This window comes from Felis catus, chromosome C1 (genome assembly GCF_018350175.1).
Source record: "Felis catus isolate Fca126 chromosome C1, F.catus_Fca126_mat1.0, whole genome shotgun sequence".
Lineage (NCBI taxonomy): Eukaryota > Metazoa > Chordata > Mammalia > Carnivora > Felidae > Felis > Felis catus.
In genome coordinates, this window is record NC_058375.1 from 181,848,929 (window position 1) to 182,336,515 (window position 487,587).

The 487,587-nt window shown below is 38.3% G+C and overlaps 2 protein-coding genes, 2 long non-coding RNA genes, 1 other non-coding gene and 2 pseudogenes across 19 annotated transcripts; 5 read left to right on the forward strand and 2 right to left on the reverse strand.

Moving 5' to 3' along the window:
* Positions 1-49,282: 49,282 nt before the first annotated feature.
* SLC39A10 (solute carrier family 39 member 10) lies at positions 49,283-194,404 on the forward strand. 4 transcript variants are annotated; one of them, XM_011285442.3, is made up of 11 exons: positions 49,283-49,406; positions 79,885-79,987; positions 151,554-152,578; positions 154,483-154,690; positions 167,135-167,304; positions 169,551-169,739; positions 173,076-173,196; positions 174,371-174,739; positions 176,078-176,158; positions 185,933-186,123; positions 191,604-194,404. In XM_011285442.3, the coding sequence occupies exons 3-11, from the start codon at positions 151,565-151,567 to the stop codon at positions 191,760-191,762; spliced, it is 2,502 nt and encodes an 833-aa protein (XP_011283744.1). In that variant the 5' UTR covers positions 49,283-49,406; positions 79,885-79,987; positions 151,554-151,564; the 3' UTR covers positions 191,763-194,404. The 4 variants fall into 4 exon arrangements, with proteins under 4 accessions (XP_011283744.1, XP_003991036.2, XP_019693957.1 ...); XM_003990987.5 differs by lacking the exons at positions 49,283-49,406; positions 79,885-79,987 and adding an exon at positions 125,747-125,870; XM_019838398.2 differs by lacking the exons at positions 49,283-49,406; positions 79,885-79,987 and adding an exon at positions 125,963-126,066.
* Positions 194,405-194,523: 119 nt separating this feature from the next.
* On the reverse strand, positions 194,524-459,896 carry DNAH7 (dynein axonemal heavy chain 7). Of its 12 annotated transcripts, none has more exons than XM_045034176.1 (67): positions 457,010-457,405; positions 447,734-447,801; positions 444,278-444,340; positions 437,430-437,492; positions 434,564-434,734; positions 434,010-434,118; positions 433,130-433,277; positions 424,692-424,779; positions 423,422-423,602; positions 421,265-421,340; positions 419,645-419,770; positions 412,826-412,945; positions 408,105-408,288; positions 407,323-407,502; positions 402,867-403,139; positions 401,955-402,082; positions 398,895-398,973; positions 396,954-397,178; positions 394,008-394,154; positions 391,853-392,538; positions 389,257-389,443; positions 380,461-380,654; positions 376,299-376,497; positions 373,105-373,245; positions 367,836-368,048; positions 362,727-362,836; positions 358,403-358,571; positions 356,035-356,137; positions 355,790-355,917; positions 350,306-350,518; positions 348,319-348,417; positions 343,118-343,366; positions 340,097-340,246; positions 337,115-337,297; positions 336,605-336,781; positions 334,410-334,541; positions 332,403-332,627; positions 329,148-329,345; positions 326,934-327,089; positions 326,058-326,226; positions 322,510-322,636; positions 320,817-321,036; positions 315,436-316,308; positions 313,188-313,417; positions 308,376-308,706; positions 305,356-305,702; positions 303,527-303,707; positions 300,236-300,421; positions 295,326-295,489; positions 277,312-277,466; positions 266,777-266,967; positions 262,685-262,818; positions 261,652-261,987; positions 253,759-253,885; positions 252,319-252,513; positions 249,422-249,514; positions 244,053-244,229; positions 241,012-241,173; positions 232,668-232,868; positions 228,374-228,535; positions 214,722-214,907; positions 213,129-213,266; positions 209,467-209,697; positions 206,080-206,232; positions 204,505-204,682; positions 199,383-199,486; positions 194,524-194,807 (listed from the first exon to the last, which is right to left on the reverse strand). In XM_045034176.1, the coding sequence occupies exons 7-67, from the start codon at positions 433,267-433,269 to the stop codon at positions 194,601-194,603; spliced, it is 11,817 nt and encodes a 3,938-aa protein (XP_044890111.1). In that variant the 5' UTR covers positions 433,270-433,277; positions 434,010-434,118; positions 434,564-434,734; positions 437,430-437,492; positions 444,278-444,340; positions 447,734-447,801; positions 457,010-457,405; the 3' UTR covers positions 194,524-194,600. The 12 variants fall into 12 exon arrangements, with proteins under 12 accessions (XP_044890111.1, XP_044890110.1, XP_044890107.1 ...); XM_045034175.1 differs by having other exon boundaries at positions 434,551-434,734; XM_045034172.1 differs by lacking the exon at positions 434,564-434,734 and having other exon boundaries at positions 447,760-447,801; positions 457,010-457,258.
* Positions 201,384-204,840, forward strand: LOC111561890. The gene is made up of 2 exons (XR_006583452.1): positions 201,384-201,965; positions 204,552-204,840. It is a non-coding gene; the product is annotated as an uncharacterized LOC111561890 (long non-coding RNA).
* LOC105260868 lies at positions 285,932-286,472 on the forward strand (annotated as a pseudogene).
* LOC111562075 lies at positions 443,658-443,762 on the forward strand. The gene has a single exon (XR_002745132.1). It is a non-coding gene; the product is annotated as a U6 spliceosomal RNA (small nuclear RNA).
* Positions 459,897-459,976: 80 nt separating the features above from the next.
* Positions 459,977-462,784, forward strand: LOC123379225 (annotated as a pseudogene).
* A 19,009-nt stretch (positions 462,785-481,793) lies between these two features.
* On the reverse strand, positions 481,794-486,703 carry LOC123379404. The gene is made up of 3 exons (XR_006583786.1): positions 485,028-486,703; positions 483,878-483,945; positions 481,794-482,011 (listed from the first exon to the last, which is right to left on the reverse strand). It is a non-coding gene; the product is annotated as an uncharacterized LOC123379404 (long non-coding RNA).
* Positions 486,704-487,587: the final 884 nt, after the last annotated feature.

The window sequence follows — 487,587 nt, forward strand, 5'->3', positions numbered from 1 at the left end:
GATTGTACACCACAGGGAAGAAATTACATGGTGAAATGAATACTAAGAAGTCAAAAGTCAACCAATGATCAGTGTATCTCCTTCTCAAATATGTTTTCAGTAGTTTTGTTAAGATATAATTTATGTGACATTATATTAATCAATTTTATGTTTGTAGTCCAGTGAATTTTAATAAATGTGTACAGTTGTACAACCATCACCATAGTACAGTTTTACAAAATTTCTGTCATCCCAAAAAGTTTCCCTGTGCCCATTTGCAGTCAGTCCTGACTCCAGTCTCAATCCCTATACAACTACTGATCTGCTTTATGAAACTATAGTTTTGTCTTTTCTAGAATTTCATGTAAATGGAATCTTATGTAGTTCTTGCATATGGCTTTTTTCACTTGTCATAATGTTTTTGAGGTTCATCCACACTGCTGCATGTATCAGTAGTTCATTTTTTTTTAATTTCTTAAAGTTTATTTATTTTGAGAGAGAGAGAGAGAACACAAGTGAGGGAGGGACAGAAATAGGGGGAGAAAGAGAATCCCAAGCATGATTTGCACTGTCAGCACAGAGCCAGATGCAGGAATTGATCACATGAACTGTGATAAAATGACCTGAGCCAAAATCAACAGTCAGATGCTTAACCGACTGAGCCACCCAGGTGCCCCAATAGTTCATTCTTTTTTATTGCTCAGTTGTTGAGTAGTATTCAGCAAAATGGCAACATAACATTTTGTTTAGACATTCACTGCCTGATGGACATTTAGATCTTTTTCCATGTTTTGTTTCCCTATTATGAATAATACAGCTCTGAACATATACAGACAAGATTTTGTGCACACATGTTGCCATTTCTCTTGTGCAAATTCTAAGAAAGTATATTTTTAACTTGTTAAGAAATTGCCAAATTGCTTTCCAAACTAGTTACACCATTTTATATTCCTACCAGCACCACATGAAAGTTCAAGTTCCTCCACATCCTTGACAACACTGGTATTATGTCTTTTTTTACTATTGTCATTCTAGATGCTACATTATGGTATTTTGCTGTGTTTAAATTTACATTTGTCAATGACTATATTTGCCATTTATATACCCTTTCCAACACGGCGTCTACTCAAAACTTTTGTCAGTGGGGCGCCTGGGTGGCGCAGTCGGTTAAGCGTCTGACTTCAGCCAGGTCACGATCTCGCACTCCGTGAGTTCGAGCCCCGCGTCAGGCTCTGGGCTGATGGCTTGGAGCCTGGAGCCTGTTTCCGATTCTGTGTCTCCCTCTCTCTCTGCCCCTCCCCCGTTCATGCTCTGTCTCTCTCTGTCCCAAAAATAAATTAAAAAAAAAACGTTAAAAAAAAAAAAAAAAAAAACTTTTGTCCGTGTTTGAAATGAGTCATTTGTTTCTATATCTTATGTTATAGGAATTGGTTATATATTCTGGATATGAGTTCATTTTTTATTAATGTTTATGTATTTATTTTGAGAGCAAGAAAGAGCAAGCAAGGAGAGTCAGAGAGAGGAGAAGGAGAAAGAATCCCAAGCCAACTCCACACTGTCAGTGCAGAACCTAATGAGGGGCTCAAACCCACAAACCACAAGATCATGACCTGAGCCAAAATCAAGAGTTAAGCACTTACCTGATTGAGCCCCCCCAGGTGCCCCTGGATGCAAGTTCTTTATCATGTATGTTATTTGCAAGTTTTTTCTCTCATTCTGTGGCTTATCTTTTCATTTTTGTAATGGAGTCTTTTGAAAAGTAAAAGACCTTAATTTTGTTGAAGTCCAATTTTTTTTCTTTAATAATAGATAGTATTTTTGGCATCATATATAAGAAATCTTCGGCTAATCCAAAATTATAAAGATTTCCTTCTATGCTTTCTCTAGAAGTTCATAGCTTCCATCTTCACTTTTAGGTCTATGATCCTTTTGAGGTTAACTGGGTTTTTTGTTTATTTGTTTGTTTGTTTTAATGGTGAGAGAGGAAAGTGTCAGTCCATTTTGTTTCATATAAATATCCAGTTGTTTCATATAAATATCCATTATTTGTTTAAAAGGTTACGCTTTCTCAAGAAAAATTTTAAACAGAGATTATACTTTCTCCATTGAATTACTTTGACACCTTTGTTGAAAATCAATTGATCATAAATGTATGGCCTTATTTTTTTACCACATTCTGTTCCGTTGTTAATATTTACCTTTATATCTTTTTTTTAATGTTTATTTATTTTTGAGAGAGAGAGTGGGAGTGGCAGAGGGACAGAGAGAGGTGAGGACAGAGGATCTGAAGCAGCTCTGCAGACAGCAGTGAACCTGACACGGAGCTCGCATGGTGAGATCACAACCTGAGGCCACCCAGGTGCCCCTATCCTTATGTCTTGGTTATGTTAGCTTTCTGGTTAGTTTTTAAATTGGTTAGTCTAAATTTTCCAGACTTGTTCTTTTTCAAGAACATTTTAGTTATTCTGTTTCCTTTGCATTTTCATATAAGATTTAGGAAGAATTTGTCCATTTCTACCAAAAAAAAAAAAAAAACACAACAAAACATGCTTGGAATTTGATAGGGATTGTGTTGTCTCTATAGATCAATTTCAGAAAAACTATCTTCTTAAACAACAGGGAGGCTTCCAATCTATGAACATAATATTACCCTCTATTTATTTAGATCTTCTTTAATTTCGATCAGCTATGTTGTGTACATCTCAGTATATGAGTCTTATACTTCTTTTGTTAAATTTAGTATGAAGTATTTTGTTCTTTTTGATGGTATTGTGAGTAGAATTGTGTTTTTTTTAAAGTTTTTATTTAAATCCCAGTTAGTTAACATACAGTGTAATATTTGTTTCACGTATACAAGGTAGAATTTGTTTTCATTCATTTTTTGATTGCTGTCAGTTAGTAGAAATAAAACTGAATTTTGTATATTAATTTTATATTTTATGTAGTATTATAGCTTGTGACCATGCTAGACTTCAGTTTCCTCTTCTGGAAAATGAAGATACTGAATTTTAAAACTATTTTTAGCTAAAAGATTTAAGACCCTTGTTTTAGAATCAATAAAAGCAAATGAAGAATATAAAAAGAAGTCATCATGCCAACAGAGTCTAGAGGTTAACTACAGAAGTTAGTGTTAGAAGGTTCTAGCAAATATATCTATACACCATTCATAAAAGGAAAGGAACGTGGCATCACTGTAGGGTCAGAGCACACTCTGACCATTTTAAGGTTGATATCATGTGCACAGATGTCACATCCTTTAAGGTTGATATCATGTGCACAGATGATACTGTTTGGTTATTTGTTTCTACCCCTTGAGTTAACAGTTTAGGTTTTTTCCAGAGAAATGATATAATAGTAAAGTTCATCGTTCTGTATATCCATATCAATCAGATAAAAGCTGTTGCAATCAGTCTTGCAGTTCCATCCATTTTGGGATGGATTTTTTAACACTATCAACATATCTCATACCTTAACTGTTGTGCCTCACACAGGCATCTGAAAAATGAGCTGATAATGAAACAGAATATGAAAAAGATTTATATTCTGGGATGCCTTCCTAAATAACTAACACATTGGGAAAATCTGAGCAAGAGTAAGAATTTCTGTGGGTAATGAAATAGCGCATGCCCAAATTTATTTTACCACCAACAGACTTAATTATTTCTAAGGCAGAATATCAGTATATTGGTGCTACAGCTTAAATAGAATTGTGACATCCACGAATCATAAATAATGTAACTGTTTACTTGAGTCTGAGTGCTTGCGCCCTGTGTTTAAATAAATACAAACAAGTTGTCTCTTAAGACCTACAGCTCTAAGCAAATGAAAAATATCAAGGATGCATGAATGTTTGTTTCTCTATGTGTGTGTGTGTGTGTGTGTGTGTGTGTGCTGTAAAGGGAGAAGATTTTTGCTGAGCCACTTCCCAGACCTCTGAACATCTTTTTAAATAACTTTCTTTGCAGAGGAGTAATAGGGACTATGAAGAAGAATTTTTCTTTAAGGGTAACCAGGAGACAAGGATGGGTGAAATGAAGAGGACATTATTTTCTCTGCTGCTCACCACAGTCCCTCAACTTGAGCTATATTTAAGGTCCCTAAAGGCAGAGGCCTACAGAGGGAGCTACAGTGGGCACCTTGAGGCCGGGATGCCCTACAGAAATAAACAAGACTCTAATAAACACAGAAATGCCTGGCAGCTCTCCTGAAAAGCAGATTTGTTTGTGAGCCATGTGACACATCTCTGAGGACTTCCAAAAACCACAGGGGAAAGGGATTTTTCAAGGGATCAAAGTGTGGATCCATCAGTGGACATACTGAGCTAGCCATGTCAATTTCACTTTGTTTTTTATAATAAATTGGTAAAGACTGGGGAAATTGGGATTTATAGGTATCTATAAGTCCCCTTTCCCCAAACCAATTCTGTTTATTCTTACTGCTTGTGTCCTGACGGCCCTCTAAAATTTCCAAAATAATCTAAATAATCAGTAGTCTAAACACTCCTATGCCTCTTTGTAAACAACCAAAAATATAAGGAAATAAACAATTTCCTTGTCTTTGCCAGTCTTTTTGCCCTAACTATTGCCTCCTGCTAAAATTAAGAGTAGGGAATATTAGGGGAGCCTGGGTGGCTCAGTTGGTTAAGCATCTGACTTCAGCTCAGGTCATGATGTCACAGTTCATGAGTTCAAGCCTGGTGTTGGGCTCTGTGCTGACAGCTCAGAGCCCAGAGCCTACTTCAGATTCTGTGTCTCTCTCGCTCTCTGCCCCTCCCCCTCTCTGTCTCTCTGTCTCTCTGTCTCTCTCTCTCTCTAAAAAATAAACAAATATATTTTTAAAAATTTTTAAAGAGTAGGGAATATTAATGCTGATATTTAATTTTATCTGTAAGCTTACCTATATTTATTTCTCCCTAAATATGCAGATATACACATACACATTTCTCAATCTTGCACCTCGCTTAAAGGGAATAGACACCAAAAGAATAAAACATATGGATTAGAACTTCTGGGCAGCCAAAGGTCATGAAAAAAAGTATGGAAAATCAAACCATGCCAACATGACTTACTTGATCCCCATAAGCACGATGACCTATGATGATAGGTTTTACCCATCCACTCACAAGTCAGGGGACCTTTTTGCAGGTAATAATTTCCCTGAAGACAGTGCCGCCCAGAGTATTTCAGATGGTGCCATTTGGTGACTTCCACATTTGTTTCAACTTGAACTCCTCAACCCTCTTCTCATGGGGTGGGGGGGGAGGAGGGCGGGGAGGGGGATGATGGTAACACACTTGACACCAACATTGTACTTCTTTATAACTTCTGCAGCATCCTTGGTGACCTGGTCATGGGTAGCATCGTGATTCTCTACACCTAAATTATAGCTGTGCAAGTCTAGTTCCAGGTAGGGACAAATTAATTTTTCTTTAATCAATTCCCAAATGATTCGTGTCATTTCATCTCCTTGCATCTCTGCCACAGAACCAACATGGATTTTTTTTGAGGCATTTTGATTTCTTTTTTGTTTTTTAGAGAGACAGAGAACATGAGCAGGGGAGAAGGGCAGAGCGGGGGGGGGGGGGGGGAGAGAGAGAGAATCTTAAGCAGGCTCCATGCTGAGCATGGAGGCCAAGTTGGAGGGGCTCAGTCTCCTGACCCTGAGGTCATGACCTGAGCCCAAATCAAGATTCAGACAGTCAGCCGACTGAACCACCCAGGTTCCCAGAGACATTTGATTTGGACTTCAAGAAACCTTTACAACTTTTAATCACCTCAACTCCTTTCAATCTTGCAGACTCAGTAGAGTGCAGATTATTTCCTACAGGGAAAGGTACGCAGGCAACGAGTCAGGGGCACCACAGCCACTCATATGCTGAAGCCCACAAGGGTCTATACTGGCAATACCAACTGGGCCCTAGCTGTTTCAGCTTCTGATACTGCCTCTGCACCAACCCAGAAGCTGGTGAGCAGAATGCTGATATTTATTGACTCAGCATGGCGTTAGGTGATTTAACAGATCTTTGAGTAGGTACTCTTATTATCCTTATGTCACAAATGAGGAAACTAAGTTGTTGAGGAATTAAGTAGCTTGCCCAGAGTCAAACGGCAAGCAAGTGGTAAACCAAGGAGCAAAGAGAATAGCGATGAGTTTTCCCCTTACCCACTCCTGTGTTGATTGATGGACAATCAAAGCAGATTTCTTGCCGATGGTCTTGACTCCCTTAGAGGCTCAAGTGTCCTCATTAGAAGAAAGACGTACAGTTATAACCCTTTGTTTCTTTTTATACCCGTTGAAATCAATAAAAGCTTCTCAAGGGGCACCTGGTTGGCTCAGTCGGGTAAGTGTCCAACTTCAGCTCAAGTCATGATTTCATGGTTCGTGAGTTCAAGTCCTACATCAGGCTCTTTGCTGTCAGCACAGAGACGGCTTGGGATCCTCTGTCTCCTCTCTCTGCCCCTCCCTCGCTTGCTCTCTTTCTCAAGAATAATAAATAAACATTTTTTTTAAAAAGCCACTCAAACAACAAGTAACAGCAATTCTACATGCCACTCTAATTCCTGCCAATTGTCCAATGTATGAATTCCAGAGGGCACTGAGCAGTGGAAATAACAAAATAGAAGGGTCTAAGTAATTTAAAACAGTCTTGTAACCCATGCCAGTTTATGCCAAAAACCTTACATTAAAAATAATAATAATAGGGATTTCCGGCTGAATCAGTTGGTGGAGCATGTGACTCTTGATCTTGGTTGGGGTGGTAAGTTTGAGCTCCACATTGGGTGCAGAGTTTACTTTAAAAAAATAATGATAATGATAATAATAATAATAATAATAATGATAATGTCCATTAAGCATTGAAACATAGTTTAAGATTAAAAAAGAGAGAAGAAGGGTAGAGGGGCACCTGAGTGGCTCTGTCGATTGGGCATCCGACTTTGGCTCAGGTCGTGATCTCATGGTTTATGAGTTCAAGCCCCTCATTGGGCTCACTACTGTCAGTGCAGAGCCTACTTCAGATCTTCTGTCCCCATCTCCCTCTGCCCCTCCCCTGCTCTCTCTCTTTCTCTCTCTCTCAAAAACAAACATTTAAAACAAAAACTTTAAAAACAATTCTTAAGAAAGGGTAGAGAGATACCCTTCTTCACATAACACCATTGGCACCTTGAGGAGTCCCACTTAATACTCAGGGGAAATCTTGGCCATGTGTTTTTCAAGAGAGGATGCACTACCTAAGTATTACACAGCAAGACGTGCTTTAACAGGAGAAAAAAATGGCAGCCACTACATGGTGGCTGAACAGACTTGTTTGCCTCTCAATCCCTCTCTTTCACACACACACACACACACACACACACACACACGGGTCCTGTAATTTTGCATGCCATAGCATATATTCAGTATAGCATAGAATAAAGCTTACAAGACTGAGAGTAAAAGTGCTAGTCTTGGCCCTGCCTTGTCACCTGGAGTAAGTTAATTAACTCTCTCTGGGCCTTAGCTTCCTTAAAAGAGGAAATTGGACCAGATAATATTTTTTAAACTCTTACAGCTCTAACCATCTCTAATGTTCAAAGAACCACCCAGTTCCCTCTTTGCCAAGAGAATGGTAATGTATCTCTTAAAAGAACTCTGATTCAGTCTAAAGTATATTTCATTCTCCGAACATTCTAAATGAATGTTTAAGATATTCCTTTTTCTCTCTCTCTCTTTTTTTTTTTAAGAAAGTGCTTCTTGCCCTTCAGGCAAAAGAAAACTCTGTTCTAATCTGTTAGCTGGCCCTCTTCAAGGCACAAAGCATCCCTAACTTCTAACCTTGGCATGGCTCTTGTTTTTTTTCTTTTCCTATTGTCAAAGCTCTCGAAAGTCTTGTTTGCAGAATAATGAAGAAAGCATCGCTGTCTGCAAGACTGCTTGTCACCTCTGAATATACTCCATCAACATGCTGCCACTTCGTCTTGTTTAGAATCATCGACTGCTTTGTAGAAGGACACCAATGTCCACATCTATCTCCTTGAGACAGGCAGAAGAACGAATCCTTTTTCCTGTCTCAAAAAAAGAGCTGACAAGCTTTTAGTAGTGTTTATCTTCACTGAAGGGTGATAACCTTGAAAATGAAAGTTAAAAAAGACTGATACAATTAGGTACACAGTTCTCTCCATTCTTTATCACGATCGGTTTTCTTTTATAGTTTACCACGTCCAAGTTTTTTATTGCCCACATTGATTTGTGTAAAACTAAATGTAAAGTTACATTTCATTTATAAAATACAAGTGCATGATGCTGTGAGTCTTTTGCAAAATGATAATTCCTCTTTTAAGCCTAAAATGAGTTACAAATATATTCCTTTTCATGTTTTTTTTTTTTTTTGATGTAAGCTCTACGCCCAACAAGGGGCTTGCACTCACCACCCTGAGATCAAATCTCATGCTCTGTGGACTGAGCCAGCCAGAAGCCCCCAAAATATAATCCTTTTAATATTTTCCGTCCTTTCCACTACTCTTCCCATATTACCCATGCCATTTTTTCTCTTCTTTCGCATTCCTGGACCCCATGTTATGTTATATTTACAGAGTGTTGAGACTTCCCTAAATAATTTTCCTGAATGTAGGCAAAATATCAGAATTCTAATTAATTACATTGCATCAACTCAAGGGCAGTAATAGTTGGATTTGATAATTTCATTAATAATTTTTTGCACAGATTGAATGTCTTTATCCCCTCAAAATTCATATGCTGAAATCTTAATCTCCATTGTGATGGTATTAGAAGGTGAGGGCTTTGGTAGGTGACTAAGTCTTGAGTCAAAATGAAGATGACCATGTACCTAATTGTATTTGTCTTTTTTCGCTTTCATTTTCAAGGTTATCACCCTTCAATGAAGATAAACACTATAAAAGCTTGTCAGATCTTTTTGAAACAGCTAAGCACTCATGAATGGGCTTAGTGACTTTATCAAAGAGAACCCAGAGAATTCCCTCCTCACCTCCACCAGGTAAGGACGGTGAGATGAAACCCTCTATGAATCAGGAACCAGGCTCTCACCAGCCACCAAAACTGCTCGTGTCTTGATCTTGAACTTCCCACCCACCAGAACTATGAGAAATAAGTGTCCATTGTTTATAAGCCACTCAGTCTATGGCTTTTTTGTTATAGTGGCCCAAACGAAGACATATGTGTATTAGGGTTCCCTTGTGACCTAGATTGTGCCCACTACTGGAGTTCCAACAGCAAGAATATGTCTGGCAAGCTGGTAACTTGACGCTCCAGAATCCTGTTTGCACGAGGGACTCCCAGGGGCTTAGGAACTAGCTCCTACTAATAGAGGAGGAATAGGGCACAAAGCTTTGGCTATCAGAGGAGAGCTGGGTGCTAGTCCAGTGTTGCGCCTGTTGCTATTTTGTCTCAGGGCAGGCTCCCCAAGGTTTCGAGTCTGAGGCACAGAGGGAGAAGATTCCAGAAACAAAAACAAAGCCTAACTCAAACAGAATGACATTGTTTCCCATTATGCAGCAGAGAAAGATGCAGCTGTGGCCTCTGGAGGCTCCTGATTCAGCTGCAGTGGTTCCTGGTGAATGGCAGCAAATTGCGGAGAGGGGCAGCAGCTTCCGGCAGGCATAAACTGGGGCCAAGAGCACATGAATCCTCCCTGGGGACTCACAGACACATCGAAGGGTCATTTTGGAGGCTCTGAAGTCCAGCACTAGCAGGAGGGGAATCCCCTATGGCAGTCCCACTACTCTCCCCTCTCTGCTACTGCCACCTGCCATTCTTGCACGCCTGCCTCCGTGGGTAAGCTTAGCCACTCCGGGATCTGCGGGAAACTAGCCAGCAGGGGCCTTGGAGGCCAGATTCACAGCGGTTCTCCCGTCTCTCTGCAGCTAGCTGGTAATGCCAGGGCTCTGAGCACCAGCAGAGTCAGTGTCCGCCCACGGCCACAGCTGAATGTTGCTTCTTGTTCTCAGTGGGAGCCAAGTAGAGATGAAATACTCTTGTAGGCTTAATCTGGCCCGCAGGCCGTATTTAGCCACCCCTGCTCTAGCCCTTAAATTCTTTCACAGAGATACAAGAATGTCCAAAAGTTACACTACCTGGTCTTGGCTCAGAACTTGGTATTACACCTTAAGTGTGTTATCCTAATAAAATGCATGCCATCTCATGTTCCTTTCCGTACTTCTTATACAGAGCTAATGATCTTATACAGGGAGGTCTCTCTTTGGTATGAATTGTTTTTCTTTTTTTTATCTTTACATCTCCCACCTTCACAAAATAATTATTAAGTGTAATAGATATGCCAGGCAGTAGCTTTAAACAATGTAAATTATAGCTTTCCCTAAAACAGCACACTCTAAAACACAAAAATATTGAGATTTCATAACAAAGTTGTAAGATGCTTGGAACAGTAGCACAGGGCTGGACATAGAGTAACATTGCTCACTAAGTACTTTTTGAGTTGAATTTTGATGAATGAAACGAAATGAAACGTTTCTTGGTTGGTTGGTTGGTTGGTTTGCTAAGAGCAAAGCAGTGTCATATACTTGAAGAAGCTTGCGAGAAGCTTCTTGGGGAAGTCATAGATTCAAATCCTACCTTCTTTGCAAAAACGTTGTTAAAAAGAAACAATAGGCCAAAATTGGAGTCACTTTTGCTAAGCCCCCTACCTTAACTGTAGGTTCAGCCCCTACCAGGAGTGGAATTGTAAACCAATCAGTCTGGAATTTCCTGATCAACACTAGTGAGGTGATCTGCAAGAACCCTCTCCCATCCGTCCTAAGGGAAGGTGACCTTGCCTGAACCAATCCTTTTATTTCTTTTGTCAATACCTTCCTTGCCCGCCTCTTTCTGCCTATAAAAGCCTTCCATTTTGTACAAGGTCCTCTGGAGCACCTTCTAGTTGTTAGATGGGATGCTGTCTGATTCGTGAATCATGGATAAAGCCAATTAGATGTCTAAATTTACTTGGTTGAATTTTTGTTCCTTAACAGTATATAACCTTGGGAAAAATCATAAAACAGAGATAATAAACTATCTCTCAGGGATGTTGTAATGAAAGTTAGATAAGTATGTAAATCGTCTAACATGTTTGGTTCAATAGAAGCTAACTTTTTTTTTTTTTGAAGTCATAAAGAATAGCTTTATGGCTATATGCAGTGAGGATTAAAAGGTCAGCATCTGTCACTTTTCTGAGCTCTTATCTGAGAGCAGATAATGGCTGCTGGCAGAGTCTCTGTAAGAGGTTTCTCCTGTTTGGAAACTGAATGTCAGTTGCAGCGTAAAAATGAAAGTTCTTGATGGTGCCTGAGGCTTGGATGCCAATGATAATTCACAGAAATATCAATGCCCCATTTTACTATCAAAGAGAATTTGTAGGGAGTCCCTTGTTTAAATATGGCACGTAACACTTGGCCCAGAACAGGAAGGACAGTGACAGTGAGACTACCCCCATATTCCAGGGTCAAGTTTAGCCCACTGGATAAGTCATGACCTCTATCCACCTTAAGCAGCCCATTGTGCAGACAGCTCTGGACTCACCTAAGGTCTAAAACCATAGGATCTGGCACCAAGTTTCACCCCTTCTGTGCTATGTGGTCTGAGACAAAGTACTTCAGCTCATTGAACCTCAGTTCCCTCATCTGTGAAATGGAAACAATTCTTGTTCTTCCTACACTGTTAATTTATTGATTGTTACCATCACTTGATCTGCCCTAGCCCCACCTATTTTGTTTGAAATTAGTGAGTGTCTGCTCAGTGCTATGTAAGGAATTAATTTGAGGTAATTACACGTAATCTTTATATCAAGCTAATGAGGTGACTGTGATTCCCATTTTATAGATGAGAAAATTGTAACTCAGAGAGGTTAATTAATTTACACACCTGGTTAGCGGCAGAGAGGGAATCCAACTTCAAAATTCATGGGCTAAGCTATTATTCTAAGCTGCCTCTTGGAAATTAAGTAGCATTTGGATGTCCAGCACTCATTCAATAGACCTATATTCAGGACTAATTCCTTCTTCAAGGAGATGACCTCCAAAATCATAGTTTAGAGATGTGCAGGGGCAAATTGCCATTCTTATCCACCCCAGAAATGTCAACTGAACCCTAGGTCTCCAGCCAGGGAGGGTAATTTCCTGACAGGATATGACACCACAAGAGACACACCCACAACTTGAGTCACCCATGGATTCAGGTGGGGCTAGAGATAATTCCTCTGTCTCACCAAAAGCCGACACTCTTCTGGTTTGTAAGCACCTCCCCCTCTATTTCCACTGAAGGAACATCAAAGAAGAAGATGGAAAAAAAAAAAAACACTTATTTGCTTAATTTCCTTTAGTCAGTAAGAAAATTGCATTTTGCTGTTCTCAAATCGACAAATCTAATGCTGCACTGCAAAAAGTAAAACATTTCTTAAGGTACAAAAATGATAATATGTGTTTATCGGGCTTTCTTACCGGTATGCATTGCACTACGGTATTCATTGCTTCCAGAGTTAGAGCCTAGATCTTCAAACTCCAGAGTCGTCTAATGTCATTTTACATAAAAGGACTAGACTGGAAGTCAGGGATTCTCACTCCCAGTTCCGTGCCCTTCTTTAACTCTGCTAGTTTTAATTCCCTGACTGAAGGAGAAGAATCTTGTCCTTCTTTCTTCCTTTCTGCCAAATTCCTATTGATTGGTTGGTGATGAGCTGGTAAAAGCTTGATGAGAATGCCATCTAGGCCTTCAGTGTCAAGATCAAGGGAGCTTATAAAGAGATGCCTTTCATCTTTTCCTAAAGTCAGTGCCTCAGGTAATCACTTCTTGTCCAGAGGCAATGAGTCCCCCAGATGAGATGCCGGTGACTCAGGGAACTCTGGCCCCAACTTTGTCAGCTCATTAAGGATACAGCCTACCACAAAGTGACTTTTGAACACACTAAGTAGGAAGAATCAGACGGCTTCTACAGTGACAGGGTCGGCTAGATCAGAGCCTGAGCCTTGAAATAAATCAGATATTGAAGAAGTAAACAACAAAAGGAGCTGAAGGCAGATTGGATACAGACGTGGTGCTTTTATCTGTCAGCCAGCAAGCCACCAACTTTCTCTTTTGCAAACGGACGGACGTGGTGTTTCTGCCTCACCATCTTATCACTTTGTGGGGTACTTGCCCACTTCCCTTGCTGGTCTGTGAGCTCTTGGAAAGCAAGGACTCTGTTATGCATATTTTTACTTCATAGTTTGAAGCCCATTGCCTTTTATATAGTGGGTATTTGATGTATGAGGAAATAAAGGAACAAAGGAACAAAAACTCTGTGTCCTGTGTCCTGAAGAAATTTATAAAGAAAACTCTGCCCTTCTCCCCGACTATTTAAAACCTCAATAGACAAAAATGAACAATTATTTGATTGAAGAAATGGGGAGAATGGGGAATAAGAGAGATGAATATAAAGAAAGTAATAAACATTTGTTTAGAGGCTACCTTGTGTCAAACGCTGTAGCAGGTAATTTGCATATGTCCCTCTCAGCGAATCCTTTCAATAACACCATGAGTCAGATATTCATATTCTTCTTCTTTTATAGATAGATAGAGAAAGTGGGGCTCAGAGAAACTAAATAACTTGTTCAAAGTCATGCAGCTGGTGACAGAGTTGGAATTCAAACCACTTACTGCAAAGCCCATATTCTTTCATTTGATCAAGCTGGTTACCATAAGCAAAAATAGAAATCTATAGCCATAATTAACAGCATTCTAGCAGAAAGCATTTCTGTCAGGCTAGCACCACTAACACTCTCCCCTCTTCTCCCATTGACATCCTTTTTTTTTTAATTTAGAACTAATTTGTAATTTCTGCTTCTAGTAAGAATGGAATAACAGGGAACTAATTTACCCTCCTGAATTAAACAACCAAAAAAAAAAGTAAAATATATAAGTATAGTAAACAACAGTTTTCAAGATACTGGGCACCGGGCAATGAAGTATAGTGACCCCTGAGTGATGGGAAACAAACGATGTGAGCCCCCCAGCTGTCCTGACTTACTACTGTGAGAGAATTTCCAAGCCATGGCACAAAGAGAGAGTATCCAGGCACCACACAGTGAATGACCTGAGTTGAAAACACAGAGCTAAGAGTCCACGAAGATTCAAGACAGGTGGAGTTCACGGGGAAGTATGCCACAGAGGAGAGAGCTACACAAAGAGAGGACTCTAGAGATTTGCAGCGGAGCCCTCTTGAGAATTTAGCAGGGTACTGATCATGCAGACATGTGAAAAAATTATTCCTGGCCAGGAAGGAGCCATCCAAGAGGATTAAAGAGACGCGTCCAGCAGTCACACAAGACCAAGATTCACCTATATTTCCAACCAGAGTGGATAAACCTCATGATTCATGAGATTTTGGGTAGACTACTCATTGGTAGCCTTACCTCAGTAGTGGGGAATAATTATACCTATACTAAACACTTTACTGATCTCGTAAACAAATCTTAAAAAACAACACCCAAAAGGATCAGATTGTTTTTCAAGTAACTTAACTGCATTCCAGAATAAAGTTCAAGAATATTTATAGGAATACAATAATATATAACACCACACAGTAACATTCACTGTGTGGTATTGTTCACCATCCAGTTATTCAGACAAGCAAACAAGCAAAACAGTAGTAGGAAAGCACAATCTATAATAAGTAGAAAATTACCAATCGATACCAACCTACAACTGGCACAGATGCTAGAATTAGCAGAAAAAAATACAATAAAACAATTATTATTACTATGCTCCAGATGTTGAAACAGTTAAGTAGAAATATGGAAGATACAGAAAAGAATCAAATCAAACTTTTAGAGATAAAAACTATGCTTTCTGAGGTTTTTTAAAAATACACTGAAAGGGCGCCTGGGTGGCTCAGTCAGTCAAGCATCCAACTTCGGCTCAGGTCATGATCTCACAGTTCACAGTTTCCAGCCCCACATCAGGCTCTGTGCTGACAGCTCAGAGCCTGGAGTCTGCTTTGGATTCTGTGTCTCCCTCTCTCTCTGTCCCTCTCCTGCTGGTGCTCTGTCTCTCTCAAAAATAAACAAAAACATTTTTAAAAATTAAAAAAAAAATACACTGAATGTGGAGCACCTGGATGATGGATCCAACTCTTGATTTTAGCTCAGGTCATGATCCCAGGGTTGTTGGATGGAGTCCCACATTGGGCTCTGCACTAATGGAGCCTGCTTAGGATTTTCTCTCTCTCTCCTTCTGCCCCTCTCCCCCACTCACATTCACTCTGTCTTTCTAAAATAAAATAAATGAATAATTAATTAAAATACACTGAATGGAAGCCCCTGGGTGACTCAGTTGGTTAAGCAGCCAGCTCTTGGTTTCAGCTTAGGTCAGGATCTCACAGTTCGTGAGTTCAAGTCCTGCATTAGGCTCTGACCTGACAGCATGGAACTTGCTTGGGATTTCTTTTTCCCTCTCTCTCTGTCGTTCCCTGGCTTGTTCTCTCTCTCTCCCTCACAAAAAAATAAATAAATAAACATTAAAAAAATACACTGAATGAGGTTAAGAGTACATTAGAAATTGCAGAAGAAAATATTAATGAACTTGAAGACACAACAATTAAAACTATCAAAAGGTAACAATTTTTTTAAAGGATGTTTTGGGGCACCTGGAGTCTCATTCAGTTAAGTGTCTGACTCTTTTTTTTTTAAATGTTTATTTATTTTTGAGAGAGAGAGAGAGAGAGAGCAAGTGGGTGAAAGACAGAGAGGAGACACAGAATCCAAAGTACATTCCAGGCTCTGACCTATCAGCACAGAATCCGATGTGAACACACAAATCACAAATCACAAAACACAAATCACAAGATCATGACCTGAGCTGAAGTTGGTTGCTCACCAGACTGAGCCACCTAGGCACCCCCAAGCCTCTGACTCTTGATCTTGGTTCAGGTCATGACCTCACGGTTCATGAGATGGAGCTCCAATTCGTCTCTGCACTGAGTGTGGAGCCTGCTTGGGATTCTCTCTCTCCTTCTCTCTATGCCCCTCCCCCACTCACATGCACAATCGCGCGCTCTCTCTCTCTCTCTCTCTTTCTCTTTCTCTCTAAAGAAATAAACTTTTTTTTAAAGAAAAGGATGTTTTAAAAATGAAAATAGAATCACTGAGCTATGGGACAACTTCAAGAAGACTAATATACATATTATTGGAGTCCCTGAAATAAGAGTATGTGAAAAACTATGAAAGGAAATAATGACTGAAATTTTTCAAATTTGAGAAACAATAAATTCATAGATGCAAGAACTCAATGAAATTCAAGTACAAGAAACATGAAGAAAACTGTACCAAAATGCATCATAATCAAATTTCTCAAAATAAATGATAAAGAGAAAAATCTTAGGGACACCTGTGTGGCTCAGTCGGTTGGGCATCCAACTCTTGATCTTAGCTCAGGTTACGATCTTGTGGTTCATGATTCAAGTCACACATGGGGATCTGCTCTGACATCAGGAAGCTTGCTTGGGATTCTCTCTCTCTCTCCTTCTCTCTCTGTCCCTCTCCTGCTTACACTATCTCTCTCAAAATAAATAAACATTTTTTAAAGGGAAAGATCTTAAAAAAGGGAGAGAAAAAGATACATTATGTACAGAAAAGCAAAATAAAGATGACACCAGATTTCTCCTCAGGAATAATGCAATCCAGAGGACTGGAGAGCAATTTTTTTTAAATACTGAAAGCAAAAAGGTCAATCTAGAATTATACATTCAGTGGGAATATCTTTCATAAGCAAAGACCAAATAAAGACTTTTTGAGACACACAAAGCTGAAAGAATTTATCACCAGCAGATTCACGCTCCAACAAATGTTATAGGAAGTCCTTCCTGCAGAAGGAAATGATACCAGCTAGAAATACACACCTGCACAAATTAACAAAGAGCACCAAAAATATATTTACATTGGTAAATATATAAGGCATATTTCTTATGATTTCTGTCTCTTAAAAGACAGTTGCTTGTTCAAGTTATAGTAACAATGTTGTGGGTTTTATAAAGCACATAAAACTAGAACACATGAAGCTAATAACAAAGGCTAGCAGAAGAGGAAAAGAAATACACTGTCGTTAAGATTCTTAAACTATACTTGAAGTAGTATAATATCACTTGAACTTAAACTACAATAAGGTAAAGAAATATAAGCTCCACGAACCTTATAGCAGACATGAAAATAACCAAGCAAACTATAGCTAATACACCAACAAAGAAAATAAAATGGTATTTGTAATATTTGCACTCCAATGTTTAAAGCAGCTTTGTTCACAATAGCCAAAAGGTGGAAACAGCTTTTCCACCAACAGATGAAAGGATAAACAAATTGTGGTGCACACATACGATAGAATATTAATGATCCTTAAAAATGAATAAAATTCTGATACATGCTACAACATGGATGGACCTTGAAAATATTACAGAAAGTAGATGATCCAGAAACAAAACGGTAAATACTATATAGTTCCATTTATGTGACATACCCAAAACAGGCAAATTTGTAGAAACAGAAAATAGAGTAGACTTAACCAGGGACTAGGAGGAGGAGAGGGGCATGGGAAGTTATTGTTAAATGGGTACAAAGTTTTTGATAGAGATAATTAAAAAGTTCTGGGAATGGGGGCGCCTGGGTGGCTCAGTCGGTTAAGCGTCCGACTTCAGCCAGGTCACGATCTCGCGGTCCCTGGGTTCGAGCCCCGCGTCAGGCTCTGGGCTGATGGCTCGGAGCCTGTTTCCGATTCTGTGTCTCCCTCTCTCTCTGCCCCTCCCCCGTTCGTGCTCTGTCTCTGTCTCAAAAATAAATAAACGTTAAAAAAAATTTTTTTTAAAAAAAGTTCTGGGAATGGATAATGATGATGGTTGCAAAACATTGTGCATATACTTAATGACACTGAATTGTACACTTAAAAATAGTTTAAAAAATGAAGCACCCTGGCTATCTCAGTCAGTAGGGCATGAAACTCTTGATCTCAGGATCATGAATTCCAGCCCATGTTGGGAGTAGAGATTACTGTAAGAAATGTTTAAAATGGTAAAATTTATGTTATGTATACTTCACCACCATGAAAAACAGATGGAAAAAATGGTATAAAAGTTCAATTAAAAGGAACTTATTTAGATCCTATGGATTTTGCCTTACTCATGGGCTTTAATTTTTAGTTACTCTTTGAAACCATTTATCTTTTAGCTTACAGAAATGATTTTTTCCTTCTAACATCATTTTCTGTGATGCTTATTCATCGACATCACAGCAAGGGACAATGTACTCCTTTGACTGTCTTCCATACTAAACTCAACCAAGGCCAGCAGTTGGACTCCTGGATCATAAATCTTAAAGTTCAGTTCTTTCAGAACGGATGCCCTTCCTGTCCCCTCTAAGGTCTTGGTTTCTCAAGAACACTATATTGCTCCTTGAAGACCCAAAATCACAGTCCACTCTCCCTCCTCCTGGGGAATCCACTCACCAGGAGTCAGGCAGATGTTCCTTTACATCTTTCAAATAAAATATTTCCAATCCTACCTCCTTATCCAAACAATAATGTCACCAAGCCTCCTTTTCAGTCTTCAGAGTGGCTAACTTTAGAGTTTTCAGAGAACTTGACCACCCTCACAAAAGAGCTAATTCAGCGATTCAGAGGTCAGTTCCTTTCTTTTGTTTGTTTGTTTGTTTTTTAATGTTTATTTATTTATTTTGAGAGAGAGAGAGTATGAGTGGGGGAGGGATAGAAAGAGAGTGACAGACTCCCAAGCAGATTCCACACTGTCAGAGTGGAGTGGATTCCACTCCAAGTGGATTCCACACAGTGCAGAGCCTGATGCAGGGGTCTATCCCATGAACCATGAGATTATGACCTGAGCAGAAATCAAGAATCAGACGCTTAACCAGCTGAGCCACACTGGCACCCCAAGGTCAGTTCCCTTCTTAAGAGAGGCTAAAATAAATCTTTAACGTTTTTATTTACGTTTGTGAGAGAGAGAGAAAGCACCGGTGGGGAAGGGGCAGAGATCAAGGCAGATAGACATTCTGAAGCCAGCTCTGTACTGACAGCCAAGAGCCCAACGCAGGGCTCAGACTCACAAATCATGAGACCATGACCTAAGGTGAAGTTGAACACTTAACTGACTGAGCCACTCAGGTGCCCCTAAAGTAATTTTTTGACACTCCCTTGCCAGTGAAACACACATATACACACATACACACACACCAAATCTAGTTTGGAAAAGAGCAAATTTCTATGCTTGAAAATTAATTAAGGTCCTTATTAATCATGAAAAGAAGAGGTATGCAAACAGATAATCATTCTCTAACTGGCCATAATGCCTTAAGACTAAAACCAGAGGCACCTGGTTCTAGTCTAAAGAATAATAATTTACCTCCAATAATTCAACTCAGCTGCTAGTTAATGTATTTCATTCTAGAAACAAGAAGGTATAGTTCTTTACCCTCCTGTGTTACCACTGTATGTATACCTAATCAATTTATCTCAACAAATATTTATAGAGTCACTGTACTAGGCACTAGGGATACAAAGTTAGCTCCTTTGCCAAAGGGCTCATAACCTGATGGGAGAAATAGATTTTTTAGGAAAGAAAGAAAGAAAGAAAGAAAGAGAAAAAGAAAGAGGGAAAGAAAAGGCAATAGGTCAAAAGTGTGTTACAGGAATATAGTGTAATACAGAGAAGGAAATGATTCACATGATGAAAGTTTTTGATCTCAAAAAAACATTAACACTAAGTTATGCATTAGCTGGATGAACAGCAGAATGAGAATAAATGCAGTAAGAGTGTGAGCAAAAGTGTGAGGAAAGTGCATAAAACCAAATCTTGATGTTTTTATATCTTTTCAGCTTTTTTATTTAGGTTTCTGGGCTTGATTTGAAGCATGTAAATGGTGGTAATAAATGAATAGATAAATGACTACTGTCATTTCATTTTCTAAATTTTTTTTAATTACTTGTGAGCTTTATTTTACCCATCATTTATCTTTACACCCGAGAAAGTGTAACTATTGAACCAATGTACTCAAACCTGGAATTACTCAATATTCAACAGCCACCCAAATTGCCAGCAAAGTATCTAAGTTGAATATTCAGTCTCTATTAATAATAATACAAGTCAGTTCATTAAAATTGCTATAAGTTTTAGTGGGGAAAAAATTTTATCCATTTTTCTTTTCCAGTGCTGGTTTTCTTCCTTAAAGTGAATAGTCCATAAAATCAACGACAAAGAGGAGCACCTGGGTGGCTCAGTTGGTTGTGTCCAACTCTTTTAATTTCAGCTCAGGTCATGATCTCACGGTTGTGAGATCAAACCCCATGTTGGCCTTCACCTCCACACTGAGCATGGAGCCTGCTCAGGATTCTCTCTTTCTCCCTCTGTCCCTCTCCCCAGCTCATTCTCTCTCTCTCTCTCTCTCTCTCTCTCTCTCAAATTAAATAAATAAACATTTAAAAAATAATACTAAAAAAAATAAACAAAGGCAAACAAAGAGAAAACTATGCCCATTAATGCATTGAATGAATCATTATAATTCAGATCATAAATGATAGTTTTTTAATTCTGGAGAAGAAAATTCTAAATGGGCCAGAGTATCAAGTACGTTTCTTAAATAAAGCAATCCTAGTTTACCATAATTGGTGCTTTTTTAAAAAAGTAATTAAAAATAATCATTTCCTACCAGTTATTTTTTAAAATATATTGTTTTTATTTATTTAGTCAATTATTCATTCTTTCATTTATTCATTTTTTTAATAACTTTTTATTGAGGGTCAATCTCGTGCCGAATGTTCTAAGTGCTAAGGCTCTGGAATGGAACAAAATTATGGCTCTGACCATAGAACTTATATTCTAGTGAGAGAGATAAATAACCCAATTGTAAATATGTAGGGGCACCTGGATGGCTCAGTTGGTTAAGCATCTGACTTTGGTTTGGGTCACAATCTCACCATTCATGGATTTGAGCCCCAAGTCGGGCTCGGTCCTGACAGCTCAGAGCCTGGAGCCTGCTTTAGATTCTGTATCTCCCTCTCTCTTTGCCCCTCCCCTGCTCACACTCTCTCTCAAAAATAAATAAACATTAAGCTTTTTCTTTTTTTTCAAAAAAAGACATAAATATGTAATGCCAGATGGTGGTAAGCACTATGGAAAGAAAATGTAAAGCATGACAAGGAACATAGAGAGGGTTGGGGACTTACAAATACAATATCAGATACAGATATACACAGATAGCAATACAGCATTACATGAATAAGAACCTGAAGAAGTAAAGGAGAAATTCATGTAGATATTCCAGAAGGAGGAAAGGCCAATGCAAAGCTCTGAGGTAGGACATATCTGGCCCATTCAGAGAAGCAGAGAGAAGCCAATAGAGCAGGAGGGAAGGAAAGTGACAGAAAGAGTAGTTACGACAGAAGTTGTTAGATGTAGAGGGGGATGAGAGACCAAAATGGAGTGCCTTGTGGGCCATTGTAAGAACCTTGGCTTTTATTGTGAGTGAGATAGAAGTCATTGGAGAGTTCTGAAGGAAAAACCGGTAAGATAATAGAAGAACAAAGAGAGTGTTTATCTCCAAAGCAAAGAAAGTGAGGTTCTTCAAGAATGAGGGAGAGATCAACCGTATCCAGCCATCAAGTAAGTTGAGGACTGAGAATTAACCATCTGATTTGACAAGAAGGGGGATCAGTAGTGACGCTGTGAAGAACGATGTCAATGTTATGGTAAGAGCAAAATCTGGAGCAAGTTTAAGCATGAAAGAGAAGAATAAGAATCAGAGATATTTTTGAAGACGTTTGCTACAGAAGGAATAAGGCAGTATCAAAAGGGAGATACAGGGTCAAGAGAGGTTGGGGGGGGGTTGGTTAGTAGGAGAAATTATAACTTGTTTCATGTTAAATCATTACAAGTCACAAATTATAAAACTCTTCAATGACAACATAGATTCAATGAATTTGTCTGTGTTTTCAGAATTCTTTTGATGTACCGATATGACTCACCTCTCAATATTCTATTGGCTTATAGAGTTTGTACTTCATAACATAAGAAACATATATTCTACTGGTTTCTTCTAGATCGTTTAATATGTTGTCTGCTCTGGAATCATCAATAAAGACCTGAAAATTAGAGATGTGCTGTGGGGGAGTGAGGGGCACATGTGAAAGAAAGACAAAGTTGGAAAGCAAAGTGCATATTACTTAAAATTTGATATTTGTAATCCCTTTTGATCAAACTTCTAAAAAAGAAATTGATCAAACAGGAGAATAAATAGTTCACCCAGAAAATTAAAGTTTCCTTTTTCATACAGCAATTTATTATTCCCTTTAATCTCCTTGATCTTTTCAAATTAACACCCTCCAAAATTAAATTTACTTTAGACATGCATAATTTCTAGGTTTTGATCGTAGTCATTTTCTCTGCAGATTTTTCAAAGAAATTGATGAAATCTGTGAGTATGGATCAGTTGTGTGACCAGACCCTCTTAAAAAGCTAACAAGTTTCCAAATGAGCAGAATTAATTTATATTTAGAGAAACAGATTGAGCAATGTGACCTTAAATGTGTCTTTTTCTTTCACATATATAAATTATATGTGGAATAAAAAACAGCACTCGTGTGGGTTTTGTTTAATTTGGTGTTTGGGACTTTTTTGTTGGTCTGAGATATATTTGCACACTATTGTTCTGGGGCTACGGTTTTAAGAAAAATCATTGTAGGCTTTCTCTTTAGAAGTCATGATTTATATGCAATTTTTATCCATTGACATTCTTAAACTTGTCTTTTTATTAAAGAAAAAGTGTTAAGACGAGTAATCGGAAGAAAACGATTTTTATTTATGATTATAGGGTACAAGAGAATTAGAAAAAAAGCCCCTCATCTTTCTTTTGCAAGAATTAAAGAAACATTTCAGGACCTTTTTGTTGTTGTTGTTTCTTTTTCATCTCTCACTATTAATGACATAGACATTGAAATACAGGTGGGTGTTTAACTACATTTAGATGATAACAGTGATGAGGATGATGGTGGTGATGATGATCATGGTAGTAGTAAATATGCAACTGGACTTTCTTCTTTTTAAAAAACATTTTTTTAATGTTTATTTTTAACAGAGACAGAGAGAGAGACAGAGAATGCATGAGTGGAGGAGGGGCAGAGAGAGAGAGGGAGACACAGAATCCAAAACAGGTTCCAGGCTCTGAGCTGTCAGCACAGAGCCCAACGCAGGGCACGAACTCACAGACCGCAAGATCATGACCTGAGCTGAAGCCGGACGCTTAACCGACTGAGCAACCCAGGCGCCCCTGGGCTTTCTCTTTCATAATTGGGTTAAGGCTGGTATTTTCCCGAAAACTATAAGAACTAAGCAACTCTGGGACTTCATCGAGTATCATAAAGTAGCTTCCAGTCATTCTGCTTGGCCCAGAAAAGCTATTCAGAGGCTATTCTTGCCTCAGTGCAGGTCTAGAAGGAAAATAAAGCTTAAAAAGGAAAGTTCAATTCATTTTTTTTTTCTGCACCCTGCCACACAAACAGCTGGGTAAGTTTGAGAATGTAAATGTTTTTGACCTAAAATTCATCCGTATCTTCCATTCTTGAAGATCATTAGAAAAAAATAACCACTCAATAGACCTTGCTGGATGAACCCCAACACTATTAGTACTACATTCATATTGGTGTTATGATATATAGATAAATTATTTCTAGAAATAGGCTATTACTTGCATAAATAGGCTCTTATTTTATATAAGTTTTATCTCTATAGATTAATATATCTATAGCTAAACACAGAGAAAGAGATCATTTGATTTTTAAAAATTAGGAATCAGGGTTTGTAGATTCAGTTGCAACCCTGCCACATACTGTGACCTTGAGCAAATTAGTTAACCTCCTGGTGACTTAATTTATACATCTACAGAAGAGTAAATTACCACCTATGTTATTTACAGAGAGGATGAGGATTTACTTAACGTAGTAATTAGTAGGACTCTATTATTTTGGTAAAATTCTAACTCAGCTGGAAATCTGCACAGATTTAATTTATGGTAAATCTTAATGCTGAAATAACTACTAATGTATTTTTTTTAAAGGAACTATCCAACTGTAAAATTGGCAAAATGTTTCCCTTGGGCTAGACAAGTGAGTTTACTTTGTTGAAGCAAATCAGTGCATTGGATCAGACTACAGGACTAGAGAGTTCAAGGTCACAGGAGTAGCTCCTAAATTGACACTTTCACACACACAGAAAACCTATCTGAATGATGACTTGTATCCCTGATCACATCTTCATCTACTGCTTTATAGTGTATGGCATAGGTCACCAAGGAATCTGTCCGAAGAAGGTAGATACCTCAGTAATACCTCTGTCCCCATTAGTGAAATAAGCAATGACATACCCAAATCTTGCTAAATGTATAGGTGAGTAAGATCACCTTCGTTTCACTACTAGAAAGTAGGCCTCTGGTACCTGGGTGACTCGGTTAAGCATCTGACTTCTGCTCAGGTCATGATCTCACGGTTTGTGAGTTCAAGTTCCTCATCACGTGAGTGTGAGGCCCGCTTCTCTTTCTCTCTCTCTGCCCCTCATGGGATTCTCTCTCTCTTTCTTTCCCCCTCGTCCACTTGCCCCTCACTCACTTGCACTCTCTCTCTCTCTCAAAAAAGAAAAAAAAAGAACATAGAGGTTTTGGGGGTGTCTGGCTGTCTCAGTTACTAGAGCATGTGACTCTTGAGCTTGAGGTCATGAGTTCAAGACTCACATTGACCGTAGAACTTACTTTAAAAAAAATAGTCTTCAAGAATATAGAGGGTTGTCTCTTTTCTTCATTACCATATCTCCAGCTCCTAGAACAATGCCTGGCACAAAATAAACAATAAGTATGTTTAATGAATGAATTAATTAGTCACAATAAAAAATTTGGAGCTCCCTTGCCTGCCATTTTCAAAGAAACTACAGGATTATCCAGAGGACAATTTTAAAAATCTCTTTTTATTATTATTACATTACATCTTGTGGTAAAACTAACATATACATTGAACATAAACAACATAAGAACATCTTGTCTCTGTCTTGCATCTCTAGTCATCGTGACACCTATAAACTGGTTGCCACTTGTAGCAGTTTGCCAAAATACTTTCCAATTTATACCTGTCAGCCTAACATAGTCACTAATAACAGCCTCTTGTGTGCCTAAGATATCCTGCTTGGGACCAAAATATATGCTTAACTCTACTGACATAACTACATACCAGGACATAAAGAACCTATCCCATTGCAAATTGACTTTCTCTAAATAAAACTAAAACAAAATCGTAAGCAATATATTAAATGTCTAATAATGATGAACAAAATGAACTGTAGTGCAGTGAAAAGAGTATTAAAATGGATGTTAACAAACTTGAAATATAGTCTAAATTGTGCCCACTCACTAGCTGGGTGACTTTGCAATAAAATGTTTAAATGGGCCTAACTTTACACACCAAACACAGCCATCGACTTCAACTGGAAAATCTTAAATTTTTTTCTTAACATTTATTCGTTTTTGAGAGACAGAGAGAGACAGAGTGTGAGTGGGGGAGAGGCAGAGAGAGAGAGAGACTGACAGACAGACAGAATCTGAAGCAGGGCCTAGGTTCTGAGCTGTCAGCACAAAGCCTGATGCAGGGCTCGAACCCCCGAACTGTGAGACCATGATCTGAGCTGAAGTCAGATGCTTAACCGACTGAGTCATCCAGGCCCCCCTCAACTGGAAAATCTTAACAGCACTTCCAGCTCTGCTATTTTATAATTCTTCAGTTTATTTATTGTTCTTTCTCCCTGATTTTAATTATTTGTTAGAATGTGAATTTTGGCTCATTGATTTGATTTCCTAATGGTTAAATGACTTTTTTTTAAGCTTATTTATTTATTTTTGAGACAGAGAGCTCAAGTTGGGGAGGGGCAGAGAGAGAGGAAGAGAGAATCCCAAAAAGGCTGCAGCAGGGTCATCATGCAGAGCCCACAGTGACGCTCAAATTCATGAAACTGTGAGATCATGACCTGAGCCGAAGTCAAGAGTTGAACACTTAACTGAGCCACCTAGGTACCCCGATTAAATGACTTCTGAGATCCCTTCCATTCAACCCTAAAAATGTAATTGGACTTTAAAGTATAGGTCTGCTATAGTCAATTCTAAGCACGTAAAAATCATAACTAGGTATAATGTGAAGGAAATGAGTAAACAAACTTATAACTACAAAGGATTTTGAGGAGGAAGACAAGTCTAGGTAGCACACGGCAGTGTCGGGATAGCTAGAAAAATGTTTAGGTTCTGTAGGATCCAGCAGCAAGAAGAGAGGGAATCAAAAGTTAAGAGAAGGAAGGGTCCTTGGCTGCCTTAGTTGGCAGAGCATGTGACTCTTGATCTTGGGGTTGTGAGTTTGAGCCCCACATCAGGTCTAAAGATTACTTTTTAAAAAGTTAAGGGTTGCCTGGGTGCCCAGAGTCAGTTAAGATTCTGACTCTTGATTTTGGCTCAGGTCATGATCTCATAGTCATGAGATCAAGCCCAGTGTTGAGGAATGCAATGAGCATGGAGCCTGCCCTCTGCCCCTCACCCCCATTCTCTCTCCCTCTCAAAATAAATAAATAAACATTAAAAAAATAATAAATAAAGGGAAATTTCTAGAATTTCTTTAGAAGTAGTTTACCCCATCATCTTCACGTAGAGGCCAAATCAGTTGTTCATTAATGACATATACTATGGATTAGCTTCCTCTTCTTTTTCTTTTTGTTTTCTTTCATTATTTTTATTTATTTATTTTTAATTTATTTTTTTAATTTAGATCCAAGTTAGTTAAAATATAGTGTAATAATGATTTCAGGACTAGAATTTAGTGATTCATCACTTACATATAACACCCAGTGCTCATCCTAACAAGTGCCCTCCTTAATGCCCATCACCCATTTTCCCCACCCCTATCAACCCTCAGTTTGTTCTCTGTATTTAAGAGTCTCTTATAATTTTCTCCCTCCCTGTTTTTATATTGTGTTTGCTTCCCTTCCCTTAAATTCATCTGTTTTGTTTCTTAAATTCCACATAAGAGTGAAATCATATGATATTTATCTTTCTCTGACTTATTTTGCTTAACATAATACAGTCTACTTGCATCCATGCTAGTGCAAATGGCAAAAATTCATTCTGTTTGATCACCAAGTAATATTCCATTGTGTGTTTGTTTATGTATATTCATACATATACATATATATGTATACCACTTCTTCTTTATCCATTCGTCAGTTGATGAACATTTGGGCTTTTTTCCATAATTTGGCTATTGTCAATAGTGCTGCTATAAACATGGGGGTGCATGTGCCCCTTCGAATCAGCACTCCTGTATCCTTTGGATAAATACCTAGTAGTGCAATTGCTGGGTCGTAGGGTAGTTCTATTTTTAGTTTTTTGAGGAACCTCCATAGTGTTTTCCAGAATGGCTGCACTGGTTTGCATTCTCACCAGCAATGAAAAAGGGTTCCTCTTTCTCCACATCCTCGCCAACATCTGTTGTTGCCTGAGTGGTTAGTTTTAGCCATTCTGACTGGTGTGAGGTGGTATCTCATTGTGGTTTTGATTTGTATTTCCCAGATGATGAATGATATTGAGCATCTGTTCATTTGTCCATTAGCTATCTGGATGTTTTCTTTGGAAAAGAAAAGTGTCTTTTGCCCATTTCTTCACTGGATTATTTTTTTTGGGTGTGAGTTTGATAAGTTATTTACAGATTTTGGATACTGACCCTTTATCTGATATGTCATTTACAAATATCTTCTCCTATTCCATCAATTGCCTTGTAGGTTTGCTGATTGTTTCCTTTGCAGTACAGAAGGTTTTTATCTTGATGAGGTCCCAAGAGCTAATTTTTGCTTTTGTTTCCCTTACCTCCACAAACATGACAAGTAGGAAGTTGCTGTGGCTGAGGTAAAAGAGATTGTTGCCTATTTTCTCCTCTAGGATTTCGATGGCTTCCTGTCTTACATTTAAGTCTTTCATTAGGTTTGAATTTATTTTTGCATGTGGTGTAAGAAAGTGGTCCAGGTTTATTCTTCTGCATATTGCTGTCCAGATTTCCCAACACCATTTCCCAAAAAGACGGTCTTTATTCCAATGGATATACTTTCCTGCCTGCCCATATGTTTGTGGGTCCATTTCTGGATCCTCTATTCTGTTCACTGATCTATTGGTCTGTTTTTGTGCCAGTACCATACTGTCTTGATGATTAAAACTTTGTAATACAGCTTGAAGTCTGAAATTGTGATGCCTTCAGCATTGGTTTTCTTTTTCAGGATTGCTTTGGCTATTCAGAGTCTTTTCTGATTCCATACAAATTTAAAGTTTGTTTCTTCCACCTCTGTAAAGAATGGCTGGTATTATTGGGATAAAGGTTGCTTTGAATATGTAGATTGCATTGGGTAGTATTGATATGTTAGCAGTATTTCTTATTCCAATCCAGGATCATGGAATGTTTTTCCATTTCTTTGTGTCTTCTTCAGTTTCTTTCATAAGCTTTCTATACTTCAGTGTATAGATTTGTCACGTATTTGGTGAAGTTTATTCCTAAGTATTTTATGGGTTTTGGTGCAATTGGGATCGATTCCTTGATTTCTCTTTATGTTGCTTCATTATTGGTGTATAGAAATGCAACGGATTTCTGTGCATTGATTTTATATCCTGCAACTTTGCTGATTTTGTGTATCAGTTTTAGCACCTGGTGGTGCCTTTGGGTTTTCTTAAATATATATATATTTTTAATGTGTATGTATTTTTGAGAGAGAGAGACAGAGACAGAGTGTGAGTGGAAGAGGGGCAGAGAGAGAGGGAGACACAGAATCTGAACTAGGCTCCAGGCTCTGAGCCGTCAGAACAGAGCCAAATGCAGGGCTCAAACCCACAAAGCATGAGATCATGACCTGAGCCGAAGTTGGACACTTAACTGACTGAGGCACCCAGGTGTCCCTCTTTGGGTGTTCCACATAGAGTATCATGTCATCTGCAAAGAGTGAAAGTTTGACTGCTTCTTTGCCAATGTGTATGCCTTTTATTTAGTTTATTTAGATTGCTGGGACTAGAACTTCCAACCCTATGTTAAACAACAGTGGTGAGAGTGGACATACCTGTAGTGTTCCTGATCTCAGGAGGAAAGCTCTCAGTAGTTCCCCATTGAGGATGATATTAGCTGTGGGTCTTTCATATATGGCCTTTATGATCTTGAGGTATGATCCTTCTATCCCTACTTTCTTCAGGGCTCTTATCAAGAAAGGATGCTGTATTTTGTCAAATGCTTTTTCTGCATCTATTGAGAGGATCTTATGGTTCTTATCCTTATTAATGTGACATATCACATTGAAGGATTTGCAGATATTGAACCAGCCCTGCATCCCAGAAATAAATCCCACTTGATTGTGGTTAATAATTATTTTAATGTATTTTGGATCCTGTTGGCTAGTATCTTGTTGAGAATTTTTGTAACTGTGTTAATCAGGGAAATTGGTCTATAGTTCTCCATTTTAGTGATTCTTTGTCTGGTTTTGGAATCAAGGTAATGCTGGCCTCATAGAATGAGTTTGGAAGTTTTTCTTCCATTTCTATCTTTTTTCACAGCTTCAAAAGAATAGGTGTTAACTCTTCTTTAAATGTTTGGCAGAATTCCCCTGTGAAACCATCTGGTCCTGGACTCTTGTTTGTTGAGAGATTTTTGATTACTGATTCAATTTCTATACTGGTATGAGTCTGTTCAAATTTTCTCTTTCTTCATGTTTCAGTTTTGGTAGTGTATATGTTCTTAGGAATTTGTCCATTTCTTCCAGATTGCCCAATTTGTTGATATATAATTGCTCATAATATTCCCTTATTATTGTTTGCATTTCTGCAGTGCTGGTTGTGATCTCTCCTCTTTAATTAAAGATTTATTTTATTTGGTTCCTTTCCTTTTTCTTTTTGATCAATCTGGCTAGGGGTTTATCAGTTTTATTAGTTCTTTCAAAGAAACAGCTCCCGGTTTCATTGATCTGTTCTACTGTTTGTTTGTTTGTTTGTTTGTTTGTTTGTTGATATCATTGATTTCTGCTCTAATCTTTATTATTTACCTTCCTCTTCAGGGTTTGGGCCTTATTTGTTATTCTTTTTCAACCTCTTTTAGGTGTAAGATTATGTTGTGTATTTGAGACCTTTCTTCCTTCTTTAAAAGGTCTGGGTTGCTATAAAGTTCCCTCTTATGACTGCCTTTGCTGCATCCCAGAGGTTTTGGACTATCATGTTATCATTTTCCTTGGCTTCCATGTACTTTTTAATTTCCTCTGTAGTTTCACTTAACCCATTCATTTTTTAGTAGGATGCTCTTTAATTTCTAAGTATTCATGGTCTTTCCAAATTTTTTCTTGCAGTTGATTTTGAGTTTCATAACGTTGTGTTCTGAAATTATACAAGATATGATCTCGATCTTTTTGTACCTGTTAAGGGCTGATCTGTGACCCAGTATGTGATCTATTCTGGAGAATGTTCCATGGGCACTCAAGAAGAATGTCTATTCTGCTGCTTTAGGATGAAATGTTATGAGTATGTCTGTTAAGTCCATTCAGTCCAGTGTGTCATTCAAAGTCATTGTTTCCTTGTTGATTTTCTGTTTAGATGAACTTCTGTTGTTGTAAGTGGGGTATTGAAGTCCTCTGCTATCATGGTATTATTACCAATGAGTTTCTTTATGTTTGTGATTAATTGATTTATATATGTGTGTGTTCCACATTGGGGCATAAATATTTACAATTGTTTTATCTTAGTGCATAGACCCCTTAATTATGATATAATGCCCTTCTTCATTTCTTGTTACAGTCTTTCTTTTAAAATCTAATTTGTTTGATATAAGTATGGCTATTCCAGCTTTCTTTTGACGACCATTAGTATGATAGATGGTTCTTCATTCCCTCATTTTCAATCTGCAGATATCTTTAGGTCTAAAATGAGTCTCTTGCAAGCAGAATATATATGGGTCTTGTTTTCTTATCCATTCTGATACCTTACATCTTTTGATTGGAGCGTTTAGTCCATTGACATTTAGAATGGGTACTGAAAGATATGAATTTAGTGCCATTGTGTTGCCTGTGGAGTTGGAGTTTCTGGTGATGTTCTCTGGTCCTTTTATAGTCTTTGTTGCTTTTGATATTTTTGATTTGTTTTATATTTTCTCACTAAAAAAGCCCCCCTTAAAATTTCTTGCAGGGCTGGTCATGAACTCCTCTAGTTTTTGTTTGACTGGGAAACTCTTTATCTCTCCTTCTATTTTGAATGACAGCCTTACTGGATAAAGAATTATTGGCTGCATATTTTTCTGCTTCAACATGTTGAATATATCCTGCCACTCTTTTCTGGCCTGCCAAGTTTCTGTGGATAGATCTCCTGCAAACCTGATTTATCTTCCCTCCTAGGTTAAGAACCTTTTTTCTCCTTCTGCTTTCATAATTCTTTCCTTTTCTATGCATTTTGTGAATTTGACTATGATATGCCTTGGTGGTGGTAGGTTTTTGTTGAATCTAATTGGAGCTCTCTGTGCTTCTTGGATATTGATGTCTGTGTCCTTCCCCAGATTAGGAAAGCTTTCCACTATAATTTGCTCACATATACCTTCTGCTCCTTTTTCCTCTCTCTTCATCTTCTGGGACTCCAATGATTCGGATGTTATTCCTTTTAATTTTTTTTTTTTAATTTTTTTTAACGTTTATTTATTTTTGAGACACAGAGAGACAGAGCATGAACGGGGGAGGGTCAGAGAGAGAGAGGGAGACACAGAATCTGAAACAGGCTCCAGGCTCTGAGCTGTCAGCACAGAGCCCAACACGGGGCTTGAACTCACGAAACGCAAGATCATGACCTGAGCCGAAGTTGGACGCTTAACCGACTGAGCCACCCAGGTGCCTTGTTATTCCTTTTTAATAAGTCACTAAGTTCTCTAAGTCTTGTGTCATGATCTTTTGCCTTTGTTTTCCTCCTTTTTTCTGCTTCATGATAATCTTATCATCTATATCACTGATTCACTGCTCTGCTTCATCCATCTTTGCTATCATAGCATCCATTTGAGATTGCATCCTGGTTATAGCATTTATTTTTTAAAATTTTTTTAACGTTTATTTATTTTTTGAGACATAGAAACAGAGCATGAGCGGGGAGGGGACAGAGAGAGTGGGAGACATAGAATCTGAAGCAGGCTCCAGGCTCTGAGCTGTCAGCACAGAGCCCAATGCAGGGCTCCAACTCACGAACCATGAGATCATGACCTGAGCTGAAGTTGGATGCTTAACTGACTGAGCCACCCAGGTGCTCCTGTTTTTAATTTCAACCTGACTAGATTTTAGTTCTTTTATATCTTCACAAAGAGATTCTGTTTTTTAATTTTTTAAGGTTTATTTTTGAGAAAGAGAGAGCATGTGCATGAGTGAGAGAGCAGCAGAGAAAGAGGGAGAAACAGAATCTGAAGCAAGCTCCAGGCTCTGAACTGCCAGCACAGAGCCTGGTGCAGGCTCAAACTCATAAGCCATGAGATCATGACCTAGCCAAAGTAGGACGCCTAACCTACTGAGCTACCCAGGTGCCCCAAGGGGTTCTATGCTTTTTTTCAACCCCAGCTAGTATCCTTACTATCATGGTTCCTAATTCTAGCTCAGACATCTTACTTATATCTGTGTTGATCAACGCTGTGGCTGTAATTTCTTCCTGTTCCTTCTTGTGGGGTAAATTTTTTCATTTTTTTCATTTTGGAGGAAGAAAAAAATTAATAAAATTAAAAATTAAAATTAAAAAATTAAAAGCAATACAAAAAATCAAATAAAGGAAGCTAGATCCCGGATGTGTTTTGCTCTGCTTGTTGAAAGAAACTTGATAGAACAGAGGAAAAAAAGGGAAACAAAAGGAAAAAAAGTAAGAAAAAATTTAAAAATTAAAAAAATTATATAATAAAGCAGAGTAAAATAAAATAAATTGAAATAGAATAAAAAATTAAAAATTAACAGTAAAAAATATAAAATAAAAATAAATTTTTCTTTCTGTATCCAAGAAAGAGGAAGAAAAAAAAAGAGAAAAATGAAAACAATTTAAGCAAAAATAGAAGCAAAGAAAATGAACAAATAAATAAATCAGCAAACAGATTGAAACCAGAATAAAGTTACATCCAGTTTCCCCTAGAACTGGAACTATGAAGCCCTCTATAGCCCATACACTAAGAACGTGGTGTGACTTGTGCTGATCTTCTAGGGGAATTTCTTGGAGGGCACAGTTGGGCGGGGCTTGGTGTAATGACTCTGTTCTCCACTAGGTGGCGCTGCTTAGCTTACTGGGGTGGATCAGTGTGGCACACACGGGAGCGGTGGAAATGACTTCATCCAGCTCTCCAGTCTCTGGCAGAGAAACTTCAGGCTCTCACCAACCAGCAAAGAAGTACCCCTCCTTTGTCTCAGGCTTCCATCAACTCTGTCCACTCCTATGTCCAAGCCATCAGCTTGCCAGGTGGCCTTCCCTCCAGAGTTTTGTCTCAGATGGGATTGTGTTTCAAAACCCTATGCTTCAGAGACTCCCACAGCTTAGACCCACTCGGACTCTCTGGGGAAGGTCTCCCTAAGCAATGGTTGGGTGCCAGCTTACCACAGGAAACCTTCCTGAGATCATGCAGTGGCAAGTGTTCAGAGATTATGGCAAATCACAACACACAGCCGGCACCAGGTGTCACCACACTCTGTTGTCTTTGTCCCAATACCAGAAAACATGTCTGCTCTCTGGGGTCCCCTGGGACCTTTACCTGTGAGGAGACCACATGGCCTCTACCAAATGCACTCCAAGCAGGGGAACCACTCCTCCCTGTGTGGCACACAGACTCCTCAATCCCCACTGCCTGCTCCTGGGGATTAGCCCTACTTGCTGACCAGAGTACCTCCAGGTGCTGAGCTCCAAACCTCCAGACTCTGTGCTCCACTGTTTATAGAATCCTGGTGGCATTGAAACCCTCTCCTTTCTTCCTGTCAATTGTTTTAGGGAACAGATTTCTTGTTCAGCCCCTTACAAGTGTTTCTACTCTTTCTCTCTCTTTGTCTCCAGCTACTTTGGGGGAGTGCTTTTCTTGTACAACCCTAATGCACCACATTCTCCCTCTTCCTCTGTCCTCTCTCTGCAAAAACAGCTCCCTACCTTCTGAGGCTCTTCTCTCCCCCAGTTCACCTCTCCACACCATGTACCTGCCAAGTTCTGTGGCTCAGGTTATGCAGATTGTTGTGTTAATCCTCAGATCAGTTTCCTAGGTGTTCAAAATAGTTTGGTGCTGATCTAGCTGCATTTCATGGATGAGGCAAGATCAGGGTCTCCATGCTACTCCACCATCTTAACTCCTCCCTCACTTCGTCTCCATTTTTGTGTGATGTCCCACCATTGATGATAGTGGTTTGTTGTTGTTTTTTTTAAGTTTGCTTATTTATTTATTTATTTATTTATTTATTTATTTAAGTGATCTATAACCCCAATGTGGGGCTCGAACACACGACCTGGAGATCAAGAGTCGCATGCTTTTCTGACTAAACCAGCCAGGTGCCTCAATTGTAGTAATTTTTAAATATGTCCACAAATTTTTTAATTCTCCTTCCTTAAACAAGTGACGCTAAATTCTTCCTCTTTTGAGTGAAGGCTGGACTTAATGACTAGCTTCTAATAAATAGATCAGGGTAGAAGTCATAGGGTATGACTACCAAAAACAGGTCATAAAAGGTACTGTGATTTCCTCCATGCTCTCTCTGAATAACTCTCTGGGTGAACCAGCTGCCATCTTCTAAGGACTCTCAAGGAATCATCTGCAGAGTTGCATGTGGCCTCCTGCCAAGAGCTATTAGGAAGGGAGGCCTCCTCCTAACAGCCATGTGATGAGCCATCCTGGAAATAGAGCCTCCAGGCCAAGTTAAGCCTTCAGATGACTACAGATCTCACTGACATCCTGACTTCAACCTCATGAGAGACCTTTAGCCAGAATCACCCAACTAACAGGTTTCTTAATTCCTGACCCACAGAAACTTGAAATGATAAATATTTGTTGTTTTAAGCTGCTAAGTTTTGGAGTAATTGGTTACAAAGTAATATATAACTAAAACAGTGATCAATTTAAGTAAAAAAGTGAACACCCTGAGGAGAAGTGGGATGGGCTGGGGGGAAATGATTGATATCAGATGCTAAGTATGAGAAAAGAGTCTAATTAAACTATCTGCATAGGAGAGGAACCCATCCTTTAGGAGTGAGATTCTGGTGGACACTGAAGGGCTTTTTTTTTTAAACATAATGCCACTAACCTTCTTGATGGGAGATATATTTTGAAGTCTTTACAAGCAAAACGACATGATGTCTAGGCTTTCCTTTAAAATATTTTTTGGGGGAAAAACCCACCTGGGAGTAGGGGTTAGATGAAGCAAGACCCCAACATGCTGATAATGGTTGAAGCTGAACAATTGATACACGGGGGTTCATTATTCAATTTTCTCAACTTTTGTGTATGTTCAAAATTTTCCACAATAAAATGTTTTAAAATCTAAAGAAATATGTTATTATGCTCTTGACTTTAACGCTTTATAGCAAGTATGCATTTCAGAATTATTTCAATTAAATTCAAAATTTATTTTGAATACAATTTCAGAACCTTAAAAAGTGAAAATAAGTAAGTGTGCTTTTTATCCACTTGCATGGGTGGAGTGTGGGGGGTTTATGACACAAACCCCAGTGTTCCTAAGCCATGTTTACTTCTTCACGACCCTCATCACCACCACCCTCGAAGCAGTGGAAAAGTCTGTATGCTGAGCCTATCCAAGGGAATTTTAGGGGGTGCTCTGGGTTGAATTGTTTCCCAAGAAGATGTACACAAGTCCTAAACCTGGAACCTGTGAATGTGAACTTACAAAAATGTGGTCTTTGTGAGGTAATCAAGTTAAAATGAGTTCATGCTAGATTAGGGCATACTTTTATTTATTTATTTTTTAATGTTTATGTATTTTTGAGAGAGAGAGAGAGAGAGAGAGAGCCAGCAGGGGAGAGGGGCAGAGATAGAGGGGGACAGGATCCAAAGCGGGCTCTATGCTGACAGCAGAGAGCCCAACATGGGGCTTGAACCCACGGAACCAGGAGGTCATGACCTGATCTGAAGTTGGATGCTTAACAGACTGAGCCACCCAGGTGCCCCAGGACATCCTTTTAAAAAGAGGAAACTTTAGACACACAGAGAAGAAGGCCTTGTGAAAATGGAGGCAAAGATTGGAGTGATGCACCACAAGCCCAGGAATGCCAGGATTGCAAGCAACCGCCAGAAGATAGGAGAGAAGCTGTTTCTCCCTCAGAGCCTTCAGAAGGAACCAACCCTGATTTCAGACTCCTTGCCTCCAGAAATATGAGAGAACAAATTTCTGTGGTTTAAATCCCTGGGTTTGTGGTGCCTTGTACCAGCAGCTCTAAGAAACAAAAACTGGAAGCATCAAAGAAATTTCCTGCTCTCTTGGGTTCCCTTCCCACAAATGAGGCTAGAAACACCGGCTTGGCAGTGTAAAACTACAGAGAATTTGTCACTTTTATGAGTAGTTTCCTGCTGATAAACCCCCACAGGGCAAGATCCACCTCATCACCCCAGGCTCCCTTACCCCTGCCTGCCCCCGGCCATTCTCACTGCCTTCACGGATTCCTCAGAGGGCAGGATGCGGTGTGCCCCAACTTCCCCCCTTCTTGGAACCAGCATGTAACACAAACTTGTTTTGAAGGGTTTTGCTATTGCTATTGCTATTGCAATTGCACAGACACAGGGGTTTAAAATGTTTAGAAAGTAACACAAAATTATAGAAATCTCAAAAACATACAAGTAGTGACATATGCAGTTTTCATGGAGTTTGGTCTGTCATGATCACATGGTATTTGCTTAGTAAGGATGACTATTATTATTTCTGGAATTCCTGAGCCACTTCTGAATGTGGAGCCTGTATCAGGCCACTGAGGACAGAAAGATAAGAAGATACAATCTTCTTCACAGGTTATACTTCAGAAGGGACAAAAATATCTAAGTAAATAAGAAAAACAGGTATTAAGATTTAAAAGTATACGGGCGCCTGGGTGGCTCAGTCGGTTAAGTGGCCAACTTTGGCTCAGGTCATGACCTCGCGGTCCGTGAGTTCGAGCCCCGCGTCAGGCTCTGTGCTGACAGCTCAGAGCCTGGAGCCTGTTTCAGATTCTGTGTCTCCCTCTCTCTGACCCTCCCCTGTTCATGCTCTGTCTCTCCCTGTCTCAAAAATAAAAATAAAACGTTAAAAAGAAAAGTTTTAAAAGTATATGTGTCATATTGAGGTAGCATAAATTAGTTGTCATAAACCATTTCTAGAATAAAATGATACTTATTGAGCCTTTTAAAATGCAGAGGGTAGGGGGGTGAGCACCTGGCTGGCTCAGTCAGTAGAGCATGAAACACTTAATCTAGGCGTCATGAGTTCAAGCCCCATGTTGGGTATGGAGCCTACTTTAAAAAAAATTTTAATATATTTTTTAAAAATTTTATACAAAAACACAAAGTGGGAAAGAACATTTCAGCATGAGAATAGATAGATAGATGATAGATAGATAGATAGATAGATGCAAATTGTGGGAAACTGCAAGGAATTTATTGTGGATACAATGGCATAAAATGAAATTGAAAACAATTAACAATATAAGACTAAGAACAAATATGTGGAGGGAAATACGCTGATGACAAAAGAGAAGTTAGTTTAGAAAATTGTTCCATAACTTCCTATGGATTTTTTTTATAAGTAACATTCATATATGGCTCCATGCTTCATAGTAGATAATTCAAAGAAAGAACATTATCAATTAAGAGACTTAATACTTTGTGAGGTAAAAACAAATCTTTTGCTCAAGAGAATGGGAATAATATTACTATAATCCCAAAGTGTAGATGGGGTAGAAATAGAGACAAGGAGGGAACAGAAATGAAATAAAAATGGTATGCAGATGGAATACATTGGACTTGATCACCAGTTAGATGTGGAGACTCAGGGAAAGAGGAATTGTGAATTCTGGGTTTCTTACACTGATGACAGGAGAATAGAGACCCATTAACTAACAAGAAAGGTAATGAGTTCACTTGCGGGAATATGAATAGTTTAATGACTTATGGGGAAATACTGGTGAAGTTGCCCAGTGAGTAACAGAGACCACAGTTACAGATATCAAATAAATGACCTGATAGGTAGAAGTTTAAGCCAAAGAAATAGACTAGCTCAGTCAAATGGGCTTGTAGATTTTTTTTTATAGGAAATGGTAGGTTTTTTTTTTTTTAATGTTTACTTATTTTTGACAGAGAGAGAGAGAGAGATGGAGCATGAGCGGGGGAGGAGCAGAGACAGAGGGAAACACGGAATCCCAAGCAGGCGACCTGAGCCAAAGTTGGACGCTCACCTGACTGAGCCACCCAGGTGCCCCCATCAAATGGGCTTGTAGATTAATAAAAGAAGGCATATGGCAAAGTAGAAAATAGCATGGGCTCTGGAGCCAGAATGCCGGGGTTCAAATCATAGCTGCGTCCCCAGCTCACTAGGTGACCTTGGGCAAATTAACCCAATTTCTCTGTTTCAGTTCCCGCACATGTGAAACGTTATAAAAATGAATGGAGTTATTTTATATAAAGTGTTTAGAAGTCAGGCCCTGACTTCAGAGAGGTCCAGGAATCTGCATTTTAACAGATCATTCATGTGATTCTGATGCAAGTAGTCTGAGTATCTGACTTTTCAAAATAGTTGCTCTGGATCGTGTAGATGAGTTGGGAATAGATATTCTTTCATTACAGGGTCAGAGCTATCACAAAAGCAGGCCAAGATATTTTATAGTCCTTGGTCCCACACTGTAAGAATTCCTGTAGAGAAGCAGTTCTCAAGCTTTAGGAATCGTTAAATACAGATTATTGGGCCTCACACCCAGAGTTTCTGACTGAGTAGGTCTGGGGCAAGGTCCAAGAATTAGTCGTTCTAACAAGCTCCCAGGTGATTCAATTTCGCTGATGCAAGGACCACAGGCTGAGCACTACTGCTCTTTAGCTTCATAAAATGATAATACTTTGCTATCCTTTGTCAGAAACATGAAGCAAACCAAGCTCATTATATTTAAAAAAAAAAAAAAGAATAAAAAATGAAACTATGGTGGCAAGTGTCAGCCTTGTATGCTAAAGGAGAAAATAATTTCACACATTAATTATACCACATGGTCTCAAGGCCATTCCAGGTGCATCAGGGTAGAAATGAGCAATATTTTGTTCCTTCAATTATATCAGAGTGGCTTTGCCCACACATCCTAAAACTTCCCTGGGAAATTGTAAATGGCATGGAAAGGTACTGGGTTCATCTCTTATCAAAGAACCTGTTTCCATTTGAGAAAGAGTTTGTGGATTATTTCTCCCTCTTAACTCTGGGATATTGTGTAATAATCCCAAATAAAGATCAAGTTAAGGGGCATCTGGGTGGCTCAGTTGGTTAAGCGTCTGACTTCAGCTCAGGTCATGATCTTGTGGTTCACGAGTTTGAGCCCCACAAGGGGCTCTGTGCTGACTGTTCAGAGCCTTGAGCCTACTTTGGATTCTGTGTCTCCCTCTCTCTCTGCACCTCCCCTGCTTGTATTCTGTCTCTCTCTCTCTCTCTCAAAAATAAATAAATATCTTTTTTAAAAATTAAGTTAATAATAAAGACCATCTCGGAGGGCCTGGGTGGCTCAGTTAAGAATCCAACTTCAGTTCAGGTCACGATTTCACAGTTGATGGGTTGGATCCCCATGTTGGGCTCTGTGCTGACATCTCAGAGCCTGGAGCCTGCTTTGGATTCTGTGTCTCTCTCTCTCATACACAAATAAACATCAAAAAATACATTAAAAAAATAATAAAGACCAACTTACTATACTTGTGACTTATTTTCTAACTATGATTCATACTTACATACTTTCATACTGTGTGTCCAATATGACTGTACATACTGTGATTCTTTTTAGCAACTAGTTTTAAATTCCTTTAAAATGAGAAAACTGAGGGTGGCACCCGGGTGGCTCAGTCAGTTAAGTGTCTGACTTCGGCTCAGGTCATGATTTTGCGGTTTGTGAGTTTGAGCCCCGTGTCAGGCTCTGTGCTGACAGCTCAGAGCTGGAAGCCTGCTTCAGTTTCTGTGCCTCCCTCTCTCTCTCTGCCCTTCCCCCACTGGTGCATGGTTTCTGTCTCTCAAAAATAAATAAAAATGTTTAAAAAAGGTTTTTTTTTAATTTTTTTATTTTTTTCAACATTTATTTTTGAGAGACAGAGGATGAGCAGGGGAGGGGCAGAGAGAGAGGGAGACACAGAATCCAAAGCAGGCTCCAGGCTCTGAGCTGTCAGCACAGAGCCTGACGCAGGGCTTGAACCCACAAACCATAAGATCATGACCCAGGCCGAAGTCAGACACTTAACTGACTGAGCCACCCAGGTACCCCCAAAAGTTTTTTAAAATGAGAAAACTGAAATAGTTTTTGTATGACAAATTTATTGTAACAAACAGAAGTACAAGATTCCTCTATAATTATCTTTTCTAATTGGATAATTGGATATTTGTACATAATTTTTGATTTGTAAATACTTTTCCACAAATATATGCTATATGCTGACTTTCATATAAGAAAGGCTATCATTGGAAATAATGTTGTTAGGTTTTCATATTTTGCAAGAGTATTACTTTCAATGTACATGCTCAATCTAAAATTACTAATTATGAAAAGAACAGGTGTTTTATGAGAGAGAGAACATTTACAGTCTTCAATGTGTTTATAACAATAAGAAATGAAAATCTGTGACCATCAATTACATAGTCACAGGTGTATTTTTTGGTGAATGAGAGGCAAACAGATTTTTTCAAACAAAATCACAGGTGATGAAATTGAAAAATAAAGACCACTTTATCCTGACTCTGTCACCCTGGCTTGGAGAATAAGAAAGGTTTGGCCTCACAGGTGTTTTATATGCAAACCATTGGCTCTGATCAAATCACTCAGGGATGGAAATGAGATTTCTGTGGGGGCTAAGGGTGCTCCTATGGAGGAAATATTGGCCAGAGAGTCAGCCGTCTTATGACAATAGCTTTTAAAGTTGCCTTCTTCTGAGCTTCAGTAGAAGAAAAGGAAGATTACTTTTTTTAAAAAAAAACAATCTATTCTTGGGGTGTCTGGTGGCTCAGCTGGTAAGTGTCCAACTTCAGCTCAGGTCATGATCTCCTGGTTCGTGGATTTGAGCCCCACCTTGGGCTCTGTGCTGACAGCCCAGAGCCTGGAGCCTGCTTTAGATTCTGTGTCTCTCTCTCTGCCCCTCTTCCGGTGGTGCTCTGTCTGTCATTCTCTCTCTCTCTCTCTCTCTCAAAAATAAATCCACATTAAAATTTTTTTAAAAAATAGATTGTTCAAAAAAAAAATTTTAATGTTAATTTATTTTTGAGAGAGAGAGACAGAGTGTGAGTGTGGGAGAGGCAGAGAGAGAGGGGAAACACAGAATCCGAAGCAGGCTCCAGGCTCTGAGCTGTCAGCACAGAGCCTGATGTGTGGCTGAAACTCACAAACTGTGAGATCATGACCTGAGCCTAAGTTGGACACTTAACTGACTGAGCCACCCAGGAGCCCCCAAAACAATCTATTTTTAACATTAAGGTAATATGTAAATATGGTTTACAAAAGTTTAAGATAGAGGCACCTGGGTGGCTCAGTCAGTTAAGGGTTGGACTCTTGGTTTGGGCCCAGGTCATGATCTCAAGGGTCATGAGATCAAACCCTACATGGGGCTCTGCGCTGACAGCAGGGAGCCTGCCTGAGATTCTCTCTCTTTCCCTCTCTCTCTGCCCCTCTCCCTCTCCCTCTCTCTCTCTCAAAATAAAAAAACTTTTAAAAAGTTTTAAAAAGTTTAAGATAAAAAGGGAAATGGTTTCCCCCTCTCATGATACACCGAATTTCTTTCCCCTAAATTAACCACAGTTAATCATTATTGTGTGTGTGTGTGTATCTCAGCTTATACACACTTCTTTTTTCTTTTTAAGTACTTTGCCAGAAACTTTGATGCCCTAAAAGTTTCCCCATTCCTTTTTTAATTATTTATTTAAATCCAACTTAGCTAACATATAGTGTAATAAGGGTTTCAGGAGTAGAATTCAGGGATCATGACTTACATATGACACCCGGTGCTCATCCCAACAAGTGCCCTCCTTAATGCCCCTCACCCGTTTAGCCCATCCCCCCCACCCAATAACCCTCCAGCAACCCTCAGTTTGTTCTCTGTATTCAACAGTCTCTTACAGTTTGTGCAATTCTTTTTTCTTATTTACACAAGTGCGGTCATACCATACGTATTGCTTTACATCTTGATGAAAACCATATCTTGGAGACCTTTCCAAATCTGCAGATACAAATCTTCCTTCTTCTACTTTTTTAGTTCTCTAATATACCACCGAATGCATGTACGGTAAGTTATGCAGTCATCGTCTTTTTAACAAACATTTAGGTGGTTTTCAATTTTTGTTTTTGTAAACAGTGCCACAATGCAAGTGTATCCATAGGATAATTTTTTAGTTGTAGAATTGCTGGGTCAAAGAGGATATGAATTTCCAATTTTGATAGATCCTGCCGAATGCCCTCTTAAAGGGTCGTGCCTTAGTCCCATTGACCGAGAATAAAAGAGCCTCAGTAGCACTGGTTCTTCGCCTAATCATTGTTTCCAGCTACAGTGAGAGAAAAGGGGCCTATTCCAAACACTGGCAGGAACCCACCTACCCTCTGTAGAGTCATCCACCTCTCAGTGCACCAGAGAATTCACTGAACTCTGGTGAAGGCACTCAAAGGCATCACTCTAATTTCACCAGTCAGTTTATCATATAAATATGTATTTAGCATATTTATCAAAGGATATCCACCATATGCTAGTTTCCCTAGAGCTTGCTAATAATCTGGAATTTTTGCATCTGTCCTACATTTCATTTTGTCCTTGGGAAATATATAGTTCCAGCATCTGGATGGCAATAATAAATAATAATAGCTCCCCTATATGGGACTTTTGCTCCAGGAACTCAGAACACATTATGCACATTACCTCATTAATCATAAAAACATCCCTTTAAGGAAGGCATTTTCATCTGTATTTTAAAATTGTATAGAGCTTGAGCAACAGAGTGTTAAGGATTTCCCTTATGGGTCTTCATGAACTAATGGGTTTTATGTATTCGGGTCTCCTGATTTGAGTTCAGCAAAGTTCATGACAGAGGTTCTCTGAGTCCTCTTCACTACAGAAAGTCTCAATACTTTGATAAAAGTATAACCAGAAAATGGAACAGAGGTCTCCAGATAAGACAGAGAAGGTTGTGAACTACTTTTATCAAAAGATTTTGCCTTCTTCTATTAAACAACTGCAAAAAGAATAGAAGCCAGGGCACAGGTAGGGAAGAAACTATATTGTAGATTAAAGTTTACAACAGGATACCAGGGAGTTCTCATGGTGGTAATCAAAATGAGACAGCTGAATCTACAAAGCTTTCTGAAACACTCTCAAGCTACAATAGCATTGGAATGGAGGGAGATGAACTAAAAGTTATGCTTGATTTGATAGACAAGAACAAGAGTTTGGGGGGAAATCATTTAGATTGGCCAGTTGACATTGCCAGGCAAGACCCAATATCAACCTTGGCAGATCAATGTCTGACAATACCAAGGGGTTCGTTCAGTGCCTTCCATTCAGCCTTCTGTCCACCATAGTGTGAAATCTAGTGCGAGTTGCACAGAATTCTTGGTCTGATGTGAGAAGGTTATCTACAGAAGCTCCCTGTGGGCAAGTAGAAACAGAGGCATGACTCCGGCATGTCCTTCAAGCTCGTTGGATTGTTAGCAAGTACACAATGGATTTTTCTATTGGTGCATTTCTATTCTTCTCTCAGAAAAGTTAAGATTCTGGGGATAATGTCTTACCCAAGAAGGCAGAAATAACTTTCAAGCTGGGATCTCACTCAGGGACCCTCTTCCCACAGTTCTGAGGTCTTAACAAAGGCTGTCCTTATCTCTTCCTGTTGCAATTTACAGCAGAATTTTTCGGCAGAAAAATGCAGTACGGTGAACAGAAAAAACAATACAAAATTCCATAAATAAAATCCCCTCTCCTGCCTTATAACCTCCTCCAAGAATGACTTGTGAACCAGTAGCATAGATCAAAAGACAGTATGAAGACTTTCCCAGAAAAAGTGCTGGGGCAGGATTTTTTAGCATTTCAAATACTAAAATAGATAGAAGGAATCCAGAAAAATAATGTGCAAAATACTGTGGGCTGTAGTTAGCAGAACTGATTTGCTTTCTATAGTAACAAAACTAGATGTGACTAACTTCAATGCTAAGAACAGCAGAGCTTAGCTGTATGGCTCATATTTATGTTAATTTTGGTGCATTAAAAGTTTTTTCATTGTTTTTGTTGTTTCAGACCACTGAAAAACACAAACACTTTAAGTAGGTGTCCTGAAAAATTGTGCCATATGTGGCCAAAAAGCTTCTTATGATAACATTCATTCGGGATCTGACACTTGAAAGATTTCATAAATGTGAAGCTTTTGGTTTAAACAAACACACAATCACATACCAAGCTGTCTTTGGTAAGAAGAGACAAGGTCAGCTCCAAAGGGTTCCTGTCTCCAGTAGGGTTTACCATTAGAGAATGAAGGCAAATTGCCAGTGCCTGTGTACATGAATTTTCTTTGTCCTCTTTTGTTTTGGTTGTGGGGCCTATCCTAGCGATTTTACAAGATGCCCGCTGTGTTCCTGAGAAAATAAAATGTGCTAAGCATGCTTGCCTTCAGCTCGTCCTCACCCGTGGGAGATACCTGCAGTGATTAATTGCTAGACTCCTAACTGCTATTCTCTCCACTCCTTAGGTAGTTTGGTGTTAATCACAACAAAGTTATTCTTTCAAGTGAAAATGCTGGCAGGTCCCTTCAGGTTTTATTGGGCCCTAGAGATTCTTGGCCTAATCTGAATCTGAAGGTTAACTTCCAAAATGTAATTCAATTTATCTGATTTTTTTTTTAAGTCGCTGATACTGCCAAAAATATAGGTAACCTTTTTATGATCTTTTTAGGCAGTTTCAGTGGTTTGAGAGAATATTTGGTGCAGTAATCTTTGTATTCTCTTAAACTGGAAGGCCTCTCATGGAGCTACACAAAATTTTAGAGCTAGAAGGGGTCTCCCACCTCATCTAATACAAACCTGTCATTTTATCAGGTAGAAAATTTTCATGGTATGATATTTTTTCAAAATATATCACTTTTTTTGGATAAAATAAGGTAAGCATATGGTTCAAATGTCAAAAAGCATGAAACTTGAGCAGTGGAAAATAAGTATTTCCCAGTTACCCAGTTAGCATTCCTGGAGAGAAGCACTTTTCCAGAGATATTTTATGTGTGCTATGACATCCTTTCAGCAAGAGCTCCAGACCTAACAGGGCCAGAGAGGTCATGAATGAATCACAATTTGATAATTATCATAAAGTAGTAGTGGATCTTCTAATTCCATTATCTATTGGCTCGGCTCAGACTCTTACTATCTTGGACAAGTTAATGAATCTTTCTTCCTCGTTTTCCCCATTCATGTGGTAGCACTAATGATCCCCAGCAGGCAAGATTGTCAGGATTGAGGTAATGTACCAAAGTTTCAGGCAAACCCCTTGATTCTGACCGTGGGAAAAATACAATCTTTTTTTTCCTGTTTTCATTTCAAATGCAGAAGACAAAGTCTTACCAAGGTAGGAATGAAGGTATCTATAGACTCTATATGGTAAGAAAGTATGTGTCATGATGTCTGTTTTCACAACTCTAACGCTTACTTTCCCAGTTGTGATGAAGTTGACTGGCCTCTTCCTTCCTCATTGCATTAGTGGGTATCTTTAATCTTCTCCAAGACCACTTTACACAACCTGAACATCAGATGCCTCCTCGAAATGCACTACTTTCAAAGATTATATGCAGAAAAAATTACTGAAAGTGTAAGAGAGGTGGGGATTTATCATTTAATAAGTACTGATGATGTGACTGGTATGTACCAAGCGTTTTGCTAAGTGACACAGAACCAGGAAAAACAAAACGGAGAAAATAGTGCTAAGGACGGCTCTACTTAGGAACTGTTGGAATTCGAGGGACTGCTTGGTCTGAGAGCTACAAAATCACTAGTGTCGCTCCAATTGAAAATTTCAGTAATCAGTGGGGAAAAAATCCAAGGGTGCCTGGGTGGTTCAGTCAGTTAAGTGTCTGACTCTTGATTTCAGCTCAGGTTATGATCTCATGGCTTATGGGATCAAGCCAACATCAGGCTCTACACTGATAACACAGAGCCTGCTTGAGATTCTCTCTCTGCCCCTCCCCTGTTTGCTCTCTTCCTCTCTCTCTCTCTCAAAATAAATAAATAAACATTAAAAATCAAAAGAAAACAAGGAAAAGAAGCCAACCAAACAATTTAAAGAATTTAAAGGTATTTATTGTCCATATGACTGACAAATCAAAAAATTGGGCAGGCTTCAACTAATGGCTCTATAATATCAACAAAGCCCTACTTATTTTTCCATTGCTGTACTCTGTCTTCCATGATGTTGCTTTCAACTTAGCCTTGTCTCTTCTGATGGTCTCAAGGAGGTAGTCGGATACAACCAAAGTTTCATGCTTCCTAGTTCATATGAACAAAAGCAGAGAGTACTTTAGTGGTAACTCCCATGGGTTAGAGAGAAATTTTCTTGTCCCCAACCTCCTTCCACTGTCTTCTCAATCTCATTGTCTCTAATTGGTTCACATGCCCACTCTGAACCAATCACGTGAACAAAAGGATGTGATATTGCTGGTTGGCTTAAGACAGTCAGCAATTAATCCTGGAGCTGGGTGATAGAAACCAAACCATGCTGGGAAACATGTTTACTTAGAAAGTAGAAAGAGGCCAGGATGGTGAGGAGGGATCTCACAAATGTCATCTAGAGCTCTTGTTACTTCTTTTTACTGCATGTCTATTCTATGTTGCTTTCTTGCGTTGACTCCATAAACAAGGTTTTCACTTTGGGTTCCTTCATAAATTTGATTTACACGTGGCTGAGGCTTGCCAGATGGACAACTCTCTTTACTTTTTTTTTTTTTTAGATATATATAGAGAGAGAGGAAGAGGCCAGAGAGGGAGAGAATCTTAAGCAGGATCTATGCTCAGCACAGAGCCCAACCCAAGGCTTGATCCCAGAAACCTGGGATCATGACCTGAGCTGAAATCAAGAATCGGGCGCTCAACCGACAGAGCCATCCAGGCCCCCTGCCATGTAACGACTCTCAAAACAAATGCCTGTGACCCTGCAAATCCAATCCTGTCATTCACCTATGATTTTTGTGCTTTAGTTCAAAATTCTCAAATATAATTGGCTTGGCCTATCCTGTGGTTGACTCGCCTAGCAGCTCTCTACACACTGGTCCTTGCCTCCTATAGCAGGAGGAATAGGGTCATCTGATATAATCATGAATAACTAGACCCATCTGTTCAGCAGGGTTTGTGGGTGGGAACAGATTCTTTTGGAAGGGGATGTGGGCAGAAAGGCAATTATATACATCTCTAACCAGAAAAATCCCAGAGGTGAAAAGGATAGGGAGAAAATGACACCAAATTTAAAGATAAAAGGAAGGCTTGGTTCAAAATTAGGCTGTGTGACTGATCATAGATGTTTGCTTTATTCAGTATTTTAACCTTATAATCTCTGCAATTTACTTTTAAAAACATCAAAATACTACCTCAAGGAGAAATATTACAGAAGAAAACAATCTTTGATCATAATCTTGAACCTAAAAAGATATTTACCCTCATTATCTCCCAGGTGTTGGAAAGTGCAACACATCTAAATTTTATGCCTTTTTTTGCAGACTGTTACTTCCTCAAAATGACTTTAAACATTGAAAAGGCTAACAGAATACCCTAGTAAAAATTCTCCCAACAAAGGTGCATTTCACTCTTAAGTAACTTACCCATTTGCACCTTGGGATTTCCAAGAAGGTGTTAAGAGATTCCCATGCCATCCCCAGCCTAACCCTCTTTGACCCAGATGAACATCTGACTGATAAATATTTAAAAAATAAAAGAAGTAAAAAGAGGATTCTTTCAACACCTCCCCACCACCCCTAACGGGGAGTGGATTGGGTTGAGGGCACCCAAAACTTCCCCCTGAGGCATGAAAATTGCACAGAGGTTATCTTGATGGTTCCAATACTTGAATTAAGAATGATTTGCCTAGACTAGCCCAGATTTCAAAACATAATAAAATAAAGTTGAAGGAAAGAAAAATATAAGAAACAGACAACACTTTTCAAAAAAATGTTATTTGGCCTGTGGCTAATTCCGATTTTAGTTAAAAAACAAAACAAAACCCACTGATGGTTAAAACTAAACAGTACTTAAAAAAGAGAAGGGAAGACTTTAGACATAAAGGCAGAATTTTTTAAGTCAACATTTCATGCAGCAGCTCCTGCACGGCCTTTCCATTTCTCAATAGCTTTGATTTGTGGAAATAATGGTTATGCAATTTCCACACATTGTGCTCCAATCACAGCATGTAGGCAACAATAAAAAGAAAACAACTAGATGCACTCGAAGCTGGAGATTTTGATAAGCTTTTCTTTTCATTTCACAAGGGTTTTCAACTTGATGTTTTTCTGAGGCGACTGAGATAGTCCTACTGAGCTTTAATCGGATATATGTGAATACAGGGAAGTGTCTCGTTTTCTTAAATGTATCTATGGCCGCAGCACTGGTTCATCTAGTTGTGAAAAATTAACCAAAAAGAAACTATTGGACTATGAGAATTCCAGAGTTGACAGATTGTTGGTCTTTCTCTTAAAAAAAAAAAAAAAAAAATCCCTATGCCATCTGTTTACAAAAGATGAGAAATGTTGGAGAAAATTATTTCCCTTAGGGCACAATGCTACAGCCATTTAGAGAGAGGTCTCTGGCATTTTCAGTGAGGCTTTGGTACCAGGAACAAGACAGCATCAGGTCTGCACTGTCGTTGACCGAGAAAAACAAAGATGACTTCCTCTGGTCCTTATTTTAGTTTTACTCTTTGAACTTTCCAGCAGTTTATTTATGATTGTTGTTATTTTTAATTGGGTACAGATTGTTTTAGGAATCATCTTGGTTCCCTTTTCTGAAGTTGTTTTTTTTTTTTTTTTTTTTTTTTTGAGACTGGTTTCTAAGGTGCTCCACCTCCACCACCTGTCACTCTACGGGGGGCTATGACTTGAGGACACTCCTCGGTTCTGAGCTCAGCTGCGGACTGGATGGTGAAAGACAGCGGCAGGAGGAGGAGGAGGTTCAGATTTGGAGGTAGGTGGCAATACAGGATTTCAAAATAAAAATCCCCGCGCTGCCGCTTTCTGATAAATTTTCATACACTCTGTGGACCCGGAGAATAACACTAATCTCTTGAATGTGATTCTCTCAGAAGGATTTTTCTCCTTACAGACAACATCCTGGGCGTTTCACCTCCTCACCCCATCATTTCTATGTGATTGATCAGACGTTGGTCACCTGTCACTAGATGGCATCGTGTAGTGTTTCCTAACAGCAGTACCTAAACTGGCAAAATTAAGCTTTGCCCATTCGTTTCTGTATTTTCTTCCTTGGTGTGGATCTGGAGAATCTAAATTGGATACTGGATATTTCTTCTTTATTTGTCGTATGGATTTAGTTTTGTAAAATTTGGGTGTTCTTTGAGATCCTTTCTCTCCGTGTGTCTTGCTGGGACTGACCTCAATGATTCTTAAGTCTGAAATAAATAATAAATTAGTTCTTCCTTTCTGAATTTTCCTCCAAGTCACACACCCAAATATTTACTGATAGAGACTTTGCAGAAATAAAATAAAAGTCAACACATCCAGGATCTTTACCTAGACATGCAGGCAGAACAAAATACATGTATGAAAACTTGTTTTCTCTAAGCATGGCCAGTTGCCAGTTGCAATCTACTTATGGATAAGCCAGGCAGATGGAATAATATAAAAATGATCAGTCGATGCTTTCAGAAACCTGTGAAATTCATAAAGGAAATAGAACAGCAATAAATAAGGAAAACTAACGTAAATAGAATAAAAGTTAATGGTCACAGTCTTATACTTTCCTGGATGTGACAGGTAATTATGACCATTTTTCCCATCTTATTGAGAAATAATTGACAATGACCATTTTTATTTGTTGTATGCCAATAGACCTTATGTTACTGAAGAATAGATTCTAACTTCTATGCGGTCAATAAAACAAGACAAATCTTTCTAACTTTTAATTATGACTTAATGACCTGAAAACTTCTAAACAATAACAAATGATAAAATGTACTATTTGGAATGAGGCTAACAAGATAGATGACAGAGAGATCAGATGATACATAGCATCTATAACATTACTTGATATTCTGAATAGCTGTCTAAAATCTATAATATTAATTTTCTATTTTCATTTATTTACTATCTGAAAAGACAGTTCTGTTTTTATTTGTCTTTGTGTTTTATTCCATTCATTCAACAAATATTAGCTAAACACACTATGTTGGCTTAGATGCTAGAGATGCAAAAGTAAGTAGGACACTAAATTTGCCCTCAAAAAATGTTTAGTCCTCTACATTGTTAAGAATCCATAAAGTAAGTTTCGGAATCAATCACTGGGGTTAGGGGGAGGAGGAGAGAGGGATACTGGGAGAGAGAAACAAAAAGAAAAACTGCAAAGAGTCTTAGACCAGGCAACAGGATGCATGGTTATGGTCAAAGCTCTGCTAATAGACCCTGGAGCTCCCTCACTGTATATGTAAATGAAATAATTTTATAATAAAGTGTTTTGTAGGGGTGCGTGGGTGACTCAGTCGGTTGAGTCTAACGCCTTAATTTTGGCACAGATCATGATCCCAGGGTCGTGGAATGGAGCCCCCAGTCGGGCTCTGCACTGAGTGTGAAGCCTGCTTGAGATTCTCTCTCTCTCTCTCTCTCTCTCTCTCTCTGTCTCTCTCTCTCTCTCTGTCTCTCTTTCTCTCGCTCTCTCTCAAATAAATTTTTAAAATTTTTTTAAAAGACTAAAGTGTTTGTAAATTGTAAAATACTTTTTTTTAATTTTTTTTTACGTTTTTATTTATTTTTGAGACAGAGAGAGGCAGAGCATGAACGGGGGAGGGTCAGAGAGAGAGATACACACAGAATCTGAAACAAGCTCTAGGCTCTGAGCTGTCAGCACAGAGCCCGATGCGGGGCTCAAACTCACGGACTGAGAGATCACGACTTGAGCTGAAGTCGGACGCCCAACCGACTGAGCCACCCAGGCGCCCCTGTAAAATACTTTTTAAATGTACAACTTTTTAAAGCTTTTTAATTTCTTTCTATAAGAACCCCGCGGTTTTCTAATAGAACTTTGATCCAGCAATCAAATCTTCCTTCCTCTTAATTTACCCTCTATTTCAAAATTCCAACTGCATAAATAAACCCTATTAAGTTTACAATTCCCCTTGTGAAACAAAACAGAAACACCAGGATCTTGGAGAGTAAAAAGGTAGAAAGCTAAACTAAATGGCCCTGTGATCACATCAGACTCTGAAACATTGAGACTCTGGGATGATCACTTTCCCATTCTCTACTCTGCTAATTCTTGCTGCTTCCCTTGGTTTTTGCACATGAGAAATAGAATTTCAAGCACATTTAGTTACAATAACACATGTGTGATAAAGGGACCTCTTGAAAGTTTCATTTTGGTCCTATAACTACCTGGTTTACACTTTGGTGGTAGAAAAAAAAGATCCAGTTGATGACTGCATTAAGAGATTCGGTACAATAGCATCTATTCTGAGACTAGTTCGATAATTATGCAAAATATTTCTTATTTTCCTTTATGGCCAGTCATTTCATATTCTCCAAAAGGAAAATCAGAAAACCTATTTTCCAGGGGCACCTAACTGGCTCAGTCAGTAGAGTATGCAACTCTTGATCTCAAGGTCATGAGTTCCAGCCCCACGTTGAGGTGGAGCCTACTTAAAAAAAGAAAACTTATTTTTCCACAGATTGCATGCAGAAATCAACATGTAAGGAACTCTAAACTCAAATATATGTAAAATATATGAAAAATACATAAAATGGGGTCCTTTGTCAAATCCTTGACTGGATCTGGATATGTAAAAGGGTTTTTTATCTTAATTTCCTAGTCTATTATCTGAGGATTTTGTGGTTTTTAAAAAAATTTTTTTATGTTTATTTTATTTTTGAGAGAGAGACAGAGCATGAGTGGGAGAAGGGGCAGAGAGAGAGAGAGGGAGATACAGAATCCCAAGCAGGATCCAGGCTCTGAGCTGTCAGCACAAAGCCCAACATGGGGCTTGAACCCACAAACGACAAGATCATGACCTGAGCCGAAGTCAGACTTTCAACCAACTGAGCCACCCAGGCACCCCTGAGGATTTTGTCTGTTATTTTGTTACTGTATTAAGTTGCATTTTTAGTATGATGACAGGTTATTAATAAAGGCAAACTTCTAATTAAGCATTTGGGCTGAAAATGTTCCCTCCAATATCAGTATATCCTTGTTTGAAATAGTCTTATTTCACTAGGAAAAGAGAAAAAGTTGCTTGGATTCATTCTACCTAAAGTAAATTATGCCTATCCTTATTTTGAATGATTAGTTTTGTTCTAGAATATTTATTTGCCATCACACATAGGCTGGGAGAAAACTTGAAGGGTTGGAAATGAAAGTTCAGAGATCGAGATATCTATCTACCGTATTATTTGTTTCCTGGCCTTCCCTTCATTTTTCAGGTTCATGACATTTTTCTCTTTGTTTAAAATATTATTTCAAGCCAACCAAATGTCTCAAGAATGAATTATTAGTATTTGTGCACAAGAAACCTAGAAAATGGAGTTCTACATCATCAGTTCCACAGACCATAGCATTTAAGCCTTTTACCTCAGTATATTTTGGCAAAAAGATGGTCTTTATCATAAAAGTGTATGTACCCACATTTAGCCATGAACAAAACGTCCCTGGAAAGAAGCAGAGATTTTTTTTAAAACTTATATTGGGAAAGTGTGCTGAGGGTTTTCCCTAAAAATAAAACGGCATTTCATCAGTACTGGTCATTTTTTAGCCACATATGACAAATGATCACAGATGCTCATAAAAATCTAAAAGGAACTGAACGTTGTTCTCTTCTGACACGACAAATGTCTTTCCTTTAACTGCATTTTAAAACAAAAACAAACTTTACCACTTTGATTAAAGAGAATACAGGAAGCCATATGGTCCCACCCAGAGTTCCTGCATTCAAAATGTCCTCATGGGGAAGAAGGTGGAAGGTGTTTTTAAGAACAGAACTTTCATGTTTCTGCCTGTTAACAATGGCACTTCCTGTTTTGACCTCTAACTATGCTAGGCTATCAAGAAAGCAAAATGATAGACTTCTGCTTTTTGCACAATAAAGAGCATTCTTACTCCCTGTCGCCATGTGTGTTTAGAGTGAAGATTATTGAAGCTCAGTTTTCCTGAGATCCTACACATTGATCTGTGGTCTCCCAACAAAGGCTGGGATTTTCAAAAATTTCGGTTATCTAGCCGTTAGCTTGGTATTGAAGTCAAAAGAATATGCACTGTTCTTTGTCTCAAATACAAATACAGCTACATGTTGCTTCTAAATGGCCCCAGTGTTTTACTAAAATTTATTAACAGCCCTTAAGTGAGTCAGGACTCTGTGACTGCCTCCTTTTAATATACCATCTTCTTGGGTGCCTGGTGGCTCAGTCAGTTGAGCATCCAGCTCTTGACCTCAGCTTAGGTCTCGATCTCAGGGTCATGAGTTGAGTTCAAGTCCTATGTTGAGCTCCACACTGGGCATGAAGCCTACTTAAAAAAAAAAAAAAAAAATTAGAAAAGACTCTTTCAAAAAAGAGAAAAAGGAAGAAAGTAAGGAGACAGAGAAGGAAGGAAGGAAGGAAATAGAAAAGGTGGGAGGAAAGGAGGGAGGAAGGAAGGAAAGAAAGAAAAATTAGAGTAGAGTGAGAAGGCCATCACTTCAAAGTGATGCCAGATTGGCAGAGGCTCTGAGAGGGAGGGCCTCAGGTCTCTCCCCAAGAGAATATTTGTCTTTGGGCAAGAAAGGATTCAAGAGCAAGCCATTTAGAGAAAGGGACAAAGATTTATTAAATATAAAAGTAAGAAAGGAGCTACTTTATAGACAAAGTAGCAGTCTTTCCTCCCAGGTAAGGAAGAGGAGTCTCCCTTTGCTTCTAACAAAGGGTTTTAGAAGTTTGTTTGTTTGTTTGTTTGTTTGTTTGTTGGGGTTTTTTTTAATTAGCTAAACCACAGGGGTGCCTGCCTGGTGCAGTTGGTAGAGCATTTGACTCTTGATCTTAGCATTGTAGGTTCAAATCCCATGTTGAGTATATAAAGTACTTAAAAATAAAATCTTTTTTAAAAAATGTAGCTAACCATATAGGGAGGGGCATACTTTTTAACTTTGGGTTAAAATTTACATTAGGTGGTTGGATTTTCCATTGTGTTAGGGTGTGTTAGGGTTGTGGAATTACCCACAGGGAGAAATATTAAGAATACCCAGCATTTATGACTTCTACTGCTGGAGGGAGTGGGGTCTTGTGGTCTTCCATGAGTCAGATTTTGTGACTCTTTGTATGAGTTGCTGACTGTTAGAATAAGGGTCAGCCTAAAGCCAAAATGGCTTTACTTTGGTTAATTTGTCTCCTAAGCTTCCCTTCCCTCCTGCTTCAAAAGTAAGAAAAAAAAAAAAAAACTGCTTGACAGATTCAATAATCTGAGTACCTGTTGCTTCCCGAAACGAGAAAAAAAAAATTTTTTTTAAGCAAATCCTGTGTCACTTAGTATAAAAACCAATTCATGTTATCTTTTAAAAAGTAAATACAGGGGCGCCTGGGTGGCTCAGTCGGTTAAGCTTCGGCTCAGGTCTTCAGCTCAGGTCACTCACGGTGCGTGAGTTCGAGCCCCGTGTCGGGCTCTGGGCTGATGGCTCGGAGCCTGGAGTCTGCTTCCGATTCTGTGTCTCCCTCTCTCTCTGCCCCTCCCCCGTTCATGCTCAGTCTCTCTCTGTCTCAAAAATAAAAATAAACGTTAAATTAAAAAAAAGTAAATACAGATTATGGTGCGCCTAAGTGGCTCAGTTGGTTAAGCGTCCAACTTTGGCTCAGGTCATGATTTCATGGCTTGTGAGTTCGAGCCCCGCATCAGGCTCTGTGCTGACAGCTCAGAGCCTGGAGCTTGCTTAGGATTCTGTCTCCCTATCTCTCTGCTCCTCCCCTGCTCACACTCTGTCTCTGTCTCTTTCTCAAAAATAAATAAATGTTAAAAAAAAATTAAAAAGATAAAAAGGAAATGCAGATTGATGGAATGCTGAAAATAAATAACAAGCATTTTAGAAGGTAATGTACTCAAAGTTAAAAAAAATACTACTACATATTGAAAGAGGACACTTTAAAGTAGAAAAAATTTCAGAACAATTCTATTTTCTCTGTTATTGTGAGAGCAACAGTTTATTAGAAGTGAAAATGTATTTTCTCAACAACGACAAACCTTACCCTGGAATTTGTACTTCAGTTCTTGAAAGAAGTTATATATTTCTATATTCATAAAAAAGCAATGTGTGGGCTTTCTTTCCTAGATTCTATAAAATCTTCCTGACATATAAGTGCATATACTATGTAATATATGTATACAATTTATATATGTATAGACATAAATGTTTTAGGAAGACTAAGTGACTGCTTTTTAAAAGTATTTCAGGGGCGCCTGGGTGGCGCAGTCGGTTGAGCGTCCGACTTCAGCCAGGTCACAATCTCGCGGTCCGTGAGTTCGAGCACCGCGTCGGGCTCTGGGCTGATGGCTTAGAGCCTGGAGCCTGCTTCCAATTCTGTGTCTCCCTCTCTCTCTGCCCCTCCCCCGTTCATGCTCTGTCTCTCTCTGTCCCAAAAATAAATAAAAGTTGAAAAAAAAATTAAAAAAAAAATAAATAAATAAAAGTATTTCAGTAACTGGGATAAATACAGTAAAAACAAATTCCTTTAAGCATTTATTATTATCATTAATGGTTTATGTATCACTTTTTAAAAAATAAGAAATGTATATGTTTCAATTCCAGATTGATACTCAAACCAAATGATACTAAAACAATAAAACATTTTCTAAAGCAGAAAATAAGCAAAACATCCTCCAAGGTTGCTTTTGGTGTAGCTAACAGCAAAATTGTCGACTGCTAATCCTATTTGGAAATCTGTGCAACTTGATGAGCAAATGCATGAACGATATTAATGGGGATATCTGAGAAAACCAAAGATAACTAGAAATGTCAATTTTTAGAATGTATTCTAGGGAAAAATAAGTTTTAAATGCAGAAGATTTTCTGGCACAATAACTAAAGTGATTAGGTTTACTTTTATAAATTTATAAAACTGAAATAACAATAGGTAACTGTCAAAAAGGAATGTTTTCTCCTTTTCCATAAAACAGCAAACACTTTGGGGGCACCTGGGTGGCTCAGTCAGTTAAGCATTCAGCTCAGGTCATGATCTTAAGATCCATGAGTTCAAGTCCCACAGCTCAGAGCTTGGAGCCTGCTTCAGATTCTGTGTCCACCCCCCAGCCCCCTACCTGCCCCTCCCCTGCTCACGCTCTGTCTCTCAAAAATAAATAAATGTGAAAAAAAAATTAAAAACAAAACAACCCCCCCCCCAAACACTTTGTTAAATAATTTTGCTGTAAAAATGATCACTGGTACATACTTTCCTTAATTCTTGATTTATGTGTAATTTTTATATATTTTCCACAGGGTAAAGCACCTGTGGAAAATATATAAATAAAGCTTTTATATATTTTCCACAGGTAAAGAGTTGATGAGTTGTCTTGATTCATTATCAATAGCAGTCAGGTCAGAGGACTAGATAACAGATAAATAACTTTTGAAAAACCTTTATAAATAAAATATATAATGTGGCCATGATAATCCATCAAGTTCAAGGAGATACTCAATATCTGCGATCACTTTTATTTCTAAAAGGCAATTGCTCAGCAGGCCCAGTTTTAGATGGTGAGTGCTAAAGAGCAGAAACTATGGAATCAGCTGGTCTGTATTTAGATTATAGCGTAGTAGTACCACTCATTAGTATCTCTAGTAAATTACGCAATTTGCCCCAGTAAACTGTTGTTTTCTCCTTTTTAAATGGAAATGTAACAGCCCCTTCTTCACGAGGTTGTTCAGAGCCTTAAATGAGATAATTCCTCCATAGTGCGATGTCTGAGACACAGTAAACATGCTATAAAATTACCAGTTGCAATAATGTTGTTGATGTTGGTGCGAATGATGATGCCTATCCTATTAGGGTTTTAAATTTCCTCTTGACCTGAGAGTTTCAGTTTTATCTGGGACTAGAAGTGAGCACACACACACCCGCCCCCACCCCACCATTCATACTCTCCTTGAGACCGCAATATCTACAGAGAAGTAAAATGTTAGAATTACACTCTCCCGTTCCTGACACCTTCACATCTCGGTAGTTCTAAAGAAGTATGTAGACTCCGAGAAGGAAAAAGCCAACCCTGAATTTGTGGGAGCCACAATTGAAGGGACAGGACCCACAATGCCAGCACTGTTTTCTCTGAGATTTGTTCTCTTTACAGTGAAAACTATTGGGCTCAAAGCCCTGAATTTCATCAACTCAAAGGTGTAAATCTTGAGGTCAGTTTAAATCTCAAATGTGAAATTATAACCCTAGAGGATTCAATACAATTATAAAGTCAAGTTTGGAAGTTCAGGAACATAACATCTATATACCAAGGAAAACAGAGGGAATTAACAGGCTATAAAAATCACAAAAGCTAGAAATATGCAGTGGATTAGGGTTAGATGGGGAGCCATTTTGATGCTAATTAGGACTGCAAACCCCTCCCAAGACCAGGGCAGAAATACTTACTCTGAGCCTGGCTGAGAGCATTCTGACCTCTCACCCTGTCTTCCACTGACCAAGATAGAAGAATAGTTATTTAAGGGAGAGCAAAACTGCATCCTTTTTCTTTGGACCTAAAGCACCTTGAACGCTGTTGCCGGGTAAGTCTTCTTATGTTCAACCCACCCTATGCTTAAGACAAATTAGTACCAAGGCCATGGAAAGGATACTTAGTAATGTAGTGTGTATTTCCTTACTATATAAATATTTGAACTGATGTCATGGGGAATGGCAGTGGACCAAGAATCAAGAATGGCAGAGTGCTTCTGGGCTATTAGTGGAATATTTTCTTGAAGACATAAACTTGAATTTCTACATCATAGAAACTGACCCTCCATGGAGAAATTTTGCCACCTTTAATCTGGAGATTCACATACCTTATCCCCTTCCCTCTTCCAGCCCCATCTCTCATCATTACCAGAGTAACCAAGCTAGGAATTACTAATTATAGGGAAGAATGTAAGTGTTTGGCATGAAGGAAGTTAAATTATTGATGTGAGTTGTACACATAGGCAATTATCCATTTGAAGATTTAAATTGTTACATCTGTGTTTTTCAAAGGAAGTCTTTGTAAGAAGAAACACAACTCAGGTGACTGGCTCTTTGCCATATCTCTAAGCCAGGTTAACTGTTCATTTAAGGTCTTATGAGTCAATAGTGTGGTCCACAGAATTATAATTGTGAAGAACCAATAAGACAGGTTACAGGTTTGATCTTCTCAAGATTTCTTTCAATTCTGTGCAAAACTGTGGAAGAAGCAAATTTATTTAATATTTTTTTTACAAATGCATGAAAGTCTTCAGATAGAAAGTGGAGACCTGGGGCACCTGGGCGGCTCAGTCATGATCTCACAGTTTGTTAGTTCGAGCCCCGCGTCGGGCTCTGTGCCGATAGCTCAGAGCCTGGAGCCTGCTTCAGGTTCTCCCTTTCTCTCACTCCTGCTCACTCTGTGTGTTTCTCTTTCTCTCAAAAATAAATAAAACATTTAAAAAAACAAAAAAGAAAATGAAGACCTGAAGAAGCCATCAGGCTCAAAAGCTCATAAAACTTATTACACAAAGAATGATAAATTGTGAGGATCTGATAAGACAAAGGGGCATGGGTTAGGGTGAATTGTGAGTGTCCCAGTGAATTGTGGGACAGTGATTAGGAATTATACGATAGGGAAACTAGTGGAAGATAAGGGTTATTTTAATATGCGTGTATGAAAGGACTTCCAGTCCCTGGTGATAAGACTGTTCTCTTCCTGGTTGAGGGAGGGTGCTTTTCCCTTTGGAAATTTTATGACCTGCTTTTAGGTAGAAAGAGGGAGACCCAATAGCCCTTCATTCATCTTCTGTTTCTTAAGTTCCTTCAGTAGAGAGAGAGATCCCAGGTAGGCTCTGCACTGTCAATGCAGAGCCCAATGTAGGGCTCAAACCCGCAAACCTGAGATCACGGCCTGAGATCATAAGCCAAGCCGAGCAGAAGTCTGACTCTTAATCAACTGAGCCTCCCAGGTGCCCCTGGGGTGGCATGTTCTTAATCCCTTCACCTGATAAAGTTTTCAAATTAGAAAAAAGGAAACTTTCTGGGGCACCTGGGTGGCTCAGTTGGCTAAGCATCTGACTCTTGATTTGGGCTCAGGTCTTGATCTCACTGGTCATTAATTTGAGCCCCGTGTCAGGCTGCTCCACGCTGTCAGTGAGGAGCCTGCTTGGGATTCTCCCTCTCTCCCTCTCTCCCTGCCCCTCCCCTGCTCTCTCTCTCTCTCAAAATAAATAAATTAACTTAAAAGAAAAAATATGTATATATGTATATATATACATATATAAAGAAAAAAGAAAAATTTCAACAACAAAAATCTTTTTAATTTCTATTGTGAAATAATTTTGTAGCTACACACAGTGGTGCATAGGTATGCTGATTGTTACAACATCTCGGGAATTGGCAGAGTAAACACACCTCAGTCCTTCAGTTAACAGCCAGATAGTCTGACGCTTGTGTGTAATTTAGTCAGAAAATAAGCAATTTAATCAGCAAAGATTTCCAGGCTGATCAGAAAATTGAGCTAGTAAATTGTTAAGTCAGTTAAATATGTAAAATTGTAATGGGAAAGATACATTGCTAGTATGACCTTATCTCTTTGAATTGATCGTTAATTCCAAAACACTTGAATGATGTGATGAGGGAATATATTCAGAAAAATCAAAGGACAATCTGAACACTAAAAAAAGTTCCTCTTCTAAACCAATCAATTAAAAGAACTGATTCGAATTGCAAAACACTTTTATGAAATGATGAAATGGAATATTAAATGAATGTAAAAGGAAGTTAGGAAGGACCATAAACAATGAAAATAAATGCAGATAAATCTGCATGTAATGTTAACAGGCACCCTAAGACAATTAAAAAGCATGTGCAGTTTTTATAGTGCTGCCCACATTGGAAAGGTGGAAGTGGAAGAATCAAAGATAAGTTATATCTTATTATACAAGTTGTATAATACAAAGATTAAGATAAGATGATTAAATAGTGTATGTGTTTCCTGGGGAACTACCGTTGAACTTAGAAGATAACATAACGAGTTTTCAAACCCTGCCTTGTGTTATATATTCTCCGCTGGAATTGCTTTGTGTTCTTAATTTTTCTTTCTTTTTTTTTTTAATATGTTGCACCTTTATATTAGCTGTGCCAGGGTACAATTTTAAAGATAAAAGAAAATTACTTACAGGCCCAGACAGATCAGTAGGCGTTTTGGGTCAGTGACAACTTGGAAGTGTGCTGGGGGGTGTCCACTCCCTGGGATAGAAGCTCAGACTCCAGGCTGTGGGAAGGCCTGACGTGTGAATTAACTGTGTTGGTACAAACCCTCTTCCAACTTAAAAAATTTAAGCCACTGTAGGAGGCCCATACCAAGTTTAGATCTCTGACAAGTTCTCTCATAGAAAGTATGTGATTTAGAAGATTAAAACCTCAAGGAGAACAGTGTTCAGGAAATGGAGGTTATAGGGAACCACACAAGAAGCTTTATGATTGTTTTGTGCCTCACAAAAACAAAGCAATGCCATGAGCACACTAATGAAACCTAATATCTGACACATCAGGAATAAAAGGTGCTCACAGGATTAATTTTTCTTTCTTGTACCTTGCTGTGTATGCTCAAAGGTCTCCATTCTACAAAGCTTCAAGGGGATTGTGTTTCTTCTTCCAAGACCATGTGAACCTTGAGTTTTATTTTTCTTCTATTGACATGGGCGATAGTAGTTTGTTTTCGCATCTTTGATTCTTGATCCCAATCTGCAAGCTGTTTTAATGTACAATAATTTTGATAACTAATAAGAGTTTAAGTTCTGAATTATTTTTATTGTTAAATAAAATATTGTTAATTGAAGATAAATAAAGATAATTGGCCGCTTCTGTAGCCAAGTAGATATATCTTTTATTTTTATTTTTATTTTGTTTATTTATTTAAAAAATTTTTAATGTTTATTTATTCTTGACAGAGAGAGAGAGAGAGAGAGAGAGACAGACAGAGCATGAGCGGGGGAGGTGCAGAGAGAGAGGGAGACACAGAATCCGAAGCGGGCTCCAGGCTCTGAGCTGTCAGTACAGAGCCCGACGCAGGGCTGGAACTCATGGACTGTGAGATCATGACCGGATCCGAAGTCGGACGCTCAACTGACTGAGCCACCGAGGCACCCCAATATATCTTTTTTTTTTTTACTTTTGAGAGAGAGAGTGTGTGAGAGTGTGAGCGGGGAGGGGCAGAGAGAGAGGGAGACACAGAATCCAAAACTCTGAGCTATTAGCATACAGCCTGACATGGGGCTTGACCCCATGAACTGTGACATCATGACCTGAGCCGACTGAGCCACCCAGGTGCTCCCCCTAGTAGATATATCTTAATTTTCTCTAAATGTTGGTCTAGTCTTAAACTCTTTTGCTGATAACTTCACCCTGAAGTTCAGGCCATTAGATTTCACTCAAATCTCAACTGCCTTTTTTACACAGGGCACCATCCAAATGGACCTCGGGGGCCTGTGATTTCTTCTACTTTTTAAGTTTCCTGTCTTTTTGCTAATATGCCATCCTCCTTAAATCAGTTTTCTATTGGCAACCCTCATTTCCCTCTTTTTTATTATTTCTTTATGTATTTATAGTTCTTTTATTTTTATTTTTAACATTTTTTAAGTTTATTTGTTTTGAGAGAGACAGAGAGAAAAGTAAGTGGGGGAGAGGCAGAGAGAGAGGAAGAGAGAGAATCCCAAGCAAGCTCCACACTCAGCACATAGCCCAAAGCGGGGCTCAATCCCATAAAATGTGAGATCACAGCCTGAGTTGTGCTGAGATCACAAGAGTTTCCAGGTCCAGCATGGAGCTTAACGTGGGGCTCAATCCCACAACTCAGAGATCATGACCTGAACGAAATTCAAGAGTCACACGCTCACTTAAGCCACCCAGGTGCCCCTCCCTCTTTTTTTAATTACCACAAACAAATACAGTAAAACCTTGCTTTGTGAGCATAATTTGTTCTGGAATCATGCTTGTAATTCAAAGCACTTGCATGTTTAAGTGAATTTCAAGAACCATCAGCTCAGTTGTGATCATGTGACATTCAGCCTCACATATTACTCATATTGCAAGACATCACTCGTTTATCACGTTAAAATTTATTAGAAATGTTTGCTCGTCCTGTGGAACTCTCACAGTGTTACGGAACCAGGCCGGAACGCTGGCAGAAAAACCAAGCGGCACTCAGAGATCTTGGTGGATCAGAGGTTTATTTAACCCCAGCGGGCTCAGAGGAGACCATTTCTCCAAAGATCTGAGCGCCAGATGCAAGTGCGGAGGGTAATTTATAGTTGTCAGCCTCCATATCCGTGGGAGTTTTCGTGGGCATGGCAAACAGGGCAAGAAGAATCCAGAAGAGGGGTCTCTAAGCTAGAGACCAGAGCTTGTTTTAGTCCCATTGGCCATCTTTGGCACAGTATTTATTTTATTCATTTCTCCAACATTCTCCCCTTTGATGTCTTTTAAAAAAACTTTTAGTAGATATCACCTTTCAGTTTTACACGTTGGTATTCTTGAAGGCTGAGTGCAGTAGTTTGGCGAGCAACAGCGTTTTCAATAAAACATACCATGGCATTCAATATACAGGGGCCGATGGATACAAGTAAAATTATGGAGAGGAGGGGCCCCACCAGGGCAGGAAGCCAGGATGCCCAATCTGTGAGATCCCAGCCTTTCCATTGATTGATACTTTTCTGTTATCTACCTTGAATTCTATCCTTGAGTCTTTTAACCTTAGTTGTAACTATTTTTGACTGGTTTATGAAATAGCAACATTCCTCCCCCAGAAAGATACAAGTCCCTCCTTTTTCTGAAGTGAGGAGGTCGAGGGTTCGCCTATTTTGGAGGGACACTGCTGCCAGGGAGTTTATTTGGCTTTGTAGGGTTCCCAGGGAGTCTGCCATCCGTTCCACGTCCAGTTCATTGGTGCAATCTCCATTAGCCCAACAGCAAGAAGCAAGATCAGGGCGATGACGCCAGTAAGGGGCAAGGGCTGGCAGAGTTGCATCCAAACCCCTGGGCCTGGTCCGCAAATTGATTCCTCAAGCTTCTGTCGTGTGCAGACCAGCCAGCTTCCGGGGTGTGGCTGGAGCAGGGTTGGAGATCTCAGGGGCCAGTGTCCTTTTGAGGGTCAGTTTAAGCGGGTTGATTGGATCTGGATCACTTTGCCAGGTTGTGGGTTCCTCTGAGTTGGCCTTCTTAACTCTGGAGTGATGGACCCATGGGGTGATACCTGAAACTGAATCGTCTATTTGGTTGTATATCTGTAAAGTCCACCTCCAAGTCTTCGAAAGGGGCGGGTTTCTGGTAACTGTCAGATCAGGTTTAGGGAAGATATGGTTTGCATATTTAGAGATCCATCCTGTTTTCCAGTTGTTTAATCATATGCCTATGGGGTCTTATTATTATCCCCACAGAATAACAAGCACAGAAGATTGTCTATACATGAAATACTAAGACAATTTTTCTGACGTTTACCTCAAGTTGTCTAGTTTAGGCAAACAACAAACATTTAAAGACAATCAATAGAATTTCACATCCATAACGGTGCATTGCTGAAACATAGTTTTTCTCTCTAAAAACCCCTCTTTCCAGAGATAGCCAAATTGAGACCAATGCGTTTGTAGAACAAGTCAGTCTTAACAAACCTGGCCTAATAATTTACATAAGCTCCTCAAGAATAGTGACTGATCATGAAGATCTTTTAAAGTTTGCTTTGCTGGAAACTTTTATAAGGAATCTTCCAGTTGAACTTTTAGTAGCCTTTTTCAGGCCAGAAGCCAAGCCAAATACTTGCCATCAAACAGGCCTGCAATACCTGTAGAATTGGGTGAATTCCTCTTTATGAGGTCCCCAAAATATCCTGAGGTTCCTGCACCTGCCAGGAAGTGACCTTCTTTAGTCACCTGGTGAGACTGCTGGGAACTCTGTAAGCGAGGTATCAGGCCACCATTTCCAAGGGGCTTTATGGCTCCATGTTTTATAAAGCCAACCTTAGTTCCTTAAAGCTGTCTGGTCATATCTGAGTCTATGAATGTCACTCTCATAGTCTCCCCAAAACCCCTTCTTTACTCTGTCCCAACCCCGTAATGTTCCCGTGAGTCAGAGTTGCAAAGACATACAGAGGGATAGGGGTGCTCCCTCTGATGAGGAGACCAGTCAGATGCCCATCTGGCCATGTCCCCGAAGGAACTTAAGTGACGCTTAGACGTAGCGGTCTCAGCTTTGTGACCTAAAGATCGGAAACTCTTCCGATGCTGCCATAGACTTTGTGCCATTCACCACAGAATCTCAGACAGTCCCACTCAAAGGAAAGGTCCGTGGGCTTTCAGGGACCTTAAGGGTGCCCCCTGTGGAGCCACAGAATCAAACTCGGCAGGCAAGCTAGACGGAGTCACACGTTCACACTCACATACACACCAGAGGTTATTACATTCCCTCCCACAGAATTCCTACCTGTGAGACTTCTGAAGTCTCAGGGAGTGATCAGGTGCCCCTTCCACTCTTGTGAGTGCGCCTGGCTAGATCGGGCCCCAGCCTTACCGGTTCCGACGTTGGGTCCAGGTCCTCACCTGCCAAGTCTCCTTGAGTCCAGTGGGAATGGCAGACTGGGGGATGGCCTCAGGTGACCGAGCGGGAGACTGCTGAAATTCAGGCAGGGCGCTCCTTCTCCCTTGCGATTCCTCATTCTGTCGCCGCCTCACCGTTCTCCCAAACCGGTGGCAACAATGGGCCAGCGTGGTTGAGTTTCCTGGTCAGAGAAGCAAATATGTTACGGAACCAGGCTGGAACGCTGGTGGAAAAACCAAGCGGCACTCGGAGATCTTGGTGGATCAGAGATTTATTTAACACCGGCGGTCTCAGAGGAGACTGTTTCTCCAAAGATCGAGCGCCGAATGCAAGTGGGGAGGGTAATTTATAATTGTCAGCCTCCATATCTGTGGGGGGTTTTGCACGCACGGCAAACAGGGCAAGAAGAACCCAGAAGAGGGGTCTCTAAGCTAGAGACCACAGCTTGTTTTAGTCCCGTTGGCTATCTTTGGCTCAGTATTTTATTCATTTCTCCAACAGCAGAACAAGTTCCTCGTGGTCCAAGGTTTTACTATATTTTCAGTTGTCAATGGCCAACAACGAAGTGTTCAAAGTTTAGGAAGTAGTATCCATAAATAAAGCTATGTGTGTAATAGATTTTCCCATAAGGGTATTTCAGGTAGGAGAATCATTACTTGCTATAAGTAAATAGCCCATGGTTGCCTGTGAAACTCACAAGCGATTGAAGTTTCCAGGACTCAAAGGCAGGTGTGTAATAGCTGAAACACAGATTCAGGCCCTGGACACCAATGAACAGAAATGTTCAAGACACTTGTCAGCAGGTGACAACAATTTTCAGCGGACCAAGCTGTATTTTGCACTGTTCAAATCCCTAAATTTTAAACACTTCTGCAGAGCTCTAAAATGAAATATCTGGAGGCAGCCCAGACTTTATAGTATTTCGTATGTGATTCTAAAAGCCTTCCAAAAGAGCCACATGGGCAGTTCATTTCTTTTTTCTTATAATAGTAATAGTAATAATAATAATAACAATAAATTAAGGTTGAACCCCGCCCCAGAGTAGAACTACTTCTGGCTTAACATCTTTTTGGCCCAATGCCCCAACAGCTTAGTTACCAGACAAGTCTAGAAGAACATTTCTAGATGACATTTCTAACTGAAGATCTGGACCATGGGGGAGAGGGGGAGGGAAGAGGGCATTGTTTTCCTTTTGACTGGAAATCTAGTGTGTTTACAACTAAAACAAAAGCACGGAGCCACTGTACCTAGATTCCAAACTCTTTTCAAGATAAGACAGCAACCTCCCAAAGTGAGTCTTTGGCTGCATTTGTAAAGCTGTGAAGGTGGGGCACCCACTATTGTAAAACAGGACTTTAGATTTGTTACCATACCCATGATGTTAAAAAGAAAAGGTACAAAAAAAAAAAAATTCGGTTGCAAAGCAAAATCTGAGTCCAGAATTTTGGCAAGGTTTCTTGCCTTGACTGCAAACATTTCAAGGAGAGGGTAGCCTCTTTTTCCAATCTCATCTTTTCAAAGAAGCAAATTCAAGCAGAAGAATTCGCACTGATCTCCCCACTGATAGGACCCAAAGGGCAAAATGGGACTGTGTAACTCAGTGATGGAAAGAGGAGGAAACTACTGTTTTCCTGAAGCTAATCTGAGGGTTGTCATGGTAACTCACCAGGGTACAGACTATTGTAGCTTCAGGGTATAATTTTGGTTTACATTCTTAAAAGAGGATATCACGTGCTTGCATTAGGAGTCACAGAAGAATCTTTTGGAAGTGGATAGCACTGATTTAAGATTTGGGTTTGGGCCTTTGAGAGAGTAGGTGTTTAGGGAGAAAACAACAGAAATACGTCAATTGGTAAATCTTGCTAAATCAAGGGGGCTGGGTGAGAGGAGAGACCCAGAGAAACAAAGACTCACTCATACTAGATAGTACAACTAAAAGAAAGAATCTGAAGTAAAAAACAACTGGAGCCATTTGGTAATTTAAATATGCGCATTGGTCTAAGAATTGAAGCTTTAAGAGAAATTGCTCTCTGCTATTAGCTTCTCTGTTATCTTGGTATTAAATACGAAAGACTCAATTTCGATGGATTTGATCTGCTGTTTTCCTATATTTTCATTCTGAAACCATTCCTTTTCTGTATTAATAACCTTATACAGGGTTTCCCCTTCTTACAGAAAAGCATAAATGACATAAGGTTTCATTGTAGCAGTTACTTTCAGAACAATTACTTCTGGTAGAAGCTTAACTATATGGAATTCTGCAACTAAATTTTTATCTAATTTTTCGTTTGACTGTGGTAGTCCCTAAGCCTATCTCTCTGGCTTCTCAGATGGCAGGAACAGGGCTCTGTACCAACAGGCACTCCTTCCCGAAGCTTTAGCTTTATGAGAAAATTTTGGGGAAAAGAGGTTATAGAATAGACTGCCAAATTCAAAACAACATTTCAGACAAAATACAATGAGAAAGACCTATCCCGTTTGGGGCAGGACAGCTTTGTGTTACCTATGCCAAACTCCTCTCGATCCTGCATGATTTTCAGTATTAGTACTTTTTGGAAAACTGAGAAGCCGTGATTCCAACAGTCAGTCTCTTAGGGATTTCTGAGGATGAATCCAAACAGGGCAATGTGCAAGTTACCCCAAATTACTATTTAATTATTTACACCTGTTTTGGGGCATGGTGACTTGTCTTTTTTACAGCAATTATAAGGTGTTATGTGGGCTAGTGTGATTCTAAGTCAGAGGTCAACAATCTACTCTCTGCATGCCAATATCCACCACCTGCAAGCAAAGAATGATTTTTACATTTCTCAATGGTTGCAAGAAAATCAAAAGAAGAATATCCATGGCATGAAAATTCTATGAAATGCAATTTCAGCCGCAAAGGAAGTTTTATTGCAACACAGCCACACATTTGCTTATGCATTGTCTGGGGCTACTTTCATGCTGTAAAAATAGAGTCAACTAGGTGCCACAGAGACCATATGACCTAAAATAGTTACTTCTTGGCCCTTTATGGAAAATTGTAGCCAGTCTCTACTCTAAGTCATGATCCTCACTATTATTGCAGCCTGGGTTATCTAAATTTAAAACTTCAATCAAATTATATTAATACTCCACTAATGACAGTGTTCTAATGAGAGTTCATTGTTCTGCAGTAGGTGCCTAAAAATGGGGAGGCCAGATAACTCGATGGTAAGACTAACAAAAAGACAAGATACACAAAGAAAAACAAGGGATATGGTAATACTTCCAAGTAATCTCTTCCAAAGAAAATGGAAAACTTTTCAATGATATTCGCTGTTAGGTTTCCTTTTACATAACAGAAATCAAAATGTCCTAGTTTCAACCCCCTGGAAACTGGACACCCCCACCTGATCAGCAGTTTTCTTTCAGAGAAATTAATGATCAATGTGTGCTAGTTCAAATTCTGACCTTATTTGTCAAACTGTCTGTGGTTTAACGCGCTGGGGAAAATGGCAAAAGGAAGGAAGCATTTAGATATGTGTCTTTGAAACTTCATTCATCTTGAATTAATTGAAGAAGCCATAAGAATAGTTTTCTGGGGGTGCCTGGGTAGCTCAATCCGTTAAGCATCTGACTTGATTTCAGCTCAGCATTCTCTGCCTCTCCCTCTCTCTGCCCTCCCGTGTACATTCTCTCTTACTCTCTCTCAAAATAAATAAATAAACTTAAAAAAAAAAAAAAAGAATAGTGTTCTGGGCTTGCTTTAAAAAGAGGAAAGGTGTTATTGTTGTTGTTTTTTTAATTAACAGTCTAGTTATGCTTTTAATTTAGCCAAGTTTCTTGTCTCCCTATTTAAGTCTGAGACTGTAGTACTTTTTCTTGGGTCCTAGCAAATCTTTTTCAAAAAAGAGAAAAATTGGATTAACAATTGTACCGTTGCCTTATCAGAGTCCTTCTCCGTCTTTCTGCTGATGTACATGGGTTGTGCCCAAGGTTGTACATAATTCCAGGATCCACTGACTACAATGCAATCACACTCCGGCTTGTGGAATGGAATGCCAGTAAGTCCAAGAAAGCTATGAATCCACTCTTGTGAATATTTTAAGTAAACTTCAGGACATTTATGCCAATTAGGACTTGTGAACAGCAAGTTGGTTGAGACACATCTCCCACAACTAGTCACAACACCTCAGTTGAACAAGAGCTATGGCCTGAGAACACATCTTCGGTGACAGAGCCAAAATATTGGGTGTGTTCGCGCTTCAGCTTCTGGAGAGCATTCTCTGGGCAGCAATCTGGGTAACAGTGGATCTGACTCTCATGGTACTTCTGGCAGAAGAGGCTCCTGGAAGTTGAATGTTAACGGTCTCTCACAGCCTCACATGTGACTCCACTTCTGGCACACCTCACCCTTTTCTAACCTGTTGCCCATCAGTTCAGTGAGCTGTTCTGTTCAGTCCCTTTGGACTCAGGTACAGGTAAGGGATCATCTCCCCTCTGTATGTCAAGCTGCCAAGGGTTCTCAGAAACCTCAGGAACAGCTGGTATTTTGTTGCACTAGAATTACTTATTTCTGTGCATGCTTGACAGTATTTTCAAGAACCTGCTTGTTTTTCACTGGACACGAATGGCTCTCTTCCAAGGTCAGACCTTCTCAGAGTCTTGCCCTCAAGTATTCAGGACAGCAGGTATTTCAGGAATAAGCATCCATCAAAATCATTCTGTTTGAGGAAATACCATTTGATACACAGTACCTCCTTTTAACCAGTTTAAGAAACAGAGGGGAAAGTTCTGGTACAATGGATCTAGGTTAAAAGAATACCTACACTTAAGGAGAAAATGAAATTTCCTAAGTCAACAGCATACTGTCTTTTAGATATCTTCTCTCTTAGGACAGCTCGTGGCTTCATCAGACGTGAGTAGCAGAGGTAGGTCAGCTGGGGCATGTCAGCAGTAATGTGGTGCTAGGCAAGTTAGGATAATTGCCATGAATCTCCAGGGAATCTTCATTCCCCAGAGCTTGTAGGTTTAACTGCAAAGGGGAACGCCAAGGAACACAGTTCCAGTACTGAGGTAGGGAAAAAAAAAAAGGTCCCTTGAATATCAGTTTGGTGGCTGGCTGTGTGTTCTCCAGAAACAAGAAGTCTACTCTGAATACAAGGCTGATTGCAAAAACTGAGATTTAATTAACACCAGATCCCTAGATAATGCATGCATATACATTCTGGAGGTGGCCTATGCTATTCGGCAGCCACAAACTCAATGCTAAGGCTGTCCGCAGAGCCGTGTCCATCTGGTTGGACTTTTCTCTTTATTCTGCCTCCTGATAAAAAGATAAAGCTTTTCCTTTCTTGCTATAAACAGTTCTTCCATCATGACTTTTGAACAATACTCTTTCTCTTGGCTTGCTTTTTCTTAATGTCTTAAATGCTTTATACCGAGGGGCACCTGGGTGCCTCAGTCTGTTGAGCATCCAACTTCTGGTCAGGTCATGATCTCACGGTTGGTGAGTTCAAGCCCCACATCATTCTCTGTGCTGTGAGCACAGAGCCTGCTTTGGATCCTCTGTCCCTCTCTCTCTGCCTCTCTCCTGCTTACGCTATCTTTCTCAAAAATAAATAAACCCTGAAAGAAAATTAAATGCTTCATACCGAAATCATTTTTTTTCATTTCACTTTTGATTTTTTTGTTTGCTTTTCCCGTCTTATTTTCTTTAGTAATTACGTAACTTCAATTTTATTTTATTTTATTTTTTTATTTTTTTTTTTTAACATTTATTTATTTTTGAGACAGAGACAGAGCATGAATGGGGGAGGGTCAGAGAGAGAGGGAGACACAGACTCTGAAACAGGCTCCAGGCTCTGAGTGGTCAGCACAGAGCCCGACGCAGGGCTCGAACTCACGGACCACGAGATCGTGACCTAGCCGAAGTCGGCCGCTTAACCGACTGAGCCACCCAGGCGCCCCTCGTAACTTCAATTTTAAATGTGAAAATGCTGGTGCTTTCACACATTCTTTTTCGAAAGAAGTGATAGGAGTTGATGGATTTCCTTAGCATGTCGGAAACTGACTTAGCAACATGTTTTTTAAAAATCTACCTTTGATTACACTGGATTTTTCATGTCATTTCTATAGCTTCTATTTTTTTCAGCTGTATTGAAGCATAATCTACATACAATAAAACTTAATAATTTTAAGTGTACATTTGGAAGGGTTTTAACAAACGTATAATGGTCCGTAACCACTACCAAAATCAACATACAGAATACTTCCATCACCCCCCAAAGACTTCCTTCCTGCCCCTGTGCTGTTAATCCTCTGCTCCCCCCTCCCTTAGTCTCTGAAAGGCCCACTCACCTTTCTGTCACTAGAGTCTGACTTTTTAGAATTTCATATAAAGGGATCATTTTGTGTGTATTCTTTTGTCTTTGGCTTCTTTCACTCAGCAAAATGCTTTTGAGATTTTCCATGGCCAGTGACTTGTTCTTTTTCATTATTACACATGTCCGTAGTTTATTCTTTTGTTGTGAAATACTTTTCCATGGTACGAGCCTACCCTCTATCAGTGGATCAGTTGATGGACATTTGGGTTGTTTTCATTTTTTTGCCCATTACAAACAAGCTTCTGTGAACATCGTCTATGCACAAGTCTTTGTGTGAATATGTTTTTGTTTTCTTTCGGTAGATACCAAAGAGGGGGAGTGCTGGATCATGTGGCAAATGTATGTTTAATTTTTTTAAGGAACTGTAAACAGTTTTCCAAAGTGACTCTACCATGTTGCATTCCCACTAGCAGTGTATAAGGGGCTCAGTTGTTTCACATAATCACCAAAACTTGATGCCAAATTATCACTATTTTAAGTTTTAGTCATCATATAGTGGTAATTTATGTGATTTTAATTTATATTAACCTAATGAGTAATGTTGTTTACTTCATCTAGAAAGATTTTTGGTTTCATTCATTTTTCTTTTTCTGATTGTCCATTTTCTGATTCACTCACTTCTACTCTTTATCTTTTTTCCTTTTCCTGTTTTACTTTGGTTTGATTTGTTCTTTTTTCTTTTATCTGAACACTTTTATGATCTTATTCTTAATTCTGTTTTCTTTTCTTTTCTTTCTTTCTTTCTTTCTTTCTTTCTTTCTTTCTTATTGAGAATGTAGGCATTGACCCTTTTTTTTTGATCCTTAATTCTTAAAAAAAGATTTTTTTAACGTTTATTTATTTTTGAGACAGAGACAGAGCATGAATGGGGGAGGGTCAGAGAGAGAGGGAGACACAGAATCGGAAGCAGGCTCCAGGCTCTGAGCCATCAGCCCAGAGCCCGACACAGGGCTCGAACTCACAGACCGCGAGATCGTGACCTGAGCTGAAGTTGGACACTTAACCGACTGAGCCACCCAGGAGCCCCAATACTTAATTCTTAATATGGTTGCTTAATATGAAACTCTTACATCATTCATTTTATTTATTTATTTTTTTAGAGTCATCTTCACACCTGATGTGGGGCTCTCACAACTCCAAGATCAAAAGTCACATTCCTTACTGATTGAGCAACCCCTCTTTCATTTTAGATCTTTCTTCTCTTCTAATATAAGCATTTAGTATCATAAATTTCTCATCATACTCTACTTTAGTTGTATTACATACATTTTGCCATGTTGCGTGTTTTTTTTAAAAAAATGCTTATTTATGTACTTATTTTTTTGAGAGAGAGAGCATGAGCAGGGGAGGGGCAGAGAGAGGGAGAGAGAGAATCCCAAGCAGGTGTCCAGCTATCGGCACAGAGCCCAACTTGGGGCTTGATCCCATGAACCATGAGATCCTGACCCGAGTGGAAATCAAGAGTCGGATACTTAACCAACTGAGCCACCCAGCTGCCCTGTTGTGTTTAAATTTTTATTGACTTCAAAATATTTTCCTTTTTTTTTTTTTTTTTTTTACCCTGGGTTATTTGGAAGTATGTTGCTTAATCCAACTATTTGAGAATTTTCAAAGTATCTAGAAGATGACTGATTTTGGTCATAGACAGTTTTTTTAATTTTCAATATCATTAAATTTATTGAGATTTATTTTAAACCTAATCTGATGTATCTTGAATGTTCCATGCATAGTGGAAAAAAAATGTGGCTTCTGTTATTTCTGGATGGAGTGCTCTGTATATGTTAATTAAGTCAAATTGGCTGATGGACTGACAGTTTGTTTATTACTGTATCCCAAGTACTTGAACTGTCAGTTCTCTATAAATACTTGTTGTATGAATGAATGAATGAATGAATGAATGAATACATGATCTATAGGATGACTATGATTATTATTTTTATCCCCCCCCCCCCCTTGGAATTCTAAACAGTGGCCTGGCTGAAGAATAATCTCAAATCTAATCAGTGTATCTATTTCTCTAGCAACCAGACAGTCACATCTGAGCAGTAAGTTGAAAGTCCATTCAGAGTGCACGGCCTCCCTTTTGCGTCAATTCTAGATCTGTCACTGCAAGGTTTGCTGTGTACAGTTTTCCTGGTTACTTAAACTTCAAGAGATTGCTGATCATTTCTTTGTACATGCAAACTGCCTTTCATTAATGTTCTGGAAGAAAATACCCAGCAGAAAAGAACTTAAATACATGTAAGGAGAGTTCAGCACACATTTGATTTCAAGGTGGACAGCTGAGGATGGGTAAGGGAGGGGGCCAGAGGTAAGGGAGATCATGGCACTGAAATTTTTCTAATGTAAGTACATTCTTTAGTGATTACAATTTTTATTTATTGATTATTATTTTTTTAGAGAAAGAGAGAGAGAATGAGCAGGAGAAAGGGGCAGAGGGAAAGAGAGAGAATCATCAGGGGGGCTGGGTCCCACAACCCTGGGATCATGACCTGAGCTGAAATCAAGAGTTGGACCCTCAACCAACTGAGTCACCCATGTGCCCCAATAATTACAATTTTTTAATGTACTTTGTCTTCATAAAAGTTTTGTTTCTTTGCATGAATCTTTCACTTATTTATTTTTTCATTATTTATTTGAGAGAGAGAGAGAGCACACAAGTTAGGAAGAAGGGTAGAGGGGGAGAGAGAATCTTAAGCAGGCTCAATGCTCAGCACAGAGCCCAACTTGGGAGGTCATGATCTGAGCTGAAAACAAGAGTCAGACACTCAACTAATTGATCCTCCCAGGTGCCTCTTTGTATGAATCTTTTAAAAGAGATGTCAGCGATGTTTGTGGCCCAGGAATAAAAATGGCAGTACTTGCAATCAAGATTATCAGTCTTTTTAGAATAGCCTCACCATACCACCCCCCCACCAAAAGTTATATTTCATGTTTATTTCTTTTCAAAATTCAGGCAAATCAACATTAGTTTGTGACTTTTAGAACACCCTGTGAAATTGCTATAGGTAAACTGCATGCCAGAAAACCAGGATGTCTGGATTAGGATTGTAACTGTTTTGTGACTGTGAAACCTATTAACGAGAGTTCTGATTTGTATAGTCTCCGAAAGTGATGAGCATTATATTTTCCTAAATTAATGCATCTAAGTCCACATAAAATTTGTGCACTATTAACGTCCATCTCTACTCCTGTCATTTCAGTTCTTTTTCTTCTTTTTCTGTAACTGCCTCCAAGGAAACCTTGATAGAAATCAAGTCTGGCCAGTTTTGTTAGTTCTTGCCTCAAGTATAAGTGCTATCTTTAAAATCAGAGTTCTGCTTGCTAGTCTCAAGTGTTGCTAATTAGGCCAAAACATGTCTTAGCCTGAGAATTTCTCTGTATAATTTTAAGTTTTAATATGTAAGAAAGCTAGCCAAAAGAATATTATATGTGGATTTTTGGGGGGTTAAACCTATTGAAACCAATTTAACACAATTCGCTATAAAAACTTCCCTCTACCCTCTGAAATATTTTAATTAGGCACAGCTTTGAGTATGCAAACATTAACTTGACATATTCTTGTCTTTAGCTCATGGTTTCCTACATTTTCCCTTTGACTATTTTTTTCTTACATTACTCCCACAAAGGGATTCTTTGTGGCTTATTTTCAGAAAATCAGGAAGAATGATTCTGCTCTGGTAGGAAGGAGAATCATTCTGAATCCAACAAGAACTGCTTAGTTTTGAGAGCCTGAGAAGGTGGCCATTAGTCATGACTTTGGGGACCAGCACTGCCCTGTGGGAGCAGTTACTGGAAGAAGTGGCTTGTGTGAGGACTTAGGCAGTGGGGGCCTGAGCTGCTGTTCCCCTGTCTCTAGGGCCCCCAAAGCTTCACTCAGCTGGAAAGCCCTACTGCTTCCCCTGAAAAATGGTAATAAATCACGGTGCAGCTCTACAGCGGTATGAGTCCTCTGTGTCACCTATACTTAGGGATTAAGCTGGGTTATTCCTGGATGGCACCTTGAGTCCCTAGTGCCAGTCTGCTTTTGACATAACCTTTCACTGACTTCTAAGTCTGCTTTTATTCTGAGGCTGCATAGGGCCACTAGCTACTTCTGGTTGTGTTGAGTAGAAAAGGCACCCCTTCCTCGGAGGTGGGTAAATGCCACCTGTGCCCTGTGCCAGGACACTCCGCTTGCCCAGCGTTTTTATGTAGGTACAACCTGCACAAGTATTTATGTGGCCGCCCGGCCACCACATCTGTGACCATGACCCTAGGATCACCTGGCAGGAAGTAGTCTGTCCTGAATGTCTTTTGAAATCCCTTCTGGGTTGTGACAGCTAGAACGACAGGGGAGTTAAAAGACAAATAAGGCTGGCAATTGTCACAAGTTGCTGCAGAGAAAGGCCATAAGGTGTGGACTGAAACCATTCTGCTGTTTCTTATCTTTTGTCTCCCTTCCTCACAGAGGGCTTTCCTTGTCAACCCATTGAGAGTGGAGTGCCATGTTTTTCTTCCAACAAGTGATAATCATTGTATTTGTGTGTTTATTTTGTTCATTACCTATCTTTTCAGCTATCTTTTTGAGGTGTTGGCCAATACACCCCTATCACATAGCTACTACTTGACACAGAGTTGGCACTTAATAAACACTTGAATGAAGAAATGTCTTTAGTAACCCCTGACAGTGGCAAGGATGAGAGATATGAAGGTGATCTCAAATAACAGGAAGACAGGGGGCACCTGGGTAGCTCAGTCCGTTAAGCGTCCTATTCTTGATTTTGGCTCAGGTGGTGGTCTCATGGTTTGTGAGATCAAGCCCCATGTTAGGTGTGGATCCTGGTTGAGATTCTCTCTCGCCTCTCTGTCCCTCCCCCTCCCCGTGCACACTCTCTCAAAATAAGTAAATAAACATTAAAGAATAAATAAAATAACAAGACAGGGTGGACAGCAGCCCTTGATCAGGAGATACCATTGATTTGATTTCCCTTACTGCAGGGACTTTCCTTGACTCTCCTCTTTTTACAGATAAGAGAGGCTGGGCAGTTTTCATTGTTTGTTTTTAGCTAACATTCACCGAGAAGGCCAGGCACTGTACTAAGGGTTTTGTTTACACACATTATGTCATCCGACCTGTACAACAATCGCTCTACGAAGTCCGTGTAATTATTATTCCATTTCAAATGTAAGGAAACTGAGATCTACATGGGGGATGATGGTAGGTAGTTCTATAGCTAACATAATAAACGACAACATCAGGAGTTGAACTCATCTATCTGACCCCGACTATCCAACTCTTCAACGTTATTTTTTCCCACTTGTACTTTTTAAAAATGTGTTTATTTTAGGTAGGCTCCACATCCAATGACAACGTGGGGCTTGAACTCATGACTCTGAGATCAAGGCTCTACCGACTGAGCCGGCCAGATGCCCCTTCCTTCCCACTCTTAAACATTATTAAACATGCCTTTATCTTGAACACAGCGAGGCAGGAGAAGGTGCAAAGTGTGAGCGCCTATCACAAACTCCCCTGGCCCTGGTCTCATGGCCCAATCTACATTTGGTCTTCCCAGACAGTGGAGGATTTCCAATCCTGCCTGTGTCCTAACCTAGTAACTTACAGTCTTCGTATTCCATTATCTCATTTTGCTTCCTTGGTGCTTACTGTCCACACTGTGGGGAGAGAGCTGTCTACCTCATGGTTTCCACATCCCTAGCTAGATACAGACTGTTTCCCACTCCCAGCAAGGCAAAGCGAGGACGGGTCATTTGGCTCAGCAGCAAGCAACATTCAGTCTCTGGTGGGATTCTTTCCCCCAAAGTTTTAATGATGCCCTAAAATAGCAAGCTTTTGAACCTCGTTCAGTTCAGAGACTTCTATTATTGGTGTCCCAGAGCCCTGGCAGTTAGGGAATATCTGCAACTCACAGAAAAAATCATAGGCAACTGCCCCTTGAACCTAGTATCAAGAGATGTTTAAAAAAAAAAAGTTTATTAAATTTTCTCATCCCAAATGATAAAAAAAAAATTATGACCAACTTTATAGCTATGCTACATATTTACTCACTGAGTAGAACACTATGGTAACTATTTAAGGTAATATATGGCATTTCAATACATGCAAATTACATTATGACTCAGAATTCTTCATTTAAACACATGTGTTCAAGGCCTTGGTGAAAGGAAAGAAATAAAGATGCCTAAGTTGACTCCAAGAGGTTAAAAATCTAATTGTAATTACTTATAACCAGACGCCGATAAATGGGTTATTTTGGTCTTTTAAAAATCCTCATATCCCTTTAGAAACTGATCCGACACTCCAGCCTCCTACCAACAGGACACGCACGTGGTTTCGTTTCTTGGCCTCAGTTGCTGCTACTTTGGTAGATCACACCTTGCATATGCAAGAACAGAGTAGGATACGAGGACCACAGCAGTTACTAGTTCCCCCCCTCTTTCTCTCCCTCCCCTGACCCAGCCCAGTTTTGTGGATGAAAAAAATTGAGGCAAGTCCATCTGTGGCTTTTCCAGATCTAAATGTGGGGTAACACAGACATATAATCCAGTGATTGAGCAAATATTTTCTGATCCCGTACACGGCACGGATATGGCTGAAGATAAGCTCAAGTTTAAGACGCATTTTATTTTGTGAACTTGTGAAAGTCGCACAAAATATATTAACATATATTAATTACCCTTGGTTATTATCCATGCTAGGCAGAAAGTATTTAAAATCACAAAAACATTTCTGCCTGCATCTTGAGGCTTATACCAGCAAACATTAAGAATCGTTCATCATGAGCTCTTTCAGGAAAGAAAAAAAGCATTAAAATGTTTTATGCTGCAATTGAAAGTCCACCATGTTACTTTTCTTTATGTTTTTTTTTTCTTTTTTCTTTCTTTTTTTTTTTTTTTTTTTTTTGGTCACCACTATACCTTAATAGCATGCAGTAAAGATAAAGGTGTCAATTGAGATAAATTTTTACTACATGCTAGAAAAGGGGAGCTTGAGTAAGTCCAAGCAATTTATTTCAATCCAGCAAACATTCTTCAAAAGCCTAGGACCAGTCTAGGTGCTACAGGCAGAGAGCACAAAAAGAAGCAGAATCCTAATGGGGAAATGAGACAATACAGAAATAGTGATATTATAGAGTAGGGCAATTATTAAATGAGATTTGCAGCTAGGGGAAGGAGAATGGAAATATTTGAGAAGTTGGTGATAAGAGAGGCGTAGATGTATGATATGATTTCAATTAAGAATTACTCCAGGGTCGCTTGGTGGCTCAAGTCGGTTGAATGTTTGACTTTGGCTCAGGCCATGATCTTACGGTTCCTGTGTTCAAGCCCCGCGACAGGCTCTGTGCTGACAGCTTGGATCCTGCTTCGGATTTTATGTCTCTTTCTCTCTCTCTCATTCCCCCACTTGTGCTCTGTCTCTCTCTCAAAAATAAATAAAACATTTTAAAAAATTGAAAAAAAAAAAAAGAATTACTCCAAAAAAAAAAAAAAAAGAAAAAAAAAAATCACTCCAGACCATGACCTCCTCGAAGGTGACACATACAGTTGGATCTAGCCTCGCTGGTTTCTGTTTGGCCATTACTTCTCCCCCACTTTCTCTTCCATCACCCTTCCCATGCCCAGAGAAGAAAGAAATGGAAGGGCGAATACTTTTCTTTCTCTTCAAATGTAAACTGTATTGTTCCATCTAGGGACAGTAAGATAGAGACATATACTTTGCTAGGATGAGGCAGAATGTAAGCTGTGAAAAAATACAAACCTTTCCAGATTTTAAAGGGATAACTCATGGGAATGAAAACATTAGAAGGGGAAAAGACAGGATGTATGTGTTGCCAGTTTACCACAGTCGTGGTGTTATGATAGGATCTGTCCAAAAGACCTTGTTTTATTTATTTAATCGAGTAATCACACTCTCTCTGACACTTTTGGATGGCAAGAGCAAAAATAAAGGTATCCATGAAGTCAGACCTGCAGTTGCCAGGAAGTAGTAAAGAATGCCAGTTGAATCTCTGCTACCTGTGTAAGTCCTAAGGGAAAGATGAGCTCATGGAAGCATATATAGATCATCACAAGGCAGAATTAAAATACATTAAGTATGGCAGTCGGATATAAACCCCTGAGGGTTATGCAACATAAAAAGAATAGTTGAAGTACAACCTAAAGCTTTAAAAGGGGGAAACCTAAGATCCTCACTGGCTGGGGAAAACAGTTACTGCACACTCATCAAGGGAAAGACCTTATATAAAGCTTGGGATTTGAAACCCCTAGCACTCCAACTGATCTAAGTGAATGTAAATTTAGGAGGAGGGACTTGTTTTATTTTTGCATTTGTGGTCTCCACAGCCTCTGGACGGACCTGACAGGCTTCTAGAATTTATCTGAATTGGATTGAGCTGAAATAAAGAGGGAAGGATCCCAAATCATCTACTGAAATCTTCTTTAAAGGGTAAGTTTCATTTATTTACCATTTAAAAAAAATGGTATAGTTACTTAGCAAAGTATATGCTATTGGCTAGACAGACATTTACTTTAATATTTCATTTTTGGGTGACAGTGTCTTCAGTAGTACTGGGATCAGTACATGAGTGACAGATATGCTCCCCTCACCACCCCCCTCCCCAACCAGGAAGCTTCACATTCTGGGAGTGTGCCATGCTATAAACCTTTGGTGTATTCATGAATTGACATCACCAGGGAACTTAATGGGGACTAAAAGTAAAAACTAAAGACTTTAAAATAGAATAAAGCGGATACCAGTCAAAAGGAAGAAATGTATAAATTCATACAAAGGAATAAAAAACGTGAATTAAAATCAAAAGAATGCTGACATTACGGAAAGCATTAAAAATGGAGAAGCAGGTATAGGAGGGAGATTTACTTGCAAAGATATTACTTTAAGGATGTAATGTGGGCAAGGGATTTTATGCAGGAATGCATTAGAGATTGCTGTCAAAAATAACCCAAAATGATTGAAAAGAGGTATTTGGCTAAAAAAAAAAAGAGCCAATGTAGACATTCCTTTTGGCAGACAATGGCTCTCAAAAATATATGGAGAGCCACAAAAATAAACAGTAAACATTTTGGAACAATGAAGAAAACATTTATAGTGCATAGGTATATATAATTAAAATTTCAGGAATGTCCATTAACTGTAATAAGTAACACGAACAAAATAAGGGAGACAAATCTAGAAAGAAAAAAATAACTGTGGTTTTTTTTTTCCTTATAATCTCGGAAACAGACCTAACCAGACATGTTGAGAGTTAGTAGAGACTAAATGATTACTTATGGGTGTGTTTAGGCTCACAGGGAAACTCGTCCTAGAGAATTCTGTAGCAGAAACACAACAGCCACAAACTGGAAAACCTGAGTAACTCTACCTGGAAGCCAAATAAGCCTCCATATTGAAAGAAGTCCTTTTATTCTATGAAAGAAAAAAAAAAAACAAAAAACAAAACAAGACTTTAAACATTCGGCAAACTTAATTACTTGTATAAAGTAAGTAACGCAGCACACCAAAGATATGGTACAGTTCTTTCAGAAACAAATTATGACTTAATTTAAAAGGCAATACACTAATTTCAGGCTACCATTTCAGAAAAAAATAAGGAATTGAGAATTAAAAGTCTTGCTGTGTGCTTTCTTTCCACATAGAGAAACTAAAATGAAATGGAGGGAGAGAAGTCCTGTAAAGAAAAAGTATTCAGTCAGCTTTCGGATGCTTTGGTATAAAGAACTGATCATGGGAGTGTAATTCTATTAACAGCTGGGTTTCAGTCTGCTCCAGTAGATTCCATCTTGTATTAAGGGGAGAGCTTGTATTTGTATGTTCTTTCCTTTCAGTGATTCCACGTTTAGGGTCAGTTATACCGTGAAAGGTTTTATACTTGCTTGCTAATCCTGGAATAACAGAAATATTAGCCAGTGTGCCTTTAGAGCTTAAAAGATCTGTAAATGTGGGGCACCTGGGTGGCTCTGTAGGTTAAGCATCTGACTCTCGGGTTTTGGCTCAGGCCATGATCTCACGGGTTTGTGGGATTGAGCCCCATGTTGGGCTCTGCGCTGACAGCACAGAGCCTGCTTGGGATTCTCTCTCTCCTCCTCCCTCTGCCTCTCCCATGCTTGCTCTCTAACTCTCTTTCAAAATAAATAAATACTAAAAAAAAAATCTGGAAATTTAGTTCAGTACCCAAGTTTTTTTTTTTAAATGTTTATTTATTTATTTTTGAGAAAGATAGCACAAGCAGGGAGGGGCAGAGAGAGAGGGAGAGAGAATCCCAAGTAGGCTCTGTGCTCTTAGAACAGAGCCCCATATGAGGCTCACAGTTACGAACCACAAGATCATGACCTGAGCTGAAATCGAGGGACAGATAGATGCTCAACCAACTGAGCCACCCAGGGGCCCTAGTACCCACGTTTTTAACTTGTTTGGTTATGTTATATTTGGCATTTAAACTATCCTTTTCATTGACCTCACATTTTATTTAGATGAGTAAATTTTATTTTTTCTGCAGGTATGTGAATCTATTAATGTAATGTAGATACTTACACATGCTTTGAAAAAGTATGTAGTGTATATGTAATTGTTTTAAGAAAAAAAATGTTTTTCTCCTGTGCACCTATTTGGAAGTATGCACCTAACACATTGAGGTACCGTTCTAAGCCACACAAAAAGATAAGTAACCAGCCTTTGCCCTCAAGGAGATTACTGTCTAATTTAGCAGATTTAATTTACCAAATCTGTTTTTTTCATAAGATGAAAGAATATTTAAGCTCTGTATATGTTGAGTAAGCATCTTGCCTAAGCAGTGGTGAGATAAAACGACTTTGGAGTTAGATGGACCTGGGCTTTTACCCCGGCACACTTAGTATTTCTGATCCTTTAAGTCTGAGTTTACTTTTTTTTTAAAAGTTTATTTATTTATTTTGAGAGAGAGAGAGAGAGAGAAAGAGAAGTCATGAACAAAGAGGGGCAAAGAGAGAGGGAGAGAGAGGGAATCCCGATGCGGGGCTCAAACCCACAAACTGCAAGATCATGACCTGAGCCCAAGTTGGATGCTTAGCCGACTGAGCCACTCAGGGGTCCCGAGAATTCACTTTTAAAACAGGAATACTAATTTTTAGCTTACAAGCTTACAGAGGTTTCATGGGGTAAAAGTCATAATGCATATAAAGCACCTATCAGAGGAGGTGGATGGGGGGATGGGAATAAATAAATAAATAAATAAATAAAATGCCTATCACAGAGATTAGCCCTAAATTTTTAGTAGCCTCCCCCCACCCCACATATATTATTTAAATGAAGAGTTCAGCTTCAGCATTTCTATAATTGTCTCCATTAATTTTTATCTAGTGTTATTTAAAATAATTAAATAATTTAAATTTAAAATAATTTCATAAATGCAGCCAGATTCTAATTGGCAGTACTTTGGGTGGTGAGTGAGGCAGCAATTGAGCTGTTAAAAATTCAAGAGACAATATAGGAATGCCGGAACATGAAGGTCAAGAGCCAGGCCCCAATCCTTCCACACATTCATTACCAGTCACAGCCTCTGCCGTTAGAAATGATCTGCCAGGGCTGAGAGGTGTCCAGGGGAAGGAGAACAGGAAAAATGGATTCACAGTGTTTCTAAAAGGCCCGGAGAAAAGAAAAACAGCTAAGGAGATAGGGATTTGTTTTGCCAGGATTCTATAAAAAAGAAGAGCACATAAATTACACCAAGAGACTGTGACTAGAAATAAATATTGGTATATCTCAGCCCTCTGCTCCCAATCTTTGGAATCCTTTTTGTGGTTTTCCGCAGAGAGAACAAAAGGCACGTCCTCTCACCAGCACACCTTCCATCCTTGGACAGCACTTATGCCTCAGCCCTCCCTCCTTCCTCATGCTGTTGAACGAACCATGTGGAACAAGCGATAAAGTAAACTTGAGACCCAACTTTAATTCTCTACCTGAAAGCCAGACAGTCAACTCTGCTCACCTGATCACTCCTTGCAACCGTGTCCCTCAAAAATAATCAGGGCACATCCTACAAAGAAGGGGAAAACGGAAGGGTCTCCCTAATCAAGAAACTCTAAAACTTAACTGAAGTCCCCAAACCCTACAAGTTATTTGGAGAGTCTTCCTCATTCTTTAATTCCCCTGCTGTCTCCACATTCCACGCCTAATGAGAGAGGGAAGGTTGAAAGAAAAGCAGTTTGGAGCACTTGGGTGGCTCAGTCAGTTAAGTGCCCAACTTCAGCACAGGTTGCGATCTCACAGTTGGTGAGTTCAAGCCCCGCATCGGGCTCTGCACTGGTAGTGAGCAGCCTGCTTGGGATTCTCACTTTCTCTCCATCTCTCTCTGCCCCTCCCCGACTCGTGCATGTGCTCTCCCTCTCTCTCTCTCAAAACAAATAAACTTAAAAAGAAGAAACGCAGTTTGCTCATTTTTCCATCTTAATTTTCATACTGTCTCTTTTTTTTTTTGTTTATTTATTTAAGTAATTTCTACACCCAACTTGGGGCTCGAACTCACGACCCCAAGATCAAGTGCCGTATGTTCCCCCAACTGAGCCAGCCAGGCACCCCTGTGGTTAGTGGTTTTGTTGTGTAGTATTCTATTGTGTGACTATAACACAATTTATTCTTCCCCAGCGATGAATAATTGTTTTCATTAGTTGGCTGTTTAAGTAAATCTGCCTTGAGATCTCACTATGCATTTTTTTTAAGATATTATTTTTAAGTAATCTCTCCACCCAACATGAGGCTTGAATTTACAACTCCGAACTGAGTCGCATGCTCTACAGACAGCCAGCCAGGCGCCCCTCCCACTGTGCATTCTTCATTTCTTCCAGGCCCCTTCCTGTGGAAATGTGGTGAATAGAATTGTGGAGAGGGTCTCCACACATCCAGTTAGTCTTGCCTCATGTTAGTTCTTCAGCTTACTTGGGCACCAGAATTCAAAGGAGATAAAAATCCTTTGTTGCCCAAATTTGAGAGAGAGAGAGAGGGAGAGACAGAGACAGACAGACAGACAGAAAGGGAGGGAGGGAGGGAAGGAGGGAGGGAGGGAGGGAGGTGGGAGGATAGAAGGAGGGAAAGGAGACAAGGGAAGAAGGGAGGAAATGTATAGGCATGATCTTTAACTCATAATTCTCATTTTATAGAGGTATCTGATCATCTTAATTTCTAAGAGCTAAATAAGTAATGCTTACATGATACATGATTCTTTACTTCACTCTTGGAAATACTCCATGTCCTCTGGAAATATTTAAAGAGCTTTGTCATATCCCTTTAAGAAGTGATAAAATCTGGGGCGGCTGGGTGACTCAGTCGGTTGAGCGTCTGACTTCAGCTTAGGTCATGATCTCACGATTCGTGGGTTCGAATCCCGCATCAGGCTCTGTGCTGACAGCTCAGAGCCTGGAGCCTGCTTCGGATTCTGTGTCTCCCTCTCTCTCTGCCCTCCACCACTCGTGCTATGTCTCTTAAAAATGAATACATGTTAAAAAAAAATTAAAAAAAAAAAGGAAGTGATAAAATCACAGTGTCAAATGCAAGCTTCAGGGCCAACTTCACTAGGAAGTTTAGTTGACTGAGTATTTTTCCTAAAAGTTTTTTTTTTTTTAACTTTATGAAGAATCCGAACTCTTGAACAAATCCCAGGGAGGCTGAGGCAAGCAATGAAATGCATTTTTAAATATACCGTTTTGAGCATTGTTGCCAGCAGTCTTCATTGCTGACTCTTATCCTTGATGCCTTATTCCACGTCCCCTAGATGTTTCCACTTTCACTGTTACTTAATTTGCTTCCTCAAATGTGGAAAGTCATGAGACACTGAAGTTTGTTCCTTTAAGCCCTAGAATCTACATTAATAAATTATCTAGACAATTTCCTAACCTATCCCTGTTTTAAAATTTTGATATACAGATCATCTAAGAAACTGGTCAATTAAAGTAATCAGTCCATGGTAATTAGCAAATTATTTGCTCCACAGTTTATTATAGAGATTTTAATTTCTATCGTTAAGACTAAAAGTTTTTTAGAGATGCCTGGCTGGCTCAGTTGGTGGAGCATGTGACTCTTAATCTCAAAGTCATGAGTTTGAGCCCCACGTTAGGTGTAGAGATTACTTAAAAATAAAAAAAAAATAAAAAATTGTAATATTTATTTTTGAGCGAGACAGAGGGTCTGAAGCGCGCTCTGCACTGACTGACCCTGATGTGGGACTCACACTCATAAACCACCAGATCATGACCTGAGCCGAAGTTGGATGCTTTACTGACTGAGCCACCCAGGCACCCAAAATACAAAAAAAAATTTTTAAGTAAAATCTTAAAAAAAAAGAGTAATTTTCTTTTATTGTATGTTTGTTGTTCATTTGGGGAATGTTGACTTATTTTTAATTGTGTTCTTGCTTAGTCATGGGGAAATATACACATTCTTTATAACATCATCGATTAATATTTGAAATCAGGTTATAATCATTTTCTTTTTTAAAAAGAAAATTTTATTTATTTATTTATGAGAGAGAGAGAGAGAGAGAGAGAGGCGGATAGAGAATCCTAACCAGGCTCCACTCAGCACAGAGCCTGATGTGGGGCTTGAACCCATTAACCGTGAGACCATGACCCGAGCTGAAATCAGGAGTTGAACGCTTAACTGACTGAGCCACCCAGGCATCCCTATAATCATTTTCAATTAAGTTTATGCCAAATGAAGTTTGAGAGGCTTCATGATAAATCTCATCTCATAGACCCTCATAAGAGTAACCACTTGGTGTTTATTGTACAATAAATTGCAAATGACATTAAAATAGTGACACATAGCTGTGCAAACATGGCAAGCCAAGTTCTGGACATGAACCCTTTAACCAAAAAGAGTTAATGTAAGAAAAAAAAGCAAATGACTTCTCAATTTCCTCTTTTTAGCAATTATAGGTAGAAGTTTAAGGTATGGTTAGAATTTGCCTGTGACTCTTTTTTTTCCTCCTGTAGCATTTAGGGCTAGGATGAGTGAAGCTTCTATGATGAGTGTTTTACCTCACCGCTCATGGGTTGGAAGTAGTTTTATTTAAAGACAGGATGGAAAGTATAGGGGCCAAAGCTGAGAGAGAAAAGATAAATATTTGTGTTGAAGGGCAGTGGCCATAGAAATGCATTAGATAATAAGTATACAAAAGGCTTGGCATTTATTACATTGCTTGGAAGGATATTTTGGAGTCTCCTGAGATTTCTTGAAAACCACATTAGCATCCATCTGGGAAAGAGTTCTCTGCCCTAACCCACATTCCCAGGCCAACTTTCAGGCTTTCCTTAAAAGGTGCTTTGTATTAAGCTGTCAGGAAATAGCCCTTTGTTAGCCCTTTGGTTCTGGGCTCAAAAAAGGCTGAAGTGATAAATTGTGATTCTATTTTTTTAAAAAAACCACTCTAGCTAGAGATGGTTTTGAATTCCTATGATAGTGTTTAATTTGTTCGAGATTCTTATTCAGCATTTACAATTGGCTCAATGTTAGGGAGAAGGAGAAACCTGTTGATACAGCTCCTTTAAGTGCTGCGGGTTTCAAAACAACTGTAGATAGCACACATTCCTGGGGTGAGGCAGAGGGTGAGCCGAAAGCCTTCCCCATTCACTCAAAGAAGGAGAAAGGGACTGAACTTACCTCCCAGCAGGTGAAGTTAGGCACATCCTGTAAGTGGATTGATTTGTTATATAAATCAAAGTTCTGTTTGAAGGGACCATAAACAATACTTTGTCACCTGTTACCTTCTGTTTCTCCATCCCACCCTCAAAGCCCCCCAGAACTCATTGCTGGGGAAATGTTCCCTTCTTGTTGAGAGATGTCTTTCTTCCTCTTTGATGATTGTTATTTTTCTTTCCTCTTTCTTTTTAGCTCAAAAGGAGATTTTTTTTTCCTTTTTGTCATGTCTGTGTCTTTTCTCATACATTACATTGTTTCTCTTTTGCTTTGTTACTAGGCTTGTTTACATCTTAAAAACAAATGTGAGCTTCGTATCAAAACAAAATAAATGCATGCTCTCTAGAATTATAAAGGAATAGTACAGCTGTCCTCAGTGATTATGTTCTTTGAGCATCTAAAATTTTGAAAGTGCTTAGAAATTTCTTTTTAACAAAAGCTATCAAAAAACTCCTTACAAAAACCCATTTTGTGAAGTTTTTGAGTGTTGCTTTTGTGGATGGTTTACAGAAATGCCTAGTGTGTTTCAGAAGTACCTGCGCATGTGTCAGTGCAGTGAAAGCTCAACAATTTAAAACATTAGACTGATTTTTTTATTTGCAGTTAATTTTGTACATTTATCCAGCGAAGTGCTTTTTTTAATAATATTTTTGCAGAGACAGATAAAAAGCATTACTCAGTGCAACAACTTAACTTGAAAAGGAATAACAGATAAGGGTTGTGGGAGCCCGAGAAAATGGTTGCTGATACTTTGAAAGCTATGCCCTGGGATTGCCATTTCAAATTGTAGAACTGTTGTCAAACTCTTTAGCAATGTAGAGAGACCTTCTAGGGTGTATCTTCACCTGCTGTGAACTTCCCTTTCTCCTTTGTTCTGCCCCCGATCTCTGATCTCCCATCTCAGGGTCCTTCGTATTCAAGGACACTGCTGCTGAACTGCCGGCAGTCTCTGGCTGGAACCATGGACTGCTCTGACTCATCCACACTTTGATCCTGTGAGATCATTTATTCTAGGAGTAATGACATTCATTTTCCAGGAGGCTGGCGGTCTAGGCTACCACAGAAGGGATGAAGGTAAAGGACCCAAAATAGCATTGGTACACGAGCAGGAGCTCGATAACTATTTGTTGGATGAAAGTCTTCAACTGTTTCCTTCATGCCAATGGTATCTGCAACCGACCATGAGGGAGCCAGCTTGCTTTTTCTGTTAGTATTGCAGTTATAATTCTGACTTTTAAAATACCGAGGGACTTGACATTGCCAAATTTAAGTAAGTAAGCTTGGCCTAATTTACTTAAATAATCATCCCAAGCCCTCCAACGCCTTGTAGCTTTATTTCCAATATACCCTTTAAATTTTGCTTACAGGAGTTGGGAAGGAGGATGGCCGAGCTGGTGGTGCTCAGGCCCTCTATACCCCCAAATAAGAGCATTGTTACGTGTTGAACTTGGCCACGTGATATTGTTGTCACAGATGCTTTAGCTGCTCAAGAAACATTTTTAAAATAAATACCAAAAATCCACATTAAAAACACTTCTGGTTAAAACAGCCTGAGCTTCAGACAAACTCCACTGATTTCACTATTCCATCTCTAGCAAACCGGGAGGCCCCAGGCATTTGTGGCTTTTTTAATTAAAGTGTAGTTGACCCATAATCTCACATTGTTTTCCGGTGCACAACATATCGGCTGTGTCTTCTGATGGCTTCTACCTGTTATCAGTTATTTGTCCTTGCCTGTGGTATACACGAGAAATGAGACACTAGGGTGTCTGCATTCTCTCTGCTACTACCCAATGAGTGACCACTCCTTCGGAAGAGAACAAAGCTCTCTAGAGCAGGACTTCCCCAAATTTATAGTGTATATGACAATCACTGGAGAGGTTGTCACAATGCAGTTCTGATTCTGTAAGTCCAGGGTGGGACCTAGTAATCTGCATTTTTAGCAAGTCACAGGCGATGCAAATGCCACTGGTCTACATTTGTATCACCTAGGCAGTTTTTTTTAAGCTGCAAATCCTTGGGGGGCGCCTGGGTGGCTTAAGCATCCGACTTGGGCCCAGGTCATGATCTCGCGGTCTGTGAGTTCAAGCCCCGCATCGTGCTCTGTGCTGACAGCTCAGAACCTGGAGCCTGCTTCGGATTCTGTGTCTCCCTCTCTCTCTGCCTCTCCCCCGTGCACACTCTGTCTCTCTCTCTCTCTGTCTCTCAAAAAATAAATAAATGTTAAAAAAACATTTGAAAAAAAAACCCTGCAAATCCTTGGGTTTCACCTCTATATCATCCCCCTACACTCTTCCCCAACCCCATTCCAGGTTTCTCATCGAATTGGCCTTGAGTTTTGGCCTAAGCATGGAGACTTTTTTAAGCTCCCAAGTGATGCTAATACTCAGCCAGGTTTAAGAAACTCCAGATCTGGTTTTTCATCAGTTTCTACTTGGAAATCCATTTACTTACATGTATCAACTGTCTGGTCCTGGTCCCTGTAGGCATTTGTTTTCCTTCCTTCCATCCTCCCTTTCTTTCTTTCTTTCTTTCTTTCTTTCTTTCTTTCTTTCTTTCTTTCTTTTCTTCTTCCTTCCTTCCTTCCTTCCTTCCTTCCTTCCTTCCTTTTTTCTAAAGTTTACTTATTTTGAGAGAGAGAGAAAGAGCAAGATTGGGTGAAGGGCAGAGAGAGAGAGGGAGAGAGAGAATCCCAAGCAGGCTCTGCACCGTCAGTGTAGAGCCCAATGTGGGGCTTGAACCCACAAACTGAGATCATGACTTGAGCAGAAATCAAGAGCCTGATGCTAAACTGACTGAGCCACCCAGGCGCCCCAGCATTTGTTTTTCTGAATTAAATGCTCTTCCCTTTCTTGAGGAAATCCTATCAGTCTTTCAAAGTGCTTTTTCAAATACTACTGCCTTTTTCACACAGTTAACACATTTAAAAAATTATTTTGGCACTCACCTTGCTCTAAATCCCATGCGACTTTATTTGTAACTCCTAAGGCAATGACAGCATTCAACCTTATAATTATATGTGTATTTATCTAAACCTCCTAGTTGATAAACTACCTGAAGGCAGACATTGTCTCACCTCTTTTATATTTTCCCTGTAGTTTCCCAACCAGTGGTCTCACACAGTGCCCTGAGCATGCATTTCTTCATCCAGCAAGCATTCCCATAGAGCTGGTGTGCCAAGCGGGCCAGGCTCTGGTGAGGCACGCCAAACACGTTCCCTCCCCCTTCTAGGAGCTTCACCCTCCAATGAGGGAGACCGATATGCACAAATGATTTACAAAGACAAATGTAAGAGTTCAACCAAGATGAGAGAATCTAAATGACTCCAGATTGGAAAGAAAGACTTCTTGAGGAAATGATTGAGATCTGAAGAATCTATAAGTAGGTGAAGGTGGGGAATAAGGGTGAAGCGCATTCAAGACAAAGAAAACGAGCATTTGCATAATTTTAGAAGTTAATTTGTTTTCAATCAAAATCTTCCTACGCTTATCCTCCATGTACCCAGGTCCCCAGTGAGGTACCAACAACTATTAGTTTCTTGTGTATCCTTTTAGTCTCTTTAAGTATGTTCAAGTAAATACATAGTAAACACTGAATTTTCACCTCTGAACAATGCTCCCCCCAGCCTTTATAATTTATTTATTTATTTTCATTTCCTTACTCTTTCGTAAGGGAAAACTTGTTTTTTTAGAGAGACAGAGCCTGAGTGGGAGAGAGGCAGAGAGAGGAGACACAGAATCTGAAGCAGGCTCCAGGCTCTGAGCTGTCAGCACAGAGCCCAATGGGACTCAAACTCACAGACCGTGAGATCATGACCTGAGCTGAAGTTGGACGCTTAACCGACCGAGCCACCCAGGCACCCCTGGGAAAACTTGTTTTAAAGCTGAACAGTATTCTATTACGTAGCTCTTTTAAGTGGTGTGTCCCCAATAGTTGGCTTGCTTACAGTATTTTACTATTGCAAACAAGGCCACAATGAATAATCTTGAACTTTAGACATTTTCCGCATGTGAAAGTACATCCTGGAAGATCATTTTCCAGAAGAGAAACAGCTGAGTCATGAGCATATGCATTTGTAATTTTGAGAGATATTGTGAGATTGCCTTCCATAAGTGTTTTATTTTTTGTTTTAGTATTTTATTTTACATTCTCACTAGAAATATACAAGAGCCCCCTTCTCTATTACATCCTCAATAGTGTGTTATCAACTTTTTGGATATTTGTTTAGATCTACTAGGTACCAATAAAGATATCTTAATAATTTTAGTTTGGATCTCTCTTATGAGTGACGTTGAACATCTTTTGATATGTTTAAGTTATTTATACATTTTTTATCTCTAAACTTCCTATTATTTTTAAAGATTTTTTTAAACGTTTATTTTTGAGAGAGAGAGAGAACACAAGCCGAGAAGGGGCAGAGAGAAAGGAGGACAGAGGATCTGAAGCAGGCTCTGTGCTGACAACAGATAGTGTGAGGCGGGACTCAAACTCAAGAACCAGAGATCATGACCTGAACTGAAGTCAGCACTTAATAAACTGAGCCACCCAGTGCCCCTAAAGATTTTACTTTATTTATTTTTTCTTTAATGTTTACTTTTGACAGAGAGAGGGGGAGAGAGAGTGTGTGACTGAGTGAGGGGAAGAGAGAGGGAGACACAGAATCCAAAGCAGGCTCGAGGCTCTCAGCTATAAGCACAGAGCCCGATGTGAGGCTCGAACTCAGACTGCGAGATCATGACCCGAGCTGAAGTTGGACACTTAACAGACTGAGCCACCCAGGCGCCCCAAGATTTTACTTTAAAGTAATCTCTACACCCACCATGGGACTCACACAAACCTGAGATCAACAGTCACATGTTCTACTGGCTGAGCCAGCCAGGTGCTCCTAAACTTCTTGTATTCATACTCTTTGCCCATTTTTATATTGGGTTGTTGGTAACTTTATTATTGATTTCTAAAAGCTGTTTATGTATTAAAGATTTTATACTTTTTTTGATGTGAGTTACTATTAATTCTCCTAGTCTTTTGTATTTGTTTATAGTGTTGTGAAGTTTTTGTTTGTTAGTTGTTTGTTTTACTTGTTTGTTTTTATCTTATAGTTGATTTTGATTTTGATAGAGTTAACCTTATTAATCTTTTCTATGATTTCAGGATTTTAAGTCATAGTTTGAGTGGCCTAAACCATTCCAAGACTATAAATAAATTCTTCTAGGTTTCATTCTAGAACAGTTGTAGCTCTGCTTTTTTATAGTCAAGTCTTTGATTTTTCATATACACTTGGCATATGATATAAGTTATTCATTTGATTGTTTTTGTATGCCCATTTGCTGTCAAAATGTCATTTATTAAATGTTTTAATGTTTATTTATTTTTGAGAGAGACAGAGACAGACTGTGAGCGGTTTAGGGGTAGAGGGAGAGGGAGGCACAGAATCCGAAGCAGGCTCCAGGCTCTGAGCCATCAGCACAGAGCCCAGTGTGGGGCTCGAACTCACGAGCTGTGAGATCATGACCTGAGCTGAGGTCAGAGGCTCAATTGACTGAGCCACTCAGGCACCCCATTTATTTTTTTAAAAATATAACTATGAGAACCTTGAGAAAGGGAAGCAAAACTCAAGTCTGGGAGACCAGTTCTAGGGATAAGCAAGTGAAGGGTTAGGGAAATTAAAATAGTTAATCTCTGTAGCCACATGGATATTACATGACTGCTGCCCTAATCACCACCCTTTCATGGTAGACATGGCCAATCTGACGTGATACTTTTTTAAAAAAATCTTTTTTTATTGTTTATTTTTGAGAGAGAGAGACAGAGTGTGAGTAGGGGAGGGGCAGAGAGCAAGGGAGACACAAACTCCAAAGCAGGCTCCAGGCTGTGAGGTGTCAGTACAAAAGCCCAACGTGGGGCTCAAACCCACTGACCAAGAGATCATGACCCGAGCTGAGGTCAGATGCTCAACTGACTGAGCCACCCAAGCACCCCTGACATGATACTTCTCAAAACATTGTTTCAGGCAGCCACTTCGTATTAATCAAAATGGATACATTTGCCATCTCTGGTGTAGGATTTGATTTAGGAAGTATGGGGGAGTAAGAGAAGTGGCAAGAGAGGTAACTGAAAGGGCAAGTAATGTCAGGGTCTTGAATGCATATTAAGCAATGGAGATAATGTGACTTTTTGGTTTGTTGTTTTTTTTTTTTTTTAATTTTTTTTTTCAATGTTTATTTATTTTTGGGACAGAGAGAGACAGAGCATGAACGGGGGAGGGGCAGAGAGAGAGGGAGACACAGAATCGGAAACAGGCTCCAGGCTCCGAGCCATCAGCCCAGAGCCTGACGCGGGGCTCGAACTCACGGACCGCGAGATCGTGACCTGGCTGAAGTCGGATGCTTAACCGACTGCGCCACCCAGGCGCCCCTACTTTTTGGTTTTTTAAGGGCACAAAGTGGCATATGTGTTTCAACAAAGTGAGGTAATGATGGCTTGAAAAAGAGAAACCCAAAGCTACTGTAGTCGTCCAATCTAGGGATGCAGCATATCTGAACTCAGTGAACTAGAGGAGAAGGGCCGTATTCAAGAGGCAAACCTGGTAGGACATGTAAGTGTTGAATTGCAGGACTTCGAAGAAATTAACTATAGGTAGCGAGAGACAAGATAGACTAAAAAAATGATTAGTTCCTTGAAGTAGGGCATGTAGTGGTTCCGAGACCCAGATGGAGAACTTAGGAGGAGGAACACATTTCGGGACGGAGAGATGATAGTAAAGGGAATGAGTGTGGTCTTGGATTTCTGATATGAATGCTGTATTTGGACTGTTCGTGTTTGTCCAGCTCTGGGCTAAAACTATGATGTGCTTAGGAATAAAGAGAAGAGATAGTGTTGATTCATACAGAGTAATTACTTGAGGACAGAAGCTGAAAAAATGACCCGTTAGGTCTACGGATTCTCAATATGAAAGATGACTGCCTCAAGTTGTGGGAAAAGATGAATTTGCAAATGGAGCGTGTAATAATGAAAACAACAACAATAGCTGATACAAGTCTATACAAACTGGAATAGGAAGCATGAGGGGATCTTATGATGATAATTCTGTGTTAGCCTCCACCAGCCAGTCTCAGCATATTATGTCCAAGCTTGGGCTCCAGGTCTTTAGACATTAAAATCCTGGAGAACATTCAAAGAGCAACAAAGATAATTAAAGGGTTAGAAATAATAGCTGAGGCATGAAACTATATTTGAGTTAGCCTGGAGAAAAAAAGAACAAATGGTTACTCCATTCACAGTAGATGAAAGCACCATAGAGATAACTATTTCCTCAAGTTTGGAGCAAGAGAAGAAGGGATTAAATTGTAAATTGATGTGCATGAGATATGGGCCAAAACTTCCTGAGATGAAGGTTAAATAATAGATTAGAGTTAAATATGGTAGTTCAAGTTGTCTGGAGGTTGTGAAATCTCTCTGTGAATCTTTAAAGCATCGAGAGCTAAACGGAAATCCTCCATTTAGCAAGCACTCTGTACTTAAGGATCCAATTCCTTACCCCCGCCAGCAAAAATGCACCGCAGATCTTGTGCAAGTTGCTGCCCCAAGATCCTTATTCTAAAAGGCAATTGCCACCATCGATGCCCCTTTGAAAGCCATGCATTCATTTGATAATTATTTTTTAACAATACACGTGGGACATTATTTTAGGTGTCAAGGATATTGAGTGAACAAAACAGAAGAAATGAATGTACCCACAGTTTATTGAGTATTGCTGTATGTCAGGTACTGAGCAACTACCTGCTTAATTCCAAAAGCCACCTCCTTTTTATTTTTTTTAAGTTTATTTATCTTAAAAGAAAGAGAACGAGTGGGGGAGGGGCCGAGAGAGAGAGAGAGAGAGAGAGAGAGAGAGAAAGACAGAGGATCCAAAGCAGGCCCAGCACTGACAGCAGAGAGCCCAGTGTGGGGCTTGAAGTCATGAACTGCAAGATCACTCATCTGACTGAGCCACCCAGGCATCCCTGGAGACTTACTTTAATGAGGGCAACTTTTTAAATTGTTCGCATAAGCAAAATTAGAACATACATCATTTAGGTGTTTATGTAATAAATGTAGATATGCCATGTATTTTAAAATGTTTAATAATGTGAAATACTTGGAAGGCTACTACAAGAAAACACGTTTAGAAATTAGCTGAATTTTTTAAAGCCATATTTGGAATTGGAAATTGATTGCTATATGGATTGTGAGTTCTTTGATTTCTTTGAAGATAGTGTTTGATGGAGTTCACTTTCATGGTACCAGACTCAGTGTAGAATTTTGTATCTTTACAGAAGCATCAACCACACCAAGTTAGAAGCTACCTACAGACAGGGAGTCACATTCCTTCTGTTATCATTTCCAAATACTTTGAATCATCCCCATATCACCTTATCCAATTCTCCAGATAGAGGACTTGGCAGTAGCAGAAGGTAGGAATAAGGAGAAAAGGTAAAGGCCAGCATGATTAGGAAAAATCATTTTACTGGTAAAATTTTCACTAATTCAAAAGAGTTTAGAGTGGGAGAGAGAGCCAAAGCGTAACAGACTCTTAAAAACTGAGAACAAACTGAGGTTTGGTGGGGGGTGGGAAGGAGGTGAGGGTAGGTGATGGGCATTGAAGAGGGCATCTTTTGGGATGAGCACTGGGTGTTGTATGGAAACTAATTTGACAATAAATTTCATATGCAAAAAAAGAATAATAATAAAAATTTTTTTTTCACTAATTCAGAGATGTGCGAACTAGCCAGAATAAATTGTAGTAGTTCAAAAGTGTGAAGGGATCCAGCATTGGAAGAGAATTTGGCCTGGTAAGATAGATTAATGAGTGGATTTTTTGTAACTGTATAACCAGGCAGACTTTGATGACTTTGACGATTTTGGGGGGGTTCCAGAGTATCCCAAAATTAATGGTGTTTTTATAGAACAATTATCTGTGATCATAATAAATCCAATGACCAATTCACCATGCGTAGGAAAAAATGCTGGGTGCTTTCCTCTGCCCATGCTTGAGCATGCTGTCTCCCTCTCTCTAAAATATGTAAGATAAAAAAAAAAATAGAACTTGAGACCCATTTAATAAAAAGGTCCACTGTATTCAGTGCTGTTCTGCCAAACTTACACAAGGGCACATGTTTCCTGACAGGACTGATTTTGAGTCTACTGTTTTGTCAATAATTTGTGGGGGTTTTTTTTTCATCCTAAGTGTATGTTGTATATTAACACTTCTGTTTAAGGGTTTTGTTTGTTTGTTTTTAAGTTCTTATTTATTTACTCATTTAAGTAATCTCTACACCCATTGTGAAGCTCAAGCTCACGACCCCAAGGTCAAGAGTTGCATGCTTCAATGACTGAGCCAGTCAGGTGCTCTCAAGGTTTCATTTAGAAGTACGTCAGTGATCTTATAAGTTTCTATAAGAAATAGATTCTCCCCAACCCCTGCCACTCCAACCTTGCCCAGTATCTTGTAATTTATTTTAAGTAGATGATTGGTACGAGAAGTAAATAATATCCTTTTGAGGCTAGTATACATTTCTAAACAAAAGAGGCCATACTAAACCAAATATTTACTGTGAAGCAAATAACTGGTACTCTACACATACAACATCCTGAGTAAACTTTATTTTGGCTTTCTATAACCAAAGTTTAAGGCAACCCATTAATTGTAAGATTTGCCTCTCAAACAAAAACTTGGCCCTGAAAAGAGAAACCTGTCTGGCTTTATAAAATGATTTATTTCAAATTTTAAATGGGCCAAAATGAATATACTGTATCATATACTTTCATTTATATGATTTTGTTTCTCAGCAACTTACTGTTTCATCCTTTACTAATGGAAGAGCCTGAAAACATTGTGAGGGTACTTGTAACATTGCTAAAGAATTCCATCAAAGTAATGATGTTTTAGTCATTAATTAAAAATGTAAAACTCAATGGGGTGCCTGGGTGGCTCAGTCAGATAAGCTTCTGACTCTTGATTTCTACTCAGGTCACGATCTTATGGTTCATGAGATTGTTAGTGGGATGGAACCCTGAGTAGGGCCCTGCACTGACAGCATGGAACCTGTTTGGGACACTCACTCTCTCTCTCTCTCTCTCTTTCTCTATCTCTCTCCCCACACCCCCAATAAATAAATAAATAAATAAATAGTGTAAAACTCAACACACACACACACACACACACACACACACACACACCCTCTTAAGTATATAGAAGATTGGGAAAAATTAGACCAAGGACTCAAAATCTAAAATAATAGCTTTGTCATTTCCTGAAAGTTTATAGTCAGGAAGAAAAGAAAGGAGGAAGATCATTCACCAGTCCAAATCTGGTGACCCCTTCAGTTGTATCCATTCCACTTACTTTTTAAAACTGTTTTTAATGTTTATTTTATTTATTTTGAGAGAGGGAGAGATAAAGTGTGAGCAAGGGAGGGGCAGAGATAAAGGGAGAGAGAGAGAATCCCAAGCAGGCTCTGTGTAAGCTGAGCCAAAATCAAGAGTCAGACCCTTAACCGACTGAGCCACCCAAGTGCCCCAACTTGTTTTCATTTATTAAAGATACAAAGTGTGGGGGCACCTGGCTGGCTCAGTTGATAGAGCATGGGATGCTTGATCTCAGGGTCATGAGTTCAAGCCCACATTGGGAGTAGAGTTTACCTAAAAGAATAAAAAAAATTAAATTAAAAATTAAAACAAAAACACAAAGTGTGGCCATTGCCTACCCTGGAGGAGGGAAGAGTGAACCTTCTACTCATAAGTTATCAAACTTTGAAAAGGCAATTTCGAAAGATGCTAATAGCATATATTTGAGAATAGTCACAGTCTTTGTTCAGTAAAGCACTACAGATTTAAAACTTTGTTGACAACTTATGCTGATCAGCCAGTTACATAAAAAGTGCTTCTTCACTATTTTTTTTAAGATTTTATTTTTAAGTAATCTATATACCCAACATGGAGCTCAAAGTCACGACCCCGAGATCAAGAACTGCGTGTTCCACTGACTGAGTGAGCTGGGCACCTCCTTAATCACTTTCCATTCCCATCCTCATCCATTTATGAAGCACCTATTGTGTGCAAGGCATTAGGATTACAGATGAGCAAGGAGAATGCATATATAAATAAGAGCTCTGCCCATCCTGCCCATCTTAAGTTTTTTTTTTTAGAACTTAAAAAAATAAGAGTTCAATCCATCCTGGATTGCCCAGCAGACACCAGCAAGGGATAGATACAAACAATTGAAGAAAGCTCGGCAATGATAAACTTATCCAAATTTTTTTTTTAATTTTTAATGTTTATTTATTTTTGAGAGACCGAGATAGAGCACGAGCAGGGGAGGGGCAGAGATAGAGAGGGAGACACAGAATCTGAAGCAGGAGTGTGATGCGGGGCTCAAACTCACAAACTGTGAGATCATGACCTGAGCCGAAGTTGGAAGCTTAACCAACTGAGCCAGCCAGACACGCCCTTTTTTTTTTTTTAATTATTTTTTTTAATGTAAACTTACACAAATTTTTATAAGCAAAAGAAAGAAAAAACAAACTGGAGAGAAGCTCTTAATTTTAGGTATGCAGGTAAGTTTTGCATGCGGGCATTTGTAGCTTGGTACTGACTTGACGGAAACAATGCACGAGGAATCACAATCTTCAGGGGTCTAGGCCTTTAAAAGTTCCAACTGAGGCCCTGCCCTGGCCTTCCGTATCGTGGGGAAGTGAAAACCTCTGATATTTTCTTCTGTTCCATCCTCTTTATTTTACCCTTAGAGATAGCGGTCATATGACCAGAAAGCCTAAAATGTGTCAGGCTTCCCTTGGGATAAAAAGGCCTCATTCACACTCAGATAGTGGAGTACGAAAAGCAGTGAATCTGATTCTTGATGGTCTGACTGTACAGTAGGGCTGCTTGCTAGTTTACCTCTTCTTTCCTGATGGCTTTGCTCATGAAGCTTTGAGATGAGAGAGTAAGAAGGCCAAGTTCAATTTGACATATAAAAGAGAAAATAATACAGTACTCTTCTTCATGGCCACAAAATACGGATTACAAATCTATATAATTTCTTTCTTTTTTAAAAAGATTTTACTGGGGCGCCTGGGTAGCTCGGTCAGTTAAGCATCTGACTTCAGCTCAGGTCACGATCTCACGGTTTGTGGGTTCAATCCCCGCGTCGGGCTCTGTGCTGACAGCTCAGAGCCTGGAGCCTGCTTTTGATTGTGTCTCCCTCTCTCTCTGCCCCACCTGCTCTTGCTCTATCTGTCTGTCTGTCTCTCTCTCTCAAAAATAAATACACATAACAAAAAGTTTTAAAAATTCTTTAAAAAAAGATTTTATTTTTAAGTAATCTCTAAACCTGTGGGGCTTGAATTTACAACTCCTAGACCAAGAGTCATATGCTCTACCAACTGAGCCAGGCAGGCACCCCTATGTGATTTCTCCAAAAAAGCAAAACAAAAAAGCAAAAAACAAAAAACCAGGGGCGCCTGGGTGGCTCAGTCGGTTAAGCGTCCATCTTCGGTTGAGGTCATGATTTCAGTTTCTGAGTTCAAGCCCCATATCAGGGTCTTTGCTGACAGCTCAGAGCCTGGAACCTGCTTTGGATCTGTGTCTCCCTTTCTCTCTGCCCCTTCCCTGGTCGCACACACACACTGTCTCTCTCAAAACTAACATTAAAAAAACAAACAAACAAACTCAAAGAAGCCTTCCATAATTCTGTGGAAATGAAAATAGAAGAGCTTCCTTTTAAAGACCATACTACTTCTAGATTGTAGGGAGGATTTTAGGGATTCTTATCACAGAGCAGATACAGTAATTAGAAAGGGTCGGCTGGAGAGTAACTGTGCAAAGTGCAGATAAGGGTGAAGAAGATACCAGGGAAAATATCATCAATGGGTAATAATTTCCCTGAGTAAATTCTCCCCAAAGAGAAGATTTTTCTATATAGAGTTACTCATCTGTATCGCAGGTTCACAAACTGGCTGGTAAGTTTTAGTGGCAGGAAAATTGATAAATAGTTGTAGCCTGGAGATACAATTTCTCTCCTTGCACATAAATGTCTTCCTATGTCCCTTGGCTGTTTTTATCTCAAAGCATTAATCTATGTTTCTTGGGGAAAATAAATTCATGATGATGCATCAGTAAATTCTCAACAGCTCAAAGATTGCCTTAAAATTGTATTTTAAAATATTGCCTTCCTATATTAAATTAAGGGTTCACTGTTACCTAAGAAGTGATCTAAATTGGGAGCTTTTAACCAGGGATATGTGTAAATTCCAAGTTGCTATAATGACGGGATAATTTATTCCTGATCCATCTCTCAAAACATTTCGAAATGGGAAGTCTAGAAATCTGCATTAATACAAAACAAAGCAAAAACCTTCCTCAGTGACTCACACTTATTTAAACAAAATAGCCACAACTTCAATAATTGTCCATTCTTTCATTTCAACATGGAGTGGATGATAAAGACTCTCATTTCAGTAAGTGGCCAGTTTATGTCATTCTGTGTAACAGAGGCCTGGTGATGTGATCTGGGTAGTACCAGCTTCCCACCATTAGCAACACACCCTAAAGGCAATTGTATTATCCAAATTAACAAAACTCAGGAGATGATGTAATTACCTGAGTAGCTGAAAAGTAAGGAAGAGAGACTTCAAAGGATTTGCCAGTTGTAACATTCTATGGTTCTTAGAAAACATTTTTTTCTTTTTAAGTTTATTTGTTTTGAGAGAGAGAGAGAGAGAGAGAGAGAGAGCACACAAGTAGGGGGAGAGGCAGAGAAAGGAAGTGGGGAGAGATTATCCCCAGCAGGCTCTACACTCTTAGCACAGAGCCCTATGTGGTACTCAGTCCCACAAACCATGATATCATGACCCGAGCTGAAATCAAGAATCCAACACCCAACCAAATGAGCTACCCAGGCACCCCTAGAAAAAATTTCCATAACCCACAGACAGATACGTTTTTGTAAAATAGGAAATAAGACCAGGAATGAAATGGAAATGACAGGTAAATCTGAGAGAAGGAAAATGTGCCTATGTACATAGTATACTGAACGGCCAGGCATTGCCTTGAGAATCTCTAAACTGAGGGGCAACAAGAACCGCCTGTTTAAAAAAAAAAATCTTTTTTTTATGTTTATTTTTCAGAGAGGGAGAGAGACAGAGCATGAGCAGGAGAGGGAGGGGCAGAGAGAGAGGTAGACATAGAATCCCAGGCAGGCTCCAGGCTCTGAGCTGTCAGCACAGAGCCTGAGGTGGGGCTCGAACTTAGGAGCTGCGAGATCATAACCTGAGCCAAAATCAGACACTTCACCAACTGAGCCACCCAGGCACCCCAAGAACCACCTGTTTTTTAAGGAAGGAATAGTAATGCCAAAGGTGGAACAGATTGCTGTCAGTATCAAGTTTTGTGGACTTCACTCTTCTGGTAGTGTCTGCTCTTTGGATAATTTATTAAGTCCCTTGTGGACAAAATATGTGATGTAGACCTACTAAAATAAACTTTAGAAATGAACTCTGGTATAAAGAACGTTTACAAAGATGGGCACTTTGAATAAGAGCACCAAAATGTCAGCAAAATCAATGTCATATCCACCTTGTTCACTAAAGTTATAATTGAAATATATGAATAAATTTATTAATGTAACAATTAAAGCATGCATTGAAACAATAAACATATGGACTACTCATCATATACAAGAGATACAGATGAATAACACAGGCTCCAAATTGGGAGTTTATGATAGAACACTTGTACAGTTGAAGAAATATTTGTACTTTGTTGTTGCTTTTTAAGATTTTATTCTTAAGTTAACTCTGCACCCAAATTGGGGCTCGAACTCATACCCTACGATCAAGAATCGCATGCTCCACCAACTGAGCCAGCCAGGAACCCCAAATTGTTTGTACTTTGAACATATAAAGTTTTCCATAAACATTCATATATCACACACCCTCCATGAAGAGTGAAAGAATAAATGAAAATGTTTGAATCCTTTGCTATTTAATTTATTCTTCCCTTAGGAAAGTTCAAGGCGAATGATTTAATGTCATATGTACACACACACACACATACACACACTCACACACATGCACACAACTGCTAAATTGTTAGCACCTTAGCAGGCTCATCTTACATTCAATCAATATCCACATCCACTTTAATCCATTACTTAATACTTTTTTAAATGTTTATTTATTTTTGAAAGAGAAAGAGCATGAATGGGGGTAATGCAGAGAGAGGGGGGGAACAGAGGATCCAAAGCGGGCTCCACCTTGACAGCAGAGACCCTGATGCGGGGTTCGAACTCACAAACTGAGAGATCATTACCTGAGCCGAAGTCTGATCTGAGCCGAACTCAATCTGACCGAGCCACCCAGATACCCCTCATAAGCTAACAGTTAACTTACTGTTATTATTTGCCAGGCACTGGAAATACACATTGAAAGCAAACGGCCTCTGTCTTCAAGACACCTACATTCTAATGGAAGGAAAAATACAAAATAAATAAAGACATAATTCATTGAAAATTATTTTAAGCACTTTGAAGAAAAAGGTTGAGGACATATTGTGGGGTCAGGGTACCTAATTTAGACTAAGGGGTCAGGAAAAGTCTTTTGTGAAAAATAAAAAATTAAGCAGAGTGACCTAAATATGTGAGAAGTTAGTCTAATAAAAATAGAGGTTTTCTTCGTTTTCAAGTTTTCTAGGCAGAGATCCTGGGCCTTCTTTACATGCTTGCCAATTATTCGTGAGCAATCTTATCCAGTCGTGTGGCTTTAAATATCATCGAAACACTAACAACTCCAAATTTATTGTATGACTCACACTTCTCTTTGGAGCTTGACCTGGATATTCCATTACTTACTTGACATCTCCACTGAGATGTCTCAGGGATCTCAGAAATGTCTCAAACGAGTAAGTCTCCACCCCCCACCCCCACCTCCAAATCTGTTCCTCCAGTCTTCTCCCTCTTGGTAAGAGATACCTCTATCTATATGTTTATTCATACCAGAAACCCAATCGTTCCACGACTTCCCACCCCCCATTCCCTCTCACACACTATTATCCACACTAAGTCTTACCAATTCTACCACAAAAATGTATCTCAAATCTGTTACTACTCTTGACACTGCTTCTACACCAGCATCTTTTGCTTGGATTATTGCAAGGGCACCAGTGAGTGCAAACTCAACACATGCGTCTGCATACAAACCACAGCTGTGGAGCCACAGACTAATAAGCATGTCAGTCTCAGATGGGTAGAGGAGACTCTTTGAGCTAATATTTGCAAATATGTCATGGCGTGTACTTTACTCTTAATATTATACAAGTGACTTGGCAAAATTTCTTTATCAATAACTTGGTATTAATTTCTCATTGGCATCTGACAGAAAGGGACAATTTGGAGAAGAAATATTTCGATACTACCAGTAGAAGTATTGATCTAGTTATTTCACTTGCCATCCATGTTGAAAACGCCAAACTGAATCTCTGATTAAAAAATTCAATCTCTAATTAAACACCAAACATATTTTAGCCACAAGCTATACAGCTGCTTAAGAAATTTAAACACCATTTTAATAATATCTCAATACACAATATTACTTCAAAGTTTAAAGAACTTATTTCTTTTTTAAAAAATGAAACCAGGGGTGCCCAAGTGGCTCATTCAATTAAGCCTCCGACTCTTGATTTCTCCCAGGTCATGATCTCACCGTTCCTAAGATCAGGCCCCATGGTTCATGATATTAGGCCCCATGTGTTGAGCTCTGTGCTGACAGCTTGTAGCCTGCTTGGGGTTCTATCTCTCCCTCCCTCTCTGCCCCTCCCTTGTTCATGCCCTCTCTCTCTTTCTCTCAAAATAAGTAAACTTTTTAAAAAATATCCAAAAAAAAAAAAGTAAATAAAAAATGAAATGAAATTGTTAGACAAAATTGTAACTTAATTCATTTACCATAATTTACTTAAAAGTTGCTGTTACCTTTTCTGTTAGTGCCTCAGGCTGGTTTAAAAAAAACCATGTGATTCAACGGAAATAGATTAATCCTTGCTGGGCCTTTGATTTGGAGTTTTGTTTTTGTTTTGTTTTGTTTTTTGAAAAGTAGCCTTTGAAAACAATCTCAACCTGTGACTAAGAATATTTACCAGTATTTAACATCAGTGTCCATTTGCAACAGGATGTGGGGAAAGTATAATCGCAGGATGAATTTTGCTGCATTCTAAGGTAGAAAGTGAAACATTTTATGGATATACTGATCAATGTTTATGAAGGACAAAACAATTTATCTATGAAATAGGATAGAAAGCTTTAATAAATACACAATTACTACTGTATATAAAGACCACTGATTATCTTTATAAAGCACAATTGTGGAAGCTGCTCCATCATACAATGGCTGTGCCTTGTAATTTGAGTAACCTAATCTTCATTGCCTAGGCTCTCCCCGTTCAAGGACTTTAGAGGTCAGCATTATTCGTATTTGTTGTGAGAGTAGACAAGAGGAGTTTTATCATGCTTTGGATTTGAGATAAGCTATGCCCAAAGAAGTTCAATGGTTTGTTGCTCTTACCAAAACATTTCCCGTGAAGTTGAATTTAAGTGGTAATGTCAAATATAAAGAAAGGGCTTCAGTGCTTCCTCTTCTTATAAACAATTGTGCTTGATCTGCTAAATGTGAATTAAGATTCATGGTCTCATCCAGTCCTCTTAGAATGTAGACCATTTCTAGACCTCTTCTTGTGACAAAAAGGTGGCACTTCTTTATTTTGAACCTCTAAAATAAGGGGTGCCTGGGTGGCTCAGTTGGTTAAGCGTCCAACTCTTGATTTTGGTTTAGGTCATGAACTCATAGTTGGTGAGTTCGAGCCCCATATCGTGCTCTGTGCTGACAGTGCAGAGCCTGCTTGGGATTCTCTCTCTCTTCCTCTCTCTCTGCCCCTCCCCTGTTCTCTTTCTCTCTCAAAAAATAAGTAAACTAACTAAATAAATAAATGAAAGAAATGAAACCTCTAAAATAATGTGGTAATGTCTACTCATTCCAGAGTTAGTCTAAATTAAAATATGTAAGTACTTCAATAGTATTTAATTTTTGAGCTTAAAACATCTGTATGCATTTAGTTATAGAATTATTATTCATTAGAGGAGTTGACTGTTGACTTTTACAGAGACTGTTATTTTCTTAAAGCCATTCTTTATGCAGTGGGCTACATTTTCCCACTAAGGCATGAATTTTGATCTTGCAAGGTACACATAGCTGTGAAACATTTCTGGTTTTTTACTGACATACAGAAGGGAAGTAGATGGGAGAAATTAAAAAAGGATATGTATCTTTTTTATTTTTTTCTACCAGACAAGTTTGTTTCTCTTTCATTACTTTTCCCACCTTTATCTTGTAGTGTGAGATTCAAAGGTTACAAAAAAATTGAATTGGAAATCTTCCAACCCACATGCAGCTATCAAAAGATAGACCTATTTTATTTTGAAAAGAGCTGTTGACTGTAACCTAACAATTCGCAAATATATTTTACTGCTTCTCTTATTCATGACTATATCTTCACGTTTGGTAGTAGAACATTGGTTGTATTGATACAGAATAATGAATACTTTCTTGTAGGCCTACTACATAACTTATGGTTTGATTTCTTGGCACTTGGATATATTCCTAGGGTTTTGCTTCCCAACACCTGGTTGCTTTCTGATCTTGATTACTCTATAAATCAGGAATAATGTTTTTTAGTCCCTAAATTTTTAGTGTTGTGTTCTAATCCCTTTTATGGTCCTCATGTTTTTATTAAAATGTAATATTATCTCTTTTAATTGATTTGCCTCCATAGAAGACACCTACCTATTCTAGTTGTTCAAGTTGATATGCGTCCTTCCAGCTACTCTCACATGGCTTGTAACAATTTTGTCTTGCTTGCTCATTCCAGGGAGTTTGGAAGGTATCAAGCTCTGGTAATTAGGCTCTTAGGGTCTTTTGCATAGCGATGGGTTGACAGGAAGCGTAAGATTAAGTAGGAGTAAAAATGTTTGGACTTGGGGGAACAGAAAACCTGTCTAAAGGTCACTTAAACAATAAGGAGAATATCGTTTCACATAACAAGAATTCTAAAGATAGGGCAGTTTCAAAGTTGAATAATTCATTGATTCATCAATGGCATCGGTTTGCACAGAAGTTTTTCATCTTTTCACTTTTCTAAATTCCAAAAGTGTGTTGTTTGTCCTCCTGGCCAGGTTATTTCTAGGTTTCCCATGTAGATGACAAAGTCCAGAGGCAGAAAAGGGAAATTTCGGTTTCCACATGTCTTGTTAGAAGAAAGAAATCTTTCCCAGAGGCCCCATTGGCTTTTTGGCTAGAATTATGTCACCTAACCCAGAACTAATTGGTAAATGAAATGGAATATCATATTGGCTTAACTCGGCAGTGTTTTATGGAACCTGGAGACACTGAGATCCATTTAGGGAGTTCACAAGGTTAAAATCCTTTTCTCTAAAAATGCTAAGATGTCATTTGTCTTTTTCACCCTGCTGGTGGTGTAAAAGGAGCAATGGTAACAGTCACAGTTGTTTAGTACAAATCAAGGCTGGGGCATCAAAATGTGCTGGTAGTCATTGTATGCCTCCCTGGCAGGCACTCATATAAAGTTATGAAGTTTGCTGTCGTTTTCTGGTCCATACTGAAGTGCTCTTGTGATTTCAGTCACATACTGTGCGACTCTTTGGGTCGTGAGTTGAAATGGCTGATTTTTGCATGGAACGCATTTTTTTTTAAACATGAAAAATGGACAAACAAAATACTGTTATTCAGACTTGGGTATTTTGTAAACATTTTCTTGAAAATGAACAGAAGTAAGCCTGCCACTGTAAGGAAAACAACTGACAATATATGTTGCAAAAGATATAAATTCAAGCTTTCAGGTAAAAATTAGAAGAGTGGATAACTTGTATACACTACTGTGAGCTTGATAGTTTCCCAGTACTTAAACATTTTTCTGATGATATTAGTGGTGATGTTACGAAAGTGATTTTTTCCTATGGTATGATAAAAGGTGTCAACATGTGAAAGATCTGCATAATTCAGTGAGCCAGTATTTTCTCAATGACCAGTGCATGTTGCAAAATCACTCATGGGTAATAGTTCCATTTAAAGACCAAAATAGACTAAAGATTTAAGGTAACAGTACACAATTTCATTGATATGTTTTCAGATTATACATTATAACTAACCTTTGAGGAACTACCACTTTTGCGTTTTAGTATTGTATCAGAGAAGACTATCCCAAATTTTCTGAAGATGCTATTAAGATACTTCTTTTTGTTTTCTCCAACCATTTATTTGTATGAGGCTGGATTTTCTTAATGTACTTCAACCAAGACAACAGATTGAATACAGAAGCAGATATGAACATCTATGTTTTCTATTAAGCCAGACTTCTCAATTTTTTGCCTTATTTTGAGAAATATAGTTATTTTCATTAAAATTATTATTTATATTAATGTGTAATGGGTTTATTATTTTTATTTTTAAATGAATATATTTTTTTATTTTTTATTTTCTAAAATGGTAAATATTGGTAGACACAAGTCACATAAATGCACTTGGCTTTAAGAGTATAAAAGGATCCTGAAACCAAAATGTTTGAAAGCCACCTAATTTAGACCAATCAAAGATTTACCATTTGGGGCTTAGCTACAGCCTCCCCTGTGTACAAGATTTTACGTTGTCTCAATAACAAGGTAGTTAATGGCTTGATTAGAAAGCAATGATCTACCATAGTTAAGCTGAAGGAGAATTTTCCCAGGGACATGTGGCAATCAGCACACTGTGACCTATCATTCAGAAATGTTGGCAAAGGGTTCTCAGGTCTCAGGGACAGGGACCTCATACTGCAATGCTTCTGGGCTGTCAGATTCTAGGGGAAGGCTTTCTTTAGTGTGGCACCTGAATGGCTCAGTCAGTTAAGCATCCAACTCAATTTCAGCTCAGGTCATGCATGATCTGTCCTAAAATCCCATCCAGGTTGCCACATTACACTTAGTTGTCCCATCTTCCTAGGTTCCTTTCGGTTGTGACAGTTTCTCAAGTTTTCCTTGTTTTTGAAGACAGTGACAGTTTGGGGAGTATCAGATATTTTGGAGAATGGTCCTGATGTTTTTCTCATGATTACACTGGGGTTGTGAATTTTAGGGAGGAAGACCACAGAGGTAAAGTGCTACTTTAGCCACATTGTATCAAAGGAACATTCTATCAACATAATTTATCACTGTTGATGTTGACCTCGATCACCTGGCTGAGTTGGCGTTTGACCAAGTCTCCCTATCCCACTTTCCATACTGTGCTCTTGGAAAGGAAGCCATATATATACCACACTCATGGTGGGGAGTTATGCCCTCCTTCCTTGAAGACAGAGTTTCTACATAAATTATTTGGAATTTTTCTGCATGGGATATTTGTCTCTTCTCCTTCACTTTAAAATCTATGCAGTCATTTATATCAATATGGACTCTTCGATATTTATTTTATACTTTAGGTTGTAATTCAAAAATGCGTTTATTTTGTTCAAATTGTTCTGGCTTTAGCGATTGTAGGTGATTTCAGGGGCTTCTGTGTCTGTTTCACACAGCCTTGTTCAACAATGACTTTTGAGATAGCCATTTCACCAGTGTGGTGGACACAAGTATAACAGTGTGTTGAGAGGTAAATAAATAGTAAGGCAGTGGAGCAGGAAAACAGATACATAGTGCCTCGAATCAAGGTGAGGTCTAATACTTGTCTTTACAAGTCTTCAAGACATTTTAATACCCTAAAAACACAGATAGATGAAAGTCCTGGCTATCCTAAAGTGTTAAAAAACACCCAGAGTAGTTAAATTGGATGAACATTGAAGACGCCACTTAAAATTTCTATCTGATGAGACTGAGAAAATAGTTACTGTCTGTTCTTACTGCTTTTATATTTGCTGAACCCTAATTTTTTCTTTTAACAGAGAGTAGTGTGGTAAATGTTTAATTATAATGTGGGTATGCCAGAATTTCTGATGTACTCCAAACTTCTCTGAATGCCAGCAGTACAGGATTACAGAGAAAATAACTTGATTTTAGGTCTCACTTAAATTCTTGCAAAGACTTGATCTTCAGAAATGCTATAAAAATGTTTTCCAACAAATAGGTAATATTTCTCACAGTGACTATCTTCTAGCAGTAAAGGAATTTAAAAATATTTAGAAGACAAAAGTTGTGTTCTTTTTGTTTTCTGATCATTTCCTCATTTGAATTGACTGATGAAGTTTAAAATTTTACAGGTGACAGAAGAAGCAAGGGAGGGTTGGGAGGTGTTGGTTTATAGGGTTTGGATAGCTTAAGGACAAAGAGAGAATATTAATTCATATCTTCCCCACACATATTATTATCAGTCCTGTTTCATACCTTGGGTCCAGAGAAGTCATTTCCAGCAGCCCTTCTACCAGTATTTACTCTATATCTACTTTGCACCATGCAATGTGCTTAAATCCAAGGATGCTGCATTGAATAAATCACGATTCTGCTCACAAGAAGTCAGTGAGTGTAGAAGGATAGGAGAGGACAGGAGTATAGTGAGGATAGGAGACACCGGTGGGGGGGGGGGGCGGGTAGAAAAATAAACCACACAAGTTTAGCACACTGCAAGCTATGTGCTGTGTGTGCAAGCGCGTAGAAGGCACAGCTAACCCAGAATTGGTTTGGTAAAGGAAAAGGGTGGGGAACCTCCTCATAGTGATAACTAAACTAAATCCTGAAGGACAAGGATGAGGTAATCGGATGAAGGAAGGGGAGTGGGTACAGAGGAGAAGTGCACTTTAAGCAAGGAAAAGTGTAACATTTAAGGGAGTAACAAGTCTTTTGGGATGGGCAGATCTAGATCATAGAGTTCTAGAGCTGCATTGTCCAGGAGAAGTACGATGCAAACCATCTCTGGAATTTTAAAAACTTCAGTAGTCACATTAAGAAAGTAGAAAGAATCAGGGCATCTGGGTGGCTCAGTTGGTTAAGCGCCCGACGTCAGCTCAGGTCATGATTTCACCGTTGGTGAGTTCGAGCCCTGCTTAGGGCTCTGTGCTGACAGCTCAGAGCCTGGAGCCTGCCTCAGATTCTTTGTCTCTCTTTCTCTGCCCCTTCCCCACTGTCACGCTGTCTCCCTCTCGTTCTCTCTCTCTCAAAATAAATAAACATTAAAAAAATTAAAAAAAAGAAAGTAGGATGAATCAAGTAATATTACTTTTAGTAATGTTTTAGACTAATATATTTAAAAATGTATCCTCTCAGCATCTAATCAATATGAAAGTTCATTTAATTTTTTTAAAACTTTTTTTAGGTTTATTTATTTTGAAAGAAAGAGAGTGTGAGTGGAGGAGGGGCAGAGAGAGAGGGAGAGAGAGAGAATCCCAAGCAGGCTTCGTGCTGTCAGGACAAATCCCGCTGTGCGCCGCCATCCCACGAACTATCAGATCATGACCTAAGCTGAAATCATTCCAAGCTTAACCGCCTGAGCCACTCAGGCACCCCAATATGAAAGGTTATTAATGAGACATTCTTACATTTATTTTTACCAGCATTTGAGAAAGCTAATGTGTGAATTACACTCAGAGCATGTCTTAAATTGGACTAGCCACATTTCAAGTACTCAATAGCCACTTGTGACTAGCGGCCACTCTATTGGACAGTATAGCTGTAGAGTGAAGTGATGAGAGATAAATCTGCAGAGATAATATGGGGGCAGATTAAGTAGGATATGGTTTGTCAGTGAAATTATTTCACCCAAGGGTGATGGGAAGCTTTGAAAGTTTATGAGCGGGAGTAATCAGATCAAATTAGTGATGACTGCCACTTCCCTTGTGGGGAATGGATTGGAGGTGGGCTTGACCAGAAGCCAATATATGAGTTTTAGGCAATATGTGATAATATCTTACCTAGGGAATGACTTGAGTGTGGTAAGAAGTAAGAGTCAAGAGTCATAATGGGAGAGTGAATGGAGAGGAGACAGGAGCAGCTACCTCACTTTTGTTCCCCACCCCCCCGCCCCACCTCGGGAGGACGGTACAACCATTTTGAGAACTAGGGGAAACATGGGGAAGGATGGCAGGATTGGGAGACAGTGTTCAGTCTGGGGCATCTCTAATTCTGAGAGTTGCCTGTGAGACATCACATGGAATGTTGGCATCTGAAAACGGAGATAGATGTCACCAACATATAAATAGTAACTGAAGCCGTGGGGTTAGGTAGTATCACCCGAAGTGAGTGTGTAAAACGGGAATTCTAAATCCTGAATTTTTTCTAAGAATTAACTGGGAGATAATTTAAAATGCATATTTTGGTCTCCATCCCCGAGATGCTGGGTTACGTCACACTAGGGTGACGTTGGAAATTACATCTTCAGTAAGAACCACTAGAGTCTCTCATGCTGATGCAAGCGATACTTAAAACACTCTTTACAAACACTGGTGTAGAGTGATAAATAAGAGGACCCAGAAGAAACTGCCTACATTTATGGAAGTTTAGAGGACAAAGCCCTTGAAGAAGATAGGAACCACTAGAGAGGTTAATGAAGAATCAGAAGAATGCTATTTGCTATTAAAATGGAGAGGGAACCAGGTTCTTACCCGGAGGGGAATGAAGTTCCAGGTGGGACAGTAGGCACCACTTTACTTGGTGGGTCAGTCAGCCTGGGAAAAAGGAACCACCCTTTAGCTATTTCTTTTTTTTTTTTTTTAATTTTTTTTTCAACGTTTATTTATTTTTGGGACAGAGAGAGACAGAGCATGAACGGGGGAGGGGCAGAGAGAGAGGGAGACACAGAATCGGAAACAGGCTCCAGGCTCCGAGCCATCAGCCCAGAGCCCCCTTTAGCTATTTCTTAAGCTGTGTGTCCTGGGCATATCTTCTCAACCTACCACGGAACCCATCAAATTCCCTGAGTATTGGAAGGAGGAAGTGGTTAATCACCTCAAAAGGAGCAGAGAAATCAAATAGCATACCAGTTGGAAGTGAGCACTGAGTTTAGTACCTAAGGTCTTTGGTGACCACTTGGATGACCTGATAGGGATGGAAGCCCAATTTCAATAGATGAGCAGATAAAGTGGGTTGAGTCAATGTATAAAAGGAGTCTTTTTGAAAACCTTACCTATAAAAGGGAGGAAAACAAAAGCAGTGTGCATAAATGGATGTTAGCTTAAGACACAGTAAGAGATACATGCCTTTCTTCTGACTCTGTCCATCCTTGTTGGCATTTCTATTGTGTGGGTTGATTCATACTGTAAAGCCATGGGATTTCTGTCGATGCTTCATAGAATGTAGTTATTAAATAATACTGTGATTATACATTCAAATATTGATATATATAATCATACATATCAATCAGTCAAATGATATTCAGTCATACTGTCACCTCTTCTACTAACTATTGGAATGAATAAACCATTTTGCAGAATAACTGTAGCCAATTACTGACAGTTTGAAAGAAGTGCCAACCTATGACAGGTTAGGACTGGATGCGGGAAACAAGAAAAGAAAAGAAAGCAGAAGCCCGAACCTGAATTTCTCAGTTTCCTTCCTACCTGTCCTCGACCAGCCAGTCATGCATCTTTGGCAGAGCCTGCCTCCCCAGCCCCAAACTGGTGAGATTCTAGAATCACTTAACCGTGGTTAGTCCACAAGGCAGTTCATCTATCTCTGATAAACAAGAGCCTCTCAGAACTTCACTGTTGCAGTCATTTTGTGTTAGCGGTTGCCGCCTGCCTCCTCCTCCACACCGTTCCCAGTACGGGGTTAATTTAGAACGGACTCATTACCAGTCACCAAACTTATTCTTTAACAATGTTGAATATCGGCTTAAATGGTGCACAAATGCAGTAAATATTTAAAACGTGCTTTGCTTCCAGTATGAATGTGCAGAGCTACAGAGTATAAAATTCAAACCAAATGAAGTATAAATAGGAGTGTCAGAGCTTCATTTCTAAACATAGCTGAAAGTTCAATTGGGTTAGATGCAGATTAGTGATTTTGTGTTTGTTTATTTCTACCAAACAGGGTGGGTCTATTTTGGAATGAAGCCCAATAATTTAAAAGACACATTTGTATCACTTTCATGGTGTGCAGTTTGCCTCACACATGACCAGTCTAACTGCTTCAAAAAAGTGCCAGGCAGGGGTATGACAGCATCATCTTGGCTGATGTCACTACTGAAATATTTTGGTGATCTCGGAATGGCTCCAGCTACAACACTGTTATTCTACATTTGAAGTTGTTATACAAAAACAGAAAAAAGTGACTACTTCTGAATCATTTGCAAAATTACATTTAAAAACTCTAGAATTATAAAATCATGTATGTGCTATACTTTGGTCTAATTCCTTGAACATTACAGAGACAAGGTAAGTATTATTTGCTTAATTTGCTTTTATTATAATGTTTTATTTTTTACTGTTATTGTGGAGTTTTTAAAACACAAAAGCGGAGAAATAGTAAAATGAGCACCCCTATAACCATCATCCACTTTAGCAATTCATATATGAGTAGTCTTGAATCACCTATATACTCCCACTGGATTATTTTAAAGCAAATCTTAGACATCTTATTGCATCCATAAATATGTCAGTGTATATCTCTTGGGGTGCCTGGGTGGCTCAGTTGGTTAAGCATCCAACTCTTGATTTCGGCTCAGGTCGTGATCTCATGGTTTTTTGAGTTTGAGCCCCATAGTAAGTAGGCTCTGAGCTGTCCCTGTAGCTGGGGATTCTTCCTCTCTCTCTCTCTCTCTCTCTCTCTCTCTCTCTCTGCCCTTCCCCTGTTCACACACACTCTCTCTCTCTCAAAATAAAAAAACGTTAAATTTTTTTTTTAAATAAATAAAAGATACAGACTCTTCTTTTAAGCACAATACTATTATCATGCATTAAAAAATAATTCCTTACTATTAAAAATCTCCGGATTATTTCATACTTGTTTTTATAACTGGATTCTTCAAATTAGGAAAGAAACAGGCTTCCATATTGAAATACTGTATTTTTAATGTTTATTTAGCTATAAATTCTAGACAAGAAGACTTGAAATGCTTCAAACGCATTTCAAAACACATTCGTTGGTAGATACTAATTAGGAACATAATTGAAAAGAGATTATTTTCTAAGTGATCATTATAGTTTCCAACTTGATCTTCATTTCAGTAGCAGAGATAACACCTGGCCTGAGACGGGCACTGGAGCCCTCTGACCCACTTTAATGTCACACACACAGATTTCCTTTTAGGCTTTCTGACCTTGACTTTCAAGCTTTGGTCAAAGTCCTAATGGACATAATTACATATTGGATCTAGTACTTAATTAATAGGAGCCAATCTCTACAATGTAGTCTCTGAACTAAATTGAACAAACTCCCCAGGGCTTTAACAGAGCAAAATAAGTTGGAAATTTACATGATTCTCTTGGTACCTGATTTCCATTTCCTACTCCCCCTTTTTAAACTGTATAGCTGTAAAAGCAAAATTAGAACATAAAAGATGATACAGATAATTCATAACACTTCTCTTTGATGATATACCAAAGGTGCAAATATCTTCCAAGTGTGATTCCCCTATAATAAAAGTTTTTTGAAAGAAAACAAAGTATCTCTGCTGAAGAGTTTGGTTATTTTGCAGTCAGTATCAACTCAAAGGGTGAGCATACATTCCATTTACATTTGCAACATTGCTAATAAATCAGGTATCCTAACATAAAAGTCTAAAGAACTGAAAAATAGGAAGAGGCTCATGTTACAACCATACTCAAAAGCAGCCACTCTATTTCGTGCAAATTCTAGAGAGTTCAAGTAAAGAGTAATAGTCACACAGGGATACACACAATTCATCATAAACATATTTATAATGTTGTGGACTCTCCACCCTTAGAGGATAGAAGGCTTTCTTTCGAACTCATATTCTGGGTCTCTCAGGACATAGCTCCCACACAAGTTAGAACTGGAGAACACGTGGCTTTAATATGCCCAATGTAGAAGCCTCCGTTTACTTGGGCCTTGAGAGAGCTAGGGAAGTGTGAATGGATGGGATTTGGTCTTGGACTTGAATAAGACTGGCAGTGCCATTCTAGTAATTCAGCTACTGCTATCTTTACAGCATCAGAAAAATATTTTTGTTGGCAAAAACAATTTGGCCCTTAGTTTATTACCACAGGATTTGAGACTTTAGCAAGTACATTTTCTTCTCTCTCTTTCTGTTTCACACATGCAACACACACACACACACACACACACACACACACACACACGTGATAGTGTGATAGTTTAGTGGTTTAAGATCAAGGGGCTTTCAGCTTGGACTGTGGGTTTGAACTTTAGCAGATGTCCCCAGCTGGGCAAGTTATAGAGCTTCTCTGCAGCTATTTTCTTATCAGTAAAATGGGTATAATGAGAGTACATATGGTTGTTTTGAGGATTAAATTAGAAAATGTATGTAAAACACTTAGGTAAGTTCTGACACCAGTAAATATTCAATAGCTGTTCATTAGTAGTGGTAGTAACAGTATTAGGATAGAGGAATTAAAAAATGCTGATAACCTTCCCCAAATGCCACCACTATTAATGTAGTTTACAAACTACTTCTATGTGTTTCTTTCTCCAAACATAGCATCTCATTATGTGTCCTCTATTATGCTATACCTGGCAGTCCACTCATTCAGAACAGAGTCATTCAAGGCACTATGTTGGGACTTGAGTGGACTTTTTTGTTAATGACAACTCCCATGGCCCTTTGTCTTGAGTTAAGTCTGGTTAGGGACAACACACAGTTAAAGACACACAGAGAAAGGGGGGAGCAATGGGGAGAAGGGAGAGAGTCATTTTAAAATTGATTAGAACTATTAAGGAAAGGAATAGTATGTAATGAGAGAATCATGGTAAGTTAGTACAGGGAAGAGGGTTCTTGAGGTAGAGAAGCTTTCTTTGAGAATGTGAAATCTAAAGGATGAGAGAGTTTCAAGTAATCCAGATTATCCTTTTTAGCTGTAGAACATTCTACTTTATAAATACATTGTGAAAATTACTTTTTTTTTTTTTTAAGAAAAACAAATTTCCAATCAGATGCCATTAATGCTGGACAACCAACAGTGATACTCTGTTGTAAGCAGTATTTTTTGACATTCTACTGTCGTCCATCCTAACAACCTTTTGTTAGGTAATTGATGATAATGGTGATAGGGACCATACTGTTGCTTCGGTTATACGTTATTAGATGTCAAGGACATTGCAAAGCATTTTGCCTATATTATCTCATTACCTGTATTAGTTCATGTAATCTTAAAAAGCAACTCCGGAGCACTTTGGGTTGAATATGGCAGATGGAACATAACATTATCTTTTCCTCCTCAACTAAAAGTCACACACAAAAAAAGAAATAACAAAGATACAGCTGTAAAGACAGAGAAGGAAATGGGCAAGAGTAATAAACAGTTTGAAAGGTAGAAAGGAAATAGTGAACTATTTCCTTAGACAATTTAGCCCTTGGGGATGGGAACGGTAGGACGAAGGATGCCTGTTGGCTCTAGCATGCCAGAAACACTTGAATTGCAAGCACTGGGCCCTTATGAAAAAGGAAGTGAATGGTAAGCCTGGAAACCAGAGGGTGTTTGAAAATCTATGTAAGGAGCAGACTCTCTGATCTCCCAGATTATGAGTCTGCATATTTAAGAGAGTTAAATACTTCCTTATTGAAAGTCAATAGCAGATGCCTCAAATTGATGAAATGGCAGGATAAGCATATTATTGTAAAATATGGAGGTAAATCCCTAGAAAAAAACTCAGATAATGGAGGGCTTTGTTCTGGGAGGTAGAATACACTGCTGTTTGTATTCTACATTAATTTTTTTTTAATTTTTTAAAATGCTTTTTACTTATTTTGAGACAGAGAGAGACAGAGGGTGAGCAGGGGAGGGGCAGAGAGAGGGAGACACAGAATCCGAAGCAGGCTCCAGGCTCCGAGCTGTCAGCACAAAGCCCGATGCGGCGCTCGAACCCACAGACTGTGAGATCGTGCCCTGAGCTGAAGTCGGACGCTTAACTGACTGAGCCACCCAGGCGCCCCTACATTAATTTTTTTTAATTGTGGTTAAATATAGGTAACAAAATTATCATTTTAGCCATTTTTAAGGTCTAATACTCAAAGAGTACATGAAGCTGAATCCATTAAACAATTCCACTCTTTTCTTGCATCTAGAAATTAGGTTTTCTTAGCATCTAAGGTAAAATAAAATGGCATGGATTTAATCATTCTATTTGTTTTTGTTGTGGTAAAATATACATAGAATTTGCCATTTTAACCATTCTTAAGTACATCGCGTTAAGGACATTCACAGTGTTGTGCAGCCAGCTTCACAATCCGTTTCCAAAATTGTTTCATCATCCCAGGTAAACACTGTACCCATTAAACATGAACTCCCTCTTCTCTTCCTCACCCCATCCCCCACCCCAGTACGTGCTGACCTCTGTTCTAGTACTTTCTGTGTCTATGAATTGCGTCTGTTCTAGGCGTCTCATATCAGTGGAATCATAAAATATTTGGTTTTGTGTCTGACCTACTTCACTTAGCATAATGTTTTCATGATTCATTCATATTGTAGCATGTATTTCTTCCTATTTGAAATTTAAAGCTAATGTTAATGTATTACTTTAAAAAATAGTAAAACAAACAAAACCCTGCAAAATACTGCTCAATTTTTAGGTATTGAAAATGAAGCTGAATGATCAGGTTTAAGAAGGGCCTTTCACAGCCACAGCTAGCACGTTAATGGAGTTGGGGTTCCAGTTTGATTCTATCTCTTCGATGCTTATCAAATCAGCAAGATTTCTTTATCCATGATTACTTCACACATGGATTATTGCTATAACAGCTTCCTAATACATTAGTTTTCTATTTCTGCTGGGACATGTTACTTCCAACTTGGTGGCTTAGGACAATACAAATTTATTGTTCTACAGTTTGTAGGTCAGAGGTCTGACATGGGTCTCGCTGGGCCACATTCCTTCTGGAGAGACCCATTTCCCTGCCTTTTCCAGCTTCTGGAGGCCACCCATATTCCTCAGCTTGTGACTTTCTTTCTCTAGCAACATTGCATCACTCTGACCATGCTTGCACAGTCACATGGCCCTCTGACTTACCTGTCTCCATCTACTTGTGTGATTAAATTGAGCCTGCCTGGTTAATTTGGGATCATCTCCCCATCTCAAGGTCAGCTCATTAGCAACCTAATTCTATCCCCAATCTCTACTTTACTTTGCTATGAAAACTAACATATTCACAGGTTGCAGAGATTAGAACATGGATATCATTTGCAGGGGTGGGGGGAGGCATATTCTGCCTATCAAACGAATCACACTTGCTACTTCCTTCTTACCTGTGATCGTGGCACTTGCTGGTTTAAAATTCTTCGGCAGCTCTTAATGCCTTCGGGGTAGCATTCAGACTCTTCTGTGTGGTACACAAAAACCCTGCTTACTGGCCCTGTCTCATCTCTTCCAACACCCCATGTCAAAAACACACATCAACACCACGGGTTTCAGTTCCCCGGTTGAGAACCACACTATTACTCATTTCATTCTTCTGCTTGCATTTCTCTGTCCTCTGTTTCATTACTTGGCTGTTTCCTACTAATCCTTAGGTCAGACCTTGGATGTCACTTCCTTTCTGAAGGCATTTTTGCTTTTGCTGCCACGGCAACCCATACCTATCTCCAATATAGCACTTTCCATACTGTACTGAAATTGCCTCCTTCGTTGTCTCCTTGACTGGACTGTAAGCTTCTGAAGGGCAAGAATTCTATTTTGTTGGCCCTCATTGCCCAGCTACTTGATAGAGTGGCTTGCAACATAAAAGGAGCACAGACTTTTGCCTGAAGATATTTCCAACCCTTAATTAACACTTACCTCTTTTTTCCAAGTCTCCAAGGGAGACTTGCAGAGGATAGAGATTCATCTAAGGACTGGAGTGAATGTTTAATCCCCTAAGTGAATTTCACTTTAAATCTGCTGGGATATGTTTGCCTGCACCTGACCAATTCTTCACTGATGAGCAAGTGCATAGCTCACTTTTCCATGACTAATCAAAATTGTTAACATACACTTGATTCTGCTTAATTTTTAATATAACTGTACTGGTATAAATAAATACTTGAACAACTGCATCAAATCACCATAAAGAGGGGAAAGCTTTTCAACTAAATGTATAACCAGATTGGCTAATTAACTTTCTAATTTAAGAGACTGTGGAATAAACATCTCCCTTGGAATTGATTCAAGCTAGTCAAGCTGAAAGATAAAGCAGAAAAGAACAAATGTTCACATTATAAGTGTCTTGAAACGTTTTTATTCTATGCTTTATTCCATTTAAAATTTCCATTGACCTGCCACATTTATAGACTGAAAAGCCACCAGTTTGAGGTTCTACAGATTTTTTTTTTTAAATTACCAACTTTTGCAGAGAAACTAATATAGATAACCTCACAAAAATAAGAGGCAAGGTAATGGAAGGGCTAAGAGCATAGCCTCCGGAGCCACACTGTTTGCACTGGAGTCCTGGGTCTGCCACATGCTCTGTAACCACCTTGATTTCTTCATCTGTGAAATGGGCATAATCATATTTACCTTGCAGGGCTATACAGGGTTAAAAGAAGTTATCATATTTAATTAATCAACACATTTTAAACTATACATCTTCATGTATTTAGGGTGGGAAGAAAGACACTGAAAACTAATTCCCTAGAGAAAGCAACTGTCACTGTAATTGGAATGAAACCTGAGTGTGAGGAAATCCTTGGAAGCTGTAGGTGAGATCATCTATAAGGAAGCAAGCCAAGCATAGTGGGTTCTTAATTATTGGGCACTGCCAGAATCATTCCTCAAAAAACAGTAGGGAATATCTAGAACTGCCCTACAGATGTGAAATGGTAACAAGAGGTGGTGTACGGGATTCTGTGAAAAATACAAAAGTGACTTATTCTAGTAAAAACGTAATTTGAGCTGTACTTAGAAATAGTGCAGGGAAAATCTGGAAATCCCTACAAGCTACTCTTGTTTTGACAATTCATTTATTGTCTTCCCTAATGTTTAGAATTTAGTTGCATTCCTGCTGTCAAACTTAATAATGAAGATAGGCAATATTTGTTAAGCTAAACCAAATTATCTTGATTTTAAAAGATGTATTTGATTGGTTTCATAAATGTCAGGTGTGAAATGGGTCTCATTATTAATTGTCTTGGAATCTCTAGGCAAGATTTGAAATATGCTCTCTTGTGATGACATTTTAAATGAACTTTAAAAATGAGTTTATTAAGTTTAACCAGTTAAACAAATGAACCTGCTTTAAAAAATATTTGCATGGTAATTTACTGCTAATTCAGTTCCATGTTGATAATTTTCCTTAAAGCGTAACCATCGCCAAATCCTCTTCAAATTTGCAATATTCATGTGGATTATTTATGTTGCTCTTTTTATTCCTTTGGACTGGGAGTGAAGATTTGGAAAGTTGATTTTTTGCTGTGCTTTCAGAGTTCTAAAGGATCCAAAACGGCTGCCTCTTGGCATCTAGGCCCCCAAGCTTGGTACAAACTTACCAAACCTACTGTTTTCTTTCATTTTAGGATTTTCTGAGTGAACAAGACTGGCTAGGAGCAAGATTAAGAAGATGGGAATTTGCCTAGTTTTCCTTTTGTCCTTTTGTACCACATTACCCTTGGGAAACCAGATGATCATATTTCCTCTCTCTTAAAACTTCCTCTTCAGAGAAGATAGGAAAAAAATACACCCTCACGGCAGTATAAACAATAAAATAGTGGTAACTTCCTTCAGGGTCAAAGTCCCTTTGGTTTCAAGACCCAGGAATAAAGTTCTAAATGTGGAATCCCAGGGATCGGTGAGCACAATAGACTAGGTCTGGGACAAGAAGTCTTCCTGGTACCACGTGCGCAAATGTGCGATGTGCCTGGTACCCTGGCTCCAGCTGCTATCTTCTTCCTTTCATTCATTCTTCCTAGTGGTTCTTCCTATTTCTCCTAGGCTAGGTCTCGTTCCTATTTTCGAAAGCACTTGCCATGGCAGATCAGAAGCTTTAAGCCTCTCCCTTATTGTCTTTCTTCCTGTCTAATACTAAAGGCCTTTTGTTTGTATTGCAATGAACTGAAACTGAAGGATCTAACTTGGCTAATGACAGCATCCTCTAGGGAAATGATATAAAAACTGACTTTTCTACTGGGGGAGGGGTGTTGTTTCAACTGTTTCATTTCTCCAATCTAGTTTCGTTTGTGCAGGTCACCTGAAACTCATTTTATTGGAGAAGCCTACCAACTTAAAATGGTCTCACCTGACAGGGACATCAGTCAAATCTTGCTCACCGGGATGGGATTGGTTCCTTTCTCCCTTTGTGTACCCTCCTCAAAGTGATGGGCTCTGTGGAAGAGGATGGTCGTGTCAGTTACATGAGTGTTGCTCATTAGAAATGGCTACAAGGATAGCTGTGCTCCTACAATGAGCACTTCCCTGCAAATTCTCACAGTCTATCTTAATTTTGGGAATGGAGAGTCTTTTTTTTAATGTTTATTTTTGAGAGAGAGAGAGAGAGATATGGAGGGGCAGAGTGAAAGGGAGAGAGAATCCTAAGCAGGCTCTGCACTGTCAGCGCAGAGCCTGGTGCAGGACTCGAAACTACGAACCGTGAGATCATGACCTGAGCCAATATCAAGAGTTGGTTGCTTAACAGACTGAGCCACCCAGGTGCCCCAGGAATGGCGAGTCTTTAGATGAGATGTCAGAGACATAATTTCTCAGGGGATCAGGAAAAGACTGCCCCACAGATTCCACTTCCCATCCTGACCCTGGGTTTGACATGTTAGATGTCACAGAGTGCCTTAGGTCTTAAGGAACAAAAAGGGGCGTGCCGTTTACATTTCTCTGGTTCGGATCTGGAGCAGGGGCCTCTATCTCCAAGCTGAAAAACATAGTCTCCAAACGTGAGTAGACAGTTGTTAATTTTGAGGCCTAGGTTTAGAACATAGTCCTGATTACTTCTTTTTCATTCATGAACACTTGTTTCTGGTACTTTGTACCGCCTACCTGAGGGCTGTACATCTGTATAATTTAGTCTTCCAGGTTCTCTTTCCTCAAGGCATAACGCTGTCTGAACCAAACTTGTTTGGACATGTGAAAATTGAGAGTTTAAACTGAACATGAATATAAGTAGTTTTCTTTATCTTTGGTTATTACTAAACTTAATTCATGGAGAGAACAATTGTTTGAAAGGTCTGATGTCTTAGAACTGGTTATGTTCTTTACACATTTAATTACAAGTTCTTAACTTTGTCGTTGATAGTCACTGTTTTCCCCTTTACTAGAGGGAAACCAAGTTTATGTCACAAACTTCCTTTAGTCACAACTAAAGATGGAGGTATGATGTGTGGTTCTTATTTTCTCTCTTTATTGCAGCTCTTTCTTTTTTCTTTTTTCACTTATTTTGAGAGACAGGACTAGTCAGGGAGAGGCAGAGATAGAGAAAGAGAGAGAGGGAGAGGGAGAGGGAGAGGGAGAGGGAGAGAGAGAGAGAGAGAGAGAGAGAGAGAGAGAGAGAGAATCGCAAGTAGGCTCCAAGCTGCCAGGTTGAGCCCGATGCGGGGATCAAACTACAAACCATGAGATCATGAGCTGAGCCCAAGTCAGGAGTCAGAAGCTTAACTGATGGAGCCACCCAGGCGCCTTATAGCTAGCTGGTTCTTTTCTAATCCTCTGAGGGGCAAAAAGTGCCACCGGATTTATTATATCATGCCTCACAAAGGTAGGTTGGTCATGCTTAAAATTTTAGATGAAATGAAATTGCGCTTGCAGCAGTGTGAATAAGCAAAACAAATGAGAGGTAAACCATTTACACGTAATTCGTAATTCGGTACTCTGTCTTCCTCCCCAGGCTTTTGCAAATCATCTACACGGTTTTTATAGTTCAGGTGAGCTTCTTAATGAATCAAATGAGGTAGATAGAAAAAAGTAACCTTTTTAGAAAGTTCTGATTCTAAAATATTAGAAATCTCTTACCCTGACACATTCCTTGTATATAAAATGGACAGAAATAAAACCTACATTATAGTGATATTTTTGTAGCACTCTCCATTGTTTAACTCAGCAGGTGATTTTGGAGTAGGCCTTCAACTCATTTGCGGAGATTCCTTTTCCCAGTAGGAAAAGTAATATACTAGTTTGCAGCTCATTTACTGAAGGTAGTAATTTTACTCTAAGCCCTGCCCTACTCAGAGTGGGTATACTTGATCATATATGAATGTTTGGGTAAGTGTATAGAAGTGGGAGTAGCCATGGTCTATTTTCAAGTAGGTTTATCCTACAGTTTTATGCAGGTATATTTATAATATGTAACAATTAGTTACCGAAGCAATTGGAATGGAAGTCTTTGATAACAGGCTGTCCTGTAGGTTTCCTGCTGAGCCAGGTCTTAACCCTTTCATTCCTGAAATGTGGGAGGTCTGGAGAGTCCTGGGAGAAAGGGCTGGTACAGGTACAGGCCATGGGGGACCTGGACTCAGAGCTGTGGCTGTTGAACAACTTGTATGGAGGTATCTGAATACATGATGAATCAGTTCAGCTGCACTTGTGTGAACCAGCTGAACAGTAGCCTTATATAACTAGAAAGCAGCGTGGGTACCCTAAAATATAAGGAATGTAAGTACTGTATTTTATTGATATTTAGAAGAAAGACATTACGTATATTGTAAAAGTGCTCATAGTAATGTGGTCAATAAAATAATTATGAGTCTTAAAACATAAGGGTAATTGGGAAGCTTTTAGTGTTCTCGACCTAAAAGATGTACTATACTGCTTTTATGAAATCTAAGGACTTTCCTTCTGATTATATGAGATCTAAGGACTTCAGAATAAATTTAGACCAATTTTCTTAACCATGAATCTGAGGAAAATGGTCATTTTCTCCCAGCTAGTGACTATGGTAAGACTTGAAGCAAGGACTCAGACTTAATCTCTCCCCTACATCTCAGGACTTCTCCTGTCTGTGAAACTGGCACTAGAGGGGTCAATGGATTGGCTTTCCCCAGACAAGAAAAAAGGGATATAAGAAACTTAGTACCTTGGCAGTCAGTAGGTGTTTAGTAAGCACCCAAAAGATCTTCTTTGCAGAGATACAAAACAAAAACAAAACCTTGCTTCACAGAGGTAAATATGCAGAATAGCAAGACATGTAGCCATACTAACTGGGTTTCAATTCCAATTCTCCTGTCTGCGATCTTAAGCAAGTCACTTAGCTTCCTGTGCCTCAGTTTCCTGGGGTGGGATAATAATATCTACCTCACTGTGTTATGAGTATGAAATATATATGTAAAGCACTTAGTAACTGATCCATCGTAAGACTTGCTATTACTATTGATCACGGTTTTATGCACTCTGCTAGACATCAATAAAGCACCCCCAGAACTCATTCTACTAAACAGATTTGACTGGATGCAGAAACAGGCACACCAGACAGAATACAGATAAGCCTCGCCATGAAGATTAAGTAACTGTAGGAAGCAGAGTAATAAAGCAAAGAGAAGGTGTCCAGAGCCACCTTTCAGGAAAATATGGGTTATGAATTGCTTAAGAAAAGGGGAGGAGACAATTCAGGTGGCAGGTATGCTGTGAGCAAAGGAATGGGAGCAAGAATGAGCACGAGGTAGGCAGGAGTCCGTGGAATTGCTTGGCTGCATCAGGAGTTTTTGCCGTTGGGTGTTAAGAAATAATCAGTGAATTAGGTAGTAGGAAGTGGTGGAAAAGCTTGGAAAGTTGCCGAAGTCTCAATAATTACTGTAAGTGTTGGACATGCTCTCTGAACTCAACTTTTTCTTTGAGGTTTGAAAGGCCTGCAGGAAGTGCGCTTGAGAATAAATTGTGGGGTGGAGAGTGAACTATGCAAAAGGTCTTGCGCTTAGCGCTAAATACGAGTTCCCTTTTGCCCTAAGAGACCGAAAGGTTATTTTAACAAAGGGGAGGAGTTAAGTTAGTGTAGATGTTTAACTCACGTACAGATAAACATCTTAATTTATCGATCTGAAACCTTTTGGCTAAAGCGTTTGCGCTTACAGTTTCCATTACTCATCCGCCTCCCCAGGGCTGCAGCAACCGACATGCAAAACCGGGATAAAAAGCGAGTGGTAAAGGGCGCTCCACGCATGCGTTAGAAGCCGCCCCAACTCCCCCGCAGCGTCCTTTCTTGGAACAAAACTACCGCGGAGCCACGGGGCTCCGCAGTTTGCGTAGACTCGAATTTCCTACTGCTCGCTCTGCCCGTGTGGAATCCCGAGAGTGGTGCAGTTCCCCTCCGCAAGTTGCGTTGTCCGAAGTGAATGGCTGGGTGGTGCGTGTACGCCCAGAGCGTAGCACCCATAGGCGGACGGGGTGCGGCTGCGCAGGGACCTGAGTGGGCCTTGTACGCCGGTAGCGTAGGGTGGTGTCTGACGCGCGGGCCTCCGCGACGCAGTTAGCGCAGCTGGCTTTGGTGAATACACGATTTGGTGCAGCCGGGGTTTGGTACCGAGCGGAGAGGAGATGCACACGGCACTCGAGTGTGAGGTAACTATAAAACCCCGATTTGTTTACATTCCCTCCCCCAGAACCGGCCCCATGCGCGGCGGAGACTGCGAGTCCCGGGACGGCGGGGGGGTAGAAAGGGAGACAAGAACCGGGGAGTCCGGGCTGGGTCCCTCGGGGATCCGGGCGCTGCAGTCGGCGGCGGCGGCGGCGGCGACGAGCCGGAGCAGAGCGCGCGGTGGGCTGCGCGTGGGGCGCCGCGGCTCCTCGTGTGCGCTCTGGACTGCCGCGGGGTTGGCGGCCGGGCAGCCTTCGTTCCGCGTGCGGGGCCCCGCGCCCGACCCAGCCTCCTGTTGAGGCCGGGGATTCGCGCGAGGAGTGGGGGAGTGACCGCTGGGCGGGCGGGCGGCGGTTGGGGGGCTGCGCGCGGGCGGCCCGGGGGCCGAGGATGGCGTTGCCAGAGGAGGCGGGGACCCTAAGGCCGGAGGGTGGGAGGATCCGCAGTCAGGCCTTGGGGGGACTTGCGGCGGCGACGAATGCCTCGATTTTTCCTGTCCCGTCCTCCCCTCCGGTGGGGTCGGGCGAGGAGCCCCCGGGATGGAGCCTGGGCGCCGCTGTTAGCTGGAGGCTAACGGACGGTGGCGCCTCTGCTCCTGCCGCGGGAGGCCTCGTGGAGGCTTTCCTCCCCCACCAACCGAAAAGCCGAGGCGGGACGCGGGGGAGTTAACATCGAAGCCGGCTGGGGTCCCCGGAGCTGAGGCCTTAGGGTGGGGCTGAGGCTGAGTCGGTGGGGGGAGGCCGGGTGGGCCCGAAGGCGGCGTGGCGGCCCGGGCTTTGTTCCCGAAAGCCCTGCGGCGAGAGCGAGGTGGTCCCGGCTGGGGAAGTGGTAGCAGAACCGCCGCGGCCCCCGCCTGGCTTAGGGGTCTGCTCGGCTCGCTTTTCCCTTGGGATCGCCGAGCGCCCCAGCTAAGACGGGGCCCTGCGTGGGCGCGGGCGATGATGTGGAAAGTCTTCCCGTGGCTTGTGTAAAGCCTGGTTCACGTGGGAGCCTGTCCACATGGGCTGTCTTTTAGGAGTTGGGCGCGAGGAAGAAGTAATCAGCCACAGCAGCAGCCCTCCTCGGAAGGGTCGTTCGCTCAAGTCCCTGTAAAAGAGTGACATAAAGCACGTAGTTTTTTTTTTTTTTTAAAGCACGTTATATATACTGGTGGGGCGGTTTTTGTTTTGGTTTTGTTTTACTTTAATGTCTTTTACACTGTTGAGTGCTCTGGTTTTACCTTGAAATTGAGTCGTTCTCCATAGAGCAAAACTAGCATGTGACAGGTTTACATAATTAAGAACAAATATACTGGAAAAGATGGAAATTTAGAATGTAGTTAATTGTAATGCACTGAAAATCTTAAGACTTTATGTACTTTTTTTTTTTTAAGGGACTTTCCTACAGATTTTGAGTATGAGTCACTTGTTCTAGATTTTGGGGGGGTCCATACTAGACCACTCATATCCCTATACTCGCTGAATATTCCAGTAGGGAGAGAGAAAAAGTGTCAGTGACAAGTGGTATGAAGGAAATAAAACGATATAGTGGAGGGATTTTTTTGTTTTGTTTTTTAATTGCTCGATTAGCCTCAGAATGATGATTTTTTAAATGTGGAATATATAGGATTACAACAGAAACCAACTATATTGAAATAATCAAAATATTAACTATGCTGAAGTAATCCATGCTTTAGTAGAGCATTAAATAGGAAGAGTAGTTTCAGGTCTAAACCCTAATTTTAAACTAGGACTCCGTGGTCTTTAAAGGACTTAATGTGTATGATTTTTTTTTTTGGGGGGGGGATAAACTATCAGGTACTGCATTTTACTCTGGTTTTGCCTGCATTCATAACTGAAATAACTAAATTTCAGAGATTAAGATGAGAATAGTATTTTTTTAATCCAGATTCACAAAACAATATTATACACAGACTTCTGGCTAACACCCCTGTGCAGGAGTGACTTTGGTGCTACTTTAAAATAAGAGCTTCTCTTAAGAGGTGTCAAATCAGTAACACGTGTGATGAGCTGTAATTGTTCTTCCCATTGCCAGTTTATGTTCCACACTTTACAAGCCAACATGTTTCTTCCCCTTTTTGAGCACCTGATTTTGAAGTACTTTTAGGAGAGTAGGGTTTTTTTTTTTTTTTAATTTTTTTAATGTTTTACTTATTTTTGAGACAGAGACAGAGCATGAGCGGGGGAGGGGCAGAGAGAGAGGGAGACACAGGATCCGAAGCAGGCTCCAGGCTCTGAGCTGTCAGCACAGAGCCTGACACGGGGCTCGAACTCACCACGAGATCATGACCCGAGCTGAAGTCAGACGCTTAACCTGCTGAGCCACCCAGGCGCCCCAAGGGTGTTTTTTTTTTTTAACTGATTTATGGAGAATAGGATATAGGTGTTAGAGTAAGGGAAATTATTATAAATTATTAAAGAGAATTTACTTTGCTATTCACTTCCCTCAAGCTTTAGCCAGTATTGGAAAGAATTTAAGGCTTTGGAGTGAGACTTAACGGTTCAAAACTATGACCCATTATTAACTAGTTTGGTTACTTCGAGCAGGCTGCTTTATCATAATCTTTTATCTATGAACTTGTGCTAAAAAAACCTACCTCATGGGTTTACTGTGACCTTTATAAATGACATTATGAAACAAAGAGCTGCAGAAAAACTTAGTTCGTTTTAACTTCTTTTCTACATACAAATGTTTCAGTTTTGCATTAGTTGAAGGACTGCTTTATGTCTTTAACTCTGATAACTTGGTTACCCCCAGAATGAGATTTAATGGTCTCTACTGGGCCTTTGCCAAGGATAGTTATCCTATTGTTGTTACTTCTATGTAATAATCCATAGGTTTTTTTTTTTTCTGCCTCTCAACATTTTTTTTAGCTTAGAGTTACATGTGTACATCTTGTTTTCCCTGCCTGACTAAATTTCTGACTTGGGCACATATTCCATAACTTTCTGTCACATAATGCTCATGACACGTTATTCAGTGAATGCAAAGTTTGCTTATCAACCTCTTTAATCAAGTTTAAAGTTTTAATTGAATGTAACAAAATTTAAACTTCGTATTAGCCCAAGGAAATATTTTGGATAAAAATGTCATTCCTGGTCTCTGTAGTGCCTACTTCAATGGAAATGCCATGGGTTTTGCTTTTATCAAAAGGACATCAACACTAGTGCATTTTTTTTTTTTGTCACTAGTGCATTTTAAACTGATACAAGAGAAATTACCCAGTAGAAACTGGAAAGAAGTATAGGTATTCAAAACAGAAAGCTATCCTTTTTCCTTTATAACAAATTTTATAACCCTATAAAGTCATCTCTCATTATAGTATAATTCTCATTAAAAATATACTAACTTCAGCTTGGCGTTGACGTTAGAAGAATGCCCAGGCTGTCCCAACAGCTTGATGCTGCCGCCTAGTGTTTGATTTCCCTTGAAGTTTTCTTGAGTTTAGCTTCATCTTCCGAAATAAGATCTATTTAATTTAGAATTAGATTCCTTAGTGCTAGATTATATGCAGACTACCATGGGATTTCCTCCACCTGGTTAGTGTTGCTAATAAGATGGGCACAGTCATTTTGAATTGGTTAACTTGATTGCTTTTAGCTGCTAGTTTTACAAGACTGCAGCAAGTTTTGGGTGGAGGTAAAACTGTATAATGCCAGGTTTCCCTGCAAGAATAAATGTGGGGTTTTTAAAAAACAGGAGAAAGGTGTATGTTATAGGTGTATTTTTGAAGTTAGCTTTGTATATGAATAACAGCAATTTTATTCGTCTAATCTGGGTTTATGGTGTGAAAAGAGTAATAGAAAATTTTGTTTTCTGGCTTAATTTAGTCCCATTTAGCTTTGTACTGCCTTGACTGTACTGAAAATAAAATTTGAGAATATTAAACATATGGTGAGTGTTTTTTTTAAATTCAGGTTTATTTTGATCTATGATTTAGAATGATTTCTGAAAAATCTCAAGGATCTGTAATAACCACAACATTTCCTGTAGTCCTATAAGGTTTCAAATTAGACCAGTTACCAGTATTCTCAACTACTTTTTTCTTTTTCATTAATTTCTGTTTATAAGTTCTTTGAGTTGACCATGCAGTGATTTTTGAGTTTTTTCCAAAGTAAGCAAATGTATTCTCAATAAAAAAGTTACTACACTCAGAATATTCAAAAATGTACTCAGGTATGAAGGCAATTTACAACTTAAATTGTGAGGTGTTAAATAACAATAGCATTGAAATTATTTCCAACTGTTTAAGAAACCATACTTAATGTTTAGACATGTTAAAACAATTTATTCTATCAAATAGTGGTGTCAAATTTTATTTTTCTATTAAAATGGTTTTTTTGGTTGATAATACAGGGACTGGATATTTACTAGATTTTTAATACTTGATTTTTTTCATGTTAAAAGATGTTATTGGGGCACCTGGGTGGTTCTGTCTGTTGAGCGGCCAACTTTGGCTCAGGTCATGATCTCGCAGTCTGTGAGTTTGAGCCCCGCGTCGGGTTCTGTGCTGACAGCTCGGAGCCTGGAGCCTGCTTCAGATTCTGTGTCTCCCTATTTCTGCCCCTCCTGTGCTCATGCTCTGTCTCCCTCTCTCAAAAATAAGTAAACATTAAAAAAAAAATTAAAAAGATGTTATTAAAATGGGGTGGTGGTGGTGGTGGTGGGTGGCAGTGGTTACAGGTTATTAGTATAGGGATAAAACCTAACATATTCAAGTATTTAAATTATTTTAACTAAGAGTTAGTGGTAGATGATTTTATAATTAGCTAATTTTATGATTGTATTTTATAATTATTCATTATATTGTAGATCTTTTACTGCTGAAAGGGAGATAGGAGGTAATACTTGTCCTTGCATTAACATTTCTAACAGCCGTGTTTACACTTAATAATATGTACCCTACTTTTGGGGACCATCCATTCCATTCAAAAAAGAGGTTTTGGGGGATTAGAAAAGTGAATCAGAATGTTGTAGGAAGTATCTTTATCTTACTAATATAATAAGATTATGTCATGGGACCAGAAATAATAAGAATTACTATGAACTACATATCGAAGAGTTATTTTTAATCCTGTAGTGATTAAGACTTGTCCGCCATTGATCACTTCAGTTTCTAGATTTATTTTCATTCATACAGAAATTAGGAAACCTAAATGGTCTTCAGTTGTAGTAATCATGAAGCTGTATGTCCCACTGTCCCATTACTTTAATGTCTGTAAATAAAAAATAGTTTCAGTGCCATCACACCCATAAGCTTTTTTCTGATTTTTTCACTTTACATATTCTGTGAATTTTTGAATTTTTAAACTAGTGGTTTCCCCTACAGCTGTCTGCTGAATTTGTAATTAAAAAAAAATGTATAGATTAAGTCAAGTGTCAACAAGCTATGGCCCACGTACCAAATTAGCCTGCTTTTGTAAATTAAAGATTATTGGAAAACAGCCTCTTCATTCACTTACGTATTGTGTATGGCTGCTTTTGTGTCAAAATGGCAGAATCGTGTACTTAAGAGTCTGCACTGCCCGCAATACCTAAAATGTTAATTATTTGAATCGCTTTTTTAAGTCTGCCAGCCCCTGGATCCAGTTCTTAATGTTGTGTAATTATTTGATGTGTTGCTGTTATTTAAAATAGTTAAATTGTCCTAGAACCTATGTGACCTAAAAACTAGTAGGAAGCCAATTGAATAGAAATTTGTAGGTAATGATGTGAGTTCTCATGTGTTTTTCACCTAAATAGTACAAATGCTTTTTGTTTCTTGTCCTTGCCATGTTTCCTCTATATGAGGATTAGCGCCTTTCTTATGCTTGGCATTGGAATATGAAGCCTTTGGCCATCAACCTTGGGTTACCACCTAATTCTGTCAACCGTTTCTTAGGTAGCATCTCTCGCAGTTTACCTTCTCTAACTTAAAATTTAAAAGGTGATCGTGTCTTCCTTGTATCTCTTTCAGAACAGAAAATGTGCCGTACTGATTTTTATGCCTTAACTCCTTTTTCTCCTCTCCCCTCCTGCCTCTGATAAAGTAACTTTATTTATTGTATACTTACAGGCCTGTGAACAAATGTTTTGGTATAATAACTCTGAAGATGAATCAGTACTTTATTCTGATTATATGCAAAGAAGTATACTTTGTGCTATGTGGTGTTTTTTTTTTTTAATTTTATTTTGAGAGAGAGTGTGTGTGCTCACGTGCGTGTGCTAAGGAGTGGCAGAGAGAGAATCTTAAGCAGACTCTATGTCCAGTAGGGAGTCCCATGCAGGGCTGGATCCCATGACCCTGGGAACATGACCTGAGCCGAAGTCAAGAGACAGGTGCTCAACCAGTTGAGCCACGCAGGCACACCTGCGCTGTGTTGTAGAGGAATAGAACCTTTTGATGGAGGCAGCTGTGGAGAGATTGATTTTATATGCCTTATCAAGATATATAGAATAATATGAGTAGGTATTACATTATAAAACAATGAGATCAGTAAAACAATGTTAGAAAAACAGATCTTGTGTAATTGTAATGTTTATTACATGACTAAAATTATATAAAAAAGTAGAAAAATTAGGTAGTATAGATTCTGTATATTATAAAGTAGTGAGATCATGTTTTCCATTCTAGTGTATCTTTTTTAGTGTAGAATTTCAACTGACTTCATAACTTGTTAATGTTTGGAACACACTTTTTTTTTTAACATTTATTTATTAAAAAAAAATTTTTTTTTCAACGTTTTTATTTATTTTTGGGATAGAGAGAGACAGAGCATGAACGGGGGAGGGGCAGAGAGAGAGGGAGACACAGAATCGGAAACAGGCTCCAGGCTCTGAGCCATCAGCCCAGAGCCTGACGTGGGGCTCGAACTCCCGGACCGCGAGATCGTGACCTGGCTGAAGTCGGACGCTTAACCGACTGCGCCACCCAGGCGCCCCAACGTTTATTTATTTTTGAGACAGAGAGAGACAGAGCATGAACGGGGGAGGGTCAGAGAGAGGGAGACACAGAATCTGAAACAGGCTCCAGGCTCTGAGCTGTCAGCACAGAGCCCGACGCGGGGCTCGAACTCACGGACCACGAGATCATGACCTGAGCTGAAGTCAGCCGCTTAACCGACTGAGCCACCCAGGCGCCCCAAGGAACACACTTTTTAAGATGTTTGTTTTAAGTTAGGATACTCTAGTTATTTTCAAATGAAGTGCCAGTGTAAATAGAAAGTTTATTTTCAAGAAAATAATCATACCAATCTAATAAAAATGAGGAAGGAAGTCAGAAAGATCTGCTAAAATCAAATAACTGTAAGATTTTGGGAAAAAAGTGCTCTTTAAATTCAGTGTAGGGGTACCTGTGCCACTCAGTCAGTTAAGTGTCTGACTTCAACTCAGGCCGTGATCTCACGGTTCGTGGATTTGAGCCCCAAGTTGGGTTCTGTGCTGACAGCTCAGAGCCTGGAGCCTGCTTCAGATTCTGTGTCTCCCTCTCTCTCTCTGCCCCTCCCCTGCTCATGTTCTGTGTCTCAAAAATAAACCAACATTAAAAATATTTAAAAAAATAAATTCACTGTGATATGTAATTTACAATTTATAAAGCAAACATAGCTTTTCCTAGGAAGATTTTTGCCTAAATACAAGTACTTGAAAATTTATTGAAGATAAAATATAAACTTTCTTAGTTAACAAATAAGTATATGAATATTATATGTTAGTTCACTTGATGTTTTTTCCCTAAAAAAGAAACAAATTTAGGGGTCATGTTAATTTTAATTGTAGGTGTTTTTTTTTTAAAGAAGAAAATACTAAAAATAGGGAGAAAAAACTTCTTAAATTTTAGAAACCATTGAAGAAATTGAAAAAAATTCATAAGTTTCATTGCATGTATATGAAAACATCTATACAGGAAAGGGAAAACATTGTAATTAAACTAAAAAGACACTGCACAGACTGATGCTATTTTTTTGTAGAATATATGACCAAGTCATATTATTTAAAAGCTCGTATATGTTGGTAAGAATATTGAGACACCAGGAATAATTATAAAGTGTAGATAAAAATAAGGCAAAATTTTTTATTCCAAAATTAATAGTACCAAGTACTAAAGAGAATGCAATGATCATACTGCTGGTGGCAGTATAACCAAACTTAATTTCTCTAGAAACCAATTTGGAAATATGTAACAAGACCTGAAAAGTGTTAACATTTTTTTTGTAGTCTTTCCCTACATCTTGGAATTGCCCAAGCAAGTAACCAAAATTAATAGCACAAATTGAAATTATAATGATTGCGTATTGTGATTAAAACTCTACAAACAAATGCTTGTGAAGCTCTTGAAACTGTAAGTAATTCATTTTCTTCCACATGTGACAAAATGTGATTTTGTTAACAAAAGCTTAAGATTTATAATTGCTGGCTTTTATTTTTAGTTTTTTTTTTTCCTTTTTTCTTCTTCCCCAGTGAGTAATTGCAACTTGAGTGATTGCAATTCGGCTTATTTAAGCGTATTTTTAGTTTTATTCATTCAAAGTTTTATGTGAATATAAAGTATTAAATAGTCTCAGGATTTTAGGGAAAAGGATAAATAAATCAGTCCCTTGTCTTCCTTCTTTTACATTCTTCTGCCTAGAGAGACAAGGGACTTTTCGTTTCATTAGTTGATTATCTTGCTAATTCACTGCTATGTCTCCAATGTGTCCATTAATTCTTGTTGATTTTCAATTTAAGTCATTTGTTTAGTGAAGGATGAGGATTTAGCACTCTTCCTCCCCTCTATGTACCTTCTCCCATTTTCTATATCCCTGTTTTTTCAGTACAATTATCCTGTAATTTTGATTTAGAACATTTATGTTTTAATGACTATAAATTTTATAATACACAGCTATTACAATAAACTTATTTTTTCTTTTCTGCACAACTGTGTTTTCCTGGCATTAATACTTAATTTCTTTCTTTTTTTTTTTTCCTATGTGCCTGTATGTCACAAAATCTTTCTCAGCTCTGTATCTAAATGTAGCTTTGTAAGAAAGGGAATGTGCCCTAAGATGACTGTTTATAGAATGATTTGTAGTTTTCTTATATGTTGGACATTGTTAAACCTGATAATAAAGATGGATTGATAATTGATAATGAAATCGGTACTTTGCTACTAAAATTAATATCTTCAGTATTTGAATTACATTTTTGTTAAGATTTTATTAAATGACAGAACTGAATCTTCACTTTGTTCAACAATTAAAAGGACCTTGATGGCTTAAAATAACTAGAAGGACACCTAAAATCACACAGAAAGCTTCCATGGTGGGGATGAAATAGCCTGCGTTGTCAGCATCATTAAAACATGTTATAAAAAAATGTAAGAAAAAGTGTTGTAAAAAGATTGCCCTGGACATTCTGTGTTTTGTTTTATTTTTTATTATTTTTTTTTTTTGTTGTTGTTTTTTCCTCTGTCTTCATGGAAAGGAAGGATCATTTTATTGGCAGTGCTTATGGATAACAAGCTGGTGCAAAATAAAGGACATGTAACAGTGATACAAAGGAAGAGTCAAGATGAATGTGGTGATAAAAATTTGAGAGTGGCAATAACTATTCTTAGAATGAAGGCAACTGCCAGTGGTGATGAGTCAATTAGGTGTGTGTGCCTCATTCAGGTCCTAAGGTTAACACTCTACATCCTCTTCATGCTGCATGTTATGTTGGTTTATATGCATTTGGAGTGAAAGAGGTTGAAGTCCATTTACTTCAAGGGTAACTAAAATCATAAACATTTTAGTAGCTTCAAAAGGCATCACGGTATTTTGTGACTGGTAAAGGCCATTACATTTACTAACGTCAGATCAAATAATTGTTCTTTGTATTCACAAGCAGCAGAACAGACACAAGAGTATCATAGGTGGCTTTCAACAGCATGGTTCCAGGCTCCCTGTAATGAAAACTTGAAGAGCAGAGACTTGAGATAGACTTGTTTTGACATCAGTGAGAAAATGTAGGTTTGCACATGAATGCTTAAATACAATAAAGATGGGTTTGATATGTTGATGCTTGGTTTGGTACATTGAATGAAGGCTCAAATATTTTTTTTTTTTTAATTTTTAATGTTTATTTTTGAAAGAGAGTGTGAGTGGGGGAGGGGCAGAAAGAGAGAGAGACACAGAATCTGAAGCAGGCTCCAGGCTCTGAGGTGTCAGCACAGAGCCCAACATGGGACTCAAAGTCATGAACTGTGAGATCATGACTGGAGCAGAAGTCAGACGCTTAACTACTGAGCCACTCAGGCACTCCAAGGCTCAAATATTTTTATTCTTTCTCTCTTGGTAAAAGTTATTGAAATGGTAGCAGCACTGAATTATGCCCAAGCTCAATTATAGCATGCATCTAACTTTTTGTATGTATGAATCTTAGTGGAAATATCAAGAGATTGTTGGAACTGTGCTATTTTGGGAAGAGCTACATTGGCATTCCAAACTAAAACTATGGCATTAGTAGGTTAGGTATCTGGTGAAGGGAGGAATGAAAAACAAACCTTGAAGCTAGGACGATTTTGCTCTTCCTGTTGAGAACTCATTACTGAAATAGATTTATACCTTGAAAAGTTATTTTTTTCTTCTGCCTTGAAAAGTTTTGTGATGTCAATGAAACTGGTATGTTGTGATGATTCCTACTCAGGTACTAGTGAATTGGGTGCCTCTTGTAATCCAGAATTGGTCTTGGATGTACTAATGCTGCATGTGCTCTTGAATATTTTTGCACTTGATCTTAGCCAAAAGGCCGAGAAACGATTGAATATTTTTGATAGCACTCTTTAAAGGAATCAAAACAAAGGGACTTTTTCTCCCTGCTTATATACTTTATGAAAGTTAAGTGAAAGATACATAGAGTCACATCTAGTGGTTGTAACACTGTAGGTTAATAGGCTTAATTGTTTTACAAACTTATATATACTTGTTTTACAACCAATTTTATATGCATTAGTTCAATTGATGGATAAATGTAGGTGCTTTCCCCCATTTTGCAGATGAGAAACAGTGACAGTACTGGGATGAATTTAGAGCAAAGGTTTCTGGCCCCTGGTTCTTTACTGTGTACAAAAACATTATTCAACGGGAGCATAGCAGAAATGTGACTTAAAACTGGATCCTTGTTATATTACTCTTAATGCTACTTGCACTTAAATAGCATTTAACATCAGTGAAATGAAAAACGTTTAGAGGTCTTACCACTTAAAAAAAAATACACATTTTACTTGGTTGTCATAATTACTGTGAAATAGAACAGGAATTAATATCCCCACTCTAAAAGTTAAGTATTTGCCCAGCAACTCATAGCAAGTGAGTTGGCAGAGCCAGATCTCTATTTTTGACTCCTAGAGTAGTGTTTCTGCAGTATGCAAACAGTCTCATTGCTTCTCAGCCATTTTGTGTGTACTGCTGTTGAATCACAGAGGGAAACTAAATTGTTATCTGACTACCAGTATTGATAAAGATTAATAAAGTCATTCAGTGGTATAAGTGCCAGTTCATGTGATTTCAAGATAAAAATAAAACTAATTTCTGCCATTATTTAGAGAAGTCCTGTAATGAAACCTGTAAAAAAAAAAAAAAAAAATGAAGTCCTTTATGAAATTGAGATACCATGTACATTTATTAAGTGAATTTTCACATTGTTAACTTTAAAGCATGATAAATTTATATAATCCAGGTTGGGTGTTTTAGTGATTTTTCTTTTGTTTTCTCCTTCATCGATCTTCAAAATACCAATCTAGAGCATTGAAATGGCTAGTTTTAAAACCTTGCTAAGCAATTTATAGTATTTTTCTTATTATTTTGTGATTGTGTTGTGTGCGTATATATGAGAGAGCAAACTGAGATACAGACCAAAACTTTGGATTCTTTCATTTGGTTTTCATTTTTCTTTTAAAAAATACCAGCTTGAGTATTTTTTTTTTTTGAGTATTTTTTTTAAGTCAAATGTTGAGTGATCATACACAGGATATACTACATTAGTTGGCCTTTCCGGTAACAGCAACCTATTGTTGCCAATAGAATTATTTTAGTGTTTATTAGTTATTTTTCTTATGTCAAGCAATCATTTTGTTAACTAATCTATTGATCATCTTATTGACTTTGTAATATTAACTGTAAGTAATAGATAATTTGTTTTCCCTTTAAAAGTGTTCTGGTAATTATCTCAGTGTTCTCTACGTTATTTTAAAATATGCTGATGTTGTACAGAGTCCTAGACATTCAGGTTAGAGGACTATCACAAACTTGAACTATCACCTTGATCATGTTGTATATCTTCTCTGGGTCTTAGATTTCTGTGTGTAAAATAAGACTGTTTAGCTAGTATACTTAAATATCTTTTTATCTTAAACTTTCTATGGTTCTGTTATGTCTGTCTATATGAAATCAAGTTAATTGTCTTTAGACAAAATATCTATAGAAATATAATGTTAGCAATTAGTGTAATTTCAGAGTTTGTTCTTGATATAGGTGTTTTATTTAAAAATTTAAAAAATTGTAATTTGGCACTTTATTCAGGAAAAATTATAATTGAAAGCCTATAATTAAAGATGTTTGTAAGCTTTTATAAAAGAGCTTGGTATGGAGATTATCAGCCCTAATTACTTATGTTTCTTTTAAGTGTAGTCATATAGTGTTTTTTTTTTTAATATATGAAATTTATTGTCAAATTCGTTTCCATACAATACCCTAGTCATATAGTTTGTTAAGTAAGATCCTTTGGTTACCAATAATACCTTTTTTCTTTGTGGTTAAGAAATGGATTTTCTCTTAAATTATTTTTAAGTGCATGTGACACTGGTAAAATTAGGTCTATAGTTTAAGTTATGTAAGTATCAGTATATTGGTTTTGAAAATGTACTGTTATTATATAAGCTGTTACCATTGGGAAAATCAAGTGAACAGTGCATGGAAACTGAACTGTTTTTATAACCTATTCTCTTAAATTATTTTAAAATAAGTTAAAAAAAATTTGTCTCTGGAGATGGTTAAATATAGGTCTGTTTCTACAAGCTGTATATTGAGAATTTTACTAATTGGAAATTAAAATACACTTTTTTTTTAAGGTTTTATTTTTAAGTAAATTCTATAGCCAACATGGGGCTTGAACTCACAACCTCCATAGCAAGGGTTGTGCGCTCCACCCACTGAGCCAGCCAAGCACCCCTGAAGTATATAGTCTTTATATATACTTTACATAAGGATTTTAAAAAAGTATATATACTTTACATAAGGATTAAACATTGTTTTCTCTCAAATAAAACATACCTCCAGCAAAGTACCCAAATGTTAAGTATAAACTTTGACAAATTTTCATGAAGTGAACACACCCATGTAACCAGCACCTAAGAAATAGAGCATTAACAGCAGCCCAGAATTCCCCTCATGACTTCTCCCTGCCACTTCCCATACCGAATTGCAACCACTACCTTCACTAAATATATAGTTCTGACGCTAATGTTGAAATATTAGTGACTTTTACAGAAAAATATTGGTAGATCTCATTTTTATTTGCATTTAAAGCAAAATATTTCCATGAGAAATTGTATAATTGATTAGCACAGTGATTGTTATTTAATTGTGAATTAACCTGACCCTTACTGTAGAAATTATACAATGATGGAATATTTAAGTTTTTAACCAATGATATACTGGAAATCAGTAACAGAAGATGCAATGAAAATTGAACGTGTAATGGCAACTGCTCGTTGTTCAGAATCCATTCATCCTTTCTGGTGCAGTAGGATCATTCATAGATGTCTTACCCAGAAGGCTCGGGTAAACAACTAGATACATTTGCTGAAGTGGAAAACTAACACATTGTCAATGCACAGAAACTTAGAAAACTCCAAAACACACAAAAAAAGAGACAATAGAATATCTTGGCTTGGGCAAAGCTCAGTCCTACAAAGGCCAGTACTTAGGGTTGAATGATAAATGGACTTAGGCGACATATCCTCCATTCCTTCTTGACAGAAAGGATCCTCTTTTTGCTGTGGTTAGAAAAGGATCCTTAACCTCCATGGAATGCTTGAGAAACTCCTGGATAAGTTGTGGTTGAGGCTATATGTGCCAGTCTCCTTAGAGCTGATTGAGGCCATGTGACTAAGTTCTTGCTATTGGAGTATTAGAAGTGATACATGCAATGTCTGCTTCATTTGCTGCTAAAGAAAGTTCTGTACCTGGACTTCAATTTTTTCTGTTTTACTAATGATTGGAATAGCACTCATGTAAGGCTGATGCATCTGATTGATTGGAGTGGAGGTGCTCACAGACCTGGAGCAGTCATCTTGGACTGTTTTGTTGTTTTTTAATTTGTTTATTTGGGGCAGGGGGGGGGGCGGGTAGAGGCTTCAAGCAAGTGGGGAGAGGGGCAGAGAACAAGCAGGGAGGGAGAGAATCCTAAGCAGGCTCCACGCTGTCAGCACAGAGCCCAGCACGGCACTCAAGATCCCATGAACTGTGAGATCATGACTTAAGCCAAAATCAAGAGTTGGACGCTTAACCGGCTGAGCCATCCAGGTGCCCTGTCTTGGACTGTTTTTGACGGAGAAGTAAACTTGAGTGTTTCTTAAGCCATTGCCCTTTTGGGAGAGGTTCTTTGCAATAGCTGTTTGGTCTACGCTAACTAATTCATACTTCATCCAAATGACTTTCAAAGCACCCATTTGCTGTAGCAGTTCTGAACTAAAGTTGGAAAGTTTATGAATGATTTAAACACATAACACAGGTTTAAAATTACATGTCACTCATGTGCTTGCATTCCTATGATCTCTTACGTGTAAATAATTAGAGGAGTCAAGATATTTAGAATTCTTGGCAATAAATAGAGTACTATACATTTAAAACATGACAAATGAAAATTTAAATCTCAGACCATCTGGTTTTTGTGTTTTGTGTGAAACTGGTAACCAAAGAGTTAATGGGACTAGCAAGCACAGCTGCAGCTTTAACCCAGACCTTTTATTTTGTTTGTCTTTAAATATCCCTGACTCTCCTCTTTGAGGGAGGCAGATTTGAGCCTTCCTCTCTTGTTGCCTTGTCTCCTTGTTTGACTGCCTTTCAAATAAACCCTTTCCTGGCTGTATACTCAGTGTTGCAGTGATTGGCTTTGCTGTGCATTGGGCATATGAACTTGGGTTCAGTTACAAATTTGGCAAGCCAACCGGGCGCTCTTTGCCTCTGGTTTGTTGGTCCCCAGTCAGTAATAGAAGTCTGATGACAAGTCCAAGCAGCTGCCTTGGCTCTTTTTCCTGGGGACCATCCCCAGAGCCCCACCCCAACAGGGCACCATTGACTTTTGGTGCTCAATTTAGCCCTTGTGGCAAGGAAACCATTTTTGGTTTGGACGGATGTCTATTGGTAAGTGCTTCATGTGCCATGCTTGGCCTGTGAGCTTATTTCTTCCTTCTCTTTGGTTTGGCTTCGATTTCTTTCTCTCATTTGATTACCTCCAAGTAGGGAGTTTTGGTTCTCTTAACCTTTTCTTGCTTAAAGAATGGCTAACTAGGAAGTCATTTGGTTCCGTTGGTGAAGCCTTACTTTTGAGGAGGAACCAGTGCTCACAGAGGTGCTATGGACTTCATTTGGTTTGTTTGTTGCTGCAGCTTTTGGTATCTTTGGACAAAACTGGCCATATTCTAATTGGAAAATGGGAAATGACAATTCATTTCCCACATGTAGACCTTTGGGTTGTAGTCTCCAAAATTTGTCAATGTTTACTTACGAATCTATGGAAAGAAAAAAAATCATCTTTTTGTAACACTGCTTGGCCACAATATTTATTTGACTCCAGAGAAAATGATTAATTAATGGACCCATAAATTATAATACCATCTTCCAATTAGATTTGTTTTTTTTGTGTGTGGGTTTTTTATTTTAAGTTTATTTTGAGAGCAAGAGAGAGAGTACATAGGTGAAGGAGGGGCGGAGAGAGAGGGAGAGACTCCCAAGCAGGTTCCACATTGTCAGCATGGAGCCTCACTCGGGGTCAGTCCCATGAGCTGTGAGATCATGATCTGAGCCAAAACAAAGAGTTGGATGCTCAATGAGTCTTAATGTCGGAAGTACCCCATATTTGGAATTGGTTTTTCTATCTGTTAGAAATAAGTTTTTTAGATTTATGGTCTAAATTTTTAAACAGAGGTTTTTCTTTATCATCGAACTACCTACAAAAAATCCTCTGTATTTGCCTTTAGAATCTCGTTGCCACCTTGGCTAAATAGATAAGTTTTGTGATGATCTGTAATCCTATTTAAAAAACCAGTTTTTTAAAGTTTATTTTTGAGAGGTAAACAAAGTGCAAGCAGGGGAAGGGCAGAGAAAGAGGGAGACACAGAATCTGAAGCAGACTCCAGGCTCTGAGCTGTCAGCACAGAGCCCTACGGGGGGCTCAAACCCACGAACTGTGAGATCATGGCCTGAGCTGAAGTTGGTCACTTAACCGACTGAGCCACCCAGGTGCCCCAGATCTGTAATCCTATTTTAAGCGTCTTCTTTAAAACCTGATATTTCTATTTTCCCAAATTCAAGTAATTAACTCCCTTCCCTTCCCTTCCTTTCCCTTCCTTTCCTTTTTTCTTTTCTTTCAGAGAGAGTGAATGTGCCTGCGAGTAGGGGAGTGGGGGGCAGGGGAAGAGAGAGAAAGAGAGAGAGAGAGAGAGAGAGAGAGAAAGAAAGAAAGAAAGAATCCCAAGCAGGCTTCACACTCAGCACAGAGCCTGATGCAGGGCTCAGTCTCACAAACTGAGATTATGACCTGAGCTGGAATCAAGAGTCAGATGCTTAACTGACTGAGCCACCCAGGTGCCCCACCCCCCCAAATTCAACTTCTAAATGAAGTCTTTTTGACTAATGAGTCTAGTTTATTTGGTATATCAAATTACATGAGAAGCATTATCAAAGAAGATGATAAACCTTTTTAGGTTATATTGTATAGGTAAATGCTATAGTTGTTCCAGAAATTATGTAAAATTCCTAGTGAATGTTTTCATATATCCTCATATAATGTCATCACTTGTAATTTTAATTACCGAAGTGTCCCAGGATTTCCTTGTTAATTGCATTGTAATGACAAATACCTAATTTGTCATTACAATGGTTTAATCATAAAATTAAACCAAGAATTCCCAGAACTAGTGAGAAAACTGCATTGTTTTTTGTGGAGATGAGGGTGACTTTAGAGAGAAGTTATGTTTCAGTAGTGCACCTTGGTAGATGTTAGATTCCAGTTCTGATTAACTATCTTTGTTGTTTTCCTATAAAACTGGTCTGGATCCTGAATTCTTCTGTTTTTCTCAAATGTCTGGCTAGGACCCTCCAAACTAACATTTCTAATTTTCTCCTTTTCTCTTCACTTGGAATTATTGAGAACTAAAACTGCCCTTTTTTTCCGAAGCCCTGCAAACTGAGGCTAGACACTTTGAGGTATACTTCAGAAAAAATTGCCACAACAGCTCATGTTTAGACAGTCTTCATGCCTGTTGCTGTATGGGCCACTCAGGTCACCAGAGATATACAGATAATTGAGCAAGTTTATCCCAGCTGTCCTCATTTGACAGATCTGCTGTTGGAACATCCAGATCTTAAGATGTTCACAGAAGCAGTTTTATGGATCAAGGATAAAGAAGAACACTGGATGCAGTGGTAACCTATCAGCTATTATTCATTGCCAAGATCACCAAAAATTAGACTGCTTGATTGCTCAAGGGAACAGGTGGGCTGCCAAGCTGGCAAGCTGCCAAGCTGGCACCTCAGAAAGATTCCAAAACCCTCTGTAATGGCTTTAGTACGAGACATAGACTTAACTAAGTATCAACCCCAGTACTCTTCTGAAGACCTAAAAGAGGTGGAGAATGGGATTTTGGACACATTACTGGCCCTAAAGCCAGCTGGAAAGACAATGAACAGGAGATAATCCTTATCCCAGAACATCTCATGGAAAAAATAGTCATATTCACCAAAGCACCCCACATGGGTGAGATTGTTACTTTTCAGTGGATCCAGAAGTACATTGTGGGTCCCAGTCTTTAGAGAACCATCAAAAAGTCCGAAATGTGACATTTGTGATGAAACAATCATAAGACTGGGCCCCCACCATTTCTAAAAGGTGTACCACTTAGAGTTATCAAACCTAAAGAAGACTGGCAGGTAGACTTTACTATGATACTACAAACAACAAGTGATTTTTGATATTTGCTAATATTTGTAGGCACCTTTTACAAGTTGAGTTGAACTTCTCCATGCCATTCAGAGAAGGCATCAGAAGTTACCAAAACACTGCTAAACAAAATCATTTCTAGATTTGGATTGCTGCTAACAATTTAGAGCGACAATGGAGTGGTATTTGTGGTGAAAGTCACATAAGCAGTGTCCAGTGCCCTGGGCATTAAATAATGAAAATTACATGCTTCATGCAGAAACAGAAAATCAGCTGGGAAAACAGAAAAATGAACCGTATGCTTAAAAGAACCTTGGCAAAAATTTGCAGAGAAACCAATTCAACTTGGGGAAAAAGTCTTGTGGGTTGCCCTGCTTTGGGTAAGAGTGGCCCCTAGCAATAAGCTTGGCTTAAGCCCCTATGAAATGTTGTATGGAAGACCCTTTCTACATCCTTTTTATGACTTAAGAGTTCCTGATGGGAGCACTATGGATACTATCAGGTATGTTCAATATTTGGGAAATACTTAACTGATATACATAAGTTTGCTTCCAGCAGGTTGATGTGTACCCCACAGATGTTCACTTATACCACGTGATACCTGGAGACTTGGTGTTATTAAAGAGAAGCACTCAGAGGACCTTGTTGGACAGGACCTTCTGCAGTGCTGTTGACCATCCATTCTTCAGTGAAACTAAAGGGAGTTAAGCCATGTATTTATCACTCAAGTGAAGCTGGTTCCATAAGAATCCACAGGTTCCCTATACCCTGTTGGCAAGGAGAACATTGAAAAGAACGCTCCTTGGATCATTGAGCCTCTGAAAGACCTAAAACTACTATTTAGGACATTTGGTTATCAGTATTTTGTATTTTCAAGTGTTTGCAACCTCTCAAGCTTGGAAAGATAATTCCACCATTAGGATTTCTCCGACGTTGGTCAAGGCTGGCAGTCTTTCTCACTGTTGGCTATATCATCCTGAACCCAGCACAGAGTACCACCACAGCAACCTAGTAATAATGCCTATAACTAACCTTTCTTTGCTCCTTTCATGTAATTTGACGCTCTCCATCAACTTAGAGTCAGGTTCATCAAGTCATTCAATTAACCATACTTCTTGGTTTCAAATGATACCTTTAGTGAGTCTGCAGAATGAAATTATTGATCCTCCTGAATTAACAGGAGTGCTTTGTGCATCCCTAGGTTACATTTTGTATGTGGATAGGAATATGTTGCTAGGGGAACCAAAGTACAAAAAGTCTTGGTAATGCAGAATGTTGGGTTTCAGTTGGAATGTTGGAACTAAAGAATATTTCTAAATGAGTGCGGAAAGGTTCTAGTCTACTAACTCCAGTCTTTGCCACATTTCAGTTAGAAATAACTAGTGTGGTCGTGGTCCTAGTTCCCTTGAGAACGAGGAATGGTAAAAAGACAATGGGGTTGAAACAAGTAACCATAGGTTAACAGGACTAGTAAGTGCAGCTGCAGCTTTTTACCCAGACCTTTTTTTGTTTGCCTTTAAACATCCCTGAATGTCCAGCAGACTTGAGGCTTGCTCTCCCATCTTCTTGTCTCCTTGTTTGCTTCTCAAATAAACCCTTTCCTTGCTGTATACTTGTTTCAGTGATTGGCTTTGCTGTGCTTTGGGCATACGAGCTTGTTTAGCGACACATGGAGTCATTTATTTGACGTTGCCTGATCAGAATACATGTAGGTTTTATTCCCACCACTGGTACCTGTTGACAGAGATAATATGCACTGAATAAACCACAAGGCATTTACATATCTGATGAATGGAGCAACGTTGACTAAAAATGTCCTCTTTCACTAGCATCTTCTAGTGGAAAATCAAAGTAAACTGCAGGGAGTATAACTGTCCTCTTTCTGCTTAATAGTGATTGTCTTCATTACTCATGCCTTTTCATTAGTGCACAAGTAAAATTAATATATTTTAAATGGTGATTTTATCCATGAGACTATATGAGAAACTGATGTGTTTGGATTAAAAAATAAAAAATCGGGGCGCCTGGGTGGCGCAGTCGGTTGGGCGTCCGACTTCAGCCAAGTCACAATCTCGCGGTCCGTGGGTTCGAGCCCGGCGTCGGGCTCTGGGCTGATGGCTCAGAGCCTGGAGCCTGTTTCCGATTCTGTGTCTCCCTCTCTCTCTGCCCCTTCCCCCGTTCATGCTCTGTCTCTCTCTGTCCCAAAAATAAATAAACGTTGAAAAAAAAAAGTTTAAAAAAAAATAAAAAATCAAACAATGTAGTTTGGCAGTTAAAAAACATTATAGGCTAATTGTTTTTTAAAATTCTTAAGCCACATCTGTCACATAATTCTATCTAATTTATTTGGGAAACTAACATTCATTTGACTGAAGTATCATATTAAATAAATGGGAATGTTTGATTTATTTATATTGATTGTAGTTCTCAAGCCTTAGCCATCTGACTCATTGACTGGATAAAACATTGCTGATCCCTACCTTCAGAGTTCCTGATTGAGTAGGTCTGTGTAGGGTGCAAGGATTAACATTTCTAACAAGTTCCAAGGTGACCGTGATGCTACTTCTGCTCCTACAACCATACTTTGATTACATGGAGAGAAGTTATGTGAAATCTTTTCAAACTTAAGACCACATTGAAGAATATCACCTGAATCCCATTATGCTGCTCTGACAAATAATAAGTGTTTTGTGACAGTGTTTCAGGCCCCCTCCTCCCTTCTTAAGAACTAAAACTGCAGATGTGATGCAGTGCATTTGACTCCCCTCCTCTTCCTGAAAAGTAACCATTCCAGAGTGTAATCATCCCCATGATAGGTTCTTGGTACCTGTATATATACACCCTAAAAGTAAGATGTTATGCATGTTTTTAATTGTGTTTAAGTGATAGGACATGTATCTTTTTGTAATTTATAAATTGTTGCTGGGATTTGTGCATGTTATATATTCCTTCATGTTCGTACATTTATAACTGCAGTGTAAGTTTTAATGACATAAATATACCACATTTATTTCATCTGTTCTTCCACTGATGGGCATGTAGGTTTGTGGCAGGCACTAATGATTACATAATTGACTGCCATTCTTTATTTTACCTTCTTTTAAACCTGCTGTTAAGTCCCCATGTTCTGTGGGCACTTCCTCTCATATGCAGGAGAGAGAGATCTTTCCATTCCTAAGGGAATGAATATGTTTGTCTAAGTCAATCATAGTAATTTCTTCCTTTACCAGTTACAGGTTTTGGCATGGGTATGTTGTACAGTCCTGTTCAAATATATGGAAAGAGAAATCTGGGATAGACTTTAGGGAAAGATTTTTCTCCCTGGGTAAGAAGAGACATGAAGAGAAATCGTCTAGTTTTGAATATAGTTGTACAAGGTTAGAATGATTGTAGCAATAGCAGTTCCTTGAGACTGCAGGGACAAACCTGAGAGCCTGAGTTTTTGATCATGCAATAATTCTGGAACCACCCATTTCTCCCAGCTTTTTATGTGAAATTTTCCTTTAGTGTTCTATTATTTATAACCAAAGCATCCTGTCTTAAGGTAGTTCTTTTTTATTTATTTATTTTTTAACATTTATTCATTTTTTTTGAGAGACAGACAGCATGAGCGGGGAAGGGGCAGAGAGAGGGATATACAGAATCGGAAGCAGGCTCCAGGCTCTGAGCTGTCAGCACAGAGCCCGACACGGGGCTCGAACTCACAAACTGCGAGATCCTGACCTGAGCTGAGGTTGGACGCTCAGCCGACTGAGCCACCCAGCGCCCCAGAAAGCTTTTTCATTTAAATACATTATGTATATAGAAAAGTACACAGAGTATAAATACAATGAATTATCACAAAGTAAACATATTTGTGTAACCATTACTCAGTTACCTCGCTTTCCAATTCCAATTATTGCCCTCTACCTACCTTTCAAAAAGTCATCGTTGGGGTACCTTAGCTGGCTTAGTCGGTAGAGCATGCATCTCTTGATCTCAGGGTTCTGAGTTCAGGCCCATGTTGGGTATAGAGATTACTTCAGAGTAAAATCTCTAAGGAAAAAAAAAGTCATTATCTTGGTTTAGTTTTACTCATTTTTAACTTTATATAAATAGAATTATACACTACGGTCTCTTTAGTGATTGCCATCTTTTGTACAATCTCATGTTTGTGAGATTTATTTGTGTTAATGTGTGAAGCTGTAATTTCATTTTCATTCCTGTATAGTATTCTGTTGAAAGATTATTCTGTTGATGAACATTTGGCCTTTTTTTGTGTGTTTTAAGCTATGATAAATGATGATTGTGTTAATTTTCATGTTCATGTCTTTTGGTGTCACTGTGTATGCATTTCTGTTGAACATATACCCAGGAGTAGAATTGCTGTGTGAGTGGATATGCTTATGTTTAACTTCTGGGGGATCTGTCAAACATTTTTCCAAAAGATACCAATGTATGGTTAGTCCCACCAGCAGTGCATTACCTACACCATTTGTATTTTATTCATTCTGGTGGGTATATAGTAATACCCAAGTGTGATTTTCATTTGTATTTCTCTGATAACTACTGAAGTTGAGAATCTTTTCATATGCTTAGTAATTTGGCTGTCTTCTTACAAAATGCCTGTTCAGACTTCCTGCCTATTTTTCCATTGGATTGTCACATAATTTTCACGTTGCCTTGTGGAAATTCCTTATATATTCTTGACTGGTAACATGGTGATAATCTTTTCTCGATCTGTGACTTGCCTTTTTTTATTATTAAGATTTTATTTTTAAGTAATCTTTATGCCCAACATGGGGCTCAAACCCACAACCCCAATATCAAGAATTGCATGTTCTACCATCTGATCCAGCCAAGCACCTCCCTCCCCCCCCCCTTTTTTTTTTTTTTACAGATCTGTGGCTTGCCATTTTTCATCTCTTGATGAAATCTCTTGATGAACAGACCTTAATTTTAATTGTACTATACTTTATTGTTTTTCCCTTTATAATGTTTTTTATGTTCTATCCTGAAGGTCTTTTTTTTTAGTATATATATTGCAAAAGAATATTTAATGGCATGGGGAAATACCATTTAATAAGTGGAAGAAAGAGCCTGTAAAACAGTATGATCTCAATTTAGTAATGCTACGTTCTCCATCTGGCCCCTGGATTACCATATCAAAACTGGCGGCCATCCCTGCCCCCACATGCACTCCTTATGCCCTTACCCTGCTCTGCTCTTCAGTTTCCTTACTACCTGCTAACATAGTCTACAGGTTTTTTTTAATTTTATTTTTTTAATTTACATCCAAATTAGTTAACATATAGTGCAACAATGATTTCAGGAGTGGATTCCTTAATGCCCCTACCCATTTAGCCCATCCCTGCTTCCACAGTCTCTCCAGTAACTCTCTGTTCTCCATGCTTAAGAGTCTCTTAAGTTTTGTCCTCTATCTTGAAGGTCTTAATGGTAGTTTGCTGAATAAATGTTCTAGTTGTACACTTTTCAGGACAGTAGGCAGTAGCCACATGTGGTTATTGAACACTTGAGGTGTGGCTAGTCTGAGTAAAGATGTTCTGTAAGTGTAAAGTGCATGCTGGATTTCAATGAACATAGTATTAAAAAAGAATATCAAAATCAAATTAATAGTTTTTATATTTATTACATGTTGAAATGATCACATTTTGCATATATAGGGAGTTAAATATGGAAATGACCTGCTTTTTCTAGAAAATTTTAAAATTACATAATTGACTCACATTGCATTTCTATGTTCTAGAAGTGTGCTATCGAATAGAACTTTCTGTGATGATGGACATGTTCTATATCTATACTGTCCAGTATAGTAGCCATAAGCTGAAAGTGTCCATTGAGCATTGAAAGTGTAGTGAGGGTGATTGAGAAGCTGAATTTTTTTTTTTTTTTTTTTTTTTTTGTATTTGAGAGACAGAAAGTGTGAGCAGGGGAGGGATAGAGAGAATCCCAAGCAGGCTGTGCACCGTCAGCACAGAGCCTGACTTGGGGCTTGAACCCACGAACCAGGAGATCATGACCTGAGCTGACGCCAAGAGTTGGACACTTAACTGACTTAACCACCCAGGTGCCCCTGAGAAGCTGGATTTTTAATTGTAGGTAGTTTAAATGTAAGTAGCCATCTGTGGGTAGTAGCTACCATATAGAACAGCACAGTTCTGGGCACTCTATTGCTTTAACATTTATTGTTTGAGGTTTAGGTTTATAATCTGTCTGAATTGATTTTACATATAGTGTGAAGTAGGGGTCAAGTTTTATTTTTTCTTTCAAATGGAAATCGAGTTGACCAAGCATCAAGGAAGAAAGAATCTTTATTATTTTTAGATTGTTCTTTGTTTGTTAGGTATATTTATTTGTTTGTTCTTCCTTCAAATGCCACACTGTCTTTAGTTGCTGATAGAGTAAGTGTTCTTGTTCTTCATGAATGTCTTGGTCATTCTTGGACTTTACTATTTCCACATAACTATAAAAAGTACCTCATCAATTTTCAGTTTCCTTTGGGATTTTGACATTACTTTGTCTCTATATAACATCCAGTCATGAATATGATATAGCCATTTATTTAGGTCTTTCACTTGTCTCAGTAATATGTGATCTTTCATTTATGTAAAGGTCTTGCACATCTTTTGCTAGATTTATTCCTAGTCATTTGGTACTGTAAATGATACTGTTTTCTAATTTTAATTTCTCATTATTGCTAGTGTATAGAAGTAAAATTGATTTTAGGTTATTGTCTTTATATATGGCAATTATACTGAATTGGCTTATTAATTTTTATAGATTCTTTTGGATTTTTTATATATCCAATCCTATAATTTGTGAATAATGACTTCTTTCTTTCTTTCTTTCTTTCTTTCTTTCTTTCTTTCTTTCTTTCTTTCTTTCTTTCTGAGAGAAAGAGAGAGAGAGCACTAGCAGGGGAGGGGCATAAAGTGAGGGGGAGAGAGTCCCAAGCATTCTCTGCACTGTCAGCACAGAGCCTGATGTGGGTCTCAAATGGAGGAACCTGTGAGATCATGACCTGAGCCAAAACCAAGAGTCGGATGCTTACCTGACTGAGCCACCCAGGCGCCCATCTTTCTGGTTTTTATACATTTTATCATTTTATTTCATCTTCTTATTGTACTGCCCAGGACCTCAAGAACAGAGATTAGCAAACTTTTGTAAAGGACCAGATAAGAAGGAAGCCAACAGTTTCTGTATAAATATATAGTAGACTCTTACATGTTGTGCTTAAAGGGAGTCAGAATTGTCTTATAGATGGAGTCTTGAGCAATTTGTACTAATTTGAAGGGTTGTACACATTTGATAAAAGGGGCCATTTTTATAGGGAATTGAAGAAGGAAAGAATGATTTATAGTCATGAAAGAAATGTGGTAAAACATTTATCTAGTGGATTAGCAATTTCTGGAGAGTTTATGATTATTTTGAATGTGTCTAAGTATGAACTATGAATAACTAAGTATGTGAACTAAGTATGAATACTTGCCTCTCTTTTTAAATCCCTTTAGGAAAAATAGAAATGAAGGTACATATGCACACAAAATTTTGCCTCATTTGTTTGCTGACATTTATTTTCCATCACTGCAACCATTGCCATGAAGAACATGACCATGGTTCTGAAGAACATCACAGACATCGTCGTGGGATGACAGAATCGGAGTCAAGCAAATTTTCAGTGCTGGATGCTGAAAATGAAAAAAAATATTACATTGAAAAACTTTTTGACCGTTATGGTGAAAATGGAAGATTATCCTTTTTTGGTCTGGAGAAACTTTTAACAAACTTGGGCCTTGGAGAGATAAAAGTTGTTGAGATTAATCATGAGGATCTTGGCCACGATCATGTTTCTCACTTAGATATTTTGGCAGTTCAAGAGGGAAAGCATTTTCACTCCCATAACCACCAGCATTCCCACAATCATTTAAGTTCAGAAAATCAAACTGTGACTAGTGTATCCACAAAAAGAAACCATAAGTGTGATCCAGAGAAAGAGACAATTGAAGTATCTGTCAAATCTGATGATAAACATACACATGACCGTAATCATCGCTTATGTCATCACCATTGTTTGCATCACCACCTAGATCATAACACCACTCGCCATTTTCCCAATGATTCCATTGCTCACAGTGAGCGTGGGGAGCCTAGCCATGAACCTTCAACAGAGACCAATAAAACACAGGAACAATCTGAAAGTAAGCTACCAAAAGGAAAAAGGAAGAGAAAAGGGAAGAAAAGTAATGAAAATTCTGAGGTTATTACACCAGGTTTTCCCCCCAACCATGATCAGGGTGAACAGTATGAACATAATCGGGTCCACAAACCTGATCGTGTACATAACCCAGGTCATTCTCACGTACGCCTTCCGGAACATAATGGTCACGATCCTGGTCATGGACACCAAGATCTTAATCCTGATAATGAAGGTGAACTTCGACATACTAGGAAGCGAGAAGCACCACATGTTAAAAAAAGTGCAATTTATTCAGCTGCTACCCACAAAGATCATAATGAAGATGACCGTCAGCATGAGGTAGGTGTGAAGAGATGGTTGCTCCATAATTCTCAGATAATTGTGGACTATTTTAGGTAAAAAGCGAAGTAACAGTGGAGAATAGTCAATCGTATTCAAACTTATTTCCAGATAATGTTTCTGAACAAAATACTTTAAGATCCTAAAATCAGATTAAAGATTTTTATCTGGATTTTCACTTGTGTTAGTCTCAGAAACGGGTCCCTCAAATGTAAATGTTCAGAGGTTGTTAGAACTCATATTCATTATTTTACTTTCTTATGACTTGTTTTGACTTCCCAAGTTTTCATTTTGTTATTGTTAGTTGGTTTCTAGATATTTGAAAATTAAGCCTCTTGTGTTCAACCTGTCCTATTGGAAAGTGACTAGGCATTTTCTTTACATAATCATTAACAATGAATTAACTACAGAATGGTTCCCTGTCATTGATGTAGCTCCAAAGTCAGGTATTTTGTATATATGGTAGGTTTGTTTTCTGTATGTCACTTTATGATACAGAGGGCCTACTGCCTTAAAATTAATCTTCTCCCATGCCCTTTGACAGATTTAGGGTGAATGCAAAAAGATAAAATAACAGGAAAGTCCACTAGTAATGGGATGGTTATGTTTTCCTTTAAAATATTCTGTTCTTTTGAATACTTTCATGTTTGATTTGTTCCTTCCTGATTTTTTTTTAACTATTTGCCTCATACACATTTTGTTTCATTAAAGGTATATCAACATTTTTGTTTAATTTTTAGTACTCTTTATTCTTAATAAAGTTGAGAAAATTTATTTTTATTAATTTATTCAATTAATAAAGTTGAATTTATTTGTTGCTCATATGTGTAAAAAGCAGCACCATTTAATATGGAAAATGACCCTACCCTTTGCTGTTTCTGTTTCTATTATGAAATATGTTTTGCATCTACGGAAATATCTTTGTGTTTCTTCCCTGGATAATCAGATATTGATTTTAGCAGTTATAAACACTGATTTTAAAATCACTTCTATTTAAAAATAAATAAATAAAGTCACTTATATTTTAAAATCTTAGTGTATTTGTAAAGAAGTGCTTTTATTTATTTATTACTTTAGATAATATCTTAGAATCTTTTGTTGATAATAACCAGACATTATCATATTCTTTCTACCAGACTTGTGGGGTCTGCATCAGTCAAACATGTTGTTTTGTATCTTCACAGGTCTGATGCATGTTGGGAATTAGTAGATAGAGTAGTATCTCACATTAAGACCTGAGAAGAAGCATTTTTTTGTTTGTGTGTTTTGATTTTGTTTTTTATACCATAAAAAAAATCATATAATGAGGTAGCAAGTCAGTAACAAGCATACAACTGAAGTGTATTATGTGTCGGGGAAAAAAGAGAAAGCACCACCACCTGCTTTGCCTTCATTTTAGATATTTTGCATATGATAGGTCCAAACTTGTTTGCTATGTGTTGTCTGCTTTGTTTTGCCCTTAAAAGTACTGGTGGATGAAGCTGCCTTCTCTTGTCTTCTACTTTTAGCATTTAGGCTAGACTGATATATTTTAATATAAATTTATTAAAGTACTTTGTGTCCATTTGACAAATGATTGATGATTTCACTTTGAATAGGAAAGTGATTTTTCTTCTCACCCCTTACGAATATAGTTGTGAGTGATTTTTATCAGTTACCAAGAAAGTCATTATCTTCATGTATTAGAGTGGAAAAATGGCTAAAGTCCATAAAGTCTTGGGTAATGAAGTTCAATGTATTTCCATCATAAATCCTTAAAAGAAACCTTTATTTGTAATAGTTATCTGTATTACAGATTATTTTCAAATAATATTTAGAATATTTTTCATTACATAGTAATTTCTTTTTCTGCTTAATCTTCTTAAAGTACTCTTACTTAATTTGTTTTATCAATTCCCTTGCAGTGTTTGAACGTCACTCAGTTGTTAAAATACTATGGTCATGGTGCCAATTCTCCGATCTCACCTGATTTATTTACATACCTTTGCCCTGCTTTATTGTATCAAATCGACAGCAGACTTTGTATTGAGCATTTTGACAAACTTTTAGTTGAAGATTTAAATAAAGATAAAAATCAGGTTCCTGAAGATAAGGCAAATATAGGGGCATCAGGTAAGAAAGATTTAAGTTTTTTTTCCCTCAAAATAGTCTCTCTACTTATTTTTTTAATGTAATTGAATTAGTACTGTAATTCCAAATTGTCTTCCTTTGGGTGACTTTCGGTGTTTTAGTCAGGCTTAGATATGAGCATTTAGAAAGGATTGGGGATAGACAAGAGGCACAATACAGCTTACTTGTCCCTTTCTGGTATTATGGAGGAATGTTTGCTATGGATAGAGAACTAGAGTAAAAAGGAGATTGTAGGTTTGCGATAAAATGGATTCTTCTTCATGGGCAAATGTAAATATTGGGGCCACTAATTAAAGTGATTTGGTGTTATAGTTTTTAGCAGAGTTGAGGGCCTCTGATAAAAAGCCAACATTAAGTTTATAAGGAAATACAAAGGGAAGCCAGTGTGGTTAAACTCTCTGAATGTTTCAGAAGTGCCAGTGATTGGCACATGAATTCATCATGGGCAGTTTTATAGAGACCTTCAACAAAAGACCGAAACTATTGTTAAAATTCTTTCTAGATTTTTAAAAAATGTTTATTTATTTTTGAGAGAGAGAGATTGAGCAAGCAGGAGAGAGAGAGAGAGAGGGAGAGGGAGACACAGAATCTGAAGCAGGCTCCAGGCTCTGATCTGTCGGCACAGGGCCGATGTGGGGCTCAAACTCACGAGCCATGAGATTATGGCCTGAACAGGAGTCAGTCTGTTAACTGACTGAGCCACCCAGGCACCCCATCTAGGCTTTTTTCAAACCATATTAGGTTGGCTAAATAGCTCCACCTTGATGTTCACAGGTACCTCCCACTTGAGATTTCCAAAGTTTCTACTCCATGAAAAGTTTGTTCCTCTTACTGAATCCCTAAAACTGTAACAGTTGTTTTTTGATAAAATCTGAAAGTCTTTGAAATTTTTCCCATATGGTTTTTGTTTTGTTTCCTTTATATAATCAGTTGTCAAGTCCAATTGAATCTTCTCTTAAATACCTTCCAACTCTGTCTACTCCATTATAACTTTTGTTCAGGTCCTTCTTGGTTCTTGATTGAATTGTTGAAATAACTTCATAACCGTCCCTTTCTAGAATACAAATGAAATTGTCTGACATAGACTTTTTCTTTTTAGTGATAGTTAACATACTTTTGTTAACAAACAGTATTGTAGTGTTAAGTGGTAAGTAAAAGTTAATGACTTCTCCTCAACAGCAGTTTTATAAGGTGGAGAATGTTCTTATAACTTTCCCACAGTCTCAGAGCTAATCCCTGATAGTACTGGGATTCAAGCCGAGGGTATTTAATCATTTTACTATCCATGTGCTGAGTGTTTCACATGCTTTCCCCCCCCCCCCCCCATTAAATTTTAACAATAATCTGTTACATTATTATACGAGGGAGCTGTTACATGATTCTTGTTCTTGCAGATATGGAAACTGTGGTATAGACAAATTTAGTAATCTGCCCGCATTTCCTAGGCCTAATAAATGTTAGATCCCACCAACACTAAGGTTTGTCTGATAAATCCTTTGGTCAGTTAATAACTATGCTATTATCTACCAGATTTAGTTAATTCTGATTATCGCTTTTATGATTTTTGTCATAGATCTTTACACTGTTCAATATTTTTCATTAGATCTCTAATATTTTTCTTTATATCTTTTTGTTATAAGCAATAATGTCTATGAGAACATGGATTTTTTTTTTTTTTTTTTTTTTTTTTTTTTTGGAGAGAGGGGCAGGTAGAGAGAGGGAGAGGAGAGAGAATCCCAACCAGACTCCACACTAACAGCATGGAGCCTAGTGCGGGGCTCACACTTCACAAACTGTGAGTTCACGACCTGAGCTGAAATGGAGAGTCAGACACCTAGCCGACTGAGCCACTCAGGCGCCCCTAGAAAACATAGATTTGATGTGATGTGCTAGTTTTATTTTTTTCTCCTATATTTTAGCAAACTGCATTATGCTGTATTGTTCAAATTTCAGAGTCCTTTACTTGGCCAGTCAGGCTTTCCAGGATAGGATTCCTGCCTACCTACCTCTCCATCCTTACCCTTACCATTCTTTTTTAGTAAGCTCTTCTACACCCAATGTGGGGTTCAAACTCATGACCCTGAGATCAAGACTTGAGTGCTCTACTGACTGAGCCAGCCTGGGTCCCCTGATCATTCGTTTATATCCTTTCAGCCTTAACCATAACAAACTCCTAATGACAGATTATACTCTTTTTCCCTCTTTTATCTCTGCCTTTTCACCTTCTAAACCTTTCTACTAGAGGGACTACTATGATTTGTCAAAAATTCAGCTCAAGGGTTAGACCCTCTGGGATAACCTATTTACTATCCTAGGCTTAATTAAATCCCCTTCCTTGACACTCTCTGGATATCTCCATTATCATACAGAGCTTGAGGGATTTTAATAATTGGATTTGTTATCTGTTTTTGTTGTGGACTTCAGCTACTTAAAGGAAGTGACCAGGTCTTTTATCTCAAGCATCTCTAAAGCCTAAGTAGGTAAAGGCTACTTTGAACAAAAAGTGCTGATATATTGATTGAATAAATTACTTAATATTAATCTGTAAGCTTTCAGTTAGAACTGAGGAAAGACACTTGTTGAAAATGAGTCTTTGAAGATCATTTTATGACTACAGTTGACCTTTGAACAACACAGATTTGAACTGCATGTGTATACTTGTATGCGGATATTTTTCAATAAATAAATTAGAAAATCTCTTGGAGGTTTGCAACAAAAAAAAACCTCACAGATGAACTGGGTAGCCTAGAAATACTGAAGAAATTCAGGAAAAGTCAGGTATTGCAAGAATACGATATGTAACACTTATACAAAATATGTGTTGTTTACGTTAATGGGAAGGTTTTCCATCAAGAGTAGGTTGTTAATAGTTAAATTTGGGGGGAGTTAAAAGTTACACTTGGATTTTTGGCTACACATGCAGAGGCAGGGGTTTGTCCCCAACCCCACAGTGTTCAAGGGTCATTTGTCTATCAGCCTAGTGGACTTTGATAATACAGCCTTCTCAGAATGAGTGGAATTCTCATGAACTTTATCGTGCAAAATCACGATGAAGGCAGTTCTGGCTGAAATGCCAAAGATGGAGTGGCACTGTTGCATTGTAATGAAAGAGAATAAATTAAATTAATATATGTGAATGTGGGCCAAAAAAGAAATTCTGATAAGATAAAAGGTGGAAAACGCAGAATTTAAAATTTTTTCATAGCACAAGAGTATGGTAGACATGTTTAAGAATATCACATTCCATATATATATAAGAGTTTTATTTGGGATAGAGATAGATATTCCTTATAGCTTGAAAGAGTTCAAGTAAAAGAAAATGCTCTCAATACATAACAAAATAAGTCTCATAGGTACCTACCTATTGGTAATTTCTTTGCAATAGGAAAATAACTTGAGAATAGATAATCATTATAGTCTTTATTAGAACCTTACCATGTACTGTTCTAAATACTTTTACAAGGATATTTAATTTGTTAAACCCATGAGATGGGAACTTTTTTGTTCCTATTTGCTGGAATGGAGGCTTTGAGAAATGAAGTAACTTGCCCAAAGTCACATAGCTGCCAGGTAGCAGAACCGTGATATGAACTAGAGTATTCTCCACCTAAAGCTTGTAATTGTAACTGCTGTACCCGTCCCCACTGCTTCTGCTAAAAAGGTTCTTAAGTCTGCTTTGCTAGCAAAAGTGTGACAGGAAGATAAAGAGAGTTAAATTTAGTTATATTTGGTAGTGTTTTGACAGGTAGTGCAGACATAGATAGACAAGAAAGTGGTAGAGGTATTTGTATAAGTAAGTATTGCTGTAAGTATAGATTAGTAAAACAAAAACACCCAAGAATAATAGTCTTGTTAGGTAATACCCAGTCATTAAGGCAGAGAAAGTCCACCTAGTAGCTCTCAATTCTGGTCTTCGGACAGATAAAATATGTTCCCTTTGCTGGCTTCATTACATGTTCAGTGACCATTGTAGATGAGAACCACAGTCTCTCACAGGTGCTTATAAATTCTCAATGAGGCAGGGGGAAAGGAGAAGCTAGGCCTGAGATTATTTGACTTACGTTAAAAATAAAACACTTTGGGGGCGCCTGGGTGGCGCAGTCGGTTAAGCGTCCGACTTCGGCCAGGTCACGATCTCGCGGTCCGTGAGTTAGAGCCCCGCGTCAGGCTCTGGGCTGATGGCTCAGAGCCTGGAGCCTGTTTCCGATTCTGTGTCTCCCTCTCTCTCTGCCCCTCCCCCATTCATGCTCTGTCTCTCTCTGTCCCAAAAATAAATAAACATTGAAAAAAAAATTAAAAAAAAAAATAAAATAAAATAAAACACTTTGTTCTTTACATGGAAAAACACAGACTGACAAGATTGTCACATCTAGAGTTAAAACGAATAGCCTTTTTAATTTTTTTTATTTTTAAGGCTTCTAAGAAATTCTAGTTGTTATTACATCAACTCTGGATTATGACTTAAATTTTTGTTATAATATTGACATATTTTAACAATGGTATTGACAGATGCTTGACCATCATAATATTGAAAATTATAGTTTATTCAATCTGAAAAGCCTTAGAGGAAATAATACTAGCTTTGAAAGCAAATACATAACTAATAGTGAATATTGATTAGTCGTTTGCAGGTGGTTATTAGCACTGTCAGAAATGAAGCTTGAATTAACTATGTCCTGATAGATGTTAATAATTGTTAGAAAGAATGCCCTGCTAGTAATTATTTTTAATGACTGCTGCACTATTAAGAAAGGTTAACTTGTTCTATATAAATCTCCCATAGTGACACAGCGACCACCTCATTACTGTTCAAAGACTGCTGTAAACCAAGTATGCCATATACTGTGTATGGTGGAAATCGTTTGTTTCACAAGATTGGCTCATTTAGTCATAGAGTTGACCCTAGCTTAATTACCAAGGGGGGTTGTGAATAGGCCGCTAAGCATTTTCTGCCAATTAAAATGCTGAAATTGTAGAAAACTGCCATCTTGCACATGCTTTGAATCGAGTTAATTAGGAAGTTTCCACAGATGAGCGCTTCTTTTTAAAAGAATGCATTTTCTCTCTAGATAATGAGAAAGGGAGTTGGTGAATAACTAAGCTTGAAGACCTTTAACGTTTTAAGCAACCTAATTTGCAGAATAAGTGAAGCTTGTTTCAGACATTTAACGTTTTTTATTGTATATGGTATCTTGGGTACAGATAAAGGAAACATTTGCTGGTTGTATTTAATAGTTTGTGTTTCATTGGTTGGCCTAAGTTTTAGAAAAGATGCCTTTTATTGTTTGGTTTTTGTTATTGTTTTGGGGGTTGTATATTAATAAACAAGTTGTAATTTTAAAAGTACAATAATTTGGTTAGAAATCAGAAAAATTTTATTACCTGCTTTTTTTCTATACATAGGAAATTACGGTAGCATTTATGTAAGCTTAAATATAAATGTTACAAATTCTAAAAATAAGTGTTTATAAATAGCATGGGAAAATATTTCAAGTACAATAAAATGAAAACAATTTTACTTCTCATAGGTCAAAAGGATTGTAATTGTCCTCGAAGAAGAGTTACAAGTTGTAAAGAGACTATTACTTAAAATTTTAGTGCTGGAAAGCTAAAATTACTTTTTAAAAAAATTTTTTAAAATTTGTTTAATGTTTATTTATTTTTGAGAGAGAGAGAGAGAACCTGAGTGGAGGAGGGCCAGAGAGAGAAGGAGACACAGAATCCAAAGCAGGCTCCAGGCTCTGAGTGTCAGCCCAGAGCCTGCTGTGGGGCTCAAGCTCATGAACCGTAAGATCATGACCTGAGCTGAAGTTAGATGCTTAACTGACTGAGCCACCCAGGCACCCCTAAAATTACTTATAGAAAATGAACAGTAAATCAGTATAAGAAAACATGTATCTATAACATACACTTGTGAGAGATAGCAGGTGGTTTTGCTAATGAAATAGGAATGATGGAATAATTGCAATGTATAGAAAATACCTAGAAAATTTCTAATTTATCTGAAACGGAAAATATAGCTTCTTAGCCCTTATTTCTTAGGAAATAAGAAACCTAAGTGATAATTTATGTTGGATGGGACATAAATATTTTAACCTTACTCTCATATGTATTTTTAGGTAACACTGAAATAAACAAAAGTATATTCTGATGATTTTATGTTATTTGTTTTGTGGTAATCCTTTGTCCCTCCCCCATCCCAATTTGTTCAAATTTTGAAAGATGGATTGCCACTTGAGTTAATAGAATTAGTATTTCTTCTTACTTTCATGTTTAGACTTATTTTTCTTACTCTCCTTTATGAGGAACCACCTCTGTGAAGTAAATACATAAGTAATAAATGACTGGGCCAAGAATTCACTGAAAATACTGTAGTTTAATTTAGGAGAAAACAGTGGATTAACAGGAGTTTTGGTTTAGTTTTTACTTTGCCGTTTTAGCTAGCTATTTAATCATTTTTATTATGTTAAAATATGTATAAGATTTGCCATTTTAACCATTGATGTGTACACATCAGTGGCGATTATTACATTCACAATGTTGTGCAGCCATCAAACTATTTTTTTAAAGATTTTGTTTTTAAGTAATTCTCTGTACCCAACTCAAACTCACAACCCTGAGATCAAGAGTCACACACTCCACCAACTGAGCCAGCCAGGCTATCTATTAAAAAAATTGTTTTTTCCTTAAGTTCATTTATTTTTGAGAGAGAGCACATGTGAGCAAGGGAGGAGCAGAGAGAGAGGGAGACAGAATTGCAAGCAGGGTGTGAACTCACAAATCTGTGAGATCATGACCTGAGCCAAAATCAAGAGTCGGTTGCTTAACTGACTGAGCCACACAGGCACCCTAAAAAAAATCTTTATCACCCCAAATAGAAACTGTGTAACCATTAAGCAACAAATCATCATTTCCTCTTAATCTCAGCCTTTGGTAACTTCTTGTCTTTTTTGTTTCTGAATTGGCTATTCTAGGTAAGTAGAATCATACCATAGTTGTCTTTTTGTGTCTGGTATATTTCGCTCTGCATAGTTTTCAAGGTTCATCCATATTGTATCATATATTGAAACTTGATTCCTTTTTATGGCTGAGTAATAATACTCCATGGCATGTATATACCACATTTTGTTAATCCATTCATGCATTGATGGGCACTTGGTTGTTTCTACCTTTTGGCTATTTGAGTAATGCTGTAATGAACGCAGGCATACAAGTATCGAAGTCTCCCCTTTCAGTTGTTTGGGGGTATATACGTAGGAGTGGGATTCCTGGGTCATAAGGTGATTCCATTTAGTTTTTTGAGGAATTACCAAACCTTTTCTACAGTGACCGTGCCATTTTACGTTCCCACCAGCAGTGTACCAGGGTTCCGGTTTCTCCACATCTTTGCCAACAAGTGATTTTCTTTTTTTTAACAGCCATTCTAGTAGGTGTGAATTCACATTATTTAACATTTAACATCTCTCTGCCTCAGTATGTAAATCTGTAAAGTAGAATGACACTGGTCTACATTAGCATTTTCCAAATCCTGTTTTGTAGGATCCTGGTTCATTGAGATATACTAATAGGTTCCATGATCAAGTGAGTTAGAAAAATGCCGCACATTGTATTCCCCTTGCAGAGATTCATATTGCTTATTAAACTGGTGGAGGCTTTGAGGGAACTTGTTTAACCAAGTATTACCAAATCTTTTTGATTATTAAATTTTCCTCTCCTTCCCCTTGGAATACCTCTGAGAATTAGATGAACACAGTTTGAGTTATACTAGTGTAGATTATTAAAGTCCTTTCTAGCTATATAGTATGAAGATAGCAATTACAGTGCCAGTTAAAGTAGCTTACTGGTAATCAAGGAATTGGAAAGATAATTCTCCTTGTAAAGTGGCAGAATAATAGACATCTTTGAAAATGGTTTTAATAATTTCCAACTCTGTCAATACAGGCAATGTATATATGGAAGAATAATTATGATAGTCCCAGTTGTGCTCTGTGTTTTATACAAAATATGTTATGAGAAGTTATAGGATCCATTAAATCTTTTGAAGGCAGCATGCATACTAAATCTATTTCCTCTAGTTGGAAAAATGAGAGAACTCTTAATTTCAGAAAAGTTATATAAGGTGTTCAGAGTTATACAGATTATTTAACTTTAATATAAGAGCTTAGTCTTTTTCTGATTCTTGGCTTTTGTTGTTGGTCAGTAACCAATTATTGACGATCATTTGGCCAAGTGACCAGAAAACCAAAAGCATTTGTATTATTTATTTTTTAAAGTGTGTGTGTGTGCGTGTGTGTGTATCAACTTCTTTTGGAGGGGCCACTGGCCAAGCTCAATGTGATACCATTGCACTGACTCCAAGTGGCATCATTCACATTTTCTTTTAAGTAAATGGCATTCCCTTAAAGATAGAACCACGATGGCACACCGGAAGTTGGGCTCTGATGCTGGATTGATTTATGTAAGGCTTTCTCCTTTGTGGGCTTATGTTTTCTTGTATTTTCTGAGTTTCAGATGTCAAATATCAGAAATGCTAAAGATTTTCTAATAATGACTGGCTTCTCTCTTTCAAGTATGTCTTAGTTCACAGATTTGCTTTCTCAGGTGGATGAGAAAGATGATTTCAGAGCTGATACATAAGAAATTATACCTGGGAGTGTGTAATATGTGATATGTACTCATTTGTGCACATGTGAACTCATACACACTCTCACACTCAGACCCTCCCCCAACTATTTGTGTAAGCACTTGACTAATGTGTCAGTCTGTCTGTGATTGGTGTTAAGTGACGATATATTTAGCTCACCTATCATATTGGCACATTGATTTTCACTGGATTCAATTTTGGTTGATTTGTCGTTTGGTAATTTGGTTTTTAGCTAATTAACCAAAAGCCATTTGAAATTGTAAGTCACCTCAGAGCATTGCAAAATATTTATGGTTTCATGGACTCTTTTAGGACTTTTCTTCGCATTCAGAACACCCTTAGCCAGGAGTTAATACGGGAATTTTAGAAAGGAAATACTTGCTTAGAATAATGTTCATTTTCAGATATAATTTTTGTGATTAGGAACTAGAATCACATTTTCTCTCATCTCTCTTTAATGATTAGATTTTTATAAATATGCTTATAAGAATATATAATGGTTTAATAGAGTCTTAGATTCTTTTTTTTTTTTAAGTTTATTTATTTTGAGAGAAAGAGAAGTGCATGTATGTGCATGGGTGGGGCAGAGAGAGAGAATCCCAAGAAGGCTCTGCATGGTCAGTGTGGGACCCAATGCGGGGCTTGAACTCAAAAACCGTGAGGTTGTGACCTGAGCTGAAATCAGGAGTCGGACGCTTAACTGACTGCACCACCCAGGCTCTCCTAGGGTCTTGAATTCTGTAATCTAATAAGCTCAAATGTTCAAATATGATCCTAATGCTAATATTTTATTAGTTTGTTAAATTATTTTGTGTAAATTGTTAACCATCTCAAATGTCTGTTACAGTAAATTAATGGTATACTCCTTATAATAAGATTTAGAAATTTAATTTCTATTGCAAGTATCTTAAAGGGCAAATCCAAAAATGAATGAATGTATATTTCCCAGTGTAGAATATAATATTACCCTAAAAAAAAAATAAAAAAGGAAAGATCAGGTTAAATAACAGTTACCCAACTAGATTTTGAGTAAATTTAGCATCTTAATCTATAGATTATATGAATTTTCTTGGACATTGGGACATAGGAATAAAAGTAAGAAATACTTCATTTGGACAGCTTTGGTGCTTAATTCCAGTGCATCATTTGCAAAATAATTCTGATGAATACAAATTTTTAATATGAGAAATTAGCAAATTTGTTTACTCTTTATACTATATTTGGGTCTCATCTATAGCTTTGGCTATACCTATGCATATATATCAGTATATACAGAGTATCATGGAATATGAATTACTGGCTTTTTTAAGTCATTTTTAGTACTGTTTTTCTTTAAATTCTTAATTGAAGTTGCTTTTATATTGATTGTTTTGAGATAAAGTGCTTCTAAATTTAATTACTGTCCAAGTAAGAAAAAAACATATTTGGGAAGGGAGAATTGTATATTAATATAGGAGACATATTATCTTCAGGTTAATGTATTTGTTACCAGCCTCAATTTGTCCCATTTAGTTACTACAAGTATCTTTTGTCCATTTTTTCCCCATTACTATGATTGAAACTACAGAGCTGTGGTAATTTTGACACTCCTTTATTGGTTTAGTTGGCCAATAACTTTTATTGGCTCCCTGAATTTAGACCTATGGCCACCTTACTCCAACCTATTTCCTCAGGCTCTCCCACTGACTTTATTATTCCTGCCTGTGCTTGGGGCACAGAGATAAACTAACTTGGTCATCATTATTAAGTCAACATTTTGACCTTATATTTTTCTTTCTAGAATAGAGTTTTTTGACCTTAGCTCCTTGTGCCTTATAGTCCCAACCATAGTTGTTCTTATCTTTTGGTTTCACTAACAATGTTGCCTTCATAATGAATCTTTTCCCTTTGCCTCTTTCTTCCTTGTTCCCAAATCTTTGCAAGGATTAAAGCCTCTAAATGCAAATTCTGGCTGTGTGTTTCTATCTTCTTTTGGACCTTTAGATTACCCGTGTTTATATCAGAAATTATCTGTTAGATATAGAATAAATCACAGAACTTCCATTAGTAGTAGATGACCTGTTGTTTTAATCCTGTGAGCTACCTTAGCATGGAATTAGCTTATAGTATTAATGTTATTGGATATTGTGACTAAAATGTCCAACGTATAAACACAGTTGAATTGATAAATCTCAGCACTTAGTGGGTGAAGTAAAGTTTCATTTCCTTACCTATCCTTACTTCTCTTTGTCTTTGAAATTTTTTTTACCTTGTTGAAGAAATACATTTTCCATTGTTCCCTTACTATAACACTTAACGTAAAATTTCTCAGATTATAGTCTTATTGGGTTTGATGAGAAAAAATAGCATTTTGGATGAAAAACTTTACCAAGTTATTATTGAGTGAAATTTTCTATAGATAAAAATTAAACGGAACTTTTAGGCCAGAACATTTCTATTTCACTTTAGGCCACCAATTGAAAATAATCTCACTTTTTAAATGAACATGCCCCATCCCCTGAACCACTGGCAGTTATTTCTGGTATCTAAGCTATGTATGAATAGCCTCGATAAAGAAATGTGGACAGAATTCCCCTTTTCCATCACACTTCTGTTTTTCACAAATCCTGTTGTGAAAACATTTCTCTTGTGCTCTGGTTCAATCAAGGTTACATAGTGAGGGGCCTTTGGGTGGCTCAGTTGATGAAGCATCCGACCTCGTGGTTTGTGAGTTCAAGGCCTGCATCCCACACTGTCAGTGAGGAGCCTGCCTGGGATTCTCTCTCTCCTTCTCCCTCTCTCTGCCCCTCCCCCCTTGCTTGTGCTATCTCTCCCTCTCTCTCTCTCTCTCAAAGTAAATACACTTTAAAAAACAAAATCCCGGGGCGCCTGGGTGGCACAGTCGGTTAAGTGTCCGACTTCAGCCAGGTCACGATCTTGCGGTCCGTGAGTTCGAGCCCCGCGTCGGGCTCTGGGCTGATGGCTCAGAGCCTGGAGCCTGTTTCCGATTCTGTGTCTGCCTCTCTCTCTGCCCCTCCCCCGTTCATGCTCTGTCTCTCTCTGTCCCAAAAATAAAATAAAACGTTGAAAAAAAAATTAAAAAAACAAAACAAAACAAAATCCCCCAAAATTATATAGTGTAATTTTTACAAAGTAGAAAATGATACAGAAAGCCAAATTGGAGCAAGGGGAATTTGGAACTATTTATGGAGTGTAAAGATAGTATCAAGGGGACAGGATTGAATTATCCTTTGTAAAAATAAGAAATGAAATGCAAAAATGGTACCAGTAATAAGGCCTTTTTTTTTTTTTAATCTCTTATGAATATGTTTCCATTTTGGACTGGTATGTTAAGTTTCTCAAACTTTGTATTAAAAGATTTACAAAGATAACACTAGATACTCAGCTTCCTCTAATGCTCACAGGAGAGTTTTATAATTGTATTCTCTAAATGAATAGTTTTATTGCTGTGGCTCTGCCTTTATACATTGGTAAAAATTTTTTGACAGTCTACATATTAAGAGTGAATCACAGCCTGAAGTCATTTTAAATCCCATTTAAATAAGATGGGCTACTGAAGGTACTATTTATAACTTCTTAATTCTTTTTTAAAGTGTTCAGGTGGGTTATGTGGTTGTTTTGTTTTTAAACACAGCAGTGCCAAAATGTAAAACTTCTTAAAAAGCATAGTCAGGGTAAGATAATCTATCTTCCATGACTCATTTATCTTAAGTTTATTGTTCTTTAGAGCTTTTTGGCTTATATTGTCTTATTAATGTTGACTATTAATTTCTTTCCTACAGCATGGATTTGTGGTATCATTTCTATCACTGTCATTAGCCTGCTTTCCTTGCTAGGCGTGATCTTGGTTCCCATCATTAACCAAGGATGCTTCAAATTTCTTCTCACATTCCTTGTTGCACTAGCTGTAGGAACAATGAGTGGAGACGCCCTTCTTCATCTACTGCCCCATGTAAGAAATCTTTTTAATCTTTAAAAAAACAAAACAAAAATAAAAATATTTAAGCTAAAAAGGTCCTTCATTAGCAAACTATAGTACACTAATCTAGTATTTGTTGTATTTGCCTATAGGATGAAGTATTTTTTCCATTTGCATAGTTTTAATAGCAATAGTTTTGAAGTAAATTGAGTCATTAGGTTTTAATATAGCAACAAAAATTGGTTACATCAGTATTACTTTTTCCTGCCACAACATATACATACCAAATCACCACAGTGTACTCTTTAAATACAGTTTTATATGTCAGTTTAATCTGGGTAGAGCTGAAATTTACAAAAAATTGCTCTATTAGCAGTTCTGTAAATGAATACTTAAAAAGATACACCACTCATTGATTTTTATCTGTATGCTATATCAAGAAAGCCATTAGGAGAAATGTAGAAGTGGTCTTATGATTGTGCTGTATAGTCAGTGTGCCCCAGGTATCTTTATTTGATCAAGAATAGGCTGACATATTCAGTAATTTAGTTAACTAATTTCAGTTATAGGCTTTTAGCTCCTTACATATGGGGCCATTTATGTTTTCTCCCGGAATACCACTTATTTTCCTCTATTTCAGGACCCTTCTAATAGTATCATATGCCCACACTTCTGGTACCATGCTTAGCAACCTTTTAAAATCTGTTATCAGTTAGTATTTTATACAGTGTTACTGCTTTTACTTCAAATGATGAAAACACTGGGGCTTTTTCTTTTCCAAATGTAAAATTACAGGTTTGAATGTTTTTTTTTTTTTAAATATTCTTACCACCTCCTTTGGAGTATTGGGGAAACATTTGCATTTTTTTTTTAAATTTTTTTTTTCAACGTTTATTTATTTTTGGGACAGAGAGAGACAGAGCATGAACGGGGGAGGGGCAGAGAGAGAGGCAGACACAGAACCGGAAACAGGCTCCAGGCTCTGAGCCATCAGCCCAGAGCCCGACGCGGGGCTCGAACTCACGGACCGCGAGATTGTGACCTGGCTGAAGTCGGACGCTTAACCGACTGTGCCACCCAGGCGCCCCCAGATTTGCATTTTTTAAGTAATCTCTGCACCTATCGTGGGGCTTGAACTCACAACCCAGAGATCAAGAGTTGGATGCTCTACCAACTGAGCCAGCCAGGCACTCCCAGAATTGTTACTTGTGTGTTTTGTATACTCCTCTTCCCCTTCTTCACTCAGAGGAATTGGTTCAGAATTCCATATTTGGTATCTGGAATACCATATGACACTGCCTTAAAAAATTGATTAATAAATCTTAAACTGTGAATGTAAATTTTTAAAAATTGATTCATTATGTTATTTACTGATTTCCTCCTTTATTCCTACCCCTTGCTTTCCCTTTTTACCATCATCAAGAATAGCCACAAAATTTCAAAACTGGGCCTATTAAGAACAGTTGATTGAAGTGAGAACAGTCTTCAGGTGCTATTTGACTTATTTTTTTCTTAAGTATTAATTACGTAAAGCTGTTACCTTTTTAAATGGCCTTACCGTCTTTGAGAAGTTTAGAAATCTCTTCTCTTGGCTGCTAGCAGATGGAGAAAAAATACAAATAAATGTTATAAGGAAGGGAAATACTTAAGACCAGATCTCTAATTTTTAAGATTGTTATTGTGGAACTTGTACGTTTGACAATTAAAAAGTATCCATTTCTATAATTTATTTTTTGCTAAAGCTTTAAACTGTAGAAAAATAAACACATGTGTGAGTATATACTTATAATGTTCCACAGTTTGTAAGTACAGGTAGCATCTCATCACTTCTTTAATTTATAAGAGAAAAACATAAAAATATAATCAGTTTAAGAAAAAGATTACAGGGAGTCACAGGTTGTGACCGGCAGGTGAATTAGTTTGTTTTTACTGAATGTTAGACATCTGGGTCATGTTCACTTTGGTTCAAAAAGGACCCATGCTTCCTAATACTTTAATGCTGCTTGATTTTCTCACTGTAGTGTGTGTCAGCTCCTATAGCCGTTTGAGTTTGTGGTCTTTGTTTTAGAGTTACCATGAAATGTAATACTTTCCAGGCCACTGAATACAGACAGCAAAATTAAATAAAAGGCTACTTATATTTATGTGAGATAATATTTAGAGAACCACTTTAAAAATTGAAAGGTATTTTTTTGTGTGTCCTAGCAGATTGTAGTCTCAAAATTTTAAAAAGCATCTTTAATTACTTGTTTAGAAGTTTTTGTTATTCTTATTAATAGTCTCAGGGTGGACATGATCATAGTCATCAACATGCACATGGGCATGGACATTCTCATGGACACGAATCTAAGAAGTTTTTGGAGGAATATGATGCCGTATTGAAAGGACTTGTCGCTCTAGGAGGCATTTACTTGTTATTTATCATTGAACACTGCATTAGAATGTTTAAGCACTACAAGCAGCAAAGAGTAAGTACTTTGTAATGATTTCTTCCGTTTTCTGAGATACAAAACTCAAAAAAAAATTTTTTTCTGGCCACATGCTTAATTATGATGTTGGTGTGTGTTTAAGGAAACACTGACTTTGATCTTTGCCATTTTTATGTATATATTTTGTATATGTATGTATTTTGTATATATTTCCTTGAGACAAAATATGGTTTAGAACAGAGCTCTAAACTGGGACTCAGGGGGAGTGATTCTAATTCTTGCCCAGCTACAAAATAGCTGTGAAAACTATGACTCATTCCTTGTGATTTCCAGTTGCTATATAAATCTGTGGGAAATAAGCCCTACTTTTCGTCTGTATTTTCATATCATATTCCAAATAGTGTATTTAATTTTAATTGCCATATTTTATTCAGGGTATTGCCATATTTAAGTGTCTTCAAAGGAAGGTTGATCAAGATGATGTGCAAGTGAATTATTATCTGAGGAATGGTAGAACGAACTAGGAAAGGATCAAAAGTGAAAGAAACCTAACAGCATTTGGTTTTCAGAGGGTGTATGGAAAGGTGGATGGGTGAAGAATGGAGTGTTGGTAGGAGGGATGCCAAGGTGAGAGTGGCCGGAGAGAAATGAGTCAGAAGAGAGGTGATGGGGGCTTGAAGTAGAGTCATGTCATGAGGAATAGGAAAGATAAGGTGATTAAGAGAACTATTTAAAATTTTAATGATTATTTATTTTTGAGAGAGAGAGAGTGTGAGTGGGGTGGGGGCAGACAGAGAGTGAGAGCGAGAGAATCCAAAGCAGGCTCCAGGCTCTGAACTGTCAGCACAGAGCCAGAAGAGGGGGGCTCAAACCCATGAACCATGAGATCATGACCTGAGCCAAAGTCGGACACTTAACCGACTCAGCCACCCAGGTGCCCCAGAACCATTTAAATGAGAGAATCAATATGATTTAATTGTTGATGACATTCAAGAAATAGAAGTATTTTAGGGTCCATCTCTGAGTACATAATTTAGAATACAGTTACATATTGCAAAGTATATAGAGAAGTTTTGACATTCCTGTGAAGCTCAATTTTCTTCAATTGTGTGTACCTGCTAACACTGAAGCAGCAAATATTCATCTTTAATTGTACAGAATATTAGGGACTGCATAATTTACTGGTAAGTATAAAATGTAGTCTTTCAAGAGGTAGTTCAAAGTAAACATGTTTTCTGTTTTTTATGATTTAATCTTGATCTCATTTTGCATTTAAATTTACTGGGAAAATTAAACATGTTTATTTTTGTAAACTAATGTAGAAGAATAGAATGTGCAGAACATGGCAGCTCTTTGGAAATTTGATATTGAAAGAAGTAAATAAATTAAAGGAATTTGATTAGATAAATCAATGGAACACCATTAAAGGGGTACTCTATCTAATAGTAAGGAATTCTTCAAGAATATCAAAGAGAGATATCTGTGCAGATAAATCAGTATGTCTCCTTTATGATAAATAGGACAGTGAGTAACCAAAGATGAAAAAGTGTATGGCATTGTTTTGAAGAAAAGGAATTAGTGATCCTTGAATAGAACAGACGTTTGACCATCTGCAAAGAAGAGTCAGTTATTGGAAGGAAGCTTTCAGAGCATACATTAAGTAATACATCAGATGAGGACTGGTTTCAGCAAATTGGGGCTTTGAGGGTAGTGATTTGGCAAGTTTTCAGGAAAGTGGACAAGGACAATCTGAACCAAAGCAGTTGAACGCAATCCCAGCTGGTGTTTCACATTTTCTTCTTTTCTCTTTTGTGCTATGGTTGGCTTTTTTTCCCTTCCCCCCACTTTTCTCCTTTCTACTTCATCTCATGGCTGCTGTTTCTTTTCTTTGGTTGTCTCCATACTACTCCTTTTGAACATTTTGTGTTTCCCCAGTTTCTGTTACTTATTGCTACGAAGCAGAAGAACCCACAATTTAATGACTTATAACAACATTTTATCATTTCTCGTAATTCTGTCAGGAAATTAGGCAGGATTCAGCCGAGCAGTCCTTTTGCTCCACCTACCATCAGCTACACTCACTCACTCTACTACATTCAAACTCAGCTGGCCTGGGTTGGCCTCAACAGGGCAGGGGTAGGAGGCCCATGAATGTGTATGTCTGCATCTAGTGTCCTCCGCATGGCCTCTCTTTATTTTTAAAAAAAAAAAATTTTAACATTTATTCATCTTTGAGAGACAGAGCATGAGTGGGGAAGGGGTAGAGAGAGGGAGACACAGAGTCTGAAGCAGTCTCCAGGCTCTGAGCTGTCAGCACAGAGCCCAACACGGGGCTCGAACTCACGAGCTGCAAGATCATGACCTGAGCCAAAGTCATTCGCTCAACTGACCGAGCCACCCAGGTGCCCGCACATGGCCTCTGTTTAGAGCCTAGGCTGAGTTTCTTCACAGCTTAGTGGCTAGCTTCCTTGAGCAAAAAAGCAAAAGGTGTCAGGTTTCACACTAGTTCCAGAACTGGTCCATCATTTTCTTGCATTCTGTTGATCAAAGCAAGTTAAAGGGGAAGAGGTTATTTGTTCTCATAAACTTACATAGATCGGAAATAGAACTTTAAGTTGGAAGAGTTGTTAGAGGTAGTTACACAGTTACATTGCTAAAAGAAGAAAGCAGACTGTTAAAAGATAGGAAAATTAAAACCTAAACAATGAAATACAATACTTAGGATTTATTAATAAGTGAAGATAGATTAGATGAGAAAGAAAACTTACCTTTATTGCAAAGCTGTTAAGAGTCAGTTACCGATAGGTCATTTTTCACACATCACCTCATTTAATCCTAAGAATCTATCATTTTAATTTTACAGGTGAGTATTCTTATGGTTTAATAAATTTAACTGCCCAATTCTCACAGAAGTAAACTACAAAGTTTGCGATTTTAACTCAAATTTGACCCTGCCCATTATGTCACATGTAGGGAAATGTAAGATTGCATTAAACACAATGAAATTCAAAGGGAATAACCTTTAGTTTTTTGGAACTTCCTATTCCCATGCACTATTAAATAAGATAGATATTAAGTATATTTCACACATTTCATTTGGTTGCATGTAATATAGTACTGTGTACTGTATTCTGTACTTTGAAGTAGATGAGTTGATCCTTTCAGTTGAGTGTTTGGAAAAAAAAAAACAACATAGAAATTTAGCTGAATATTTTATAATGAGACCCCTTGATTAATTTCTAAAAATTTTTTCTCTTTTTTTCCTAAGTGATTTATGAATAAAGTGTTACTACCACTTACCCCATAGATGTTAACAAGTGAATATTGTTGCTAGTTGTGGCTGCAGATTTGATACTAATACCAGATTTTTTTCAGGGAAAACAGAAATGGTTTATGAAGCAGAACACAGAAGAATCAACTATTGGAAGGAAGCTTTCAGATCATAAGTTAAATAATACACCAGATGCTGACTGGCTTCAGCTCAAGCCTCTTGCCGGTAGACAACAGTTCTGACTAAAGAGAAACTTTTAAAATATAAACATTGAAATACTGCTTCTAACCTGTGCCTGTGTTTGAAATTTCTTGTTTTTGTGGCCTCCCTAATATTAGTTTCTAACTTGTATTTCCTAAAATGTGAGTGTATCTTGTGATTTTGTTTACTGTCTTGTCTATTTCAGCCTTATTAAAATGGAATGTGGGACTAATTATATCACAGGGCAAGGAACATATTGCACTTTTACTTTACAGAAAAAAAATGAAACAAACAAAAAGGCTTTCTAAGCAGTATACTCGTGTTATCTTTAGATCTTGGCAATGCAGGTCTCTGTGCCGTCCATACGGGATTGGTTTCATATGGAAGAGGGAGAGTGGTCTCCCTACTTAAAATCTCTGCTCATCAATTCAGCTCTTTTGTTGCCTGGTAAATGTGATGAGGTAGCTTACAATTGTCAAGGAAACATAAAGTATTTTAGTCTAATTTTCCCTTTCTGTTTGAACTTGTGTTTCCCCTGAACGTACCAATGATTTTCTGCAGAAAAGGGGCAGATGAGACTCTAACTGTACTCTGCTCCAAAATACAATTTGAGAAGTAGTAGACTGTTTGTCACATAATAAATAGTTTTTGAAAACTAGGTGAGAGGCCAACCTCAATTAAAAAAAAATACTTCATCAGATGTTACCATTTATATGGGTTTCTGAGTAGCATTTTCAGATAGGTGCCATTGGAGGGTGCCAGCGATTTAAAGTTTGTTTTCTTCAGTGATAAGAGAGGATTAGACAGGGTAACTTTAAGTTTCCTTCTTCCCCTGAAAAATTATGGGTCCATTTAGTTGTCCTGTAAATGCTGCAGTAACTTCTACCCTTCGATTTTTAGCAGCTGTTCGTGATGTCCTCCCTCAGATTCACAGTTTCTCCACGCTTGCCAGTTCTTCTCCCCACTTTGCCTGCTGTTGATCTCAGTGTCCCCCCTTTACCTCATCTGGTTCATCATCTGGATGCTCAGAACCCCAGTTTGTTTTGTGTGTATGTGCACATGTTTGTTTTATTTGCTTTTATATATTTATTTGGGACTTCATTTAATCATTACACTGCTGTTCTGCCTGGGTTTAAGTGAGCAAAGAAGCGTTCGTCTGCTTGTTGATAAAGTATATCCTTTGCTATTATAAATATAGGAACTGATGACTCGGTCGTTTCTGAAGATCGACTTAATGAAACTGAACTGACAGATTTAGAAGGTCAACAAGAATCCCCTCCTAAAAATTATCTTTGTGTGGAAGAGGAGAAAATCATGGACCATTCTCACAGTGATGGGTTACATACCATTCACGAGCATGACCTCCATGCTGCTGCACACAACCACCATGACGAGAGTAAGACTGTGCTGAGGAAACATAACCACCAGTGGCACCACAAGCATTCTCACCATTCTCATGGGCCCTGTCATTCTGGGTCCGATCTGAAAGAAACCGGCATAGCTAATATAGCTTGGATGGTAATCATGGGGGATGGCATCCACAACTTCAGTGATGGGCTAGCAATTGGTAAGTGGGCTTGAAACTTGGTTTATCATTTGTTTGATCTTTAAGACCACAGATTCAGTACTAATATTATAAACTGTAATACATAGGATTAAAATTTGAGGTTAACAAATACACTGTTATATATTACTCTGGTCATTTGATTTGTTTCCAGAGGCTATGTTAATGCTTATTTGGGGCATAAAGGTATATTTTTACTGGGTTTTGCTTTTAATGTGTAAACAAATGTCTGTAGTATACTACTTTTATAACTCGATTTCAAGGCATAATCACATATGAAAGCTACCTTAACATTCTGTTTTCAAATACATTTATATATCCCTGAATATATAATTTCAGTCCTGGGTTTAGTACTTTTTTATGTCTTTGAAAAGGTGAAGAAAAATTTTACCTGTTAAGCATCCATTGTACCAGATTCAAATTATTAGAGTCTTCGCTAATGTAAACTGATGTTACTAGTTTAGGAGAATATTAAATGTGATTAATATATGATTTTCTTTTCCAGACTTCACTCAGAAGTAGGCTTTGGTTTCTTTAAGAAAGGAGAGGCCATATTTTTCAATCTTTAGTAGCTGTCAATGTTAAAAAATAAAGAATTTACTAGGGGGAATCAAATTTATTTATATCTCTGATCTCAGTCCTCAAGACTGTCAGACGGATAATACTTTGTAGTATTTTTTTTTTAATTTTTTTTCAACGTTTATTTATTTTTGGGACAGAGAGAGACAGAGCATGAACGGGGGACGGGCAGAGAGAGAGGGAGACACAGAATTGGAAACAGGCTCCAGGCTCTGAGCCATCAGCCCAGAGCCTGATGCGGGGCTCGAACTCACGGACCGCGAGATCATGACCTGGCTGAAGTCGGACGCTTAACCGACTGCGCCACCCAGGGCCCCTACTTTGTAGTATTTTTGCTCTAGACCCAGAATAGTTCAGACAAGGATGTAGCCATTTAAGTATCTATAAATATTTATATGAGAGAGAGCGAATACAATCGTACGCTTAAAGGACTTGAAATCTAGCATCAGACTTCCACTGAGAAACTGAAATGCTGGAAACCATTACTACTCCCAAGCTTTCAGTGAGCTCTGGAAGGCTAATGTAATGGAAAATTTAATTTCTTAGAGAATATTTCTTTCACTGAGTAGCTCTTTCTCTGGTTATTATATACGTATTATACCTCACTATATGTTCAAAAAGTGTAATGTAAAAATAAGTGAGTCACTCATATATTATGAAAATAATTTAGATAGGCAAAAGAGGTTGTACCTATCCTTATTAATGAAAATGGAAAAAGCGGAAGTAAACATCACTTGATTTTCTTTTTACCCCCCACCTCAGGAGCAGCTTTCAGTGCTGGACTGACGGGAGGAATCAGTACCTCTATAGCTGTGTTCTGTCATGAGCTGCCACATGAGTTAGGTAATATACCAGATTTTGTCAAATCTTAAGACTTCTTCAGTTATAAATGCATATAAATTTTGGAGAGGTTAAAACATAAAAATGGCTGATGACAAGTAGAAATGTCATCATTCTTTTATATAATTTGTATTATATGCACCTAAAAATGTATTGTTTTATATGTATGTTTAATTTATGTAAACAGTATTATGTCCTTTCCCATTCTGTTCCTTATATTACTAATCATTATGCTTTTATTTAGTTTATTTTGAGAGAGAGAGAAAGAGAGCATGAGCACATGAGCAGGGGAGGAGCAGGGAGAGAAGGAGAGAAAGAATCCCAAGCAGGCTTCATACTGTCAGCACAGAACCTGATGTGGGGCTAGATCTCACAAACCATGAGAACATGACCTGAGCCAAGGTCAAGAGTCAGATGCTTAACCAACCGAGCCACCCAGGCGCCCCTCATTATGCTTTTAAACTCCACCCAGGTTATCATGAATTCATTTAATATGTTGCTTTTAGTCAGTACTTAGAGTTGTGCATTTACTGCATTTTACATATTTGTCACCTAGTATTAGATACACTACACCTTTAATTTCCTGCCACCACAGATAATGAGGCATTGAACATCTGTAGACTTAGCGCTTATAGACTCTTAGAAGAACATCTTTTGGGATTATACCCAGGAACAGAATTGATGGGTCGTGGGATGTACCTGCCAGAGAAGTGCTGTATTACTAGCCACCATGGCCATCTCTAACCACCAATACCAGAGAGTTCCTGTGTTTCCACATCCCTGCCAAGACTTGACATTAACTAATTTTTGCCAATTTGGTAGATATAAAATGATATTTCTTTGTTGTTTTAGTTGGCACTTACTGATCTACCAATGATTTTTTTTTAAATTCCTCTTCATGTGTTTTGATTTTTGTTTTATTTTTATTATTTTTGAGCAACAGAGAGTGTGAGTAGGGGAGGGTCAGAGAGAGAGGGAGACACAGAATTCGAAGCAGGCTCCAGGCTCCCAGCTGTGTCAGCACAGAGCTGGATGCGGGGCTTGAACTCACCACAAGATCATGACCTGAGCTCATGTCAGATGCCTAACCAACTGAGCCACCCAGGCGCTCCTGATTTTTTCCTACAAGTTGAAAAACATTAGATGTGCACATGCATTCATTCACAGAAAATATCCAGGGGATGTAGAGATGACATAAATTTGAAAGAAAAAAGTAACTCCCTATTCTGAGTTTCCAAGGAATTTCTTCATATGCTCTTGCTAGTTTAATATTTTTCTTAAATTTATCTGGCTGTGAAACATCTATCACTTGACTGTGTTTAATTTTTTTTATTGGTAGTAGCCTTATTTGCTTACTTTCAGTAGAGTTCATATGTATAATTTGCTTAGAAGATTATTAACTGCTCAAAGCAGGACAGTCTATTAATGCTTACTTGGTGCTGATTCTCTAAGCCTTGATTCCGTATTTAACAGTTTTGTTCCTTTGCCAGCCTTGAGCCTGTGTTCTTATATCCTGTTCATGCCCCATTTCCTTTATCCTGACTAAACCATTATTGCCTTCGTTGTCTTTTGCTTGGACAGTTTCCATAGTATTTACACCTAGTTTTGCTCTGTTCTAGTCCATCTCGTATACTTTATCCCAAAGTGACTTGCTCATGCAATCAGTCTTTCAGTAGTCTCCCTTACGTATAAAGTTAAAAGCTGAGATTCATTAGTCCTGCTTCCATTGGCCTTCATTTCTGCCTTTTCAGCCTTACTCACTGTGCTTGCTGTTGCATGTTTTCCACTTCACCCAAACATAATTCACCAAACATCTGCTGTGGGTGCCTGAGCCTGCTTCTTTCCTTGTACCATCTTCCTACTTGGCTTGTCCTGTCCTGCTGATTGTCTCTCTAGTTAATTATGTTATGAGGCTTTTTTTCTCCAACTTGAGGACTGCCCTCCCGCTGGAGGATTACTGCCCTGTATGTGTTGGATTACTTTTTCGTGTAAACTTTATCACTTAGCTTCACCAGGTCTTTCTTTGGGTGCTTAGTATATATCCATTGTAGATGTCCTATCTCTTAAAATGTAGGTTCTTTGTATGCAGATACTGTATTTTATGCACTTTTCTTAACTACTTTCCTGTGTTAGGAAGAGAATAATCTGCCAAATACTTCTTTGCAATTCCATAGCAATACACATTAGGGCTTTCTGTCAGTTTTTTTTTTTTTTTTTAACATGTATTTATTTTTGAGACAGAGAGAGACAGAGCATGAACGGGGGAGGGTCAGAGAGAGAGGGAGACACAGAATTGGAAACAGGCTCCAGGCTCTGAGCTGTCAGCACAGAGCCTGACACGGGGCTCGAACCCACGGACCGCGAGATCATGACCCGAGCCGAAGTCGGCCGCTTACCCGACTGAGCCACCCAGGCGCCCCTGTTACCTTTATATGTAGGTAACATATAGCCTAATAATTTTAACTTTGCACTCTTCATTTTGAACTTGCTTAGTAGTAGATTTGGATAGTCTGAACACACATCCACAATATACTGGGAAGACCTTCAACTTCCCTTCCTACCCTCTTCCTGCTCCCTACATGGAGTATATCATGCCACTTCATGGTTATTGACAGCAGGGAGTTTGGAGATTAGGGATGATTGCCTTCCTGCCACTTACTCCTTTTTCTCTCTATAGTTTCTCCTTGAAACAATGAAATACAAGGAATGATAGCCACATAAACAAATGCAGGACATACCTTAATAGCTAGGTAAGGCCTTGGACCTATGCAGAGCTCTTGTGAAAGCTGGATTAGAGAACTCTACCTGGGCCAGGACTCCCCATGAGACAATCAACCCCAAATCTCTACCTGTTTTACCCCCACAAACCAGAAGTTGGGATGTTACTGTTGCTATGATGGGAAAACATGAGTTTAAAGTACGTTGAACTTTAAAGGAGTGAGACCTTAAGAAAATGTGCATTTTCCCCCAATGCTCAGTGCTAAATTGACCTAAACTCTATTTTCTAGCTGTCTAGGCTCTAGGGTAAAAAGAGCATAACTCTGGAAGTGATAGAAAATGCTTTGGCCTTTGTATTAATCAAGGTAGGAAGTGGTCTAATGACCATAAACAAAGAAAGTATTTAAAAAAAATGATTTTAGAGCCTATTTTTTGCCTTAAGGTACAATAATGGACACTTTGGTAAAAAAGGCCCAGATGAATGTCTTTACTCTGATTTATCACTCTTATTCATTTGGAGAGGAGGGAATCTGGAGAGAGGCTAGAAACCTCTTCCTCAGAACTCCCAAGCAAGGGAAAGATCACTCTCCTAGAAGATATGATAGAAGCATGGCAGGGAGATAGGAGAAACTTCTCCCTGGTTAATAGGTCAGGATATTGGCAAAGCAGCATAATACGTTGCATTCCAGGATAATTTATTTGATCTAAAACCTCTTAGGCCCTAGTTAAGCTTTTGATTATGAATTCTTAAAACTGTTCTGAGATTTTTATACTGAAGTCATACCCTAAATGGGAAAACAATTGTTTAAATTACATTTTAGTGCGTTAAAAAGCGACCCTTAGTTTAGTAATTCCAAGTTTTATTGTTCCTCTTCTGAACGCATTGCAGTTCTCGCATGGTGTACCAGATGATGGTTTTGTTTGTGCTTAGGAATGCAAAGGAAAAATCAAACTTTTAAACCTTAGAACAATATACAGCTCAGGGAGGTTCATTCTAAGAGGTATGCAGAAATTGAAACCATCTGAGAAAATAGAAAACGCTTGTCTCTCATAGCGTGTTTGCTGTGGGGTGGGTTAACGGATGAAGTCACCTGAATTATTCCTACTCTTTCTTTTGTTTTTTGCCAAACTTGTTTTAGCTATATTTAAGTAAGTAGAAATATTACTTTGTTGTATTCTCTCTACTATTTTCCTACTAGTTCAAAATAACTGTATAAGCATTTGAAAAATAATTTATATGAAAACTTGTATAAGAACATATAAAGAGGAAATGAGATTGGGATAATCTAGAAGAGCAGATAATCCAAACTCTCTTCTTGATATTAAGTAGTGTGTTCTAACTCCAAAAAAAAGTGACATTTTGATAAATAAATGTAGCCTTATTATTAAGACTCATCTCAGAGAGGCTGTAGTGCCATCCCATTTTTTCCCTGTACTCATGTGTATTTAAGGGGTAAGTAGAATTTCAAAATAAATTTTCATAATGTGCTAGAGTGTTCAGGGAAAACTGAACATTTACTATATAGATGTATACATGTGTATGTGTATACATGCATTATTTAAGGCAAAAATAAAGAACTTTGAAATATGTATTAGTTTAAAAAAATCTCAGTGGTTGATATTAACATAATTACAGCATTGGATCACATTAACAGCTTTGGCAGGCATACCTCATTCGTTGTGTTAATGACACCCTTTGTCAGCAGAAAGGAAGGGATATTGATTTATCAAAAGATGAGTAGATTTGCTTGTTTGGTGTAAATCCCAACTGTATTCCTTTGATCTATTTTTCAAATATTTATCAAGGTTCTTACTGAGAAGGGAGGTGGGTGGAGAAAAAGGGAGAAAAATATGCAGATACCTCTGAAATTTGTAACTAAGATAAGTCTAGGACAAAGATAGATTTTATTTTATTTTATTCATTTTTTTAAAAAATTTTTAATGTTTATTTCTGAGACAGAGAGAGAGCATAAGTGGGGGAGGGGCAGAAAGAGAGAGGGGGACAAAGAATCCAAAGCAGGCTCCAGGCTCTGAGCTGTCAGCACAGAGCCCGACGCGGGGCTCGAACTCACAGACTGCGAGATCATGACCTGAGCCAAAGCCGGACGCTCAACCGACTGAGCCACCCAGGCGCCCCTAGATTTTAAATGAAATAATTCGTCTTGGTACAAGGTCATTATACAAAGATAATTTATACTGCTGTATACTAGCAATGAACAATCAGAAATTGAAATTTTTTTTAAGTGCTATTTATAACACCAAAAAACATGAAACTCTTTGGTTAAATCTAACAAAATATACACAGAATCTGTATGCTGAAAACTACAAATCACCACAAAAGAGATCAAAGGAGACTTGAGTGTGAAGAATGTATACCAGGTTTATGGACCAGAAGAAGACTCAGTATCTTTAAGATGCTAATTTTCCCTATAGTTTAAGTGCGTTCCCAGTCAGAATACCGGCAGGCTTTTTCAAATGAGCTTTTTCAAAATTTAATATGGAAACCGAAAGGAACTTGGATAACCAGAAGAATTTTGAAAAAGGACAACAAAATTGACTTTAAGACTTGCTATAAAGCCACAGTAATTGCAACAATTTATATTGGTGAGGAAATAGACACATAAATCAGTGGAACAAAGTAGAGTTCTCTGATATATGGCAACTTATTTTCAACAAAGTGCAAAGGAAATTCCATGTAGAAAGGAAGTTTTTTCAACAAATGTTGCTGGAGTAATTGAGTATCTAGTTTCAAAAACCCAAAGAAAAAAGTTCACACTGTAGACACAAATTAACTGAAAAAAGATCATTGATTTAAATAAAAATTTTAAAATACAGGTTTCCCCTGCTATCCAAAAGTAGTGTTCCAGTGAAACTTTTTGTAAACTGAAAGGGCTTAAAGCTAAGAAACAGTTACTATTTATATGGAGAAGTTTTTGAGTTTCCCAATACCTTAGGATACATCTTGCCAATGGAAGCACAAAATAGAGACAAAGCACAGGTACTCACACACTTCAGAGCTATGGTGGCCTGACACTGAGCACGGTTCCTGGGGAAGGAGCTTGGTGGGGCTACTCTGGCTGCTCGGGGTGCAGGCTGCCTCTACAGCAGCTCATGCAAAACAAAGGCTGTTTTTGGTTTTTGCCTTTTTTCATAAAAGGGAAAAATCCTCTTCATTTTTTTTTTTTTTTTTTTTTTTTTGGTTAGGGAAAACCGGTACTAATGTAGGTCTTTAATAAAAGTGAAGTGGTTGTAATACGAACTTTTGAAAAGTGGGGGTTGCCTGTATAAGACTTTCAGAAGAAAACCTAGGAGAAAATCTTTGTGTTCTTGGATTAGGCAAACTATTTTTATTTTATTTATTTATTTATTTATTTATTTATTTATTTATTTATTTATTTCCAACATTTATTTATTTTTGGGACAGAGGGAGACAGAGCATGAACGGGGGAGGGGCAGAGAGAGAGGGAGACACAGAATCGGAAGCAGGCTCCAGGCTCTGAGCCATCAGCCCAGAGCCTGACGCGGAGCTAGAACTCACGGACCGCGAGATCGTGACCTGGCTGAAGTCGGACGCTTAACCGACTGCGCCACCCAGGCGCCCCCGGCAAACTATTTTTAGATAAAACATCAAAAGCATGATCCATTAAGGAAAAAGTAATAAAATGGACTTCATAAAAATTAAAAACTCTACACAAATAGCCTTTATTTAAAAAGAATGAAAAGGATTGTGAATATATATTTGGAAAATATTTGGAAAAATATTTGGAAAATACATCCCTGACAAGAGACTTTTAGGATATTTAAAGACCTCTCAACTCAATAATATGAAAAACAACAAAGTGGGCAAAAGATTTGAACAGGCATTTCACTAAAGCAATTCTGCAGATGAAAACACATGGGATTACAGGTGCTGGATTTGTCATTATAAAGGGCTATAAAGGATGTGGAACAACTCTCAGAAATTGCTGGTAGGAATGCAGCTTTTTAGAAGGCTAGAAAAAAAAAAGACACTCGTTAAATGGCCCAGAAATCCCACTCATAGGTATCTACTCGAGAAATGAAAACTTATGTTGACAGAAAAACCTGTTTATGTGTACAGTGGCTTTATTCATAGTTGCCCAAAACTGGAAACAACCCATAGGTCCTTCAGCTGTTAACTTGGTTCATCTATGGAGTATTTAGTGTAGTAAAAACCATGACTTCCTGGGGCGCTTGGATGGCTCAGTCATTTGAGTGTCCGACTTCAGCTCAGGTCATGATCTCTCACGGTTTGTGAGTTCTAGCCCCACATCAGGCTCTGTGCTGACAGCTCAGAGCCTGGATGGAGCCTGCTTCGGATTCTGTGTCTCCCTGTCTCTCTGCCCCTCCCCAGCTCACACACACACACGCACACACACTCACACTCACTCACTCTCTCTCTCTCACTCTCTCTCTCAAAAATAAACATTAAAAAAATGACTTTCTGATATAAACTGTAACATGAATGAATCTTATACATATTATGCTAAGAGGAAAAAAATACCTAGGTTCGAAAGACTACATACTTTATGGTTTCAATTTATATGATGTCCTGGACAAGGAAAAACTATAGGCATTGGTTGCTGAGGAATGAGGGAACTGAGGAAGTTTGCAGGGAAGGGCGGAGGGTGGATAATGAAGTAGTTCCAGAGTTTGATGGTGGTTATGGTTCCATGGTATGTACTTTTGTCAAAACTCATAGAACTCTACATCCAAAAGAGAATGCTGTAAAAAAAGAATTATACCTTAAAATTTTAATTTAAAAAAGTTTTAACTAAAAATTCATCTTGAATCTTGATTAGCTAATTCACGCTGTTCGGTTGCTGTTCAAGGATGAAATAAATCCTTTTGCCATCCAGTAATATCTGGGGAGGCATCAAGGTCGACATAGTTTGTACCTATGACACAATGTTCTTTGAGTATTAAATAGTGTGTCTTTTAAAACCCTTTTTAATTTTTTTAAGTTTACTTATTTTGAGAAAGAGCACAAGTGGGATAGGGGCAGAGGGAGAGGGAGAGAGAGAATCCCAAGCAGGCTCCATGCTGTCAGCACAGAGCCTGATGTGGGTTTCAAACCCATGAACCGTGAGATCATGACCTGAGCTGAAACCAAGAGTCAGACACACCACTGACTGAGCCAGTCATGTGCCCGTGCCCTTTTTTGAAATTATAAAAGGAAACACTTTATTTTATAACCTAAAGACACTTCTCATTTTGTATTACCTAACCCCCTGCTAAGTTAAATTGCCCTCTGAGCATGGTTAGTGAGTGAATTAGTGAAAATCTGGTGGGGAAACTTATAGAGGAAGAAGTTAGGAAGCTCTTTGCTTAAGGAAGCTGAGAAAAAAATTAAAAGTCTAGGGTAGAGAAGAGATAAAGCTGCTTTTGAATCCAGGACTTACCAGGAAAATCAAGGATTTAGGATCAGAGGGGAGAAAAAATGCAAGGAGAGTAGTAGTAGATGGAAACTAGAGAATGGCAGTTTAGAAGCTACTGGTAGATAATCTTGCACTAATTTGTTAACTTCTTCCTATCTGTTATAAATTAGAACCTTATAACCATAAGAGTTAAAAAAGAGAACAGATCATGTATTTTTAATCATGTAAGGTTAAGACCCACCCCTCCTTTTTTAAGTTTGTTTCTCTACATATGAATGTAATTTCTACGCCAAACATGAGGCTCAAACCCATGACCAAAAGTCTCATGCTCTTCTGACTGAGCCAGTGGGTACCCCTAAAATTGCTTCTTAAGGGAAGGAAATGCCCCAGTATCTATATACCTTGCATTGCTAAGTGTTCAGTGATAGATTAGATGTTTGTATATTTAGTAAAACAAAGAAGCTTGTTATAGTTTGTCAGAAATTACTGACTTTTACCCTTTAGCTTTAAAGCTATCATATCTAGAAGTATTTATTCTTCTAGTAATATCTCTGAGAAATATGTGTTTTTTTCTAGCAGTCCAACTCTAGACATACAAGTGTGAGTCTCTTTATTCATTTTACATTTTTAAGATTTTTAGAATTAAGATTTAATTTTTTTCCTGGAAAAAATAAAACAAATCTAAACAGCATACAATATACTTACAGTCTGTTACCTCTGTTTGTTCTTAGGCCATTTTTCTTTCGAAAAGGGGCAGAGATAAGAGCAGAGGGCTTTAATTGTTGCTCACGGAAAGAGTAGTGACCAGGTTCTTTTTTTCTACATTTTCGATTTTTTTTTAATGTTTATTTATTTTTGAGAGGGGCGTGGCACAGAGGATCCCAAACAGGCTCTCTGTTGACAGCAGAGAGCCCAGCGTGGGGCTCGAACTCATGAACTGTGAGATCCTGAGCTGAAGTCAGATGCTTAACTGACTGAGCACACCCAGATGCCATTCTAGGTTTTTGATTTTTTTTTTTAAAAACTTTTAAGTGTTGTTTTTAGATTTTGTTTTGAAAGAAAAAGAGTAGTGGGTGAGCAGGAAGGGGCAGAAGGAGAGGGACAGAGAGAATCCTAAGAAGGCTTCACGCCTAGCATGGAGCCCTATTTGGGACTCGGTCCCATGACTGTGAGATCATGACCTAAGCCAAAATCAAGAGTGGGATGCTTACCCAATTGAGCCACCCAAAATTTAACATCTCACATTCTACAGAAAATTGACCTTTGCTTTTTGATAAGCAGTTCTTTGAGTTTTCACATGTCTGTAGACTTCTAACAATTCCATCATCCCAACAGTTGCCTTCTTGCAGTCCCATTGTAGTCCCACCCCTGTTTCTGGCGACCTTGGAATGTTCTTCACTGTAGTTTTATCTTTTTGAGATACCATATAAATAGAATCGTATATAACCTTTCAGACTGGCTCTGAGCATCGTGCCTGTGAGATTCACCCAAGTTTTGCCTGTATTAGGTTCAATTAAGTAAAAAATAAATATTTATAATAAAATCTCAGTTATTAAAGGTGTATTTTTATATCAGTTTTTTATTTTGTTTCCTGCTTTTTCCCCTTAAATGTGTGTGTAAAATCCTGTGATTGTAAAACTCTCACATTGTGTCTTTACTGCAGGTGATTTTGCAGTTCTTCTTAAAGCTGGCATGACTGTAAGGCAAGCAATTGTATACAACCTCCTCTCTGCCATGATGGCTTACATAGGCATGCTTATAGGCACAGCTGTGGGTCAGTATGCCAATAACATCACACTTTGGATCTTTGCAATCACTGCAGGCATGTTCCTTTATGTCGCCTTGGTGGATATGGTAAGATACTTTATAGTTTTGTGATTATTACCAAATCTGGAAATAGAATGCACCTTCCAGAAATGGAAGAAACCTTTGGATGTAGTTTAAAAGAATATTTTTAAAAATGGAACCCATTTTAAAACATGTGAAATCCTAAATAGTCTATTAGGGAAAGACAAATAGAAGGGTTTCCTCTTTGAAAATCAGTTGAGATGCTGAAAATTTTTGACCAAATGATATTACTATTCAAAGTAATCATCAGTAATATTTAGAGATAATTGTTATACTATTAAAATTTGTAATACTGTGGTGTGGTTTGTTAATAAAATAATTCTTTGAGCTTGTTTTATGGCAAACAAGAAATACTTCTTAGGGAAGCCAATCTTCTGCAGAAAATGGTATATTTTCCTAGGGATTTGTGTAATTTTCATTTTTTCTAACTTTAAAGTTCATAAATCTAAACACTAGCAAATAGTTTTAATTTTACCTTTATATCTTAAATATGTTAGGTAGTGTATTTGCAGAACTAGCAGTTTAATTACTTTTTTTTTAAGTTTATTTATTTTGAGAGGGAGAGAGAATCCCAATCAGGGTCTGCACTGTCAGCACATAGCCCACAGTGGGGCTCGATCTCACGAACCGTTAGATCATGGCCTGAGCCAAGATCAAGAGTAGGACGCTTAACAAACTGAACCACCCAGGTGCCCCTACTTTTTGTTTTCAAACATTATGTTCACTTTTCTTCCTGGTAGGATCTAGTAGATGGTCTCATTTCAAAATCATATAACCTGAATTTTTAATGATAGAATTAATGCCTATTTATAATAGAAAATTTAGAAAGTATCAACAAAAGAAAAGAAAAACTGTTTACAGGGTGCCTGGGTGGCTCAGTCGGTTAAGCATCCAACTTCAGCTCAGGTTATGATCTCATGGTTCACAAGTTTGAGCCCTGTGTTGGGCTCTGTGCTGACAGCTCAGAGCCTGGAGCCTGCTTCGGATTCTGTGTCTCCCTCTCTCTCTGCTCCTCCCCCGCTTGTGCATGCACATGTGTGCTCTCTCTCTCTTTCTCTCTCAAAAATAAAAACATTAAAAAAATGTTGACGCTCTGTACCTACAGTTCACCACTTCCCTATCTTTTCATAGACTCTAACACCTCATTTCTTGTCCCCATGCTCAGCTGATTACCTTACTTCCTGTTTCATGGAGAACCCTGAAGCCATTGAGACAATCTGCCACAGGTTCCCATCACCATTTTTACTCATCTGCCTGTATCTGTTCGTTTACTCCCTTTCCTATTACACTGGAGGAATCTCTGTGTTCCTCAAAGAGGTCAGCTTCTTAAAACCGCTCCCTAGAACTTGTCCTCTTTTCACTAACTTCCTGAAATTCTCCCAAATTCTCTCTCGTGTTGGCCATTTTCCCCTCTCTGCTGGATCATTCCTACAAGCACGTAAACCTCGTGTACTCCTCACTTCAAAAGGTAGGAGAGAGGACTTTCTTAACTCTAGTTTCTATTTGAGTCCTCAACCACCATTTTCTTCCCTTACAGAGCAAATTACGCTTTCTTAATGTTTGATTCTCATCTCTCTTGAGTTCGGCCATATCAGGTATTCTCCCTGACTGCTGTGCCAGATTGTTATTCATTCTCTTCTCTTTGAAATGCTTTCCTGCCATCACCATCTCCTGGCTTACCACCTTCCCGGCCTTTCTTTCTCAATTTGTTTTCTCATTCTCTTCTCCCTTACCTGTAACTGTGGGTGAAAGCCCTCTAGGTAATTCCATTTAGTCTCACGGCTTTAAATTTTTATTGACTGGTAATTCCTATGTTTACATCTTTAGCAGACTTTTTCCTTAACTCAGTTAATCTATCTACCTGCTTCCCTGACTCTGTGAACAGAAGTACGAGCTGATTATGTTCAGATCGCAGCTCTTGAGATCTGCCAGCCTTAACTTCTTGAACCAGCAACTCCTGTAGGGATTCTCTGTCATACATGATGATTCCATTCTTCTGGTTGCTCAGATCAAAACCCTGACTATCATTCTTTGACTCAAGTCTCTCTGTCCACCCTACCTCTGGCTCGTCTTGGGAGGGCTCCACCCCCTAACCACCTCTGGCCACCATGCTCCTTCAAGCCACCACCATCTTCTCTTTAACTTTCTCCCTGCTTTTGCCCTGCTGTTGCCCTGTCCATGACATTCTGGGTCAACAGTCACGTCACTTGTGTGCTTCAAACTCTTCGGTGGCTCCTGTGCATTTCCTCTCCCTCTCCCTCTCTAATTTCTTGAACTATACCTCATCTTCTCCTTTTCCCCAGGAGGCACACTCTGCCGTAGGGGCCTGGCTTTTGCTGATCGCTCTATGTGGAATATTTTGCCTGTGGACATTCTTCGGGCTAGCTTTCTCCCTCCTTGTGAGGCATCCCATCTAAAATTTCAACCGCTACCCCAACATTTTACACATTCTGTCCCTACTTTTTTTCTCCTTTGGACTTAGATCTTGATCTATAAATAATACACTAAACATTTTACTTATTTATTGAGTTCCTTATGGGCCCCACATGGATACCCATTCTGAGACGGCAAGCATTTTTGGTAGTATTTCGTTTACTGCTAGAAAAGTAGTTCACAATTAGTTGAATGAAAAATGAGCTAATTCTTATACTAGGGACCTAAAGATATATATATATATATATATATATATATATATATATATATATATATATATATATATATATATATATAAATGAGAATCTTTCCAGGAAGGATTTAGAGTCTAATGAAGGAGAAAACTAGCCATTATTTAGAATTCTTTTAATAATGGATTACAATAGAGTAGTGTACCATCTTTGTAAAACTATGTTGGCTAAAAAATTGGGAAATAAAATTAGGGAAGTTTCTCTGGAATGGGAGATCTGAGCTGAGTCTTAAAAACTGTTGAATAGTTTATTAGAAGCAAGAGAAAGGGTCATATGAGAAAGCAGAATAATGAATAGCATCGTTCCTTTGACTAGTGAGTCTCCTCCTGGGACTGTATTTTAGAGAAAATAACCCATCATGACTATTGCTATTACAACAAGCAAGCAAACAAAAAACTGTATTAAAGTGTTTTTTGCAGTAGCATTTACAATGTTACAGTTATATTGGAAATACCCTCAGTGTCCAAGAGGGAAAACTATCCACATATATTTTAGGATTTTAATAACACTGAAATTATTTTTTTCCTAATGTTAAATGGAAAAAGATGGATTAAAAAATTACATCCATAGTCATCAGATGTTGGCCAGGTCACGACAGTCCTACAACACACAGTGCTATAAAAGAGAATTTAGTGTAAATTTTATAAATTTTTAATTATAAATTTTGAGGAGCCATTACAGAGTTAAGCAACAATGACATCACATTTTTGTTTTAGAAAGACCACTTTGACTATAGGGAGGAAGTTTGTATTCATTTACAATAATTCAGTATGATAGCAACAGTACCAGAAATTTTGGTTTGAGGTACCTTTAGGGTATCCAGGTATAAGCGCCCATCTGGTTTTAAGGGCCTTTGGATAGCAGCTGTTTATCAACCAGTTTGGAAGCGCTGTTGTAGGGCCATACCAGTAGATACTGGCTGGCTTTTGCTGTGCTTATGATCAACAGACATGGGTGTGGGTAGTCAGGATTGAATTGAATGTGGGGAAGGCATAGTGCCTCTTCTGGCTGGTATGTGTACCTATCTGGAGGGGGTGTTTCTGAGAAAAGTCCTGTATGTTACATATGCTTAAATGTTAAGCCAGAATTAAAAGTTTTTGTCTTAATAAAAACTTGAGGAAAGGAGAAAAGATATAATAAAAAATAGTCTTTTTACTAGAACCATGAGTTTGGAAATTGCCTGGTTTAGTCTGAATCTAGAGTTTGGCAAATATTCTGTAAAGGGACAGATAGTAAATATTTAGGCTTTGTAGACCATACAGTCTCTGTCACAGTTCATCAGCTATTCTGTTTGTAGTAGTTTCTGTCACAATTACTCTACTCTGCTGGAAAAGAACCGTAGCCTCCGCGCTGCTGCCATAGACTTGGGAACAAAATAGATGATCAGCATGAAGTCATTCTTAAATAGGATCCTCAGGAGACTGTTAAATATACTGTAGCAGTGTCGGATACGGTAGTTGGATTAATTGTACTCATTATTTAATAATGAATAATGGTGTTTCTTCCTAGACAGGCATTATGTTCTTAATACTACATTTCTCCTTGGGGCGCCTGGGCGGCTCAGTCGGTTGGGTGTCCGACTTCGGCCCAGGTCATGATCTCATTGTTGGTGAGTTCAGGCCGCATATCGGGCTCTATGCTGACAGCTCGAAGCCTGGAGCTTGCTTCAGATTCTGTGTCTCTGTCTCTCTCTGGTCCTTCCCTACCCACACGCATATTCTCTCTCTCTCTCTCTCTCTCTCTCTCTCTCTCAAAAATAAATAAACATTAAACAGAAAAAATACTACATTTCTCCTCCCTAAACCCAAAGCACCAAGGTATTGTTTGGAGTAAAGCTTAGTGTCTAAGAGAGTAGCATCTCATTATCATCTGACAATACTCATTGCAAACTTGAAAAACAATACACAGAAAGAGTGGAAGTAAAAAGTAGAAGTAGCTATTCTCGCACAATTTTGACTAGGTGTGGGAGGAAAGACTATGCTTCTAATAATGTACATCTCTTTAACAAATCATATTTACTTAAAACTTAAGATTTATGCTTCGAACTATGGATTATTCTTTAATGGTATATGCTTAAGCTTTAGAAATCAAGACTATAAACTTCAGTGAGCTGTGCCTTTAAAAGTATTGGAAACTTTCAGGTTTTTGAAATTTTGTCCTAGAGTATACTGTGAAAGCAGCATGTGTAACTTGGGGAGCGGTTCTGCTGGATAGGTTTGATAGACTATTTTCTCTATTATGGGAAGGAAAATAGTGGCCAAAGGGCATAGAGATGCCAGTTAGGTATCATCTGTAAATGTCTGTCCTTGCTGTCAGCAGTTGAATATGAGAATTTTAAAGGAAAGGGTGAAGAAATGAAACAGTTTTGAATTAGATATCCCCCCAAAGAATATTACGTTCTCAGTGAGTTTAAGATCAGCAAATGTGGGAAATGTGGTGTTCTTTTGGAGAGTTTTATTGGCAATAATAAGTTGTCTTATACTTCAGCATAAAGGAAATGCTGGAAGTGACAAGGTCGATGGATGGTGACTTTAAAAAATGACCAGTGCGCATATTATGTGGATTCATTTGGGATTTAGGAGGGAACAGATTTCGTATTTACTTACTACACAGCTAGAGCATGAACTTTGTCAGTGCTTGAGTGAAATCTGTGTTACGGATGGTATTATGTTGAATAGAATAATTTATTTGTAGTTGTGCTTTATCCATTAGTTTAAACTAGAAGAATGTTTTAAAAAGTTGAGAATATTATTACAAAATTGCTTGTAAGTATCTGTTTTGTTTTGTTTTCGTTTTTTCCAGCTTCCAGAAATGTTGCATGGTGATGGTGACAATGAAGAACATGGCTTTTGTCCAGTGGGGCAATTCATTCTTCAGAATTTAGGATTGCTGTTTGGATTTGCCATCATGCTGGTGATTGCCCTCTATGAAGACAAAATTGTGTTTGACCTCCAGTTTTAACCATTCCCAGTCACCATTGTGGATTACGAGAATGTTCCCATGCAGCTGTGCAGCTGTTCCTAGTGCTGTGCGCACATTTTGCTCAAAGAAAAGTCAGTGGCTTGCACTACTTACAAGTTCCATAGATCTGAGCCTAACCACAAAAGACTGGTTGGTGCTCAGTACTGCTTTTCCCTGTGTGAAGGGGTCTTTTAAAAATACAAAGCTTGTGATAAAGAAAGGAGAAAATGGGACTCCACGAACCAATGTTGATATAGGTTTAAGACTTTTAAAAGAATAATCATATAAAACACTAAAGTAGTCTCTTTGGTAGTAGAAACTTCTGTGGCTATGCAGAAATAGAAATTGAACCAAAAAAATCATTTAAACTTTAAAAATATTTTAAATGGACTTCGGGCAGACTTTTCTTTGTGCTAAAAATGAATTGTAGCATCCTTTAATTCAGTTACATATATACATAAGGTAATGGGGATCAACTTGATACAGTTTTGAAACTGCATTAGGTAGGCTATAGGAACTAGAGGAAGGCTCAGGCTGCATTAGAGTATGAATTTAGCATTGGGAAAAGCCCTTATTCTTGAATCTAGAGTTACTATTTTTGTATATATTGGCATAGTGTTTAAACTTGCAGCCTAAACTACTGAAATCTGTGATTGTATGTTTGTGTGAGCTTCAGTTTAACGAAAGATTCATAATGGTTCTTCGTATTAATATTATACTTGGTGTTTGGGTGTTTTTTCTTTCAAACTTTAATTTTGTTTTTGTTTTGGGATTTTTGGTGGGGGTAGGGAGTTGGAGCATGTGGTAAAATGTTTTTTTCATTCAAAGTGTAACCCTCTAGGAAATATCAGAACAAAGAAGAACCCAAACATCTAAATATTCAGTTCTGCTACTTTAACAGTACTAACTAGTTATTTGGGAAATTTAAGTTCTAAATGTATGCATTGCTTTACCAGCTTGGCTTTGGAACCTAGAGCACATGCTGTGACTGGCAGTGAGGTAAGGCAGAAAATCCACGTTTACCATATCCTAATCTGTATGTCCATTAAAATGGTTATGAGGAAAATCTCCATCGATACCATAGCTAGCATGGTACCGAGTGACTTGGGAGATACACTTAAATAACTCCGCTAAAATCACTTAATCATTTTGTGCCAAGATATGCTGTTGGTGCCTGATAGGGGTTGGTCTCTCTTATAGATGCCCTGTTCTACCATAATTGAGTGGTTTGTGAGAAGTGCGAGCCGTGTTTATCCTGAATTTTGACCCAGTAATTTGTAGTACTAGTCACATTGCATGTAGCTTTCTGTTGACGTCTTGTGCCACACGCCTTCATTCATGCCAGGTAAACTGTATTTGAACTATGTGCAGGCAGCTTGGTTTTAATCTGCTTGGCTACCAGTGCGGCTGCTTTAAAAATCTTACTGTTCAAATATTTAAGAGCCAAACTCTTTCCATTCCATTTACCATGTTTTCATTTCCTTCTCCTTTTCCTCAGCCCCTTTCCTCTTACTTCATGAACTTTAAACAAAAAAATAAAACTTCGAGAGCAGCACATGTTTCCAGGTATTAAGAGTATTGCCAGTGTTTCTTCTTTATGCTGTGAGCGAGGAAGCTTAGGTGTTATTTCCTTAATTTGTGCCTGAATTTGAAAAATTATTTCTGGCTTTTCTCACGGCCTCCTGTAATAAGTAGGTTTTGGTTTTCTGTTTTTTGTTTTTTTTTTTTTTAACATAGAATATCTTCAGCATTGGGCACTGAATTAGGACAGCCTTCATCTCATTGCTTGGCCCTTCAAGCAACCTAGTAAAAGGTGCTGTTATTTTATTTAGTACTGCCAACTTCGAGTGATTAAAATATCTTGCTTTCTGAACCAAGATATATAATTCATTTTTGCATTTTTATACCCAAGGAAGATTCTGCATTCCGGCATTAAATCTGCTTAATTTTAAAACTTTTATGAAAAGCAACAGTTGGAATATACTCCCCGTCTTAAAGGTCTGGTTGAAAACAGGTTCTGCTGAAGTATATAAAGTTTTATATTCTCTCAAAAATGGTATTACATTATCTTCATTTGCTAGATTTTTTAAAACCTGTTAAGAGGGCTGTAACAGTTGCTGCTAGTGTTTTGTTAGGGTTCCACCAGTATTTAGTTTTCATGTCATTCTGATGTATAGTTTCAAGTCTGACCAGACAATCTGAATTCCACTACATTTCTGTTCGGCTCCAACATTCCATTGAGCTTGACCAGTCTAATTTAACATGTGTTTGTTGGAGGTTGTTAATGTTACTTGTACAATGCTGTCACTGTGTGACATCCATATGAATTTTGGTGTATATCACATTGCATTCAATCAGCTGTGATTATGCGTAGAAATACAATAGTAACTAGATGCAGTGTGAATTTTTTCCATTAACAGTAAGTCAGTGGCTTAAATATGATTATGGTCCTGCAAGGTGATACTTGCTAAAATATCTAAACCTTTTTTTGTTGTTGTAACTGAATCATTTTTAAAAAAAATTTATAAAGCTGGAAATGATCAAATGCTGTTTTTTTCATTGTCAACAGTGGTGTGTCATTTTATGTATGTTCCTAATGCTTATGGAACTCTCCCAAAATAAAGTTATTCAAAAAGAGCAAATATACCAGTGTGTTTTCTTTAGTCTTATTTCAGAACATTTCCTTACACTGAAGCATGAGTCATTTTAAATATAAGCGGCATTTGCACATAAATTTCTAATTTATACAGCTTTAGTGAAATTGACTTAAACCAAACTGCTTTATTTTCTATTCTACCATCCAACAAGAAGTTGGAACGCGGAAATGGTATCTTCTGATTATGAATTAAGTTGACATAATAATGCTACACCCCGTCCAATCCAGTGCTCCGTGGGTTGATCCGAGGGAAGAGTCATGGCAATCACAAAATTCGTAGAATGTCCAGTGGTGGATAATGTTCCTCTCCGCTCACTTGTCTTATACAATGGAGCAACATAACTCGGTCGTTCTGGTATGTCTACCCTCTTGCAGGGCTTTAGCCACATCTGGAAGAAAATGCATAAAACTTCACGTCAATAGTGTTGATATTTACATTTGAACCTAATAGCAGGGTATTAAGTTAGTTCTATATCTGCAAATTTCTATGGCCCAAATAGATCTTTTGTTAGCAGTGCTTCCATTCTCAAGGTATTTAATTTGCAGTTGTTTTAGCATTTTTTATAACTGAAGTATAATTAACAGTGTTGTATTAGTTTCAGGTATACAACATAATGATTTGACAATTCTGTACCATCACTCAGTGCTCACCAAGTAAGTATACTTCCCCCAATGTCACTGACTGACTGTATTCACCATATGGGTGTGTTTTCACATATCGGGGTGTTTTCATCTCCACATTTATTTTATAACTGGAAGTTTGTACCTCTTATTCCTCTTTATTTCACCCACATCCCCCCTGCCAATACACCTCTCCTCTAGCAACCACCAACTTGCTCTCTGTATTTAAGAGTCTGGTTTTGTTTTTTGTTTTTTGTTTTTTTTTTGTCTTTTCTTTTCTTTGTTCATTTAAGATTCCACATGAGTGAAATCATTTGGTATTTGTCTTTCCCTGACATACCATCTAGGTCCATTCATGTTGCTGTAAATGGCAAGGTCTCATTCTTTTTTATGGCTGAATAATATTCTATTCTGTATGTTATGTATATATAATATACATGTACACATATACACACATATATATATATATGAGGAACCTCCATACTGTTTTCCATAATAGCTGCACCAGTCTGCATTCCTACCAACAGTGTACGAGGGTTCCTTTTCTTCCACGTCTGTTTCTTTTTGATTCTGGCAATTCTGACAGGTATCAAGTGATCCGTCATTATGGTTTCATTTGTATTTCCCTGATGATTAGTGACGTAGAGTGTCTTTTCATATGTTTGTTTACCACCTGTAGGTTCTCTTTGGAAAACTATTCAGGTCCTCTGCCCATTTCTTAATTGTTGTTTTTTTTTTTCAGTCTTGAGTTATAGAAGTTCTTTATATATTTTAGATATTAACCCTTTACTGGATGTAATCATTTGCAAATATCTTCCCCTATTCGGTATGTTGCCTTTTTTTGTTGATGGTTTCCTTCTCTATGCAAAAGCCTTTTATCGTCCCAATAATTTATGTTTGCTTTTGTTTCCCTTGCCTCAGGAGACCTATCTAAAAAATATTGCTAAAACCACTGTGAAGGAGATTACTGCCTATGTTTTCTTCTAGGCATTTTCTTATTTTTGGGTCCCACATTTTGGTCTTGAATCCATTTTGGGTTTATTTTGTGTATGGTGTAAGAAAATGGCCCAGTTTCATTCTTTTGCATGTAGCTGTCCAGCTTTTTCTCAGCATCATTTTTTGAAGAGATTGTCTTTTCCCCATTATCTATTCTTGCCTCCTTCGTTGTAGATTAATTGGTCATATAAATGTAGATTTATTTCTAGGTTCTTTCTGTTCCATTGATCCATTTGTCTGTTTTTGTGCCAGTACCATACTCTTTTGATTACTGTGGCTTTGTAGTATATTTTACAATCTGGAATTTTAATACATTCAGCTTTGTTCTTTTTTCTCACGATTGCTTTGGCTATTCAAGGTGTTTTGTGGTTCCATACAAATTTTGGCATTCTGTGATAAATGTTGTTGGTATTTTGATAGGGATTGCATTAAATCTATAGATGGCTTTGGGTAGTAGGACATTTTAACTATTCTTCCAAACCATGAGCATGGACTGTCTTCCCATTTGTGTCATTTTCGATTTCTTTGGTCAAAATTTATTCCTAGGTATTTTGCTCAAAAGATTTTTTTTCTTAGTGCTTTCAGAACTACCTTCAGAGCCTATGAGAAAAAATAGTTATTTCACCTGTCAAAAAACATATGTTATCGATGTATTCCTCACTTCTTCACCATACTTCTCTGCGGGATGACTTTTGGCATTTACAGTAACAACAACAAAATCATACATACTTTCAGAGAGAACCATCACCATTGATACTTAAACTCGTGTCACTGTATTAATTTAATAAAGGCCATTCCCAAAAAATTCTTTTTCTTCTAAGTTTTTATTTAAATTCTAGTTTAACATATAGTGTAATACTGGTTTCAGGAGTAAAATTTAGTGATTTAGGAGAATTTAGTGAGCACCCAGTGCTCATCATAACAAATGCCCTCCTTAATACCCATCACCCGGTTCGTCCATCCCCTGCCTACCTCCCTTTCAGCAACCCTCAGTTTGTTCTCTATCATTAAGAGTCTCATGGTTTGTTTCCCTCTTTTTCCCATACTATATGTTCATCTGTTTTGTTTCTTAAATTCCACTTGTGAATGAAATCATATGGTATTTGTCTTTCTCTTATTTTGCTTAGCATAATACACTCGAGCTCCGTGTCATCACAAATAGCAAGATTTCATTCTTTTTGATGGCTGAGTAATATTCTGTTGTGCATACATACCACATCTTCTTTATCCATTCATCAGTCGATGGACACTTGGGCTCTTCCCATAGCTTGGCTATTGTTGATAGTGCTGCTATAAACATATAGCAGAAAATTCTGAAAGGATTTTGTCAGTTATTCTAGAACTAGATTGCCTCCCCATTTTAGGTGACTGTTTTAAAGGGGTTATAATGTACATTGTGCTGTTCATTTTTTTAACAATTTTTTTTAAAGTTTACGTAGCACACATGTGCACACACAAGCAGGGCAGGGGGAGAGAGAAGGAGAGAATCCCAAGCAGGCTTCCTACTGTCAGCACAAAGCCTAACGTGGGGCTCGATTTCAGGAACCATGAGATCATGACCTGAGCCGAAATCGAGTTGGATGCTAAACCAGGTAGCTGAACTACTCAGGCATCCCATTGTGCTGTTTAAAACCTACCTGTATTTCTTTATAACTATAATATACCTACATTATTTTTAGAAAGTCATTAGCCAAATTTCTAGAATGTTAAGCACTGTTAAACCTAACCAATCTCAAAAAAAAAAACAAAAAACCCTCTCTGAATAGAAGAGTAAAGAACAAACTATGTTCATAATGATGAAATAGTGTTCTGTTTCAAAATCTAATTGAGTTCCTTTTCCCAGTAACAGCAGCAGCAATGCTTGAGAGGACATGGCATGACAGCCCCACTGTTCAGAGCCTCTTTTAAAAAGGTTTCTCAGGTCAAAATAAATATATGAGGGAGTTAGTGTGGATGCTAGTCTATATTTTGCCCACATTATTGTGGAATCCATCAAGCAGTTTTTTCGTATATAGTTAAATTTAAGGACTCAAGGTGAGTGTATTCATTTCAGCCAAGAACGCATTTTCTTAATGAGGATTTTTCTCCCTAAGTGACTTCCTTATTCTGGAGATCATCCATGTATAAATCCCTTTTGTATTCATTGTAAGCTACCTTAAAAGAGTTTTTCATGTAATAGAAAAATGTTCGATTCCAATCAACTCCTAAAATTACAAACAATTGCCCTGTGACTTTGAATTTCGGTCTCATATTTGAAACTCTCTGCCCATACCGAATAGCATATGTGGCAGGGTTTGTTGCAATTGGCTCTACGCTGGTCCCTCACTGTACCTGATAGAGTTGCCCTGAGGGATGTTTGCCTGTCGCTAAGCTGTTCCCAATGTCCCACAAATAGTCCGTGTAAATCCACAGCCCATATTTTATTACACCATCCCAGACGGACCTTTTGAAGTGTGTGAAAATCTGTCCGGTCATTTTCTCATGATGCAGTAACAGATGGAAACAATATCTTACATAGCTTAGTTGGCCCATGTTGAAGATAGGTTCCTAGGAAACTTAAGTTTTTATGTGGATGACTTTCATATACTAACCTTTTAGTCTGCAGGTTTCATTTTTAAGTCAAGGTATATATACAATACAAATATGCATGTATTTGTATGTGGATACATATATAGTCAATCCTCATTCTTCCTGGATTCTGTGCAAATTTCATTATTGCTAAAATTTATTCATCACCCTCAAATCAATACTCTGTTTTATGATCATTCACAGGCATGCTCAGAGCCTCAAAAAAATGTGAGTCACCAGACAAACAGGTTCCCAGCTGAGTTTGAGTCTGTTGACATTCTGCTTTTCTATTTCACCTCTTGTAAATAAGTTTCCTTTTAACCGTTTATTTAATGCCAGGTCTTTTGCATTTTGTTATTGGTGGCGGTGGTGTCTCTCTGTTTAAAATGGCCCCTAAGCCTAGTGTCCAGGTGCTATCTAGTGTTCCTAAGTGCAAGAAGGCTGTGATAGGCATTAGGGAGAAAATAACTGGAGACTTTGTTCAGGCATGAGTTACAGTGTTGTTGTTCGTGAGTTCAATGTTAATGAATCAACAGTATATATTAAGCATTTTTAAACAAATGCAAAACAATGTCATGTCTTGATCAGTTAAAAATGTGATCAGAGGATTATTAGAAACTTAACTTTGTATTTCTCCTAGGAGCTATGGTTTCACATTCACTAATTCAGTGTTGGTAGGAACTTTATAAAATGTAATTACTATAAATGAGAATTGACTGTGTGTGTGTGTGTGTGTGTAAAATAGTGCTCCCCCCAATATTAGAATATCAAGTACTAACCACAGGCACTGTATCATAAAGAATTTTGGGATGGGATTCTGCAAGTTTCTTGATCTTTCTATTCCAGGAAGCTCCATCCAGAAATAATCCATAAATGAAAACACCTAAATATAAAAGAAGCAGGTTAATACAGCTGTTTAAATGTGCATGTTGATTAACTTTTGAATCTGAAATTCCTATTAGTGTGTACTCTGCAGATGATACTAGGGCAGCACCCTAAGGCTTGTTCTAAAGTAAAAGCAATATTCTGAGTGCTTTGTCTTAACATCCATATTCTAAGAATATATTTTGCCTAGTTAATTCAATAGTAAGATAAGATGTGGAGGATAAAACAAAAGGAATATTTAAAGAAAAAATTTTTTAACGTTTATTTTTTTAATTTTTTTTTCAACATTTATTTATTTTTGGGACAGAGAGAGACAGAGCATGAATGGGGGAGGGGCAGAGAGAGAGGGAGACACAGAATCGGAAACAGGCTCCAGGCTCTGAGCCATCAGCCCGGAGCCTGACGCGGGGCTCGAACTCACAGACCGCAAGATCGTGACCTGGCTGAAGTCGGATGCTTAACCGACTGCGCCACCCAGGTGCCCCTTAACGTTTATTTTTGAGAGAGACAAAGCACGAGCAGGAGAGGGGTAGAGAGAGAGGGAGACACAGAATGTGAAATAGGCTTCAGACTCTGAGCTGTCAGCACAGAACCCGACGTGGGGCTCGAACCCATGAACTGTGAGATCATGACCTGAGTCAAAATCAAGAGTCAGAACCTTAACCGACTGAGCCACCCAAGTGTCCCCATCAAATTTATACTGTCAATTGGCCAGTGATTATAATGTTAGAGGCCATGAAATCTGCAAGAAAAGCTCTTACTGTAATTGTAGGGATCCAGTGGCTTCTAGGCAGCACCTGAGCAAAATACTCTTGCACAGACCTCTAATACCAGGAAAGTTAATTTTCTCCTTTCCTTCTAGGATTTATTCTCATTCCCAGACCTCTCCTTAGTATGTATGAGAGAACACATGGAGAGGAGTTCCCTCTAAAATGTAATGTTGTACACTAACCAAAGAGCACAAATGAGGAAATCACTGGAACTCCGATCAGTTGTCAGACCGTCCTTTTGGTGTAAAACCTCAGGATTTGAATATAGGTATATACACATGGAAACACTCATTATAATGGTTGCACAGATGGGAAGGAAGCAACGTGGCGCCTAGAGAGACTGAGGTCTTTGTTCCTAATTTTTGTGTGTGACCTTGAGCAATTCATTTAACTTTAGACCTGTTTAGTCATCTGAGAACAACTGCAAAACATTTGTAAAACAATAATGCCTACTTTAACACCTCTACAAGGTAGACAGAGTCAAATCAGTTAATGTTGGTGAAAGCACTTTGTAAAATAGTATATAAAAGTCCACTTGGACCATATTGTCTAACAGGACTTTTTGTAATGATAGAAGTATTCTCTGTGTTTCCAATATGGTAGCCACTGACTATTAAACACCTGAAACATGGCTAATGTGACCGAGGGACTGAATTTTCATTTTAATTACAGTTTAATTTTTAAAGCCACATGTGGATAATCCAGTGATGGCTATTGGGGTGGGGGGAGACTTTTTCCTCTCTAGGTTTTAACTGATGGAAAGAATGGTTGGAATAAAAGGTCAGTTTTATTAACTGACACAGCACTTGTCCAGTAACATTTCAAGTTTTACTTGGTAAACCTGAATTGCAAAATGCATCTTGAGCCTGAAGTAACATGGAGGGTAGACTTGCCTGAGGGAGAGACAGATCACTCTGCAAGCCTATCCTATATATTAATGTTTCCAGCCAGATCTAAGTCCTGCAGGACAACCACAATACTAGATGGGAATAGCAGGGCTTGGGTGGCTCAGTTGGTTAAGCTTCAACTTCAGCTCATGATCTCGCGGTTCGTGAGTTCAAGCCCCACATAGGTCTCGGCTGACAGCTCAGAGCCTGGATCCTGCTTCGGATTCTATATCTCCCTCTCTCTCTCTGCCCGTCCCCTGCTCACACTCTCAAAAATAAACATTTAAAAAAAAATAGAGAAATGAATGATTAAGCTAAAAAAATACTCAGTTTAAAAAAAAATACTAGATGGGAATAGGGAAATAGAGGAGACTAAAAAATAGGTCCAAGACCTGTTTTAACACCCTGCCCCACTGACCTGTAAGCATAGCCCAGGAATTCTCTGGTTTTAACCAATTAGGTGATCTGTTCCTCGCTTGGGAAACAAAGATAATGTCAGAGCAAAAGAGTTCAACACCTAAGAAAAGTGGTAATAAGGATAAAATTTTCTCCAACCCAGTAACAATTTTATAGGAAATGTGATGGGGATATTCAAACGCATTTTTATTTCTCATAGCCAATACAGGCCGCATGGAAGACACAAGATCTGAAAGGATAGATGGGTGTTAACTGGGTCCTGATTCAGAGCCGCTCCTACCCTGTGAGTCACACCTTTTGCCATCCATGAGATGTGGTCATCACACAGAGTCAGGTCTGGCTTCTTCAGCCCTTCTCTTCAGGATTATCTGCCTCCCTTCCTGCTATGTAATGCCCTTCGCTGGTGAGTCCCCCATTAGCACTAGTAATTCAAAGAAGAGGAATCTTAGCAAGTACAGCTGGAAAGTAGGATTCCAAATCTATGTGGGTTTACAGTGGCTTTGTGGCCACTTTATGAATCACTTTGAGTGCCCTTTTTCATTATGTTTAATTTAATCGTAGGTAAATAGGCTCACTTCTTTGTGAGCCCCAGAATGCAGGGACGGGCGCACACTTAAGTGTGTATAAAAAAGGCTGGTGGAGTGGTAAAGATAAAGAAACTGGGAAAAAATTAGCCCAAGCTTTTCTCAAATGGGCTCTGGGATCCTCCCATGGGCATTCCATGGGAAAGTTGTTCCCTGGGAAAAGTCTAGTGCTCCAAATCATTCCATGGAATCTTATTTTGGTTTTGGTAATTAGGTTGGAAGGAAAAAGCCAGGAATGACAAAAAGGCTAAATTGTGGATATCTGTGTTTATTGGTAAAAATGTATGTGTGTGTGTTTGTGCAAAATAATAAAATGCGTGATTTAGTGAATATCTACTAGCTATTATAAATTAAACCTTGGCTGATACTTTAGTATTCAGTAAAATGGTTTAACTGATGACTATTCTTTACTGCATGATCTTGGACATGAAATAGTCCTTATTTATCTTTAAGTTGTACTTTATGCTTGCTCCACTGTTTTCAAGATAAGTTTGGATTTTAATGTATTTAATAAAAGCAGTTGTGAGTTAAATTAGTAAGTCACTGTAAAGAGAAATACCAACTACCTTGTAAAATGTCTAAGTTCAGTGTATAATGATTGGCAATTCAGTAGTTTGATCTTAAATATTAACTAGTTTATAAACTGCAGGCAATGCTTTTAGAAATTCGATTCTTTAGCTGAGTTCAAAAACCTCTAACTCTGAGGGACACCAATACTGCCTAGCCTTCAATCCAAATGCCATCTTCCCTGCCTTTTATCATAATGATGAGGAGAATTTAGGGGAAAAAAACCCAAAACACTGCATCTGAATTAAATACTTAGGAATCAATCATAGATTCTTCAAGGAACTTTCGTTGAGAAATGTAATGATGTTTTCAAACTTTTACTTCTACAAAAATATTCAGCAGGCCTTAGAGAAAGCTAGCTAAGCATAAGAGTCAGCCTGCAGTTTGCTTAACTCTGCCCATTGCTAGCTGTGAGACGTTGGGCAAATTACTTAACTTTCCTGAGCCTTAGTTTTGGCTGAGTGTAATGGGGATAATAGCAATATCTATTAATAACCTAGGGTTATTGTGAAGAGCTGGGCAGTTTCTGGCACCTATCAGTGGTACAGAGCAACTCTATACCCTTCCTTTGATTTGCTTTTACCCAGTTTAAACTCCTTTATCCCCCCTTCCTACTTAGTTTGAACAAAATTATCCTTCATGGTATATTGCTCATCTATATTTTGACTTTATTAGGGTGCAGGAACTCAAACGTCTATTTTTTTATTTTTTATTTTTTTTAACGTTTATTTATTTTTGAGACAGAGAGAGACAGAGCATGAACGGGGGAGGGTCAGAGAGAGGGAGACACAGAATCCGAAACAGGCTCCAGGCTCCGAGCTGTCAGCACAGAGCCCGACGCGGGGCTCGAACTCACGGATGGTGAGATCATGACCTGACCGAAGTCGGCCGCTCAACCGACTGAGCCACCCAGGCGCCCCTCAAACGTCTATTTATTGACATCTTTTACAGCATGTAATATAGCGAGCTGTACAGAGAATGCATTTTTTTTTAAAGGCTTATATAATTAAAGGAACAATAAACTAGGCAGAAGGTTGTTAAATACTCTTCAGGCATTTAATATGCCCATTCTGTGTGTGTTAGGAATAAAAGTATGAGAAGGATTAAGTCCTTAGAAACTCTAATTTTTAGAGGAGAAAAAGCTAGCAAAAAAGCATGAATGTGTCCAGTGAGAAAAGGAAAATCAGGAGAAACAAAGGGAGAAGGATGTCCCTTAGAAAGAGAAAGTTGTCAACTTGTAAGGACTGTTAAGAGTTTAAGATGAAGACTGATTTCATTTCATGGGATATGTCAATATGGAAGTCATTACTAACTCTGAAAAGATCATCAGTTGATTGGAGGAGATGAAAGGTAGGTGGAAAATAGGAAGTGAGAATCCGGAGAGGGTATGTAAAGCCAATTCTTTGGAGAAATTTGCTTTAAAGGGTGTAGAGACATGGGACAGTAACTGAGGGGATGTGGATGTTAAGACACTTGGAATTCTTTGTTGATGTGTTGTTGTTTTAAGTTTCATTTAAGTAATCTCTACACCCTATGTGGGCCTCAAACTCATGACCCCGAGATCAAGAGTTGCGCGCTCTGCTCTTCCAACTGGTGCCCTGTTGATTTGTTTTTAAGATGACAGATTGTGAAGAATGTTGCAAGTTCATATGAATTTCTTTTCCTCAACTATTTGAGAGTAAGTTACATACACAATGATTAAAATGTTAATAGCTGAGCAAAGTAAGCAAGAATGTTAAGCCTTTGTTCAGTACCTAGATATAAACCAACTCATTCTGTCACTGCACTTACCATCTTCTGGAGCATGCTTATACTCTTTGTCTTCCATCACTTCATAGTCAAACCCAAGAAGATCAATGGGGATGGTGTGTTTCCTGGCATAGTTCTGCTGGGCACCAGTCAGGAAGGCTTGTGTGAAGAAGAAGCCAGAAAGCCAGAAGACTGGAGGAGGGCCAACCTCATACCATTGCTACAGTGTCAAAGCACAAGTGTTCTCAGGCTAGAGCCTTTCAACTTCAAATACAACACTGCTTAATAAAATTTACTCCCCAATGCTCCCCCTTATTATCTTTTAGGTAGATTAATAAATGAGCTAACACTTTGAGGAATAAAAAGCTATACTGTCAAGGTTTTAAAAAGATACTTATTCAGTGTTTGTTCTGACTTCAATTTCATATCCATTGCACCAGCTAGAGGATCACAGTGTGGGTAAAGGCAAAAGTAAATGTCTTTATACATGTTCAGTGATTCCTTCCAAAAACTCCATACAATAACGAATATCTAGTATATGTTGCACATATAACATGTTACATAGTTGAATAGAAGAGATCCATATAACATCTGGTAATGTTTTTTCCACTTTTCCTCTCTAGTCATTAGTGTCTAGCAGATTATTCCTTTGGAAGTTTTCCCACCTACTTTACCAAAATACAATGAAATCCAACACATGGAAACACATTATTATACAAGGAACTTCCAAAAGAAACAGGGTAGTGAGTGCTTAAGATTTTTATAAATATCAAGATATTTACTCTGTTTATATATCTTTTTTTTAAATATCATATCTTAATAAGCTAATTGAGTACTGACTTTAACTAAACAGTAAGTTATAGAAGTCTAATGAATTTCAAGAACTTTTCCTCGTTAGAGTCCAAGGTAGATCCTTCATCTTTCAAGAACAATCTTAATGTTTTAGTATCAACTCTAGTATAACAGAAGACCTGTGTTATGGAAGGTAAATTTAGCCATTTTACCCCTGCAGAAATTTCCTCATAGGCAGTTTCTGATGCATTATGTACAGCATTTAGGACATTAATCAATACTTCTAGTGAATATAATTGTTAATAAGAAGATAGTGAAGCACCAATATTATCAGATAATTAGGAGGCAGTCTTCTGTCCACTCAACATTTCCAAGGCAGTTAGCCATTAAGATTATTATTGTCTTGGGCTGAACCAGCAGTCTAGTGATTTCATGACCTGTAAGAATGCTGGACAAGGAAGAGATCAGGCTTCTTGCTAGTAGCTTCTCTGGCTTTCAAAGGTGCTCTGTTCTAGAAATCTATTTTAATGCTTAGTATTTAAGGGAAAAATAAACATAGCCAGTTGTTTTCCCTCTTCAAGTGTCACTGATTTGAATGTCTAAGTTTATTGAGCATGAACACCTACTTTCAGAGATTCTACTTCCAACATTAGTATTTTGACAGTGAATGGAACAGTTACATAAATTATATGCAATACTGAGTAATGGTCATTAGTGCCTGAGATGCACAGAAAACTAGAGTCATTAATACTCCTGGCATCAGGGATCCTGATTGAAGAAAATGAAATCAAAAGAAACAATGTATGATCATTTAGATGAACTCACCTGCAAGAATTTTAGTCTCGCAAGGAAGTCATTTACATAGCTCCCAAGTGGTTTAAGGCTTGGGTATGATTTACCCATCCACATTCCTGGAATTTTGACATTTAGAATACTGCTAACCACTTCTTCAAGATCTGTAGACATTACTACAAGCCCCTGAAACACATTTAGCCTTGGTTAAAATGATAGCATTGCTTTTGGACAATCTCTTCTTCAATGCCTTTTTCATAATTCGCCTGTATTTACAATTGTGATTAGTTGAGTCACATAAGCAGAAACTGAGGAATATGTTCTTTTACTGCCAGTAAGTCATGCAGTCACTACTGAGTTATTCCTTACGAAAACATTGACAATTTTAACTTTAATCAAATTTTCTTATTGAAGTATAATTGACATATAACCTGATACAGTTGACCATTGAACAACATGGGTTGGAACTGTGTGGGTCCTCATGGATTTTTTTCAATAAATGTATGGAAAAACTTTTGGAGATTTGTAACAGTTCGAAAAAACTCACAGATGAACCAATTAGCCTAAAAATACTGAAAAATTTTGGAGAAAGGTGTTGTAAGAATACAGTATATAATACATATAACATACAATTGTAAGTTAATTGACTATACAATGGCTAAGGCTTCTAGTCATCAGTTGGCTATTAGTAGTTAAGTTTTTGAGAAGTCAGGAGTTATGATGATTTTAATATTTGTATATATTGTAAAATGATAATAAATCTAAGATGTCCTCATACAGTTTTTTTCTTGTGATGAGAACTTTTAAGATTCACTCTCAGCAACTTTCAAATTTGCAATACAGTATTATTAACTGTATTAATAGTCATTATGCTGTACATTGCATCCCTATGACTTTTATTTTATAACTGGAAGTTTGTACCTTTTGACCTCCTTCACTCTTTTGCCCACCCTGGAAAGTCTTAATACTTAGCAACTCACTAGCTATTAAATCACAGCCTAACTTTGACTTACTTTACTACCCTATTAACTGGACAACTAAGGGGCACCTAGGTGGCTCAGTTGGTTGAGTCAGCGTCCAACTGGCTCAGGTCATGATCTCACAGTTCTTGAGTTCGAGCCCCATGTCGGCGTCTGTGCTGACAGCCTGGAGCCTGGCTTGGGATTCTGTGTCTCCTTTCTCTGCCCCTCCCCTCCCCATGCTGTGTGTTCTCTCCCTCAAAAATAAATGTTAAATGGACAACTAATACATCTCTATCCTGCCTTCTGAAAAGACTAGTGATTAAAATTAGAAAAATCTTATGAAATGCTTGGAAAAGTTAAAATATCCTGGCTTCCAATTGTGAAGTCTAATTGATCTTATCCCATTTTGTTACTTAAGTAAACTCTGCCCAACGTGGGGCTTGAACTCACATCCCCGAGATCAAGAGTGGCATGTCCTACCAACTGAGCCAGCCAGGCACCCCAATCTTATCCCATTTATTTATTTATTTATTTATTAACGTTTATTCATTTTTGAGAGAGAGAGACAGCATGAATGGGGGAAGGTCAGAGAGAGAGGAAGACACAGAATCTGAAACAGGCTCCAGGCTCTGAGCTGTCAGCACAGAGCCCGACGCGGGGCTTGAACTCACGGACCACGAGATCATGACCTGAGCCGACGTCGGACGCCCAACCGACTGAGCCACCCAGGCTCCCCAATCTTATCCCATTTTGAATCACCGATGTACAGATGTTAAAACTTCAAGGCCCTTGAAAAGTATTGCTTCATTGATCTTGCAATTGGGCCAGTTGCCATCATCATTTCTCTTTCTTCTATAGGTGATAATTTTACTCCCAACTAACATGGAGGAGATTTTAGAGTATATCTAATGGGTTCAACGCCCACATTTGATTTGTCTCCTTCCCAAACCCACTAAAACAACAGTAAAAGGATTTATTTTTTAAGGGCATAAGCCCACAAGAACAAAAAAAACAGGGAAAGACAAAAATGACAACACAGTTTTGGGAGCTAGATAGCATATGGACTGTTGGTAGATGATGTAGAAGTCAGGAGAAAACCTGATCTTCCATTAGCAAAGGAGAAAACTAAGAATCAACTAGATATTACTGCAGAACACCCAAAACTATTTGGAGTTGATGGGCCTAAATGAAAGTGAGGAGTTGCAGGTGGTACTAAATGAACAGGGTTATTGAAATCTGGCTTAGAAAACAGATTCCTGGGACTTCTTTCACAAATCTGCACATTGCCTACCTTGAAACAGGTAATGAAATGCTCATTCAAGGAAAGGAACATGAAGAAATCCCTGGAGGGATGCCAGGCTCAGTTGGAGTCACATGACCATCCTGACATTGGGAATTAAGTGAATGCATGTACACTGAGATGCTCAGATTCCTGAGGCCTCTTTCCCCTTTCCCCCAGAATACTGGAGACCAGGACTTTCTCTCCCAGGTAGGATATAGGAAGAACCAGGTCAAGGAGAAAGACATGATACTGAATGCTTCTTAGCCAAACAGCGCAGTTAGACTAAACTACAGCCAGTCTGGTAGACTCCTCTTTCAATAATAACTCACATTCAAGCACTTTTCTTCTCCCATGCTACTATTAGAACCAAACTCAGCTGGACTAGTTCAGTAGCATAATTGGTCTCTGCCTGCATTCTTGTTCCCCTACAGTCCTTCCTGCAGTGGTCAGAGTGAACTTTTAAAAATGTAAAACAGATCATTTCACTTCATTGCGTAAATCCCTCTGAAGACCTCTCCTTACTTTTACACTTTAGAATAAAATTCATGATCTTAACCATGGCCAACAAGGCCATCATGAGTCTGTGGCTTCCTCTCTCTGTCCTACCATTTTCCTCATGCTCTCTCCACGAGCCTACCCTACTGTGTTCCGAGACCATGCCAAGCTTGTTCTCATGGCCTTTGCACTTGTTATATCCTCTGCCCAAATGTTCTGTGGTTTGCCCTTAAGGTCAGGCCTCTGCTCAAGGGTCAGCTCCCGAGAGGAGCCTGACTCAAAATGACAGAATTTCCCACCCATCACTCTCTATTCTCTTATCCTTTATTGTTTCCATGGAACTTACCACTTAATGAAATTATATATTTGTTTTTAAATTTTTGTCTCCCTTATAAAAACTTAAGCTCTATGAAGGCAACAGCTTTGTCTTTCTTACTCCTTAACACTTTTTCTTAGCATGTATCCTATCTAGCAAATTATGCTAACATACTCCATACTTGATTACCCAGTCATTAACTGTCCCCCCCAGAATTCTATCTGTCCTTCAAAGGCAAGGATTTTGCTTCTATCCTCAGAATGAAGGATAGTGCTTGCATAGAATCTCTCCCCAATACATATTTGCTGAGTAAAATGAATGATCAGTTTATTGCCGTGACTTTTCTTTGGTATATTTCCCCTTACCTTGATTGCCTTTTGAATGTTAACGCACGATTCCCTTATGGTCTGCAACAACTTATTGAAACGCCCCATCTCTTGGACAAGTACAGTGTTCATGCTCTGAGTGTAAGTTGTCGGGTATCTCCTCATTGCAGCCTCAACATCAAAGTTGTTTGGAAGTTTACCCAAGATATCACCAGCAACCTCACTTACTACTTCATCTGATGATTTTGCACCGGCATCTGCTGAACGAGACTGTCAAGAATTCAAATGAAAAGTCAGAAATCCTCATAAAGGTCTAGGAATTGCTGTGTAAGAAAACTCCTAAGGTAAATTTTGTAAGAATGAGTACCACTCTATTCTACCGATGATTCTTCTCCACTCAAGATTTATTCAAGTGATGGAAATAGGCATGGGGGCAGAGATTCAGGAGAAAACCATTGTTAGGGAGGAGGAAGAAAAGAGCACCGACAGTGTTTACGGGCCAAAGAGGGTCTGGAGGAAGCAAATATGTGGTACATTGTGCTGTCTGGGTTGAGGGGGAGGAGTGGGTGCTGTGGGTAGAGGGAGCACAAGCATTTAAGTTGGTGGGGTGGTGGAGGGACAATGGTCATTAAAACCCAGAAGAAGGAAGTCTGATCTTGCTTTGAGAAAGCTTGCCACAAAATATATTTGCCAATAACTCTGGTGCCTACTGGTTGCCAAAAGCAGAGATATAGTTTTGTCCTTGAACCAGGAGGGCAAAGAAAATAAGCTCGTCTTCTCTAAGCAGGTGGAAGAGTTATAGAGAAAGGCAGACTTTAGTGATTCACACTGGAAGGAAGGAAGGGGAATTTCAATTTTTATTTTTTATGTTCATAGTGGCAGGGTGTAAATGAATCTATATTTTCTGGAAAAATCATTTAAATCCTCAGAATAAATGAATGTGTGTGCACACACACGCACGCTGAGAGAAAACAAGCACAATTAGAATACAAATGAACATATCTCCTATTTTTCCAGCCCTAGGAAATTTTGTGCAGTCCTATGTTCAGATTTGGTGTTTCCTGGTTTCTTTACTGAAACTTAGGCATAAGCACAAGAACTCTGCAAAAGTAACAATTCCCAACTCTGACATTTCTTGTTCTAAGTTTTTTGCTGTTCTAATTTTTAAAGGTATTTTAAATCCATAATGCAAAAGTTTTGTCATTGTTAACTTGCTCTCCAAACTCTGCTGTTCTGGTCTCTTTGCCTCTGAATTGTGGTAAACCGATGTAGAATCACTGGACCACTTGCCTACCCATTACTATAATTGTACTTGCCAATCTGAGTCTGAGGGTGTTGAAAGAGGCTGTTTAATTACATACTGAGAAGATACCCCATGTGTTTTTAAACTTATTTGTTTGGTTCTGAGTCATTCTCTGTTGGAACGAACCCTCTGTTTTATGTATTCTGTAATGTGGCACACCCCATCAAAGCCCTTTTGGCTTTAAATAAAGCCAAAAGACACAATAAATGTCCTGTTTTCAGACTACTGTGTATCACGTGTGTCTAATATTCCTAAAGACCTACCTATTCATGTCTGTACATATACTTTTGTACTCGGGCAGTGACTGACTTTTACTGGTATTATTAACATGTAAAAATGGGCATAAAAACAGTCTCTGTCCTTTTTGCTTGTTAGAAAATGTGATCTTACAGTAGATCAGACCTAGGAGTTCCATGGACTTTTCCATCCAGGATAGCACACCATTTTATCCTGCTAATCTTCTAGTTTGTTTGTTTGTTTGTTTTTTCCCCAGCATCTCTTATTATCTGCCCTTCTAGGTCCTACCCATCTTTAGAAGCTAGAAAGAAGAAAGCTCTGTGATTCAGAACACAGATTCTGGAGCCAAACTAGTGGGAGTCAGACTGCTTGGCTTTGATTCCTGGCTTGAAATTGTACTGGCTGACCTTAAGCAAGCTACTTAATCATTCTGTATCTGTTTTCTAGCTGTAAAGTGGGAGTAGTTAGCCCTTACTTCACACAATTGCTGTATGTATTATTACACTGTTATACATGAAGCACTGAGAACTATTACCATTATTACTCTGACATTCCATAAAAGTAAAAAAGATCAGCTAGAATTTCAGTTAGTGGGATAATTCACTTGACCGAATAAGCATTCTTATTAAAATTTTACTCAATCACTAAGGGAACTCTGGTCGTTTGGACTCATTTGCTTTCAAAAATCAAAAACAAACAACTGAGCACTTCTTCTGAAGGACAAAAAAATACAAGAGAAGATCTCTTAATAGAAGAGCAAGATTAAATACTTTGCATTCAAATATACGGACTTGTGCCCATGGCATGCTGAATTCTATTGCCTTAGATTACTCTCTGACATGCCCTTACATTTACATCTCACAAATGGAGTTGTGTGTCTATGGCGTGTCAACTGTATCTTCCTCCTCAACCTTTTTATACATTTTATACTTACTACTGCAATTCCATTCTTCATTCTTTTTTTAAAGTAGCATACAATTCCTTTTTATGTTTATTTATTTTTGAGAGAGAGAGTGAGAGAGTGAGTGCACCCACGGAGGAGGGGCAGAGAGAGAGGGGGACAGAGGATCTGAAGCGGGTTCTGTACTGACAGCAGAGAGCCCGATGTGGAGCTTGATCTCATGAACCATGAGATCATGACCTGAGCTGAAGTTGGACACTTAACTGAGCTACCCAGGCGTCCTACAATTGTATTCTTTAAATAGTATGTAGGGGGGCGCCTGGGTGGCTCAGTCGGTTAAGCGTCCAACTTTGGCTCAGGTCATGATCTCACGGTTCATGAGTTCGAGCCCCGCATCGGGTTCTGTGCTGACAGCTCAGAGCCTGGAGCCTGTTTCGGATTCTGTGTCTCCCTCTCTCTCTCTGACCCTCCCCCATTCATGCTCTGTCTCTCTCTGTCTCAAAAGTAAAATAAATGTTAAAAAAAAAAAAACCTTAAATAGTATGTAGGGGTGCCTCGGTGGCTCCATCAGTTAAGCATTGGACTCTTGATGTAGGCTCAGGTCATGATGTCACGGTGGTGAGACTGAGCCTAAGCGTGGAGCCTCCTTGGGATTCTCTCTCTCCATGTCTCTCTGCTCCTCCCTTGCTCCCACATGTCCCTCTCAAAACAAATAAACTTTAAGAATAAATAAATAAATAAATAAATAAATAAATAAATAAATAAATAAATGTTATGTCATCTGATAAACTACTGATGTAAAGGAAACTGTTTCTATGTAAACTAGGCTAAATGTTCTGGAATATTTGAAAAAGATAAGTCATTTTAAAAGCTGCTGTTGATTTAATAACAGACCAGAAAACGGGCAAAATTCTAGATGAATTCCAGCATCAAACTGCTTCCCAAGTATCTTTGATATTTTTCCACTTTAAAGGAATTAAAAAGGGACGTAAGATATAACGCACTTGGACACGATTTATGCAAGAAAGGCAAAATGGAACTCCTAGCAGCTGAATGGTACTCAAAGATTCTTTCCAAATCAAACATGGATGAAAAAAAAAAAAGCCATATGTTCATGTACTTGCTGTTTAAGTTCATATTTAAGGTACACGGGGATTTTTTTTCTTTTCCTTAAAATGGTTCTCACTTTAACAGATGGCACATGTGCTTGGCCGGCATCCTTTCCAGCCTCAGAAGCCAGTTCCTGTACCGATCACATACCTGCGTGAGAAGAATGTTATCAAATAGCAGTTGAGTTTCTGATTGATCTTTAGTGATATCTGCATTGGCATTCATCCCAAAGATTTCTGGTGCAGGGTTCAGCGGCAGAGTCTTTGTGTATTCGATGTAGCTTTTGTGCTGCAAAGATGAATAACCAAGAGTCAGGAGGCTAGAAATCAATTATCCTGTAGAACTTTCTCAGTGAAAGAGATAATTTTCAATACTCAAGTTATTAAGTGGATGAGCCTGTGAAACTGGACACCGAATGCTTTTATTTTCTTTCAACCTGGGGCAAAGTTAAAAAAAAAAAAAGGACACATTTAGGGAGAAAAAGAAAATGTTCTGTACAATTGGAATGGATTTTAAAATGGAGAGAGGAATATCTTGGCCATCTCATTTAGAAAACCTTCTGGAGAAATTTTTCTATACCACATTTGATGATGATTGTTCTTAATTTATTGCAATATTTTCTTTCTCTTTATTCTGATTTTTCTGTTTACTCTTGTGATAAATCCATGTAATTCAAAAAGTAAAAATTACCCAAATTTTTATTATACTGACAAAATCACCATTAAAATATCATTTTATGTACATGCACACACATTTTACATTTTATTTACATGGACTTCTGTCAAAATTGCATACCTTTCTTTATGCTCATATAACCATACAAACACTCATATACATATATGGTGGGTGCAGGTGGGGGATTGGTCACTGATGGTTTTTTGAAACGGGTCATGTTACATATACCTGACTTTATCTTGCCTTTTTCTCACGTGACAACTCATCACTGGAGATCTTGATACTCATGGCCCCACACATGTCGACTTGCTCCACTCACTTAGTGACCTAAGCTCTGGGACTGATTTTCTCTTCATCCCTATTGACATCTGCTCTCAGCTAACATTAATCCGAATGGATGTTAGGGTTATGGTATGTACCTCTGTTGCATGTGGTCATATGTTTAGTTTTCAATATGTATCATTTTGGCTTTTAGGAATAAAATGAGAACCAATGCAATTGTCCTGGCAGTCCCTAGAAGTCTAGGGACTTCTATCTATCACTTCTAGTCTAAAACTGTGTGATACACATCTTCCACTAGGCAGGCCTGGAAAAGAGAGGAGAAGGAAATGGACTCTTGCAGAAGCTGGTTGTATGACTCTCATCCCCTTTCTACCTGTGTGGCCTTGAGCAAGTCTTTCAACTTTAGTGAACCTGCTTTCTTATTTGTACAAAGGACAGAATAAGAATAGCAATGTTAATTCGGTGCTCTAATGAGATAAATACCTGTACAGCATTGTAAATAATTAAGCATGATCTAAATATTAACTATTATTAATATTATTTTATTTGTTTTTTGAATGTTTATTGATTTTTGAGAGAGACAGACAGAGTGTGAGCAGGGGAGGGGCAGAGAGAAAGGAAGACAGAATCCGGAACAGGCTCCAGGCTCTGAGCTGTCAGCACAGAGCCAGACGCGGGGCTCGAACTCACAAACCATGAGATCATAACCTGAGCTGACGTTGGCCGTTCAACCGACTGAGCCACCCAGGCGCCCCTGCTCTTAATTTTCTTGAAGGTCGTACTTACATCACCAGAGGGAGGGACGAAATAGATGCCACTTGAGTCGAATTTATAGCCTGGATTTTGAACTAATTCTGTGCTGAAGAATTTGTTTAGAATGCTACGCAGCGTGCGCCGGTCCCAGTCGTCGGTCACCCTGCCTCCGTAATTGCATTCCCCGGTCATGTACCGCAGAGCGTCATAAGGCAGTTCCTAGAATCGAGAGTTAAAGTCGCTCAACAGCTAAGAGTTCTCAGCAGCAGGTTAAGCAGAGCTGTGGTTCCTGTTCGCACATGTTATTAAATGAAACTGCTTACAAAAATTTGTATTAAACACAATCTCCCTTTATATACTTCTTTGCTAATTGTTGCAATTTCCTCCAGGGTCTTTGTCACCTTGTGTGGCTTGTCATTTTCATTCAGTCAATGCCGAAAACAGAATTCATCTAGTAACTTGTGCACTCACTCACTCAACCAACACTAATGGGCCACCTACTACATGCCAGACACAAAAGACCATAATCCCATCCTTGAAAATTTTGCATTGCTGAGTGACATTCAAAACAAATCCAATATAATTCAGAGATGATTAGTGTTAACTTCCTTCACCACTTTTTCAGATCCCTGCATACTTTGCCAATTGGAATCACTGTAGAAACAATTTTGCGTATAATTTTCCACCACATCTCCTATTGTGAGATACTTTTTACCATTTCATGAAGTACTCTTAAAATATTTTAATAACTATCTTTTATAGGGAACATTTCAGTTACTCCTAATTTTCTGTTTTCTGTTTCGTTAAATATACTTTTCTTAAAATTTTTAATGATTCTTAAATCTAGATTCTTGAAAAGGAAATTACTCTATCAAAGGTAGGGAGCTGATAAAAGGCAATTGATTAATGTCACCAAACTGCTTTTCTGAAAGGCTGCAGCAATCATGGGAATCAGTTTAAAAAGTTTTGCTAATGGTTGCCCAAAGATAATTAATATTGTATTAATTTGCATTTCTCGAATACCAGTGAAATTCATCATTTTTTCCTGTTTAATAACATTTGTTCTGTGAACTAGCCTTCTACCCATTTTTTTTAGTTAAAGTTTTAATAGCTTTACTTGTATAAGCCGTTTTATAAGTTGTCCTTTTTAAATAAATTTGTGGAAATATTTTTTCCTTTTACTTTGTTTTTTCATAATATTCTCTGGTGTGAAGAATGTAAAAATGTTTATGAGTGCAAAAGTACTGATTGTTCATCTAGCAATTTCTTTTCTCCTCAGCATAAATACTTAGACATCCACCAGCAATATAGAGAATTCTATTTCTCACTGCTCTCAGCAAAACTGAGCATTATCATTTAGAAGAAAAAGTTGACATTAGACAATAACATTGTTTTTAGGTTATTTTTAAAATATACATATTTTTATTTCAAAATAATCTCTACACCCAAGAAGGGGCTTGAACTTACAACCCCAAAACAAGAGTCTCATGCTCTACCAACTGAGCCAGCCAGTTTTTAAGTGCATTTTACTTTTTACTGTGATATAATTGACACAAACATCATATTAATTTGAAGTGTATAATGATTTGGTATTTGTGTATATTGTGAAATGATCACCATAATGTCTATTTAACATGTCATTACACATGATTACACATTTTTTTTATAAGAACTTTTAAGATCTATTCTTAGCTGCTTTCAAATATGCAATACAGTATTATTAACTATAGTTACCACGCTGGACATTACATACATTAGGTTATATTTTTGACATTTACACTTTAAAAATATTTATTCAGCATTTGTATTTATTTTGAGATAGGGAGGGGCAAAGAGAGAGGGAGAGAGATAATCTTATGAACCCGTGGGATCATGACCTGAGCCAAAATCAAAAGTTGGATGCTCAACTGACTGAGCCACCCAGGTGTCCCCCTACTCTGTTCTTCTTTGTGTTTTCCTCATTTGAATGATTATATTTATTATTATTATTATTATTATTATTATTATTAACTTCTTTACACAGATACTAAAACACTTGGTCAGATAAATTTTAGCTATCTCTTCAATTTTCTTTTCTTTTTATTTTTAAGATGTTTAATTGTTTATGGTATTTTTGATATAGCAATGTGTTGTTTTGTTTATTCAATTTAAATTCTGGTTGGTTAACAAACAGTGCAATATTCGTTTCTGGAGTAGAATTCGGTGATTCATCACTTACATACAACGCCCAGTGCTCATCACAAGTACCCTTCTTAGTACCCGTCACCCATCTAGCCTATCTCTCACCGATCTCCCCTCAGCAACCCTGAGGAACAGCAACAGCAACCCTGTTTGTTCTCTATCACTAAGAGTCTCTTATGGTGTCTTTCCCTCTCTTCTTTTTGCACCCCCTTTCCATATGTTCATGTGTTTTGTTTCTTAAATTCCACATATGAGTGAAATCACATGGCATTTGTCTTTCTCTGACATATTTTGCTTAGTGTAATACACTCTATTTCTATCCACATCATTGGAAATGGCAAAATGTCATTATTTTTGAAGGCTGAGTAATATTCCATTGCATATACAGACTTTTTAAAAAAATTTTTTTAAATGTTTTAAAAAGTTACATCCAAGTTAGTTAGTATATAGTACAATGATTTTAGAAGCAGATTCCAATGATTCATCTCCAGTGTTTTCCAGGGTGGCTGCACCAATTTGGATTCCCACCAGCAGTGTGAAAGTGTTCCTCTTTCTCTGCATCCTCACCAACATCTGTTGTTTCCTGGGTTGTTGATTTTAGCCATTTTGACTGGTGTGAGGTAGTATCTCATTGTGGATTTGATTTGTATTTCCCTGATGATGAGTGATGTTGAGCATTTTTTCATGTGTCTGTTGGCCATCTGGATGTCTTCTTTGGAAAAGTATCTATTCATGTCTTTTGCCCATTTCTTCACTGGATTATTTGTTTTTTTGGGTGAGTTTGAAAGGTTCTTCATAGATTTTGGATACTAACCCTTTATCTGATATGACATTTGCAAATATCTTCTCCCATTCTGTTGGTTGCCTTTTAGTTTTGCTGATTGTATCCTTCGCTGTGCAGCTTTTCATCTTGATGAGGTCCCAATAGTTCATTTTTGCTTTTGTTTCCCTTGCCTCCAGAGACGTGATGAGTAAGAAGTTGCTGCGGCTGAGGTCAAAGAGGTATTTGCCTGTTTTCTCTTCGAGGATTTTGATGGCTTCCTGTCTTAGGTTTAGGTCTTTCATCCATTCTATTTTTGTGTATGGTGTGTATTATGTGTATGGTCCAGGTTCAACCTTCTGCATGTTATTGTTCAATTTTCCCAATACCTTTGCTGAAGAGACTGTCTTTATTCCATTGGCTATTCTTTCCTGCTTTGTCAAAGACTAGTTGGCCATATGTTTGTGGGCCATTTCTGGGTTCTCTATTCTGTTCCATTGATCTAAGTGTCTGTTTTTGTGCCATACTTTCTTGATGATTACAGCTTTGTAACATATCCTCAAATCTTCAAATTCAGGATTGTTTTGGGTATTCGGGGTCTTTTCTGGTTCCATACTAATTTTAGGATTATTTGTTCTAGCTCTGTGAAGAATGCTGGTGTTATTTTGATAGGGATTGCATTGAATATGTAGATTGCTTTGGGTAGTATCGGCATTTTAACAATATTTGTTCTTCTTATCCAGGAGCATGGAATCTTTTTCCTTTTTTTTGTGTGTCTTCTTCAATTTCTTTCATAAGCTTTCTATTCTTTTCAGTGTATAGATTTTTCACCTATTTGGTTAGGTTTATTCCTAGGTATTTTATGGTTTTTGGTGCAATCATAAATGGGATCGATTCCTTGATTTCTCTTTCTGCTGCTTCATTATAGTTGTATAGGAATGCAACCAATTTCTGTGCATAGATTTCATATCCTGTGACTTTGCTGAATTCATGGATCAGTTCTAGTTTTTTGGTAGAATCTTTTGAGTTTCCCATATAGAGTATTATATCATCTCTAAAGAGTGAAGGTTTAACATCTTCCTTGCCGATTTGGATGCCTTTCATTTCTTTGTGCTGTCTGATTGCTGAGGCTGGGACTTCCAATACTATGTTGAATAACAATGGTGAGAGTGGAAATCCTTGTAATGTTCCTGACCTTAGGGGGAAAAGCTCTCAGTTTTTCCCCATTGAGGATGATATTAACGGTGGGTCTTTCATACATGGCTTTTATGATCTTGAGGTATGATATTTCTATCCCTACTTTCTTGAGGGATTTTATCAATAAACGATGCTGCATTTTGTCAAATGCTTTCTCTGCATCTATTGAGAGGATCATGTGGTTCTTGTCCTTTCTTTTATTAATGTGATGTGTCACTTGGATTGATTTGCAGATATTGAACCCACCCTGAACCCCAGGTATACATCACACTAGATTGTGGTGAATAATTCTTTTAATGTATTGTTGGATATGGTTTGCTAGTATCTTGTTCAGAATTTTTGCATCCATGTTCATCAGGGAAATTGGTCTGTAGTTCTCTTTTCTATTGGGGTCTCTGGTTTTGGAATCAAGGTAATGCTGGCCTTGCCTTGTAGAATGAGTTTGGAAGTTTTCCTTCCATTGCTATCTTTTGTCACAGCTTCATAAGGATAGGTGTTAACTCTTCTTTAAATGTTTGGTAGAATTCCCTGGAAAGCCATCCAGCCTTGGACTCTTTTTTTTGGGGGGGGGATTTTTGATTACTAATTCAATTTCTTTACTGGTTATGTGTCTGTTCAAATTTTCTGTTTCTTCCTGTTTGAGTTTTGGTAGTTTGTTTCTAGGAATTTGTCCATTTCTTCCAGATTGCCCAATTTATTGGCATGTAATTGCTCATAACATCTCTTATTATCATTTGTATTTCTGCAGTGTTGGTTGTGATCTTTCCTCTTTCATTCTTGATTTTATTTATTTGGGTCCTTTCCTTTTTCTTTTTTTTTTTTTTTTAATTTTTTTTCCTTTCCTTTTTCTTTTTGATCAAACTAACCAGGGGTTCATCAATTTTGTTAATTCTTTCAAAGAACTAGCCCCTGGTTTCATTGATCTGTTCTACTGTTTTGTTTTTTTTATTTTTATTTTTATTATTTTTTTTTTGGTTTCTATAGCATTGATTTCTGCTGTAATCTTTATTATTTCCTGTTTTCTGCTTATTTTGGGTTTTATTTGCTGTTCTTTTTCCAGCTCTTTAAGGTATAAAGTTAAGTTGTGTATCTGAGACCTTTCTTCCTTTTTTAGGAAGGTCTGGATTGCTATATACTTCCCTCTTATGACTGCTTTTGGCTGCATCCCTGAGGTTTTGGGCTGTGGTGTTATCATTTTCATCGGTTTCCATGTACTTTTTAATTTCTTCTTTAACTTCTTAGTTAACCCATTCATTCTTTAGTAGGATTTTCTTCAATCTCCAAGTATTCGTTGTCTTTCCAAATTTTTTCTTTTGGTTGATTTCGAGTTTCATAGTGTTGTGGTCTGAAACTGCACGGTATGAACTCAATCTTTTTGTACTTGTGGAGGGCTGATTTGTGTCCCAGTATGTGATCTATTCTGGAGAATGCTCCATGTACACTTGAGAAGAATGTATTCCATTGCTTTAGGATGAAATGTTCTGAATATACCTGTTAAGTCCATTTGGTCCAGTGTGTCATTCAAAGCCATTGTTTCCTTGTTTATTTTTTGTTTAGATGATGTGTCCACTACTGTAAGTGGAGTGTCAAAGTACCCTACTATTATGGTATTATTGTCAATGAGTTTCTTTATGTTTGTGATTATTAAGTCCCTGGCTGTCATTTCTTCCTGTTCTTTTTTGGAGGGGTGAATTGCTTCTTTTTTTCATTTTGGAGGCAGAGAAATAATAAAATTAAAAATTAGAAACAACACAAAAAATCGAATAATGAAAGCTAGATCCTAAGTGTGTTTTGGCCTGGTTGTTGAAACAAGCTTGATAGAATAGAGAAAAAAGGGAAAGAAAAGAAAAAAAAAGAAAAAGAAAAAAACAAGAAAACATTTAAAAATTTAAAAAATGTATACAATAGAATAAAATAAAAGAAAGTAAAATAGACTAAAAAACCAAAAAAATTAAAAAATATAATAAAAATTTAAAAATATATATCTAAAAAGAGAAAATAAAAATAATTTTTCTGTATCCAAGAAAAAGAGAAAAAAAAATGTTGAACCAGTGAACAGAATGAAATCTGAATGAAATTACATCCAGTTTCCCATAGAAGTCAAATTATTAAGAACTTTATAGTCCATATACTAAGCAGGGGGAGAGACTTGTGATGGTCCTCTAGGGCTTGGTTGGCGCAGTTGGATGGGGCTTGGTGTAACAACTCTGTTCTCCACCAGGTGGTGCTGCTTAGCTTACCGGGGCAGATCAGTGTATCTGCAGGCACAGGAGAGGTGCAAATGGGGTCACCCAGCTTCCCAGTGTCCAGCATCAGAACTGTATGCTCTTACTGACTGGCCATCAGTCACCCCTCCTTTGTCTTCGCTTCTGTCCACTCCCCACTTCTATACTGTCCATGACCAAGCCGTCAGCTTGCCAGGTGGCACCTCTCCCAAATTTTATCTTGACAGGGCTGTGTTTCCAAACCCCTCACTTCTGAGGGTCCTGCAGCGTGGGCCTGCTCCAACCCTCTGGCAGAGGGTCTTGCCGAGCAATGGCTGGGTGCTGGCTCGCCCCTGGGAATGCTCATGAGACCGTACTGCTGCGGAGGACCAGAGACTGTGTCCAGGTGCCAGCCTTTCCCAGAGAAAGTTCATGTGATTGTGTAGCAGCAGCAGTTCAGGGACTATGGTAAATCCCAACACATAACAGGTACCACGCTTCATCACATCCTAGTGACCTTGTCTAACACCAGCAAACATCGCTGTTCTTCAGGGTCCACCTGGGACCTTTTCCCGTGGGGATGCTGCATGGCCTCTACCAAATGTCCTCCTGGTAGGGGAACCACCTCTCTCTGGGTAGCCCGAGGACCCCTTGGACCTCACCTCACTGCTCCTGTGGAATCACTCTTCCCATCAGAGCACCGCCAGGTATCGACCTGTAGAATTTATGACCTTGCACTCCCCTTTTTATAGAGTCCTAATACTATTGAAACCCACCCCTCTCTCCCTTTCTCATTCAGACCCTTGTGTGTGTTTCCACTCTTTCTCTCTCTAGCTGCTTTTAGGGGGAGTGCTGTTCTTGTACTCTCACCCCTGTCTCTGACCTCTCTCTACAAACAAAATCAGCCCCCTACCCTCTACAGCTTCTCTCTACCCCAGTTCACCTCTCCACACTGTGTACCCATCGAGTTCTGTGGCTCAAGGTTACACAGGTTGTTGCGTTAATCCTTAGATCAATTTTCTAGGTGTGCAAATGGTTTGTTGATGACCTAGATGCATTTTAGGGATGAGAGAAGCAGAGAACTTCCATGCTGCTCCACCATCTTGGCTCCTGCCCCTTCAAGATCAACATCTTCTCCATTCATCAGTCAATGGACATTTGGGCTCTCTTCCTGGTTTGGCTATTGTTGATAAGCAAGGTTTTAGAAGATAGCAATCTTTTACTTTGGGATTATTTCATCCTCTTTGTTCTTTCAGGTCCTTCTTGCCATTATCTGTTAAAAGTTAGAGTATCTATTCCACATTCCTGGGATCCCACTTTGAGGAATCTCTTCAATAGAAATAACAGCACCAAGGAAGAGTAGCTAGTAGGGGTTAGACAGGGGAAATTTATCAAATTAGAGGTTGTAAATTATGAGACTTGTTATTTTTTAGAAGTGGAACAGAAGGCAGAGAATTCAGGAGAACAGGTTTCAGTGACCAAGACCTTGTAGAGAAATAAACAGAACCAGAAAGGAGAAGTCCAGCATGTTTTTGTCCTTCTTGTGAGGGGAGTTTGATGAGATGTATGCACTACTTGGACTTACCTTGTTGACAGGTCCCCACCTCATAAAAATGAAACGTATCAAGAAAACTCATTGACTGGGGCGCCTGGGCGGCGCAGTCGGTTAAGCGTCCGACTTCAGCCAGGTCACGATCTCGCGCTCCGTGAGTTCGAGCCCCGCGTCAGGCTCTGGGCTGATGGCTCGGAGCCTGGAGCCTGTTTCCGATTCTGTGTCTCCCTCTCTCTCTGCCCCTCCCCCGTTCATGCTCTGTCTTTCTCTGTCCCAAAAATAAATTAAAAACGTTGAAAAAAAAAGAAAAAAAAAGAAAAAAAAAAAAGAAAACTCATTGACAAAGTAAGTAGGTAGTGAATGAGGTAGACCAAAGGTGAACCACCTGGCCCCTGGGAGGGCTTCCTGATGCAGACATAAGATGAAGTCTAGAAGGGAAGAGTTTGGTTTATGTCAAAAGGGTTAAACCTGTCAACATGCCTGACAGCTAATGGGGAAGATGTTGTTTCTCTCAGCAGCTTGATCACAACCAGGGCCAATCACATTGGGGTGTGCATTTTCCCAGGTGCCTGAGCACCCTGTTTGGGGTTGCAGAAATGATGGCAGTTGCTTCTGGGCCTATTGTTATGAGGGTTGAGATCATGAATGGGGAGACAGTGTACATGGAAACAAACCCTAAAGTCAGCAACTTGTATGCAAAGGTGAACACAAAGTCGTCCATATTAGCATTGCTTATTAGCAAAAAAAAAAAAAAAAAAAGGAAATAAAATTCTAGTAGTCAACAAAGACAAATGCTATGTAAGCAGCCATTAAACAAAGATCTCTATTAGGGCACCTGGGTGGCTCAGTTGGTTAAGGGCTGACTATGGCACAGGTCATGATCGGGCAGTTTGTGAATTTGAGCCCCACATCAGACTTTGCACTGACAGTGTGGAGCCTGATTGGGATTCTCTCTCTCCCTCTCTCTCTCTCTCTGTCTCTCTGCTCCTCCCAACTTGTGCGCTCTCAAAATTAATAAAATAAACTTAAAAAAAAAAACCCAAACATCTCTACTTTGGAAGTTGTCCACAATATTTTCGGAATGAAAAAAGCAAGCTGAAAGTGAGCATGCAAATATAATTATGTTTTTGAGAAAAAAAGCTTGTGTATATGTTGTGCTTATGTATATATGTATCTATACATGAATAGGAAAACTTCTGTGCAGATATGTCCTAAGCTGGAAAATTAGTTGCTTTGCGGTAAGAGTAGGGTGAGAGAGAGAGGGGTGGGCCTTACACACACACACACACACACACACACACACACACACACACACACACACCCCTATCAAATCAAGAAAAACAAAGTAGTTGTCCATCTGCCAAGTAGATTACACGTACCTTTTACAGTTGAATTTTTGTTTCCTGTCTTTAATCCAACAAGAATTACACAGTATAAATAATCTAACTTAATTTTTTCCAAGTAGCAAATAATCAATTATTCTATCATAAATTATTGAATACTTCTCCCATTTCCTATTCATTTAATTTTAAAAAAAAATTTTAAAAGCTTATTTATTTCTGAGAGAGAGACAGCATGAGTTGGAGAGGGGCAGAGGGAGAGGGAGAAAGAGACAATATCAAGGAGGCTCAGTACTACCAGCACAGAGTCCAATATGAGGCTTGAACTCACAAAACTATGAGATCATGACCTGAGCTGAAACCAAGTTGGGTGCCTAATTGACTGAGCCACCCAGGCGCCCCGGCCTATTCATTTTAAATGCTACAATTACGATGCTAAATTTCTAATGGTAGTAGTGTTGCCATTCTTACTGAGAGCTTAAAGATCTTTCCACTCATCGTGATTCGTTTATAAAACAGACACTGAGCCATATACCACATATACATATTTAGGCACTACGGAAAAAAGGGTAAACAAATCAAAGTCACCATACAGTCTAGTGGCTTACAATCTGACAAAACGTGTTCCCCTTCTGAGCAAAATTTTGTAGTTCTCAGTGTCCTAAATGTATCACCAGCTCTGTCAAGGCTACCAGAGCAAAATGGCGGTGGGTACCCATGTTTCTGGCTACTCAGCTAGAGTATGTCAGGGAAAGGATAACAGTAGATCATGAAGGGCCAAAAAAAATATGGAATCATCTCCTGCTTTTATATGTGCTCACCTACAATGATAAGGATTCTCGACACAATGCTGGACAAAGTGACCCTCAGCCAAAATGGCATGTAGAAATGTGCCAACAGGGAGGCACACTTGGCTCCTGAGTCTGAGATGGTTATTCAAGAAACACTCCCAAAAGTAGACAAAGATTGGGCATAGGAAAGCACACTCAGAGCAAAGGAAAATATATGCCAAGGCTCAGAGATGTGAATGAGCACATCACGCAGACAGAAAAGCAAGTAGACTGTGGGCATGCAGTATAGCAGCCCCCCCCCCCGGCCCACCTTATCCTTGGAAGAGGTGTTGCCAGGTACCCAATGGATGCTTGAAACCACAGAAAGCTGTTTTGTCCTATATATACATACCGATGACAAAGTCTAATTTATAAATTAGGCACAGCAAGAGACTAACAACAATAACTCATAATAACTAATAATGAAATAGAACAATTAGAACAATATACTATAATACAAGTCAAGTGAATGTGGTCTCTTTCAAAATATAGCACTGTATTCACCCTTCCTCTTGTAATGATGTGAGATGATAAAATGCTTACGTGACAAAATGAAGTAGGATGAATGATGTAGGCATTGTGACATAGCATTAGGCTACTACTGACCTGCTGATAATATGTCGGAAGAGGATCATCTGCTTCCAGACCGCACTAGACCGCAGGTGACTAAAATTGAGGAACGCAAACCATGGATAAGAGGGGTCTGTTTTTAGGGCATGGGGTAGAGCAGGAAGGAGGGGAGTGGAGGGAGGTAGGGCGTGCTTAAGGAGGGATAAGGAATAACTGAGTGCCAGTGACTCCCAGATTTCTAGCTTGAGTTTGGGTGGGAGGTGGTTCTATTATTTTGATGCAGCCAGAGAAAAGAAAATGGGGAAGGGGAACAGTAGTATTCCGTAAGATAATCATTCCCTATTCTGTTGCTTTTCCAAAGTTTTCCCTACACCTTGATCTGTTTTCTCTCCAACCATTGATTTTGGGTGCTCACCAACAGTCCTTAGTTCTCTTCTTAGGTTACAAGACCTCCCTTTGAAATCTCAGGTATTCTCAGGTTTCTCTTAACACTTTACCAATTCATAAATTTCTGGATTTTGTTCACTTTCTTCTCTTGGGGTTTATATCTGTATGCCAAGAGCTTAGTAGATATACTTCCAGGATGTATAAAATTTAAGAGAATGAATTAATTACCCCTTTCACCATCCCCATTCCACTAACCCACCTGCTGTATACCTATTAACTTCCCGGGACTACTCCCTGTCTGGATTAATGAAAGGTACCTCCACCTATCCAGACCAGAAAATTAACATCAATCAAGACTTCTTCTCCCTTTGCCATTTAATATCTAAGTCATTTCTACCCTTTTTCCTACATATCTATTGTATCTCTACAATATTCCTCATCCTAGCTCAAATGCTTTAATTTAAACTCTTATCGTTTCTTGCCTGGGTCATCATGATGGTCTCCTGCATTAGTTTCCTGGGGCTGCTGACAGTTGGCTTAAAATAAGAGAAATTTATTGTCTGATAGTTCTGGAGGCTAGAAGTTTGAAATCAAGGTGTTGGCAAAGCCGTGCTCCTTCAAAGCTTCTAAGAGGATCCTTCTCTGCCTTTTCCAGTTTCTGGTAGCTTCAGGTAAGTGATTTTCTAAAATGCAAATATTCTTCTAAAAGGACACCAATAATAATAGAATAACTCCCAAATCAGCTAGCATTTCATATAAGTATGCTCCAGATCCCTTATCATTAACCAAACCTTTTCACTTATTTGACCCTTTTTAGACTCTTTTATGGTTCCTTCACCCTGAAAACCTCTATGCACTCAGTCCTGGGTACCTCTTCCTCTGTAGGAACCTAATCACATCCAGCCAAGTTGCTTACCTCCTTGTTTATGTCTCCGTCTTTAAACAGTTAAGGTGACCAAATATACTACTGTCCAAACTGGAACACTTTGAGAGTGATCATGGGCATTAGAGAATTAGTATTATATAATTAAAAAACGGTATATTGGCAAATCTAGTTTAGTGTATTGGTAGGCCCCTGAGTAGTTCTACTCAAACATTGTTTTCAAAGTAAGATTATTTCTGAAAATAATTAGGAAATGGAAGCAAAAAAAAAATTATGATTATCCTGAGAGTATATGCAGAACATACTTTTCTTGCTATATATTCACACACTTTAACTTCTTAGATACATCTGTTTCAGATAACATCTCTGATAGTTTCCCAAAGAATGTAATTTTCAATATGGTCTCACTGCTTTTAATCTCTATAATATTCTACAGAGCTTCACTTAATGGTTACTAAATTTTAAATTGCTGCCATTTTTAACTGACTCTTCACTACCGACTATCATATTTTAAGTTAGGATATACTCTACAGGTGCTTGAACAAATTGCTACAGATGCTTGAACAAATTGCTAAATGAACTAGAGAGAGCCCCCTCCTTATTTTTTGTATTGAAAAGTATAATTATCTTAGTTCAAATACTTCTGCAGGTACTGTATCACTGTATTTTGGTCTCTATTCTTAGTATCTTTTTTATATATAAATATTCCTACAAGACAGAAATTCATCAAATTCATGCTTCTTTTTAAATGCTTTCCCAATTTTAAATTGCTGCAAAGTCAAAGGCCTCCCAACTCATTTCATTTGAGTACAGAATAGGAATCTGTCCAATGAAACACAGATCAAAGATCCTTCACCTAAGTTTAGATATGTCACGTGAGCTCTTGATATCTGTTTTTTCTTTGCTTCTGTAGAGACAGAATTCAATACCTTCCTGTTTATAGCTTTTAAAAAAATAATCCCAAGTTACTAAAAGTTTCACAAAGTCAGTTTTTTTGATTGATCTAAAATTTTCCAACTAATTTTGAACAAACTTCTAACTAAACTTGGAGGAATTTGCCTCAAAAAACTTCATATCTTGCAGGACACTTGGATTGGTTTAACAAGCAGTGCTTCAGAGTTGCAAACATGTTAAAAAGCCAACTGATAGTCAAGTAGTAAAAAGATAATATGGGTAGTGTGTGTGTGTGTGTGTGTGTGTGTGTGTGTGTGTGTGTGAGAAAGAGAGACAGAGAGGCAGACAGAAAGAGAGAGACCTGTAGGGGCTGAAATGTGGTTGATATGATATGAAGCCATTTGGCTTCCTCTCAAAATCTACATACCTCAGGTAAACATCAATGACCTAAAGAATTTGTTTCCTCCTGACAAACGGCTCAAATTCTACAATAATAGCACAGTAAAGTTTCCCTAAAAATAAAGTCACGCTCCAGAACAGAAGGAAATTCATCTGTATTTTCATTTTGGAGCCTGGTTGATGTATGTTCTTCTCAAATCCTTTTCAATATAACACGATCACTTCGCAGATTCCTACAGGTGTGTACATGTCAAAAATAAATGATAAAATATAGGTTCCTACTGGGCATACCAAATGTCCAAACTACCTACTCTAGCGTTATGATAGCCTGTCATAACCAAGTACTACCTAATAAGCGGTTGGGAAGTCTTCTGCTATTTATTTTATAAGGGTGTGAATTAATCAGAATTCCACGCTTACTATTACAAACACTCACAACATGATAGAGGGCAAAATAGGTGACATCCTTGCTATGATTTTTACGATACCTCATACTGGTTCAGGAACATGTGGAGTTGCTGTACACTTATTCTTAGGTCAGTCTCATTGAACTCATAAGGAATATTCCACCCCAGGGGTCCAAATTTCCGTCTCTCTTGGACCAAAGCATGAAAGAAGCAGAGGCCATAAAGTAATTTCTTGAATTCTTCCTGTAACGAGAAGAAACAGTGCCACATGACGTCCCCCCCCCCCCCCGCCAACGTTACATTATACCTACCGTATTTTAAAATGAAATTAATTAATTCTTTTTGTTTATCAGTATATCCACCCCAAAGTATACTAAAACAGAATTAACTACCATAGGCTATTTAGGCAAAAATATGCTCATTTGTACACATGTCCAGTTGACAGACACAGCTATGAGCACCAGGTTTTAGGGAGTATAGTAAGCTTGTCTATTTAATGTAACCGTATAGGATTCTGGAGGTTCCAACTGAAACACCATGAGGTAAGAAAAATTAATTCTAAATGGGTGATCCCAGACCACCATGGAGATATTTCAAAGATGACAGTTCAAACCGATTAAGCAGCTCTATAAGAAGGACTTCCGGATTGAAACTTTGGACAGTTTCATGACTTTTCTAGTTACTCTGAGGCAAGAAGAAGGCTTACAGTTACTTTCAACGGCAAAGCCAGCCTTGAATCAGAAATCAGAAAGTATGATGCACCCTCCACAAGACTGTTACAAAATGGTCAAAATAGAGCTTGAGAGAGAATTGGTAAAGATTTCCTTGGAAAGAGCAGCCGCTGTGCTGGGAGCCCTCTTGCCCCCATCCCAGAGGGAGAAAGGAGCATGGGATGTGTCTTCTTAGTCCAAGCTAGTGAGAAGGAATTAATGGGGCTGCTCAGAGAGCTGATGCATGTTCCTTGCAGTGGTGGTAGAGTGGAAAAGTGCACAACTTATGACAGAAAGAGTAGAACAGTCTATGGCCACAGGGTAGTGGATCAGGAGAGGGCAATCGGAGCCCCGCTTCCAACAGTGGGCCAACCCAGCCTGGATCCCAATGAGCAGATGGGGCGCTGGATTAAGAATGTCAGCCAGGGGCCACTTTAAGCATTTCTTGGTCAAGATGACTTATGTTACAGGGTGAGGAAATCCCGACAGTAAGAGCCTGTACGAAGTGAATGGCGAGACCCAACAGCTGAGGGGGGCATGAGCAGTCAGCTGATGGATGGAGTCACAGTCAGAGGAGTCCAGAAGGGGAGTCCAAGGAGAACCCATGAAAAGACTCACAAGAGAAAACTTGAGATTTAAACCCATGCCAAGCCCAGAGAGCTCCAAGCAAAAGCAGCCCAGGACCAGAAGTTCCACTCTGCCCTGCCTTGCGGTTGTACACGCTCCAAACTGAGTGGTCAGGCTCAGCAGCCATCATTACAAAAAGAAAGATGCCAACTCCATCCTTCTCCCCAGTGGCATGAAGCCGACTGACTACAGGTCCTAGGTAAGTTTCTGGAGAGTTGAAGCCTCTATTTTAAATAAAATCTAAGTACTGATTGACATATTACATTGCACTTTCTGATTCTGGAATCCAGGCTGGATTTACAAGTTAAAATGACTGTAGGTCATTTCATTACCTGACAGTAACCAGAAAAATCATGATGCTGCCCAAAGTTTTGTCCAAGGGCAGGTGGAAGTTTCCCCTGTGGAATAAACTCAAAGGGGGAGTGGAGACAAAACCCAAGCAGCATCAGTTTAATCAGAGAGGTGGGAAAAAGCAAAGTGACACATGCTGTCTGGATTTGGGAACTACTTAAGATCCATTACAGAACAGAGCAAGTTGGCAAGTGTGTGATGTGGGAGCCAGGTGCTCAGCACAGAAGCAGTGGCATACACGTACAGAATGAGGAAAAGTAAGCAAGAACCCTGGGTGGATGGACTGAAGTTGGCTATACATTACAAACTCATTACCTCTAGAATATGCGAATGAGTATGTATGTGTACATGTACTTATCTGGATGCACATATATACTCGTCTATATGTGTATGCGTGTGAGTGTGAGAGTACATGCATATTTCTAAGTATTCTCCCCTGAAAGGACCAAGAACCAAAACAAGGCAGTAGCACCCAGATCTAGGTCTCTAGAACCAGGACTCCACAGAAAAATGGCTGGTTCCAGGGTTGAACAATGGATGAGCTTGCAGCATCTGGTGCCAGAAAGTAAGAGAGCTAAGTAATAATAACAACAACAACAATAATAATAATAATGATAATAATAAATGATGGGACCTAGAACAAAGTACAGAGGAGCCAGCTTGCAGGTGCTCCCACTGACCAAATCTGGGACAATTTGAGCAAAAGGCTTAAGGATAGTAATGCATTGTAAACCACTGGGGGGAAAAAACCCCAAGGAATTCCCAAGTCCATCCCAAAAACACATAAGTAAAGGGAGAGATGGGAAAGCTGTTGTGGACTCTAGAGTGGCAGGGGTCAAATACGGCGGGAGTGCTGGAGTTGGAATTATCACGGGAAATAACTTGATCAGGCAAGATACATCAGTGGCTACTAAATCTGGGCTGGGGTGGATGTTGCTGAGGAACAGGATATTGGCATGGCCGTGAAATGTCTCCCTGCCTGACGATTAGTTGCAAGGGGTAAGGCAGTAATTACACGTTGAAGAAATCAGACAACACTCTGTCTGGGAGATCCAAATTTATACCAACAGTGAGGGATAAATGATATCGTGCACCTCCTAGTGTGATACTCTGAGGACACAATTTCACTAATGTGGTGTTTTGGCTAAAAATGCATAACTTGAATCTAATAATGAGTAAATATCAGCCCCCAATGAGAAATGTTCCATTAAAAAGACAAGAGGAGACAAATTCTTCAGAAATGTCAATGTCATCCAAGGCAAAGGCTAGGGCAATGTTCGAGATAAAAGGGGGCAAAGAGACGTGGCGACTAAATGCAATTCTAACCCTAGAACAATCTGTAGTGAACAGGGAAGATGCTCTAAGGGACACGACTGAATCAACAGACAAATTTGGAACACAAACAGTAAATTAGATAAAATAGTGTATCCTTGCTAAATCCATTAAACTAATAATGGTACTAGGGTAAGATAATCTCTCTATTCTTAAGAAATATACATCAAAGTATTTATTTAGGAGTAAAGGGTTGTGATATGTCTAACTGACACCCAAAACCTATATCAACAGGAGGTGAATGTGGGTTCAGGGCACAGGGGTGTTCTCTGTACTATTTTTATACTTGCCACTTTTCTGTAAGTTTAAAATTATTTCCAAATAAAAAGTTAAAGCAAAAATTATGATGTACTCTTTTGGCACTTGAGATTTGGCTTTTGGTTTGGATTGTGCTTCATAAACGCCTAGACTTCTAATATGTGTGACTTCCACTGGAGAGATCTTTGGATCTAGAAGAAAGGGAGTAAGATTTTGCAAAAGGGCTTCTGTCCAGCCTATCCCATGCAGACATACCCTTACCACCTACCTGCAAGCAACCTGCTCTCCTCTGGGCCTTATCAATGCGAAAGCTACTCCTACAGCAGGTCTCAGAAGCTTAGGCTAAGGTGTGACTTAGTTTTAAACATAGATGCTTGCTTTATTTTAGTACCCAAGACTTCAACGAAAGTGTTTCCTTATTTTTAATGTTTTCTTTTGATGTGTACTTAAAACATATTCCGATACCAAAAGTGTGAGCTCTTTAATGGCAGAAACTTACCGAGGTTCATAACCCCTCTTAAAAAGAAAACCCTTCCATTTTTAATTATAGCAAAATGCTGTGAAACAATTTTAGGTCACAGACATTCACACGCAGAATTCTAATCATGAAAACAGTGGGCGGTTTCCCTGCTTGCCTGGTGACGCTGGAAGAGACCCTTATGAGTCCCATCCATCAAGGAGTAAAATCATTTTGGTCCTCATTATAGTTATATGGAGGAAATATTTTTATGTTTTAATTTAAAGATATCGCTCCAAATAGCACAGGGCTCAGTTAATATCCTGAAACAAGATTCTCCAACCTTGCAGATTTGTACTGGGAATGGCTTACAGCTGACTTTCTCAATAGAGAGCTACATTATTAATGATGCCCCAGAAGATCTCAGCTGAGCAGAAATGAGGCTGGTGGTAAAATTAAAATAAAATATTAATACAATTGACTTCAGCACAGTCAATAATCAGTAATCAAAACCAACCGCACTGCAGGGCAGGAGGCCTATTTAATTTGTAGTTTTACTCAGCCACACACATTCGTGATCACCAGGGGCCACTTGAAACGCTTCACAGGGCTGAGGTAACAAGACTTAGCCATTACTAACAGGCTTTTTGCAGCTGCCAAAGAACTCAGGGTCAGAGATCGGGTCCATGAGGTATGATCGAATGATATTAGCCCGTAAACCTTTCGGTGCCTCATTGGTCATTTTCACCCCATTCTGCAGTACGGACACGGGGAAGTTTGGGGACGGGTAACTTGTCAGCCAAATGCGGAAATCTGGATGCGTCGATTCTGGGCTTAACTCCTGCAAAAAAAGAAAATTAGACACAAATGGGTGTCTAAAATCCAAGGAAACTCTCCGCATCATATGTGCATGGGATGGCCTGGAGGTGGGAGGAAGCATCTTTACAAAATAGAGCCTACTGCTGCAATTCAAGGCAAAGGTCTTAAAATCTGATTCTGCCCCTGAAATAACACACTTCGTTGAGAAGGCCCGGACTGTTGCCGTCCTTCTTGAAAATTTAAATCACAGGACTATAAAGTTCGCCGAGGTATTATAGAATTTAGAATTGGTCGCAATAGAGACTAAGACATTCCCCCCAAAATCTCATATCTTAACTGATGTGCTGAAATATTTATAGATATAATTCTCTGCCTAAGAGCCTGATTAAGAATAATCCATTCTTCTTGCTGTAGCCAGGTTGTGAGAATGAGCAACATCAGTCAATATTAAACCAAGTGAGATGAAAAGAAAAAAAGAGCATTTTGAAAGGTGAAGTATTAAATATCACTATTAGCTATATTTTCTTAAAGGGATATTAGAGTTGGTGCAAGGGAGGATAAGAGAACACTTACTTAGCACTGTCTTAAAGCTGTATAGGCTAGGAACGATTACCATGGGCCGTTCCCCGCTTCCTGTTCAGTCCTGCTCTCTATTGCTACCTCCTTCGATTGTCCATATCAGTAGTATCTTAAGCTGCAATGTTTTATCAATAAAACATTTTTTGAGCACTCATGTGGTCAACGGGTGAGGGTAAATTAGGAAGGATGCAAAGATGCCTCTGCTCTTTAGTAACAACAGTGGAGAGTGAGGGCAACGTTTTTCCCTCCTACCAGCTGCCCTATGCCCAGTGACTTCAGCAACGTGACTCATGGGACTTTGGGCTAGGTTTGCCAGCCATCAGGGACAGCTCTTCTCTCTTATGTGATTCTAATGGGTATATATGACACAGTTCAACAGGAATGGCCTAGAGGGGAAGATGGCGGTGTAGGAGGATGCTGAACTCACCGTGTCCTGCGGATCACTTAGATTCCACCCACAGCTGCCTAAATAACCCAGAAAACCACCAGAAGACTAGCAGAACGGATTCTCCAGAGCCAAGCAGAGACAAGAGGCCCACGGAAGAGGGTAGGAAGGGCAGAGAGGCAGTGCATGCTACACAGACTGGCGGGAGGGAGCCGGGGCGGAGGGGCAGCCCACTGGCCAAACAGAGCCCCCGAGTCTGGCTGGCAAAAGCGGAGGGGCCGGACAGAGTGTGTTCGGACAGCAATCGAGACTTAACACCTGGAAGGTTATAAGTTAACAGCTCTGCTCGGAGAGCGGGAAGGCTGGAAGGCAACGGGAGGGAGAGCAGCTGAGCCCCGGACAACAGAGCTCAGCTTGGTGGGGAACAAAGGTGCTCGCCAGCGCCATCTCCCTCGCCCATCCCCCAGCCAAAATCCCAAAGGGAACCAGTTCCTGTCAGGGAACTTGCTTGTACCGCACCAACACCTAACGCTGTGCTTCTGCAGATCCATCCCTCTGGCGGGTGTGACTCCTTCCCGGTGCCGCAGGGCCCCTCCCGCAGCAGATCACCGAAGGAGAAGAGAGCTAAGCCTACCCCTCCTGCCCCCGTGCACCTTGCCTACCCACCCCAGCTAATACGCCAGATCCCCAGCATCACAAGCCTGGCAGTGTGCAAGTAGCCCAGACAGGCCACGCCACCCCACAGTGAATCCCGCCCCTAGGAGAGGGGAAGAGAAGGCACACACCAGTCTGACTGTGGCCCCAGTGGTGGGCTGGGGGCAGACATCAGGTCTGACTGCGGCCCCGCCCACCAATGCAAGTTATTCAAGACAGTACAGGGGAAGTGCCCCGCAGTTCTGCACCACTCCAGGGACTATCCAAAATGACGGAAGAATTCCCCTCAAAAGAATCTCCAGGAAATAACAACAGCTAATGAACTGATCAAAAAGGATTTAAACAATATAACAGAAAGTGAATTTAGAATAATAGTCATAAAATTAATCGCTGGGCTTGAAAACAGTGTAAAGGACAGCAGAGAATCTATTGCTACAGAGATCAAGGGACTAAGGAACAGCCAGGAGGAGCTAAAAAATGCTATTAATGAGCTGCAGAATAAAATGGAGACAACCACGGCTCGGATTGAAGAGGCAGAGGAGAGAATAGGTGAACTAGAAGATAAAATTATGGAAAAAGGAGAAGCTGAGAAAAAGAGAGACAAAAAAAAATCCAGGAGTATGACGGGAAAATTAGAGAACTAAGTGATGCACTAAAGAGAAATAATCTACGCATAATTGGTATTCCAGAGGAGGAAGAGAGAGGGAAAGGTGCTGAAGGTGTACTTGAAGAAATCATAGCTGAGAACTTCCCTGATCTGGGGAAGGAAAAAGGCATTGAAATCCAAGAGGCACAGAGAACTCCCTCAGACGTAACTTGAATCGATCTTCTGCATGACATATCATAGTGAAACTGGCAAAATACAAGGATAAAGAGAAAATTCTGAAAGCAGCTAGGGATAAACATGCTCTAACATATAAAGGGAGACCTATAAGACTCGTGACCGATCTCTCTACTGAAACTTGGCAGGCCAGAAAGGAATGGCAGGAGATCTTCAATGTGATGAACAGAAAAAATATGCAGCCGAGAATCCTTTATCCAGCAAGTCTGTCATTTAGAATAGAAGGAGAGATAAAGGTTTTCCCAAACAAACAAAAACTGAAGGAATTCATCACCACTAAACCAGCCCTACAAGAGATCCTAAGGGGGATACTGTGAGACAAAGTAACAGAGACATTGCTACAAGCATGAAACCTACAGACATCACAATGATTCTAAATCCGTATCTTTCTATAATAACACTGAATGTAAATGGACTAAATGCGCCAACCAAAAGACATAGGGTATCAGAATGGATAAAAAAACAAGACCCATCTATTTACTGTCTACAAGAGACTCATTTTAGACCTGAGGACACCTTCAGATGGAGAGTGAGGGGATGGAGAACTATTTATCATGCTACTGGAAGTCAAAAGAAAGCTGGAGTAGCCATACTTATATCAGACAAACAAGACTTTAAATGAAAGGCTGTAACAAGAGATGAAGAAGGGCATTATATAATAATCACAGGGTCTATCCATCAGGAAGAGCTAACAATTATAAATGTCTATGCGCCGAATACAGGAGCCCCCAAATATATAAAACAATTACTCACAGACATAAGCAACCTTATTGATAAGAATGTGGTAATTGCAGGGGACTTTAACACTCCACTTACAGAAATGGATAGATCATCTAGACCCATGGTCAATAAAGAAACAAGGGCCCTGAATGATACATTGGATCAGATGGACTTGACAGATATATTTAGAACTCTGCATCCCAAAGCAACAGAATATACTTTCTTCTCGAGTGCACATGGAACATTCTCCAAGATAGATCACATACTGGGTCACAAAACAGCCCTTCATAAGTATACAAGAACTGAAATCATACCATGCATACTTTCAGACCACAATGCTATGAAGCTTGAAATCAACCACAGGAAAAAGTCTGCAAAACCTCCAAAAGCATGGAGATTAAAGAACATCCTACTAAAGAATGAGTGGGTCAACCAGGCAATTAGAGAAGAAATTAAAAAATATATGGAAACAAATGAAAATGAAAATACAACAATCCAAATGCTTTGGGATGCAGTGAAGGCAGTCCTGAGAGGAAAATACATTGCAATCCAGGCCTATCTCCAGAAACAAGAAAAATCCCAAATACAAAATCTAATAGCACACCTAAAGGAAATAGAAGCAGAACAGCAAAGACAGCCTACACCCAGCAGAGGAAGAGAAATAATAAAGATCAGAGCAGAAATAAACAATATAGAATCTAAAAAATCTGTAGAGCAGATCAACGAAACCAAGAGTTGGTTTTTTGAAAAAAAAAAAAAAACAAAATTGATAAACCTCTAGCCAGGCTTCTCAAAAAGAAAAGGGAGAGGACCCAAATAGATAAAATCATGAATGAAAATGGAATTATTACAATCAATCCCTCAGAGATACAAGCAATTATCAGGGAATACTATGAAAAATTATATGCCAACAAATTGGACAACCTGGAAGAAATGGACAAATTGCTACACAGCCACACACCTTCCAAAAACTCAATCAGGAGGAAATAGAAAGCTTGAACAGACCCATAACCAGCGAAGAAATTGAATCAGTCATCAAAAATCTTCCAACAAATAAGAGTCCAGGACCAGATGGCTTCCCAGGGGAGTTCTACCAGACATTTAAAGCAGAGATAATACCTATCCTTCTCAAGCTATTCCAAAAAATAGAAAGGGAAGGAACACTTCCAAACACATTCTATGAAGCCAATATTACTTTGATTCCTAAACCAGACAGAGACCCAGTAAAAAAAGAGAACTACAGGCCAATATCCCTGATGAATATGGATGCAAAAATTCTCAATAGGACACTAGCAAATCGAATTCAACAGCATATAAAAAGAATTATTCACCATGATCAAGTGGGATTCATTCTTGGCATGCAGGGCTGGTTCAACATTTGCAAATCAATCAACGTGATACATCACATTAATAAAAGAAAAGAACCATATGATCCCGTCAATCGATGCAGAAAAGGCATTTGACAAAATCCAGCACCCTTTCTTAATAAAAACCGTTGAGAAAATCGAGATAGAAGGAACATACTTAAAGATCATCAAAGCCATTTATGAAAAGCCCACAGCTAACATCATCCTCAATAGGGAAAAACTGAGAGCTTTCCCCCTGAGATCAGGAACACGACAGGGATGCCCACTCTCACCGCTGTTGTTTAACATAGTGTTGGAAGTTCTAGCATCAGCAATTAGACAACAAAAGGAAATCAAAGGCATCAAAATTGGCAAAGATGAAGTTAAGCTTTCACTTTTTGCAGATGACATGATATTATACATGGAAAATCCGATAGGCTCCGCCAGTAGTCTGCTAGAACTGATACATGAATTCAGCAAAGTTGCAGGATACAAAATCAATGTACAGAAGTCAGTTGCATTCTTATACACTAACAATGAAGCAACAGAAAGACAAATAAAGAAACTGATCCCATTCACAATTGCACCAAGAAGCATAAAATACCTAGGAATAAATCTAACCAAAGATGTAAAAGATCTGTATGCTGAAAACTATAGAAAGCTTATGAAGGTAGTTGAAGAAGATATAAAGAAATGGAAAGACATTCCCTGCTCATGGATTGGAAGAATAAATATTGTCAAAATGTCAATACTACCCAAAGCTATCTACACATTCAATGCAATCCCAATCAAAATTGCACCAGCATTCTTCTTGAAACTAGAACAAGCAATCCTAAAATCATATGGAACCACAAAAGACCCCGAATAGCCAAAGTAATTTTGAAGAAGACCAAAGCGGGAGGCATCACAATCCCAGACTTTAGCCTCTACTACAAAGCTGTCATCATCAAGACAGCATGGTATTGGCACAAAAACAGACACATAGACCAATGGAATAGAATAGAAATCCCAGAACTAGACCCACAAACGTATGGCCAACTCATCTTTGACAAAGCAGGAAAGAATATCCAATGGAAAAAAGTCTGTTTAACAAATGGTGCTGGGAAAACTGGACAGCAACATGCAGAAGATTGAAACTAGACCACTTTCTTACACCATTCACAAAAATAAACTCAAAATGGATAAAGGACCTGAATGTGAGACAGGAAACCATCAAAACCCTAGAGGAGAAAACAGGAAAAGACCTCTCTGATCTCAGCCATAGCAATTTCTTACTTGACACAACCCCAAAGGCAAGGGAATTAAAAGAAAAAAATGAACTACTGGGACCTTATAAAGATAAAAAGGTTCTGCACAGCAAAGGAAACAACCAACAAAACTAAAAGGCAACCAAGAGAATGGGAAAAGATATTTGCAAATGACATATTGTACAAAGGGCTAGTATCCAAAATCTATAAAGAGCTCACCCAACTCCACACCCAAAAAACAAATAACCCAGTGAAGAAATGGGCAGAAAACATGAATAGACACTTCTCTAAAGAAGACATCCGGATGGCCAACAGGCACATGAAAAGATGCTCAATGTCGCTCCTCATCAAGGAAATACAAATCAAAACCACACTCAGATATGACCTCATGCCAGTCAGAGTGGCCAAAATGAACAAATCAGGAGACTATAGATGCTGGAGAGGATGTGGCGAAATGGGAACCCTCTTGCACTGTGGTGGGAATGCAAACTGGTGCAGCCACTCTGGAAAACAGTGTGGAGGTTCCTCAAAAAATTTAAAATAGACCTACCCTATGACCCAGCAATAGCACTGCTAGGAATTTACCCAAGGGATACAGGAGTACTGATGCATAGGGGCACTTGTACCCCAATGTTTATAGCAGCACTCTCAACAATAGCCAAATTATGGAAAGAGCCTAAATGTCCATCAACTGATGAATGGATAAAGAAATTGTGGTTTATATACACAATGGAGTACTACGTGGCAATGAGAAAGAATGAAATATGGCCCTTTGTAGCAACATGGATGGAACTGCAGAGTGTGATGCTAAGTGAAATAAGCCATACGGAGAAAGACAGATACCATATGTTTTCACTCTTATGTGGATCCTGAGAAACTTAACAGAAACCCATTGGGGAGGGGAAAGAAAGAAAAAAAAAAAAAAGGAGGTTAGAGTGGGAGAAAGCCAAAGCATAAGAGACTCTTAAAAACTGAGAACAAACTGAGGGTTGATGGGGGGTGGGAGGGGGGGGGTTGGTGACGGGTATTGAGGAGGGCACCTTTTGGGATGAGCACTGGGTGTTGTATGGAAACCAATTTGACCATAAATTTCATATATTGATAGATAAATAAATAAATAAATAAATCCCATGAAACAAACAAACAAAAAATGGCCTAGAGATGGAGGAACCATGAGGAAACAGGCACAAATATCAAACCTCTAATGTAAGGCCTGAAGGATGAGAAGATCTTGGTAAGGCAAATAATAGGAAGAGTCGTTTTTCAGATGGAAACATTAGGATGGCCTACATTCTTGAAAAAGTATGCTATACCAAAGTGAAAGAACTTCAAATGGCTAGAGCATAGAAGTCAAGATGCAAAGTGGCCAGAGATGAAAACTGAGAGGAAGCAAAGGTCAACGAGGAAGGGTGTTGTAAGCCAGGATGGGGGTTTAAACTTTGTCTTGCACGCAATGGAAAAGTTTTAAGCAGGGAAGCAGTATTTATTCACTGGCTCAGGAAATATTTATGGACTGTCTCTTTGGACCAGGCACAATTCAAGGTGCTGGAGATAAAGGGGAGAAGAAAACAAAGTCACTGTTCTCATGGTGCTTATATTCCATTAAGAGATACAGACAAAATGGTGACAAGTGGCACAAAGAAAAATACAACCGGCTCCTTAACGTTTCAATTGTATGTCTGGACTGTGCAAGTTATATCATTACCTTGGCTAATTAGTAACCCGTGGGACTCCTGAGTTAGGGGCGGTCCAGAGTCGTGGGTAATTACATCAAATATATTTTCTCTATGTTTGTTGAAATCAAGTGCCAGGTTTTCTGTTCCTCAGTTGAGCTACATAGGGTTTCTTCCTGGAATTTCTGCCCACCCCAATAGGGTAGTGCCCTAACCCGCTGCAAGAACAGGGGGATGGGGGGCGAGGAGGGAGTACTCCTTTGGATTCAGATTGATCCTCCGTGGCAGGGTCACTGGCTAAGTAGGTGAGAAGTCAGTTAAAGTAAAGTTACATCCCGAAGCCTTTTGGTTTAGAGTGACTACATGAATCTCACCCTGAAAAGCCTCCTTTGTTGTCTTTGGTCCGCTGCTGTAAAAAGTACATTGGTGTCCATTTGCCCTGTGGTTTAATCCCATGTTTGAGGCTGCTCTTATGGATTAAGGAGATTTCCAACTCACTGCATGAGCCCTTGTCCCTGTTGAGAGGGACTGGATGAGGCCTGACTGCGTGATCTCCTCTGGTCCCCTAGTTCCCAGTGCGAGCCCACCTCTCCTGTAATCCAGGCATGCCGCTCGTCTGTAGCCCTCCGAACCAGAGAACAGCCATGGAGCTGAATGGCGTGTATATCAGTAATTATGTGGGGGGAATACAATCTCATAAAAATAAACTTGCATTTTTACCTCACAAACTTTCTCGAGGGTTGGCATCCAAGAAGTGGCAAGGTGACAGTTCTGAAGAACAACCCATGTTCCTTCTTTGACAGCTTTTTCTATCATCTTCATAGCTATGGGCCCTTGGCCTTGACCAAGGGATAAAGAGCTAAGCTTTGATCCCCCATATCCCTGTGTACAAGAATAGCAAAGATGTTATGTAACAATACACCCTTAAAGAAGAATCAGTGTTATTTTTTACAGGAAATGTTGACACTAAATATGTTAAAATTTAATTATGTAGAATCCCTCAACGGTCTAACCATATGCAGCCCTACAAAATTCTTACTGATTAAGAATCTTATAAAAACTGAGATCAAAAGCAAGTCAGTTCAGGTCATAAATAGTCATGGTAATAAATGGAAAATTCTGTAGGGTCTTTGATTGTTGACATAAGGGATAGAAAAAATATTAAGAACACTTTTAACCTGAGGAAACAGGAGATGAAAGGACCCAGCTGTCCTGCAGCAACTCCTAAAATCCAAAGCTGAAAAGAAAACTACGAACAGACAGATGAACTTGTTTCTGTTTCCTCCAGATCTTTGAATAATTATATTTTAATTAATTTCATTGCTGCATAGAGTTCGGTGGGAAAAAAAATTAACTCCTAATTCCCCTTTTAAAGTTTCTTTAAAGGATTCTGTGGGAATATGTGTCCAGAGTGCATTTCTACTATATCCTGATTCATCTGCAGCTTCTGGAAACAGTGTCTGTGACTCCTTGAGCTCTTTCTTTCCAGGGCAGTTACATCAACACTAGCGGGCAGAAGCAGCAGCAAACAAAATAGAGCCCGGTGCTACCATTTCTGGACATGGAGACAGCAAGTAAAGACAATGCACGGAGAACAATGGCAGAGAACAATCAAGTCGTACAATGTGGGAAGAGAAATGGAGAGGAACTGGGAAGATCTCAAAGGATCGGAAAGATCATGTTGATTTGGAAGGAGTCCCACCTAAAATGAACACCTCTAGCATCCACATCACTTCCTCTCTGGCCCACCATTGCTCTTTCTGGCCTTTTGGCAGCGTCCCCCCCCCAACTCCCCCCCCCCCCCTCCCCCTGGCCACACTCCAACGAATGCCCTGCTTCCATTTTGCCCTACTCAAGTAAATTCTCCTCACACCGGCTAGGATGAGCTTTATAAACTACAGGTCAGATTGTGTCACTTTGTTGCTTAAAATCCCATGACACCATCCCACTGTATTCAACATCCTTAATGTAGCCACAAAGGTCCTATGTGGATCCGGCCCCTCAATACATCATCTCACACCCCATCTCCTTCAGTGGTGACAGCCACATTCCAGCACTTCTTTAACCGATGGTAAGTGCTGTGTCACACGATCAATCCCCAAGTATCTAAGAATTACCCCCAATGGAAAAAAAAACCATGAAATATTAAAATAAATTGGCCTAGTAAAGAGTATTGTAATCAATCAGCTATGCAGCCTTTGAGAAGCCACTTAAGCTCTCCATGCTTCAGTATCCCTCCCTGTAAAATGGAGATGCCGCTCTTTACTTCATAGGATTGCTTTAAAAATTAAAAGAGAAGTGGGCATAACAAGGTCTAGCAAAATTAGCAGTATGGATAAAGCACAGTAAAAGTGGTGGTGCTGGTTTTAGAAATGTCAGTATTATTTCCATAAAATGTGATTTCGATTAGACCAAAAGGGGAAAAAATCAACTAAAAAATGTCATCACCTGGGGCACCTGGGTGGCTCAGTCGGTTAAATGTCTGACTTCCGCTCAGGTCATGATCTCACAGCTCGGTTAAATGTCTGACTTCCGCTCAGGTCATGATCTCACAGCTCGTGAGTTCAAGCCCCGCGTTGGGCTCTGTGCTGACAGCTCAGAGCCTGGAGCCTGCTGTGGATTCTGTGTCTCCCTGTCTCTCTCTGCTCCTCCCCCATTCACTCTCTCTCCCTCTTTCTCTCTCTCTCAAAACTGAATAAGAACATTAAAAAATTTTTTAAAAAAATAAAATGTTGTCACCTGTTCATGAAGATTTTCTTATTCTAGGTTGAGTGATGTAAGAAAATTTCCAGTAAATTCATTTGAAAAATTTTAAAGCCTTGAAATATAAATATGGGAATATATTCTAACCTGGTAATGTGACTGTAATATAGGATTGTTCTGGAAAGTCAAGAAGGTCCCCCTTTAGAAATTAGAAGGGAGCGCCTGGGTGGCTCAGATGGTTAAGTGGCCAACTTCTGATTTTGGCTCAAGTCATGATCTCACGGTTCATGAGTTTGAGCCCCGCATCGGGCTCCGTGCTGCCTCTCCCTCTCTCTCTTCCCCTCCTCCACTCATGCTATCTTTCTCTCTCTCTCTCTCTCAAAATAAATAAATTAATTTTAAAAAATTAAAAAAGAAAGAAATTGGGAGAAGGGACAGCATCAGAGAAAGATCCCCCCATGGTCACTGTCCAGACTTGAATTAAATCAATCCACGCTCATATACTGGTGTAATGTCAAAGAGTCTCTCTGTGCCCCCAAAATAGAAGCAAGTGTCCCTCAAGCCAAATTCTGGTCTTATAATTTGGATATGGAAAACTGTTTTTAATGTCAGTGCTGTCATTTAAATATTTTCTTGAGGGGCGCCTGGGTGGCTCAGTCGGTTAAGCTTTCAACTCTTGGTTTCGGCTCAGGTCATGACCTCACAGTTTCATGTGGGTTCAGGGCCCGCATCAGGATCTGTGCTGGCAGTGCAGAGCCTGCTTGGGATTCTCTCTCTCTCTCTCTCTCTCTCTCTCTCTCTCTCTTTCTCTGCCTGCTCGTACTGTCTCTGTCTCTCTCTCAAAATAAATATATAAACTTAAAAAAATTTTAATATTTTCTTGAGACTCTGTCAACTTCTGGAACCCTACTCTTTCAAAAGCTAAGTGAGTGATAAATTTTTACCTTTCCCTCCCACCATTTTGGATAAGCAAGTTTGTGTTTTAAAAAATTTAGCCAGAAAATCCTTTATTTATTCACTTTTATAATATCAGACAAACCTCATCTATTTTAAGGTACCTGGTCATCAGCAAATTTTAGAAGAGCAGCCATGGGATCCGCTCCTGGAGAGAGCACAAAAATCAGGGGTGCACAGCAGTTACTATCTCCAAATGCCTTGGATAAATCAAAGGGGGGTGGTTCAATGAACATGTGCCCCAATCTGTTGATTATAAATTCTTGCAGCATTGGAATAATCTAGAAAGAGACAAGAATATATTTGAAAGAATATTCAAAATCTGCTTATGAAATTAAAAAGCTCAGATTCAAAGATTTTTGAGAGAGAGAGAGAGAGAGAGAGAGCGAGCGAGCAAGTCAGGGAGGGGCAGAGAGAGAGGGAGACATAGAATCTGAAGCAGGATCCAGGCTCTGAGCTGTCAGCACAGAGCCCGACGCGGCGCTCGAACTCATGGACTGCAAGATCATGATCTGAGCTAAAGTCGGACGCTTAACCATCTGAGCCACCCAGGTGCCCCGTAGATATTTTAAAACAAAGGACTCTAGGTACATTAGCTAAGTTATTTGTTAATAACTCCACCAGGAGGGTCCAAGGCATGACTTTATATAAACGTCTTTTAGATAGAAAAAAACTTATAAATTATTTAAATAATAAAAGATAAGTGGTTGGTGATGCCAGAATTCAAAGGTATTTTTCTTCCCTTCACGGAGCATTCAATACCTAGTGGATGAAGGATGTAAGAAACCCTAACTCTTTTACTTAACTTTTAAAATACCATGGGCTAAAAGTCCACAACTCAAAAGTAGAAATTTTAGAATGATTTATACAGTACTATACCATCAAGAAAGAATTGATATAGCTGGGAAAGCAAACAGAAAGAAAAAAGAAAAGGACTGTGAAGGAGAAACAAGCCATAGTCCTGAGAAATAGCCAAAGCCATATCGCATAAGATTCCTGATAACAGGGGCACTTAGATGGCTCAGTCTGTTGAGCATCTGACTCTTGATTTTGGCTCAGGTCATGATCCCAGGGTTGTGGAATCGAGCCCTAGGTGGGGCTCCAGGTTGACCATGGATCCTGCTTGGGATTCTTATTCTGAATGCACACAGATGTCAAACTTATTGCAGGAAACTAAAAATCTCCTGTCTATCCCAGGGATATTACTTTTCTCATTCTTCTTTTCCCATAGCTGGTCTTTTCTCACTACATTAAAACACCAACTAACAAAGGAAAATGAACCTTTTTTCTCTTCCCAAGGCTGACTTCTTCACTAAATTATAGCTTTACAAACAAAACAAAAGCACATGGCTTCTAAGTGCATGGTGTTACTTTTAGTAAGTTTGAGCTATCATTGTCCCCTCTCTTATGAGTGTTTCAGGCTGCCATTGGCCACTGCTCACATGCAGACATGGCTGGCTAGCTGTCAGAGCTGGAGAACTAGGTCAGGGGTGTGCACACGAGGGGAAGCGCGGACAAACTTCAGTGTTTCCTTTTTTTTAATGTTTATTGTTTTTGAGAGAGAGAGTGCACAAGCAGGGGAAGGACAGGGAGAGGGAGGGAGACACAGAATCGGAAGCAGGCTCCAGTCTCTGAGCTGTCAGCACAGAGCCCAATGCCGGGCTCGAACTCAGGAACAGGAAGATCATGACCTGAGCCGAAGTCGGACGCTTAACTGAGTGAGCCACCCAGGTGCCCCCAGTGTTTTCTTTTTAATGTTAAAACTGAGCACGACTTGCTTGCTCCCAAGACTGAACTGTAATCCTCAAGGTAAATTAAGCTGTGCTTGCTGTTTGGTTTGCAAGGCAACAGAATTGGGTTTGCTTCTGCCATCGGATTATAGCAGCATTAGGTCTGTAAACGAAATCTGTCAGTAACAAAAATTGCAGGCTAATTTAAGCAATCACCTTCCCAAAGGCCGGGAAGAAGTTTGTGGTTTTCCATTTATGTTAATCTATGTGTTGCAAGTTCCTGTAGGATTTATTGGAGGTCAGAGAGACATATTCACTACTATTTGACAAGTTTCTTACTGAAAGCTGATTAATTTGTGTTTTGTTTACTGTTCAGGAGAGAATGGTGGCCAGAAGCTCATTTTGTGAACGGGCTCAAAACATGGCACACCTCAGTATTTATTCCCTTGATATGTTTCTTTTCATCAATCAAACACTATAATATATTAAATTCCATAAGAAAGTATGAGTCCATCTCATTTTTCCTACTGGTGATTGAGCATCTTTTACATTTTTCTAAATTAGAGCATGGGAGAACCTGGCACATGCAGCCCGTTACCCCTGGGTGGACTCTGTATTGAGGACAGAGCAGTGGAAAATTGTGCTGGCAAATAATATCTAATGTAAACTAGAGATTGAAGCACTGCTGATTTTCCTGGTGGATATATTATCTCATATATATGAGATAATAAAAATTTCCATAGCATTAGCCCAAATTCTAGCCTCAAATAGCACGGTTCCTGTCTCTGGTATGCCAAAGCTATGTTACTTGGGAAAACCATTCTGAAAAGTATCATAGCCATATATTATTTTTATTTTGTTTTTTAATGTTTATTTATTTTGAGAGAGAGAGAGAGCAAGCAGGGGAGGAACAGAGAGGGAGAGAGGGAAAGAATCCCAAGCAGGCTCTAAGCTGTCAGGGCAGAGCACGTTGTGGGGCTCCATCCCACAAACCATGAGATCATGACCTGAGCTGAAATCAAGAGTCGGGTCTTAACTGACTGAGCCACTCCGGTGCTCCATGTATTATTTTTAAATATATAGATTCCAAAGTCAACAATTTGCCACTAGAATGTGGAATACCTGGTAACAGTAAGGTTGAAGGGTTTGAGGTAGCTAGTGATATAAGAGCATACTAATAATTTATTTATATTAAGGCTCATAGGCGCATAGTATAGTTAATGGTAACCGGTCACTTGGGTTAAATTGAATTATGCTGCAGTAGCAAACAATTTCCAGATCTCAGTGACTGAACACAACAATTTCTCATCCTTGCAAAGTCCTGTGGGTGTGTAGGCAACTCACCACCAGTGCTGGCTCAGTGCTCCAGCCTGCTTAGGGAACTTAAATATCAGTATGTGCTTCCTCAATTTTGATGGCAGAGGGAGTGCCCTGGAGATTCTCAATGCTGGCAATTAAATGCTTCTGCCCTGACACGTCTCACATTTTATTGGCCAGAGCAAGGTTTATAGCCACAGTCCTTCACCTCCTGTGTGTGTGTGTATATGTGTGTGTGCGCACGCACGTGCAGAGGAGAACTGGAAATCCTGGCCAATAGCATTAATGTCTACACTCATCCACCCATCCAAGGAAAACTCTAAAGGAGATATGGAAACACTGGGGACAAAGTTACAAGTCAGGGTGCAAAATATTGGACAGAGTAGCTAAGAGAAGTATAAAACCGTAAGTTTCACCTCAATTGATTTAAAAGCAAAAACATACAGACAAAACCCCCTCAACTTGAATATCTTACTCCTCACCTCCCTCAAATATACTTTAAAAAGAGACTGAATACGGAAAGTAATGTTTGATCTATTTGGTAGCTCAATGTATTTTCAGCTTAAAATATCAACTTTTTTAAAACATAAAACTGGGGAAAAGATATTTATAGGGGAAAAGCTGTACTTAGGAAATGGCTCATTAGTTACTTTTAATCAAACTTAATATAAAACATGGATAGAAGCCTCTTTGTTTTTTTCAAATACTGACGGGAGAAGGTCAGTGGTACACGCAGAGTCATTTTAGTAGTAAGAGTCTTTACCTGGCTTAGAAAATGAAGTAAAAACCTTTGAAAATTAAAAAAAAAAAAAAAAGCTTTTAGGGAGGATGCTGTTTCAGGCCAGAGGGTGAAGCATTTCGTATTCTTCCATATTTAATACTTGTAGGGGAAACTTCTGAGGCTTAACACTAAGTGGCAATTCACTTTTGAAAGGGCTACCAAGGAGGAAAACATTTCATCAGTTTAATACCTGATTCCTAAACAATTGTGGCTGCTTCCAACACCCCAGGGCAGGGCAGTGTGGTGACTTTTGCGGGCCCTAGTCACCTTGTGCATCCCTTCCCTCATGAAAAACAAGTAAGAATTATGTTTTACAATTGTGTCAGGGTAATTACAAGCGTTAACAAGTCCAGGTTATATTTTCCATTTTTAAAAGGAATTCAAACATTTTCGTGAACACCTAGAAGCATCCTGGGCCCTAGGCACTCTGCCTAATGGGTCCTCGGCCGCTGGCTAAGAGCACACTGACAGGCCAAGCAAGAATCGCTTATCTTCATTAAACAGACTATGGCTTACAGAGGGAAGAATGCCTCTACCCCACATTATCACTGGCGCAGGTAAGAACTTTTTAAAGTATGTTGCTTTCACCACCTAAGTTCCAGTTGTTTGTTGTTAGGATGGAATAACTGACTTATATATATATTCCTTAGCAGCTCAAATTGTGGCTACAGTAAGTTTTGAAATCGTTATGTATTACTTTTACTTGGCTAGTAACAAAGGGCGATTAGGATGTTTTTTCAAATTTTCCTCAATCTACCTAATATCTATAGTGTTTCAGAGAACATAGATATGGGTCATTATACTTAAGTGACTAGGTTTTTGTTTTTTGTTTTAATTGGAGGCTAATGGGGTCACCTGGTGGCTCAGTTGGTTAAGCAACAGACTCTCGATTTCAGCTCAGGTCAAGACTCACAGGTCGTGAGTTTGAGTCCTGTATTGGGCTCTGTGCTGACAGCGCAGAGCCTGCTTGGTATTCTGTCTCTCCCTCTCTCTTTCTGTCTTTCCCCTGCTCATGCTTGCACAGCACACCATCTCTCTCAAAATAAATAAATAAACTTAAAAAAATCAAAAACATAGAATATAATGATGTCACTGAGCACTGAAATTCACTGACCTGGACAGGTGAGCGGATTCACTGGTTATATAATGTATCATTTAAAGAAATTAAAATGAACAGTATTGACGTTTTCCTTTGTAGTCAGCAGTGATGAATGTCTTAAAAATGATATTGTACTTGCTTTCCAAAGGCCAACAAAGAACTATACATAAAGACAGGATTTGAAGAGCCAGAAATTCTACTAGATCTGTTTGGCTAATATCATCAAAGCGATCAGAATAAAAATGAAGTTACAGCATGTAAAGGAAGTAGGTTTTAAGGAATTGGGAAAGCATGAATTAAAAGGAAGAATCATGAAATAAATAGATCTAAAACATATAGTCTGGTCAGCTACTAATTTAGTGTGGCTTTAAGGATGTACAAAATTCTTGATAAAATGGCTGCATTAGAAGGAAGTGGGATTAGTTCCCCCAGGCTCCTCCACCTCCCCTGTGATTATATAAGGAAATATGGTAAACCAGACTATAATGGGGGGGGGGGGAAGGGGCGGACTGGAATCACAGAGCTGCTTTCAAAGCCCACACTTACCTTGTCTGGCCTCAAGCAACGAATGATAAGCATCCTTTGAAACTCATTTGCTTTATCTTCCCAATTTTCAGGAAAAACCTCATGATGTGGTTCCTAAAATTACAGTGGATAGAATTCAATTCTATTTTGAAGATTATTTCCCAAGAGAACAGTATTTTGATGTATAAGCTGATTTTTAGAGAAACCAGGTAATGACTAAATGAAATCAAGAATACTAATGTAAATTTTATCAGGCGGGGGCAAAGTTATGAAATAAGGAATGAAAAGAAAATTTAAAACACCACAAAGGGATCAAAACTAGGGCATGAATTAAGCAGGTTAATGTCAATATGAATACAAATCATTAGACAAAATGAATCTCCTTATTAAAAAATGTACATATGGAGTGCTCCCATTATTTCTCCAAAGGCATTTAAAAATCTACCAACTACTGTCACCATCTATTTATAAAAAGAAATATATATTATAAAAGAAGAAAATGTATTATTATAAATTTATTATATTTCCTGTTTTGAACAAAGTTTTGGTATCTTCTTTATAAAGGTATATTTGAAAATGTATATAGTAAAAAGAAGCCAAAACAGAGAGAGCTATTAAAAATATGTAAGAGAGATATTAAGAACCCAAGAGGGGTAAATTTCAAAAAAAGAAAAAAAAGGAGACATTTGGAATCTTAAAACCTCAGGGAAGGCTATGTAGTATCTCAGATTAGAAATCTCCATGCTGCTCTCAGTTTGGGGCGCCTAGGTGGCGCAGTCGGTTAAGCGCCGACTTCAGCCAGGTCACGATCTCGCGGTCCGGGAGTTCGAGCCCCGCGTCAGGCTCTGGGCTGATGGCTCGGAGCCTGGAGCCTGTTTCCGATTCTGTGTCTCCCTCTCTCTCTGCCCCTCCCCCGTTCATGCTCTGTCTCTCTCTGTCCCAAAAATAAATAAAAACGTTGAAAAAAAAATTTTAAAATAAAAAAAAAAAGAAATCTCCATGCTTCAGCATAGTCAGTAAAATCTCTATTTCAAATTAGAATGAAGTACTCACAAAAACCTATTTGTGTCTAGGAAATATATTAAAAATATTTTTTAAATGTTTGTTTATTTTTGAGAGAGAGATAGAGACAGAGTATGAGCAGGGAAGGGGCAGAGAGAAAGAGAGACACAGAATCTGAGGCAGGCTCCAGGCTCTGAGCTGTCAGCACAGAGTCTGATGCGGGGCTCGAACTCACAGACTGTGAAATCATGACCTGAGCCGAAGTCGGAAGCTTAACCCGACTGTCACCCAGGCGCCCCTCAAGGAAATATGTTTTTATTACTAACAGGGAGAGATCCAACAGCGATCCAGTCCAAATGTGAATTTGACTTTATGTGTAAATTTGAATTTATGTGTAAATACAATCTCACTGTCATGTCTACTACAAGAAGTAGGTAAATATTCTCCATATATCTGGCTCTTTATTTCCTCTTCCCGTCTTCCCTAAGGAGAGCTCTTTCTTGCATAATTAAATCCAAGAAAGCAGAATGTGGAGAGAAGAAATAAAGGAGTGGGAAAAAAATAACTACAAATTGGCAAAATATTAGCCCTTATCCTAAAAAAAAAAAAAAAAAAAAAAAAGTGAGGAAAGGCAACAATTTCTATGTATTCTAGAAGGAAATTGTTTTATACTTTGTCCTGACTATAATAGTCTCCAATTAGTGAGATAGGGCCCCATGAAAAATTGCTTGAGAACTATTAGCTTTTCCCTCTGAAAGAGGGGGGAGGTGGAAATTTTCTTTTGTCCATGGTTCTTCTAGGTAGACTAAAAACTAAATTTACATGCAACAGATTAACAGGAGAAAAAAATCTAGCGTTTGATTACATGTACACAGAGGGTCCAATAATGAAAATGAGACCCAAAGAAATGATCAAGGCAGGTAGTTTTTGTACTTTTTAGACAAAGAGACCATAAATCTGTGAGGAATTGACAGGACAAAGACAATTTAACTTTGGGAGTTTCAATTAGTAAGGAATACTAAATAGAATTTGCGGTGGGGCAGTAAATGAGTAGAAAGTAACAAGGGTGTTGATACAGCCTTCTGTGCTCCAAATTTCTTATCTCTGGTGATAAGGATATCTCTTTTACCTCCTGGTACAGGAAGGGCACCTTTCACGTGGGAGATTTATTTCCTGCTTTCAGGGGTGGCTCTGAGTGTCCTTGCATAGGCTGTCACTTAAGTAACTTCTTTTTAAAATAATCAATATGCCAAAATGGCATATTTTGGGTAGCCTGCCCTTGGCCCCTACACCTCATGTCAAATGACAAAAATGTTTATTAGCTTATATCCTGGATTTAGAAAATCTAAACAATAGCTCTTTTGTAAAATCTTTAACTCACCTGCTATTATGATTACAAAATCTAAATTGTTAATAAGTAAAAAGTTGGCATGGAAATTCAAACAGAATATTTTAAGGACCATGCATTTCTACACATTTCAAGGATTTGAATAGGAGTTCAAAACAGAACCATCAATTTAGAAGGTGCCGATGAGGGGCGCCTGGGTGGCTCAGTCAGTAGAGCGGCCGACTTCGGCTCAGGTCATGATCTCACGGTCCGTGAGTTCGAGACCCACGTCAGGCTCTGTGCTGACAGCTCAGAGCCTGGAGCCTGTTTCGGATTCTGTGTCTCCCTCTCTCTGACCCTCCCCCATTCATGCTCTGTCTCTCCCTGTCTCAAAATAAATTAAAAAACATTAAAAAATTAAAAAAAAAATAGAAGGTGCCGATGATATAAATCGAAACCCTGATTTCAATGTCTGACCAGTTGTTTAAAGTTTACCTAAATCTTGTTTTTTATTCATAATAAAAAAGAAATTTAGCATTATTTTCTCCATTTAAAAACTTTGGAAAAAGCAAAAGTGTTAAGAACATACCAAACTATCATACACTTTTTTCCATCCATCCTTTAAGTGCACAAACTCCCTACGAATGGTTTTGAAGGAAGGTAAATCATCTAGTCGACATATTTCATCCCAGGATTTTTGTGGGAGCCAGGTACAAGGGTTGGTATGAGGATTATCCAATCCAATCCCACCAGTTAGCAGAAATCTCCACTCGGCTTTATTAACCTTTGGAAAACAAAGTAGCATGAAGAGTCAGAAATGAATTCATCATGTGTACATAGTAAATTTAAACCATTGAAAAAGAACTGGCTATTGATTTTCAAGTTTCAAGTATTGTCCTTATGAAATTCTATAGCTAGTGGTATAGCAGTTCAGTATTTATTCATAAGAAAACATTTATCCATTATAACCGGTTTTGAAAATCGTTCCATTCTAGATAACCACTTTTTGATGATTTTCCTCCAGAATTACTAATCTAAACTTAAAAATTCTATCTGAATAAATGTTTTCCAAAATGACTGCTTGGCGTCTTACTGGCTCTAAAAATTGTGGGAAGATAGAGGGGAGGAGCTGGGGGAATCAGCAAAATGAAGGCAAGTGGGAGAGATAGGTTTCCAGGTAGGGAGTAAAGAAATCACAGTAGTCAAAGGTACAGCGTAGGGAATATCGTCAGTGGTGTTGTAGCAGGGGTTGGTGGTAGTTACACTTGCGGTACAGAGTTGATGAATTACTATGTTGTGCACCTGAAACCCATGCAACACTGGTGCGAACTATACTCAAAAGATAAACAAAAATAAAGATAGATAAAATAAAAACGGGGGGAAGACAGAAAGCCATCAATCTGCCATATCTTCAATTATTTTCCATAAAAAGGAAATGAGGTACTGCTATGAAACTTTTGCAAGAAATGCAAGAAAAATGCCTTTACTCCTTCAGAATTCAGCCAATGTATCACCAGACAAAAATCAATAAATCTTTAGCACCTAAGTGAATAAAAGAGTGCATTTAGATGATACTCTGTTTCATTCTTAAGGTGCGTCTTTTATTTTAAATGAATAGATTTGAAACATAGTAAAAATTTATGAAAGGTATTATTAAGCTCCAATGGTTAGATTGGACTAACTTGCACAAGTTCTTAAAAACATTACCATATACTCTATGTGATTACTTGATGTAAATATATCAACATATTTAGTAAATATATATACATACTTACATAAGAGTCTAATAGAAACTATTTTATTTAAACTAAAACACACAGAGATTTAAGGAATAACTACATAATGGACTCTGCTTTATTTATTTTGCCCCCTGTGTGAAGTTCAGTCTAGTTGTGATCTCTTGCCTTAACTGCAATAATTGTTTAATCGTTTACAACCATCTTGTGAATACACACACATGCTCCCATACAAATTAGTAAATTAATGAATCAATGTTAATGTTTTTCCTACAAATTATAACAGTACTGACCGCACGTTCATGTAGCAGCAGATTCATAGTTAGACAAAAGGAAAAGAGTAGTTTATCCTTTTCAAAGAGTGATCGGCAGATGTTAACATACAGGGAGTAAGTAAAGTGATCCTTGAGAATTTGAAGCCTACAGGTCAACAGAAAGAGAAGTGAATAAATAAAAAAAATGCATTATACTTTAAAGAAAATGCTCTTAAGGAAACCTATTATAAACCATTTAGATGTATATTCTTCTAATCAGCTTTCTGGTCAATTACCCCCAAAACAATCAAGGATTGTCATTAACTGGGTGCACCAATTTGAGAGCTACACAATGTAGAAACACTTCAGTAGAATTGCATTTTACTGTTGACTGATTTTTTAAAAAACACTTAATCTTTCTTTCAGAAAAGAGTCAATGCATGGTACATTAATCTGTTGCGTTTAAAGATTTGTGGATGATTTTTAACTATAAAGCATTTCTTAGGGTAAAATTTGATTTTCTTATTCCATAAATGCTTCTAAATGTTGTATGTTTTATATGAAATTAACAGATTAAAATTCATAGCTCCTTTATTAAATTAACATTTAGTACCGTGCTACTCTGCTCATAAGTCCATAAAAGCTAGAGAAATCACAAAACTTGATAAATTACATTTTTTTAAAGTTTATTTGTTTTGAGAGTGCATGTGCGCATGCGTAGGGCAGGGGCAGAGAGAGAGAGAGAGAGAGAGAGAGAGAGAGAGAGAGAGAGAGAATCCGAAGCAGGCTCCATACTCAGCACAGCGCCTGATGCAGGGCCTGATCTCAGGACCCCGAAATCATGACCTGAGCCAATATCAAGAGTCAGATGCCTAAACAACTGAGCCACCCAGGCACCCCAAGTACATTTTTATTTACTACATAGACAGAACATGAAAATATGAATAATCGCAATATTTGCAACTAACAACTTTATAGTAAGTGCTAACATGTGTGATCTGTATCCATAGCATGTACATAACACTTTAAACATTTTCATGTAATTATCTCATAAGGAAAATAAACCATCATTGAAACAAAAATTTCACAAATGTTTTATTATATTAGTTATAATAGTTATAATAGAAATAAAACAGTTGGCTGAAACCTTTGTGGAGAGCTAATGATTGACAAGGGCTGAAACTAAGCAGACCAATTTACCTGAAGGAAAAATTAGCAGAGTTTGATTTTGATGAAGAAAAATTTTATCAGTGTTTCTTAATGTGTCTAGAAAAAATAATCTACCAGTACCACCATATTGTGGCTATTTTCAAACTAATATCCCAGGATACAGATCATCACAACTCTATTTTTTTCCTTACTGGCCTATTTCTTTAATTATTTTGTCCCCGGCCAGCATTCTCATAAAGAAAATTAAACAAATTGATGCATTTTATTTCTGGTTGAGAACTCTGAAAAGGGGCTTGATAGAGAGGGCTTTGAAACTAGTTGCTGAAATGTAGTTGAGTTCTCTGAAGATTTAAAATAATACTACTACTCCTGTCCCCATTTTTAAGCTAATAATGGTCTTTTCACACTTAGTATTTAATTTGTCTCATCTGTAACAGTACAATTAATACAGGGTAACTCAGACTTGGTCTTTCTAGAATAAAATAAAAATGTCTACACTTTAAGACAAATTTCTTCTTGTAGATAGGAAGATTGAAGGGAAAATTATAATGGTCACTCATATTACAAGTTCAAGGTCAGTCTCATCAATGATAAAAATGCAGATTAAAATACAATATTTTAATAATCTGTTACAGTGAAAAAGGATAAAAATGATCATTTTCAATGCTAATGCATGACACAGGGATATAAGATCATTGATGTTCCTTCGGTGGAGTTGTATATTTGAATAACTTTCCAGGAAAGGAATTTGTATCAGGAGTCTGAAAGAAGTAAACACCTTCGTTCTGATTTTGGGATTCTAGCATACGGAAATAATTACCAGTGTGGACATTTATACTTATTGCAGTATTAGTTATAATTCAAAGGCTGGAGATTACTTGTGAGTCTTACATTAAGAAAGTTATGGCACATTCATAAAATGGTATATTGTGCAACTATTAAAAATAGTTTCAGAAGAATATTTAATAACATGGAAAAAATGATCTTGATAGAAGTGGAAGGAAAAAACAACAGAGTGTGTGTGTGTGTGTGTGTGTGTGTGTGTGTGTGTCCACTTGTTTTCTCAGAGAGAAAGAGATTTCAGTTTGGTCCCTTTGACAAAGCTCTATCCTTGTTAGGTTTTTGTTTCTGTACTTACAGGCGTTTTGCAATAGTTACTTATTTATTTTATTATATTAACATTTTATAAGAAACAGATGAACCAAATTATGGCTATTTCATAGTACATCTCATAGCAATCATAACATATGTTTTTGTAATACTTAAGTAAGAATTACTATGAATAATAGCCATCAGAAGGCAAACAAAAATGGAGTGCGTGGGTGGCTCAGTCAGTTAAGCGTCCAACTTCGGCTCAGGTCATTCTCTTCTCACGGCTCATGGTTCGAGCCCCGCATCGGGCTCTGCGCTGACAGCTCAGAGCCTGGAGCCTGCTTCCGATTCTGTGTCTCCCTCTCTTTCTGGCCCTCCCCAGCTCACACTCTGTCTCACTCTCTCTCTCTCAAAAATAAACAAATACTAAAAATAAATGTTATTTTAAAAACAGAAGGCAAACAAAAATGCGGTGCATGGGTGGCTCAGTCAGTTAAGGGTCTGACTTCAGCTCAAGTCATGATCTCATGGTTCGTAGGTTCAAGCCCTGCATCGAGTTTTGTGCTGACAGCTCAGAGCCTGGAGCCTGCTTCAGATTCTGTCTCCCTCGCTCTCTGCCCCTCCCCCACTTGTGTTCTCTCTCTCTCTCTCTCTCTCTCTCTCTCTCTCTCAAAAATAAATATAAAAAAAATTTAAAAAGCAAACAAAAATGAAATGTTTTTGTTGCTGAGTAAAATAAGAGATAATTTTATTAGTTGTTACAAGTATATATCCTTAAACACCATCAGTCTTAACCTCCCAATCTCCTTCACCTGGCAACCACCACTTTACTGTTTTTCTCTTAAAGGCATGATTTTTTTTTATTCCATATATAGGTGATATCACACGGTACTTGTCTTTCCCTGACTGATCTTGGTTAGCATAATGTGCTCACGGTCAATCTATGTCCAAATGGCAGAACATACATGCAGAAGAATGAAAATGGACACCTGTCTCATACCACTCACAAAAATTAACTCAAAATGGGTCAAAGACCTAAACATAAGCCCTAAAACCATAAAATTTCTAACAGGACGAAACCTGTCAATATTGATTTTAGCAATGGTTTTCTTGGACATGACGCTAAAAGCATAAAAAAAGCAAAAATCAACAAATGGAACTACATCAAACCCAAAAGCTTCTGCACAACAAAAGAAACTATTAACAAAATAGCACCCAGAGATAAACCCATGCTTATATGGGCAATTAATCTATGACAAAGGAGGCAAAAATATACAATGGGGGAAAAGACACTCTCTTCAACAAACGGTGCTGGGAAAACTGGACAGTTACATGCAAAAGAATAAAACTGGAGCATTTTCTGACAACATACACACAAATAAAATGGATTAAAGACCTAAATGTGAGACCTGAAACCATAAAACTTCTAGGAGAAAACAGGCAGTAATTTCTTTGACACTGAGTTTAGCAACATTTTTCTAGATAAGTTGCCTTAGGCGAGGGAAACAAAAGCAAAAATAAACTATTGAGACTACACCAAAAATAAAAACCTTTGCACAGTGAAGGAAACCATCAACAAAACAAAAAGTCAACCTACTGAATGGGAGAAGAGATTCACAAATGATTTATCTGATAACGGATTAATATCCAGAATATATAAACAACTTATACAACTCAACACCAAAAAAAACAAATAATCTGACTAAAAAATGGGCAGAGGACCTGAGTAGATATTTTCCGAAAGACATACAGATGTCAAACAGACACATGAAAAGATGCTTGATATTACTAGTCATCAAGGAGATGCAAATCAAAACCACGGTGAGGTATGACCTGACACCTGTCAGAATCACTAGAATCAAAAAGACAAGAAACAACCAGCATTGGTGAGGATGTGGAGAAAAAGGAACTCTAGTGTACTGTTAGAGGAAAAGTAAACTGGTGCAGCCACTGTGGAAAATAGTATGGAAGGTCCTCAAAAACTTAAAAATAAAAATACCCAGTGATTCTACTACTGGGTATTTAACCAAAGATAAAGGAAAACACTAATTTGGAAAATATATGCACACCTATGATTATTGCAGCATTATTTATAATAGCCAAGAAATGGAAGCAGCCCAAGTGTCCATCAATTGATGAACAGATAAAGAAAATGTGTGTGTGTGTGTTTGTGTGTGTGTATGTATATATATATATATAATATATATATAATATATATATACACATATGTGTATATATATATACATGTATATACATATGTGTATATATATGTGTGTATATATGTATATATATGTATATATACATATATACATACACACCCACACAGACACAATGGAATATTCCTCAGTCATAGAAAAGAATGAGATCTTGCCATTTGCAACAACATGGTTGAGACTATAGGGTATTATGCTAAGTGAAATATGTCAGAGAAAGACAAATACCATATGACTTAACTCCTATGTGGAATCTAAAAAACAAAACAAATAAAGACACAAAAAGCAGAAACCGATCCATGAATACAGAGAACTTATGGTTGCCAGAGGGGAGGGGTTGGGGGAAGATGAACAAAATGGATGAAGGGGACTGGGAGATACAGGTTTCCAGTTATTATGGAATGAATAAGTCACAGGAACAAAAGGTACAGCATCGGGAATAAGTCAATGGTATTGCAATAGTGTTGTGTGGTGACAGACGGCAGCTATGCTTGTGGTGAGTGTAGCACAACATATGGTCTTGCCTGATCACTATGTTGTACACCATACACCCGAAACTATATAACATTGTGTGTCAACTATACTTAGAGAGAGAGAGAGAGAAAGGGCAGCCATAGGAGAAAATTTTTGCAAACCCATGTATCAAATAAAGAGTTAATGTCCCAAATATACAAAGAACAACTTAATAACAAGAAAACAATCTGATTAAAAAATTGACAGAAGATCTAAATAGACATTTTTCTAAAGAGGACATTAAAATGGCCAACAGGTGCATGAACAGATGTTCAGTACCACCAATTACCAGAAAAATGCAAATCAAAACTACAGTGAGAGATCACCTCACACCGAAAAGAACGGCTATCATCGAGAAGTCAAGATATAGTAAGTGCTGGTGAGGATGTGGTGAAAAGGAGCCCTTATACAACTCACATTTGTTTTCCTTCTGGCTAACGCCAGTTTGTTAACACAGGTGGTCACTTCAGTTAGCAGGTGAGTTTGGGATGTGATTTCTGCCTTTGCACCCTCTTAACGTGCATTATTTTCTGGTTTAATGTTTACTGAATCATAAAAGTGTTTTCTTTCTCTACTACCTTTGTGGAGAAAAAAACTTCTAGGTTGAGAAAAGATTTTGTTTTGATACTTCTACAATACACTAGCGCACTGGGACACCACGTAACAATCAGAGTGAATAAACCACTGCACTGTACAAAACAATGTGGATTTCACAAATGCAATTCTGAGTGTAAGATGCCAGACACACAGGAGCACGTGCTGTGTGATTCCATTCATAGGATGTTCTCAAACAGACAAAACTGATCTACGGTGCTGGAAGTCGGGACAATCTTTACCTTGGTGGAAGGGGATTGGTCAGTCACTAAAAGGGACACAAAATGGGGTTTCTGGGTTGTCGATAATGTTCTGGGTCTTGGTCTGGGGGCTAATTACACAGGTGTGCTCAATAATAAAAGCTCACTGAGTAAATACTTCTAATTTCTGCATGTCTCTGTGTGTATACTCTAATTTCAATAAAAGTTTTCAAATATAGGGGCGCCTGGGTGGCTCAGTCGGTTGAGCATCCGACTCCGGCTCAGGTCACCATCTCACGGTTCGTGAGTTCAAGCCCCGCGTCGGGCTCTGTGCTGACAGGTCGGGGCCTGGAGCCTGCTTCTGATTCTGTTTCTCCCTCCCCTCAGCTCCTCCCCTGTTCATACTCTGTCTCTCTCTCAAAATAAAGATTTAAAAAAAATTTTTTTTTACGTTTTCAAATGTGGTTTTTCTTATTTACTCTTTGGTTGGCTCCAGAATTACACTTTCAGGATCACTGGAGTCATGAATATGACTTTCACTGTATTTAAATTAAAGAATTTTAATGAAAAAAGACATATTTTGTTTTCTAGATTCTACCCAAGTCTCGTATCTGGCTAAAAGAATTTTATTTTCTCTAAATCATAAGGGACTATATCACAGTTAGGAAGAAGCCCATCATATCTGTGGATGAGTTCTAATTTGATGTAACAAGAGATAATAAAGCAACTAGTAAGTATTTGTGAAGCAAAAAATTGTTCTAATTTTTAAATCTTATACACAAAACATGTCTTTAAGAGACAGAGCAAAGAAATGTTCTTCTCTAGACTCCAGCAAATACCTTAATTGAAAACTAGTTAAGATGATAACATTTTGGTGGCTATTGTTGTAAGCAAGGTAGATAAAAGAACTACAGTGAAAGGCAAAACATCATTTACTGTTGTGGCTCCATGTGATTAGCACTGTGCTAAGTTCTGGGAATATTAAGAAACCTTTGCCCTGGGGAACTCAGAATCTAGTGTGAAAAACAGAGCTGCTTGTTCAATTAACTAACAGGATGCAAATAGCTGGGACCTTTTCTAAGGAAGATCGCTTATAATTTTGTTTCCTATGCTTCAGTAATCCTTGCTACCCTTGAAAATTCCAGGTACTGGAAGAAATAGAGAAATAAACTAAACTTTTCAAAGATCGTAACATAAAAACATACTTTAAACTCCACCACCATGCAATTCTTCCTGAAGATACTCGCTCCCTCCTCATTCTCATGGGGAGACAGCTGAAAAATCGCTAAACCGTGTGTCGGTCTTACAGCTTTACTGACCTCATATTCAAGCTTGTAAAATAATGATACAAGAAATTGTTCAGTCTGAGAATATTCAAAATTCAGTGGAGTTCTATCATGATAAATGACGGGAATCCGATTCGATTTTCAGGATTTTAGCATTTTGAAGTTCTAAAAAACAATTCTTCGCTGCCAAGTGGTTAAGTATTAAATTGGGTTTCCTTTGTGGGTATGAACAGTCAAGGAACTGAAGTATCTAGCTTCGTATTGATCAAAAAAGTTAGTTTAATGTCAAACTAAAATTTGTCTCACTGATAATAAGATGAAATTTTATTCTCTCATGCTTTTACTGTAAGGTCTTAATTCCACTACTGATTACAGTAGCCAACAATAAACTATTTTTTATCAATAAGAATAACACAAATAATCACAACAGAATATTTTTTACAACCCTGTTACTGGACAAATTGTAAGTATGTGTATATCAAAATGTAAATTTAAAACTTTTGGAACGCTAGGTTACAGAGGGTAAGAGTCCTGTCTTTCAGGGGTATTAACTCTTCTTTCCCTATCTCCCATCACAAATACATTTTGCACATGATAAACAGAGATAAATGTTTCCTCTTTTTATGATTACATTGTAATCCTATCTCCCTGTAAATGATTTCCTGGCAGATTGAATTTGGTCACATCTGTTCCTTTTCTAACCCTCAAATTTATTTCTAGTACAATAATTAATTAAGTTTGCTTTAGCCATAACTGTAATGCTCACACCATTCTGTAACAACAATGAAAGGCATCAAATACTATTTAATGTTCATGCACTGGTTAGTATTAGTATTACTATTAATTAGTATTTCTTTTACATACCTTTTTACTAAAACCTCTGATTTCTCTGAATTTTCGATAGACAGGATGTAAAGGTTAATAAACCAGGTCAGTGAGTATTGGTACATGGGCTCGATGTTAGCTAGATCAGCGATAGAGAAGAACAGGATGGTGGAATGGATGGCAATAGGCCGATAGCCCATGCGGGTGGCATCAATCTTTTTCTCCGTCTCTTCGGCTACTTCCTGCTTTTGAGAAATCTCATTAGCCAAAGCCTTGGAGGAAGATAATATCTTAATAGCAGTTTCATCTTCTAATATATTGCCTTCTGAAGATGAAAGAACTTCTAAAATCTTGTCTTCTATTTCTTTTAACTGCCTGGAATAAAACACAATTTTCTCAGAAGAAAAAGAAATCATTTAAAATCCCTTCATGCACACATTCTTCTATAAGAAACAAAGGGCTCGGAACCTAAAGAAATGCATCACTTTGGGACAAATACCCGTAACAGTGCTATTGTATAATTAATTTTTTATCTCACAAAATGTCAAAAAGTCAGGTTCTGCTCCACTTCTCTTTCCAACGATCATTTGCATGGGAACTAGAGAGAGAGGTGTAAACCAGTCTGCTCTGCCATCAAGTACCTCAGCCCTGAGTGCACAGAAAGTATCACTCCATTTAGTTTTTGAAGAGTTTCATGACTCCTAGAGCTTTGCCCTTTGTGTCTACGATAGAGATATTACAAGCAGTAAGTGGGATGCAACGTATTCTTTCAGACCGTGCCCTGACGAAAAGAGATAATGTCAGCTACACAACGAATATTACAACTTTTGCCGTGAGTTGTGGCAGCCTTCCGGTTCTTCCAGTGCCCTAGAACTTGTACGGAAGATTATACTCTCACGCAATTTTCCAGATTCACAAAGAGGGCTTCTAATGCTTTAGATTTTCCTCTTCAATCTCCCCATTTGACATTCCTACTAAATCTAACAAGATAGCTCTTTAAAATGTATTCAAATCCATTCTAAGTGATCTTGAAACAAGTCAGAGCGATTTTGTGTTTCATAATGTGTGAAACCTTTTGTTTTCAGCTCCTTGTAGTATCAGGGCTTGCTTTTCCTCTTCGAGGTCTGGCCTTTCGCGTGCCACTACAATCCCCAACAACTGATCTTGCATTCCCTCAGACGTGATCATGAAGTTTAATAACGTTACCTGTAAATGAAAGAATATTCAAGAACTGCATCATTACGTCTATTGAGAAAGCCTCTGCTTTTTTCAGTTCTGACCTTAAAACAGGCTCTATTTACTATGGTAGGAATATGTGAAAAGTGGAATCTGTAGAGATGATGATTAAAGGTAAATGCAAGCTTGACTGCCAGATTAAAAACCCACCAAAGTTTCTCAGAGTCATAAATGCAGTATTTCAAAGGGTTTTGTTTGGCGATCAATTTTATTCCTGTTTTGAACAGGCCCAGTTTCTGACAACTGTTTAATCCTCAAATCAATTAGGGTCAGGTTGGAAGCTATCCTTCATACTGGCTGGACCAGCTGAGTTATAGGTTAAGGATCATAGTGGTGTCAAAAAGTAAAGGGAACTCTTACCAAGTGAGATAGGAGGAAAAAGAACACTATTATTACCTGAGTAGCGTATGTATGATATTTACAATGTGATAATCATATTACATAATGTATGACACACAAATACAATATTATAATATGGCCTATTATACAATCATGTTACAATATGAATAGCTACTATTGTGAACCAGGGAATGTACATTTTAATGGTGTCCATCAAGGTGCAGTCTACCAAGTTGAAGTCCACCAACTCCAAGGTGAAGTCTAAAGCTTCATCCCAGTATCTAATGGCTCTTACACGCTTTGGTTCTACATCTTACAATTCCCCCTTCTCTGGTTCCTTCCCATAAGTAGGAAAGTAATCATGGTCAGGTCTCTCCTTTCATAAAGCAAATAAACTAGTAAGTCATTCTCTTGCTCTCCCACAATCCCTTTCAGCTGTGGAATGATCTCCCTTTGTGTTCTCACGACCGTATTTATTGAAACTGTTGTTTATATAAGCTTTCTGTCTCTATCTCATTTCATTTTTCAGCCCTCTACAGTCTACTCTCATCCCAGCCTCCACACATCCATAAATACACACGGCAATAAGCTATAGGAACTTTCTGGCTCTGGTCATCAATAAACCCATAAGTCAATAAATACTTACCTGACCTTGGGTTATGTTGAGCACTGTCCCCCAACCTTTATTCCCCCCCACCCCGGCCTTTTTAAACATCTGTTTTGCAATCTGCCTGCCCTCTGCCTGTGTGTCTTGAGTTCAGGTCTGCACTTAGGTCTTGAGCATCACCTCTCACACCTCCTCTTTCCATGTCCTTTCATTTTTGATATGCTGAACTAATTGTAGAGTCCCATGCACACCAACTAGGAAATGTCTGCACGTTCTTCAGCTCTGGCTGCTGAGTGGGAGACTTTATGCTTCCCCACCTTTCCCTAGTAAGAGAATTTGAGACTATTTCCTTTGCAAGAATGGAGTCATTCTGCCTTTGTAAGAAAAGTTTCAGAAAGTGTAAAACAGCTGCTTGCAGTACCCCTAGGAAGGTGACTCCCTTCTCTGCCCAAACCCGGCACCTTCTCCATGGTGGTTTCCTCTGGGTTAAACTTTCCCCCTCACCTGACCCATGGTGGGACACTTAGTATAGATTACATGAACATAATCATAAATTTAGATGGGATAATAAGAAATTCCTGAAATCGAGCAATTAGAAACTCCATTAAATGTTATTTTGTAATTCTCTACTGCTTTGGCATTTATTCGTGGAAAAAAATTAAGCTTTCGAGAGAGTTTCCCTGTTGGCATGAGAAAACAAGTGCACAAGTTAGATTCCCTTTAATCCCCAAGCTATAGCCATAGTACTGAGGGAAATTTATGTTTTACAAATTCTATCTCATTGTATTCAGATACAAGGAGGTATTCATTCATATTCCATTAATGTTAGATCTTTCGAGATCAAGATTTTGTAAATCTAGGCATTTGCTCACAAATAACAATAAACATTCAAACAAATAATAGCAAAGAAACATTTCAAGTTATATAAAATATGATTTCATAATTTTATTTTCATTTAGATTCAAAAGGATTATAGCAGCATGATATCATCCCTTGGGAATTTTGAAAGCAAAGGTACATAAAAGATCCTAAAAATAGGATGAAAAGGAAGTATTTTAATTTGTACATGAAAGCAAGTAACTGCCTCACTATGTTTTCTAATCCCTGTTTAATCAATCCCAGCAATTAAAAATAATGAAGCAATAAGGCACTCTAGGGATCTTAAGGATTTCAATACTGAATCATAGATCAGTTTCTTTCCCACAGCAGTTTATGACTTCTGTAACTAGTTACTTGTCAACTAAGAATCGTTGGTTAGTTGTGATATTTTCATAGATTTTACTGAAAAGTAAACATGGCTTACCACGTCATCTATTAAAAAAATTTTAACACAGCTTTGGGATTTTATCATTTTCTCTTATGCTTCACTCTTTCTCACTTATATTTAAAAGCTAAATAATAATGCTAATTGTTAACACTCACACAACACTATGTGGTGGGCCTTAGTCTAAGCATTGGCACAGATTAATTAGCCTTTATACCCCTCCATGAGATAGACATTTATTATTCCTGCTTATAGACTAGGAAATAGAGCCACAGAGAGGTTGAATAACATCACACAATTGGCAAGTGATAAAACCAGGATTTGCACCAAGATAGTTTGGCTCCAGAATCTATGTTCTTAATCACTGCTAGATACTACCACTCCTAATAGATAAATAGATAATACACAGTTTAGGTGTGTAGATAACATTTATTTTAATGAGTTAAAAATAGGTGGCTAAGAACTTCCATATTTTAACATTGTGTTTTTTTAAAACTAAGCTTAAGACTTTTCCCCAGTCTTCCTGGCTGCCCTGAAGCAGTAGGGACATACTTTAGAATGGACATACTTTAGACTGGACATACTTTAGTATGTCCCCAATTCTGAACTCCTGTGTTTTCTTAGTCATAAATATGGTCACTTTACATATACATTATTTACAGTGTAAATCTCTTGAAAGCAGTGACCATGTTTGTTCATCTTGGAGGGAATGAATTAGGTCATCTTTATGTTTCCTCTGCCTCTATAGGGAGATGCCTATGTTAATTTAAATATTTCCAATAAAGGACAGTTTTTGAACTCTCTGGATAAATCTTGTCTCTATATGTAACTTTCAAAATCAAAATCAACATTTCTTAATGTCCTCTCCTGTAAGATTTTTTAAAAAATATTTTGAGAGAGAGAGCACACGTGCATGCATGGGTATGGGGGGTGCAGAGAGGGGAAACAGAATCCCAAGCAGGCTCCATGCTGTCAGCGCAGAGCCAGATGGAAGGATTGATCTCATGAACTGTGAGATCATGACCTGAACCAAAATCAAGAGTTGGATGCTTCACCGACTGAGCCACCCAGGTACCCCATCTCTTCCTACCTTCTATAAATAAAAGTTATCCCTCCCTAACCTCTCTCATTCCACAAACATTTATCAAGAGTCAACTTTATCAAGTGCCAAGATTTGGGAATAAAAAATGGAATGACCTCCAGGAGCTCAGTTGCAGATCAGTATCTCAAGTAATTTTAGTCATTGACTAGGACTTTAAATTAATTTTGCTCTTGAAAGGAATTTCTAGTATTTTAAAAAGAATTAGTGATCAAAATCAGTTCCTTTAAGTAATTATAAAAAATCAGATAGCAGCAACCTTATTCTGAGAGAGAAGAATGGATTTTTGTTAATGCTAATGCCAAGAATTAGCATATTATCACTTATTACAAAGGATGCCCCTATGTGCCATCTCTCCTTAACGATGAAATTCTAAGAATAATATCAATTATAGAAATTAGCTTCTCAAAGTTTACTTTTCACTGCACACTGAAGGCTCCTTTATTACTTACATGCACACACAAAATAAACATTTAGAAATTATTATAGCTATTTCAGGAACTGCCAAGCAAGGACAAAATCTTTTTCTTAGGAAGACCTGTTCTTCTTATGGCTTAGGAGGCAAATATAGTCATTAATTGTACAATTCGATAAAGAAACATTCACTTTAGATACTGGCCTTTACTGATGTTTCAGGAAGATAATGAGGATTTCTTAGCTTGGTAGTGATATAGAAGCGGAAATCTGGCGCGTATTCAATGGTAGAGTCCCCGAGTCGGATACATATACTCCCACCCTGCTTAAAGGTCTGTTTTAGTAGAAGAGGTTCCAGGATAGGATCTAGCTCTTCTCCAACATTTTCTAGTAACACTGGAGTAAAATCAGAAAAAAGATGCCATGTTATTTTAAATACTCACTGTAAACATTCAACTCTCCAAACTCTTTTAGCCTTCTACATTGCTGTTATTCCTAGTTACCGATAAAATTATTTTTGTCTTCTGAGTATAAGGAAATGGTATCATAAAAATAACTGGAAGTCTGTGGGAAGGGCTTAACCGGTGGGTCTGTCTTGTCATTCTGCACACTTCCATGCTTTTTGGTCTGCAATTCACCACGTGCCCAAGTATGTTGGCAGTGAGGTAAACCCGTCTGAGACACCAGAGAACAAGCGTTTCAAGTTGTAGTTATTTGGTTACATTTTTAATCATAAAAGTAACTCACGCTTATGTAGCACATGTGGAAATGTAGGAGAGTCTAAAGGTATTAAGCAAGGAGGCTATTAGACTGAGCTGCTGGCTAAAGCTAAGTAAGCAAGCCAAACTCTAAACTTATAAAAGTCTTAAGGTTACAAAATCAAGTCAAAATCAAAACCCTAAGGTTAACCAAATACGAACAGCCAATTTTAAGCTATTTAAGCTTTTGCTCCCTACTTGTTCTCGATCCTCAGCTCTGGTCAATGGGGCACCCTAACAGCTTCCAGTTTGGTGCTGCCCAATTCCAATTGTGTTTTGCTCAAATAAACGTTTAAAAATTTTAGTGTGCCTCAGTTTATCTTTCAAATATTTTACACAGTTGTCTCATACTCCTATGCAGGTGGGTAGAAAAATGACACAAAACTATGTTTGATAATTATTTGTTGGATAAATTTGTCTCTTCAGTATTTTTATTCATCTTTTTCTATACACAATTGAGACTAAACAATATACCTAATTTTGCATCCTAATTATTTTGCTTGACATTATAGCATAAATATTCCAATTAAACCTGATAAACATGCTTTTAATTACTGTATAATAGTCACATATTAACTTTATCTTTTTTTAAATCAATTCTCTATTATTATATATTTCAATTGTTTTCTGTTCTCAGTGTTACAAACAGCACTGTATACAAAAACCCTGTGCTTAAGAATATTTTCTTATGATAGCATTCTAGAAGGGGAATTCCTGGCTGAAAGATCAGGGACATTGTTAGGGCTCATGACACATTCGCCAAATTAGTCTTACATTTTGGTGTTTGGGGTGCTATTGCAGCCAACCTTGAATAATGGTGTTTTGCACAAGTCCTTCAAGGGACTAGATGTGCAGTCTTGATGGGAAACAAGCTTAGGGCATTGGGATAAGCTTGAGACATTGGGACGAACCTCTACTGCAGTTACAGACATATTCTGCTCCTTCCCAGAGGTTACTCCTGGCTTAAATGAATTCCTAAAATTGTCTTGTCAATTTCTTTCACTGCTGAGATCTTAATTAACTGAAGCAGGCATGTCAGATGATTTTTAAATTCCTTTTCACATTTTGTCTGAATGAAATGATTATTTTTCATGGTTAAATAATATGAGAGTATTTAATGTATTAAGTACATGAATCTATTATTTAGATTGCTTCCATTTTTCCATTGTTAATAATGCTACAGTGAACATCTTTTTGAATAAACCCTTGTGTTTATCTCTGATTACTTAATCAAGCTGGAGTCCTAGAAGCGCAATTAATTTAAAGGCCATTTATATTGCCAAATTACTTTCCTGAATGGCTGAAGAAATTTCAGAGTTGCAATGAGCCCTCGTTTTTTAAACCTGTTTTTCTATAAAATTGTACTTATAAATACCAGGCACCGTGTTGACATTTTATTTTCTCATTCTCAAATGCTTTCAAAAGCATGGGGTATTGTTACCCTAGTTTTGTATATGGGGAAACTGAGGCAAGGCAATTGAGGTAAAATTTTCAGTTAAATCATAGTAAACGACAAAGCAAATACTTGAACTAAGCCGTGTGTCTTCTTACACAGCTTCTTAAACACAATGTGATAGGGGTGCCTGGGTGGCTTGGTCGGTTAAACATCCGACTTCGGCTCAGGTCATGATCTCGCAGTCCGTGAGTTCGAGCCCCGCATCGGGCTCTGTGCTGACAGCTCAGAGCCTGGAGCCTGTTTCAGATTCTGTGTCTCCCTCTCTCTGTGACCCTCCCCCATTCATGCTCTGTCTCTCTCTGTCTCAAAAATAAATAAATGTTTAAAAAAAATTAAAAAAAAATAAACACAATGTGATATTGCCAGCGTTAAATACTACATTCGTGACTTTTACAATTTGATAGGCAAAAAATAGTTAACACTTGTATTCAAGGCTTGACATTTCAGTTGATCTTTGTCTAGTTATTTTTTTTCCCCTCTGGATATTGTATATTAGTATATTTGCCCTGTTCCTGGCACATGTGTACTGTGTATTACAATCAGGTTCAGTTCTAAGTGATAAAAAACCTAAACTAGTGACATGGAAAAGAAGGACTTTATATCTCATGTAAAGGGGAGCCTGCTGTAATTAGTCTCGAGGGCGAAGGACAGTGTGTCTAAATGGTCAGAGATCCAAGTTGTTGCCATCTCGCTCCTTTTTGGCCAAAATGGCCTTTCAAATGACATCCACGTTCCAACCATCAGAAAGGAAGAAAACACAGAAACGGGGAAAATATCTCTTAAGGATATTTACAGAGAAACACAAATGGCATTTCCACTTATATCATGAGGGCCAGGCCATAGTCAAATCATCACATACAACCACAGTGGCAATCAGGAAATTTCTTTCTTTACTCTGTACCCAGCTAAACATGGGGGTAGCACTAGTTTTTAAAACTTCATTTGTATTGTTTTTTTAAAATGTTTACTTAGTTGTGAGAGAGAGACAGAGTGCAAGCGGGGGAGGAGCAGAGAGAGAGAGGGAGACACAGAATCTGAAGCAGGCTTCAGGCTCTGAGCTGTCAGGACAGAGCCTGACGCGGGGCTTGAACTCACGAACCGTGAGATCATGACCTGAGCTGAAGTTGGATGCTTAACCAACTGAGCCACCCAGGTGTCCCTCATTTGTATTTCTTTTAACACTGTGGTAGCAAATAGCTCCCCATCCCCCAGTTTTCTGCCTGTTTTCAAATTTGTTTACATTTCTTTTTACATTTTATATTCCCGTAGAAATTTTCAAAACTTGTTCAAAAGTAAAAAGAACAGTACACTGAACGTGATGTACTAATCATCCAGCTTTGACCCTTGACCCTTGCAAATGTAGCCAATCTTCTTTCATTTCTTCCTCATCTCATCCTGGATTATTTACAAACAAATCCTAGAAATCCTAAAACTTCACCTTTAGATATTGGCTATCTCTGAAAGGTAAATACTCTTTTTTTAAAATTGCCACAGCTTAAAAATTTATCAATAATTCACAATTTTATCAGATATCAAGGCAGGGAATATGTTTCTACCTGATCTTAATATATTTTATAACTATTTTTTAATTATTTACTGTTTTTCAGTAGGTTCCATGCCCAATGTGGGACTCGAACTCACAACTCTGAGATCGAGAGTCACATGCTCTCCCAACTGAGCCAGCCAGACACTCCTGTCTTAAAATATTTTGATTATAGTTTGTTTAAATTGGGGTACAAATAAATTCCACAAATTGTAATTGCTTGATAATCTCTTAAGTTTAGTGTTTCTTGGCTTAGCTGAAAAATTTTTAGAGTCAAACCTATTAAGCTTTTTCTTTTCTATTTTATCCATGTGTTTTTTCCTAGAAAGTTCTTTTACAAAGACAAGATATCATTCCCCTATGTTTTCTTTTAGCATTTATGTCTTTTATTTTTTCTTTCATATTTAATTCCTTAATTCATCTGGAACATATTTTGGTGTGAGGGGAGACTCAATATATTTTTCCACAAAACCATTTTTTCAACACCATTTGCTGAATGACCTATCATTCTCCCATTGGTTCATAATGCTTACCTGATGATGCATTAAAGGCTCATATTTATTAGGGTTTATTCCAGAACTTATTCCAGTTGACTCCAAACTCACTCTTTTTTTTTTTTTTAACATTTATTTATTTATTTTGAGAGAGAGAGTGCACGAGTGGAAGAGGGACAGAGAGAGAATCGCAAGCAGGCTCCATGCTGCCAGTGCAGAGCCTGATGTGGGGCTCGATCCCACAAACCTGTGAGATCATGACCTGAGCTGAAACCAGAGCTGGAAACTCAACCGATTGAGCCACCCAGGCACACTCAAACTCACTCTTTTTCTGAACTGGTATTGGCTTTTTTATTTTCTTTCTTCTGTGTTAGTTTTAGTATCATTTCCAAAACTTTTATTTCTGAAAGAGTTGACATCTTTACAACATTTAGTTTTCCTATCAGACAGATAGGTCTTACTCAAGTCTCCTTATTTTTCTGTGAAGTTTTGTCACCTTTTTACTCTGCATTGTTACAGTCACCCTAAGTTTTTGTTTTTGTTTTGTTTCCTATTCACTAGTTGACTATCATCACTGCACACTTATTTTTTCTCAGTTGTTATTTTTAAATATTCTTTTCAGAATATATACACTCCATTAAATTATTGTATCCTAATAGCTTTTTAGCTAATTTTCTTTGGTTTTCTAGATGAAATGTATTGTCTGCAAATAAAATGTTATTTCCTCTTTCCAAATGTTACCGCATCCTCATTGTTTTACTGCACTGAAAAGAACTTTCGTAATAATGTTAAGCAACACCAGTGATACTAGATACCAATTTCTCATTTTTATTTTTATATGATCAGATTTTTTAAATCTATTAATTTTCTACAATAACAAATGAACTGAAATTCTTTTTATGAAATATTATAACGTTTAAATTTTGTGGAACTGCCTCAACTTTTATTGACAGCATTTTTTTGAATAAAATCTCATATTCAAATTATTTTTCCCTAAAATATATTATACAATTTCATCCTTTACACTTATTTGTTTCCTATTTTTTTAAATGTTTTTTTTTCCCAAAGTTTTTATTTATTTTTGGGACAGAGAGAGACAGAGCATGAACGGGGGAGGGTCAGAGAGAGAGGGAGACACAGAATCGGAAACAGGCTCCAGGCTCTGAGCCATCAGCCCAGAGCCTGACGCGGGGCTCGAACTCACGGACCGCGAGATCGTGACCTGGCTGAAGTCGGACGCTTAACCGACTGCGCCACCCAGGCGCCCCTTGTTTCCTATTTTGAAATGGAATTAAGAGTGTCTATATCAATATGTATGAGTCCCTTTCAAAGCTACAATACATATTACAAAACTTAAATATTATAGACTTAGTTCTTTTTCCCAAAAGTGAAAATTTATTCCTTACTAACAGAATCAAGTCTTAAGCCTGTTAAGTTTTCTTTTTTTTTTTAATTTTTTTTTAAAGTTTATTTATTTTTGAGACAGAGAGAGACAGAGCATGAACGGGGGAGGGTCAGAGAGAGGGAGACACAGAATCCGAAACAGGCTCCAGGCTCTGAGCTGTCAGCACAGAGCCCGACGCGGGGCTCGAACTCACAGACTGTGAGATCATGACCTGAGCCGAAGTTGGCTGCTTAACCGACTGAGCCACCCAGGCGCCCCGCCTGTTAAGTTTTCTATAGCCTCCTTATTTCAAAGAAATCTGTTCTCAGAATTGAATATTTACTATATTATAAGCCTCAGTGAAAAATCAAAAGTATTCTAAACTTAAAAAAACAGGAAAAGAACAAAAATCTGTAGGTATATGAATTATCCCAGAATGCTCTCCTTATTTTGACTCCTTTAACTTTTAATTAGATCAAAATATGTTTCATGTTAAAACACAGGGGCAAAAATTAATGAGACGGGCTTTTCTTCATATTTCTATCATCAAAGTTAACAAAATGCTGGTTTATGTAAAAACCTCCTTCCTCATTTCCAAATGTCAGCTCATCAGTATTTGCAAAGCTTGTGGGAAACCAAGATCAGGGACCAAACACACGGCTTGCTAATATCTTTTGAGTAAGGCAGAGAATCTCACTAAAAACAGTTATCCTTACCAACAGAAATATAAAGGAAACCAAGTATTCTTTTAATACTTATTTCACTTAGGAGAGCAACTGATATCAGTTTATTACGTATTATCTACATTATTCTATGTTAGACTTCAACTTAATAGAAAAAATCTTCCGCATATTATGTTCAACAATGCAGCATACTGCATCCACAGGAGAGTCAACCCTTTTGGACCACCTCCTGGGAACCCTCAAAGAGCTTGGAGGTGAGAAGCAAACAGTTATGCACATAGTAAGAGGGCAATAGTAGAAACCTATAAAAACTGCATTATTGGCATTTCATTGGAGAGGTTGAGAATTCACAGAAAAAGAGGTGTTTGAGTTGTACCTTGAAGGGTAAGCTTAAAAGACTTCACCAAGTGGATGGAAGAGCAGAGAAAGCCAAGAGATGTGAAGCAATGCCATGTTGTATGTACCCCCTGTTCCTGTGTACCCCGTGCTCCCGTGTTCTAAATCTCATCACATGTGTGATCTCGGTCCCCCTCTTCAAGCCAATAATATTGCTCCAAAACGGCAGAGACCAAGTCTATCTTGCTCATGCTAGGTTTTCAGTGGTAGTGGCAAAACAAGTATTTGTTAGGTGAATGAATGAACAAAACAAATGAGCAAATGAAATAAAACTTAAACCAGAAGTAGTCTTGCACATTATACGCAAGGGGGAAATAAAGTGAAGTGCCAGGAGAAAAAAGGAAAGAAGGCTCAGGTATGACAGAGGCTGCCCTTAAGGCAAAGATTCTTTTTCCACAGAGGTAATGAAAAGCCATTCAGAGATGTTTTAGACAAATTGATTTTTTTTTTAAAGATTTTATTTTGAAGCAATCTCTACATCCAACATGGGGCTTGAACTTACAACCTCCAGTTTAAGAGCCACATGCTCCATCAACTGAGCCAGCCAGATGCCCCTAAGTTGATGCCTTTTTAAAGTTTTGTCTTGTTTTTTCCAGCTTTATCGGGATATAAAATTGATTTATCAGCAATATTTATATGATTAATATCCTCTGCACACCTTATTCATTGGTGTAGCTAATATAGATGTATCTTTCTTTTCTACAACGTTGGCTTTCAAACTGTTTTTGTAAGCAGTAGGATACTTTTTTCCAAAGAGGTTATTATCTTAAAACCCAGTATAAACAAAGTAAAGGGAGGCCTGTCTGGTTGAAGAAGAGCCAGGTCGGTGAAGGAGGAGAAAACCTCTACCTTCCCTACCCAGGCTGCCAGCAAGGGATGACAGATTAAAAGCCGTTGTTCTTAATAGGCCACTATCAACTGCTTATGTTTTAAAACTGTAACAGTAACCAATTCTTTTACCTGAAGTGTCAACATAAAAGTAATTGTAAAATCTGCCATCTGTTACTCTCTACAATAGATTAAAATTTTTCACTTCTCTCTGTTAGAAGTGAATAATGTTAGAAGGTATTGTAAATAATTATTGTCCATTAAAATTTTTTTTAATGTTTATTTATTTTTGAGAGAGACAGAGAGAGAGCAAGCATGAGCAGGGGAGGGGCAGAGAGAAAGGGAGACAAAGAATCCAAGGCAGGCTCCAGGCTCTGAGCCGTCAGCACCGAGCCTGACTCATGGCTTGAACTCACAAACCACAAGATCATGACCTGAGCCGAAGTCAGACGCTTAACTGACTAGCTACCCAGGCGTCCCAATTATTGTCCATTTTTAAAGCAGTCCATTCCCAAAAGTAGGTTAAAGCAACCGTGAGCGGCACAGGCAGCACTGGGCAAAGGTAGAAGACCTGGGGACTAGTTTCAGCATTCCCCTTTACTAGGTGTATAATCTTGGCTAAGCCACATAACTAACATTCTCTAGTACCTTACTTACCTTGTTCATAAAATGAACTGGTTGGAATTACTACTGGATTTCACATTTTTTATGGTCACAACTCCAAGTAAGAAACACAAATCTTGATCAAGCACACACATATGCACATCAAACCCCAATTATTTCATAAAATAATGCTTACCGATACTCCATGCTATGCAGCCTAATATATTCTATTCTTTGCTACTGCATTTCATTTAAAAAATACTAGTCATGACCCACTAGAAGTTGGTTTTCTCTCCCACAATTTGGAAACCACCGGACACTTTGTCTCCATGGACCTTTCTTCTCTAAACTGATGTAACACGAACTTAAGATCCATGACTGAGATTGTAGAATCTCAGAATGTCAAACATGTGGTAGAGGCTTTTTTTTTTTTTTTTACCGCATCAAGAAAATTTGGCTAAGTGAAATCAAGTAATTTTTTTTAAGGTTTATTTATTTTGAGAGAGAAGAAGAGGGCAAACGAGGACAGGCAGAGAGAAAGGGAGAGATAATCCCAGGCAGGCTCCACACTGTCAGCATGGAGCCTGACATGGGGCTTGATCTCATGAACCGTGAAATCATGACACCAGCTAAGATCAATAGTTGGATGGTTAACCCACTGAGCCACCCAGATGCCCCAAGTAATTTTAACTATTTAAGGTGCCAATTCTTTCAAGAAATCGTCCCTATTTCTGTGAATTCTCATAAACATCTGTGCCTTTCTTAGTATGCTAATATAATTGAATATATACTAATTTAATTAAAAGAGAATATGTGCACACCACAGGTAAATCTCCAAGAAACAACATACATTGAACTTAGCAGATACTTCTGTAACTACCTAAAGTACAGTAACTCATTTCTTCCTCATGCTATATGCTCAAAGTACAGATGGGGAAACTGAGTCTCAGAAAGATCACTGAACTAAACAATGAGTAAGAGGCAAGACCTCTAACTCCAGAGCTAGTGCACCTACTCATAACAGCATAGTGGTTCTAACAAGGATTAGTGACACATGTCCACTTTCTATTTTTATTACTGTTAGTAACACATGTTGTCTGATCCTATTAAACAAGATATTTGATAGTAGAGGTCATGTTCACCCTTTTCTGTAACGCATATATCACTATACCATACTCTATGAACACCAGTTGGATGAATGAAATACCATTTGCGTATGTGTCTGTGTATCCATATACATAAACACAGATTTTGTAGGTAGACTAAGGTTTTTCATTTCACGTGTACCCTAACCAAACCTAAAATTGTAATATTTTAAAGATTAGATCATTATTTTATTTAAAACCTTTTTTTTTAATGTTTATTTGAGAGAGAGAGAGAGAAACAGAGCATGAGTGGGGGAAGGGCAGGCGCGCGCGCGCACACACACACACACACACACACACACACACACACACACACACACACAGAATTCCAAGCAGGCTCCAGGCTCTGTCAGCACAGAGCCCAACGCAGGGCTCGAACTCAAGAACCACAAGATCATGCCCTGAGCCAATGTCAGATGCTCACTGACTGAGCCGACCAGGTGTCCCAAGATTAGCTCATTATTAACATGCAAAAATAAAAGGTCTAGAAGACTACCTGATACATTTGTTGTAATTCTTCCATGTTGTACTAGCTCTAGTAGCAATTGGAATTTGCTCAACTTGTCCTAAGTACAAATATGTTGTTGTTTCATGTTTATATCCATTTATTTGGTCAAGTAGTCAAAAGTTGATAGGTAACATAAATTTCAAATGTGACAACCCCGGGGCGCCTGGGTGGCTCAGTCGGTTAAGCGTCCAACTTCAGCTCAGGTCATAGTCTCACGGTCTGTGAATTGAAGCCCAGCTCAGATTGTGCCAACAGCTCAGAGCCTGGAGCCTGCTTTGGATTCTGTGTCTCCCTCTCTCTCTCTGCCCCTCCCCCACTTGCACTCTGTTTCTCTCTCTCTCTCAAAAACAAAATAAAAACATAAAAAAAAATTATTACACGATAACCCCAATTTACTCAGATCATAAACATTTTGTGTTTCAACAAATGTGACACATGCATAGAGCTTTATTGAAAAATCCCTGTCATGTTTCTAAGCTCTCCATCCTGGCTGATAATAGTTAGCCATGCAAAATGTGTGTTCACTTCTCTGCCACTTTGGTAGGACAAGTTGAAAGAAGAATAAATAGATAATTGGACTAATGTGTTAAAATACTTCTGGCATATGAAGTGGTCCTATTAATTGCAGAAGTGGAATTATAATGTGAACTAAAGAATGGAAAACCACAAACAAAAATGAAAACAGCTACATTAGAGGAAGCCTCACAAGTGAATCTTGGGACAAAGGAAACAGCCTAACCCAACGAGAATGATAATCTCTCAAGTTCTTGATTAATTATCGATAAGTAATGAAAGACATAACAAAGCCATTATTTATTTAAGATGAGTCTGACACAAATATCTTTTTAAAAAAGAAAAAAACCTACCTCCTTCTGGGTTAGTTGTGCCCTTTCCAGGCATTACCATAACGTACACTTATACACTTACTATTCAACTACATACCAGGGGTACCAAACTGGATGCAATTTTCCAGAGTCCTGACGTAGTCAGGGTCACTTAATTTAATTACATGAAGACTATTGGTTTTTTCCATGTTCTTGATCCATTTATTAGCCTGACCTTGAGGATCTATCATCAGAGGCCACCTTCTTGCATTCCTGAAAGAGGGAAAAAAGACAATGCTGGTCAAATCATGATCTGTCTCTATGTTAATAATCATGCACATATCACTTTCTTACAGTTTATGTTTATGGTAACATTTTACTTTTTAATGTACTATGAGAAACTATGTTCTTACAGCAGAAACATTTACATTGACTAGACTATTAAAATGAAAACTATAAAAAATCACATTGCAAACACATTTTTGGAGGAAGAGAGAGAGAGAAAATGTGAGTTGGGGAGGGGCTGAGAGGGAGAGAGAGAATCCCAAGCAGGCTCCACGCTGTTAGTGCCGAGCCTGATGACGCGAGGCTCAATCTCATGAATCGTGGGATCATGACCTGAGCCAAGATCAAGAGTTGGACACTTAACTGACTGAGCCACCCAGGCATCTTGCAAGTTGTTTACTCTTTGGAAAACAATAATTCTCTAAAGGTTAAACTTTTGAAAACATTTGTCGCTTTTGCTGGTTAAGTCAATTCAATTAGCAAGAACACTGCAAATTGGGAAACCAGTTTTTCAGTGGGCCCTGCCATTAATTACTTGTGTGACTCTGAAAGCATTTCTTGGCTCCCATCTGCTATCATTTGTACAAGAGAGAAAGAGAAAGAATTGAGACATCATACCTCTCTTTGAGATCTAGACCATTAAGGTCTAAAAAAAAAAAAAGGATAAAAAGCATAATTTTAATCATCTAAACTTCTTGGACCCTAAAGTGTTAATACAACTTTTGACCCAGTATTTGTTTCAAACACTTGTATATTTAATGTCATACATGTAGTTCATTACATATTTCTAAGCTTCCTACAGACAGAAAGATATTCTCTGAAAGTCAGTTTTTGCACTACGGGAGAGCTCATACTTACTGCTCTGTTCTTACTCACATCCCTTTTTTACGATAAGATCAAGAGCAGTAAACCATGAGATACCCAGTTTATTTTCCAGGGTGATGTGGGGTCACAAAGAATTAACCAGTATCTGCCATCACTAAATAGTATCCAACCATATAGCTTTCTGCATCGTGTGAAATGTAATCAGCATTAAGATTACTGTCATTCTCTTGGAAGTTTCAATAAACACAAGCCATAACTCTGGTCACTTCCCTAAAGATACTGCCATACTCTTCAAAAGTGAGCACAGCAAATTCGTAGGTTGCCAGAAGAGCAGAAGGAGGAAATAAAAGGTGACTGGAGCAAACACAAAACACAAAAATGCAAGGCTAAAAAGGGATACTTTATTCAATATCATCTCATTATAATATGAATTTAGAAATTCATGGGGTAATTTGTCCCAAATGGAAGTAATCCATTTAAGTATTTAGTATTTAAGTTAGAACCTGGAATAAAACATGTAGTTTATATTGTAGAGAAGACAGACTTGCCCTCCAAATTAGCATTATACAATGTAATAGTCAGTTTGAAATTGAGTGACTCAGTCTTCCTTCTGTTGCTTCCACAATTTTTAACCACAGATATTCATGCTGTTTCTTCGTCCAAAATGCACTTCTTCCTCATCTTTTCACGTTCAAGTCCTATGCATGTTTCAAGGTCAGCCGAAATGTTATGCAATTCACAAAGTACCACGGATTGTCTTAACGGAAATTTATTTTCCCACAGTTCTAGAGGCTGGAAGTCCAAGATCAAGGTGCTGGCAGGTTTGGTTTCTCCAGAGGCCTTTCTCCTTGGCTTGAAGACAACACAGCCCTCTCCATCTGTCCTCATGTGGGCCTCTCCTCTGCGGGCATTCCTGGAATCTCTGATTATAAAGACACCAGTCCTATTGAATTGGGGCTCCATTATACCTAACTTAACCTTAATTATCTCCTGAAAGGCCCTGTCTCCAAATAGTCACATCGAGGGTTATATACTCAACATATGAATGGGGGGTGTGTGTGGACAATTCAGCCCATACCATAATATTAATTATATTAAGAAGAAGTGAGACCAAAGGAGTAGTGTAATATCTTAGATATAATCAACTAATAAAAATAGAATCATATCCATAAGACACTAAAGGGTATGAGAAGGAAGATTAGAAAGGAATAAAACTTATAAATATGTAAAAGTCTCATTCTGTCACATTTTAGAAATATTTTTAAGTCGGGAGGATTAAGTGTGTTAGCATTTATGCTTCCCCAAAGAAAGTGAATGACTCACTCTTCCTTCTGTTGCTTCCACAATTTTTAACTACAATACCCATGTTCATGTTGTTCCTTTGTCCAAAATGCACTTCTTCCTCATTCTTTCACGTTCAAGTCCTATGCATGTTTCAAGGTCAGCTCAAATGTTACGCACTTCACAAAGCCTGTCTTGAGGTCTCTATTCTCTCTGAAGTTCTTTAGCAGTTCATCTATATTACATTTATGGTACTCTGATAGAATGATAATATTCTATTATGGTAACTTTATAATTTGTCAACAGCATCACTCATCTAAGTTGTGTATTCTTTGAGGGAAAGGTCCACAATGAGTCTTCTTTATCTTTTTTTTCCCTGGATCACATAAAGTTTGATAATCTACTGGAAGGCAAACAACCAAAACACGTCTGACAAACATCATATGGGTTAACAGATTATAAACACAGACATTTTCTAAGTGATCCCCCTCCATGGAGAATACCAGTCCAAAGAACAACATCTCAGATTCAGAGGAAAGGATTATGGTGCTGACCAAGCTGGGCTAAGTCCATCATAGTCTTTCTCTTCCACTGATTGCAATGAAAAGTTCTGGATAAAATACAAAAAGCAACTGCTTACAGATTCTAAAAAGTAAATAATGAAAAGTGAATGGAAAGAAAGTTAAAACTGGAGGAATGACCAATAAAGGGGTAGTGAGTTTCCTGTGTTTGTTTGTTTGTTTTTCTTTCTATCTTCTGGCTTTGGTTGAAGAACAGACCTAATGGGCACCCTGGGCAGCAATCACAGGTAGCAAAAATTCAAACTAGAAGACAAAATGATCATGTGTGAACAGGGTAGGGAGGAGGATAGGTAGAGTTTTCCTTCTGTCCCTGTCCCCAGGCCAACCCCAGCCACAGAACCATATTCCTATGCAGAAGGAAAACCAATCTGAGAGATATCAATCGCTCTGGATAGCAGAGTTGGGCAAAGGGGCCTCTGCTGTGCATGGTGTGTAAGGTTTCTTAGTCTGCCCAGGTTGTTGTAACAAATTACTTAAATAATAGACATTTTCCACAGTTCTGAAGGCTGGGAAGCCCAGGACCGAATTTCTAGCAGATCCACTGACTGGTGAAGGCCTCCTTCTGGTTTGCAGATGGCAATTTTCTCATTGCCTCTTCACATGGTAAATTAGTGCCCTCTTAAGGGTGGTAATCCAATGAAAACTCCAGCCTGGTGACCCAATTACCTCCCAAGGTTGCACCTCCAAATACCATCACATTGGTGACTTGGGCTCAACATACAAATTTGGCAGACACAAAGATTTAGTCCAAAGCAGGGGGAACCCCAGTCTTTTTCTTTTTCCTCTTGTCACTTTGCCCCAAGTGTGGACATGAGTTGTGCAACAGTGTGGGAAGCTGAAACTCTGAGAGAATACCGTCATTTTGCACAGAAAAATACAAAGAATGAGGTCCCTGGGATATGGAAAGTACAGGAGAAATCCTGGAGAAGACAGACTCCAAGAAAGGATTTCTTAATCTAGACACGAGTTCTGATCCGACTACCAATCTGTGCAGGTGCAAAACCTATCCAAAGAAGCATATCAAAGGTTTTGAGCTATGATATAAACCCACATCCCAGACTCACCCCTGAGTAAAGCATGCTGAGAGGCATCTCTAGACAGCATAGCAAAAACTTTAAATTAGGACTTCACATTGGAGACATCGTGCCCAGAAAGAAAAGACAGAAATTGGCATCTGAACCTTACGAAGTTGTTTGACTACTAAAACAAAAATCAATCTTATTCAGAAGATTTTAATAGGAACCAGCATCTCATTTTCAAAAGGCCCAGGGTACAATCCAAAATTTTTTAACAAACAAAGAGCTAGAATGTGACTAATTCTCAAAGAAAAAGCAGAATGTTAGAATTACCAGAAAAGAACTTTAAAGCATCCTCCACAAGGTAACAGTATTATAAAATAATAATAATAATAATAATAATAATAATAATAATAATAATAATAAATGGAAAGAGAGGTGTTCTCAGCAGAGAAACAGAAAGAATAAAAAGGACCAAATGAATATTTTAGAACTGAACAATGTCTGAAATCGGATCCAGTGTAAGGATTCAATAGTTGAAAGGAGACGACAGAGGAAAGTCAGTAATCTAAAAGACAGATGAATAAAAATAATCCAATTTAAATACTAAAGAGAAAAAAAGATAAAACAAACAGAGCCTCCAAGATCTGTGAGAAAATATTAAGAGGTTTAACACTCATGTGATGGGGGTCCCAAGAGAGAAGAAAGAGGTAAATGCAGAAAACATATTTGAAAATATAATGGCTGAAACTTTCTCAAACTCAGTGAAACACACAACCATACAGTTTCACAAAGCTTAGCAATCCTCAAAAAAAGAGAAACTAAAAACCAAAAAAACATACAGAAATGCACACACACCCAGATACGCTGTAATCAAACTGTTGAAAACCAAAGATTTGAAAGCATGGTTTTTGAAAGCAGCCAGAGAAAAGTGATACATTATACATCGATGACAATCATGCAAATGACTGCAGATTTCATGTCAGAAATCACAGAGCCAGAACATAGAACAGTCTCAGAAGAATGAAAAGAATTGTCAACCCAGAATTCTATATCCACCAAATATAACCTTCAAGAATAAAGGTGAAATATTCTCAGATCATGAAAACTAAAAAAATTCTTTGTCAGCAGATTCCCTCTAAATTCTAATGTTCTTCACTCTGAAGGGAAATGATACTAGAGTGAATCTTAGGAAAAAAGCAACAAAATGGTAAATATAATGGACTATTTCTCTCCTCTTAATTTCTTTAAAATATGTATAAATATGGAGACAAAAACATTCAGTTAGGGGGAGCTTCAAAGTATACAGACATACTACGTAGGACTACTCTAACATAATCAGGAGAGGGTAAAGGAGACCTATATGGTTGCAAGCATTCTACAATTTTTATTTTTTAAATTTTAGTTAACATACAGTGCAATATTGGTTTCAGGAGTAGAATTCAGTGATTCATCACTTACATACAATGCCCAGTGCTCATCACAAGTGCCTTCCTTAGTACCCATCACTCATCAAGCCCATCTTCCACTCACCTCCCTCCATCAACCCACAGTTTGTTCTCTATCATTATAAGTCTCTTGTGGTTTGTTTCCCTCTCTCCTCTTCCCCCCACTTTCTCATATGTTCATCTGTTTTGTTTCTCATAGTCCACATATGAGTGAAATCATATGGTATTTGTTTTTTTCTGACTTATTTCAATTAGCATAATACATTCTAGCTCTATCCATGTCATTACAAATGGCACGATTTCACTCTTTTTGACAGAAGAGTAATCTTTTATAACACACACACACACACACACACACACACACACACACACACACACACACTACATCTTCTTTATTCACCAGCCTTTGGACATTTGGGGTCTCTCCATAGTTTGCCTATTGTTTGTAATGCTGCCATAAGCATTGGGGTTCATATACTACTTCAAACCTGTATTTTTGTATCCTTTGGGTAAATATCTAATAGTGCAATTGCTGGATCATAGGATAGTTCTTTTTTTAATTTTTTGAGGAATTTCCAGAATGGCTGCACCAGTTTACATTCCCACCAAGAGAAGAATTCTACATTTTAATTGAAGCAGGAAAATATTATTTGAGTAGACATAAAAATTTGTACTAAAAAATAACGCAGGGGCACCTGGGTGGCTCAGACGGTTAAGCGTCTGACTTTGATTCAGGTATGATCTCATGGCTTGTGAGTTTGAGCCCCACACTGAGCTCTGTGGTGACAGTGCAGAGCCTGGAGCCTGCTTCGGATTCTGTGTCTCCCTCTCTCTCTACCCCTCCCCTGCTTGTGCTCTGTCTCTGTCTCTCAAAAATAAATAAACATTGGGAAAAAAAATAATGCAAAGCATTATAGTGAAAAAATCCAGTAGATAAATTAAGGTGGAATACTAAAAATTGTGGATTATTCAAATTATCCAAAAGAATGAGATGACAAACCGAGCAACAAAAAACACATGTAAAAACAAAACAAAAAAAACCCCAAAATAATAATATGGTCGATCTAAATTCAATTATACTGACCACATTAAGTGTAAAGTTGTCTAAACGTATAATTAATGGAGGGAGATTATCAGACTGGAAAAAATATAGGCTCTGTATGCTATCTATAAGATACCCTCACTTTAAATATAACATTTATATTAAAGATAAAAGTAACAGATACACCATGCAAACACTAATCAAAAGAAAGCTGAATTACATGTAGACTTCAGAACAAGAAAAATTATCAGGGATACAGAGGGATGTTACATAATAATAAAAAAGTCAATTTATCACAAAGACCTAACAATCCTACATGTTTATGCATCTAACAACAGAGCTCCAAAATACATGAAGCTACAACTAATAGAACTGAAGAGACAATAAATAGATTAGCAAGGATGTGGAAGATGTGTACAACACTATGCCACAATTGAACCTGACATTTAAAGAATCCTTGGAGTGCCTGGGTGGCTAAGTCAGTTAAGCATCCGACTTTGGCTCAGGTCATGATCTCGCAGTCCTTGAGTTCGAGCCCCGCGTCGGGTTCTGTGCTGACAGCTCGGAGCCTGAAGCCTGCTTCAGATTCTGTGTCTCCCTCTCTCTCTGACCCTCACCCATTCATACTCTGTCTCTCTCTGTCTCAAAAATAAATAAACGTTAAAAAAATAAAAAAAATAAAAAATAAATAAAAGCCTTAAAAAAAAAGAGAATCCTCTACCCAATAATAGCAAAATAATATTTTTCAAGTATACATGGAAAATTGAGAAAGACAGACCATATTTATGGCATAAAACAAAGAAATTTAAAACAACTGGAATCTTACAATGTATGTTTTCTGAACATAATGAAATTAAGTAAAAAAATAAAAAATAATAGAAAATAGCTTAAAAGTTATCAAGTATTTGGAAATTTAAAAACATACTTTTAAATGGCCTATAAAGAAGTCTCAAGATAGGACATATTTTGAAGGAAATGAAAATACAGCATATCAAAATTTGTGCTATGCAGCTAAAGCAGTGCTTAGTGGAAAATGTATAGCAGTAAATGCTTAGATTAGAAAAGAAGAAGAATCTAAACTCAATAACAAGCTTTCACCTTAGGAAACCACAGAAGAGAGTAGTTTAGGCCAAAAACAAGAAATAATAAATATTAAAGCAGAAGTCAATAAAATGGATAACAAAAAAGGTGGATAAAAACAATGAAATGAAAGGTTAATTTTTAGATAGGATCCAGAATATTTATTAAGCTTTACCTACACTGATCAAGAAAAAATAAAATAAAAAAAAAGAAATGCTAATTACTGATATCAGGAATGAGAGAGAAGATTATAATCATAGACCTTGTGGACATTAAAAGGATGACAAGGTAATACTACAAACAACTCTATGCCCGTTAATTTAACAACTTAGTTGAACTGGACCAATTTCTGGAAAGATGGAAACTACCAAAATTCACTTAAGAATAGATAAATTGCTGGGCACCTGGGTGGCTCAGTAGGTTAGGTATCCAACTTAGACTCCGGTCATGATCTCATGGTTTGTGGGTTCAAGTCCTGCATGTGGCTCTGTGCTGACAGTTCAGAGCCTGAAGCCTGCTTCAAATTCTGTGTTTTCCTCTCTTTCTGCCCCTTCCCCACTCACGCTCTGTCTCTAAGTAAACATTTAAAAAAAAATTTTTTTATAAAGAATAGATAACTTTAATGGTCTTTTAACTCTTTCAAAATTGAAATCATAGGTAACATCTTCCAACAAAGAAAGTTCTAGGTGCGAATAGTTTCTTTGGTTCTTTCTACAAAACATCTAAGAAAAATAATTCTAGAGGCGCCTGGGTGGCTCAGTCGGTTAAGCCTCCGACTTCAGCTCAGGTCACGATCTCACGGTCCGTGAGTTCGAGCCCCGCGTCGGGCTCTGGGCTGATGGCTCAGAGCCTGGAGCCTGCTTCCGATTCTGTGTCTCCCTCTCTCTCTCTGCCCCTCCCCCGTTCATGCTCTGTCTCTGTCTCAAAAATAAATAAATGTTAAAAAAAAAATTAAAAAAAAAAAGAAAGAAAAATAATTCTACATAATCTCTTCCAGAAAACAGAATGGCGGAGAACGCTCTCCAATTTGTTTTATGAGGCCAGCATTACCTTGATAATGAAATCCTGCAGACATGCCAACAAAAGAAACCACATACCAATATCCCTCATGAACAGAATGTAAAAATCTTCGACAAAGTGTCAGCAAATTGGATCAGAAGTATATAAATAAGGAGAATATATGAAGACCAGGTAGGTTTTATCCTAGAAATGCAAGGTTAGTCAAACATTCAAAAAAATCAATCCTTAAAGTTCACCATATTAACAAACTAAACTTAAAAAGCACACATCTCTCTGCTTCTGGGGGTGCAGATATGGGGGCCAGCGACGCGGAGGAGGATTCCTCAACAGCATCTTTCCCAGAGAGTATGAAACAGCTGAGACACTACTCAGTTCAGAAGTTCATATGCTCCTGGAGCATCGAAAGCCACAGAATGAGAGTACAGAGGTTGCATAGGGACTTCCTGAGGTCTTCATGAAAACTTTAAATGTCACAGCCCGTCTCAGTCATTTCAAAAACAGGAGAATCCATTGCCAGTGTCCGCAGCTTGTTGCTTTAGGAGAAGCTTCTTAAGTCTGAGTTGGCCTGTTTGGCCAACATTTGCCCAGAGCCTGCTGAGGAGTGGAAGGCTCTGACCCCAAGCCCGGAGGGGTGGTTTGAAGGTTAGGAGCTACAGCAGATTCTTGACGGTATCCAGACCATGCATAGCTCTCAATATTAATCTCCAAATATCACCCTGCTGCTGAGTGAACGACATCCCCCGCTGGCCTGGGGTCTGCCTCCGACTTACACGGAACTTATTTTGCAGAAGACACTTGGGCTTCTTTTGGATAGAACAACCTGGCTTGGTTTTGGTTTAGGTGCTACTTCAAACTGGACAACTGGACCATGGATGCCCTGACCTTGCCTCTGGGAAGGGTGAGATGGAGGGGTGCATATGAGCTACACTGTTGACTAGCTTACCACCAGGGTTTTGGCCCTTGTGTTATTTTTTTAAAAATTATTCTTAATTTTTTTTTTAAGTGACCTTTATTCTCAATGTGGGTCTTGAACTTATGACTCCCGAGATCGGGAGTCACATGCTCTGCTGCCTGGGCCAGCCAGGTGCCCCTTAAGATTTTATTTATTTGGTATTTATTTATTTATTTATTTATTTATTTATTTATTTATTTATTTATTTTTGCCCCTGGGTTATTTTTGATTCCTAAGATTTCATGTTTTAATTTCAATGTGTTTGTAGATTTTGACACTATATTAGAGCACATAAAACTAGTATAGGAAACAGCAGTCTTCCCTAAATGCAAAAGGAAGAATTAAGGGGCACTTGGTTGGCTCCGTGGTTAGAGCATGCAACTCTTGATTTGGGGGTCATGAGTTCAAGCCCCACTTTGGGCATGGAGCCTGCTTAAACAAAACAAAAACACCCAAACAGGAGCCCCCAAATATAAATGCAAAAGGAAGAATTGAACCAGACCTGTATCATCATCTGAAATTCTCAAAGACAGAATAGTGTTAGTGACTGTGAGACAGCATTGGCATCATTGTGCCAGAAGTCAAGGAAGTCAAGGAAGAAGGGCATCACGGAAAGTAATTACACCTGAGGATAACTCCAAGCATCTTGGGGCCCACAGCCCTGAGGTAGATAGGTACTTGGCCTGTTTTCTTGGAGTTCTGAAGGATGTAGGTTTGGAGTCAGTGGTCCTAAAGCACTATTTTCTCACTCCCAAATTAAGATTTTTTTTTTCCTTCATAGGCTAGACTTGAAAGTCTAACACTTTGAAGCCTCCTTGTACCGGGCATTGAATCCAAACCTCTGACTTGCTACTCAGCAGCGGGTGTTCTCTGATGGAGGTGATTTGGAAGGAGGGAGCCTTCCTCTTCCTGAGTTGCTACAATGTAGGCACTCTATTTGCGGGGTAGTTGTGGGAGGTGGGGGGGGGGGGGGAGAACTCTTTAATTGCTAAACATGCTAACTTTGTGCAGTGGCAGTATCGTAGCCAAGGAGGTTTATGCAAGGCACAGTTACTGCTAAAAGGGGTAAAAAAAAATATATAGCTAAACATTTTAGCTTTAATTTTTCTGAAAGGAAATATGCCTATTTTCTTCACAATTTGGAGATTTTTCTTTGGGGCACTTGCTGGCTCCCAGTGAATGCATGATCCCAAAAATGTTTGGAGAAACAGCAAAGTTTCTTTTTATTTATTTTTTTCTTTTTTGGGTAGGCTCCACACCCAATGTCGGGCTCAAACTCATGACCGGAGATTAAGAGTCACATGCTCTGTGGACTGAGCTTGCCAGAGGCCCTAACAAAGTCAGCTTTAAAAGTTAAGATAGTTTGGGGCGCCTGGCTGACTCAGTTGGTAGAGCAAATGACTCAGGGTCACGGAGTTCAAGCCCCACGTTGGGTGTAGAGTTTACTTAAAAATACAGTAAGAATAAAAAAAAAACAAACAGATTGTTTGATGTCCACTGGCCAAGGCAGAAATAAACTTTTCATAAATTCTTTCAATTTCTGAAATGACATGGTTTGTAAGTCACTGATATTCTTGATCAACATTTGAAGGAAATAATCTTTTCATCCTTGGACAACTTTACTTCTTTGAGGCTTATCAGACTTCTGAGTTGTAAGTTATGTGGATAACAATAGTATCTATTCCATAGATCTTTTAAGTAGATTGAGAAGATTACTAAAAAGAGCCTATTAGTGTCTGCCATACATTATGCGCCAATAAATGTTAGCTCGTATTAGTAGCTCGATCAGATGAGCAAGGGTACACAGATAGCTTGCTTCATAGAAATTAGTGCAAGAATTTGGTACTACACCACGGGTTCTGATCAGGCTATGAAAACAAACCAAATGAATTTTATTTATTTATTTTATTTATTTATTTATTTTTGAGACAGAGAGAGAAACAGAGCATGAGCAGGGGAGGGGCAGAGAGAGAGGGAGACACAGAATCTGAGGCAGGCCCCAGGCTCTGAGCTGTCAGCATGGGCCCCGAAGCAGGGCTCGAACTCACGGACTGTGAGATCATGACCTGAGCTGAAGTCAGACGCTCAACCGACTGAGCCACCCAGGCGCCCCTGCAGAATTGTTTTTAAAGAGAGGCAGTAACGTGTGCAGGCTGGCACGAAGGGATGGAAGAGAAAGAACAGAGTGGAAGGCAGACCTCAGGTACCATCTAGGCCCGTGCGCTACTTGGCAAGAGAGCAGGCAGTGCCGCCATCTTTACTGGGGTGCCTGCTTGTGCCAGTAATCCGTGAGATGCCTCAGAGTATGAAAGTATATATGGGCCTGGCATACACTTAGGCACTGATAAATGGCCATAAGATAATTAGAAGTAGATTAAAAAAAAAAAAAACGTACTAGGGAATTATTTGAAAAAGCAATGTCATGCTATGTTATAGATTCAAAGTCTGGTCAACATTCTGCTGGACATTGTTCTCTCTGGTTCCAGGGCACATCTTACTATTCAGAATCGTTAGCAGGAGACCCTGCAAAATCCAATCATCTGTGCAACATTGTAAGGCTCATTGTATCATGTTTGCAAAAACCAGAAACAAAACATACTGCCCATTAAAACCAAAATATCATGTTGTCAAACCCTCATCAGAAAGCTAAACTTTTCTGAAAATTGTACTCATTTCTGGTTTTATTCAAATTTATTAAAGTTGAGGCTTGAAAAACAGTAAAAAAAATATATCTGAATAGACACAGAACAAGCACTTGACAAAATTTAACACGTAAAATGGTACGAACCCTCGGCAAACTAAGAACAGAGGGAATTTCCTTTACCTGATGAAAAGGATATACAAAAAACCCACAGTTAATATAATATGTCATGGTGAAAGACTAATTCCTTTCTCCTAAGATTGGGTAAAAGGAACAATGTGCAACACTGTAAATTATATTTTTATGACAAATATTCTCACTTGCCAATATAAACATAAAAAATCCCACAGTACAATAAGCCAAGAAAAAGAAATAAAAGGCATAATTTTAGAAAATAAGAAATAGAACTGTGTCTATTTGCATAGAGTATGATTGTCTATATATAATATCATAATGAACCTATATAAAAGATCACAGAACTAATAAATGAATTTATCAAGGTCACAATGTACACGGTCAATATTCAAACATCAGTTGCTTTTCTTTTTTCTATTTTTTATTGGGAGGGAGGAGCAGGGAGACAGGAAGAGATAGAATCTTAAGCAGGCTCCAGGCCCAGCCTGAGGTAAGGCTCAATCCCATGACCACAAGATCGTGACCTGAGCCGAAATCAAGAGTCAGACACTTAACTGACTGAGACACCCAGACGCCCCTCAATTGTTTTTCTAATACCAACAATGAACAACTGAATAAACTTTTTTAAAGCACCATTTATAATAGCACACAAAAATTAAGACATACTGGGTGTAAGTCTAACAAGGAAATACTGATGAAAGAGATCAAAGGTGATCTTAAAAAATAAAGATGTATTTATAGAAGACTTGTCAATTTTTCTCAGATTGATGTATAGATTGAATGCAGTTCCAATCAAAATCCCAGAACGATCTTTTGTAGATATTTAAAAACTGAATCTAAAACTTATATTGAGAGGTAAAAAATAGACACAACATGGGGCGCCTGGGTGGCTCAGTCGGTTAGACGTCCGGCTTCGGCTCAGGTCACAATCTCACAGTCCGTAAGTTCGAGCCCCGCATCGGACTCTGTGCTGACAGCTCAGAGCCTGGAGCCTGTTTCGGATTCTGTGTCTCCCTCTCTCTCTGACCCTCCCCAGTTCATTCTCTGTCTCTTCCTGTCTCAAAAATAAATAAACGTTAAAAAAAAAAATTTAAAAAAAAAAGACACAGTTCCAAAAAAGGAAAACAAAGTTGGAAGATATATAATCTAACTTCAAGACCTAATATAAAGCTATACTAATCAAGAAAATGTGGTGTTTGCACCAAAACAAACAAACAGGGTTGCCTGGGTGGCTCAGTTGGTTAAGTGTCCGACTCTTGGTTTTGGCTCAGGTCATGGTCTCACAGTTTGTGAGCTCGAGCCCCGTGTTGGGCTCTGTGCTGATAGCACGGAGCCTGCTTGAGATTCTGTCTCACTCTCACTCTGTCCCTCCCCTACTTGCTCTCCCTCAAAATAAAGTTAAAAATTAAAAAAAATTTAAAAAGACAAATAGATCAATGGAACAGAATGAACAATCCAGAAAAAGACCCACACATATGTGGATAACTGGTTTTCAACAAAAATGTAAAAGCAATTCAATGGAAAAGGGTAATGGTATGCTGTTCCATACCTAGTTAACAATTATATCAAACTTATTTTCTCCAAATAGTACCCTCAATATGACATTTTAAAACAGTTTTTATTTATTTATTTTTGTGTTTTTCTACATTTGTGTGAGAGAGAGAGAGAGAGAGAGAGAGAGAGAGAGAGAGAGAGAGGAGAGGCAGAGAGAGGAGAGGCAGAGAGAGGATCCTAAGCAGGCTCCATGGTGTCCATGCAGAGCCCAATGTGGAACTTGAACTCATGAACCATGAGATCATGACCTGAGCTGGAATTCAGAGTCAGACACTCAACCAATTAGGCCACCCCGGCATCCCAATATGACATGTTTTTGATCGAAAAGGAGGACAATGTTGTAACTTCAGTTTTTGATTTTTGGTTTTGTTTTTTTTATTTTTAAAGCAGATTTTGCTTTAAAAATTTTTTCAATGTTTTTATTTATTTTTTGAGAGAGAGAGAGCATGCACGCATGCCCAAACAGGGGAGGGGCAGAGAGAGAGAGGGAGACATACAATCAGAAGCAGGCTCCAGGCTCTGAGCTGTCAGCACAGAGCCCAATGCAGGGCTCAAACTGGTGACCAAGCGATCATGACCTGAGCTGAAGTCGAGCACTTAACCAGCTGAGCCACCCAGGTGCCCCTAAAGCAAATTTTGCTTTTAAAGATTAGGACTTCTACAGAGTAACATATTAAATGAATAAAATTTCAAAGGAGACATTCTTCAGAGTAGGTAGAAAAGAATGTACTGGTTTTAACAGCAATTATTTTGGAGAGCTATATGCACACACATTGGTTTAAACAGCTTCAGTCTTTGGAGGAATATAAATCCTGAATTTGAAATGAACAAGCACCACATTTCCTGTTTACTTCCTCTCCACTATTATTTTGCATTATTTTTTGATAAGACATTTTTCTCTACACAATCTTCTCTCTTACTTCCTCCACCAAACATTCTTGAATCCAGAAATGCTTTAAAACCAGTGGCTCCCACATGAAAACTGAATTTTTATAGACTCAGCATTCCAGGTTTTAATACTGTTTGTTCTTTTGTGATGGTCTAGAGAGGATTCTAATTCGGTGCTCTTTGGGGTTTTTGAAAAATACATTTTTTAAACGTTGATTTTTTAATTTATTCTGAGAGAGAGAGAGGGTGGAAGAAAGAGAATCCCAAGAAGGCTTCACGCTGTCAGTGCAGAGCCTGATGTCACAGACTGTGAGATCACAACCTGAGATGAAATCAACGGTTGGACGCTTAACCAACTGAGCCATCCAGGTGCCCCCAAAAATGCATACAGTGATAATACATGTTCACTATTGTGCAGGGAAGGACATAAAATTTAAATATGTAATGGTGATGCATCTCAAAGAGTTTTATTATTTTCCTCTTTACACATGTCCATACATAAAAATTGATAAAAGCAGACAATGAAAGGTGGGTGCTCCTCTCTGTTATTACGGCTACTAAAATAAGCTGAATTTATCTGACTCTTACAGAAATGAAAACTAAGACATTTTTTAAAAAGCAGAGGTATATTAGATATAGATCTGATTTATTTACCAAGTTGTTAAACAATTTTAATACTATTTCCCTGTGAAATGTTCAGATACAACACGATCACATTTAATGTTATCACTAGCCCTTGAAATTCTGATTAGCCAAGGACCTTCAAGTGTCAGTAGCTGCAAAAGTTAATTATAATCCAATTTATCTAAATCTTATAGATTCTTCCCCTTTCCCTAAATCATCAACTCTGCAGTCAGTTGAGATAGCATGTGAAAAGCACTTAGCACAGGATTAGGTCTTTAGTAAGTGCTCAGTATTAGGTATTATCATTACCAAGCAAGTATCTCTGGGGAAGAGAAGAACACAGTAGGCAAGTAAATAAGATACTTATCTGACACTTCAAAATGATCCCCTTAAACCTATTTACTGAAACCTCTCAGTAGGAGATCACCAAAATACATTGACAAAATAAGCCACGGATAAAAAGGTTAACATTTCTGTCTTAGTAAAGTTGCTACCATAACTTTTTGCTAATATTTCAACATTTCTATAAACAAATAGCAAAAATGTAGGGGTTCTGGCTCATTAACATCATGTTTTACCTCTTTCTCTCCTGAAATGTGAGTTTGTTATCTTGAAAAATAATCACCAATAGTTCTATTATTATTGAAATATGACTGGACCCAAAAGAAAGAGTACATTTATTTGCTATAAAATAAGAAGCAATTTAGCCTCCAATGAATATAATGGTTATAGATATCCTGCGAGGTGGAACAAAGGTATATAAATTGCAAATCGAAACAATGAAGACATAACTACCATTATGAGGGACATGACCAATTATATTCACAAATGCTGGGAAAAAGCAAAGTATTTTTTCTGGGAGGGGAAAAAATAGCAACAACAGTAGCAAAAACAGCAAAAATGTGACTATTCTTAAGGCTGATGTTAATTGGTCCAGCTGGACAAAGTAAAAGTAGACTTCTAAACTTTCAGAAATCTCCCATATAGGTCAATGCCTAATTGTATTCTCACATTAAACATCAGTGCAAACACTCTACATGCCACCTACCTGGTTAAGGAATTAACAAAAAAATTAGTTGTTATCCTGTACTTGTAAAAAAGGCACTTAAAAAATCTGTTTCAGTGGCAAAGTAATGTACATATTTATCATTTATCTAGATCCTATAATTTCTCTTTGGGATTAATTTAGATTATCAGAGCAGAGCACCCAGTACTTAATTTTAGTTCCCCGAAGAAAAGCCTTGTAGTCTTTTCTCCAAATCAACAAAATAATTACATTTAAGTTTAGTTCCTGAAAAAGTTTGTCTAAGTACAATTTACCTAGTTAAAAAACGAGAGCTATATGACACACTTTTCTTTTTTGCCTTAATGACCAGAAAGCTTTGAAATTAATTCAGGGCCCAATTGTAAGGATTAGCTTGTCTCGAGTATAACTTCCCTAAGTGGTCTTATCAATTTTTACTTTATATTCAAATTGCACATACCTCAAATTCCAGTAGAACAATTCGGTGAATAAATGCTAAATAAGTCCATATATATGTCAGGATCATTTGTCGAGCAGTAAAGAAATGTATTCACCAGAGTTTTAAATTGTGGAATAATTAAATAAATACTACACCCAAAAAATTTAAGAATAACTCATCTTCATACGTAGTGGTTATTTGAAGGGAATTTTAAAAAATTCACATGCCTCTGCATTTTTACTTTAAATTAAGTACTATTACATCACTTACTTTTTCAGTAGTAAACTAACAACCAATCAAAAGTCTTGTAACACAGAACCGAACATTTCTCCTGATGGTTTACCTGTGCTATTCTTTTTTTTTTTTTTTTAATTTTTTTTTCAACGTTTATTTATTTTTGGGACAGAGAGAGACAGAGCATGAACGGGGGAGGGGCAGAGAGAGAGGGAGACACAGAATCGGAAGCAGGCTCCAGGCTCTGAGCCATCAGCCCAGAGCCTGACGCGGGGCTCGAACTCCCGGACCGCGAGATCGTGACCTGGCTGAAGTCGGACGCTCAACCGACTGCACCACCCAGGCGCCCCTACCTGTGCTATTCTTAATATGCCAAAACCTCCAAGAAGACTGGCCCAGTGATAGAAGGTGCATGGTAATGTGAACTAGGAGGTAACATGAATCATAATTGTCCTTACCCTGGGTCAGGCTGAAGTTTTTGGTTTGGGGAGATAAGACTTGGAGGAAAGGTGAAGATGGGTGAGCCTGCAGTGTTCTTCCAGCCCAATGTCCGTGGGATTTATCTACTAACTGGGAGATTCCAGGAACAATGGCCACTATCTCGAAAGTCCCGGTCAGCCCAGGACTCAGAAATGTATCCATATCAGTTGAGCTGGTCCCACACCCAGGAGGGACTAAGAATTTAGTACACTTGAGTCCATCACCACCACCAACCCACCATTGTACCTTTCATTAACCTGCAATAACAAAACCCTGTAATTTTACGGGAATCAACAGTTTGGACTTCACTTATTCATGGTAGAGCTTTGCTCTATTTGCTAAAAATTGATTAAAAATTAAGCAAAAGTCATTAGGGTCTTTGATTGTTTACTATAGCTTCCAATATGCCATCATTTTAATATTACTAGAAGGAAGTGATTATTCATATTTAATTTAGCTAATAATTTAAGTACATTTTTTCCAATACGATAAAAGTTTACTAGCTATAATTGTTTAAAAGATGCACAGATAAATAAATCTACTGATTAATAAAGATCATTTGTGAGAAAAATATTTTCCTTACATTATGATGATCCCGTTATCAATGGAAAATGAGTCAGAAGGTAACCCAGCAATATTCCAGGCTCGAATTGTCACTGCTTCTCCCAGGATACCCATAAGAGAATAATCATCAGAGCAGGGAATATCATTGTTTTTGCACAGATTTGTCCACTCCTTCGTTTGGTTCTTTAAGACATACACAAGAGATACAGAAATGAGGCTGGAGGTTACCAAATGAATAGTTTGTCAACTCCTTGATTATGTTTTATTCCCTGAGTCAACAAACCATTGTTGCAACTGCACCTCAAAAATAATTTATCAGATTTTTCAAATAAAATTATTATTTAGAAGGTCCACTATACATTCAAATGAAAGTTAACTATATCCAATGTTAATTTTAGGTAGATCACTTAATAGTGAAGTTGACATCAGAATGCTGTACCCGAAAAAAAAACAATTGCCAATTATTATTCTAAAGCTTCATTCGACAAAGTAGTTGGACACCATCATCTTTCTATATATTTTCTTTAAATTACAAATAACCAGCAAGCCTTAGTATTATGGCATAAATCTAATTTGAACTGGTAGGGGACTAAAAAATGAAAACCTTTTTTTCTGGCTCTCACATGCCTGGGGAAAGAAACCATGGCAGGACTATCAGGTACCAACAATAGGTACCAGGATACACATTGGAGTCTGGGATATCCCACCTAGGGCATAGTTTGCTAGGCTACTCAGGAACCAAAAGGGTACTTTAAGTCCGGGTTCACACTCAGAAAGTTAGAAGCCAAGGTCCAATCTGAGGTTACATGTAAGAGTTCAGAAACAGTGCAAGGCACGACCAGAGGAAAAATATAGGTTAGGAAGAGACGTGGGGAAGAGGCACAGACACACGAGGTGTTGGTACGAGCCCACAGGCGGATGAGATGCCGTGTGTGGAGGGGTGCTGGTAGAGGGGGCATGGTGGGCACCCCATCTCCCTTGGCCTCCTGCTGAGCAGGCTCCACCAACATTCCTTTAGGTTTGCACATGAAAGGTCATGACAGGTTAGGGGGAGTTGATGACTTTTATGACTTCGATCAATCAGTTAGTTTGTAGAATGCCCCAAAGTTGGGTCTCTGTGATGTTCTCTCATGATTCAGTTCAGGTTACACATCTTTGGCGACAATATCATAGAAAATGTAGTCGTATTCTCATTGCACTCAATCAGTGGTACAAGATTTCAGACTGTTCATTTATTGATGATAGTGGTTTTTATCAATTGTTTAAGGTGTTGCCTGCCAGGCTTCTGCCTCATAATTGTATGATCTTAGGTATAATTAAATCTTCTTTGGGTGGTGGGACACAAGACACTCAGATAGATGAAAGGCAGAACTCTTTGTTACTTACACTGCCAAATGGGAGAAAGCTGCCACACCAGAAGTTGCCCCCAGATACAGGGTAACAGCAAGGTGAAACTGTAGGAGGCAGTTATATATGCAAGCAGTATGTGATAGGGTTAGCTGTATTGCCTGGGCTTCCTAGGGATTGGATAGTTTGAGTAATTCCTCAGGTACAGTGATGAAGGATCTTCAGGTGTTACGTATCTGAGGTCTGCTGGAAGCTGGGTGCCTATTATAAGCTGCAGTATTAGAGCCTGATACAGGAAATGGTTGCGGTGAGGGCTGAGCAAACTACCCACACAAAGGAATTCAGAGTTTTTATTATGAATCAAAACTGAGTTAAGGCAGTACTTGTCTAATATTGGATTACAGCCTCTGCATTGCTTTTTTCCCCTTTCCCTTTGTAATTAATAACATTTCGTGGGGAGATACAGCTGAAAATTTCTAGGTTTTGTCAGGCACTCATTCTTTTAAATTTATTAATTTATGTCAGTATAGATCGACCTTTTTCTATTATCTTGGTCTCTTTTCTACTGACCTATAACCTGATATTAGTTTCAAGAAAAGAGACCTACTTGGTCTCTTTTCTACTGACCTATAACATGATATTAGTTTCAAGTGTACAAGACGATTCACTCTTTGTATATATTGTGAACTCATCACAGTAAGTTGTCGACATCCATCACCATAGTTACAAAAATGTTTTTCTTGGGATGAGAACTTTGAAGATCTACTCTTGCAGCAACTTTCAAATATATAATACATCATTATTAACTGTAGTCACCATGCTGTACATTAAATCCCAGGACTTATTTATTTTCTAATTATCAGTCTGTACCTTTTGAACCTCTTCACTCATTTTGCCCACATCTTTTATTCAATGAGTTATGTTACTATCAGTATTTATTGCTGATGTGGCCAGTGGAAGTAACGTTAAACTACATTTTATGTTCCTTTAACACATCCCTATCATTCTTTGGGCACTTCCTTACTTTGCTTTAAAAGGATACTATCCTATAATCGAGCCCAAAGATGATCTTCCTGTTTTAAGTTCAGCTGATTAGCAACCTTAATAACAAAGTCCCTTTGCCACGTAATGCCACATATTTGTAGGTGTGACACTGCAGGGCAAACAATGGGGGGCAAAAATGTCACCTCTTAGGAGCACTTAAACACTATCATCTGGCTTTCTGTTTGGGTTGGCTGTTGTTACCAGGAACGAGTGGTGTGGCTGTGTAGGGAGGAGGGGTATCAAGCATTTCCGGTTTGAATTCGGCCTTCTTATACACGGTTCCTACTGGCCTGTTTTGATCTCTTTGTTGTCAGGCTGTGGGGCAGCCTGTAGACTTTGGGGGAAGATCCAAAGGCTTCGTCAAATGTAGCTTGATGCTGGTCTTGGCAGACTAGTCAGTGATATGGGAAAGCAGTAGCGAAAGCGAAACCAATAGTTACTGTTCATCGTTGACAGGTATGGTACGTTACCATAATTCTGGGTTAGAAATTGAAGTGGCCCAGTTACATATCTAAGGGGGTATAGCGGCAGAGAAGAGCTGAAATGAACACAAGGTGCTCTGAACAAGCATCTCTACCTAGAAGCCAAGAGCCTTGCCTAATACTCCGGTGGTACACTAGATAGTAGAAATTTAAAAAGTGGCCATTAGGAGTGTCATCTTGGAGAAAACAGCCACCACCACCACCATAACAGTTTTGACTTTAACTGTTGGCCGGAAAAGGGAAAAAGTTCGAATTAATTCAACTCTAGGGCTTATAGCACGACAGGATTCTGTTTTACAGATTGGCATGGGCACAGCAGCTGAAGTACTGTGGGCCCCATTATCCTAGAAGAATTGGAGTTGTCTGTGTTTTATTTATAGAGAGAACCAGAAATTTTACAAAGGGGTTGATGAATAATTAACAACCACTCAGATGAAGCTTGGAGGGCGGGGATCCAGCTATTTATGGAGGGCTCTTGGTATCCAGAGGTTTTGATGTGAGAGAAGAACCAAAATTGTTGTGAAGTCTTTTTTGTCTCAGCTGGGTTTCCCAGAAGCAAACTCTGAAATGAAGATTTATGTGAAGTGATTTATTAAAGAAAGGATGTGAGGGGAAGCAGTAAAAGGACTGGGGAGCAGCTAGTAGAAGATGAGGGATCAGCCAGCACTGTGCTGCAGGTGGCTTCAGCTGGTCCCACAGGGAGTGTGAGTTACTACTTAGAGTTGTTCCAACCAGCAGGAAGGGACACAGACTCTCATGCTCCCATTCCTGTCAGTCATTCATCCAGGCCTGTCCTCGAGGGACATAAATCTCAGCAATTCTGGCTCTCCACGCCTTGGGCAAAGTGAATTCTAAGAACCCAAGGGAAGTTTGCCAAAAAAGAGCCACAGGCGCTGGTTGTTGGACACGGAAGCTCAGGAAGCCAGGAGGGCATCTGGGCAGACAACGAGTTGCCACAATCACCTTCTGCTTACTACTGAATGGGAAACTTCCGATGGGGTGTGATCTGCCAGCTGCCCTGACCCACGAGAGGATCAGAGCAGGACAGAATGAATTCATAGGAAGGAACTGTGACATCAGCGACTCATTAAAAAAAGTTTAAGTCTAGGTTGCTATAGTGAAGGGGGAAGAGAGGAGGCAGAATCTATCAAAGCGGTGGAAATTTGAAGCAGAAAACACAGTATTTGCCTTCTTTCTTTCTTTCTTTCTTTCTTTCTTTCTTTCTTTCTTTCTTTCTTTCTTTCTCTTTCTTTCTCTTTCTTTCTTTCTTTCTTTCTTTCTTTCTTTCTTTCTTTCTTTCTTTCTTTCTTTCTTTCTTTCTTTCTTTCTTTCTTTCTTTCTTATGTTTATATACTTTGAGAGAGAGCATGTACGTGTGCGTAAGCAGGGGAGGAGCAGACAGAGAGGAGAGAGAGAGAATCCCAAGCAGGCTCCACACTGTCAGCACAGAGCCCAAAGTGGGGCTTGATCTCACGAACCCGTAAGATCATGACCTCAACACAAGTCAACAGTCAGATGCTTAAAGACAGTTAACTGACAGAGCCACCCAGGCGTCCCTTGGTATTTGTTTTCCAAGGAAAGAATCCATTTGGTTCTAAGCCAGCTTGCCTTTTCCTCCCCTAAACTTTCAGTCTCTGAAGTGATTTTTGAAATGATCCATTACTGAAACTCATAGGGAGAAGTTGATTAAACACACACACACACACACACGCACGCACACACACAAAGACGTAAAAAATCCTGGTATCTTTATAGTTGTTTAGGAACTAAAATTTTATCATCAGGGTCTACCATTTCATGTTACCTTTTGGAGTCAATCTTTTTGTTTCTAAAACAATTTGATTTCAGAAGAATATTTGATATAGCATTTTCTGGCTATCAAGCCAATTTACAGAATAACTAAGATACACAACTACAAATCACTTGGAAACACTTCACTCCCCATACTTACCAAAAAAACAAAAAGCAAGCAAACAAAATCCTCTAAGATAAGATTAGTGCCGGCTATAATGGGAGGGTCAGGAAGAGACCTTAGAAATCAACTAGTATTCTTTACCTGTCGATAGTTAGATGTAAAGGCGCCAAGGTAAGCCACAACTCCTGAGGAAATGAGGATATCACCTGTCAGGTTGATGTACAACTGGCCCAGCTCCAGAGCTGTAAGGCTCCATCGCGTTTTCTCACCCCCAAGGCCTCCAATCAACTGCTCAGCTCGGTCTAGCTTTTTGCTGCACAAGTCAACCTTAAAAGAAAAAAAAAAGTCAGCTTTTCTCAACATCCACAAGTAAAATAAATTGAAAATTCTGCAAGATTTTGCCCTCGGAGATAAATTATTTTTTTATTTACAAACTTTCATCTGGAATTTTTTTAACTCTTTAAAAAAATGTGAGCTATGTCACTTTCCAGCTACGTCAAGACTGAAAACTCCATGACATGTTTTAGAATTTTCATAATAATGTACAATAAGCATGCATAATAAAGTGTATACAGTTTATGAAATTCATAATGGATATTCATCATGTAGTGCAAGAATATCTCTATTTTCTCATTTTTAAAATGTTTATTCATTTTTTGAGAGAGAGAGAGAGAGAGAGAGTGTGAGCGGGGGAGGGCAGAGAGAGAGAGAGAGGGAGACATAGATTCTGAAGCACGCTCCAGGCTCTGAGCGGTCAGCACAGAGCCTCATGCAGATCTCAAACTCACAGACCATGAGATCGTGACCTGAGCCGAAGTCGGACGCTTAACCTCCTGAGCCATCCAGGCACCCCAAGAATAGCTCTATTTAAGGAAATGATCTACAGCAGGAGATACTGCAATTTAGTTAATGAAGAACTTTCTCGCGAGTATGTTCTTCCTCAGTTTTAAATACTCTAAATGTATTTTGTTTCAAATATTCCATCAAAATCTTCTCCTCATCTAACTTATGGCTGACTTAATGATAATTTTGTTTAATTTTTTTTAAGTTTATTCATTTTGAGAGAGAGTGAGCACGCACGTGCCTGCACAAGTGGGGGAGGGGCAGAGAAAAGGAGAGACAGAATCCTGAGCAGGCTCTGCTCCATCACTGCAGAACCCTAAGTGGGGCTCAAACTCACAATCTGTGAAATCATGAGCCGAGATGGAGAGTTCAATGTTCAACCAACTGCACCACTCAGGCACACCAATTTAATCATGATTTTAAAGGTTAAATGTTTAAAAGTAGTAATAATTTATGCTTACTTGCGAAGCATAATTTTCAAGTTGTTAAATTGTGTCAACCTTGTCACACACTTGCAATTAACCTTCAATTAGGACATCAATCAATAGCTGAGAGCCTACTTTGTGCAGAAGACTGTCAACCAAATTTGATTATATGTAATTGAGCAATGTGATTAAAAGAAAAAGGATAATTATGACGGTGGAAAACTTGGAGAAAAGCCATTTCAACCCATGCAATGGCAATATTCCAGTAGGATGCCTAAATTATTTTAGTTTAATTTTAAATGACTTAGCATCATTATTCTTGGATAAAAACAAAACTAAGTAAAAGTTAGCTTAAGGTCCAAAATAAAATGAATGACATGAAGAGAAGTAGTAAACAGCTGATAAAAGCAGAGACTTGTAGATTATTGTGGAGTAAGAATTTCGCTTATACTTTTTCCTAATGCATTAAAAAATTTTGTTTTAAATGTTTATTTATTTTTGACAGAGAGATAGAGAGAGAGGGAGGGAGGGGGAAGGGACAGAGAGAGAGGGGGACAGTGGATCTGAAGTGGGCTCTGTGCTGACATCAGTGAGTCTGATGTGGGGTTCGAACTCTTGAACCATGAGATCATGACCTGAGCTGAAGTGGGACACTGAGCCACCCAGACATCCCTCCTAATGCTATTAATATTGATATTAAAGGGGCACCTGGGTGGCTCAGTCAGTTGGGCATCCGAGTTTGGCTCAGGTCATGATCTCGCGGTTTGTGGGTTCGAGCCCCGCGTCTGGCTCTGTGCTGACAGCTTGGAGCCTGGAGCCTGCTTCAGATTCTGGGTCTCCCTCTCTCTCTCTGCCCCTCCCCGACTTGTGCTCTGTCTCTCTGTCTCTCAAAAATGAATAAATGTAAAAAAAAAAGTTAAAAGAATATTGATATTACATAAATGCTTTTAGACCAAAAGATATAAACTACTAAATTAGTTTATCTAAAGATAAGTTTAAAAAAGCAAATGGTATGTAATTGGTAAAAATTTTGGTACTTCCTAAATTTAAATCCTTTCTCTTTTAATTTTTCTTCTTTTAATATCTTCTGTCTTCCTAGTTTCCTTCTTCATTCTTTTTCCAATAATGTTTATAATCAACTGAATCATGTCTCAGGTTACAATAAAGTTACCATCAGAAATTACTAAGTGAAAATATTTTAACTAAAATTTTTCCTCCAAAAGCAGATTTTTGGTCCACATATAAGCGTATGTTCATTTTACATGACCATGATTTCTAACATTTTATCATGAAAGATAAAAGTTTCAAACATATAGCAGAATTGACAATGTTTATAGTAAACTATATACCCACGTATTTTATTATTTAAATCAAATCTGACCACTTGGAAATCATGCCCTGTAATAAGTAATATTTCTAAAGGTTAGCACAATGTCATATATTTGTACAAATATGGAATTTGTGGTTATATCCTATAGGAAGAAACAGTCTGCTACTGTGGTAAAGACAGAGCTATTAGAGTCAGACTGTCTTCGTTCAGATTTTAGCCTTAATGCCTGGAAGCTGGGTTGACCACAGGCAAATTGTTTAACTTTCTGTGCTTTAGTTTCTTCAAAATGATACAAAAAGACTACCTCCTTCAGAAGGCTGTTTTGAGAATAAATGAGATAGTACATACTGCTCCCAAAACAGTGACTTGCACTTAGTAAGCACTCAATAAACATTGACTGTTATAAAATACTTTGACTTCTTTTTCCTGGAACGTAATCCGATTTGAGCAGTTGTTTGTTACAAACATTATCACCAAGGCAGAGCAATCTTTTTAGTCTTAGAATCATTTTCAGTGGACATAGTATGATTCTTGGTATTGAGTTCTAATCTCAGCTGTGCCATTAACTCTTACACAGCCTAAGTCACTTAATTTTTTGGTTCTCCGTTTCCTGATCTATAACATGGAGAATTATTTTAAAATTTCAAAACCGTTATTAGCTTACGGGTCATGCACAAACAGGCAATGGTGGATTTGGCCTGTGGGCCATAATTTGCCAATGGCAACTTCCCCAACCCGGAAGAAAACAGGATTGTTGCTGTTGTTTGCTACAAGACACATCATGCTTATTAAAGTAATGAAGATTTTCCCATATTTGTCTATATTATCACATACCTGGTTTTCCAAATCTGCCTTCTTTTGTTTGTTTAGTTCCAGCGTATCCTGAAGCTTGGCCAGCTTGTCCTGAACTTCCTGTAGGGCGGCCTGCTTCTTTCTAAGACTATCCATCGCAATTTTAAGCTCCCCTTCAGCTGCAGCTAGTTTTATCTTTTTGGGAGCTACTATTTTTGCCACTCTGCAAAAAGGAAAATTCGAAAGTCAGATATACATTTTATACTGTAGTGCACTTCCTATCACTGAATTTGCTTTTCTATCCTTACCAAACCTCAGAACATTTCTTTATGCAAAACTGACCCTGATTCCTGTAGTCTAGATTTCATCTAAGAATCAAACCTGACTCCAGCACTTAAGAAATGATGATTAAAACGGATACCAAATATGCATAACATTTTCAAATAAGTAATTTTTTTACTCACGGTAAAATATTAGATTATTGACAGTATGAATATTGGTGATTTTACAAAAGGAGAACCGTGTATTCGTGCAAAATACGACAGTGTTTGCAGAAAACATTCTGATTCGTTAGGGCTTAATTTGTAGGAGAGGGGGAGGTGTTTTATCTATGTCATTTTGCTTTTTAAACATTTTCAGAATATACCTTTAACTAAAACCAGCCATCTTATAAGTATGTAGGTTGGTAACAGCAGGGAAAATATAAGAAAAAGAATGGATCTAAATTATCATCTATTGGGAAAATGGAGTCAGTGGTGTTAGCTTTTAACTAAATGTCAAAATATTCTAAATAAATGTCAAAATATTAAATTAAACTTCATCATTAACATATCATGATCCAAAATATATGCAGTGTGTAATATATATGCACAATTATTCAAACGGTGTAGGAGTTTGAAAGACTTTCTGTAACTGTTGCTCTTTGAAGAATAAACCAGTAATTTCTGTTTTGTAAAAGATATATGTATATATATATATTCTCACACAATCATCAAAAAAAGGCTCGTTGTCTCACAAAGAATATATATTATGCTAGTGGTTTCCAAAATGTGGTCCAAGGCATGCCTCATCCCCTTCAGGGAGTCCATGAGATCCTCTAGTGTCCAACTAAAACGTCTGTGTTTAGGCTGTATTTTCTTCATATACTTCAATTGAAACAATATATTGCAACAGATTGAAGAAACAGATTGGCGTGTCCAGCTGTCTTCTATTGGACACATATCAAAGAGATTTACAAAACCATAAAACACCACTACTGTTTTCATAATTTTTTGTGTGAAAAATGTGGATTAAAAAAATAAGTTACTTCTGTAACATGTAATGTTTTTATGAATTAATAGTTGTTCAAATTTCTCCATTTCAACTTCTAATATGGTAGATAAGCAAAAGGGTTTGGTGTCTTCAAGAATTTTTAAGAGTATAAAGGGTTCCTGAGTCCAAAAAAGTTTCAGCACACTCTATTATACTATATAATTGGTACAGTCTTGCCTCCAGTAGATATGTATACATACAGCAGGTATTAGATGTGATTTTCCAAGGAGCCTCTCACCTGTATAGCTTTTAAGTTTTATATTCTCTAAGTGACCAAATGGGAAAATAAAACATAGCAGGGTTTTGTGGGTTTTTTTAAATGTTTTTTCCTAATGTTTTTATTTATTTTTGAGACAGAGACAGAGCATGAGCAGGGGAGGGGCAGAGAGAGAGGGAGACACAGAATCGGAAGCAGGCTCCAGGCTCTGAGCCATCAGCACAGAGCCCGATGCGGGGCTCGAACTCACAGACTGTGAGATCATGACTTGAGCTGAAGTCGGACGCTCAACCGACTGAGCCACCCAGGAGCCCCTGTGGGGTTTTTTTCAGTCAGTACTTACTTATCATATGAATCCATTGCTATGACCCATTTGCACAGACCTTCAGCTGCCGTGGAAGCATTTCTAATCTTTTCTGGAACAAAATCCGGGTTTGGAATATAATGTTTTCTTATGATATTCATATAAGCTGCTGGAATGTTGTCCTTGTCATATTCATGAAGTGACTGTAGAAATCGGATGTCACCAAGAAGTCTCTTAGCTGGACCCCAGAAATCCTCTATTTTTTTTCCTGAACCTGTTGGGTCAGGGATTTTGTCAGCTTTGATGCCTTTCAAGATGCATATAGCTTCCATAACAAGCTTGACACCAGCAGGAGGACTCTTCATGGATTTTACCACTGTAATGTCCTTGAAATAACAACATGCTAAGTATGAGGAAAGAACTGTTTGTTGATGCATGACTTATAATCGGCTCCTATTTTCAAACTAAACCATAAGATACAGAAACTCATTCTGTTCATTGTGTAGAAATAGTGGCAGTGATAGAATTGTGCCAAAAAGCATTGAGAAGTTTGTCCCAAAGTTAAACATGAAAAAGAAAAGTGGAAAGATACCTTAATGTGAGATTACTTATGACATAAAGTCTACTTCAAAAATGCTTAAGAGAGATCTGACTGTTGCAAAATAAGAGTTTTATAGCTTCTTAAAAACTATAAAAGCAATAGACGTAAACGTTAGAAAATACAGAGAAATTATACAAACAAAAGTCTCCTATAATCCCATATTAGCTAGTTAACTACTGGAAATATTTTTATTTACATTTCTTCCCTATGTTCTTCTGTGTATATATAGGCTACAAATTAGTGTATATGCTACATTTTGACCAATGGAATTATAGTATACATAACATAATGCTGTTTTAAAACTTTTTTTTTTAATTTTTTTTCAACGTTTTTTTTTTTATTTATTTATTTTTGGGACAGAGAGAGACAGAGCATGAACAGGGGAGGGGCAGAGAGAGAGGGAGACACAGAATCTGAAACAGGCTCCAGGCTCTGAGCCATCAGCCCAGAGCCTGACGCGGGGCTCGAACTCACGGACCGCGAGATCGTGACCTGGCTGAAGTCGGACGCTTAACCGACTGCGCCACCCAGGCGCCCCTAAAACTTTTTATATTTCAATAACAATATATAGTGGACATCCTTTCACGCTATGAAACACTTCATTTTAATGGCTGCATGACCTTCTGATGTATAGATATGAACCATAAGTCTCATGCCCTATGTTTTTTTCTCTATTTTTTACTATTATAATTTCCATGCTGAATTAAGAACTTTATGTCTTTTGTTTTTAAAGCTTTGGACACATATTGACAAACTACTCTCCATAAAGTATATAAGAATGCCTGTTTTACTACATATACCCTTAGCAACAATGCCAGGCATTCTGACAGGCAAAAGAAATATTTTAATCTGTATTTCTTAAAATATAAATGAAGTAGGATAGATCTTCATATGTTTATTGACTATTTGCATTTCCTCTTTTGTGAATTACTTCTTTATATCGTTTACTCTCTTATCTTACGGCTATTTTTTTCTTATTGATTTTTAAGAGCTTTTCACATAGAGGCATATTAATCTTTTGTTTGCCATGTAGTTTAAATATGTTCCCCCCCGTGTTTCTACACTTCTGTGATGTTTATAACAAAAAAAAATGTGTTGTTTTTAGGGACTAAAATTTATAACTTAAAGAATTTTAGTAGTAATGAAAAAACAGAAAAGTATCCAGAGCATATATATTACAAATAATTTTGCTTAGTTTTTTTTTTCTGATTTCTGTCATATCAAAGAAATCCAAGGACCTAATCCACTCCAAGATATAAACATGACCTGCATTTTCTCCTATTTTATAGTAATATAGCTATTTATATTTACATTTCAATCATTCTGAAATCTATTTTGAAGTGAGGTGTGAAGACAGGATCTAATGGTCTCTCCTACGTCCACCCAAGAGTTTAGTCACGATTCTCAACACTACTTTTGAAAATCACCTTCATCTTTCTTAACTGAAACCCTTTCACATCTAAATTTTTATTACTACATTTCATCAAGTTTAAGATGTGCTATTATAAAGTATAACATCGTAAGGCATATTATTAAGTATCACAAAAATAAAAAACCCAAAACACTAACAAACATTAACACATTATGTTATCACATCTATTGTAAGGTAGATATCAATTACAAAAGCGTCTATGAAAAAGATGCACCTCAGAATCAAAATACATACTTAAAGTCTTGTGCTTCTGTCCACTATTGTGCTGCCAAGTTATTGTGCAAAGTTCTTAAAAGAACAGAGCTTTCAAGGTAGGTTATAAAACTTGGCAGCTTTCTTCTCTTCCAAAATTCTTTTTAATTAAAAAAGTTTTTTGGGGCGCCTGGGTGGCGCAGTCGGTTAAGCGTCCGACTTCAGCCAGGTCACGATCTCGCGGTCCGCGAGTTCAAGCCCCGCGTCGGGCTCTGGGCTGATGGCTCAGAGCCTGGAGCCTGTTTCCGATTCTGTGTCTCCCTCTCTCTCTGCCCCTCCCCCGTTCATGCTCTGTCTCTCTCTGTCCCAAAAATAAATAAACGTTGAAAAAAAAATTAAAAAAAAAAGTTTTTTAATGTTTATATTAGAGAGAGAGAAGGAGAGACAGAGAGAGAGGAAGAGAGAGACAACATGAGTGGGGGAAGGACACAGAGAGAGGAAGACACAGAATCCAAAGCAGGCTCAGGCTCTGAGCTGTCAGCACAGAGCCCCACGCAGGGCTCCAACCCGCGAACTGCAAGATCGTGATCTGAGCTGAAGTCGGAGGCTTAACCAACTAAGCGACCCGGGCGCCCCTACTTTTCCCAAATTCATGGGCGCACGCATTGCTTTTTTGCCAGGTCAATTAGGGAATTCTTTCGCCAATTTGAAAATGATTTCGATGGCATTAAATGTGGAGACTAATTGGGACAGACAGACCAGATGGTAGGCCACAACGGTAAACACTCTCAGGCTGTGATGATGCGTGTCTTCAAGAGTGTCACCTGTTCTCACCTGTGCCGTGAGAGTATCAAGGGCAGACAGCGCCGACTCTAATATCGGCAAGGCCCCCGCCAGGTCAGCGTCACACTCGTCTTTGATGGCTTTGGCGGCCAGAGCCTGTTCGTTTGCTATGGTCTCATCAGCTTTCACTATTTTTTCAGTTTTGGCGACTTCCGCCGACTCCCTCTCGATGACTGCCATCATTTCATCCACCTCTTTGCTGGCAACTTTTAATTGTGGATGTAGAGCTTCTAACTCAGATTGCATGGTGGCTACTTGGGATGCAGCGGAATCCAGTTTGTCCAAACCCACTTCATACCTCTTCTTCATTGTCATTACTTCACTGGGAGCAAACAGATAAAACAAGGTTAGGCATCAAGTTCTGTATCCTTTAAGGAAAAAAAAAAATTCCTGAGCTTTGCAGAATTTTTCCAGACATAACTAAGGGAGCAGTACGAAAGATTTTCACATCACCATTTGTCAAAAAATATGAACTTTAGAAGACTGCATTGTGCACGATTAAGAGCCAAAAATAAGCCGTGCTTGTTTTCCTATTTCCACTACCTAGCCCAATATCCAGGCATGTAACAGAAATTCGAAAGTTATTCTGTGATTTATTAGATACTAGGCATAAGGCAAGGAGTGCTCTTTATCAAAATGAATGGCGTGCCCTCTAAGTTTAGTCACTTTGGGAAGTTTATTACTACAACACTAATGTTCCTTAAAACCTTTTTACAATCATATCTTTCAAATAGACTTCAGGGACCGAAATATAGGACTTTGAATGCTTGCAAAGGTGGCCGATGATTTTAAGAAGTGTTCAATATCTTGAAATAATTTTTTATGAAGACAAAAGTGACAAATAGGATAGAGAATACAACTCAACACTTTTTTGGTACAAAATGACTACAAGGTAATAATACTTGATTAGGAATATAGTAGTATTTTAATGTGCTTTAAATTTTTTATCTGCATTCATATATGTCTCTGGATAATTATCCATTAAATGTAGAGAAACTCTTCTTTATAATTTGTTTCTTTATATCTATCTATCTATCTATCATCTATCTATTTAGAGAAAGCATGAGTGTGCACAAGTAGGGGAGGGGCAGAGAGAAAGGGAGGGAGGGAGGAAGGGAGAGAGAGAGAGAGAGAGAGAGAGAGAGAGAGGGAGAGAGAGAGAGAGAGGATTCCAAGCAGGCACTGCACTGTCAGCACGGAGCCCAGTGCAAGGCTCGAACTCACCAACTGTGAGATCAGGACCTGAGCCAAAATCCATAGTCAAATGCTTAACCAACTGAGCCACTCAGGTGCTCCTAATTTGTTTCATTTTAAGTATTTGATATACCACAATGTTTCAAAGTAAAAGGTGACACATTTTTGAAATCATCTTCAAAAAGGAAGTTGGAGTAGATAACAAACCAACCTGATAACTGTCTAAAGGCAGAAGCACGCCCTTCAGCTGAGGGCTTATCTGATCCAAGCTGGAATAGGTTAACCAGGGGAACATTAAAAAGATGGCCACAGAGGGGTTAAAAAAAAAAATTTAGAAGTGAGGGTATGCCAAATGGCTAATAGACACATGAAACGATGCTGAACATCACTCACCATCAGGGAAACACAAATTAAAACCACAATGAGATACTAGCTCACACCTATCAGAATGGCTAAATTTAACAACTCAAGAAACAACAGATGTTGGCGAGGATACAGCGAAAGGGGAACCCTCTTGCACTGTTGCTGGGAATGCAATCTGGTGCAGCCACTCTGGAAAACAGTATGGAGGTTACTCAAAAAGTTAAAAATACAACTACCATACCACCCAGCAATTAAATTCCTGAATATTTACCCAAAGGATACAAAAATATGGGGCACATGCACCCAAATGTTTGCCCAAAGGATACAAAGGGGTATATGCACCCAAATGTTTACAGCAACATTATCAACAATGGCCAAATTATGGAAAGATCCCAAACGTCCGTCAACTGATGAATGGATAAAGAAGATGTGGTATGCATCTACAATGGAATATTACACAGCCATAAAAAGAATGAAATCTTGCCATTTGCAATGATATGAATGGAACTAGAGTGTATTATGCTAAATTAAATATGTCAGAGAAAAACAAATGCCATATGATTTCACTCACGTGGAATTTAAGAAACAAAACAGAGGAACATAGCGGGAGGGAAGGAAAAATAAAATAACAAAAACAGAGGGGGAGGCAAAGCATAAGACACTCTTAACTATAGAACTGAGCATTGCTGCAGGAGAGGTGGGCAGAGAATAGGCTAAATGGGTGATGGGCATTAAGGAGGACACTTGTTGGGATAAGCACTGGGTGTTATATGAATCACTAAATTCTACTTCTGAAACCAATACTACACCACATGTTAACTAACCTGAATTTAAATAAAAGCTTGGAAGAAAAAAAAAGAAATGGTGAGGGTATACCATGTTTTGTCATACGTTGTTGATTCCCTCTGAATCAGCAAAATACTTGACATAATGGGAACTGAGGGGAGTGGATACATGATACCGTATTATCTGTGAGTCTGGTTTTAGTTGAACAAAACAGGAAAGGTCTCACTCCTGCCGGCATGAAGAGTTTTCATATTGTGGCTCACCCCATGTGATGATTTGCTAGCTAAACTCTTGGTGTCCTGGCAGTTGACCTGCTTGCTTCTAGGTTACCATAGTGCCTGGCTCTAAACACATCTGAAGGCATCAGCCATTAAGGGAAGAGTAACCACAGGATGGGGATACTGGTTGAGGTAAAGGAGAATTTTTTTTTTATAAGAAAGGAAGATTTGAAAGGCCAAGAAGAATATTGAAAAAATTCCTAGAAAAATTATTGCTTTCAATCCTCCTATAACTTTCTATCTCATTTTCATAATATTTCTTTCAGTTAGGATGGCCTTAAACCTTGTGAGTGTACAATCAAATAGAGATATAAGTGACCAAAATTTATTTTTTAATTTTTTTTTACATTTATTTATTTTTGAGAAACAGAGTGAGACAAAGTGTGAGTGGGGGAGGGGCAGAGAGAGAGAGGGAGACACAGAATCTGAAGCAAGCTCCAGGCTCTGAGCCGTCAGCACAGAACCTGATGTGGGGCTCGAACCCACAAACTGTGAGATCATGAACTGAGCCGAAGTTGGACGCTCAACCGACTGAGCCACCTAGGCGCCCCTAAGTGACCAAAATTTAATCAGACTCTCTAAAAGGTGTCAATCCTCCTGGATGGGAAAATATGGAAGAAAAAAAAAAGGCAAGATTCCTTTAAGTTAAAGATCATAAGATCTATATGAAAAGATAATTATTTTGACAGCAAAGCAATTATAAAATTCAGCCAATTCATGTAGCAGGGGTTGCAGATTTCACTAGGTAGATACAGAAAGTACTAATAGTAGGATTCAAACACAGGGGTATAGATCATGGTGCACAGGAAAGCCCGGACACCCAAGCTGGAGAAAGTATTACAATAGTCACTGTCAATATGGATGAGGAGGGTCCTACCAGGATCTAGGTAGCATCCTGGACAGTATGAGAAAAGGTGCTTCAAATGCTTCACATAGTCGGTTAGCACAGGAAGATTTAAAATTAACAGTTAATATGCAAACATTAATCTTTGTGTTAATATTTTTGTGGCATGAAATCTGTGCACATTGGTGTTTTAAGTATATATTTTTAATATTTAGAAGAATTTGGTCTGTTAGACTAACAGATTAACCTTATAGTCCAGTATAAATTGTGCAATTGAGCAAGAGATAGACTCTGTTTTTTGTTGTGTGTGTGTTTTTTTTTTTTTTAATTTACATCCAAGTTAGTTAGCATATAGTACAACAATGATTTCGGGAGTAAGGGTACCCCTTACCCATTTAGCCCATCCCCCCCTTCCACAATCCCTCCAGTAACCCTCTGTTTGTTCTCTATATTTAAGATAGACTTCTGTTTTAAGGTAAAAATATCTCAAAGTTTATAGATAATATTCAAACAATTAAAAGAACATAAGGCTCACCCTATGTATTAGTTTATCTGACTAGATTTTATAAATTATATAAGGACCTAGGAAAGTTTGATTGGTTAAATCAGACCTCAAAGGGAAATAAAAACTATTAAAGATTATAAATGCAATGTAAAAAAATTTATTTAAATAACTTTTTGAATATGATCAAACATTAGCTAAAATCTCCCTTAGAAGGCAGATCACTAAAACTTCTAAACATCTAGCTTCCTAGCTTAAAATAATGTTTTTATATTTTATAATATATTGAGTGTTTTATGGAACCACAGAAGCTTCTGAATAATACTTTTGCACTATAAGTCACCCTCAACGACATTAAGAACTCACACTGATACATTCTGTAGTATGTTAAGCTGATTGATGTTTCTATCAATGTTTTCAAACGTAAGTTTAAAGAAGGAAAGTTGGCTAGGTAGACAGAGTAGCTGTCTCTGGGTTTCAGCTACTCTGCAGTTTTATCTAATTACTTATCAAAAACAAAATTCTCTCTATTGGTGTTTACTCAATATCATTGTCAAAGGATCCTGGAGTCCTAGCCCAGCTCTGAGAGGCCCACCTTTATTCTTTCAACAACTATGATTATGCACTTGCGATGTTCAAGACAATGCATCAGACCTTCTCCCAATCCTACAAATGTTTGTGGAATACATCATTCAAAGATTTAACAAAACTCACAGTTCATATATATGTATATGCATATGCAAAATAAATCTCTTTAACATCATAACCATGTCATTTGTGTACAAATATTTTTAAACCACCATTGCTTACTTAGAAATAGGAAATTTCATTTTTACCTTCTTTTCTTTTCCAACAACAGTTTGAAAGTAGAGATTAATTCAAGATAAGAAGTAGGAGTCACATAATTGTATCTTTGAAGTTCAACAAAGAAGGATGTTGATAAATCTATAGTAGAAGTGTGGAAACTTTTACACATGTTGATACAGCCTTCTCGTATTTCCTCTGACATTTCAATTTCTTCCAAGAAGCGTGAGGCAACTGCCTGGAGAGCATCTTCAGGCCATGACTAAATATAAGATAAATGCTTTAGCACTTGATCAAAATGACTAGTGGAAGTCTGTTACTACTGCAGTCCTTAGTAATTTATGGGTGTTTGAAATGGAAGGGGACACATGAAGAATGGGGCAGGAGGGACACTTCCATGAGGAACTTCTTCTTCCCCCCACACAAGGACTTCAATGCTTAGGACAGGGAGCCAGTAACTAGTGCAAGTAATATTAACTCTTCATGGCTTGCTCAAAGGTTAAAAAAATTGTTCGTGAGTATTGTAGGAGCAAGGAAGAGGAAAGAACTAAACTTATGGAATGTCCATTTCTGTGTGCATCCTACTGGTATTATCTCATTTAATTCTCCCAATTAATTCTCCCTAGTAAATGTTATTATCCTTTCCCCTAAACTCCAGTATCATATGAACAACTATCTCCTTGATTCCTCCTGTATCTCCAACAAGTCCAAAACATGTCCCAAACTATCAAACCAAAATGGTTGCTGTCTTCCCCAACTTAGTGAACATCATCACCATCCACCCCATGCTCCAGCCAAAATGCAGGAATCATCCTTGGTAACTCTCCTGTTCCTCAACCTTCCATCCATCCCATAAGCAAGTTCTGTGGGCACTGACCCTACTACAGTAGCTTCCAAATCCTTTCTCTTCTTCCTACGTCTACAACTACCACCCCAATTCAACTCTGTTTTCACCTGCTTGAAATATTCCAACAGTGTTCTAACTGGTCTCCCTGCTTGTGTGCTCTCTACACCTGGCAAGGTGATTTTTTCAAAATGTAAATCATCTTATCTCTCCAATTTATAATCCTGCAAAGACTTCCCAGTATATTTCAAATCCAAAACCAACTTATAAATCTCTGCCTGTCACACGGTTCTTCCCACCTTTCTGACCTCACTTCTGCTGCTTTTCCCTCAGTTCTTCTGCACCTGCTACCCCATGTTACCTCACACACTCATTCCTTCCACAGCCCCTTGCCTTCACTAGATATGCCGAGGTCCTCTCAGTACTGACGCTTTTTGTCTGCCTTGTTTCCTTGTAAAGATCGCCTACTCAGAAAGCCTTTTACTCCCCATATGCTAGCCTGAGAACAGAATGATTTTTTGTTAATTTGTCTGTCTCTAGAAAGTAAGCTTGAGGAGTGCAGAAGCCCCATCTATTTCATTTTGTTTTTTTTTGCTTCCAGCATTTAGGATCGTACCTACTATTGAGCAAGAGTTCCATAAATATGTTTTGGATGAAACAATCATAGCAGGAAATGGAAGAGCAGAGGGGTTATGTCAATTCCCCAAGGTCAAGAATGCTTAGAGGTTGGCTCTCCCTCATGGGACCTCTGCCACAGTCCACAAACTTACCACCACACACTCTGGTCTCATCTGCTCTGTGCTTCCTCATTCTGAAGTTTACTACCAAAAGTATCACTCTGGATTTCTTCCTTTTGACTTCCTGCTAGATTTGACTAACAGAAAAAGATTGGAGGGTGGAGGCAGGCACATTTATGTCCTCCCTTCCTTTCCAGCAGAAGCTTAGGTAGGTTTTGGGTTCCTGCTCCTGTCAGGTAGTCCTACTTCCACAGCTCCAAGCTCCAGCGACACGTTCTCCTCCCAATCCCCTTTATACCCAAATTATAATAACAACTCCCTACTATGTTCCACCCCTTCCTCACTGTTCCACCATCTCCTCTCAGTTCGTTTACACCCACCTACACCTCTGTGAGCGGTGCCTTCATTCATCTTTCCTCAGTGGAGCCTTCCAGTGTGCTGATCCCTGTCAGGACCCTGACTGACACCCAAATTTATCCTAAAACCTTCTATAGTATATTGAGGTTAATGATGGTATTTATTAAGAATAAAATGTTTTTTTTTCTATCATGAAGATTTTTTGAACTAGAAAATTCTTGTAGTTTAGATGATTCTGCTAAACTACATTTTTTTTTAGAGGGGGGAGTCTGTAAATTAAGTCAAGATGATGATGACGACACAACATTTTTAGAAGTCTATCTAAAATTTACATGGCAATACCTGAAACCAGTCAATGGTACAGCAGTTAACAAGAGCAGGGAACTTCCTAAGGCGAATCCGAAATGCATCTCCAATGGGACTCATGGCGAGGACCACGTGCAGTTGGTTGCGGCAGCGATCGAGAAACATATTGAAAAGAGCTATGGGGCTTCCATCTGTTTGTTTGGTTTTATCCCGTTGGCGATCTAACTGACGCATCTTATCACAGATCTCCTGCTTCTCATCTAATGCAAAGAGATTTGGAACCTCCCCAGCATTCAGCAGATTGTTGACATCTTCTAGAAATGACTCCCTTTTAATCTGAGTGTCTGTAAACAGGAAGACACCGTGCATCTCACCTTCGGCGCATTTCCTCAAGATCACCTTTAGATCTTCGTGCCACTCAGAAGTACCATAGCCCTTGGAGATTTCAACCTGAAAAACTGTATAATCAGCCATGTGGGCAGCTAATCTGGTGACAGACTGCCTTCCACTCCCTCCAACACCAACCAGAAGAGCATGGCTGCGCGGCTGCTTCAGGATCCTGGAAATCCTGCTGATGTGTTCTATGGCAAATCGGAATAAGACGAGGTTCATGGTTTTTTTGCTCATATTGTTGTATTCTTCTAGGTGAACTTCTACTATCATCCGAAGATGGTCCACATCTGCAACTTCTCTATAGTTGGTGTCCTCCCTCCTAGGATCGTGGAAATCACAAAACATTAAGCTCCGCAAGTCGTCTTCTCCTACGACTCCATCATTATCAAAGTCTAAAGCTTGGAAAAGCTCATGAAAATCTTCATCCATGTATTTTACCAAAATTTCTTGAATGTAGTTGATAAGCCAACTTCTATCTGCATTATCCAGAAGGCGATCATAATACACTCTAAGGACCTGTAACGATAATCAAGAAGCAGCATTAGGAATGGATTCTTCTATTTTTCTAGTTTTATTTACATATTAATCTCAAGTAGTATAAAAAGTACTCTCAGGAAATTTATTTTTTTAAATCTAAATAGGCCCATATTTATTAAAAATTTGTATTTCTTATTACAAACTTTTTTTTTTTTTTTTTACAAACCAAAGACCAGGTTCAGACGAACTGTGGCGCTGTGGCGTTCTGTTATGGTAGCCCTAGCAGACTGATACACGTATCATATAAGCAATGCATATATTTGTCAGCAAAACTTCTGGCATTTGGGGGCAATTACTAAACCTGTCTGCATCAGCTTCTTTATGTATAGAATGGAAATAGTAATACCTGCACTGCATTACCTTACAACCATTAATCTACTTTCTGTCACTACAAATTTTCTTACTCTGCACATTTCATATAAATGGGATCATATAATATGTCACCTTTTTGTGTCTGGCTTCTTTCACTTGGCATGATGCTTTCTAGGTTCATTCATGTCGTAGCATGCATCAGTATTTCTTTTCAGGTCTGAATAAAATTCCACTATATATATATATATATAGTGTATATATATAGTGTATATATATAGTGTATATATATATATATATATATATATACACACACACACACATATATATACATGATCTATTTATCTCTCTATATATATATATGTCACATTTTGTTTATTCATCAGCTGATGTATATCTGAGTTGTTTCCAGTTTGGGGCTATTATGAATAATTCTAATAATATTTGGGTATAGGTTTTTGTGTGGACACGTGTTTTCTATTCTTTTGGGTACATGGCTAGGAGCAGAATTGCTGGTATCTCTATGTTTAACATTTTAAGGAACTACCAAGCTGTTTTTCAAAGTAGGTGTACCATTTTTCATTTCCATAAGCAGTACATGAGGGCTATGATTCCACCACCATCCTTGCCTGTTTTTTTTTTTTTTTTTTTTTTTTTTTTTATTGCAGCCATCTTAGTGGGTGTGAGGTAAACTTCACTGGGGTGGTGATTTGCATTTCGCTGATGACTAAAGATGTTGAACATCTTTTCACGTGCTTATTGGCCATATCATCTTTGGAGACATGTTGATTCAAATGTTTTTCCCACTTTTAAATTGGGTTGTTTGTCTTCTACTGTTGAGTTGTAATAATTCCTTATGTTTTCTGGATATTAGACACTGATCAGATCTATGACTTGCAGCTATTTTTCCCCATTCTACAGGCTATCTTTTCACTATCTAGATAGTGTCCTTTGTAGCATGAAAATGTTTAACTTTGATGACATCCAATTTATTTTTTCTTTGGATCCCTTGTGCAGACTATTTAACAAGCAAATCAGATGTTATGCATGCTAACATTTGAAAGCCATGGAGAAACCAAAGGGAATGTAAGCTAGTAAGCCAGTTTCATACCTTGAAAACTATTTAGTAAAATTATATTAGGTCCTCTAGTTTGGTGAAAGGGTCTGGAAAGGAAAAGGACACTTAGCGTAGTATCTGACATATATTAGACCCTCAGGAAATCGTTTTTGCGTGAATAGAAACAAAGCCCAAATAGAGTGCTGAGTTCAATCACTTCATATTTTTTGAAGTGTTGAGAACAACGTGCCTAGCCCTGTTCTCAGCACTGTGGATAAATCAGTGACAAAAAATAAAAAAATAAAAAGCAACTCTGCCCTCATGGAGCTTACCCACTATCTGAGAGAGATGGACAATAAACAAAACAAATAAATTATATGGCATATTAGATGCTGATAAGTGCTATGAAAATAAGAAAAATAGAGCAAGTCAAGAAAGACTGGAACCGTTGATGGGGTATGAGCCTGTGATATTCATGAGGGTGGTCAACGTGGACCTCATGGAGAGGGAGACATTTGATCAAAGGCAGTATAAAGCTAACCCACAGGATCAATATCTGGGGTAAGAGCATTCCAGGAAGAGAGAATAGCCAGGAGGCCTGTGCTGATGGTGAAGGCTGAATGAATGTGAGAGAAGGAGGCAGCCTGAGGGGAACCAGGAAAGAGGTACACATATAACATCTTATGGGCCACCAGACTTTTATTTTTAATCCCTCTTATAAAGTGCTATTATAAGGTTTTGAACTGAGGACTTAAACTCATTATGTTATATGAAGTAGCCATTAAAAATCACAAGTTATTGGGGCACCTGGGTGGCTCAGTCAATTAAGCATCTGACTTCAGCTCAGGTCATGGTCTCATGGTTCGTGGGTTCGAGCCCCACGTCGGGCTCTGTGCTGAATGCTTGCTCAGAGCCTGGAGACTGCTTCGGATTCTGTGTCTCCTCTCTCTGCCCCTCCCCCATTAGCGCTCTCACTCTCTCAAAAATAAATAAAGGTAATAAAAAAAAGTTTTTTAATAAAAAAATTTCAAGTTATTATATTAAGGATCTCATTAAATGGCCTAAGAGCTCAACAGCCAGCGTCGAAACTCAATAATCTACCATCAAAGGCAGCATAAGATTTGGAAAAGTATAAAGAGTAATGGCACGTACTATAAGTATATAATAGCACATATGAACTGCTCCCACGAATCAAAGAAAGCAATGGTATGTATAATCCCAAGGGATGAAACATGTCATGTATCATAAGACTGCCTTTCTTCCTCCCCTTATGCACTCACACAATATTCGCTGTGTCCTTGCCATGTGTCAGGCACTGGGGTAAGTACAGAGTAAGTAAAGATGCTGCTTTCAGCAAGCTTCTTTTCCAGTAGAGACATTAAATAAGCCAAAATATAGGCAATGTCAAGTGATGTTCAGTGTTATGAAGCAAAAGGTTAAAGGAAAAAGAGCTATGGCAGGTAGGGATGGCCTCAGGCAAGCCTCTACGGAAAGAGGATATTTGAGCAGAGACCTTAAGGAAGTAGGCAGGCTTTGTGGATGACGGGGGGAAGAGTGTTCTAGGCAGAAGGAATATCAAGGGGGAAGCTCCTCAAGTGGAGGATGCCAGATCTTCCTAGAGCAAGATTTGGCTGCTGACAAAATTAACTCTTTTGATGAAGTCAGTGACATCCTTCTCTCACATCTCTCTCCCTCTCCACCTTTCAGCTATTTCTATCACCCTGTGGCCTACTAGACTTAGAGCCTGCGTCTGTGTCCCCAAATACAGATCCCACTCAGGCAATTAAGGGACCTGCAGAAGAGTACAGTAAGAATCACAGATCATACTTTTCCAAAAAATTACTTTTAGGGACCTTGCTGTGGCCAAAATATTTGAGTAGAATGGACTTTTTTCCCCTTTTAAATGTTTTTTTTTTTCAGAGAGAGAGATAGAGAGAGAGAGCGCAAGTAGGGGAGGGGCAGAGAGAGAGGGAGACACAGAATCTGAAGCAGGGTCCAGGCTCTGAGCTGTCAGTACAGAGCCCGGCGCGGGGCTTGATCTCAAACCGTGCCCGAACTCACAAACCACGAGATCAGGACCTGACCTGAGGTCAGATCCTTAATCTACTGAGCCACCCAGAATAGACTTTCATTTGGACATATATTTGAATGTGTGAGGATTTAGGAATTCAGACTGTAGAATAAAAAGCCAACAGAAATGGAATTTGTAAACACCCTTTAGAAACTTATGTCTCCACAGCAAATGGTTTTAACATACTAGCACATTCCATTTTCTAATTTCTTAACTACATTATTAAATTAAAATAGCTATATTATTTACATGTTAAAAATAAAACATTTTTCTTTAACTTTCCTACATTCTTTGTCTATTTTTAAAATATTTTTTTTAACAATTATTTATTTTTGAGAGACAGAGAGAAAGAGCATGACTAGGGGAGGGGTAGAGAGAGAAGAAGATACAGAATGCAAAGCAGGCTCCAGGCTCTAAGCTGTCAGCACAGAGCTTGACACGGGGCTCGAATCCATGAATCACGAGATCGTGGCCTAAGCTGAAGTTGGACGCTTAACTGGCTGAGCCACCTAGCGCCCCTATTTTTAAAATATTGAATTATTATTTCTGCTGTCTTGTTTTTTGTATTCTCTCTCCCTCTTCCCACAAGTTTTTACAAGAAAATATGCACCCACATACCTCTTTCCAGAGATAACTTAAATGTATTTTTACATAGTTTGTGTGCTCTCAAAACTAGTTTGCTCTGCAGTTTTTTGGCAAGGAAATACTGCAAGTAATGTAAATAAATGTGTTCACTTCTTATAAAATCAATTACTTAAAAAGTATTCCACCTCAAAAATTATTTAAAATAAAACTAACAAGGATTAAGTAACTTAAAAAAGATTGACGCAAAGTGATACCTCCTTCAAAGTATCTTAAAAGTCAACAAAAATTTCTAAAACTGCAAGATAAAGCATCTTAAATATCATGAAATATATTAGTGTTAACCATTCTCTTAAATTACCTTGATCATTGATTGGCCTTCATAATACCAAATAGCTGAATGCATTTCAACAATATAAATTGCTAAATGTTTCTTTTTAGCCAATTGTCAATAACATGAAAATTTACCTCATGAACCCAGAGACGCTTAATCACTTCTTTGGTTTCTGCTGTTTCTGGTCTTGATAAACAAACCCCCTGAATAACGCGAGAGAAATCACGGAGGTTGAACAAGTAGTGAGACTTAGCTGGTGTAGGCAACAGATTTTTCATGGCTTCTTTATACAGAGTCATGGTACCGTTTACAATTTGTGTGGTCAAATCTAGAAAATCATCTGGAAATTTATAACTTAAAAAAATTTGATAAAAAAGAAAGTGTTAGCAAATATGATACATACATACATAGATAAATGATATTTAACATGTCTAGTGCAAAATTTTTCTGATTGAACCAATTGATTTAATTTACAAGATTACCATTCCTTTTTCCAATAATAATAATGATGATAGTAGAATTTTAATTTCTTTTACAATAACTTTCCATTCATTATTTTATTTTATGTTCAAAGAAACTCCACAGGAAGGCAGGACCAATGTAATGGACTTAAAATTACCTACATAAGTAAACAGAAGAGCCAGCCAAGGAACCCGGATTATGTAACTCAAATCCAGTATCCACTAGACAAATGTGTCCTAACTTCTTTCACCCCTCCTCATTCTCAGTTGCATATAAATGGATCCCTTGGGGCACCTGGGTGTCTCAGTCGGTTGAGCATCTGACTTCAGCTCAGGTCATGATCTCACTGTTCGTGGGTTCGAGCCCCACATCAGGCTCTGTGCTGACAGCTCAGAACCTGGAGCCTGCTTCAGATTCTGTGTCTCCCTCTATCTGCCCCTTGCCTGCTTATGCTCTGTCTCTCTCTCTGTCTCTCAAAGATGAATAAATGTTAAAATAAATAATAAATAAATAAATAAATAAATAAATAAATAAATAAATAAAATCTCTGAAGAACACTGGTGAAATGACTATTTTCAGAGAAAATAAGGAAGGAAATAAAAATATGGGAAAAATAAGAAAAAGAGAAAAAGAAAAAGGAAAGTTAAAAAGAAAGTGAAATAAATAGAGTGGCAGGATTTAAAAAAAAACAGGGGCAAAGGGCACAATTAGGGTAGAAAGAACATGGGAAATGAATATCCATTTAGAAAAATGGACTATCTGAACTTCTGGCTTGAGGAAGAGCCAGCTGTCCTCCTCCATCATCACAGGAGAGGGCAAGGAATGACAATTACCTGAGAATGGACAGCAGGGAACTGAGACTTGCACTGCCCAGGTCTACTTGGCTCCTGAACCTCCATTCATCATGTTGAAAAGCACTGAATGGCCAGAGCTAGAGAACAACATTTCTCCAGGGTACAAGCTACACTCAAACTTGGACATGAACCTTCTGGGGGAATTCCCTACAGGGTATCAAAGTCAGAGGACAAACCTGGCACAAATCTTTCCAGCATTAATTGTACTACACGGTGAAAATTCAAAATGTTGACAATTCCAACGTGGACATATTAAACAGCAGAGTGCAAAATTTGTATGGATTTGGGGGCTAAAATCCAAGACTTCAGACAAAAAGAAAAAGGTACTCTGTCCCCTTGTGTTATGCTCCCATACCTGGAGATGTGAGCAGCAGAGGAGAGCAGTGTTACTTGTTATCTTCATCTAGGGATGCTTTCATGGAAAAGTTGGAGAAGCACTACTTATGTTGATATGTTTCCAAAAGACTTTATACCCCATAATGAAAAAAGAAACACACTTTAAATTTCTTACCAGATCTTTAAATGCCAGGTTAAGATTCTAGAGAAGATCGCAAACATGGATTTATCACTAAACTCATTGATTGTTATAATATTAAAATGTCGCATGTATCGGGGAGTTATTGGATTTCGACCACCACCTAAATATTAAAAACAGTAACTCTTAACAACATTACTGCTACACACTAGAATTTTTTCTATTTTATAGCATAAAATATTTTATAGCATAAAATAACTTGAAAGAGGACAAATTCACAGCATCCAGAGAAATGAAGAGCAATTATGTGGGTAACCGTGACCTGAAAACAGTTTTCCCCTCAAATTCACTAAGTCTTTTTTCTAGTTGAATTATCTGATTGAGTTCTTAGGTCAGGTCTATTTACCAAAAGAAATGAGACCAGACAGAAAGCTATCAGCCACCTTCTCTGTGACTCATAGAGCCCAAAGCAGTAAACTATAAACATCCTCATTACAATGTAATATTCAGATATAACATTATACAATAGTAATATTGTATACAATATTGGGGAACATGACTGATCAAACTTTAGCATCATTCCCACATGGGTGAAATTCAGCACCATCTTGGCACATAGCCTAATTCTTCCCCCACATCCTAAAATGAATTTCCTGAGGACTAGTCTATGTGGCTCATGGGTTCACTTCATTGACTTGCATTTTAAAAAACTGGGGGATTATCTCACTTTCATGAAATAATGACTGCATTTTTAAATATTAAGCTTTAATAACAGACTTAGAATGTAACATCACCTGAAAAAATTATTGATGTTATGTTTAAATGCATAAGCAAGTTACATTTGCTTTTTAAGGGCATTCTATCATGAAATCTTTAGAAACGAAGTAATTTTAGAAGTATGTGATATCTCTAACACATATTTTTGCATAAAAATATGTACATTCATGTTTTATATTTGTTTAAAACCAGGTAAATCTGTATTTGCTTCTATCACTGAATTATCTGGTGCTCATTCTGAAAATATGAGAAATGTGTGAAAGTATATAATTGGTAGTCTACACATCAAAACAACTGTGTTTGCCTATGGTGTTTACAAACTTAATATAAAGAACGCTGATGCGCTGGGGCGAGTTTAAGGAGATGGTGAAACAGTCAATGAAGCAAAGGCCAGACATCACATCCTCCGGCTCTGTCTTCAACTTTTCTTCCCAAAGATCATTCATAAATGGTGATGTGTTTAGGAAATGGGGTCCAAGAGGGAAAGATACCTCATGGTTTCAGACTACTCCTCTGTCCAGTCCCCGAAGGAACAGGGCAAAGTGGACATGTGATACAAATGACTGGCTTGGGTAGTAAGAGAGAGGCAAAGTAGAACCAAGTCTGAGACCCAGGAACAAAAGAATCTTGTTAAAAAAAAAGAAGGAAGGAAGGAAGGAAGGAAGGAAGGAAGGAAGGAAGGAAGGAAGGAAGGAAGGAAGGAAGGAAGGAAAGAAGGGAGGGAGGGAGGGAGGGAGGGAGGGAGGAAGGAAGGAAGGGAAGGGAAGGGAAGGGAAGGGAAGGGAAGGGAAGGGAAGGGAAGAAAAGAAAAGAAAAGAAAAGAAAAGAAAAGAAAAGAAAAGAAAAGAAAAGAAAAGAAAAGAAAAGAAAAGAAAAGAAAAGAAAAGAAAAGAAAAGAAAAGAAAAGAAAAGAAAGAAAACAGAGGCAAACCATAAACCAGACTGTTAACTATAGAGAGCAAATTGAGGGTTGCTGGAGGGGAGGTAGATGGGGGATGAGCTGAATGGGGGATGGGTATTATGGAGGGCATTAATGATGAACATTGGGTGTTAAATGTAAGCGATGGGTCACTGAGTCCTACACCTGAAACTAACATTACACTGTATGTTAACTAACTGAAGTTTAAATAAAAACTCGGAAGAAAAAAAGAAAAGAAAAAAAGCATTTGAAGTGGCCCAGAAAGTGTGCTGAGAGCAATTACTGACTCAGAGCAAACTGACTGCATTATAGGGAAGATAAGGAGGCAAATACCAAAGGGATTCCTTGAAGAAATGGTATATAGAAAAAAGGAATTAAAAAAAAAGTTTTTAAAGGTTTATTTATTTTTGAGAGGGGGGGAGGAGGGGCAGAGAAAGAGGGAAACACAGAATCTGAGGCAGGTTCCAGGCTCCAAGCTGTCAGCACAGAGCCCAATGTGGAGCTTGAACTCATGAGCAGCGAGATCATGACCTGAGCAGAGATCTGATGCTCAACCGACTGAGCTACCCAGGTGCCTTTTAATTTTTTTTTTTATTTTTAAAGAGAAAAGAAATTTTTAAAGACTAGAATAACAAATAGGTATTTATCCAAAGGATACAAAAATGCTGATTTCAAGGGGCAAATGCACCCCAATGTTTATAGCAGCACTATCAACAATAGCCAAAGTATGAAAAGAGCACAATGTCCACTGGCTGATGAATGGATAAAGAAGATGTGGCAATATATACACAATGGAATATTACTTGGCAATCAAAAGAATTAAATCTTGCCATTTGCAACAATGTGGATAGAACTTGAGTGTATTATGCTAAGCAAAATTAGTCAGAGAAAGATAAAAATCATATGATTTCACACATATGTGGAATTTAAGAAACAAAACAAAACAGATGAACATAAGGGAAGGAAACGAAAAATAAGATAAAAAGAGAGAGGGAGGCAAACCATAAGAGACTCTTAAATACAGAGAAACTGAGAGTTGTTGAAGGGCTGGTGGGTGGGGGATGGGCTAAATGGGTGATGGGCACCCAGGAGGGCACTTGCTGGGATGAGCACTGGGTGTGATATATATAAGTGATCAATCAATAAATTTTACCCCTGAAACTAAGACTCCACTATCTGTTAACTAACTTGCATTTAAATAAATTAAAAAAATTTTTTTAATTAAAAGAACTGGCAAGGATGATTCAAAGAGAAAAACAAAGACATAATGAATAAAGACTAGAATACCAGCTGGAGTTCAGGAAAAGAACAGCTAAAGATGTCCAGTTACTTGAATCAAGCCACTTTTGATACCCCAGCATAAAAAAATTTCCCTTGTATAGAAATTCCTTTGAGTTTATCAATTTCCCTTGAGATACGCAAAGAATGTTTAAGGGTTAATTCTTTTGACTATTTGCTACTTCAATTCCTCTTAACAGCCTGTCTAAATCCAAAGACTCACTAGAATGAGACTTGATTGGAGTAGCAGAAAAGGGAATTTCATACAGTTGAAGGATTAAGGAATAAAAGAGAGGGAAATGAGCTGCTCCAGGGGCATCTGGATCCTTAGAATGCAGAGACAGAAAGTTCAGAGCAAAGTGCCAGAAGGTGGGAGAAAAAGGATTTGGAAGAATTGGTGGGAGAATGGCCCCAAGCAAGGTAACCCACTTCATAGTGTTGACCATTGTACTATATTTCCATAGGTCACAAAGAACACACAGAGAAAATATATACACAAGAAAGTGTAACTCAGTTGTCCAGTTGGGTTTCTCTTTCTTTCTCCAGCTATCTTTCTAGGTATAACCAGACTGATTCTCAATCTTAGTAATCACAAACTCAGAAAACATACCTGGAGGTCCCATAGCGCACATGATTTGAATGTCCACTAGCTTAATCATAGAACAATCTTTTAGGTCATACCAATTCCAGTGATCTAACCATTGTCTAAGCAACTCAATGGGTGGCTGAGCCCCATATACTTCCCGAGCGGGCATATTGACATCATCTACAAAGACAACCTGAGAATAAAAAGAGAAGCAGTATTACAAAATATTAACACCTTAATGTCCTATTGTGTAAATCGTGTTGAGGCAAAGAATGTAGAGTACATATGTGAGAAATGATGGTTTCTTTTCAAATAAAGAATAATATCCCCTAGCATCAATGCTTCCAAGGAATAGGGAAAGTCTCATTACTAACCTTTATAGATTAAGAGTTGAGGACTTAATAATCCTCTCACACAATTTGTTTCTCAATATGCCTCCTCTTTTTCCTTATACAATTTCAATACATTAAAGTAAATGAGAAAGCTAGGATGTTAAAATGATTATAACCTCTGAGTGGTGAAAGTTAGGTTCAAAGGGGTGTTCCTGGCAAAGAAACACAGAGAAGTCAATTGATAGCTGGGTTGTTTAAAGGTCTAGAGGAGCAAGCAGCTAGATGGCTGAATAGAAATGTTAATCAGAGAAGTAGAAAGGTAGATAATTTCCCAGATGAATATTTTACTTTTAATTCAAAGGGCAAGTGCTTGTTTTTAATGTCAAGTTGTCTAATGCACATGCAAATATGAACACACTTTTAGGGAAACTTAATCAACATTTGTGATTAAAAAACAGTGTACACAAAGATGTCAAGTTTTAGTCTATCTTGTTTCATTTTTCTGACTATAGCAGGGTCAGCAAAGTGGACCAGTGCTGTGCCATACGTATAGAAACAGAGCAATTACCATTCTCTTGCCCAAAGGAGGACCAAAAACTCCCTTTCTTCTTTTGTCCAATTTTGACATGATGATATTCTGAGTTTGAGCTGCTGTAGTTTGTGCTGAGAAGTTAATTATCAGAGGCTTGTAGATATCTTTGCTGAGTTGATTTAAAAGAAAATTCTATATAATAGGAAATAATAAAATGAGCCATAGTTTGGAATTATGCTCTGACTTTTGAAAATAAACACTAAGCAAAAGTATTGACACACCTGAATCTACACTTAGAGTGTCGTAACAATGTGAAAAAAGGGATGGAATCAATAGAAATAACAGTTACTGTATCAGTGGTGTCTCTATTTGTCCAGGCCCCATGCATATGGCCTCTCTGATTTCCAAAGCCACCACACAGAGTACACATTCCTTCTTAACAAGAGATCATGGGGACTCAGAGGCTAAGAAACTCGTTTAAGGTCTCAGAGATGGGGGAAGGGGGAAGAATTCAGATTGTCATGCATCTCTTACCAGATAAATGTTCTTTTTATTATAGCCTGTTATCTTTCCACTGAAACACCAAGTTATCAGACTAGAAGTTAGGAAGCTTAAATAATATAACCGTATTTTCAAAATGGATTTCACCGGAAAGCAGGTGCAATTACAATGATTCTTAACCAAGACGTTGTGTTTTACAAATCATCTTGTAAAAGAATAATTAAATAGGAAAATATTTACAATAGATTAGGTAGAACAAGCAGATTACAAAATAAGATGCAAAGTACATTCCCCATTTTGTAAAAAGTAGTGTTTTTTGTTTGTTTGTTTTGCCTGGGCTGAATTTGGAATGAGCGTATAAATGACAAATGGGTTTATTTTTCTCCAACCACTGCCTTTAACCTTATCAAGTCTCCATTCCTTGACTGTTGATGGTATCTTGGGTAAATCCCTTAGCTTTCTGTATACTTTCAGCAAGATTGATTTTTAACCTTGGCCAAACCAACACCTTAATTTAAAATCTCAGTTTAAAACTTCTCCATCTCTGCTGTTGGATATTTCCTGATGTATACAGCATTTAAATTATAATGAGGGTTTCGTTTCAGTATGTTCTGAAAGATATTATTCAATAAATGTTATCAGGACAATTATTTAACCATATGCCTAAATATATTCCAAAGGGATTGACAGATTACATAAAAAGATAAAAATCAATAAAGAACTAGAAACAGGAACTATCATAATTGGGGGAATGTGAGTTGACTGAGAACCTGCAATGGGGGAGGGATCACTGATGGCTCATTTGGGCTCCTTTCCCTTTTTCCCATCTTCTTCCCACCCCGCAGCTGGGTGGGGGACAGAGCTAGAGGAAGATAGGCAAAAGTCCTATCCCACTGGCATCACTGTGGTTTCCTCTTGGATAATGTGGTCTTGCCTGCTGTCGTGGAAAGCTTCTAAATGCTTACTCAGAGGAGCAGATCTGCTAATTCTTTAGAAACTCCAAAGGGATACCCACACTGTGCAGTTCTCTGCCATAAGGAAAGTAATGGGGCTCTACACTGTGGCATTGCTGTGGGTAGTCATCTAGAACGGAGTCCCAAGAAGGCTGAAGTCCACTTATCTTCCACATTGTCCACTTGCCCCTGGGAAACTTGCACTCACTTGTCCTGCCAAAGCTGGGGATACTTACTGACAGCTCCAGGCAGCTTTCTGCCTTCAGAAATCTGAAACTAGAGGCGAGAACTAGCCTTTGTTCAATATGACCCTCTAAACACAAAGGAACACAGACTGTGTAAAGCTACTGAGATTTGGGGCATTATCTGTTATAGCAGCTAGTATTTTTTTTTTAAACAAACACACAATGGGAATCATTACAGAAGTCAGTCAGTCTTATTACTACATAATAATCCTTTTTATATTAAATAATTTTGAAAATTAAATATCAAGTGTAATTAATTAAAACACCCCTTCCTTTCAACAGAGATGAACTTCTTCATCCTCAACAAGCTATTTTTATTAAAATACCTTTAAAAATACCTTTAAAAAGGTACAATAATTTAATGATGTAAAATAGCATATCTTTAGTCCATTTTCTAAAATAGGCAGTTACTAAAAAATTCTCCGTGGCTACAACATCAAAATATTGGAATGTTTAAAAAATATGAAGTTTACTATTACACGTAGCTTACAAAATAACATTCTTAGGAATATTAATGTACCTTTTAACATGTAGATTTCTCTAATACTTACAATGATATAAACACTCTTTCCAGTTCCTGTTGGTCCTACAAATATTGAAGGCTTTTGATGGGTGGTTAACAATTCCATTAATGCAGAGTATCGAACTGTGTCCAGAGTTGGTACAATGATTTCATTAAACATCACATCCTTAGGAATTGGAGGAGCTTCTGCCAATTTTTTTACCCATGGTTCCCATTTTCCTATTCCCTGTTCATAATAAATAGCCAAACGGTGAATGTTATATTATAAAATACTTTTAAAAGCTCTGTACTCCTGTGCCACTGTAGAAAAGATCAAAGATCAAGACCAAAACAAAACACTGATGTTTATACATTTGTTTTTAGCCTTTAAAACACTTCACCCTGAATTCGAAAGTTAAACTTTGTGCTAAATTGAGAAGAAATAAGGCTTTTATATGAATCAAAATGAAATGGCAATGCTGTGGTTTTTTTAACGCCCTGAAACCACTGATTACGTCAACCCAAAGATCAGCTATTTTGGATAATGTTAGATTGAGAAAACTGGACTAATTAATGCATTAAAGAGAATTTTATTCCATAGTGTTAACCAATATAGCACTTATTTCCCTAGAACATCAGCTGCATGTTGCTTGTACTTTAATATTTTTTATTTTTTACGTCTATTTTTTTATTTTTGAGGGGGAGAGAGACCAAGAGAGAGAAAGAGAGAGAGGGAGGAGGACAGAGGATCTGAAGCAGGCTTTGTGCTGACAGCAGAGAGCCCAATGTAAGGCTCAAACTCATCTCAAACTTGAGATCTCAAACTTGAGATCATGACCTGAATCAAAGTCAGATGTTTAACCAACTGAGCCACCCAGGCACCTCTGCTTATGCTTTTATAATGGTATTTATAACAAACATCAGCTTATCATTTCAGGTGAGATTTTTGTAAATTGTGGTTAAAAAAAAATACCTAAAATATACCTTCAACCATTTTTTTGAGTATACAGTTCAGTAGTTTTAACTATATTCACATTGCTGTGCAACAGCTATCTAGAATAGACAAGATTTCTTAATGTGAGATTATCATCATGACTTAACATTATACTGCATCTTTGTATCCAATTAACTTGCCAACTAAAATTTGTGCTTGCTATACAGTGTTTAGAACAAAAATTTTCAAAGATAGCATGTTAACTCTCTCACCTTAGAAAAACATCACTGGTCTCTCCATTCTTGCAAAATCAAATTTAAGCTCCTGGTCATTTAAAGCATATCAGAATTCAGGCCCTCCTTCCTTACATCTTTACGTGTTCCACAGGCCAGTCTCATCGATGGACCTACTGTTTCCCAACATGACCTGGGTTCCTAGACCTTCCCACATGGCACTCTTTTGGCTTAGAGTGTCACATGACACTCTTCTGAAGAGGTTATGAACTCGTCAAGGGCAGCTCTGTGCCTTATTCATTTTTGTACCCTCTGGCACAGTGCTTTGCGGATAGTACAGATTTTTTTTTGAGGACGGTGAATTCATATCACATGTGAAAACTGTATTACAAAGACATTTCTAGAACTTTTTAGAACTGATGAAAAAAACAATTTCCTTCCCATATTCTTTTTTTAAAGTATATTCATTTTTGAGAAGGAGAGACAGAGAGTGAGCAGGGGAGGGCCAGAGAGAGAGGGAGACACAGAATCTGAAGAAGGCCCTAGGCTCTGAGCTATCAGCACAGAGCCCGATGTGGGGCTTGAACCTATAAGCTGAGAGATCATGACCTGAGCCAAAGTTGGATGCTTAACTGACTGAGCCACACAGGTCCCCTCCTTCTCATATTTTTGATGATCTTTTCTAACATGGATCTTTTGCCACCATATGAAGAAGGAAAAGTTAAGAGTCAGAAAACCTGGAGTGGATATGCCCTTAGAGATTTTGTGGTACTGGGAAAATCACCTATCTCTGAGCCCTAATTTCCTCAATGGGAAGATGTGCAAAATAATACTATCTTTCTTATTTCACTGAGATATTGGGAAACAAATAGAAATGATTGTGGAAAAGCTTAATAAACTTCAAAGTGCTCTGAAAATGCAGGCTATTGTTAGTAATTGGAAATAAAATAAAATTAGGAAAAATGAAAGGATAATATCTTGCAGTTGACAGGGTGAAGAATCTCTTCTGAGGTAAGCCTGCTAATATACCTCAAAAGCCATAAAAATTTAAAAATTGATATAGCAAATTCCTTTTCTAGGAACTTCTCTTTTTTACTTAAAAATTTTTTTTAAGTTTATTGTTTATTTATTTATTTTGAGAGAGACAGAGACAGCATGAGTGGGGGAGGGGCAGAAAGCAGGAGGGAGAGAGAATCCCAAGCAGGCTCTGTGTTGTCAGGGCAGAACCCAATGCAGGCTCAAACCCATAAAACTGTGAGATCATGACATGAGCCCAAACCAAGAGTCTGACACTAAACCAACTGAGCCACCCAGGTGCCCCTCTAGGAATTTATCTTAAAGAAAAAATCAGATATATACACATGGCTTGTATACAGGAATATTCACCAAAGCAGAAAAACTAAGAAACAACAAAAACAGTTCAACATCTAACAGTAGGAAACTGTTGGGCTAGATCGTGGTCCTCAGATAATAATCTATGGAGGCTTAGAAAAATAAGTTTATTAAAGAAATACTAATGAGATAGAAAGGTGTTCTCTTTATTAACGGGAGAAGAGGATATAAAATTACCCTCTGGGGATATAGTATGATCCAATTTCACCTGAAGCTCCATATTTAAACATTATGGATTTTTAAATGTCCTCAATACAGTACTTATAGCTGTCACACACATACAGGTGAACAAACACCACCCAGGTTTTATTGTCCAATTCATTTGTGAAATGCTGAATTAACACTAACCCAGCTATGGCCCTACAGGGCTTCTTACCATCTGTGATATGCTAACATGCACCAAATGAATCTCCAAGAGGTATCTTAAAGCAAAATGTACCTACTGCTGGACTAGATGTCATAATGTGTAATTTTATTTAATGAATACAATAGGCCCATCAGGTGTTATTATTTATCTCATTTTATCAAAGAGAAAAGCAAGAATCAGAAAGATTAATAAACTAGTCCCAGGTTCTACAGAAAGAAAGTGGCGTTACTCGGACTGAAACCCAGAGGTGTCCGACTTCAAAGCCAAAGCAACTTCCTTTACTACTCCATGTTGACTCTTAAGGTAAACAGTGGTGACAAGGTGGCCCCAGAGCCATTATGTGCTGTAATGTTGTACATCTTGCTTCAGAGTTCTTACCTCAGTGACAAATTGATAATCATAAATTGTTCCTTTTTCAGGAAATGGGACAGTTAGTGCTTTTGAAGACGTTTGTTCCGTACCGCTCAGTAATTTAAACTTATTTTGAGTTAGTTCTGAAATTGGGCCTTCCATTAGTTCTCGAAGAATCTTATCAAATCTCAACCTATCATCATCATTACAAGACGCTCCGACGGACCAGATCAATGAAAATAGAAAAATGCCCTGCATCGGATAGATGAGAAGATAGAGTGCATTAAAAAAGGACTTTAATGTATTCTTGAAGCTTGAATCAGATCAGCCAGATTAATATCTTTGAAAGAAAATGAATAAACTAACATATAATAGTAAGTTATCTCAGGATTTTATAATAATTAGATTTTTAAAAACCAAATTGCATGTTTTAGAAAAATCTTGCTATCAGAAAAGATAATATAATGCAAAGTATAATTCTAGGCATTGTGAAACCTCAGAATGATTAGTCTGGTAAATCACATGAAATTTTAAGTAAGCAGCAGGACCCTGATATTAAAAAAGAACATTGAGATAACTTTTTATGAAGGCATATTTTAATAAGGAATAATCAATCCACAATAAACCTGCTTTTTAAATTTAAATTTTGATAGTGTTTTCGTAAAAGCAGAAAAAATTTATATTCATTTATTTACCTGTTGTAATAATCTGAGCAACGAATGCATAAACTAGAACTGACATTCTGTAAGCTTTCTTCTTACCAGGCTTAGGCAGGAAAACAGAGTAGATGACAAGACCCACCACTAAATGAGAAAACTTACTAGTTTGCTTTAAAATCAAATCCGCTTCTTTTTAAAAATTTTTTTTTAACATTTATTTTTGAGAGACCGAGCATGAGCAACAGAGGGGCAGAGAGAGAGGGAGACACAGAATCCCAAGCAGGCTCCAGGCTCTGAGCTGTCAGCACAGAGCCCAATGTGGGGCTCGAACTTATGAACCATGAGATCATGACCTGAGCTGAAGTCAGACACTGAAACCAACTGAGCTCCTCAAATCCCCATTATAATGCCAAAACAAACACAATCTTGACTATGCTCATAAAAGTTGTGGACTCTACTTCGACACTGTGCACCTGCTCCTACATTACTCACAGGTTGTTTCTCTCCAGAAACTCTTTAAAACTAAATTAAAAATTAATTTATTTAATAGAATGTAAGTAATAAGAGCAACATATTGACCACATTAGAAATGCTACCATTAGCAGTACATAATTTTTTGTTAAGGAATATTCAAGGTCTGTTGATAATTTTATTCCTATTTTAAAAATACGTTTATACATATTTTCTTCCTTTCCTCAATCCTGATGTAGATTTGTATATGCATATATATATTTTAAGCACTTAAATCTCAAGAAAAATGGGGCTCCTGGGTGGCTCAGTCAGTTGAGCATCTGACTCTTGATTTTGGCTTAGGTTGTGATCTCGTGGTTCCTGGGATCCAGCCCCGTATTGGGCTCTGTGCTTATATAGCACGGAGCCTGCTTGGGATTCTCTCTCTGTCTCTCTCTGTCTCTCTCTGTCTCTGTCTCTCCCTCTCTCTCTGTCCCTACACCTGTTCACACGTGCTCCCTCTTTCTCAAAATAAAGAAACTTAAAAAGCAAAGAAAAGCAAGGAAAAAACGCAAAGAGTTATTATGATTTGCAGGTTGAAGGGGAGGGAGGTGAATCTTATCAAATGGTCATTGTTATTTTGGGGGTTCATCATTTCTGAGGCTGGTTAAGTGACTGAAGATTCCAGTAGCAGATCTAAGGGTATCAGTGGGTTTCACCCAAACCTCATGAGGTCATAGAACTGCCAGTTGAGGAGGTTCCTCCAAGGACCTACTATTTGGGGCCTGACTTTTTCCTTGCTGTTCAGCTACCACCCATAGTCCAGCCCCCATTTCCGGGGAGAAATGAAGTTCATTAATGAGGAAGCACTGGGGAAAGCAGTAGATGCCTTTCTACAGCAGGATTCAAAGGCAATGGACCTTACCTCCAATAAAGAATACGTTTCTCGGTCATTTCTCTCTTTCATTTTGACTGCATCAGCAAAGTCATCGATAAAACAGTCTATTAGATTCATTAAGGATCGGACTAAGTTTGTGTCTGAAGTAGGAGATAATTCCTGAAAAAATCAGGGGGAAAAGTCTATAGAACAAATTAACTTAAATTAGGCACTAATTAAAATAGCATCAACTAATATTTATTGAACTTACTTCGTCCTCATAGCTGTAGTACTTATGAAAAGGCATGATTATAATTCTAGCTCTACAGGTAGGAAAACTGAGGCATGGATTAATTCCCTAGTCTAGAGTGTAGTGACACTGGATGTGTTGTCCTGTACATAGGTCCTAGCACCATGCATCACATAGCAAGTTCTCCATAAACACGTGTCTTCTTGCCTCCGAGCTCTCCTCCAACCTTTAGAGGGGTATTGCTTCACAGTTACTGTGTGAGAATTAACTCTCTGAAAGTTAACTGGAACTGAAGATTAGGAGCAGCTGACTTCATCTTCAGCCACTGTCCCAGTAGAAACAGGCAGAAATGACAACCGAGTTTCTAAGGATGGGACTAAGTATTACTGATGCCCCCCTAAAATACAAATGGCTGTTGCTAAAAATAAGACACTCATTACTACAGAGTAGCTAAGAGGAACTCATAATTTCTTTAAGAGAGGACAAAAGTACATAGTACATTTTAGAAGCTTGTAATAAAAGCATGTTTTTTTTCTCTTTTGCTATTGAAAAGATTAGTTATTACATGGAAAATTTATTTATTTGTAATACATTCTCTGACAATGCCGGGGATGGGGGGGAACCTGTAGCTTATTCTACAAGTTTAACTGGTTTTGAAACATGATTACTTCATATCTTCAACAAATTTCAAGGTTTCTTTCCCTCTTTTTTTTTTTTTTAAATTTTGTAACATCCACACTCCTTGGAAGAGATGTGTCCGCCCCTGTTGTGCCAGTGTCCCCCCCCCCCCCCCGACCCGGCCTGTTCCTCAGTGAGTTGCCAGAGAAGCCTTGCCTCTTTCCTGAAAATGTTTGGGCCATGCTTCACCCCATGATCTCCTCACTTGCCAAATCCAAGGCCATGTGCCAAACATTTTCTGCCTTGACCTCTTGGTAGTTTCCCATAATACTGACTACCTGCTTCTTAAAACGCCCTCTTCTCTTCCTGAGATTGCAGCCAGGTCTGGCATTGTATTCTTTGCTCTCTTATCTTTTTTTGTCGGCATTTTCTCTTTAGGCAATATCCACTGGCATGATTTTTAAATTCCGCTTTCCTTTTCTGTACTATGAGCCAAACTCGTGCCTTCTTCTCTTAGATTTCCAACAGGAGGAGAAATACCAGCCCTGTGTCCCTATGTTTGCTCCAGAGCCCAAGTCAACAACAGTAATCTCTAAACAAGTAGATACACTCATGCTAAATATAGTGGATTCCTCATTTAGCAGGCCTAGAGCAGTAACATGTTCCTCCATCATTACCCACTATCTAATTCTTTAGATTTAATAAATGAATTACTTTTAAAAATGGTCCCTTTGCTGGTTATAATATAGATTTATTCTAGGAACTTTAAAAAACAAAGAAAATTATAAAAATGGAAACTAGAATAGTCTCTGAGAAATGAGAGATAACATTTTTAGGTATTTTCATCCATATGTGGTTAAGTGGACCTTTAAGACTTTTTTTTTTTTTAAGAGGTAAGAGAGTAGCATCCATACATCTTCTCAAACTTTAAAATGCTTCTTTTAAAATTTTTCTGGGGGGCACCTGGGTGGCTCAGGCGGTTATGTTAGGTGGATGATTTCGGCTCAGGGCATGATCTCGCGGTTCATGGGTTAGAGACCAGCATCGGGCTCTCTGCTGTCAGCCTGCTTCAGATCCTTGGTACCCCCCTCCCTCTCTGCCCCTCTCCCTCGTGTGCTCTCACGTGCTTTCTCTCTCTCTCTCAAACTAAAATAAACATTACAAATTTAAAAAAATAAAATTAAATTAAACTTTGTTTTGGAGAATAAGTATATAAGTTAAAATCTTTTTACTTTACTCAGAAAAAGGTTTTTAGTTAAAACAGTTATCTTAATACCTGAGAGTTGACATTGACCACAGACATTAAAATGAATATATTTGGCTAATTTGGATTGTCCACTTACTGTTTAAGTCTTAAAATTCTCGTTCCTCTTACCTTCGTATGCTTTCTAATAAATTCAACAGACACTGGGACCATTCTGTCAAATAAGCCTATTATAAATTCTTTCTGAATAATACTAATCACAGCAGGTAAAAGATTTATCCAAGACAACATTAGTGGTCTCCAGCCTAACATGTGAGGCTCCATGTAAATCATACCACATCTGGAAACCTGGAAAAAAGAATAATTGTTTACCATCAAGGTAATGCTTCTGTCAGAAATATGACGTGGTACATCCCTTTCTTAAAACCTGCAGAAAATTCCTAAAAAGAAGCTTAATTTTATGTCACTTCACGACCTAAATTTTTATGTGTGACTTTACCAATGGTTGTAGACAAAAAGGAAAAAAATCCCTGACTCTTAAATTGATCAAGGTAGGTCAACAGCTATGCTGTTCTTAGAGTACTGTTACAATGAATTATAATGCTTCACTTAAAGTCAAAGTTCCTTATAAAAACATTTATAACATTTCAAATGTATAAGATGTCAACATTGAGGACTCACAGTGGCAGGAGAAGCAACTTCCAAATCCATTGGTTCAAAAATAAGATTCATTTGTGGTGACATTTGAATAATCTCCCCACTCATCAGACAGAGCTTTTTGTTGTCATCCAGCACCGTATTCATATTCTCAATCCACACGGCATCTACTGGCCCATCAAAAATTAACCATTTCCTATCTGGCGTCTGGTATATGCATTTGATGAATACAAGGGAAAAATTAATAGTGATAATGTAAGGAAATAGTGCAATGCTTCAAAATTTAAACATGTAACTTGTAAAATTAATTTCACCATGAAAATGTAAAGGTGTCTTTTGAATACAGTGTGTATGTGTGTACGGAGAGAAAGTCACGAAAGAAGCCTTTATGTGCCATGGACAAGACAGAAATATAACATCTGTTCTCAAGATTCCATCTTTTCCAACGTTTCTGAACTCACATGTAACATGTTTTGGAAAGTATTACAAATAAAAAAAATATAATTGTCAGTGAAAACAGAATTTTCATTGAAATTACCTGATTCTATGCAGTATTATGTTCATACAAATTACTCTTACGTGCCAAGTCAAGGTTTTTCTTCCCTCTGCTGAATGAATTCACACACATTCATACCCCTCTTGGGTTGAATGGTTTTATGGCGATTTGGGACATTAGTATAAGATTCAGTTTCACAATGATAAATATGAAAATATTTGCTCATTGTCTGGAATACAGTAAAAGCTCAACAAATATTAAGGAGTGGCTAGGTAGCTGCTGGAGAGTACAAAAGCTGATTCTACTTTCCACAGCTTACGAATCAGCTTTTTTGGGCACACGGATGCTGCCTTGGTTCACTTTCAGCAAACGTGATTTGAGTTGAAGTGGTGAGGGATTTGGATCCATCTTAACACCTTCTCAGTCCCTGTGGACAACTGCTTTAATCTACAAGACAGTACACCTGTCATGGGCTTAGGCCACCCCATACCCACTCTCTGAGCCAGGAAGCAAGAAAGAGCCCATACCCCGGAAGTCACCTTGAAAAGAGCCCATACCCCAGAAGTCACGTTGAGAAGAGCCCGTACCCCGGAAGTCACCTTGAGAAGAGCCCAGACCCTGGAAGTCACCTTGAGAAGAACGCAGACCCCAGAAGTCACCTTGAGAAGAGCCCAGACCCCAGAAGTCACCTTGAGAAGAGCCCGTACCCCGGAAGTCACCTTGAGAAGAGCCCGTACCCCGGAAGTCACCTTGAGAAGAGCCCAGACCCCAGAAGTCACCTTCAAAAGAGGCCAGACCCCAGAAGTCACCTTAAGAAGAGCCCGTACCTCGGAAGTCACCTTGAGAAGAGCCCAGACCCCGGAAGTCACCTTGAGAAGAGCCCAGACCCCAAAAGTCACCTTGAGAAGAGCCCAGACCCCAAAAGTCACCTTGAGAAGAGCCCAGACCCTGGAAGTCACCTTGAGAAGAACCCAGACCCCAGAAGTCACCTTGAGAAGAGCCCAGACCCCAGAAGTCACCTTGAGAAAAGCCCGTACCCCGGAAGTTACCTTGAGAAGAGCCCGTACCTTGGAAGTCACCTTGAGAGCAACTTTCCCTTGCACTGTTCGCTTCCCATGCCTGCTAATCTTCACTTTGGGTAACACCACCATGTAACAGCAAGATGTTGGGCTCTACGGTCTGAAAGACCTTGCTTTTCATTTGGCTTTACTACTTACCAGCTAGGAGACTTTGAGTCAGCTCCTTAACCTCTCTGAGACTATTTATGGGACAAAGCTCTCTGGAAAATGTAATATGTGCTATGTAACTGGATGTACAATGGGAGAGATCTCATAATTATTTCTGTACAAATAACGTAACTGCATACATTATCTACAGATGCCATGTGTTAATCTGGGCCAGAGTGTATATCCACTGTGAAAAGAAAGAAACTGAGAAGTTATATCAATGGTCCCAACGTGTCTGTTTGCCTCACAGTTACTTTTATCCTTGAAATTACTAATAAAGCCTGGTACTGGGCAAGATCTCTGTCCCATGAAAGCCAATCCTTATGTCACTCATTGCTCAAGTTCCTTCAGCCATTAAGAGCAGAGTTGAGATATGACATTTTTCTATTATCACACTGATTAAAGAATAATGATTAGTCAGGTCCTTAAGCGGATAAAGAGCACCAAAGTCAAGACATAAGGTAGTCAGAATAAAGGAAATATTTACTTGAAAAAGATTTAATAAATTAAGTGTCTCTAGCCTAGGCCCTTCTTCTTTAAGACCAGACTTAGCAAGCTCTCTCCCACATGATCACATTCTGTGGACAGCCTGCTAACATGTGGCAACCAAGTTAACACTTCCTGGTCTATGGACTCTTTCTTGGAAGAGCGGGCAACCGCTGCTCAGCAGAATAAGCCAGGAGTAGGTAAATGCCCGCTCTCACTCACAGCAGTCAGCACAGCTGGCTCATCCCTCACCTCCTACGCTTTCCAGCAGCCCATTGTCTTCTGAACAAGTAGGGCAAAAGTGTTGGAACTTGAAGACATTGTTTTGTAAAGGTCTGCAATTTCTTCTCTGAGAACTGGAATATACCTAACAATTAGTGGGTGTGACAGAGACAGCAGCCTAAAAAGTGGGCAATGGAAGAACGTTCCCGAAGGAGCAAAAGGATCACGATATTCAGCTGTTCTCCTTCCTGTGTCAGTTAGCCTGAAAAAAGAGACCCAGGAGTGCTTTTTCCCTGACCTCTTTCTCGTGCCCTCTTCTCCGCACACCCAGGCAAAGGCCCTCGCCAGCATCTGGCATCTTTGCCAGCATCTGGCATCGTCTGGCTTCTTTGTAGGTGCTGCCGATGCTGGCAGAAACAGTGCCAGACGATCTGGGACCGTGTTGTAAATAAACACCTTGAGCTTGAACTAGAAATATAAATGTTTGTTTGGAACAACTGAAAAACACATCAGACATCTGTCAGAAAGGACTATCACAGTCTTTCGAAGTGTGCACGCTGAAGTGTCAGTACTTACCGGTGAGGAAGCAAATGCCCTAAAACTGACAGCGAGGATGCCATCGGACCACTCGTGAGACACTACATCAAACTGTCCATACAACTGACCCATGGTGACAGACTTGGGATTTAAAACAGTAATTTGAACCTTGTTCTCCTCCATTAACCCCTTAAAAGAAAAAAAAATACATTATCCATTTAGAAGGATACTGTCTCTATTCATAGAAAAGCAGGACTGTATATGTAGAAAATCCTAGACTCTACAAAGAAACTCCCAGAAATAAGGAATGCATTTAACAAAGTTCCAGCATATGAAGTCCATATATAAAGACTGGTTGTATTTACACAGTGCCAATGAACAACTGAAAAAATTAAATTTTTACAAATACTGTTTACCATAGTTTTAAAAACTCATAAAATACTCAGTAATAAATTAGCTATAAATCTAAATACTTACAGAACTGTAAATCTAAAACAACAATGAAACCTGGTAAAATTTTTTGTTAAGGGTCAGGCAGTAAATATTATAGGCTTTCAGGTTACAAACAGCCGCTCACATATTCTTCTCTGTTTCTTTTCTTTCTTTCCATTTTTTTTTTTTAAACAAACGTTAAAAAGTGTTACCACCATTCTAAGCTCATTGGTGTTAGAAAAATAGGCTCGGGGCCAAATTTGGGCTGTAATTGCCGACTCCTGCTACCAAATATTCTCTGAGAGAAAATTAAAAGATCTAACCATGTTCCATTCTCACAGAATGGAAAAGTTAATATTGGCAGATTGTCAGTTTTGACCAGAACCTTGAAGCCCGTGTGGGAATTATACAAGAGATGTTAACACCCCTTGGGGCATAAGCTTTTCATGTTTTTAATTAATAGATGTTATTTTCTTAGAGTAGCTTTAGATTTACAGAGAAATTGAGTGTAAAGTCAGATCTCTGTAGTTTCACATAGATTCCCTCTGCCCACTCACCACCCCCCCCCCGCCCAGTTTCCCCTATTATTAAAGCCTTGCATTGGGCTGGTATATTATTATGAATAATGAACTAATATTGATACATTATTACTAATTAAAGTCCATGGTTTACATTAAGGGTCACTCGTGTGGTATAATTCTGAGTTCTGCCAAACACACAATGGCACATATCCATCATTACACTATCGTACAGAATAGTTTCACTGCCCTATAAATCCCCTGTGCTCCGTTAGTAGTCATTTCTTTTTTTTTATACACAGCAACATAACATGTGCAACCCTTCCCAACATTGCCTTCTGCCCACCCCCTCAGGGCTTGGGACACAAACCACCAAACTCGAATAAAGACGTGGGAAGATCACTAAGCAGTAAAACAAGCTTTGAGGCTTTGCATACTTCTCTGTGCCCACCAAGGGGCTGACAAGGAAGGCATGTCCTAAATCCAGAAGTATGGGAAAGCTCTACCATCATTGTCAGAGGAAGTTGCTATCACCAAAACAAGGTTTTTGTCTCAAAGGCAACAGGCTAGTGAGACTCCACAAGAAAGATCTAACGATCACATTGGGGCGTCTGGGTGGCTCAGTCGGTTCGGTGTCCAACTTCTGCACAGGTCATGAACTTGCGGTCGTTAGTTTGAGCCCCACGTCAGGCTCTGTGCTGACAGCTCAGAGCCTGGAGCCTGCTTCAGACTCGTGTCTCCCTCTCTCTGCCTCTCCCCTGCTCACACGCTTTCACTCAAAAATATGAACATTAAAAAAAAAAAAAAAGAGGGGCGCCTGGGTGGCGCAGTCGGTTAAGCGTCCAACTTTAGCCAGGTCACGATCTCGCGGTCCGTGAGTTTGAGCCCTGCGTCAGGCTCTGGGCTGATGGCTCAGAACCTGGAGCCTGTTTCCGATTCTGTGTCTCCCTCTCTCTCTGCCCCTCCCCCGTTCATGCTCTGTCTCTCTCTGTCCCAAAAATAAATAAACGTTGAAAAAAAAAATTAAAAAAAAAAAAGATATAATGATCACAAATCCCATTTGGCTATAAACATTGAAATGAATGAAACAAAACTCTTCAAAATATAAGAAGTAGATGGAAATTAAATTTTATTAGTTGGAAAATTAAAAGCAGCCTCATTCCTTTCAAAGGAGCATTTCAAAGTAGACCAAACCATGATGTGTAAGATAGGAATTCATTGCATTTATGTACATATGTAAGTATTATATAACACACAGCACACAGTCACTTTAATACCACTAGCAGCTAATCACAGAAGTTTGCGTTACAAAACTAACCATCCAGGAAATAAAAAATACTCTCTTAAAAGTATAAAAAGAGGGGTGCCTGGGTGGCTCAGTCAGTTGAATGTCTGACTCTTAATTTCAGCTCAGGTCGTGATCCCAGGGTCGTGGGATGGACCCCCACATCAGGCTCTACACTGATGGCATAGCCTGCTTGGGATTCTCTCTCTTCCCCTTTTCCCATCTCTCTCTCTCTCTCTCTCTCTCTCTCTCTCTCTCCCCTCTGCCCCTCCCCCACATGTATGCTTTCTTTCTCACTCTAAAATTTTTTTTTAAGTATAAAAAGAAAACTTTTAGGATTTTCAGACTTTTTTTTTTTTTACAACAAATGTGTTACCTTCATAAATAAAAAAAATTTGAAAAGAAATAAAAGGTTGACAGGCAAATCTATGGTATATTCTTTATATGCTAAACTTAATAGCTTCATATTACTTTTCTAGTAGTATTTTCCCTTTGACTCATTTTTTCCACGATTTTAAGTTGCTACATTAACGTATCTTTTTTTTTTTTTTTAATGTTTATTTATTTTGAGAGAGAGAGCACACAAGCAGGAGAGGAGGAGAGAGAGAGAATCCCAAGCAGGCTCCCTGCTGCCAGTGCAGAGGCGATGTGGGGCTCAATCCCACGAACCGTGAGATCATGACCTGAGGAGAAATCAAGAGTTGGATACCCAACTGACTGGGCCACCCCGGAGCCCCTCCACTAAGATATCATTTTAAATGACCATACATTCTATCTTCCCCAAAGCTGATCATAAATAAATTAACGCATTAATACCACACCTACCTTTTCACAGATGTCATTTAGTGCTCCTGCTAAGATGCGATATGCACTGGTTTTCCCTCCAAATGGTTCTCCCACAATCATGAAACCATGACGCACAATCATCATCTCATATATTTGAAGTATCTTCTCAGAAAAGAATCTGGTCATTTGCAAATTCATGGACTCACAGTTATCTTTGATAGCTGTTAGCAAATCGTTGTAATCTGGTTTTGGTAATTTCACACCAGGAAACAAATCTGAGGTGATTCCCTGATGACAAATGATTTGGGGATTTATATTAAACATTTAATACCCTGTCTCTCTCCACACACATATACGTACACATGATGAAATTCCTCCCATCCTCATATTTAATACTGATGGAAATAGAGCCATTAAATAGTGCAACAGTATTTTTAACAGCTTTTTAGAGGTATCAAGACTAACATACAATGAACAATGTTTAAAGTGTTACAATTCGATAGGTGGAACCATCAACTCAATCAAGACCATCAGCCTATCTATCACTCCCCAAAGTCACCTTGTGACCTTTTGTAATCCTCTTTACCTTCTCTCCTTGCCACGTCCCACCTCCGTCACCAAGTTACCACTAATTTCCTTTCTGTTACCTTTTTTTTTTTTTTATTTGTATTGCCTAGAATTTAATACAGATGAAGTTACACAGTATGGATGCTGTTTTTTCTGATTTTTATTCAGCATAAAGATTTGGAGATTTGTGCATGTGACAGCATCTGTTAATAGCTCACTGCATAGAAGTATTACATTGCATTGAAGTATAATGGTTTCTAAATCCAAACCCCTGTTGAGGGACACTTTCATTGTTTCCAGTTTGGGGCTATTAAAAACAGAACTTCTATGAACATTTATATGCAAGTCTTTGTATGGACAAATGCCTTCACTTCTCTTGGGTGAATACTGAGTAGTGGAATACTTGGGTAATGCGGTTATGATTTTAATATTTTAAGAAAGTGTCTGCTTTCCAAGGTGGTTGTATTATTTAAATTTACCCAAATACTTTTAGTAGTCTGTCTTTTCAACTTTTCTTTAGTGTTTATGTATTTATTTTTCAGAGAGAGAGAGAGAGCCCAAGGAAGCGTGTGCATGAGAGTGGGGGGCAGAGAGAGAGGAGACTGAATCCTAAGCGGGCTCCGCCCTGGCAGGCAGCTCAGAGCACCATGCGGGGCTCACCAACTGTGAGATCACGACCTGAGCTGTAACCAAGAGTCAGATGCTTAACCCTCAGAGTCACCCAAGGCACCCTGGTATGGCCAGTCTTTTTAATTTTAGCCCCACTCATAGATGTGTCACAGTTGTCTTAACTGTGGCTTCAGTTTGCACTTCCTGATGACTATCATTTTTTGTATGTGCTTATTTCCTTTATGTGGATGTTCTTTAGTGACGTACCTGTTCAAATCTTCTGTCTATTTTTAATTGGTTTCTTTCCCTTTTTTTTTTTTTTTAAACATCTAATCATTTTTGAAAGACAGAGACAGACAGCATGGGAAAGCAGAAAAGCAGAGAGAAAGCAGAGAGAGAGGGAGACACAGAATGTGAAGCAGGCTCCAGGCTCTGAGCTGTCAGCACAGAGCCCCATGTGGGGCTCAAACCCACAAGCTGTGAGATCATGACCTGAACCAAAGTCAGACACTTAACCAACTGAGCCACCCAAGCACCCCTAATAGGTTTATCTTCTTAATGGCAAGTTTTAACCGTTCTTTAAATATTCTGCATACAATTCCTTCATCATATATCTAATTGGCAAATATTTTTTCCTAGACTGCAACTTGTCTTTCGTTCTTTTATCAGTGTCTTTCAAAAAGCAAACTTTCAAAATTTTGATGAGTGTATGTTATCAATTTATTGTTTTATGCACTGTGCTTTTGGTGCTGTGTTTAAGAAATTTTTGCCTACCCCAGAGTCACAAAATATTTCTCCTGTTTTCTTTTAGAAATTTTACAGTTTTACAATGCTTTTAAGTTAAAATGTTAGAGGAATATTATCTGACTTCAAGACTGATTATGCAGTGTCATATTACTATAATGATAGACAAATATATCAGTGGAACAGAACAGGGAGTCCACAAAGAGACCCACATACATTTGAACATCTCATTCTGAACAAAGACAATTTGATGGAGAAAAGATAAAGATAGGATGCCTTTAATCCATACCTCAATATCACATACAAAACTTAGTTCAAAGGTATTTTAATCACTGTGGTGGTTAGTATTTTAATCATCTTAGTCTCTCTCAAAAATTCATGCCCATGCAAAAACCACAAAATGTAACCTCATTTGGAAATGGGATCTTTGCAGATCTAATTAGGTAAATTAAGATGAAGTTATACTGGGCCCTAAATCCAATAACTGCTATCTTTGTAGCAGTAAGGAGACGGAGATTCAAATACAAATACACCCAGGGGAGGCCATGTAAAGGTGGAGGCCGAGATTGGAGCAATGCCAACCCACTCCAAGGAACATCGAGGGTTGCCAATAGCCACCAGAAGCTAAGAAGAGGCAAAGGAGTCTTTTCTAGAGGTTTGATGTCAGACTTTTATCCTCTAGAAATTTGAGAGAATACATTTGTGTTGTCTTAACAGTTTGGGGTACTTTGTTATGGCAGCTTTGGGAACCTGATACGATCATATACTGTATGGTTGGAAAGAATTATGATTCCATATTTAGTATAAAGGAATATAGGAATATATAAAGTTGATTGCAAGATCTAAGAAACATACCTTTATAAACTGCTAAAGCTGTAAGTATTATAGCAACCTATGTGAGAAAAAGAACTATTTTCTTTACTGTGAAAGTAAAAGTGAAAATTCAGAAGTGCTTCATGTTTGAACTACACTTTAGCATTTATGAACTATGAACTTAATTGCCCCTATATTTAATCCTTCAAACACTGTTATAGAGAAACTGATCTTAGTTTATCAAAGCAATATGTTTCCTTGGGATAAAGGGGAGAAAAAAAGCATTGTAGCACAGTGGTCAAGAGCACTCCACAGCCTGACTGCATGGTTGAAATTCCCGCTCGCTCATGTACTAGCCATAAATAAAAGTTAATTATCTTTGCCTCAGTTAAATGATCTGTAAAACAGGGATAATGACAGCACCTGCCCTACCTACTGGGCCATTGTGAGCATTAAGTTACTATTAGCAAAGCCCTTGTGTCTGATCCACAGTAAGTCCACAGTGTTTGATAAATAAATAAACATATCTTCTCAGATTGTTCAAATTGCTTATGGTTGACCTTGAAACCCCAGAACATATTTGGTATCCAGTGGTTCTCAACCAAGACCAGTTGTCCTCACTCTCCTTTCAGGATGTGAGTTGGAAATATGTGGAGTTGTGCTGGTCGTCACAACAAAAAAGGTCTCTAAAAACTGGGGTGAGGGTGGGGGGCAAGGATGCCAAACGTCCTACAGTGCACAGGATAGTCTCGCAACAAGGAATTGTCACTGTCCCAATTTAAAGTGACAGTTATGCAGGACGCCTGGGTGGCTCAGTCGGTTGACTGTCTGACTTTGGCTCAGATCATGATCTCACAGTTGACGAGTTCGAACCCTGCATGGGGCTCTGTGCCGACAGCTCAGAGCCCGGAGCCTGCTTCGGATTCTGTGTCTCCCTCTCTCTCTGCCCCTCCCTCGCTCATGCTCTGTGTCTGTCTCAAAAATAAATAAACATTAGGAAAAAAAGTGACCGGTATGCTCCATTTTTGAGATATTGCTCAATAATGTTCACGGAGTGAATACACAACTCTTGAGAATACATCTGGTGAGGCAGATTTCCACGTTATAAAATGCAGTGTTTCGAGGCGCCTGGGTGGTCCATTGGTTAAGTGTCCGACTTTGGGCCAGGTCATGATCTCACGGTTTGTGGTTTCAAGCCCCACATAGGGCTCCATGCTGTCAGTGCAGAGCCCACTTCTACAGATCCTCCCTCCCCTTCTTGTTCTGCCCCTCCCCCTCTCGCGCATGTGCATGCATGTGCCCTGTCTTTCAAAAATAAACGTTAAAACAATTATAAAAATATGTAGTTTTTACTCTTGGAAAATTTATTCAGTATACTAGTGCCAAAGACACTGAGGGAAAACATGAGGAAGAAAATTTGAACGTATTCCTTATATATTTGCACTGCCAGCTCTAAGTGCTATGAAAAGATCCTTTCAACTTGGTGATGCATGGTTACTAGGGAAAGCTGAAGACACTGGGCCACACTACAGAGACAGTGGCCTTCTCCCCCCTCCCTGTCATACCCCTGCCATCTTTACACACTGGAAGCTAACTGCTTGAACTTCAAGGCAGCGCAAATTAGTGCACCATCTAACATCTGTTGGGAGACGGGCCCCTGATTCCTTCTATCTGAGACAGGGAAAAGGAAAAGAATGACATCAAATGAAACGTGAAAACCTTAACCATTATTCTAATACTTCTTCTCAATTAGTAATAGTCTAATCTTAAAAATATAACAAGCTTCTTAAACTTAGTTCTTTCTTTAAATTATCCTGAAAAATCAATTTCATAAAAGCCATTATACTCTTTTAAAGAAATTAAGCTTCTTTAAAAATGTCTTCAATTATTAATTTTTAAAAGTTTTTTTGTTTATTTGGAAAAGACAGACACACAGCAAGCAGAGAAGGAGCAAAGAGAGAGGGGGAGGCAGAGAGAATACCAAATGGGCTCGACACTGTCAGCACAGGGCTCGACACTGTCAGCACAGAGCCCGACGGGGGGGCCTCGAACTCATCAAACTGTGAGATCATGACCTGAGCCGAAACCAAAAGTCAGACACTTAACCAACAGAGCCACCCAGGCGCCCATCTTCAATTATTAATTTAACAAACATTGACCACATACGTTTTCTGTGCAAAGGATTCAGTGGTGTGTTAGACCAATTATTCTCCTTCATGGAGCCTACATTCTAATGTAATTTATAAGCAAACATACTTTGCAACTTTTGTGGGTTTATTACATTATGCAGTTAAAAAGTACTATTTAAAAATCCCAACTTGTTGAAAGTCATATAAAGTAGCAGAGCTGGTTAAACACACTTCAAGTACAACATGGGATGATCTATGTTTTTGTGTGCCGTGTCATTATTATCTATAGACGTTTCTCCTAGGGAATTGCAAAGTTGGACACTTGATAAATACATCATTTTAAAAATTCTGATATACGAAAATAATAAATGTTCTTACCTCAAAGAGTGGTAAATCGTGGGACAAAAATTTTGGCAGATTTACATCAATAATAGATCTAAGCAACAAAATTTCTTCATTTTCATTTGGATATTTCAGCTAAAAGAAAATATACTCAAGGTGATCTCTCCATCTTCTAAATGTAACCTCTATATTTTCACACACACATACACACACAGACCCTAAAGACAATTTAAATCCACGTAAAATTGTTCTCATTTATTTTCATTTAATTGGATTGTTATTAATTTTAGAGTCTGAAAAAATTCCAAAACACCTGTGATAGACCCAAAGTTTACTAAAAGCCTGGTTGAACTCCAAACCTGTTGCTCATGCCCGTAATAAGGTTAGCATCGTTCACAAACATGGAAACTGAGAATTATTTCTCCCAACTTCCAACACTTTCTTCAACATCTCACTCCGAAGTTTCTCCCACCATCATGGATTTAATTTTCCAGAACACTCTTCCTTTCCTCTAGAACCTTTATGCCTAATAAATTCCACGTCCCAACTGAACTGGCTTTGTAACCTTACAAAGTCAGTGATGCCCAGCTGTCAAGCTCAGAGCACCCAGTGCCAAAGCTAATTCTGCGCATATGGACTTTGTCTTCAGATCAATGTAACCACACATAAATTGTGAAGTGTCAAAAGTCTATTTCGTGATTTGAGAAGCTATTATTTTAAAGCAAATGTTTAAATTGTTTCTTGACATAATAAAAACAAACTTCAAAATATTCAAGCCAACACTTTCAACCACTCTAAATTAGCTTTTGACAAAGAATGATAGGATTCATTTGCAGGATTCATTTGCAGCATAACTTAATAGCTCAATTCCACAGTCAAGATGTCAGTGATAACATACACTAGGACAATGCATTATCTTTTCCATTATCCGACCACAGAATAATTCTGACATGCCAGGTTAATATAAATTGTTGCTTCTAGTTGCATTTGCTTATTGCAAAAAGACAATGACTTGAAGTTATGCTAGGCTAATGTGAAATAGAATATCACCACCATATATCAGAATTCTCAGTAACATTATTACAGAAGATAAAATGCATGCCATTGTTCTTAATCATGTAGAATATATTTTAAAATCTTTATCTTCTACAAAACATGAACATGAACATTTTATAAACTCCAAGGTCACATTTTGCATTTTGCTATTAAGTATAGCCTACCTTGCTTTGTTTCATAACGAAATAATGCACATTAATAGTTCATGGCTCCACAAAATACTTTCAATGAAAGGTTACACAAGCCTTAAAATATTTGTATTTCTCCATCTATATAGTTATGATTCATACCATTTTAAAATTCAAATGTTATGTTGCAAATCTATAACTGCTGGTCTACAATAGATTGTAATTATGGAGTTACATTAATTGATAACGTTCAGCCACATTTGTATATATTTATTAATTACACATTATTTCTTTTAAGGCTATATATGTTCATATAGACTGAAAGCCTTCAAAATATTTCTCAGCAACAAAGAATTTTATTCCTTGGTAGTACTTAACTTCATACATTCAAAATTATGGAGGGCACCTGGGTGGCTCAGTTGGCGAAGGGTCCGACTTCAGCTCAGGTCATGATCTCACAGTTCGTGGGTTCGAGCCCCACGTTGGGCTCTGTGCTGACAGTTCAGAACCTGGAGCCTGCTTTGGCTTCTGTGTCTCCCTCTCTCTCTGCCCCTCCCCAGCTGGCACTCTGTCTCTCCCTCTCTCTCAAAAATAAATAAACATTAAATTCTTTTTTTCATTATGGAACTGAACTCAAATCAAATCACTAAGAATTACATTTAAGTTTTTACAAATCCTAAAAATTTCCTTTTTCACATGTGCAGACGATCAACTATTTTTTAGTACAACTGAATTTTTTTCAGTTGGTGAAACCAGCCAGTATTGGAACTCTGTAAAGACAGATGGCCCTGAAATTTACCAACAAAATTTATGAGTAAGAAATAACTTGACTCCTCTACCTTTAGATTCCCAGCAGCGGTAAGCACGGACTTCACAGCTCTCATGCCATAGTCATAGTGATGTTGGGAGGACAACTGCTCTGAACACAAGCGGTAGGTGGCCACGATTTTCACTGACAGTGGACGAGCTGTGACGAACCCACAGGAGTACAGGACTATTTCAGCAATCATGGCATAATCAGGCACCATCATTGCTACCGTCCGAAAGAGAGCCTGTAGGAGTGCAGAATAGGTGTTTTTTAAAGAAGACCATCATAAAGATAACCTACTGGGCATTTCCTTATGACTTTATAGCTCTTCCTCAATAATATTAAATTACAGTGTCCATCTCATATAGATAAGAACACTTAATTTTAAAAAGGGGTTTCTAGTGGTGCCTGGGTGGCTCAGTTGGTTAAGCGTCTAACTCCTGATTTCAAATCAGGTCATAATCTCACGGGCTGGTAATGATCAAGCCTCAGGTAGGGCTCTGTGCTGATAGTGCGGAGCTGGCTTGGGATTCTCTCTGTCCCTCTCTGTCTGCCCCACCACTGCTCACATTCTCTCTCTCTGCCTCTCTCAAAATAAATCAATAAACACTTTTTAAAAATAAAATAAAAATGGGTTTCTTGTCATTGTTATATAATACATATCATTAATTTCTGTATAAGTATTTTTCCTTAAATCATGATTTAAGAACACTTATAAATTCTTATGGTACTTAGATCGATTCTTCTTGGCAAGTGACAGATTATAGGGAAAAAGCATCCAATTCTGCTGGGATGTCCAAAAGCTGGGCTTTTCTTCTGGGCTGGTGAAAAAGTGCCTGGTTTGGGGAGACCTGGGCTGTAAGTGAGGTTCTCTAGGAATCTAATTAATTATATGCAGTGGGCTAATCAGATTACTCCTAATAACAAGGCTATGTTAGATAAATAAGGTATTTTGAGATATTTTTAACTTTTTTGTGTCTATAGTAAGCATGTCAGTCTTTCATCAAGCATAAAGAAATGAAAACTGGAAGTCTCAGATAATACTAGAAATAAATCAGTTTTCCAAATTGTAAAGATATTTTTATTGATTGATTTTTGAGAGATAAAGAGATAAAGAAAGAAAGAGAGAGAGAGAGAGAGAGAGAGAGAGAGAGAGAGAGAGAGAGAGAATCCCAAGCAGCCTCCACGCTGATGTGGGGCTTGATCTCACAACTGTGAGATCATGACCTGAGCCAACAGCAAGAATCGTACCCTTAACCAACTGAGCCACCCAGGTGCTCCACGATATTTTTTCTCATGATATTTTAACTGTTGTGGGATAGGTAAATGTTACATGATGCTAACTAAAGAGAAAACTCAACAGATTTTAGAAGAATAAATAAGAAAATTTAACTTCACAGAGCACCTGGGTGGCTCAGTCGGTTAAGCACCTGGCCTTGATTAGGTCATGATCTCATAGCTCGTGGGTTCAAGCCCCACGTCAGGCTCTGGGCTGACAGCTCAGAGCCTGGAACCTGCTTTGGATTCTGAGTCTCCCTCCCTCTCTGCCCCTACCCTACTCATGCTCTGTCTCTCTCTCCCTCAAAAATAAAGATTAAAAAGAAATAAAAAAATAAAAGAAAATTTAACTTTAGAATGTTATTACATGTCAAGTCCTACTTCAATAGCTCATACATTTAGACAGGAAACTTTGTGTACTAAAGAGAAAAAAATAATATTCTAGAAAAGTGCCAATTTTTTTTAAGTAGGCTCCATGCCCAATGTGGGTCTTGAACTCACAACCCTGAGACTGAGAGTTGCATGCTGTACTGATTGAGCAAGCCAAGTGCCCCTAGAAAAATGGCAATTTTTATTCAGATAGTTGCTAAGTATCTTCCAGGAATTCATTGAATTACCCGAAACACAGGCAGATAGAAAATTAGACATCTCGCTTAAGTGATCCTATAGACTGTTCCAGGTTGAGAATGAAAGATTTGCATCAAACAAGATCCTTCCAATGTGTTAATTACTAGCTAGAGACCTTAGTACACCTATTTTATCAGTAAGGTTACCATTAAAGAAAGAATAAAATGTTAAAAATACATAGCTTGGGCGAATAACTTGGAACAGAGAAGCTTAAACAAGTGCTCTAAAGCACTACATATTTGAGAAACAAAGAATGCAAGAGAATTACTATATACATAGTACCTCTTCAAATTTTTTTAATGTTTATTTCTTTTTGAGAGAGAGACAGGGCATGAGTGGGGGAGGGACATAGAGAGGGAGACACAGAATCTGAAGTAGGCTCCAGGCTCTGAGCCATCAGCACAGAGCCTGATGCAGGGCTTGAACACACAAACTGTGAGATCATGACCTGAGCCGAAGTCAGACACTTAACTGACTAAGACATCCACGTGCCATAGATAGTACCTCTTTAAAAGGGTAGTTTCTCAAAAAAAAAAAAAAAAAAAAAAAAAAAAAGGATAGTTTCTCAACTGCTTTTTTTTTCTCAAGTAAAAGAATGAATGAATCAATGAATCAATGAACAAGTCAGTCAGTGGGTCCATGGCTAGGTTAGGGTGGTGTGGTCTTTCCACAATAGTATAAACTGCTACTAGTTTAAGGTGAACATTCAGGTCTGTGTGTTGTAGGCTTCCCTCTGACAACCTCAGGTATTTCACAAATTCCTATTCACATTCTTTAAGCCCTACCAGCAATATGGCCGTGGAACACTATGCAACAGACAGATCAGTAGCCAAGAGAACAAAAAACAGAGTGTGGTAAAGAAGTTTTGAGGGGTTATCATGATGTTCCATCCAATAGGAATCCTTCACCAAAGACTTAACTTTGCTTTTTATGTATCACAGAGGAAAGCATCCTGCTCAAAATATTTTTAGAACTAAACTGTTATGGGGGTGGATATTCTAATTCAATGGTTCTCAAACAGTGTGTGAGAAATACTGATATGATATGGTTTGATTTGAAATGTGTCAGAAATAATTTGTTAGTAACAGCAATAAGTTTAAAGGCAATTTAGTGCTCTTAAAAATTTTTAAGTTAGATTCTGGCTTACCCAATGACATACTTTCTTGAGTGTAAGAGTATAGTTCCAAGTATCATACCCAGGCTTGAATAAATTCTGATACATATAGTCAACACGACCATTATCTTTCTGGAAAGCTATGTATCAGGTTATTGGCTTTGTGATATTAGAAGATCTGGAATATGCCTGTTTTACCATGGCTTCTAGCATTCGACTATTCTGAAATGTCATGTTGAGTGGATTAGAATAGTTTTAATATTAACTATAGCTTCTCTAACGTAGAAATGTGCTTAAGGAATCGACCTACTTCGCAGGTCTTATCTAGGGGTACAGGATGTCAAAAGGGGACTCTTTCTGCATGATGCACATAGGCATAGGGAGATGGCAGCCCAGGGGAAGCTGGGTCCTAATTCCAAGGTTCTTGTAGATCAGGCCAAGAACTTTGAACTGTTTTTCTGCAGGCAAAACAAAAACAAAAAGCCCAGTAGCTTAACTCTGGAAGTTATAGGATCAGATTTCTTCTGATGACACTGGTAGACTTTTAACGGGGAATTCGTTAGAGTGAATTTTAGTGAGGAAGAGATTGGTGACAAGTGGCTTGCTGCATTAAGACACACAAGAGGAGACTGAAGAGGGACAGAAACGAGGTGTGGTGATGAGACTAAGCGGGAGCAGCAAGAACTATAAGGCTTTTGTAAAATAGGATTCCCATTAATGGGGACCAGCTGAACCACTGGGTGAAGAAGAGGGAAGCCTCCAGGATGACTTTGAAGACATTCTCCAGGCCTCTGGGTCTCAGTAAGCCTTTTGTTTTTGTTTCAAGGAAGACAGATTTGTTTCTTTTCAGACTAAATCATTTTCTTCAAAATTGTTAGGTGTTTCCATGTATACTTGCAAACAGACGTCCTGTAGCACTTCTAACTAAGGAGACTGCACAGTGGGAAGAACAACAAAGCTACCAGAATTTAAGAGCAACTTTTGGTCTAAAGTAGAAGGAAAATAATACATCACCCACAGAACCACAGGTGGATAATTTTGACACCGTTTCAACACGCACAGCACATGAAACCATGAGACAACCTGCATTACAGGTTACAAGGGCATTGACACACTCAGCTAATAACAGTCCCAGCTTTTTATGATGAGCTATTCACACCTTTCTGCCTTTACAAATACTATGTAATCACGTTGATCCTACTTAAGAAAAACAGCAAATAAAAGCACTGCTACAAAAAGAGCTTTCCAAATGTAAACCACAATGAAAAGTTGCAAAATGCTCCTTAGATAAAAGAAGATTTACCAGTTTTTATTTTTTAATCATACCATCCTTAACTAAGGCAGAGTACTAAAACATCTAACATATAAAAATGCATGGAATACAAATACCAAATACTGGGTAGCAATTGGTTGAATCAAGTCTTTTCAGTGGAAGAGAAAAATTCCTCACCTAGTCTAAGAAGTCCATCTAAATATGTGAATAGTGGAAGGAATGTAGGAGCAAGCACCAGGGGACTCGGTTTTAGATCCACAATTACCACTGCATTATTCTTCAACATTGTTCTTTATGCACTAGCCACGGATGCAGTTTATCAGAAAAGGATATAAAATGCCTAAGATATGGGGAAATGCCGTATTTCTCTCGCAATCAACTTTTTGTTTTTTAAGTGAAGATTCTAGATTGAATTAGCAAAGTGTTTTTGCTCATTTTACCAAGAAAAAAAAATAGTGTTGGATATAAATGAGAACTGAGAGTTGATGTGAGCTGTGAATTATTTCAGCCTCTGTTGGAAGGCAATTCAGCAACACAGCACTTGGTCCTATGGCCATACGTAAGGAAATATTTTAAAATAGAGAAAAGCCTTAAGTAAAAATTGCCATTGCATTATTATTTATGACAAAGGAAAACTAAAAGCAACCTAAATAACAGTAAGGCACAATGCAGTAAATTTATTTGCTGTTTTGAATTACGTTTATACAGACAGGAAAATGCTCATGCTATAATGTTAACCTGGAAAAAAAACTGAGCATACACAATTGCCTGATTCCACCATTTAAAATGAGCATTTTAAAAGGCATTTAAAATTGTGGGATACAATATAGTAAAGAATAGGATGGGTATCTTTTTCAGTATTTCCTATATTTTCTAATTTTCTGTAATTATCATTGTTTTTTTTTAGTAGGCTCCATGCCCAGCATGGGGCTTGAACTCACAACCCTGAGATCAAGAGTTGAATGCTCTACTGACTGAGCCACAGCCAGGAGCCCCAATTATCATTATTTTTTTAAACACAAATTTGGAAACTGCACTGGGTTTGCATATTTATTTTCTAAGGGCACTCAAAGCTTTACAAATTATTTTCTAAAAGAGTGTTCTATAACATCCAAAAGCAAATGTTTTGCATAAAATTCAAAGATGACATGTTCTTTCTTTTTTACATGTTAACTTTACAAACTACAGAGAGGAAATAGATGATATAATTGCCCCTTCTGTACCTTCAGATTATCTGGCAGTTCTGATCGCCCTGCATATCCAGGGTTCATTGTTATAAAGACAGCACACGTGGGGTCGAGTTTTAACTCGGTTCCTTCAAACACCAGTATATCAGTACCTGCATTAATACCTGTGGGTCATCAAGAATGAAATGCATTAGCAATTCCACATATAAATACGATTTGTGCCATGCATTGCCTCTCATATTTCTGTTTTCACATAATGCAGAGACAAACTAGTCCATTACCTCTTTGGATAGTAAGAATTTGTTGAGCAACCACAGACAGTACTTCCAAATCAATTCTGTTAAACTCATCAAAGCAAGCCCAGGCGCCACAAGATAACAGTCCCTGGGAGAAAAGAGTAATGAAATTTTTCAATTATATCTGATTGAATGTTGCATTGAAATGTTGCATTTTCACCTGATGTTTTCAAGGATTTAATATCCTAGCAAGGAAATTCCTTATTCACCTTTATCTTTAAAGACAGCATATTATTTTTTATTAGAAATTCATTATTCTCCATGAATAAGGAGTTTGATCAGTTGGAAAATTGTCCAATTGATCTATAGCTTTTTATTTTTTGGCATTTAGACGTATACCTGAAATCTCAAAGCCTTTCTTACTTTTTTTATACAAGTTGATTTTGCTTGCTTTTTCTACATGCAATTTTTTATTTTCTAGATTTTATTTTCTCATTTTCTAGATTGCAATAATTCTCTAAATAAGAGGACTTCTTTGCTAATGAGACTACTTTGTGGTCTAAGGACCTTAACAGTCAACTAACAGTCTCAGGCCCCAGTTTGCACTTCTAACTCAAAACTACCTCACAAATATGTGTCCTTTGGTCATTAAAGAAAACTGGAAAACCAAGCTTGAGTAGCTCAGTCCAAATTCAAATTTACTTAAAAAAATCAATTTGGCATTTATTGAATGCATTTCCTGTAGATTGTATGTGTATGTATATGTGTTTCATTAAGTACCTGGTAGATGCAAGCCATGATGCATGTCTTTTATGTAAAGAAACTAAGACTATATCATACAAGATATTAAGTAATTAATAAAAGGCCACACAGCTAATAGTGCCTGACCTTGGATTTATACACAGTTCCACTACTGAATCCCACTGGATTAAACGTGAACTTCATGAATTTCGAAGATTAGTACATTTTCATTAGAGAAGACTATGACTTTGATCTCTGCATATCATAAAAGGATTAGAAATCACAGAGAACAAAAAATGCTTTTGAAGTTACATATTCAATCAATTATAAGGATTGTGAGGTTCTTAATAGTAAGACCCATGTCTGTCTCATTCTGTACCCCCATTATTCAGCATGTTCCTAACACAAAGTATGCAACCAACACATACTTATCAATAAGCAACTTTAATATCAAAAGTATATGAATCTATAGCAAAGAATGAAGAATATCATTATATACATTCAAAAACTGAGTAGTACATACCAGACTTTTCTTTAAACATTTAGGAATATAATAGCTGTTCAAACTACACTACACACAGACTCTTTAAGATTTACTATCTCTTTCATAAATAATCATTACAGTAAGATTGCGTGTCATTACAGAGTATGATTAATGTGATAAGGGGACATTCGAATGTTTTTTTGATACTTATTATAATTTTGACTTTTAAAATCTTCTAATTGTTTCAGCATCACAAAGGCAAACACTTTTTATATTCCATATCTGTTATAAAATGACCAGGTCGTATTTCAGCCAGAACAGTGGTCAACTGTACCAACTAATATTTTAAGGAATAATAGGCTGTAGCAATAAAATGCTAAAAAGACCAGATATTCATAGGTTTAATTTTTTTAATGTTTATTTATTTTTGAAAGAGAGAGAGAGAGAGAGGGAGGGAGGGAGGGAGGGAGGGAGGGAGGGAGAGAGAGAGAGAGAGAGAGAGAGAGAGAGAGAGAATGAGCAGGGGAGGGGCAGAGAGAGAGACACAGAATCTGAAGCAGGCTCCAGGCTCTGAGCTGTCAACACAGAGCTGGACGTGGGGCTCCAACTCACAAACCTTGAGATCATGACCCGATCCAAAGTCAGATGCTTAACTGATTGAGCCACCCAGGCGCCCCAGATGTCATGGGTTTTTAGACAAGGATGTTATATTTTTAACTTCCCCCTTTTGTAATCTTACAGACTCCTAGGAGTGAGAATCTGACTCAGAATAAGAATAAAAAGTGGATTTTAACTTCACAAAAAAAGATTAACTAGAGTGTATCTATGAAAGTAAATTACTAAATCATGACTTGTTAATAAGAAGAGCTATAGGTTAAAGAAGAGATTCCCCACAGTCTTTATGTGATGTATTTGTTCTCACATTTTTAGCTGCCCCAGTATACTGAAGGGACACCACTCATTCCTATTAGTAATATTGACCCATCACAGCAGGGGCTGGGGGCTGAGGGACAGTTCCTTCTCAGGTAAGCTTTTGAAATAACCCTACTCCTCTTGAGAATGAAGATAGTGTTTTAATTTTACTTAAAATACAAATAAGTCTTATACTTGCATTAAATTATCTTTCATTATAAATGAACTTCCTCTCTGAGAAGTCATCGTTTTGTAAAGAAATGAGTCAATTCAAACCTTAAAGAATTTCCCTAAAGCTAGATAATCCAACCCATCAGAGCAGTTGAAAACGACACACTGTTTGGCCACTGCTTTTGCTAAATCTTTGGTAGTTTCGGTCTTTCCTGTGCCAGCTGGCCCTTCAGGTGCTCCTCCAAGGTGCAGGTGAAGAGCTCCAAACAAGGTCCTGAAATAGAAGCAATAAGCAATCTTTGCAGAATAATGTTATTCTTAAATATCTATTATGAACAGAGGAAAAGTTTAAACTGACAGCCAAATTTTCTCCTTCTCCTTAAATAATTTCTTCCTTCCCATGAATCTCGGAAAATCTTTGTGCATTACTTTATCTGTTATCATATTTAATTTGTGAATAGCTGATTATATATGACAAAGTCAGAACAAACACACTTTTGAAATTCAATGCTGACTCTGGTCAATATGGAGAATTTAGCTGAGGCCGTAAACCATCCAATGCCCCTAATTACAAGAATTTGGAAATGCTACATAGAAAAAGATACTAACTTTGGAAATACATAGCCATTTTTGAAAGAACGGAAAGGAAATCACCAAAGAAGAGGAAATGCAATGCTGTCAGTAATTAGGTGCTTAAACTATAGAGGTGCATATTGTTTTGGGATCTGCATACAAACACAAGTGTATTTACTACCACACGGAATAGAAAAATTCTTAGAACTGAGCGAGGTGAAGAGCTGAAATAGATTTACCTATAAAAACTTAGAAGCCTTGAAAAACTGACTTCTCTCTAAAGAGGAAGTAAAGTTATTTTAGCAGCCTACTCAAAAAAGACAAAGGATCAACTACAGAGGAGTTAGGAAGCTTATACTTCATGTAGCACCCAATCAAAAGCCTACATCATTCATAGGGGTATGGTCCCAATATCCATTATTCATGGGCATGTGAACCCAAACTAAGAAATTAACATTGAAATTTTGTTCTGGACCAAAGAAAACCCTAGAGCCCTTTTCAGAGGTAAATGTGAAACTGCTCCCCATGGACACCTCCACAGCTGAGGAAATGTAAGACTGCATGGGGAAATGACCCTTACTAAAAAAGGAGCCAGGGAGCCTGGGTGGCGCAGTCGGTTGAGCGTCCGACTTCAGCCAGGTCACGATCTCGCGGTCGGGGAGTTCGAGCCCCGCGTCGGGCTCTGGGCTGATGGCTCGGAGCCTGGAGCCTGCTTCTGATTCTGTGTCTCCCTCTCTCTCTGCCCCTCCCCCGTTCATGCTCTGTCTCTCTCTGTCCCCAAAAAAAATAAATAAACGTTGAAAAAAAAAATTTAAAAAAATAAATTAATTAATTAAAAAAATAAAAAAATAATAAAAAAGGAGCTCACGATTAAAAATAGAGAGAGGGGATCTGAGTTAAGAGTCAGACTTGCAGTGGCAGATGGACAAAGGTGTGGGAGGATTACTGCGTACATGGTACTCTTTGACATCCTGGTGGTTTATTCAATTAGATTTCAATAAAAAGCAATAGACATAAGAAAATTGTGAGGGGAAAAAAGCCAATTTCATAAAAGAGGCAACGTGAACTCGATCAATAAAAAATATAGTCATTGAACTTTTTTTTTTGATGTTTATATTTGAGAGAGAGAGAGAGAGGGAGAGAGAGAAAGCGCGAGCATGAACAGGGGAGGAGCAGAGAGAGAGAGGCAGACACAGAATGTGAAGCAGGCTCCAGGCTCTGAGCTGTCAGCACAGAACCCAGCCAGCATGGTTCCCGAACTCACAAACTGTGAGATCATGACCTAAGTCCAAGTCAGACGCTTAACGGACTTAGCCACCCAGGCACCTCTAATGACTGAACTTTTTAAAAAGTTAACAGATTAAATAGAGTGACCATGGAAAAAACAGAATTATGCACTAGAAGGTATATGAGGAAATCACCCAGGAAGATTCTGAGATAGAATATAAAAAAAGTTGAGAGACCATAGAAGAAGGAAGAGACTGCAGAGAAGTCAAAATTTAAGAAGCAATGGCTGAGAATTTGCCAGAATTGAAGAAAGATATGAAGTGAAAAGTCTCAAGTGGGATAAATGAAAACTTATCCATATCTAGTAACATTACAGCGAACATCAACAAAATCTTAAAAACTATAATAGAAAGAATTTACCTACAAAGGAATCATAATTACAGTAACACACTACTAAGTAGTAGCAACGAAAGCCAGGAGAATAATAACTTTGGAAAGCTGAGGGGAAATTATGATTCACTTATGGTTCTACACCTAACTAACCTGTCATCTAATAATTGAGTGAAGACCAGATTTTTTTTAGACAAAGATTGATAGAGCTTATTATTTGCAGAACCTCACTGAAATAATTACTAAAAGATGTTGCCTAGTAAGAAGAAAAATTAAACCAGAAAGAAGGCAAAAGAAGAAGCAATAGGGAGTAAAGACAATGATAAAATTTTTGATAAACATATATAAACATTAGCTGTAAAGTATAAAAAAGTATAACAATATACAAATAGAGCTCTTTCTGTCTTGGAATGTTTATTAAAAACCCAAGCTGAGAGCAATGTATGCCATCTTATCTTACAGAAAGTAAAATTGGTCACCTAGCACCAGGGCATGTAGAGATTGGCTAGGAAGCTTGTAAATGACGGGTAAGAGTAAGATTTCTTTGGAAAGAGCTGCCATTATGTTGTCTATTTCCCATTCCTCCGTAGAGAAGAAGAGCAGCACCTACCCCTCTCCCAAGCTACCTGAGGAGCTTTAGAGAACTATTCAAAAAGCTTGACACACTGACCCCTGGAATTTGTAAAATACAGGAACTGGGAATTCAATCACAACTTAAAATATTTAGCACCAAGAGAATGCCTGTAGCTGCTTCTGATGGCAGAATCAGGGAAAACTGTAACAGTGAGAGAGATGTACTCATATAACTGGCAAAATAAATGTATGTTTATCATCTGACCAGATCCAGATCCCACTGGAAGGGAGGTAGATTTGTGGGACTCTGTGCAGAAGACCCACTTAGAATCAGAAAAGATCCCAAGGTGAATGTCAGTGCGTGGTTGACCTCAGACAGAGGCTGAAGCAAAAGTCACCAGCAGCCAGCCAGAGAAGGCATTTTACACAGGTAACTAGGGGATGGGGGAAGTTCCAGAAAACCCACATAAATATCCCATGGGAGATCTGGTGTATCTAGGCTTGCATCCCCACTGAGGGCACTAAATAGCCAAGAGATAGTTGTCACACAAGACACTTGTCACATGTAAACCCTCCTCTCCCTTTCCTTCTCCCCTCCTCCATTAACCTTCAACATTGGAGGAGCCACAGGTGAGCTATTGAGGGACAGATGCTAAGGACAGGGATAAAACTGACAAAAGACTGAACACATTTGCCTCTCCAAATGCAGGCTTTGTGTCTGAGTCAAGCTCAAGCTGGGAGAGAAGGGGAGTTTTAAATTGGATGAAAGAGGGGCACCTGGGTGGCTCAGTTGCTTGAACGTCCAACTTTGGCTCAGGTCATGATCTCATGGTTCATGAGTTTGAGCCCCACGGTCAGGCTCTGTGCTGACAGCTCAGAGCCTGGATCCTGCTTTAGATCCTGTGTCTCCTTCTCTCTCTCTGCACCTCCCCTGCTTTTACTCTGTCTCTCTTTCTCAAAAATAAACAAACATTAAAAAGATTTTTTAATTGGATGGAAGATGCTAACTTTGATATTATACCTATATGAATTGTTAATACCTGAAAAAAAATAACACTTTTCGTTTTTGACAATAATTTGGAATACAGGAGATGGGAACTTGGATTAAAGTTGTTAAAGCCTTTTTATTATTCAGAAACCTGATAGAAAAAGTATAAACATAAATACCTATGAGCTATCTAATGGAGATACCCAACCAGGCATGTATGTAGCACAAGTTTACAGGAGAGACCTTGGCTGGAGGTATAGATTTGTGGATCTTCAGAATGTAGGCTATTAAAGCCTGAAAGTGAATGAGAACATTTGGGAAACCATGAGTCATGGTACGAAACACTGCATGAAAACAGAAATCTACAAAATTCTGCGTTTCTGGGGAAGCAACAGTTTGCCTTAAATGATCCAAAACAAAGAGAAAGTTTCAAGGAAAGAAGAAACGAATAGTGTAAAAAAAACAGCAGCAAAATCTGGCAATATTTAGCTCCAGAGCTGAGAGGAAAAAGCCAGCAGAGAACGAGAAACTGAAAATCAAGTTGAGAGGAGTATTAAGAGTCTAGGAAAAGATAACATAAAATACATTTGCTGAGTCAAAGATAATTCTTTTAAAGATTTAGTGGTCTAGGGGTGAGTGAAATTTATGTCCAATAGACCCTTAAGTTAGCAAGTTTACCTGTAACATCGATCAGTAAGCGGAGTAATAACCAGTCTAGGGGAATTACCCAGATACTCATATCCATATCGTAAGCCAGCATTGATCATCTTTGTTTCTAAATGATTTTCCTAGGATAAATCAGAGAAAATGAAGATAACTCAAATAACCAAATTTTAAATAATATGAAATTTCCAACTCTTTAAAACAATTGTCATGTTATAAACAAACTCCCTAAAATTCACTTTTCAAGTTTCTTCAGCAAGTGGTGCTGGGAAAACTGGGCGGCAGCAGGCAGAAAAATGATCCTGGACCACTTTCTTACACCATACACACACAAAAAAACTCCAAAATGGATGAAAGACCTCAATGTAAAACAGGAAGCCATCCAAACCCTCGAGGAGAAAGCAGGCAAAAAACTCTTTGATCTTGGCCACAGCGACTTCTTATTCAACACATCTCCGGAGGCCAGGGAAACAAAAGCAAAAATGAACTATTGGGACTTCATCAAAATAAAAAGCTCTGCACAGCAAAGGAAACAATCAGCAAAACTAAAAGGCAACCGATGGAATGGGAGAAGATATTTATTTACAGACGACATATCAGATAAAGGGTTAGTGTCCAAAATCTATAAAGAACTTATCAAACAAACACCCAAAAAACAAATAATCCAGTGAAGAAATGGGCAAAAGACATGAACAGACACGTCTTCAAAGAAGACATCCAGATGGCCAACCGACACATGAAAAACTGCTCAACATCACTCATCATCAGGGAAATACAAATCAAAACCAGAATAAGATACCACCTTACACCTGTCAGAATGGCTAACATTAACAACTCAGGCAACAACAGATGTTGGCAAGGGTGCAGAGAAAGGATCTCTCTTGCACTGCTGGTAAGAATGCAAACTGGTGCAGCCACTCTGGAAAACAGTACAGAGTTTCCTCAAAAAATTAAAAATAGAACTACCCCATAACCCAGCAATTGCACTAGTAGGCATTTATCCAAGGGATACAGGTATGCTGTTTCGAAGGGGCACATGCACCCCAATGTTTACAGCAGCACTGTCAACAGTAGCCAAAGTATGGAAAGAGCCCCAACGTCCATCAAAGGATGAATGGATAAAGAAGATGTGGTATATGTATACACAATAGAGTATTACTTGGCAACCAAAAAGAATGAAATCTTGCCATTTGTAACTACATGGATGAACTAGAGGGTAGTATGCTAAGCAAAATTAGTCAGAGAAAGATGAATATCATATGACTTCACTCATATGAGGAATTTAAGATACAAAACAGATGAACATAATGGAAGGGAAGCAAAAATAATATAAAACAGGGTGGGGGACAAAATATAAGAGACTCTTAAATATGGAGAACAGACAGAGGGTGACTGGAGAAGTTGTTGGGGTGGGGGTGAGCTAAATGGGTAAGGGGCATTAAGGAATCTACTCCTGAAATCTTTGTTGCACTAAATGCTAACTAACTTGGATAAATTAAAAAAATAAATTAAGTATAAATAAATAAATAATAAAATAAAAAAGTAAAATTCACTTTTCAGACATCATTAAATTCAAAGAATATCTGATTTTCTTAGATAAGTAACTGAAGCCACTGGCTTCCATTTTTTCCGTAGATATCTACGAAAAACATATTTGTTCCTTATTTTTCCTATATATTCTTTTCTTTTTACTTGCCAAGGCTTTTTAAAATTAAGGTATAGTTGACATACAATGTTAGTTTCGAGTATAAACATAATTACTCAGTATTTGTGTTTACTGCAAAATAATCACAGTAAGTCCAGTTAAGATCTATCATCATACATAAGTACAATTTTCTTATAAGGAGAATTTTAAGATTTAGTAATTTTTAAATATGTAGTACAGTACTATTAACTATAGTAAAATGCTGTGTATTACAACCCCATGGCTTATTTATAACTAGAAGTTTGCACTTTTTGACTCCTTTCACCCATTTCTCCCACTTTCCCATCCCCAGCCTCTGGCAACCACTAATCTGCTCACCAATCTATGAGTTTAGTTTTAGACTGCACATTTAAGTGAGACCGTATTGTACGTCTTTGTCTGACCTATTTCACTTAGCATAATGTCCTCAAGGTCAATCCATATTGTTACAAATGGCAAGGTATCATTTTTTTTGGCTGAATAATATTCCCCTGTACATACATATCATGTCTTCTTTATTGGTATGTCAATGGACATTCAGGTTTGTTTCTATATCTTAGTTATTGTAAATAATGCTTCAATAAACACGGGGGTGCATGTATCTTTTCTAGTGTTTTTGTTTTCTTCAGATAATACCCAGAAGTGGAATTGTTGGATCATGTCATATTCTATTTTTTATTTTTTGAGGAACCTCTATAATGTTTTCCATAGTGGCTGCACCAATCTACATTCCCACCAACAGCGTACAACAGTTCCTTTTTTTTTTCACACCCTTGCCAGCAATTGTTATCTTTTGTTTGTTATCTTTTGTCTTTTTTTTAAGGTCTATTTATTTAGAGAGAGTGTGTGTATGAGTAGGGGAGGTGCAGAGAGAGATTCCCAAGCAGGTTCTGCACTGTCCAAAGTGGGGGTCAATCTCAGGAACTGAACCTTGAGATACTAACCTGAGCAGAAATCAAGAGTCACACTTGACTGAGCCACCCAGACGTCCCTCTTTTGCCTTTTTTGTTAATAGCCATTTTGTTAGGTGTGAGAGGATATTTCATTGCGGTTTTGATTTGCATTTTACTGATGATTAATGATGTCGACCATCTTCTCATGAACCTGTTAGGTATATGTACATCTTTGGAAACATGTCTATTCATATCCTTTGACCATTTTCAAATTATATAGTTTGCGTTTTTGCTATTGAATTAATTGTAGGAGTCCTTTACATATTTTAGATGTTAACCCCTTATCAGATATGATTTGCAAGTATTTTCTCCCACTAAGTAAGCTGCTTTTACATTTTGTTGATGGTTTCCTCTGCTGTATAGCACGTTTCAGTTTGATGTAGCCCCACTTGTTGTTTATTTTTGCTTTTGCTGCCTTTTTCTCTCCAAAAAAAATCATTGCCAAGACTGATTTAAAGGGCTTACCATCTATGTTTTCTTCTATGAATTTATTTCAGGTCTTACATTCACGTCTTTAATCCATTTTGAGTTAATTATTGTGTATGGTATAAGACAGTGGTCCAGCTTCATTATTTCCTATATGGTCATTCAGTCTTCCCAACGCTATTTATTGAATAGACTGTCCTTTCTCCACTGCATATTCTTGGCTTTTTGTCATAAATTATTTGGTCATAGATGTTTGGGTGTATTTCTGGGCTCTCTATTCTGTTCCATTGATTCATATGTCTGTTTTTATGGCAATACCATTCTGATCTGATTACTACAGCTTTGCAATATAGTTTGAAAACATGGAGCACGATGCCTCCAGCTTTGTTCTTGAAAATTTCAAGATTGCTTTGTGTCTTTTGTGGCTGCATACAAATTTTAAGACTGTGTATTTCTGTGAAAAATGCCATTGAAATTTTGATAGGGATTACATTGAATCTGTAGATTGCTTTGGGTATTAGGAATACTTTAACAATATTAATTTTCCAATCCACAAAGTATCTTTCCATTCATTTGTGTCTTCAATTTCCTTCATCAATGTCTTAGAGTTTTCAGCATGCAAATCTTTTACCTCATTGTTTGAATTTATTTTTATATATTTTATTCTTTTTTGATGCAACTATAAATAGGATTGTTTTTTTAATTTCTCTGGTAATTGATTCTCCTATATTTATAATCAATTGTTCAATTCATCTTCACTATTGAATATTCTCATTATCATCATTTTATGGGTAAGAAAGCTGATGCTTCTAGAGAGTAAGTAACTTGCCCAAGTCCTACATCTGGTAAGGGAAGATCTGGCATTCATTCATTCATTCATTCATTCATTCACTTATTGATTGAAGAGAGAGAAAGTAGGAGGAGCAGAGAGATGAGGAGAGAGAGAGAATCTCAAGCAAGCTCTATCCTCAGCAGGGAGCCCCACACAGAGCTCAATCCCATGACCATGAGATCATAACCTGAGCCAAAATCAAGAGTCAGATGCTTAACCAACTGAGCCACCCAGGCACCCTAGGATCTGGCATTTGAAATGATTCCACACTGAGCTCCTACCCACTACTTCTCCTATGGTTTTCCCGGGTTCTTATTCTTGTATCTTTTCTCCTCCCACTCCATAGCTACAAGCCTTTCACAAAAGTGAATCTGCTAAGAACTTTTGAGTCTGTATCTCCAGACATACTCAGCTCCTTCTTCCCACTCTCAACAGGTTTAACTTTGTCCATTGTACTAACTGTCCCTATTCCTCCTGCATTCTCAGCTGTGCTGCCATGACCACTCACCTGGGTATCTGATAAGAGCCTTCCTTCCAGGCGTTTCTGGAGCCTTCTACTGACCAACAAGAGCAAACTTTAATGATGAAATCAAAATAAAAGTCTGAGTTTTTACATTGTTTAGATGTGTCAAAAATCTGAAATTACAATTTTAAACTGTCTAGTTTGGACATTTTACAGATTCTGTGAGCATAATGGCTTATTTAAAATGAGTGATTTTTATAATTACTCAATTTGTGAGCATCCATATATGTATATATATATACTGTATTTATATGTAACTATAAATTTGGGTATAGAGTTGGGTATAGATAAAGATATAGTTTTTTGTTTGGATGATATATAGTTTCACCTCCCTTAACCTTCAGCCTGGAGAATGCTTCTTTGGGTAGAGTCAGCCATCAACAAAAAATCTTTTTCTTTTAATGTTTATTTTTTATTTTTGAGAGAGACACAGAGCATGAGTGGGGGAGGGGCAGAGAAAGAGGGAGACACAGAATCTGAAGCAGGCTCCAGGCTCTGAGCTGTCAACACAGAGCCCGACGCAGGGCTCGAACTTACGAACCGAGAGATCATGACATGCGTCGAAGGCAGAGGCTCAACCGACTGAGCCACCCGGGCACCCCAACAAAAAATCTTCTACTACTATTTCCCATATGAGCAAGCAAGCACAAATTAAAAAGCTATGAGCTGAAATTGCTGTGTAATAACATTCAGTGATTTCACTTACTTGCCAATAGTACCTAAGTTGACTTAACCACTCGAAGTCACTGTCATCGCTAACTTGTTTTTTAACAAGTGATGTGAGGACATCTCTAGCATGGACATCCAGCACCACAAGAGCTCCCAGAGTAACACGATTCTGCTTGGACAATTTGCCACGGACCAAAGTGACAATGTCATCAATTTGCACGTTACATTTTTCCAAGTACTGCTCAAGAGCCTGAAAGAAAAGAAGATATAATTAACGTGATCAGAATTTTTCTGAACAAAACCATTTCAAGCTAGCATATATACAGAGTGTTTGCCACATTTTCCCCCATTTGACACCATTTAAAAATAATCAATTCTTCTTACTACAAAAGTATTAGGTGAATGAGGCCAACCTGGCCAGATAGAGAAGAATATGTGGTTTGTGTCTACTCAACATCCTTTCCACTCCTATCTCCACTCCTTCTGTATGCTCTGTGGTTCTGGTGAGCTGTCCATCACCTTGCCCTATCCCAACGGCGGCAAGGAGGGGGCTGTGTGACCCAGCCAGGGCCAATCAGAGTTCTTCCCAGGAAATGCTACACACAGAGAAAAAAGTGATTTTCTTTAGGTTTGGGGGACTCTGAGTATGCCAATCTGAAGCTACTGCAAGCCTTCATCCACTTGGCGGAACAAGCCTGCCAGAGACCAGCAGAGAGGAAAGGCAAAGGAAGAGAGATACTGCAGTAGCAATGATGCTCTGAGACCCCAATTCCAACCGCTCTTCCTTGAATCCCAAAGCCCTTTTAGTCCTGTTGTGTAAGCTTTCTGAGCTGGACGTGTGCCACTTGAAAAGTAAAGATCTTAATAAACAAAACATCTCCCATTTTAGTTTATGGTGAGCAATGCCAGTTCTGAGTATTAGGCTCTCTTTTGGTGGGTAAATCTATTAGTAAGTTAAAAAAGAGAAGAGGGTTTAGGATGAAGATCAAATTAGAATCAGTGAAAACCGCTATGCTTAAAGGAGTGTCAACATGCTCCAGAAGGCTGGTGTGCTTTCTTTCTCCACTCTAATAATATTTAATGAACACTGGGCACCAACCAGTGTATTTCATTCCTTCAGGACCAGGTAAGTGGTAGTGATGTAACTAAAAATGAGCATTTTCAAGAATGAGAACAAGTTTAAAGGGCAGGGTTGGAGACCGCACACTGTTTCTCTGAGGGGCACTTTTCTTCCTTGAAACATTTCGTCTTTATTTTTAAGGAGGTCAGTCTTTCAAAGGTTTGAAGTGCTTGAATACTATTGCCTTCATATTATTTACATGATCGATTGCTATTAATTCTCTTCATAAGCAGTGAAAGATAAACTTCTGTCCGAGCCATTTTTAAATGGCCATAAGTGTTGGGGCGCCTGGGCGGCTCAGTCGGTTGGGCGACCGACTTCACCTCGGGTCATGATCTCATGGTTCGTGGGTTCGAGCCCCGCATCAGGCTCCGTGCTGGCAGCTCAGAGCCTGGAGCCTGCTTTCGATTCTGTGTCTCCCTCTCTCTGCACCTCCCCTGCTCGTGCTCAGTCTCTCTCTGACTCTCAAAAACTAAATAAATGTTAAAAAAATTTTTTTAATAAATAAAAATAAATAGCCATAAGTGTTTAAATTCTTGGAGCCAACTAGTGAAAATATGTTTGGATGCCAGTAAGTGCATCTTAGTTTTCTCATCAGTAAAAGTGGGGGTCTCTGAGAGCCTTACCAGTTCTCACACTCTATAGTTCAACACAAAACATAAAATAAAAATTTCATCTTTCAATCTGACAGCACAAATTATATGTCCATAAGAATTTAGTATTACATACACTAGCAGAATGTATTTTCCTATACTAGGAAAACAGATCTGGAACTAAAATTTAACTTCAAACTGCAACAAACTGAGTTCTTTAGGAAAAAATTTATATGAATCAATGAGAATTCAGATTAGATAGAAAAAAAAATCACGGTATCGATAGCATTTTTGTTACATTTTCTTCCTTGTAAACCATTCTGTAGAGTGAGCTAATGAATCTAAAGGTAGCAACTATTCTATTCTGTCAAAATAAACCCTAGCTGAAATCAAATATTTTTATCATAGCTAGATCCTTCTACACATGCAATGATACAGTGACTCAAAATCGCATCAGTATCTGCAATACCCCGAGCTCTGTGACAGCGGCGATTCTTTCATTCATTTTACAGCCCCTGTAATGCCTCACGCAGACGGGTTGCACAATCAACATTCACTGAATAAATTGAACAGGTCCTCTGGGAGTGTGACAGGATAACACAGGGCTATTATAACATCAAGCTCTAGACACCTTGGGATGTTTGCAGACAATGGAAGTGTCCAGTCTTCTATGAGGCTGCCAAGAGTCTCTAACTGTTCAACCAAAGCGATCAGTTTCAAATGTTTACCACACGTTAATCAGGAGGAAAAATTATCAACACATATAATACTAAAACATATGCTAGGCTCCCATGATAGACCTACACATTAAATTTTAAAAAATCAGTACTAATACTATAGAATACTAAATCATAGAGTACTATAATTACTTTTATAATTATAGAATACTAAAACATGTGCCAGCCCCTCAGGATGCTACTACAGAACTTGAATGGACTGAACATGGATGAAATACAGTCAGGGACGAGGTGCACAGATAGCAGATCACGGGCAGAAAGAAGCAGGGTAATCACAAGCAGATGAAAAAGAATTAATTTTTAAGGACACATATAAAGCCTAGTTTCATATCATGAAACTTAGCTATGAAAGCACCATAAAATGCAACAGACAAGGGCAGTCTGGCAAGCAACAATAACCGAGGTGTAACTTGTTAATCTTGCTAAGCTGCAGCTCTAGAGAACCTTGAGTCTATGAAGCTGAATCACTCTCAAGTAGCATAGGTTCTCATTCTGGCTTTCTATGTGAATGGCTCCATATCTGTACCATGCAACATAAGTAGGAAAAAAAGCTGAATCAACTGATAAATGAGTAAACAAGCAACTCAGTTTCAGTATCAGTGCATACTGCTGTAAATAAAACCAACAACAAGCCCTATTTGCATCTGTATGCAATATAGTAATTATAGGCAGATCGTTTTTGAGCAGATGACGCATTGAAATGGGAGTGACCTAAATGGCAAGTCCCTTTAGATTCAAAGTATGCTTGGGAGATAAGTAGAAACTGTAGTTTACACTTTAATGCTCCATATCAATTCCCACTGTTGCAGCCTGCTTGGAGTAAGATCAAAGAAAAATATGGATTTGGCAGAGGGGTAGAGGTTTGATAAACACCACATTTAAACTGAAGAAATTTGGAAGATGCCTACAAGTTTGTCTAATCTGCTCACATTTGCTTCTTCGTTCCCTGCAGACTAAGTCCCCACAGTGGCGAGTGATAAAGTTGGTATTGTGGTTTGGGGGCTGGCCAGCAGGCAAGGAGGGAGATCCAGGAGGCTACATGTTGCCCCAGCACGCTACATTGGTGATGGAGGAATCTCTCTGTGTGGGGAGGTTAATGAGTGGTGGCTTAAAAGAAAAAGAGAAAACGAATTCTCTAAGTCCACTGGGAGAGAAGAAGAAGAAAGAGAAGGAGGAGGAGGAGGAGGAGGAGGAGGAGGAGGAGGAGGAGGAAGAGGAGGAGGAGGAGGAAGAGGAGGAGGAAGAGGAGGAGGAGGAGGAAGAGGAGGAGGAGGAGGAGGAGGAGAAGGAGGAGGAGGAGGAGGAGGAGGAGGAGGAGGAGGAGAAGGAGGAGGAGGAGGAGGAGGAGGAGGAGGAGGAGGAGGAGAAGGAGGAGGAGGAGGAGGAGGAGGAGGAGGAGGAGGAGAAGAGGAAGAGGAAGAAGAAGAAGAAGAAAGCACATGCGGTTAGAAACTGAGGCCCCAGAAGTAACTCCAAGGGCTTATGGTTGTTAGGGAAACCCCCCCTTCCCCAGGGTCTTGTGTTCCATGAAGACAGTTCTTCCAGAAAACCTTGACTTCCTACCCTATGCCCTCATCCCTTCCCACAGGAAATAAATAAGTGACCTGTTGTTAAGTTTGACAAAGCTAAGTATGTGTTACTCAGCTCCATCCTCTATGGGATCCTCCTGCTTACAGAGAACATTAGTTTCTCAAACCTCAGCACTACCAGTGTTCAACGGTACATTAGAGTTAAAGACAATAATACCAAACTCCATGTCAAAAATATATTTGAGGGGCACCTGGATGGCTCAGTTGGTTAAGCGTCCAACTCTTGGTTTCAGTTAGGTCATGATCTCACAGTTTCGTGAGTTTGAGCCCCACATCTGGCTCTGCACTGCCGGCATGTAGCCTGCTTGGGATTCTTTCTTTCTCTCTCTCCTCCCTCCCCTTCACCCCACTCAACTGTCTCTGTCTCTCTCAAAATAAATAAACTTAATTTTATTTATATATATATATATATATATATATATATATATATATGTGTGTGTGTGTGTGTGTACATATATATATATTTGAAATTATATATATTTGTAATATATACTTGAATTATATATTTGAAATTATATATATATTATATATATATATATGTATATATATTTGAAATTCATGGTTCTAAACAAAAGATCCACAACTATTACATTGTAACTGGTCCATCAGTCAACTGAAAGTTGACCTGCCTGAAATCCTATAAATGTAGTTTCTGTTGTTAATTACTAACAGCAAATTAATATTATTATGCTAACATACCTAATAGAATACTTAAAAGTAAGCATTCAAAGTATCAATAATTACTGGGTGCCTGGGTGGCTTAGTCAGTCAAGTGTCTGACTCTTGATTTCGGCTCAGGTCATGATCTCACAGTTTGTGAGATTGAGCCCTGCCTCAGGCTCTGAGCTGTCAGCTTAGATTCTCTCTCACTCTCTCTCTGCCCCTCTCTTTCCCACTCTGTCTCAAAATAAATAAACCTTAGAAAAAATCAATAATCATTATACAAAATCAATACATTAAGAATAACAATGAAAATAGTAAAGTAAGCTAACCGATACCTTGTCTTCCTACTTCCTCTTTTACTCAAGGTATGAAAGAGGATTATGCTATTTTCCTCTTAATCTTTCTGAGTTTAGGAAGCTTAGTTCTATTACAATTCTATGTTTAAAGGTATAAAAATGTATCTAGTAACAAGATTGAGGTTCAAGTACCCTTGACTTTTTGAGAGGATTGTCTTTATTTTGTTTTTTATAATTAGTATATTCCAGCAATAGTACCTGTTTAAAAAATGCTGAAAAACCTGGGGCAGGGCGGTAATGAAGCTTACCTCTTGTCCCTTTGGAATAGCTGTTTGTACTTCTGTTGTCCAGAAGGTTTGAGATACACAAAGCACTGTCTGTCCAGGCCACTCCCTCACCCAGTTAATTCGCATGTTTTGTGTATAGGCAGAAATTGCATCTTTAATTACCTAATTGGAAAAAAAATGCTAAAGATAGTTTCACAGTTTACTTAAACAAGCTATACAATGAGTACCTAAACTCCTAAACAGATTAACTTACACTATTTAACTTTTTACAACATCTTAGCCAATTATGAAGACTCAAAGCATGTCATTAGACTATTTAAATTCAAGTTTATCCATATACCTATGAGCAAAAGCATACATTACACAGCATTTTATTTTGCTGATACATGATCAGTTTGTGTGAACCCACATTATATCGAATATTCGTGAGACCAGTCGTAGCCAAAGATACCCTAGATACATTTGGGTTGAACAAGCCCAAGCAATTTTATTGCAAGATTTAAAGTTAAGTAATTCCAAATTCATAGACAATAATTTTCTTTAAACTTGATCAGATCCCCACTCACCCAGGGGCACATGTATGTGTACAAGCACTCTCAGGCAAACCACCCCACTTCTCTAAAGTTCCTTCTGTGTTTCTGGATCTAACTTCCTCTCAGTCTATAGTTAGATGCCCAAGGCAATGATGACAAGCAAGGGGGTATAACTGATTTATGGAGAGTTGAGAATCAGGAAAGTCAGTCTTATTTACATTCTTTGCAACGTGATTTAAGTCTAATTCATATACTTCTCCTCCATATGTTTTCCGTGGATTGACATATCCAGTTTTTCTACCAGCCATCAGTGAGAAACAATCTAATCTTTTATATCTATCAACCCGAAATGGTTATGTTGTCTATGAGGTGATACCCACTTTAATGTTTGGTTTCAGAAAAGACGGTCAAAATTAGATTTTTCTGAGAAATATATAAGGACGTATGAACCTTTCTAGACTTCTAGTCTGGCTAGGGTATTTATGGAGCTGAACAGAGATAAAGGGCAGTGGTGGCTATTGATAGCAAAGAAAGTTTCTAAGGCCAGAAAGAGCCACAGAAAGGGCAGGTGAAAATGAGCAACTGAGAGACGGCAGAAACAGAAACTAGAAGGTACGGTAATGTCAAAAATGGAATAAATATGTGCTCTAGAAGGACAACACGGAGAGAACAAGAGGAAGACTTAAAATCTAAATCACAATTGCTACATAGTTGGATGAGGAGAAACAATTACGAAAAGTTCTGCAATATTGGATGTAAAATATATCTATGTGTGCCAGATATATATTCACATATATAAGTACATGCATATTTTGGAAGTAACATACACGTGATAATCTAGTAACATAAGGGGTACAAGTGCCAAGAACATGACTTTTTTTATTATCGATAAGTGACCTAAAATTTACTTAATTTAAGCATGCAATGGTCTTGCTAGCATGGGACTACATACAGTAGAAACATAGTAACACACATCTCTATGTGTATTACTTTATATTGCATTCGATTGCACATTTCAGAAACACAAACTTACACAAGAACATTTGGGGATGATGTTTTCCTGGCCACCCCATCTAAGTGCTCTGAAATGGCAACCAAAATACCTTCTCTAAGCACTCTGACAAACAAAATGCAAAGAATAGTTGTAACAGTATTGGATATGTCTAAAACAATGAGTTATCACTGTATACAACAATTACCAAACCATACAACCAAGGCTGGTAAATAGTGGTCAAAGTGGAATTCATTTACATTACTTACAACTGCATAAATAAAATAAACCTTATTTGTCAATATGCACCAAGGCCTATGAAACCTTGTCTCTTTAAATTTTAATTTTCTTTTTTAACATTTATTCATTTTTTGAGAGACAGAGACAGAGAGAGAGAGAGAGAGAGAGAGAGAGAGAGAGAGAGAGAGCGAGAGCGAGGGAGCATGAGTGGGGGAGGGGCAGAGAGAGAGAGGGAGACACAGAATCTGAAGCAGGCTCCAGGCTTCCAGCTGTCAGCACAGAGCCTGACGTGGGGCTCAAACCCACAAACTGTGAGATCATGACCTGAGCCGAAGTTGGATGGTTAACAAACTGAGCCACTCAGGCGTCCCGAAACCTCGTCTCTTTGACCTAGTGGTCCTACATATGAGAACTTATCATGAGAAAGAATTCATTCAAAGAAACCAACTATATCCATAAGGACATTCACTCTAATTTAATCCACAATAGGGAGAAATGAAAAACTCCAAATGACTTTACATCTATTGAAAAACTATTATGCATGCAGATATTAAAACTATATTTAAGAAGAGGAAGCAACACTAAGGCACATTATATACATTAAACACTTGGATTCCAATGAATTTTTTTCAACAATGTGTGAGAGAATCTGAAAAATTAATGAAAACTGTTGTTAATTAGAACATGATGCCATATTCCTTCTCAATCCTGCTCTCATGATCCCCAATTCAATCATGATTTTTATTCTTATGAGCAACTTGAATGCTAAGTCCATAGTAGAGTAAAAGATGAATTTAACTGCTCAATTAATCTGTATTTGTTTCCATGACTTGAAATTTTCTACTAATAAAAATAATTACAAATGATTGAGTTGATGTTTTAGGAGATGTGGAAAATATGAAGTTATTAATTATAAGAAGTATTTGTGATTTTCTAACATTTTGGTACATTTTATATACATGGGACAAAAAGGCTCACCTCAGAAACATATATATCAAGGAGAATAATGTAAAACTATAGAGAAATGCATGCAAGGCAACTAAATACAGACTCTGTAGACCAAGGTGTATTTAATTAATGATCAAAGAAATAACTTGTAGCTGCAAGAAACAGGATTTATTACTAAAACCCAAGAAACCCAAGTTTTCTGTAGTATGGATGCTATTTTGTCCCACTTTTCAAGTGGGTCCCTATGAAATTAATTTCATAGATTTTGTCTTTGAGCTATATATTACAATTTAATTGGTAATTCAGGACTCAATTTCTATCTAAAAACAGTGCGTTTATTAACCAGACATTTTTACTGTAATCGCTGCCCCCAATGTGGGGCTCAAACTCATAACCCTAACATCATGAGTTGCATGCTCTGCCTACTGAGTCAGCCAGGCGCCCCTATGATACATTAATATTCCATATCTTTACTAGAAATAATAATAAATATAGCTGAGTACCTTGTGGATGGACTTAATCATAACTCTCTCCAATTCAACCAACCACTTCTCCACTTGACCTCTGGCTTTGGCTGTTGAAATGATCTCTGTGAGTTCCACCAACTCTTCTTCACTACTCTTCATGTGAGTAATATCAAGTGTTTCTGTAAATTCTACCTTTGCAATTCCTTCAAAACATTTCTTCAAGTGAGGTTGCACCCTGTCAGGGGAAAAAATGTTCAAGAGAATTAATCAGATTAAAGCAGTTCCTTAACATCAGTGTTCTTTGTGTACCAATCTTTACTCACAATTTATAAATGTGCATCACGTGTCAGGCCCCTGCTAGATGCTGCTGGAGATGAAAGGCTGAGGGAAAAAGACACAATCCCTGTCTGTATGGATTATACAGTCCAGTAGGAGGTCATCATTAATTGAATAATCACAAAAAGATCTGTAAAACTACAATTATAATAAGAGCTACAGAGGAGACACCCACGAGGCTTTGTTTCCAACCCAATAAACTGAAAGATGTTAATAGCAACATAAGGAACAAACCAATCTTGACTAACAGATAATACACTAATTGGAAGAATCTTCAAATGCACAAAACTAGCTTTTTCAACTGGGATCTTCAGAGACTGCTCACAAATTATGAACTAGGTTTAGCACTTTAAGTATTTACAGTTCACTAAATCAATAGCTTTGAACGTATCCAACTGTAATCATTGTAACATAGATGGAAGTGACTAAACCCCTCATTCTGGGCACATTACTAATAACCAAATGAACTCATCTTTCAATAGGCAATAAAGAATCAGAATATAAAAATTCAGATAGAAATCTGAGCCTACAGGAGGAAGTCAAACTTTCACTCTTCATAGATGACATGATACTCTATATGGAAAACCCAAAATATTCTACCCAAAAGCTGCTAGAACTGATCCATGAATTCAGCAAAGTGGCAGGATACAAAATCAATGCACAGAACTTGGTTGCATTCTTATACACAAACAATGAAGCAAGAGAAAAAGAAATCGATCCCATTTACAATTGCACCAAAAACCATAAAATACCTGGGAATAAATTTAACCAAAGAAGTGAAAAATCTATACACTGAAAACTATAGAAAGCTTATGAAAGAAATTGAAGAAAACACAAAAAAATGGAAAAAGATTCCATGCTCCTGGATAGGAAGAACAAATATTGTTAAAATGTCAATACTACTCAAAGCAATCTACATATTCAATGCAATCCCTATCAAAATAACACCAGCATTCTTCACAGAGCTAGAACAAATAATCCTAAAATATGGAACCAGAAAACACCCTGAATAGCCAAAGCAATCTTGAAAAAAAACCAAAGCAGGAGGCATCACAATCCTGGACTTCAAGCTGTACTATAAAGCTGTAATCATCAAGACAGTATGGTACTGGCACAAGAACAGACACTCAGATCAATGGAACAGAATAGAGAACCCAGAAATGGACCCACAAACGTATGGCCAACTAATCTTGGACAAAGCAGGAAAGAATATCCAATGGAATAAAGACAGTCTCTTCAGCAAGTGGTGCTGGGAAAACTGGACAGCACAGGCAGAAAAATGATCCTGGACCACTTTCTTACACCATACACAAAAATAAACTCAAAATGGATGAAAGACCTCAATGTAAGACAGGAAGCCATCAAAATCCTCGAGGAGAGGGGCGCCTGGGTGGCGCAGTCGGTTAAGCGTCCGACTTCAGCCAGGTCACGATCTCGTGGTCCGTGAGTTCGAGCCCCGCGTCAGGCTCTGGGCTGATGGCTCAGAGCCTGGAGCCTGTTTCCGATTCTGTGTCTCCCTCTCTCTCTGCCCCTCCCCCGTTCATGCTCTGTCTCTCTGTGTCCCAAAAATAAATAAACGTTGAAAAAAAATTAAAAAAAAAATCCTCGAGGAGAAAGCAGGCAAAAACCTCTTTGACCTTGGCCGCAGCAATTTCTTATTCAACACATCTCCGGAGGCCAGGGAAACAAAAGCAAAAATGAACTATTGGGACCTCATCAAAATAAAAAGCTCTGCAAAGCGAAGGAAACAATCAGCAAAACTAAAAGGCAACCGATGGAATGGGAGAAGATATTTATTTACAGACGACATATCAGATAAAGGGTTGGTATCCAAAATCTATAAAAAACTTATCAAATTCAACACCCAAAAAACAAATAATCCAGTAAAGAAATGGGCAAAAGACGTGAATAAACACTTCTTCAAAGAAGACATCCAGATGGCCAACCGACACATGAAAAACTGCTCAACATCACACATCATCAGGGAAATACAAATCAAAACCACCAGGAGATACCACCTCACACCTGTCAGAATGGCTAACATTAACAACTCAGGCAACAACAGATGTTGGTGAGGATACAGAGAAAGAGGATCTCTTTTGCACTGCCAGTAAGAATGCAAACTGGTGCAGCCACTCTGGAAAACAATATGGAGTTTCCTCAAAAAATTAAAAATAGAACTACCCTGGGGTACCTGGGCGGCTCAGTTGTTAAGCAACCGACTTCAGCTCAGGTCATGATCTCACAGTTTGTGAGTTCGAGCCCCATGTCAGGCTCTGCGCTGACAGCTCAGAGCCTAGAATCCATTTCGGATTCCATGTCTCGCTCTCTCTCTGCCCCTCCCCCACTCACACTCTGTCTCTTTCCTTCAAAAATAAATAAACGTTAAAAAAAAAAAAAAGAAAGAAAGAAAAATAGAACTACCCTATGACCCAGCAATTGCACTACTAGGTATTTATCCAAGGGATACAGGTATGCCGTTTCAAAGGGGCACATGCACCCCCATGTTTATAGCAGCACTATCGACAATAGCCAAAGTATGGAAAGAGCCCCAATGTCCATCGATGGATGAATGGATAAAGATGTGGTATGTATGTATGTACGTATGTATGTATGTATGTGTACATATACATACATACAATGGAGTATTACTCGGCAATAAAAAGAATGAAATCTTGCCCTTTGCAACTACATGGATGGAACTAGAGGGTATTCTGCTAAGTGAAAATAGTCAGAGAAAGACAATATCATATGACTTCACTTATATGAGGAATTTAAGATACAAAACAGATGAACATAAAGGAAGGGAAACAAAAATAATATAAAAACAGGGAGGGGGACAAAACATAAGAGACTCTTAAATACGGAGAACAAACAGAGGGTTACTGGAGGGGTTGTGGGAGGGGGGGTGGGCTAAATGGGTAAGGGGCATTAAGGAATCTACTCCTGAAATCTTTGTTGCACTATATGCTAACTAACTTGGATAAAAATTTAAAAATAAATAAATGTAAGTTAAAATATATATATATAAAATAGCAAAAAAAAAAAAAAAAGAAGAAGAAGAAAAGAAATTTGAGCCTAAATTTATCTTTTTGTCTGGATTCCTTGTCTCCTACTTTGAAGGCACAAGACACAAAACTAACAAATTTAATAACTTTCCATTCACTGTCTGCTGTACACCAGCCATACACACTTTTCTAAGAAACTGGGCATCTGCATCGGGGAAGAAAAAGAAGTCCAAATTCTCTGCCATCATGGAGCTTATGTTCTGCTAGAGGAAATCAGACAGTAAACAAGTAAGTACATGGTGGAGTGTTCCAGATGCTACAAAAGAGGCCGAAGGAAATAAAAGCAGAGACGATAATCCACTGGCTAGGCAGTGCTGGAAGGGTTGCCATTTTAAATACAGTGGTCAGGGAAAGTCTTCCTGAGGTGCAGACCTTTGAGCATATTTCTACAAAAGTCTAGAAGAGGTAAAAGAAGTCAGAGATATTCAGGTAAGGAGCAACTTCCGCAAAGATGGTGGTACATGGATGTAGGGGGCTGCCCCTTTTATAGTGGACTTAGAAGAACAGATAATGGGACACCACCAGCGGGGGTCACTGCAAGCCACTGAGAGCGAGGTGTTCTGAAAAATATGTAGGAGAAAATGGATAAATTAGAAATCCTCCCCAAGATTTATCACGTCTGGAAAAATCACCTTCAATGACATTACTTATTTCATTTTAAATAATTACATTGGTTATTGATAATACTGGGAATATTCTGGAACATAATTATATGTGTTTTTATTCTGCCTTATTTTAAAAAGTAAATTTAAGCAGATAAATTTAGCTATGTGCTACGTGTGTAAGTTACTTACCTAGTGGGATCTTTAGTCTCAGACAGTATCTCAAGAAGTTCATCATTAGACAAGAAAAAGAATCTGGGGAAGAAGAGACGTTTCTTTTCCAAATATTCATTAAGTCCTTTAAGAATGAGTTCCAAAAGTTCGTTTGATTTTTTCAGCCGTTCCAGCATTCTCTCAATAGTTACAACATGTAGAACATGTTTATCCTAAAAATAAACACCCAATTCAAAAATATTAGATACTAGCTTTATTTGTATTCTTATTGTATTTGAGATTGCCTGTTTTTAATCAAACAAAGGTCAACCAAAATTTAAAGTGAATATTTTTTAAAAGTAGCCTCACAGACTCTAGGTCTAACTAGCCTCTTTAATTAGTAAGAGTCATGTTGACTTGATCCTTAGTGATGTTGCTCACAGTGTCTCATTCTACACTGGAAAGCGTGAGAGACAGAAAATGAGTGTGAGGGGGGAGGGAAGGAAGAGAGGGATGCGGGGGGTGAACGCTCATGCACTGGGATGGGGCAAGAACAGGGAACTCACAGGAAGGATGGGGGAAACAAAATAGTATGAGATGTGTTTGTCTTTTATTCATTGAGAAAAGTATTCTAAAATGATAAATCAGCATTACTTCATATATTATTGTTATCGATAATAAACACAATCTCTGTTTTATAACTGTAGATAAAAATATAAGTGTTTGAGGGTGAAGAAAGGAGTTTTCAATACAAATCTTACACTGCAAAAACTGTATTTGGAACTACAGAGGAACACTGCTTGCTAAAGGACTTAAGTTTCAGGTATATTCTTCCTGATCACTCTAGAAGCTAAAACTGTGCTACCTCTAAGGCATGGACCTTTGAATATTTTATCACGGAAAAGTGCAACTGTGAGCTGTTTGGTTTGAAGCAATTTAAACACAGTCAAGTATTTAAAAGAGCTTTCTTTTATGCTGTGGGATGCAAGGTAAGAATTGTAACTGAAAGCTGATCTTAAGAACTGATATTTTTAAAAAGTAAATAGTTTATTGATTTATAAAAATAGCCATACAAACAACCACTGGGTTTATGAAAATCTTTAGAAACACATTATTAAAATATGCTCTAGATACAGTTGAAATAAAATTATTTTTCCTTCTTTTTCCTTAACACCTGACTGAGGTCATCCAGGTCTAGTGTTGGCCTTTTAATTCCAAACTCCATGTTCACCACTGACATCAATGACAGAATAGTAAAAGTGCTTTACTAAATAAGCATCAATGTGTTAGAAAGAGGTGCTAGGGGCACCTGCGTGGCTCAGTTGGTTAAGCGTCCGACTTTGGCTCAGGTCATGATCTCATAGTTGTGAGTTCGAGCCCTGCATTGGGCTCTGTGCTGACAGCTCAGAACCTAGAGCTTGCTTTGGATTCTGTGTCTCCCCCCTCTGCCCCTCCCCTGCTTGAACTCTATCTCTCTGTCTCTCTCTCAAAAATAAACATTAAAAAAAAATTTTTTTAAAGAAAGAGTACTAAAACACATTAGAGATTTTAATCACCAGACCAAATAATAAACCTGTGAGAACACACTAGTACATTTATTAATACAAGGAACAGGACATTTTAGAATGTATAGATATTAAGAAAATGTTAAAAGATTAAACATGGAATTTCAAGAACTAATTTAGCTTATTTGTAGTACTCAGCCTTGACTAAGAGATCAACCAAAAATATCAGCTGTAAATTGTTCTATACAGAAATTTTCTTCTTCTGCAGGACCCCCTAAAATGTTTTTGTTAATATACTTTGAAAGTAGTCGAAAAGGAAAGATACACTTTTCTGCTTTTTTTAAAAATTTCTTTTTAATGTTCGTTTATTTTTGAGAAAGGGAGAAAGAGCATGAGAGGGGCAGAGAGAAAAGGAGACACAGAATCCAAAGGAGGCTCCAGGCTCGGACCTGTCAGCAGAACCCGACATGGGGCTCACGGGGCTCAAACTCATGAACCATGAGATCATGACCTGAGCCGAAGTCAGACAGTTAGCCAAATGAGCCACCCAGGCACTCCTGCTTTGTTTTGAATTTTAACAACATAACTTAGAAACAGCAATTTACTCAAAGAACAATTATCATTAATATCTGTTTTCTCAGTGAAACAGGTTCACATGAAATATGTAACATATTGGTGTATTATCTTTAATTTTTTTTTAAGTTTATTTATTTTAAGAGAGAGAGAAAGAGAGAAAATGAGTGGAGGAGGGACAAAGAGAGAAGGGGAAAAAGGATCCAAGGGAGGCTTCTGTGGTGACAGCAGAAAGCCCATTATGGGGCTCGAACCCACAATCTGCGGATCATGACCTGAGCTGAAGTCAGATACTTAACCAACTAGGCCACCCAGGTGCCCCTATATTAACTTATCTTTAAAGAGACAATATTTAAAAGACATTTTATTTCTTAACAGTTTTATGTTTAAATACTTTTAAAACACATGTAAAAAGAAGCATGACAAAAACTCAGATCATCATTTAAATGTGCAATTCCTGCAATTAAGGATAGAGGAGCACTCTTGAATTCCTAAATCCAAAATCCAAAATGGTGTTCTCAGAGTGCCACCTTCTGGTCAATATGCCTCTCCTTGTTGGAAAAAAAAAAAGAAACTGAATATTTGCTAATAAATATGGAAAAACCCCTTTCATATATTAATATTTGTTTTATTTTCAAAGAATTTATTACAATATTGCTCTTTTGGGTCTGAGGTTTAAAACTAAAGAAAAATTCAGCTATTTTTTTTTTAATTTTTTAATGTTTATTTATTTTGGAGAGATGGGGGGGCGTCGGGGAGGAGTGTTGCGGAGAAACAGATAGAAGGAGACAAGGAATTCGAAAAAGGCTCTAGGCTCTGAGCCATCAGCACAGAGCCCCACTCGGGGCTTAAACCCACACACTGTGAGATCATGACCTGAGCCGAAGTTCGACACCCAAACGACCGAGACACCCAGGCGCCCCGAAAAATTCAGTTATTTAAAACAACAGTTCATACTTCTTTCCCTAAATATTATAATTACAAAAGAAATACTTCTGGAAACACCTAACATTCAAGTAAAAAAAATTTTATTGAATTCCTCAGGTCAAACCTAGTTAGCCAAATTAGCTCAATGACTGAACCAAACATTCTAGCTCTCAATGAACAAAGGCAATAATCTCTGTACCTTTGTGCATGGACTTAAGGAAAAAATATATAAAACTAATCATCTCGTGACTGGAAAGTAAAGTACCTTCACTTTCTTCCTGTGAGAAAGTGAACTTAATAAAGACTGCATCAGATAAAGCAAAGCACAGACCTGGTCCTAAACCCCCATCCTCCTTATTACCTGTCTGACCTTGAGTCATTTACTTAACCCAAGTCTCTATTTTACCTTTAACATGGGAATAAGAGCCCTCTCTCAAAATTGTTGTGAGGACCAAGTTAGATAAAATATTTGAAGCACCTAAAATGGTCTAAGTATGGGAAGCACGTATACTTGAAACTACCCTTTCCATTTTCTCTTCCATAGCTATTGAAGAGACTGAGACAGACAGACAGACATTACTGGGGGGTAGGGTGAGGTGGATGGAAGGCATGAGGCAGTTACTCCACTCCATCAGTTTTATGGAGTTAAAATGAACAGTTTATAATCTTCCATCCTTCAGGTAAGCTATTTACCATTATAAAATAAAACTGGCTGTTAAGTTCCTTTAAGGATTGCCATAAAATCTTAGTCCACAGTAGGCATTCCATCAGCATTTGTTGAGTGCATGAGTGAATGCAGGATGAGGTTTGTCTGTAGACCTACAGAGGAACTCAAGTAAGTACAACCCTCCATGTTGCACCAGGATGGAGTTTATCAGCTGTGTTCTCAGGACATAACAGCAGGATGTTCTAATAGGAAGCTACTAGAAATTTGAAACTTAATGTGAGCCCCTTGACACTTTATTTAGTTCATGTCTCCTGGAGGGGAAGAAAAGGAATTGTTAACCATCGTATTTTGGGGGGGGGGGGTCAGGGGTGGGTTAAAGAAACAATTTTCCAAATTTGATGTGTCTTCTTATGCATCATAAGTATCACTACTCTCAGCAGCTCAAATGACAACCTACTGGCTGATTTACATTTTTAAACCTGTGATATCAGGGGCCTGAAACTTGAATTTGGGTATAGAGAGAAAGCATTCTAATTACTGCCAGCAGGAAGCTTCACAGAAAGTACCATTCCATATGCTTAATGGAATTAAGCTCAAGCCAGTTCAGTAAACGTCCAAAAGCATAAGCTTCCTAATCAGAAATCCCTGGACAACGGAAAACTTGTAAGATACTCATTAAGGCTTTTAAGCACTAAGAGATAAAACGTGGATTCATGGAGTAGGCCTGAGGATACACTGCCTTGCATATTTGTCAGGTTTCTGCCAAGGCTTCTGGAAAGGGAGGCTCAGCAGTAGGACGGTCAGGGACCCAGAGTCTATCAAATAAACTCAAATGTCCTCATCTCCAGTTCTCACCATCCTACTCTTTCCCAATAAGTAATCTACCTTTCACATAACAGATCTGGCAAGGCTAGCAATTAAATTACATTGCAGTTTGGCAACCCCCTGAATCAGACTCTATCACTCATTTTTGGCTACATCCAACTTATAGCTACGAGAAATAAGAGGCTTTTTGATTGCAGTCACAGGGGCTCCTTAGTCCTCTGACCATGTCTTGAGCTAGTTTTCAACTCTGAACTAAGCCATTTCATTCCTTTATTTCTCTAGTGCCTTTGAAAGAATTCAGCCCATCTCATACCCTTTTATCCCAGATCCTACCATATTATCTTATTCCAGCAGCCACTGGGTCTACCAAAAGATTGCCTGTAAAATAAGACTCTTCATTCCAGGAGACCAAGGGCATAATTTAAGTGATTTGTGTACTGTATGCCAGGTACCATGAATGTTCCATTTTCAAATGGAAACTAGATTTTCATTATTCTCAAACCCAACTGGGTCATATAAACAATCCTAGTTCCATCTTTGAGGTGTTTATACATTTCAGAGTTCAGTGCAAAATCCTTCTAGGTATATTAGGCGAAAAAGACATTTAACATAGGGAATTCAGTGACTGAAACAGCATCAGAAGGTCTGGGGTAGCACACCCTAAGTTGAGCTTTCAGGAGAGACTTCTAAGACACTGTGGAACTGAACTTCCAGGAGCATGTCTACTTCTGCCCCAATCAGAACAAAAGGATACACCACTATAACTGTGCATTCAAGAACACACTATAGTGGCTGCGATTCTAGGGCTCAGAGAGCCACCATCATCACTGCCCCTGGACACCTATAAAACTGATGACCAGACATTAAGTCCTGCTGGAAAAGAAAAAGAAGTCACATGTTCATGATCTTGCCTGACAGCAGAAACCGCTAAGACGGCGAGAAGGTGGCTACTGTTTCACTTATGCTTTCCAAACCGCAAAAGAGTGTTTATAGTTGTCTAAATCCAATTCACTGCCAAAAAACTAGATGCTATGGACTCTGAGAGATGGGGTTTTTAGCTTTCCAGCTCACTAGAAAGAAGTGAGATGTATGGTGCCGAGTGGTCATATTTATTAAAGAAAGAAAGAAAGAAAGAAAGAAAGAAAGAAAGAAAGAAAGAAAGAAAGAAAGAAAGAAAGAAAGAAAGAGAAAGAAAAAAGAAAAGAAATAGAAAGACAAAGGAAGGAAGGAAGGAAGGAAGGAAGGAAGGAAGGAAGGAAGGAAGGAAGGAAGGAAAAGAAAAGAAAAGAAAAGAAAAGAAAAGAAAAGAAAAGAAAAGAAAAGAAAAGAAAAGAAAAGAAAAAAGAAAAAAGAAAAAAGAAAAAAGACTCCTAAGTTTCTCATCTGAGCAACCAGCGGAATGGTATTTATGTCTACTAAGATGGGGTTAGACTACAAAAGGAAAGTTTTGTGGAGAAGTTCAAGAGTGCATTCCTCTGCCTATATGGAATACACACAAAACTCATAAGGGTCAAAAGTTAAGTTTGGGAGCGAGTGCGGTATACATGAAGAATGATTATCTACTTCTTTCACCTCCAGATGGCATGAAATTAACTGGTTTTCATCCCTGAATGTTAGGAAGGGGGCCAAGAGATTCCCTAGAAATGTTTGCAAGTGTCTACAAAGAGAGGAAGCTAACATCTTCACCAACGGAACTCTGCTCCATCACTGGGTGCACTGACCTCCTCTAGTGCTACCAGAGCAGGGAAAGAACACTGGGAGAAAACAGTTGGTGGAATGACCAGGTGAAGAAGGGCCAAAGAGCATGTGCTCAAGGTTAATAAGAGGTACAGAAGATAGATACCCCCTTCCTGCAAGCCCTAGATGAAATCAAGACTTATGAAATACTGCTGTAGCAGAGATTAGAAACACACGCAAGAGAGAAATGTGGTAATAGCCACCATGGAAGGTCAGGCTGAAGGTGCCAGATCTCAAGAAGGATGAACAAACCTGGAAGAGATGCTCAACACAGATCTCTTAGCAGCCAGGGCTCATCCAGGGGTCTTCACCTGTCCACACTGAGTCAATCTGTGGACTTCAATTGTCCACAACTGATGAAAAAGCTAGACCAGTTGTGATGACCAACAGTAAAGATATAGTGCCTGGACACCACTCACAGGAGGTTGTCCATCTTATGACCACAGATGAAAAGGACAGCCAATTTGGCTGGATCAGTTATATCAGTAAATCCTCTCTCACTCTTGCCCTCTCTCTTTCTCTCCCTCTTCCTATCTTTCTCCCCCTTCCTCCCTCTCCCTTATTCTCTTTGACCCAGCACCAGGCAACAAGCCCAGGAAGGAGAGACATAGCATGGGAGAGCAGTCCCCACATCTCCCCAACACTGCAACCTCAGGTTTACCTACCCTGTGCAGAGGAGAAGAGCTTTGGATAGAACATGAGATTGAGGTTTTGAAACAGGTGTAGCTAAGTCTTCATAGGCAAAAGTATATTAATGGTGCCTGAGAAATTTCTGGAATTAGATCAAAAGGTTAATAAATCTCACTCCTCTTGAGAAAGCATCTTTGGTAGCAGGTATCAAAACATGTAATTATCCTTTACATTCTAGATTTAACCTCGGAGACTTTTCTCTTGCCTGGTTCTAAAAGAACCTTTATTAGGAATTCCTCAGATGGAAAGTGATGGCTTTTTGTATCAAACACTTAATCTAATGACATCTCTACTACACAAGTCAACTCACTCGACTTCCTGAGCGAATACAGATTGATGTTTATTTTCAAAGCTTTGGAGATTATGGACAAAAGCTGTCCTGAATACTAGCATATTGAGAAAAAGAAAATGGAAAGCCAGTTCAGGAAGACAATCAGGTCTTACAGCAAAAGCAAAGGAAGTGTCACCCAAAAGAAACTGCTTATTTGGGAATAAGAGTAAGTTGTGTTTTGTTGTTTTGTCTGCTTTCCTTAAGAAAAAACATATTGTGTTTTATCAGTTTTAGGTGTACTTGTTTGTTTTTAATTCAGCAGTGTGATAGAATTGAAACTCTGCCTCCTTAATTTACTAGTCCCAGTATAGCTGCCCTTTTCTAGGCGTTATAATATTTATAAAATTTCCTCAGCAATATGAGGTTTTGAAGAGTATTTTGATCAGATACAAAAAAAATAATGGATTTTTTATTTTAAAAATTATCTTAACTAGGAGAATACAAACATCTACCTTTTGCTTTTGCGGCAGCCAAAAAAAATCTACTTCATGCTTTTCCAAATGAAAATGTGTACATTTTACAAGGGGTTTGCCCCATTGTAAGGAAAAAATATATGAAAGGCTAAATTTTTTAAATACATTAGAGATGATTAAATGTATTACAGTGTGACTCACTATAGGTCCTTTAAATATAGACTTCCAGTGTGATTAATTTTACAAAAGTTTAGGTTATACAGAGATTTGTTTCAAGTATTATTACATAAAATGAAATAAACTTATTCAATCCATGTCTATCTTTCTGAATATTTTCCTAGCAGATGTATAGTTGATGTTGATATAGTATTGTTAGTATTTAGGATTATAGTCACAGTTTTCAAAGTAATAAAATTATGTGTATTTGTATATTAGGGTAGGAAAATTTTAAGATAATACTCATTCTACCTTATAATATTGTATTTGATCAAAAACACCAATGGATAAATTTACATTCCTTTAATGACTATAATTTAATAACTAATATTTCTTCTATTTTAATGTTAACTTCCTGGTAACATACACACTGTGCTTTGTGGGCAGTAAATGTCTTTTGAATTGAACAAAAAAAAATCGTATCTTTTTCACTGTTACTAGTATTTACCAAATTCCATCCTTAACTAAAATTGTAAGTTCTCCTCCACAGTATTTGTGTTTTGACTGATTGATTGCATTTTGTTTGTATTTATTGGTCTCTTTAAATTTAACTTTGCAACTCATCTTTTTTTAGATGCCTGAAGAGAAACAATGATTGAGTGGCACGCTAGCATGTTTCCACCACAGTGTATCTCAGTGGTGGTGCAGCCCATAACAAAGGGACGTAGAATAGAGGGGGACATCGAGCTCTGTGTACAGTGTCTTCCTAGCAGAGCATCCCGTAGGCACCACTAATAGAACCATAGGTCATCAAATAATTCAAATTACTTCGGACCTCAAGGATATCAGAAGATATCTAGCTAGTTTTGATATTTCTTGCTCCTGGGATTCTAAAATAATATCTGAAAAGTGAACATATGTCAGGGAAGAGAAAATGACTTATTCGGGTTGTTTTCAAAAAAATCACGTCACTTCAACCGAATAATTACATTCTCAGAGATTTTTACCTACTTGTATGACACTTTTCATTGTATCTCTCCATGTTTTATCCACAGCTGTAAATCGTCTTCCTTCCTCGGGCATTTGAGACATGATGTCTGGAGAACTGAAAATAGGCTCCAAATATAGCCATGTGGCTTGGACTTTGAGCCATTCATCCAGAATTTCTTGAAGCAGCAGGAGCTTGCCCTCCCATTCTCTGAGAAGCAAAACACAGTGGTTCAACAGCAAATCAAGCAATGTTTCATATGACAAAACTCACAACGATGCCTAGATTGTCAATCTTGTATGCTGTGCTCTTATTTCCATTTTCATTCCTCTACCTACCGTCATTCAATGATAAATCACCAAATTGGTTGTACAAAATATGTCTTAGAATAATAGCATCAATGTTTATGTTGATACTAAAACACACATTCAGATATAACTATCTACAAATGGGGTGGTTTCTGTATATGTCATAGCAATAAACCTTTCTGCAATTCAATTCCATGGCTAGGGGGTACAAATTGAAAAATTAGATTTTGGGGACAGTAATTATGTTCTCAGCGAAGGGCACTCTGAACTTCTTAGGAAAGGTAGTTATATCCATGACTCATTTCCTTTAACATTCTTTTTAAAAAACAAAATTGAGCCCCAAAAAACCTTTATTTCCAGAATACAGTATTTCAATTCATAAGATGTAACTGGCCTTTAAAGAAAAATCTACATAATCTAAAATATAATAGTGTGTCATTCATGAGTAGGAAGCATTTTTAACCTGCATTCATTTCTAAATAGGGAGAACAAAAATAATGACAAGATTTCCTCAAGAATAAATATCATAATGATATCATAAACTAATAATTTCATTAAGTACATTCTAAGGTCTCTGTATGGATTTGCTCCCACTTCATAATCCTATAGGGTCCAGTATAATATGTTTACCAATGGGGAGACTAAGGTACATAGAGGTAAGTACCAGGTTTAAGTTCAGTAATAAATAATAGGCCCAGATCTGAACCCAGAGAACTGCAACCACAATGCTACAAGAGATAGCATAGCCATCAAGAAGAATGATTGGTTAATGGCAACAGAACTTAGAGATGGGATAGCTTTATGTGTATATTAATACATTACTCATCATTTATAATTAGTGATCTGTAATTTTAGATTGTTAGAACAAAGATATATAAATAGAAGTTTCTAAAAGTCACTGGACATTATCAAATGCTTTTCTAAAGTACTTCCTTGCAACATTTATAAATGAATTTGTTTAACCTCCTTTTATAAGAAGAAATGAATGCCTCTACCTTCTGTTGTTCTTTCCTTTTTCCCCATCTAATCCCTGATGGATACAGAAAATTTCCTATGAGCTAATGATCGCATGTAGAGTCCTTAAAAATAGAATCTGAATATGCCACTTTTAGAGTAGTTTTTTTTTAATTTTTTTAACGTATCCTTATTATTTTTGAGAGAGAGACAGAGTGCAAGTGGGGGAGGAACAGAGAAAGAGGGAGAGAGAATCTGAAGCAGGCTCCAGGCTCTTAGCTATCAGCACAAAGCCCGATGCAGGGCTTGAACTCATGAACTGTGAGCTCATGACCTGAGCATAAGTCAGATGCTTAACCGACTGAGCCATGCAGACACCCCACTTTTAGAGTAGTTTTAAAAATTATTCTTGACGAACATTTGGGAGCAAGCAAGGTAGGAGGCAGAGCAACCAGAGTGACTGGGCCAAAGTCAGGGCATACTCGAGTTTAGGATAATTCACTAATAACCAGAGGCAGATACTACCAAGCAGTTAGCTTTCCCTTGTCATACAAATTCACACTGAAGATGGTAGTCTGATTTGAATTTACTTTTATTTTTTAAGTTTATTTCTTTGAGAGAGAGAGAGAGAGAGAGAGTATGTACACATGAGCAGGGGAAGGCAGAGAGAGAGGGAGAAAGAAAATCCCCCAGAGCCTGACATGGGGCTCGAACTCATGAACCATGAGATCATGACCTGAACCAAAATCAAGAGTTGGATGCTCAACCAACTGAGCCACCCAGGTGCCCCAGGATTTACTCTCATTTTTAAGGTAAAATATAAACTGCTTAATACAAATCACAAAAATTTTAAAAATGGACAGGACAAGGATTTAATATAATCATCCATGTCAGATGCCTGAAACTCCAGACTAGAGTCATAATATTCATACTTCTGCACTTACCCAGCCATCCATCTTGTACAGGAGTGAAAATTACAATCAACTTTCAAGGATCATCTACCCTAACCTAATTAGTATATTTGGAAAATGACATTATCTTCAATTTCATAGTTTATGTGTTCTACAAACTATGTACATAGATGTGAAATGATTTTTGAGTCAAACATACAGGATCAGATTGTAGGCAATAAAAATGAGTATCTGGAGGCTGATTGTCCACTACCTTTGTTATGACTATAGACCATAGCGAAGGAATAAGTACTATTCCAAAAGCAAAGAAGGTTATCAAACCTTACAAACTACTATTTAAAATATTAAGTATGAACTGCAGAATCGATTTTCAAAAAGAACTGTATATTACCTACAAGTTACAATTTTGATAACAGCATTGACGCGTCATATAAATATTACGTTACCTTATTTGTTTTTCGTAAGGCTTAATGAAAGGAGATCCTCGCATAGTTTGTGTTTTAATAATGTGGTCATCCAACAACATCTGAATTTCATCAACTGATGACAAAATAAATGTCCCACTTTCTCTATAAGGAAGAATGACAAATTCCATTGCATCCCACTCATTAGTCATCTTGTCCATGGCCTTTTCGAGAGAATATTCTTTGCTAGCTGCTTCACTAATACCTTCAAATCTATCTAAATATGGTTCCAAATTCATGTCTAAAAAAGAGAAGACGGTGGAGTCATCTGCTGGCTGCAGTGGGTAACCAACAACATTGGACATGGCCTCCCAGTGCCTGGGGCGCAAACCAGGATTACAGATCACTTGAATGAGAGGAATGTGCTGCTTGAAATCTTCCACCTTTGCTTTTACTTTTTTTGTCATTGCCAATGCATTTGGAGAATCATGGAAGGTTTTTTCCAGTTTATATAGTCCTCTCCAGTAATTTCCAACATCTATTTCTACTTGGTCTGGATTCACCTTATGATATGGTCCTTCAGTCCATCCTCGGTATTTGTTGCTAAATTCAACAGCAGTTTCATAAAGACGAAGATAAGGGTTCAAGCCATCTTGGATTTTTTTGCGTTGAGGATATATTGATGGTAGCCAACCAAATGCCTCTTCTTCAGCATTAAATTGCTCAATCTAGAATGACAGATATTAGATTTATTATTCTGGAAGTGAATGATAATCAGTATTAATTTTTTAAATATTTTTTATCAAATGTGACCCCAAAACCCTCACTAAACCCCAAAGTTAAACTTAAATCTGGCCATAATCCAGAAATACTGAGCAGTAATCTCTGTTTTCTATTTCTTTTTTACTACATTTTCCAGAGAACACTATCTGGTTAGGTTAGTTAAAATAGTAACAACATATATAAAGAAATCTTTGCCCATCCAGATATATTGAGGATAGAGCATCATTTATTAACGAACAAGAACTTAAGTGTTTTCAATACGTATAGGATTGTATCAGGTACTGTGGAAAACAGAGGAAAAAAGTACTATATTGCAAAATACCAACTCCCAGGAGTCAGTTGCAACTGTTCAACAATAAAATATGGCAGTAGAAAAGAGGTCTTGGATTAGTAGCTCTTTAATATAAATGAAAAGTATATGCTGAAAATGCTACAACGCTACAACTTAGAGGCAAGGGATCATGGTGAATAGATGCTTACATAGAGAAGACGAGTCTTGAAGATGTGTAGGATAAGAAGAGGCCAAGAAAGCATTAATTTCCTTTTTGTTTAGCAGTGAAGTATGTGAGGATATGGGTGGTTTAGAGGAGAAATGTATAGAATCGAAAAGTGTGAGTTAGGTATATAAATTACACAGGTTACCCAAAATTCCAGTGGCTATAGAATTTTAAAACTACAGTTTCTCTTTTCTCAACATGTGTTTACATATTTGTGACTATTATAGACTATTTAATTCCCTGAACTGATACTAAAATCTTTCAATGTAAGAAAAATGGGAAAGCATCATAATATGGTCTGTTTTCATATTCCCCCTTTTTATAAAAAATGCAATTAAAAATCTCAAACATCTTATTTGGCAAAGGGTATGACTTTTCCCCCTCCAGCTTCTTCTGATGAGAAAGCTGACTTCTGACACAGCAATATTGGGAACAATGTGGCTTGATGGGAGAAGATAATGGGCCTAATTTAAAAACGTGGCCACCAAATGTACACTGGCTTCTGTGAAGATAGGCAAACTTAAGTAGTAACCAGGTGCTAGCACATAATATAAATGATTAAATGACGCAAAATTAAAAATAAGCAGATGGAGACAGAACTATCTCTCAAATAAAAGATGAAGGCCACTGGAATGTTATAACTATCAAAAGAAAAAAACAAAGCTGCTTCTCCTTGAAGCTTGTCTGTAAGATCTATTTTTGTCATTTGTTTTTTAAAATTTTAATTCCAGCAGAGTTAACCTATCGTATCATATTAGTTTTAGGGGTACAGTGTAGTGATATTTGTGCCATTTATATTATTCTGTAAAATAGTTACACTTATACTTGAACCTATTTTTAAAAGGTGAATACACGATACAGACTCAATGCTCTTTCTTTTCAACTAATTCATCCTCTTAAAAATTTTAAAATTATACCTTGTCTGCTGCTAAATCCAACTTTCCATTCAGTGTTTGAGCCTTTCTCAGGTATCGCTGTACATCCTGAAGGTCTCCGAAGGAGTAAAATTCTTCTGACTGTTTCGCATAACTCTCCAATTCCTCCACAAACCGTTCACACCGTAACTAGTACAAATAATATTTGTTGTTACAACTTTTTAAAGGCAAAACCCCTAGGCATCCCAAGAAAATTTAAATATTTATAAGGATTATCAGAATTATTATCACTGGCAAAATGTAAAGAAAGGAATGATCTGGAAGAGGGCAGGGATCTAAAACATGCAGAATTTTTAACAGTCAAGATTTAAAAATAATGGGGACGCCTGGGTGGCTCAGTCGGTTAAGCGTCCGACTTCAGCTTAGGTCACGATCTCGAGGTCCATGAGTTCGAGCCCCGCGTTGGGCTCTGGGCTGATGGCTCAGAGCCTGGAGCCTGCTTCCGATTCTGTGTCTCCCTCTCTCTCTGCCCCTCCCTCATTCATGTTCTGTCTCTCTCTGTCTCAAAAATAAATAAACACTAAAAAAATTTTTAAAAAAAGATTTAACAATAATGGATTGAGTTCCTATAACTGACAAAGTAGACAAAGTTAAACTTATACTATCAATGTAAGAAATTCTAACCAACAAAATAAGAATGTGTTAAACAATGGTATTATGCTTTAGTATGCTAAAGAATGTATGCTAACAAACGATTTAGAAGAATTTTTTAATTTATAATCATCAAGTATGGGGTTAAGAGAAAGTTCCACTTTTTTAAGGGCTATAAAGAGATCCCTGGCATTTTTATGAACAATGGAAAAAGACAGACTTTCTTTAATTGTGTTCTGAATTCAGTAGCTTTTCAACTTTCAATCCTAAAACAAAATATTCCAAGGTTATTTTCCTTGTCCTATGGGCTTTTTTCACAGGAAGTGTGCAAGGACAAGGTAAGTAAATCCAGATTTTAAAAACTAAAAACTATAGCCTTCCAATATAAAACAGGTTTGTTTTGTGTAATGAGAAAAGCTCATTACAAAATTGTCACTGGTAAGGCACTCCAAATTAAATGGCTCTTAAAAAAATGCCTCTTAATAAAATATTCAAAGTCAAATCTGGGTTATTCAAAAATAGATTTTATATTTTATGGATTATCTAGGCTTATTTCTGTCTTCTTTAGTTCTTGGCAATTTTACTGCGCTGGCTCAGTTGGGGAAAGAAAATGAGAGGATGAAATTCATCAATATTATGTGTAGTTTCCAGAATAGTAAACTTTGGGGCGCCTGGGTGGCTCAGTCAGTTGAGCATCCGATTTCAGCTCAAGTCATGATCTCACGGTTCGTGAGTTTGAGCCCCGCATCGGGCTCTGTGCTGACCGCTCAGAGCCTGGAGCCTGTTTCAGATTCTGTGTCTCCCTCTCTCTCTGCCCCTCGCCCACTCACGCTCTGTCTCCCTCTGTCTCAAAAACAAATGAACATTAAAAAAAAAATTAGAATGGTAAACTTTACAACAAAGTGTAGATAATTCTGGGCCACCTAGCAATTTCCAAAAAATCTATTATAGTGTAACTTCTTTGTCTAATACTATCATGATGTTTTCTACAGGTTTAGAAAATTCTGAAATGACCTAAATTGACAACAGAAATATAGACTACAGGTTGTTTTTGTTGTTTTTAAGTTTTGTTTTTTTGTTTTGTTTTTGAGAGAAAGCGTGCGCGTGCACAAGTGGAAGAAGAGCAGAGAGAAAGAGACAGAATCCCCGGCAGCCTCCACACTCAGCACAGAGCCCGCACGCAGGGCTCAATCTCAGGAACAACAAGATCATGACCTGAGCCAAAATCAAGAGTCGAGTGCTCAACTAACTGAGCCACCCAGGTGCCCCTAGACTACAGGTTAAAATAAAGGTTTTTGTTTAAGCCTATTAATTATTCTCTAAACAACGATCCCCTGAATTCATTGTATTTTCTGTAATGTGATAGGAAGAGGCTAGACTTTCTATCAAAGGACATCTCTCCTGGCTGACCAGGCACAAGTCTCTTCACTTTGGGAACCTCCGTTTCTTCATCTGTGAAATGAAACTGAAAATACTAAACCGTTTATTGATACAATAGCTATGGAGTGCTCACACTGTTGTAGTGTGTCAGGCATTGCACCGGCCCATGGGTATAAATGGAGGAAAGGAACAAATCAAACAGCCCTGCTGTCAAAGAGCTGACCGTCTACTGGGGAGATGCACCTGACGATAATAACATAAACAATCAGGTACTTGGTCCAGTGGAGATGTGTTAAAAGTGTAATGGAAGCAGAGAGGCAGAATTGAGGTCTGATTGAGCAGAATTCTGAGAAAGTCAATCAGGTACACAGATAGACAAGAACGTGTGTGGGCCAGCCATGTGCTCACGAGCCAATGGAGAGAATGTGCAAGAGAGTAGAGGTGTAGGAAGGCAGGGACCTAAAAGTTGCTCAGGGTTGCTGAGAAGTCAAGAACAAGGAGTGGAGGAGGTAGAAAATGAGGCTGGACAAGTAGACGAGGGGACATCCCAAATCATCCTCTATGAAAGACACACAAAATGGTAAGAGTTACTGAATGTCAGATCAAAGACTCTGGGCATAATTATTAGGTGAGTTTGAGTGACTATGAAGCTCTTCACCAAAAGAGCTTTGATGTTACACAGTAAAAATAACTCAAAAGAGTGCTATAAGCTGTATAAGATAAACACTATTTTTATTAATGGTCATTTGTGAGCAATATATTAGAAGTTTTTGCCCTTGAAAATCAAGAAAGGATACCATATCGATGCAGTATGTATACCATCTTCTACTAAAATTGATGATATGAGAAAGCTTACATATGTGACCCCGTGAAACAGAGTTGACAATGCTATGTAAGAGGTTAAAACTTAAACATTTCCAGAAAATGAAAATAATTTAAAATATCTATGATGCCAACCTTAAGACCTTCTTGATATTGTTCTGTTTTTTCTTTAATGATTTTCCTGTGCTCATCAAAAATTTCATCCATTCTTCCATACCACTGGAAAACATTATTATTTAGCCTGATGTCTGCTGGAGAGAAGTTGGTGCACTCGATGAGGAAGGCAAGGCAGTTTTTAGAATCCACCAGTCTCTGTTCCAATTCAACCATGTCAGTCGTCTCTACTTTCTGAATATAAGCCTGCAGGAAAATAAAAATTAGAAATGGCATGTTAATGAACAGCTCAAGTCAAAAAAGAGGCCGTGGAGATGCTTTGCATTAATACGTACAGACTTCTTAGCAGTGTAGACTTTTGGTTCAAGACAGGAGACTGCAGCACAGTTTACTTCTCATTGGTTCCAAGCACCTCCTCACAACAGCAGTGGGGAAAAAAATACAAATACTGGGCAACACATAAAAAAGAAAACCATGGGGCACCTGGGTGGCTCAGTCGGTTGAGTGACTGACTTCGGCTCAGGTCATGATCTCATGGTCCGTGAGTTTGAGCCCCGCGTCGAGCTCTGTGCTGACAGCTCAGAGCCTGGAGCCTGCTTGGGATTCTGTATCTCCCTTTCTCTCTGCCCCTCTCCTGCTTGTGCTCTATCTGTCTGTCTGTCTCTCTCTCTCAAAGAATAAACATTATAAAAAAAAAAAAAGAAAAGAAAAGAAAACCAGAGGGGCGCCCAGGTGGCTCAGTGAGCTAAGTGTCCGACTTTGGCTCAGATCATGATCTCTCAGTTTGTGAGTTCCAGTCCTGCATCGGGCTCTGTGCTGACAGCCCAGAGCCAGGAGTCTGCTTCAGATTCTGTGTCTTCCCCCTCTCTCTACCCCTCCACTTTTCTGTCCCTCTCCTTCCCTCCCTCCCTCTCTCTCTCTCTCAAAAACAAATAAATATTAAAAAAAAAAAAAGAAAGAAAACCAGACAATGTTATGGTTTTCTGGGAGAGATGAAGCAAATAATATCCTCTCTTCTTTCAGAATAGCATTTTGGGGCACCTACTACGGTGCCTGACATCGTGCCAGGTGCTGGAAATTCTGCACCTGACGGGGTCAACAGACTGGGGCTCTGCCCTCAGAGACTTTCTGGACTAGCTGGGGAGACAACTGTTAGTCAAATCCCCACCACCGCAACAAATGTAAAAGTGCAAATTTGCAGCGGACACCAGCCCTACAACACTATCCTTAATGACAAAAACGAAAATACAGCTACGGGCAGATTTCATAAGAAATGGACTACACCTGTATGAGGAAAACTACAATACTTTATTGAAGGATAGGTTTACAGTCCTAAATAAATGTAGAAACATATGTTACGATGTAATATTCTCAAGATGTAAATTCTCCACTGAGGAGGATTTCAATCAAAATTTGAATTTCAACGGAAAGTGCAATGGCATTTCAATTACACGAAGAGCTCCAAAATTTCACTTCCCCCAGTGGTGAAAACTCTGCCCTGTGGTGTCTTCTCAGGCTGACTGTGGCCATGTGACCTGCTTTGGCCAATGAAATGTTAGCTAATGTGGTACCCAGAGCAACTTGAAAAGCACGTACACCTGGACTTGCTTTTGTGTCTCCACCATGCCTTGAGAACACGCCCAGTGAGCCTGCCAGAGTGTAAGAAACAAGTGGAGCAGAGTCAAATTACCAAAGAGAGTTACACCGGTCAACCCAACTGAGAACTAGCTGACCCAGTTGAGTGAGTGACCCAATCGTTACCAGAACTGGCTTGTGAGTACCCAGCCTGAATCACCAAACTTCAGACTCATGAGCTAAGAATAACAAAACAAAACAATGCATGATTTTAAGCCTCTTAACTTTTGGAGTGACTTGTTATTGTATTATCATGTTGACAATAACAGCTGGGGAAAAAACAATTAACTTACACACATATGGCTATAAAAAGTTTATAAATAATACCTTCATTTCCATTAGTTCTGCTGTATTTGGAGGAGTGCTAAGAGCTTTTTCAGCTATCTTCTCAAATTCATCACATAATCTGAAACACCAAACAAAATTAATCTTATATAATTCAATTTTATTCCTAAATACATCCCTATATACTATTTAAATGTGCCACTGCAGGGGCGCCTGGGTGGCGCAGTCGGTTAAGCGACCGACTTCAGCCAGGTCAGGATCTCGCGGTCCGGGAGTTCAAGCCCCGCGTCAGGCTCTGGGCTGATGGCTCAGAGCCTGGAGCCTGTTTCCGATTCTGTGTCTCCCTCTCTCTCTGCCCCTCCCCATGCCTCCCCCGTTCATGCTCTGTCTCTCTCTGTCCCAAAAATAAAATAAAAAAACGTTAAATAAATAAATAAATAAATAAATGTGCCATTGCAAATACTACTCAGTCATCAAAAAAAGAAAAAAAGAAAAAAAAAAGAAATCTTCCCATTTGCAACAATGTGGGTGGAGCTAGAGTGTATTATGCTAAGTGAAATAAGTCAGAGAAAGACAAATACCATATGATGTCACTCATATGCAGAATTTAAGAAAGATAGATGAACATATGGAAATAAGAAAAAGAAGGGAAAAAAAAAAAAAAGGAAACAAGCCCTAACAGACTCTTAATGATAGAGAACAAACTGAGGATTGATGGAAGAAGGTGGTTGGGGGGTGGGCTAGATGGGTGATGGGTATTAAGGAGGGCACTCGTCGTGATGAGCATTGAGTGCTGTTTGTAGGCAATGAATCACTGAATTCCACTCCAGAAACCAATATTGCACTGTATGTTAACTAAATTTTTTTTAAATGTGCCATTACATGAAAAATAAAGATGCTCTTATCTGTATGAGATCTAAAAAATTAAAAGCAAATTTGTGTCCATACTCATTCAATACACGTTTAACGATCATCTATTGCATACCCAACTATAATATTAAGTGACAGAGATAGAGAAGTAGAGAAGATATAATAATGATTCTCAAGCAGTTCATAATACTATATAAAAGACAGGACCATAAACAATCACTTCTAATCTAGAATTTTAGGAGCCTTACCAGAGATTCAGTTGAGATAACACCAAAAAGGTGTTACTAAATAAGAGAGTGATTCACTCTACTTGCAGGGAATGGTTAAAATGGGTCTATATGTTCAGAAGCTTCTGGTGATACGCAAATATCTCCTACTCATTTTGGTTGTGGCCAATATAATGAACTTACTGTGAGGTTAAAAAAAAAAAAAAAGTAATGGAAGCTAAAAAAGTCCAGGTAAAATGTGTAGAAATTTCTTCAAGAAGATTGGCTGTGAGATGAAAGAGAGAGAAATAACATTGTGATGAGGTGGGGTTGAAGTCGGGGGGAGGAGGTGGAAGACGAAAGAGGGTTTTGAACACAATTTTAAGTTTGAAAGGCAGAAGCCACAGCAAAGGAGAGATTTAAGTGAGATACAGAGGAGACGGATGACTGGCCGAACCAGCTCCAGAAGGATGGAGGGCAATGAGGTTGAGCCCATAGGCAAAGAGAAGGACTTTGAGTGGTGTGATAGACTCTCACCCTCTGAAAAATGCAGAGAGACAAGGATGAGGGGTTCATACAGAGGTGAGTTGAGACATGTCGAGGCAAGAAGTTGAGGCATTCGTATCTAATGGCTCCACTAATATTCCAGGTACGTCCTCTGTAAATCCGATGAGTGTGGCGAGAGGTAGTATTAGGAGAAAAAAGGGAAGTAGAACTGATACGAGCTCAGAGGGCAGTTTGGAGGCAGGGAAAATAGCTATGAAATTAAAATAAATATTTCACTCAGCATGAAAAGCTACAAGTAAAAGACATTTTCACTATTCTTCCACAACTTTTAGAAGAAAAGGTGCTTTTACAGCTGAATATAGGATTCTAGTTCCTGGAGAATCTCTCCACAAGTCCTCTTTCCTCAGAGTGTCTGTGAAAGGAACACAAATCAGTCCTAGTTGTTAAAATATACCATGCCATTTTCATACCTCACACCCTTCTACACGTTACCTTTTTCTACCTGGAATTCTTTTACTTACATTGTTCACCTGGCAGACTCTACTACTCATCCTTCAAAATGAATTCACATAGTCTCTTCCTCTTTGTAACTAGCTTTCCCTTGATTTTCCTCTCTTCCCCAACCTCCACGGTGAAAGAATTTCATCATTTCCTTCTCTGTTCTACTTCCGTAGCTCACTACAATATTTACCGAGTCCTATGGTAATTTATCAGTTTGTTGTATGTCTATTTCCTCTACAACATTGTAACTTCCTTCAGCAGATTTGTTCATATTTAGAGTATAAGTACCTACTGTTGTGCCTAATACAAGCTTCCTTCAGGCTTTTACACAACCTGAATATTCTTTTCAAGGATCTAATTTTTCCTCTAATCCTGTAACTGTTACAAAGTTTCTGAGTATTTGGTGGGGATGGGGAGGATTTTCCACGTAACTGATACCAGAAAAGAGGTTCCAAGAGCAACACTAAAACCAGTTGTTGAAAGACTAGTTCTACTTCTTGCCTTAAATCAACAGGTATTCTGCTTTACATCTTAGCATTCTGTGAGTTTATTTGACATGAGCCAGTTTTCCTAAAAATCTCCAGGTTAGTCAACAAGTAAGTTTTAGTTAAGACAACAAGTTATCATAGCTTTGGAGAGTAATTACAGTAAGATGAAGTTCCAAATTTGAGGATCCATCAGGACCCATGACAACTACTGGGTAAATCCACTTTGAAAATCCATTTTGTATACTGATTATACAAACTTATTGTTCCCCTTAGTGAAGTCAGATAACACCCATCTTACATGTACAAACAAAACGTACATTTTAATACCCCTTAACTGAGACAATCGGGAAGGCGCATTTGTGGTGAAAAATAATAATAGTCACAAAATAACAAAACCAAGTAGAAATAAGTTTGGCATTATCTTTTCGGAGGGTCACTGATGACACTGTTCTAATCCCTAATTTTATTTGAATGACAATTGGTTCTATCTAACATCCCCCTGAAAAAACTAATCAATATCACATAAATACCTTGTATTTACTTCCTGATGATTTCTGAACATTTTAGCTATAAGTCTTCCACAAATCACGTCTGCTCGCTTCACCAAAGCTCTGATTAATTCCTCACAGCGCATTTCAAACATTCCTAAACGGATAGTCTACAATGATAAGTATTAAAAGCTTAATAAACATAAAAAGAAATAAAAAAAGTCCCACACTTTTGCCTCTCTCACAATATTGGTTTTGTGTGTGCTCGATCTAACAAGATTGAGTTTTTGTGTTTTTTTTGTTGTTGTTGTTGTTTTTTAATATGATGCAGGCAGGATTTTCTAAATGCTCATTTGTATTTTACAACTATCTTCTGGGTAAATCTCCTTCAAGAGTTTGTTATCTTGGAAGCCAATTCTATTTCAGGACAACAAATGGATATAGGAACTTTGGAGAATCGAGTTATTGCAAAATAGATAGTAAGGGATTTAAATGCTATAGATAGTAAGGGATTTAAATGCTATATTAGCTCTATACAAAACAGGAATGCGTGCTTAGGGTGGAAAATGTGGAAACTATAAAAAAGGACAAAGGAAAATTTTAAATTACCAGTCTCTTACTAAACAGAAGCAATCACATTTTGGTATAATTACCATATTTTCCAAAGGATTTATAAACATTACAGCAAAAAAAAAAAAATAAGTTCTTGGAATTTTTGAGGGCTCAAATCATGTAAGTACTTAAAAGTCAGGCTTGAAATACTAGGCTTCCAGCCCTATAAGCACAAGAACCCTGTGCAGGGCTCGGCCATGTTTGGCACACGAAAAGGCAGTATTTTCCCTTTTGAGAGTAACGGTCTGATTCTTTCACTGCATGGTCTACAAACACATCCTAATGAAATTGGGAAAAGATCGTTAGTTACAAAGAACAGCTGTTCAAGAATGGATCATTCACCTTTCTAGATGTGTACTGTATTTCCTCTATTAGTTTTTGGTACTTGCGAATTTCTTGTATTATTTTCTCATAATTATGATTTTCTTCAAGGAAAACATCAACATCTTGCTCGGCTTTTCTGGTGATCAGAAAGTTGTACTTGTCGTAGAATCTGAGGTGCTCCAGAGGTGCCACGCTCTCTCTCATTATCACCTCCCTCACCTTTTCTTTGTGGGCCTCAATAATTTCATTCAGAATTATCGGCTTCAAGGTTGTTGGTTTAGACTTACTTTCCTAAACAAAGGGAAAAATAACGTTCGTTTTGAAAAATAAATTTAGGTAGCCTTAGTATTTATCTTTGCAAAAATGCCAATCGTACTGTATCGTCTTTTATTTTTTCCTCACAAGGGTCTTTTTGATTTTCTAATCTCTGTAGAAAGATATTCAGTCTAATCACAGAAGATATTAAATATCTAAGTTTCATTTAATTTTTTGTTTTCCTGCAAGGCTACCCGGTTGTGTTTTGTTTTTCCAAATGGATGAAAGAACGGTCACTTGAAAATATACACAGAATAAGAGCATACAAAAAAACACACATCCACATTTTATTTGTGCAGTTGTAAATGCTAGCTTTCCGAAGGTAGTGCTTGCATTGTACTTTATTTTAAAAAAATAAGCCAGCTCAAGGTCATATCATCATATTCTTTGATGACAGTACTTTTTCACCTTGAGGGGTAATCTGTCTAGAACAAAGAAAGATTGTTTATTCATTCATTGACCTTTGATCTTTGATTCTGTGAACAGCAACTAGAGCAGACTAATCCCTAGTTGCACAATGTGCATTCTGCTATTAACATAGGAATAATGGATCAGATAACATTTTTTAATAAGCAAATCTCAAAGGCTCGTCTCCTCTTTTCAAATAGGAGGGCAAGTAAATGTGCCTGCATGGTTTATTATCTTGAATCAAGTTACATTTAAAAATATATATGCTCTACCTCTCATTCAGAAGAAGATATTTTTAACTGTAACCAACAAAAACTATGATCTTTAGTGGATATTCTACAGCATTCACTTGATAACATCAAAGGATTCCTTAGAAAACTGGGTAATTTATTCGGGTATCTGGAGTGCATTTGCCCACTATGCCCCCTAGTGGGATTTTAGGAAATTCTACTGCTTAGAACTAGATGCTTCTTGAGAACTTTAGTGAAAAAATTGTATTTAAAAATTTTTCAAACTATTTATTTTGGGGGGGGGGGAGCAGAGAGAGAGGGAGAGACAGAATCCCAAGGAGGCTCCGTGCTGTCAGCGAGGAGCCTGATGCACAGCTTGATCTCACAAACCATGAGATCATGACCCAAGCCAAAACCAAGAGTCAGACGCTTAACTGACTGAGCCACCCAGGTGCCCCCAAAAAAGTGTATTTTATTTTCACTTTCAGTTTCTATCAAAGATTGTGATAAGAACAGTTCTTACGAAAGTTCTTCCATGAATGCCACTTCTGCAGTTGTTGTCAAAGGTCATTGAAACCAAGTTCAATGATCTTACTTGAAGTACCACCTATATTGCTTGTTTCCAAACCTAACTGATCACTAGAAAAATATCCCTAGATGATTCTGGCAAACTATTTCTAAGAACCAACTATCATGTTGAATCCACGTCTCTAGGGCAAGAGGTGGTGATGATGGACTTGTATTTTTAAAATGTCACCAGGTGATGGTGACACGTAGGATTTCAGAACATTACCTCATGTACAATGTCCCATTTAACACCTCCCTCTCAAAATCTGATACCAGGAAAAATACCTGAGCAGTCTAAATTAACTGTTTAATCCTAGTTAAAACGTGTCAAATTTTCCTCTTCATTTTAGAAAACAGGAAACTTAGAGCTTTATTTTATTTTAAAGTTTGTTTACTTATTTTGAGAGAGAGAGAGAGAGAGACAGAAAGAGAATCCCAAGCAGGCTCTGCACTGTCAGTACAAAGCCCCTCTCAGGAATCCAACTCATGAACCATGACATCATGACCTGAGCCCAAACCAAGAGTGGGCTGCTTAACCGACTATACCACCTAGGTGCCCCTGGAGCCATATTTTATAACCATTAAATCATAGCAACTGTATTCATTCAAATAATGGTAATCCTTTACTCCACTTTGAGCACCTCTAGTACAGTAAAACCTTGGATTGCGAGTGACTTGTTCAGTGAGCGTTCTGCAAGGTGAGTGAACATTTCTAATAAATTTTAACTTGGTAAATGAGCGATGTCTTGCAATACAAGTAGTACATGATCCTGAATGTCACATGATCACAAATGAGTCAATGGTTCTTGAAATTCACTTTGATATACAAGTGCTTTGGATTACAAGCATGTTTCTGGAATGAATTATGCTCGCAAATCAAGGTTTTACTGTTATTCTTATTAACTTGTTATATTTGTTTCATAAGCTCCCTCAAAAGACATTCTTTTTTTTTTTTTTTAACATTTTTATTTATTTTTGGGACAGAGAGAGACAGAGCACGAACGGGGGAGGGGCAGAGAGAGAGGGAGACACAGAATCGGAAACAGGCTCCAGGCTCTGAGCCATCAGCCCAGAGCCTGACGCGGGGCTCGAACTCACGGACCACGAGATCGTGACCTGGTTGAAGTCGGACGCTTAACCGACTGCGCCACCCAGGCGCCCCTCAAAAGACATTCTTGAAAAAAGGCGGTGTATGACCAGAGAAGGAGGCAGTAGACTGAAATTAAACAAAAGACAAAGTAAACTACGTTTCTCGAGAGACTTCTATTTTTGGCAAAATGAGGAATAAATAACCTGAAAATAACTGTCTAGTTCAAAACATAGAAATATATTGGAAAAATTGCCAAATTTAGCTTTTATAATACATAGCTAAGGAAGCAATAATAGGGCAAGTCTAGGGGCCAAACGGCAGAGAACACGTGAATTGAGAGGCAATTGTGTGCAGAAGTGAGCAACTGTCCTGGAGATTGCTGATCGCTGGTGGCCTAAGCTTTGCTTTCATGAGTCTCCAGCAAAGTGGGCTTATGTGCAGGGGAGGAGAATGGAGTGAGAAAACGGCTGTCAGGAAACAAAGCCGCAAGCCTGAGCGAGAAGGGAAGTCATAACTGATACACCAGTGGGAAGCCAAGAACACTGAAATGTGACACAAAATTTCAGAATGCTGAAAGGTGATGGAACCTTTCAATGAGGGGGCAAAATTAAGGAAAATATCCTGGTTAGACCTTGTTTTTCAGTGGAGAAGAAAAGGATGGCCATCGTAAGAATTTATGACCACCAGCCTGTTCTCAGATTTGGGTAAGCATTCACACGGCCAGTGTTTTCCATGAAATTCTCAGCAAGAATTTTGTTAAAAATCATCCTTGGTAAGGGGCGCCTGGGTGGCTCAGTCAGTTGGGTGACCGACTTCGGCTCAGGTCTTGGTCTCATAGCGCGTGAGTTCGAGCCTTGCATGGGGCTCTGTGCTGACAGCTCAGAGCCTGGAGCCTGCTTTGGATTCTGTGTCTCCCTCTCTTTGTCCCTCTGCTGCTTGCACACTGTCTCTCTCTCAAAAATAAACATTAAAAAAAAACAAACAAAGGTCCTTGGTCTGCAGAGGCCTCCAGAGTAAAATATGCAAATTCTAAAGGAACCAATTTAAATTAAGGCCTCAAGGATTTCCCTGCATGAAGTTCTTACATTTGTAAGCCCATAATAAGGTAGAAAGAGAGGAATGTGAACAGGGAAGGGCAGTGGGGAGCAGGGAGAGCTAAAATGTATCACTAATATTCCATTTCTCTAGTTAGATTGTAAGTAGATAGGGGTTAACTTTACTACCACTTAAAACTACACAATAGTCTCTTGGACTCCTGTATACATGAAATATTTGTAAACTATTTTAAAACTAAAACAAGAAAGCTACTGGTTGGAGTTACAAAGCTTGAAAACCTTTCAAATTAAGGAATTAGACACGCTCATTTCGTATACTAGATTGCAGTAACTACTTTTGAAATGTCATAGTTCAGCATAGCTTTGCTAAATAAATGGCCAAAGAGAGGAGGGAAGTAGAATCTATGATTTGGAAGTACAGAGACATTACTACTTATGGGAAAAGATACATGAGGAGAGTCTCATCAACTGGGGGACAGTTTTACAGAGCTAGCAAAATGTAATGGAGGTCTATGGCATGGCCTGTGTGCTACAGCCAATACTCACTGACTGCTTTAAACCTGGTCACAACTTAAAACTTTCCCTTAAGAAAATTCTCAGTCTAGTGGAAGACTAGACTAAGAAACTAGGAATACTGTAAGAGCAGCTAATGGGAAAATAGTATTTTTTTTAATTAAAATTTTCTGATAAGTCAATGTTACTAGGCCATTTATATTATGCAAAGCAGACGATATGTGTCCACAGCTTTTAGAGGTTGAAGTGAATATCATCATGAAAATTCAAACAATCATAATATCCTTGTTACTTACCCATTTGGAATACAATTTGGTCTCAACTCTTGGCACAAAACTGACAGCCTTAATCATGATATCATACACATTTAGAAGGATGTCTATATAGTCGTTGAACTCAGGTTCAAACTTAATGGTGTCATTTTCAAGAATCAGCCTCATGATGAAACCTGGATGTTCAAAAGCTCTAACAGAATCCTGCAAAAAATATTCATAAGTGTATGTGAATATTTATATGAATTGGGAGAGACTCAAGAGTGCATTGGTCCCAATTAGAACACATGGGAACTCACCCTTCCTCTTATGCCCTAGACAATTAAGCCAATGAGGAGCTCTACTAAAAAGGTCAAGAGCAATTTCCAGCTAGACTTGTTGGTATCTAGTATTCACTGGGCCTACAGATCAATTATAGTGTCAAGGTTCCAGAAAAAGGAGGATATGCACAGCAGTGGGGCTCTAGAATCACATAAGAAAGAGTCCAAGAGAACATTTAAATTCTTAGGCCCAGCTCACATTCTAACAGGATCTTCTTCCAGAAAGAAAAGAGTTCCTTGCAGAAATCTCCAGCCATCGTGACCCAAATTTCCCAATAATGAGAATTTTCACTTCTCTTCACTAATCCGCAGCAATGTGATGAGAATCATATATCCTGAATATTCAGGTTGATGCTAACTTTTTTACAACAGGTAAGTGGTCTAAAGATTTACTTCCTCATCTTCTACTGGTAGATTTTTTTTTTATCTTTTCCCTTTTGAAAATAAATTAGTAGATGAATACTGGTGTACCTACACCATACTTACTGGTGGTCGTGCAATTAGGTCTGTGAAATCCTGCATGGAGACCAAAGTGAGTTCCTGCAGCTGTAAAGTCATAAGTGTAGCAGCACAGTTGAAAAAAGACTCCAATTTGGCATTGCTGTCACCAGTTGGCAATTGCTTTTTTTTATTACCTTGGTAATAAATATTCTGCACTTCTGGAAACCACCTTGAAAGCACAAAAGACTTCTAGAAGTTAATACTTTCAGTGAATTACTCCTTTTACATTAAGCATTAACAGTAACTTCTGGACATCCAAAGGTCTTCACAGAGAGCTGTATTGCTCACTGACATTATCCACCCTCTGAAATGTAAGCAGTAGCATATTTCACTTTTGCTAGGAAAAGAAATGTTCATCATAGCCGATAGAAAATGACTCAACAATGTGATGCTGTAAGAAAAAACTGTAAGTCTAACTCCTGAAACTATGATTCCTATACTACTGAAATAAAAACTATTGGATATTACAAAATACTCCTTACCAGTCTCTAAAATGTTCCTCAGGGAACGAATTTGTTAAACGTAAATGTAAATATCTGATTAGACCAAGAGAGTTATTTGGTTCAACCAAATAGGTTGAATTTTATCCTATGCTTTTTCACAATGACTTGAAAACAAGACAAACCAATAAAATCAAGTGTCTGTGTTCTTATTCCCCTCAACGTGAAATCCTGAAAGAATGACTGATTTAAAACAAAGTTTCAAATGTGTATGTATCTTTGTAATAAAAGGCTAACAGTAAATTTATAAACAGAAAAATTCAAGTTTTCAATTTATAAAACCACTAACACTACAAAATTAAGGAATGTTGATATTTCTTTCATAAGAGATCATGGATTTTTTTAAAAGTAGAGTGCACATATTTTCAGGAGTTGCCTGAATGCTCCAAGAGAGATCTGAATATTAAATATATGTATTCATTCCTTTAACAAATACGTGTTTAGTGTCTATTGTGCATTAGGAACAGTGTCACAAGAGATATAAAAAGATATGACATCATCCTTTCTCTTATAATAATGAAGGCAATGTGTCATAGCAGAAAGACAGTCGAAATCAAAGGATTAAAATATAATTTTCCATGTAAGTAACAGAGAAGGGTTTTATAACGAAGATGGCATTTCACTGAAGGATGGAAATGAAATGAGGAAGATTGTGAGAAAACGACCTGAAGTAGAAGTAGGATAATAAGAAAAAAATAGGTGGATAAGTGGGGCTAATAGATGTGAATCATTTCATTGTCTGTAATAGAGATAATGTAAAGATTTCTTCCTAGAATAGGAAGAAATAAGTGGGAGAAAGTCTGTAAGGACTTTTGCACAACTTGAGAACTAAACACAAGAAGTTGGCACAGCCTCATGCTCCAAAATAAAGCCATGGTAGATAATTCTCCGGTAAGTTGTCATTGTTTAAGCAATAAATAAAGAGGACAAGAGGCAAATACCAAGTAGTGAAGGGCAAAGCTAGATTAAGAAAGGAGACTGAGAGACTTCCAGTAGTTCAGACAAGAGATGGAATAAGTTTGGGGCTATATCACTGGATAAAGCGTTTGTCTTTTTTTTTTTTTTTTAAAGAAAATCTAAAAATTTTTCAGCCATTGTCCCAAAGGCTCCCTATTATGTATAAAACATTTGGTACAAAATTGTTACTCAGTCTTCAAAGTACTTACAGGCTAATAGAGGGAGGAAAAGACAAACACATAAATACATATTATAACAGGAAGGAATTCTAACAGAATAAAGTGTCAGAAGTATTCAGAAGGGAGAGATAGTTTTTCAAGAGGTAACAATAGAGATTTCACAGAAGAAATGTCATTTGGACTGCATATTGAAGGACAGAAGAGAACCTTCTTCAGTAATAAGAAGTACCATAAATAGTGTGAATCACAATATTTTGGTGATGGCATTCAAGAAGCTTTTGTTCTGTTTAATTTCCTTAACCTCTGATTCAATTTGATATAATTACATGTGCAAAGACAGCAATGCTAAGAAGGAGGCAACTAAACAACTTTCAAATTTTCCTAGAATCCCCATCCTATATATAAAAAAAATAAGTAATAACTATTTTAAAAATCAAAAATTGGGGGTGCCCGGGTGGCTCAGTCAGTTAAGCAGCTGACTTTGGCTCAGGTCATGATCTCACGATCTGTGGGTTTGAGCTCCGCATGGGGCTCTGTGCTGACAGCTCCGAGCCTGGAGCCTGCTTCAGATTCTGTGTGTCCCTCTCTGCCTCTCAAAAATAATAAATAAACATAAAATTAAAAATCAATAATTGGTTAAAAAGGAGAACAAAGACCCTTCACCCATTGAATACTTAACAGTGGTAAGATACAGTTACAGACTAGTCTTAGAAGTTATGTCCTGTTTAACATGACAGTTTCTCCAGGCATGGCCCAAGGTGAAAGTCTTTTCAGAACTGAGAATGCAAGAGACAGGTTAGGTCCAGGTTGCAAAAGACCTTAAAAAAGGTTAAGAAGTGTTGACTTATTTGGTCAATGAAAGGTAAGCAATGAATTAGGGGTTAAGATTCATGTGCCAGTAGTTTGTAGGCTACCTGGGAGATTAAAGGAGCCTGCCCCGAGTACTTGCAGTGGGAATAAAGGGAAAGGTGTACACACAGAAGAGGCTTCTGAGAGAAGATAAAAAAATAGTTGGTTGTCCTAAGTCTCAAAGAATATAAAAGGATTGAAATCATACAAATTCTAAATCAGTAACAGAAGGACACTCTGGAAATTTACAGATACATGGAAATTAAACAACATAGTCCTAAAGAACCAGCCAATCAAAAAGGAAATCACAAGGGAAATATGAAAATAATTTGAGATGAATGAAAATGAAAACTACCAAAAATCACAGAATGAAAAAAAAGCAATGACCAGAGGGAAACTTATAGTGGTCAACACCTACATTAAAAAATAAAAAAGATCTTGGAGGGGCGCCTGGGTGGCTCAGCAGTTGAGTGTCTGACTTCTGCTCAGGTCATGATCTCATGGTTCATGGGTTCAAGCCCTGCATTGGGCTCCGGGCTGATGGTGTGGAGCCAGCTTGGGATTCATTCTCTCTCTCTCTCTCTCTCTCTCTCTCTCTCTCTCTCTCTCTCTCTCTCTCTCTCTCTCTCTCTCTTCTGCCCCTCCTGCACTCACGTTTTCTCTCTTTCTCAAAAAAAAATAAATAAATAACTTTGGGGGGTGCCTGGGTGGCTCAGTCAACTGAGCATCCGACTTCAGCTCAGGTCATGATCTCACAGTTTGTGAGTTCGAGCCCCACATCAGGCTCTGTGCTGACGGCTCAGAGCCTGGAGCCTGTTTCGAATTCTGTGTCTCCTTCTCTCTCTGCTCCTCCCCCCACTCATGTTCTGTCTCTCTCTTTCAAAAATAAATAAAAGCATTAAAAAATTAAAAAAAAAAAAAAAGAAACAGTGGCACATGGACCTAGAAAAATGGGTTTCCAGAAGGTAAGGGTGATAAAACATAGCAACTACTGCATAACAGCAAAGGATGAGTATGCAAAGAAAGGCCTGGGTTTCGGGTAGAGGTCATAATTAATCATTTACTAATTGTTTCTTCATTGTGGTGAGGTGATGTTCTGCCTTTTAGCCACGATAAACACATTCTGGCTCACTATTTAAAGTATGGTCAGAGTGTTGTCTGAGAGTCAATCAGGAAGCATCAAGAGATACAGCTCATCAGTCTACAACTCTCAGCAAAAGTTTTCAATAAAGGTCTGTACTCTGCTCTGTACTTTGACACCCAATTTACCAAAATTTACAGTAGTAATATATTCCTGAGGTATAGCTCTGAAGTTATAGATCAAGAAAATGTACTTGTATTCTGTCTTAAGAGGTCATTTTATTCTCTGTAATGATAGGGTTTCATTCTACATCTCTCCTCTGTTTAACGTTAACTAAATACTAATATTAAATAAAAGTCTAGATTCTTTCAAATAATGCCAAAGATTTCATCATATTAGAGAAGAAAAAAAGATAAAGGAAAGGTTCAGTCTTCAACTATCAGGATATATTTCTAAATAACTTTTGGAAATCATGAAGCCATGCTAGAGTTTCATGGCCTCTGTTATCTGCAATTTGACCTAATTTTAATGTCCTATTTATAATAACCTAATAACCCACGAGAGAAACAGTTTTCCTGTATTGTTTCACAGCATATCGTCTGGCACCTAGATCAATAATTTTCATATCTGGCTATTCCATTTTGAAGGGTCAAACCCAAAAGATGTTGAATTAATCATTTGAGAGGTCTAACCTCTCAATGTCATTGTAAACTAATTTAAAGAATATATTTTCTCCACCTAATCATGCTTTTAACTCTTCTGCATCCCCAATCCAAAAGCAAAATCAAAGAGTTACAGTGCCTTATACGTATTAATAGATGTCATAAATATCTAGCAAATGGATTAGTTGATGATCATTCCTCCCATTACATTCAACCCCACTCTCAGAGCATTCAGTAGAAACCAGACATTGGGGGAAGAAAGCGCTATAATCATTTTAGTTTCTGCATCATCTGTGCTGTGGAGGACATCTTCTGGATGGACATTACAGACCAAGGCACTTAAAGACATTATATTTAATTCTTGAACAGGAATACTTAAAAAAATTTTTAATGGGATTTTCTAAATGCATTTAAAATATAGTTCCCCACCAATCACATTTTTAAACTTGTTTTCTTCCATGAAACTTCAAAACTTTACATTTTAAGTAGAGTCTCTTTGGCAGATTCCATGTGTTTCATGACAATGGTCTGAAATATTGATAGCTCTAATGCATCCTGGCGATTATGAAATTCTTCTATATCAACTAAACGTAATTTTCTGCAAGAGATAAAAATGAACAATAATTAAGGCAGGAGGTTTTTTTTTGCATTTAATATTTTTGTTAACTGATCTCCTCCAAAATAGGATATTCCTAGGCTCATTAAGGTTTAATAAAAATATTTAAAAATATTTAATAAAATATTTAAAAACCTGAGATTTTAAAAAGTAATTTTAATTTTGAAATAATTAATGTAATTAAATTCAATAGGAACACACGATCATGAAATGTCACTGTGAAGTAGAAGAGAGTTGACATGTTTTTATTTTTGGTTTCAAACTGGAACAATTAAAAAACAGGAAAAGAGGTGAAGCTCAAAACTTACAAAGCTCCTAAAACAAAAATTGGACCCACTCTGAAAAGAAAGCAACCTTAGATTTTAGGGTGTCATGGTGTGGCAGAGTTCTCACACGTAAGACCTACTGTATCAAAATATTTTGATCCTGTCCGGTTTTGAATTTTTTTTTTTTTTTTTAAGAAAACACAGTGCTTACTCTAGTCAACAATTCTCCATACAACTCCTTTTCTGACTACAGTGCTATGGATCTTTGTTACACATGATTTATACCTTTAAGATTTTCTGTTGGGAAAACTGGACAGCCACATGCAAAAGAATGAAACTGAATCCGTATCTTACACCCTACACAAGAATTAACTCAAAATGGATTAAAGACTTAAATGTAAGACCTGAAACCATAAAATTCCTAGAAGAAAACGTAGGTGGTAAGCTCCTTGACATCAGTGTTGGCAATGATTTTTTTTTTTTTGGATCTGATGCCAAAAGCAAAGGCAACAAAAGCAAAAAATAAACATGTGGGACTACATTAAATAAAAAAGCTTCTGACAGCAAAAGTAAGTCATTAACAAAATGAAAAGGCAATCTACTGAATGGGAGAAAATATTTGCAAATTAAATACTGATAGGGGTTAATGTAAAGAATTTATAAAGAACACATACAACCCAATAGAAAAAAAATCTGATTAACAAATGGGCAGATATTTGAATAGACATTTTTCCAAAGAAGATATACAAATGGCCAAAACATACATGAAAAGATGATCACTAATCATCAGGGAAATACAAATCAAAATCACAATGATATATCATCTCAAACCTGTTAGAATAACTATTACAAAAAAGATAAGAAGTAACAACTGTTGGTGAGAACGTAAAGAGAGAATTCTTGCGTACTCCTGTTGGAAATCTAAATTTGTGCAGCCACTAAGGAAAACAATATGGAGGTTCCTCAAAAACCAAAAAATAGAACTACCATGTTATTATCCAGCAATTACATTTCTCGGTATTTATCTCAAGAAAACAAAAACACTAATTCAAAAAGATTTATGCACCCCCATGTTCATTGCGTTATTTATAATAGCCAAAACATGGAAACAACCTAAATGTCCATTGCAAGATAAAGAAAATGTGGTACATTTTGTGGTACATAATGTATACAATGGAACATTATTCAACCATAAGACAGAATGAAATCTTGCCACTTGAGACATCATGGGTGGACCCTGAAGGCAGTATGCTAAGTGAAATAAGTCAGACATAGAAAGACAAATACCTTTATGATCTCATGTACATGAAATCTAAAACAACAACAAAAACAAGCCTCTCAGATATGGTTGGTGGTTGCCTGAGGCAGAGGCTGGAGGGCAGGCAAAATGAGCATGGGGGGTCAAAAGGTACAAATTCCCAGTTATAAAGTAAGTCACAGGGAAGTAATGTATGGCATGGGGACTAGGGATAATAATACTGCACTACATATTTGAAAGTAGCTATGAGAGTGGATCTTGAAAGTTATCAACAAGAAAAAATTTTTTATGTATGAGGGTAGATGTTAACAAAACTGTTGTGGTGATCATTTTGCAATATATATACAATATATACAAACATCACATCATTAGGGTGTATACCTGAAACTAATATGTTACATGTCAATTCATTTTGGAATTCATTTTGCCACTCAGCCACCAGACCAATTTTCCCTGCAGCTCCTTAGTGTTTGACTTGAGGCAGAATTCTAGGCATAGGCTATCCATCTTTGAGGTTTTGAAATTGAAAGGCCTTTTCACATGTTTTAGAGTTGAACAACTTTCCATGAAATCCCTGACAACATTTCCCATTTGGTCCATAGTCTGAATTGTTACGAAGATGAGAACAACACGACCAGACACTCTTATTCTCTCAGGATGATCCCAACAATAACCTAGCAGTAGAACAATAGTTTCAATCACTGGTTTAAGACTATAGGAGTAAGGGGAAAGATTGCTACTTTGCATTAGTTTGAACTTGGTTAGCTAGAGAAGAATGTTAGGTTTCTAGGTCTCAAAGTTTTATGATGATGAGTCCTCTAACTGCCGAAATCTCTTCTTCATCTCAGTTATCTATTAATAGAACCAAATAAGGGGCGCCTGGGTGGCGCAGTCGGTTAAGCGTCCGACTTCAGCCAGGTCACGATCTCGCGGTCCGTGAGTTCGAGCCCCGCGTCGGGCTCTGGGCTGATGGCTCAGAGCCTGGAGCCTGTTTCTGATTCTGTGTCTCCCTCCCTCTCTGCCCCTCACCTGTTCATGTTCTGTCTCTCTCTGTCCCAAAAATAAATAAACGTTGAAAAAAAATTAAAAAAAAAAAATAGAACCAAATAATAGGCCAAATCACTCAGGTCCTGAACCCTAGGACCTTTGCTAAAGGAAGATGCCATGTGATGTTCATCACAGGTTGAAACACATCTTGACCCTTGGATCCATCACTGATTTCAAGCAGGAGGGATTTCAACAGTTCAGGCCCAACACTGCACACTTAGCACCAAGTCCGTCTCTGATTTTGTTCTCCTGTTCTCAAACTTAGTATCACTTCTTAAAGGGACCAAGTCACCCTCCAAATTTCACCCCAAGTGCCTGCATTTCTTGTTTGTTCCCTGAATTTTTCCTTTTCTTTGAAACACATTTTGTTCTTGCCAGTCCCCCTCCCTCGTTACATTCAAAACAGCACACTATAGACCATGTTCTGCACTTGATTTTTTCCCTTACTACATCCTGGACACTTTACACATTAGCGCATTGAGATTGTGTTCATTTGGATTTTACCGCTCTGTAGTATTCCATTGTGTGAATGAATGTACTATAACTTTTTGATATGGTCCATAATTGATGGACACTTGGTTGTTTCCAGTCTTTTATCAACAAATGCCACAACAAAGAACATCATACCTATATCGTTTCCTACATTTTCAGGTGTATCTGTAGGCTAAGGTCTCAGAAGTCAGATTGCTGGACTCAAATGTCAAAAAAAATTTAATTTTGATAGCTGAATTCCCCCTCAGAAGAGTATCCATTTCTCCAAGACTTGCCAACTAAATGTGATGGCAATATGTTGGAATTTTGCCAATCTGATAGGAAATAGAAGGATTTCTCAGTGCAGTGTTTATTTCAATCTCTTTCCATTTCTCTTGTGAGTTAGATTAAGCACCTTTTTAATGCATTCAGGAGTGATGGAACTTCTATCTTCTGAATCCTTTGGGTAAGTGAATCCAAATTTCAATCTAGGGCTCACCTTAGTCAAATCATGAATTTTAAAAAATTCATTTTATATTTTAACATAAGCTTCACTTAGACTTCCTTTTATATTCAACTACTGTCATTCATAGTCTATGATAATTTCTACATATATATACATACACACACACACACTTTACACATGTGTCTTCATATATACATACTGTTTTTCAAGCAAAAATACCTGTGTGCTGCATAGGTTATAATTGCATTGCAAATGATATCTCTGACATTAAGTGGGTTCTATAAATCTAACTACTCAAAGACGTGAACTTGCACATTCCCATCTACAGAGCATCCCCTTCAGGTTTCCACACATGCATTTTTACAGTCATTCGGATGATTTTTGCATTACCATTCGCTAACCCACTGCCACACATAGAGATGTCCTATATTTTCAAGACCTGCTGAGATTCAGGCCAAATGACTGTCACCTAGAGGAAAGATGCCCTGTATATTCAACACTGGCTCCTACTCTGAGAGGCAGTACTCTTGACTGCCCACCACTCAACATTCACTTAGAAAAGGTGACTCATGTCTACAAGGGCAACTTTGGAGTTTGCTACCCATAGAAGGCAAAGCTTCTTTCTCATTTGTCTCTATCCTGGATTCTCTGAGGTTTGCTTTAGTTGCTGCTACTAATACCTCTGCCGCCATGAACATGGACACCAATTTGGGGCACATCCATTCTTTATTGTGGTTTCACCTCCACTTTGGAACTTTTTCTTCCCTTTCCTCCTCTCAGTTTGTCTCTTGCAAACTTCTGACATTGTCCAACAAAGTGTAGCCCTTTATGAAAAATACGAGGCACTGAAGCCTGGCCTCCTAGCCTCCAGCACTATGTGTGGGTGAATATAAAAGAAAATGGCTCTGGTGGTATGGTGAAAATGAAATGTATTCCTGCATGCCAGCGTCCCTTGTGAAAGTGACACACTACATAGTACGACCTCATTACTGCATGCAAAATTAAACCATGAGTCTTTTCAGGAAGAAGTATTTAAGCCCCAGTATCCAAAAGAAAAGAAATGAGAAAAACACAGGGAAGGAGATAACCTCTCCCCATTCCAAAAGCCAAATTCAAGTGGTCAAGAAATCTACATTATAACAATGGAAAGCCAAAAGGAAGCCCTTTCTGACAATCTGCAGTCTGACCAGCAAAACCATTTTTGTGCTATGTACGTGTGTACATTGTATGGATACACATATGTATTTGGTGATAGGAGATATCCCAATGGGTGGTTATCATGTGTCTTTGGCTGGGCTGGTGGAAAGAAGGGCAGAGATAAGGAAAAGAAAGGCTGGTGGAAGTCAAGCAAAGTAAAAAATACTGGACTTAAATATACCTGATCACATTTACAGGTTTATATAAAGTTACATCTGCATAAAAAACTAGAATTTAAAAAAAAAATTTTTTTAATGTTTATTCATTTTTGAGAGAGAGAGAGCATGGGCAGGAGAGGAGCAGAGAGAGAGGGGGACACAGAATCCAAAGCAGGCTCAAGACTCTGAGCTATCAGCACAGACCCCGATGTAGGGTCGAACCCATGAACAATGAGATCATGACCTGAGCCGAAGTTGGACGCTTAACTGACTAAGCCACCGAGGCACCCCTAGAATTTGTTTTTTAAAAAAGGCAGAAAGGGAAAGAGTGAGGGAGGTGAGGGGCCTTGGACACCACACGTCATTTTACCTGTGGGAAAACAGAGACCTAGGGAGGGAGGACAAGGGGTGAACTAGAGAGCTTAAAATCAGATGATGGCCAAGCTCCAGCAATCTTGGATGGCTTCGCTTCCTGGAACGGACCTCAGGGATAGCCCTAGTAGGGCTAGAAGGGGCATACTAAAGATCCTAACTTTGGGAAGAGTTCAGAGAAGGTGGTCAGTGAGGTGCCCCTAGCGTAGGTCCAGAGCTTTCCCAGGGGAAGACAACAGCTGCCTTCTGCAGCAGCCACAGCTCTTAATGCACTTCTAAAGACAGCAGCTTTCCTTTGGCTGGTTTTGGGAGGCAGAAACACGTGCTCATTTACTATGCCCTCCTGCCTGCAGAGCAATACATAGAACAAAACCCAGGAGACCCTGGAGAATAGGTCACTTGTAACTGGGGCTGCAGTTGTGGGGGTTGAAATGGTTGGGGTGGGGTGGTGAGAATAGGCCCAGGCCACCTTGGAAACAAGGTGCCATCTCCTCTACCATAAGGCAGGGCCCATCCAGGTTCCGAGGTCCCTGAAGGGAAGCCTTCTTTAAAAAAAGTAAGTATAGGGGCGCCTGGGTGGCTCAGTTGGTTTAAGCGTCCAACTTCGGCTCCGGTCATGATCTCACAGTTCGTGGGTTCGAGCCCCATACCGGACTCTGTGCTGACAGCTCAGAGCCTGGAGTCCGCTTCGGATTCTGTGTCTCCCTCTCTCTCTGCTCCTCCCCCACTCATGCTCTGTCTCTCTCTCAAAAACAAACATTAAAAAAAAAAAAAAGAAAAAGAAGTATAAATCTGTATTACTTTTGTATATTTTATGAAAGCCTATGTTCACAGGTGCATGTTGCTGGGATGCCCCGCAGTGTCTTGGAAGAGGCCATACAAGGGGGCGGAATATGGAGCAGGAGTTTCTAAACTGTGCGACCACCTGTCCTCAGCCCTAGGACCCAGGGTCCACAATGCCCACCAGCATCCACCTCCAGCCATGCCAAGCACTTGCTACGTGTAGCTGGGCTGTCCCCACCGTGACAGTGTCTGTGAGGTGATTCATAATCTCTATCAACTTGAAGACCCAGGAACTTCAACTCCTGCCATTCAGGTGGGTAATATTTAGTAGGTTTCTACCCCGTTTAGGTGATTGTAGCAGCTAATGTTCTGTGGGATTTAAAACACAGCATGACGATTCAGCCCTTTAACTGTTATTACCCCTTAAACTGTGTGTGGTAATGGGGTATGGGATATGGGGGTAGAATTGGGTTAGAGATAAAAGGCAATGTTCGTGTTTTACCCTACTTCTATATTGCTGATTTAAAACCATGTTTGAATACTGATGTTAAATTTGTAGTTTATTGATTTGCAGTTAAAATAGTAAAAGAAATAATTAAGGTGTGACAAAATAGCTTTCATCACTCTTTTGAAAAGAAGCTCCATAAAGCCAGAAGTACTCACTTAAAAGTATTGTGCCACAAATCTAGTACAGCCAACATTGTAGGGTTTATTGCGTTCAAGTGATCCTTAATGTAATTGCTTGCAGCTAAAAAAGATTTCCTCCAAGGTTTTGGAAGAATTTCCATCCTGAAAAGAAAGAAAAAATAATCATTTATCTTTCAAAATCAAAAGAAAGTATTGTTATAGTGTCCTTTTTTGAATAATAATGGCTTCATTTTAATAAAAAGTATGACATATCCCTTGCTGTAACAAAACACACAATTATGTTTTGAAATACATAAAGGTCATACTTTCTACGGTTCGGTATAATTTTAGAATAATTAACACATATGAAATTAGACTTGAATCTTTTTTTTTTTTTGAAGTTTTAAGTAATCTTCACGCCCAACATGGGACTCAAACTCATGACCTGAGATCAAGAGTCACATGCTCTTCTGACTGAGCCAGCCAGGTGCCCCATAGACTCGAATCTATAATATATAAATTAACTAATTTTTCCTTTAAATATTTGATCAAGTCCACAAATAGCTTATAATGATCAAATAGAAACAGAAGCAGAGTTTTTTCATGTCTTAAAAGAATTTCAAGACACTAAATATTTAAGTTTTTCTGCTTTTTTTTTTTTTAAACATTTTAAGAACATAGTCCAGCCCACCTGTGGAAATCCCCTTGAACTTAACCTCTGTTAATGTGTAAAGGACACTTCCCAAATCACCAGCACTAATGTCCTTATTTGAAGACATTTACTGCTTAACTCCTATGACTTGAAGAGTCATCCTTAATATATTAAGGATTCGCCATTTTCATCTTTCAGAGTATATTTAAACATTTACATTTGATGCCTACAATTTTTTAATTCTCACTGATTTTAAACACTTAATCTTGTTTTATTATATAGTAAGCTTAATTCAGTTTTTCAGTTGTAGTCATATTACCTTTACAATTACAAAAGATGATTTTTGTCTTTCCCCAGGAGAAAAGCTGTTTTCCACAGAAGATATGTTGGAAGTGGCTACATATCTTTTTGTGGCTGTTATAGGAAAACAACCTGAGGCACTTTTAAATAATATGAAAGAAGAAAAACTGAATTGTTTACTAAACCATAAAAACATAAGTTCTATTCTTTAAACTATTTAAGAGATTTATTCCTAAATGTTAATTATTTTAGGAAAATATATAGCTAGTGGGTTTTTCTATTATATGTTCTATATTTTAATCTATGTAACAAATTGCCATATACTCTATATGTGCATATTTTTTGCAATGTTTGCACTGTGTTTTTACGCATTCCAATTGCCATCAAGCTTTTATACCACTATTATATGTGAAGCCTGTGCTAGTAGCCTTGGAAATACAAAGATCTGTATCAAGTTCTTTCACCAGGGTATTTATGTTTTAACCACATAGATATCATCTGTCTGTCTACCCATCTATCCCTGGATTGGTAAATGTAACATATTAGGGCTTAAATACATAAGTATAATAAGAATAATCAGTTGTATATGAGGTACGTAAGTTATAAGCGTGTACATGAGAAAATATAACGAGTGTGTGAATCTATATACACCTACACAGGAATGGTCACATAATCAATATTCTTTGAGAAACTTGATCACTTACTCAGCACGATGGGGTGGAAGTTCATCTGGTTTTTTATCATCCTCTTTTTCTCTAGGATCTTTTAAAACAAAATCAACTAAAAAGAAAATTGAGAAGTTCTGGTAAATAACCTTATATTAATTACAGTATATTTCCAAGCAATTGCAAAACTAATTGCACTAAAATCAATTATTTAAATTATATTATTTAAAATAATGGAGTAATTTGTGCACTTATGAATATAAAAATATTTATGAGAAAAATCTGTAATGTGTGTGCCTTTGAGAGTATGTGTTCTCTTAACAATGTGTCCCTATTATTTCATTCGAAAATAATGATTGCTTTTAAAATTACATTTTCCTTTATAGCTATTCCACCAAAAGTAGTTCTCACTGAAGGTCAACAATACAATCATAGTAGTTTCCTTTCACTGAGGAAACATACATATTGCTTTGTTCTCTTTTAAGTTGCATAAAACAATCCAGTTATCAAATCAGTAAAGGGAGCTACACTTCAGCTTCTATCTTCTGTGGTCATATTAATTCACAGTTAACTCTAATTTTCCTGCCTGTCCCTTAAGATGCTCTAAAATGTAAATATGTTATCACCCCTCTGCTTAAAATCCTTTGGTGACTCTCCTTTAAGTTTGAATGCTTTAAAGAGGCCTAGAAGGCCCTTCAGATTCTGTCCCCTTCCCAAATGCACCCTATGCTTTGGCCATCATGACCACTTGCAAGCCCAGAAGGGGCTTTCACATGTGTCTTCCAACGTTCACACCAGTTCCTCTACTAAGCACACTCCCTAGCATTCAGTTTGTGTGTCAAGACGATTTAGGCACGTCCAGAGTTCTTCCTACCAAATCAGGCATGAGCTCTTCTCCCTTACAGCATGTCCTCTGTTTCCCTCCTCATTGTGCCTGCTATTTTGTAATTAGTGGTTTGCCCATCTCCCTCATTACAACGATGAGCTCCTTGGGGGTGAAGATTTGGCTTTTTATCTTTACATTACCAGGACACTCAATAAGAGTCTCAAATCCAGTAAATGCCCTCCTACCCAAAAGGAATCCAGGCAACTCCAAAACATGATGATTTCTCCAGTTTTAAAGATGACATCAATGATATCAGGTTTATAATACCGATTAATTGGAGAACTTTTTCAAAAAATATATTTTTGAGAAAGAGTGCATGAGCAGGGGAGGGGTAGAGAGAGAGGGGGCAGAGGATCCAAGGCAGACTCCCACTGACAGCAGCAAGCCCAATGTGGGGCTCGAACTCACAGACCCTGAGATTGCGACCTGAGCCAAAGTCGGATGCTCAACCAACAACTTTTAAGTATAGATTCGAAGGCCCTGCCTCCAGAGATTTTAATTCAGATGGGTTCAGAAATCAGGATGTTAAAAATTATTCTGATGATTAGTCAGCCTTAGAATCTATCAGTCTATGCCAGGACTCAGCAAGATTTTTATGTAAAGGGCTTGATTATAAATATAAAAAATACTTATATATTATTTATAATATTGATTACAAATTAAAAAATACAGAGACAAGGTGTCTATCACAACTATTCATCTCTGCTCTTTAAAAAAATTTTTTTAACATGTATTTATTTTTGAGAGAGCAAGACAGAGCATGAGTGGGGGAGGGGCAGAGAGAGAAGACGACACAAAATCCGAAGCAGGCTGGAGGCTCTGAGCTGTCAGCACAGACCCCGATGCATGCAGAGCTCAAACTCACTGACCTCAAGATCATGACCTGAATCAAAGTCAGACGCTTAACCAACTGAGCCACCTAGGTGCCTCTCATCTCTGCTCTTATAGCTCAAAAGTAGCCACAAACCATATGCAAATGAATGTGTATAGCTATATCCCAATAAAACTTTATTTACAAAAACAGGCAGTGAGCCAGACTTGGACCTGTGAGCTGTAGTTTGCCAACCCCTGGTCCATAGCAACAATTTTTAATTAATCACCTCCTGTCCTTTGCTGAGAAGATATAACCCTACAAAAAAAAACGATGGATTTTTAAATTTTTTGCAGTACTTTATTAATGAAATTTGCCTAAGATCTCAAGCAATGAAATAGCAATGCAAGAAGTAGTATAATATAATAGTTTCAAGTATAGGTATTAACTTTCAGTTAATAAGACACATTCGAGTTAGAAAACAAAAATACTGATTTACCTATGGATTTTTTTACACTAAGAAGATAATCTTCTCTCATTTCATCAGATAATGCAAGTATGCTGTTAGTGAGGACTTTTAGATGTTGGGGGACTAAATTCAATACGTGCTCTAGCCAAGAATCTTCCATTGGGGCTACGTGGTCTGTATCAATTCCATGGTGAATATAATAGTAATATCTCTGCATATAGAAGATGGAGAAAAAAGATGGGTTTAGGCCTATAATTGTGTTCATCAAAAATAAAACTAGTGAGAAAAATCAAAGTTTTAGGAAAACAAAGTATTTACAAATCATAACAAAGTATTTTGTGCAATTCTTGGAGGCACTATTGGAGATCCCCTAAATTTAAAAAATACATGATGTTTCATGAAAATTAAAGCTCTTACCTCAGTTGATAACTATAAAATATCAAGTTATATTACCAAATATATAACATACTAAGCAGAACCCATGCTGAAGTAGAATTTAGTGCTTTATAAATATATAAAAGTGTGGTAAATTAATTTTTCTTCTTTTATTATTGATAATCAAGTCCATCTTACAAGCTGCAAGTGAACCAGTATCCCTACACATTAAGCTCAGAAATCTATGACAGGATTTAGGAAACTTCCAATTGGCTTATTAATAGTCCATATTATAATTTTACAGCTGCTATTAAAGGTGTACATAAAATATTCATTTTAGGACATAATAGGATTTCTCTAGCAATGGACATTCAACTTTGATATATTTTCGCTAATTTTTACATGTCACTTATGAGAAAAAATTTTAAACATCAAAATATTTTTTCAAAAACACTCTCAAATTAGTAATGTTAAAGTCTTTGAAGTTTATGTTTAAAACAATTCTTCTGTATTTGAAATACTAGAAGAATTGTATTTCTAAAGTAAGTTAATATGCTTTGTGAAGTGTCCATTATGTAACTAAGATAGTTTCCCATAGAAGAATGAAGACACATAAAAGCTATACAAGACTGAGGCTCATTTTAACAAAGGGAGCAAATAAACCGGAGATTCTTTAATTGTGGTCTTAGGTGGCAAGGGAGACAATGATCTTAATCTAATAGAACAGATTAACACATATGAAATTAGACTTGAATCTTTTTTTTTTTTTTTGAAGTTCTAAGTAATCTTCACGCCCAACATGGGGCTCAAACTACACCCACAGAGTTCCACAAGAGAGGAGCACAGAATAATCTCAAAAGTATAAAAGTATCTTCAAGTGCTTCCTTTACATTCAATGACAGCGACAAAAGAGACAGCCCATTACCAAGATGTCTTTCTCTATTGCAGAAGTGGTCAGTTTTGGAAATGTGCTTTCATCAGGGCTAGCTGAGTCTAAGACAGCATCTTGTTGCCTAAGAAAATGATAAACACACTATTCAACTAAACATGAAAGGCAGTCAGAATATACATTAATGGATATATAGCTGACCCTTGAACAACTCAACTTTGAACTGTACAAGTTCACTTATACATATTTTTTGTTGTACAGTGCTGTAAATGTATTTTATTTTTTTCTAAGTATTTTCTTTAGCTTATTGTAAAACTACAGTATATAATACACATTAAAAATATGTGTGAAATGACTGTTTATATTATAAGGCTTCTAGTCAACAGTAGGCTATTAATAGTCAAGTTTTTGGAGAGTCAAAAGCTATACATGAATTTTCAACTGCGGCGGGGTCAGTGCCCCTAACCCTTAAGTTGTTCAAGGGTCAACTATAAAAAAATCAGGACCGTTTCCTATTAAATCATAAGAATGAGCTGTTGAACATTTTATTTATAGTGCACATAATACATATTTGTTTGATACCACATTCTTCCCAGAACGCTTCCTCTTTATTCAGAGATAGTTACATTGGAAGTGATTGCAAGACCTAATTCAGAGGCTACATTCTTCTTGATGGGCTTTGCTCATTCTTCCTCATGACTCCAAACTCTCTCTCTCTCTTCTTTGAAATTCTATAGGAGTACTCTTGCAGTATTACTAAAATATTTATAGTTATTTATAAATAAGGGATTTAAAAGAGCACTGATGGAAAATATTATAAACGTAGACACAGATAAATTCTTGAAAAAATCATTTCTCAGATATCTAAAGATATATAATACAAGCTAGCAAAGAGTAACATAGCTCATACATTCCTATGTATTTATTATTGGCTAACTGTTCATTAAATACTACAGGGTTGAGAGCTATAATTCAGTTCAAACCCTATACCAGATACGAGCCACATTTTGTGACTTCTTCTGGGGCACCACTGTGGAGAAAGACATAGTTCACATCTTCATGAAAAAGAACAAGTTGTTCTGGGATGGCTTTAACTTCTTTATCATTAAATGTATCATGCTCTAGATCCCAAGTTCATCTGAGATGGATACAGGTCAGTGATGCTATATAATAAAATATTCCCTCCCACTAACTACCCAGTGAGTGGAGACTGGAGGCTTATTGAACATCTGTCTGAGATACCATACTAAGATAGATACCAGGATGCATCGTCTAAATTATTCTGTCTTTTGCAAATCCAGGAATCAAATACTTTGTGAACTTTATACTCATTTTTTCAATTATATGGATCCGGGAAAAGAGTCAATGCAATAGCTCAGGTAATGTCTTAGTTTAATTCAGTACATAGTAGATGCTTAACAAATGTTTATCAGACATTTGGGAACAAGAATATAAAAGGAGCAGTGGAAGATCTTCATGGTATTCTACACTTGGAGTGAGAAGGGTTGACTATTCTAATTATAAAAAAAGTCATCTCATTATTTTGATTATACAGTCAAGAGGTACTAATGCAACAGTAATGGACTTCAAGAATCAGGACATCTGCGTGCAGATTCTGCCACCATAATGTATATGATCTTAATAACTGTGTTGTTCATGTTTTTAATGGAAGAAAGTCTCCTGTTATTTACCTTGCTAAACCCAGAGAGTCCAACAAGCTTCATCCTCCGTGTGAGTAATGTCTGCCTAGAAGAGTGAAGTAAGGTCAGGGAAGGTGAGGAGGAAGTTGGGGGCTATAGGGCCAGCTGCACAAGTTATTGCAGTCATAATGAAGATCCTTTCAGCTCTAAAACTCTAGGATTCAATCATTCCGTGGCTATAGGCTAAGATTCTGCTCTCTAGAAACAATAATAAAAACTTTTTATTGATCACCTAGTCAGGCCCTCAACATTTTCACATGTTATCTCTAATCCTCACGCTTATTGTTAGAAGAGACAGAGAAATCATCACAGATGAGAAACTGAATGTCAGAGAGATTAAATAACTTCCCCTTTGTGTTTGTTAATTAAGTACAAACAACAAGGATTTGTCCATCCATATGTGCTTTCAAACTGCCATGCTCTTTCCAGCAGAACAATATTCCTTTCAGAAATAAATCTAAAGGCGACACTTTACCTGACTGAAGAGAAAATATGATGTACCTCATTTCCTAAAAATGAAAAAACTATATTGATTTTATTAAATCAATAGAGATATTGAGTCAAGGTGGTGGCAAAAACATCCCTTTTTTCAAGTTTCCTCATGAAAATGGCTGTAATTTTAATCAAGGACTGTAAAGAGACTAGAGGATCATCAGTTGAGATATTTCAACAAATTTCTGGAACATGAAAAGAAGAGAGAAGACAGATAAAACAGTTGAAAACACCATAGCCCATAACTCATGTAAGAAGACAACCAATCTGCCTACAAGATCCTTAGGAAAGGCTCTGATCTTGGAGTCGGCAGGTACCAAAGGAGAAAATGAGTAGAATGACTGTAAATAAGGAACTTATTTTCTGAACTTTATGCCAGCAAATTAGACAACTTCAGTGAAAATAGATTCCTAAAAAACAAAAAATAGATTTCCTAAAAGGAAAATAGATTCCTAAAAAGCAAAAGAAAAAAAAAAAAAAACCAAACATGACTCAAGAAGAAATAGAAAATCTGGATATATAACAAGTAAACTAATTGAAGGAGTAATTAATAATCTTCCCACAAAGAAAACTTCAGGTCTGGTTGGCTTCAAAAAGTTCCATCAAACAAGGATGAAATAATACCAATTCTACCTAAACTCATTCAGAAAAGAGAGGAGGTGAAAACACTTCCCAACTCATTTTGAGGCCTAAGGCCAAAGACATGACAATAAAAATACAGACCCGTATCATTCATTAATATGGACTTGAAAACCTTGAACACAATATTAGCAAATCAAATCCAGCAACACACAAAAAGGATTGTACATAATGACTAAGTGAAAGGGATATAAGCTGTAACCTGAAAGGCAGTTAATATACTATACTGAAAGATTAAAGGACAAAAACGAATTCTCATTTCAATGGACACTGAAAAAGCACTGGACAAAAATCCAGCATCCATTTACAATAGCATCTCTCAACCAACTAGGAAAAGAAGCAATCATTTGAACTTGATAAAGGGTATGTGAAAAACCTACAAGTAACGTCCTACATAAATGTGAAAGACTGAATGGTTTCCCACTAAGACTGGGAAGTCCACTATCACCAATTCTATTTCAAAATATACTGAAGAACCTAACAAGTGCAAAATGGAAAGGGAGAAAGATGGAAGACCCTGGACATGAAGTAAAGCTGTATTTGTAGACAACATAATTGTATACATAGGAATTCTAGGATATCTTTTAAAAAGCTCCAGAACTAGTAAGCAAGTTTAGTAAGGTCTTACAGATAGGAGATCAGTAAGTAAAAAATCAGTTGATTTTTCTGTAAACTGGCCAAGAACAATCCAAAAATTAAATAATTCCATTCACATCAAAAGGTACTGAAGATCTTTTTAAAAGAAGTACAAGACATATATTACAAACACAAGACATTGCATTGCAAAGAGCAATTAAAGAAAAACTAAAAAGTTCACGTTTATGGACTAGAAGATTCAATATTATTAAAATGGCAATCATCATAAAATCAATCTACAAATTCAATACAATGACTACTAAATCCTAGTAGGCTTTTTAAAAAAATTTTTTTAATGTTTATTTATTTTTGAGACAGAGAGAGACAGAGCGTGAGTGGGGGAGGGGCAGAGAGAGAGAGAGGGAGACACAGAATCTGAAACAGGCTCCAGGCTCTGAGCTGTCAGCACAGAGCCCAATGCAGGGCTTGAACCCAAGAACAGTGAGATCATGACCTGAGCTAAAGTCAGACGCTTAACCGACTGAGCCACCCAGGCGCCCCAAGGGTTTTTTTTTTTAAACAGAAACTGACAAGCTGGTCTTAAAATGTATATGAAAATGCAAAAGACCTAGAATAGCCAAAGCCATTTTGAAATAGGATAATAAATGTTATGGACTTAAACTATCTAATTTCAAACTTTACTATAAAGTTTAAGTGATCAAGACAGCACAGTAGTGGTGTAAACATGGGAATATAGACCAATGGACCAGAAACAGAACCCCATATATAGTCAAATGATTTTTGACAAAGGTGCCAACCTAATTCAATGGGAATAGTCTTTTCAACAAAGGGGGCTGAAACATTTAGATATCTATATGCAAAAAATTGAACCTCAACCCTATCTCATACGATAAACTAAATCATGCACATAAATATAAGAAGTAAAACTATTTTAAGAATAAACTAAGAAAACATAGAAAATCTTGTGACAGAAAAGGATTCTTAGATATGACTCCAAAAACATCAACCAAAGAAAGAATTAATAAATGTGAGCTTCATCAAAATTTAAAACTTTCACTTTCCAAAAAATACCATTAAGAAAATGAAAAGATAAGTCACAGCCTGGAAGAAAATATTTTCAAAAGATAGATCTAATAAAAGACTTGCATAGGAAATATTTCAAGCACTTGTACAATGCATTAGTAGAAAGATAAACAACCCAATTTTTTTAAAGTGGACAAAAGATTTAAATACACATTTCAAAGAAATTGTATGAATGTCAAACAACCACCAGAAAAGATGCCCATAATCATTAGTCATTAGGGGCATATAATTTTAAAGCCATAGTGAGATAAAATAACACATCTACTAGAATGGCTAGAATAGGCAAAACAAAACAAAAAAAGTGTGGACAAGGATGTGGAAAAACTAGAAACCTCTTTGTACACTGCTTGTGAGCTTGTCAAATGGTGTAGCCACTTGGAAAACAGTTCAGCAATGTCTTTAAAAGTTAAACATATACCTACTATACAATCATTTCTATAATTTGGCATCTAGCCAGGAGAAATGAAAACATATCCACAAAAAGACTTGCACTCAAATATTCGTTCATAGTAGCACTTTCAAATAGCCCAAAACTACAAAAATAAACAAAACGAGGGGTGCCTGGGTGGCACAGTCGGTTAAGCGTCCGACTTCAGCCAGGTCACGATCTCGCGGTCCGTGAGTTCGAGCCCTGCGTCAGGCTCTGGGCTGATGGCTCAGAGCCTGGAGCCTGTTTCCGATTCTGTGTCTCCCTCTCTCTCTGCCCCTCCCCCGTTCATGCTCTGTCTCTCTCTGTCCCAAAAATGAATAAACGTTGAAAAAAAAATTTAAAAATAAACAAAACAAATGGATTAAAAAAACATATTCTAGGAATCCGTTTATATAAAATTTTAGAAAGGATAAAACTATAAAAACAGAACACAGATCAATAATTGCCTGGGGCAACCAGTGGTAGAGAGAATTAATGGAAACGGACAAAATTTTTATGGATGATGAAAATATTCTAAACCTAGATTTTGGTTAAGGTTGAACTGTAGAAATTTACTAAAATTCATTCAATTGTACACTTAACCTTGAGGAATTTAATGGTATGTAAGTTATATCTCAAAGAAGCCGTTTTTAAGCCTCTCTAGAAGGCTTTGAAAATAAAATATTCAGGAAAAGAAAGACAGGTTGACAGAGTACAAATACAGAGTGCAAATAAAGTAATGACAAATAGAGTGATGTAGGCTTCTCATCAACAATGATACAAGTCATGGTGGCTACAGTTGATAGTACTCTATTATATGACTGAAATTTTGCTAAAAGTAGAACTTAGGCGTTCTCACACACACACAAAAAAGGTGAAGATGTGAGATGATGGATGTGTTAACTAACTTGACTGTGGGGATCCTTTCACAATATATACGTATATTCTCACATCGTACACTTTAAACATATTCCAATTTTATTTGTCAATTATATCTTAATAAAGCTGGGGAAAAAACAATACATAAAAATATTAACCAATTTTTTTGTCTTTTAAAGTTTATTTATTTTGAGAGATAAAGAGAACATGTGTGTGCAACCTGAAGAAGGGGCAGAGAGAGAGGGAGAGAGAAAATCCCAAGCAGGCTCCATGCTGTCAGCACAGAGCCCAACACTGAGCTCGATTCCATGGACTGTGAGATCATGACCTGAGCAGAAATCAAGACTCAGACACTTAACTGACTTAGCCACCCAAGCGCCCTGGCTAATATTTTTCACCCAAAGTTTTCAGATATAAGGTAAAAATTGCAATTATCCTTTCATTTTGTAGCCAGCTTTGTCATTAATTCAGGGGTAAGGACAAAACAGAGACCTTTACAGAGATGAGTGTTTCAAGTTAACTCCCCGTAGATTCTCACTGAAACAACTACTGAAGGATGAACTTCAGCAAAACAGAAAATGCACCCAGAAGAGTAGAATGCAAAGGCAATTTTCCAAGAAACTAGAAAACATGTTAGTAAATCTCAGCGTTAAGAAAAAAAGTATGGGGAATATAAGGACCTGGTAGAACTAAAATATTATAAAAATATTAGTAGAAATAAAATGAATGATCACATGGAGAATGCCAAGGAAAGTTTAGAGCTAAGTTAGAGCAGTCCAAGATCCCTTTGTGTTATTCAGGGGCAAGACAGATAAAATTGAATTTTAAACGTTGAAAAGTATAAATTACAATATGTGGTTTTAAATATTAGGGTAACCAGGGGTGCCTGGGTGGCTCAGTCGGTTAAGCATCCAACTTCAGCTCCAGTCATTATCTCAAGGTCCGTGAGTTCGAGCCCCTGACAGCTCAGAGCCTGGAGCCTGCTTTGGATTCTGTGTCTCCCTCTCTCTGCCCCTCCCCTGCTTGCGCACTCTCTCTCAAAAATAAACATTCAAAAATATTAAAAATAAATAAACGTTAGGGTAACCACTGTGTTTGATAGTTTTTAAGCCAATAGAAATAAAGGGAGAAGAGAGAAAATTCAATTCAATAGAAAGCAGAAAAAAGAAGAAAAAAGAAGCAAAGGCAATATAGTAAATATATAGTAAACACAAAGTACAAAATAAATTGGTAGAAGCACACATGTATATGAAATGCCAACAACTATAAATGGGATTAAACATAATATTAAAGTATAGAAACTCTAAGATTGAATTTCAATATATCTATCCATATCCTATTTGTAAAAGGCATAACTAAAAAATGACATAAAATGGCTAAAAAGAGACTACTGTTTCTTTTACTACAACAACAAGGATACTCTGAAACACCTCCCAGTACCATTCTATAAATGTTGGAGAATATGGCACGTTCCTTTTGAATGCATAGATGAGCTCACAAAAAAAAAAAAAAAAAAAGAAAGGAAATACTCAGGAGAAAAAAAAATGGAATGGCAATCATCAAAATCCTGAGGCTACATTTATGGGGTCCAGGGCCTTGGACTTTAACGCCCATGTCAATCAGGAGGTGAGGAGATGATTCCATAGGGCTGAGTGAAATGAAGAATTCAAAGTGAGGCCCCTTGTGTGAAGCTAAAACCCAAGACCAGCTCTATCCTCAAGCAGATAAGGACCAGAAGTGACAGGCACAGGAAGTTGTGTCAAGAAAGATCATCTGTCTTAGCCAGGATGCTGGGCACAGAAAAAGTTGCTTCCAAGACTTTGTAAGCTACCCAGCCCATGGTTTGGGGTCTTGATTTCACACAGTTTGTGGGACGCAAGAGTGCTTAATCCAAAAAAGTGGGCCAAGCTGGTAAGATCCTACGGGCAAAGGCAAACTTCAAACAACTCTAGCAGAGGTGCACACCTGCAAGCCGGCTGCACAGGGCTCCCACAAAATCCCTTTGCCAGCCCACAGTACCCACTGTCCCCCTTTCACAGTGGCCATTTGGCCACTAAAGTACCACATGGGGACAGTAAAACAGGAATCTGTGGGCAAGTTACTTCCTGCAACGTGTCATGAAATTATGTTCACAAATGGCAGCTTGGGTGCCTAGAGAGTCATAAACAAAGAATGTAGCAGGCATCTAGCAAGAAGTAGTGAGGAAACAGGTAGAGAGGCACTAATGACTTATATCTGCACTGCTCTTCTAAGCAGACTTACAACTCAGAACTGGCAAGCCCAGCCCTGCTCACAAGGCTGATCGCTTCACCCCAATTCCTTGTTTTTCTAGACAAGGAGACCCCCAACACCACATTACCTGAGCAGAAGAGATGGGGGTGGGAGGAAACCCACACCTTATCTTCCACCAGCCACGGAGGCCATGACCGGAACTCCCAGACATTGTGCTCCCTCAGCCAACATCAGCATTAACATCAGTACCTTTTTCGTTTGTGATATTTAATAAGTGAGACACACTTCATAGGGTTAAGCTCAGTCTTTATTTGCACTCTGACCTCACTCCAACAAGGCTTTGGGGCATCCTTAGAGATGCATGGAATTGTTATACTTTTAGATAAAAAGTTACCCGGGGTTCTAACAAGGTTAACACATACTGCTTAGCTTATAGAACTTACATAATGACATTAACAAGAGTGCTTCTAAAGTTTTCTCGTTCTTTATGTGGAAATTTGCTCTTGGATTTGGAAGTAGATGGTCCAGCATAATTATCCTCCGTTTGGTCTAGTATTTTGCCCTTTTTGCCAAAATGTTCCATGTATTCAGCTTGAATTTTTTTTTTTAAAAAAAGCATAAGTTAGTCATCTAAAAAGTAAGCTAAAACATTTAAGTGGTTAGAATAAAATGCTAAAGCAACTTTCAAGAAAAAGCTACACACTGTAAGTTCTCAAGTTACCGTAAGTACAATTACCTTTCTTTCAGTATTAGGAAGTTAAACATAATAGAAACCTCTGACTATTTCAAGAATATTCATTTATATTTTGATTAATATGCTAATAACTCTAATTTTCAATTTACATAGAACCTTCTTAAAATGAAGATTAAAAATATGATTAAAATAACACAAAACTATCTCAAAATTTAAAGAACTATGATGAAAAATGTTAATATTCAATGTAATCAATCTGAGGACTCAATAAAATAAAAAGTAAAAAATATTAAAATGACTAATTTGGAAGCAAAATTTACAACTTATTAAAATCGCTCTCAGAAAAAAAAGTCTTTCATGCAGAGGCAAATTCTGACTACAATAAATCAAAGTTTTAACATGAACACCAATTCTTAAAATATCAGCTTTTATAGCATTTACAACAGCCTGAAATAATTACAAACTGGAATCAGTTATTTTACAAGGGAAAACATTTGGGATAAATTTTCCTACTTGACATAAATGTCATTTCAGTCTTACAATTTCACTACTCTCAACTAAAATGTTGTACGATTTTTTTTTTCCCTCTAGAGAATTTCCTTAAGTCTAAGTTGGAATGAAGTTCTTACCATAGGACTGTTCATTTTTAACGCTAAACTGTTCAGGAATCTCATCAGCCTGCTTTACAGTCAAATGGAATGACGGAGCTGCCTGCTGCCACTGGGGCTTTGTGCTCACCTGGAACAGGAAATGCAAACAGCATTAATCAACAAGGTCAGAAAAAAACAAAACAAAAAAGCCACTTTTTTTTTTTCATGAAATGCAGGAGTATTTATAAACACAGACATTTTCTCAAACAAATCCGGACATCTGGAAAGAAGGCACACTCCACAGCAAACCTTGTACAAGCCTGTGAATGGCTGTGGCGTGTGACATTTGGGAGACATTACCAAAGGCTCTGATGCTAGTTTGATGCGGGCATCTGTTACATAACACTAGGGTGGGCATTCCGGAGAGCCTCCTCCCCCCACCAAACATTGGCAAGTGATTTTTAGGCCTTCCATTTTAATGAGAAGGACTCTCTGCTGGGCTCCAATGCTAATGAGCTTCTCTGCATTCCAGCTCCAAAAGATCTTCCTGTTCTCATAGCTTTAAGCAGTTGTCTCGTACTTCGGCAACTCACGGATTTCTTCCACACTTGAAGGCAGGGTTCATATGTTCTTAAAAGATGTAGGCAGATCTCATAAAAGAGGGAGGAAGGCTAGTGATGATGGCTAATTGGCACTCAGCTTCAGTGCTGGGGAATAATAGAGGCTGGTGGGGACTGTGGCAGACAGGAAAACAGCTAGGTCTTCTAAAAAGACAACAAAAATTAGCTCAGGCCAATTACTGCAATACCAGAACACAGACCCACTGCTGCTGGAACCTAGGACTTATCGAGAAACCCTGATGGGTGGATTTGAAAGTAAAATACACATTTTACAGACGGCAGAATCTCTATCTTCCTCTCAGATCCAGACCACGTTGATAGAAAGCCCATACTTGCACAGGCTTCTTCCTACTTTTTACTCTCTGCAATCCTTACTCCTGCTCCCAAATGAACTTATTTCTGGCTCTTCTTTCGCAGGAAAACAAGCTAAGGCAACTTAAAGATCCATGCTCTTCCATTCTGACTGCCTTTCCATTCCTTTAGTCTCATCTTGCTCCATAAAGGATTTAAGATTTGTGGGGCTGCTATGAGTGAGGACTGCAGAGAGGGTGAGAAAAGACAAAACAAATAAAAAAAACCTACTTTTTTTTGAGAATGGGAGTTACCAGTGCTGAGTCACCCTTGATTTCAACTACAGGGATCTTCTCTAGAAGCATGAAGCGTTGTAGTGAAAAATCATTCTAGGTCTTAACTACTGCTGGAAAATTTCATCCAAGTGTAAACCTTAATATTCAAATGAAAGTACTTTGCTGTTTTTTTAAGTCAATGGGTTTATAAGAACATCTCTTGAAAATATTATTTTCCTTGTAACATATAAAACACAAAGAATGCTGAGAAAAAAAAACTAAGGTACATATGAACATAAAACCAGGCTTAAAGCAGCCAACAAAAGTGTTGTAGACTATTATATGCCACCAACAGGAAAGGATTATTATGCAACTCAGCCACTGAATAGTAAATAAGAAAATTTAGGTTTACATTTCTAAACCCTCTGTGCTAACCAGACACAGTGAACTCAGGATAATATTTTTTTTTGGATGGGGGGTTAAAATTTGTTGAGTTTTCAAAAGAAAATGTCTATTTTATTTCAAGTCTTGTCTTTTAAACTATAAAATCTACAATAGATTTTGTAGAACTAGGGAAAGCATTCTATGGCTGAATTTTACAGAACTTGGCATGATACTCCAGTATCATCCACAAAAACATGTTTTTAATTAAAATTTGTGGTTTGGGGGCACCTGGGTGGCTCAGTCGGTTGAGCATCCGACTTCGGCTCAGGTCATGATCTCGCGGTCCGTGAGTTCGAGCCCCGCGTCGGGCTCTGTGCTGACAGCTCAGAGCCTGGAGCCTGTTTCGGATTCTGTGTCTCCCTCTCTCTCTGACCCTCCCCCATTCATGCTCTGTCTCTCCCTGTCTCAAAAATAAATAAATATTTAAAAAAATAAATAAAATAAAATAAAATTTGTGTTTTGTAGGGGCACCTGGGTGTCTCAGTAGGTTAAGTATCCACCTTCAGCTTGGTGATGATATCACAGCTTGTGGGTTCGAGCCCCACATCAGGCTCTGTGCTGACAGCTCAGAGTCTGGAGCCTGATTCAGATTCTGATCTCCCTCTCCCTCTGACACTCCCCTGCTTGAGCTCTCTCTGTCTCTCAAAAATGAATAAACATTAAAAAAATTTTTAACATTTATATTTTGTAATATTCAAAATCTTTCATTTAAGAACATTAACTCTTAAGTTTCCCAGGTGAAAACTGTCATCCATTTAAAATCATCAGGAATCTTCTGTACATAAAGCAACACAAATTCAATTTTATAATTTGTTTGTAGCTTTTAAATTATCTTGCAAAAAAATAATCTTTAGATAAACCTCAAAAGCATTATGCTAAGTAAAGCCAGGCCTCAAAGGACAAATGTATGGTTCCACTTACACAAGCTACCTGGAGCAGTCCAACACATAAAGACAGAAAGTAGAATGCTAGCTGCCATGGGCTCAGGACACAAAGGAGATACTGTTTAATGGGCACAGAGCTTCAGTTTGCAAAGATGAAAAGAGTTCTGGAGATGGATGACGGTGATGGACGCACAACAATGTGAATGCCCTTAATGCCACTGAGCTATGGTTCAATTAAAAATAGTTAGGATGGTAAGTTTTTTGTTAGGTGTCTTTTATCACAGTTAGAAAAAAAATACTGTTTGCATTGAACCTCCACCTAAATCCAACTTCCAGAGGTCACAAGGGCACAGCTCGATGGCATTAAACTCCACGTTACTAGCAAAGTCACTGGTAAAATTTATTACAGTGAAGCATATCATACCCAGCACTTACCAAATGAAAGAGTCTACGAACTGCCTCTACCATAGGACACTGACAATCTAAACATAATAATTTTTAAAAGGATACCAAGATCTAAGGACTCTTCTGCGGCATAGCGTTTCAGTGCCGGAAGATACAGCTCAAAGAAACCAACTCTTCTCATTTTCAAACACAGGAACTGCAGCTCACAGAGATAAATGATCCTTTCAGATACTAAAGCCATTAGTGACAAAGCTGTACCCTGAGACCTCACTTCCTAACTCCAATACTGATAAACTTTCTGCTAGCCCATCTTGGAAATTCTTTTATCCAGAATATTGAAATACTCTTGGCATACCAGGAAATTACAGCTTCCGGTTACTTTAAGATAGTTATTTTTCCTAATATGTGTACCTCATAGAATTTCTCCAACAGAAAATAATCAAATGGAGACCAAAATTCAAAATCTGATGTTCAGTTACTTATTTACATGTTTGAAAGACGTTTTCAAAATGGCAAAGATCCAGTATATAGGTAAATTACCGTAGCCAACTGGGGTAAAACTCTTCCTGGGGTCTTGACTTTTTCTTTGCTGGCTGACTTATCCTGCATGAAAAATAGGAGGAAAACTGTTCACTCTTAATGGCACAATTGATTCACTCAACCAATTTTACAGAGGATCTACTGCAAGGTATAGGTCATCAAAAACATTCAAAGACCAACTTTAAACTTCTCAACATTTGTCTTAGAGTGACTTCCTTTGTAGCAAGGAAAGAAAGGTGGTATCCCACAATACTTAGAAAGCTTTGAAAAGTGTGCAAAACTTCTTATCCATCACATCTTCTTTTGGGAATTTACTTGAACCCAGCTAGTGTCCAGGGCTTGCTCAGCTCTACCACCCTTCTCTATTGCTAAAATAGAACTTTTGTTCTATTGACAACTGTGGTGTTCCGCTTCCTAAGGTCACGACGCATTCGGGTTAATGTGCCCTCAAGTTGCCATAAGTCACATTTATACTTAAGGGCATGGTAGGAATGTCATCTACATAATGAAAAGCACTGTAGAGAACGATCCTTTGGTCAGTAAAATAGGTAGGAGTTGTGCCTCAGCCACTGATCGATATTGCCTCCCTACTTCGAATCTATGTTTTCTAACCTGCTTTGTGATTCCCGAGCAGGACTCTATCAACATTTCTCCAGCTGGCCCAACATTATAGAGGATTCAAAAGAACACTAAGAGAACTTTTCTTCCTGGTTCCAGGGTTTTTCCCCCGTTGCTCCATGGAGTGCCTATCAGTAGTCAGCATCCTTTCCCCTGGGCATCTTCCCAGCCTGTGGCAGACACCCTTCAGCAGGTTTCACTGACATCCCTATAGGCATCCTCCCAGGAAGTTTCCCTTACATCATAAAGGGAGACATCATTTCAAACTTTTTAGCATGCAAGTAGGTGGTCTACTCAACTCCCAGCCTGCAGCATCTCTGCAAACATCTTTGCCACCCAAGTGGGCCACAGCCAACCCCTCTCCAAGAGGTCTTAGCCTAAGCTTTGAGGAAGGGATGGCTCTTCCAAGTTTCTTCCTTGACCACTCTCCCTTAGACATAGAAGGAGTGGCTGTTCCTTATGTCTATTCTTCTATTCTTGAAAGCTGTTGTCCAAAACAGCATCCACTAGCCACCTGCAACTATCAACACCTTTAAATGTCGCTCATCTGAAGTGAGACATGTTTAAGAGTGTATGTTTGGGGTGCCTGGGTGGCTCAGTCGGTTACGTGTCTGACTTCGGCTCAGGTCATGATCTCGCAGTTTGTGAGTTCGAGCCCCACATCGGGCTCTGTGCTGACAGCTCAGAGCCAGGAGCCTGCTTCAGATTCTGTGTCTCCCCTCTCTCTGCCCCTCCCCTGCTTATGCTCTGTGTCTCAATAATAAATAAACATTAAAAAAACAAAGAGTATATGTTTAAGTATATATTAAATATATACTGGATGTTGAAGTCTTACTACGTAAAACAAGAAATAGGATTAGAATATATTTTATAATGATCATGCTATGTGTTGCATATTTGTTCTAAGAAGTTTACATGAATTATCTCATTTAATCCTCTTTAAAACTCTTAGTGTGCCACTTTTGTGCATATTGTATAGATAAGGACTCTTTATAGGACATCTTTGCCCCTACAAAGCTCACAGTCTAGTTAATATTAAAAACTATATGCTTTCATCCTGGAAGGGAGATGGTGTAGAGCAGAGTATTCACAGACAGTTTCAAAGAGGGAAAGGATGAAAGCCAAGCCTTGAGGCATAGTTGGATCTCCACAGAAAAGGACAGCAATGGGCTTACTGAAGACAGAGGGAACATTCATGAACGAGGACTTGGAAGCTAAATGAGTACATCAGGCTTAGGAGAGGACATTGGGGTCAAAGGTAAAGGGACTTGGCCCAACCAAAGTGTAAAGTATAACCACTGTCTTATTGCACAATGATTTACCCAACACCTACCATGTGCTGGGTTTTCTTTCAGACACTGGATCTACAGTCACTGACAGGACAAAGCTAATTCCCTCTTGGAGCTTACATTCTCGTGGGTATAAACAGCCATTTCAGAAAAAAATTATTATATACTATATTATATACATATAATATATATTTTATATATTATATATAAGTAATATATAATACACATATATTATTATATATATTATTACATATATAATGTAAGCAAGTAATAAGTACAATGGAGAAAAATAAAATTGGGTAAAGAGATAGCAAAAGGTAGAGAAGTGCTTAGATGGGGTAGTGAGACCACTTTGTAGAGGTTTTGTTTGAGTAGGAACCCAAATCAAGAGTGAGGAAAAGCTGGTTGGGGGGGGGTGCTGCTATATTATGAAGCATAAGTGTTTGGGGCTTGACTGGCCCGGTTGGCAACAGAGAGCCACTGTAATCCTCTTGAGGTGACCTCAAGTCCCAGTTTGCTGGCACAGTCCCAGCATATAGCTCTTTCCCAAGCATAATTAGTAGGAATTTCACTCTCAATGGCATCTCAGTTTGGGTGATAAATTCTATTTTTATCTTATTTACCATACAAGGCCATTCAAAGGGATTTTTCATAAATGGTCCTTACAACAGTAAACAAGATATACAAGGAGGAGACTAGAGTTGGCAAGGAGAATAATTTAGTGGTTTTTAAAAATAATCCAGGCAACAGGAGATATGGGCCTTAATTTAGAGAAAATTCTAGGAACTGACAGTCACCACAACCTTCCCAGGACATGGTCTGATCATACTGCTGCCTGGTCAGAAACATCAGAAAGCCCCCTATTAAAGCAGGCACAAGTAATCACCCTGGTTTTCAAAGCCTCCTCAATACGCCCTGAACCACATCATTTCCCAGCTTCTCTTGGTTACTCTGTGGCCACAGGACTTGTGCTGGCCCATGAAATGTGAGCACTGACGTGTAAGATGTGTAAGAGCTGCTGTGCCTTCTCTACTCTCCTGCCCCTGCTACCTGCAGTGAGGGGACCCCATGTTCCCAGTGGCATAGGTAGAAGGTGGAGGGGGACTCTCTGACCCACATCAGACTTCATGCAAGGAAGGGGCAATCTCTGTTGGGTTAAGTCTCTAAAATTTGGGGGTCTGGTAGGTCAGCTGGTAATAAATATGCTAACAAGGAGACCCATCAGTTTGTCCCCTCAGTACTTCCTTGTTGCAGTCCAGCTCTTTCTTCAAGACCAAGATCAAAAAAGTTTAGATTTTCTTTAACTCCGATTGCAAGTGGTCTCTTTGAATAGGAATAGCGCTCTTTTGGTAATTCATTTATTGTTTAAACCCTGCCTGAAATAGAATGTGTATGTGTGTCTATCCTGCTCTCCCAGCCCTTCATCCCACTCCATCTCAACCTACTAATTCAGTCTTATAGAGCTGGATAAATGGGTTTTAACTTTATCTTAGAAACAAAATTGGTTAACCAAGCCCCCCCCCCTCAAAAGTGTAACTAAAGAAAACAAAATTTTAAAAAAAGAAAAAAGTTGCAATGAGCTTCAAACAGTATTTACCAAAGTACAACATCAAATCAGGTGAATATCCAGTGCTGTACTACAAACATTTTCTACAATTCCTAGCGAACCCCAGGATGTGGAGGGAAACATGAGCATTAAGTATGCATGCTGAAATGTGCAACAGGTATCTCAAAGTGGAAGGCTTTCTGTTAGCAAGAATGAGGTATGGTAAGAATGAGGTTGTAGACAATAGAGAGAAAAGGTTGTGACATATGGTCCAAGTGACCTGGAATGTTCACACCAAGACAGAAGGAATTCATGTGAGGTCTACTGTATAGCAGCCATCACAGATGTACAGAACACGTTGCTCAACCCCAGCCTCTTACACAAACATTCACTCTAAGTCATTCTGACTTAGTATCTCTACACCACCCATTCTGCATGCTGAGCCATCAACCCCAGTCCTGTCAACACCTTTTTTACCCTTTTTGCCCTGGGTAAACAGTGAGGGCCTTCATGTTTCCTTATATTGCAGTACAAAATATACGTCTAATAGGATATTTTATACATAGTGGTTCTCTGGCTAACCAAAAATAACAGCCACACAGAAGCCAAAATACCACCTAACTAAGTAAGGTTGCTCTTCAATAAGATCAGATGGGTAGACTTTAAATTAGTATCTACATACTTTTGCTGACAAGTAGTTCTATTTTAGTTTTCAGTTTCCTATCCAGTGATGACCTAGGCATATGCTAGGTCATCCCTCTTCTTTGGCACTCTTGTGAGAAGGGCCCTAGGGGACTTCAAATGACAAATCTTGTGCCTTACATCCCTTCCCATCCTCCTGGCTTTGCCTCTGATTCCACACATGGTTGTAGTGAACAGTTCTCTGCTGGCTTCAATTCACGTAGAATGACAGTGTTTCACCTCAAGAAAATGTCCTTTGCTTTCTGCTGTGGGGTTTCTCCAATGCCATAGAATGGGACTCTCAAGGTAGCCCACTCTGCACACATATAGGGGGAACCAGAAGTGGGTGAAAGTTAACAATCCCAGGAGTAACCTCCACCTATGTGGGATGAGAGTTGATGGATAAATGCTACTCCCTAATCATACTCAGGTCAACAATTTCAGGAAGCAGTGTATAAGCTCCTCAGAAGGTCACGGCAGGATCACCACCAGTTAATGTGGCCATGAACTTACTGACACATGCTCAGATTGGCTTTTCTTTCTTCCTAGTTTTACTCTCCTTAATCTCTTATTTCTGCTTCCTGGGATCACTTCCCAAATAAAGTACATACAAGTCCTTTTTTCAGGCTCTTCTTTCACAGGTAATAAGCTAAGACATCTTAAAAATCAATGCTCTTCCATCCTTCTGTCTGCCCTTCCATTCTTTCACTCCCATCGTGCTCCATAAAGGATTTAGGACGTCCGAGTGCTACAAGTGTGGTATGCAGGAAGGAGGAGAATCTGGTCACCAGTTCACAGACATTGGGAACCACCAGTGCTGAATCATCCTTGATTTCAACTACAGAAGCATGAAAGTCTATAATGAAAATCATTCTAGGTCTTAACTACAGCTACAAAAATGCCATCTAAGTGCAAACCTTAATATTCAGATGACAATATTTTTTACTCAATGGATTACTTTTAAAAAATCTCTTAAAAGTATTACTTATCTTTAACAAGCCCTACAACCCAAAAAGATACAAAGAAAAATACTAAGATACAGTCTAATAACAACATAGTATATGGTTTAAATCAGGCAACAAAATCATTTTATACATTTGATGGCTACAAAGAATTATTTGTTTCAGCCATTGAATATTTGTTAAGTAAATTTAAATTTTGTTGAGATTTCCAAGCATATATACTAGTAACATAAAAATAAAACTAATGGCAATTGGCTTTCCAGTTTTAAAATTTGTTAAATTTTTAAAGGGAAAATATCTATTTCGGATCTTAGTCTTTAAAACTAGAAAGCAGAGAGATTTGCAGAACTGAAAAAAAAAAGATGCTATGATTTTATTATTTTATAGAACTCAGTATGGTAATCTTGGCATTATCAATAAAAACAGTCACGATCACAACACGTACTTTGAAATGTTCAAGAACATTCGCTAACAAAATTTCATTTGAGATTTTTAAGCTGAAAAAGTCTTTATTATTAGGAATCATCTTTGCATGAAGCAATCCAGATTTTATAGTTCATTCTGAGTTTTTAGAAGATATTTCAAAACAAATAATGTTTGCATTGAACCTCCACTCACACTCAACTTCCAGGAATCACCACTCAGTTAAACACAACATAAAAGTACTAGAGAGTACATTTTATTGCAGTAAAACCTAACACCTCTAGCACGTTATCAACTAAAACTATTAACTGCCCCTTCCATAGAAAAATAAACTCAAAATAATGACAAAAGATGTCAAAATCCAAGAAATCACATTTTAGCGCTGGAAGAAGCCTCTCCTCAAAGATCATTCAACCAGCTTTTCTCATTTTAAGACTTAGAAACTGGGGCTCCAAGAGGTAGGTGAGTCACCAGCGTCACAGAGCCATTAGTGACAAAGCTATATTGTTTCCTGATTCCAATACTGCTTCTGGCAGCCCATCTTCACAATTCTTTTACTCAGATTACTCAAATATTCCATGCAAACCGGTAGTTGTAACTTAGAATTCCCCTCATTAAGGTAGTTATTTTTCCCCAAGATATGTTCATCCTGGATGCTCTCCATCGGAAAATAGTTCAATGGAGCACAGAATTTAAAACCAGAAATTCAGTGCTCGCTTCGGCAGCACGTATCACTAAAATTGGAACGATACAGAGATTGGCACGGCCCCTGCGCAAGGATGACATGTCAGTTTGTGAAGCTTCCAGATTTCTGGTATCATGCTGAGTGAATTAAGTCAGTCAAAGACAGGTATCATCTGTTTTCACTCATATGTGGAGCTTGAGAAACTTAACAGAAGACCAGCGGGGAAGGGAAAGAGAAAAAAATATAGCTACAAACAGAGAGGGAGGGAGGCAAACCATAAAAGACTCTTAAATAAAAGACTCTTAAATACAGAGAACAAACTGAGGGTGGATTGGGGGGGTGGATGGTGGGAAAGAGGGGAAGATGGGTGATGGGGATTGAGGACACCACTTGTTGGGATGAGCACTGGGTGATGTATGTAAGCGATGAATCATGAGAATCTACCCCCAAAACCAAGAGTACATTTTACACACTGTATGTTAGCCAACTTGACACTGAATTATATTAAAATAATAATACAATATACTTCCCCCCCCAAAAATAAAAAAATAAAACCAGAAATTCAGTAACTGCTTCGCAAGCATGAACATTAGTACATCTTTATTATAAAAGCAATAAAGTATGATGATATATTAGTAAATTACCATTGACAATTGTGGTAAAAATCTTACTGGTGCCTTGGAGTTTTCTTTGCCGGCAGATTTATCCTGCATGAAAATAATACAAAGAAAAAAAAGAACCATAACTGTTCACTCTGTTAATACTATAATTGATTCACTCGACAAAATTCTACAGGGTCTAATTTAAGAAAAACACATATCCTCCAAAATATTCTAAAACATACTCTACAGATGGTATAATACTGTGCACAGAAATTCATAAGGAATCCACAAAAAATTATAAGAACTAATGAATAAGTTCAGCAATGTTGCTGGATCCAAGACCAATGGGGAAAAAAAAAATCAATTGTATTTCTAACATTAGCAATGAACTATCCAAAATTGAAGAAACATTTATAATAGAAATAAAAAGTATAAAATACTTACGAATAAATTTAATAAGACTTGTACAATAAAAGCTATAAAACATTACTTACAAAAAAAAAGACACCTAAATAAATGAAAAGACATCCCATGCTCATGGATTATAAGACAAATATTAATACCCCTTTCCCCCAAAATTATCTACAGATTGAACACATTCCCTATCAAAATCTCAGCTATTTTTTTTTAGGTAGAAATAAACAAGCTGATCATAAAACTTACATGGAAATATAAGGACCCAGAACAGCCAAATAATCTTGAAAAGGCACAAAGTTGGCAGAATCCTACTTCCAGATTTCACAACTTACTACAAAGCTAGAATAATGAAGACTACATTATGATAAAGACACAGATCAAAGAGATAGAATTGGAAGTTTAGAAATAAACCCATTTGTTTATGGGCAATTGATTTTTGACAGGAGTGCCAAGACAATTCAGTGGAAAACTGGTCCTATCTTCCTCTCAGAATGTATCTCAATCTAAATGGTGTCCAAAGTTTCCTCAGCCTGGCCTCTGTCCTCCATCACTAATTTTTTTTTCTGAATCCTTTATATCCTAGGGCTAATATACCCTCAATTACTACTAACAAGTACAAATATTGCTTGCAATAACTTTCAGAGAATACCTTTGTCTTCTTTGCAATAGAGAATAATTCTACTGTAGGAATTTCATCTAAAGTAAGAAGTGCTATTGAGCCTGATACTTGGATTTGCAAAAGAGATAATACAAGTTGTGCTTTGGTCACTTATAAAGGTGTTGGCTCTCAGCATCAAATCTATGCCTTTTTGTCTTCCTTGATGGTTCTCGAGCAGGACCCAAAAACATTTCTCCAGCTGGCTCAGTATTAGAGAAGGTTCAAAAGGGACACTGTAAGAAAAAGGGACTCTTCGTAGTGCCAGTGCTTTTCCTCAATGCTCTCACGGTGTGGCTGTCAGCAGTCAGTAGGATCCGTGCCCCTGGGCAGCCTCCCAGCCTGCGGTACCTGGCTGATCCAGTGGCAGACAGCCTCCAGCAGGTTTCACTGCCATCTCGACTGGTAGCTTTCCAGCAAGTTTCCCTTACATCAGAGGGAGAATCCCTTTCAAACTTTTCAGCATATGTGTATGTGCATATCTGATTTGTCCCTTTAATTCCATTGATACAGTTGTCTATCTGTAAACAAATTGTATCAAATTTCTGTAACTTCACAAAAGATCTTGAAATTCTCTCCACCTTACTATTGTAAAAACAATCAGATACAGACTTCTGGTCCAAGATGGTGGTGTAGGAAGACTCTCAACTCCCTTCCTCCATGGAGACCCCAAATCAACACTCATTTATAGAGCAGTTCTTCCTAAAGATGAGCTGAGGGCTAACAGAATAGCTTCTGCACAACAAAAGATACACACAAAAGGAAGGGAATTCTTACCCCCAACATTGCAAACTGTAGAGGAGAGGCATAGTACTGAGGGACTGAGCAGATTTGTCTGCTCAGGGCATGGGGGGCGGGGGTGGCGGGGGCGGGGGGACACGGTTTAAAAGAGCAACTAGAGGGGCGCCTGGGAAGCTCAGTCATTTCAGCTTAGATCATGATCTCCCAATTTGTGAGTTCAAGCCCTGCAACGGGCTCTCTGCTATCAGCACAGAGCCCCTTTAGGATCCCCTGTCTCCCATTCTCTCTGCCCCTCCCTTGTTTGCACACATGCGTACACATCCCCTCTCTCTCTCTCTCTCTCTCTCTCTCTCTCTCTCTCTCTCTCTCTCTCAAAAACAAACATTTAAAACAAATAAAAAGTAAAATAAAAGAGCAACTAGAATATAAAAGATCCAGCCTTAAAAGTTCGCCAAATGGCAAGGGAGCTGCTGGAACTCATTCCAAGTTCAAAGGGCTGGCAAGCACCATGGTTTACATTCATCTTCTACATTGATAACCCAGACAGGAGGAGGATCTGGCCACCATAGCCAGGCTGCTGCCTTAGAGTGCCAGGTCTCTAGCTCACACCAACTCCAGACACCCTGGGCACAGATAAAACCCCACAGTTTAAAGGAGCAACTGGAATATAAAAGATCCAGCCCTAAAAGTCCACCAAGGGCAAGGGAGCTGCTGGAATTCTCTCTGGTTTAGAGGGGCTGGTGAGCACTATGGTTTACATTCTCCCTCCACCTTAATAGTGTGGACAGGACCAAGGTCCAGGTACCATAGTCTACTGCCTCCGTGAGCCCCGGACCCCTAGCCCACATCAACCTCAGCCAACACACCAAGGCAGCCCCAGTGCAATGCACACCGGGACACCCTAGTCAGTGCTCACTACAGCCCCAGCTGTCATGCCAAGGTGACACAGATGCCAGGGACCCCAGAACACTCCAAGCCTATGCCATCTTGGCTTCAGATGACTTGCTAGGGCACTCCCAGAACAGACCACTCGGGGACCTGTCGGCTCATGCCTACTTTGATTCCTGCCTTCCTACCAAGACAGCTCCTATGCAAAGCACTCCAGGAACCCTTAACCCTGCCTGCCTCAGTTTCCAGCCACCCTGCCAGAGCACTCCATGCATGAAGCACTCTGGGAACCCTGCATTGTACTCTCCTTTGGCCCCAGCCATCCCACCAGGGTATCCCCTGCACAGAGTGCCCCAGGATATACCTTGGCCTGCACAAGTCCACTCCCCCACCAAGGCAGTCCCTGCATGGGCACTTGAGGCACCTTGGCTGGCACCTACTTTGGTTTTAGCTATCCTGCCAGGGCACCCTCTGCATGAAAAGCCCCAGCTCCACCCCAGCCCATGGCTACTGCTCAGTCATCCCACCAGGGCAGCCCCAGCACATAGTGCCCCAAATCCATAACCCACACCAGACACAGCTCCAGCCAGCCAAAGCCACAAAGCACAAACATTTTACAGGGGACAACCATACACAAGACCATTCCTTTGAGTTTAAGAGAAGTAGCTATTCCACCTAATTCATAGCAACAAACACAAGTCAGGCAAAATGAGGAGACAGATGTATATGCTCCCAGTGAAAGAGCATCACAACCCCCCCACCAAACAAAATAAATGAAACAGAGCTAAGTCATATACCTGATAAAGAGTTTAAAGATGCTCACCAGACTGGAGAGAAGAGTAGAACTCGGTTAGAACTTCAACAGCTACACAGAAAATATAAAGAGGAATAAATCCAAGTTGAGTACAATTAAGTGAAATGAAAAACACACTAGAATCAACAGATTAGCAGATGCAGAACAATTGATCAGTGATCTGGAAAACAGGGTCATGGAAAGCACCCAAGCCCAACAGCAAGAAGAAAAAAGAATTTTAAAACTGAGGGTAGCTTAAAGGATCTCTTGGACAACATCAAACAAACAAGTATTTTGTATTATAGGGGTCCCAGAAGGAGAAGAGAGAGAAAGGGGAAGAAAACTTATTTGAAGAAACAATAGCTGAAAATGTCCCTAACTTGAGGATGGAAACAGACATCCAGGATCAGGAAGCACAGAGAGTTCCAAACAAAATGAATGCAAGGAGGTGCACAGCACTGCAATAATTAAAATGTTAAAAGTCAAAGGGAGAATTTTAAAAGCATTAAGGTTATCATTCAGAATTGAAGGAGAGATAGAGTTTCCCCATACAAACAAAAGTTAAAGGAATTCATCACCACCAAACCAGTCTTCCAAGAAATATGAAAAGGTCTTCTTTAAGTTTAAAAAAAGGCCATAATTAAAAGTAGGAAACTTATGAATAAAATGATGTAAAATATGACAATATATACATACAACATTGAAGGGGGAGTAAAAAAGGTCTTTTAGAATGTGTCTGAACTTAAATGACCATCAACTTAATATATATTGACAGCTTTATCCCATATATGAACTTCATAGTAACCACAAACCCAAAATCTTTTATATATACAGAAAAAAATAAAGAGAAAGCCAAGCCTAACAATTCAGAAAGTCAGCACAAGGCAAGAAAAAGAACAGAAGCACTACAAAAACAACTATAAACTGATTTTTTAAATGGCAATATGTACACATCAATAATTACTTTACATTTAAATGGTCTAAATGCTCCAATCAAAAGACATAAGGTGGCAGATGGATAAAAAACAAGATCCATCTATACACTGACTACAACAGACTCACCTCACACCTAAAGACATATACAGATTGAAAGTAAGAGTATGGAAGAAGATGTACCATGCCAATAGAAGAAGAAAAAAAAAAGCTGGGGTAGCAATACTTAGAGAGGACAAATAGACTTTTTAAAAAATATTTATTTTTGAGAGAGAGAGTACGAGCAGTGGAGGGGCAGAGAGAGGGGGAAACGGGATCAGAAGCGGTCTCTGTGCCAACAGCAGAGAGCCTGATGTGGGGTTGAACTCACACACCATAAGACATGACCTGAGCCAGTCAGATGCTTAACCAACTGAGCCACCCAGGCATCCCACAAATAAGACTTTAAAACAAAGACAGTAACAAGAGACAAAGAGGGGCATCATATAATGATAAAGGGATCAGTCCAACAAGAGGATATAATAATTTCAAATATTTATGTACCTAACACTGAAGCATCTATATATATGAAGTATTAACAGACATTGAGGGAGAAATTGACAGTAATACATAGGGGAATTTAACACCCCACTTGCATCAGTGGATCGATCATCTGAATAGAGAGAAAAAAAATCAAGAAACAGCATCTTTGAATGACCCACTGGACCAGATGGACTTAATAAATATATACAGAACATTCCATCCAAAAACAGAATATACATCCTTTTCACGTGCACATGGAACATTCTCCAGGATACATCACATGTTAATCCACAAAACAAGTCTCAATAAACTTAGGAAGATTGAAATCACATCATCTATCATTTTCAAGCACAACTGTATGAAATTAGAAATCAATCATAAGGAAAAAAAAAACAGGAAAACCTCACAATGCATGGAGACTAACTACCATGGGTCAAAGAAATCAAAGAGAAAATAAAAAATACATGGAGACTAAAATGAAAACACAATGACCCAAAATCTGTGGGACAGAACAAAAACAGTTCTTAGAGGGAAATTTATAGCAATACAGGCCTAGCTCAAGAAACAAGAAAAATCTCAAACAATCTAATCTTAGATCTAAAGGGACTAGAAAGAAAAAAAAAAAAAAAAGACCAAAGCCCAAAGTTAGTAGAAAGAAGGAAATAGGAGCATAAATAAATGAAATGAAGAAAAAACAAACAAACAAACAAACAACAACAACAAAAACCAATGAAACCAAGAGCTGGTTCTTTGAAAAGGTCAACAATTGATAAACCTTTAGTCAGACTCATGAAGGAAAAAAAGACACACAAAACCAGAAATGAAAGAGAGAGAGAAAAAGTAACAACCAACACCACAGAAATACAAATTATAAGAGAATACCATGAAAGATTATGCCAACAAATTATACAATCTAGAAGAAATGAACAAATTCCTAGAAACACACCATCTTCTAAAACTGAATCACGAAGACGGGGCGCCTGGGTGGCGCAGTCGGTTAAGCGTCCGACTTCAGCCAGGTCACGATCTCGCGGTCCGGGAGTTCGAGCCCCGCGTCAGGCTCTGGGCTGATGGCTCAGAGCCTGGAGCCTGTTTCCGATTCTGTGTCTCCCTCTCTCTCTGCCCCTCCCCCATTCATGCTCTGTCTCTCTCTGTCCCAAAAATAAATAAGCGTTGAAAAAAAAAATGTTTATAAAAAAAAAAAACTGAATCACGAAGAAATAGAAAACCTGAATAGACCAATTACTAATAATGAAATTGAATAAAAAAACAACAACAAAAATCCAAGACAGATGTATTCACACGTGAATTCTACCAAACATTTAAAGAAGAGAGAAGATTTAATGCCTATTCTCAAACTATCAAAAAAAAAAAAAAAAAAGGCAGGGGGGAAAGAAAGCTTCCAAGTACCTTCTATAAAACAAGTGGTACCCTGATACAAAAACCAGACAAAAACACTATAAGAAGGCAACAGGCCAATATCCCTGATGACACAGAGGCAAAGGCCTCAACAAAATGTCAGCAAACCACATTCAACAATTCATTAAAAGGATCATTTACCACAGTCAAGTGGGCTTTATTCTTGGGAAGTAATAATAGTTCAATATTCAGAAATCAACATGATACACCACTTTAGTGAAACAAGGGATAAAAAGCATATCATCTCAATAGATGCAGAAAAAGCATTTGACAAAAGTCAGCAACAATTCATGATAAGAACGCTCAACAAGGTAGGTTTAGAGGAAACAAACCTCAACAAATAAGGGCCATATGTGAAAAACCCAAAGCTAACATCATACTCACTGGTAAAAACAGCTTTTCCCCTATGATCAGGAACAAGTGTGTATACTCTCACCATTTTTATTCAATATAGTACCAGAAGTTCTAGCCATAGCAATCAGACAAGAAAAATGTAAGACATCCAACTTGGTAAAGATGAAGTAAAACTCACCGTTTGCAGATGACGTGATACTATATATAAAAAACCCTAAGGACTCCGCCAAAAACTATTAGAATAAGTAAATTCACTAAAGTTGCAGGATACAAAATTAATACACAAAAATCCATTGCATTTCTCTCCTCTAATAAATAGCATAAAGAGAAATTAAGAAAACAACTCCATTTATAATTACACCAAAAAATAATAAAATACCTAGGAATAAACTTAACCAAGGAGGTGAAAGACCTGTACTCTGAAAATTAAAATATTGATGAAAGAACTTGAAGATGACACAAATGGAAAGACATTTCATGCTCACTGACTAGAAAGATTATTCTTAAAATGCTCATACTATCCAAAGCAATCTACAGATTCAGTGTAATTCCTATCAAAATACCAGTAGTATTTTTCACAGAACTAGAACAATACTAAAATTTGTATGGAATCACAATAGACCATAACAGCCAAAGCAATCTTAAGGAACAAAGTTAGAGCAATCACAATTATACAGTGATATAATATAAAGCTGTAGTAATTAAAACTCTATGATACTAAGAAAAATAGACATACGAATCAATGGAACAAAGGGCCCATAAATAAACCCATGCCTTATGTTCAATTAATCTACAACAAAGGAGGCAAGAATACACAATGAGGAAAAGACTGCCTCTTCAATAAATAAAGACTGCTGGGAAAACTGGACATCTACATGCAAAATAATGAAACTGGACCACTTTCTTACACCACACACAGAAATAAATTTAAAACAGATTAAACACCTAAATGTCAGACCTGAAAACACAAAACTTTTAGAAGAAAACATAGGCAATAATCTCTCTGGCATTGGCTTTAGCAACATTTCTCTAGATATGTCTCCTCAGGCAAGGGAAACAAAAACAAAAATCAACTCCTAGGACTACACAAATAAAAAGTTTTTGCACAGTGAAGGAAACCACCAACAAAACAAAAAAAGCAGCCCACTAAATGGACGATACTTGCAAATGATTTATCAATAAGGGATTAATACCCAAAGTATATAAAGAGCTTCTACAACTCAACACAAAGAAAGAAAGAGAGAAAGAAAGAGAAGAGAGAAAGGGAGAAAGAGAGAAAGAGAGAAAGAAAGAGAGAGAAAGAGAGAGAAAGAGAGAGAAAGAGAAAGAAAGAGAAAGAAAGAGAAAGAAAGAGAAAGAAAGAGAAAGAAAGAGAAAGAAAGAGAAAGAAAGAGAAAGAAAGAGAAAGAAAGAGAAAGAAAGAGAAAGAAAGAGAAAGAAAGAGAAAGAAAGAGAAAGAAAGAGAAAGAAAGAGAAAGAAAGAGAAAGAGAGAAAGAGAGAAAGAAAGAAAGAAAGAAAGAAACACCTATCCAATTTTTAAAAAAATAGGCAGAGATACCTGGGTGGCTTACTCAGTTAAGCATCCAAGTCTTGATTTCAGCTCAGGTCATGATCTCACAGTTCATGGGTTTAAGCCCCACATTGGGCTCTGGGCTGATGGTATGGAACCTGCTTGAGATTCTCTCTCTCCCTCTCTCTCTTTCTGTCCCCCACTCGTGCTCTCCTCTCTCTTTCTCTCTCAAAACAAATAAACTTAAAAAAAAGAGGACCTAAATAAGCACTTTGCCAAAGAGGACACACAAATGACCAACATAAATGAAAAAGTGCTTAACATCACTAATCAGAGAAATTCAAATCAAAACCACATTGAGAAATCACCTTACACCTGTCAGAATGGCTGAAATGAAAAACACAAAAATAAGTGGTGAATATATGAAGAAAAAGAACGCTTGTGCACTGTTGATGGAATGTAAATTGGTACAGCCACTACAGAAAACAATATGGAGTTTCCTCAAAAAGTCAAATCCATTATGATCCATCTATTCTGATACTGGGTATTCACCCAAAGAAAATGCAAACACCAATTTGAAAAGATATACGCACCTCTATGTTTATTGAAGCATTATTTACAATAGCCAAGATATGGAAGCAACCCTAGTGTCCATCCATATATGAGTGGATAAAGTTGTGGTATACATACGCAAATACACAATAAAATACAACTCAATTGTTAAAACAGGAGATCTTGCCATTTGCAACATTGTGGATGGATCTAAAGAATATTATGCTAAGTGAAATAAGTTAGGACAAATATCACTTGATTTCACTTACATGTGGAATCTAAAAAAACAAAACAAAAAAAGAAAAAAATGAACAAAAAGAAGAAACAGACCCAAAAATACCAGAAAGGTGGCCAGAAAGGAGGGAAGTAGGGGATGGGCAAAATGGGTGAAGGGGAGTGGGAGACACATGTTTCCAGTTATGTGAAGAAGTCCTGAGAATAAAAAGTACAGCATAGAGAATATAGTCAATGGTATTGTAATAGTGTTTTATGGTGACAGATGATAGCTATGCTTGTGGTAAGCATAAGATATAAACTTGTTGAATCACTATCTTGTACACCTAAAACTAATATAACATTGTATGTCAACCACATCTCAATAAAAAAAAAATTACCATGGACAATCTTGACCTTTTTTCTACCAGATGAATTTTAACATCAATGTTGCATAAAACTTTTGGGAATTTTGATAAAAATATACTGAATTTCTAGAATAACGTGAAGGAAGCTGACATAATTAGGATACTGACTCTTCTTTTTTCATGAATACAATGCTTCTTCATTCAGATCCTGGGAGTGTATCCTTCAAAATCATTTCATAATATTCTTCCTAAGCGTCTTCTACATCTTTCGTGAGATTTTTAGGTATGAAGATTTTGAATGGGAAAATGAATCATAGCATCTGCACGAGACTTACAAACTTTTTATCCCAACTGCTTTGTCAACACGGAAAGGTCTATGAAAGCTGCATCTACTTGTAATTTCTGTGATGGTTATGCTTTGTTTGGCCCAGTCCAGTCTCCATGCCCCCCCCCTTTTTTTTTTTTTTTTACCCTTGCTTTCTGCCTGAAAGGCCCAATCTGGTGGGGATTAAGCAATGAGAAGCACCAGTAGGACACTAGAGAGCAGGAGGGGAGAGCGTTTTGGTTATTTCTTTCCTAGTATGTCCTGTTTCCCATAGTTCTGTTAGTAGCTGAATTCTTCCAGAGCTCAGCTCCTATCAGGAAGCTACCATTCCAAACCCCCACCTCATACCAGGTAAGTATAACTGAAATGGTAAACGGTAAACGGCAACTCCTGATCAGACCTAGGAATGTTAATGACTTCGTATTGCTGTTGATCTTTAAGTGCCTCCTCAACCTCGTTGGCTCTTTGCCTTAACTTTACCCACACCACTGCAAAGGGTCTCTTTGTAGGTTTTCTTCAATTAAATCCCTTTGAGATGGTCATCTGTTTTCTGGTGGGATCCTAACGAACAGAACTTTACTAAAATTAAAATTGCTAAGGAGTCTAGACCTTCCTTAAGTAGTCTGGCTTTGCATTTCGTTTTGATTTTAATTTTCAACTACTTGTCTATTGGACGGGAGGTCATAAATCTGGCATAATCTAAGTTTAACCACTCTGATCAAATGACCAGAATCTGCGAATGTATCAGGTTAAATCAACAATCTCATGAAGTTGTCTGGTTAAAACAATCTCTCAAAATTTATCAGGGTTGATTTAACATAGTTGTCACAGATTTGCATTATGGTTATCAAAGTGATCACCTAGGTGGGCCTCATATCAAACTTTTTACTCTGACCTCCTCTTTAAGCAAGGACATGAAGAAGATATTTAGGAAAACTGAATGAGCATCCTATAAATGCACAATTACAGTACTTAATTTAACAATTAGAAAAGGTTCTTGGGTAGAGAGGAGTTGACAGCTTTTTCCTCCTTACCTGCCCACCATATATAGTCGATTTGTGGGGCACTCCACGATCTTTGCATATTAAGACCCTTGAAAGTTCTTCAATGAAGCTCAAATGTCTTACTTTATGTTTTAATTTTAAAATTGAAATGAGCAGTTGCAAGGGATTTATGTTTCTCTTAAATAGCTAACTTAAGAGCTCAGACTGCTATTCCTGAAAAATGCCTTGTCACTCTCAAACTTCCACTAATGAGATGAATGTGTTAAAATCTCCTTCAGCAAATATGATTTACCACCTGCTCACTTTTTCAAACTAAATGAATACATAAGTAAATGTCACATAAGAATGACATTTCCAAAAGTTTAATCCATTCCATTTGTTTTAGGTTAAAATGTAAAAGCTTTTATCCTTTCAAAAGGAAAACTGCATTTGAAATTAGCATAAATGAGAGTACCAAGAGTTTTAAAATTACCAAACAACCAAAGCAGTGAGAGAGGGACCTCTGCTGTTTAAAAATGGTGTTTAAAAAAATGGAAATAATCCTAGATGGGGTCATGCAACTGTCTTTCAAGATCCCAATAATGCCTCTTCAATAATATAGGTCCCTTTAGGGGAGAGTGGGGAAGGGATAAGGGAAGTCATTTCCAAACGTCACTTTTAAGATAAAGCAAAATTTAAAACCTAACTGCCAATAGGTTTTCACTGGATATTTTTTTAGTTGTAAATTGGTCAGCTTGGGGCTTTGGAAAATAATAGTTCAGAAATACCACTGCAATATGATAAATACGTGTTTTAAATTTCAACAACATAGGCTATGGTTCAAGATCAGGCCAAAGCCTGTTAAGAGCAACATGCAAATAAGTTGCTTAATGCATATTGATGATAAATATTTTTAAAAGGACTTTGTGATTATAGGATCACAAACAATCACTAGTACATAATGGCTCAGCCTTTTAGCTACCTAAATCATTTTGTTGTTGTTTTTTGTTTATCATTTGTTCTTTCACCACTAATTACTAATTATATGGTAAGTGAATCAATGTCTGTTTCTTAGTTTTCAGTTTATTACACATTTCAATAAAATGCCAAAACTAGGTGTTCTTGATCATTTAGGCATTATTTGATTAATCAATTAGGATTGACATTTTGTTAGTAATCTACAACCCAATGGATAGGGGAATAAATTACTTTTTAACATCCTTTCCTCAATAAACTAACACTACAAAAAAAAAAAAAAGAGCATGAAGCATTGAAAAAAAAAATAATTATAGTTTAGTGTTATAACAAAGAAACCATGCAAAATCCACAGGCTTTCCAGCAACTGTTTTTCATTCGGTACCACCATACTGAAGGAGCCTTTTCTATATTCATTTAGAGTTAAAATTGTTTTCTCGCTAGCCAGAATCATGCCCATGCTTAACTCCTTCCCATTCTGTTCCCCCATTAAAAAGTTGGCCATTGTTCTGCATTTCTTTTGTTTACAGTTGCTCTTAAGTTCAATAAAGAAAGTTCTGGAAAGTAGGTATTGCAACATGCATCTTTTATTACCTGTCCTGGAGATATTTTCCTAAGAAATTCCATATGCCACTTACCAAACCCTCTCAATACTGGTTTGAATTTCACAACCTCAGAAATGGGGAAAGTTCTGATGCCCCTTCCCTTCTGCCCCCCTGCATAAAAAGGGAGAAGAGCTTAGAAAGGTAAAGTGATTTCCCCCACGTCTCACAGCTAGGAAAGGGCTTGGATTCCAACCCTAGAGAGCCTAGACCCACTGCAACTCCCCACGCAGCTTCCCCCCCACCGTGAGCTGGGGACATTCTGGAGCTGTAGTTTTAACTGCTAGCGCACCGCTGGGCTAAAATGGTTGGTTGTCATGACAACATCAAGGCCGAACGGTTGGGAAGAAAACATTTAAGGGTTTTCACGAAAAGCGCTCAATATCCCAGATGTAACTAGGGTGAAGGAAGCTGTACCCTACAGGATCACGACTGGGGAACCTGGAGGACCAGGCTTCGATCGCTTCTGAGATAGGAAGGAAGCTTCGCTGCGGGGCCAGCCGGGCGAGGAGTACCATCTCACCTGCTCGCTGCTCATGGCTGTGAGGACGCGTTCGAGTCACCTAGTGGCTTCACTATCGCTGCAGCCCGGCGCCCCTCAGGCGAGAGAAGTGGCAGCCCGGGACCCAGCCTGAAGCCTCTGCTCCCTCAGCGCAGAGACTGTCTAGCGTCCTGCAGCATTGGTTGCTAAGCAACAGACCTTCTCAGGCTCCGTTTCCGGTCATCTGTTGCTCCTAGGACAGCACCTAGGGAACTGGTAGTGGGATCCTGCAGGAGGCACTTTCCAGGGCACTCGGTGGCGCCTCTGAGCCAGTGTGGTGCACCCACCGAACAGCTGAAGGCAGAGAGGGTGCTTCTTCTGTCTTGAGAAGTGAATAATAGCCTTTGATTACTGATCATCACATTTCTATCCTCTTCTAACTTAACTAGGTGCTTGAACCCCTGCCATAACCCCTCCTTTAACTCTCTGTGCCTAAATCTAAAAACTAGCGGAATAAAATGCTTTTCTGTAGGAAGCAATATCATCTGCTAACTACTGAAGTTTCCATATCTTGGCTATTGCAGATAATGCTACAATAAACATAGAGGTGCATATATTTGAATCAGTGTTTTTGTGTCCTTTGGTAAGAGGTGAGATTACTGGATTTATGGTAGTTCTACTTTTAACTTTTTGAGGATACCCCATACTGTTTTCCACAGTGGCTGCACCAGTTTGCATTCCCAACAGTGCAAGAGGGTTCCTTTTTCTCCACATCTTCACCAACACTTGTTCTCGCAGGTCTTTTAGTCTAGCTATTCTGACAGGTGATAGCTCATGTGGTTTTGATTCACATTTCCCTGGTGATTCGGGATGTTGGGCACTTTTCCATGTGTCTGTGATCCGTCTGTAGGTCTTCTTTGGGGAAGGTTTATTCAGGTCCTCTGTCCATTTTTTAAATCAAAAAAATTTTTGGTGTTGAATAATTGAAGTTCTTTATATATTTGAAGATTAACTTTTCTATCATTTGCAAGGATCTTCTCCCATTCAGTAGGTTGCCCGATGGTTTCCTCTGTTTTGCAAAAGCTTTTTATTTCTGTGTAGTCCCAAGAGTTGACGTTTGTAGCTCTCTTGCCCAAGATTTGTCTCGAAAAATGTTGCTATGGCTGGTGTCACAGAGATTACTGCCTATGTTTTCTCCTAAAAGTTTTATGCTTTCAGGTCTCACATTCAGGACTTTAGTCCACTTTGAGTTTATTTTTGTGTATGGTGTCAGAAAGTGGTCCAGTTTTCCCAGCATAATTTTTTTTGATGTTTTTATTTACTTTTAAGACTGAAAGCATGAGCTGAGGATGGGCAGAGAGAGAAGGAAACAGGAACCGAAGCAGGCTCCGCTATGACAGCGGAGAGCCTGACACAGGACTTGAACTCACGAGCGATGTGAGATCATAACCTGAGCCAAAGTCAGACACTCAGCCAATTGAACCACCCAGGTGCCCCCCCAGCACCATTTATTGAAGAGACAGCCTTTTCCTCCGCTGTATATTCTTACCTCCTTTGCTAATTAACATACACACCCCTATGTTTATAGCAGCATTATTTACAATAGCCAAAATATAGAAACCAAAGTGTCCATCAATAGATGGATAAAAAAAGACATAGTATCTATATACAATGGAATATTAATTGACCATAAAAAAGACAAGATCTTGGGGCACCCGGGTGGCTCAGTCGGTTAAGAGTCCAACTCTTGGTTTCGGCTCAGGCCATGGTCTCACAGTTTCGTGGGTTCAAGGCCCACATCAGACTCCAGGCTGACGATGCAGAGCCTTCTTGTGATTCTCTCCCCCCCACCCCCCCTCACTCTACCTTCTCTCAAAATAGGTAAGCTTTAAAAAAAAATTTATAAAAGATAAAATCTTGCCATCTGTGACAGCATGGATGGACCTAGAAGAGATTATGCTAAGTACAATGAGGAAGATAAATACTATAGGATTTCACTTTATGTGGAATCTAAAAAACAGAACAAATGAAGAAACAAACCAAAAAGTAGACTCTTAATACTGAGAGCAAACTGGCGGTTGCCGGAAGGAAGGGTGATGGGAGGATGGGTGAAATAAAGTGAATTAATAGGTACAAACTACCAGTTATAAAGTAAGTCATGGAGACGAAAGAGCATGGGGAATATAGTCAACAATATTGGAATAATGTTGTACGGTGACAGATAGTGACTCTGCTTCCCGTGATGAGCACAGAGTAATGCATGGAATCGTTCAATAAATGTTTTACACCTGAAGCTAACCTAACAGTGCATGTTAATTATACACCAATTAAGAAAAAATGGGGGGCGCCTGGGTGTCTCAGTCGGTTAAGCTTCTGACTTCAACCCAGGTCATGATCTCAGTTTGTGGGTTTGAGCCCCACATTGGGCTCTGTGCTGACAGCTCAGAGCCTGGAGCTGCTTCAGACTGTGTGTCTCCTTCTCTCTCTCTGCCCCTCCCCTGCTCATGCTCTCTCTTTCAAAAATGAATAAAAACATTTAAAAAGAAAAAGAAGAAAGATAGGAGTCAGGGGTTAGTGAAAAATTGGAGCAGAATGAAGTTTTAAGATAACTACTTGGCAGGAAAGCAGAGAGAATGGAAGTGATCAAGGACATACAGGAAAGATCATTTGAAGTTGAAGCCTCCGAATTAGTAGTGACAAAAATCTGAACTCCAAAGACATTCAACAGACCAGGCTCAGGTTCAAAGAAAACCAACATATGACACATTTCCCAGGCTGGTATGACAGAAGGATAACTATTGGCTCACAAACTGGCCCCCACACAGGGAAGAGGCACGTCATCCCAGATTGGTAGGTGACAGATTTCACATGCAAGGGAACTTACATACTAGACTTGTTTTTCCGCAGCCATAAGACGAACAGACTTCCACACCCACCCACCCGCTAGAATCTTCAGTTTATATAGAGGCCTTAACAAGGTTCAGTCACATCCAGATGGGCTCAATAGCAGATTGCTCCCTCATTTGGCATCCTTGAAAACGGTGTCAGCTGCAGAAAGCATGGAAAACATGGTCAGAACGTGCATTCCAAGGTGGGGGAGGGGGGCTAAAAGGAGCCTCCAGATGCCTGGGTCCAGTTTGTGGCCCTTTGATGACCTCTTTCAACAACAACAGAGCAAGAGAATGGAGACTCTGAAAAGAGTGAAGTTGAAATTAAGAACCTCAGAACCTAAAATCAATAAAGGAAGAAAAGGCTATTCAGTGGCAATAAAGGAGCTTTTAAATAGGATAGGTGGGCATCTCAGTGAGAGAGAGACGTGGCGGGAGAAACTACTGTTGAAGCAGAAAGAATAGGAGTGAGGGTATTGACGCTGCGATTTCAGAAGTGCAATTCCAGGCATTGACACCGTCCCCCATGTGGCCATGGAAATGGGTGCCTGTAGCGAAGGACTTTGGTCATGAAAGGTCAAGGAACTAAGCTTGATTAAGAAGTTTCACTTTAGGTAAGGCTATAGCTGTTCCCACGGATGCTGAGGTAAGCAGAGTGGAGGGGAAAACTGTGAGCTGAAGTCCTCAATGAATCAAGTAGGAGAGAAGATGTTATGAGCCTAAAATTAGTAAGAACTCTTTGCTGGAAAACAGATGATAAATATTGTAGACCCCATCTCCTGAACTTGGAACGTGGAAGAATGGAAAATCCCACGTAGAAACAGAGCCTTCAAGGAGATAAATTACAGTAAAATCCTGGAGGTAGGGGTAGAGTTCCAAGAATGGGTTGAAGATATAGTGTGTTTTTGTAGCCCAGGGGTACAGTGAAAAGATCTGAAAGCCAGTAGAATACTAGAAAGTTGATTCTTCAGCCAAAAAGAAACAAAAACCTACTTAAAAGGTAAAAGCATGAAAAGCCAAAACATTAGCTGGAGGGCTTACACCACAGGCGATGCTAACCACGAGATGTGAAGGTGGGATTGGTTTAAGTGGCTGCCCGTGTGCTGCCAATAGAACTGTTCCCAGCAGTTCCCAGGTATTTAAAAGGAATTTGGCATTCTTGATAGAAAGCCAACATCAACTGGATTGCTTCTTGCAGAGCACTGGTCCACACAAACAGGCCAGCAGGGGACAGATGGATTCACAGCAACCGTCTGGACAGGGATGACCCTGAAAAGGCCCATTCACTTTCCACCCTTTTCCCCATCTGCAGATTTTCCTCCTTCCATCCTCTGCTGTTCTCACCGTCCGTTCACTCCACCGCAAAAGTCATAGTAGAAACGAACAACCATCCAGTGTTCTGACTTTCTACGTTTTTTCTGCTAGACCTCCATTTCTAGCTCCTCTGGGTGGTCACTTGCTCATTCACAGAATCTTGTTTCTGAACTTGTCTTCTGACGATTCCCCATGGGTCGTAACCGCAGCCGTTCTCCACGGAGGGAGCGCAGGCGGTCCCGGTCCACATCTCGTAAGAGAGAACCCAGGCGCCGAGAAAGGTCCCGGTCCCGGGAGAGAGATCCTCGACGGAGCCGCTCTGGATCTCCGCACAGAAGAGGCTCCAGATCCCCAAGACGGCACAGATCCACATCTCCTTCCCCTTCTCCACTAAAAGAAAGAAGAGATGAGGAAAAGAAACAAAAGAAACAAAGAGCAAAGAACGTCAGATTACTGAGGCTTAGAGGGCAAAACAGAGGAAGAAATCGAAATGGTGAAGTTAATGGGATTTGCCTCTTTGGACTCCACAAGAGGGAAAAAGGTGGACGGCTCTGTAAATAAATGCCTATGCCATAAATGTGTCTCAGAAGAGGAAGGACAGGCAGTATATGAATCGAAAAGTCGGATTCAATAAACCTTTGGTTCCATTCTCATTGCATTAGAACTAAAATGTTAAAGAATGGGTTTTTTTCCTCATCTTGCTCAGAAGAGTGGATTTTGTATTTCATATTTAATATTCATAAAAAACATGATCACAGCCTTTACTCCCTGTAAAAGTAAGAAAATGTTATTTATTACGTGTGCATTTCACTTACCCTGACTCAAAAAAAGAAAGGTTAATATATTTTTCTTTTAGGAAATGTCATCTGGGGCAATCGTCAACCCTAGTTTTTTGTTCTTATTGTTGTGAGAGCTGTGTATGTTTTCTTCTTGGATGCTCGTTAGGATTTTTGAAAGCACGTAGAAGTAATTTGGATGTAAGTTTCTCAAATAAAGCAATATTTCTACCCTTTAAAAATAAATAAACAAACAAACGTGTCTTCTGCGGGGCACCTTTGCCAGAGTTATGGAAGAAAAAACAGTTTTATAAAAATTGGCAGACAATTCTTTCGTATTTGTCCCTTATTGTGATCCCTGTCAATCAAGAGAAATGTCACTCCTGGGACTGAATTTCCCTAGTAATTCTCACAGTACTATAGTAATATATACTGTGTAATATATACTGTCAGTAAAATATACTGATAGTAATCAGTACTATCACCAACAAGACCACAGCCGAGATGTCATCCCCTGTCCTCACCAGTCAAAACCCTGACAAAATCCGATACATTTCAAAAATCGTTAGGAATGAATTTTAGCTTCGACGTGTTAGACCATTGGATCTCTCAAATTATAGAAAGGCACTTTATCACTCTATTACTTATCTCCTTGAAAGATTCCCTTATGCACATAGTGTTTAACTTGGGTAGAGATATATGTATGCTTTTGAATTATTAATCTAAAAATATGGAAGTTCACTTTAAATTTTTTTAATGTTTTTTAATTTATTTTTGAAAAAGAGACAGAGTGTGGGCAGGGAAGGGGCAGGGAGAGGGAGACCCAGAATCTGAAGCAGGCTCCAGGCTCCGAGCAGTCAGCACAGAGCTGATATAAGGCTCGAACTCACAAACCGTGAGATCGTGACCTAAGCCAAAGTCGGATGTTCAACCAACTGAGCCACCCAGGTGACCTGGAAGTGCACTTTAAGAGAAGTTATCTGGGAAAAGAAACTGTTAACCAACTATAAAAGACCAAATGGAGAACAGAAATTGACTTGCTGATATTTTGGTTCCCTAGGTGTCCATTTCAGCTGCATGTATGATTTTGTGTTTTCTCTAATGGTTTGGGTGGGTTTTTTTCTCTTTTAAAAAACTTTTGTTTATATATTTTGAGAGAGAGAGAGAGAGAGAGAGAGAGTGAGTGATGGGGCAGGGGCAAGAGAGGGAGACAGAGAATCTTAAGCAGGCTTCACGCTGTCAGCGTGCAGCCCTATGTGGGGCTCGAACTCGCTAATCATGAGATCATAACCTGAGCCTAAATCAAGAGTCCGTAGCTTAACTGGCTGAGCAGGGGCACCTGGGTGGGTTTTTTGTTTTGTTTTGTTTTTTAGTGATTTTATTACACATGAACCAAATGCTTGCTTAAGGATATTATGCCCAAATTTGTGCTGGTTCTAAGGAAATTTTTTTTATCAGAAATTTATTTTCCGGTAAAGTATATTGTATAAGCTGCTGAGTTTTGACTTGTTGTGTTGTAATTTGTTACTACTTATTTTCTTTACCCCCTTCTTTTGAAACCGTAGCTTGTGTAGAAGGGAAAAGTGCTGATATGTTATACGTGCTCCTTTTAAGCAACGTGGCAGCTTTTTATTTTTGTGGGTCATGGTATGAGGTTGAAAAAATTGAGTGTACAACTTAAAGCAGAGTCCAGCATCTGGTATTCTTTTCTCTGCCCATTCCCTTTTCTCTTTGTGAACCTATACTCCTCCTTATCTTCCTTATCTTGCTTAGTTGACAAATATTTCTTGAACACCTGCTGTGGGCCAGGCACTGGTCTAGGCATGGGAGAGAGAGGATGCAGCCAAGATCCCAGCTTCTATTCTAGGAGAAAGAAATTGAAAATTAGCAAGAAAAGAGCATTTTGTTTATTTCAGATGATTAAAATAAATGCAAAAAGTGAATAAAATGAAATGGGGTAACAGGAGAGACTGCAGTCAAAGAAAGCCTCTCATAGGAGGAGAAATTTGAGCTGCGACTTCAATGACAAAAGAAGTCAGCCCTTCAGTGATGTCCGGAATGTGTTTCCCAGGAAGCAGGTGAGGTAGTAAGACTCAGACCTGAATGTAAGAATAAACTTGACACATTCAAAGCCAGGAACATAGTGAGGAAGGATCTTATTTTAATAAGGCAAAGAAACCATAAATTGAAATGGGGCAAGAAAGGAAGCAGGAAGGCCAATTAGGTGCCTACTGAAGTAGGTCAGGGAAATAACAATGGTGGCTTAAACTTGGGGGAAGTGATGGAAATGAAGAGAAGGAACACATCAGGGATATATTTTGGGCGGGGAGGAACCTGATAGGATTTGTTGATGGACCAGATATAAGGAATAAGAATATGGTAAAATGGCTTTTAGGTTTTTTTGTTGGCTGAGCTACTTGGTAGATGGAAGGTACAAGAAAAGAAAAAACTTCATTTTCTAATATGTTAAGTTTGAGATGTCTGTTAGATGTCCAAGGAAGATGTTGAGATAGGGAGCTGTACAACTCTGGGTATAGCTCTGGTCAAGGTGTAGGCTGGAAGTTCATCCATAGATAGATGGTAATAGAAGCCATGAGATTAGATGAAATCATCAAACAAGAGACTGTAAATAGAAACAGAACGAAAGGTGATCCAAGGATCAGGCCCCAAGTCTCTTGTTTTCTCTTTCTGGAAACTTGCAATTTAAAAAATTACATATTTTGTTGACCCTTTAACAAAGAGTTATGCAAGTACAAAGTTAGAGTTACAACAGATATCTCAGATGCAAAAGGAACCCTACAAAATGTGGTTGACAATTCATGCATGTGGTATTTGTTTGTGAAAATACTGAGCTATATATGGACCAATTCCCATAAAAACAAATAATGATGCTGTTTTATTACCACACAATGACCTTCGACTAATCACAACCAGATCTGGAGAAACACAAATGGGTGCATTCTATTTCTTTGAACACTAGAGGGAGATATATTCACCTGCAAACCAGAGAGAAAAAAATGAACTTTTTTCCTATAGAAGTGCTCTTTGACCATAGAATCATAGAATATTTTAAATTTTGATACTTTTGCAATCATCAAGAAATAAGTCTTAAATAAATTACACGTTTGGAAAGTAACTTGATTTGTTTGCTAAACCAGATTTTACTAAAAGGCTATTTTGTATATGCTTGTGATATGGTATCTTTTCACACGATATCTTAGTTCTTTTTTTCTTGGACAGTGTGGAGTAATAATATAAAAATCAGTTAATTTTTATTTGGAGAAACATTAGTTCTTCCTCCCTAAGAATTCTGGTAATATATTCATTGTAAGCCAAAGTGTCAAAAACTGTACTCTTGACTTTATGTCTATGGACTTTGAAAATGTGCTGTACTTCAACACGCTCAGTGTTTTTAGGTGGCTTAAAGGTCGTTGGCACTGACTTCACTCTGGACTTTTTACATGCCCAATAAAATGTTTGACTTTGCTAGGTAATCACATAGATATGTAGCCTTTTCATGATTGCCTGGGGCAGCTAGAATACTTTCTCTTTATTTACTTTGGTAATCTTTCCAAAGAACATACTGTAAGACGTCCTCTTTGCCCTATCAAAGGTTGAGTGTGAACCCCATCCAACAATTCTTAGCCTACCAAATACTTTATTTGACCTTGTAACTACTTAGAAGTCTTCTTCCTTATAACTTCAACACTGAAATGCTTCTGGTAATTAGAGGGGGGAAATGTGTTTTCTACCTCTAGGGAAGGCGGACGGTATAGGAAAAGAGGCTGTTTTCTGGAATCAGCTGGTATGAATCCTCACTTTGGATAGATATTAACTAAGCTTACTTTGATAATCATTTCACAATATATACATGTATCAAGTAATATGAAGACTGAAATGAATACAATGTTTTATGTCAATTATATCTCAAAAACATCCTGACTTTGTCTCTACTGGTGAAGGTAAACAAGTTACTTTATATCTCTGAACTATCATTTTCTTCTTGGGATCACAACCTTTGAGAATTGTTTGGGGGCTGATTCAGACAATGTATGAAAAGCATCTACTTAAGCTCCTGGTAAAAAGCAGACCCTCCCTGTTCCCTGGGCCCTCCTTTTTCCTTCCATGTGAAGTGCTTTTTAAATTGACCCTATAAATCATACATTCATAGATTATGTGCTCTAAAGTATTTGTCAAGTGTTGGTGATACGTACAGAATGTGACCTGGGCCACATTTGCAAGGCATTCTTGCAAGAGTTCATGTGTCATCAGACCTGTATTGTCCTGGGCTCTACATGACCAAGTCAAATCTAGGACCTCACCAGGTGATCGACTACTCCTATTATGGGCTTGTGAGTAGAGAGAGGAGATGAAGCACTGAAAGTGTGGTGAGGACTATTTTCCTTAAAAGGAATGACTTCCTCTTTTCCTCCACAAATCTAGATTTCATCTCCTACCCCCATAAAGGTCCAGTTCAAATCCTTTCTTGAACAGACATTCCCAGCCTAAATGAACTCACCCTTCCAAACACCTATAATATTTATCCAATTCAATCACCTGGCAATTCATGCCTTGCATTCCTACTTAACCTTCATCTAAATGTGTCTCCCCAAACCAGGTAGGTTCTTATAAGGCATGGTTGCTACTATACTATATTTGTTAGTGCTTCACTTTAACCATTTTGCAGGGCTCTCCCAGAAGCAGACATCTGTACATACGTGGATGAATTTCCATGTCAGTTTTCCTTCAACTTACTTGTCACGTGCATTTTGGCGATAGAACTCATCCATGGTAAATGTGTAGGTATGGTTTAAATCATTCTGCTGACAGCATCTGAAAATTATCTTTCTTTAAACTACAGATTCTTAAAAAGAAAGAACCAAGAAGTATAACATATTATGCTTAACTTTATGTAATAATTTTTGCTGACTATTCACTCCCAATTAGAACAGATTAGTTACCATGATATAATGGCCATCATTTACAGATACAATATAGCAGATAGATTCTCCGATAAACATTTTCATCACCAGCAACTGACTTTTTTCTTTTCAAACCCCTTAGTCAAATTGTATTATTGGTCATAAAATGAAAGATAATCTGACAGCTGTAAATTAAACTCTGAGATTAACACACACTACTCCATTTTTACATACACAGAACTAAAACAGATGATGTTTTATCATTTATTATTCAAACAGCAGAATAAAGGGTTGCTAAAGCTAGAATTAGAATGCTTTTCAAGGTCATGAAGGATAAAGAAGCACGCATGAAATGGAGCACCTGTTCCCCAAGTTTCAAACCATAACACAGAAAAGTCATAGTCCTAAATCTTGACTACATAGCAGCTCTGTGATGTGACCCACTTGCAGTGTGACTCCGCCTTAGGGTGGCCCCACCTTGTCTCTAAGAAACACCTAGGCAAGACTTCAAGAGGACAATACAGGAATGTACGTTCAAATACTAATAACTGAAGCAACATTATTCTTAAAAGAGTTGCATGGAGCTGTATTTTTTTTTAAGAATATTCAAGCAATGGCTGTTTTTTAAAAAGTAGATGCAGAAAAAAGTATGGAAACAGACTCCTTCCCTTCTGCCTTTAATCATTCACAAATCTCTTAGCTGCTAAATTAAATGTTTAATTGACATTTTCTTCTAAACTCTATGGCATTTCTCCTTCCTTTCGTATCCCAAGTCATCAAGTGGGTGGTCTTTACTTACTTGATCCATTTTCGATTTCCTTGCTGCTTGATCTCTTTGCGAATCTTCTATAATCTGACTTCTGTTTCCACAGTCCATTGAAATAGCTTTAATATTGCTAATGACCTTAACCCACTTCTTATTTTTCTTAACTACTCTTCAGAATTTGATGTTGCTATTACTTCCTTCTTAAAATGATCTCCTTCCCAGTCTTGCACAACTGCCTGGCCCCATTCTTCTAGTTCTCTCACACTTTTCTCACTCTTTTTCCTTTTCTGTCCATTTGTAGATATTCCTTTAAGCTTTACTTGTGTTCTCTCCCCTCAGTTCTCATGCCAATGGCTAATCTACTTTTAAAGCTTCATATACAACCTTGCTGCTTATGACTCCTGAGTCTTTGTTCCCTGCTATGTTCTCTCTCACTCGAATACTTCTATCTTGTGCCCAAGTATCTACATGACTTTTCCATTTAACTACCCTACTGTCCCAAACCAGCAGTCCAAAACTGACCTTCTCTTCCCCAATTTTTCAATTTCACCTGCAGCCTTGCCAATCTTCCAAGATCAGTATCTTGAGTTCACCTTGGTTTTCTCCTTGTTCTCCAAGTCCAAGTTTATCTTATGTTATTGCTTTTTTATAGAAATGTCTTACAATCATCCCTTCCTTCTAGCCCTACTGCCACTTTTTAAATCCAGGCTCTGAACACTTGGGTAATTGCATGGGTCTTTAATTGTTGTTTGTTTGTTTGTTTGGTTGGTTGGTTCTCAGTCTGTCCAATATGCACACCTAAAGGCAAAAAATACTAAAATAATCCAGAATGATTCCCTCTTCGTCTGGTGTCATCGAACTATTTCAGAAGATTATCCATCAATTCCTTCTTCCTTACCAATCCAGACTTGCCTTCCTTAACTCTTTTCCCTTTGCAGAGTCTCTATATTGTGCAACATAGAACCTCTACTCAGATTGTGATCCTCTACATGTGATTAAGTCTACTCTTCCTCTGTATCTTTATCTCACTTTATCCCAACTCAATTCAAAAGCACTCCATCAATAAGTTTTGCTCAAATATCCAACAATGTTTTATTCTTCTTTAAAATAAGAATTCACATAATATAATCTTCCAATTTATTAACTATTATGGTTTGCATGAATGACATTCTCCTTTCTTTACCTTGTATATATTGTTTCCATTTCTACTTACTTATTCTTTAGGTCCCAATTCAACTATCACTTCCTCTACAAAGTCTTCCCTGACCCTCCCACTCATTGTGTCCCCCAAACATACCTGGAATGTTTAGACATGTAATTGAGCAGATGTAAAAATCTTCCAGTATTTCCATATTTTGAAAAAGAATGACCTCAGTGAAATTAATTGCTTACTTAGACCCAAAGGATACATACATAAATTAATAGATAAAGATAATATTTTTCTAGGTCAAGCCATTGGTGTTATTAGTAGAAGCAATAAATAGAAATTAATTCTTAGAGTTATTTTCAGTGAAGCTAAAAAACAGCTCATCACATTGTCTGAAATATTTATCACTGTAGTTTATATAGTAATCACTATTTTTGTTTTTAAAATTTTATCTTTAATTGCAAAAATAACAAACTATACTGTACTGGTGGTGTAGATACATTTGTGAAAAGAGTGAAACTATGAATTTTAGTTCATATCATATCAATATTTGCTCAGCACTGTAACAAATGTGCTATACTAATACTAATACTAATAATAGGGGAAATCGGATGGGGAGATTAGGAGGAATACAGGAACTTTCTACTTCCCACTCAATTTGTCTGTAAACTTAAAACTACTCCAAAAAATCAAATCTTTTAAATCAAATCTTTTAAATCAAAAATCAAATTATTTTTTTTTAATTTTTTTTTTCAACGTTTATTTATTTTTGGGACAGAGAGAGACAGAGCATGAACAGGGGAGGGGCAGAGAGAGAGGGAGACACAGAATCGGAAACAGGCTCCAGGCTCTGAGCCATCAGCCCAGAGCCTGACGCGGGGCTCGAACTCGGGGACCGCGAGATCGTGACCTGGCTGAAGTCGGACGCTTAACCGACTGCACCACCCAGGCGCCCCTGACTATTCTCTTTTAGTATTTAATCATATATCACAAGCATTTTTCCTGTCATTAAATAATCTCTTACAATAAAATATTTAATAATCATGTGATATAAACCTCTTCATCTTGAAGCAATATTTCTAAGATTTTCCTGAGCTTTAACTTCTGCAGCCTGATAAACTCATTTCCTGCACTACTTTCTAAACTTGCATTATTGTTTTCTTCTTGGTATTCTTATCTGCATGCTTGATATCCCTCTCTCAGGATGCTTGAAAGTGAGTTATTGTAGGGGCACCTGGGTGACTCTGTTGGTTAAGCCTAGACTCTTGATCTCGGCTCAGGCAATGATCTCACGGTTTTGTGAATTGAAACCCCACATCCGGCTCTGTGCTGACAGTGAGGAACCTGCCTGGGATTCTCTTTCCTGTCTTTCTGCCCCTCCCGACACATGCTCGCTCTCTCTCTCTCTCTCTCTCAAAAATACATAAATAAATCTTACAATTTTTTTGAAGTGAGTTGTTTATACTACTGATTTTCCATTTAACAGAACCATTTTTTTGTACTAACATTCCTTCGCTAAAAACACATCAGCTTATTAGATAAGGGTAGTTTTAGATATCATTAAGTGGCATGCATGCTCTCATACAGCACATTGATGATGAATTCAAACAAATCCAAGATCATCTTCTACCTGATGCATAATTCTTATAATGTATGATCCTGGATTACTATTTGGTTTTATTTAACACAGAAACTTGGAGATGAGGGGCTGAGTAGAAGTAGCACCGTACAGAGCCTCTCTGTATTAGAACAACATGCAGAATTTCTGAATTAGTGCACATGGCTTGAAGTAGTCCCAGTGATGGGCCAAAAATGTCCTCAGCTACTGGCTTGCATTGTTAGTGAGAAGCCAGCATTCTCACCTGCATGTAATGTCCCTTTCCCCTAGGTGCTTTTAATATTTTCTCTTTTTTATAGATTTTTGGCCATTTGATGAAAAGGTATGTTTTGATATGATTTTTGTGTTTATCTTTCTTCACATTCCCCAGTTTCATTGGGTTACATTTTTCATACAATTTGGAAAATATTTGACCACTATTGCTTGAAATAACTCTATGTTCCAATCAATACCTTTCCCTCTGATAATTGAATTATATATATACTGATTGTTTATCTGTCTACAGCTTTCTGAGGCTCTGTCCACTCTTTTTTCAGCCCTTTCTCTCTGTGCTTCAGTTTTTATGGATCCTGTGTCCTGTCTTCAAGTTGTTTTTTGTTTGTTTCTGCAGTGTTAAACCTATCTTGTGATTATTTCGTTTTGTATGTTGATTCTTTTGGATCTAGAGTTTCTATTTGAGTCTCTTTTTTTAAAGACTCCATTTTTCCGTTGAGATTCTCTGTTCTCTCAATGTGTTCATGTTTTTCTTTTAATCCTTGAATATACTTATAACAATGGTTCTAAAGTCTTGTCAACTAATTTCATCGTCACACTTATTTCTTGTTCTTTTGACATTGGCTGATTTTTCTCTCTGGCTGTATAATTGGAATTGGCATGTTTGGTGGCACAACTCTCACACTGGGCCATTGGTCTGTGGGTCATCTTAGAGCGATCATACTGGGAAGCCCAGTGGAAACCTCTGGAATGTCCCTCTACCTCCATTAAAAAAAAGGCATTCAAAACAAGTTTCACACCCATCTGTGGAGTGAATGACAGAAATTAGTGCCATCCTTAAGTATCTAAAGGCTCACAGGCCTCACAACAAGAGTTACGTTCAATCATAAGCTATAACTTCTGCTTTGGTACTTTGAGCAAAAATAAAATACATTAAGATTGAAAAGAGGAGCATAATTGCAGCAAATATTAAAATAGAAGAAAAAACTGGTGTGCCTGGGTGGCTCAGTTGGTTAAGCATCTGACTCTTGATTTCAGCTCAGATCATGATTTCATAGGCTCCGTGCTGAGTGTAGAGCCTGCTTGGAATTCTCTCTCTCTCCTTCTGTCTCTGCCCCTCTCCCACTCAGGTTTGCTCACTCTGTCTTTCTCTTTCAAAATAAATAAATAAACACTTAAAAGAAAATAAAATATAAGAAAAGACATTATGAAGGGGTGCCTGGGTGGCTCAGTCAGTTAAGCATCTGACTTTGGTTCAGGTCATGATCTCACAGTTATGAGTTTGAGCCCCACACTGGGTTCTGAACTGACTTGCAGAAACTGCTTGGGATTCTCTCTCTCTCCCTCTCTCTCTGCCCCCCCCCCCCCACTGGTGTGCATGCGCTCTCTCTCTCTCAATAAATAAATAAACTTAAGAAAAGACTTTAAAAAAAAGAAAAAAGATAAAACATTATGAATAATGTTACGTCCACATGTTTAAAACCTAAATGATGTGGACAAATTTCTAGTAAAATGCAACTTACCAAAACTAAAGACTAAGAAGAAATAAAAAATCGGAATGATCATATAATCATTATCATAACTGGATCAGTAATTAAAAGATTTCTCAAAATGTAAAATCAGCTCAGAAATTTCCAAATGTGAATGAAACATTCAAGGAACATGTTCTAATTTTAAACAAACTTTTCCTAACACTAAAAAAAGAGGAAATTATCCCCAACTAATTAATAAACCTAAATGAAACTTGCTAATAAAATGAGACAATGACAATATGAACAAGGAGAATTATAGGCCGTTCTCACAATGGGAAAACCCTAAATGAAATACTAGCAGGCCAAAGTGAATTGAGTATACAAAATACAAGAATGTAAGAATTGTTTAACATCAGAAAAATCTATTAATATATATTTACCTCGTTGTGGTATAATAAAAGATATATTTGGTCTTTGTCTCATGTTCTTGGCACAAAGCTCTTAAAATCCTTGGCGTTTCCTGAGGGAAAGGAGTGTCTGTTGTTATTCATAACGAACCCCTTTCTACCAAACCTTCAGGATAAAAGCTGATCACCAGAAAGACCAAGCGTAGGATTAGAGGTTTGGAAGTTTCAGTCCCAGCCCTTGACATTTGAGGAGGGGAAGGCAGGGGGATTGGAGATGGTTCAATCGCAATGTTCAATGAGTGAATCAATCATGCCTACCTACTGAAACCTGGATAAAACATTCTTAAACAGCGAGGCCTGGGCAGCAACCAGGTGGGTGACAATATCAGTGTGCTGGGATGGTGGTGTGCCAGGAGAGCACATGCAAGTTCTGTGCCTGCCCTGCTCCGCCTCCTATTACCTTGTCGCATGCATTTCTTCCATTTGGCTATTCCCGAGTCGTGTCCTTTATCATAAAACGGTGATCATAATTACAGAGCTTTCCTGAGTTCTATGAATCATTCCATCAAATGATCAAACCTGGGAGGGGGGTGGTCACGGGAAGTCTTATATTTATAGCCAGTTGGCCAGCCTTATGGGGACCCCAGCGATTTGTGACCAGGACCTGAAGTGAGAGGACAGTCTTGTGGCACTGAGCCCTTAACCTATGGGGTCTGTGCTAATTCAGGGTAGTTAGTGGCAGGATTAAATTGAATTGTAGGACACCTAGTTGGTATCAGAGAGGAAATCGTTATTGGAAAGAGACCATACAGATTAACAAATTAAAGGGAGAAAAATCTTATGATTTCCTCAGAAAATATAGTAACGAAATAGGTGGCAGATCCTTTAGGCCTGTCTGCCTGGATCCCACACCAGTGCACAACTGTGTGCCACAAATGGGTTACAGGTGAACCAAGGTTGTAAAGTCTTGTGAAGCCCAGAGCCCTTAAGCTCATTGCTTCTCCAACTTCAAACAGACTCATACACTTTTTCCTACCGTCATGTATGAATCATATAATTTTCTACTTGTGCCATCGTGTTAAAACGTACAGATTTTTTAAAACAGAAGAGCACCACTTAGATGGGTAACTCTTATCCTATTGTTTCACCAGTGGATTAAATCCATCGGTTTCACTTGAGGAGAGCTTCTCTATTAAACAATGTTTAAATGAGTAACTACTAGGAATTTGCTCTTTTCTTCCCTCCATGCCTGAACTAATGTGACACAAGGATCATGGGTAAGAGTGCACTTTGCAAATGCAAGTTTCCCTCAGCTGGGCTGAATCAAGGCCAAGAAGAAGGGCGCAGAATCTTAGCAAGCCTATTTAACCACTTACTCGTACCCTCCAATGTAATTGCTGTCAGTAATCATGCTGATATATGTTTTTTAAAGATTTATTTATTTTTGAGAGAGACGGTACAAGTGGGGAAGGGGCAGAGAGAAGGGGGGACAGAGGATCTGGAGCAGGCTCTGTGCTGACAGCAGTGAGGCTGATGTGGGGCTTGAACTCATGAACCATGAGATCATGACCTGAGCCAAAGTCAGATGTTCATCCAACTGAGCCACCCAGGGCCCCCCACACACTGATATTTTTTATCTCCATTGATCTGACTGGCTCACTGGAAATGTAAGTAAGAAAGAGCTATTTTATTTATTAACCTCTTAATATGCAATGCATAGAATTTCAAAAATGAGGGGTTATTCTGGATCAAGGTCAATAGATGAGCCAAAATTGAACCCAGGTTCACCAATGATTTGCAAATTTTTCATGTACTGCCAAAGTTTTAATGGGCTCCTCTCCTGTTTTTATTCTCTTCAAATTGCCACTGAAAAATCTCCTTGAAAACTCTTCCACTGACCAACCACACTTGAAGCCACGTGCCCGCCTCTATTTCCACCCCATAAGAACCGTCAGTGTCAGAGGGGCCTGTTAGAGCAAAGCTTGTTGCTCTCCCCTCTCCAGCCCCACTTTGTTCTTACGCTGTCTGTGGGGAATCTTCCTCCATTAAAGGACTTCAATAACTCTGCTCCACAAACTGAAGTCATGCTTGGTGAGTTTCCAGCCTCATTTTTTTTTTTTTTTCTGTTTTTCAATCGTCACTAGCCAGCAGACCCTTTCTAGAAATCAACACATCATGACTCTATTCTGGAGCATGTACCTTCCAGGTGACCCTCATGTGCAACAAACTTTGAGAATTGCAAGCTTATTTCAATAATGTGGCACCAAGCAAGCTATTCTCTTTCTATTCCCTTTTGGAGGTATTTATTTAGTGTCTCCCTCTCAGTCAAGGCCATCTTCCATCTGCCACCTGAAGGGGAGAATTGCCACTGGTCATATTTCTGCTAGGGCTTTGTGCCATCACACCTTCCCACTGCAACACACACACAGGCCCCCTCACGTTACACCCCTACTAGCACCCAGTATAATCACTGTTGCCACACTCACAGATACAAGATGCCTTTATGTTAAGAGATGGTTAGAATGTTCTTTTGCCACAAACCCATTATCTCTGTAGGCTGGCTTTTTGGATTTTAAGTAATAATCTTACATAGAGTGTACTTACATAGAGCATGGTACCTAGCCAAAGATATCCAGAAGGTTTGCTCAAAAACATTTCTTGTTGGGTCAGCCTTTATGAAATCCTCCCTGGGAGCTGATATTTTGGGAACAAAATATTACTGGTAAAGAGAAGCATGTGAAGTTTCCAAAGGCAAAAGCGTATGTAACCAATGAAAGGATAAAATTTCAAGGCCTGTACAGTAAAGCAGCTGTTAGATGATTTACTGGAAAATTCTTCCAAAACATAACAGAGGCTTCCTACTCCAAAGGAAATATTTTCTTTCAAGTCCATAATATTAAAGTTCAATATGTTATGTACTCAAAAGACCTCTCTAATAAAATCTGAGACTTTTCACAAAAACCTCCACCTTAGAGATTTGTTTCTTGTTCCATCCCTCTGAACAGCCAGAGCATCACTGGTGTGAGATTCATGATGTGTGTTCTAAACTCCAGACTCAATCCTTCTGTACAGTTTCCAGTATCAATAACAGAATCTGGGACTTCACTTCTCAAACATACAAGTGACTCATCCTAAACTAGGCAAATCAGACAACCTCTCACTTTCAATTAGAGATATTATCTCAGATCTGCCGGCAGGGCTCTGAGTGATTTGCAAGGCAGTGAGGACAATTGCAAAGCAATACTTACAGAAGCAAGAGGGGTGTCAGAAATGGAGAGAAAATAGACCATTTCCAGTATCTGCCTTAGCTTTCTACATAGATGACCGGGACAGAGAAGGCCGTTCCCAGATGCTCTAGTGCCTGAGTGTTTTGGCCAAGTCCTGGTGGAAAGAATGAAGGCAACTCCAAGGTGTGCAACACATTGCACTGTCACTGCTCCACAGGCTAGAGAGGTGACCTATGGGGGCATCCGTGCAACTCAACAGGCCAAAAAGCCCCAAACCAATCCTTCCCATTTAACCTCATCCTTGGCTTTGCTGACCCACAAGACAATTGACTAGGAGGGGCGCCTGGGTGGCTCAGTCAGTTAAGCATCCGACTTCGGCTCACGTCATCATTTTGCAGTTTGTGAGTTTGAGCCCCACCTCAGACTCTGTGCTGACATCTCAGATTCTGTGTCTCCCTCTCTCTCTCTCTGCCCCTCCCCTGCTCGCACTCTGTCCCTCTCTCTCTCTCAAAAATAAATAAACATTAGGGGCGCCTGGGTGGCTCAGTCGGTTAAGCGTCCGACTTCAGCTCAGGTCACGATCTCGCGGTCCCCGAGTTCGAGCCCCGCGTCGGGCTCTGGGCTGATGGCTCAGAGCCTGGAGCCTGTTTCCGATTCTGTGTCTCCCTCTCTTTCTGCCCCTCCCCCGTTCATGCTGTGTCTCTCTGTCTCAAAAATAAATAAACGTTAAAAAAAATTAAAAAATAAATAAATAAACATTAAAAAATTTTTAAAGACAATTTGTAGGAGTTATCAGAAAAGTATTGGACTCTGTGTAATGTTATATGTACACGTTAACCATCCTCTGGCTCAAATGACGAGGACCCCACCTGTACAAAGGGCACTACTGAGCTTACTGAGGGGTAATTACTCCTGAGACTTTGATCCGCACAGGAAAAAAAAAAAAAAAAAACACAGTGGAGAAAAGAGACACCGTGATGCAAGTCAAAGGCAAAGCAAGACGTGTCCTGCCACTTGCATCATTTGCTGTTTTGAACAGGCCAACCGATTCCTGCCCACCTGTCCTTCAGTGTGCCAGAGTGTGAGGCAGGTCACAGTAGCAAGAGAAGTTCTCTTCCGAAGTCAGCTCTTCATCTGATTGCTGATTAATGGTGAAGTGGCTGCTCTTAGCTTTGTTGGGATGTGCAGACAGTAAGACGGGACACATGGCTTCAATATGCACGTCCATATGATGGAAACTCCAGGCTGAACAATCCTCCTTTTCTGAAGAAATGAACGTGAATGTGGTTCAATAGCAACAGGGACATTGATACAGGAATAGGTTGTTCACTAACTATGACATATGAGCTAAAGGTCCAGAGTCGGATCCTGACAGGAGCTGGTACTGTGGGGACGGGAGGCCTGAGCTTGCTGAGCACAGACTCTGGCTCGGCCCCCGGAGCCTGCTTGGCAGTGAAGGTTTGACTCAGCTCTGCTCTGCTACAGGAAGATAAATGAGGTATCATGTGCTTTACTGTTGGTGAAATAGGTTATGTGAGGGGAAATTGTAGAAGGTAACTTCAAAAAAATTATTCAGTGAATATGAAAGGTCCCTATCTGAAATAGTGCATATTTGGTCCATGATGAGAAATTTTCCTTCCTTAGGAAAATAATACTGTCTTCCAAGTTACTAGAACTGTTTACTACATGGACCCTTTGAGTTGCATTGACAAGGAGGGAGTCAAACACTGCTTCCAATGATACTGTTCAATTGGGTGACAGCATGCCCCCTGACTTATATGTACTACCACACTAGTCCCAGCCGAAGAGTAACTCTAAAGTCTGCTTTGGATCAAAGCAATGAATGGGCCCAGGTCCTCTTTGTTCCAAGTGGCAGGAGATACCTTGAGATCAGTTATAGGGTTGTTTCGTAGGTTTTAGCTTCCATGCTACTTTCTATGGTGTGTGTGCCCCCTTGGCTCCTTCTCTTCTCTCTTTGCTAATAGACCCCTGGTCTCATTCAGGGATCAGGCAGCAATGTGCTCACAGCAGTTAGGCTGAGGCCCAAGCATGAGTCATGATGGGCCATTCCTCTTGGCCAGTGACTAGCGCAGGGATCAAACCAAAAGAGAAACACTGCTTAGGGGCTTTGGAAAGAGGCTTTCCTCCCTAATAAAAGGAAACTTGACATGACTGAGCAGCTGAATTAACCCACCCTGCAATCCTAACTCTGGGCTTCTTTTTGGGAGAGAATAAACTCTTAGTTGTTTAACCCCCATGGATATGGTGAAAATTGCAACTAAAATCATCCTAACTGGTCCTCAGTGGTAAGAACTTGAATTTATTTTCTATTTCTGGAAGAGAAACCACATCACAGGCTCCTACATAAGCCGCAAAAATAAGCACTCATAGTAAGCTGCGTGAATTGACACAAATGAAGTCGAATTTGCTCATCTATAAAATGGGTATATAAGTAGCAACAATTACAGAGGTTTATGATGATTAATTTCTTTAGTGCAGATAAAGTTCTTAAAATAGTACATAGAATAACGGCTCACTTTAAATGTCAAATGTCATTATTACGGAGATGAAGCAAGAAGGATTGATCATTCTGGGCTAAGTTAGGGCTACTGATTAGGAATTAAGGTACAATCACTTGCAAAGAGAAAGATTTTGGCTGAGACTCAGAAAATAAAGGAGACAATAATGGCAGTTTAACAATGTCTTCATCATGCTGTTCCCTCCAGAGGTACATACGGTGATCTGGCTGTGATGGCCACTCTCCCGGGTTGGCTCAGTTTACCTGATGTGGTAGGCTGAATAATGACCCTCTCCCCAACGATGTTAATGTCGTCATCCCCAGAACCTGTGACTATGCTACCTTATAAGGCACAATGAACTTTGTAGATGTGATTAAGATAGGGGTCTTAGATTTCTATCTTATGAGGGGATGGGAAGATTATCCTGGACTATCCAGTGAGGTCTAGTGTCCCTATAAGAAGGCAGAAGGACAGCCAAGTCAGTAGCGGGAGATGTGCTCTTGGAAGCAAGAGACTCCAGTGATGGGAAGACGGGGCCATGGCCAAGGAATGTAGGACATCCTAGAAGCCAAAGAAGGCAAGGAAACTACTTCTCTCCTAAACCTCCAGAAGGAACTTGGCCCTGCCAACAGCTTGAATTTGGACTTCTGACCTCTAGAGCTGTAAGAGAATAAATTTGTGTTGTTGAAAGCCAAAGTTTGTGGAAATGTGTTATACCAGCAATAAGAAACTAGTATTTCTGCCGAGCCACGTAAGACATGTACCTCATGTCTTACATGTATGTTCCTCTGTGTTACTTTGGATGTTTTTTGCTGCAAGTAACAGAAGCCTCAACTGAAACTGGCTTAAATAGTTAAGAGATCTAAGGTCTCACATATTAAAACAGAGTAATAGAGGGGTGCCTGGGTGATTCAGTTTGCTAAGCACTGACTCTTGATATCAGCTTAGGTTGTGATCTTATGATTATGAGGTCAAACCCCGTGTTGGGCTCTGCACTGAGGGTGGAACCTGCTTGGGATTCTCTCTCCCTCTCCCCCACTCACTCTCTCTCTCTCAAAATAAATGAACATTTAAAAAATTTTAAAAATAATTCAAAAAACACAGAGTAACAGAGTGAAGGTGTTATAGGTTGGTTAATTCAGCAGCTCAATGACATCATCAGGGATCCATGTTCTTTTCCAAATTCCTGCTCCCCCATTCTCAGCATGAAGGTTTATCTCTTCAGATTAATCCACTCATGGTCAAAGGGTTGCTGTGGTTCTAATCCCTACACCCTTACACATTAATGTCCAAAGGTTGAAAGATGAAATCATTTCCTTCATGCAACCCTTTTTAAGTTCCAGGAACATTCTCCCAGAAGTCCCCTAGTAGACCTTGTCTCGTGTTAAAAGAGGACTTCAACTACCTCCATTTTGCCCTCAGCCTGTACTTTCTAACTGATTAAGTTCCTCTTTCCAGCTTATCTCTTAACTCAGGCAAAAGACCCTGCAGGCAAATCATGCTGTGACAGGAACCCTCAAGTACTAAGGACTGCTCTGACATTGGCAAGACCCCACATGATTGGCCCCAAGACAATGATCAGCCTAACCTTTACCATCCACCTGCATGTACCCACTGACCTTTGTCCCATGTCTTCCATATATAAACCTGGAAGCATTTTCAGCACATTGGAGACTGTCTTTGATATGCTAGTCCTCTGTCTTCTCAGTGTTGGCCTCACTGAAATAAATTCCCTCTTGTTTCACCACCACTCCACATCATACTTTTGGTGTCTGTCAGCAGCGAGTGGCTGAACCTGATCTGTTTGGGACCCCCAGAGCCAGGCGCTCGTGCACCCCTGTGCCCTGGTTACCGCGTGGCATTAGCAAGAATGGAATGATTCACCTGTTTCTAAACCACTCACCAGGGTGGGGAATGGAATCAAGATTCACCTCCTGGGACAACGGAAGAGCTGGCCCCTCCTGAGGACTTGGCAGCCCACTTTCCAGGTTGCATTAGGAAGAGGAGGGATGGTAGATGCTGTGTGGAGCATACACATACCTCCGACATTCCCTCCTCAAGGATCCTTATGAGCAGACAACTCCATCAGACAGAAAAATCTTCCAAAATAGAGGAGGCTGTCCTTTTAGCAAAATGCACACATGTCTGTAGCTTGCACTGTTTTTGCTCAAAATCTTCTGACCTGGAAGTGCATTCATTTATTTAATATTTTTCTTTGCTTAGCACAGCCCTCAAATTAATGTTTACTAAACCAAGGGTCAATAATGGTTATTTTGTGCCTCCAGTCGGTATTATTTTCTTAATTGATTCTCAGTAGTTGGACAGGTGTTTAGAGTCTACCGGAGATTTCATTAGCATAAATATTTGTATTAGAGTGAATAGAAATAAAAATATTAATTCTTATATAACATTTTCTCTGGGCCCATCATTATACAAAGGATTTTGCCTGGCTCATTTAACCTTAGCTACATGAAGCAGTACTGTTTCCTTGTGTTGTTTTATTTTCAAAGTAAGCTCTATGTCCACCATGGGGCTTGAACTTGTGATCTCAAGATTAAGAGCCTCATGCTCTACCAACTAAGCCAGCCAGATGCCCCTGAAGTGGTGCTGTTTTTTTTTTTTTTAAGTTTATTCACTTATGATTTCTGAGAGAGAGAGAGTACAAGCAGGGGAGGGGCAGAGAGAGAGAGAGAGAGAGGGAGACACAGAATCTGAAGCAGGATCCAGGCTCCAAGTCGTCAGCGCAGAGACCTATGTGGGGCTCCAACTCATGAACCGTGAGATCATGACCTGAGCTGAAGTCAGAGGCTTAACCAACTGAGCCACCCAGGTGCCCCATTTTTAATCCTCATTTAATAGATGGGGACATTTAGGCACAGAAAGGAAAGCCATTGATAGTCCATATGTTCCTCCTTGGAAAAGTTAGGCAATGGTAACTCTCATGATATTTTAAAAGGAAGTAAAAACAATTCAGTAAAAATGGCCTGATACATGACATAAACTGCAGGATGATTTTATACCTTTATTTCCAAAAAACTCTTTTTCCTGTAAAATTAAATACAAGCAGCACTCAAACCTAAACTGAGGGTGGATGAAAACATAGCACAAAAATGAAAAGTGTGTCTGTGGGAAAGATACCAATAGAAAAAAGATAAACTCTATAAATTGTGGTCTAACACTCATGAACGAGACAAAAAACTTGAGGTTGATTTGGAGTCAAGATCCTTTGGCTTTACCTAGCTGGAGACCAATATTTTTAATGTCTTTTGTATGTTTGTAGAATGACTTTGACCCTTCTCTGAACTAACATCTTCTTTTAAAATGTGTATGGAGTATTGTGCTACAACCCATCTGGGCCAAAAAAGCTTCTATTATGCTTTGGCCACCGGGCTTTTCTAACCACTGTTTATCCACTTTATTGTTATTGAGTTTAGATGTAATGAAACCAAATGATTTTTATCAATTCTTGCATACAGACAGAGACAATAATAAACGTCATATTGAATTCATTATGATTTCCTCCAGGAGAGAAAATGACACCCATAAATGCTGGCACAATTGTGTTTATATTGGTTGGCACTGCAATGGAGACTGAGATGCTTTTTAAATAATCTACAGAAGAGTTGGAATTCCAATGCCAAGGAAACAAAAATTCCCTCACCTGAATCCTATTAAAGCTGACAAGGGTTTCAGTGAAGTTAGTTATTTAAAGACGAGACGTTATAGATTTCATTATGCCAAATAAACCAAAGAATGACTTCAAGAACACAACAACCTGAAATACATAAAGGGAAAAGGAGGCTAATTTATGGCAAATGCAAAGCATAAAACACAAGAATTCCCAAAACAAAACAATTTGCATGTGGCAGCATGTTGGCTTAATTCTAGCTCTACTCAAACAGAACAGATGTCCAGAAAGAAAAATTAAAAATGTTGCCAATTTATCTGAATGATTCCAAATAATAGTATATTGACATAGTAGATATAGTTGATATATAATATGTAATATTATATATATAATGATATATAATATATAATCAAGTATAGTTGATATATAATATATAATATTATATATATAATAATATATAATATATAATCAAGTATGGTAGATATATAATGTTATATTAGTTTCAGGTGTACAACATAGTGATTTGAATGAATATCCAGACTCTCAGTTGACATTTCTACAGCACTCTGAATCATTGCGGGTAGGGTGTTAATGAGTCCAATGCTCTGCAAACTGATTTGGCTGTATATACAAGAGCCCTACAATGTTTGGGTATTTGACCGAGTGCTTCCGCTTCTGGAAGTCATTTTCAGGAAATAACACAAAATTCAAAAACCGTATTTGTATTCAATAATGTTTGTTTATATGGTAATTGTGCTAGTTGAGATGAGATACAATCTAAATGTCTAATCACAACAAGATGGTTAAGTGAATTATGATATATCCACTGAATGAGATGTTATTATTTCTAAAATTTATAATGAAATGAGAAAAATTTTAAATATAACGGTAAGTGCAGAAACAGGCAGAAGGCAGAAGCAAAATTGCGTTTGGCATTTGGTCTTAACATTAAAAAATGCATATCCTTTTAAAAGAAATATATCTCCAAAGGCCCATTCACATGTATCAAGAGAAAGGATAAATAAGTTGTGGTATCCAGCCCATGATAAAATATTATAAAAATGTTTTCCATGAATGAGCTTTAGCCACATAAGCCAACATGGGTGAATCTTAATAATATGTCTTGATAGAAATAATGTATCAAAACAAGCTAACCAAACATTATTCTATTTAGGCACACATTCATATACATGTGCATGTGTTTTTGCATGTGTATATGCATGCGCCTGATGAAATTAAGAAACGGTAATAAACACAAAATTTGGGACAATTAATTGGGACAATAAATTCCTCTCTGGCAGGAGGGCACAGGGTCATGGGGAATAGGGAAAAAACAAATAGATAGAGGTCAGTTACTGCTAACAGTCTTCTTCCTGGGCAGGGCAATGGGTCTTTTGCTAGTCACTATGTTATATAATGAGGAATAAACAAAATTAAAGATGGCCAATCTTTAATTAAAGATGAGTCAATGACACTGTGCCACAACCAGGAATTATGTCTTATTTAATTCTTTTTTTTTTTTATTTTTTTTAACGTTTTTTATTTATTTTTGAGACAGGGAGAGACAGAGCATGAACAGGGCAGGGTCAGAGAGAGGGAGACACAGAATCTGAAACAGGCTCCAGGCTCTGAGCTGTCAGCACAGAGCCCAACGCGGGGCTCGAACTCACAGACCTCGAGATCATGACCTGAGCTGAAGTCGGCCGCTCAACCGACTGAGCTACCCAGGCGCCCCTGTCTTATTTAATTCTTACCATTGTTAGAAAATGAGATTATGACTGACAGACATTTTTCCCTTTATACATTTCTGGAGTTTCTACTTTCTATGATTAGCATTATACTTGAAAGTTTTTAAACAAGAAACTAATATAGAAAGCCTGTAGATATAAAAATTCAAAAGACCTATTATACCTGAGTCTGGTTGAGCTAAAGTTACCAATTTAGGCCAAGCAGTTGAACCAAAAGCTAGGATTCAATTAATACTAAGCTACAAACAGTTAGTGGGTATATTACCTGGGCCAGATTTTATTTTCTTAGTCCTGAGGATTCAAATTCTTCTCCAAGAATGTAACTTCTGGGGCCTAAGTGGAAAGATCAAAAAGTACTGTATTTTCTCATAACAATAATAATAGCTGACATCGATTATTACTATGCACCAGGTACTGCGCTAAGTGCTTTTTATCCATGGTGAGTTCATGCTCACACTGATCATGTGATAGTTATTATTATTGTCCAAATCTGACAAGTGGGGAAACTGAGGCACAAAGTAGCTAGGTGCTTCGCCCAAGATCACACAACTAATAAATAAGGGAACTCAAAATTGGAGTCTAGACTTAACATGGGTCAAATCTCCTCCTGAGAACAACTTAAAAAATCTTATCAAATGCTGATCTTAATACATAGTTATTTACCAAAGTGGGAGCATAATCAGTCTGCAAAAAGGAACCAAGTGTGAGGGTAGATTCAGGGGCATAGCTTCTCAGGGCCTGGATCTGGAGACGGTAGTTAGAGCAGTACAGATCCCAAGGATATATTTAGAAGGAAGAATAGTAGCATGCATTAAGTATCAGGCCCACAACTACTTAGGTTTACATGCAGGCTTCGCTGCATATTAGCTCTGTGACCTGAGAAAGTTACTGGAATTCTCTGTGCTTCATTTCCTATGATTGTAAAGTTGGGATAATAGTAAGTACCCACCTCACAGAGTCATTGTTTGTATTAAATGAGTTAATTTATGTAAAGCACTTAGAACAATATCTGGCATACAGTACTCACTAAGTGTTACTTATTATACTTCTAGAGTATATTTTCCCAGTATGTGATCTTTAGTCTTTCCAGCTCTCTCTTTCTTTCTCTTTTTCTCTCTCATTGTACATCCATCGGATGTTTTGAATTATTTGGGAAATGAGACAAGTATTAATAAATATAGAATGAAAAATAACCTTGCCAATACTAATAAATTCACATTTATGATATGGATATAGAGGTTTAAAGATGCGTAAGTTCATTTTCTTCTTCTGTTGAGAGAACCTAATTCTAGGAACAGGAGATCTGAGTTCAGGTCTTGGCTCTGTCACCAACAGTACAATCTTGAACAAGTCTCAACTTTCACCAGCCTGTCTTCTCATCTGACATTGGAGATGGTAATGACAGAATCACCTACCTGAACCCTTTATTCTGGTATGCTTTGGCAGGTTTGTTTTTTCATTCCATCATGCACATTTGGTGAGCAACTGGGCTATGCCAGACTCAGGGTTGTAGATGGGACATGCAAACTCTGTGACGCTGAGGAATTCAGAGTCCAGGAACTACAATCCTGGAACAAGTGTGCGCACGTGCACGTGAGCATGCAGGGATGGAAGCAACTGGAAGAGACCACAAAATATTCCTTTTGGAAGTGACAATATGCAAATTCTCAAAAATACACCAGCCCCATGCAGGGGAGGACTAGCTGTTCAAGAATGCTTTTCTTTTTGACATAAAACCTGTGCACATTTCCATGGGACTTTCTACCTATAATTGCCCCATCTGAAGTGTTCGTTTTGCATTGGTTTTGGATTTTTAGGATTCCACAAACCTTTGAAACTTTAACTCAATTTATTAGGACAGAACATTTGTATTTGTTTGGCAGAAATTTTCTCACTGTTCATATCCAATTATTAAGTAAGTTAGATAGAAAATAATGATATTACTACTCTTTCATGCTTATCACCCTTGACATTTTCCATAAATAGAAACTTTGTTCATTGGCTGAAATCTTGTGTAATACTAAACACTGTCAAAGGCAGTGTTTGGTACACCAATCTCCTTGGAGAAAAGGATGTGGGTCTCTAATTCAATTACAGACGGAACTGAATTTGATAGCCCCAGACTATTTGCCAGTATTATTTTTGTAGCCACAAATAACCTGACAACTCAACATTTTAGTTCTCAGTGAGGTCAGAAAAAGGTCTTATTAGTCATTCATTTCACATTTCTCCATTAATTTAGTGCCCATCATGTGCATGTCCATTCAGAGCAGAAAAACCCACCAAGTTACCAAAGCTACACAGGTATGTGTCAAACATTAAGGTACCCTTCAACCTTAAAATTCTACGGCTTGTCATCTAAATAAAGGAGAAGGACTCCAGGAAAAAATATCTGAAACTTTTTTGTTAATCTATCATCAAGATATTTGGTATTGCTTAGACTGAATGAAAAATTGTTTAAAATTTTGCTTCTCAAAATGTAATGAAAAGAGAAATACAAATGGCTGATAAACTATGAAAAGATGTCTGGCCTCATAGTGACTTTAAACAATGAAAAATAGAGCAAAATATTATTTTTCTCCTATAGAATTGATAATTACTTGGACATTGATTGATAACACTCAATGTTGGCAGGGGGTAGAGTAACTCTCATTTCGCTGTTGGGCCTTAAAGTATTGGTAAAATTTTTCCAGAAAGAAAAAAGTCCTAATGCTTTGCCTATCCTTTGGTCCTGAAGTTCTACTTTTAAGAAATTATCTTAAGGAAATAATTATGAATGTACACAAAGATTTGCCTTCAAGGGTAATTGCTGCATTGTTTTCAATAATGAATAGTTAAAAAAAGTAAATGTCCAAAAATAGGAGATTGGTTAACTAAAAGATGCTAGACTCATACAATGATACAGTATATAATCCTTAAATATAATGTTATGTCATAATATTTTGTAGCAAGAATATGTTTATGAGATATTAACTAAACGAGACATCATCATGCTAGCAGTGGTTATCCCTAAATATATGAATCTAAGTTGGGGTGCCTGGATGGCTCAGTCAGGTAAGCGTCTGACTTTGGCTCAGGTCACCATCTCATCGTTTGTGAGTTCAAGCCCCACCTCGGGCTGTATGCTGACAGCTCAGAGCCTGGAGCCTGCTTCAGATTCTGTGCCTCCCTCTCTCTGCCTCTCCCCTGCTCGCACTCTCTCTCTGTCTCTCAAAAATAAATAAACATTAAAAATAAATAATAAAATGTATGGATCTGAGTTGACTTCTAATTTCTTTTTAATTTTTCAGTATCTCCTATGGTGAATGCATTTACCACTTTAATAACAATTAAAATATAATGTAATAGTTTCAGTGAGAAAAAATAGATAAGATGTAATATAATGCTTCTTAAACTTGTATAAATTTCTTAATTTTTTTTAATGTTTATTTTTATTTTTGAGAGAGAGACAGAGACAGAGCACGAGCAGGGGAGGGTCAGAAAGCGGGAGACACAGAATCCGAAGCAGGTTCCAGACTCTGAGTTGTCAGCACAGAGCTGGATGCGGGACTTAAACTCAAAAACCGCGAGATCATGACCTGGGCTGAAGTCAGACACTTAACTGACCGAGCCACCCAGGTGGCCCCTTAAACTTGTATAAACTTCTAAGTGCTATTAAAGCAAACAGATAATGGCATTCACCTTATTCACCTGAGAGGGTAACTGTATTAAAATGTACATTTTACTAGTTTTTATCAATTTAATTCCAAATAATACAGAGTGCAATATTTGTTGAAGACACTGTAAACACATAGGATTCTGGTGCCCTAGCAGACATTCTGTATAATACATGAGGTGGTTGTGCACTATTTCAGCGGACAGCTGGGATTTGCAAACTTGCACTCCTGTCCATGGGAAGCACGTGGAAATAATAGGAAGAGCTGACAGATGTAGGTACTTTTGTAGTTGAGTCCAAAATAATAGGGGTAGAAAGCC

Bases quoted from the DNA above. Each gene is read 5' to 3' on its own strand.
- SLC39A10 (XM_011285442.3), top strand. From the start codon at position 151,565: ATGAAGGTACATATGCACACAAAATTTTGCCTCATTTGTTTGCTGACA. The intron at 152,579-154,482 runs GTAGGTGTGAAG...ATTCCCTTGCAG, and splicing joins AAGATGACCGTCAGCATGAG to TGTTTGAACGTCACTCAGTT. The intron at 176,159-185,932 runs GTAATATACCAG...TCTTTACTGCAG, and splicing joins TGAGCTGCCACATGAGTTAG to GTGATTTTGCAGTTCTTCTT.
- DNAH7 (XM_011285443.4), bottom strand. The intron at 358,572-362,726 runs GTAAACTTGCTA...CTTCTATTTCAG, and splicing joins CTTACTGATCGATGTTACAG to GACCTTGTTTGGAGCTCTTC. The intron at 326,227-326,933 runs GTAATTGCTCTG...TTTTATTCTCAG, and splicing joins CTCCTTTGGGCAAGAGAATG to GTTGTCTTTGTAGATGATGT.